Source organism: Festucalex cinctus, chromosome 17 (assembly GCF_051991245.1).
Source record: "Festucalex cinctus isolate MCC-2025b chromosome 17, RoL_Fcin_1.0, whole genome shotgun sequence".
In the NCBI taxonomy this organism is placed as follows: Eukaryota; Metazoa; Chordata; class Actinopteri; order Syngnathiformes; family Syngnathidae; genus Festucalex; species Festucalex cinctus.
Genome location: NC_135427.1, coordinates 10,802,449 through 11,272,515, shown reverse-complemented (window position 1 = coordinate 11,272,515; position 470,067 = coordinate 10,802,449). Strand labels below are relative to the sequence as shown.

General features: G+C 38.5%; 34 protein-coding genes and 2 long non-coding RNA genes across 83 annotated transcripts; 17 read left to right on the top strand and 19 right to left on the bottom strand.

Moving 5' to 3' along the window:
* Positions 1–1,257: 1,257 nt before the first annotated feature.
* LOC144004690 (integrin beta-3-like) lies at positions 1,258–34,107 on the top strand. 2 transcript variants are annotated; one of them, XM_077502104.1, is made up of 17 exons: positions 1,258–1,396; positions 6,917–7,007; positions 18,047–18,138; positions 19,371–19,456; positions 19,560–19,764; positions 19,876–20,128; positions 20,232–20,394; positions 21,965–22,126; positions 22,221–22,316; positions 23,967–24,056; positions 24,250–24,384; positions 25,920–26,352; positions 29,963–30,185; positions 30,263–30,363; positions 30,431–30,550; positions 32,110–32,276; positions 33,785–34,107. In XM_077502104.1, exons 3-17 carry the CDS (start codon positions 18,084–18,086, stop codon positions 33,851–33,853), a joined length of 2,358 nt encoding a protein of 785 aa, XP_077358230.1. In that variant the 5' UTR covers positions 1,258–1,396; positions 6,917–7,007; positions 18,047–18,083; the 3' UTR covers positions 33,854–34,107. The 2 variants fall into 2 exon arrangements, with proteins under 2 accessions (XP_077358230.1, XP_077358231.1); XM_077502105.1 differs by lacking the exons at positions 1,258–1,396; positions 6,917–7,007 and adding an exon at positions 9,111–9,242.
* cpn1 (carboxypeptidase N, polypeptide 1) lies at positions 2,210–14,845 on the bottom strand. Its single transcript, XM_077502114.1, has 9 exons — positions 14,422–14,845; positions 10,621–10,817; positions 9,720–9,875; positions 7,099–7,275; positions 6,911–7,022; positions 4,809–4,948; positions 3,102–3,201; positions 2,868–2,986; positions 2,210–2,583 (listed from the first exon to the last, which is right to left on the bottom strand). Exons 1-9 carry the CDS (start codon positions 14,654–14,656, stop codon positions 2,473–2,475), a joined length of 1,347 nt encoding a protein of 448 aa, XP_077358240.1. The 5' UTR covers positions 14,657–14,845; the 3' UTR covers positions 2,210–2,472.
* A 1,186-nt stretch (positions 34,108–35,293) lies between the features above and the next one.
* Positions 35,294–46,522, top strand: LOC144004691 (serine/threonine-protein kinase tousled-like 2). 3 transcript variants are annotated; one of them, XM_077502108.1, is made up of 22 exons: positions 35,294–35,443; positions 35,527–35,633; positions 36,599–36,693; positions 36,982–37,047; positions 37,507–37,576; positions 38,649–38,686; positions 38,810–38,905; positions 39,947–40,054; positions 40,350–40,442; positions 40,505–40,615; positions 41,242–41,378; positions 41,460–41,612; positions 42,225–42,291; positions 42,486–42,583; positions 42,659–42,740; positions 42,830–42,921; positions 43,169–43,258; positions 44,003–44,172; positions 44,242–44,380; positions 44,455–44,566; positions 45,719–45,826; positions 45,910–46,522. In XM_077502108.1, the coding sequence occupies exons 3-22, from the start codon at positions 36,604–36,606 to the stop codon at positions 46,108–46,110; spliced, it is 2,121 nt and encodes a 706-aa protein (XP_077358234.1). In that variant the 5' UTR covers positions 35,294–35,443; positions 35,527–35,633; positions 36,599–36,603; the 3' UTR covers positions 46,111–46,522. The 3 variants fall into 3 exon arrangements, with proteins under 3 accessions (XP_077358234.1, XP_077358232.1, XP_077358235.1); XM_077502106.1 differs by having other exon boundaries at positions 35,299–35,633; XM_077502109.1 differs by lacking the exon at positions 38,810–38,905 and having other exon boundaries at positions 35,299–35,633.
* A 157-nt stretch (positions 46,523–46,679) lies between these two features.
* Positions 46,680–51,158, bottom strand: becn1 (beclin 1, autophagy related). Of its 4 annotated transcripts, none has more exons than XM_077502111.1 (13): positions 50,949–51,158; positions 50,724–50,789; positions 50,309–50,441; positions 50,042–50,106; positions 49,917–49,990; positions 49,640–49,730; positions 49,422–49,558; positions 49,134–49,328; positions 48,873–49,019; positions 48,655–48,804; positions 47,924–47,984; positions 47,713–47,855; positions 46,680–47,555 (listed from the first exon to the last, which is right to left on the bottom strand). In XM_077502111.1, the coding sequence occupies exons 3-13, from the start codon at positions 50,433–50,435 to the stop codon at positions 47,387–47,389; spliced, it is 1,359 nt and encodes a 452-aa protein (XP_077358237.1). In that variant the 5' UTR covers positions 50,436–50,441; positions 50,724–50,789; positions 50,949–51,158; the 3' UTR covers positions 46,680–47,386. The 4 variants fall into 4 exon arrangements, with proteins under 4 accessions (XP_077358237.1, XP_077358236.1, XP_077358239.1 ...); XM_077502110.1 differs by having other exon boundaries at positions 50,704–50,789; positions 50,949–51,157; XM_077502113.1 differs by having other exon boundaries at positions 49,917–49,975; positions 50,704–51,155.
* On the top strand, positions 50,576–78,190 carry LOC144004688 (uncharacterized). Of its 7 annotated transcripts, none has more exons than XM_077502099.1 (21): positions 50,576–50,900; positions 51,756–51,852; positions 51,946–51,999; positions 52,432–52,512; positions 52,676–52,764; positions 52,845–52,881; positions 52,966–53,060; positions 53,260–55,419; positions 55,624–55,697; positions 56,511–56,607; positions 56,774–56,831; positions 58,391–58,470; positions 58,540–58,673; positions 58,784–58,871; positions 59,991–60,068; positions 60,205–60,245; positions 60,517–60,600; positions 61,158–61,215; positions 62,656–62,726; positions 63,091–63,145; positions 64,189–64,397. In XM_077502099.1, the coding sequence occupies exons 2-21, from the start codon at positions 51,779–51,781 to the stop codon at positions 64,284–64,286; spliced, it is 3,606 nt and encodes a 1,201-aa protein (XP_077358225.1). In that variant the 5' UTR covers positions 50,576–50,900; positions 51,756–51,778; the 3' UTR covers positions 64,287–64,397. The 7 variants fall into 7 exon arrangements, with proteins under 7 accessions (XP_077358225.1, XP_077358229.1, XP_077358228.1 ...); XM_077502103.1 differs by lacking the exons at positions 50,576–50,900; positions 64,189–64,397 and adding exons at positions 51,329–51,475; positions 78,038–78,190; XM_077502102.1 differs by lacking the exon at positions 50,576–50,900 and adding an exon at positions 51,330–51,475 and having other exon boundaries at positions 52,679–52,764; positions 52,969–53,060.
* LOC144004696 (rho-related GTP-binding protein RhoN-like) lies at positions 67,562–81,936 on the bottom strand. Its single transcript, XM_077502116.1, has 5 exons — positions 81,534–81,936; positions 81,236–81,323; positions 73,316–73,425; positions 70,720–70,854; positions 67,562–68,624 (listed from the first exon to the last, which is right to left on the bottom strand). Exons 1-5 carry the CDS (start codon positions 81,636–81,638, stop codon positions 68,370–68,372), a joined length of 693 nt encoding a protein of 230 aa, XP_077358242.1. The 5' UTR covers positions 81,639–81,936; the 3' UTR covers positions 67,562–68,369.
* A 34-nt stretch (positions 81,937–81,970) lies between these two features.
* LOC144004694 (synaptic vesicle membrane protein VAT-1 homolog) lies at positions 81,971–86,639 on the top strand. The gene is made up of 6 exons (XM_077502115.1): positions 81,971–83,183; positions 84,403–84,610; positions 85,280–85,450; positions 85,532–85,621; positions 86,026–86,261; positions 86,386–86,639. The coding sequence occupies exons 1-6, from the start codon at positions 82,872–82,874 to the stop codon at positions 86,488–86,490; spliced, it is 1,122 nt and encodes a 373-aa protein (XP_077358241.1). The 5' UTR covers positions 81,971–82,871; the 3' UTR covers positions 86,491–86,639.
* Positions 86,640–87,697: 1,058 nt separating this feature from the next.
* On the top strand, positions 87,698–93,339 carry LOC144004860 (putative phosphatase phospho1). Its single transcript, XM_077502504.1, has 3 exons — positions 87,698–87,779; positions 88,134–88,216; positions 90,599–93,339. Exon 3 carries the CDS (start codon positions 90,617–90,619, stop codon positions 91,358–91,360), a length of 744 nt encoding a protein of 247 aa, XP_077358630.1. The 5' UTR covers positions 87,698–87,779; positions 88,134–88,216; positions 90,599–90,616; the 3' UTR covers positions 91,361–93,339.
* A 569-nt stretch (positions 93,340–93,908) lies between these two features.
* On the top strand, positions 93,909–100,535 carry dbf4b (DBF4B-CDC7 kinase regulatory subunit). 3 transcript variants are annotated; one of them, XM_077502897.1, is made up of 12 exons: positions 93,909–93,998; positions 95,447–95,603; positions 95,689–95,865; positions 95,959–96,009; positions 96,093–96,162; positions 96,309–96,370; positions 96,551–96,587; positions 96,663–96,708; positions 97,653–97,781; positions 97,872–97,995; positions 98,075–98,208; positions 98,284–100,535. In XM_077502897.1, coding segments are annotated over exons 1-12 (2,061 nt in total). In that variant the 5' UTR covers positions 93,909–93,996; the 3' UTR covers positions 99,356–100,535. The 3 variants fall into 3 exon arrangements, with proteins under 3 accessions (XP_077359023.1, XP_077359022.1, XP_077359024.1); XM_077502896.1 differs by having other exon boundaries at positions 96,548–96,587; XM_077502898.1 differs by lacking the exon at positions 93,909–93,998 and adding an exon at positions 94,379–94,504 and having other exon boundaries at positions 96,548–96,587.
* Positions 100,536–100,855: 320 nt separating this feature from the next.
* Positions 100,856–114,829, top strand: adam11 (ADAM metallopeptidase domain 11). 2 transcript variants are annotated; one of them, XM_077502895.1, is made up of 27 exons: positions 100,856–101,256; positions 101,704–101,840; positions 102,027–102,103; positions 102,221–102,287; positions 105,196–105,278; positions 105,358–105,415; positions 105,828–105,882; positions 106,159–106,298; positions 106,885–106,959; positions 107,032–107,103; positions 107,677–107,843; positions 107,932–108,016; positions 108,089–108,179; positions 109,342–109,393; positions 109,482–109,581; positions 109,670–109,741; positions 109,822–109,914; positions 109,986–110,066; positions 111,112–111,162; positions 111,239–111,302; positions 111,371–111,476; positions 111,549–111,668; positions 112,715–112,883; positions 112,969–113,083; positions 113,365–113,455; positions 113,612–113,629; positions 113,893–114,829. In XM_077502895.1, the coding sequence occupies exons 1-27, from the start codon at positions 101,205–101,207 to the stop codon at positions 113,906–113,908; spliced, it is 2,307 nt and encodes a 768-aa protein (XP_077359021.1). In that variant the 5' UTR covers positions 100,856–101,204; the 3' UTR covers positions 113,909–114,829. The 2 variants fall into 2 exon arrangements, with proteins under 2 accessions (XP_077359021.1, XP_077359020.1); XM_077502894.1 differs by lacking the exon at positions 113,893–114,829 and having other exon boundaries at positions 113,612–113,805.
* Positions 114,830–115,100: 271 nt separating this feature from the next.
* Positions 115,101–206,026, top strand: LOC144004520 (peptidyl-prolyl cis-trans isomerase FKBP10-like). Its single transcript, XM_077501719.1, has 10 exons — positions 115,101–115,493; positions 115,690–115,835; positions 117,068–117,257; positions 117,447–117,592; positions 118,564–118,753; positions 118,840–118,985; positions 119,833–120,022; positions 120,116–120,258; positions 120,343–120,506; positions 205,479–206,026. Exons 1-10 carry the CDS (start codon positions 115,300–115,302, stop codon positions 205,668–205,670), a joined length of 1,701 nt encoding a protein of 566 aa, XP_077357845.1. The 5' UTR covers positions 115,101–115,299; the 3' UTR covers positions 205,671–206,026.
* Positions 205,080–209,715, bottom strand: LOC144004522 (7-methylguanosine phosphate-specific 5'-nucleotidase-like). 5 transcript variants are annotated; one of them, XM_077501722.1, is made up of 11 exons: positions 209,523–209,715; positions 209,365–209,424; positions 208,955–209,056; positions 208,742–208,811; positions 208,566–208,612; positions 208,256–208,341; positions 208,087–208,188; positions 207,838–208,000; positions 207,336–207,536; positions 207,180–207,271; positions 205,080–205,730 (listed from the first exon to the last, which is right to left on the bottom strand). In XM_077501722.1, the coding sequence occupies exons 1-11, from the start codon at positions 209,580–209,582 to the stop codon at positions 205,712–205,714; spliced, it is 1,002 nt and encodes a 333-aa protein (XP_077357848.1). In that variant the 5' UTR covers positions 209,583–209,715; the 3' UTR covers positions 205,080–205,711. The 5 variants fall into 5 exon arrangements, 2 of the variants coding, with proteins under 2 accessions (XP_077357848.1, XP_077357847.1); XR_013279407.1 differs by having other exon boundaries at positions 205,613–205,730; positions 207,810–208,000; XM_077501721.1 differs by having other exon boundaries at positions 205,080–207,271.
* A 233-nt stretch (positions 209,716–209,948) lies between these two features.
* LOC144004519 (ATP-citrate synthase) lies at positions 209,949–225,797 on the bottom strand. Of its 4 annotated transcripts, none has more exons than XM_077501716.1 (29): positions 225,049–225,797; positions 223,498–223,761; positions 223,164–223,286; positions 221,559–221,621; positions 221,282–221,472; positions 221,103–221,182; positions 220,867–220,997; positions 219,806–219,924; positions 219,590–219,726; positions 219,433–219,494; positions 219,198–219,315; positions 217,662–217,816; positions 217,485–217,578; positions 216,953–216,982; positions 215,678–215,819; positions 215,431–215,599; positions 215,261–215,365; positions 214,967–215,163; positions 214,164–214,245; positions 213,952–214,062; positions 213,718–213,845; positions 213,562–213,655; positions 213,335–213,489; positions 213,070–213,220; positions 212,852–212,995; positions 211,397–211,510; positions 211,184–211,266; positions 211,028–211,104; positions 209,949–210,964 (listed from the first exon to the last, which is right to left on the bottom strand). In XM_077501716.1, exons 2-29 carry the CDS (start codon positions 223,654–223,656, stop codon positions 210,870–210,872), a joined length of 3,309 nt encoding a protein of 1,102 aa, XP_077357842.1. In that variant the 5' UTR covers positions 223,657–223,761; positions 225,049–225,797; the 3' UTR covers positions 209,949–210,869. The 4 variants fall into 4 exon arrangements, with proteins under 4 accessions (XP_077357842.1, XP_077357841.1, XP_077357844.1 ...); XM_077501715.1 differs by having other exon boundaries at positions 223,498–223,679; XM_077501718.1 differs by lacking the exon at positions 225,049–225,797 and adding an exon at positions 217,263–217,319 and having other exon boundaries at positions 223,498–223,668.
* A 159-nt stretch (positions 225,798–225,956) lies between these two features.
* Positions 225,957–231,415, bottom strand: LOC144004521 (dnaJ homolog subfamily C member 7-like). The gene is made up of 14 exons (XM_077501720.1): positions 231,308–231,415; positions 229,937–230,025; positions 229,677–229,801; positions 229,493–229,606; positions 229,327–229,401; positions 228,965–229,083; positions 228,730–228,883; positions 228,472–228,636; positions 228,273–228,364; positions 227,358–227,431; positions 227,146–227,292; positions 226,911–227,066; positions 226,668–226,742; positions 225,957–226,435 (listed from the first exon to the last, which is right to left on the bottom strand). The coding sequence occupies exons 1-14, from the start codon at positions 231,376–231,378 to the stop codon at positions 226,398–226,400; spliced, it is 1,494 nt and encodes a 497-aa protein (XP_077357846.1). The 5' UTR covers positions 231,379–231,415; the 3' UTR covers positions 225,957–226,397.
* Positions 231,416–232,520: 1,105 nt separating this feature from the next.
* On the bottom strand, positions 232,521–268,232 carry LOC144005428 (zinc finger protein 385C-like). 3 transcript variants are annotated; one of them, XM_077503586.1, is made up of 9 exons: positions 268,138–268,232; positions 251,412–251,648; positions 239,353–239,504; positions 239,175–239,282; positions 237,058–237,223; positions 234,975–235,316; positions 234,651–234,871; positions 233,985–234,089; positions 232,521–233,672 (listed from the first exon to the last, which is right to left on the bottom strand). In XM_077503586.1, exons 1-9 carry the CDS (start codon positions 268,178–268,180, stop codon positions 233,442–233,444), a joined length of 1,605 nt encoding a protein of 534 aa, XP_077359712.1. In that variant the 5' UTR covers positions 268,181–268,232; the 3' UTR covers positions 232,521–233,441. The 3 variants fall into 3 exon arrangements, with proteins under 3 accessions (XP_077359712.1, XP_077359714.1, XP_077359713.1); XM_077503588.1 differs by lacking the exons at positions 251,412–251,648; positions 268,138–268,232 and adding an exon at positions 247,843–248,126; XM_077503587.1 differs by lacking the exons at positions 251,412–251,648; positions 268,138–268,232 and adding an exon at positions 239,573–239,773.
* Positions 268,233–272,995: 4,763 nt separating this feature from the next.
* Positions 272,996–277,387, bottom strand: LOC144005256 (ras-related protein Rab-5C-like). The gene is made up of 6 exons (XM_077503307.1): positions 277,240–277,387; positions 275,939–276,231; positions 275,584–275,735; positions 274,151–274,273; positions 273,988–274,081; positions 272,996–273,743 (listed from the first exon to the last, which is right to left on the bottom strand). Exons 2-6 carry the CDS (start codon positions 276,114–276,116, stop codon positions 273,607–273,609), a joined length of 684 nt encoding a protein of 227 aa, XP_077359433.1. The 5' UTR covers positions 276,117–276,231; positions 277,240–277,387; the 3' UTR covers positions 272,996–273,606.
* Positions 277,388–284,224: 6,837 nt separating this feature from the next.
* Positions 284,225–305,948, top strand: LOC144004800 (inactive carboxypeptidase-like protein X2). The gene is made up of 15 exons (XM_077502340.1): positions 284,225–284,395; positions 284,515–284,936; positions 287,345–287,443; positions 291,877–291,986; positions 292,227–292,366; positions 295,421–295,505; positions 296,672–296,822; positions 296,901–296,989; positions 298,682–298,805; positions 298,978–299,174; positions 300,595–300,774; positions 302,427–302,724; positions 302,876–303,015; positions 303,272–303,371; positions 305,137–305,948. Coding segments are annotated over exons 1-15 (2,406 nt in total). The 5' UTR covers positions 284,225–284,393; the 3' UTR covers positions 305,406–305,948.
* Positions 305,949–307,818: 1,870 nt separating this feature from the next.
* LOC144004801 (G-protein coupled receptor 26-like) lies at positions 307,819–313,335 on the bottom strand. The gene is made up of 3 exons (XM_077502341.1): positions 312,578–313,335; positions 310,850–310,963; positions 307,819–310,737 (listed from the first exon to the last, which is right to left on the bottom strand). Exons 1-3 carry the CDS (start codon positions 313,249–313,251, stop codon positions 310,506–310,508), a joined length of 1,020 nt encoding a protein of 339 aa, XP_077358467.1. The 5' UTR covers positions 313,252–313,335; the 3' UTR covers positions 307,819–310,505.
* Positions 313,336–323,067: 9,732 nt separating this feature from the next.
* LOC144004802 (uncharacterized) lies at positions 323,068–336,531 on the top strand. Of its 2 annotated transcripts, none has more exons than XM_077502343.1 (7): positions 323,068–323,305; positions 323,813–323,944; positions 324,115–324,215; positions 324,358–324,506; positions 325,973–326,201; positions 326,897–327,102; positions 335,856–336,531. In XM_077502343.1, exons 2-7 carry the CDS (start codon positions 323,829–323,831, stop codon positions 336,021–336,023), a joined length of 969 nt encoding a protein of 322 aa, XP_077358469.1. In that variant the 5' UTR covers positions 323,068–323,305; positions 323,813–323,828; the 3' UTR covers positions 336,024–336,531. The 2 variants fall into 2 exon arrangements, with proteins under 2 accessions (XP_077358469.1, XP_077358468.1); XM_077502342.1 differs by having other exon boundaries at positions 323,071–323,305; positions 323,808–323,944.
* A 3,016-nt stretch (positions 336,532–339,547) lies between these two features.
* On the bottom strand, positions 339,548–343,133 carry bub3 (BUB3 mitotic checkpoint protein). The gene is made up of 7 exons (XM_077502657.1): positions 342,922–343,133; positions 342,231–342,425; positions 342,074–342,143; positions 341,749–341,900; positions 341,499–341,657; positions 340,316–340,490; positions 339,548–339,996 (listed from the first exon to the last, which is right to left on the bottom strand). The coding sequence occupies exons 1-7, from the start codon at positions 342,922–342,924 to the stop codon at positions 339,776–339,778; spliced, it is 975 nt and encodes a 324-aa protein (XP_077358783.1). The 5' UTR covers positions 342,925–343,133; the 3' UTR covers positions 339,548–339,775.
* Positions 343,134–343,526: 393 nt separating this feature from the next.
* On the bottom strand, positions 343,527–346,109 carry hmx3b (H6 family homeobox 3b). The gene is made up of 2 exons (XM_077503218.1): positions 345,644–346,109; positions 343,527–344,449 (listed from the first exon to the last, which is right to left on the bottom strand). Exons 1-2 carry the CDS (start codon positions 345,891–345,893, stop codon positions 343,881–343,883), a joined length of 819 nt encoding a protein of 272 aa, XP_077359344.1. The 5' UTR covers positions 345,894–346,109; the 3' UTR covers positions 343,527–343,880.
* A 1,174-nt stretch (positions 346,110–347,283) lies between these two features.
* Positions 347,284–358,049, bottom strand: acadsb (acyl-CoA dehydrogenase short/branched chain). 4 transcript variants are annotated; one of them, XM_077502558.1, is made up of 10 exons: positions 352,714–352,780; positions 350,503–350,763; positions 350,211–350,417; positions 349,964–350,134; positions 349,670–349,795; positions 349,507–349,599; positions 349,342–349,431; positions 349,108–349,245; positions 348,095–348,194; positions 347,284–347,994 (listed from the first exon to the last, which is right to left on the bottom strand). In XM_077502558.1, exons 2-10 carry the CDS (start codon positions 350,617–350,619, stop codon positions 347,918–347,920), a joined length of 1,119 nt encoding a protein of 372 aa, XP_077358684.1. In that variant the 5' UTR covers positions 350,620–350,763; positions 352,714–352,780; the 3' UTR covers positions 347,284–347,917. The 4 variants fall into 4 exon arrangements, 2 of the variants coding, with proteins under 2 accessions (XP_077358684.1, XP_077358686.1); XM_077502560.1 differs by lacking the exon at positions 352,714–352,780 and adding an exon at positions 351,360–351,509; XR_013279457.1 differs by lacking the exons at positions 347,284–347,994; positions 348,095–348,194; positions 349,108–349,245; ... (3 more) ...; positions 349,964–350,134; positions 352,714–352,780 and adding exons at positions 355,534–355,758; positions 355,951–356,044; positions 356,111–356,186; ... (1 more) ...; positions 356,750–356,990; positions 357,761–358,049 and having other exon boundaries at positions 350,268–350,417.
* Positions 350,927–355,420, top strand: LOC144004892 (zinc finger protein Pegasus-like). The gene is made up of 3 exons (XM_077502561.1): positions 350,927–352,091; positions 352,468–352,656; positions 352,749–355,420. Exons 1-3 carry the CDS (start codon positions 351,974–351,976, stop codon positions 353,588–353,590), a joined length of 1,149 nt encoding a protein of 382 aa, XP_077358687.1. The 5' UTR covers positions 350,927–351,973; the 3' UTR covers positions 353,591–355,420.
* Positions 358,050–358,479: 430 nt separating the features above from the next.
* On the bottom strand, positions 358,480–367,174 carry adam9b (ADAM metallopeptidase domain 9b). Its single transcript, XM_077503590.1, has 22 exons — positions 366,976–367,174; positions 366,778–366,842; positions 366,609–366,682; positions 366,454–366,529; positions 366,272–366,348; positions 365,970–366,162; positions 365,808–365,870; positions 365,630–365,701; positions 365,359–365,528; positions 365,193–365,283; positions 362,627–362,757; positions 362,376–362,547; positions 361,408–361,497; positions 361,062–361,257; positions 360,828–360,939; positions 360,054–360,234; positions 359,831–359,917; positions 359,651–359,756; positions 359,338–359,473; positions 359,159–359,258; positions 358,918–358,955; positions 358,480–358,846 (listed from the first exon to the last, which is right to left on the bottom strand). The coding sequence occupies exons 1-22, from the start codon at positions 367,040–367,042 to the stop codon at positions 358,741–358,743; spliced, it is 2,403 nt and encodes an 800-aa protein (XP_077359716.1). The 5' UTR covers positions 367,043–367,174; the 3' UTR covers positions 358,480–358,740.
* Positions 367,175–367,521: 347 nt separating this feature from the next.
* LOC144005436 (poly(ADP-ribose) glycohydrolase) lies at positions 367,522–387,354 on the top strand. Its single transcript, XM_077503601.1, has 17 exons — positions 367,522–367,956; positions 368,058–368,099; positions 368,167–368,825; positions 369,253–369,369; positions 369,961–370,047; positions 370,243–370,317; positions 373,688–373,780; positions 375,495–375,649; positions 377,659–377,738; positions 377,822–377,882; positions 377,959–378,034; positions 379,305–379,452; positions 381,817–381,895; positions 382,655–382,763; positions 384,437–384,542; positions 385,438–385,566; positions 386,629–387,354. Exons 3-17 carry the CDS (start codon positions 368,229–368,231, stop codon positions 386,754–386,756), a joined length of 2,040 nt encoding a protein of 679 aa, XP_077359727.1. The 5' UTR covers positions 367,522–367,956; positions 368,058–368,099; positions 368,167–368,228; the 3' UTR covers positions 386,757–387,354.
* A 9,654-nt stretch (positions 387,355–397,008) lies between these two features.
* On the bottom strand, positions 397,009–406,338 carry chatb (choline O-acetyltransferase b). 2 transcript variants are annotated; one of them, XM_077503605.1, is made up of 15 exons: positions 406,128–406,338; positions 405,646–405,730; positions 404,174–404,365; positions 402,579–402,697; positions 401,423–401,476; positions 401,153–401,333; positions 400,308–400,485; positions 400,073–400,242; positions 399,902–400,002; positions 399,705–399,833; positions 399,508–399,630; positions 399,292–399,433; positions 399,075–399,137; positions 398,763–398,900; positions 397,009–398,663 (listed from the first exon to the last, which is right to left on the bottom strand). In XM_077503605.1, the coding sequence occupies exons 2-15, from the start codon at positions 405,685–405,687 to the stop codon at positions 398,394–398,396; spliced, it is 1,902 nt and encodes a 633-aa protein (XP_077359731.1). In that variant the 5' UTR covers positions 405,688–405,730; positions 406,128–406,338; the 3' UTR covers positions 397,009–398,393. The 2 variants fall into 2 exon arrangements, with proteins under 2 accessions (XP_077359731.1, XP_077359732.1); XM_077503606.1 differs by lacking the exon at positions 399,075–399,137.
* Positions 402,794–415,221, top strand: LOC144005441 (uncharacterized). Of its 2 annotated transcripts, XR_013279564.1 has the most exons (4): positions 402,794–403,315; positions 404,204–404,314; positions 414,581–414,684; positions 414,806–415,221. It is a non-coding gene; the product is annotated as an uncharacterized LOC144005441 (long non-coding RNA). The 2 variants fall into 2 exon arrangements; XR_013279565.1 differs by lacking the exons at positions 402,794–403,315; positions 404,204–404,314 and adding an exon at positions 413,061–413,339.
* slc18a3b (solute carrier family 18 member 3b) lies at positions 407,112–409,568 on the bottom strand. The gene has a single exon (XM_077503763.1). The coding sequence runs from the start codon at positions 409,272–409,274 to the stop codon at positions 407,682–407,684; it is 1,593 nt and encodes a 530-aa protein (XP_077359889.1). The 5' UTR covers positions 409,275–409,568; the 3' UTR covers positions 407,112–407,681.
* Positions 413,541–416,796, bottom strand: rgrb (retinal G protein coupled receptor b). The gene is made up of 7 exons (XM_077503610.1): positions 416,490–416,796; positions 416,262–416,418; positions 415,086–415,207; positions 414,788–414,941; positions 414,591–414,708; positions 414,398–414,511; positions 413,541–414,310 (listed from the first exon to the last, which is right to left on the bottom strand). Exons 1-7 carry the CDS (start codon positions 416,563–416,565, stop codon positions 414,164–414,166), a joined length of 888 nt encoding a protein of 295 aa, XP_077359736.1. The 5' UTR covers positions 416,566–416,796; the 3' UTR covers positions 413,541–414,163.
* lrit1b (leucine-rich repeat, immunoglobulin-like and transmembrane domains 1b) lies at positions 415,912–421,938 on the top strand. 2 transcript variants are annotated; one of them, XM_077503604.1, is made up of 4 exons: positions 415,912–416,446; positions 419,201–419,661; positions 419,824–420,129; positions 420,264–421,938. In XM_077503604.1, exons 2-4 carry the CDS (start codon positions 419,331–419,333, stop codon positions 421,319–421,321), a joined length of 1,695 nt encoding a protein of 564 aa, XP_077359730.1. In that variant the 5' UTR covers positions 415,912–416,446; positions 419,201–419,330; the 3' UTR covers positions 421,322–421,938. The 2 variants fall into 2 exon arrangements, with proteins under 2 accessions (XP_077359730.1, XP_077359728.1); XM_077503602.1 differs by having other exon boundaries at positions 415,912–418,722.
* Positions 421,939–422,373: 435 nt separating this feature from the next.
* On the top strand, positions 422,374–425,587 carry LOC144005439 (leucine-rich repeat, immunoglobulin-like domain and transmembrane domain-containing protein 2). Of its 3 annotated transcripts, none has more exons than XM_077503608.1 (3): positions 422,374–422,673; positions 422,770–423,531; positions 424,399–425,587. In XM_077503608.1, the coding sequence occupies exons 1-3, from the start codon at positions 422,658–422,660 to the stop codon at positions 425,235–425,237; spliced, it is 1,617 nt and encodes a 538-aa protein (XP_077359734.1). In that variant the 5' UTR covers positions 422,374–422,657; the 3' UTR covers positions 425,238–425,587. The 3 variants fall into 3 exon arrangements, with proteins under 3 accessions (XP_077359734.1, XP_077359735.1, XP_077359733.1); XM_077503609.1 differs by having other exon boundaries at positions 422,375–422,673; positions 422,750–423,531; positions 424,594–425,587; XM_077503607.1 differs by having other exon boundaries at positions 422,377–422,673; positions 422,750–423,531.
* A 707-nt stretch (positions 425,588–426,294) lies between these two features.
* LOC144005435 (cadherin-related family member 1a) lies at positions 426,295–438,155 on the bottom strand. 4 transcript variants are annotated; one of them, XM_077503599.1, is made up of 18 exons: positions 437,720–437,801; positions 437,538–437,633; positions 436,304–436,449; positions 436,180–436,230; positions 436,014–436,103; positions 435,438–435,524; positions 433,861–433,977; positions 433,045–433,188; positions 432,894–432,972; positions 432,690–432,790; positions 432,068–432,271; positions 431,674–431,826; positions 431,413–431,577; positions 431,233–431,300; positions 429,690–429,918; positions 429,197–429,451; positions 428,796–428,989; positions 428,092–428,279 (listed from the first exon to the last, which is right to left on the bottom strand). In XM_077503599.1, exons 1-18 carry the CDS (start codon positions 437,784–437,786, stop codon positions 428,246–428,248), a joined length of 2,280 nt encoding a protein of 759 aa, XP_077359725.1. In that variant the 5' UTR covers positions 437,787–437,801; the 3' UTR covers positions 428,092–428,245. The 4 variants fall into 4 exon arrangements, with proteins under 4 accessions (XP_077359724.1, XP_077359723.1, XP_077359725.1 ...); XM_077503598.1 differs by lacking the exons at positions 428,796–428,989; positions 437,720–437,801 and adding an exon at positions 437,938–438,155 and having other exon boundaries at positions 426,295–428,279; XM_077503597.1 differs by lacking the exon at positions 428,796–428,989 and having other exon boundaries at positions 426,295–428,279.
* A 3,556-nt stretch (positions 438,156–441,711) lies between these two features.
* Positions 441,712–444,203, bottom strand: ghitm (growth hormone inducible transmembrane protein). The gene is made up of 8 exons (XM_077503176.1): positions 444,076–444,203; positions 443,688–443,851; positions 443,430–443,532; positions 443,112–443,223; positions 442,891–443,032; positions 442,708–442,816; positions 442,190–442,550; positions 441,712–442,103 (listed from the first exon to the last, which is right to left on the bottom strand). The coding sequence occupies exons 2-8, from the start codon at positions 443,829–443,831 to the stop codon at positions 442,016–442,018; spliced, it is 1,059 nt and encodes a 352-aa protein (XP_077359302.1). The 5' UTR covers positions 443,832–443,851; positions 444,076–444,203; the 3' UTR covers positions 441,712–442,015.
* Positions 442,885–450,162, top strand: chst3b (carbohydrate (chondroitin 6) sulfotransferase 3b). Of its 5 annotated transcripts, none has more exons than XM_077503174.1 (4): positions 442,885–443,255; positions 445,962–446,157; positions 447,765–448,058; positions 448,171–450,162. In XM_077503174.1, exons 3-4 carry the CDS (start codon positions 447,979–447,981, stop codon positions 449,390–449,392), a joined length of 1,302 nt encoding a protein of 433 aa, XP_077359300.1. In that variant the 5' UTR covers positions 442,885–443,255; positions 445,962–446,157; positions 447,765–447,978; the 3' UTR covers positions 449,393–450,162. The 5 variants fall into 5 exon arrangements, with proteins under 5 accessions (XP_077359300.1, XP_077359297.1, XP_077359296.1 ...); XM_077503175.1 differs by lacking the exons at positions 442,885–443,255; positions 445,962–446,157 and adding exons at positions 444,888–444,981; positions 447,260–447,442; XM_077503172.1 differs by lacking the exon at positions 442,885–443,255 and adding an exon at positions 444,888–444,981.
* Positions 450,163–456,811: 6,649 nt separating this feature from the next.
* Positions 456,812–469,788, top strand: LOC144005345 (uncharacterized). Of its 8 annotated transcripts, none has more exons than XR_013279543.1 (11): positions 456,812–457,083; positions 458,719–458,799; positions 462,020–462,103; positions 464,866–465,058; positions 465,139–465,325; positions 465,434–465,498; positions 465,573–465,788; positions 465,950–466,054; positions 466,137–466,196; positions 466,264–466,339; positions 468,019–469,788. XR_013279543.1 is itself a non-coding variant. In XM_077503471.1 (10 exons), exons 6-10 carry the CDS (start codon positions 465,686–465,688, stop codon positions 468,038–468,040), a joined length of 366 nt encoding a protein of 121 aa, XP_077359597.1. In that variant the 5' UTR covers positions 457,853–458,474; positions 458,719–458,799; positions 462,020–462,103; positions 464,866–465,325; positions 465,434–465,498; positions 465,573–465,685; the 3' UTR covers positions 468,041–469,788. The 8 variants fall into 8 exon arrangements, 4 of the variants coding, with proteins under 4 accessions (XP_077359597.1, XP_077359598.1, XP_077359595.1 ...); XR_013279541.1 differs by having other exon boundaries at positions 464,861–465,058; XR_013279542.1 differs by having other exon boundaries at positions 464,866–465,325.
* LOC144005347 (uncharacterized) lies at positions 466,508–467,077 on the bottom strand. Its single transcript, XR_013279545.1, has 3 exons — positions 467,018–467,077; positions 466,786–466,819; positions 466,508–466,697 (listed from the first exon to the last, which is right to left on the bottom strand). It is a non-coding gene; the product is annotated as an uncharacterized LOC144005347 (long non-coding RNA).
* Positions 469,789–470,067: the final 279 nt, after the last annotated feature.

The window sequence follows — 470,067 nt, the reverse complement described above, 5'->3', positions numbered from 1 at the left end:
AGCTAACTCGTGTAAACTAGATTACGATTTTGCAATATGATGATAATAATAATATTTTTTTTGACATTGTTATACACAGTGTAATTATATAATAATATTGTAGTTGTTTACACTCGTGAAAAATCATACTGAGAAATTTACTGCCGATGTCAGGCAACAATTACGTAACGATTATATAAATGAATGGACAATGGGTGAGGTGATATTTTGTAATTTATTTCTACATTCAGCATATTTCTGATGCTGTCAAACATGGCAACTTAAGAAGTCCTTTTTTGATGAGCTCATTTATTTCCTCCATGATATGTTGCAACCGATGACTGCATCAGACAGACTATTGAAAGGTATTATTATGTTCCGGAATTTGTACTTCTTTTGTTCAGAATACATTTAGTAATCATAAATAAATTGAGTGACATAGTGATTATTTATTTATTTTTTACTATATACAAGAATGCTCAAGGTCCCATTTGTTGGGTGAACACATCACTGTTTGTGAAGTGCAGATTTAGCTGATTCTGCATGACAGCTTCCTCATATGTGGTCTTGTATGTGCAAAAACAATGGCAGGAAACTGAGCCCAATCTCAAGTGTGAACATGGAAAAAGGAAAGGATTGAAGTGACACTGTAACTTATTTGGGGAATACATACAAAGGTGGGCAATCTGTGGCCACACAAGGGCCGAAAAAGCATTTGATCGCACTGAAAAATCAAAAACTTGTACTGCATCTCAATTAAGGCCTCAATAGCTTCCTCAAGTACACTAAATGTACAAAGTCGAATGTCCCCCAAAGATAGAATAGGCTTGCCTGGATCGGCGCTAACAGAAAACAGATGGGCTTCTTCATGTAACAAAATATGTTAAAGTGTCGTGCATTTAAATTGGTTATAAGTGCACAGCATATTCAAAATCGTTTAATCTTTATCATAATTTACAGTCCCATTAATAGTGTAGTGGTTCACATCACTTTCATGATCATTAAATCATAAATTGTCAGTCAATGGACGTGCTTACGAAGAGTGTGGGAGATGCCCGGCAGCGTAGGTCCACGTTAGGTCATCTGTGACGCCACTTTTTGTACACAAACGCAACACACGCACTGTATGCACGCCAACGAGAATGCTCCAGAGTGTTGTGTCTACATGAAACGCTGCCTTTGTGTCTGCTCTGGCAGTGGCCGCTTTCATTCAAGAGCGGTTTGGAGGTCCATTGTTGTCTTTTGAATATTTGCTCTGCTCATTTTATGCACTGTATGCACAATCGTTCTGCTGTCGAGATGCTGTGGCCAGCCCTTCCGATGGGTGAGAGGCGAAAGGTTCATCAGTACAACTTGTCAACTACCGCAAATGATGAACCACCATGACTGCCTCGCTACTCATACACTATAAATTCAGGTAAAACTGCAGAGGGTCCAAAATTCCCAATCACACTCTGGAAATGATCCAATTTCAGTGCAATTGTCTGAATATTATTGTTTATTCACCATTCGCCAAAGTTGCCACTCAACTAAACTGCCTGATTTCCAATTGACTAAGTAGAGATTTTTTGGTGTAAAATACATGCCTTGACATAAGATGGTGATACTAATCCTTTTAGTATGTCACAGCCTGCAATGTGAAGTGTTCTTTTCCTCTTTCCTGTCCTTCACAGAGGAGCTATTGTTAGATTGTTTGCTTTGAGGAAAGCACCGGAAAGTAAAATATCTTTCTAATGAAATGAGTCTATTGCCGCTGGACCTATTCAAGGTTGTAAAATTTGATGTGGAAGGATGTAGTCCCCGTTTTAGCAAAAAAAAATCACACCACTTTGTCACGGTCAATCCGCAAGGAGACTATTATTGAGACTGAGGTATTTTATTTATTTAGAAGTATCGGTGTTATATAATTTCAGAGCTGTCAGTTCATCGACATCTTGTCCTCTGCTGCCACCCCCTGGAAGAACTTGCACTGAACAAGTACTTCAGTATCATGGGGAAAAAAACAAACCAAAAAAATTACATTTTTTTTTCATACCTTTCCGCAAAACAGTTTCTAGCTGTCCCTATAACATGTCTGTGATAGGCTTTCATCAAAATACCCGATGAATCGAGAATAATAACATCTCATTTGTCTCCATGTAAGTGGGCCAGTTCTCATCAAAAAAAGGTTTCCCACTCGCACTTTTTAGACTAAAAAAAATAGTACGAGATGATTAGGAAGTACATCACATGACAGGAGAAGAAAACACATATTTTTATTTTTATGTTCAACAAATAACGTGTCATGGAAAATATCCCAAATAAAGGTACTGCCATCTTCATGTGCATCTATACTGTTACATAAATACACCATTCTTTGAATAATTATTTAATTAAGACAAAAAAAAACATGTATTAACAAAACAAAAATAAAACAATCACAGGGTTACAAAGGTAAAATTCCATATTCACTCATGTTTGTGTATGTGCGTGCATGTTCCCTAAATGACGGCCTCATCTTGGGCCCAGTTTTAAGGTGGACTTGGGAGATGACAGGTTCCTCCTGCCGTGATGCTGTTTCGTCTTCACGTTTTGTTTTGGTGCTTTTTTCAAGTAAAAATTATGCTGTCATAGGAGGAAAGAGTACAATTAATTGATCAACGTGTAGAACTGTGATTATCCAAGTACCACCATCATGACCAACATTCAGTAATTTGTTGTGAAAGGATGAAATGCAAATACAACTACATTTAACCAAATGTATTATCCCGGATTAAAAGTGTTAAAGCCACAGTAACATTCAGCAATTCTCTTTGTACCACTAGAGGGAGACGTGTATCACTACCACACATGAAAAATAACTGATAATTTCAAAAGATAAGAAGCGAGGCTTGTGATGAGGAACCCACCTGGGTGGCTTCAGCCGGCCCCACTGTGATAGTGCTTGAGGAGACAGTGTAACCTGGCGCTGAGGCTGTCACCGTGTACGTGCCGGGCAACAGGAGTCGGAAATAGTCGCCATGCACTCCTGGAGAGCCAATAACAAACTTTTATTGACTTTTATTGATCCACTTTTAAAAAGTATTTTAATTTCAGACCACTAGAGGGGAGTGTCAGAGGGAAAAAAAACAACAACAACTGACCACTGGTGACATCATGGTTGATGCCTGACACTGAGATCTCGGCATTCTTGATAGGGTTGTTGTTTTCATCATACACCATGCCTTTTATCCCATGATGCACCTGTAATGGAGGGAAGCCTGCTGTTTAGAATACACTCAGTTCATAGCTGCTATTGTCCATATTGCTAACCAAAACAGCAGCACCTACCCAAGCATGTTAACAGCATGGAATCTGACCAAATGTTTCTTGAACAGTGTTAAAGAGCTTACTGTGTCGACACAGAAGTCTTTAATGGAAATTAATCTACTCAACTTTATTCATAAAGCACTTTTAAACAACCATTGCTGCACATAGCCGTCGCTAAACGAATGTTAACATACAAGGGAAACTCCATAGGTACATGGGCGAAGAATTAGCATCTATTTGATAGCGTTTTACCTTTTAAAGTGGAAGTCAATTCAAAAATTTTCTTTACGATAATATATTCTATGCACCCCGACTAGTCTCAACACGGAATTCTGATTCATATTGTGTTTATGGAATATGAATTAAGCAACAAAATCCACCCGTTTTTATCCGTCTCAAGGGGCAGCCGTTTTTTGTTTTGTTTTTTTGAAACCTTGCATTTAACAATCACAACAATAAACATCAAATCTAAGTTTCCATCTTACCTACATTCACAATAATGAAAACAAAAAAACAATCAACAATAATTCATAAACAAGAAAGACAACAACAAAAAATAAAATAGCAAAATAAACAGTAAAAACAAAAAATAACATAAGGCACAAAAAAGATTCAATTAAGGTCAACAAAAGATAATTCACTAAGAGTTTTAGGGGCAGCCATTTTGTCACTTGCTGTCAACTGGAAATGACATCACCGGGCCTAAGGGACCAATCACGCACGGCTCACCTGTTCTCAGTGTTTGGTCATGGGTGGGTTAACGTTCACAGGTGACAAAATTATGTATTTTATTTGTGTATTTTTAAGTACTGTATAATATAGAGTGCTAATTTTCTAATTACAACTAATTTTTGTTAGTTTTTATTTTTTTTTTTTTATTTCTTTGGAAGGCTAGAATGGATGAATGGCATCGCCATTCATTTCAACAAGGAAAGATGATTTGTTACAAGGGGGGTCAAGGAACAAATTAAACTCGTATCGCTTGCTATTATTGTATTCCTAAAAATTGCCCTTTTGTGGCAAAGTAAAGTGAGATGGACTTTTCAACTTGCCAAATATTCCGTTTCCACTCTCACCATGGAAATGGAAAATCGATCCATTTGGCCTTTTTAGCACAATGTGGTTTTCTCAACCTAGATTAAGACTGTCCGAGGTTCTCTAACACACTTTTTTTTCCTGGAGTTGGTGGCAATTCGTTCGCCCCGTGCGACCACACGTATCGCACATGCCAGAAACCGCCACTGACCTCGCCTAAAGTCCCCCCCTGAAATCACTGCTCAAGAATGCAAACAAGAGTCTTTAATTTAGTAAACAAATGCCGTATTTTACTTCACTCTGGTATGTATAATTACAACAAAAGCACTCGTCTGACCCTTCTATCATGGCTTTTGAAAGTGTATGTTGCCAGACTGTATACTTTGCTAAAGTGGACTGTGCACTTCTGCTTCTTCACACAAGTCAAGCGCTGTATCCAAAACTTTGTACGTTCAATTTTAACTGTCAAAGTTTTTCATGATTCAGAACTGATTTTGGTCACCAACCTGTTCCACAAACGAAACCAGCGCCTCGCGATTGCCCAGCCATTCCCTGGGCAGCGAAGACGCGGGAGGGAACTTGTCGCAGCTCAGCTCGAGCGTGATCTCAAAACAGTTGGTGTGCAAATAGTTGAAGTCTTGCATGCCTGCAACACAGATTGACGCAAGAATGATGCGGTCTTGTGAACGAACCACCTGCCTGAACATTTTTGAAATGTGCAGCACATTCTCCACTGAGTTCAAGTGTAACCTAACGTACAACTGGCAACAAATTGAGTCATTCAACAAATATGACACACTCCTACAAAATGTGATCTTGCGCAAGCTCGGAGCCTTGCGAAAAAACAACAACTTGATAGCTTCAAATTCCAGACAAGGTCTTGCGGCTCAAACAAGTCGGTATTTGGCGTTTTTTGCACTCAATGGATAATGTGAGGTGAATATACGAGCCAGCGATTTGATGAATGTGAAGCCCGAAGGCATTTTTGTGCAAATGTATTACTGTAAATGCTCGAAACGTTTTGCTGCAAAGCACTTAGCCAAGAAGGATGAGGGCATTAGGTTTACTGTCGGTGTTGACGTTTGTATAAAAAGTCCTCTGATGGACGATACTCAGGAAATATTCACTACTTCTACTCTGGACATGACACAAAATCAGTTTAAAAAGATTTAAGGAGTAAAAATTGTTAGGCAGGCTGCATACCAGGAAAAGTGCAGTCTTAAAATTGTGGTTGGCCTTCCAAATGTTAATACTATACCGTAAATCACAGAGACAACAAAAATTGCATGTAATATATTGCAAAACTTTATAACAGAAATTTAAAGTGAAGATCAACAGAATTGTTTGAGTTCTATCTCGTTTTCCTTGACATGTCACAGTTGATTGGCTTTTTGTGTCATGTTTCGGTTTTGGGTGGGTTGGGTTTTGTTTTAGTTTTGAGTGTTTATGTTGTCTGTTGTCCGGTTTTGTCTGCCCTAGTCTCGTCATAGTTAACCTCGTCCACCTGTGTGTGTCTCCCCTCCCCGTATGTGTTGCTAATTACTGCCCTGTGCCTGCTGTGTTTCCCAGATGTGTCTTGTTACTGTCTTGTTAGTGTTGTATTTAGTGAGTGGTATTTGTTCACGCGTCGTGGGAGCATTGTTTTGTTTTGTCCAGTTGAGGTGTGCTAATCCGTGTTAGTAGTGTCAACGTCTGGTCGAGTTTCTCCACGTCTGGTCGAGTGTCTCCACGTCAACTCGAGTGTCTCCACGTCAACTCGAGTGTCTCCACGTCTAGCCGAGTGTCTCCACATCTAGCCAAGTCGTCCTATCATGCCCAGTGTTGTCCTGCCAAGTCTGTCCACGTTCTGCCAAGTCTGTCCTGCCAAGTCTGTCCACGTCTTAACCAATCTGCTCATCTTCCATCCCATCATGTCCCTCACCATCCTTGTTGTAAATAATGTTCCTCACGTTTCCCTTCCTATCTGTCTCCCTGCCTTGTTTCTCCGCCATTGGGTCCATCCACCACATCCTCGCTCCACACATGACACTTTGTTGCTAGGCAGAATTCATGTGAATTCTAATTTTGAATTGTACTTTTAACTTACAACTAGAGACCCATGTAAAAAAGTTGCCCATTTATGCCTTCACAGCTTTTTGAATGACAATCTGAGGTTTAAATATAAATTACAGTACATTTTTTAAAGTGTAAGCAACCCTGTTCAAATGTTTGGGTTTTGTGTTGTAAAAAATTATACCAGGATAAATAAAAATTTAAAAAAAAATCCACCATAAATGCAATCTATGACCTGTCTAACTCAGTTGAATTTAGAAAATATATATTTTCGAGAGGGGAATAAAAAAATGAAATAATGTGATTGCGCAAGTGTGCACACCCTCTTATAACTATAATGTGGTTGTGTTCATAATTAACCAATCATAATGTTAAATGGGATTCAGCACACACCCGCCACCATTTAAAGTTAACCACAAATACATTTCAGATGTTCTAGTGGTCTTTTCCTGTCATTTTATTTGCTTTCTGGTTTTGCTCTTCATGAGTGGAATTTTTCATATCCTGAATGCCACTTGGTAACAAGCAAATTGTAAATTATTGTTTATTTACTGACCCTTAGACAAGGAGTACCAGCTGGCTCCATTGGTGATACCCTCGTCAAAGTAGTCGCCGCAGTTCCAGCCCTTGTGCATCCAGCCGTGTGCGTACGAGTAAGTCCTCGCCAACTGACACCACACGCACATATGCGAATTAGCGATGCGTGATGTTTCCGAAAAGCCACAGTTGTGCTGGTGGGCTTACGTTTCTGAAGATTTTGTCATCCGGAGTGGCGGCGTAGGTGGTCCTCCCTCGGATGCGGGCGTCCCGCGACTTGTCAAAGGGGTAGTTGGCCACCACGGCACCGCCGTGGAGATTGGCAGACAGGACGAAATTGTGGTTTTGCATCCATTTGATGACTGCACGCGTCTCGGGTTCCACCTGGGGATGGGATTGAAGGATCGAGCATGATTAAGACACTACAAACTTAAAACAAAATAATTACTAGGGGTGTCAAAATTAGTGCGTTAATTTTGAGTTTATTTAACTCATTCACTCCCAAAAACGTACTTATACGTTTTTTTAGGTTTTTGTTTGCTAGAGTTCTTGTATGAAGGCCTTGATGCAGTTTCTGACCTGAAGTGGTCACTTAAAGCGATGGTAGTAATTAAAAAAAAAAAAAAAAAAAAAAAAAAAAAAACGGCCAGCAGGTGGCAGCAAAGTACAAGAGCTCAACCAGATCCATGTTGCAACAAGCTCTTTTTTTCCAAGTATTTTCAACAGGTTTGTGAATAATGATGAAACTTAGCTAATTCTAACGCTAATTCTAACAGATAAAAAAAATATACCGTACTTTTTTTCTTTTTTTTTTCTGATGAAAGAAGAGACATTTTTCTATTGGTAGGTTCCATGTTTTTATAGCAATAGAACATGAAAATGGCTGGGAGTGAATGAGTTAATGTTCCTTTAATAACACATTTTGTTTTGTTTTTTTAACGGGCCATTAATCACCACCGCTTACTTGAAAAGCATGTACTGGGGGAATTTGCAATGCAGCAGACATATCCATGGCAAAATTTAGCAGCCATAAATGTAATAATAATGTATATATTTGTGGTGAGTGGGTTCAAGTTGTATTTTAGATTTTTTTTAAAGTGCAGAATTTCACAAGTTACTTCATATTAAAGGTAAGATACCTCTTATTATGAAAAGAAAAATGCGCTGAGCTGTCACCATTGTCTTACAAATGCAGTTATGCCATCTAGTGGCAGAAAAATGACCTCAACACAAATCAATATCACACTCGTTTTTACAGTACAGTGAACCTTCTTAATTATAACTCAAATTTATGAATTATTATTAAATGACCCTGCGACCCTTGTGAGGAATAAGCGGTCAAGAAAATGGATGGATGCATTATTAAATGACTATCAATGACTAAAAGATGCAACCGTATTTGGATTGGTTTGACATTTTTTCCCCACTTTTATGTTAACAAGAGTATGAAAACTTGGAAAAAAATATTTTATTGTACATTTTATTGTACATTTAGAACATATAAAATTTGGAATTAATCGTGCGTTAACTATGGAAGTCATGCAATTAATTACAATGAAAACAATTTGACCTACAACGTAACAGGAGGATTAAAGGACTCTTGCCTTTTTTTTTTCTATGCACTGCATACAGTATGTTTCAACCAAAGGAAATATTGATTAATATGATTTTTGACATTTTCTGCAAAAATCCAGAGCAGTGAACACATCTGGTTTTCTATTTACTCCCATACCTACTTAATGGCTTCACTTCTTGGCTGGTCAACTGAACAAATGTTTCTGCTTTTTCATCACTTTTCCTCTTTTGGTCAACTTGCATAATCTTCAGGCATGCATGTATGATTAATCCTGGGACGCATCTTCTCAAAGCGTTTTATAAACTTTTTAACCTAATACTCCACTGCAGTGTTTCTCAAACGTTAGACACTATTTACCCCCTAAAAATGCTTAGCTCTAATGCTAGCATTATGACCAACATTTTAAAGTGCACTTGTGTAGTAGGGCCTCAGTATTCATCATAAACTAGTCGGACTGAGATTTTCTTCCTCACAAGTGTATTTTTATTCTAGTAATTCACTGCTGATTCTTCCATTTATTTTCTGGAGCGGTAGGAATGGCTGCGCTCGTGTGAGGTATGCGTGGCAATAAACACTGGAGCTCAGGACTACAACGGCCTTGAACCAGGCGGTAGCAGTCTGGCAGCTATTTATTATGAGTGGAGCTTTGTTTAGCTTTGAAGCTAAATCTGTCGCTACGGTGCAGGTTTACATATGGACACATAGGCGGCCGTATCTGGCTGGGCGTTTCTTTTTTGGTAAACACAAAGGAGAGCGGACCCCCGCGTGACCCACAGTAAGTAAGTTTATGAGAGGGGATGGAGCTGGATTGGGCACATTTTTGGGCTCAAAGGTCACATTTGATGTTTAAAAGAAACAGATGGGCCAGGTCATCAGATGGGTTAGGTCATTAGATAAGATAAGAAAAAGCAGTTATGTTAAATTAGTTTATGCTAATGATATTAGTTCATTCTCTTTTATTTTATTTATATATTATTTTATTTATTTTATATTTGTTTTTATTTACACTAAAATTATCAACTATTTTTTTAACTAGATAAATTAATAAATCAATAAATACAATTAAAATAAATACATTTTGAATTGTCTTATATTTAATTTATTCAACCCCAGATAAGCGGGAGAAAATGGATGGCTGGATCGACTCAATTGCTTCATAGAAAAATAATACACGGTTAGCTGTAAAGTGGATATAAAAAGTCTACACACCCTGTCCACATGCCAGGTTTCTGTGATCCTGTTTGTGTCTGACCTGATGCTCCCAGTTGTCGGGCAGCGGCAGGTGGTGGTTCCGTCCGTTGGTCTTCTCGTAGTAATACATGAGCGCGTTCAGGTCCGGAAAGTTGCGGTTAAGGTCGATTTCCCGCACGTTGCCTCGACCAACCAGGTAGCCGTTGAACTCCGGACCCTGTTTTGAAAAAAAATAATAATAATAATTAATGATTTAATTGATTTTGTATTTTTATTTTTTGGCTTATTATTATTATTATTATTATTATTATTATTATTATGTATTTCCAAAAAATAAAAATAAATAAATAAATAAATAAGTAATGAATTGAATTAATTAGGATTTTTTTCTTTCGATATTGAGGCTTTTAATGTTAAAATAAATACATCTTTATACTCAAAATTAATACTCATGTTTTTTTTCTTATAACTTAAGTAGTTCCATCTAACATCACAACTTTTCTCTCGTAAAGTCAATATTTCCTTCCCCTAATATTAAGTTTATTAAGTTTTTTTTTTTAATATTAAGTTTATTCTCGTAACATCCTAACTGTTTCTCGTAGCTTTTTGATTTTTCTCTATGTAACTTAACAATTTTATTCATTCAGTCCTGTTTTTGTAACATTATTTCATTATATTTTGTCCCTTAGCTTTTCCACTTTTTCCTCACATTATTACTAATTTATTCTCAAAACATCACTTCCTATTTCTCTAGTTTTGATTATCAGTATGACCTCACTTTCTCTCTTGTAACTTGCACAATATATATATATATATATATATATATATATATATATATATATATATATATATATATATATATATATATATATATATAACTTTTTTCTTGTCTTTATTTTTTTCCTTTTCATTATTGATTTTTATTTACCAAAGGTCTCATGGTGCATCTGGGTGCCTGTTACCTGTCTCGCAGCCACCTCATAGCCGTCGGGGTTCATTGAGGGCATGATGTGGATGCGCGTGTCATAGATGAGCCTCATGATCCGCTGGTTTCCAGCCTGGAATTCCTCGCACAGAAATTGGGAGAACTTGATGAGCAGCTCGCGGCCCAGCACCTCGTTGCCGTGCATGTTGCCCACGTACTTGAACTCGGGTTCCACTGGGGAGGAAATGCACAGGAGGAGACAACGGGTCATCAAGGCAAAACGAGTGCTTTCAGGCGTAATCATTGAAAGTGACTGCCGGTGCATGTGAACACATGCAGAGTGCACAGAGCATTCAGTGCTCTGTTATGTTTCAAAACACACTTGGATTACGTATTACACCAAAACATTTAATATTTAACGTTTATATTTTCAGCAGTCCTAAGTTAACAATTATGGGACTTGTTGTACATAAATAAAATTTACACTATAACCAGGATAGTTACAAGGAAAAATGTATTAATTTTACATAAGCATAATAACATCACAATATTAGAAAAAAAATGTTCTTTTGGTTTACAACAGGGATGTCCAAACTTTTTCCTCTGAGAGCCACATCCAGAAAAATCGAAAGATGCAAGGGCCGCTTTAAAAATGTTCAACTTTAGTTCATTAAATTGCGCCATAATCAGTCTAGAAATTGTCTATTGTTTATATATTACAGTTAGTTTGAAAACATATTGTAAAATGAGAATATTTTAAACAACATTTTTAAAGCAGTTAATTAATTAATCTAATAGATTCACAATTCGGAGAAACAATTTTTGCGTCTAAAAATGAATTACCAACTATTCACCTCAGTGTGAAGAAGATAAATATTCCCATTTTTCTTGTAAATAGTTCAACTGTATGTTTTTTTTCATAGAAAATCTAAAATGAATTAAATACTAGTAGTGGTAGTCTCCACCAACTGTACAAATAGAGGTTTTTATGATATACCGCAGGCCACTGAAAAATGGTTGGCGGGCCACAAATGGCCCCCGGGCCATAGTTTGGACACCACTGTTTTACAAGAATAAAGCTGTAATATTACAATAAAAACTCATGAGGAAAATGTTCAGAATTTTACCCCCCAAAATGCAATTGTGATTTTACAAGAATAAACTTGTAATAATTTTTGAAAGAAAAGACGTCCTAATTGTGCACAAAAAATCTGCAATTTTTACAAGCATTGATTTTATGTATATAAATTTGCACTATTTCCATGGGGGAAAAGTTGTAATTTCATGAGAATAAAGCCACAACATTCTAAGAAAGAATTTTCAGTTTTATGAGACAAAAGTTGTAATATTAGTATTGAAAGTAAAGATTGTAGTTATGAGGGAAAAAAAGTGACTTCACCGGAATACCATTGCAATAGAGATTGATGCTACCCAGATCATTCCAAATAATAAATCAGACAATCTTGTCTGACGTATTTACTTTATTATTTGTGGTGTCCCTCACGGCTCTAAACATGAGCCCATGTATTTGAGATGCGTGATGAGACCGAAGTTGTAACACTACTATTTAAAAAAAAAAAATAGATAAGAATAAAGTTGTAAAGTCTGCGATTGGCTGGCAAACAGTTCAGGGTGTATCCCGCCTACTGCCCGAAGCCAGCTGGGATAGGCTCCAGCACCCCCCGCGACCCTTGTGAGGAGCAAGCGGTTTAAGAAAATATGGATGGATGGATGGATGCATGGATGGATGGAAGGAAAGTTGTAAAGTTATGAGGAAGAACGCTGTCATTTTTGCGAGAATAAAGTTACAATAGTTTGAAAAAAAAAAAAAAAAACAGCAAATAACTCATCTTCTCCGTCTGGTCAGCTGATTTCCTGACAAAACGTTGAGCTTCAGGATGAGTGGCTTATCTGGATAAGGTCATGTGACATTATCAGTTGTCATTTGGGTTTAGACACCAAAAACATGAATACTGCGGCCATATATTAAGGTGGTGTGTTGCCCACCGCTAGTTTAAAGGTTACAAGTGGATGGAGCCAAACAAGTCCACACAGGACACTCCCTTGCGCAAAGTGCACATTTCCTGTCTTTCCCCCCTGTGGCACCTTGCAGCAGAACAGGCACACATCCTTCCATTCTATCGAAGGAAACCCATGCAATGAAAACCGAAGATAAGCCCAAGTTAGTCCTCTTAAAATGCACCAGTGGAAACGCTGGCCAACGCAAACGGCGGCGGTTTCGCGTTGGTTGTGTGTAAAATAAACATGCGGCGGTCTAATTTTTGTGGTTACGAGCAAGAGCTTGTACCTTAAATATCGCAACCAACCCTTTTCAAAGTGATTTGAAATGAATCACAGATGTGTTTTTTTTTTTGCTTTTTCCCCCCCAAACGTGACGCTTTGTGCATGTAAACAACTTTCCAGACGCCAAATCCAACATTCTTCATTTCGTTTTTTTTAACCAGGAAAAACCAACACATTGCTCCGTCTCGTGCAAAAATAGAACGCACTGGCATGCAACCTAACCCAAACCAACCATGGGTTTCCTTATGCCAATTGTACTAAAACACATAATCTCTCGTCATAATGTTGACATAGACAGTGGATATAAAAAGTCTGCACACCCCTAGTTCAAATGCCAGGTTTTTGTGATATAAAAATGAGATCAAGATAAACCATTAATGTAGAAAGTAAAAATGAACAACTGAAAAAATGTGTTTGCGCAAGTGTGCACACCCACCTGTAAAAGGGATGTGCCTGTGTTCAGAATTATCCAATTGCATTCAAATTCCTATTAAACTGGAGTCAGCACAGCCATGCCACCAATTTAAGTATCTCGGATTAATTCCAAATAAAGTTGGCTGTTCGAGTAGTATTATGTGCCGAATGAATAAAATAGCTCAGTTTTACTCAATAAAAGTTATATTAAACGAGTCATTTCTCAATATTCAAATTGTTAAATTGTGAAAATTTGTATTCTGTGACAAAAAGTTGGAATTTTACAGTGACAAGACATGATTTTTTTTTATCATAATGTAGTCATAACATCACTCAGAATTTCAGCTGGAAACGTGTATTACAGAAAAGTCATCATTTTGCTAGAAAAAAAAGGGAAATTTATGAGGTGGAAAAGTTGTTTCAAAAGAATAAAGCTGCAGAACTACAGTGAGAAAAAAATATGCCATTTTTTTAACAATATGAAAAGTGAAATATTAAGAAACAACGTGCATACATTCCTATAGTCATAGGAATGTGGGTGTGTTAATAATTAACGAATCACTTTCAAATTCATGTGAAATGCAAATTAGCTTACAAATGTGACAATTTAAAGTGCCTCTGATAATAAAATGTAGCTGTTGGAGTAGGTTTTCCATGACATTTTTTTTTTTTTTTTTTCCTTCCAGCAGAATTTTGTTCATTTTGTGCGAACACTGTCTACTAACTATTTGGAAATGTTCATAATTCCTTCAAAAGTTTAACCTTATTTTTATTTTAATCTGACCAAAACAAAATCTCTCAGAAAATGTGTTGGTCTTGTTTTTGTTTTGTTGTTGTTGTTTTTTGGCATTTTTTTTTTTTAGACTTTTTATATCCACTATATATATATACTGATTTTCATGGAAGGTTGCCTCAAACTAATGTCATATAATTCAATGAGGGAAAAAAAATGCTGTCATTTGTAAAATCATTCATTTCGAACAACAATAACGCTTTATCAGTTTCTCTTGACAATTGGCAACTCAATGACAAATTAATTCTTTGTGACCCATTTTGGCTTTTGGACTCTCCGTTTGGCAACCCCCTTGCTATGCCCGCCGCAGAGCGAGGTGTTACTCACGCGCCTCGTGGATGCCCGGGTTGTCGCTGAACTCCAGCACGTAAAGGTGGCGCGCCTCCACGCTGCGGCCCACGCTGTAGATGCGCGTGACGTAGGGGCACTGGTTGTGCACGGCGAACAAAGCTCTCACCATGTCCTCGTAGCGGTGATGCTGGAACTCCGAGCCGGCCACCAGCAACCCCGCCAGGAGCGCGGGGAGCCAGGGAAGAAAAAGAGCCCTCCCCCTGCAGTGCATGATGGCTGGAGTGGAAGACGATAGGAAGGCTGACCGTTGTTTTTGTTTTTTTTTCCTCTCTCACATGCGTTCGCCCGTGCACACAGCAAACATCAAATGACTGGGGCTCCTCTTTAGTCCCTCGCTGTGCCCCCTCCCACGCCAAGGAGAGCAAGTAAGGACAGCCCCCACTTGCTCCGTCTTTGTCTCACTCTCCTCCTCCAACAGCTGCTTTTTTTTCCCCCGTGGCTCCTTGTCAAGTACATGCTACTGGCTGTAACGCGACATGGAATGCTTCAAGGCCCACCTTCGCCCCCCCTCTACACTTGTTGGGGTCTCGGCAAATACGCAATTTTCATTTCGGGTCCCCCCCCCCCTCTCTTTTGTCCCCTGTGCTCCTTTCCTGGGAAAAGAGGCTTGTTTCCAAGGCGCTGCTGCCTCTACAGCTTCCAGTCATCCATTCATTAACTCTTAAGTCAACACACAGTGCTACTTTGTGTGTGTTCGTGTAGACTCCGAAGATGAATCAGAGTTCTTAAGCAACCTTTTTGTCAAGTTGCTTGCATACAGAGATGCCACGGATGTCTCATAGTCAGAGCGAATGTTGCAATTAAACTCTTGAAAGATGCACGACCATGCCAAGACTTGCAACCCCCTTAACCTCCCAAAACGCGCACAAACACAGTAGACATAGTGTGCAAGCATGTTGTCCGTCAAACCTGCAGGAGGAGGGAATTAGGGGAACTCTTTCCTCTCTGGGAATTGAGTAACTGTTTGTGGAAGTTTAAAAAAAAAAAGGCCAGCCAAAGATTTTACACCAGGACAATTGAGCAAGAGCAATGTCAACAGGCACAAATAACTGACGAGTGGTGAGAATAAGTGTCAATCGGATGAAAACTTCTCATTTAACTCGTTCACTCTCATCCATTTTCACTGAAGCAACCCCCTTCGCTTCCGGCTAGATTTTGACTGATTTTGCAAGGTCCACAGAATATTCTGTTCTATTGCTTTAAAACATGGAACCTACCAAAAGAATCAGGGTGAAAAAGTATATTTGTATCTGTTTCTGTTTTGCAGCAATTAGCATTAGAATATAGCTAAGTTTCATCATTATTCACAAATATGTGCACTGGCAAAAAGAGCTTGTTGCAACATGACCCTGGCTGCTCTCTTATACTCTGCTACCACCTGCTGGCCGTTTTTTGTAATAACTACCATTGCTTTAAGCAACCTCTTCATTTCAGAATCTGCATCAAAGTCTTCTGTATGCTCTAGCATTAAAAACAACTTTAAAAACGTATAAATACGTTTTTGAGAGTGAAGGACAAAGTATTAAAAAAACGTATTTATACGTTTTTGGGTTTGAATGAGTAGGGGAAGTCAACCCCCCCCAAAAAATCTTGACAATAATATGAAATATTGAAGAAGGCGGCCATTTTGCTACTTGCTGTCGAGGGAAAATAACATCAGAGTTGCTCAGGTCTCAGGTAACAACCAATCACAGCTCAGCTTCAGGAAACAGGTGAGCTGTGATTGATGCAAGTGTCAAAAAAAACGGCTGGAAGTTTGCTGCATAACTCATATTCCATAACTGGAATAATAATTGGAACGTCATGTTTAGACTAGTGAGGTCACATATAACATATTATTGTCAAGAAATGTTTAAGGTTGACTTCCTCCTTAAGGAGAAATATCCATAATTATAAGTCGTGTTTTAATTTCTACATAAAAGAATTTTTACTATTACCACGGAAAACATAAAATCAACAAGAACTATTTTCTGAAACTAAAATTGTAATTTAAATATTGACAAAAAAAATGCTAGTAGAGAGAAAAGAGTTCTAAATAAAGGAAAATAAATACATGATACATTGCCCATGACATTCCAAATAAGTCAGACAACCTTGTCTGAAGTACTCACTTCATTGTTTTCACGTGGCGTCCCTCAAGGCTTTAAACACGAGCCCCATGCTATTGCTCAGCAGTAGCCTTCATATGATTCACAGTTACAAAAATAACACTGACATGTACCACAACATCAGATAAATCCCAACTAAAGATTTCCAAGCAAATATTTTACCTCAAGTCAAAACAACGGAGTACATTTCAGATAAATGGATCGAGCACTGGATGTTGACCTTGGCCGCAGTTACGTGTAAGAAAGCAATGCTGCAATGCTTTTCTGTTTTAACTCAGTAAAGCCAGCAGTGATTTTTAAATACAGGTCAAGAAAAACGTGTTATGTTTCCAAGTTATTTATATGCAAAATGAAATAAAATTGTTTAATTGGAAAATTCATTAAATTATTTATTTATTTTTTATTTTATTTTTTTAATTTTTTTTTATTATTATTTTTTTTTATTTTTTTTTATTTATTTTTTTTTTTATTTGAAGGCACCATAATTGAGTCAAATGAAAATGTTCCTCTTGCGACACCCAGTGGTTAAAATTAGATACTACAAGCACCAATTTATAATAAAATCCATCCATCCATCCATTTTCTTGGCCGCTTATTCCTCACAAGGGTCACGGGGGGTGCTGGCGCCTATCTCAGCTGGCTCTGGGTAGTAGGCGGGGGACACCCTGGACTGGTTGCCAACCAATCGCAGGGCACACAGAGACGAACAACCATCCACACTCACACGCACACCTAGGGACAATTCGGAGCGCCCAATTAACCTGCCATGCATGTCTTTGGAATGGGGGAGGAGACCGGAGTACCCGGAGAAGACCCACTCGGGCACGGGGAGAACATGCAAACTCTACCCAGGAAGGTCCGAGCCTGGACTCGAACCGGAGACCTCAGAACTGGGAAGCGGACGTGCTAACCACTCGACTACCCAGGGTGCCCTTATAATAAAATAATATTTAAAAAAAAAAAAAAAAAAAGAGTCAATAAAATACTAAAATGCATTAAGTAAAATAAAAACAAAACAAAAAAACAACATTTTTATAAATGAATGAATAAATAAATAAATAAACACTAGAAAAAAATGTTGCTCGGTGAATGGTCTCTGGTTACGTTGGGTTTGAGTTGTTTTTATGGGCGTAATGGTTTGGTTGGTTGCAAAGGTGGCTTTTTGATTTTTTTAAGCAAATCAGCTGCACCAAAATTTGATTTTGAAGTGAAGAAAACAATCAAAGTAAGGCCAATAAGTGTCAAAAACATTCATTATTCGTGTATTTATTCTGTCACCGGGGTACTCATTGCACTTATGCTTAACCGCCACTAAGGGGCAGTGTGCACTCAAGCAAACCTCGCATAGATTCAATAGGGATGTTTCATGCCCACCCCCTACTTCATCGTGAGAGTTGGGGGCGTTTTCCAGACATTTGGACTTTCAAGACTTGAGTGGAATACAACTTTGGTGTTTTGTTTTTTTTTCTCCCCCAATCATTCTTTGCACTCAGCTGAGCCTTCCCAGAGTGCACGCATGCAGGCAGCAGGATGGACGCGATCTGGATGTGCCTTTGGATCTTTTTGGGAATAATTGGAGCTGATGGTAGGGTCCAATTTTGAAAGGTTTTGACTTGACGTAAAACATAGTGAGGAGGCACAGTTAACAATTGTCCCATGTGAAGATTTCATATTTATCTGTTCACATCATCCTGACATCATCTGGTCGTGTTTTGTTGCGTTTCTTTATGTTAATAGAAATAATTGACAGTGGTGTCATATGTTTTACATTAAACTATTCACACTCTTTTTTCTTTTTTTTTTAGCTCAAGACGCAAATCACTAAAGTGTTTCCTCCCCAAGGATTCTTACATCTTAACATCTACACAAACAAAGCATTGATTCATCACAAAACCATCTAGATGTTCTTTGCCAAGAAATTTTGGGGCCTGTTTAAGATAAATTGCAGGATTTGACTTGATGGCCGCTCAAAAACTGATCTATGACCCGTTTTGCGCACTGAGCCAGATCACACTGTAAAAATAATTATGTTGTTTTTATAGGGGGAAAACTGGCAGCTGTAGTTAACAGGGGAATTATGTAAAAAAAATAAATAAATACAGTGCAAATGTAAAAAACATTACAGAACAACTTGTACATTTTACTGGTATTGAATCAATGTACAATAAACAGTAACAAATTCAAAATTTTATCGAGATTCAATGTACAATAAACAGAATTGCATGTAAATTTTACAGAACAAAATAGTATAAAAAAAAAAGATTAGTTTTAGGATATATATAATATAAAAGTTCTGTAAAATTGTTTATTTCCATTTTTTTTTTTTTTTTTACAGAATTATTTTTGCAACTGCCAATTTTTTTCTTTAAAAACAAACTTTTTTACACATGGTTTTACTGTATATCTAAATATTCTTATCTGTAATATTAATTTGTAAAATGCACGTTTTTTTTTTGTTTTTTTTGGCATAAGCAAAATGCACCAAAGAACCTACTGACAAAAAGTGTTATTCTAACATTGCAATGATGTAATTTTAACTGTATCAGATATTTTTTTTGTTTTACAGTTTATCTCTGTTTAAATTAGTTATTTATGAATTCTCAAAAAAAAATTGCATCTTTTTAACATTTTTACAACATATTAATGTAAATTACCATGCTTCATTGTTTTCCTTTTTACAGTTTTTTATGTCACAATTTTATAGAAATTCACTGTTAATTCTAAAGATATTTTTACAAGTGCATTTTACAACATTACAGTACAGCTTTTGGAATAATATTTTAGCTTGGAGTTTCTAATGTCTTTCTGCTGTTCTAGGTTCAAACGTGTGCACCTCCAGGGGTGCAAGCACATGTAAGCAGTGTCTGGCCGTGCACCCCAGCTGTGCATGGTGCGTCCAAGAGGTGGGTGGCTCTGAGTCCAATTTCCCTAATTTTACTGGTGGTTTAAAAAAAAAAAAAAAAATGGTGATAAAATTTGGACCGATATGCTGCCTCCTCCTGTCAGGAATTCGGCCACGGCGAGGCCGGCTCATCCCGCTGCGACCGAAAAGCCAACCTGGTGGCGGCAGGCTGCGCACCTTCGGCCGTGGAGTCGCCGAACAGCAGGATGCAGGTGATAGAGGACCGCCCACTCAGCAAGAAGGCGGCGGGGGCCACGCAGGACGTGACTCAGATTAAGCCCCAGAAACTCCACATTACCCTCAGACCTGGTGAGAGTTACAATGGGTTTATTGTGAGGTTGGATGCTCGCTTTGGGTTTGTTGGTGTCCACTTTCTAACACAAGTGACATCACTTTTTTTTTTTTGTATCATCTTCTAAGACGACGCCAAGCGCTTCACGGTAAAGGTGCGCCAGGTTGAGGACTACCCAGTGGACCTCTACTACCTCATGGACCTCTCCTACTCCATGAATGACGACCTCTACCGCCTGAGGACGCTGGGAAAGGGCCTGGCCGAGGCCATGAACCGCACCACCAGTAACCTCCGCATGGGCTTTGGGGCTTTTGTGGACAAGCCCATCTCACCTTACATGTACATCTCCCCCAAGGAGGCCGTCAAGAACCCTTGCTACAGGTACAACTCAAAAGAGCAAACGTTTTGATGTCATTTTTAAGAGGACACCTTCAAAACAAAACAATGAAAATGTCGTTGTAATTGGGTTCTGGTTAACGCGCAGTATAAACACAACCTGCCGGCCCCAGTTTGGCTACAAGCACGTTCTGTCGTTGACGGATAAAGTGAGTCGCTTCACCGAAGAAGTGAGGAAGCAGATGGTGTCCAGGAACAGGGACGCACCCGAGGGGGGCTTTGACGCCATCCTCCAGGCGGCCGTCTGCAAGGTGCGCACATTTCTCCTGACTACACTAGCTTGGGCCGTTTAACTCATTTGCTTCCAAAAACGTATAAATACGTCCTATTTTAAATGTTTTAAGTGTCCCAAAGACATATTTATAAGGTTTTTTTTATGCTAGAGCATACAGAAGGCTTTGATGCAGCCTCTGAACTGCAGAGAACAGTTGAAGCACTGTTAGTTCTTACAAAAACAGCCAGCAGGTGGCAGCAGAGTATAAGAGAGCCAGGGCCATGTTGCAACAAGCTCTTTTTGCCACTGTTTTCACCAGGAATGTGAATAATAATGAAACTTAGCTATATTCTAACGCTAATTACTGCAAAACAGAAACAGTAATATACTTTTTTTCCTGATGAAAGAAGAGACGCTAATCTTTATGTGAAGACAACAATCATGTTCATGGTTTCTCCAAATAATAATTAGGAAACATAAATATCAATAGTCAACACTTTATTTTTGAAAATCTTCACATTTTCAAATCATTCTTAGGAAATCACAATGTCCCATCAATGGTGAGATAGTTTTACAACAGGCCCGCAGGCTACTAATGAGGACATTGGGGGCTAATTGTTGGTGACCCCTGGTTCAGAAAAAAAAAAGACTTATATCCACCACATATTTTTTTTCTTAAAAAATATGCAACTTTTTCATTACTACAGCTGTTAGAGGTCCTCATGGTAGGGGGCCTTGGAAATTTTTACCGTACCCCTATAAAAAATAAATAAATGAAAAATCCTGCACCCTTCCGGTTCTATAGTATAACACATTAATCAAATAAAATAATTGCCTTAGTAATTTTAGCTTACAATATCAATACAAATATACAAATATGATTGTTCTTACACAAAAATTGTTTTTTCCCCCAAATATCTGTGTAGCTTTTTGGTCATTCAAGTCATTGAAACAATAATAATAATAATAATAGTAATAATAATAATAATAAGAATAATAATACATTTTCTTTTTAGGCGTTTTTCTACGCAAAGGCTGAGTTGCTTCTTGTTTTCCCGAAAATGTGCTTTTTTTTTTCTTTTTTATTATTTTTATTTTTTTTAAAGGGGTGGGTATCGATTCAAATTTCCTTAATTGATTCTATTTCGATTCACAAGAGTTCAGTTCAATTCGATTTATTTTTTTCCCGATTCGATTCACTTCAGGTCACTCTGACATTGATTAATTATGGAACATCAATTATTTTTTAATATCAAGGACATGATTAAAAACAACTCCACAAACATTAAATTATCATAAAATGCAATATGTCAGGTTTTTCATAAATATTAGAAAAATTAGAAAAAGTCATGTGAACAGCAAATTTCAAGAAAAAAGTAATATACAAAAAAAATGGCCTTGTGAATTTATGGGAAGAAAGCAATATTAAAATAAATGATTCATGGTTTTGTTATTATTTTAATTTATTTGATATTGATTATTTGATTTTTTGATTTTTTTAAACCCAGTCCTATTTTTTGGACTTAGCCAATCATGCTAACAGACTAATAAAAAGTGTTGCTCTTATAGCATTTTGGCTTATATGTTGTGATTCGCCGGCAACCCAGGAGCAGGTCGGCTGGCGTCCCGGCGCGTCCCACCTCCTCATCTTCACCTCAGACGCCAAGACGCACGTGGCGCTGGACGGCCGCCTCGCCGGCATCGTGCAGCCCAACGACGGACGCTGTCACCTCAACTCGGCCAAAATGTACAGCATGTCGACCGTCATGGTTAGCGCGCGGTGTGTGTGTTTGCCCCTCACACTTGGGTAAGACTGTGTTTAAAGCTCAATCAACACTATCCATATATCGTTGCTTTCAACAGGATTACCCATCCCTCGCTCTCATCACGGAGAAGATGTCGGAGAACAACATCAACCTCATCTTTGCTGTCACCAACCCTGTGGTTTCGTTGTACCAGGTCAGCACTTTATGATTGCTGCGGGAATGAGCCAAACATTTCTCGGTTTGAACACATTTGAACATCACTTCAATTTGTTCTTTGTCATTTGGGCTCTTCACAAATATCTCTCAGCATTCGATTCTAGTTATTTTCAACACACATGAATGGTATTTATCAAAGTTAATTGTATTGAGGAGAGTTCCTGCAAAATCAAGTAGACACGAATGCAAACCCAGAAGAATTGCTGCTCTGACCGGTCTGTTATTACTTAATCCCGAACATGCAACGCGTTCGTCAACTCTTCCAAACCTCACTGGCTTTTAAAAGACATTTTTGAATGCCGCTCCGGAGGAATGGAAATTCTAAAATTTATCACCCAGGCGCAGTGTACTGACTCAGCAAGTTGCAGTCAGAGGCAAAAGTGAATGGAGTTAGACAGGAAGCAGGGAAAATTCTTGACAATTTAAAGGGACAATGTGAATGGCTGGGTAGTATTTAAAGATAGTTATTATAATAGTATGGATTTGTACAAATTGAGCTTTTACATCAGTACATTTACATTTTACGTCAGTAAATTAATAACAACAAGTAGGCGAGTGAATAAATAAATAAATATATACATAGATAAGTAACTGCGATTGGCTGGCAACCAGTCCAGGGTCCCCCGCCTACTGCTCAGAGCCAGCTAAGATAGGCGCCAGCATCCCCCGCGACCCTTGTGAGGAATAAGCGGTCAAGAAAATGGATGGATGGATAGATAAGTAAATAGAAGTGAGTCATCGCTTTGAGCCATTTTTTTATTTAAAATTGTCTCAATCCTCTGATTTCAACATATTAACAGTAATTGTTCATTGATTTTTGGAGTCATTGATGAAAGAAAACTGATTATCTTCTATATTTAATCAAAATAAGAAATTTGCAAACATCTGTTTTTACTTTGGAAAACAATGACAAACCACTAACATAGTACATCAATCCACATTTTTTTTTAAATCACTATTTGAAGTACAAAATAAACAACAATCACTTGTTATTAAAGGGATACTTGACTCATTGAGACATTTCCAGCAGTAAAAAGTTCATATTTTGTCTATAATTAATGTGATAACTTTTTATTATTTTATTTTATTTTTCATGTATAATTAATACCTTTAAAAAGGAATTTTTCTACATGCTGTCGACTGATGATGACATCACCTGTGCTGAGGAAGTCGGTAACGACCAATCATGGCTCAGTTTACTGACCAAACCCAGAACACAGGTGAGCCATGATTGGTCGTTAGTACCTACTTCCTCAGCACAGGTGATGTCATCATCCGTCGACAGCAAGTAGAAAAATTACTTTTTAAAGATATTCATTGTACATGAAAAATAATGAAGTTATAAAATTTAAAACTTTTCACCGCTGAATATTGTTCAATGAGTCAAGTATCCCTTTAAACAGTAATCAAGGGGAAAAAATGCTTTTGTAATACACTTTAATGCAAAATGAAAATGAATCCGATTAATCGATTGAATAGTCGATAGATTAATCAATTCTAAAAATATTCAATAGTGACAGAACTAAAATAAAATCTTCAATGTTTAATGCTTTATTTTGTTGTTTTTTCCCCTGTAATTATCGTCTTGACTTTGTAGTATAGCCAACCTTCAATTTCATTTTTGTAGAACTACAGCGAGCTGATTCCCGGCACCACGGTGGGAACACTGTCCAACGACTCTGGCAACGTTATTCAGCTCATTTTGAAGGCCTACGCTGTAAGTGTTACATCTGTGTCTCGAGGATGACATTGGTTTGTTGACACATGCTGTACCAACCGTGTGTGAGTCACACACAGTCTGGTCAAATCCTTTACAGAAATACCATCATGATGGAGAATCTGTGGGGATTTTTTTTTGTGTCTGTCTCAAAACATTTGTGCATTCTTGTGTGCAACATCTCGGCGTGCAGAAAATACGCTCCAAGGTGGAGCTGGAACTTCTGGGCGTCCCAGAGGAGCTGTCCCTCTCCTTCAACGCCACGTGTTTGAATGGAGAAGTCATCCCGGGCCTCAAGTCCTGCTCGGGACTCAAGATCGGAGACACGGTGAGTCCAAGGCTGCACTAAAACAGAGTTCCAGCAAATGGATTCATCTACCATCTGTCAACATAAAGCCGAGCTCTATTCCAGACCACATACTTCGAAAAGTATTTTTTATTTGTCTGATGAATGAACTATATAGTCCACTATATCAGTGATTAAATGATTTGGAACAAATTTGTCTTTTGAAGTTTAGAGGTCTAACATACCTCACGAGTTAGTTCCTTTTTCTATTTCCCACCTTCCTGTTATCTATTTGTAAACTGTCCTTTGTTTCTTCCTGTTTTTGTCTTTCCATCCTTTTTTATTAGGCTTCTTCTCCTTCTTCTTCTTCTTCTTCTTCTTCCCACCCCAGGTGACAATTTTTGGCCGACACAAATTTCTTTTTCAGGGTCTCATTTTCTCCTTATATGGTCGTCCCTCCACATGCCGCCACTGCCTGCTTTTGGGCCTGGACCAGATTTGGATGTAATGCCAAATGAACGATTACTCATGTGCATCTGGAGGCAGTCCTGGTGTTATGTCTGAACAACATAGCCCATAAGAGTTGATGTAACATGAGACCTTTTAAATGCTCTTTTAGTTCATCCATGCAAAAAAAAAAAAAAAAATGACAATTCATCTTCAGAGTTTCTCGGCATTAAGTACTTTTTTCTTCTAAGTATTTACATGTGTTATTTTTTTTTCTTATATCAAGAAAACTAATATTTACTTGTGTGAAAATCCATTAAATCCTCCGACACTGTTGCATGGATTTAATCATTTATATCACGTAAAGTGCAAGTGTGCACATTTATGTGTGATGTCATATCAGATTGTGCTAGCATGTCTATTCGGCAAATATGCTGCCTCATGTTTTTGTTTGGTTTGTTTGTGTTGACTGATCTAACCTTAATATAGTCTATTAGTCATTTATGTAACATGGATTCAGGATTGTGTACATGTTAGATGCATGTTGTTGACGCTTTCCTAATTTATTCACGCTGTTTGTTTGTTTTTTATTCAATCTATCTATTACTTACCCTTTGCATGATTTTTTTACCCTAAAAAAGAATAACTATAAAATAAAAATAACAACTACAACATGCAGTCAACTCAATATTTAGATAGCGGCTGGGGTTTTTTTCCAGCTCATTCATGAAACCAGAGCTGTCCAATACGTTGCGCTGCCCATTGAAAAAAAAAAAAACAAGCAAAAAAAAAAAAAAAAAACGTAGTTGACGTCAATTAACGTTGATGGCAGTGCTTGTTGGGATTTCCGTTAACGTTAATTAATGTTGTTAGCATGTTTTCTATAAGACTCTTAAGAACACATTAAAGTATTGTTTGAATTATTTTAACTGTATTTGAGCCTAGCGTTTAAGTTTTAAAAAATGTCCTCTGTAGTGGACACATCATAGCTTAAAAATAAAAACGTTTTTTTCAAAAACGTATTTTGCAGTATTCCAGTTACTTCACAAAGATTGGGGAATATCAAAATAAACATGATTGGTCAATATTTTAAGAACGTTTTTTTTAAAAATGTTATGCTTTTGCGTTAGGTGTCCTTCAGCGTGGAGGCCAGAGCGCGAGCCTGCCCCAAACAGAAGAAAAAGAAGACCTTCGTCATCAAGCCGGTCGGCTTCAAGGACTCGCTCTCCGTCACCGTCACCATCGAATGCGACTGCAAGTGCCAGAACAGAGCGCAACCGAGCAGCCCCAAGTGTCACCACGGCAACGGCACCTTCGAGTGCGGCATCTGCACGTGCCACCCGGGGCGGCTGGGCCCGCACTGCGAGTGCGCCGAGGGCGACTACGGGCCGGCCGAGCAGGACCGCTGCACCGAGTCGGGCGTGTCGGGCGTCTGCAGCGGGCGCGGCGACTGCGTGTGCGGCCAGTGCGTGTGCCACAGCAGCGACTTTGGCAAAGTGTGGGGGAAGCTGTGCGAGTGCGATGACTTCAACTGCCTTCGCTACAAGGGAGAACTCTGCTCTGGTATGTACATGGTTATCATTATCTATCTATCTTTTTGACTTTGAGGTTCATTCTTCACACCTCGGGACAATTTCGAGCAGGGGTGTCCAAACTTTTTTATTTGAGGGCCACATACAGAAAATCAGAAGGATGCAGGGGCCACATAATGTTATGAAGAGAAATTGTGTTTAGTCCTAAAAATTGTACAAATAATTTATTTATGCTTTTACATATTTAGTTATATATATTTTAGTTATATATTTAGTTTAGTTTACGTTTTTTTTTTTTATTTAGTTAGTTTGAATTATTTTTCAGGGTGGTTCTGTTTGTTTTTATTAGTTTTAGTTATTTAACAAATGCTTAGCTTTAGTTTAGTTAATTTCAGTATTAGTTGTAGTTTTTTTTTTTTTAATGTGTATTACTCGTGCGCAAAAAAACACCATGGGCGCGACGTCATTATTCCAGTTTATATCAAAATAAATCTACTAAAAGTCACATTTAAAATCATCCCCAAAGGCTCATGCATTAAATTAATTACCAAAGACTAAAACGAAGGACTTTTTTGCTATAATTATAGTTTTATTTAGTTAGTTTGGTAAACATAAAATGTAGTTTCAGTTAGTTTTCGTTTTTAAAAAAGCATCTTCGTTTTTGTTTTATTTCGTTAACGAAATTGTTTTTTGAATTTTACTTTTTTCGTTAGTTTGAGGTAACTAAAATAACCTTTAATAGCACCTGTGTTTTTGACACCTTCCCTTCTTACTTTGACCATCTCCAAACATTTTTGTTTTTATTTTATTTGAACTGAGTCAAATGCCATTTTTAGCATATGTCGCGGGCCACTAAAAAATGGACGGCGGGCCGCAAATGGCCCCCGGGCCGTAATTTGGACACCACTGATTTAGAGTCTCCACCCAAAGTTGCCAACACCATTAGACCGAAGTGAAAAATACAGACGAACATTCGATATAAATCCTCCTCCATTGAAACAATTTCCACCAAGGGTTAACACTGAATGAACACAGCGTCTTCCAGAATGCACACTCACATGCATCTGCAGTGTGAGTTGGCAGCCGTCATGACCGCATACGGACTTGCCACGCACCTCATCTGGTAAGAATTACAACCAAAAACACGTCTCTTCTAAGCCCGGGACGTGCAGGGCTTCATTCACAATAAACACGTGCTGCACTGTGAGTGAGTTTTATGAGGATTCACGCGCACAGTGTGACTTTTGAAACCTGAAGGTTTCATTTGGGAAGGAACAAAACTGAAGTGTCATTCAGTGAAATGATGTCAGCCGCATGTATGAGTAAGTTAACCAGGGATTTTTTTTTGGTGTTACAACAGATGAACAGTAATTTGCCTTGTTCTACTCATTTCTAACAATCTAATCCGAGAAACAGACAAGACATCGAGAAATTGTATTTAACAATGTACACAGTTTACCAGTTACCAGTCTACTCTGGAAGATGTTCACCGTCAAGCCAGCTATAGCTATCAGTGATGCTGGGTCAGGGTCTGCAACTTGCGGCTCTGGATCCACATGTGGCTCTTTAGGCTCTCTCCTGTAAATTAAAAAAAAAAAAAAAAAAAGACATCCTATTTTTACATCCTATTTTAAAATTTTGTAGATAAAATATTCTTCAAATGAATTAATAAAATGTCCAAAATGTGACCATAAAATGTCAGAAAGGAAAGAGCAGAAATTAATTATGAAACGACGAGATTCACCCTCTCAAGCTTTGCTCTTTCCCTATATCTCATTAGCTGTCCTTTCAAAATAAATGTTAATACAATGTTACAGTTATTATAGTTATTTAAAAACATTAGTCAATGAAAGAATTTATCGTAAAATTATACATTTTTACTATTTATTTTCTCAGTAATTTAAAATGTTTTTTCACATTTTTTTCCCCAGAGTTTTAAAGTTGCATTTTACAGTTTATTCTCTTAAATAGCAGGCAAATATTTGTGAAATTAAGATTTATTTGTGAACATATTTTAACAATAAATATATGTATTCTTAATGCGGTTTTAATAATGCGGGGTAAAAGAACAGAAATAATGTGTGTTTTCACAGTTACAGTTATTTTACATTCAGTATACAAGATCCTTTTTGAAAATTATTGAAAACTAAATGATATTTTTAAAATTAAGGAAAAATCTGTTCAATAAAATACAATTCTGGGTTTTTTTTTTACAGTGCAAAATATGTACACAAAATTTCCCCCCAAAAAAAGTCAGAAAATTCCATAAAATGCCAGAAATAGCCATTAAATGCCCAAAAAGGCAGAAGAGATGCAGAAAATTACCATATGTCCATAAAATTGCTAAAAAAATGTCAGAAATTTGACAAAGGCAGAAAAGTCTAAAAATGTGTGAAGAAGGAAGTATGTAAGCATAAAAAAATTACCCTCCCCCCCCCAAAAAAAAAAACAAATCCAAAAACAGATGATGGAAGGTCGAAGAAAATGAATCTCAAAGTATTGGATGCTGTATATTTTTTCTGTTATGGTGCAGCTCTAATTATCTCTTGGGACTTTAGCACATTAGACTAACCCTAACACACAATCTTCAAATGTTATGCGGCTCCAGAAGAAAGTTTTTTTTGTTATTAATTTGGCTCTAAAATGGCTCATTTTGACACTAAAGGTTGCTGACCCCTGTGCTAGCTGTTCCTCTGCTAACATGACGCCAGCATCTTTGGGCGTTAGAGAGAGCAAAAAATACACTGATTGGTACGAATAGGTGCGTTTTTCAGGAAATAGCTCATAGTTAGTCTGTGTATTTGCAAATGTTGAACTGTATGTTCTTTTTTCGTACATGATTAAGACATGGAAAAACACTTCTAAGGACTAGTTTTTTTGAGCAGTAACTCTTCCATTCGCATACCTCATCTTAACATCTCAATGGTATGTATAGCCTTGCTCCCCAGAGCCTACAAACGCACTACGTATTCCCCCAAGTGGACAGATCAACATGAAAATACCTTTGTGCTTACTCATGGGCCTGACGTGGTGTAATGATGCTAAAAATAAAACCATGTTTGGTCTGAAAAAAAAAGGGGGCCGAGTGGGAGAATTTTGTGGAACTCTTGCCTTAAAAGTCTGAAGAAGAGGAAGCATCTTGACTGCGGTGGAGTGGTGATTATTACACATCGTTGTTTGATGGTGAATGTGGCTGCAATGATTTGTGCACTGTCACTCTATTGTTTGAATGGAGACAGATGGGAAAAAACATGGCAAAAATTAAAGCTGACCAGAGCCACAGATGATGTTTTTCGAGGTCTTCAACATGAAAAGACAAAAAAATTCAAATTGTAGCCTTTGGTAATCATTTATGAGAAATGCTGGGATGACATGAAAGGAGTGTTCCTTTCATATGTGACACATATGCATTTTCCCCACACAGTTTAATAGCATGTTGCAACATGCTTTTGTCAGTATACCCCAGAGAGCTAAAATAAAATTTTGGAGTAAATAACGATCGTTAAATGAAACTGAACTACACTTTTACAGTCACTAGACTCTAGTGACTGTAAAAGTGTAGTTCAGTTTCATTTAACTAGTGACTAGAGGGAGCCCTTCAAGAACAAGTGGCCTTTCGACTACTCTCCTTCTCCTCCCAGGTCACGGCGTGTGCAACTGCGGCTTCTGCCAGTGCGCCCCCGACTGGCAGGGGGAGAACTGCAACTGCTCCACACGTACCGACACCTGCATGTCGCACCTGGGCTTGCTGTGCAGCGGGCGCGGCCAGTGCGCGTGCGGCGCCTGCGAGTGCACCCAGCCGGGCGCCTACGGGCCCACCTGCGACAAGTGCCCCACCTGCCCTGACGCGTGCACCATGAAGAAGTACACAGGGGCATTTCTCAATCAATTTGGGCATCTACTCGGAATGTACTCATTTTGTGTTTTTTTTCTAACGTCAGGGAATGTGTGGAGTGTAAACATTTCAAGAGAGGTCAACTGTTTGAAGACAACAGCTGCGCTCGCATCTGCAAGGACGAAATCGTGCTGATGGAGGAATTAGGTGAGGCACCTGGTTGGTAAAATAAATAAAAGTAATTTAATAGCTAAACATGCGACATTTTTACTAGTGCTTCATGATACAAACGCGGTGAACTGCACCTACAAGGACGAGGACGACTGCGTGCAACGTTTCCAGTACTACGAGGATACCAGCGGAAAATCTATTTTGTTTGTCGTCAAGGAGCCAGGTAACAGTGCCATTCATTGAAAAAAAAATGTAATAGGTCATTGTTTCATTAATTAGCCTGCCTTTTCCTTACAGTCAGTGGAGATGTCAGGATATGGAAGCCCATTCCGATCAGTAAAAAAAATAAATAATTTTTTTTTTTTAAATAATTAAAAAAATTATCTATATATATATATTTTTTTTTACTTATCACGAATTAATCACTTCATTAAAAAGGCTTTTTATCAATATGTTTTGCCTGCCAAATTTGAAGCGCGCAGCTGTTATGTTTTAATATGAGGACGTCTTCAATATTATTTTTTTTTGATTCACTGCACACTCATCCTCCTTAATTCCTTGCATGATTTAAAATTTAAATAGAAAAAATGTCACCAGTAGTTTGACATGAATAAATACTCTGAATGCTACTCAATTATTTTCAGTTACTAATTTATAAATATTTGTTTTAAAACTGCTGGATTAAATTAATAGAAATCCAAACAATAAGTATGCCGTATTATTACTATATAAAATAAATTACATTTGTAAATATTACCTTTTTTTAAAACAATAGAAACAAGGTTTTATCACAAAATAACTATATATAAATTGTATTACGTTACAGCTAATTTATGTTTTTAAGTTATCCAGACCCAAAAACTAGTATAGTTTTATTTAATCAAAAATTATTAGAACAAATTACTCATAAATGCTTACAATGTTACACCAACTTCAAAAAGTTAATTTAGTCATAGTTTTTGAAAAATTTTGAGTATTGTGTACTTAACCTATTTGATTATTTTGAATGTTCATGTTTACAGTGTATAGAAAATTAATTGAGGGGCAATTTAGCTAATGACATTACAACTGAACATTATTATGACTGTACAGTCTTTTTTTCTTTTTTTTTTTTATTAGATTATACCTCATTAAGTGTCTTATAACTTTGATCACTATACCTTTTAGTCTTCTTTCAAGTCATCGGCTTGTTGGGTGGTGATGGAGAAGGGAAGGTGGTCGTTTAACGGGCCCCAAATTGCCCGGAGAGAAAGTCTGTCCCGGGGTCTTTTGCTTCTAATGAATGCGTGCGTCTAATTTAGACTGCACATTTGTAGCGGGGTAAATACGGCAAAGTTTACCTTGAACACGTTTTGCGCCCCGCCGAGGCAAAGTGGGTCGTAAAACATCCCGGCCCAGCTCCTGTGGGACCCGCTGACTCTACATTAACAGAGCTAGGTAAGCAAAATGAAGTGCTAAACAGACAGGAAAGTGAGAAAATTGAGTTCAGGTTATATAAACACTCCAAAAAGCGTTACAAGATTTGGAATATAGATTTAATGAGCACGTTATATGCATCAGAACGCTCAATAGGAAGAAAGCGCAAAAATAAAAGCACACGCAAGAGAAGGAAGTGGAGCTTTGATGTCACTTTTAAAAGGTGGCCTCTCCCCAAGGGCACCCTGCACTTCGCAATATTAGCAGAAAAAAAAGCAACAAAGTGGTCCAATGAGAGCTTATTCTGTAGACATTGTTAGAGTCATTTAAACATTTTTTTCTACAATCAAGTAATCTTGCCCTCAGATTGTCCCGAGGGTCCGGACGTTTTGGTGGTGCTGCTCTCGGTGGCGGGGGCCATCTTGTTCCTGGGCTTGGCGGCGCTGCTCATCTGGAAGTTGCTGATCACCATTCACGACAGGCGGGAGTTTGCCAAATTTGAGGAAGAGCGCGCGCGAGCCAAGTGGGACACGGTGGGTGGAATTGGAATGTCCTGATGTTCAATCAGTTGCAATGGAGTCCTATGCGTTGTTCATTAACTGCAGAAAGGGTTAAAGGATATGGAAGAGCCCATTCACTTGAATAAAAAAAAAAAAAACTCCTGTTTTTTGTGGGTTTTTTACTTTTTTATTTTCTGTTTTTCTGAATATTTTTTTCTGTTTTACTGATTTTTTTTCTGAAAAACTGGGAATATTTTCAGAAAACAAAAGACGACAAAATTACTCAGAAAAACATGAAAAATATTTAAAAAAAAAACAGGGAAAAATATTTTTTTTTTAAATAGAGGAAAAAAAGCGCACCAGCTTCTGTTTTTCAGAATATTTTTCCCATTTTTTCTTAATATTTTTTTCCTGTTTTTCTGAGTAATTCTTCAACTAGATTTTCTGAATATTTTTCCCCTGTTTTTTTTTTTTTTTTTTTTAATGACAGAAATAAATATTCAGAAAAACAGGAGAAAAATATTTTAAAAAATAGAAAAGAAAAAAGCGCACCAGCTTCTGTTTTTCAGAATATTTTTTCCCCATGTTTTTCTTAATATATATTTTTTCCTGTTGTTCCTGAGTAATTCTTCAACCTGATTTTCTGAATATTTTTTCCCCTGTTTTTTGGATATTTTTTTTATGACAGAATTTTTTTTTTCAGAAAACCAGAAAATATTTAAAAATAAATAAATAAAATAAAATACACAAATGACAAAGCTCCCCCAAAAATTTGTCAGAAAAATTTGTTTTTTTTTTGTGTTTTTTGTTTTTTTAAGTGAATGCAATATGCTTCCGTAATAGGAGGCATAATGTTATGGATTATTTTCCTTCCCCATTCAACATGCGTAAGCTTGCTGACGACATAGACAATGACAGGATGGATGTTTTGATCTAATGTTAGCATATAATAAGCAAATGGTGGACTTTCACTTAGCAAGTCAGTCACAGGGAGAATAAAAGCAGCAAAATATTGGCTTTAAGATTTCGCTATGGTGTAAATGGTGCTTATGGGGGCCACACGCACATGCTTCATCTTGGTGTCTTTTTATTATTTGCGTGGCCTGCTGTGAGCCCCAACACTACAAAAGGTAGCTAGCGGAAGGCTGAAGTGGCTTTTCCTGGTAATTGGCTGCTGTGCGGCGCACCCACCAAACCGCAACAATTCATTTCACGGCGCTCTGACCGACCAATCAGAGGACAGCAAATGATATCATTGAGGGCCTGCACTTGGAGGACAAATTAAAATCAGATTTATTTTAACAGTCTCATTGCAAATATAGTTAAAGTTGCATCAGCCAGCACGACTGATTGTGAAGGCCTTGGGCAGATTACATTGACGTGGCAACAAATGAAGCTGAAATCTGATTGGTTGGTCCAAAAAAAAAGAAAAAAAAAGAGAAAAAAAAGAAACTTGCGCTGGAAGAGGCGCAAGAGAAACGCATCGAAATTAGTAGAATGAACTGTTTGTAAATTAATACATGTGTATATTTCACTTCCAGGGACACAATCCTCTTTATAAAGGGGCCACGTCCACCTTCACAAACATCACATACAGAGGAAAAGACTGACGCTGGCTGAAAACATTTCAAGGTTGAAACGGACTTCCGCTGTGGGAAGGCACAGAATCATGTGCAGGTCTCTACTGTCACAAAGCAATAAATAATAAGAATGATTGTTATTTTGTAAATATGTAGAAATGACTGTGTGGCTCTTGATCAAGGATTTGTCACAAAACGAACCTCTGGCTTTAATAAATGTTGTTGATGATTTACACATTGAAAGTTCATTAAATATATATACATCCTATACTGTACAGCTGTGATTTCCAACTAGTGTGCTGTGAAAAATCATCAGCTGTGCAGTGGGAAATTATCCAATTCCACTTAAATGGTAAAAAAAAAAAAGATTTATTTGTAAATAATGTAACTTTGTTTGTTCATCTAGCTATGACAGAAACATACAGTGACAGACAGAAGAATTAAATCCTCTTGCATTAAATGAAAAAGGGTACATATTTGACCTGTGTACACACTTTTTTGTGACATTTCTGTCTGGTGGTGCACTGCAACATTTTTGTAAAATAAAATATGTGCCTTGGGTCAATAAAGGTTAGGAAACACTGGATACACTATATCGTTAACCTGATAGCATAATTTTTTTTAAATATATTTTTAAAAAATGGGGGGGGGGTGAACATTGCAGAATATCATCACGGACACACAAGGGGAAATAAAAGCGATATTTAACAAGCACATTAGCGTTTTTTCTTTTTTTTTATACGTTACTCTACTGCCACCTCCTGGCCATTGGGTGCAACTGCACCGTCGTCAGGTTACAGCGTTGCTCCTTGGCTGTTGGAAAAACGTCAATAATTCATGCGTTGTTGTTGTTTTTTTAATACAGTACTGTGAAGTAATTATAACAACTATTGATTAACTTATTTTTGTACATTTGTCACATTTAAATTATATGTATTTTTTACGATTGTTTTTCTTTTCTCTTTTTTTACATTTCGAATTTACCTTCAGGGATTAAAATAATGTTTGTTATATAATTAAGTTAAAGCAAAAAGTCAGTTTCAGCTTTTTCGATGCATTTATTATTATTATTATTTTTTTTGATTATTATTATTATTATTATTTTGGTGATTGGTGCAAAAAAGAAAAAAAGTGAGGACTGATTAAGCAATGGACATTTCTATTCGCAAATAATAAGCCTACTTTTCGTGGGTCCGATTTTGTAAAAGGTGAGTAAAAGTCCAAAGTTGAGTCATTATTTGTTTAAGATTACTTTCTCCGTGATCAGTAGAAAACCAGAGAGAAGCACCATCCCCAAAGCTCCCCAGAAAGTTCAGCATCGACTCACTCAGCGGGGTTGAGCCACTCGGGACCGACCTGGACTTCACTCCTTGCAGACGACTTTAAATTTACGATACAGGGGAAATTCAAACCACGTTGCGGGGATGTGACAGGGACCACCAAAGAAGAGAAAGTGGGGGGGGGGGCAGGGCCATCAATGGTGGGGGGGTGGGGGTGCTCCGGACAGACAAGTCTTCACCCGTGCTGAGGCACCTAGAAGCGGAGGAAACCCCGAGGATCACGGCCTCTTGCCCGGATGACACCGGCGGCCACCGGCCACCGGCCACACTGCACCTCTCAGTTAGCGCCCGCTAAGCTAACCAATACCTTCCAAGGACTGGGAATAAACGTAGCAAATGGCTTGTTGGATTTCTTCATTGCAGCGGGTGTGCGGGACTTGCTAGAGTTTCTTTTCACCGCCGGATGGACGCCGCGGAGTCGCTCTGCTGCGGGCCGTGATTGACAGTTTAAAGAGCTAAAGGCTCCCCAGGTGAGACCAACTGGACGGCTAATGCTAACATGGACTAGTTACGGGTTAGCTCGATAAAACATCGTCATGATATTAAACAGTGACTTTTATACACATGGACTCTACGAACACCCTTGAAACTTTTTGCCAAGTGCTCGGCAATTCTCAGACACTTTTTTTTTTTTTTTCCCAATTTGTTGTCAATATCTTAGATGTAAATTAGCATGCTAAATTTCGTAACTGTATACAGTAGTACTGTACAGCAAGTGGCTAATGTTTGCCGAAGCAAGTTTGTCATCCGTGTCACGATGTTTTCTGTTAATATAAAACAATATGAGTAATGAAAAACTAGGTTTAGTTGTTTTATTAAAGTTTGAGGATATGTCTCACAAGTTTCTGGTTAGCTGGGTCATAATTAGTCGTCGACTGATTAAATGTCACTCAGTACACACACCAGCCGATTTGTCGACAACCAATGTTTCATTCTGTAATCATTAGTTCATCTAATGTTCATTGAAGGCGAATTTATAACGTCAAGTGGACGTAAGTAAATAAATAATACACCCCTGTTCAAATGTCAGGTTATTGTGATATATTCCATCACTAATGTGACCTATCACCTGTATGACTCAGTGGGAAAAAAATAAATAAAATCTTTTCACTGAGATAATGCAGTTGCACAAGTGTGCACTGTGCAGTCATGTTAAATGGAAGCCAGCACACACCATCTAAAGTGCCTCTGATTAACTCCAAATAGCCGAAAGTTCAACAGTGCGTCAGCTTTTCCTGTCATTTGAACAGGGGTGTGTAGACTTTTTGTATCTCGTGTAGACAGAAATGTTCAATTATTTTACACTGTTAGAGTAGTCGCGACCCCCCCCCCCCCCCCCCCCCAAAAAAAATAGTGAACAAAGACCTTTTCTTTTTGATGCAGCCTAATTGACAACATGCACATTAAATTGTTTGTTTCGGCTTCCGTTCTCAAGGCACGATGGATGGACTTCACAGCCAGGCTTTAAGCTTGGACCCTCGCAGGCAGGAATTGCTTGAAGCTCGCTTCACTGGAGTCGGCGTCACCAAGGTCAGAAGTCTCAATCCCCCCGACATTCTCAAGCTAAAGATGCCTCAAAACTCCCCTGTTAAACATTTAAAACACCTCTATCTAAGCACCAACTCCACAAGTATGTTTCTCATATTTTGGCTTGTTTTTTTTTGTTTTTTTTTATTCTCAATACACAAGACGGACGCAATGAAGCCACTTATAGAAGCTCAACTCCAGCAACTAGAATAGCACACATCTGTTATGTCCTAACTATAAGTAGCAGATGACTGATGGATCTACTGTCTTGTCCTGTGTTCTGCTTTCCAGATCAACAGTGAATCATCCAGCCAGTCTCTTTGCAGCGTTGGGTCTCTTAGCGACAAGGAAGTAGAGGTTGGTTGGGCTGTAGGATCGCAGACTATGTCACTTTCAGATGGACAATAAGTCTCTTATTCGTCTGTGGTAAATTAGATATGATGACTGTGTTGTTTAGGTGCACGTGGACAATCCAGTGAGAGTCACAGTATACAAAAATGGTTTGCTAGTCATCAGGATTACATAACCCATTGCCATATTACTACTATGGAGATTATTTTTTTCGTCAGATGGTGTTTCAGTACAGTAGCTTGTAACATATTGAAAGCGTGACTTTTAATGCCCATTACCGGTTTATTCTGCAAGTAAAGTTAATGTTAAGCAATTTGTGTGCATTTCTGTCTGTGTGAGTGTGCGTGATGTTGTCCATATTGGGTCTTAGAGCACAATCTCCCACCTGATTTTACGTGTGAAACATGTATGATCCAACAGACCCAGCACAAATGTAACAAATGTCTTGCCAATGTTTGTTTTCAGCCACCGGAGAAGAAGGCCGAGCAGAGAAGCAGGAAGAGAAAAGTGGACGTGTGTGACACCAACAGTCAAGGTAAATCCAATCTGCGAGTAAAATAATAATACTCAAATACAGTGTGGCCAATATATGGCCGGTAGGCACCAGTTCGTTCTTTAATCCGGTTAATTATTATTATTATTATTATTATTATTATTATTATTATTATTATTTTAAATAAAAGATATACATGACAACTCCATTTTACTCTTAATTTTATTTTTTAATTAGATAATTCAAAAATTATACTTACATAAATAAATGTGTATGAATTATACGTTTTTGGTTCATTTAAAATTAAATATTTTGGTTAAAATGCAAAATAGTTTTATTATATTAAATAATTGGCTAATTTGTTGTAAATTAATTAGTTATACATAATGAAATAAAAATGAACATGAATTATTTTGTTGTGCTTTTTTATTTACGTAATATACAAAATGTATCATTTTAATTTTTGACTAACTGTATTTATAGAGCACTTAAAAAAACTGTAAATATATTCATTGTAAATAACACCCAAAATTTGTATTAATTTTTTATTTTTTTTTGTAAATTAAAAATATTAGTAAAATATACAATTACAACTCCATTTTACTCTTAATTTTATTTTTTAATTAGATAATTTAAAATTATACTTGCATAAATAAATGTGTATGAATTATACATTTTTGGTTAATTTAATATTAAATATTTTGGTTAAAATAGAAAATAGTTTTATTATTATATTAAATAGTTGGCTAATTTGTTGTAAATGAATTAGTTATACATAATGACAAAAATGAACATGAATTATGTTGTGGTGCATTTTTATTTACGTAATTAAATTACGTAAATTAAGATGAATCATTTTATTTTTCGACTAACTGTATTTATAGAGCACATAAAAAAAACTAATTATATTCATTGTAAATAACAGCCAAAAATTGTATAAATTATTTTAAATGAACAATTAAATAAAAAAATAAAAAAGCGATTTTATATAAGTGACTAATCCACTACAGATACATTCATCATAAACAATACAAAAATAACAAAAAAAAAAAGCATGAATTATTATTTACTACTGCCCAAACGCTTTCTCCACTATTTCTTGTTTCCCCTGCAGGAAAGGGACGAGGACAAAAGACGAGTGATTATTTTGAGGTGAGCACAAATACGGGTCTCACCATTCAAACGTAACTTACATTTTCTCATTTCAACACTTCCTGTCTTCTTTCTCTTTTTATTTCTTTCTGACTTGAAAATCCGCACCCACTGCGCGGCCAGTTTGCCGGCAGCAGCGGTTCCGGCACCAGTCCGGCCCGCGGCGTCCCCGTGCTGGTGCGCTGCTGCTCTTCTCAGCACTCACTGTCTTATCCCTCGGTGAGACTCGGTTCCACCCCCCTCGGATCGCTAGCGCTGATAAACTGAACTCCTTGCGGTCATACGGAAGATGGCTTAAGATATTCACGGTTGCGCCATGCCATTTCAAAAAAAAAAAAAAAGATTATTTCCTGTAGGGCTGGACAATTAGTTGATTATATTGTTTTATTCAAATTAAAGATGTATTTTTCTTTTTTCTTTAACCTAGCGAACAGAGATGAGATACCTTACAAAAGCAAAGTTGGTGTTGCCAATTCAGCAATTTGGTTGCTACCATTAGCCACTTTTCCAACTTCTTCTCCAACATGAGAAAAGACCGTGAGTGAGCTGCCATCAACCAGTCGAGTCATGCTATTTAGTCCACAAAAAGAAAAAGAAAAAAAAATGTTGTTCCAAGAGGAGCACTTATTTTTTCTTCTCAGTAAAAATAAATAAATAAATTATTCATTCTGTGTATATTGTTGCAAGTGAATGCAGAACAAAAAACCTGCTAAAAAAAACAAAAACAAAAAAACAAACAGTTTCAAAGCTCGTTTGAAAGTAAATCCCTTCAGGGAAAAAAATGAAAAAGTTGAAACTTAGTTCGAATAACGTCATTGTCATTTGTTATTTCTTTAAGAAAAGGAGAGCACAATTATTAAAATTGGATATTTACTTTCACAATCTTATATTTTTATGTCAGTCACAATTTTTTTTGTTTCTGTATGAATAAAAGCTACAGTCACATTCCATTCCATATCCTTTTTTTTTCTTCACTTTTTATACACTGTAGACATGTTTAAAAAATAATTAGTGCCAGTTTGTACACAGAATAATGATGCAAAATGATGACTTAATCAAAAATGTTTCTTATACTTCCCATCTCTAATTTACACTCATCTACTTGGTATGCAGGTATTATCTCCTGTAACACTCATCTTTTCCATAGTATTTGTCAATTGTAAAATATTGCAAAAATATTTTTTGAAGCAATATTTTAAATTATAATTTCTTTCTCATCCATCGCCTTTTATTAATATTTTCCGTCTGTGTGTTTTCTAGTTCCAGCAGAGCAGTCCTTCATCAGCAGGTTCGGTCCAGACCGACTCATCGTCGTGCAGCTCGATCAAGATGGCCCCCGCGCACTTTTGCTCCCACAAAGCCACCCAGGTAACAAGACGACATCGCCCTGTCGCATTTTCGCCCACAAATATGCCATGACATTGCTTAATTGAGTCCAGAATTTGAATTTTCTTCTGATGTGAAGTCTTTATTATGTTATGAGACTACACTCCGTAACAACAGTATGAGAAAACAAATTTGAGCAGAAATACATTCTTCTCACGAACATGTTATGTCGCATTAATATCACCCACCTGACGTGATGAGACCATGTCTAGAATCTAGGACGCCGTGATGACGGAACCGAACGTGACAAACATGTTTTTTGCTGTCCTTGCTAAAGTCTGAGTTGACTCTGCTGAAGCTGACGGCGCTGGAGAGGAGCAAGAACTCCGACTTGGAGAAGAAAGAGGGGCGGATAGATGACCTGTTGAGGGTAAAAAGTAGAGCTGATCGATTTTGGAAAATAATATTAATTCATAGATGACCTTGTTGCAGGCTAACTGCGACCTGCGGCGCCAGGTGGAAGAACAGCAGAAGATGCTGGAGCGCTTCAAGGAGCGCCTCAACAAGTGCGTCACCATGAGCAAGAAGCTCCTCATTGAAAAGGTTTGTGGTGCAAATGAAGTGATGTCTTGACGTATGAGTGGTCCAACTTACAAGTGGCTTAAAGTGGAAGTCAACCTTCAACATTTCTTGACAATAATATGTTATATGCGACCTCACTAGTCTAAAAATGACATTTGTGGAATGAGCTCTGAAGCAAAATCCAGCCATTTTTATCCATTTCAGGGTGCGGCCATTTTGTCACTTGCGGTCGACTGAAGATGACATCACAATTGCTCATACTCAGGCCATGACCAATCACAGCTCACCTGTTTTCTGAAGCTGAGCTGTGATTGGCTGTTGCCCGAGACCTGCGCAACTATGATGTCATCTTTAGTCGACAGTAAGTGGCAAAATGGCTGCCCCCTGAGAGGGATAAAACGGCTGGATTTTGCTGCTTAACTCATATTCCATGAACACAATATCAACCAGAATACCATGTTTAGACCAGTGGGGCTGCATAGAACATATTATTGTCTTTTTTTTTTTTTTTTTGACTTACCTACAAGACCACACAATCTTCAGATACGCCACACTTTGAGTTTGTGAACAAAAAAAAGTATAATTTTTGCCACGTCCGCTAATTTGATCTCTTCTGATGCAGTTTTTTTTTTTTCTCCAAATGTTAGTCAAAGCATGAGAAGAGGACGTGCCGGGACAAAAGCATGCAGGATCGTCTGCGTCTGGGCCACTTCACCACGGTTCGACACGGCGCCTCCTTCACCGAGCAGTGGGCCGACGGAATCGCCTTTCAGAATCTCATCAAGTCAGCGCGCGGCCACCGACGACGCGTTTTCACACGTCAAGCGTAACTTTTCTTACCGATTGTCGTTTGTGCACGTTTCAGGCAACAAGAGCGCATCAACTCGCAGCGTGAGGACATCGAGAGGCAGAGGAAGCTGCTGGGGAAAAGGAAGCCGCCGCCCGTGGCTCCGATGCAGCCGCCCAGCACTGAGCACAACAAACGCAAGAGCAGGAGCAACGGCCAGGAGAATGAAGCGTAAGTTTTAACGGGGAAAAATTCTTGACAATAATATGTTCTTTGCAGCCCCACTAGTCTAAATATGGTATTTTGTTTAATATTGCAGCAAAATCCAGTTTTTTTTTTTTTTTTTTTAATCAGTATCAGAAAGCGGCCATTTTGTCACTCGCTGTCAAGTGAAAATGACATAACAGTGGCTCAAGTGTCAGGTAACAACCAATCACAACTCAGCTTCAGAAAACAGGTGAGCTGTGATTGGTCGTTGCCCTGAGCAACAGTGATGTCATCTTCAGTCGACAGCAAGTGGCAAAATGGCTTCCCCGAGATGGATAAAAATGGCTGGATTTTGCTTCATAACTCATGTTCCACAAATGTAATATTAAACAGAATGTCATGTTTTAGACTAGTGAGGTCACAGATAACATATTATTGTCAAGAAATGTTTAAGGTTGGCTGTGTTGTAATGTAACGTTCCTTTCTTTTAACTTGAAACTTAACATGTCATTGTATACTCAAGTGTATATTGTACCATCGGTGTCGTGAGAGATCATCAGATGTGTCGTGGGAAATTATCAAATCTAATAATTTGTAATACATCATTGACATAATTTTTTTTTTTTGATATTTCAGGCTGTCACTAGCAGAGTATCACGAGCAAGAGGAGATATTCAAACTCCGGATTGGTCATCTAAAAAAGGTAACTTCCTCATGTAAAAAAAAAATATATATATATATATATATATATATATATATTTATTTATTTATTTATTTAATTATTATTATTATTATTATTATTATTATTATTATTATTATTATTATTATTATTATCAAGGTAAAAAAAAAATATGCAAGTCATAAAGCAGCATAATGACATATTTGTGTGTCCTGCAGGAAGAGGCGGAGATCCAGACGGAGCTGGAGCGGTTGGAGCGAGTCCGCAATCTGCACATACGGGAGCTGAAGAGAATTCACAATGAGGACAATTCGCAGTACGTGTCGACCTTCCGAGTTGCTGGCCGTAACATTAGGTACACTTACTAACGCTTAAAGAGGTCTCGCTGTAGATTTAAAGACCACCCGACGCTGAACGACAGATATCTGCTGTTACATCTACTCGGAAGAGGGGGCTTCAGTGAAGTGTACAAGGTTTAGTAACTACTTTACAATTGTTACATTACATTCAATTTTTCTTGCTTAATCTTGATATTGTTCGCTTTTTTTTTTTCCCCCTTCAGGCTTTTGATTTAACAGAGCAAAGATATGTGGCCGTTAAAATCCATCAGCTGAACAAGAGCTGGCGGGAGGAGAAGAAGCAGAATTACCACAAGTGAGTCTAAAGCCGCCATTTTATAGATTTCATACTTGTTATTGGGTGTTTTATTTTTTTTCAACTGCAAAATGTTCTCTAAGCTCAACAGTATTTTGCCTAAACAGTAGTATGGTCCTCACATTACTACCTTCAAAAATGTTGTCCAAGTACCTTTGCAACAAAAAAAAAGGGCAAAATACCAATTACTACTTTGCTATTACTGGTAGTCGATATCTGGGGAAAAAAAAGTTTTTTTTTCTTCCAGGCACGCCTGTCGAGAGTACAGAATCCACAAAGAACTGGATCACCCTCGGATTGTCAAACTGTACGACTACTTCTCGCTCGACACGGACTCGTAAGCGCTTTCACACGTTCATGATTTATTTTTATTTTTTGATTAATTGCTTCATTAAACGTTTATTTCCAACATGCCAAAACCAAAAGAAATAACCAATATAATATAAATATTATCCCACATAGATTGCGGGTCCAAATGGAAAAAAAACAAATCATCCTGCATCATATTTCTCAATTTTTAGCCAATTAACTGATGCGATAATTAGTAGTATGCTTGATTCTGAAAATATTTGTATTATTTATCGGTAGTTATTTGGTGTGATCTTGTCAGCTTCTAGGGATGTAACAATATCCAAATGTCACAATACGATATTATCACGATATGGAGCTCACAATACGATAATTATCCTGATATTGTGGGGAGGTTGGCGATATTTAAAAAAGGTCACAATATTGTCAAAAAATGAGCTCATACTTAAAAAAAACAAAAAAACATCAGTTATGTTTTATTATTATTATTATTATTATGTTATGTTATGTTATGTTGTTAATGCACACACATTGAGTTCCTCCACATGTTGACTGACAATTATTGTATATTTTAAACATAGAAGGGCCAAAACATCCCTAATGAAAATGAAATTGCACGGAAAAAAAAGCCACCAAAGGGTGCTAGAACTGCACAAATGGAAATCAACCTGACGTTTTGAACAGATGCATTTAAATATCGGGAACATGACGACGGCAATATTGTGGCAGTTTTAATATCACGATATCACACTTATCGTTTCATCCCTATCAGCTTCTGCACTGTGCTGGAGTACTGCGAGGGCAACGACCTGGACTTCTACTTGAAGCAAAACAAGCTGATGACAGAGAAGGAGGGCCGCTCCGTCGTCATGCAAATCGTCAACGCGCTCAAGTACCTCAATCAGATCCGCCCGCCCATCATCCACTACGACCTCAAGCCAGGTATTCATGTTAAAGCACGCAGATAAGTTTTTTTTTCTTGCTTCAGCGAGTCATCGTTCACCATTCCAGGCAACATCCTTTTGGTGAACGGCTCCGCTTGCGGCGAGATCAAAATCACCGACTTCGGCCTGTCCAAGATCATGGACGACGACAGCTGCGGTTCATCGGACGGCATCGAGCTGACCTCGCAGGGGGCGGGCACATACTGGTAGTTTGCTTCGACGCGGCACGATGGTGGGAACGCCGTCGTATGTAAATATACGCGTGGCGTGTAACCTCCAGGTACCTTCCTCCGGAGTGCTTCGTGGTCGGCAAAGAGCCTCCGAAGATATCCAACAAAGTCGATGTTTGGTCGCTTGGGGTCATCTTCTATCAGAGCTTATACGGACGCAAGGTAAACAGGAAGTCTGCTGGAATGTTGCCCCAGACCAAGGATGTGGCATTATAAGAAATTCAATTCAAATTTTTATTTCACTCTTTAAAGTAAAAAAATGGAAGGGGACAGAAAGAAATAGAACTTATGTCTGCCCCTGATCAACACACACAAAAAAGAAAATAATCAACACAAAATGAGTGTAACAACACTGCAATAAATTCAAAATTAGATTTTTTGCAGTAATTGTGCTTTTACACATTTTTTTTTAATATACAGATTGACTGAGAAGGTTTTACATTGAAATTAAGTTATTGAATTAAAAGAAAAGATTAAGGATAAAAAAAAAAATAATGAATTTAATTCTGGTAATATCAAAGAAGCTTAATCTCTAAAATGAAGACGCTTTTCTTATGTTAAAAAAATTATTTATTCTTGGAAAAATACAGCATCATCCTGTAATGCTAAAACTTTATATCCAAGTTTGTCTTCTTCATCTCCAAAAATATTATACAACTATGTTCTTCTCCATGTTTTATTTTTTTCATAGTTATGTGTATATAACATCGCCTCTTGTAAAAATATACCTTTACAAATATTTCTTCTCTACATATTCATTCTCATATTGGCACATATTTTGCTGTCTACAAGGTTTATCCTAAAAATGCGACTGTTCTCATAGTTTTATTTTTAATAAAACTATATTCTTGTATTATCATTTTTCTGAAAAAAGTTTATGCTCATAATTAGTTATTAAATGTCATAATGCCATAAAATTCACATTTTCTCTTTAAAATATGACTTTGTTCTTATATGATAAGTGTCTTATGATGAAAATATGCCATATTCTTGTAATTATATAATTTTTTTGTGCTTTCTTTTAATAAGATGCATAGTCTCATAAAATTTAAGATTTTTCTTGTAAAAATAAGTGATCTTTACACATCTTTTGTCTTTAAAAATGACTTGATTGTTGTATTAATAAAAGCGTCTTCTTATAGAAATACATCTCATAAAGTGTAGACTTTCTCTGGAAAATAAAAACATATTTTCACTCTTCTTTCTCCTTTTTAAAAAATGAAGTAAAACATTACTCAAAATTCTAAATGAGCACGTGTCCCGAGGAGCATCCTAAGATGTTCTGATGTACCATTTTTATTTTCTTTCGTCCAGCCATTTGGTCACAACCAATCCCAGCAGGACATCCTCCAAGAGAACACCATCCTCAAAGCTACCGAGGTACAGTTCCCCCCGAAACCCGTCGTCACCCCAGAAGCAAAGGTATGCCACTCAAATGCAGCATTTCCCGACCTTTATTGAACCACACCTTCGGATGCGGTCACTTTTACTTCCTACCTTCACAGACGTTCATCCGCCGCTGCCTCGCTTATCACAAGGAGGACCGCGCGGACGTGCTCCAATTGTCGCGGGAACCTTACCTAATGCCCGCCATCCGAAAGACCCTCGGCGGAGGCGCCGCCGCTGGCGGCAATGCCGGCGCATCGCCCGCCGCCCCTCCTTTCCCCTCCACCTCCAGCTGCTTCGGAAACAGCGCCTCCAACTGAAGTCGCACGTACGCATGCTTCATAAAGCAGTGTCAAGTATTGTGCCTGTCACTGTACGTCGCTGGCATAGATAGATGAACAAAGATTTATTTGTGGACAATTTTTGTGGAATTTCCTGCGACACAGACGTTGCAAAATCGCTGATATGAAGCACTCAAATTCGCACAAGCTTTATTGGGAGTGCGGCTTAAACATTTTTGAAGCAGGCAATGTCATTTCAAGTACTTTTTGGAAGGGCTCCCACTGCAGTGACTGAAGACCAAAGTAAAGAAAGGGGGGCAAATTTAATTATGAAATGGGAAATAATGCTTGCAGGTGGCTTATATGACTGAATGAGTGTTGTGCAGAGAGGAAATATTATCAGCAGAAGTAATTATAGTATGTAACCAATAAAATAAATTTGGTTACCCCATTGTTTTGATACCAGATTGTCTTTAGAATTCTGAAAGATGGCCTGAGAGTGTTGTGCATTCCCCTGAAAAGTTTGAAAATATTCGACATGGTATTGCCGAGCTTTTTCACCCAATGAGTCATTTTGAGGATTCACCAAAAAGAGGGCCAAGGGCATCTTCATTTCCATGTGATTTTATTCAGTTGAAATTTTGATATACAGTAGTCCATGTATACATTAGTCATTCTGACAGCAGCTTTTTACAAAGAATGTTTAGCAACTTAATGTATCAGCTCTCAGTGCAATTTAGAAATCCTTTGAATGCAGGGCTGGGGAAGCTTTTCTTTTTTCTTTTTTAGTGAGCATAAAGTGGGTTCAATATTTTCGAGCTATGTTTCCCTCAGTCCTGCTTCAATGACGCCAACAAAACTGGTCCTACCTGACCTACACAATAGTTGCAAAGGGTTGGAGAATTTACAGTCAATTTCCATGGGAAGTTATGATAATTTATGGTAATTAACAGGGAATTTGAAGTAATTGTATACGCTTGTTTTGTCATAAGCAGAAATCTATGCACAATATAGAAAATCTTGCCCACATGCAAGGGCACCACTGTACACTTAATTGCACCCATTTTTGTGTATACACATCACAAAAATGGTTTAATCAGTCACAAGATGGCAGCAAAGCTCCTCAACTAACCTCAACATAATTCCTTGACATCAAACTTGAAAGAGTGCTTTTCATACATAACAATGCAACGCAAAGCGCTTCAACCAAGATGCCACAAAATGGTGGCAAAACACTACTTTTGTCTAAATGAAGTTCTACAACTCCAACCACGTTTCTTTGTCACGCCATCCCTGTGGCTTTTTTTTTTTTGGCTTATCTGTTGTAGAACTGTGACGTGACCCAGGCCAGCCCCCACTTGAGGTTGGTGAGCATGAACTTGAGCGCCTTGGTCCACTGCTCCTCCGAGTTGAACTGAGTCTTGATTGAGTACGAGCCGCCGCTGCCGCCCGTGTCCTCGATCTTGCCCTTCTCCACGTCCATCCTGACGCCAAACACGCAATCACATTGTGTCAGTATGTAGTGGCTGTTTCGCTAGTTAAAAGTCTTATCAGAGAGACTTGACATGCCTCGGTAGGTGCTGCCGTTTTGGATAGCAACAGAGTTTTTTGTTTAGCATAAAGCAGTGTTGATCATCTAACCTGTACGGAAGACAGAAGCCGGTGTCGCCTTTTTCCACCTCGTCTTTGAATTGCTGCACGCAGTCCAGGAAGGCCACCATGGCGTGGTCGAATTTATTGTCCCAGAAGAACCTCAGGCCACCCGAGCAGTACAGCGGAAGTTCCTGGAACCATAAAAAAAGAAAAGTGAAGAGAGTGAACTTGCAGGGAAATTTTACAAAATGTCTATTACCTTTGACTTGTCTGTAAGGGACTCCAGGTAGGAATGATTTCCATAGGGCACGAGGCGATATCTGAGTAGAGAAAACAGACACATATTAAAAAAATGCCTTGCGATTAGCTGCCAACCAGTTCAGGGTGTACCCCGCCTACTGCCCGTAGCCAGCTGGGATAGGCTCCAGCAACACCTGCGACCCTTGTGAGGAGCAAGCGGCTAAGTTAATATATATTAACTCATTCAAACCCAAAAACGTGTAAATACGTTTTTTAATACTTTTTCCTTCCCTACCAAAAACGTATTAAGACGTTTTGTTTTTATGCTAGAGCACACAGAAGGCTTTGATGCAGCTTCTGACCTGAAGAGGTCGTTTAAAGCAAAGGTAGTTATTACAAAAAAAGGCCAGCAGGTGGCAGCAGAGTATAAGAGATCAGCCAGGGCCATGTTGCAACGAGCTGTTTTTGCCAGTGTTTAACAGGTTTGTGAATAATGATGAAACTTACTGTAATGCTAATTGCTGCAAAACAGAAACATAGAAATATACTTTTTTTTTTCTTTTTTTTTTTTCTGACGAAAGACCAGACTTTCATCTTTCTTTTGTTAGGTTCCATGTTTGTATAGCAATAGAACACAATATTCCGCGGACCTTGCAAAATCAGTCAAAATCCACTTGGTGAAAATAACTGGGAGTGAGTGAGTTAATAGTTCTATTTTTTGCATTATTACAAGCTCATAAGTGCGCTAACCTCTGGAAGCGCAGCCCCATCTTGTTAGCCAGCGCGTGCAGCAGCAGCACCGTCTGCCCCCAGGCGGCGTTGATCTCGTTCCACTCCACGGGCACGCTGGGAAGTCGACCCAGACGGAAGTTGTTGATGGTGCCGAACTGGCCGCTGTGCCTGGACGGGACGGGACCATTCAAATGTTGGAATACGTAGCGGCTCCGCTGTTGTTAGCGCTGACCTACCAGATGTGAAAGGTGGCGTTGAAGACGTTGGTCTTCTTGAGTCGATCCAGTTGGATCTGGCAGTAACGCATCTGGTTGTCGACGCTCTTCAGCTCGTCATCCAGCTCCAGCTGTTGACGTTTGAACTCGCTGTATTCCTTCTGGTACCTGACACGCAAATTGCACCAGTGAAGTGAACCTCCCACTTCAAAAATGTACCACTAGAGGTAAAGAGGAAAGTAGTAATTATTCCACAGCTCCCGCATTCCTCCGCCAACTCACTGCAGCTCTTCCGTTTCCAGCTGCTGGGCAAGTCCCCGGCTCTGCGTCAGCTCTTGGGCGACGGCGGCCCGCTGCTCCTCCACGGCCTCCAGCTGCTGCACCAGCGCTGCCTCCTCCTCTTTTAGATGCTCCAGCTCGCCCAGCAGCGTCTCCTCGTCCTCCACTGGCAGCTGCGATAGAAGCTCCAGGCACTGCCTGAACACACCGGACAAAATAAGTCTTCTAAAAGTTGTGTGGGTTTTTTTTTGTTTTTTTTTTTAAATCTAACATCATTTTGCCGTCACTCACTTGTAATTCTGACATTCATTCTCGGTGATGTTCAGCTGCGTGTCCAGGTGGTCCAACAGCGTATCTGTACATTCCTCACACAGCGGGTGGTCCACATCCGTCTGACCGGACATGATGTCAAACAGGTCACTCGTCACCTGTCACGACAAGTACGATCATTAAAATCAACCTGGATCGCATAACCGTCGTTTCTCCTGGCTATTTTGCAGGCCCGCAACCTTGAGTCTGCGGCTTAGATTTTCCATGGTGCCTCCGTCCGACGCGTCTCCGATCAGCGTGAAGCTGTTGGCGCTCTCTGTGGACATCATCCTGATAACAAGGTCAAAAGTGAAAAAGAGTGCACAGTACATTTTTTACAGTATCTTTGAACAACTACAAATTTAATTAAAAATTTTATCTATCTACTGTGGATATTAAAAATATACCTTTAAAACACTTACATTTAAACCGTATTAATTTTTTTAATTTAGTTTAAAAATAAAATAAAATGCTCACCGTGCTGGGGGGATGTATTTCCTTGACACGCCATCTTGCTTGTTTTCTACAAAGGTCTCCTGAAATTCATTTGACTTCATTTTAGAGATTAAAATAAATGTATTACAGTTAGAAGTGCATATTACCTCTGTTGCTGTGTCTCCTTCACCACAATCCCCCTGTTTGCTGGGCGTGACAGTCACCAGTGGAGCTGAGGGGAGGCATGCAGTTAAATTCCGTTAAAAAAAAAAAAAAAAAAAAAAGCTATTTTGGGTGATGTGTCTCCTTGCAATAATTAAAATATTCTCAAATATGTCAGTCATTACGGCGGTACTTTTGGCTGATATTGTTTGTAGGTGTTTCTTGATGTGAAAAGCTTGAGAACCACAATCTTTAAGCTTAACAATCCATACCAATCAATTCGTGGATGGTGACCCGGTCCAGTACGTTGAAAGATGTGTCCAGCTTGAGAGGTTGGCAGCACCGTTGACAAACGAAGCTAACCTGCATCGTCGTGCTCGACGTCTTGGAGCCCTCCATCCCTCACTACAAGTACAAAGATGGGGGGATATTAAACTGTGCAAAATCACACTATGTCACAAAGTTCGTTTTGTGCTGTGATGATTAATTTACTCACAAACCCACGCTAAGGTTAGCTCGTAGGTAGCGCCGAAAGGCTAGGTATGTCAATAAAGATGTGCGGTTACCCTAAAGCGATTTAAATTAATATAATCCTTTGTTGCAGTCACTGCATAACATGTTTGACGATCACACTGTGGGAATAAGAAATGTAAATAAATGTAAAAACCTGTCAGTCGTGCGGCTTACTTCCACTTCCGTATTGATGTTTACGTCCTCTTCTTCGTTTCGTAAAAAAAGTCAAAACACCGCCCCCTGTTGATTGTTGGAATAATGCATGTAATCAACAGATTCAAAATGACTATCTTTATAAGAATTGTATTATAAAAGTAAGCAAATGTACAGCAATGAAAGCAAAGAATGAAGGTAAGAAGGTTAATGTGACGGGAAGGAAAGAAGAGAGGAATGAAGTACGTGAGGTTGCGTGAACAATGGTCAAGGTGGTGCATCCATGACAGAAAAATATTTTCCATTTCTGTGTTATTCCCCTCGGCCCTAGACAATGAATAATGTCGCGAAAATATCTAAGGAGATAAAACGCTTCGTTTGGACTGCTTGGAAATCCAAACCTGTCAAAGTAAACGTCGGTTCTTTGTTTAAAAAAAACAACGACGACTACAACAACTGACGACATCAATCAACCGAGTTCTTTTTTTTATTATTTTTTATTTATTTATTTATTTTTACAATTTTATCCAAAATATAAAAATATTGTACTTTCATGTAAACTACCCACAATATATAAACAAATAAAAACTATTCTTTTTTTCTTTTAATACAGTATTTATTTTTCGACGCTTGCTTTGACAATTAAACGCTGCAGTTCCACCTTCCCACCAGAAGATGGGAGGCGCTAACCCAAACAGAAAGCTGCTGTTCAACAAATAAGAAAATAATTAAGTTTGCGGGAAAACCGAAGCGGAAGAGTGGCTGAAAAACAGGTAAAATTGTCATAAAATGTATGTTAAACTGTAAAGCGGCGATATCTTCCATCATTTTGTGTTGTGCTTTCGCTATGTCGGTGACGTTAGTGTAACTGCCACATGCTGCGTGTCGGTGAAGTATAGTCAAGCTATTGCCACAGTTAAATCACAATGGCTGATGTCACAACACCAAACTGCAACAGTGACGACATTTCTTGGTAAAATTATAGTCCTTATGTAGTTGAATGCGACTGACGTGTTGTACAAAATTAGTAACTGTTCGTTTTGTTGCGCTTAGATTAAAAAAATAATAAAGACTTCATGGCACCAGCCAAAGACACCGAGGTGAAAAGAGGGATTTCTGTCCTGTGGGAGACTCTGCAATGCCCCATATGGTAATTGACATTAAACAGCCTATCATATTGCATAAAACAGCATTTTTTTCATCGAAATATGTTTCCCACATTTTTTATTTTCTTCATTAATAGTCTGGATTTGTTGACTCAACCTGTTTCCACCAAGTGTGACCATCAGTTTTGCAAGTAAGTATCATTTCAAATAATTTTCACTATTGTTAATGAACATAACGTTATGAAATGCTAATAGAAATTTGCATGTATGTATACATTCAACCCTTTTACCCTGTGTAATTATTTCTACCTTGGTCAAATGACATTTATAGTTTGTTTACTTGTCAATGTGGTCTCACCCATAAATAAATATGACATCATGGTGAAAAGAACTATTCTAGTAACACACTGATTCATTCTAATCCTTTTGGAAAATTTCCTGGCACGCCACCAAACAAAAATGCCTTCATTCAATGCCTAAGTTTGTAATTCATGTAGCTCCGATATATCTGGAATAAAGTTGAATTGAATATCGAATTGATTTCCCCATTGAAATGGAATACTGTACTCGTATTCATGTGTTTTGTTTGCATTTTATTCAATACTTTGTGTTCACTACCTTAGGTTTTGTATGCTGAAGCTGTTGGACAACAGCAAACTAAGCAGAGCCGATTGCCCTGTGTGTAAAGAAAAGATAACAAAAAGGTTGGCCATATTCACAATAACATGCCTTAGATGCTCTAGTCTCTTTTACGCAGAGACCCTGCAAAAATATTCATTTTAGAAGGTCTGTGACTAAGCCTCAGCGACTAACATGCAGACATAGCATCTAAAAGTGTCTCAAAATGTTACCTTTTCTCTCGCACAGAAGCTTGCGGGAGAGTCCGGGTTTCCAGAGACTCGTCGCAGGACTGCAAGACATGATCCAGGCGTATGAACATGACACTGGCACAAACTGTAAGTACTGTGCAGTCATTATTTTTAGGTGGCTCAACTCAAAAGGAGGGACCTAAATGGCTTTTACATTCTTCGTTCAGATTTCACTGGACTGGCCCGAGAAGGAAGGCGTTCTCAGTGAGTGTAATTTGAAAGTTCTATTCTGATTCCAATTGATTTTAATTGTCACTGGTTGTTGACTGCTGTTGATCTGTTTCCAAGCAGGCCCAATGATAACAAACAGGTTGATGCGACACCTGACAACGTGGAAGGTGTTGAAAAGGCACTTCCGAGTTCTCACTCATCAACAACAGCAGGTAAAAGCTTTAAGGTAGACAAAAAGTTGGACTTGTTGACTTACGCAATGGTGGACAAAAGTAAAGGGTTAGGGGATTAGGGTTAGCAAGATGAAGGATTAAAAGGAAGCAACACCCTTCTGATTAATTAAACTTTACATTTGGTCCTTCTTTTGTGTTCAAAATTATTTAAATGGTTGCGATTTTTCCCTCTTTTTAGCCCTCAACGGATTTGCGAGAGTCATGGGATTTAAAGATTCCAATCCTTTGATGACAGAAGATGAAGTTCAGGAAGGCTCCGTTCAAACGCCACAGTCCGTGGAGTTGATCGAAGCAACAGTCAAATCATCAAGACTCGCAAATGGAAGGAAAAGGCGAAAGGATCAAGTTGTGCCGGCTTTTATGGGAAGTCAACCTCTAACGCAATCCCCCAGGAAGAAGCAGAAAAAAGATGAGGTTGAGGATCAGGACCAGATCTTTGAGAACATGAGGAGGCGAAGTAAGGAGAAGGTCGCGGAGTGGCTCATGAAGGTTCCCACTGAGGGGAGCCTTCAGTTGGAGGAGCCCACAGAGGTCGCCCACGTTTGCGCCGATTCGGACAGCTCCTCTTCCGTGCCGGACGTCCCGACGTTCAACAAGAAGGAGCAGATCGGCAAAACTTTGGAGGCGCATGTTTTTGGTCTCACCTACAAACGAAAGCTAAGAGTTAATCAAAGCGCTGGCAGCAAACCGGCGTCAAACGCCTCAAAAAAGCTATCCAAGAAGAAAAAGACGACAAGTTTGTCTCCTGCTGATTTCACAAAAAGCCCTAAAGAGAAACTTGTACATCTGGAAGAGCCTGTAACGATGGACGTTTCTGAAGAAATGGCAAATTGTGAGACTCACAAGAAGAATCTTGACGAACCTCCAGAAAATAACGAGGTGACAAGCGTCGAAACGCTTCAGCCTGAACACAAGCTGACGAAGAGGCTGCGTAGCACCTTACAGCATGTCAACTCTGATTTGCCGGCCAAAGTGGAGACAAAAGGTTCCTCTGCGAGAAAATCAGACAAGAGGCGAGGCACCTCAGAGAGGGGAAAGTCCGCCAGAGCTGTGAAACCTCTGCTCCTTGTCGGAGTTCAAAACGGAGACGGCGCCGCTAAGAGTAAGCTTCCGCCGGAGGAGGTTCAGGTTCATATTGAGAACTACCCGAGCAGCGAGGATCAAGAGGCGGTCTTCACGACGGGCACCAGGAAATCCAGGAGGCTTCAGTTGTCTGTCCAGAATGTCCGGCAGCCAGCTCCCAAAAAAGCGCTGACTCGCCAGAGGGCCAAAACACTCAGAAAGGATGTTAAAGATGGTGGAACATCGAATCCTTCCGATGCAAATGCTTGCAAAAGTAATGGTTGCATATATGACAAAGAAATCTGTGAAATCGAAGACATGGAGATCTCCCGTCTAGTTCCTCTCACTGAAAACGAAGCAGGCGCAGATCGTGACCCCCCTCTGGTCCCAAGTTCTGCAAGTCTGTTTGGGGCGGTCCCGGAAGATCCCGCTCCTCGTTCCATTGAGAGTTCCCAGGAGGACTGCAATGACAGCGAGATGGACACCGCCCAACTCCTCAGGAGCTTCAAGGCCACCAAAAGGAAGTCGTTCTGCCTCGCCCGCTCGACTGAAAAGAGGAGCGAGGATGAAGAAATCGCGCACAGCCCAGAGAAGAGCGACAGTATGAAATCGGGAGTCCAGGGTGCCAAACAGCAGACGCCGCCGAGATCGGACCTCACTGTGCCGTCAACTTGTAGCGATTTGATCCCCCCAACCGATTCGTGTGCAAGGAAGATGGATGCCAAAGTGGTGGCTGCTCTCGTGCTCCCCAGGACTACTGTCAGCAGTGGCTTCAGTCCAAACAAAGTGACTGCACGTGAAACGGAAAGCCCCCTCGCGTCCTTCGTGCCTCAGGTCGTAGATTCTGGACTCCGTTTTCACGAGCGCCAGAAGACTCCAGAGAGTCATTTTGAATCCGCCGCTGGAAACTGCCCAGAAACCACATCGCAACATCCCTTAAATCCCGACTGCTCCTTGACTCCGGACGGCCTCGGAGTTCGGCCGGAGCATTCGACCCACGGAACCCAGACGAGCGTCCACTCGTCCGTTCTCAGCGACCCCAGCCGCAAGACGCGCAGGAGGACTCGGAGGCTGCAGTACTCGTCAGAGTCGTTGAGCAGCTCCAGTGAGAAGTTGCCCACTTTGGCGCAAATCTTCCACCAGGGCGCTCCCCACCATCCGGACGACACTGACGCTAACCGGCACGAAGCCGATGATGTCGCGGTGCGGTGTGAGACTCCAGACTGCGTAACCGCCAGCCAAGCGTCCGTCGACTTGTTTGACTCTCCAGATGAATGTAAGATGATTTTCTAAATTCTCTTTCAGGAGTAAAGAACTTCTTTACATCCCATAGCTGACATAGCTCAGTAGACCAAACTGAATCAATGGCATATTTCTTGTCGCATTTTTGTAGTGCACTCCACTCTATTTTGCCTCAAGCAATACAGTAAATAGCCTTTCTATGAATATGTGATTTTCATTTTTATGACTTCTTATGCAGATGATGTGCCCGCCAACGGCGCATGCGTGTCTGCTGAGTCGTCGCAATTCACAAGCGAGGTTCTTGTTACACAGGTAAATTTCTTTTATATATCAAATTTGCTTAGCATTTTCCATCCAAAAGTCCTGTATCATAAGATATAAAGAAATAAATGGGTAGTAATGTGGTTCAAGTAATAAATTGTATTAAAGTACATTTACTGGAAGAAAACAATACAATTTACACAAAATTTAAATATTTTATTTCTATAAATATTTATATATATTTTTTCTTTTCAAGCTTCACCGGGTTCTTATTTTTTTCTAAATTTTGAAATATAATGAGAATTTTAACTAAGTTCTCATCCGAAAGTTGCTTTTTCACTGAATAGGTAAAGGAATAAAATCTGAGAATGGAATATAATGCACGCATTATCCTGCCCGTCCTACAGAGGGCAGCGTCCTCATTGTCCTCAATGGGCTGTCATCTGCAGAATGACTGATGACTTGGAAAAAAAAACATCCCTCTCAGCAAGTTTTAAATTGCATTTTATTTACATGGGCCGCAGAGGAGATGATGCTTGTTGTTCTTCTCATCCATCATCTTGCGTTCTTCTTTTTATCTATCCAGTGTCACGCCTCAGGAAATTTAGGTTCATATCTCACTCTACTGCAAATATTGCATAATTCACACTTTTACTTCACCATGCCTCTACTTTACTAACAAAGCAGGAAACAAAAAACACCCATGAAATTTTCAGTCATTTTTAACAGCTAAGTTTAGTTTCTGCCCCCGCTGATTGACACTCGTTATTGTGCATGTGTGAACTCAAGGTTGCATTCTTCCTCCTCCTACTCCGTTCACTCAATTGTTTGTTTGTTTTTTGTTTTTTTTCCCTCATTCGCCAGCAAAAGCTGGAGATGCAGCAGGATCTGGTGAGGCTGGAGAAATTGATGGCGCTGGTGACTGAGGTGCTCCAAGAGAAGGAAGCCAACCCTGCTGTCTGTAAGCAGATCACACTGACTGACTTGTCTTTCTGTCTACCTACTGTACATTACCTCAATCATCTTTATTGCATTAATTTATTTCATAAAATACTTGCTCATTTTTTTCAAGGTTATTTTGTTCAAATTTGATTAATTAATATGTTTTTGTTTGTGGTTTTCATTAGGCCCAAACGTGCAGAAATTGGGTCCATGTGAGCCGGATGCAAGCCGTGATTCAGACAGGTTAGTAATGCATTTTCGGAAGATAAAAACACATACAACATTGCTAAGTGTCCACATGTCAGACCTGGAATGCTAATTTTCCTTATGGAAGCCATTTTTACATCTGCATTTACACCTTGCTGTTAAAGACTCCACACTTGATTTCATCTGAGACACTTGTGCTGCTGATTTGTTTAGCAACAGAGTTCAAATGCGTTTTGCAGTTAACCCTTTGTTGCACCATGTGCGAAATGTGATTTTTCCATTTACGTACTTTCCATCTTAGCTTTTTCATAAGGGGTACTCGTATCAGATACTGGATCAGGAAACTACACGACTGATGAAAATTTAGGATTCAGGAAGAACCGAAAATGCACAATATCTTTTATAGGGGAAGTTGATTTGTCAATCAAGTGATACAATAAGTACTCAAACATTGAACAGTTGGACAGCGAAAAGTTTAGAGAGTCAAATTATTCCATCTTATTGTCATTTTATAACCTTGCTCTCGCAAGATGAATTCTCGCGGTATTTGAGTTACAAACTCCGAAGAATACCATCTTGTACCGCTCCCGCAGATAACTGCCGTGGTTTGGACCAATCACAGAGCGACATTGTGACAAAACCAGGAAGCCAGCGCCGATGCAAGAGCTAAGAAACAAACCTAACATGTACGAATGGACGCTACAATTAATTCTGTTTGTGAGATGTTTGTGCTTTCCCCCCTTCGACATCAACGGAGATGACTTTTTCACCCGTGGCCGTGATTAGTTAAAACAAACGTGGGGAATGTCGCATCGTCCAATCAGCTCAAATTATTGTACAGAATGTCCCGCCTTTTCCCGACGAAATTACTTTGGAGCTATTGCCAGGTTAGTCATTTGAGGTTCAAACTGAAATTTATTTCTGCTTTTTGAGTTGTGGAAATATGGAATATGCCTGCATATGTACTTGTTTACACAGCAATCTTCTTGATCAATAGCACGTCCCGCATAAGGTAATTGGGTAGCTGCAACCTCGTCTGACAGGGCGATGGGCGAATAATCTCTACAATCAAACCCCAATCCGTTCCAGCTCCGTAAAGATTAAAAAAAGTCATTGCTGCCTGTATCGTCTCTCGTCTCAGAGCACGTAGAAGGAAACTTGTGTTGCCTCGGTCATATATCTCTCCCGCTTGACTGATGCACTCCTCCACCTAGAAGCTCTCGCCTCGCAGGGTTCTAAGTGCTCTCCTCCGAGCGAAGAAGAGCTGGCGGACGATAACATGAAAGGGGCTTAGCGAGATGAGCTTGTTGTGGAAATGAAAGTGCACGGCAGAAATAATTGTAAGCAGTGTTACATGCGGCGTCCTCAGTGAGACAAATTGTTGTTCAAGATGATGCCGCGCAAGCCGAGGGCCATAATTGTGCAGGAACTTCTTTTCAACATTATTTGCTACAATAACATCTTTAGGCTCTTGAAATTCAAAACTGCTCTCATTTTCGGATCTGTGTTTTGTTTCTCTGATGTATTTGTTTTATTTTCAGTATGACCTTGATGTAATCCTTTGTAGATTTGAAAGTGGCATCATTATTTTGCAGGAAAGACCTTGCAGAAGAAGAGCAGCCCATAAGGCATCCCCACGATGGGGAACAGTTCCCTCAGCCCGCCGTCGAGACGCGTAAGACTATCACTCTATCTTACATCCTGCTGCTCATTATTTGACTGATTTGTTCATTCTCCCGCTCAGCGCCGCCACAAGCTGCGAAAAGCAGCGCTGATTCCAATCCAACCTCCAGCGACAAAGAGAACAAGGCTCCCCAGAGAGGCGGCAGCAGAGCCAAAATGGTGCTGGCGTCGTCCGGATTGGCGCCCGCCGAGCAGGTGTGTGCGGGTTCATCCGGCGAGACCGACCGCAATTATCCAGCTTAATGGCGTAAGTGGGGGGTCGAAGGACGGCTAACGTTCGCCAATCGTACCTGTCTGTCTCGCAGACGGTGGTGAGGAGATTTGCTAAGAGAGTCGGCGCGCGTGTGGTTTCCCAGGTGACCGCGGAGGTGACTCACGTTGTGATGTGCACAGGTACGCTTGTACACGTCCGACTAGGAACTCAAGACAGCTCTTGTGCGTGATTGCAGACAAGTTTTTTAAAGGGACGGTCAACCCCCAAATTCATTTATATGACATGGCAACCATTTTGTCACTTTGTCAGCTGAAAATGACATCACGGTTGCTCAGGTAATGACTGATCACAGCTTAGCTTGCGAATGTCACATGACCAGTCTTAGAAAACAGGTGATTGGTTGTTATCTGAGCCCTGAGCAACTGTGATGTCACTTTCAGTTGCCGGCATGTGGCAAAATGGCCCCTGAGATGGATAAAAATGGGTGGATTTTGCTTTTTAATTCATATTCCTCAAACACAATATTAATCAGGAGGCTGTTTTTAAACTAGTGGGGTTGCAGGCTACATTTTGTTTGTGTTGACTTCCCCTTTTAGATTTTTTTTATACTTATATACCCTTAAGGAGAAATTCAACTTACACTAGGTTGCAGTGCAGATGCAAAGAAACACATAGAAATGGACAACCTTGTTTTAAAGTTGTGGGAAAAGTACTGAAAACGTAAACAGTTGGACATTTTAATTAAAAAGTTTATAGAAGTTCAAATTATGTTCGCCTGTACATGTTATAGCACATTTAAGGAATTTCATCTGAACTTTTTGTGGTTAATGTGTCTATTTGTACAGCTCAATGGTACCTGCTGGTCCTTTGGATTGAATTCATAAATTGTTTTACAAGAGAAATTCAAACAAGCTCTGATACTTTTAGCTTTCTAGTTTAAGAAAAAGAACATTTTCATTCCCAGCAGTACTTTGCTGTTTTGTGTGGCTCCTTTAACACGAGTCTTTTGGAGATAAGCCGCCAACTTGATTCTCTTGCTCGTCGCTAATTACCCTCCCTGATAGATTACTTTTAATTTGCCGGCTCCAAAGCGCCACATTTCGACAAGGTGCTTGAACAGGCGGTCGTTTCCCCGGCAACCAAGAATCGGGGAACATTTGGCCTTCTGATCTGTGCAGGTTTAAGGTTTTGGAGGAGTGGAAGGTGTGTCGACAATACGAAATTTAGATTAAGATCTTGTAAATAACACAATGAAATGAATACAAAATAATTCCTGCTCCTTCATTTTTCTTCACTAGATGAACACCTGGTATGTGAACGTACCCTCAAATACTTCCTCGGTATTGCAAGCAGGAAGTGGGTGGTGAGCTTCCAGTGTAAGTAATGCTTGTTTGTTTTTTGTTTTTATGCATTACTCACTGTTATGATTTGTATGGTGACAGTACGTCCGCCTCTGTGACAAATTTAACCCGACACTTGCGAGGCTGTGAACTTCTCATTTGCTCCTCGCAGGGATTGCGGAGTGCTTCAAGCAAAAGAAACTCTTGGACGAGGTACGCCTGTCCCCGTATTGTGCTTCCGTGTTGAATCAAAGCCGCTTGACGAAGCTTTCCACGCCGTTACCCGCGATACACCTCATGCATTATTTGTCATCCATTTGCTTTCGCCTTCCCGGCATCTGGCGTAATAACTCCCCTGCGTCATCGTGCGCTCGTTATAAAACCAAATAAGTGTTTTTTCCAACTCGTGCTCGCCAGCCCGTCTGAGAATAGTGGCGTGCTTGGAATGTTTACCTTCACATTGTTGTGTTTCCCATCCATGCAGAGCTTATTTGAAGTACGAGGCGACGTGGTGAACGGGTCCGAGCACCTCGGTCCTAAGAGAGCTCGCACCACTCGTGACGACAATGTGAGTATACGACTTTGCGGTAGCAAAACTCGAAAGCTGGGGCACATTTGAATTGAATTAGGGAAGAATTTCAGGCTGGTTTTCATATGGAATCGTCTATCCAACTATCGGCTGCATTCGTTTGAATGAACAGATTACCTGGCACGCCAATATGTCCCGGAGGACATTAGTGTTGTCTAAATTAAAAATCTGCAACAGAGAGACTTTCATCACACAAAGCACCTCTGGCTGATGATCATTATAAACGGACAAGAGCTGAGGGGAAAAAGTCATTTTTCCCTCCACACAAATGCGTCCAACCTCACGCTGTATGAAATACGTGGCCACCATGGCTCAAGCAAGCCATTTAGCATTGCAATTTCCCAGCCAAGTGAGATGACCCTGAATGCAACAAAGTGCTGGCCCTCATTGTTGGATGGCTTGTTTTTCATTTTGCTGATGATAATGTCACGCCAAAGGCAGCCATGTTGGCTCTTAGTTTGTTTTTCAAGCAGGGAAGCATGAACCAGGTGTCAGCCAATTAATTGCTTCACATGCAATGACCTTTGTTTCCACAGCTTCTCATGAAGGGCTACGAAATCTGCTTCCAGGGACCTTTCACGAACATGACCACAGGTAAACACATAAATGGCGTGTCACATCACTCCAAGCTAATCACTGACCTCCAATGGCAATTTTGACACTTTTTAGGGATTCAACGGGGGCCTTGTTGGAAATTTAACATTATAATTATTTGGGATGTCAGGTGATTACAATTTTTAATTGTAATTGACTTCAATAATTAAGTCACAATTAATTGCAAATTTTGCATTTGTTCTAAATGTACAACAAAATGTAAAAAAATTTTTTTTTATTTTTCCTACTCTTGTTAACAAAAGTGGGGGGGGAAATAGGAATATGGCTGCATCTTTAAGTTATTGAGAGTAATTTGTTCATACATAAAATTGTGATGTACTGTAAAAAAAAAAAAAAAAGACGTGTGATATCGATTTGTGTTGGTCATTTTTTTGCCACTAGATTATATAATTGTATTTATAAGACGTTGGTGATAGCGCAGTGAATTTTTCTCTTCATATTAAGAGCTATCTAATATTTTAACATGAAGTAACTTGTGAATTTCTGCACATTTTTTAAATTGTAAAATACAACTTGACCTCAGTCTCCACAAATATATGCAGTATTATAAATTTTATTACTGCAAAATTTTGACGTGGACGTGTCGGCTGCGGTGCGACTGGAATTGCCCCAGTACAGGATTTACAAGTAAAGGGCAGTCATTAATCGTGTGTTAAAAAAAAAAAATTGTGGTGTTAAAGGAACTTTAAATAAACTAAACATTAATGCACTAATTTTGACACCCTAATTTTAAAATGTCCAAATGCTCGAAAATGGCCAGAAGTGCGGAGATCTGCTCTGAAAACAACTGGCAGTGAATGAGTATGCTCAAATGGCATTCAGCCCTTGTAAAAATTTCTCTCAGGACCCAAAAAGTTAGAGAAGCTCTTTGTCAGACAACAACAAAACAATTGCACCTGTCTGTGCTTGTGCCATGCTGGCGTGCTGGCTGCTGTTTTGTGGAATAGTAAATGATTCTCCGCTGCAGTGATGTCGGCGTCCTGCAGGCCTGCCATAGGCATCGGCGCAGCACAAGCTGACTTCAAACCACCTGAGTTGTTTTTATTATTCTGTATACCGTGCTCAACCCATGTATTAGTCCAGCACCCTATTCAATGATTTTATTTATTTATTTTTTTATTTTTTATTTTTCAAATGAAAAATTTCGCACATATTTTCGCTTAGAACAATGATGAGCTGGTGCGTTGACTACAAAGATGCTTATTATTGTCTGTTCTCTGCGGTGCTCACGTGAATGTTAATAGACGCCACCGCTAAGCTGAAATGCCAGAGGAGAAAATAATGGAATGATGAATGATGTGCTGGCAACACAGCATATCACCCGTCGCCCGTCTCATAGCATCCAACACAATTACGGCTTTGGTTGCCTGTAATTTGAATTTCAATGTTTTAATGTTGACATGTTTTTTCATCCTCCAGAGGAAATGGAGTGGATGGTGCAGCTGTGCGGAGCTGCGGTGGCCAAAGACCCACTCGCGCTCGACAAACGGGTGAGACTGTTTTTGCCAAAATTATCATTGATTCACATTTTGTCACAATCAAAATAGATTGGCCTTCATTGGATTCTGCTCTGCTATGGTTAAATGAATTATCCCTCTTCGTATTGTGTGTTTGGATGCTGCACTTTTAATGAATCCATCATTGCATATGGTTCATTTATATACACTATCAGTGTATTATTTAAATGTCAGTAAAGCACTTTGCCCGCTGCCAACGCTGCAATTATGATTACTATTCATGACCCCCTCCAGCTTGGTTCGTCGTCGAGCGTTTAGCGTGCAGATGCTAAATGAAAGCTAAAACTAGCATGAAAGCTGTGTTTATTTTACTAAGTCTGTTGTTTTGGTCTCACAGAAGTCCAATCAGCTGGTCATCGTTCAGCCTGGATCAGAGCCATGCTCGTACAGCAGTAAGTTTCATCATATCATACACAACACGCACCATTAATGTGTGAACCATCGCGTATCTGGATACCTTCCAGACAAGCCCGCAATAACTTGAAATCTGTACAAATAAGTTACCCTCCTCACACATTGATGTGTATCATATTCATATGCTGAACTTTGTTGCCACAGTCGTCTTTATTTTTTTCCATCCTTGCAAACAGAAAAGCTTCTGCTCCCTCCCACAATTCTCACACTCAATTAGTGTTCCCGTTTTCGTGCGAAACTCTCACCAAGTCTGACAGACAAGGTGGCAGACGTTCTTTCTCCCGACAAGACGAATTTGCCAGGGAGAGCGAGTGTGAAAGAATTCGGGCAGCAAAGAAATGGCCGAGAGCGATTGTCAGACAGTGGAGGGTGAGGCGTGAGATCTGGAGGTTGGAGGGGGATGGTTGTTCAAATAAGTAGGAAACTAAACAGGAAGCTAAAAAAATACATATTTACATTATATATAAGAGCAATAAATATTTATAACGGAATAAAAATGACTCAAAATGAAAAATAATACTTTATGTAAATAAAAAATAATACAACATATGTAATATATAATATCAAATGTAAGTAATATAATGAATACAATTTAAAACTGACTAGTTATTTACAATGCATAAAATATTTTTTTTAAATTATAGTATTACTTAACCAGTGAATGCTTTAAAATAAAATGTAAAAAATATTAGCCATGTACTGTTATGAATAAATGAAAATATTAGTTAAAAATACAACAAACGTGTAATATAAAATAATAGTGTTATTTACCAGTAAATGAAGAAAAATAATAAATGACATGCAAAGAGAATGTAACCTCTATGGTTATTTAAATATATACAAATATATACAAATAATGAATGGAAAACAGAAATACAGACTATATAAACATGAGAACATATTGAGACTGGGTAGAATAGAAGTTGGCACTTACGATTCTCAGGACTAACACTGGATGTATGACTAACATTTGATGGTGATTATGTAATCTATTGACAGCAGCTTGTTATTCACCGCACAGGTCTGGCAAAACAGGCCACAGTTGTGACTCGCGGTTGGTTGTTGGACTCGGTGGCCACCTACACTCTTCAAGGTTACGGAAACTACCTAATGAGCTAAGGACATTTGATCACATTTTTATTATGTTCTGTACATAAATGTGCATTAATAAAAGACCAGAGACATTTACAGTTAAATAATACAATAATAAATAGTGAACCAAAAATTAAATGGTCTGTATATTTTTTCCATTAGTAACTGGGGCTGGGTAATTAAGTGATTTGGAATCAGTCAAGTTTCATTGTCAGGACTGTTGTTAATTTTTTGAGGTTCATGTATTTCATAGCATGTTCTTGCTGAGAATCACGAGTTCATACATTCATTCTTGGCAGTATTCGGTTGCAGTACAGCAGTTGCACAATTAGCGTTGTTTTGAACAACAGCTGGCTGAAAAGAGCACGCGTGAACGGAAAACAAAACGGGAATGTCAGCACGTCTCCTCGGAGGCCTTTTAAATGCCAGATGTGCTGGTGCCAGGGTGCTGCTTTCTTCCAGTCAGCTGTTTTTTGTTTGTGAGGTTTTTTTTTTTGTTTTTTTGTTTTTTTACACCCCCATTCAGTGGCATCACTTTGAATGGAGTGTAGCGTTCCAGCAATGAATGGGATTTGCGTTTCTCCTTTATGAGGACATGCTTGTCTTGTTTGAATGAGTCCAATCAATAAGGTTATTTACAGTGCTTGTAATGCTCGCGGAATTTATAAGTCACAAGGTTCTCTCTTTAAGTGAGTTACGGCCTTTTGGCATCAGCGCCTTTGTGTACGAATCAGCCCGCTAGTTAGACATCCCAACATGGATGACACTCTCGTGAAGTAGTGGGCAGGCAAAATCAGCCTCGGAGCACAAACGCGAGCGAGCGGCTTTTTTCTCGCGCTGCCCTTAGGCGAAAATTCTTCATCAACAGCGGCGGAAGAGTGGTCGTTCTTGTTTAGCGCACTGTAACGAGAGAAGGCGTGTTTGTTGTCACGCGCTGTCTCGGATTCAATATTGTATTTACATTTACGTGATCTTCATTTGGTACATTTCATGTTTTGAGTCGTGTTGGCCAAACTTTTTATTTTACTTTTCCAAAAATGGAGATCTACAGGAAAGATTTTCCATATTAATGTCTCTCGGGTATGATTTTTTTTTTTTTTTTTTTTTTTTTTCCCTTGCCAGCCCAAGTCATTGTCTTTGACCCCACACATTTTTCTACCACATATATTTTTAATCCGTGCAAATGTACACGCCGTTTAAATGGCTCTTGCATTTTTGATAACTCCCTCCCCCCTCTCTAAGTGACAGGGTAACCTTTATTCTGTACTGGCATCATCGCCATAGTGTCACGTCCGTCGGGTGGTTTGAGGCTTGGCGCTCGTCTCGCTTAATTCCCAGTCTTCCTTAAATCCCTTCATGCTTGACCCTCTTATGAATAGAAAGTACAAAAAAAAACCTCGTCCAACTCACTAATTCCCTAATTTTCGGTTGAAACTAGGACTATTGGCTGATGATACGAATTGAGTTCCCGAAAAGTCTACACTTTGGAATTTCAAGTATTGGCTGTTTAGTACACGTGACAACAATTGCCCTGTTTGCTTCATTATTGGGCTTATTTATTTCTGGAGTTGTACAGGTAATAGTCACATTAATGTTGGAAAAGATTTGAAATGAATTCTCTTTCTACCTGGCAAGGTAAAGTAGTTCAAGGCTTCATCTAAACTGCAGGCTTTTTTCCCCCTTTCCTATCTCCATCAAGTCATTCGAACACTTAATAATGTTCTGGTTGTTTTTTCGGTCACTATTAGAATAAAAGCTCTCTTGGATAGTCTGTGACGATCAAGGTGCGAAGGAGATTTCATCACCTGGCAAAAATAATTCATATGGCCTTGAAAGCTGCAGCCTTCCCCTGTTCCAGCGTGTAAACGCTTAACTGTTGCCATGCCAACGTTTAACGCAACAGCCTGCAACCTGAAGAAGAAAGCGCTAGCCCCCACCCCTCGTAATAGAAAAGCTTTCTGAGGATTTTCTTAAGGGATTTTAACGGCCTTGCTTGTTATATAATTATACTTAGCCGTCTTCATGTTACATTGTTTCCTGAGACGTGCTTACATATCTACACAGTGGGGTGTTTGTTAGCTGTTAGCGTCAAAGAGGAGGATGCATGGGCATGACGGATGACTGTTTACTAAATACGCCCAACCGCTTTCAAGCCCAAGGCGAGAAAAGACTGAAACGTGACACATTTCACGTCCTCCCAACTTACCCGCCACAAATATTTCTTCTGGGGCTTTGCTTCCAGTGTTTAACCCTTACTTGATTTACTACAAATGCTACTCGAAAGTAAATGCAATTTCTGGAGGAATTGCGTGTGAATGCTGAAGAGTTAACACTGAAATGAAATGCTGTGGAATTGTTGAACAGGAGGATGTCAGTTTTTAATTATTTGAAGTGGTCATTGTATGTTATTTAAATTAGCCAATTTGGGTAATATTTAATTGATCCAGTATGCTCTGGGGTGGCCTAAATATATTTATGCTGGAGTGGTTTGAGCCATTGGAGAAATGTGGTCTGTATTTAAAATAATGGGAATGTTGTCGTAGAAAACGTTGAATAAAACAGCTACACAGTGTGACGAATGAGCTGAACATAAATTGGTTAATAAACAGCTAAACAGTTCCAAGTCTGAATGGTTGGAATTGGCCGACAAATGTGGAAGGAGTACAAATAATCATTCAATAATCATTATTATATTTTTCCATTAAAAAAATGTGGAATTTGGGGAACTTGGAAAATGAATTCCCAAAACGCCCTGAATGATGTGAATTTTTATTATTTAAATAATGTTGGAATCATTTGAGAAATGTAGAAGAATTCCGATTTTAAACATAATGAAAATAGTTTTCTTGGAATTGCTCTTCAGCATTCCCACAATTATCTTTTTTTTTTTTTTATTCCACAATACTTTTTTTAAGCATTCCGCATGGTAGCTTATACAAGCTCGAGTGCCCATCCTGTTGGTCTCGCTCTGGGCATGTGGTGTGACCTCTCCGCGTGGCGACGTGGTGGCGCTGCGAAATGTCACTTCGCTATCGCTCAAAGAAGCAGCGCCAGCAGCTTGGGGGGCCTTTAGCCTTTAGCCACGGATGCACAATCACACTTAAAGGTCACATAACCAGGCTCATGAATAATGGGTGTTACAGTTGTATTCATTTATGATGATGGTGTGAAATATGGAAAAAGTCATGTATGCGTGAGTTCCAAATATGATAGTTTTTTACAATCTAAGACTCATTGACGATTTGCTCGTGTAGTGGTACATTTATGTGGTTTTAGATCACAAAAGGCATTCCGACAATTACTAGTCTTCAGTTTTTTATTTCACTGTCACATGAATAAAATGACATCCAGGACCCATCTTTCTCCTTCCATTGTGAGTCACCTTCCCAGTGTTAGGACAATATTAATTTAACAACATTAATATGTGATGTTAATAATCAAAGCACTTGTGGTTTTAGGAAATTGGTGGTAGACTTTATAGTAGTGATAGACCGATATGTTTTTTTTTTTATGTTTTTTCGATACCGATACAGATTATTTGTAGTCAAGTTGGCCGATAACCGATATTTCAAGCCGATATTCATTTGCAGTAAAATGGGGAGGGGGGGGGAATTCTTTCAAACTATATATAATTTCTCACTGAGTAACAAATTCATGTGAATGTAGCTCATTTGGGGTTTTTGTTAGGGTTCGTAAAAACGTTTCAAAAAGATTTTTGCGGTGAAAAATTGTGTGAATATGTTCCAAATGTGTTTACGACAAATAAAAACTGACTGCGAACATCTTACAAATCCTGATGAAAACCCCAAATTCTCTACGTTCGCAAGTATCCCCTGCTCAGTGAGCTTTATCGGCCTTCAGATTCAAAACATGGCCGATGCCGATATTTGTCAAAATGCCAAATATCGGCGCCGATAATCGGGGTCTATCCCTACTTTATAGTGTGTCTCCATTATCCAGGTCGATGGGTTCTTTATGTTGTGCTTGGTTATGGTTGGTTATGTTTTGGTGGAGCTCCACCAAAACAAAACTGTATGGTTTACCTCACATTGTCCTTTTTGTCAAGCAGTGCAAAGACTTGAGACACAATAAATTATGTTGTCGCGCGGCTCACATGAGCGCGCAGCTCTTGGCGCGCTCCTTCCTGATAGCGGGCGGGTGCTCGTGAATCTCAGTCCGAGACGGCTGCTGCGAGACCCGCTTGAGCCCCCGCCGTGAGCCGGCGCGCTTGAGCGCAGGCCGGGGGGCGCGCGTCACCGACGCCAGGGTGGTGACGTGGAATACGTCGCGGACGGTGTTCTCCGAATACTTGGAGGTGCACTCGGCGTAGGCCACGGCGCCGATCTGTCTCGCCAGATGAGTACCCTACAAGGACAAAAAAGGGTTTTGTTTTAGTGTAACTCTCAAATAAATCACCCTGATAAAAGAGTGGGCCAGAACCGAAAGAATGAAGCAGCAAAACAATGAGGCGAAGGACGTTAAAGTGCCGGTCGAGTGATAATTCTTCGCTTTCAGCAGATCCTTTCATATTAAAACGATGTGCTTTTAGCTTTCTTCTGCAGCGTTTGAATCAGTACTTCTACTTTTACAAGTAGTTTTACGTAAGTATCTGTACTTCAGTGTTTGTACTCTTGCCACTCTGTTCACCAGCAAGAATATGACTCACTGTGCTTTTTTTTTGTGAGTCCCTGGTCACCTTTTTGTCTCTATGCTTTGAATTTGGAGCACTCCTCAGAAGGGGTTTCATTTCAAGGGTCAGTTCACATTAACTTAAGAAAAAAAAATCTAGTCTGCAATCAAAGTCATTGTTCTGGAAGTTCTCTTAAGAAAACCAAGTGAAGAGAAACATGCCCCTCGTCATGGTCAGCCAGTCTGGAGATAATGTGTCAACACTGAACTCGTTTGTATTCAGGAGGCAGTTGTCTTAATCAGGTCCAAAGGCTCTGTTATTAAAGTCTAAGCCAAGAACATTCAGATCAAATCACACGTGGGAAAAGTCAAGAGCATCAAAGGTAGTCTAATCTACCCTCTTATTTTTTGTAGTCAAGAGTCTACAGTCTTTGGTAAAGTTAAGTAAGTTTATAATACAGGTCTCGGTCTTAGTCAAAATTGGTCATGGCATTCTGTGGAAAATCTCTAAACAAAATTGTGGTCAACATGTTTTCAAGGTGCTATAACAGTGCTTTGGACATCTAATGTTTCAAGTCAAGAAGTTTGTTTTTTTGCAAGACGGATTGTTTCATATGGCATTTGGACAGGATGCGTCTCAGTCTGAACAGCTCCAAACATACTGATGGGTTCTGTTCCGATGTTGATCTTAGAATTATCAAATAGTTGACTGTCAATGGTGTAGATTACAGACGCCATCAATGATACAACTCCCAAGTAAAGACCAACAAATGTAGTCAAGTCGAGATAAACGATCTTTTGTTTGAAAGAAACAATCATCTTTCGTCTAGACTGAAATGTTTGTTATGGAGAGCTAAGTCAAGAATAATTTAGTGAAGTTTTAGTTCTGAGTAGTCTCCAGGTAAAGACCAACACCCCATGGTATGTTAAATCAGTGACCATATTTGGTATGTTTGCGGTGTACTTCAGGAATAATTGAGTAGACTTTAAAGGTCCAAAGTCTTAACACCAAAGTATCTTAAGTCAAGTAGCGAAGTACCGTGGAAGACAGTATGTTAGATCAAGAGACAGTCTTTTCTGAAGATACTCAAAGTATTTACCATAGATTTGTTGTGAAAAATCGAGATTGATTCAATGGCATTGAATATGATTCCGTTTCCAACATGGTTGCCATAGTTGTAGCATGCCTTTGTCTTTGTGGGCAGGATTAAAAGCTTTCTCCCACAAAACCTTTTTTGCTCAGATATGCCCAGGCTGCTTTTTTAGATGGGCAACAGTGAGCAGTTCATTCAAGTCAGTTCGCCAAAAGTTAGAATGAAAAAGACGAGGTTAAAAGTGGTTTGTGTTCATCCAAATTCCAACTGAAGTCGCTTGATGTCGGATGTAAAAGCTTAATGCTGCAATTACTGTCAGGACAATGAGGGTTGTTACCTTTTGCTTTGATGGAGAATTGAAAAAATAATAACTTGTTGGCTTTCCAGAATAGGGAATTCACATTTACATGAAAATAGGCTATTAAAATTCATGCACGGCAGTGCTCCTTCCTTCAAGACACAAACAAAACAATTGTATTGGTGCACATCCCGTGTTTGTCTTCCTGCTTTGTTCAGCTCTGTGAATTTTTGTATTTGTTGAAGCGAATCTGCTGCGAAACTTGCACATTTATTTTTCAGAGGGTTTGTGGAAGTGCGCCGGGACGCAAAGTAATCAGCTGCGTTTTGTTTAGGGGAACGGTCTTGAGTGGTGGAATACTTTGAAACAGAGTTACTATGCGTGCGCATATTTTAGGTGGGAATGGGAAACAAAATGGAGAAAAGGAATTTCTCTTCACCTGTTCGTGGGTGACAGGAATGAGTCTGTGTTTGGAAAGCTCCCTCATGATGTTGACGTCCGTCCTTAAGTCCAACTTGCAGCCCACCAGCACCACTTTGGCGTTAGGACAGAACTCCTGCGTCTCTCCTTGCCACTGCAGAAACAAAAGTTAACCCAAAACAGTATTATCTTAGGGGAAAAAAAAAAAAAAGACTGAAACCTTGAATAGCAATCCGAGGTTCCCTGTACGTTAACAAATTTCAACAACAGTAACTTATCACAGAGCGTGGCTCTTCAAATCTTTCTCTGTTGGATGTCTCATTGTTTCCTCCCGTCCTGGCACTGGCAAATCCACTTGTACCGTTTCTCCTTGCTTACAAGGAGATCTTTTCTCACGGATTGTCTGGACGAGCCGTCGTCGCTCGCTTCGCTTTGCCGAACGCCAAGCAACCAGTGAATGGCAGCAGTTTAGATGAGTCACAAAGGATCCACACGAATAAAGCGGTGTATTGTCTTCTGCTAATAATGCAAATCAGTCAGCATTTTGTGAGGTAGAGTGGGTGATCTGCTCTCGGAGTTGTGTGAGTGGCTAATCAAAGGAGGAACATAAAGGTTGTCCTTAGTTAACTCCAATGACGTAATGATTTTTTTTTTTTAAGCAATCGTGTAGTACATAGTATACAATGATAAATTTTCTTTTGCTCAATGTTCAGTGCATGCATTTCTGCTCCGTGTCTACCTTAACAGCTATGCTAATCTTCGCTAGCCCGGCTACAGCATTTCGCAACATATGTTAGCGTTAAGCTACTTGACTCTCATTTGATGAAATTTGGTTCACTTGTTGGTGATTAAAAGTAATGTAAAATGGTTAATTCTCTTTTTAATTCTCCGTTTTTAACCGTTGCTGCTCAGTGTGTGTTAGGTCGCAATTGTTTTAAGGTTTAAAATTACTGTGACAGCTATGCTAATCTGTTAGCCACGCACCAGCATTTCATAATATACTGTACCTTAGTATACTTGACTTTTGACACAATTATATAGCTTTGTTCGCTTTTTGGTGAATAAATGTACAATGTTTATTTATTTATTTTTGTATGTTCTGTTTGTATTTGTTGCTGCTCTGTGTGTGTTAGGTAGCAATCGTTTTAAGCTTTAACATGACCATAACAGCCATGCTAATTTCGGTCTACGGTGTTTCACAATATGCTAGCGGACTATCATTCAATTAAATTATGTGGTGTGGTTTTACATGATGGTTTTGAAGTATCCAATTGTTTTGTTGCACAGGGTTAGGGTCAGTTTTTCCGATAAACCTGAACTGGGAGTGACAAACGGCTTCAAGCAACTCAACTCTCTCCACATATGTCGGACCACATAGCTTCTTGTCTGTGGGTTTAAAGCGTGCAGGAGAAGTTACACTTTTTGAAAAATTTTTTTGTATATGGTCTATTATGTGAATTTTCACTGCGGGTGTGTTTCCTGTGTTCAACTGGGGCTCACTGTCGTCATCATTTTATTGTTCTGTGCACGTAATACACTTAACAAATGAACACGCATGGACCTCCAGGCACTTTAGAAAGCTAGTGAGTTCCAGTACGTTGCAGTGCTTCTGGCAATATTTAATGAATTCATGCTATATGACACATACTGTATGTAGGATCCTGCTATTTTTAGCCTTGCCTGAGGCTTGTCATTGCGTTCACTAATAAGAGCGTGAATATTTTAAATGCTGTTTTTATCTGGTTTTAGCTCAGTAAATTGGAAGTGATGATTTGGTCTGCTAATATTTGGCAGATTGTGTTATACATGGTGTACCGCTCTTGTATGACATTTCTTACTTGGTCTATCAAGGATATTGGCTAGTATACTGGAATACCATAGGAAATAAACATACTTTTTGCTACTACCAAAACTCTAAGGCATCAAAGTTATGAATCATATTAGTCAGGCGATGCCTGATGAGTCATTTCTCCTAAAATAAAGATTTTAGAGACAACAAAGGACACCGAATTGAAAAATAGAAGCGATTAAAACACAAGAGCTATTTTTCAAACTCTGGGGAGGAAGAGCGAGAGAGCTAAAGGATAATTGAAGGGCACCATGAGGGCTCACTCTGTCAAGCGCGGTTATTAAAAACACACAATGACGCACGGCATGGAAACACATTGTCATCTTTGCACGGATTAGTCAAGCACGTATAATTGTTTGCCTTATTTTTTTTTTTTGTGTTTTGCGCTCGAAGTTGAATTGAAAAGTACTGCCCGATGTGTCACTGTGGCATCTCCCAGCATGCATTGTGCAACGTGTGAACTCATCACGTGAGGGCAGAGTTCAAGTTGGCTGATTGAATAATTTGTCCACCCTGCATTGTGATGCGTCTTTTTCTTGTGATGATGATGATGTCAAAGTGTGCTTGTGCGGAATTTATCAACAAAAAAATGAATACATATTAAATCTCAATACTGAGAGAAAATAAAATTGCAGTTAGATTTTCAAAATAAGGATTTTTTTATGTACAGTTTGCACAACCTAAGAAGCATTTCCATTATCAATCATTAATTGAGCCATTTTGTTCCCTAAAATGTCAAAAGTACAAACAGGAACGTCACACTGACCTTCTTCACCACGCTGTCCAGCGTCTCTGGACGGCTGATGTCGAAGCAGATGAGGACGGCATCCGAATCGGGATAAGCTAACGGCCGCACATTGTCGTAGTAGGCGGAGCCTGTCAATGACACACAAAAAAAAAATTACACATACTTGACCAACCAACATTTACAGATGGATGACTGACTGTTAGTCATATTTTTTGTTATAAGCACTAAGGGACATTTTTTTTTTTTATTCATTCATTACTAATATATGATTATCAGAATTTTAATCAGCCAAATATCGCATGCAGTTGAGTAATTTATGGCCCACGGACACTATATGTGGTACTTATTTTGTTGAGGATTTGACTTTTTTTATGCTAACGTGATTAATCACAAAGATGAAATGTGATTAGCAAGCACTCGGTGGTTGACAATGATGAGTGGGCGAAAGTTTATGTTTTTAGAAATGACCGAGGGGGCGGTCCATTACTCAAGCGAGCGACATATCGTGAATGGGTCATCACCACCTAGTTGACAATGTCGTTTTATTCTCCCAGGGGGCCCGGGGTGAATTAGGGGCATTGTGACAACATTCCAACGCCACTTGCATCCTAGTCCGCAACATGTTGTGCTTTTGTGGCCAAAATAACGGCTGCATCAGCACATTGATGTCGGATTCCAGTAACATTCCACAACGCAATTTGTTGTTGTCCTGCAACAAATGATGCAAGAAGCACACTTTTTGTTTTCTATATTTATATATACTATTTTAAATGTATTTCTTGAGCTTGTTTTTGGTTATTTACATAATTATTTATAGATAGCTTATCTAGAAAACTTTATATTATGTAGAAAACGCTAAGAAATGTATATAAAGTATGTGTATATATATATTAGGGGTGTGAATCTCTCCGATAAAAGATTCGATATGTGCTTTGATATGTACACGCATATACAGCCAATATTTGATTTTGTTTAGTGTGGTTCATTAAGTGAGCACAAGCCACCGTGACAGGCTGCAGCTGCACTCAACCCATCATATTTTGTGTCCATAAACTCATTTTTGTTTTGTTTTAATCAAATTACTGTCAAAACAGGAGAGCGTGCTGCCAGTAAAAGCGAATCGTTAAAAGTAAACAAACCACTGACAATTTTCATCTCTGGAGACTGTTCGTTTTGCGTCTGGTGTCATTTAAGAAACAATACGGGGGCTTGTGCGGCTGACTGGAGGAGAGACAGTTGAAACTGCTTCATAGCTTGTTTGCGATAGGAATAATAAAGAGTTGAAGTTGTGGACATGGACGCACACAACTCAAATCTCAAGGTTTTCCTTATGTCTAATAATCCATGTTCTGTGCTAATGTGTATTGATCCAGGAGCCTTTTTGAATCTACTCACTGGAGTCCTTGTACTAGTAGTAGTCGTAGTAGTATGATTCCCCTGGAGGCCACACTAAGAAGCCTCAGCCCATCTGTCTCCATCCAAAATAAAGGCCCTTAAAGAGCCTCCAGCGTCGACCACTGGTGAACATTTTGCAATGTCAGTGGACATTAGGCGAGTGCGGGAAGAATACTTATAAATAAATTAGCTACTTTTGTTCTTACAGGCTTCCACCAGTGTTACACAATTAAAGCACACTTATGTAAAACCTGCATGTGAGCCCTTGGGTGGATTGAAGTGGATGACAAATTCAGCTGGAAGGAGCCGTTCGGAGAAGGGTTTTTACAATCGAAGGTCTTTGTTAGTAGAATTTGGCTTGTTATAAAATATAACTTTGAATATGTTATGACTATAGTGACATCAATTTGTTGGGAGTTACAAACAATACAACCTATCACGTTTATATTATTCATAATTGGCCCGATTATCAGTATGTGTGTACCCCAAGTCTATTGATCATAAATATTTGAATATTTACGATTGTCTGCCTTCACCGTTTTATATGCAGAATAAAGATGGAGTTGGAAAAATGACTTTATATGCAGAGTTTAGATAGAGGTAGAGAGACTTTTAACGCACCCCACACCATAGAATAATCGCTCTGGATAATCTTTTTAGATGCATCCGACCATCTTGACTGGCTGCAATCGGAAAGGGTGTGAAAAATTGTAGATAGGTATGTTATGCATGTACCCACCCTGCCTTAGACCATTTTGTTTGCTATCACAATCTGTGAGTCGATGAATCGTAAATGTTAAACAGGTTTAACATTTACGATTGTTGGCTTTGGTTTTCTCAGCAGATTTAGGAGGAAAACAATCAATTGACAGAGATTCGCACAAATCGGGACCTCATTGAACTTGAGGTATAAAAAAAAAAAATTGCTCAAATTTGGCCTGATTATTTTATTGGTGTACAGTAACCTGGTTTAGACTTTTTGTTTGCTATCACAATCACAAATTACGTCTGTTGTGTATATATTAAACAGTTTAATCATTTACAGTTGGCCTTGACCATTTTCTGAGCAGATCGTATCGAAAAATAACTCACCACAGATTAATCGCCAATGATCATCTTTCAAATGATAATTGGGCATTCGCTAACTTTGACCTGAAAGGTGGGCAAAAAAATGCTAAAATTTGGATTGTCATGGTGTGCAGTGCACTAGAGATCGTTTAATTACTATCCCAATCACGCAGTCCTTAGATCGTAAATATTAAACAGGTTCAACCTTTACAATATTCAGCTGCTAGCAGTCTTCCGAGCAGATTGGGGAGAAAATGAATAACACACACAGGATAATCTTGATGGAGACATCAAATCTTTGCTGACAATATAAAGGGTGAAAAATATTCAAATTTGGCCAGATTATCTGTAGATGTATAACAACTCTTAAGATGAAACATTTCTCATTTATTTTCTTCTTTGGCAATGAAAAATTTCAAATGCAAGCGATGTTCCTCATTTAAACTCATTCAGACACTTGCGAGGTGTGTCAACTACTTTTCCCACTCATTTCTTCATATTTTTCCATTCATTCGCTATCAGGCCGTGTAACCGTGAACTTCGAGTTGAGCAAAGTGGGATATAAAGTTTTAATGAGGCAGAATGTCTCCAGTGAAACAACCTTTTAATGAGCCCTACCGAGCACCTCTTCTTAGACGCCAAAAAAATCCCAACCGGCGGGCATATTTATCTAGTCTACATTTATACTAAATCTTGTTAGCAATTTTCAACGCTCTTATCGACTTCTTCTCACACTCAGTCGCCTCTCGGAGTGAAAATCCACATTTCTTTCGTCAGTGGAGCTGAAAGCTGTAAAATGACTGATAAGAGACAATCGGGCTGCCCGTTCTATCTTTTCGTCTTTGGTGATGCTCTGCATAATTCACGAGCGTGCGCTCACACACACCTTTAATCCTCCCTGATGACATCTTCCATCACAGCGCAGTAATTCTCATTAATATTAAAAGCATGTTTGTCTTTTTTTTGACTATCTTTCTTTCTTACACATTCCCGCTGTGTTTTGTGATCCATTTTTCCGCCGACTCAAACGGCGCGTTGATATGATTATTATTCAGTAGCGAGCAAACAAACATAAGCCGAGTGCGGCTAATTGCTTAGCGTACTCGCGCGCGTAAACAATCTGAGACGCCCTGCAGAGTTGATGATGTTCCGTCTCTCGCTTAAAATGTCAAATTTCTTGATTTGTTTTCATCCCCGTTGCGTTTGTTTGCCGTCATAAGTTTTCTTAACACTTGGAAACACTTATTCAGTATTAAGAAATTAATAGTGATATCATATTACCCGAACGCGATGTTGTTTTTATCATATTTCTTGACGTTTTTGTGGATTCAGATTAGTTTCTTTTTCTCTATTTCTCAGCCTAATGCAGTGTTTTCCAACCTTTATTGAGCCAAGTACTCCAAAACGTTTGGGCTATTGGCCTTTCGGGTGAAGTTAAACAGGATTCGACATTAGCGGTTAGCTAGTGCGCCGCTGTGCTCTCTGGGCTAGTAAAAAGTCAAACAAGCTACATTTGTTTTGTGATGGACCAAATTACTTTTATCCACAACCGGTACAATTGTTGGATAAAGGGGCGGGCATGAATGATAGTTAGCATCATGGTGCTAGCTTTTGCTAGCCTGATCGTCACTAGCCTTCAGAGATTCATACGATGGCAGCGTGGAAGCATGCAATGGCGGCGAGGAGTTTCCAGATTATTGTATCCAGTAATTCACAGACAACAAATATGTGCTTTCGAGAATTTTTATTCGTCAAATTTTTAGGACAAGATAAATATGACTCATAGATAAATATGGTCTCATAGATGTGTAGCTAATGCTAAGTAATATTTTAATCATTTCTTTTTATTTATTTCTTTGCCGCCGGGCCTTGAAAGTATGTCTTCACATGAAAATGGCAGAAATTGTTGGAACGTCAATGCTAAGTAAATATTTTAATAATTTTGTAATTGATTTATTCTTTGATGCAGTAATAATTACTTTGTACAATCATATTGTCTTGATTTAATTGAGGTTAATTAGTTCCTCAGGCATCGGATTATTCCATTCTAACTAAAAGGGCCTCATTTTGCAGCATTTAATTCAGTGCGCTTATTTCTATGAAACGGGTTTGTAGGAAAATTTGTATTTTTTTTGCCAGCAATAACCCTGTAAGACTGCACAATAATCATGACCAAGGATATCAAACTGACATCTGGCTTTCTCCACTTGACATTAAAACTCACTCCCTCATGCAGTTTTTGACCCGCTTTCATATCAAATCAACCTCTTTTTGCAGATTGTCGAGCATGTGCCAAAAGCAGCATCACGTTGGAGGTCGGACATGTTTAGGCACCTGAAACTCGAACAGAATATCCTCCTGACGACCAGGAAAAAAAAAATAGTGTCCAATCATGTTTATTTTTTATATTCCCCAATCTTTGTGAAGTAACTGGAATACTGCAAAATAAATTTTTGAAAAAAAAAAAAAGTTTTTATTTTTAAGCTATGATGTGTCCACTACAGAGGACATATTTTATAAAACTTAAATGCTAGGCTCTAATACAGTTAAAATAATTCAAACAATACTTTGTGTTCTTAAGAGTCTCATAGAAAAAGTGTTTGCACTGAGGGAAGCCATTTTCTTTTATGATGCAATCAAAGGTAGCAAAGCCCCACCCCTACACATTTGGTATCATTGGAAAAGCTTGGAAGGTCCTCTATAGAGCACAAGAGGAGTTAATTCAATTGTATGCACTTGGTGGGAGATATTCAGGTTTAAAAAGGTCCACTACGTAGGACAAATTTGAATTGCTGGTAGTCAGGAGGATATGTATGATATATACAGTATGAGTCTAAAAGAAAGATCCAAAAGCCCAACCCCCCCACCCAAGTTGACCCTCCCGTGACATTGAGACTTAGACACATAGAGTCCATTGATTTTCAATGTGTCCTCGCTCTCCTAATGGAGCCGATCAGCATCGGAGAACCTGCCCAACCCTCCACTCCAGCACTTAAGAGCGCAGCACTTTACTTTGACACCGTCTCCCAGTGTCTCGTCACTATTTTTGGTGACTCAAACCTTTCAAAGCGCATCGCAAACTACAGCACTTGAACCAAAAAGCACCAAGTAAATAAAAGCCTCATTTCCAGATGCTGCGTACAAAGCAGATCTGGCGCCGGGGCTTTCAAGGAAGTAATCGGAGGTCATCGGAGCCGCTCATGAATGATGGATGTGTTGTTGGGATGATCCCGCTGATGGATGAAGGGATGAAAGGTTGACAAGTGCTGTAGAAGAAACGTCGAGCTTTCTAATTCTCTTTGTTCCATATCGTCATCAATGAATGACCTGCCCCAGCTCTTTTAAAAAATCAAATGTTTGGTGTCGAGATAAACATGAGGAGGATGAGCTCTGCTGAGAAGGAAATGAAAAAACGATTAAGAGAGCAGGCGGGGAGTCGTGAAGGCGGATTGCGGTAACAGAAGAAGAAAGAGCGAGTGAGAGTGCTGAGAGAGCGGCGCCTCGATACAGCGGGACTCCTGACCTTCACACCTTGGAGGACCAGTGGAAGGACGAAGTGCAAATGAGGAGGAGACCTCCGCGAAGGCTGAACATTTCCAAACATGTCCAAGTGACTCATCCATCCATTTTTGATATTCTTTATTTGAGCCGCGGGTGAGCTGGAGCCGATCCCAGTAGACTTTAGGCGAGAGGCGCAGTCAGACCTGGACTGTCGCCAGCCAATCGCAGGGCACGTAAACAATTATTCAGACTCACATTTAGAACCTTCATTCAAGCATTAACCTCGAAAGAGCTGTTATAAGAAAGGGAAAAAAACAACGGATGGATGCATTGTGTGATGTTTGCATCATACTGTACGTCTCGCCCAGCACTGATGTCAAAAGCCCGTCGATCTGGTCTGTCAGGATGCACGAATAATGGAACGCACACTCATTGTGTGCAAACCAGTTATTTGTTGTTGTTTGTTTTGCAGCCGTTTGTTACATCAGTCCAATTGAAATGCTTCCTCTCGGAAATTTGAGGTTCACAAATATAACTTCAGTGGGCAGATTTGATATCTAAAACCAAGCTTAATGACACTCACTCTTCTCACACACGCATGCTTTCTTTCACACACACATACTCACGCTCACACTAAAAAAAAATTGTTTAAAAAACAAAAAACAATTTGGTTTAAAAAAAAAAAAAAAATCAAAAACACGCACTTGGTCCACTACTTGGGTCAATTTGAGCCAACTGTTCTGTACAAAAGATTTATTATTATTTTTTGTTTTGTTTTGTTTTTTTAACCAAAATTTGTGTTTTTATTTCTTACCATTTTTTTTACCCAACTGTCCTGTACTAAAAATAAATAAATAAATAAATAAATAAATGGTTTGTTTGAAACAGTACAAAAAAAAAAGACCCAATTTTTGTTTTCTTTTTTCAGAAAGTTGGGTCAAATTGACTCATAGTGGATCAGTCCAGATTTTTTTGCCCAAATTGAGTTTATTTTTTTTATTTTATGTTTTTTTATTTTTTATTTTTTTATTTTTTTTTTTACCCAATTGTGTAATTCTGTACAAAATAACCATTTAAAAAAAAAAAAAAATTTTTTAAAGATCCTTTTTTCTTTTTCCATAAAGTTGGGTCAAATTGACACACATAGTGGATTAATCTTTTTTTTACGTTTTGTTTTTTGTTTTTGTCAAATTGGGTTATTTTTTTACCCAATTGTTCTGTACAAAACCAAATTTGGGGGGGTTTGTAATTTAAAAAAAAAAAAAAAAAGCCATTTTTTTTCTTTTTGCAGAAAGTTGGGTCAAATTGACCCAAGTCGTGGATCAGTCCAGTTTTTAACCTCACTGTATAGCTCTCACACACAAACTCACATTGTCTGTATTTTCAGTCATGCTCGTACACTCTCATTGTGTCACTCGCACATTTTTCTCATGCACACTCACGTTCTCGCACACACATCTCACACAGTGACACTCTCACACACTCCTCTCACTTGGTCACAAATGCTCGCAGCTTCTCATATACCATACTTGCACACAAAACTCACTTTGTTCTTTTTGCACACTTGCTCTTTCACACCCTCTCACTCACAATCACTCTTAGCCTTTGCATCCACACACATACACACCAAACTGACACATGCTCTTGCCCTCTCTCACACATTTCCTCTTGCTCACAATTCTTCCCATTTCCACACAAACTCTCTGCACACCAAACACTTAATCTGTTTCTCTCTCTCACACACTCAATACACACACCCAAAACACACCCTAAAAAAAACTTTCAAAACAAGACCTGACCTGCAAACTAAACTCAATCTCCACATCAGTAGCTTAAGTCCATTTTGGGTACCAGAATTGTTTGCTTTTGAGTTAAAAAACGCATTTCGTAAAATATTGTCTCAGTTCTAACCTATTTGTCAAGATTTTACGCACCCCCATTGAAATCCCTGACCTTTTAAACAAAGAAACATACCTGACGTGTCCCACATGTTGAGTTCGATACGCTGCTTATCGATCTCAAAGCTGGCTGTGTAGTTCTCGAACACCGTCGGGACGTAATTCTGCAGAGAACAGACGCAATATTAAAGCAGCCTGGGTTGTCCTTCTAATATGTTCAAAACTATTTAGTATTTCAATGAAAATTATTCATATAATATTACGTAAGTGACAATCCTTGTTTTCCTCGTGCGTCATGCGTAAAAGCGCACGGACTTTCCGTCAACTCATCTTGACCGAATACAATAATGTATAAAATGTTGTTGCACGCTTACCTCTGGGTACGAGTCTTTGGCGAAAACGTGCAGCAGTGCCGTTTTTCCACACTGCGTGTCCCCGACTACTACGATCTTACACCGGAGCGGTCCTTTGCCCTCCATCGCGCGTCCTGTGCGGGGGTCACTGCGTGCCTCTTGTCATTTAAACTTATATGTCCATCCAACGCCAACAAAAACAAAAACAACGAAAACGAAATGCGGCGGCGATGATCCCTTGTGAACGTCACTACTACTATACAAAACAAACTTGTTCAGCTACACTCGGGAGAGGAGGAGGGTTTGATGCGCTTGCATGCTCTGAAGCGCCACAAGAAGGCGGCGGCTCTAAACAGTCAAGTGTGAGTCATTGGCTACGTGACTTCCGGTTTGGCATCACAGCGATTATTCAAAATAAAACGTGTGATTATATCCAGTCGCTTTCATGCTTCTGTGAATGCGCTAGATATTGACTCCAATTTTGTTTTATTTTGAAGGCCAAACCACAGCTTACGGCGTTTTGAGCCGCACCGGTTCGAGTTTTATTCCGTTGTTTATACAGATCACGCTTTTATCATTTTATTTACAATATGGGGTGAGCTGGAATTTTTTAATTAGACCATATAATGCCATCAAATGCTAAAAAAAGAAAGAAAAAATAATTTTAAAACATAACCATGACAGCAACAAGATCTACTTCTGTGGCTATTTGGCGCCATCTTGTGTCGAAATGGTATAATGCAACGATTCCTGTTCAGTTCACATTTATTTATGTAGTTTAGCAACAAAAATAGGAAACCCACTTGGCCGATGGGTAACCTGAACTTTGTGGAGTGTTGTCAGAGGGATAACGAGTTAAGCTTCAATTTTGAGCCGCACCTGTCCAGCAAATATTAAAACCAGCTCTTTTACCGTTTGAGCTTGGTAACTTACGATCAGTTTGGAAATAAACGGTTTGAGTATTTGCCTTTTTCCACAAATTTTTATTGTGAAAATATAATCTGGAAATGTTTGTAAAAACAGCCCAAAAGTTGATCAACACACTGTACTGCATATTTTTGTGACAATATCAACCGGAAGTTTTTGCAAAGTCATTTTTTAAATGATTTGCACCGTTTCGATTTGCTTGATTTTATTTTGAAAACCGGAAGTATTCTTTTACAGACCACTTGTTGTGAGCCCGCTGTGCGCGTTCACGTCAAAACCGTGCGGTGCACTTTGCCAACTTTTATGCTCCTTCTTCCTCCCCCTCTCACCTCACATTAACGCTGACAACCACTTTGATCGCATGTTTTCACACTGAGCCACGCACAGGCTCGAGTAATCGATCCGAATCCATCCCCCCCCAAAAAAGTGGTCATGTCTGGCGAAGAGGCTCCGACTCAGCAGCCCAACCCTGCGGCGGGAGCTCCGCAGCCTCTCTCGTGTCGGTCCCTGGTGCTCACCGGCTACGGTGGGTACGACAAAGTCAAGCTGCAGGTGAAGCCGTTTGGGCAGCCGAGTCTGAAGTCCGATGAGGTTCTGGTGCGAGTCAAGGCGTGCGGGCTCAACTTCGCCGAACTGATGGGCAGGCAGGGGCTTTACGAACCGCTACCTGCCCCGCCGGTCACCCTCGGCATGGAGGGGGCCGGGATCATCGAAGCGGTCGGAGAAGGGGTGAAGACCCTAAAGGTGAGGATTTACCAAAATAAAATAACCCCTAGTATGCATGTATGTATTTATTTTTTTATCTCTGACTAAAACTTAGATTTAATTCTTTAGAGTGCTACTATTTTTTGTTTTAGATTAAGTCTTCTCATTTTCATTACTGCAGCAGAATTGTGTACACATATTGTGAAATGTGTGCTATATTGTGCCTCAGTGCGGTTAAAAATCTTAAAACTAAGCTTTATTTTGTAGGGGACTTAAAAACACTTTACATTAATTGCCTTTAATTCACAGCTAATCCTCACCTGACTACTTACAGGAACTAAGGTCACATAATGATAAAAAGTGCTGTGTGAGCAAAGTCGATCTATGACGGGTATGATTATCTCGGGTAATAAAATAAGATATAAATATGGGTCCATAGAGGGACACCATACCATGTCGCAAAATATCAGGAATTAGAGAAAGCCCATTTTTCTTTTGTGGCTCTCTTGCTGCATCCTGCAATGTTGTTTGCTTCCTATTCGACATTCCACATTATTTGTATACATTGATATGAAATAAAATGATGTGGGCGTGGCTGTTTCGTAAGCTGCAGATGTGTTTGTAATTGTTCTGCAACGTTTGAGCTGATCCAGATGCATGCAATGAACGTGTCTTGTTATTGTTGAGTCCATATCATTTATTTACTTCCTTGAGAAGAATTTGCAACATTTTTTTCCTGCTTATCATTGCAGGCAGGAAGTAGTAGCCGCTTTTAACAGGATGTGGCAAAATACTCACAATCTGGCTTGTGTTTCCCGTGGCCTTCAGTTTGCGCCGCCAAAAATAGCCCACATGGCACACAAAACAAAATGGGGACTTAGTTTTTCATAACCATGATATATGTAAAAGAAATTAGTCTTTTTTTTTTTTCTTTTTTTTTTGCCATTTGTGACTCAAAGGTGACCGAAAATAGACTCAAACTAAAATCTCAAGTATTTAACACTGATTTTATTTTATTTTTTTTACTTAATTTTTTTTTTTTTTTTTAAGTGAATTATTTGGCAAAATGCAGTGCAGTGCTAAGATGCAACCTGTGGAGGTGCTGTTGCTTCAGTCTCGACTAGTTTGCTAGCTGGAGAAATTGTTTTAAAAAATGTTAACTACCATCTAATTTCAGTCAAATTATTCAATTAATTGTAAATGTAATTTTTGGTTTTATGATGATGCACTGCATTTTCACAACCTGTAAACGTGTCAGGTTGGCGAGCGCGTGATCGTGATGAGCCGCAGCGGCATGTGGCAGCAGCTGGTGGTGGTGAGCGCCGGGCGCGCCTTCCCCATGCCCGAGTCCATGAGCTTCGAGGAGGGCGCCGCGCTGCCCATCAACTACCTGACGGCGTACCTGATGCTCTTCCACATGGCCAACCTCACGCCGGGCAAGAGCGTGCTGGTCCACATGGCGGCGGGTAAGCCAAAGCGAGGCCTTGAATTTATGCTGCCAATAACTGATAGTGGTTAATAATTTGTAGGTGACATTCATGTGCCAGTGTTTGCTTTCTATCGATATCATTGTGATTAAATCCCAACAAGGTACATTATACTTAGTCCTTAAAGAGGATTTATTATGGAAAATATTCTTTTCAAAGTGAAAATAAAATTCTATGTCCAAATTTGAATGATTAAAACCAACAAAAAATAAAATAAAAATCCTCCTCCTGGTATTTACGCCTTTCTCACTTTTATGTGCGTGCACTTGTGGCCAACAACGAGGCGCTCGAAAGCAGTCACACCAGCGTGGAGGAGTTGCATAATGGCTATTTAGTCGAACATTTTAAAAATAGGATTAAAAAATTCCCCCCTCCTGCTATTTGCACCTTACTCACTGTGACGTTTGTGCACTCGCGGCCTACAATGAGGCACTCTAAAGCGGCCACACCAGCCCTGGTCCGTACACTGGCTGTCAAGTTGAACTCTATAAAAATAGGAAGAAAAAATTCCCCTCTCCTGGTATTTACACCTTTCTCACTGTGACTTGCGTGCACTTGCGGCTGACGATGAGGCGCTCTACAATAAAATCAATCTTCCATAATACGTCCACATGAAGTTGTTACTTTTGTGCATGTGCATGCACGCAGGTGGCGTGGGCATCGCCGCCACCCAGCTGTGCCAGACGGTGCCCGACGTGACCGTCTTTGGCACGGCGTCCGCCTCCAAGCACGACATCATCACCCAGGTGGGCGTCACCCACCCCATCGACTACCGCACCAGAGACTACGTGGAGGAAATTCATAAAATTAGTCCCAAAGGTCAGATTCTGTCCTCTCCTTACTTTACGTATTTTTATTTTTTTGTCTTCCTGTTTACATGCATTTGCATTTTCTTTGCAGGAGTGGACATTGTTTTGGATCCACTTGGTGGCGCCGACACACAGAAGGGCTTCAACTTGTTGAAACCTTTGGGCTCAATCATCGCTTTTGGTAAGCAAAAGAATTCATTTGTAGCTGTTTAGGTTTTGCATAAATTAGTATTAAATATAACAAAGTTTCATCATTATTCACATTCCTGGTGAAAACTGGCATAAAGAGCTTGTTGCAACATGGCCCTGGCTGATCTCTTATACTCTGCTGCCACCTGCTGGCGGTTTTTTATAATAACTACCATTGCTTTAAGCGGCCTCTTCATGTCAGAAGATGCATCAAAGCCTTCTGTATGCTCTATCATGGACAAAAAAACAAACAAAAACAGAACGTATAAGTACGTTTTTGGGAGTGAAGGACAAAGTATTAAAACCCGTATTTATACGTCTTTGGGTTTGAATGAGTTGATTTTAATACCAACATCAATTTAGAAGAATCAACCCCGAAATGCGTTTGCGCGCCAGGTGCCGCCAACTGCGTGACGGGCCAGAAGAGGAGCCTGCTGGCCCTGATGAAGACGTGGTACAACCAGCTGTCAATCAACGCGCTGAAGCTGATGCCGACCAACAAGGCGGTTTGCGGCTTCCACCTCAGCTACATGGACGACGAGCACATCGACACGGGCATGGCTGCGCTGCTGCGCCTCTACGCCGAGGGCAAGATCAAGCCTCGCATCGACTCATGCTTCCACTTCGAGGAGGTGCGTTGAAAAACATTTGCTAGGCTAATAAAATATTTGGGGAAATCCTATTTATGTATTACATTTTAAAGATGTCTGCATTCATGAGAAAAATTATGTATTTTTGTCTGATCGTTGTCCTCAGGTCACGGATGCAATGCGACGCATGCACGAGCGTCAAAATATCGGGAAGGTCATCCTTCTCCCTGAGCCCAAAAAGCAGAACGACGAGATGGCTGCAAAGAAATGACATCATTGAAGGGTTGAGTAATACTGGATTTCCCCGGCAATGCTTTTTCTCTTACTACTCAAATTACAACATTCTTTTGACAGTATTGGCACTTTTTTTAAAACATCACACAATGTCTATAATTTTTTTTTTTTTTTAGCAGCATGTGTATTTTCATGAATAAAATGTATTAAATATATTCATTGTGTTGCAGTTATTAGGAACAAAATGTTGTTAATTTTGGTTTAGTTGAGCCGTAACGTCTATGCAAAGCTTCTGATTGTTTTGTTTTCGTGGCAACTTGTGAGGCTGCACTCTGGACAACAATGAAAAGCAATCAGCGGGATTTCCTGTCCTGCCTTGGTAATCATTCTTCTACCTCCAAAAAACAAAATCCATATCCATCAATCCACATAAACGGACATATTTTTGGGTGATTGGTGAGCAAATATCGTAGTCTTGTAGAGGACTAATTATGACATAAGTTTTATGGAAAGTTATGCTGTACTTATTGTTCAGTTGTTTACTTCAACTGAGACAAGACTGAACTCCCCCCCGCCCCCTTCCCTCCTAGTGCACCTCAAATTCCTCTTCTTCCACATGTGGCGAGAAGCCCAAGGCACAACACAACATGTCTGAATGTAATCAAAGGACGCAGTAGACACATATTTGAAATATATGTTATGTTCCTGCATGTCCTACAATTTTTCACTTTGGCGGGTTTTGAGATAGACAAATCTGAAATCGGACTGGTTAAAACAGTCCCAATACTTTTTTAATATAGGCTGAAATTGATTGGATGAAAAAATATATATATATCTAATTGCCACCTTCACATTCTGGGAGCACCAAGAGAAACATAACAGATTTAAGAAAATAGACAAATGAGAGGTCATGCAATGTGATGGAATAAATATAATTGAAGCTATAGCAATTGCTTTCTAGCACCAGCAGGGGACCCACATTTATGCAAATTCATTAAACTAATTAATGGATTTCTGTTCCTAAACTCGTTTACGTGTTTTAGCGGAAGTTTTTTTTTTTTTTTTTTTTTTTTTTTACTCTGAAAGTGTGTGACGGAAGTGACTTGCTACTGCATGTCAACCTTGACGCTGTACTTTAGAGAGAACGCTCTGCTGTGAATCGTAGGCGTCGTCATAGACGTACATACGTCGACTCTTCATAGGGTTTAGTAGCGTACGTCCTCGTCGCCGCCATACTGGATGTGGCCGAGTGGATGCGACTGCCTCATTCATGCAGTAACTGTTGCACACTCAACGCCTGATTTAACGGTTATACATCTTTCACGGGTAAGACTTAAGTATTTTTTTCCCCCAAAAATACCATTTGGACATAATTTAGTGGCAAATACTGTAGTTTAAAATGACTATATGTAACGAAAAGGCATATATTTCTCAAAGTGCTCTGTATTTTCTGTTATAGTTACGCTACATTTAATGTAGAATAGCGTGTAGCTTAGCTCACTTTATATTTGCCAAGTAACCTGTTCGACACTTGAAATAACTGCTTTGGCTCAGATTCACGGAGTAGCTCTTGCCACATTCAACATGGCGGACGCGCTGACGTATCGTACAGCGTGCCTACCCGCTCGATGGCAGTCTCTTTCATTGTGTGTATCTATGGTCGCCGCCTCCTCCCTCCAGTGAGCTGCTGCAGAGGTGGTGATTCTGGTGAAGTGTCTGTTAACATATCCCGTCGTCACTGAGATGCGGCTGCCGCCTCGTCGGTAAGGGCCTCTTTCTCGCAAATTATAACCGCCTCTGTTTTTAACATGTGCACTCAAAAACACCATGACGCGCGCGTGTGACGTTATCTTTGTTTTTTTTTGTTTTTTTAATCCTCCCCTCTACCAACGTTCGGCTTATGATGACTTTCAGTGGTGACCTCTCATGCCAAAATAGCAGCACTGTGTTATAATTAGAGAGTGCAGATATGTGCGGGGCATACAGTACTCTCGTCACGTGTGTATGCTGGACATTTATGAATGAGTGGAATGTAATGTATTCTTCTCAGGGAGTTGGCAAACCAAGGGTGGGGTGCACCGAAGTGGCTCCTGTGTAATATTTTTTGGGGTCACCCATAGGTATTTTTAACCCTCATGCCCTTATGCTATTTATTTATATTTTCTTATATCCTTGGTTTATGTGCATCAAAAAAAAAATTCCACTTAGTTCCAACCAATTAATTGGCCCAGTCAAACATCAGGTCTTTTAACATTATTTATTTATTTATTTTTAGTAATAGACACATTATAAATGACAAAGATGTCATTAAAAAAACAAACAAACAAAAAACGGCCAATTCCTGCCGATTTTTCTTCCTGTTGTCAATTGTTTTGGCAGTAATTCATACTGCTTTATTGTTGTAAGCGTTAAAGGGCCAAAAATAATACATTTTTTAAATTTACCAAATGATTCATTGTCTAGCTGGATATTGTTTGGTAAATATATCGGCAGTCTGGGATTTGACTATTTACATATTTTTTGGGGGAACCTAGCCTCCATTATTGTCTGAAAAACTGGCGTATTCACTGTTTTTGTGGTCAGGTCAAAGCCATGTCTACAGAAATGTTACTCTGGCGCCACCTTATGGCCAATGAACTCTTTTTAAATGAGGGGAGGAGCTTCGTAGAGTCATGCCATAGCCTTGTCTAATGGAAAAAAGTGCTTTGCCGCCATTTTGTGGCATGTATAGGCTATTGAATTACTTGCGGATTTTCACTTATGTTAGCCGTCATGCCCTCACCAACATTTTCACACCCCTTATCCCTTTTTGTTTGGCCCTCTGCTCTTGATTTAGTCCACCTTCTGCCCAACTTCTTCGCCTTATCTGCAAAAAACAGCTCTCATACTCGAGTCGGTTGCAACGCGCAACCTGGCCTGTGTAAAAACTTAATTTCTGTTAGATAAGCAAAGTACCGACAGAAATGAAGTTATTTTAGGATAATACTTCTTTGCCTTCTTGCGCCTCTGCGTCTGTCAACATGACTCATTATAATGTCATTAACATGTTCGGACGTGTCTTCAGGCATGTGCGCCAACGAGTGTTGTGGAGCTGAACTCTATTAGAGTGATAATAAACTTGTCTGTTCAGGGGAGTGGTATTTTACATGAATAAGGAACCACACCAGCCGGTTTGGTAGTCAATTCCACTTTCATAAGATCACAAAAACATGTGATTAATTTCGAAAGGAGATCAACAGAATTGCTAATTTTCTTTTTTTCTTGGCATGTGAAACGTTTTAGTGACCGCTTTGTTGTTTGTCAGATTTCAAAGGCTCAGTCATGATTGCCTTAAAAGGCTAATGGACCAATTCAAATTTTAGCTTTCAAGGAGAACAAACAACATCATATCACTTTAATTTGTTTTATTCTATAGATTTGATTGGTTGGTTGTTGCTGGGCAGAATTCGTAGGGCTCAGTAACAACTACACTTTTGGGTAATGAACTTCACAACATCTTTACATTTTTTACTGTCTAACAAACATATTGGGAAATAATGGAATCATTTTTTTTTTTATACATTCTGCTGAACACACGTGATTAAGTAGGCCAGAGTTACTTAACTTCCATAACTTCCCCAAAAGCCAATGGTATTAAATGGTGCTTGTTGCTAGGCAGAATTTGGAGTGTGCAATCTTACCTGCCCAAACAGCTAATAGATTTCACATCTAAATAAAATATTGTTGTTGTTGTTGTTTTTTAGCAGACATAGCAACATAGTTCAACAGAAAGTATTTTTTGAACACTTTTGATTGGCTCCTTGTTGCTAGGCAGAATTCATAGGGCTCGATCATGATTGCCCTAATGTACAATGTATTTCACATCCAAATTTTTTTTTTTTAAGCAGACATATCAACATAGTTCAATAGAAAGTACTTTTGGACACTTTTGACAGGCTACCTGTTGCTAGGCAGAATTCATAGGGCTCAATCATGACTGCCCCAATGGACAATGGATTTCACGTCTAAATAAAATGTTCGTTTTCTAGTAGACCATCGCAAAATTGTTCAACGGTAATAAATTTGTAAAATAAAGTCTGGACATGTTTTGATTGGCTGCTTGTTGCTAGGCGGAATTCATAGTAACGGTAACCCTTTGTCTGCAGAAAGCCTAAAAAGGACCAATGATGACCGCAGAGCCTCAACCGCGTTTCCTGGTCCTGTTCGACTTCGACGAGACCCTCGTGAACGAGAACAGCGACGACGCCGTGTTGCAGGCTCTGCCGGGCCAGCAGCTCCCCGATTGGCTGAAGAACAGCTACCGCGAGGGCCACTACAACGAGCACATGCAGCAGATTCTGTCCTACATGGCCGAGCAGGGCGTGTCGCGCGACGGCATCCGCTCAGCCCTGGAGGCCATCCCGCCCACGCCCGGGGCCCTCGCCCTCCTGCACTTCCTCCAGGGCCACCAGCAGGACTTTGAGCTGGCGGTGGTCTCGGACGCCAACATGTACTTCATCGACACCTGGCTGAAGCACGCGGGGGTGCGCCAGCTCTTCCGGAAGATCTTCACCAACCCGGCCAGCTTCGACGCCGGCGGCCGACTGGTGCTGCTGCCGTTCCACGCCCACTCGTGCACCCGTTGCCCCGACAACATGTGCAAGCAAGTCATTCTAAGGGAGTACCTGGCCCTGAGGCAAAAAGAGCGCGGATCGCCATTCCAACAGGTGTTCTACGTCGGAGACGGCTCCAACGACGTGTGCCCCTCGCTGGTCTTGGGGCCCCGAGACACGGTCTTCCCGAGGAAGGATTTCCCCTTGCACAGACTGCTCAAGTCCGAGGGCGACAATTTCAAGGCCAACATGGTCCCCTGGAGCAGCGGCCAGGACGTCATGGACTGTCTGAAAAAAATCGTGGAGGAGAGATGATAATTGAAGAGACGTAAACGACCGTAACAAAGGTGCTGAAATAGAGAAATATCCTAATTATTTGCATTTGTAAAAAAAAAAAAAAATACAATAAAAATAATAATACAAATTAATATAAATTATAATAAATTTTAATCTAATCTAATAACACTGTCTAAACAAGAAGTGTTATGTATGCAAATATATATCCAGTCTGAGTTTGAATTTCTAACACCTTTAGTAGCAAAGTCAAACATTATTTTTAATTTAATTTAATTTAATTTTAAAAATACTTGAAATGTTTTCACGTAAAAAGGCAAAATTTTAAAAATCTAAATCTAAAAAAAAAAAAAAAAAATCAGTCTGAAACACAATTTTATTGGCTATACATCGAATGATTTGAATTACCTCAATTTTGACTTCTTTAACTGTATTTTTGTGCCTATTTGGTTTGAATTTAGGGTTGAGAAATTCAGTCAATTTACACATACATTCGTAAAAATTAAATGTTCTCATTTTGATTCTAACATTGATTTTGTGAGAACTTGAAATTGAAACTTTTCAGTGGATCGCGAATAGCGAAAAGTATGCAAACAATTGACACGCATTATAATTGCCATAAAAACAAAATGCGCAAATGAATCCGTGAATGTGTGGGTGTCCACTATATATCCAAGTGGTCTTCTTTTTAATGTTTAAGTTGTATTACTGAGTCATGTTATTGCTATTGCTAATGCTAAGCTAGGCTAACAGGATCATCTTTGAGCAGGGTACCAAAATGGCGTCTTTGTGATGTTAAGTGTTCAAAATTTGCCACTAATAATGATAATAACAATAACCACACTCCCTGTCTTTCAACATGACGGAAATGTTCATATTTGTGTTTGTTCGTGGACATCTGTGTCTGTACGTTTTGTTAGCTAGCAGACTACTTCCTGGTTTACAGACGCCAACTCGACATGGAAGTGAACGTTTTGACATCATCAGTCCATGTCAAGAGCTCATTGTGACCTGATCAATGACCTCAACCAATCACACGTCTTTGTTGTTTTCTCAACGCCTGATGAGTGCGTCTTAACTGATTAAGTATCAACAAAACGGACAAAGCTAAAATAACAATATGGAGTCGATGCTCAAACGGCTTTCTATTGACGTTCAGTATTGTGTTATCAGGTGCGAAACGTGCGGCGTATCGGGTCAGAACGAGTCGATTGGGTGACAAAAGGAGGCGATACCTAATCTAGGCCTTGGTGATACCGCTGCTGTAATCTACACCAGCATATAAACAGCACTGTGCACAGTGCCTGCACTTTGGCCCTGCTATGTAAAATTCAAGTGAGCGCACATTCTTGGTCCGAGTTTCCAAAGTGAGGGTCGGGGGGAGGAAGCGGTGCAATAATTCCTTTACAATAAAATCATGCTTACATGTGTTAATTTATTATTACGTGGCCATTTTGATCTGCGCATATTTTATTTTCACTTTTAGAGGACAAGTGCAGAATTAGATATTTAATCAGTGTTTCCCCAACAAATTTGTTTCATTAGATTAAAATTGTCTACTAGTTACTAGTTCGTCAAAATGCACTTTAAACTATTCTGACAGTGTTAACCAAAATTCTTATATTTGTTGTAAATGCAAAATGTATATGAGAGTCTGAATTAATTACAATTGTGGAGTTGATTGTACGAACAAAATATGCCACAATCCCTTTTAGAAGCTTCTCAGGGAGAAGAGTTGATTTTGTCATTAGTCATCAAAACATTTACATAAGTCCCCACTTAGTGTGTGTTTATGTATGTGTGTAATTGAAATATGTGCAATAATTAACACGCAATATGACGTATAGGATACATAAGGGAAACAGATGTGTTTTTTTTTTTCAAATTACTACTACTACTGTTCCTGTTTGTCTTTTCCTTTCCTTTGACTTGCTGTATATGGATTTCAAAAATGGATGTAACAACATTGTAACGGGAATATAAAAGCCATCACGTCATCAGTCATGTCCTCTTGAGTGATTATTCTCATCAACAGAATATAGCTTTTTGTTTTTGTTTTTTGTTTGCTCTTAAACAAAAAGCACCATTATCTTTTTTTTTTTTTTTTTCTTTTTTTTTTAAACGTACTCTTGGATGAGAGCATCCTTGAGGTCAAGGACAGTGGAAGCGACAACAAGACGTCATGTCGCCTCAGCTGAACCCAGATGGAAAAAAAAGAATAGTCGAATGGAGGAAACTCGAGAGCATGGAGGGGTGAATGAATCTTTTGTTTTGATGGGATGGGCTTATTGGATTAAATTTAAAAAAATTAAGAGCGCCTTGTGAGTCATTACGGGACCGTCATGGAAAAAAAACAGTTGATCATTTATTTGAGTTCACCACTACTGCGCTTTGACCACAAGAGGTCGCCAAATTAACGCATCTGAATCTTTACCTCGCCATACGGTCTGCATTTGTTGAAGCAGACCGTGAAGTTTTTTTTTTTTGTTTTTTTTTTTTGTTTTGCACCTGATTTTGCAACCCAGGGGTACAAAGTCGGAAGCACAAGTATTTTTTTACGCAGCCCACACGTCGCAAACGGAACCGGAAACAAACTGTTGTGCAAAAAACAGTCCCGCCTCTTCCGTGGCATATACCCCATAGGAGAATCGCTGTAAATGTAAGTGTTCTGTTTTTTGAACATATAAACAAATAACTGAAAATATTGTTATAGAAAGTAAAAAATAAAAAATAAAGAGAAAGCGTTGCTAAGGAGTTTTCATGTTCAAAAGGAAATAAGAAATAATATCTAGTCATGATCTGTTTTCCTTGCATATTTCGACACAACTCAGTTACTTGCTTACTATATTTAACTATTCATGTTATAATGGCAAAAATCAACATTTGTAATGTATATTGTTTATGAATATAACGTTTAAATAACATAACTCTTGAAGTCAAGCGCATCTACAGTATTTCCACGCCTTTTTCTAAGTATAGTATTGAAATTTCCTCTTTTGTCAGTGGCACTCAATGCAACGTCGTACCGGATGTGACACATTCTCCGCCGGTGTTTTTTGTTTTTTGTTTTTTTGTTTTTAAAAAAAAACGGCGGTCGCTCGCTTTTCCGTCAGACTTTTGGAGTCCTTACTAGACCAGAACTTCGCAAATACAAACTTCTCAAAGGCAAGTAATGCGAATTAAATTTCTCCTGGTGACACGGAAAACATTTGGGCTCCAAATTGACAGTTTCCTTCGAGTAAACTTGACCAACCCGGTTTGTAAGTTGAAGTTGCAGCTAACAAACTTAGCCTCTTTGTGTGCTAGCATGAGTTGGCTGGCTTTGTCGCGTGAAATTACTTTATATATATATATATATATATATATATATATATATATATATATATATATATATATATATATATATATATATATATATATATATATATATATATATATATATGTAGATGTCTTATTTAGTCAATTACACTGCTCTTACTACATGTCCAGTTAGGTCAATTATATCTGTTTTTTTCCCTTTATTTTTCATTCTATTTATCTTTAATGTATTTGATTCATGATTATGGTGATTATATTAGTCCCACAGATATATCACCCTAACAAGATGGTAAGAGTGAATAAACGTCGGACATCCGGCCAACTTTTCTTCGCTCATTTTATATACCTGTTTTTAATATGTCTACCATTTTGGATGTTTTACGACCTGAAGCGTGACATTTAGCAGTATATGTTCTTTTTTTTTTTTTTCTTTTTTTTAATTAGTTTCTTATAATTAACAAATGTAAACAACAATGTTAACTCATCGTTAGAGGTGCAACACAAATTGATTGACAAGTAATCAATTATTAAGTGAATTGACTATCTTGAGAATAATTCAATCGTATAAAGATGTTTAACTTAACTTTAAAAATAATACTGAAAATGATTGACTATTTGAAGATTTCAATCAGGGCTGACATTGATTAAGGGATTCAAACAAAAAACTATCTATTGATTTTAGGAGTTTGTTTGTCTACATCCAATGCAGATGTCCACAAGACTTAAGAAGTGACCCTAGGTAATGTAATGTTTTGTATTCTAACTTCACCCTGCACCTTGCTCCAAAAGGAATATCATGCTGCAGCAGCAGTGTGCCGAGCAGCCAGGACATTTGCGAAAACGTCATCCCGGGGAGAAGAAGCTAAAGGGGAAGACCTTCTACCTGGACAATGTGAAGAAACGTCCTGCGGCCCTGCTTTTGGAAGCCATATCTCTCCTTGGAGGAGTGCGTCATATCTCTTACGATGTTCATCGTCCGCACGGAACAACTGTCAACACCAGAAATGCACCTTTTCTTCTTCTTTCCATAGAGTGTTGAGAGTTTCCTCCACAGAGATGTGAGCTTTGTGGTTACGGGAAGTCAACAGGGCTTGGAGGAGAAAAGGCTTGCAGGAAGAAAGACGGGTGATGAGCCTCAGCGGCCCCTCAATCAGCAAGAAAGTGTTCTTGACAGCAGAAAGCAGCAGCCAGTAACTCCTCGGCCAGTGGTGCGACACCATTTGTATCAGTTAATAAATAGATACTGTACACTTTAGAATCAATGTTTTGATCAACTTGTACTGTCTGACTGTCTTCTCCAGGCTTGTGGCAGCCGAGGAAAAGCCCTGCTTGAAAAAGCCATTCGCAACAATGTAAGTCGCTGATCTGCAAACATTTACAAATTGCACCTTTGCTGTTTGTCTTGAACCCAAATCTTTTTTCTTTTTTTTTAAAGGAGAGGCTGCAGGCGAGCAGCGTGTTGGCAAATGCCCGCTCATGGGGAGTCAACATTGTTCATGTGGATGGTATCCTTTGCACTGAAATGCAACCGATCAGCATGTAGTACTTCTGCTCACAGCAGGTGGCGCCATGCGAGCGCCAATGCATGACCAGCTTCCACATTGAGGCATAAAAGTCGATGAAACGTTTGTCATCCTTAATGTTGCCTCAGATTTTTTTATTTACTTGAAGAAGCTGAACAGTGAGCGTGTCGTGAAACCCAACAGGGCCGAGGTAAGAGGAAAATCATGTGAACAACATCAAAGTGTAAATAAATACTGTCATGAAGAGTGAAAATATGCTGTGGTACCCTTGAAAATTCTGGTTCAGAGTAACTAAGTGACAATGAGGTCTGTTAAGGTTACAAAATGCTACTGTATGTAAATAAGTGGATGTGTGCCTTTTTCACAGAAGACTTCCACCAAGCAGCCTTCTTGTCATGTTGTCAAAGGTTAGTCAAGTTGGCGAAAATATGCTAACGTTTAGATCGGATCTGCTTTAATGTTAGTTGCTTTGTTTTTGACAGCCGCACCTCTGAGATCTCCTTTCCTCAAAATTGAAGATGTCAGCAGGTGAGTTTAATGTGACGGTGCAGTGGATATAAAAAGTCTACACACCCCTGTTCACATGCCAGTTTTTTGTCATGTATAAAAAATAAAACTTTTTCCACTTTGACTATGGTTAATTCTGGACACAGTTAATCTTCCTAGTTAGAAGAGGTTGTGCAACCACATTATCTCAGTAAAGTTTTACTTCCCTTCTCAAAAAGATCTTTATGTTTTTATTTTTTTAATTAGGGGTTAAAGTAAAAAAAAAAAAAGATTTTTATTTATTTATTTTTTTTAAGGTTTTGATGCCAAATCTACGTTCATGTTTTCCTCTCGGCTATCAGGTTTTCATAACAATAATATGATAGTGTAAGTAATATTTATGAATTAAGGGTTAGGTTCAGCAAATTTATCTTGGTCTATTTTTTTTTATTTTTTTTTTAATACACGAAACTCTGCAAAGCAAAGCAACCCTTTCAAGACCTACATAGCCAGTGTGACAACTAAAACAATTTCGGATTAAATTAGCTTGACCCACCTGTTCTACTCTGCAAGAATTCCACACTGGGCTCCAGTGCAGAAGTTTTGGCTCTCCTAATTGCGCCTGCTAACAAATAACACCATGTAACATGACGATCTTGCGCCCCCCCGCAGGGAGCCCGGAACGCAGACGGATAGCATTTCGAGTTGTGCTCCTGCGGAGACGTGTACACTAACAACTCGTTTCATTTCTCTTCTCATTTGCGCTAATTGAAAAGTGCTTTCGCCTAATGCATGTACATTACGGAAGCAAATGAACTGCGACGAAGGAAATTGTTAAGCAGATGAAACGCCAATGTTGTGTTGGTACTTGATTTTCTGTTAAATATGTATTAGATTTTGTTTTTGTACTTTTAATAAACTACTCATTTGATTTGACAGTCATTTAAGTTGTCTCGATAAAAGTCTGCATTGTTTTATGTCACCAGGAAGTACAAGCCCTTGCATATGCAGTCGATGAGCTTCCCCTCGCTGTGCTACTCGGGCCGATTCAGTCCCTTCGAGTCTCCGCCGCCTCCTCGCTTTGAGACAACGACGCAAGGAGAAGATAAATCAAGGTTGGTCGAACAAATTCGGTCGCCTACCTCACGTTGAATTCCACTGTGAATATGTAATGCTGATTTGTATTTTGGATGGTGATTTGCCAGGCCAAAGAGCAAAGCGGAAAGCCGCAGTAAGGACAAATCTCAAACGGTGGCGCCGTGGCCACCGCGCAAAAAGAACATCACTTATTGTGAATGTTGCCTGCAGTCTTTCGCCAACCTGGACGAGGTGGGGAATCTTTTCCTCAATAATGACGAGACTTCTATGCACTTGAGTGTTTGATCTGTGTTTGTTTGTCTTTGGCCAGCACTTACAGTCCGATCAGCATCGCGCCTTTTCGGTGGAGACCTCAAATTACAGCGTTTTAGAGCGCCTTGTGGTCAAAATGGCTCCCGCGTTTGAGCTCAATCCTTCAGAACAAGCTGAAGAAGCACTGAATAAGTGAGCTTGTCGTACATTCCAATTGTACCGTTCTTGTTTACTAAGCACGTTCTAAACTAAATATTTTGTTTGTAGAGTGCCAGCTGCTCCGTCCATCCCAGCCAGTTGTGAACTTGAACCTCTGACTGATGCCGAGATGGAAACTGAAGTTCAGGCCATGAAAGGACAATCCTCCTTCCCCATCCCTTCTCCGGATCCTCCTCTTCAGTCCGCGAAATCACCCGAGGAGCTGGATCCTGTCCCAAATCCAGCCACAACATCAACTGCCATCCAGTGTTCCAAATCTGACGACCTCATCCACACTGCACCTGCACCCTTCCCGGTCCATTTTCCTCCACCACTCTCCCCCTGCCCCACTACACACGACGTGTCTTTTGACCCGAACGACATGCCTCCCGTTCTCAGCCCGCAAGTCACCCACATTGACATGGACCCTTGTAGTCTTTACTCAGAACCTCCTGTCCTCAGTCCTCAAAACTTCAACACTGACGATGACGAATGTGAAATGGAGACTACGCTACATGTGTCTGAATCGCTTCCCATCTCCTTCCTCACACTTCCTTGTGTGGCCAATATGGACGAAGTGAAGGGCACCCAACCAGAGTTAGTTTCAAAGGAGGCCCCGTGTCCGGCAACCCCAAACCTGAAAAAACGCCGCCGGTATTCCAGCTTCGACCACAATCGCAGGAAACGAAAAAGGACGGAAGATAAGGAGCAAATGTGTCCTCCTGTAGGAGACAAACTACCCTCCTCTCCATTTAACATGCCAGGGCGCACGCTTGAAGCAAAATGGTCGCCTGCCGCAAAGATGCCGGCACACTTCTCCAGCCAAAACTCTCAACAATACACCTCGGTGTGCATCGAGCCGGCCCTCATCCCGGATGTAGCACATCTCTCACCGTCCTCGTCCGACTCGGACTGGGACTGCGAGCTGCTGTCTCGCCTGGACCCGGCGCGGTCCGGGTCCCCCCCGGGCGACGCCGCGGCGGGCGAACTGGACACGGACTTCATCCACAGGCCGTGCGCGTGGATGAGCGACGCCGGCTACGAGTCGCGGCTGCACACTGCCCTGCAGCCGGCCACCCCGGCGGGGGAGCCCTCGGCCTTCTCCAGGACGGTGGTGCCAGTTGTTGAGGTACTGCACTGACTGCGCTTTTATGGACTGTCGGTATGATGAACTCATTGGATCCTGTGCAATCTCTTGTAGAAAGTGTTTACAGCTACGCATCGCTCGTCATTAAACAAGCTAGGCAGGCTGCAAAGCAGGCAAGTGAATAAATATTAGTGCAAACATTTTATACACTGTCTGAGCTGAGACAAACAACTCAAACGATAGCAGGGTTTTGGGTGAAGTTTCAGCATCAACCTAAAATGCATTATAAACTTTTTATTATTATTTTATTTTATTTTTTTAATAATACTTTTCGTCGTTTAGCTCCTTGTTAGACTTCAGGAAGTTGTGCAAAAAGTACTGAAGTGTTAAAACGGTGGGCCACTTGAAAGTTTAAATGGTCAAATTAAGTTCACCAAGTCGAGGTTGAAGTGCAATTTAGGTTAATTCTGAAATTTTACCCGAAATCCCAATGTTGCTTACTTTGAGTCACCTATAAACTGCCGGACACCTTCATCCATCCACATCAACTGATCCTGCTGAAAATGGCCTTCACTTCACCCTCAGATATGTAACCCACAAATAATCCAAATTTCAAAATTCAAGCCTGACAGTGTTACTGAAAACGGAGCATTATCTTTGTGAATCTATTTTATGTTTAGATAAATGCAAGTGAAATATAACACCATTTTATTCAATTGGATCAACAATATATGGTTTCCAATATTAGTAATACAAAACTTGGTACGTGTTGCAAGAATCATATCAAATGTATTGTAATAACTACATTATAAACTGGGTCCAGACTTAAGGGACACCCTGTATATTATTTTTGCTCTCAGTGAGTCGGAAGAGAACACATTCATTCTTTCTGTTTATTTATTTTCATCATATACAAAACTGCTGCCAGTGTTTGTCGCACTGACAGTCTTTCAGCAGCTGTCTGGAAACACACACTGGGACTTTAATGAGGTTTTTCTGAAAGGGGCATTATTCAATTACTATAAGTGCTTTGGAGCGGATCCCAATTGAGCTTGTTTTGATGCTCCGACATGCAAAGCGCTTGGAAAAGTGGAGCTCCTCGCACTTGCGTGTAGGATGGAATCGATATGGGGTGGTTTTGACATTTTGGAGGTTGGGCCCAAATGTTCTGACTGAATGTGAAGTGAAATTTTATGTTTTGGTTTTAAATAAATTGTGTTTTTATAATAAAATATATTTTGTTTCTGTTTTTAGAATAGATGACTGTTGAGTGTAAGAAATGATTTACCTGTATTATAAAGATTGGCTCAGGTTGAGAGAGCTAATGGGGAGCAACAAGGTGTGAGCAGGTGGGCAGGTAATGTAACATAACCAATTACATGTTTTTTGTTTTCTTTAAAAGCCACTGGCGGAACCTTGCTTTATGACAAAATAAAAAGGGGGAAAATGAATTTAAAGAATTAAAAATAATAATAATAATAATATTCCCTACTGGCGAAAACGCGCTTTTTCCCTGTTCTTGTTGCTGCGCCAAGCCAAGTTAGACTCACTACCGCCCCCATGAGGCTGGGGTGTTGAAACGCACAGGTAGCTCTGCTGGTTGCTCGGCGTGGTGGAGGGGTGGGGGGTCCTTCCACAAGCAACTCCAGGCACCTTCCAACCAAGTAACTTCCTCCTAAACACGATAACACACACGTATGGATAACGATGAAATAAGAACCGTTTAAATTTTCTTCCACGGACTCCTCTTGAGTGTCGGCGCGCCGAATGAGACCGCTCCAAACGGGGGAACCGCGTTCGCTCGGGCTGGCAGCCGTCCACTGCGCTCCGGTTTCCCGCCTCCTGCTTGCTCGCTTGACGGCACCTGCACCGAGGGGGACACCAGCGGGACTATGTGAGCACCATGCGGGCTGTGAGATGCCTGCTGTTCGCCGCAGTGTTTGCACGCGTGACGGGTGAGCGTGGCTTTTTGAACTGCATTTTGACGAATGTTATTATATTGTGTGTTGAATTGCATTGAGTGAGCATTTGTTTTGGAAAAAGTGTAAATTGCCACCTGTCATAAATTAATACGCACGAAAAATGCTGTGTTGTTTTCCTAACTCACTTGAGTGGCGAGCTGATTGGGTCACTTTTACCCAAGGTTGGGGTAATTATTTTTGACCTACCAGATTAAGTCGCCATTTTTTGATAGTTTTGTTCAACCGAATTTGTGTTAAATTCAATGTAATGTAATGTTGGTGGCGGCTGGACATGTTGGGTGAGATCCTCAACCCAAAGCTCTAGGTATTAATTATTATTAATTAAACCGTTTATCTGCAGTTGTAGTTTATTTTTAACACTGCAGGTAGGTTCTCCCCTTCCCACTGTCAAAAATAAAAGTACACTGATGTCATTTATAGGTCTGAGGGAGGGCTGGCAGCCCCCCGCTGAGGATCTCGTGCAGCCCAAGAGGCTCCTGCAGCAGATCCACTCCCAGGACGAGCTGCTCCACAGCCGCCTCGACACCCGCGTCCAAAACTCCTCGGCGGGGGCGCAGGTGGGTGTCATGAGAATATATCATCTTTCTCTTTCTGTAGGAACACTCACATAAGTCACCTTTAGAGATCAATATTGAAAGAGGACACCATGTTGTTAGAACACATTATACTACACCCCGAGTTGACCCCGCCAAATGATTTTTAAAATTTTACGGACAGCCTGTATTTGATTTCATTTTTCTCAGCCTGTGCATCTGGCCCAGAGCAGCTTCCTGGTGGAGGCCTTTGGCAGCTCATTTGTCCTCGACCTGGAACTCAACCAGTAAGTAAAACCGATCCACAGACTCCACATCATGTCTTTGGCGTCTGATTTTGCACTGACGCTAACCCAACAATCAAATGAAACATCCCCTTATGATTTTCCTCCTCTCATCTCCAGTCATCTCCTGTCGACGGACTATGTGGAGAGACACTTCGAAGAGGACGGGCAGCCGTCGCAGACGAAGGTAACACCAACGTGTCCCTCGCCAAAGACATTAAAGAAGCACGTGCGAACAATCATCTGTTCTTTGTCGTATTCCGGAGCAGAAATAAAACAATAGCGCCGTCTTCTCGCTATCTCCGCACGCGGGTTTCTCCGCCACAGTGCACCTGACCAATCGGTGGACGGTTGTCATGGTAATCAGCAGCAAGCAACAGTGGGTCTACTTGGCGCTGGCGTGAGGGGAATTGAAATAGGCTCCGTTTTCCACAGCTAAACCAAATTTTATGGTGCCACAAGCGATTTGGGGTGTATGAAAATGATATAAATGAGTAGAATGGCAATGAAGAAAGATTAGTACAATAAATGGAAGATAATATGGGAAGAAGAGGGGATGGGAAGTCGACTTTTCACACATACGTATATTGTATTATACAATAAATTAATTTGAAAAATTAAATAAAAAAAATAAATTGTGAGTGAAAATATATATAAAAATTTATATAATAAAAAAATTGTTTTTTTTTTTTTAGATCTGTCACTTATATTTTGTTGTTTGTTGATTTTAATTAAAACAAACTAACAAGCAGTTTTGATATAGTTTTGACAATATCAGATGTACTGTATTATTGAACAATATTGTTTATGAATGAATAATTTTTTTTAATCCAGTTGCCTTGATGACATGTTTGTCGCTTACCATGACAAACAAAAAGAAAAGAGCACCATTTATCAATCTCATTGGCATTTTTAAATCATAAAAATGCACTATTAGACTAACCATATCTTTATTGTTGTGATGGTAGTGTATATTTTTTGCATTAAAGTTTTATCTTTTCTGTATTTTTAATGTTGCCTTGTCACTTAATGTACTCGCATTCAAGTTTATTAATTATGTAATTTATTAATTATGTTGCCATCATATATCAAGGTCAAATAATGTGTAAACAATCATTGCTCTCGAACAGATCTCTGTGGAATTCCATCTAAGAATCTGATACCAAAAACACGAATGGATGCATGATGTCACATAATTGAAGGTTAATCTTTGCAAGGTCCACTTGGGTATTTCAAATATTGAAATTCAGTATACAAATGCAACTTTCCAACTGACTGACATTTCCGGGAAGGATAATTTCACAGCTTTTCACTTTCCTGCCATCATCACCTTGATTGACCTGCCAATAAAATTCCTTCTGGTTTTTGTGTGCCCGCTTTTTTTGCTTTATTGATCCCCGCAGACCGCCTCTATTCGGTGACCGCCGCTCGCTCGCCCATTAAATCTCTCTGACACACAAGTCAAAGGAATTCAATTAAGGCTCCTTTTAAACGTGTCAGTGTCAGCTTGAATACACTTTGACATATGACAACGTCGCGGCTATATCGTCGCCCGTGGCCGGGAAACGAGGAAGGACATATTCCCAAACAGATAACAAGCACAGTTCCATTGCTTTTCCCTTTTTTTGCTACATGCTAATGCACTTGTATGTCCTCTCCACTGACAATGCGTTCTGACTGATTGATGAGGGCTTACTGTGCATCACAATGTAATGCATTTCTGCCCTTGCCAGTGTCCATTATATGGTGAAGGTGCATCTCCTCCTCCACGTTCAATGAGGGGTGCTGCGTCAGGCAATTTCACTACCTCCTTTTAAGCCTTGTAATCCCACCTTTTTATTTATTAGCCCTCTCTGGCTAAGTGCTGCAGGTCGTCCCCACCTCCACTCCTTCCCCCATTTTCACTCTATGTGATGAAAATCATTTTTGCCCTCAACAAACAGAACAGGCAGGGAATCTAAATGAACTTCAGGATAAGACGAGAAAAAAAATCCGAGGTACACGCGGCAACGTCCACTCACATTGGTTTCCTTGTAACTCAACTTTATTCAACTTTGAAACAACCACCGCTGCATAAAAAGTGCTGGGCGTGGAGCAAATATTAGTCATACAACAAGACAACCATGTTTTCTTAAGATGGAAAACCCAGGGGCAGCAGATACAATGAAAACAGCAGAGGCCCCAGAATTGAACCCTGCGGAACACCATTTGTGATTATTTGGTTAGGGGACAAGTTAAATTGAAGGCACCACTTTAGTTGCTAGTCCAATATTGTATTTTACTTTTTTTTTTTCAGTGTTATTATCCATCCATCCATTTTCTTAACCGCTTGCTCCTCACAAGGGTCACGGGGGGTGCTGGAGCCAATCCCAGCTTGTTCCGGGCAGTAGGCAGGGTACACCCCGAACTGGTTGCCAGCCAATTGTAGGGTGTTATTATTATTATTATTATTATTATTATTATTGTTATTGTTGTTCATAATTATAATAATAATGATGATATATTTTCCAATGTTGTTGTTATTGTTGATGATGATGATGATAATAATAATAATATTTTTTTTTTTTTTGAAAAAATTAGACTGGGGTCAAGTTGTAATTTACAATTTTAAAAATGTGCAGAATTTCACAAATTACTTTGTGTTAATTATTAGATAGCTCTTAATATGAAAAGAAAAATGCTCTCACCGACGTCTTACAAATGCAATTGTGCTATCTAGTGGCAAAAAAAAAAGAAAAGCTCAACAGAAAATAAAATATCTCACTCGTTTTTAACGTACAGCAGCTTTTCCCATATTAACTCAATTTTATTAATTATTATGAGATTATTGTATCAGTGGCTAAAAGATGCAGCCATATTTCTTTTATTTTAACATTTTTGTCTACTTTTGTGTTGAGTATGAAAACTTAGAAAAAATAATGTTATTGTAGCTTCTATTGTACATTTAGAACGGATACATATAACATTTGCGATTAATCGTGAGTTAACCATTGAAGTCATGCGATTAATGACAAGAACATTTTTAATCACCTGAAACAATCTACTATTTATTTTTATTTTTTTTTATAATATTTTTTTCCTGCTTTTTTGCCCAGGGAGGAGAACATTGTTACTACCACGGACGTGTGCGAGGGCTGCCCCAATCCTGGGCGGCTGTGTCCACTTGCAGGGGCCTGTGGTGAGAAAACCAACATACTCTCACGTGGACTCAACACAAATGATGTGGTTGCATAAGTGTGCACACCCTCTACTTCCAGGGGGATGTTCTCCGACGGGAATGTCTCGTACGGGATCGAACCCGCTGGCAGCGGCCAGGTGAGTCCCGATTGAATTAGCGTCGAATCCGGCGCGCGTGAAGCCTTTTGAAATTGTCGTCGGAATTTGGCGAGGTGCGATTGTGCGCAAGTGAAAAGTGGAAGGAGAGAGTGGGAAGGGCTCGTTTTCCTTTGGTAATGGAGCTCAATTACATAGACGAGGGAGACGAATCAATAGCAGCCCTTCTTCACAATCGCCCCCCCCCGCTTGTCCTTGGCTTTATATGTCAGATTTTCATAAAGTATTCATCCCCATGCTCCAGTGTGCGAGTGTTATGTGCCATTACGATCGCCCACTGAGTGATCGATTGATTAATTATGCATCAGCCGAGCTCTCCTCACTGAAAGTTTTGAAAGGTTTGATAACATTTGAGATATCTAACGTTTACTTTTACTTTTGTTTTGCTGAGCAGGTGGACCATGTTGTGTATCGCATGCCTTGCATCGACCTTCTGTTTCCACCTCCAGGTAGGGAAGTCAAATATTCCCCTCAATTAAAATATTTTGGGCACAAGACTTATTTCCCCTTCTTTTCTTATTACGTCTTAAATGTTGCAATTGCACTCCGCATCTTCAATTTCTTCTCCGGACATGTCCTCACATTCCCGTCCTGTTCCTGCCCCTTTCATCTGTCTTCTTCCGTTGCCCATGCGCTATTGATTTCTACAGTGGACAAGCGCACCAAAAATACACGGCTGATGACTAAGCCCTCTCTTTCTTCTCTCTCTCTCTCACCTTACCCAGCATGCAGTGTGAACGGCACCCAGCCTAAAGGGCAGACAGGTGGCGGCGCGGGAGACAGGAAGAGGCGGGATGGAGACGACTGGTCTGCGCTGGAGGCGATGGAGAAGCTTGCCAACAGCTTGAGACGATCAAAAAGACAAGTCAGTCATTAGTACTCTGAGTTGTTTTGTTTTTTCTTTTCTATTCATTCGTATTTCTTTGGCGTCCAGTGCAATAAATTAAAACCTGAGGTGTCGATTATGGAGGACCAATACTGCCAAAATTAAAAATAAATAAATAAATAAATAAAAGCGATATAAAAATCTAATAAAAAAATTAAATAGAAAAAAATAAATATAAATGGATATAAAAACAACAAAATATATATATCAATAAATAAATAAAAGTACAAATAAATACAAATAGAAAAAAACATAATTCAAAAAATAAATGTTAAATTAAATATGTATTTATTCATTTATTTATTTTTAATTTTGGCAGTTTTGATCCTCCATAGTTGATTGGTAGCTTCCCCACTTAGGGTTGAAAAATTCATCAACAATTAAGTTCCCCAAAAACAATCACAAACATATATTTGTGTGCGTTTTCTACACTGTCAATTTGAAATAGTTTTTTCATTTTTATTTTTTTTATCCGATCTGAAGAAAAATAATCTCAATATTGACGGACATGAACGAACATTAGTAAGTTTGATCCATTTTCACCATTTTTCAAACACCCTTGCAGGTGCGTCGGGGTCAGCGCACAGTACAGACGGAGACCAAATACATCGAGCTGATGGTCGTAAATGACCACGAGCTGGTGAGCTTTCAAGCCTCTCCGATAAAAAATGTCTCCTCAGCACTTTTGAGCACGCAGTTTCTTCTTCTCCAGTTCGTCCAACAGCGTCGCTCCACCTCTCAGACGAAGAACTTTGCCAAAGCGGTGGTGAACATGGCGGATGCGGTGAGTTCTTTTTCCACCTGCACACACACAAAAGTGGTTGTTTTTTAACTCATTCACTCCAAGGCACTGTTTGACTGTATTTTGACTGATTTTTGCAAGGCACATAGAAAATTGTGTTCTATTGCTATAAAACATGGCTATGTTTCATCGTTTCACAGACCTGTTGAAAACACTGGGAAAAAGAGCTTGTTGCAACAAGGCCCATGCTGATCTCGATCTCATACTCTGCTGCACCCTGCTGGCCGTTTTTTTGTAATAACTTCCATAGCTTTAAGCGAGCTCTTTATGTCTGAAGCTGCATCACCGACTTCTGTGTGCTCTAGAATAAACAAAAAACAAAAAAACGTATAAATACGTTTTTGGGAGTGACGGGCAAAGTATTAAAAACGTATTTATACGTTTTTGGGGTTGAATGAGTTAAATGTAGTACACTATCAGGAAGATGGGATGAAGTCTTCATGACAGGTTGATGTTGTTACCCGTGAATACAGTGGCAAGCTCAGTTGTTTCCATGGCAACCAACATCCATATCAAACAGAACCTCAAAAGTTGCAATTGTCTTTGTTCAACAAGATCTACAAGGACCAGCTCAACACGCGCATCGTCCTGGTCGCCATGGAAACCTGGTCGTCCCAAAACCGCATCTCGGTGGGCGACGACGCCCTGCTCACCCTGCGCGACTTCATGAAGTACCGCAAGGCGAGCATCCGCGAGCGCTGCGACGCCGTGCACCTCCTCTCGTACGTTTTGACGCCCCTCGTCCCCGGGCCGTCGTTTGACTCCGCCCCCGCCCGCCCAAGCCTCACTCTCCTTGTTGTCTCCCTGCAGCGGGAGGACGTTCATGAGCAGCCGCAGCGAGGCCGCCTACATCGGCGGGATCTGCTCGCTCAACAGGGGCGGTGGCATCAACGAGGTGAGGCCTTCACAACTTCTGTGTTTGTTTTTTTTCTCCTAGCAAGCTTACTCGCGTTTGTGTGTTTTGAAGTTTGGCGCCGTGGGTCCGGTGGCCATCACGCTGTGCCAGAGCCTGGGCCAGAACATCGGAATGCTGAGGAACAAGGACAGACCTGCTGCAGGTTACTTAAGTGACTGTGCAAGAACTTTAGTGGGAATGTTTTGCAATTTGTTTTTTGTTTTTTACTTTTGCTCTTCTTTTTCAAAATATTTCAAATCCTTTTTTTGCAATTTACATTTTTTTTTTTACTTTTGCTCTTGTTTAAACTATTTCTAATCCTTTATTTGGTGGATTAAAAAAAATTTATGTATGTATCTATCTATATATATATATATATATGTACACTTTTTATCTTGTACAAAATATTTCAAATCCTGTTTTTGCGATTACATTTTTTTAGGATTTTTTAAATTTTTATTTTATTTTATTAATTTTTTTACTCTTGCTCTTGTTCGAGCTATTTCAAATCCCCTTTTGCCATAAAAAAATAGTATTATTTTTTTTAACTCTTGATCATGCTCAAATATTACAAATCCTTTTTTTTAATTTTAAATAAACTATTTCTAATCCTTTTCAATAAAAAAATAGTATTTTAATTATTATTTTTTCACTTGTTCATACTATTTCAAATCCTTTTTTTCCCATACAAAAATTTAGTATTATTTTTTAATTTTCTTTTACTTTTTCTTGTTCAAAATATTACAAATCCTTTTTTTTTTTTTTTGCAAATTTTTATTTTTATTTTACTTTTGCACTTGTTCAAACTATTTCAGATCTTTTTCAATAAAACGAACTGTATTTTTTTTTTTTTTACTTTTGCTCTTGTTCAAACTTTTAAATCCTTTTTTGCCATACAAAAAATAGTAATTTTTTTTAATTCAAAATATTACAAGTCTTTTATGCAATCTAAAAAAAGTTTTTCTTTTGCACTTGTTCAAACTATTTCAAATACTTTTTCATTACAAAAATGTATTTAAAATTTTTTTTTTACTCTTTGTCTTGTTAAAATATATCAAATCATTTTTTTTTTCAAAATTAACAAACTTAGATCCCAATATACATCGATAATGTGGTGAAATTTTTGTTCTTTGAAATCTCTCAATCTAAGTAGTCCTCTGCCATCTAGTGGTAGAAAGTGGAATTACAACCCAAAAAAATCAGCGCTTTTGACTACATTAGTTAGTTGGGTTTTTTTAAATCAAGAAATAGAATAACAAATGCCTGTTGGAGAACAGACTCAATGCTCTCGTTTTGAGCTATTTGGCTTTGATTTGTGTGGCCAGGAGACTGCAGGTGTCCAGACCCGTGGTTGGGTTGCATCATGGAGGACACGGGGTAAGTACAAATTACAAAACAAGTCTATTTTGCCTATCAAATGGAACTGAACTGTGAACTGTTTTTTGTTTTTTTTCCCACCACCCAGCTACTACCTACCGAGGAAGTTCTCTCGCTGCAGTGTGGACGAATATCTCCGCTTCCTGCAGCAAGGCGGCGGCAGCTGCTTGTTCAACAAGCCCAGCAAGGTGACGAGAGCGCCATCAAACGCTGTCGTTCAGTTGTGCAGGGTGTACCTAATGAAATGTCTGTTATGAACTACATTTAATATTGCAGCTTCTGGACCCGCCCGAGTGCGGCAACGGCTACGTGGAGCTGGGCGAGGAGTGCGACTGCGGCACACTCGTGGTAACGACTCGCTCAATCTCCATTAGCGCCGACAGTTGTAATCATGAACGCGCGATAAAGCCGCCTCGCCGCTCTCGCAGGAGTGCGCCCGCAACGGGGCAAACTGCTGCAAGAAGTGCACGCTTACCCACAATGCAATGTGCAGCAACGGCCTCTGCTGCCGAGACTGCAAGGTTAGTTGCCGACCTGCTTTTTGTTGTTTGTTTTGTGCAAATTGCGACGCGTTTGTCCGTCGACTTCACAGTACGAGCTGAGAGGTGTGACGTGTCGCGAGGCCGTCAATGACTGTGACATCCCAGAAACCTGCGTAGGGGACTCCAGCCAGGTATGAAATATCCCCTCCCAGAAATATGGCCGCACCTTTTAGTCATTTATACAGTAATTTCATAATAATTGATAAAATTGAGTTAAAATTAAAAAGATGTACTGTACTGTACTGTAAAAACGAGTGTGATATTGATTTGTATTGAGGTCATTTTTCTACCACTAGATGGCATACTTGCATTTGTAAGACATTGGTGACAGCTGAGTGCATTTTTCTTTTCATATTAAGAGCTGTCTAATCTTGAACATGAAGTAACTTGTGTAAAATTGTAAAAATACAACTTGACCACAAATATATGCATTATTATTAAATTTATGACTGCTAAATTTTGACATGGATGTGTCTGCTGCATTGCGACTGGAATTCCCCCAATGACATTAAAAGAACTTTAAATTAACTAAAAATTAACACCCTAATTTTGGCACAAACGTATTTGCAAGTACGTTCAGCTATATGTGCAAGTACATTTAAACGTATTTACAAGTTCATTGAAACGTATTAGTATGTACGTTTGAATGTACTTGCATGCTAAATGCTAAAAAGTTGCCATTTTTTCTCGTGCTACCACAGGGTATTTATTGACTTGACAAGTTATTATTATTATTATTATTATTATTATTATTATAAGCATTTGGCGGCCTATATTATACAAATACGTTAGAAAACTAAGTAAACATTGTTTATTTGTGGGTATGCACTTGTGTGGCATTATGGGGGGGAAAAAAGTGAACAGGAATCATTCACTACAGACAATAATAAATCATAAAAATTCCGAATAATCAATGTTTGTTTACTTTATTTTCTAACGTATTGGTATAATGTGAGCCAAATGCCGTAGCATTATGGAGAAAATGCTAACTTTTTAGCATTTAGCTTACAACTACGTTCAAACGGACCTGCAAATACTATCGAACCTATTCAAATTAATGTCTTTACAAATACGTGCGAGCATATCTACTCTCCAAATTGGCAGTTCCACGCTTCTGTATGTATCAACTGGGGTGTGTAGACTTTTTAGAGCCACTGTCCACTCTCTGCCCCGCAGTGTCCTCACAACGTTCACAAACTGGACGGTTACCCGTGCGAGGTCGGTCAGGTAAGGTCGCCCCCCCGCCTAACGGGCTTCTCCTCCGCTTTCCTCCACCGTGACCCTTAACCTCCACCCTCCCCAGGGCCGCTGCTACGGGGGCCGCTGTAAGACCAGAGACAGCCAGTGCAGGAGCCTGTGGGGCTACAGTAAGGATACGCTTTAACACTCAACTGTGCATGAGTTATTTTTCATATTTCCCCCCTTCCCTCCTCAGACGCCGCTGACAGGTTCTGCTACGAGAAGCTCAATTCCGAGGGCACAGAGAAAGGGAACTGTGGTCCTGATCCTGGCGGCCAAGGATGGATGCAATGCAACAAGCAGTGAGTGAGGAAAATGAATTGGATCAATTTGGCTGTTAACGACTTTTGTCTTTTTTTTTTTTTTTTTTCCAGGGACGTTCTGTGTGGGCTGCTGCTGTGCACCAACGTGACCGAAAAGCCGAACTTTGGCGAGCTGCAGGGCAAACTCACCAGTTTGACCATCTATCATCACAACAGATACCTGGACTGCAGGTGAGCATTCTTATAGCAGGCTACATCTTATATATTGATGACTGATGGAAAAAAAAAAGTTCTATTAGGAGTGTGCCAAAAAGTTGATTCTCATAAGGATCACGATTCTCATTTAGTACAATTTTAAATGTCCCCAATTCGATTTTATTTAAATTATTTTATACTGTCTTGCCCTTGTTTGTGGCTTTATTGGGGGCACTGTTGATGTTGTACACGGTTTGGCCACATAGGGGCAATGTGGTAAGGATACACTGTTAAATTGTAGCAACATTTGAGAGTAGAAGGAAAAGGTCACGATCAAGTTATGCCAATAAAAGGTTTTTTTTGGCAGCGTAGGAAGAACATTTAGCGGTGAATAATGTTAAAATGCTTCTGTATACTCTCCTGAAGTGTTTTGTATAAATAGCCGTTCTTTTGAGTGATAAAAGTGCCGCGAGTAGCGCGCTAATTAGCGTTAGCGAGTCAATGGCACTTTCCATTGTGCGTTAGCCTTGAGCTAGCTACGTTCGTGAAACAAGCTAAACGAGTCACTGTGTTAATTATCCACTCTGTATGGTGAGAATGGAACAGAATGAAACCGATACCAGCATTGAACTATTTTTGAGGGACTGGTCGCTGTCTTCTAAACTGTAGGTCGGTCTGCTCAATTTATACAATTTATAACTAGCTAAATAGAGTATCTGTTGTAGTCCACATACTGTTTTGTGGAGAAAAAAAAACACTAATGACAGTTCAAAACTTAATAAATGTCAATTTAAATAAAATAACTACATTTTAATGTCTCAATTTGTCATTCTGTCTTGCAAACCAGACTGGAGTAGATTCTTTGCACATCTATAAATTGATGCAGAAATCATTGTCAATCAAAACATTTTGAATAAAAAACTGTTCAGAATTGAACATTGATTCTGAATCAAATCAAATCGTGAGACGGTCAAAGATTCCCACTTCTACTATCTATGGACATGCCTGCTAATAGTAATGACTAGGTTTTTATTGGCTTTTTCTATCTTTCTTTTTTATTTTTTTGTTGGGATTAATGAAAGGGGTGGCCACGCCGTGCTGGACGACGGCTTGGACCTGGGCTACGTAGAGGACGGAACACCTTGCGGGCCCAACATGATGTGTCTGGAACGCCGCTGCCTGCCGGTCACCACCTTCAACCTCAGCATGTGTCCCGGATCGTCCATCTCGCGCGTCTGCTCCCATCACGGCGTCAGGCTGACACGCCCTCCAAATTGGATTGTTTCGTTTTTTTGGTAGCCGAGAATGACGACGTTTGATCTTTGGACCCTTTCAGACGTGCAGCAATGAGGTGAAGTGCATCTGCGATCGCGACTACACCGGGAAAGACTGCAGCGTGTTTGACCCCATTCCAATTCCCACGCCGCCTGAAGGCCCTGAGAAGTATAAGGGTAACTTGAGCATTTTTTTTTCAATATTTGCATTTAGAAATTGCATTATTTAAAAACAAAAAATATTGTTTCTTTTGATGTTTTTTTTCCCCTTTGACAGTTTTTTCTTTCTTATCATAAAACCAATTTATTACCCAGCCATAATTTACTATTGCACACAAACAAAAACAAGCGTCTTTCTCCCACATGGTTGTATATGAAAACAGCCCATTTTGCATTATTTTATTTTTTTTGTAAAATGCGACAAAAGTGTCATGGCAGTTTTTGATGAATTTCTGCAGGTCCGAGCGGGACCAACATCATCATTGGCTCGGTGGCCGGTGCCATCCTGCTGGCGGCCATCGTCCTGGGAGGCACCGGATGGGGGTTCAAGTAAGAGAATGCACGCATGCACTCCGGCTGCCATTTTGTGAATGCTGAATGCCATCAAGTGCCGGATTGCTACTTGTTGCTATGGGAACTGCTACATCAGAATCTGTCCTGTTTGTGTGTCTCCCCATCTTGTTGCCTTCATACTCGCGGATCCAGAAACATCCGGAGAGGAAGGTACGACCCCGCCTTTGAGTCCTAAACTTCAATCTAGGAAAGAATATCATCATATCAGATTGGGGCTTTTTTTTCGTATAGTTGATCAAATGTTAGTTTGCTCACTTCTGTACTACTTGACTGGCATTCTTGTAATAATTAGAATATTCAATTACAATAAAGCACAATTTTCCCCATTTTATTCATTTTTTTCTTATTTCTGATCACTTCTCCTTGTCTTCCTTTCCTCTTTTTCCTTCTCCTTCTGCTCGTTTCCTCCTCAGATCTTCCGGCGTTTGATCCTCATCCCAAACGACGTCGTCTTTCCCTCTGCATGCAAGACATTCTGAGGCAACATCTCACCTGTGGGAGCCTTCATTTCTCCCTCCTTTCTTTTTCTTTTCTTCTTTCAAATGATGATGTCACTGAGCGAGGCACGACTGACATGTTGCTGTTGATGCTCCGCCTCCCTGCACTTTTAGTGGCAATATTTATAAATAGCAGCAAGTAAGCGCAAAAGGCCTTGCCGGCCGCTTTTGTTCTCATGCAGAATATGCATCAATGTATGAATGAATCTTTTGGGCGTGGATCATATCTATAGTCTGTATGTAATCGAATTATTAATTTTATTGCCCCTTTCCAAAATAATCATAACCAGCCATAATTTTAGCAATTAAACGCCGATATATCCTTACTTTCTCATGAAACAGTAAATGGTGTTCAGTGTTGTTGTCACTCAGAAGGATGTCTTTGCGCCGTGTGTCCACCAGATAGAGTCTTGACTCCATTCGTTCCATTGCACATCGGCCCTGAGATGACATTTACAACAAGGGCAAATTGTTTTATGTTCATGCTGCAGAAACTTCTAAGCAAAAATGTTACTTAAAAAAACAAATATGACAAAAATTGGCTCCAGCAACGGCCATCTTGCAGAAACTTGCAGAACTTCGCTCATTACGTTGCCAATACTGTATACCACATACATTTACAGCCTAATTCTAAATCTAAATGTTTTTGTATATTCCTATTTTAGTTATTATATAATTTTTAAATTAGTTGTCCAATTCATCGGTTGTTGGATTTTTTTTTTTCTGCCAGATATCAGAATCAGCAGATTGAGTTTGTTTGACTTAATTTGTGGCAATAATCTGCAATCTAACAGCATTGACTTGTAATTTTTAAGGTTTGGATTTCCAATAAATACGTTTTCTTAAGAGGTCAGTGTGCGTGAATGTCTTTTTTTTTTTTTTTTTTTTTTAAGTGACAACGTATCTCTCTCTCTCTCTCTCTCTCTCTCTCTCTCCATATATATATATATATATATATATATATATATATATATATATATATATATATATATATTACATACATTACATTATATACATATATATATGTAACATAAGTACGACTGTTTGACATATCACAGCATTTTATTGTGACACCGGAAGTTGCTTCCCGGAAGCGCGGTGTTTTCTCCTGTTCGCCACTTGACTACAGACGCTTGCCCACTCCCAAAAAGTCCGACATTCCTTCCCTTGGAATCGCTGCAGGCTTCGGAACCGACTGGAGGTTGTCCACGTTTGCAACCAGCTCACACATCTGTGCACAGAGGCGTCCATTTTTAAATTAACGACCCAGTTATTACTCTACTATTATTTTCAAGGGTTATTTTTTTTTTTTTTGTCAAGACAATGTTTGCCTGTTGCATCGTCCCCGTGTTCGTCTTGTTCCTGTGCTCCGTGGAGTGCAACCCCAGTCCGCTTACAGATGTAGTCGTGGACCGACGCTTCATTCCCGCAACATGTCCGCGGCAAGCCCAAGACGGAGATCAGGTTCGCTATCACTACAACGCCACATTTCTCGACGGAAAAACTTTCGATTCCAGGTAGGAGCATCTGCATTATTATTTTTTTTCATCCCATTGAAGACTTTTCCTTAAAATGACACGGTCAAGTTAAAGTTACAACTTTGTACTGTAGGTGGCGTCGTTGCTTCAATTTTCGGAAGCGACTTGACACGTAGCCTATGATTTTTTTTTCTCTCTTTAACCCCCCCCTTTTTTTTCTTCCATCCCCTTATAGCTACCAGCGAGGGGCGGCTAAAGTGGGCCTCCTCGGGGAGGGTCGCCTGATCGCAGGCATAGAGAAAGGTTTGCTGGGCATGTGCGTCAACGAGCGACGCACCATCACCGTCCCTCCTCACCTGGCCTACGGCAGCACCGGAGCAGGTAACACTCAACTAGCATAAAAAAATAAAATATATATTTTTAATATCATGTATAAAATTAGAATATAGTAAAGAAGGTCATATACTGTACTATAGTTTTAAAAGAGGAAGTGTGTATATGATACTAAAACAGACACAGGAATGTACTTGAAAAAAAATAAATAAATAAATTGTTCTTGGGATGGTGGAACATTTTAAAAGAGGCTACGTTAAAAAAAAAAATTTATTGTCAATAAAGCTACACTTTTGAAAAAAAAAATGATACTGTATATAATAGCCAAATGTCCCCCCTAAAGATTTCCTGTAAGTTGGATTTCAGAAGGCCAATTCCCAATTTTGTGTTTTTATTAGCTGTTAGGGGTGTTAAAAAAAATCGATTCGGAAATATATCGCAATATTACATCGCGCTATTCTCGAATTGATTCAATAGACGGCTGAATCGATTTACTATTCACTAAAACGTCTTAGGGTTCACACCTTAAGCATGGACGAATGTTATGTTAATGGAACATTAAGCCTTAATATTTTTATTTCAATGCTGTTCAAACATGAAACAGATTACGACCTGTATAAGACTGAAATTTTAGATAAATAAATAATACATTTTCATACAAATCTTACACGTTACAAGTTTACTGATTAGCATTTTCTAAATTTAAATTAAAAAAATCTCAACAATCTACTTATAGATTCGTATCGGGATTAATCGGTATCGAATCGAATCGTGACCTATGAATCGTGATACGAATCGAATCGTCGGATACTAGGCAACTCACACCCCTATAAGCTGTATGCTACAACTAACATTTTTTAAAAAATCATTAATATGTCTGTCTTGTCCTTTCTATCCATCTAGCTAGCTAGCTAGCTAGCTAGCTAGCTAGACCTGTTGCTCGCTAGCTGTCAATAATCTCGTAACCTACCTTTCGACCTACATTACAACCTAAATATCCTAACTTAACCAAGCCACTAACCCACCCATTTAGCTAACTAGCTAGCTGATGTATTTACCTAATGTGCCTGCCTGTACAAAGTAATCTATCTTAGCGGCGCTAACAAAACAGGACATCATACAGATGAAAAACACAATTTGAACAATAGTGGCGCCAAAGTAATACTTTTATTGCTTTGGGCTGCATAGAAAAACAACAAATAGACAAAATATTTCAGTGAAATTTGCGATTGCCAAACACTTAAAAAAATAAATAAATAAATAAAAATCCTTGACTTCAGGTGACGTGATCCCTCCGGACACCACGCTGGTTTTCGAGATCCATCTGCTGGATTTGTGGAACAAAGCCGACCTGGTGGTCACCAACACCATCAGCACCCCAAAAGACTGCAAGCGCTCGGTGATGCGCAGCGACTTTGTGCGTTACCACTACAACGGCACCCTGCTGGACGGCACCACCTTCGACTCCAGGTGAAGTCGGTCGCCGGGGTTGGTGGTGGGGGGTGGGCAACGCCGACGTTTTCACACATACGCCACAAGTTGGGAACGAGCTTCCAGTTCCGGTCCGAATGACGCTCTTGTGTGCTGTCTGTACTCTGTCACGCAGGGGTGTTGTCTGTTCTGTGTTTGACTTTTTGGCTTATATGAGCCCCCACGCAGCTACGTGCGGAAGCAGACGCGCGACTCCCTGGTGGGCGAGGGCTGGCTGGTCAAAGGCATGGATGAGGGCCTGCTGGGCATGTGCGTGGGCGAGATCCGGAATATCGTCATCCCGCCCTTCAAAGGCTACGGAGAAAAAGGCTCAGGTAGATGAGGACGAGCCATCTAGTGGTGAATGGTGATAATAAAATTTTAAACTATTCAGCAAAAACCAATAGGTGTCAATTATGTGCAAATTTTTACTATTTGCAGGTCGGCCCAATCTTTATCCTTTGCGAATAGAGGAAATCCGCATATAGTTGAAACCCATTAACTCATTCACTCCCAGCTATTTTCGGCGAAGCAACCCATTTGGTGCCGGCTGTTTTACTGGAGTGTGACTGATTTTACAAGGTCCACAGAATATTGTGTTCGATTGCTATAAAAACATGGAACCTACTAAAAGAAAGATTAACAGCTTTTCTTTCACCAGGGAAAAAAAATGTTTCCATTTTGCAGCAATTGGCATTAGAATTCACATTCACAAAAAGAGCTTATTGCAACATGATCTTGGCTGATCTCTTATACTCTGCTGCGGTTGTTGCTTTAAGCCACCTCTTCATATCAGAAGCTGCACCAAAGCCTTCTGTATGCTCTTGCATAAAAAAACCCAACAACAAAGCAAACGTATAAATACGTTTTTGGGAATGAAGGACAAAGTATTAAAAATGTATTTTACACGTTTTTGGGTTTGATTGAGTGAAATTGCATTGTGAAGTGGATTTTTTTTTTTTTTTTTGTAAACCCTAATAATTATTTAAAAAAAAATGCTGACAAACCTCCAACATGCTTTGCGTGAAAAACTTTTTGGTGCCTCCCCCAAAAAAAACAAACCGATAACAATTCTATAAAAAAATAAATAAAAAATAAAATGCTTGGAAAAAAATAGCGAATTTTTTGTCCACTGTAGTAGAGGAAAAATGTTAACCCCAAAACAAAAAAACTAATTAAAAAAAACAACAACAACAGCATAACAGCGAAATTCTTCCTCACCATGTAATAGTAATAGTAAAACAATAATAGTTGTTCAATTTTATAAGAAATTGGTCCCCACTTCTGACACATTTTCTCCAACCAGGAGTGGAGGTCCCCCCCCACGCCACTCTGATATTTGACGTCCTGCTCGTGGACATCCACAACCCCAAAGACAACATCACCGTGGAGGATCAGGTGGTGCCCGAGTCGTGCGCTCGCAGGACGGTGTCGGGCGATTACATCCGCTACCACTACAACGGGACCTTCCGCAACGGCGTCACCTTTGACACCAGGTCAGTGCACCTCTTTTCCTGGCCTTTTATTGAGCCGGTGAACTCAATTGGGCACGAGTGAATTCCCCCATGTGCCGTGTGGGCAGCTACCAGAGGAACAGCACGTATAACACGTACATCGGGATGGGCTACGTGATCGCGGGTATGGACCAGGCCCTGCTGGGGGTCTGCATGGGCGAGCGAAGGAGGGTCGTCATCCCGCCGACCCTGGCGTACGGCAAAGACGGAGCAGGTACCTCCCAGATTGGGTTGAGACAAAAAAAAAACATAAATAGCCTATTTTAGTATTTTGAAATAATGGTATTCTGCCCTTGCTACGTCCCCGCTGTAGCAAGACAGATAAGTAATGCATTCCATGTTGATGAATCTTGCAACTTTATTCACCGTGAAGATGACTCAAGGTATAAAACTGTAACAACAAACATAAAAAGATTTGCATGCTGTTGTGAAATAAAATACAATAAAAGGTTGTGCCCTACTTGTTTGCTGTATGATAAACAATACAATAAAATAGCATGCTAGCTAACGCGCTAACCGTTAGCTCGATGCTAATTGCTACCAGGGTTAGTTTTTTTTTTTTTTTTTTGTTTTTTGTTTTTTTTAATTTAGGGAGTTTTTACATTTTTTTTTGTAAAATGTAGTTGGTTAGTTTTCGTTTTTTTAAAAGTATTTTCGTTTACCTAAATTGTTTTTTTAATTTTAGTTTTTTCATTAGTTTTAGTTAACTAAAATAACCTTAATCGCTACCTCGAGGCTCAAAGCTAATCGTAAGTACGTTCTAGCATCTCTTTGATGCAAATGATTAACAACAACCCCTATAATGTATAAATTAATGACTCCAAATTTCACACAAAACATTTTCCATATATACGTACAGGCTGTGCTTGGTAGCTTCTTTCCGCTTAACAGGAAGTGCCTAACCCAACAACATCTGGTTTTCTTTTCACAATAAACGTAACTTTACTTTGCAAAATAAAGCAGGTCTGAAACCATAGGAAAAAAAATAAAACAATACATGGCTCTTCAGGAGCCAGCCCATGGAATGTCAAACTAAATAACGGTGGCCCGTGTTTCCACAGGCGATGTGATCCCGCCGTACGCCGTGCTCGTCTTCGACATCCACGTTATCGACTTCCACAACCCGAGCGACCAAGTGGACGTGAAGGTCCTACACCGGCCTGAAGCGTGCAACCACACCACCGAGGTGGACGATCTGGTTCACTACCACTACAACTGCACCCTAGTGGACGGCACGCGACTCTTCTCCTCGTGAGTCCACGCCACATTTTGGATTAGGATCGTTTTGGAATTTTCCTTTCGTTGTCATTTTCAGTGGCATTATTATTTTTTTTTTTGTGACAGCCACGATTACGAGAGCCTCCAGGACGCGGTTCTGGGCTCGGACAAGGTGATCGACGGGCTGGACCAGGCCTTGCGGGGCATGTGCGAGGGCGAGAGGAGACTGGTCACCGTGCCGCCTCACTTGGGTCACGGAGAAAAGGGAGGCGAGTGCTCCCACCATCTTCAACTGTCTCATTTTAACAACAAAACAAAAATCACTATCGTCGTTAACTTGTTGTCCGTTTCAGCGCCGGGTGTGCCGAGCAGCGCCGTGCTGGTGTTCGATATCGAGATGGTGCGCGTGCAGAAGGGCGTGCCGCCGGGTTATCTGTTCGTGTGGCTGGAGGACACGCCCCAAGATTTGTTTCAGGCCATGGACGTCAACAAGGATGCTGCCGTGCCCCAGGAAGAGGTAGTGATGCCTTCACGAATACTTTTCCTTTTCCAGCAGTAGAGAGGAATGCAATACATTTATTGTCATATTTACTTAACTTTTTTAAACGACCATGTATAGTAAGGCATTTAAAAAACAAACAGCCGTGTATAGTAAGGTGTATTTTTTCCCCCCAAAAAAATACACACACACACACACACACACACACACACACACACACACACACACACACACACACACACACACACACACAAAAGACCATGTATAGTAAGTTGGGTTTTTTTTCTCCCCCCAAATAACAACCATGTATAGTAAGGCACTTTTTTTCTCCCCCCAAAAAATGACCATGTATAGTAAGGTGTTTTTGTTTTTTTTTTCACCCAAAAAACCAGGTGTTTTTTTTTTTTTTTCTCCTAAAAAAACTATGTATAGTAAGGCCTTATTTCCCCCCAAAAAATGACCATGTATAGAAAGGCATTTTTTTTTTCCGGCCAAAAAATGACCATGTATAGGAAGGTGTATTTTTTTCCCCAAAAAACCCAACCATGTATAGTAAGGCGTTTTTATTCTCCAAAAAATGACCATGTATAGTAAGGTGTATTTTATTTTCCCCCTAAAAAAATGACCGTGTATAGTAAGGCGTTTTTTTTTTTTTTCTCGCTCCAAAAAAATTACCATGTATAGTAAGGCTTTTTTTTTTTCCCTCAAACAATGATCATGTATAGTAAGGCGTTTTTATTCTCCAAAAAATGACCATGTATAGTAAGGTGTATTTTTTTTCCGTTCAAAAAACAACCGTGTGGGTGTATTCCCATGTAAACACCATGTAAAGTAAGGCCTTATCCCCCCCCAAAAAAATAAAAATACAAATGACCAAGGCGTTTTTTATTTTAATAAAAAAACGACCATGTATAGTAAGGCATTTTTTATTTTAGTAAAAAAAAACAAAAAAAATCAATCATGTATACTAAGGCGTTTTTTATTTTATTAAAAAAACGACCATTTATAGTAAGGCATTTTTTATTTAAAAAAAAAAAAAAAGGACCATGTATAGTAAGGCGTTTTTTATTTAAAAAAAACAAAAAACGACCATGCATTGAAAGGCGTTTTTTATTTTATTAAAAAAACGACAATGTAGAGTAAGGCATTTTTTATTTTAATAAAAAAAAAAAAAAAACGACCATGCATAGTAAGGCGTTTTTTATTTTATTAAAAAAACGACCATGTAGAGTAAGGCATTTTTTATTTTATTAAAAAAACGACCATGTATAGTAAGGCGTTTTTTATTTTAAAAAAAAAACAATGACCATGTATAGTAAGGCATTTTTTATTTTAGTAAAAAAAACAAAAAAAATCGACCATGTATAGTAAGGCGTTTTTTATTTTATTAAAAAAACGACCATGTATACTAAGGCGTTTTTTATTTTATTAAAAAAACGACCATGTATACTAAGGCGTTTTTTATTTTATTAAAAAAACGACCATGTAGAGTCAGGCATTTTTTATTTTATTAAAAAAACGACCATGTATAGTAAGGCGTTTTTTATTTTATTAAAAAAAACGACCATGTATAGTAAGGCTTTTTTTTCCGACAGAAAAAACGACCATGTAGAGTAAGGCTTTTTTTTTCGACAAAAAAACGACCATGTATAGTAAGGCTTTTTTTTCGACAAAAAAAATGACCATGTATAGTAAGGCTTTTTTTTCCGACAAAAAAACGACCATGTATAGTAAGGCTTTTTTTTTTTCCGACAAAAAACGACCATGTATAGTAAGGCTTTTTTTTCGACAAAAAAACGACCATGTATAGTAAGGCTTTTTTTTTCGACAAAAAAATGACCATGTATAGTAAGGCTTTTTTTTTCCGACAAAAAAACGACCATGTATAGTAAGGCTTTTTTTTCCGACAAAAAAATGACCATGTATAGTAAGGCTTTTTTTTCGACAAAAAAACGACCATGTATAGTAAGGCTTTTTTTTTCGACAAAAAAACGACCATGTATAGTAAGGCTTTTTTTTTCCTACAAAAAAACGACCATGTATAGTAAGGCTTTTTTTTCGACAAAAAAATGACCATGTATAGTAAGGCTTTTTTTTCAGACAAAAAAACGACCATGTATAGTAAGGCTTTTTTTTCGACAAAAAAATGACCATGTATAGTAAGGCTTTTTTTTTTTCCGACAAAAAAATGACCATGTATAGTAAGGCTTTTTTTTTCGACAAAAAAACGACCATGTATAGTAAGGCTTTTTTTTCTGACAAAAAAACGACCATGTATAGTAAGGCTTTTTTTTTCCTACAAAAAAACGACCATGTATATAGTAAGGCTTTTTTTTTCGACAAAAAAAATGACCATGTATAGTAAGGCTTTTTTTTCAGACAAAAAAACGACCATGTATAGTAAGGCTTTTTTTTCGACAAAAAAATGACCACGTATAGTAAGGCTTTTTTTTTCGACAAAAAAATGACCATGTATAGCAAGGCTTTTTTTTCCGACAAAAAAACGACCATGTATAGTAAGGCTTTTTTTTTCCTACAAAAAAACGACCATGTATAGTAAGGCTTTTTTTTCGACAAAAAAATGACCATGTATAGTAAGGCTTTTTTTTTCCGACAAAAAAATGACCATGTATAGTAAGGCTTTTTTTTTTCCTACAAAAAAACGACCATGTATAGTCAGGCTTTTTTTTTCCGACAAAAAAACGACCATGTATAGTAAGGCTTTTTTTTTTCCGACAAAAAACGACCATGTATAGTAAGGCTTTTTTTTCGACAAAAAAACGACCATGTACAGTAAGGCTTTTTTTTCCGACAAAAAAACGACCATGTATAGTAAGGCTTTTTTTTTTCGACAAAAAAACAACCATGTATAGTAAGGCTTTTTTTTTCCGACAAAAAAACGACCATGTATAGTAAGGCTTTTTTTTCTGACAAAAAAACGACCATGTATAGTAAGGCTTTTTTTTCTGACAAAAAAACGACCATGTATAGTAAGGCTTTTTTTTCTGACAAAAAAACGACCATGTATAGTAAGGCTTTTTTTTCTGACAAAAAAACGACCATGTATAGTAAGGCTTTTTTTTCCGACAAAAAAACGACCATGTATAGTAAGGCTTTTTTTTCCGACAAAAAATTGACCATGTATAGTAAGGCTTTTTTTTCCGACAAAAAAACGACCATGTATAGTAAGGCTTTTTTTTCCGACAAAAAAACGACCATGTATAGTAAGGCTTTTTTTTTCGACAAAAAAACGACCATGTATAGTAAGGCTTTTTTTTTCGACAAAAAAACGACCATGTATAGTAAGGCTTTTTTTCCGACAAAAAAACGACCATGTATAGTAAGGCTTTTTTTTCCGACAAAAAAACGACCATGTATAGTAAGGCTTTTTTTTCCGACAAAAAAACGACCATGAAAAGTAAGGCTTTTTTTTCCGACAAAAAAACGACCATGTATAGTAAGGCTTTTTTTTTTTTCCGACAAAAAAACGACCATGTATAGTAAGGCTTTTTTTTCGACAAAAAAACGACCATGTATAGTAAGGCTTTTTTTTTCGACAAAAAAACGACCATGTATAGTAAGGCTTTTTTTTTCGACAAAAAAACGACCATGTATAGTAAGGCTTTTTTTTTCCGACAAAAAAACGACCATGTATAGTAAGGCTTTTTTTTCCGACAAAAAAATGACCATGTATAGTAAGGCTTTTTTTTCGACAAAAAAACGACCATGTATAGTAAGGCTTTTTTTTTCGACAAAAAAACGACCATGTATAGTAAGGCTTTTTTTTTCCTACAAAAAAACGACCATGTATAGTAAGGCTTTTTTTTCGACAAAAAAATGACCATGTATAGTCAGGCTTTTTTTTCAGACAAAAAAACGACCATGTATAGTAAGGCTTTTTTTTCGACAAAAAAATGACCATGTATATAGTAAGGCTTTTTTTTTTTCCGACAAAAAAATGACCATGTATAGTAAGGCTTTTTTTTTCGACAAAAAAACGACCATGTATAGTAAGGCTTTTTTTTCTGACAAAAAAACGACCATGTATAGTAAGGCTTTTTTTTTCCTACAAAAAAACGACCATGTATATAGTAAGGCTTTTTTTTTCGACAAAAAAAATGACCATGTATAGTAAGGCTTTTTTTTCAGACAAAAAAACGACCATGTAGAGTAAGGCTTTTTTTTCGACAAAAAAATGACCACGTATAGTAAGGCTTTTTTTTTCGACAAAAAAATGACCATGTATAGTAAGGCTTTTTTTTTCCTACAAAAAAACGACCATGTATAGTAAGGCTTTTTTTTCGACAAAAAAATGACCATGTATAGTAAGGCTTTTTTTTCCGACAAAAAAACGACCATGTATAGTAAGGCTTTTTTTTTTCCTACAAAAAAACGACCATGTATAGTCAGGCTTTTTTTTTCCGACAAAAAAACGACCATGTATAGTAAGGCTTTTTTTTTTCCGACAAAAAACGACCATGTATAGTAAGGCTTTTTTTTTCGACAAAAAAACGACCATGTATAGTAAGGCTTTTTTTTTCCTACAAAAAAACGACCACGTATAGTAAGGCTTTTTTTTCGACAAAAAAACGACCATGTACAGTAAGGCTTTTTTTTCCGACAAAAAAACGACCATGTATAGTAAGGCTTTTTTTTTCGACAAAAAAACAACCATGTATAGTAAGGCTTTTTTTTTCAGACAAAAAAACGACCATGTATAGTAAGGCTTTTTTTTCTGACAAAAAAACGACCATGTATAGTAAAGCTTTTTTTTCTGACAAAAAAACGACCATGTATAGTAAGGCTTTTTTTTCTGACAAAAAAACGACCATGTATAGTAAGGCTTTTTTTTCTGACAAAAAAACGACCATGTATAGTAAGGCTTTTTTTTCCGACAAAAAAACGACCATGTATAGTAAGGCTTTTTTTTCCGACAAAAAATTGACCATGTATAGTAAGGCTTTTTTTTCCGACAAAAAAACGACCATGTATAGTAAGGCTTTTTTTTCCGACAAAAAAACGACCATGTATAGTAAGGCTTTTTTTTTCGACAAAAAAACGACCATGTATAGTAAGGCTTTTTTTTCCGACAAAAAAACGACCATGTATAGTAAGGCTTTTTTTCCGACAAAAAAACGACCATGTATAGTAAGGCTTTTTTTTCCGACAAAAAAACGACCATGTATAGTAAGGCTTTTTTTTCCGACAAAAAAACGACCATGTATAGTAAGGCTTTTTTTTCCGACAAAAAAACGACCATGTATAGTAAGGCTTTTTTTTTCGACAAAAAAACGACCATGTATAGTAAGGCTTTTTTTCCGACAAAAAAACGACCATGTATAGTCAGGCTTTTTTTTTCCGACAAAAAAACGACCATGTATAGTAAGGCTTTTTTTTTTCCGACAAAAAACGACCATGTATAGTAAGGCTTTTTTTTTCGACAAAAAAACGACCATGTATAGTAAGGCTTTTTTTTTCCTACAAAAAAACGACCACGTACAGTAAGGCTTTTTTTTCGACAAAAAAACGACCATGTACAGTAAGGCTTTTTTTTCCGACAAAAAAACGACCATGTATAGTAAGGCTTTTTTTTTCGACAAAAAAACAACCATGTATAGTAAGGCTTTTTTTTTCCGACAAAAAAACGACCATGTATAGTAAAGCTTTTTTTTCTGACAAAAAAACGACCATGTATAGTAAGGCTTTTTTTTCTGACAAAAAAACGACCATGTATAGTAAGGCTTTTTTTTCTGACAAAAAAACGACCATGTATAGTAAGGCTTTTTTTTCCGACAAAAAAACGACCATGTATAGTAAGGCTTTTTTTTTCCGACAAAAAATGACCATGTATAGTAAGGCTTTTTTTTCCAACAAAAAAACGACCATGTATAGTAAGGCTTTTTTTTTTCCTACAAAAAAACGACCATGTATAGTCAGGCTTTTTTTTTCCGACAAAAAAACGACCACGTATAGTAAGGCTTTTTTTTTCGACAAAAAAATGACCATGTATAGTAAGGCTTTTTTTTCCGACAAAAAAACGACCATGTATAGTAAGGCTTTTTTTTTCCGACAAAAAAACGACCATGTATAGTAAGGCTTTTTTTTCGACAAAAAAATGACCATGTATAGTAAGGCTTTTTTTTTCAGACAAAAAAATGACCATGTATAGTAAGGCTTTTTTTTCCGACAAAAAAACGACCATGTATAGTAAGGCTTTTTTTTTTCCTACAAAAAAACGACCATGTATAGTCAGGCTTTTTTTTTCCGACAAAAAAACGACCATGTATAGTAAGGCTTTTTTTTTCCGACAAAAAACGACCATGTATAGTAAGGCTTTTTTTTTCGACAAAAAAACGACCATGTATAGTAAGGCTTTTTTTTTCCTACAAAAAAACGACCACGTATAGTAAGGCTTTTTTTTCGACAAAAAAACGACCATGTACAGTAAGGCTTTTTTTTCCGACAAAAAAACGACCATGTATAGTAAGGCTTTTTTTTTCGACAAAAAAACAACCATGTATAGTAAGGCTTTTTTTTTCCGACAAAAAAACGACCATGTATAGTAAGGCTTTTTTTTCTGACAAAAAAACGACCATGTATAGTAAGGCTTTTTTTTCCGACAAAAAAACGACCATGTATAGTAAGGCTTTTTTTTCCGACAAAAAATTGACCATGTATAGTAAGGCTTTTTTTTCCGACAAAAAAACGACCATGTATAGTAAGGCTTTTTTTTCCGACAAAAAAACGACCATGTATAGTAAGGCTTTTTTTTTCGACAAAAAAACGACCATGTATAGTAAGGCTTTTTTTTCCGACAAAAAAACGACCATGTATAGTAAGGCTTTTTTTCCGACAAAAAAACGACCATGTATAGTAAGGCTTTTTTTTCCGACAAAAAAACGACCATGTATAGTAAGGCTTTTTTTCCGACAAAAAAACGACCATGTATAGTAAGGCTTTTTTTTCCGACAAAAAAACGACCATGTATAGTAAGGCTTTTTTTTCCGACAAAAAAACGACCATGTATAGTAAGGCTTTTTTTTCCGACAAAAAAACGACCATGTATAGTAAGGCTTTTTTTTTCGACAAAAAAACGACCATGTATAGTAAGGCTTTTTTTCCGACAAAAAAACGACCATGTATAGTCAGGCTTTTTTTTTCCGACAAAAAAACGACCATGTATAGTAAGGCTTTTTTTTTTCCGACAAAAAACGACCATGTATAGTAAGGCTTTTTTTTTCGACAAAAAAACGACCATGTATAGTAAGGCTTTTTTTTTCCGACAAAAAAACGACCACGTACAGTAAGGCTTTTTTTTCGACAAAAAAACGACCATGTATAGTAAGGCTTTTTTTTCAGACAAAAAATTGACCATGTATAGTAAGGCTTTTTTTTCCGACAAAAAAACGACCATGTATAGTAAGGCTTTTTTTTCCGACAAAAAAACGACCATGTATAGTAAGGCTTTTTTTTTCGACAAAAAAACGACCATGTATAGTAAGGCTTTTTTTTCCGACAAAAAAACGACCATGTATAGTAAGGCTTTTTTTCCGACAAAAAAACGACCATGTATAGTAAGGCTTTTTTTTCCGACAAAAAAACGACCATGTATAGTAAGGCTTTTTTTTCCGACAAAAAAACGACCATGTATAGTAAGGCTTTTTTTTCCGACAAAAAAACGACCATGTATAGTAAGGCTTTTTTTTCCGACAAAAAAACGACCATGTATAGTAAGGCTTTTTTTTCCGACAAAAAAACGACCATGTATAGTAAGGCTTTTTTTTCCGACAAAAAAACGACCATGTATAGTAAGGCTTTTTTTTCGACAAAAAAACGACCATGTATAGTAAGGCTTTTTTTTTCGACAAAAAAACGACCATGTATAGTAAGGCTTTTTTTTTCGACAAAAAAATGACCATGTATAGTAAGGCTTTTTTTTTCCGACAAAAAAACGACCATGTATAGTAAGGCTTTTTTTTCCGACAAAAAAACGACCATGTATAGTAAGGCTTTTTTTTCGACAAAAAAATGACCACGTATAGTAAGGCTTTTTTTTTCGACAAAAAAATGCCCATGTATAGTGAGGCTTTTTTTTCCGACAAAAAAACGACCATGTATAGTAAGGCTTTTTTTTTCCTACAAAAAAACGACCATGTATAGTAAGGCTTTTTTTTCGACAAAAAAATGACCATGTATAGTAAGGCTTTTTTTTTCAGACAAAAAAATGACCATGTATAGTAAGGCTTTTTTTTCCGACAAAAAAACGACCATGTATAGTAAGGCTTTTTTTTTTCCTACAAAAAAACGACCATGTATAGTCAGGCTTTTTTTTTCCGACAAAAAAACGACCATGTATAGTAAGGCTTTTTTTTTTCCGACAAAAAACGACCATGTATAGTAAGGCTTTTTTTTTCGACAAAAAAACGACCATGTATAGTAAGGCTTTTTTTTTCCTACAAAAAAACGACCACGTATAGTAAGGCTTTTTTTTCGACAAAAAAACGACCATGTACAGTAAGGCTTTTTTTTCCGACAAAAAAACGACCATGTATAGTAAGGCTTTTTTTTTCGACAAAAAAACAACCATGTATAGTAAGGCTTTTTTTTTCCGACAAAAAAACGACCATGTATAGTAAGGCTTTTTTTTCTGACAAAAAAACGACCATGTATAGTAAAGCTTTTTTTTCTGACAAAAAAACGACCATGTATAGTAAGGCTTTTTTTTCCGACAAAAAATTGACCATGTATAGTAAGGCTTTTTTTCCGACAAAAAAACGACCATGTATAGTAAGGCTTTTTTTTCCGACAAAAAAACGACCATGTATAGTAAGGCTTTTTTTTCCGACAAAAAAACGACCATGTATAGTAAGGCTTTTTTTTCCGACAAAAAAACGACCATGTATAGTAAGGCTTTTTTTTCCGACAAAAAAACGACCATGTATAGTAAGGCTTTTTTTTCCGACAAAAAAACGACCATGTATAGTAAGGCTTTTTTTTCCGACAAAAAAACGACCATGTATAGTAAGGCTTTTTTTTTTTTCCGACAAAAAACGACCATGTATAGTAAGGCTTTTTTTTCGACAAAAAAACGACCATGTACAGTAAGGCTTTTTTTTCCGACAAAAAAACGACCATGTATAGTAAGGCTTTTTTTTTCGACAAAAAAACAACCATGTATAGTAAGGCTTTTTTTTTCAGACAAAAAAACGACCATGTATAGTAAGGCTTTTTTTTTCGACAAAAAAACAACCATGTATAGTAAGGCTTTTTTTTTCCGACAAAAAAACGACCATGTATAGTAAAGCTTTTTTTTCTGACAAAAAAACGACCATGTATAGTAAGGCTTTTTTTTCTGACAAAAAAACGACCATGTATAGTAAGGCTTTTTTTTCTGACAAAAAAACGACCATGTATAGTAAGGCTTTTTTTTCCGACAAAAAAACGACCATGTATAGTAAGGCTTTTTTTTTCCGACAAAAAATGACCATGTATAGTAAGGCTTTTTTTTCCAACAAAAAAACGACCATGTATAGTAAGGCTTTTTTTTTTCCTACAAAAAAACGACCATGTATAGTCAGGCTTTTTTTTTCCGACAAAAAAACGACCACGTATAGTAAGGCTTTTTTTTTCGACAAAAAAATGACCATGTATAGTAAGGCTTTTTTTTCCGACAAAAAAACGACCATGTATAGTAAGGCTTTTTTTTTCCGACAAAAAAACGACCATGTATAGTAAGGCTTTTTTTTCGACAAAAAAATGACCATGTATAGTAAGGCTTTTTTTTTCAGACAAAAAAATGACCATGTATAGTAAGGCTTTTTTTTCCGACAAAAAAACGACCATGTATAGTAAGGCTTTTTTTTTTCCTACAAAAAAACGACCATGTATAGTCAGGCTTTTTTTTTCCGACAAAAAAACGACCATGTATAGTAAGGCTTTTTTTTTTCCGACAAAAAACGACCATGTATAGTAAGGCTTTTTTTTTCGACAAAAAAACGACCATGTATAGTAAGGCTTTTTTTTTCCTACAAAAAAACGACCACGTATAGTAAGGCTTTTTTTTCGACAAAAAAACGACCATGTACAGTAAGGCTTTTTTTTCCGACAAAAAAACGACCATGTATAGTAAGGCTTTTTTTTTCGACAAAAAAACAACCATGTATAGTAAGGCTTTTTTTTTCCGACAAAAAAACGACCATGTATAGTAAGGCTTTTTTTTCTGACAAAAAAACGACCATGTATAGTAAGGCTTTTTTTTCCGACAAAAAAACGACCATGTATAGTAAGGCTTTTTTTTCCGACAAAAAATTGACCATGTATAGTAAGGCTTTTTTTTCCGACAAAAAAACGACCATGTATAGTAAGGCTTTTTTTTCCGACAAAAAAACGACCATGTATAGTAAGGCTTTTTTTTTCGACAAAAAAACGACCATGTATAGTAAGGCTTTTTTTTCCGACAAAAAAACGACCATGTATAGTAAGGCTTTTTTTCCGACAAAAAAACGACCATGTATAGTAAGGCTTTTTTTTCCGACAAAAAAACGACCATGTATAGTAAGGCTTTTTTTTCCGACAAAAAAACGACCATGTATAGTAAGGCTTTTTTTTCCGACAAAAAACGACCATGTATAGTAAGGCTTTTTTTTTCGACAAAAAAACGACCATGTATAGTAAGGCTTTTTTTTTCCTACAAAAAAACGACCACGTATAGTAAGGCTTTTTTTTCGACAAAAAAACGACCATGTACAGTAAGGCTTTTTTTTCCGACAAAAAAACGACCATGTATAGTAAGGCTTTTTTTTTCGACAAAAAAACAACCATGTATAGTAAGGCTTTTTTTTTCCGACAAAGAAACGACCATGTATAGTAAGGCTTTTTTTTCTGACAAAAAAACGACCATGTATAGTAAGGCTTTTTTTTCTGACAAAAAAACGACCATGTATAGTAAGGCTTTTTTTTCCGACAAAAAAACGACCATGTATAGTAAGGCTTTTTTTTCCGACAAAAAAACGACCATGTATAGTAAGGCTTTTTTTTCCGACAAAAAAACGACCATGTATAGTAAGGCTTTTTTTTTTTTCCGACAAAAAACGACCATGTATAGTAAGGCTTTTTTTTCGACAAAAAAACGACCATGTATAGTAAGGCTTTTTTTTTCGACAAAAAAACGACCATGTATAGTAAGGCTTTTTTTTTCGACAAAAAAATGACCATGTATAGTAAGGCTTTTTTTTTCCGACAAAAAAACGACCATGTATAGTAAGGCTTTTTTTTCCGACAAAAAAATGACCATGTATAGTAAGGCTTTTTTTTCGACAAAAAAACGACCATGTATAGTAAGGCTTTTTTTTTCGACAAAAAAACGACCATGTATAGTAAGGCTTTTTTTTTCCTACAAAAAAACGACCATGTATAGTAAGGCTTTTTTTTCGACAAAAAAATGACCATGTATAGTAAGGCTTTTTTTTCAGACAAAAAAACGACCATGTATAGTAAGGCTTTTTTTTCGACAAAAAAATGACCATGTATAGTAAGGCTTTTTTTTTCGACAAAAAAACGACCATGTATAGTAAGGCTTTTTTTTCTGACAAAAAAACGACCATGTATAGTAAGGCTTTTTTTTTCCTACAAAAAAACGACCATGTATATAGTAAGGCTTTTTTTTTCGACAAAAAAAATGACCATGTATAGTAAGGCTTTTTTTTCAGACAAAAAAACGACCATGTAGAGTAAGGCTTTTTTTTCGACAAAAAATGACCACGTATAGTAAGGCTTTTTTTTTCGACAAAAAAATGACCATGTATAGTAAGGCTTTTTTTTCCGACAAAAAAACGACCATGTATAGTAAGGCTTTTTTTTTCCTACAAAAAAACGACCATGTATAGTAAGGCTTTTTTTTCGACAAAAAAATGACCATGTATAGTAAGGCTTTTTTTTTCAGACAAAAAAATGACCATGTATAGTAAGGCTTTTTTTTCCGACAAAAAAACGACCATGTATAGTAAGGCTTTTTTTTTCCTACAAAAAAACGACCATGTATAGTCAGGCTTTTTTTTTCCGACAAAAAAACGACCATGTATAGTAAGGCTTTTTTTTTTCCGACAAAAAACGACCATGTATAGTAAGGCTTTTTTTTTCGACAAAAAAACGACCATGTATAGTAAGGCTTTTTTTTTCCTACAAAAAAACGACCACGTATAGTAAGGCTTTTTTTTCGACAAAAAAACGACCATGTACAGTAAGGCTTTTTTTTCCGACAAAAAAACAACCATGTATAGTAAGGCTTTTTTTTTCGACAAAAAAACAACCATGTATAGTAAGGCTTTTTTTTTCCGACAAAAAAACGACCATGTATAGTAAGGCTTTTTTTTCCGACAAAAAAACGACCATGTATAGTAAGGCTTTTTTTTTCGACAAAAAAACGACCATGTATAGTAAGGCTTTTTTTTCCGACAAAAAAACGACCATGTATAGTAAGGCTTTTTTTCCGACAAAAAAACGACCATGTATAGTAAGGCTTTTTTTTCCGACAAAAAAACGACCATGTATAGTAAGGCTTTTTTTTCCGACAAAAAAACGACCATGTATAGTAAGGCTTTTTTTTCCGACAAAAAAACGACCATGTATAGTAAGGCTTTTTTTTTCGACAAAAAAACGACCATGTATAGTAAGGCTTTTTTTCCGACAAAAAAATGACCATGTATAGTAAGGCTTTTTTTTCTGACAAAAAAACGACCATGTATAGTAAGGCTTTTTTTTTCGACAAAAAAACGACCATGTATAGTCAGGCTTTTTTTTTCCGACAAAAAAACGACCATGTATAGTAAGGCTTTTTTTTTTCCGACAAAAAACGACCATGTATAGTAAGGCTTTTTTTTTCGACAAAAAACGACCATGTATAGTAAGGCTTTTTTTTTCCTACAAAAAAACGACCACGTATAGTAAGGCTTTTTTTTTTCAGACAGAAAAAACGACCATGTATAGTAAGGCTTTTTTTTTCGACAAAAAAAAACGACCATGTATAGTAAGGCTTTTTTTTTCCTACAAAAAAACGACCATGTATAGTAAGGCTTTTTTTTCGACAAAAAAATGACCATGTATAGTAAGGCTTTTTTTTCAGACAAAAAAACGACCATGTATAGTAAGGCTTTTTTTTCGACAAAAAAATGACCATGTATAGTAAGGCTTTTTTTTTTTTCCGACAAAAAAATGACCATGTATAGTAAGGCTTTTTTTTTTCGACAAAAAAACGACCATGTATAGTAAGGCTTTTTTTTCTGACAAAAAAACGACCATGTATAGGAAGGCTTTTTTTTTCCTACAAAAAAACGACCATGTATATAGTAAGGCTTTTTTTTTTCGACAAAAAAAATGACCATGTATAGTAAGGCTTTTTTTTCAGACAAAAAAACGACCATGTAGAGTAAGGCTTTTTTTTCGACAAAAAAATGACCACGTATAGTAAGGCTTTTTTTTTCGACAAAAAAATGACCATGTATAGTAAGGCTTTTTTTTCCGACAAAAAAACGACCATGTATAGTAAGGCTTTTTTTTTCCTACAAAAAAACGACCATGTATAGTAAGGCTTTTTTTTCGACAAAAAAATGACCATGTATAGTAAGGCTTTTTTTTTCAGACAAAAAAATGACCATGTATAGTAAGGCTTTTTTTTTCCGACAAAAAAACGACCATGTATAGTAAGGCTTTTTTTTTTCCTACAAAAAAACGACCATGTATAGTCAGGCTTTTTTTTTCCGACAAAAAAACGACCATGTATAGTAAGGCTTTTTTTTTTCCGACAAAAAACGACCATGTATAGTAAGGCTTTTTTTTTCGACAAAAAAACGACCATGTATAGTAAGGCTTTTTTTTTCCTACAAAAAAACGACCACGTATAGTAAGGCTTTTTTTTCGACAAAAAAACGACCATGTACAGTAAGGCTTTTTTTTCCGACAAAAAAACGACCATGTATAGTAAGGCTTTTTTTTTTCGACAAAAAAACAACCATGTATAGTAAGGCTTTTTTTTTCCGACAAAAAAACGACCATGTATAGTAAGGCTTTTTTTTCTGACAAAAAAACGACCATGTATAGTAAAGCTTTTTTTTCTGACAAAAAAACGACCATGTATAGTAAGGCTTTTTTTTCTGACAAAAAAACGACCATGTATAGTAAGGCTTTTTTTTCTGACAAAAAAACGACCATGTATAGTGAGGCTTTTTTTTCCGACAAAAAAACGACCATGTATAGTAAGGCTTTTTTTTCCGACAAAAAATTGACCATGTATAGTAAGGCTTTTTTTTCCGACAAAAAAACGACCATGTATAGTAAGGCTTTTTTTTCCGACAAAAAAACGACCATGTATAGTAAGGCTTTTTTTTTCGACAAAAAAACGACCATGTATAGTAAGGCTTTTTTTCCGACAAAAAAACGACCATGTATAGTAAGGCTTTTTTTCCGACAAAAAAACGACCATGTATAGTAAGGCTTTTTTTTCCGACAAAAAAACGACCATGTATAGTAAGGCTTTTTTTTCCGACAAAAAAACGACCATGTATAGTAAGGCTTTTTTTTCCGACAAAAAAACGACCATGTATAGTAAGGCTTTTTTTTTCGACAAAAAAACGACCATGTATAGTAAGGCTTTTTTTCCGACAAAAAAATGACCATGTATAGTAAGGCTTTTTTTTCTGACAAAAAAACGACCATGTATAGTAAGGCTTTTTTTTTCGACAAAAAAACGACCATGTATAGTAAGGCTTTTTTTTCCGACAAAAAAACGACCATGTATAGTAAGGCTTTTTTTCCGACAAAAAAACGACCATGTATAGTAAGGCTTTTTTTTCCGACAAAAAAACGACCATGTATAGTAAGGCTTTTTTTTCCGACAAAAAAACGACCATGTATAGTAAGGCTTTTTTTTCCGACAAAAAAACGACCATGTATAGTAAGGCTTTTTTTTTTTTCGACAAAAAACGACCATGTATAGTAAGGCTTTTTTTTCGACAAAAAAACGACCATGTATAGTAAGGCTTTTTTTTTCGACAAAAAAACGACCATGTATAGTAAGGCTTTTTTTTTTCGACAAAAAAATGACCATGTATAGTAAGGCTTTTTTTTCCGACAAAAAAATGACCATGTATAGTAAGGCTTTTTTTTCGACAAAAAAACGACCATGTATAGTAAGGCTTTTTTTTTCGACAAAAAAACGACCATGTATAGTAAGGCTTTTTTTTTCCTACAAAAAAACGACCATGTATAGTAAGGCTTTTTTTTCGACAAAAAAATGACCATGTATAGTAAGGCTTTTTTTTTCAGACAAAAAAACGACCATGTATAGTAAGGCTTTTTTTTCAACAAAAAAATGACCATGTATAGTAAGGCTTTTTTTTTTTCCGACAAAAAAATGACCATGTATAGTAAGGCTTTTTTTTTCGACAAAAAAACGACCATGTATAGTAAGGCTTTTTTTTCTGACAAAAAAACGACCATGTATAGTAAGGCTTTTTTTTTCCTACAAAAAAACGACCATGTATATAGTAAGGCTTTTTTTTTCGACAAAAAAAATGACCATGTATAGTAAGGCTTTTTTTTCAGACAAAAAAACGACCATGTATAGTAAGGCTTTTTTTTCGACAAAAAAATGACCACGTATAGTAAGGCTTTTTTTTTCGACAAAAAAATGACCATGTATAGTAAGGCTTTTTTTTCCGACAAAAAAACGACCATGTATAGTAAGGCTTTTTTTTTCCTACAAAAAAACGACCATGTATAGTAAGGCTTTTTTTTCGACAAAAAAATGACCATGTATAGTAAGGCTTTTTTTTTCCGACAAAAAAATGACCATGTATAGTAAGGCTTTTTTTTCCGACAAAAAAACGACCATGTATAGTAAGGCTTTTTTTTTTCCTACAAAAAAACGACCATGTATAGTCAGGCTTTTTTTTTCCGACAAAAAAACGACCATGTATAGTAAGGCTTTTTTTTTTCCGACAAAAAAACGACCATGTATAGTAAGGCTTTTTTTTTCCTACAAAAAAACGACCACGTATAGTAAGGCTTTTTTTTCGACAAAAAAACGACCATGTACAGTAAGGCTTTTTTTTCCGACAAAAAAACGACCATGTATAGTAAGGCTTTTTTTTTCGACAAAAAAACAACCATGTATAGTAAGGCTTTTTTTTTCCGACAAAAAAACGACCATGTATAGTAAGGCTTTTTTTTCTGACAAAAAAACGACCATGTATAGTAAAGCTTTTTTTTCTGACAAAAAAACGACCATGTATAGTAAGGCTTTTTTTTCTGACAAAAAAACGACCATGTATAGTAAGGCTTTTTTTTCTGACAAAAAAACGACCATGTATAGTGAGGCTTTTTTTTCCGACAAAAAAACGACCATGTATAGTAAGGCTTTTTTTTCCGACAAAAAATTGACCATGTATAGTAAGGCTTTTTTTTCCGACAAAAAAACGACCATGTATAGTAAGGCTTTTTTTTCCGACAAAAAAACGACCATGTATAGTAAGGCTTTTTTTTTCGACAAAAAAACGACCATGTATAGTAAGGCTTTTTTTCCGACAAAAAAACGACCATGTATAGTAAGGCTTTTTTTCCGACAAAAAAACGACCATGTATAGTAAGGCTTTTTTTTCCGACAAAAAAACGACCATGTATAGTAAGGCTTTTTTTTCCGACAAAAAAACGACCATGTATAGTAAGGCTTTTTTTTCCGACAAAAAAACGACCATGTATAGTAAGGCTTTTTTTTTCGACAAAAAAACGACCATGTATAGTAAGGCTTTTTTTCCGACAAAAAAATGACCATGTATAGTAAGGCTTTTTTTTCTGACAAAAAAACGACCATGTATAGTAAGGCTTTTTTTTTCGACAAAAAAACGACCATGTATAGTAAGGCTTTTTTTTCCGACAAAAAAACGACCATGTATAGTAAGGCTTTTTTTCCGACAAAAAAACGACCATGTATAGTAAGGCTTTTTTTTCCGACAAAAAAACGACCATGTATAGTAAGGCTTTTTTTTCCGACAAAAAAACGACCATGTATAGTAAGGCTTTTTTTTCCGACAAAAAAACGACCATGTATAGTAAGGCTTTTTTTTTTTTCGACAAAAAACGACCATGTATAGTAAGGCTTTTTTTTCGACAAAAAAACGACCATGTATAGTAAGGCTTTTTTTTTCGACAAAAAAACGACCATGTATAGTAAGGCTTTTTTTTTTCGACAAAAAAATGACCATGTATAGTAAGGCTTTTTTTTCCGACAAAAAAATGACCATGTATAGTAAGGCTTTTTTTTCGACAAAAAAACGACCATGTATAGTAAGGCTTTTTTTTTCGACAAAAAAACGACCATGTATAGTAAGGCTTTTTTTTTCCTACAAAAAAACGACCATGTATAGTAAGGCTTTTTTTTCGACAAAAAAATGACCATGTATAGTAAGGCTTTTTTTTCAGACAAAAAAACGACCATGTATAGTAAGGCTTTTTTTTCAACAAAAAAATGACCATGTATAGTAAGGCTTTTTTTTTTTCCGACAAAAAAATGACCATGTATAGTAAGGCTTTTTTTTTCGACAAAAAAACGACCATGTATAGTAAGGCTTTTTTTTCTGACAAAAAAACGACCATGTATAGTAAGGCTTTTTTTTTCCTACAAAAAAACGACCATGTATATAGTAAGGCTTTTTTTTTCGACAAAAAAAATGACCATGTATAGTAAGGCTTTTTTTTCAGACAAAAAAACGACCATGTATAGTAAGGCTTTTTTTTTCGACAAAAAAATGACCACGTATAGTAAGGCTTTTTTTTTCGACAAAAAAATGACCATGTATAGTAAGGCTTTTTTTTCCGACAAAAAAACGACCATGTATAGTAAGGCTTTTTTTTTCCTACAAAAAAACGACCATGTATAGTAAGGCTTTTTTTTCGACAAAAAAATGACCATGTATAGTAAGGCTTTTTTTTTCCGACAAAAAAATGACCATGTATAGTAAGGCTTTTTTTTCCGACAAAAAAACGACCATGTATAGTAAGGCTTTTTTTTTTCCTACAAAAAAACGACCATGTATAGTCAGGCTTTTTTTTTCCGACAAAAAAACGACCATGTATAGTAAGGCTTTTTTTTTTCCGACAAAAAAACGACCATGTATAGTAAGGCTTTTTTTTTCCTACAAAAAAACGACCACGTATAGTAAGGCTTTTTTTTCGACAAAAAAACGACCATGTACAGTAAGGCTTTTTTTTCCGACAAAAAAACGACCATGTATAGTAAGGCTTTTTTTTTCGACAAAAAAACAACCATGTATAGTAAGGCTTTTTTTTTCCGACAAAAAAACGACCATGTATAGTAAGGCTTTTTTTTCTGACAAAAAAACGACCATGTATAGTAAGGCTTTTTTTTCTGACAAAAAAACGACCATGTATAGTAAGGCTTTTTTTTCCGACAAAAAAACGACCATGTATAGTAAGGCTTTTTTTTCAGACAAAAAATTGACCATGTATAGTAAGGCTTTTTTTTCCGACAAAAAAACGACCATGTATAGTAAGGCTTTTTTTTCCGACAAAAAAACGACCATGTATAGTAAGGCTTTTTTTTTCGACAAAAAAACGACCATGTATAGTAAGGCATTTTTTTCCGACAAAAAAACGACCATGTATAGTAAGGCTTTTTTTCCGACAAAAAAACGACCATGTATAGTAAGGCTTTTTTTTCTGACAAAAAAACGACCATGTATAGTAAAGCTTTTTTTTCTGACAAAAAAACGACCATGTATAGTAAGGCTTTTTTTTCTGACAAAAAAACGACCATGTATAGTAAGGCTTTTTTTTCTGACAAAAAAACGACCATGTATAGTAAGGCTTTTTTTTCCGACAAAAAAACGACCATGTATAGTAAGGCTTTTTTTTCCGACAAAAAATTGACCATGTATAGTAAGGCTTTTTTTTTCAGACAAAAAAACGACCATGTATAGTAAGGCTTTTTTTTCCGACAAAAAAACGACCATGTATAGTAAGGCTTTTTTTTTCGACAAAAAAACGACCATGTATAGTAAGGCTTTTTTTTCCGACAAAAAAACGACCATGTATAGTAAGGCTTTTTTTCCGACAAAAAAACGACCATGTATAGTAAGGCTTTTTTTTCCGACAAAAAAACGACCATGTATAGTAAGGCTTTTTTTTCCGACAAAAAAACGACCATGTATAGTAAGGCTTTTTTTTCCGACAAAAAAACGACCATGTATAGTAAGGCTTTTTTTTTCGACAAAAAAACGACCATGTATAGTAAGGCTTTTTTTCCGACAAAAAAACGACCATGTATAGTCAGGCTTTTTTTTTCCGACAAAAAAACGACCATGTATAGTAAGGCTTTTTTTTTTCCGACAAAAAACGACCATGTATAGTAAGGCTTTTTTTTTCGACAAAAAAACGACCATGTATAGTAAGGCTTTTTTTTTCCTACAAAAAAACGACCACGTATAGTAAGGCTTTTTTTTCGACAAAAAAACGACCATGTACAGTAAGGCTTTTTTTTCCGACAAAAAAACGACCATGTATAGTAAGGCTTTTTTTTCGACAAAAAAACAACCATGTATAGTAAGGCTTTTTTTTTCCGACAAAAAAACGACCATGTATAGTAAGGCTTTTTTTTCTGACAAAAAAACGACCATGTATAGTAAAGCTTTTTTTTCTGACAAAAAAACGACCATGGAGAGTAAGGCTTTTTTTTCTGACAAAAAAACGACCATGTATAGTAAGGCTTTTTTTTCTGACAAAAAAACGACCATGTATAGTAAGGCTTTTTTTTCCGACAAAAAAACGACCATGTATAGTAAGGCTTTTTTTTTCCGACAAAAAAATGACCATGTATAGTAAGGCTTTTTTTTCCGACAAAAAAACGACCATGTATAGTAAGGCTTTTTTTTTTCCTACAAAAAAACGACCATGTATAGTCAGGCTTTTTTTTTCCGACAAAAAAACGACCATGTATAGTAAGGCTTTTTTTTTTCCGACAAAAAACGACCATGTATAGTAAGGCTTTTTTTTTCGACAAAAAAACGACCATGTATGGTAAGGCTTTTTTTTTCCTACAAAAAAACGACCACGTATAGTAAGGCTTTTTTTTCGACAAAAAAACGACCATGTACAGTAAGGCTTTTTTTTCCGACAAAAAAACGACCATGTATAGTAAGGCTTTTTTTTTCGACAAAAAAACAACCATGTATAGTAAGGCTTTTTTTTTCCGACAAAAAAACGACCATGTATAGTAAGGCTTTTTTTTCTGACAAAAAAACGACCATGTATAGTAAGGCTTTTTTTTCCGACAAAAAAACGACCATGTATAGTAAGGCTTTTTTTTCCGACAAAAAAACGACCATGTATAGTAAGGCTTTTTTTTCCGACAAAAAAACGACCATGTATAGTAAGGCTTTTTTTTCAGACAAAAAATTGACCATGTATAGTAAGGCTTTTTTTTCCGACAAAAAAACGACCATGTATAGTAAGGCTTTTTTTTCCGACAAAAAAACGACCATGTATAGTAAGGCTTTTTTTTCCGACAAAAAAACGACCATGTATAGTAAGGCTTTTTTTTCCGACAAAAAAACGACCATGTATAGTAAGGCTTTTTTTTTCGACAAAAAAACGACCATGTATAGTAAGGCTTTTTTTTTTTTCCGACAAAAAAACGACCATGTATAGTAAGGCTTTTTTTTCGACAAAAAAACGACCATGTATAGTAAGGCTTTTTTTTTCGACAAAAAAACGACCATGTATAGTAAGGCTTTTTTTTTCGACAAAAAAATGACCATGTATAGTAAGGCTTTTTTTTTCCGACAAAAAAACGACCGTGTATAGTAAGGCTTTTTTTTCCGACAAAAAAATGACCATGTATAGTAAGGCTTTTTTTTTCGACAAAAAAACGACCATGTATAGTAAGGCTTTTTTTTTCGACAAAAAAACGACCATGTATAGTAAGGCTTTTTTTTTCCTACAAAAAAACGACCATGTATAGTAAGGCTTTTTTTTCGACAAAAAAATGACCATGTATAGTAAGGCTTTTTTTTCAGACAAAAAAACGACCATGTATAGTAAGGCTTTTTTTTCGACAAAAAAATGACCATGTATAGTAAGGCTTTTTTTTTTTCCGACAAAAAAATGACCATGTATAGTAAGGCTTTTTTTTTTTCCGACAAAAAAACGACCATGTATAGTAAGGCTTTTTTTTCTGACAAAAAAACGACCATGTATAGTAAGGCTTTTTTTTTCCTACAAAAAAACGACCATGTATATAGTAAGGCTTTTTTTTTCGACAAAAAAAATGACCATGTATAGTAAGGCTTTTTTTTCAGACAAAAAAACGACCATGTAGAGTAAGGCTTTTTTTTCGACAAAAAAATGACCACGTATAGTAAGGCTTTTTTTTTCGACAAAAAAATGACCATGTATAGTAAGGCTTTTTTTTCGACAAAAAAATGACCATGTATAGTAAGGCTTTTTTTTTCAGACAAAAAAATGACCATGTATAGTAAGGCTTTTTTTTCCGACAAAAAAATGACCATGTATAGTAAGGCTTTTTTTTTTCCGACAAAAAAACGACCATGTATAGTCAGGCTTTTTTTTTCCGACAAAAAAACGACCATGTATAGTAAGGCTTTTTTTTTTCCGACAAAAAACGACCATGTATAGTAAGGCTTTTTTTTTCGACAAAAAAACGACCATGTATAGTAAGGCTTTTTTTTTCCTACAAAAAAACGACCACGTATAGTAAGGCTTTTTTTTTCGACAAAAAAACGACCATGTACAGTAAGGCTTTTTTTTCCGACAAAAAAACGACCATGTATAGTAAGGCTTTTTTTTTCGACAAAAAAACAACCATGTATAGTAAGGCTTTTTTTTTCCGACAAAAAAACGACCATGTATAGTAAGGCTTTTTTTTCTGACAAAAAAACGACCATGTATAGTAAAGCTTTTTTTTCTGACAAAAAAACGACCATGTATAGTAAGGCTTTTTTTTCTGACAAAAAAACGACCATGTATAGTAAGGCTTTTTTTTCTGACAAAAAAACGACCATGTATAGTAAGGCTTTTTTTTCCGACAAAAAAACGACCATGTATAGTAAGGCTTTTTTTTCCGACAAAAAATTGACCATGTATAGTAAGGCTTTTTTTTCCGACAAAAAAACGACCATGTATAGTAAGGCTTTTTTTTCCGACAAAAAAACGACCATGTATAGTAAGGCTTTTTTTTTCGACAAAAAAACGACCATGTATAGTAAGGCTTTTTTTTCCGACAAAAAAACGACCATGTATAGTAAGGCTTTTTTTCCGACAAAAAAACGACCATGTATAGTAAGGCTTTTTTTTCCGACAAAAAAACGACCATGTATAGTAAGGCTTTTTTTTCCGACAAAAAAACGACCATGTATAGTAAGGCTTTTTTTTCCGACAAAAAAACGACCATGTATAGTAAGGCTTTTTTTTTCGACAAAAAAACGACCATGTATAGTAAGGCTTTTTTTCCGACAAAAAAATGACCATGTATAGTAAGGCTTTTTTTTCTGACAAAAAAACGACCATGTATAGTAAGGCTTTTTTTTTCGACAAAAAAACGACCATGTATAGTAAGGCTTTTTTTTTCCTACAAAAAAACGACCATGTATAGTAAGGCTTTTTTTTCGACAAAAAAATGACCATGTATAGTAAGGCTTTTTTTTCAGACAAAAAAACGACCATGTATAGTAAGGCTTTTTTTTCGACAAAAAAATGACCATGTATAGTAAGGCTTTTTTTTTTTCCGACAAAAAAATGACCATGTATAGTAAGGCTTTTTTTTTCGACAAAAAAACGACCATGTATAGTAAGGCTTTTTTTTCTGACAAAAAAACGACCATGTATAGTAAGGCTTTTTTTTTTCCTACAAAAAAACGACCATGTATATAGTAAGGCTTTTTTTTTCGCCAAAAAAAATGACCATGTATAGTAAGGCTTTTTTTTCAGACAAAAAAACGACCATGTAGAGTAAGGCTTTTTTTTCGACAAAAAAATGACCACGTATAGTAAGGCTTTTTTTTTCGACAAAAAAATTACCATGTATAGTAAGGCTTTTTTTTCCGACAAAAAAACGACCATGTATAGTAAGGCTTTTTTTTTCCTACAAAAAAACGACCATGTATAGTAAGGCTTTTTTTTCGACAAAAAAATGACCATGTATAGTAAGGCTTTTTTTTTCAGACAAAAAAATGACCATGTATAGTAAGGCTTTTTTTTCCGACAAAAAAACGACCATGTATAGTAAGGCTTTTTTTTTCCCTACAAAAAAACGACCATGTATAGTCAGGCTTTTTTTTTCCGACAAAAAAACGACCATGTATAGTAAGGCTTTTTTTTTCGACAAAAAAACGACCATGTATAGTAAGGCTTTTTTTTTCCTACAAAAAAACGACCACGTATAGTAAGGCTTTTTTTTCGACAAAAAAACGACCATGTACAGTAAGGCTTTTTTTTCCGACAAAAAAACGACCATGTATAGTAAGGCTTTTTTTTTCGACAAAAAAACAACCATGTATAGTAAGGCTTTTTTTTTCCGACAAAAAAACGACTATGTATAGTAAGGCTTTTTTTTCTGACAAAAAAACGACCATGTATAGTAAAGCTTTTTTTTCTGACAAAAAAACGACCATGTATAGTAAGGCTTTTTTTTCTGACAAAAAAACGACCATGTATAGTAAGGCTTTTTTTTCTGACAAAAAAACGACCATGTATAGTAAGGCTTTTTTTTCTGACAAAAAAACGACCATGTATAGTAAAGCTTTTTTTTCTGACAAAAAAACGACCATGTATAGTAAGGCTTTTTTTTCTGACAAAAAAACGACCATGTATAGTAAGGCTTTTTTTTCTGACAAAAAAACGACCATGTATAGTAAGGCTTTTTTTTCCGACAAAAAAACGACCATGTATAGTAAGGCTTTTTTTTCCGACAAAAAATTGACCATGTATAGTGAGGCTTTTTTTTCCGACAAAAAAACGACCATGTATAGTAAGGCTTTTTTTTCCGACAAAAAATTGACCATGTATAGTAAGGCTTTTTTTTTTCCTACAAAAAAACGACCATGTATATAGTAAGGCTTTTTTTTTCGCCAAAAAAAATGACCATGTATAGTAAGGCTTTTTTTTCAGACAAAAAAACGACCATGTAGAGTAAGGCTTTTTTTTCGACAAAAAAATGACCACGTATAGTAAGGCTTTTTTTTTCGACAAAAAAATTACCATGTATAGTAAGGCTTTTTTTTCCGACAAAAAAACGACCATGTATAGTAAGGCTTTTTTTTTCCTACAAAAAAACGACCATGTATAGTAAGGCTTTTTTTTCGACAAAAAAATGACCATGTATAGTAAGGCTTTTTTTTTCAGACAAAAAAATGACCATGTATAGTAAGGCTTTTTTTTCCGACAAAAAAACGACCATGTATAGTAAGGCTTTTTTTTTCCCTACAAAAAAACGACCATGTATAGTCAGGCTTTTTTTTTCCGACAAAAAAACGACCATGTATAGTAAGGCTTTTTTTTTCGACAAAAAAACGACCATGTATAGTAAGGCTTTTTTTTTCCTACAAAAAAACGACCACGTATAGTAAGGCTTTTTTTTCGACAAAAAAACGACCATGTACAGTAAGGCTTTTTTTTCCGACAAAAAAACGACCATGTATAGTAAGGCTTTTTTTTTCGACAAAAAAACAACCATGTATAGTAAGGCTTTTTTTTTCCGACAAAAAAACGACTATGTATAGTAAGGCTTTTTTTTCTGACAAAAAAACGACCATGTATAGTAAAGCTTTTTTTTCTGACAAAAAAACGACCATGTATAGTAAGGCTTTTTTTTCTGACAAAAAAACGACCATGTATAGTAAGGCTTTTTTTTCTGACAAAAAAACGACCATGTATAGTAAGGCTTTTTTTTCCGACAAAAAAACGACCATGTATAGTAAGGCTTTTTTTTCCGACAAAAAATTGACCATGTATAGTAAGGCTTTTTTTTCCGACAAAAAAACGACCATGTATAGTAAGGCTTTTTTTTCCGACAAAAAAACGACCATGTATAGTAAGGCTTTTTTTTTCGACAAAAAACGACCATGTATAGTAAGGCTTTTTTTTCCGACAAAAAAACGACCATGTATAGTAAGGCTTTTTTTCCGACAAAAAAACGACCATGTATAGTAAGGCTTTTTTTTCCGACAAAAAAACGACCATGTATAGTAAGGCTTTTTTTTCCGACAAAAAAACGACCATGTATAGTAAGGCTTTTTTTTCCGACAAAAAAACGACCATGTATAGTAAGGCTTTTTTTTTCGACAAAAAAACGACCATGTATAGTAAGGCTTTTTTTCCGACAAAAAAATGACCATGTATAGTAAGGCTTTTTTTTCTGACAAAAAAACGACCATGTATAGTAAGGCTTTTTTTTTCGACAAAAAAACGACCATGTATAGTAAGGCTTTTTTTTCCGACAAAAAAACGACCATGTATAGTAAGGCTTTTTTTTTCGACAAAAAAACGACCATGTATAGTAAGGCTTTTTTTTTCGACAAAAAAACGACCATGTATAGTAAGGCTTTTTTTTCCGACAAAAAAACGACCATGTATAGTAAGGCTTTTTTTTCGACAAAAAAACGACCATGTATAGTAAGGCTTTTTGTTCCGACAAAAAAACGACCATGTATAGTAAGGCTTTTTTTTCCTACAAAAAAACGACCATGTATAGTAAGGCTTTTTTTTTCGACAAAAAAACGACCATGTATAGTAAGGCTTTTTTTTTCGACAAAAAAACGACCATGTATAGTAAGGCTTTTTTTTTCGACAAAAAAACGACCATGTATAGTAAGGCTTTTTTTTTCGACAAAAAAACGACCATGTATAGTAAGGCTTTTTTTTTTCGACAAAAAAACGACCATGTATAGTAAGGCTTTTTTTTTTTCAGACAGAAAAAACGACCATGTATAGTAAGGCTTTTTTTCCCGTTTTTTTTGTTTGATTTTTTTTTGTAATTCCTAGTCATACTTACTAAACTCATTGCCCCTCTTTCCAGTAAACAGGCTAACAGCCCCGTGGTCTAGTGGTAGAGTGTCTACCCTTGGACACTGAGGTTGTGGGTTCGATCCCAGGCTGAGTCAAACCAAATGACCATGTATAGTAAGGCTTTTTTTTTCCAACAGAAAAAACGACCATGTATCGTAAGGCTTTTTTTTCCGACAAAAAAACGACCATGTATAGTAAGGCTTTTTTTTTCGACAAAAAAACGACCATGTATAGTAAGGCTTTTTTTTTCGACAAAAAAACGACCATGTATAGTAAGGCTTTTTTTTTTCGACAAAAAAACGACCATGTATAGTAAGGCTTTTTTTTTTCAGACAGAAAAAACGACCATGTATAGTAAGGCTTTTTTTTCCGTTTTTTTTGTTTGATTTTTTTTTAAATTCCTAGTCATACTTACTAAACTCATTGCCCCTCTTTCCAGTAAACAGGCTAACAGCCCCGTGGTCTAGTGGTAGAGTGTCTACCCTTGGACACTGAGGTTGTGGGTTCGATCCCAGGCTGAGTCAAACCAAATGACCATGTATAGTAAGGCTTTTTTTTTCCAACAGAAAAAACGACCATGTATAGTAAGGCTTTTTTTTCGACAAAAAAACGACCATGTATAGTAAGGCTTTTTTTTCCGACAAAAAAACGACCATGTATAGTAAGGCTTTTTTTTCCGACAAAAAAACGACAATGTATAGTAAGGCTTTTTTTTTCGACAAAAAAACGACCATGTATAGTAAGGCTTTTTTTTCCGACAAAAAAACGACCATGTATAGTAAGGCTTTTTTTTCCGACAAAAAAACGACCATGTATAGTAAGGCTTTTTTTTTTCGACAAAAAATTGACCATGTATAGTAAGGCTTTTTTTTCCGACAAAAAAACGACCATGTATAGTAAGGCTTTTTTTTCCGACAAAAAAACGACCATGTATAGTAAGGCTTTTTTTTCGACAAAAAAACGACCATGTATAGTAAGGCTTTTTTTTTCGACAAAAAAACGACCATGTATAGTAAGGCTTTTTTTTTCGACAAAAAAACGACCATGTATAGTAAGGCTTTTTTTTCCGACAAAAAAACGACCATGTATAGTAAGGCTTTTTTTCCGACAAAAAAACGACCATGTATAGTAAGGCTTTTTTTTCCGACAAAAAAACGAGCATGTATAGTAAGGCTTTTTTTTCGACAAAAAAACGACCATGTATAGTAAGGCTTTTTTTTCCGACAAAAAAACGACCATGTATAGTAAGGCTTTTTTTTCCGACAAAAAAACGACCATGTATAGTAAGGCTTTTTTTTTTCGACAAAAAAACGACCATGTATAGTAAGGCTTTTTTTTCCGACAAAAAAACGACCATGTATAGTAAGGCTTTTTTTTCCGACAAAAAAACGACCATGTATAGTAAGGGTTTTTTTCGACAAAAAAACGACCATGTATAGTAAGGCTTTTTGTTCCGACAAAAAAACGACCATGTATAGTAAGGCTTTTTTTTTCCTACAAAAAAACGACCATGTATAGTAAGGCTTTTTTTTTCGACAAAAAAACGACCATGTATAGTAAGGCTTTTTTTTTCGACAAAAAAACGACCATGTATAGTAAGGCTTCTTTTTTTTTGACAAAAAAACGACCATGTATAGTAAGGCTTTTTTTTTTCGACAAAAAAACGACCATGTATAGTAAGGCTTTTTTTTTTCCGACAAAAAAACGACCATGTATAGTAAGGCTTTTTTTTTCGACAAAAAAACGACCATGTATAGTAAGGCTTTTTTTTTCGACAAAAAAACGACCATGTATAGTAAGGCTTTTTTTTCCGACAAAAAAACGACCATGTATAGTAAGGCTTTTTTTTCCGACAAAAAAACGACCATGTATAGTAAGGCTTTTTTTTTCGACAAAAAAACGACCATGTATAGTAAGGCTTTTTTTTCCGACAAAAAAACGACCATGTATAGTAAGGCTTTTTTTTCCGACAAAAAAACGACCATGTATAGTAAGGCTTTTTTTTTTCGACAAAAAAACGACCATGTATAGTAAGGCTTTTTTTTCCGACAAAAAAACGACCATGTATAGTAAGGCTTTTTTTTCCGACAAAAAAACGACCATGTATAGTAAGGCTTTTTTTTCGACAAAAAAACGACCATGTATAGTAAGGCTTTTTGTTCCGACAAAAAAACGACCATGTATAGTAAGGCTTTTTTTTTCCTACAAAAAAACGACCATGTATAGTAAGGCTTTTTTTTTCGACAAAAAAACGACCATGTATAGTAAGGCTTTTTTTTTCGACAAAAAAACGACCATGTATAGTAAGGCTTCTTTTTTTTTGACAAAAAAACGACCATGTATAGTAAGGCTTTTTTTTTTCGACAAAAAAACGACCATGTATAGTAAGGCTTTTTTTTTTTCAGACAGAAAAAACGACCATGTATAGTAAGGCTTTTTTTCCCGTTTTTTTTGTTTGATTTTTTTTTGTAATTCCTAGTCATACTTACTAAACTCATTGCCCCTCTTTCCAGTAAACAGGCTAACAGCCCCGTGGTCTAGTGGTAGAGTGTCTACCCTTGGACACTGAGGTTGTGGGTTCGATCCCAGGCTGAGTCAAACCAAATGACCATGTATAGTAAGGCTTTTTTTTTCCAACAGAAAAAACGACCATGTATCGTAAGGCTTTTTTTTCCGACAAAAAAACGACCATGTATAGTAAGGCTTTTTTTTTCGACAAAAAAACGACCATGTATAGTAAGGCTTTTTTTTTCGACAAAAAAACGACCATGTATAGTAAGGCTTTTTTTTTTCGACAAAAAAACGACCATGTATAGTAAGGCTTTTTTTTTTCAGACAGAAAAAACGACCATGTATAGTAAGGCTTTTTTTTCCGTTTTTTTTGTTTGATTTTTTTTTAAATTCCTAGTCATACTTACTAAACTCATTGCCCCTCTTTCCAGTAAACAGGCTAACAGCCCCGTGGTCTAGTGGTAGAGTGTCTACCCTTGGACACTGAGGTTGTGGGTTCGATCCCAGGCTGAGTCAAACCAAATGACCATGTATAGTAAGGCTTTTTTTTTCCAACAGAAAAAACGACCATGTATAGTAAGGCTTTTTTTTCGACAAAAAAACGACCATGTATAGTAAGGCTTTTTTTTCCGACAAAAAAACGACCATGTATAGTAAGGCTTTTTTTTCCGACAAAAAAACGACAATGTATAGTAAGGCTTTTTTTTTCGACAAAAAAACGACCATGTATAGTAAGGCTTTTTTTTCCGACAAAAAAACGACCATGTATAGTAAGGCTTTTTTTTCCGACAAAAAAACGACCATGTATAGTAAGGCTTTTTTTTTTCGACAAAAAATTGACCATGTATAGTAAGGCTTTTTTTTCCGACAAAAAAACGACCATGTATAGTAAGGCTTTTTTTTCCGACAAAAAAACGACCATGTATAGTAAGGCTTTTTTTTCGACAAAAAAACGACCATGTATAGTAAGGCTTTTTTTTTCGACAAAAAAACGACCATGTATAGTAAGGCTTTTTTTTTCGACAAAAAAACGACCATGTATAGTAAGGCTTTTTTTTCCGACAAAAAAACGACCATGTATAGTAAGGCTTTTTTTCCGACAAAAAAACGACCATGTATAGTAAGGCTTTTTTTTCCGACAAAAAAACGAGCATGTATAGTAAGGCTTTTTTTTTCGACAAAAAAACGACCATGTATAGTAAGGCTTTTTTTTCCGACAAAAAAACGACCATGTATAGTAAGGCTTTTTTTTCCGACAAAAAAACGACCATGTATAGTAAGGCTTTTTTTTTTCGACAAAAAAACGACCATGTATAGTAAGGCTTTTTTTTCCGACAAAAAAACGACCATGTATAGTAAGGCTTTTTTTTCCGACAAAAAAACGACCATGTATAGTAAGGGTTTTTTTCGACAAAAAAACGACCATGTATAGTAAGGCTTTTTGTTCCGACAAAAAAACGACCATGTATAGTAAGGCTTTTTTTTTCCTACAAAAAAACGACCATGTATAGTAAGGCTTTTTTTTTCGACAAAAAAACGACCATGTATAGTAAGGCTTTTTTTTTCGACAAAAAAACGACCATGTATAGTAAGGCTTCTTTTTTTTTGACAAAAAAACGACCATGTATAGTAAGGCTTTTTTTTTTCGACAAAAAAACGACCATGTATAGTAAGGCTTTTTTTTTTCCGACAAAAAAACGACCATGTATAGTAAGGCTTTTTTTTTCGACAAAAAAACGACCATGTATAGTAAGGCTTTTTTTTTCGACAAAAAAACGACCATGTATAGTAAGGCTTTTTTTTCCGACAAAAAAACGACCATGTATAGTAAGGCTTTTTTTTCCGACAAAAAAACGACCATGTATAGTAAGGCTTTTTTTTTCGACAAAAAAACGACCATGTATAGTAAGGCTTTTTTTTCCGACAAAAAAACGACCATGTATAGTAAGGCTTTTTTTTCCGACAAAAAAACGACCATGTATAGTAAGGCTTTTTTTTTTCGACAAAAAAACGACCATGTATAGTAAGGCTTTTTTTTCCGACAAAAAAACGACCATGTATAGTAAGGCTTTTTTTTCCGACAAAAAAACGACCATGTATAGTAAGGCTTTTTTTTCGACAAAAAAACGACCATGTATAGTAAGGCTTTTTGTTCCGACAAAAAAACGACCATGTATAGTAAGGCTTTTTTTTTCCTACAAAAAAACGACCATGTATAGTAAGGCTTTTTTTTTCGACAAAAAAACGACCATGTATAGTAAGGCTTTTTTTTTCGACAAAAAAACGACCATGTATAGTAAGGCTTCTTTTTTTTTGACAAAAAAACGACCATGTATAGTAAGGCTTTTTTTTTTCGACAAAAAAACGACCATGTATAGTAAGGCTTTTTTTTTTCCGACAAAAAAACGACCATGTATAGTAAGGCTTTTTTTTTCGACAAAAAAACGACCATGTATAGTAAGGCTTTTTTTTTCGACAAAAAAACGACCATGTATAGTAAGGCTTTTTTTTCCGACAAAAAAACGACCATGTATAGTAAGGCTTTTTTTTCCGACAAAAAAACGACCATGTATAGTAAGGCTTTTTTTTCCGACAAAAAAACGACCATGTATAGTAAGGCTTTTTTTTTCGACAAAAAAACGACCATGTATAGTAAGGCTTTTTTTTCCGACAAAAAAACGACCATGTATAGTAAGGCTTTTTTTTCCGACAAAAAAACGACCATGTATAGTAAGGCTTTTTTTTTCGACAAAAAAACGACCATGTATAGTAAGGCTTTTTGTTCCGACAAAAAAACGACCATGTATAGTAAGGCTTTTTTTTCCTACAAAAAAACGACCATGTATAGTAAGGCTTTTTTTTCCGACAAAAAAACGACCATGTATAGTAAGGCTTTTTTTTTCGACAAAAAAACGACCATGTATAGTAAGGCTTTTTTTTTCGACAAAAAAACGACCATGTATAGTAAGGCTTTTTTTTCCGACAAAAAAACGACCATGTATAGTAAGGCTTTTTTTTACGACAAAAAAACGACCATGTATAGTAAGGCTTTTTTTTTCGACAAAAAAACGACCATGTATAGTAAGGCTTTTTGTTCCGACAAAAAAACGACCATGTATAGTAAGGCTTTTTTTTTCCTACAAAAAAACGACCATGTATAGTAAGGCTTTTTTTTCCGACAAAAAAACGACCATGTATAGTAAGGCTTTTTTTTCCGACAAAAAAACGACCATGTATAGTAAGGCTTTTTTTTTTCGACAAAAAAACGACCATGTATAGTAAGGCTTTTTGTTCCGACAAAAAAACGACCATGTATAGTAAGGCTTTTTTTTTCCTACAAAAAAACGACCATGTATAGTAAGGCTTTTTTTTTCGACAAAAAAACGACCATGTATAGTAAGGCTTTTTTTTTCAGACAGAAAAAACGACCATGTATAGTAAGGCTTTTTTTTCCGTTTTTTTTGTTTGATTTTTTTTTTAAATTCCTAGTCATACTTACTAAACTCATTGCCCCTCTTTCCAGTAAGCAGGCTAACAGCCCCGTGGTCTAGTGGTAGAGTGTCTACCCTTGGACACTGAGGTTGTGGGTTCGATCCCAGGCTGAGTCAAACCAAATGACCATGTATAGTAAGGCTTTTTTTTTTCGACAAAAAAACGACCATGTATAGTAAGGCTTTTTTTTCCGACAAAAAAACGACCATGTATAGTAAGGCTTTTTTTTCCGACAAAAAAACGACAATGTATAGTAAGGCTTTTTTTTTCGACAAAAAAACGACCATGTATAGTAAGGCTTTTTTTTCCGACAAAAAAACGACCATGTATAGTAAGGCTTTTTTTTCAGACAAAAAAACGACCATGTATAGTAAGGCTTTTTTTTTTCGACAAAAAAACGACCATGTATAGTAAGGCTTTTTTTTTCGACAAAAAAACGACCATGTATAGTAAGGCTTTTTTTTCCGACAAAAAAACGACCATGTATAGTAAGGCTTTTTTTTCGACAAAAAAACGACCATGTATAGTAAGGCTTTTTTTTTCGACAAAAAAACGACCATGTATAGTAAGGCTTTTTTTTTCGACAAAAAAACGACCATGTATAGTAAGGCTTTTTTTTCCGACAAAAAAACGACCATGTATAGTAAGGCTTTTTTTCCGACAAAAAAACGACCATGTATAGTAAGGCTTTTTTTTCCGACAAAAAAACGAGCATGTATAGTAAGGCTTTTTTTTTCGACAAAAAAACGACCATGTATAGTAAGGCTTTTTTTTCCGACAAAAAAACGACCATGTATAGTAAGGCTTTTTTTTCCGACAAAAAAACGACCATGTATAGTAAGGCTTTTTTTTTCGACAAAAAAACGACCATGTATAGTAAGGCTTTTTTTTCCGACAAAAAAACGACCATGTATAGTAAGGCTTTTTTTTCCGACAAAAAAACGACCATGTATAGTAAGGCTTTTTTTTCGACAAAAAAACGACCATGTATAGTAAGGCTTTTTTTTTCGACAAAAAAACGACCATGTATAGTAAGGCTTTTTGTTCCGACAAAAAACGACCATGTATTGTAAGGCTTTTTTTTTCCTACAAAAAAACGACCATGTATAGTAAGGCTTTTTTTTCCGACAAAAAAACGACCATGTATAGTAAGGCTTTTTTTTCCGACAAAAAAACGACCATGTATAGTAAGGCTTTTTTTTTCGACAAAAAAACGACCATGTATAGTAAGGCTTTTTGTTCCGACAAAAAAACGACCATGTATAGTAAGGCTTTTTTTTTCCTACAAAAAAACGACCATGTATAGTAAGGCTTTTTTTTTCGACAAAAAAACGACCATGTATAGTAAGGCTTTTTTTTTCGACAAAAAAACGACCATGTATAGTAAGGCTTTTTTTTTTCGACAAAAAAACGACCATGTATAGTAAGGCTTTTTTTTCCGACAAAAAAACGACCATGTATAGTAAGGCTTTTTTTTCCGACAAAAAAACGACCATGTATAGTAAGGCTTTTTTTTTCGACAAAAAAACGACCATGTATAGTAAGGCTTTTTGTTCCGACAAAAAAACGACCATGTATAGTAAGGCTTTTTTTTTCCTACAAAAAAACGACCATGTATAGTAAGGCTTTTTTTTTCGACAAAAAAACGACCATGTATAGTAAGGCTTTTTTTTTCGACAAAAAAACGACCATGTATAGTAAGGCTTTTTTTTTTCGACAAAAAAACGACCATGTATAGTAAGGCTTTTTTTTCCGACAAAAAAACGACCATGTATAGTAAGGCTTTTTTTTCCGACAAAAAAACGACCATGTATAGTAAGGCTTTTTTTTTCGACAAAAAAACGACCATGTATAGTAAGGCTTTTTTTTTCGACAAAAAAACGACCATGTATAGTAAGGCTTTTTTTTCCGACAAAAAAACGACCATGTATAGTAAGGCTTTTTTTTCCGACAAAAAAACGACCATGTATAGTAAGGCTTTTTTTTCCGACAAAAAAACGACCATGTATAGTAAGGCTTTTTTTTCCGACAAAAAAACGACCATGTATAGTAAGGCTTTTTTTTCCGACAAAAAAACGACCATGTATAGTAAGGCTTTTTTTTCCGACAAAAAAACGACCATGTATAGTAAGGCTTTTTTTTTTCGACAAAAAAACGACCATGTATAGTAAGGCTTTTTTTTTCGACAAAAAAACGACCATGTATAGTAAGGCTTTTTTTTCCGACAAAAAAACGACCATGTATAGTAAGGCTTTTTTTTCCGACAAAAAAACGACCATGTATAGTAAGGCTTTTTTTTTCGACAAAAAAACGACCATGTATAGTAAGGCTTTTTGTTCCGACAAAAAAACGACCATGTATAGTAAGGCTTTTTTTTTCCTACAAAAAAACGACCATGTATAGTAAGGCTTTTTTTTCCGACAAAAAAACGACCATGTATAGTAAGGCTTTTTTTTCCGACAAAAAAACGACCATGTATAGTAAGGCTTTTTTTTTCGACAAAAAAACGACCATGAATAGTAAGGCTTTTTGTTCTGACAAAAAAACGACCATGTATAGTAAGGCTTTTTTTTTCCTACAAAAAAACGACCATGTATAGTAAGGCTTTTTTTTTCGACAAAAAAACGACCATGTATAGTAAGGCTTTTTTTTTCGACAAAAAAACGACCATGTATAGTAAGGCTTTTTTTTTTTCGACAAAAAAACGACCATGTATAGTAAGGCTTTTTTTTCCGACAAAAAAACGACCATGTATAGTAAGGCTTTTTTTTCCGACAAAAAAACGACCATGTATAGTAAGGCTTTTTTTTTCGACAAAAAAACGACCATGTATAGTAAGGCTTTTTTTTTCGACAAAAAAACGACCATGTATAGTAAGGCTTTTTTTTCCGCCAAAAAAACGACCATGTATAGTAAGGCTTTTTTTTCCGACAAAAAAACGACCATGTATAGTAAGGCTTTTTTTTCCGACAAAAAAACGACCATGTATAGTAAGGCTTTTTTTTTCCTACAAAAAAACGACCATGTATAGTAAGGCTTTTTTTTTCGACAAAAAAACGACCATGTATAGTAAGGCTTTTTTTTTCGACAAAAAAACGACCATGTATAGTAAGGCTTTTTTTTTTCGACAAAAAAACGACCATGTATAGTAAGGCTTTTTTTTTTCAGACAGAAAAAACGACCATGTATAGTAAGGCTTTTTTTTTAGACAAAAAAACGACCATGTATAGTAAGGCTTTTTTTTACGACAAAAAAACGACCATGTATAGTAAGGCTTTTTTTTCCGACAAAAAAACGACCATGTATAGTAAGGCTTTTTTTTTTCGACAAAAAAACGACCATGTATAGTAAGGCTTTTTTTTTTCGACAAAAAAACGACCATGTATAGTAAGGCTTTTTTTTCCGTTTTTTTTGTTTGATTTTTTTTTAAATTCCTAGTCATACTTACTAAACTCATTGCCCCTCTTTCCAGTAAACAGGCTAACAGCCCTGTGGTCTAGTGGTAGAGTGTCTACCCTTGGACACTGAGGTTGTGGGTTCGATCCCAGGCTGAGTCAAACCAAATGACCATGTATAGTAAGGCTTTTTTTTTCCAACAGAAAAAACGACCATGTAGAGTAAGGCTTTTTTTTCGACAAAAAAATGACCATGTATAGTAAGGCTTTTTTTTTCGACAAAAAAACGACCATGTATAGTAAGGCTTTTTTTTCCGACAAAAAAACGACAAGGCTTTTTTTTTCGACAAAAAAACGACCATGTATAGTAAGGCTTTTTTTTCCGACAAAAAAACGACCATGTATAGTAAGGCTTTTTTTTCCGACAAAAAAACGACCATGTATAGTAAGGCTTTTTTTTCCGACAAAAAAACGACCATGTATAGTAAGGCTTTTTTTTTCCTACAAAAAAACGACCATGTATAGTAAGGCTTTTTTTTTCGACAAAAAAACGACCATGTATAGTAAGGCTTTTTTTTTCGACAAAAAAACGACCATGTATAGTAAGGCTTTTTTTTTTCGACAAAAAAACGACCATGTATAGTAAGGCTTTTTTTTTTCAGACAGAAAAAACGACCATGTATAGTAAGGCTTTTTTTTTAGACAAAAAAACGACCATGTATAGTAAGGCTTTTTTTTACGACAAAAAAACGACCATGTATAGTAAGGCTTTTTTTTCCGACAAAAAAACGACCATGTATAGTAAGGCTTTTTTTTTTCGACAAAAAAACGACCATGTATAGTAAGGCTTTTTTTTTCGACAAAAAAACGACCATGTATAGTAAGGCTTTTTGTTCCGACAAAAAAACGACCATGTATAGTAAGGCTTTTTTTTTCCTACAAAAAAACGACCATGTATAGTAAGGCTTTTTTTTCCAACAGAAAAAACGACCATGTAGAGTAAGGCTTTTTTTTCGACAAAAAAATGACCATGTATAGTAAGGCTTTTTTTTTCGACAAAAAAACGACCATGTATAGTAAGGCTTTTTTTTCCGACAAAAAAACGACAAGGCTTTTTTTTTCGACAAAAAAACGACCATGTATAGTAAGGCTTTTTTTTCCGACAAAAAAACGACCATGTATAGTAAGGCTTTTTTTTCCGACAAAAAAACGACCATGTATAGTAAGGCTTTTTTTTCCGACAAAAAAACGACCATGTATAGTAAGGCTTTTTTTTTCCTACAAAAAAACGACCATGTATAGTAAGGCTTTTTTTTTCGACAAAAAAACGACCATGTATAGTAAGGCTTTTTTTTTCGACAAAAAAACGACCATGTATAGTAAGGCTTTTTTTTTTCGACAAAAAAACGACCATGTATAGTAAGGCTTTTTTTTTTCAGACAGAAAAAACGACCATGTATAGTAAGGCTTTTTTTTTAGACAAAAAAACGACCATGTATAGTAAGGCTTTTTTTTACGACAAAAAAACGACCATGTATAGTAAGGCTTTTTTTTCCGACAAAAAAACGACCATGTATAGTAAGGCTTTTTTTTCCGACAAAAAAACGACCATGTATAGTAAGGCTTTTTTTTTTCGACAAAAAAACGACCATGTATAGTAAGGCTTTTTTTTTCGACAAAAAAACGACCATGTATAGTAAGGCTTTTTTTTCCGACAAAAAAACGACCATGTATAGTAAGGCTTTTTTTTCCGACAAAAAAACGACCATGTATAGTAAGGCTTTTTTTTTCGACAAAAAAACGACCATGTATAGTAAGGCTTTTTGTTCCGACAAAAAAACGACCATGTATAGTAAGGCTTTTTTTTTCCTACAAAAAAACGACCATGTATAGTAAGGCTTTTTTTTCCGACAAAAAAACGACCATGTATAGTAAGGCTTTTTTTTCCGACAAAAAAACGACCATGTATAGTAAGGCTTTTTTTTTCGACAAAAAAACGACCATGAATAGTAAGGCTTTTTGTTCTGACAAAAAAACGACCATGTATAGTAAGGCTTTTTTTTTCCTACAAAAAAACGACCATGTATAGTAAGGCTTTTTTTTTCGACAAAAAAACGACCATGTATAGTAAGGCTTTTTTTTTCGACAAAAAAACGACCATGTATAGTAAGGCTTTTTTTTTTTCGACAAAAAAACGACCATGTATAGTAAGGTTTTTTTTTCCGACAAAAAAACGACCATGTATAGTAAGGCTTTTTTTTCCGACAAAAAAACGACCATGTATAGTAAGGCTTTTTTTTTCGACAAAAAAACGACCATGTATAGTAAGGCTTTTTTTTTCGACAAAAAAACGACCATGTATAGTAAGGCTTTTTTTTCCGCCAAAAAAACGACCATGTATAGTAAGGCTTTTTTTTCCGACAAAAAAACGACCATGTATAGTAAGGCTTTTTTTTCCGACAAAAAAACGACCATGTATAGTAAGGCTTTTTTTTTCCTACAAAAAAACGACCATGTATAGTAAGGCTTTTTTTTTCGACAAAAAAACGACCATGTATAGTAAGGCTTTTTTTTTCGACAAAAAAACGACCATGTATAGTAAGGCTTTTTTTTTTCGACAAAAAAACGACCATGTATAGTAAGGCTTTTTTTTTTCAGACAGAAAAAACGACCATGTATAGTAAGGCTTTTTTTTTAGACAAAAAAACGACCATGTATAGTAAGGCTTTTTTTTACGACAAAAAAACGACCATGTATAGTAAGGCTTTTTTTTCCGACAAAAAAACGACCATGTATAGTAAGGCTTTTTTTTTTCGACAAAAAAACGACCATGTATAGTAAGGCTTTTTTTTTTCGACAAAAAAACGACCATGTATAGTAAGGCTTTTTTTTCCGTTTTTTTTGTTTGATTTTTTTTTAAATTCCTAGTCATACTTACTAAACTCATTGCCCCTCTTTCCAGTAAACAGGCTAACAGCCCCGTGGTCTAGTGGTAGAGTGTCTACCCTTGGACACTGAGGTTGTGGGTTCGATCCCAGGCTGAGTCAAACCAAATGACCATGTATAGTAAGGCTTTTTTTTTCCAACAGAAAAAACGACCATGTAGAGTAAGGCTTTTTTTTCGACAAAAAAATGACCATGTATAGTAAGGCTTTTTTTTTCGACAAAAAAACGACCATGTATAGTAAGGCTTTTTTTTCCGACAAAAAAACGACAAGGCTTTTTTTTTCGACAAAAAAACGACCATGTATAGTAAGGCTTTTTTTTCCGACAAAAAAACGACCATGTATAGTAAGGCTTTTTTTTCCGACAAAAAAACGACCATGTATAGTAAGGCTTTTTTTTCCGACAAAAAAACGACCATGTATAGTAAGGCTTTTTTTTTCCTACAAAAAAACGACCATGTATAGTAAGGCTTTTTTTTTCGACAAAAAAACGACCATGTATAGTAAGGCTTTTTTTTTCGACAAAAAAACGACCATGTATAGTAAGGCTTTTTTTTTTCGACAAAAAAACGACCATGTATAGTAAGGCTTTTTTTTTTCAGACAGAAAAAACGACCATGTATAGTAAGGCTTTTTTTTTAGACAAAAAAACGACCATGTATAGTAAGGCTTTTTTTTACGACAAAAAAACGACCATGTATAGTAAGGCTTTTTTTTCCGACAAAAAAACGACCATGTATAGTAAGGCTTTTTTTTTTCGACAAAAAAACGACCATGTATAGTAAGGCTTTTTTTTTCGACAAAAAAACGACCATGTATAGTAAGGCTTTTTGTTCCGACAAAAAAACGACCATGTATAGTAAGGCTTTTTTTTTCCTACAAAAAAACGACCATGTATAGTAAGGCTTTTTTTTCCAACAGAAAAAACGACCATGTAGAGTAAGGCTTTTTTTTCGACAAAAAAATGACCATGTATAGTAAGGCTTTTTTTTTCGACAAAAAAACGACCATGTATAGTAAGGCTTTTTTTTCCGACAAAAAAACGACAAGGCTTTTTTTTTCGACAAAAAAACGACCATGTATAGTAAGGCTTTTTTTTCCGACAAAAAAACGACCATGTATAGTAAGGCTTTTTTTTCCGACAAAAAAACGACCATGTATAGTAAGGCTTTTTTTTCCGACAAAAAAACGACCATGTATAGTAAGGCTTTTTTTTTCCTACAAAAAAACGACCATGTATAGTAAGGCTTTTTTTTTCGACAAAAAAACGACCATGTATAGTAAGGCTTTTTTTTTCGACAAAAAAACGACCATGTATAGTAAGGCTTTTTTTTTTCGACAAAAAAACGACCATGTATAGTAAGGCTTTTTTTTTTCAGACAGAAAAAACGACCATGTATAGTAAGGCTTTTTTTTTAGACAAAAAAACGACCATGTATAGTAAGGCTTTTTTTTACGACAAAAAAACGACCATGTATAGTAAGGCTTTTTTTTCCGACAAAAAAACGACCATGTATAGTAAGGCTTTTTTTTTTCGACAAAAAAACGACCATGTATAGTAAGGCTTTTTTTTTCGACAAAAAAACGACCATGTATAGTAAGGCTTTTTGTTCCGACAAAAAAACGACCATGTATAGTAAGGCTTTTTTTTTCCTACAAAAAAACGACCATGTATAGTAAGGCTTTTTTTTTCGACAAAAAAACGACCATGTATAGTAAGGCTTTTTTTTTCGACAAAAAAACGACCATGTATAGTAAGGCTTTTTTTTTTCGACAAAAAAACGACCATGTATAGTAAGGCTTTTTTTTCCGACAAAAAAACGACCATGTATAGTAAGGCTTTTTTTTCCGACAAAAAAACGACCATGTATAGTAAGGCTTTTTTTTTCGACAAAAAAACGACCATGTATAGTAAGGCTTTTTTTTTCGACAAAAAAACGACCATGTATAGTAAGGCTTTTTTTTCCGACAAAAAAACGACCATGTATAGTAAGGCTTTTTTTTCCGACAAAAAAACGACCATGTATAGTAAGGCTTTTTTTTCCGACAAAAAAACGACCATGTATAGTAAGGCTTTTTTTTCCGACAAAAAAACGACCATGTATAGTAAGGCTTTTTTTTCCGACAAAAAAACGACCATGTATAGTAAGGCTTTTTTTTCCGACAAAAAAACGACCATGTATAGTAAGGCTTTTTTTTTTCGACAAAAAAACGACCATGTATAGTAAGGCTTTTTTTTTCGACAAAAAAACGACCATGTATAGTAAGGCTTTTTTTTCCGACAAAAAAACGACCATGTATAGTAAGGCTTTTTTTTCCGACAAAAAAACGACCATGTATAGTAAGGCTTTTTTTTTCGACAAAAAAACGACCATGTATAGTAAGGCTTTTTGTTCCGACAAAAAAACGACCATGTATAGTAAGGCTTTTTTTTTCCTACAAAAAAACGACCATGTATAGTAAGGCTTTTTTTTCCGACAAAAAAACGACCATGTATAGTAAGGCTTTTTTTTCCGACAAAAAAACGACCATGTATAGTAAGGCTTTTTTTTTCGACAAAAAAACGACCATGAATAGTAAGGCTTTTTGTTCTGACAAAAAAACGACCATGTATAGTAAGGCTTTTTTTTTCCTACAAAAAAACGACCATGTATAGTAAGGCTTTTTTTTTCGACAAAAAAACGACCATGTATAGTAAGGCTTTTTTTTTCGACAAAAAAACGACCATGTATAGTAAGGCTTTTTTTTTTCGACAAAAAAACGACCATGTATAGTAAGGCTTTTTTTTCCGACAAAAAAACGACCATGTATAGTAAGGCTTTTTTTTCCGACAAAAAAACGACCATGTATAGTAAGGCTTTTTTTTTCGACAAAAAAACGACCATGTATAGTAAGGCTTTTTTTTTCGACAAAAAAACGACCATGTATAGTAAGGCTTTTTTTTCCGCCAAAAAAACGACCATGTATAGTAAGGCTTTTTTTTCCGACAAAAAAACGACCATGTATAGTAAGGCTTTTTTTTCCGACAAAAAAACGACCATGTATAGTAAGGCTTTTTTTTTCCTACAAAAAAACGACCATGTATAGTAAGGCTTTTTTTTTCGACAAAAAAACGACCATGTATAGTAAGGCTTTTTTTTTCGACAAAAAAACGACCATGTATAGTAAGGCTTTTTTTTTTCGACAAAAAAACGACCATGTATAGTAAGGCTTTTTTTTTTCAGACAGAAAAAACGACCATGTATAGTAAGGCTTTTTTTTTAGACAAAAAAACGACCATGTATAGTAAGGCTTTTTTTTACGACAAAAAAACGACCATGTATAGTAAGGCTTTTTTTTCCGACAAAAAAACGACCATGTATAGTAAGGCTTTTTTTTTTCGACAAAAAAACGACCATGTATAGTAAGGCTTTTTTTTTCGACAAAAAAACGACCATGTATAGTAAGGCTTTTTTTTCCGTTTTTTTTGTTTGATTTTTTTTTAAATTCCTAGTCATACTTACTAAACTCATTGCCCCTCTTTCCAGTAAACAGGCTAACAGCCCCGTGGTCTAGTGGTAGAGTGTCTACCCTTGGACACTGAGGTTGTGGGTTCGATCCCAGGCTGAGTCAAACCAAATGACCATGTATAGTAAGGCTTTTTTTTTCCAACAGAAAAAACGACCATGTAGAGTAAGGCTTTTTTTTCGACAAAAAAATGACCATGTATAGTAAGGCTTTTTTTTTCGACAAAAAAACGACCATGTATAGTAAGGCTTTTTTTTCCGACAAAAAAACGACAAGGCTTTTTTTTTCGACAAAAAAACGACCATGTATAGTAAGGCTTTTTTTTCCGACAAAAAAACGACCATGTATAGTAAGGCTTTTTTTTCCGACAAAAAAACGACCATGTATAGTAAGGCTTTTTTTTTCGACAAAAAAACGACCATGTATAGTAAGGCTTTTTTTTCCGACAAAAAAACGACCATGTATAGTAAGGCTTTTTTTTCCGACAAAAAAACGACCATGTATAGTAAGGCTTTTTTTTTTCGACAAAAAAACGACCATGTATAGTAAGGCTTTTTGTTCCGACAAAAAAACGACCATGTATAGTAAGGCTTTTTTTTTCCTACAAAAAAACGACCATGTATAGTAAGGCTTTTTTTTTCGACAAAAAAACGACCATGTATAGTAAGGCTTTTTTTTTTCGACAAAAAAACGACCATGTATAGTAAGGCTTTTTTTTTTCAGACAGAAAAAACGACCATGTATAGTAAGGCTTTTTTTTCCGTTTTTTTTGTTTGATTTTTTTTTTTTTAATTCCTAGTCATACTTACTAAACTCATTGCCCCTCTTTCCAGTAAACAGACTAACAGCCCCGTGGTCTAGTGGTAGAGTGTCTACCCTTGTACACTGAGGTTGTGGGTTCGATCCCAGTCTGAGTCAAACCAAATGACCATGTATAGTAAGGCTTTTTTTTTCGACAAAAAAACGACCATGTATAGTAAGGCTTTTTTTTCCGACAAAAAAACGACAAGGCTTTTTTTTTCGACAAAAAAACGACCATGTATAGTAAGGCTTTTTTTTCCGACAAAAAAACGACCATGTATAGTAAGGCTTTTTTTTCCGACAAAAAAACGACCATGTATAGTAAGGCTTTTTTTTCCGACAAAAAAACGACCATGTATAGTAAGGCTTTTTTTTTCGACAAAAAAACGACCATGTATAGTAAGGCTTTTTGTTCCGACAAAAAAACGACCATGTATAGTAAGGCTTTTTTTTTTCGACAAAAAAACGACCATGTATAGTAAGGCTTTTTTTTTTTCAGACAGAAAAAACGACCATGTATAGTAAGGCTTTTTTTTCCGTTTTTTTTGTTTGATTTTTTTTTTAATTCCTAGTCATACTTACTAAACTCATTGCCCCTCTTTCCAGTAAACAGGCTAACAGCCCCGTGGTCTAGTGGTAGAGTGTCTACCCTTGGACACTGAGGTTGTGGGTTCGATCCCAGGCTGAGTCAAACCAAATTACCATGTATAGTAAGGCAGAGTAAGGCTTTTTTTTCGACAAAAAAATGACCATGTATAGTAAGGCTTTTTTTTTCGACAAAAAAACGACCATGTATAGTAAGGCTTTTTTTTTCGACAAAAAAACGACCATGTATAGTAAGGCTTTTTTTTTCGACAAAAAAACGACCATGTATAGTAAGGCTTTTTTTTCCGACAAAAAAACGACCATGTATAGTAAGGCTTTTTTTTCCGACAAAAAAACGACAATGTATAGTAAGGCTTTTTTTTTAGACAAAAAAACGACCATGTATAGTAAGGCTTTTTTTTACGACAAAAAAACGACCATGTATAGTAAGGCTTTTTTTTCCGACAAAAAAACGACCATGTATAGTAAGGCTTTTTTTTTTCGACAAAAAAACGACCATGTATAGTAAGGCTTTTTGTTCCGACAAAAAAACGACCATGTATAGTAAGGCTTTTTTTTTCCTACAAAAAAACGACCATGTATAGTAAGGCTTTTTTTTTCGACAAAAAAACGACCATGTATAGTAAGGCTTTTTGTTCCGACAAAAAAACGACCATGTATAGTAAGGCTTTTTTTTCCTACAAAAAAACGACCATGTATAGTAAGGCTTTTTTTTTCGACAAAAAAACGACCATGTATAGTAAGGCTTTTTTTTTCGACAAAAAAACGACCATGTATAGTAAGGCTTTTTTTTTCGACAAAAAAACGACCATGTATAGTAAGGCTTTTTTTTTTCGACAAAAAAACGACCATGTATAGTAAGGCTTTTTTTTTTTCAGACAGAAAAAACGACCATGTATAGTAAGGCTTTTTTTCCCGTTTTTTTTGTTTGATTTTTTTTTTAAATTCCTAGTCATACTTACTAAACTCATTGCCCCTCTTTCCAGTAAACAGGCTAACAGCCCCGTGGTCTAGTGGTAGAGTGTCTACCCTTGGACACTGAGGTTGTGGGTTCGATCCCAGGCTGAGTCAAACCAAATTACCATGTATAGTAAGGCAGAGTAAGGCTTTTTTTTCGACAAAAAAATGACCATGTATAGTAAGGCTTTTTTTTCCGACAAAAAAACGACCATGTATAGTAAGGCTTTTTTTTCCGACAAAAAAACGACCATGTATAGTAAGGCTTTTTTTTCCGACAAAAAAACGACCATGTATAGTAAGGCTTTTTTTTCCCGACATAAAAACGACCATGTATAGTAAGGCTTTTTTTCTCGACAAAAAAACGACCATGTATAGTAAGGCTTTTATTTCCGACAAAAAAACGACCATGTATAGTAAGGCTTTTTTTTCTGACAAAAAAACGACCATGTATAGTAAGGCTTTTTTTTCTGACAAAAAAACGACCATGTATAGTAAGGCTTTTTTTTCCGACAAAAAAACGACCATGTATAGTAAGGCTTTTTTTCCCGACAAAAAAACGACCATGTATAGTAAGGCTTTTTTTTCCGACAAAAAAACGACCATGTACAGTAAGGCTTTTTTTTTCGACAAAAAAACGACCATGTATAGTAAGGCTTTTTTTTCTGACAAAAAAACGACCATGTATAGTAAGGCTTTTTTTTCTGACAAAAAAACGACCATGTATAGTAAGGCTTTTTTTTCCGACAAAAAAACGACCATGTATAGTAAGGCTTTTTTTTCCGACAAAAAATTGACCATGTATAGTAAGGCTTTTTTTTCCGACAAAAAAACGACCATGTATAGTAAGGCTTTTTTTTTCGACAAAAAAACGACCATGTATAGTAAGGCTTTTTTTTCCGACAAAAAAACGACCATGTATAGTAAGGCTTTTTTTCCGACAAAAAAACGACCATGTATAGTAAGGCTTTTTTTTCCGACAAAAAAACGACCATGTATAGTAAGGCTTTTTTTTCCGACAAAAAAACGACCATGTATAGTAAGGCTTTTTTTTCCGACAAAAAAACGACCATGTATAGTAAGGCTTTTTTTTCCGACAAAAAAACGACCATGTATAGTAAGGCTTTTTTTTCCCGACATAAAAACGACCATGTATAGTAAGGCTTTTTTTCTCGACAAAAAAACGACCATGTATAGTAAGGCTTTTATTTCCGACAAAAAAACGACCATGTATAGTAAGGCTTTTTTTTCTGACAAAAAAACGACCATGTATAGTAAGGCTTTTTTTTCTGACAAAAAAACGACCATGTATAGTAAGGCTTTTTTTTCTGACAAAAAAACGACCATGTATAGTAAGGCTTTTTTTTCCGACAAAAAAACGACCATGTATAGTAAGGCTTTTTTTTCCGACAAAAAATTGACCATGTATAGTAAGGCTTTTATTTCCGACAAAAAAACGACCATGTATAGTAAGGCTTTTTTTTCTGACAAAAAAACGACCATGTATAGTAAGGCTTTTTTTTCTGACAAAAAAACGACCATGTATAGTAAGGCTTTTTTTTCTGACAAAAAAACGACCATGTACAGTAAGGCTTTTTTTTCCGACAAAAAAACGACCATGTATAGTAAGGCTTTTTTTTTCGACAAAAAAACGACCATGTATAGTAAGGCTTTTTTTTTTCGACAAAAAAACGACCATGTATAGTAAGGCTTTTTTTTTTTCAGACAGAAAAAACGACCATGTATTGTAAGGCTTTTTTTTTCGACAAAAAAACGACCATGTATAGTAAGGCTTTTTTTTCCGACAAAAAGACGACCATGTATAGTAAGGCTTTTTTTTCCGACAAAAAAACGACCATGTATAGTAAGGCTTTTTTTTTCGACAAAAAAACGACCATGTATAGTAAGGCTTTTTGTTCCGACAAAAAAACGACCATGTATAGTAAGGCTTTTTTTTTCCTACAAAAAAACGACCATGTATAGTAAGGCTTTTTTTTTCGACAAAAAAACGACCATGTATAGTAAGGCTTTTTTTTTCGACAAAAAAACGACCATGTATAGTAAGGCTTTTTTTTTCCGACAAAAAAACGACCATGTATAGTAAGGCTTTTTTTTTTCAGACAGAAAAAACGACCATGTATAGTAAGGCTTTTTTTTCCGTTTTTGTTGTTTGATTTTTTTTTTAAAATTCCTAGTCATACTTACTAAACTCATTGCCCCTCTTTCCAGTAAACAGGCTAACAGCCCCGTGGTCTAGTGGTAGAGTGTCTACCCTTGGACACTGAGGTTGTGGGTTCGATCCCAGGCTGAGTCAAACCAAATGACCATGTATAGTAAGGCTTTTTTTTCTCGACATAAAAACGACCATGTATAGTAAGGCTTTTTTTCTCGACAAAAAAACGACCATGTATAGTAAGGCTTTTTTTTCCGACAAAAAAACGACCATGTATAGTAAGGCTTTTTTTTCCGACAAAAAAACGACCATGTATAGTAAGGCTTTTTTTTCTCGACAAAAAAACGACCATGTATAGTAAGGCTTTTTTTTTTCAACAAAAAAACGACCATGTATAGTAAGGCTTTTTTTTCTGACAAAAAAACGACCATGTATAGTAAGGCTTTTTTTTCTGACAAAAAAACGACCATGTATAGTAAGGCTTTTTTTTCCGACAAAAAAACGACCATGTATAGTAAGGCTTTTTTTTCCGACAAAAAAACGACCATGTATAGTAAGGCTTTTTTTTCCGACAAAAAAACGACCATGTATAGTAAGGCTTTTTTTTTTCGACAAAAAAACGACCATGTATAGTAAGGCTTTTTTTTTCGACAAAAAAACGACCATGTATAGTAAGGCTTTTTTTTCCGACAAAAAAACGACCATGTATAGTAAGGCTTTTTTTTCCGACAAAAAATTGACCATGTATAGTAAGGCTTTTTTTTCCGACAAAAAAACGACCATGTATAGTAAGGCTTTTTTTTTCGACAAAAAAACGACCATGTATAGTAAGGCTTTTTTTTCCGACAAAAAAACGACCATGTATAGTAAGGCTTTTTTTCCGACAAAAAAACGACCATGTATAGTAAGGCTTTTTTTTCCGACAAAAAAACGACCATGTATAGTAAGGCTTTTTTTTCCGACAAAAAAACGACCATGTATAGTAAGGCTTTTTTTTCCGACAAAAAAACGACCATGTATAGTAAGGCTTTTTTTTCCGACAAAAAAACGACCATGTATAGTAAGGCTTTTTTTTCCCGACATAAAAACGACCATGTATAGTAAGGCTTTTTTTCTCGACAAAAAAACGACCATGTATAGTAAGGCTTTTATTTCCGACAAAAAAACGACCATGTATAGTAAGGCTTTTTTTTCTGACAAAAAAACGACCATGTATAGTAAGGCTTTTTTTTCTGACAAAAAAACGACCATGTATAGTAAGGCTTTTTTTTCTGACAAAAAAACGACCATGTATAGTAAGGCTTTTTTTTCCGACAAAAAAACGACCATGTATAGTAAGGCTTTTTTTTCCGACAAAAAATTGACCATGTATAGTAAGGCTTTTATTTCCGACAAAAAAACGACCATGTATAGTAAGGCTTTTTTTTCTGACAAAAAAACGACCATGTATAGTAAGGCTTTTTTTTCTGACAAAAAAACGACCATGTATAGTAAGGCTTTTTTTTCTGACAAAAAAACGACCATGTACAGTAAGGCTTTTTTTTCCGACAAAAAAACGACCATGTATAGTAAGGCTTTTTTTTTCGACAAAAAAACGACCATGTATAGTAAGGCTTTTTTTTTTCGACAAAAAAACGACCATGTATAGTAAGGCTTTTTTTTTTTCAGACAGAAAAAACGACCATGTATTGTAAGGCTTTTTTTTTCGACAAAAAAACGACCATGTATAGTAAGGCTTTTTTTTCCGACAAAAAGACGACCATGTATAGTAAGGCTTTTTTTTCCGACAAAAAAACGACCATGTATAGTAAGGCTTTTTTTTTCGACAAAAAAACGACCATGTATAGTAAGGCTTTTTGTTCCGACAAAAAAACGACCATGTATAGTAAGGCTTTTTTTTTCCTACAAAAAAACGACCATGTATAGTAAGGCTTTTTTTTTCGACAAAAAAACGACCATGTATAGTAAGGCTTTTTTTTTCGACAAAAAAACGACCATGTATAGTAAGGCTTTTTTTTTCCGACAAAAAAACGACCATGTATAGTAAGGCTTTTTTTTTTCAGACAGAAAAAACGACCATGTATAGTAAGGCTTTTTTTTCCGTTTTTGTTGTTTGATTTTTTTTTTAAAATTCCTAGTCATACTTACTAAACTCATTGCCCCTCTTTCCAGTAAACAGGCTAACAGCCCCGTGGTCTAGTGGTAGAGTGTCTACCCTTGGACACTGAGGTTGTGGGTTCGATCCCAGGCTGAGTCAAACCAAATGACCATGTATAGTAAGGCTTTTTTTTCTCGACATAAAAACGACCATGTATAGTAAGGCTTTTTTTCTCGACAAAAAAACGACCATGTATAGTAAGGCTTTTTTTTCCGACAAAAAAACGACCATGTATAGTAAGGCTTTTTTTTCCGACAAAAAAACGACCATGTATAGTAAGGCTTTTTTTTCTCGACAAAAAAACGACCATGTATAGTAAGGCTTTTTTTTTTCAACAAAAAAACGACCATGTATAGTAAGGCTTTTTTTTCTGACAAAAAAACGACCATGTATAGTAAGGCTTTTTTTTCTGACAAAAAAACGACCATGTATAGTAAGGCTTTTTTTTCCGACAAAAAAACGACCATGTATAGTAAGGCTTTTTTTTCCGACAAAAAAACGACCATGTATAGTAAGGCTTTTTTTTCCGACAAAAAAACGACCATGTATAGTAAGGCTTTTTTTTCCCGACATAAAAACGACCATGTATAGTAAGGCTTTTTTTCTCGACAAAAAAACGACCATGTATAGTAAGGCTTTTATTTCCGACAAAAAAACGACCATGTATAGTAAGGCTTTTTTTTCTGACAAAAAAACGACCATGTATAGTAAGGCTTTTTTTTCTGACAAAAAAACGACCATGTATAGTAAGGCTTTTTTTTCCGACAAAAAAACGACCATGTATAGTAAGGCTTTTTTTCCCGACAAAAAAACGACCATGTATAGTAAGGCTTTTTTTTCCGACAAAAAAACGACCATGTACAGTAAGGCTTTTTTTTTCGACAAAAAAACGACCATGTATAGTAAGGCTTTTTTTTCTGACAAAAAAACGACCATGTATAGTAAGGCTTTTTTTTCTGACAAAAAAACGACCATGTATAGTAAGGCTTTTTTTTCCGACAAAAAAACGACCATGTATAGTAAGGCTTTTTTTTCCGACAAAAAATTGACCATGTATAGTAAGGCTTTTTTTTCCGACAAAAAAACGACCATGTATAGTAAGGCTTTTTTTTTCGACAAAAAAACGACCATGTATAGTAAGGCTTTTTTTTCCGACAAAAAAACGACCATGTATAGTAAGGCTTTTTTTCCGACAAAAAAACGACCATGTATAGTAAGGCTTTTTTTTCCGACAAAAAAACGACCATGTATAGTAAGGCTTTTTTTTCCGACAAAAAAACGACCATGTATAGTAAGGCTTTTTTTTCTCGACAAAAAAACGACCATGTATAGTAAGGCTTTTTTTTTTCAACAAAAAAACGACCATGTATAGTAAGGCTTTTTTTTCTGACAAAAAAACGACCATGTATAGTAAGGCTTTTTTTTCTGACAAAAAAACGACCATGTATAGTAAGGCTTTTTTTTCCGACAAAAAAACGACCATGTATAGTAAGGCTTTTTTTTCCGACAAAAAAACGACCATGTATAGTAAGGCTTTTTTTTCCGACAAAAAAACGACCATGTATAGTAAGGCTTTTTTTTCCCGACATAAAAACGACCATGTATAGTAAGGCTTTTTTTCTCGACAAAAAAACGACCATGTATAGTAAGGCTTTTATTTCCGACAAAAAAACGACCATGTATAGTAAGGCTTTTTTTTCTGACAAAAAAACGACCATGTATAGTAAGGCTTTTTTTTCTGACAAAAAAACGACCATGTATAGTAAGGCTTTTTTTTCCGACAAAAAAACGACCATGTATAGTAAGGCTTTTTTTCCCGACAAAAAAACGACCATGTATAGTAAGGCTTTTTTTTCCGACAAAAAAACGACCATGTACAGTAAGGCTTTTTTTTTCGACAAAAAAACGACCATGTATAGTAAGGCTTTTTTTTCTGACAAAAAAACGACCATGTATAGTAAGGCTTTTTTTTCTGACAAAAAAACGACCATGTATAGTAAGGCTTTTTTTTCCGACAAAAAAACGACCATGTATAGTAAGGCTTTTTTTTCTGACAAAAAATTGACCATGTATAGTAAGGCTTTTTTTTCCGACAAAAAAACGACCATGTATAGTAAGGCTTTTTTTTTCGACAAAAAAACGACCATGTATAGTAAGGCTTTTTTTTCCGACAAAAAAACGACCATGTATAGTAAGGCTTTTTTTCCGACAAAAAAACGACCATGTATAGTAAGGCTTTTTTTTCCGACAAAAAAACGACCATGTATAGTAAGGCTTTTTTTTCCGACAAAAAAACGACCATGTATAGTAAGGCTTTTTTTTCCGACAAAAAAACGACCATGTATAGTAAGGCTTTTTTTTCCGACAAAAAAACGACCATGTACAGTAAGGCTTTTTTTTTCGACAAAAAAACGACCATGTATAGTAAGGCTTTTTTTTCTGACAAAAAAACGACCATGTATAGTAAGGCTTTTTTTTCTGACAAAAAAACGACCATGTATAGTAAGGCTTTTTTTTCCGACAAAAAAACGACCATGTATAGTAAGGCTTTTTTTTCCGACATAAAAACGACCATGTATAGTAAGGCTTTTTTTCTCGACAAAAAAACGACCATGAATAGTAAGGCTTTTTTTTCCGACAAAAAAACGACCATGTATAGTAAGGCTTTTTTTTCTGACAAAAAAACGACCATGTATAGTAAGGCTTTTTTTTCTGACAAAAAAACGACCATGTATAGTAAGGCTTTTTTTTCTGACAAAAAAACGACCATGTACAGTAAGGCTTTTTTTTCCGACAAAAAAACGACCATGTATAGTAAGGCTTTTTTTTTCGACAAAAAAACGACCATGTATAGTAAGGCTTTTTTTTTTCGACAAAAAAACGACCATGTATAGTAAGGCTTTTTTTTTTCAGACAGAAAAAACGACCATGTATTGTAAGGCTTTTTTTTTCGACAAAAAAACGACCATGTATAGTAAGGCTTTTTTTTCCGACAAAAAAACGACCATGTATAGTAAGGCTTTTTTTTCCGACAAAAAAACGACCATGTATAGTAAGGCTTTTTTTTTCGACAAAAAAACGACCATGTATAGTAAGGCTTTTTGTTCCGACAAAAAAACGACCATGTATAGTAAGGCTTTTTTTTTCCTACAAAAAAACGACCATGTATAGTAAGGCTTTTTTTTTCGACAAAAAAACGACCATGTATAGTAAGGCTTTTTTTTTCGACAAAAAAACGACCATGTATAGTAAGGCTTTTTTTTTCCGACAAAAAAACGACCATGTATAGTAAGGCTTTTTTTTTTCAGACAGAAAAAACGACCATGTATAGTAAGGCTTTTTTTTCCGTTTTTGTTGTTTGATTTTTTTTTTTAAAATTCCTAGTCATACTTACTAAACTCATTGCCCCTCTTTCCAGTAAACAGGCTAACAGCCCCGTGGTCTAGTGGTAGAGTGTCTACCCTTGGACACTGAGGTTGTGGGTTCGATCCCAGGCTGAGTCAAACCAAATGACCATGTATAGTAAGGCTTTTTTTTCTCGACATAAAAACGACCATGTATAGTAAGGCTTTTTTTCTCGACAAAAAAACGACCATGTATAGTAAGGCTTTTTTTTCCGACAAAAAAACGACCATGTATAGTAAGGCTTTTTTTTCCGACAAAAAAACGACCATGTATAGTAAGGCTTTTTTTTCTCGACAAAAAAACGACCATGTATAGTAAGGCTTTTTTTTTTCAACAAAAAAACGACCATGTATAGTAAGGCTTTTTTTTCTGACAAAAAAACGACCATGTATAGTAAGGCTTTTTTTTCTGACAAAAAAACGACCATGTATAGTAAGGCTTTTTTTTCCGACAAAAAAACGACCATGTATAGTAAGGCTTTTTTTTCCGACAAAAAAACGACCATGTATAGTAAGGCTTTTTTTTCCGACAAAAAAACGACCATGTATAGTAAGGCTTTTTTTTCCCGACATAAAAACGACCATGTATAGTAAGGCTTTTTTTCTCGACAAAAAAACGACCATGTATAGTAAGGCTTTTATTTCCGACAAAAAAACGACCATGTATAGTAAGGCTTTTTTTTCTGACAAAAAAACGACCATGTATAGTAAGGCTTTTTTTTCTGACAAAAAAACGACCATGTATAGTAAGGCTTTTTTTTCCGACAAAAAAACGACCATGTATAGTAAGGCTTTTTTTCCCGACAAAAAAACGACCATGTATAGTAAGGCTTTTTTTTCCGACAAAAAAACAACCATGTACAGTAAGGCTTTTTTTTTCGACAAAAAAACGACCATGTATAGTAAGGCTTTTTTTTCTGACAAAAAAACGACCATGTATAGTAAGGCTTTTTTTTCTGACAAAAAAACGACCATGTATAGTAAGGCTTTTTTTTCCGACAAAAAAACGACCATGTATAGTAAGGCTTTTTTTTCCGACAAAAAATTGACCATGTATAGTAAGGCTTTTTTTTCCGACAAAAAAACGACCATGTATAGTAAGGCTTTTTTTTTCGACAAAAAAACGACCATGTATAGTAAGGCTTTTTTTTCCGACAAAAAAACGACCATGTATAGTAAGGCTTTTTTTCCGACAAAAAAACGACCATGTATAGTAAGGCTTTTTTTTCCGACAAAAAAACGACCATGTATAGTAAGGCTTTTTTTTCCGACAAAAAAACGACCATGTATAGTAAGGCTTTTTTTTCTCGACAAAAAAACGACCATGTATAGTAAGGCTTTTTTTTTTCAACAAAAAAACGACCATGTATAGTAAGGCTTTTTTTTCTGACAAAAAAACGACCATGTATAGTAAGGCTTTTTTTTCTGACAAAAAAACGACCATGTATAGTAAGGCTTTTTTTTCCGACAAAAAAACGACCATGTATAGTAAGGCTTTTTTTTCCGACAAAAAAACGACCATGTATAGTAAGGCTTTTTTTTCCGACAAAAAAACGACCATGTATAGTAAGGCTTTTTTTTCCCGACATAAAAACGACCATGTATAGTAAGGCTTTTTTTCTCGACAAAAAAACGACCATGTATAGTAAGGCTTTTATTTCCGACAAAAAAACGACCATGTATAGTAAGGCTTTTTTTTCTGACAAAAAAACGACCATGTATAGTAAGGCTTTTTTTTCTGACAAAAAAACGACCATGTATAGTAAGGCTTTTTTTTCCGACAAAAAAACGACCATGTATAGTAAGGCTTTTTTTCCCGACAAAAAAACGACCATGTATAGTAAGGCTTTTTTTTCCGACAAAAAAACGACCATGTACAGTAAGGCTTTTTTTTTCGACAAAAAAACGACCATGTATAGTAAGGCTTTTTTTTCTGACAAAAAAACGACCATGTATAGTAAGGCTTTTTTTTCTGACAAAAAAACGACCATGTATAGTAAGGCTTTTTTTTCCGACAAAAAAACGACCATGTATAGTAAGGCTTTTTTTTCCGACAAAAAATTGACCATGTATAGTAAGGCTTTTTTTTCCGACAAAAAAACGACCATGTATAGTAAGGCTTTTTTTTTCGACAAAAAAACGACCATGTATAGTAAGGCTTTTTTTTCCGACAAAAAAACGACCATGTATAGTAAGGCTTTTTTTCCGACAAAAAAACGACCATGTATAGTAAGGCTTTTTTTTCCGACAAAAAAACGACCATGTATAGTAAGGCTTTTTTTTCCGACAAAAAAACGACCATGTATAGTAAGGCTTTTTTTTCCGACAAAAAAACGACCATGTATAGTAAGGCTTTTTTTTCCGACAAAAAAACGACCATGTACAGTAAGGCTTTTTTTTTCGACAAAAAAACGACCATGTATAGTAAGGCTTTTTTTTCCGACAAAAAATTGACCATGTATAGTAAGGCTTTTTTTTCCGACAAAAAAACGACCATGTATAGTAAGGCTTTTTTTTTCGACAAAAAAACGACCATGTATAGTAAGGCTTTTTTTTCCGACAAAAAAACGACCATGTATAGTAAGGCTTTTTTTTTCGACAAAAAAACGACCATGTATAGTAAGGCTTTTTTTTCCGACAAAAAAACGACCATGTATAGTAAGGCTTTTTTTTCCGACAAAAAAACGACCATGTATAGTAAGGCTTTTTTTCCCGACAAAAAAACGACCATGTATAGTAAGGCTTTTTTTTCCGACAAAAAAACGACCATGTACAGTAAGGCTTTTTTTTTCGACAAAAAAACGACCATGTATAGTAAGGCTTTTTTTTCCGACAAAAAAACGACCATGTATAGTAAGGCTTTTTTTTCCTACAAAAAAACGACCATGTATAGTAAGGCTTTTTTTTCCCGACATAAAAACGACCATGTATAGTAAGGCTTTTTTTCTCGACAAAAAAACGACCATGAATAGTAAGGCTTTTTTTTCCGACAAAAAAACGACCATGTATAGTAAGGCTTTTTTTTCTGACAAAAAAACGACCATGTATAGTAAGGCTTTTTTTTCTGACAAAAAAACGACCATGTATAGTAAGGCTTTTTTTTCTGACAAAAAAACGACCATGTATAGTAAGGCTTTTTTTTTCCTACAAAAAAACGACCATGTATAGTAAGGCTTTTTTTTCGACAAAAAAATGACCATGTATAGTAAGGCTTTTTTTTTCGACAAAAAAACGACCATGTATAGTAAGGCTTTTTTTTTCGACAAAAAAACGACCATGTATAGTAAGGCTTTTTTTTCCCGACATAAAAACGACCATGTATAGTAAGGCTTTTTTTCTCGACAAAAAAACGACCATGAATTGTCAGGCTTTTTTTTCTGACAAAAAAACGACCATGTATAGTAAGGCTTTTTTTTTCCTACAAAAAAACGACCATGTATAGTAAGGCTTTTTTTTCTGACAAAAAAACGACCATGTATAGTAAGGCTTTTTTTTCTGACAAAAAAACGACCATGTATAGTAAGGCTTTTTTTTCCCGACATAAAAACGACCATGTATAGTAAGGCTTTTTTTCTCGACAAAAAAACGACCATGTATAGTAAGGCTTTTTTTTCTGACAAAAAAACGACCATGTATAGTAAGGCTTTTTTTTTCCTACAAAAAAACGACCATGTATAGTAAGGCTTTTTTTTCTGACAAAAAAACGACCATGTATAGTAAGGCTTTTTTTTCTGACAAAAAAACGACCATGTATAGTAAGGCTTTTTTTTTCCTACAAAAAAACGACCATGTATAGTAAGGCTTTTTTTTCGACAAAAAAATGACCATGTATAGTAAGGCTTTTTTTTCCGACAAAAAAACGACCATGTATAGTAAGGCTTTTTTTTCCGACAAAAAAACGACCATGTATAGTAAGGCTTTTTTTTCCGACAAAAAAACGACCATGTATAGTAAGGCTTTTTTTTTCGACAAAAAAACGACCATGTATAGTAAGGCTTTTTTTTTCGACAAAAAAACGACCATGTATAGTAAGGCTTTTTTTCCGACAAAAAAACGACCATGTATAGTAAGGCTTTTTTTTCCGACAAAAAAACGAGCATGTATAGTAAGGCTTTTTTTTCCGACAAAAAAACGACCATGTATGGTAAGGCTTTTTTTTCCGACAAAAAAACGACCATGTATAGTAAGGCTTTTTTTTCCGACAAAAAAACGACCATGTATAGTAAGGCTTTTTTTTTCGACAAAAAAACGACCATGTATAGTAAGGCTTTTTTTTCCGACAAAAAAACGACCATGTATAGTAAGGCTTTTTTTTCCGACAAAAAAACGACCATGTATAGTAAGGCTTTTTTTTCGACAAAAAAACGACCATGTATAGTAAGGCTTTTTGTTCCGACAAAAAAACGACCATGTATAGTAAGGCTTTTTTTTCCTACAAAAAAACGACCATGTATAGTAAGGCTTTTTTTTTCGACAAAAAAACGACCATGTATAGTAAGGCTTTTTTTTTCGACAAAAAAACGACCATGTATAGTAAGGCTTTTTTTTTTTGACAAAAAAACGACCATGTATAGTAAGGCTTTTTTTTTTTCGACAAAAAAACGACCATGTATAGTAAGGCTTTTTTTTTTCAGACAGAAAAAACGACCATGTATAGTAAGGCTTTTTTTTTCCTACAAAAAAAACGACCATGTATAGTAAGGCTTTTTTTTTCGACAAAAAAACGACCATGTATAGTAAGGCTTTTTTTCTCGACAAAAAAACGACCATGTATAGTAAGGCTTTTTTTTCCGACAAAAAAACGACCATGTATAGTAAGGCTTTTTTTTCTGACAAAAAAACGACCATGTATAGTAAGGCTTTTTTTTCTGACAAAAAAACGACCATGTATAGTAAGGCTTTTTTTTCTGACAAAAAAACGACCATGTATAGTAAGGCTTTTTTTTTCCTACAAAAAAACGACCATGTATAGTAAGGCTTTTTTTCGACAAAAAAATGACCATGTATAGTAAGGCTTTTTTTTCAGACAAAAAAACGACCATGTATAGTAAGGCTTTTTTTTCTGACAAAAAAACGACCATGTATAGTAAGGCTTTTTTTTCCGACAAAAAAACGACCATGTATAGTAAGGCTTTTTTTTCCGACAAAAAAACGACCATGTATAGTAAGGCTTTTTTTTCCCGACAAAAAAACGACCATGTATAGTAAGGCTTTTTTTTTCGACAAAAAAACGACCATGTATAGTAAGGCTTTTTTTTTCGACAAAAAAACGACCATGTATAGTAAGGCTTTTTTTTCCGACAAAAAAACGACCATGTATAGTAAGGCTTTTTTTTCCGACAAAAAAACGACCATGTATAGTAAGGCTTTTTTTTCCGACAAAAAAACGACCATGTATAGTAAGGCTTTTTTTTCCGACAAAAAAACGACCATGTATAGTAAGGCTTTTTTTTTCGACAAAAAAACGACCATGTATAGTAAGGCTTTTTGTTCCGACAAAAAAACGACCATGTATAGTAAGGCTTTTTTTTTCCTACAAAAAAACGACCATGTATAGTAAGGCTTTTTTTTTCGACAAAAAAACGACCATGTATAGTAAGGCTTTTTTTTTCGACAAAAAAACGACCATGTATAGTAAGGCTTTTTTTTTTCGACAAAAAAACGACCATGTATAGTAAGGCTTTTTTTTTTCAGACAGAAAAAACGACCATGTATAGTAAGGCTTTTTTTTCCGTTTTTTTTTGTATGATTTTTTTTTTTTTTAAATTCCTAGTCATACTTACTAAACTCATTGCCCCTCTTTCCAGTAAACAGACTAACAGCCCCGTGGTCTAGTGGTAGAGTGTCTACCCTTGGACACTGAGGTTGTGGGTTCGATCCCAGGCTGAGTCAAACCAAATGACCATGTATAGTAAGGCTTTTTTTTTTCCAACAGAAAAAACGACCATGTAGAGTAAGGCTTTTTTTTTCGACAAAAAAACGACCATGTATAGTAAGGCTTTTTTTCCGACAAAAAAACGACCATGTATAGTAAGGCTTTTTTTTCCGACAAAAAAACGACCATGTATAGTAAGGCTTTTTTTTTCGACAAAAAAACGACCATGTATAGTAAGGCTTTTTTTTCCGACAAAAAAACGACCATGTATAGTAAGGCTTTTTTTTCCGACAAAAAAACGACCATGTATAGTAAGGCTTTTTTTTCGACAAAAAAACGACCATGTATAGTAAGGCTTTTTGTTCCGACAAAAAAACGACCATGTATAGTAAGGCTTTTTTTTCCTACAAAAAAACGACCATGTATAGTAAGGCTTTTTTTTTCGACAAAAAAACGACCATGTATAGTAAGGCTTTTTTTTTCGACAAAAAAACGACCATGTATAGTAAGGCTTTTTTTTTTTGACAAAAAAACGACCATGTATAGTAAGGCTTTTTTTTTTTCGACAAAAAAACGACCATGTATAGTAAGGCTTTTTTTTTTCAGACAGAAAAAACGACCATGTATAGTAAGGCTTTTTTTTTCCTACAAAAAAAACGACCATGTATAGTAAGGCTTTTTTTTTCGACAAAAAAACGACCATGTATAGTAAGGCTTTTTTTCTCGACAAAAAAACGACCATGTATAGTAAGGCTTTTTTTTCCGACAAAAAAACGACCATGTATAGTAAGGCTTTTTTTTCCGACAAAAAAACGACCATGTATAGTAAGGCTTTTTTTTCTGACAAAAAAACGACCATGTATAGTAAGGCTTTTTTTTCCGACAAAAAAACGACCATGTATAGTAAGGCTTTTTTTTCCGACAAAAAAACGACCATGTATAGTAAGGCTTTTTTTTCCGACAAAAAAACGACCATGTATAGTAAGGCTTTTTTTTCCCGACATAAAAACGACCATGTATAGTAAGGCTTTTTTTCTCGACAAAAAAACGACCATGTATAGTAAGGCTTTTTTTTCCGACAAAAAAACGACCATGTATAGTAAGGCTTTTTTTTCCGACAAAAAAACGACCATGTATAGTAAGGCTTTTTTTTCCCCGACATAAAAACGACCATGTATAGTAAGGCTTTTTTTCTCGACAAAAAAACGACCATGTATAGTAAGGCTTTTATTTCCGACAAAAAAACGACCATGTATAGTAAGGCTTTTTTTTCTGACAAAAAAACGACCATGTATAGTAAGGCTTTTTTTTCTGACAAAAAAACGACCATGTATAGTAAGGCTTTTTTTTCCGACAAAAAACGACCATGTATAGTAAGGCTTTTTTTCCCGACAAAAAAACGACCATGTATAGTAAGGCTTTTTTTTCCGACAAAAAAACGACCATGTACAGTAAGGCTTTTTTTTTCGACAAAAAAACGACCATGTATAGTAAGGCTTTTTTTTCTGACAAAAAAACGACCATGTATAGTAAGGCTTTTTTTTCTGACAAAAAAACGACCATGTATAGTAAGGCTTTTTTTTCCGACAAAAAAACGACCATGTATAGTAAGGCTTTTTTTTCCGACAAAAAATTGACCATGTATAGTAAGGCTTTTTTTTCCGACAAAAAAACGACCATGTATATATAGTAAGGCTTTTTTTTTCGACAAAAAAACGACCATGTATAGTTAGGCTTTTTTTTCCGACAAAAAAACGACCATGTATAGTAAGGCTTTTTTTTCCGACAAAAAAACGACCATGTATAGTAAGGCTTTTTTTTTCCAACAGAAAAAACGACCATGTAGAGTAAGGCTTTTTTTTTCGACAAAAAAACGACCATGTATAGTAAGGCTTTTTTTTTCGACAAAAAAACGACCATGTATAGTAAGGCTTTTTTTTTTCGACAAAAAAACGACCATGTATAGTAAGGCTTTTTTTTTTTCAGACAGAAAAAACGACCATGTATAGTAAGGCTTTTTTTTTCGACAAAAAAACGACCATGTATAGTAAGGCTTTTTTTTCCGACAAAAAAACGACCATGTATAGTAAGGCTTTTTTTTTTCAGACAGAAAAAACGACCATGTATAGTAAGGCTTTTTTTTCCGTTTTTTTTGTTTGATTTTTTTTTTTTTAATTCCTAGTCATACTTACTAAACTCATTGCCCCTCTTTCCAGTAAACAGTCTAACAGCCCCGTGGTCTAGTGGTAGAGTGTCTACCCTTGGACACTGAGGTTGTGGGTTCGATCCCAGGCTGAGTCAAACCAAATGACCATGTATAGTAAGGCTTTTTTTTTCCAACAGAAAAAACGACCATGTAGAGTAAGGCTTTTTTTTTCGACAAAAAAACGACCATGTATAGTAAGGCTTTTTTTTTCGACAAAAAAACGACCATGTATAGTAAGGCTTTTTTTTTTCGACAAAAAAACGACCATGTATAGTAAGGCTTTTTTTTTTTCAGACAGAAAAAACGACCATGTATTGTAAGGCTTTTTTTTTCGACAAAAAAACGACCATGTATAGTAAGGCTTTTTTTTCCGACAAAAAAACGACCATGTATAGTAAGGCTTTTTTTTCCGACAAAAAAACGACCATGTATAGTAAGGCTTTTTTTTCCGTTTTTTTTGTTTGATTTTTTTTTTTAAAATTCCTAGTCATACTTACTAAACTCATTGCCCCTCTTTCCAGTAAACAGGCTAACAGCCCCGTGGTCTAGTGGTAGAGTGTCTACCCTTGGACACTGAGGTTGTGGGTTCGATCCCAGGCTGAGTCAAACCAAATGACCATGTATAGTAAGGCTTTTTTTTCTCGACATAAAAACGACCATGTATAGTAAGGCTTTTTTTCTCGACAAAAAAACGACCATGTATAGTAAGGCTTTTATTTCCGACAAAAAAACGACCATGTATAGTAAGGCTTTTTTTTCTGACAAAAAAACGACCATGTATAGTAAGGCTTTTTTTTCTGACAAAAAAACGACCATGTATAGTAAGGCTTTTTTTTCCGACAAAAAACGACCATGTATAGTAAGGCTTTTTTTCCCGACAAAAAAACGACCATGTATAGTAAGGCTTTTTTTTCCGACAAAAAAACGACCATGTACAGTAAGGCTTTTTTTTTCGACAAAAAAACGACCATGTATAGTAAGGCTTTTTTTTCTGACAAAAAAACGACCATGTATAGTAAGGCTTTTTTTTCTGACAAAAAAACGACCATGTATAGTAAGGCTTTTTTTTCCGACAAAAAAACGACCATGTATAGTAAGGCTTTTTTTTCCGACAAAAAATTGACCATGTATAGTAAGGCTTTTTTTTCCGACAAAAAAACGACCATGTATATATAGTAAGGCTTTTTTTTTCGACAAAAAAACGACCATGTATAGTTAGGCTTTTTTTTCCGACAAAAAAACGACCATGTATAGTAAGGCTTTTTTTTCCGACAAAAAAACGACCATGTATAGTAAGGCTTTTTTTTTCCAACAGAAAAAACGACCATGTAGAGTAAGGCTTTTTTTTTCGACAAAAAAACGACCATGTATAGTAAGGCTTTTTTTTTCGACAAAAAAACGACCATGTATAGTAAGGCTTTTTTTTTTCGACAAAAAAACGACCATGTATAGTAAGGCTTTTTTTTTTTCAGACAGAAAAAACGACCATGTATAGTAAGGCTTTTTTTTTCGACAAAAAAACGACCATGTATAGTAAGGCTTTTTTTTCCGACAAAAAAACGACCATGTATAGTAAGGCTTTTTTTTTTCAGACAGAAAAAACGACCATGTATAGTAAGGCTTTTTTTTCCGTTTTTTTTGTTTGATTTTTTTTTTTTTAATTCCTAGTCATACTTACTAAACTCATTGCCCCTCTTTCCAGTAAACAGTCTAACAGCCCCGTGGTCTAGTGGTAGAGTGTCTACCCTTGGACACTGAGGTTGTGGGTTCGATCCCAGGCTGAGTCAAACCAAATGACCATGTATAGTAAGGCTTTTTTTTTCCAACAGAAAAAACGACCATGTAGAGTAAGGCTTTTTTTTTCGACAAAAAAACGACCATGTATAGTAAGGCTTTTTTTTTCGACAAAAAAACGACCATGTATAGTAAGGCTTTTTTTTTTCGACAAAAAAACGACCATGTATAGTAAGGCTTTTTTTTTTTCAGACAGAAAAAACGACCATGTATTGTAAGGCTTTTTTTTTCGACAAAAAAACGACCATGTATAGTAAGGCTTTTTTTTCCGACAAAAAAACGACCATGTATAGTAAGGCTTTTTTTTCCGACAAAAAAACGACCATGTATAGTAAGGCTTTTTTTTCCGTTTTTTTTGTTTGATTTTTTTTTTTAAAATTCCTAGTCATACTTACTAAACTCATTGCCCCTCTTTCCAGTAAACAGGCTAACAGCCCCGTGGTCTAGTGGTAGAGTGTCTACCCTTGGACACTGAGGTTGTGGGTTCGATCCCAGGCTGAGTCAAACCAAATGACCATGTATAGTAAGGCTTTTTTTTCTCGACATAAAAACGACCATGTATAGTAAGGCTTTTTTTCTCGACAAAAAAACGACCATGTATAGTAAGGCTTTTTTTTCCGACAAAAAAACGACCATGTATAGTAAGGCTTTTTTTTTCGACAAAAAAACGACCATGTATAGTAAGGCTTTTTTTTCTCGACAAAAAAACGACCATGTATAGTAAGGCTTTTTTTTTTCAACAAAAAAACGACCATGTATAGTAAGGCTTTTTTTTCTGACAAAAAAACGACCATGTATAGAAAGGCTTTTTTTTCTGACAAAAAAAACGACCATGTATAGTAAGGCTTTTTTTTCCGACAAAAAAACGACCATGTATAGTAAGGCTTTTTTTCCCGACAAAAAAACGACCATGTATAGTAAGGCTTTTTTTTCCGACAAAAAAACGACCATGTACAGTAAGGCTTTTTTTTTCGACAAAAAAACGACCATGTATAGTAAGGCTTTTTTTTCTGACAAAAAAACGACCATGTATAGTAAGGCTTTTTTTTCTGACAAAAAAACGACCATGTATAGTAAGGCTTTTTTTTCCGACAAAAAAACGACCATGTATAGTAAGGCTTTTTTTTCCGACAAAAAATTGACCATGTATAGTAAGGCTTTTTTTTCCGACAAAAAAACGACCATGTATATATAGTAAGGCTTTTTTTTTCGACAAAAAAACGACCATGTATAGTTAGGCTTTTTTTTCCGACAAAAAAACGACCATGTATAGTAAGGCTTTTTTTTCCGACAAAAAAACGACCATGTATAGTAAGGCTTTTTTTTTCCAACAGAAAAAACGACCATGTAGAGTAAGGCTTTTTTTTTCGACAAAAAAACGACCATGTATAGTAAGGCTTTTTTTTTCGACAAAAAAACGACCATGTATAGTAAGGCTTTTTTTTTTCGACAAAAAAACGACCATGTATAGTAAGGCTTTTTTTTTTTCAGACAGAAAAAACGACCATGTATTGTAAGGCTTTTTTTTTCGACAAAAAAACGACCATGTATAGTAAGGCTTTTTTTTCCGACAAAAAAACGACCATGTATAGTAAGGCTTTTTTTTCCGACAAAAAAACGACCATGTATAGTAAGGCTTTTTTTTCCGTTTTTTTTGTTTGATTTTTTTTTTTAAAATTCCTAGTCATACTTACTAAACTCATTGCCCCTCTTTCCAGTAAACAGGCTAACAGCCCCGTGGTCTAGTGGTAGAGTGTCTACCCTTGGACACTGAGGTTGTGGGTTCGATCCCAGGCTGAGTCAAACCAAATGACCATGTATAGTAAGGCTTTTTTTTCTCGACATAAAAACGACCATGTATAGTAAGGCTTTTTTTCTCGACAAAAAAACGACCATGTATAGTAAGGCTTTTTTTTCCGACAAAAAAACGACCATGTATAGTAAGGCTTTTTTTTCCGACAAAAAAACGACCATGTATAGTAAGGCTTTTTTTTCTCGACAAAAAAACGACCATGTATAGTAAGGCTTTTTTTTTTCAACAAAAAAACGACCATGTATAGTAAGGCTTTTTTTTCTGACAAAAAAACGACCATGTATAGAAAGGCTTTTTTTTCTGACAAAAAAAACGACCATGTATAGTAAGGCTTTTTTTTCCGACAAAAAAACGACCATGTATAGTAAGGCTTTTTTTCCCGACAAAAAAACGACCATGTATAGTAAGGCTTTTTTTTCCGACAAAAAAACGACCATGTACAGTAAGGCTTTTTTTTTCGACAAAAAAACGACCATGTATAGTAAGGCTTTTTTTTCTGACAAAAAAACGACCATGTATATTAAGGCTTTTTTTTCTGACAAAAAAACGACCATGTATAGTAAGGCTTTTTTTTCCGACAAAAAAACGACCATGTATAGTAAGGCTTTTTTTTCCGACAAAAAATTGACCATGTATAGTAAGGCTTTTTTTTCCGACAAAAAAACGACCATGTATATATAGTAAGGCTTTTTTTTTCGACAAAAAAACGACCATGTATAGTTAGGCTTTTTTTTCCGACAAAAAAACGACCATGTATAGTAAGGCTTTTTTTTCCGACAAAAAAACGACCATGTATAGTAAGGCTTTTTTTTTCCAACAGAAAAAACGACCATGTAGAGTAAGGCTTTTTTTTTTCGACAAAAAAACGACCATGTATAGTAAGGCTTTTTTTTTCGACAAAAAAACGACCATGTATAGTAAGGCTTTTTTTTTTCGACAAAAAAACGACCATGTATAGTAAGGCTTTTTTTTTTTTCAGACAGAAAAAACGACCATGTATAGTAAGGCTTTTTTTTTCGACAAAAAAACGACCATGTATAGTAAGGCTTTTTTTTCCGACAAAAAAACGACCATGTATAGTAAGGCTTTTTTTTTTTTCAGACAGAAAAAACGACCATGTATAGTAAGGCTTTTTTTTCCGTTTTTTTTGTTTGATTTTTTTTTTTTAAATTCCTAGTCATACTTACTAAACTCATTGCCCCTCTTTCCAGTAAACAGGCTAACAGCCCCGTGGTCTAGTGGTAGAGTGTCTACCCTTGGACACTGAGGTTGTGGGTTCGATCCCAGGCTGAGTCAAACCAAATGACCATGTATAGTAAGGCTTTTTTTTTCCAACAGAAAAAACGACCATGTAGAGTAAGGCTTTTTTTTTCGACAAAAAAACGACCATGTATAGTAAGGCTTTTTTTTTCGACAAAAAAACGACCATGTATAGTAAGGCTTTTTTTTTTCGACAAAAAAACGACCATGTATAGTAAGGCTTTTTTTTTTTCAGACAGAAAAAACGACCATGTATTGTAAGGCTTTTTTTTTTCGACAAAAAAACGACCATGTATAGTAAGGCTTTTTTTTCCGACAAAAAAACGACCATGTATAGTAAGGCTTTTTTTTCCGACAAAAAAACGACCATGTATAGTAAGGCTTTTTTTTCCGTTTTTTTTGTTTGATTTTTTTTTTTTTTAAATTCCTAGTCATACTTACTAAACTCATTGCCCCTCTTTCCAGTAAACAGGCTAACAGCCCCGTGGTCTAGTGGTAGAGTGTCTACCCTTGGACACTGAGGTTGTGGGTTCGATCCCAGGCTGAGTCAAACCAAATGACCATGTATAGTAAGGCTTTTTTTTCTCGACATAAAAACGACCATGTATAGTAAGGCTTTTTTTCTCGACAAAAAAACGACCATGTATAGTAAGGCTTTTTTTTCCGACAAAAAAACGACCATGTATAGTAAGGCTTTTTTTTCCGACAAAAAAACGACCATGTATAGTAAGGCTTTTTTTTCTCGACAAAAAAACGACCATGTATAGTAAGGCTTTTTTTTTTCAACAAAAAAACGACCATGTATAGTAAGGCTTTTTTTTCTGACAAAAAAACGACCATGTATAGTAAGGCTTTTTTTTCTGACAAAAAAAACGACCATGTATAGTAAGGCTTTTTTTTCCGACAAAAAAACGACCATGTATAGTAAGGCTTTTTTTTCCGACAAAAAAACGACCATGTATAGTAAGGCTTTTTTTTCCCGACATAAAAACGACCATGTATAGTAAGGCTTTTTTTCTCGACAAAAAAACGACCATGTATAGTAAGGCTTTTATTTCCGACAAAAAAACGACCATGTATAGTAAGGCTTTTTTTTCTGACAAAAAAACGACCATGTATAGTAAGGCTTTTTTTTCTGACAAAAAAACGACCATGTATAGTAAGGCTTTTTTTTCCGACAAAAAAACGACCATGTATAGTAAGGCTTTTTTTCCCGACAAAAAAACGACCATGTATAGTAAGGCTTTTTTTTCCGACAAAAAAACGACCATGTACAGTAAGGCTTTTTTTTTCGACAAAAAAACGACCATGTATAGTAAGGCTTTTTTTTCTGACAAAAAAACGACCATGTATAGTAAGGCTTTTTTTTCTGACAAAAAAACGACCATGTATAGTAAGGCTTTTTTTTCCGACAAAAAAACGACCATGTATAGTAAGGCTTTTTTTTCCGACAAAAAATCGACCATCTATAGTAAGGCTTTTTTTTCCGACAAAAAAACGACCATGTATAGTAAGGCTTTTTTTTTCGACAAAAAAACGACCATGTATAGTAAGGCTTTTTTTTCCGACAAAAAAACGACCATGTATAGTAAGGCTTTTTTTCCGACAAAAAAACGACCATGTATAGTAAGGCTTTTTTTTCCGACAAAAAAACGACCATGTATAGTAAGGCTTTTTTTTCCGACAAAAAAACGACCATGTATAGTAAGGCTTTTTTTTCCGACAAAAAAACGACCATGTATAGTAAGGCTTTTTTTCCGACAAAAAAACGACCATGTATAGTAAGGCTTTTTTTTCCCGACATAAAAACGACCATGTATAGTAAGGCTTTTTTTCTCGACAAAAAAACGACCATGTATAGTAAGGCTTTTATTTCCGACAAAAAAACGACCATGTATAGTAAGGCTTTTTTTTCTGACAAAAAAACGACCATGTATAGTAAGGCTTTTTTTTCTGACAAAAAAACGACCATGTATAGTAAGGCTTTTTTTTCCGACAAAAAAACGACCATGTATAGTAAGGCTTTTTTTCCCGACAAAAAAACGACCATGTATAGTAAGGCTTTTTTTTCCGACAAAAAAACGACCATGTACAGTAAGGCTTTTTTTTTCGACAAAAAAACGACCATGTATAGTAAGGCTTTTTTTTCTGACAAAAAAACGACCATGTATAGTAAGGCTTTTTTTTCTGACAAAAAAACCACCATGTATAGTAAGGCTTTTTTTTCCGACAAAAAAACGACCATGTATAGTAAGGCTTTTTTTTCCGACAAAAAATTGACCATGTATAGTAAGGCTTTTTTTTCCGACAAAAAAACGACCATGTATATATAGTAAGGCTTTTTTTTTCGACAAAAAAACGACCATGTATAGTTAGGCTTTTTTTTCCGACAAAAAAACGACCATGTATAGTAAGGCTTTTTTTTCCGACAAAAAAACGACCATGTATAGTAAGGCTTTTTTTTTCCAACAGAAAAAACGACCATGTAGAGTAAGGCTTTTTTTTTCGACAAAAAAACGACCATGTATAGTAAGGCTTTTTTTTTCGACAAAAAAACGACCATGTATAGTAAGGCTTTTTTTTTTCGACAAAAAAACGACCATGTATAGTAAGGCTTTTTTTTTTTCAGACAGAAAAAACGACCATGTATAGTAAGGCTTTTTTTTCCGACAAAAAAACGACCATGTATAGTAAGGCTTTTTTTTCCGACAAAAAAACGACCATGTATAGTAAGGCTTTTTTTTTTCAGACAGAAAAAACGACCATGTATAGTAAGGCTTTTATTTCCGACAAAAAAACGACCATGTATAGTAAGGCTTTTTTTTCTGACAAAAAAACGACCATGTATAGTAAGGCTTTTTTTTCTGACAAAAAAACGACCATGTATAGTAAGGCTTTTTTTTCCGACAAAAAAACGACCATGTATAGTAAGGCTTTTTTTCCCGACAAAAAAACGACCATGTATAGTAAGGCTTTTTTTTCCGACAAAAAAACGACCATGTACAGTAAGGCTTTTTTTTTCGACAAAAAAACGACCATGTATAGTAAGGCTTTTTTTTCTGACAAAAAAACGACCATGTATAGTAAGGCTTTTTTTTCTGACAAAAAAACGACCATGTATAGTAAGGCTTTTTTTTCCGACAAAAAAACGACCATGTATAGTAAGGCTTTTTTTTCCGACAAAAAATTGACCATGTATAGTAAGGCTTTTATTTCCGACAAAAAAACGACCATGTATAGTAAGGCTTTTTTTTCTGACAAAAAAACGACCATGTATAGTAAGGCTTTTTTTTCTGACAAAAAAACGACCATGTATAGTAAGGCTTTTTTTTCTGACAAAAAAACGACCATGTACAGTAAGGCTTTTTTTTCCGACAAAAAAACGACCATGTATAGTAAGGCTTTTTTTTTCGACAAAAAAACGACCATGTATAGTAAGGCTTTTTTTTTTCGACAAAAAAACGACCATGTATAGTAAGGCTTTTTTTTTTTCAGACAGAAAAAACGACCATGTATTGTAAGGCTTTTTTTTTCGACAAAAAAACGACCATGTATAGTAAGGCTTTTTTTTCCGACAAAAAAACGACCATGTATAGTAAGGCTTTTTTTTTCCTACAAAAAAACGACCATGTATAGTAAGGCTTTTTTTTTCGACAAAAAAACGACCATGTATAGTAAGGCTTTTTTTTTCGACAAAAAAACGACCATGTATAGTAAGGCTTTTTTTTTCCGACAAAAAAACGACCATGTATAGTAAGGCTTTTTTTTTTCAGACAGAAAAAACGACCATGTATAGTAAGGCTTTTTTTTCCGTTTTTGTTGTTTGATTTTTTTTTTTAAATTCCTAGTCATACTTACTAAACTCATTGCCCCTCTTTCCAGTAAACAGGCTAACAGCCCCGTGGTCTAGTGGTAGAGTGTCTACCCTTGGACACTGAGGTTGTGGGTTCGATCCCAGGCTGAGTCAAACCAAATGACCATGTATAGTAAGGCTTTTTTTTCTCGACATAAAAACGACCATGTATAGTAAGGCTTTTTTTCTCGACAAAAAAACGACCATGTATAGTAAGGCTTTTTTTTCCGACAAAAAAACGACCATGTATAGTAAGGCTTTTTTTTCCGACAAAAAAACGACCATGTATAGTAAGGCTTTTTTTTCTCGACAAAAAAACGACCATGTATAGTAAGGCTTTTTTTTTTCAACAAAAAAACGACCATGTATAGTAAGGCTTTTTTTTCTGACAAAAAAACGACCATGTATAGTAAGGCTTTTTTTTCTGACAAAAAAACGACCATGTATAGTAAGGCTTTTTTTTCCGACAAAAAAACGACCATGTATAGTAAGGCTTTTTTTTCCGACAAAAAAACGACCATGTATAGTAAGGCTTTTTTTTCCCGACATAAAAACGACCATGTATAGTAAGGCTTTTTTTCTCGACAAAAAAACGACCATGTATAGTAAGGCTTTTATTTCCGACAAAAAAACGACCATGTATAGTAAGGCTTTTTTTTCCGACAAAAAAACGACCATGTATAGTAAGGCTTTTTTTTCCGACAAAAAAACGACCATGTATAGTAAGGCTTTTTTTTCCCGACATAAAAACGACCATGTATAGTAAGGCTTTTTTTCTCGACAAAAAAACGACCATGTATAGTAAGGCTTTTATTTCCGACAAAAAAACGACCATGTATAGTAAGGCTTTTTTTTCCGACAAAAAAACGACCATGTATAGTAAGGCTTTTTTTTCCGACAAAAAAACGACCATGTATAGTAAGGCTTTTTTTCCCGACAAAAAAACGACCATGTATAGTAAGGCTTTTTTTTCCGACAAAAAAACGACCATGTACAGTAAGGCTTTTTTTTTCGACAAAAAAACGACCATGTATAGTAAGGCTTTTTTTTCTCGACATAAAAACGACCATGTATAGTAAGGCTTTTTTTCTCGACAAAAAAACGACCATGTATAGTAAGGCTTTTTTTTCCGACAAAAAAACGACCATGTATAGTAAGGCTTTTTTTTCCGACAAAAAAACGACCATGTATAGTAAGGCTTTTTTTTCTCGACAAAAAAACGACCATGTATAGTAAGGCTTTTTTTTTTCAACAAAAAAACGACCATGTATAGTAAGGCTTTTTTTTCTGACAAAAAAACGACCATGTATAGTAAGGCTTTTTTTTCTGACAAAAAAACGACCATGTATAGTAAGGCTTTTTTTTCCGACAAAAAAACGACCATGTATAGTAAGGCTTTTTTTTCCGACAAAAAAACGACCATGTATAGTAAGGCTTTTTTTTCCGACAAAAAAACGACCATGTATAGTAAGGCTTTTTTTTCCCGACATAAAAACGACCATGTATAGTAAGGCTTTTTTTCTCGACAAAAAAACGACCATGTATAGTAAGGCTTTTATTTCCGACAAAAAAACGACCATGTATAGTAAGGCTTTTTTTTCTGACAAAAAAACGACCATGTATAGTAAGGCTTTTTTTTCTGACAAAAAAACGACCATGTATAGTAAGGCTTTTTTTTCCGACAAAAAAACGACCATGTATAGTAAGGCTTTTTTTCCCGACAAAAAAACGACCATGTATAGTAAGGCTTTTTTTTCCGACAAAAAAACGACCATGTACAGTAAGGCTTTTTTTTTCGACAAAAAAACGACCATGTATAGTAAGGCTTTTTTTTCTGACAAAAAAACGACCATGTATAGTAAGGCTTTTTTTTCTGACAAAAAAACGACCATGTATAGTAAGGCTTTTTTTTCCGACAAAAAAACGACCATGTATAGTAAGGCTTTTTTTTCCGACAAAAAATTGACCATGTATAGTAAGGCTTTTTTTTCCGACAAAAAAACGACCATGTATAGTAAGGCTTTTTTTTTCGACAAAAAAACGACCATGTATAGTAAGGCTTTTTTTTCCGACAAAAAAACGACCATGTATAGTAAGGCTTTTTTTCCGACAAAAAAACGACCATGTATAGTAAGGCTTTTTTTTCCGACAAAAAAACGACCATGTATAGTAAGGCTTTTTTTTCCGACAAAAAAACGACCATGTATAGTAAGGCTTTTTTTTCCGACAAAAAAACGACCATGTATAGTAAGGCTTTTTTTTCCGACAAAAAAACGACCATGTATAGTAAGGCTTTTTTTTTCGACAAAAAAACGACCATGTATAGTAAGGCTTTTTTTTTCGACAAAAAAACGACCATGTATAGTAAGGCTTTTTTTTCCGACAAAAAAACGACCATGTATAGTAAGGCTTTTTTTCCGACAAAAAAACGACCATGTATAGTAAGGCTTTTTTTTCCGACAAAAAAACGACCATGTATAGTAAGGCTTTTTTTTCCGACAAAAAAACGACCATGTATAGTAAGGCTTTTTTTTCCGACAAAAAAACGACCATGTATAGTAAGGCTTTTTTTTCCGACAAAAAAACGACCATGTACAGTAAGGCTTTTTTTTTCGACAAAAAAACGACCATGTATAGTAAGGCTTTTTTTTCCGACAAAAAAACGACCATGTATAGTAAGGCTTTTTTTTCCGACAAAAAAACGACCATGTATAGTAAGGCTTTTTTTTCCGACAAAAAAACGACCATGTATAGTAAGGCTTTTTTTTCCCGACATAAAAACGACCATGTATAGTAAGGCTTTTTTTCTTGACAAAAAAACGACCATGTATAGTAAGGCTTTTATTTCCGACAAAAAAACGACCATGTATAGTAAGGCTTTTTTTTCTGACAAAAAAACGACCATGTATAGTAAGGCTTTTTTTTCTGACAAAAAAACGACCATGTATAGTAAGGCTTTTTTTTCCGACAAAAAAACGACCATGTATAGTAAGGCTTTTTTTCCCGACAAAAAAACGACCATGTATAGTAAGGCTTTTTTTTCCGACAAAAAAACGACCATGTACAGTAAGGCTTTTTTTTTCGACAAAAAAACGACCATGTATAGTAAGGCTTTTTTTTCTGACAAAAAAACGACCATGTATAGTAAGGCTTTTTTTTCTGACAAAAAAACGACCATGTATAGTAAGGCTTTTTTTTCCGACAAAAAAACGACCATGTATAGTAAGGCTTTTTTTTCCGACAAAAAATTGACCATGTATAGTAAGGCTTTTTTTTCCGACAAAAAAACGACCATGTATAGTAAGGCTTTTTTTTTCGACAAAAAAACGACCATGTATAGTAAGGCTTTTTTTTCCGACAAAAAAACGACCATGTATAGTAAGGCTTTTTTTCCGACAAAAAAACGACCATGTATAGTAAGGCTTTTTTTTCCGACAAAAAAACGACAATGTATAGTAAGGCTTTTTTTTCCGACAAAAAAACGACCATGTATAGTAAGGCTTTTTTTTCCGACAAAAAAACGACCATGTATAGTAAGGCTTTTTTTTCCGACAAAAAAACGACCATGTACAGTAAGGCTTTTTTTTTCGACAAAAAAACGACCATGTATAGTAAGGCTTTTTTTTCCGACAAAAAATTGACCATGTATAGTAAGGCTTTTTTTTCCGACAAAAAAACGACCATGTATAGTAAGGCTTTTTTTTTCGACAAAAAAACGACCATGTATAGTAAGGCTTTTTTTTCCGACAAAAAAACGACCATGTATAGTAAGGCTTTTTTTTTCGACAAAAAAACGACCATGTATAGTAAGGCTTTTTTTTCTGACAAAAAAACGACCATGTATAGTAAGGCTTTTTTTTCTGACAAAAAAACGACCATGTATAGTAAGGCTTTTTTTTCCGACAAAAAAACGACCATGTATAGTAAGGCTTTTTTTTCCGACAAAAAAACGACCATGTATAGTAAGGCTTTTTTTTCCGACAAAAAAACGACCATGTATAGTAAGGCTTTTTTTTCCCGACATAAAAACGACCATGTATAGTAAGGCTTTTTTTCTCGACAAAAAAACGACCATGTATAGTAAGGCTTTTATTTCCGACAAAAAAACGACCATGTATAGTAAGGCTTTTTTTTCTGACAAAAAAACGACCATGTATAGTAAGGCTTTTTTTTCTGACAAAAAAACGACCATGTATAGTAAGGCTTTTTTTTCCGACAAAAAAACGACCATGTATAGTAAGGCTTTTTTTCCCGACAAAAAAACGACCATGTATAGTAAGGCTTTTTTTTCCGACAAAAAAACGACCATGTACAGTAAGGCTTTTTTTTTCGACAAAAAAACGACCATGTATAGTAAGGCTTTTTTTTCTGACAAAAAAACGACCATGTATAGTAAGGCTTTTTTTTCTGACAAAAAAACGACCATGTATAGTAAGGCTTTTTTTTCCGACAAAAAAACGACCATGTATAGTAAGGCTTTTTTTTCCGACAAAAAATTGACCATGTATAGTAAGGCTTTTTTTTCCGACAAAAAAACGACCATGTATAGTAAGGCTTTTTTTTTCGACAAAAAAACGACCATGTATAGTAAGGCTTTTTTTTCCGACAAAAAAACGACCATGTATAGTAAGGCTTTTTTTCCGACAAAAAAACGACCATGTATAGTAAGGCTTTTTTTTCCGACAAAAAAACGACCATGTATAGTAAGGCTTTTTTTTCCGACAAAAAAACGACCATGTATAGTAAGGCTTTTTTTTCCGACAAAAAAACGACCATGTATAGTAAGGCTTTTTTTTCCGACAAAAAAACGACCATGTACAGTAAGGCTTTTTTTTTCGACAAAAAAACGACCATGTATAGTAAGGCTTTTTTTTCCGACAAAAAAACGACCATGTATAGTAAGGCTTTTTTTTCCGACAAAAAAACGACCATGTATAGTAAGGCTTTTTTTTCCGACAAAAAAACGACCATGTATAGTAAGGCTTTTTTTCCCGACAAAAAAACGAAAAACGACCATGTATAGTAAGGCTTTTTTTTCCGACAAAAAAAACGACCATGTATAGTAAGGCTTTTTTTCCGACAAAAAAACGACCATGTATAGTAAGGGCTTTTTTTCCCGACAAAAAAACGACCATGTATAGTAAGGCTTTTTTTTCCGACAAAAAAACGACCATGTACAGTAAGGCTTTTTTTTTCCGACAAAAAAACGACCATGTATAGTAAGGCTTTTTTTTCTGACAAAAAAACGACCATGTATAGTAAGGCTTTTTTTTCGACAAAAAAACGACCATGTATAGTAAGGCTTTTTTTTCCGACAAAAAAACGACCATGTATAGTAAGGCTTTTTTTTCCGACAAAAAACTGACCATGTATAGTAAGGCTTTTTTTTCCGACAAAAAACGACCATGTATAGTAAGGCTTTTTTTTTCCGACAAAAAAACGACCATGTATAGTAAGGCTTTTTTTTCCGACAAAAAAACGACCATGTATAGTAAGGCTTTTTTTCCGACAAAAAAAACGACCATGTATAGTAAGGCTTTTTTTTCCGACAAAAAAACGACCATGTATAGTAAGGCTTTTTTTTCCGACAAAAAAACGACCATGTATAGTAAGGCTTTTTTTTCGACAAAAAACGACCATGTATAGTAAGGCTTTTTTTTCGACAAAAAAACGACCATGTATAGTAAGGCTTTTTTTCCGACAAAAAAACGACCATGTATAGTAAGGCTTTTTTTTCCGACAAAAAAACTGACCATGTATAGTAAGGCTTTTTTTTCCGACAAAAAAACGACCATGTATAGTAAGGCTTTTTTTTTCGACAAAAAAACGACCATGTATAGTAAGGCTTTTTTTTTCCGACAAAAAAACGACCATGTATAGTAAGGCTTTTTTTTCGACAAAAAAACGACCATGTATAGTAAGGCTTTTTTTTCGACAAAAAAACGACCATGTATAGTAAGGCTTTTTTTTCCGACAAAAAAACGACCATGTATAGTAAGGCTTTTTTTTTCCGACAAAAAAACGACCATGTATAGTAAGGCTTTTTTTTCCGACAAAAAAACGACCATGTATAGTAAGGCTTTTTTTCCGACAAAAAAACGACCATGTATAGTAAGGCTTTTTTTCCGACAAAAAAACGACCATGTATAGTAAGGCTTTTTTTTCCGACAAAAAAACGACCATGTACAGTACGGCTTTTTTTTTCGACAAAAAAACGACCATGTATAGTAAGGCTTTTTTTCTGACAAAAAAACGACCATGTATAGTAAGGCTTTTTTTTCTGACAAAAAAACGACCATGTATAGTAAGGCTTTTTTTTCCGACAAAAAAACGACCATGTATAGTAAGGCTTTTTTTTCCGACAAAAAAACGACCATGTATAGTAAGGCTTTTTTTTCCGACAAAAAATTGACCATGTATAGTAAGGCTTTTTTTTCCGACAAAAAAACGACCATGTATAGTAAGGCTTTTTTTTTCGACAAAAAAACGACCATGTATAGTAAGGCTTTTTTTTTCGACAAAAAAACGACCATGTATAGTAAGGCTTTTTTTCCGACAAAAAAACGACCATGTATAGTAAGGCTTTTTTTTCCGACAAAAAAACGACCATGTATAGTAAGGCTTTTTTTTCCGACAAAAAAACGACCATGTATAGTAAGGCTTTTTTTTCCGACAAAAAAACGACCATGTATAGTAAGGCTTTTTTTTCCGACAAAAAAACGACCATGTACAGTAAGGCTTTTTTTTCCGACAAAAAAACGACCATGTACAGTAAGGCTTTTTTTTTCGACAAAAAAACGACCATGTATAGTCAGGCTTTTTTTTCCGACAAAAAAACGACCATGTATAGTAAGGCTTTTTTTTTCGACAAAAAAACGACCATGTATAGTAAGGCTTTTTTTTTCCGACAAAAAAACGACCATGTATAGTAAGGCTTTTTTTTCCGACAAAAAAACGACCATGTATAGTAAGGCTTTTTTTTTCGACAAAAAAACGACCATGTATAGTAAGGCTTTTTTTTCCGACAAAAAAACGACCATGTATAGTAAGGCTTTTTTTTTCCGACAAAAAACGACCATGTATAGTAAGGCTTTTTTTTCCCGACAAAAAAACGACCATGTATAGTAAGGCTTTTTTTTCCGACAAAAAAACGACCATGTACAGTAAGGCTTTTTTTTTCGACAAAAAAACGACCATGTATAGTAAGGCTTTTTTTTCCGACAAAAAAACGACCATGTATAGTAAGGCTTTTTTTTCCTACAAAAAAACGACCATGTATAGTAAGGCTTTTTTTTCCCGACATAAAAACGACCATGTATAGTAAGGCTTTTTTTCTCGACAAAAAAACGACCATGAATAGTAAGGCTTTTTTTTCCGACAAAAAAACGACCATGTATAGTAAGGCTTTTTTTCTGACAAAAAACGACCATGTATAGTAAGGCTTTTTTTTCTGACAAAAAAACGACCATGTATAGTAAGGCTTTTTTTTCTGACAAAAAAACGACCATGTATAGTAAGGCTTTTTTTTTCCTACAAAAAACGACCATGTATAGTAAGGCTTTTTTTTCGACAAAAAAATGACCATGTATAGTAAGGCTTTTTTTTTTCGACAAAAAAACGACCATGTATAGTAAGGCTTTTTTTTTCGACAAAAAAACGACCATGTATAGTAAGGCTTTTTTTTCCCGACATAAAAACGACCATGTATAGTAAGGCTTTTTTTCTCGACAAAAAAACGACCATGAATTGTAAGGCTTTTTTTTCTGACAAAAAAACGACCATGTATAGTAAGGCTTTTTTTTTCCTACAAAAAAACGACCATGTATAGTAAGGCTTTTTTTTCTGACAAAAAAACGACCATGTATAGTAAGGCTTTTTTTTCTGACAAAAAAACGACCATGTATAGTAAGGCTTTTTTTTTCCTACAAAAAAACGACCATGTATAGTAAGGCTTTTTTTTCGACAAAAAAATGACCATGTATAGTAAGGCTTTTTTTTCCGACAAAAAAACGACCATGTATAGTAAGGCTTTTTTTTCCGACAAAAAAACGACCATGTATAGTAAGGCTTTTTTTTCCGACAAAAAAACGACCATGTATAGTAAGGCTTTTTTTTTCGACAAAAAAACGACCATGTATAGTAAGGCTTTTTTTTCGACAAAAAAACGACCATGTATAGTAAGGCTTTTTTTCCGACAAAAAAACGACCATGTATAGTAAGGCTTTTTTTTCCGACAAAAAAACGAGCATGTATAGTAAGGCTTTTTTTTCCGACAAAAAAACGACCATGTATGGTAAGGCTTTTTTTTCCGACAAAAAAACGACCATGTATAGTAAGGCTTTTTTTTCCGACAAAAAAACGACCATGTATAGTAAGGCTTTTTTTTTCGACAAAAAAACGACCATGTATAGTAAGGCTTTTTTTTCCGACAAAAAAACGACCATGTATAGTAAGGCTTTTTTTTCCGACAAAAAAACGACCATGTATAGTAAGGCTTTTTTTTCGACAAAAAAACGACCATGTATAGTAAGGCTTTTTGTTCCGACAAAAAAACGACCATGTATAGTAAGGCTTTTTTTTCCTACAAAAAAACGACCATGTATAGTAAGGCTTTTTTTTTCGACAAAAAAACGACCATGTATAGTAAGGCTTTTTTTTTCGACAAAAAAACGACCATGTATAGTAAGGCTTTTTTTTTTTGACAAAAAAACGACCATGTATAGTAAGGCTTTTTTTTTTTCGACAAAAAAACGACCATGTATAGTAAGGCTTTTTTTTTTCAGACAGAAAAAACGACCATGTATAGTAAGGCTTTTTTTTTCCTACAAAAAAAACGACCATGTATAGTAAGGCTTTTTTTTTCGACAAAAAAACGACCATGTATAGTAAGGCTTTTTTTCTCGACAAAAAAACGACCATGTATAGTAAGGCTTTTTTTTCCGACAAAAAAACGACCATGTATAGTAAGGCTTTTTTTTCTGACAAAAAAACGACCATGTATAGTAAGGCTTTTTTTTCTGACAAAAAAACGACCATGTATAGTAAGGCTTTTTTTTCTGACAAAAAAACGACCATGTATAGTAAGGCTTTTTTTTTCCTACAAAAAAACGACCATGTATAGTAAGGCTTTTTTTTCTGACAAAAAAAACGACCATGTATAGTAAGGCTTTTTTTTTCGACAAAAAAACAACCATGTATATAGTAAGGCTTTTTTTTTCGACAAAAAAACGACCATGTATAGTAAGGCTTTTTTTTTCGACAAAAAAACGACCATGTATAGTAAGGCTTTTTTTTCTGACAAAAAAACGACCATGTATAGTAAGGCTTTTTTTTTCCTACAAAAAAAAACGACCATGTATAGTAAGGCTTTTTTTTCGACAAAAAAACGACCATGTATAGTAAGGCTTTTTTTTTCCGACAAAAAAACGACCATGTATAGTAAGGCTTTTTTTTCCGACAAAAAAACGACCATGTATAGTAAGGCTTTTTTTTTCGACAAAAAAACGACCATGTAAAGTAAGGCTTTTTTTTTCCGACAAAAAAACGACCATGTATAGTGAGGCTTTTTTTTTTTCGACAAAAAAACGACCATGTATAGTAAGGCTTTTTTTTTCGACAAAAACACGACCATGTATAGTAAGGCTTTTTTTTTTCAGACAGAAAAAACGACCATGTATAGTAAGGCTTTTTTTTGACAAAAAAATGACCATGTATAGTAAGGCTTTTTTTCAGACAAAAAAACGACCATGTATAGTAAGGCTTTTTTTTTGCGACAAAAAAACGACCATGTATAGTAAGGCTTTTTTTTTGCGACAAAAAAACGACCATGTATAGTAAGGCTTTTTTTTTCCGACAAAAAAAACGACCATGTATAGTAAGGCTTTTTTTTTTCGACAAAAAAACGACCATGTATAGTAAGGCTTTTTTTTTCGACAAAAACACGACCATGTATAGTAAGGCTTTTTTTTTTCAGACAGAAAAAACGACCATGTATAGTAAGGCTTTTTTTTGACAAAAAAATGACCATGTATAGTAAGGCTTTTTTTCAGACAAAAAAACGACCATGTATAGTAAGGCTTTTTTTTCCGACAAAAAAACGACCATGTATAGTAAGGCTTTTTTTTTGCGACAAAAAAACGACCATGTATAGTAAGGCTTTTTTTTTGCGACAAAAAAACGACCATGTATAGTAAGGCTTTTTTTTTCCGACAAAAAAAACGACCATGTATAGTAAGGCTTTTTTTTTTCGACAAAAAAACGACCATGTATCGTAAGGCTTTTTTTTTCGACAAAAAAACGACCATGTATAGTAAGGCTTTTTTTTTGCGACAAAAAAACGACCATGTATAGTAAGGCTTTTTTTTCCGACAAAAAAAACGACCATGTATAGTAAGGCTTTTTTTTTTCGACAAAAAAACGACCATGTATAGTAAGGCTTTTTTTTTCGACAAAAAAACGACCATGTATAGTAAGGCTTTTTTTTTGCGACAAAAAAACGACCATGTATAGTAAGGCTTTTTTTTCCGACAAAAAAAACGACCATGTATAGTAAGGCTTTTTTTTTTCCTACAAAAAAAAGGCCATGTATAGTAAGGCTTTTTTTTCCGACAAAAAAACGACCATGTATAGTAAGGCTTTTTTTTTTCCGACAAAAAACGACCATGTATAGTAAGGCTTTTTTTTTCGACAAAAAAACGACCATGTATAGTAAGGCTTTTTCTTTCCGACAAAAAAACGACCATGTATAGTCAGGCTTTTTTTTTTTCTACAAAAAAACGACCATGTATAGTAAGGCTTTTTTTTTCGACAAAAAAACGACCATGTATAGTAAGGCTTTTTGTTCCGACAAAAAAACGACCATGTATAGTAAGGCTTTTTTTTCCTACAAAAAAACGACCATGTATAGTAAGGCTTTTTTTTTCGACAAAAAAACGACCATGTATAGTAAGGCTTTTTTTTTCGACAAAAAAACGACCATGTATAGTAAGGCTTTTTTTTTTTGGACAAAAAAACGACCATGTATAGTAAGGCTTTTTTTTTTTCGACAAAAAAACGACCATGTATAGTAAGGCTTTTTTTTTTCAGACAGAAAAAACGACCATGTATAGTAAGGCTTTTTTTTTCCTACAAAAAAAACGACCATGTATAGTAAGGCTTTTTTTTTCGACAAAAAAACGACCATGTATAGTAAGGCTTTTTTTCTCGACAAAAAAACGACCATGTATAGTAAGGCTTTTTTTTCCGACAAAAAAACGACCATGTATAGTAAGGCTTTTTTTTCTGACAAAAAAACGACCATGTATAGTAAGGCTTTTTTTTCTGACAAAAAAACGACCATGTATAGTAAGGCTTTTTTTTCTGACAAAAAAACGACCATGTATAGTAAGGCTTTTTTTTTCCTACAAAAAAACGACCATGTATAGTAAGGCTTTTTTTCGACAAAAAAACGACCATGTATAGTAAGGCTTTTTTTTCAGACAAAAAAACGACCATGTATAGTAAGGCTTTTTTTTCCGACAAAAAAACGACCATGTATAGTAAGGCTTTTTTTTCAGACAAAAAAACGACCATGTATAGTAAGGCTTTTTTTTCTGACAAAAAAAACGACCATGTATAGTAAGGCTTTTTTTTTCGACAAAAAAACAACCATGTATATAGTAAGGCTTTTTTTTTCGACAAAAAAACGACCATGTATAGTAAGGCTTTTTTTTTCGACAAAAAAACGACCATGTATAGTAAGGCTTTTTTTTCTGACAAAAAAACGACCATGTATAGTAAGGCTTTTTTTTTCCTACAAAAAAAAACGACCATGTATAGTAAGGCTTTTTTTTCGACAAAAAAATGGCCATGTATAGTAAGGCTTTTTTTTCCGACAAAAAAACGACCATGTATAGTAAGGCTTTTTTTTCCGACAAAAAAACGACCATGTATAGTAAGGCTTTTTTTTTCGACAAAAAAACGACCATGTAAAGTAAGGCTTTTTTTTTCCGACAAAAAAACGACCATGTATAGTGAGGCTTTTTTTTTTTCGACAAAAAAACGACCATGTATAGTAAGGCTTTTTTTTTCGACAAAAACACGACCATGTATAGTAAGGCTTTTTTTTTTCAGACAGAAAAAACGACCATGTATAGTAAGGCTTTTTTTTGACAAAAAAATGACCATGTATAGTAAGGCTTTTTTTCAGACAAAAAAACGACCATGTATAGTAAGGCTTTTTTTTTGCGACAAAAAAACGACCATGTATAGTAAGGCTTTTTTTTTGCGACAAAAAAACGACCATGTATAGTAAGGCTTTTTTTTTCCGACAAAAAAAACGACCATGTATAGTAAGGCTTTTTTTTTTCGACAAAAAAACGACCATGTATAGTAAGGCTTTTTTTTTCGACAAAAACACGACCATGTATAGTAAGGCTTTTTTTTTTCAGACAGAAAAAACGACCATGTATAGTAAGGCTTTTTTTTGACAAAAAAATGACCATGTATAGTAAGGCTTTTTTTCAGACAAAAAAACGACCATGTATAGTAAGGCTTTTTTTTCCGACAAAAAAACGACCATGTATAGTAAGGCTTTTTTTTTGCGACAAAAAAACGACCATGTATAGTAAGGCTTTTTTTTTGCGACAAAAAAACGACCATGTATAGTAAGGCTTTTTTTTTCCGACAAAAAAACGACCATGTATCGTAAGGCTTTTTTTTTCGACAAAAAAACGACCATGTATAGTAAGGCTTTTTTTTTGCGACAAAAAAACGACCATGTATAGTAAGGCTTTTTTTTCCGACAAAAAAAACGACCATGTATAGTAAGGCTTTTTTTTTTCGACAAAAAAACGACCATGTATAGTAAGGCTTTTTTTTTTCGACAAAAAAACGACCATGTATAGTAAGGCTTTTTTTTTGCGACAAAAAAACGACCATGTATAGTAAGGCTTTTTTTTCCGACAAAAAAAACGACCATGTATAGTAAGGCTTTTTTTTTTCCTACAAAAAAAAGGCCATGTATAGTAAGGCTTTTTTTTCCGACAAAAAAACGACCATGTATAGTAAGGCTTTTTTTTTTCCGACAAAAAACGACCATGTATAGTAAGGCTTTTTTTTTCGACAAAAAAACGACCATGTATAGTAAGGCTTTTTCTTTCCGACAAAAAAACGACCATGTATAGTAAGGCTTTTTTTTTTCTACAAAAAAACGACCATGTATAGTAAGGCTTTTTTTTTCCTACAAAAAAAAGGCCATGTATAGTAAGGCTTTTCTTTCCGACAAAAAAACGACCATGTATAGTAAGGCTTTTTTTTTTCCGACAAAAAACGACCATGTATAGTAAGGCTTTTTTTTTCGACAAAAAAACGACCATGTATAGTAAGGCTTTTTTTTTGCGACAAAAAAACGACCATGTATAGTAAGGCTTTTTTTTCTGACAAAAAAAACGACCATGTATAGTAAGGCTTTTTTTTTCGACAAAAAAACAACCATGTATATAGTAAGGCTTTTTTTTCGACAAAAAAACGACCATGTATAGTAAGGCTTTTTTTTTCGACAAAAAAACGACCATGTATAGTAAGGCTTTTTTTTCTGACAAAAAAACGACCATGTATAGTAAGGCTTTTTTTTTCCTACAAAAAAACGACCATGTATAGTAAGGCTTTTTTTTCGACAAAAAAATGACCATGTATAGTAAGGCTTTTTTTTTCAGACAAAAAAACGACCATGTATAATAAGGCTTTTTTTTCGACAAAAAAATGACCATGTATAGTAAGGCTTTTTTTTTTTCCGACAAAAAAATGACCATGTATCGTAAGGCTTTTTTTTCCGACAAAAAAACGACCATGTATAGTAAGGCTTTTTTTTTCCTACAAAAAAAACGACCATGTACAGTAAGGCTTTTTTTTCGACAAAAAAATGACCATGTATAGTAAGGCTTTTTTTTTTCCGACAAAAAAATGACCATGTATAGTAAGGCTTTTTTTTCCGACAAAAAAACGACCACGTATAGTAAGGCTTTTTTTTTCGACAAAAAAATGACCATGTATAGTAAGGCTTTTTTTTTCCGACAAAAAAACGACCATGTATAGTAAGGCTTTTTTTTCCCGACAAAAAAACGACCATGTATAGTAAGGCTTTTTTTTCCGACAAAAAAACGACCATGTATATATAGTAAGGCTTTTTTTTTTCCGACAAAAAACGACCATGTATAGTAAGGCTTTTTTTTCCGACAGAAAAAACGACCATGTATAGTAAGGCTTTTTTTTCCGACAGAAAAAACGACCATGTATAGTAAGGCTTTTTTTTTCGACAAAAAAACTACCATGTATAGTAAGGCTTTTTTTTCTGACAAAAAAACGACCATGTATAGTAAGGCTTTTTTTTTTCGACAAAAAAACGACCATGTATAGTAAGGCTTTTTTTTTTCGACAAAAAAACGACCATGTATAGTAAGGCTTTTTTTTTCGACAAAAAAACGACCATGTATAGTAAGGCTTTTTTTTTGCGACAAAAAAACGACCATGTATAGTAAGGCTTTTTTTTCCGACAAAAAAAACGACCATGTATAGTAAGGCTTTTTTTTTTCCTACAAAAAAAAGGCCATGTATAGTAAGGCTTTTTTTTTCGACAAAAAAACGACCATGTATAGTAAGGCTTTTTTTTTTCCGACAAAAAACGACCATGTATAGTAAGGCTTTTTTTTTCGACAAAAAAACGACCATGTATAGTGAGGCTTTTTTTTTCCAACAAAAAAACGACCATGTACAGTAAGGCTTTTTTTTTCGACAAAAAAACGACCATGTATAGTAAGGCTTTTTTTTCCGACAGAAAAAACGACCATGTATAGTAAGGCGTTTTTTATTTTATTAAAAAAACGACCATGTATAGTAAGGCGTTTTTTTCCCGACAAAAAAAACGACCATGTATAGTAAGGCTTTTTTTTTTTCCGACAAAAAACGACCATGTATAGTAAGGCTTTTTTTTTCGACAAAAAAACGACCATGTATAGTAAGGCTTTTTTTTTCCGACAAAAAAACGACCATGTATAGTGAGGCTTTTTTTTTCCAACAAAAAAACGACCATGTACAGTAAGGCTTTTTTTTTCGACAAAAAAACGACCATGTATAGTAAGGCTTTTTTTTCCGACAGAAAAAACGACCATGTATAGTAAGGCGTTTTTTATTTTATTAAAAAAACGACCATGTATAGTAAGGCGTTTTTTTCCCGACAAAAAAAACGACCATGTATAGTAAGCCGTTTTTTATTTTATTAAAAAAACGACCATGTATATAGTAAGGCGTTTTTTTTGTTAAAAACGACCATGTATACTAAGGCGTTTTTTATTTTAAAAAAACCACAATGTATAGTAAGGCGTATTTTATTAAAAAAAAAAGTAATAATAAACGACTAAGGCGTTTTTTATTTTATTAAAAAAACGACCATGTATAGTGAGGCTTTTTTTTTTCCGACAAAAAAACGACCATGTACAGTAAGGCTTTTTTTTCCGACAAAAAACGACCATGTATAGTAAGGCTTTTTTTTCCGACAGAAAAAACGACCATGTATAGTAAGGCATTTTTTATTTTAGTAAAAAAAAACAAAACGACCATGTATAGTAAGGCGTTTTTTATTTTATTTAAAAAACGACCATGTATAGTAAGGCATTTTTTTTATTTTATTAAAAATAAAAAAAATAAAAAAACGACCATGTATAGTAAGATGTTTTTTATTTAATTTAAAAAAAATGACCATGTATAGTAAGGCGGTCTTTATTTTATTTTTATTCCCCCAAAAAACAACCATGTCTTGTAAGGCGTTTTTTTTTTTTTTTTCGCCCAAAAAACGACCATGTATCGGTATATCACCTGTGCAATTATGCTTGATTCGATACCTTTCAAATGTATTTTAATTTCCTCACATGTACTTATTCCCATGTGAAATCTGGCAGAACAATCAAGTTTGGTAAACTCAAAACTAAATAGTATGAATGGAAACAGGTTAGTTGTACCTTCTGCCAACTAGTTGAACAGCCTTTTATAGTTCTGCCTGTCACTATACATCGCTGGCATAGATGGATGAACAAAACATGAGTAGTCGTAAATCAGAGATTCTTTCCAGAAGGTTGTGGAAGTGTGACCGACGCAGTCTTCTTTTGTGCCTTTCCGCAGTTCGCCGATTTCATCAAGCTGCAGGTGTCGGAGGGCAAAGGTCGCCTGAGGCCCGGGGTGGCCGCCGAGCAGGTGATCTCCGACATGTTCGCCAACCAGGACCGCGACAAGGACGGCCGCATCACGGCCGACGAGCTCAAGCTGAAGGTGGACGAGGACAAAGAGCGGGCGCAGCAGCACGACGAGCTGTGATTGGTCGCCGCCGGCGCCTCCACCTTTTCCTGTTTCTCCTCTCAGGGACAAACGTCAACACTTTAAGGACACACAATAGACTGATGTTTTTAGGTTTGTCTTCTTTGTTGTTGTTGTTGTTTTTTTGGAAGACTAAACAAGCACCCTGACACGTCACGTAATTGAAAATGTCCCTTATCAACCACATTTTGAAATGTCCTATTGGTTGTCAACATAAAAACATTAACATCACCAAGGTTGCACTCAGAAAAAATAGAACACTTTTGTTTTCATGTACAAAAACTTTTATATGTTTTGTTATTATGAGCATGTTACAAGATGCTCAGTTTTCAATAAATAAAATAAGTTAAAATACACAGGTGGAGTGTGTTGTAGCATCTACCGCTTTATTAGGTACACCTACACTGTCTAATTTGACATTGGAGAGTTAACATTTATACGTTTCATGAAATTGCATCCTGTTTTTGATTCAATTTGGAATTTGTGTAACCAGGGCTAAAAAACACTTTTTGCCTCCGATAGTGTTTTTTCCCCCCACACTCCCGCCAGTACCTGAACACACCGTGACATTGCAATAACTTCGCATTGTTCCACATTCAATTTCAAGTCTGATTTGATACGTTTGGTATAGAATAAAGCAAATGGATTTGATTCAATTATATAATCAAATAACAGTGCAGGTGTGCCTAATGTTGCGTCCAGGGACGTTCAAATCAAAACAATAACAGACAATTGAGTGAGAAACTTCAAAGTTGACTTCCAAGTCAGGAGGGGTCAACAACACAAACACAACAAATCAAAAACAATGAGCAGCAGTTGATGCGTGTACAGTATCATTGCTGTAGGAATTTAAAAATATATATGCACAGGACTGTCAGAAAATTAGAATATTGTGATCAAGCTCATTATTTTCTGTAATTGCCTCCATGCCACGCCGCATTGATGCAGTAATCCATGCAAAAGGATTCCCAACTAAGTACTGAGTGTATTAATGGACATTTTCAAATGATTGATTTTGGTTTGATGTTATATATATATATATATATATTTTTTTTTTTTTTACTTGGTCTGAGGAAATATTCTAATATTTTGAGATAGGATAGTTGAGTTTTCTTAAGCTGTAAGCCATAACCAGCAATATTAAAATAATAAAAGGCTTGCAATATTTCAGTTGGTTTGTAATTAATCCAGAATGTATGACATTTTTGTTTTTTTTAATTGCATTACAGAAAATAAAGAACTTTATCACAATATTATAATTTTCTGAGACAGTATATACATATACATATAAATATATATATATATATATATATGTATATATATAAATAATCACCGCAAACTGTGAAGAAAGTGAAGCAATGTGAATACTTTCCAGATGCACTCTATATAGTATTTGCTCAAAAAAAAAAAATCCTGTCACCATGGTAACGCAGCAATTCCATAAAAGATCAATTGTGTAAACATGGTTTGAGGCAGTCTCAACTGTCGCGTCCTGATGACATCACAAACCTGAGGACGGCATTGGGCACGTCCATCGAGTCGTCCTGCGCCAGCACCACGATGTCAAAGGCGTTGACGTACGACTCCCTCCTTGCGTCCACCTGATAGAAACATACACATATATACAGTAATACATCTATCAATTATTATTATTATCGTTCGGACCTGGTCGTTGAGGAAGCCGACGGTGAGGAGGCGACGAGGCTCGGGCACGCCGGCCGCCATGTTGAGGTCGCCCAGAGAGTCCCCCAGCAGGAGCACGCTGCGTCGGGCCTGGAGTTCGGGGAAGCGGGCGACGTGCGACAGGGCGCTCTCGCGCTTGTTGAACGTGTGGATCAGATCGCCCTTGAAGGCCCGGAGGACGCCCTGGGGGAGGTCGTCGGTTCAAACTGCGCTCTTTGCGGCACCTTTATACGTTGTTTTTAGACACATGGATTGTGCTAGTTTGTATTATTTTTCTCCACTTGAGGTCGCCCTCCTCACATTCCGTGTGATGATGTCAGTGATTTTGAGCGTATGTGGCCTTAAAACGAGGGGTCTGGTCTGGTGAGTGACGTGGGTGTCAACTAACGAGAGCATATTGTTGAACGGTAGCTTATTATTTCTTACTTGAGCATAATTAATGGCGACTCGACCCACCTGCGCTGCACGGTACGTGACAACTCACAGCGTGGTCAAAGTCCATGTAGTTGGCGATGACGTGAACGTTGGGATGGAAGACGCCGTGCTGTCGGATCACTTCCTCCAGCACGTCCCCGACGCCGCCCGAGAAGATGAGAAGAGGGACGTCGCCACGGGCCAGTTGGTCGAAGAACGCCTTGTAGCCATCCCTGGAGACATGACATCATCATGATCATGAGCAATGAAAAAAAATTTAAAAAAAATAAATGGTGCCACTGGTTTTCTCGCCTTCTACCTTAGCATGGATGTGACGGACTTGGTGGATTCCCTGACAGCCGCGGCTAGAAGTTCCTTCCTGATCTTCTGCTCCACCAGTAGATTGTGAACCTTTGTCCACCTCCACAAATATAAACAAAGTCATAACTGTTATTATTATTAATGCTTGATTGTCATTTATATCTTACCACTCCACCATAAAGGGCAGCTTCTCTTCAACAGTCCGGCTAGCATCGATCTCGATGGGATAGTAAGTGTTCAACAGCTCCCTCATCTGGAAGAAAATGGTACTACACTTGTATGCACTTATTTTTACAGGTAATGAATTATGATCATTTTTATAAGATAACATTAAAAGTTAAATAAATAAAGTGTGGTTACATAATAGAATCAAAAATACATGCATATTTTTTTTATTTTAAAGGCACAAAAAAAAAAAAAAAAAAAAAAAAAAAAAAAAAAAAAACAACTCATCTAAACTTGCAACTACTGTCGTACCTTTTTGCCACACTCTTCATCCACCAAAAGCCTGTTGGCCAGAATGTCTGTAGATTTAAAAAGCGAAACAATACATATACAACACATATAATAGTCATGAAATAAAATATGTTGCAGGGTATTTTAGGCAATACAACACAGTATAACAAGACAATAGGTATGCTAGTATGTCTTACTGTGAGATGTTGGAACTCTTTTGCCATTGTGGGCGAATCTGGTCAGTGTCATGTCAAAGTCAGAAATAACCTGAAGACACATGACAAGTTTATTTATGTACTTATTTTGTTTACTCAACGTAAACCCATTAGTCCAGGTTGTATGAAGCCTCTCAGTGTGTAATAACCTCCAGTTAACGTTCTGAACTGATATTGTAATCCCGCTTGACTTACATGCAGACTGGCGGTGCCAGCTTGTTTCATGACCTTCAGCGTTTCCTCCACTCGGTCGCGCTGCTTCATCAGCACCGAGGTCCGACTCAGCTCTGACATCACCTGAACCAAAGAGAACAGTTTTTGTTAGACTATTTAATCGCAAAAGATGCAAAGCAGAACGTCAAAGTCGCTCACATCTTTTAAATTCATGTTATTAAAACGAACCCTAGATTTGTGATGAGTGAATGGTGCACGATAGAACAAATTCACAATGACCAAATAACTTCATTTTTTTGGCATTTTTGTTTTTTTAACATTCAAGCCATTGATCCTTATTTCACATACGGCATAATGACGTAATGGCAAATGTGAGAAGAACAAAATACAACAAAAAAGTATTTAAACTGACATTCTATGTAAATCCTCACCTGTGGCCATATATCAACGAGAGTTCGCAATGGTGTGCACAGCCAAGGAATTTTATACACCTGCAAAGTATTTCAGTATTGAATTAAGCAACTGTCATAGCGTCGAATTAAATATTTGACTATAGATTAGCACACAAAGTAGAACAGATGTTTCTTACCAGTTTTAAAAGCAGCACCGAGCTGTCGACGGTGCGTTTGCAACTTTTCAATCCAAACATCACGTTGACATGTTTTAAAAGCTAATTGTGTGTATTTAGACGTGTCGCTTAAAATGTTTCTATTTTATACCATGATTTGATTTACGATTATCGTGCAACACTCTTTGTATGCCGACTGGTGCGCAGTCAGTCAATGGTTCCGGATTACGTTTGTTCCTGCATCACGTGGTCTTAAATGACGCATGTGATTGGTTGGTGTTTCGTATTTGCAATAAATTAAGATTCAAATGAATGAAAATAATTTATCCATAATGTCACATAGAAAAAAAAAACATTTGGCAAAGTTCTGTATTAATTGAACAACATGAATGAATTAATGAATGAATGCTCATTGGGTGCATCTGATTCACATACAGTAGCCCAAACAAAAGTAAAATACGGTCTTTATTAAACTACTATGACAGCATGTTACAAAAAAGTGTGATTTCACAGTTAAATAAAAGCAACACAAAGCAAGTTGTGAGTGAGTGGGGACAATTGTAACACCTCAAGGTTATGGCGAGTTTTAAAAGTGAAAGATGTGCTGGAGGAATCCTTCCCCAACGCTGAACTTCATAGTTTTTCTTCATTTTTGAGAGATTACAGTAGTCTACGTTGTCTTCATTGGCGAAGCAATTTCTTTTCATCAACCAAGTTAAGTTATGTAGGAGTGTAAGGAAGGCAATTTGAAGCGTAGATGAACTCAAAGCAGTTGTTCTCAAACTCAAAGTACCACCAGATTTTTAATGACCGCAACGTAAAAGTTGAACTGTTCATGGAAATATTACTGCAAGTTGCGGTAACATTATGCACAGTTTGAATGTTAAAACTGCACCTAAATATTGGAGAACTGTCCTAAAACGTAAACTACAACTGACGAATACTTTAGGCAGTGATTCAACTATCACCAGAGTGAGCCCAAGTACCACTTTGAGAGTCACGGAACTAGACCTTAAATGAAGTTAGTAAACAAGTAGATGTAGCATCTGAATGAAGACCTAAACCATTAGAATAAATAAGGTATGATAAATATGAACTAAACAAGATATTGTATTTCACCCGATTCCATGCGGTCCAAATAGAGAAGCAACCCAAATCCCGGTTCTTTGTGCTCTGGCCATTGTCAAAAAACTCAATCTAAAAAAAATTAATAAAATACTTCCCCCTTCCATCAGTTTAAAACTGGAGTGAATGCCTTCTACTTGGAACCGTCAATCAGGATGTACCGTACAATTTCTGCCGACTTTTCCCCAAGGCAGAGCGAGCGAGAGAGTAAACGTTAGACGGGTGAGCTGCGCTATTGCGTTGTCACATGGACATGTGTTCGGGAAGCACGTAGGAGATGTCGTCCCAGGGATGTCGGTACAAACCCTGCTTGAGCCTCTTCTGGTCCAGGTAGTGACCTGCGAGGATGGCGAGAGTGAGAGGCGAGCTTTTAAAGTCCGTCCGGTTACGTTACGACGCACCAATGAAGCCCATGCTCCGGCCGAGGACGAAGATGCCGTTGAGCGCGCCGATCTCCACAAACTCGTCGGCCTCGTCGCTGGAAGTCACATGACAAACGACACGTGAGCGTGTGCACGCAAAAGCCTCCAAACGACCGGTTTCTGATCGGTTCTTACCGCGTGAAGCCGCCACACATCCTGAGCAGGTCCACAAAGGCGACGCCGATAAAACCGTCGACATTGAGGATGAGATTGGGTTTCTACAATCAAGGCAAGTGACGACAACTGATTACTTAGCGATGGATTTTAAAAGTAAAAATACTACACTGCGATTTCAACTTGAGTGCGATGAATCGTTTCGTTGCCTAATTAAGCGGCAGCCGGTCGCACCTTTGAGGTGGTGATCTTCTCCACATCTAAGGCGTAGTCGAGCAGCTGAGTGGAAGGGAAATGCTGCTTCACAAAGTCCTTCAGAATCTGCACCCGCATGTCCGGGTTGTTGACCTGGAGCGATAGGCAAATTTTATGAAAACTACATTTAATTTATCGGGATGTAACGCTAACATCAGGATACGATAATTATCATATTGTGGGGAGGTTGACCATTAAAAAAAAATAAAAAATGCAAAAATAAATACATAAATAAATATAAAATAAATATGAGAGATATCCATCACAGTGGCCAAAACATTCCTAATAAAACTTAAACTGCACTAATATACTAACCACCAGAGGGTGCCAGAACTACACAATGGAATACAACCTATTGCGGCAATCTTAGTATCACAATATCACGATATTGCTGTTATCGTTACATTACTATTCATTTAGAGTGGTACCTCTACTTACAAAATTAATTGGTTCTGGAAGAAAGTTCTCAAGTAGAAAATTTTGAAAGTAGAGATGCATTTTCCATGTAAATGCCCTAATCCGTTCCAAGCCTCCTAAAATTCAGACATATTTATAAAGCATAAAAACTCATCAAAACATGCAACAAATCCATGTTCCAATTAGATTATTGCACAATAAATGCGAGTTGAGCGTAATGTAAAAAACAAAGAATAGAGTAAAGAATAAAAATGATGGTCATTTACCTTTTTAACTGCTGTCATCGTTTTTTTTGCCCTCTTTGGTTCATGTTCTCTCTCAGAAGTGTTTTTTGCCTGGTGTTTTGTAAAGAACTGATCCAAGGATGTTTGCTGCTTTTTTTTTCTTTTTTTTTTAACAATCCTTTGAAAATGTCCAAGGCAAACATCATCATAGTGAGCGATTGCCCGACTGGTGAACACTTTTTCTGGGTGATTAATTTCAACAAATTCCGAAACTTCAGGTACTGAGAGACATCTCATTCCAAAAAAGGCCTGTCTCGTCGCAATTCAAAACTTACTGTGCCTTCATCAATCACCAATTGTTTGAATTTTTGCACAAATTCGTCGGCCATTAGTTAATACATTTACGAAAAACGAAAATCGGAACACCTCATGGCCCGATGGATGAGTGATGAGGACGCTGTATAGGCACCGATCTATTATCTCTCTATTATCTACGCTCATACGGGCTAAGAGGTTCCTCTTAGCCAATGGGATGCCAGAAAGATGCTGGGTAATAGCCATAGCTGAAAGTATGCTGCGTTCGGTACTGTATTTTTACCTTTCGTATCTTGAATTTTCATTCCTAACAAGAGGCAATATTTTCCTGTTGAGGCATTTCGTAACTTGAAAATTTCGTATGAAGAGACGTTCGCAAGTAGAGGTACCACTGTATAATGGCTTTATGTTGGAATTTCATCATCAATAATTTTCAAATGCTTCGTCTTGCTCTTATTTTTTAATCCGCAGTACTTACTGATTTGACACGGTGTCCGATGCCCATGATGAGCTTGCCGTCCTTCTTCATCTTGTTGACAAACTCCATTGGCAACATGCCGCTGTCGAAGGCTTTGCTGAACTGCTTGGCGGCGGCGTCGAGCGCGCCGCCAAAACGGTCCCCCTGGAAACGCGCGAGAAATGGCTTCAAAACGGCGGGTTCCGTAAGAAAAAGGGAAATACGCGCCGGGTACTGACGATGGTGAGCAGGCCGGACGTGAGGCTGGAGATGAGGTCTTTGCCGGCCCGCGCGCACACGATGGTGTTGTGCGCGCCGGAGACGGCGGGCCCGTGGTCGGCCGTCACCATCAGGCACATTTCGATGAAGTGGCAGGCATAGCGAGGCAGCCTGCAAGCCAACAAACGAGACGCTTTCGAAAAGATCTGCAAGTGATTAGGATGTGGCTGGCTAAGAAAACTAACACCTGCATTTGTTTTTTTTTGTTTTTGTTCACCACCAAACCTGCGTTGGAACCAAAGAAGTCCCAGCACTCCTCCTAAGCCCATCTCCTCTTTGAAGACCTCGGTGATGGGCATGCCAGCGTAGATGAGCTCCTGACCTCGCTCGTCACAGATGCTGGTCATGAAGGAGGCGGGTTTACGGATCAGGCCCAATTCCTGACAGAAAAGTCACCACGATCAAGCACGACAGATCTCAAACTCGGCTACAACGTGAGATGATGTTCTTACCCTGGCCCAAGAGTAATCCATCGGTACCGTCGGAGGCGGAACCTCTTGGGCAGGGACGATGGTGCCGCTGGCCACCAGTTCATCATAAACCGTCCTGTTTTATAGAGAAATGTAAGCGATTCAAAATCCTCACTCACAAGATGCAGACGAGCTCACCTGATGACGTCACCCAGCTCGTCAAAGCTCTTGGGTACGTACGCGCCGGCGTCCTTCAGGGCCTGGTTTTTGGCCACCGCCGTTTCGGACGCTTGGTTGGCGCATGCCCCCGCATGGCCGAACTGGACCTGAATGAGGAAGTGGATCCATTTTGTTTGGAAGAACTGCACGTGGCAAGTTCAACACGCAGTTGTCCCGCCCTCTCATCTTTGTTTATAACTGTGGCCAACATACCTCAGATGCAAACATGGTGGCGCAGGTTCCGATACACCAGCACACGACCGGTTTGGTGATCCTGTCTTCCTTGATGCCCTGACAGATCTTGTACTCCTCTGTACCACCAATCTGAACCATGAATGGAAATAGAAATCCTTCCTCTATTTGATTTAACTTCATCTATTCAGATTACTGTAATCACAAAAAGAAAATGCTAAATTTTCTCGCACCTCTCCCAGCACCACAATCATTTTAATGCCCGGAGTGTCCTGGTAGCGAAGAACATGGTCCATAAACGTGGAGCCGGGGTATCTACAAATACAAGACATCGGAAGGAGTTTGAGGTATGGAGGACCAAAAACTGCCAAAATTAAAAATAAATGAATAAATAAAAGTGGAAAATAACGGATATAAAAAATATAATTGAAGAATATAAAAAATGTAAATAAAAACAAAAAAATATATAATCCATAAATACATAAAAGTAAAAATAAAAAATATATAAATGGAAATAAAAACAAAAAATATATATAATCCATAAATAAAATACATAAAAAAATAAATAATAAACTTGTCGAGGAACTCAAGTCGCGGTGACAGTGGACAAGATAGTCGTCAACTGCTGGAGCTCTCCAGCGAGACTTCCTTGTTCGCCAACCCGCTCACTCACTCACTCACTCAAAGGCAACTTGCAACGGAGGAATCCAACCCAGACATGCTTAGGACCGCCCCCTCATTTGAACAACATTTCGTCCTGACAGTGTCTGCAGCATGAAATATTTTTTAGTTTATTTTAGTTTTTATGTATTGATTTTATATTTAATTATATTTATGTTTGTTTTTGTATTTATTTCCACATTGTTTTTAGTTTTTGAATCTTTATTATTTATTTTTATTTATTTTTACTTTATTTCCATTTCTATATATTTTTTCTACTTAATTTTTGAAGTATATTTTTCACATCCATTTTTATTTATTTATTTTTAATTTAGGCAATTTGGTCCTCCCTATTGAGGACGTGGGCAAGGCGGACCTGTCTCCTCCGATGGCCACGCCCTCGTAGACGCCGTCGGTCGTGCGCGAGATGATGTTGTTGAGCTCGTTGGACATGCCGCCTGAACGCGACACGTAGGCCACGCTGCCGGGCCGATACAACTTGGAGGCCAGGATGTTGTCCAGCATGCCGCCGGTGTTGCCGATCTTGAAACAGCCTGGCTTGATTCCGCCAACCTGAAATTAAAAAGTCATAACTTACAGAGTGCAAGTTGTTTTTTGTTTTTTTTCCCCAGGCTTGGGTCTTGGTTACTCATTCCAAAAAGTTGATTACCGTCGCGGGTCCGATGATGGTGACACCTTTCTCATCGGCCATCTTGATCAGCCTCCTGGTCAGCGCTTCGGGGATGCCCTCGGCGATGATGGCGATGGTGTGAATCTGATCACGTCCAACAGGAAAGCAATTGTTGCGCGTCGCTTGTCCGTCAAACAAAACGTGTCTACCTGCGGGTGCTGCATGGCCTCGACCGTGCTGTCGAAGGCCGAGCGCAGCGATGCGAAGCTGATCAGCACGTCCACCTCGGGGTGCTTCTTCATGGCGTCGGCCATGCTCTTGTAGACCGGCACCAGGATCTCCTTGTGCCCCCAGTAGAACTTCTGCTTGTGATCGCCGCTGTCCAGTCAATAAACACATTTTTAGTCCGGTAGCGCCGCTTTACAACAAGTTGCAAATTCATTCCGTGGGACGCACGTAAACGGGTAAACCATGGCTGCCACGGAAGGTTCGTCACGGGAGCACACGTAGTCGAAGTCCAGCATCCCTTGCACGGCTCGCGTCTGCATGCCCCACACCAGCGTCTTGGTGTGCTTGCTGAAGAGTGTGGTCGCTTTGGCTGAAAAGAACAACATTATTGTTATTTATTTATATATTATTATTATTATTTTAATCCTCCAAAGTCAGTAATAAAAGAGACTTTAATGAGAAGGGGGTCTGGTTAGGAGCCACAGTACAGAGGAAAGTCACTCTGCAGACAGTTGTGAGACATGAGAGGCGGGAAAAAAAAAATTTGCACAAGAGAAACACGACCAGTCGACCACATATGTAAGAGGTTTTTTACATATGTAAATATATGTTACGTGAATGCAGTAGGGCCCGACCAATAAGGATTTTTTTGAGGCAGATGCATTTCAATAGTGTCAATTATACACAGATTTTTGTGACTCACTCAACTGTAAATAAATTGTTTTTAAAAAATGTCCTTTTTGGTTCCCCGAATGCATTTAATTAATGAAGTTATAAGGCCATTAATTCATATGTGTATGTTATATTTAACTCAATGTTTGATTATTTTCCTTGATTTTTTTTAAACTAACTTACTTGAGGTAGTATGTACAATCGTTAAATTAAGATTTAAGAATGACTTGAACAAACGTCATTAAGGATACAAGGTAAAAAGTAAAACAATTGACAACATCAGCTATGTAGTAAATTATTTTGGCCCATGTTTGAACATAATCGGTAAATTTAATGGGCCGGGCCCGAGAATGCAGGAAATATCTGGAAAAAAAAAACCCCCAAAACAAAACAAAGACATTCCTCAAGTTTCATTATTTCATTCACCCCCTTTTATGCAACAGTTAGAAATTATTAACAGACTGTTACAATGTGTGCTTTAAATCAGTTTGTAATGCAGCGTGGTGTAAAAATCAACACTTGTGCCTGCTCCCATTATGTTACCCGTGTGGCATCATTTTGCCTTCCGTGCAACATTTATATTTTAGTCATGTTATTAAACAGTGACTGAGCTTTAGAAACAGTATTGTTCTCTACATTCTGACTCAAGGGCCAAGAACCAAATGCAAGGCTACCGAAAAAGAACGCTAGTCTACCACATTAGTAATAAAAAGCAAAATAACGTCTTAAGCCACAATGAAGAGAAGGCTGACAAAAAAAACAAAAAACAAAAAAGGCAGACATGGGAGAAGGCGGAAAGAACATGAACAGGATTGCCACACCCTTTCGTACCTCCGCTGCAGCCTGATGAGGCCTGCACTTCTGCGAGCCCACACGACCCGACAATTAAAACAAGAAACAAAAAATGAGTGCATGTTGCTAAAATACGTTCGATACCAAAGAGACACGGCAGATGTGAGAGCATGCAAAGCTCAGCGTGACCGGGCTGAGTGGAACCGTTCACATTTTCCCTTCCAAAGAGAGCAGCTTTGAGACGACTAGACTTCAAAACAATTACACCAACTGCGATGCCAGGTATGCTGGGGTCAAAGTGGAGCGCGTGTGCAGACCAGCGCAGTGCGGAGGCGCACCCAGAACTTACCTTTCCAATCACATGTGACCACATTCTTCAGAGGCCACAGTAATGAATGAAGAGGGTCTTAAGAGAAACAAGCACGGAAAAAAACAGATGAGGGTGAGTTGAGTGGACAGTTTGTGCAGCAAAAAAAGGGAAAAGTGGAAGAAAGGCATCATGGGAGGGGAAAAAAAGAAGGTAAGCAGACACGAGAGCCGGACGACATGTGAGCACTGCGCGTGGAGATACCTGCTGGTGGACCCGCTTTGGACTTTTTGCTCGGAGTGACGTCATCGCACGGCCTGACTTCCGAAAAGGAGGCGGTCCTTGTGGCGGCCGGAGTCTGCGGTGAAGACATGTTGCCACTTGTGACATAACTGATGCTTCACTGACCCTCAACTTCCCCTCTCTGCGCGTGCACAATACCACCACATTGTTGCTTGAATTGAGCAGGAAGTTGGCGGTGTGAGCGTCCATAGGCGGCTGGTTGGGGATGGGCTTATGTCCGAGGGCCATGCCCACGATGGCTGTCATGTGCGTCTCTGTGCCAAACACGTGGATAGGGATGCCTGTGGTCTTCCCTGCAAAAATAAATACGTAAAAAATTAAATATAATACAAAAAAAATACACAAGTTTAAGTGCTCAAAATAATTTCCCATATTTGTAATATTTGTATGCAGTCTATAAAGTCTCAATGACGTCTAGAGCACATTCTCCAAATTCTGAGTTTCCTCCCTTGAGATTCTTAGATAGGCCTTTTCATCACAAACTGAGAATCCACATAAGTGGTGTGAAAATGGGAAAAAACAAAAAACAAAAATAAAAATCATAACCTACATACGCTGAACAAATTTAACCTTAAGACTTCTTTTTAAAGGCGGGGCCTGCCTACCGTTTTCACTCAGGAAAATGCACTATATAAATACAGGATGTACACCCATGAACTCCTTCTCACTCTACACCTCTGGTCTTCTGTTAATGTGTGGTGGTGATTTTTTCCTAAACCCCCACCCCCCAGCCTGTATTTTGCCATTTTGTGTTTATTTTGTCAACAGCGGGACGTTTCTGTGGACAGTTGTTTACCCCTCCAGCCAATCGCAGAGCGACCTCACGAGGTGTAGATTGAGAAGGAGTTCATGTGTATACATCCTGTATTTATATAGAGCATTTTCCTGAGTGAAAACGGAAGACCGTGTCTTTAACTCATTTGCTCCCAAAAACGTGTTAATACGTTTTTTTTTAAATGTTCTAAGTGTCCCAAAGAAATATTTATACGTTTTTTTTTGTTTTTGTTTTTTTTATGCTAGAGCATACAGAAAGATTTGATGCAGCCTCTAAACTGCAAAGAACAGTTGCAGGATTGGTAGTTATTATACAAACAGCCAGCAGGTGGCAGTAGAGCCATGTTGGGGGAAAAAACAAAACAAAACAAAAAACCTCATTTACTCACAATTCTAAATAGCTAACTTACCGGTAGCTATATTCTAGTGGTAATTGCTGCAAAACGGAAACAGATAGAAATATACTTTTTTTTTTTTTTTTCCCCGATGAAAGAAGAGACTGTAACCTTTCTTTTGATAGGTTCCATGTTTTTATAACAATAGAACACAATATATTCTGTGGGCCTTGCAAAATCAGTCAAAATCCAGTAAAACAACCGGGAGTAAACGGGATTGCTTCTGTGAAAAAGGCTGGGAGCGAATGAGTTAAAGACATTTTAACACAAAAACAATTCCAAGGATAAACCTATTGCAGTCAATGTCTTGCATTACCTCGTTTTAATTTCAGGATATTACAATATTTATGTACAGTACACTATTAAAAAATAAAATAAAATAAAAAAAACATAAAAAGAAAATTCTGACTATACTTTGGTTCTCCTTGGTAATTTGTGATTGCAAAAAAAAATAATAAATAAAAAAAAATAAATAAAATAAAAATTAAAAAAAACCTTGACTCACCCACTTCTCCCATGACCCTGAGGCCCTCCTGATAGTTGGGTCCGCCCCGTCGAACAAAGATGGTGACCTCGTTCTCCTTCAAAGGACCCTGGTAGTCCTTGATGGCCCTGACAATGCCCTGAGAACAAAGACATCAGAATCTCAGAAACCCAAATTTTTCAATCCAAGCTGTGTGTGTCGTTAGAATCTTTTTAAAGGGAGAATTTAGCCCAGTTTAACTGTCAACATTATTCACCTTGAATGTGGCTGCTACATTAGTGAAGTTGGCAATACTTCCCCCGATGATCAGCACCTTTCCTGCGGGCGAACACAAGAGCGAGGTGATGATTTGAAACGCGACTCCGGCGTCACATACTTGACGAGGGAGTCTATTACGGGCTCCGTGCACACACCTTGAGGGTGCTTCTCGCGGGTCATGAGCGAGAGGATCGTTTTGGCGTAGTCGTACGTCTGCTGCTCGCTGGGCGCGCCGGAGTACTCGCCGTAGTTTGCCAGCTCGTCCACGCCGCCCAGGTCGCAGATGGTGTCACTGCACGGGCAGGACAAAAGTAATCACGATTGTGCTCACAGGAAAAATGAAGTATTGATCCATTTGTGTGAAAGTGTACCTGTATACGACAGAAGCGCCGCCCCCTGCCACCATCGTCCAGATCCTGCCACGAGGATTCAGTAACGTCAGCTTGAGACTGGCGCCGCTCTTGGCATCCAGATCGGCTATGTAGGCCTCCTACAAGAGACAGACCACATATGTTATTCAAAAGAAACTTTATTGATCATCACATTTAGTACAATGATGTTACCGAAGAGTATACTAAGCAAGGTTAATATAGCTAACAAAAATTAACAAGTAATACTGAAAAAAAATATTTAAAATAAAAAGAAAATGCTTTTCAAAATCAAAAACTAACAAACGACATCTTAGATATACATCTAAAACTACCCATTTGGTAATTACAGTGAAAATGTCTTTCGTTTTTGCATTTGTCACTTAATATAATACTTGAGCTTTCAGGGTTAATTTAAAAAAATATATTTTCTAAGTTTTTATTTCATTATTGTCCATTTGAGAATTGTAGTTTACCTTATTACACAATACTTAGTAGCCTTTAAAAAATCAAATAAAACTACAAAAATATTGTAGTTGACAAATACTCCACATATTAAAAAAAAATTAATTAAAAAATACAAATAAAAATAAGCATAAAAAAAAATCATTAACCCCAAAATCCTGTTGGAACAACTAATTAAGGCGAACTGAATTAATAATAAAAAAATAAAAAAAAAGGCAATGGAATAAAAACGGAGTATAAAGGAAAATCCAAAATTATTATAACCCTGATTCTAACAAGCAAAAATGCCGACAATGTATAGGCAAAAATGGACTAGGTGTTTAAGAAACATAGTAAAAATAAATGATAAACCCTAACTGTATTCTTGCATCCAATCTTAAATGTATTCTGATGCTGAAACAAGCTAAGGTTATTACAGGTCACTGGTTGAGTATAAGTATTGTGTAATTTGGCATGCTAATTTAAGACAAACATTTGTTAAAAGACAACAATGGAAATTTGTGCAAGTCAACTTTCCCTGCAGCAAGCCCCTTAATTGTCAAAATGACATAAATTAAAAAAAATAAAAAAACAAACGTTCCTGTCCTTCACATTCTCACCTCCGGATAAGCTTCCCTGCCGAAAGGCGGAGGGAATTCCACATCGCCCCATTTGGCCTTGCAGATGTAATCGGCCGTGGCATCGATCTTGGCCGCCATGTCCAGGATGTAAACGCCATCTTGGGTGACGACTGGTGTGGAAGATAATTCAAGTAACTCAAGTGACTTAGTAATTAGTTTTTACATTAGTGAAAAAGCCAGTGGTTTCCAGGAGAAGGCCTACTAGATGTAATTACCTAAAGGGTTGATCTCCAGGTATGTGAAATACAGATCCTCATAGAAGTTGAAGAGACCGACTATGAAGCTGGCCAGGATTCTACAAGAACACCAATTTGATTTAAAAAAAAAAAAAAAAAAAAAAAAAAAAAAAAAAAAAAATCAAGTTGGCAAGAGGCAAGCGGAGGTCAATACGCACTCTTTCTTCTCGTCAGGAATGTGCGTGAGCAGCTGCTTGGTCACTTGCTCCTTGCCCAGCTTGTCGTCCACGGCGACCATCAGCCGCTCGGCTTTGGCGTCCACGTCGCCAACCTCCACGCCACCCTGGTGGTGGAAGAGCACGTAATCGCCCTCGCGCCTGGCGTACACGCACACGTAAAACTCCTCCTCCTGGTGCAAACAGAGGACCCAGATGCTTTTTCTTTGGCTTTTTTCAATATTTCCTATTATGGAGAAACAACACGTGATTCAACTACCTGTTTGTGCGGCACAAAAGGCTCGATGAGGAATTTCTTCAGCACGCCCTTTGCCTTGCCCACCTATAGAAAACAAACTTCATATCACGCCAATTCATCATCTTGTTGGTTTAACCTTGCTTGTGCGTCCAAACAACACACCCTCCCATGTCAACGCGTCAAGGACAGAAACGCTTTCTCCCACGATGTTCCGATGAAGCGTAGCATGTTTGCATGTATAAAGGACCGGAATAGAGCCCCCTCCACCCTCACATTACAAAACATGCGACCTCGTATGTTATACCACCCTCATGCCTGGGGTGGGAAAACGAGTGCTCTCCTACATGGGCAAGAGGATAAGACAGGAGTTTTTTTTTTTTTTTCTCTGCCTAATTTTAATATTGAGGGGCAGCAAGTGTAATTGGTGGAGGAATAATATTGTTTTATAACAACCCTGCCAAAAAAAATAATCCAGAATTTCCCTAAAACATAGAGCAAATTTTCCCTGCTTGGGCAGAAAGAAAATCTTATTAAAACCCGTTATGTGCCTTAACTACTTGTGAGTGAAACCCCAGGCGTGTGCAACAATATTGCAACAAAGTGGATAAAGTCCCACTCTGTGATGAGGTCAATGATTGACCTGAGCCATTTGAAAAGAAATAAAATACATACTGTACCTCACTTTCTCTTAGAATGAGTGAATGCAAGCGAGGGATGCCACGTTCAGAAACTATTTTTGAGCAATGATTTTTGGACGTCTGTAAATATGTTTTCAGTTTCAGTTACAATTGAATTTGTTTAATTTTTACAGCTTTCGAAAGAAAAAGCCTGAAGTCCCTTTTTATTTGATTTCTACTTTAACCCATTTGCTCCCAAAAATGTTCTATTTTTAAATACTGCCATGGTCCCAAAAATTTATTTCTACATTTTATGTTTTTTTACGCTAGAGCATACAGAAGGCTTTGATGCAGCCTGTGACCCGAAGAGGTCGCTTAAAGCAATGATAGGAATTACAAAAACGGCCAGCAGGTGGCAGCAGAGCAAAAAGAGTTAAACCAGGGTCATGTTGAAAAGAGCTCATTTACCCACAGTTCTAAACAGATTTGTGAATAGTGATGAAACTTAGCTATATTCTAATGCTAATAGCTACATCACGGAAACAGTTAAAAATATACTTTTTTTTTTCCTGATGAAAGAACAGACTAATTTTTCTTTTGGTAGTTTCCATGTTTTCATAGCAATAGAACACAATATTCTGTGGCAGGAGCGAAGGGGATTGCTTCAGTGAAAATAGCTGGGAGTGAATGAGTTAATGGTCTGCAGTGTAAATCAGTCTATAATTTCAACTGAATATATAATTGACACATGCTGTTTGACCATTTACAAGTGAATTTGAATCACATCTTATTCTTTAAATCCACCAAAATGCTGTGATCTGAACTACCCAATTTTTAGGATCAAAATTCTAATTCCAAATCCTACTAAAAAGTTTTAAACAGCACAAATTGATCCAGATTAAAACCAACAGTGCATAAAGTGATCTAATATAAAAAATAAAATAAAAATAAAAATAAAAATAAAAATAAACACTTGGACGGGAATTGAGGAAAGCTGCAGTCTACTTACGGTGGTTTCACTCATGAGGCGGCTTTTGAGCCACTCCTGAACGCCTGACAGGTCCAAGTTGATGCCCACAAGTCCCAGCTTCCCACGCCGCTTGATCAGCTGATCCGGCTTCACCACCAGTCTCTGTGGCAAGCCAGATGGTAGCAAAGAATTAAAGAAAAAAAATAAATACCACCCATTACTTTACCACGTTTGGCTGTCTTGTCACAAAACAAAATTCTGTTGGTCTTGAAAAATCTGCTAATACGAGGCAAATTAATTCCAATTATATTTCACCCCTAAGCCCAATATTGCTAACTTTTTTTGTGCGTACACGTGACGTGACATTCGTTACCTCTGTCAGCAGCCAAGGGTGCTCCTGTGTCAGGCGATCCCAGTCGGTCTCGGCGGTGACGCTGGCATAGCGGAAGCGGTTCTGGACAGCCGCCGAGGTGCAGATGTGCTTGAACAAAAACTCCTTGCCGGTCTGTTCCGAGATGGCCTTCGCAGACATGGCAGCGGTGGATCACACAGGACCTTTTGGGAGATGACAGCTGATCCTTCCTGTCCTTCAAATCATGTTCTCGCTCACTTTCACTTTCAAAACAATTTTGCCGATCTGAAATGATTTGAAGTTGTGAAATGGATCATGCTCACGCAGACGTCAAAATAATTCAGTATCTTAAATTCTTATCATTAAGACTGATCATTTCATCTAGAGCCAAGGCACATATTTGACATTAGAAAAATGTTACTACAGCCCCCCCCCAAAAAAAAACATCACAAGAAAATGACTATATGCTGAAATAATGATGACCTCATCATCACTATTACATGCACTACGACTACTATTGAAAACAGTTGACAATCCAGTTTTCAGAGCTTCTACCTACATGTAGTCAGACCTGCTCAGCCTCTGCTCAACTTCCTCCTCAAGTGTATGAACTCACGTTGGAAGGAAGCACAAGCTGACGGCCAGTGAAACTCGTCTGCACGACTATCTCAATTATCTCGGACCAACGTTTACAAGTTAAACTGATAAACGCAACCTGATAAGACTGATAAGAAGGGATAAGATTTTTGCTACTGAATGCAATCATCTGAAAGATTAACTTGACAAAGTGGCTGACTTTCTTTTTTTTTTTTTACGCTAGTGAGGAAAATTGGAAATTTAACTATCTGCAACACAGAAACCAATTTGACTGCACAAATGCAGCCAGGTCACTTTTTTTCTGTTCAAAGGTGATAGCTTTATATTTTACACTAAATGTTATAATACATCACATGTAAAACTGAACTGAACCAACTAATTTACATAATACTTTTTTATGGTCGGCTTGGAGAAGGGAGGTGCTAGCATTAAGATGACCTTTTATTAGTGTTGTGCAATTAATCAAAATTAAATTACGATTTCAATTGTTCCACTCCATGATTACAAAATCGGCATAATTAGTTAAAAAAAAACTCCTTCTATTCTGATTAAGTATTTATTTACTGTGTTGGAAGTTTAACTTTTGTCAACATTGTTAAAAAGTATTTATAATTGGCTCCGGGAACTATTTTACCTCCCGTCCCCTCAGTTTGGGAACCCCTGTAGCAGACTCATACGGCGTGTATAGTTCGCCTCAAGTTTGCATCTTTTAAACTTCAATTAAACGATGAACAATTCAAAGGGGAACGTACTTTTATTTCATAGCGAAAACACATACGACCAACGTTTTAAAAACACTTTTTTTTTTGTTTTTGTGGCTGTGTAGTAAGATGGCAGGAATCATAGCATCCCTTACGTCACGCGCACGCACGCCCGCTCGCTCGCTAACCTCGAGCTGTCACTAAAGCTAACATGCTAACATCAAGCAGCTACGATGACGCGTGTCGCCAAAACGTTCGGCGTGCACGCACTCACCTCGACGACGAAGTCAGCGGCTTTCCCGAGTTTAGAAGAAGCCACCAGTTAACGGAAACGACTCGGCGCGACTAAAGGCGACTTCTCGTGCTCGTTGCCAGCCGCCGCCAAACTCGCCCGTCGTCGCACCATAATCTGGCGAGTTGAGTTAGGCTACACGCGGCCTTCTGGTTGGCTAGACTCCGGTCACGAGGTGTAACCGGCCACGCCCAATACCCTGTGTCAACGGACATGCTGAAAAGAAATGAAAGGGTGACGTCAGAAAATGCAACGGTCATGTACACTTTGCATTTTGGAATCGTGCTTTTGGAACTTTCAGTGATACACAGATTTAATTAGGAAATCGGGTTTGTAAAAAGGGTAACGAAATTAATTATAAATTATACATAATGAGGCATTTAATAGTTTGTCAATAACCAATTTACAAGTCCAGCATGACAATAAAAAACGAGTCTTTATAAGAAAAACCCTTGAGCATGTTAAAAAAAATAAAAAGGAACAAAGCAATTTGAACTGGTTGAACAATAAAGGTGTCAGTCAAGAAGGTTAGTTTTCTTTCCCCCCTTCCATTCAAAGCGTTTTTGATTATTGCATCTCATATTCATAGATTTAGTATGACCCTTGGGAAGAATTTACACAAAAAAGTAGCCCACTATAATAGTTCACTTGCAACAACTGTTGGGCAACAAGTTCGCATCGCTTCCTTCTGATGAGGAACCATTTAAAAAAAAAAAAAAAAAAAAAGTGCTCGGGTAAGGGTCACTGTCAAATTACTATCTGAAGAGGAACATAAACATGTTAGGCCACCAACTCTTGCCTGAAAAGACTTCTACAGATACAAACTTAAAGTCTTTTTGATGATTACTTAAGAACAATAAATATATAGTAGACCACAATGAAGACTTAAAGGAGAGGGAGGGAAAAGAAACATTTATGGACTTTACATTCATGTGAAATATATACATTGCAGCATGATGGAGAAGGAGAGGAAGAGAAGCCTGGATAGGTTTGCATGAGACCTTTTGTTAGGATGTCCTGAGGTCTGCTATTGACAGCTCATCCCACAAGGATGAAAAGGGGGGGGGGGGGGGGGGGGGATGAAAAACTAGTCAAACATGATGTTTCCATTTGATCTTATCAAAAGCTCAGCATAGAAATTAATTTTCATTTAGCAGAAAGTTCCAATTGTGCTCATTTCATTACTTAAACTGTTTTTATTTCGCATCAATTTGTGATTGAATCCAAAAGTCTTAAACAGTGGGAGGTTTTTTCAGGTGACTGTGGCTCCGTCTTGAGGCTGTACACTTGACGAGCTGCGTTTTTAAATCTCGTGCTCCTTTTGTTGTCTTTTAGCCAAACTGGAAGAAAAAATTTCCAGGTCCAGAATCTTGGGGGGGAGTCATAAAAAACAAAACAAACAAAGTTAGTTTAAAGTGTGCAGTTAAATGTTGAGAACATATAAAATGGAGGATTGGGGCCACAAAAAAATAAAAATAAAATAATAAAAAATAAAAATATATATCAAAAAAATAGAATGAACTTTAAAAAAAATAAAATAATTTGATTCTTATAATTTGATTACTAAATGTAAAAAATAAAAAAATAAAATAAAATCGTACCTCCACTGGGATCGAAACTAAACCCACCACCGTGGCCACCGAAGAAAGCCCTGAAGATGTTGTTTGCGTCGACATCTAAACAGAAAAACATTTTTAAAAAGTACATTATTATATTTAAACTGGGCTGAAAGAAATGGAAACGTCATAAAAATCAAAGAAAATATGACTTGTAGTGCCACCTAGTGGCTAACTTTCACAAGAATACCAGTTCAAATCCACTAAACGAACACAGTGATCATGTACCTCCGCCGTCAAAGGCGCCGTCGTCACCGAGGTCGTGCCCGTTGTCATATCGGGTCTTCTTTTTGGGGTCGGACAGTACAGTGAAAGCCTCGCCTACTTCCTTGAATTTCTTCTCCTCTTCCTTTTGCACCTCGGGGGTGGCCGCACTGTGGCGATCTGCCGCATGAGGATTGAAGGGAGCAATTTCAACAATGAGCATTGAAATTGGGTTTATCGAGGGATACGTTTCCGGTACCTGGGTGGTGCATCAGTGCGCGTTTACGGTAGGCTTTTTTGATCTCGTCGTCTGTTGCGTTTTTGCCAACTCCCAGCACCTTGTAGTAATCTTTCCTCTTGCTCTTCTTCAGCTCCAACTTGGCCGTCTTCAGAAGGTGTTTGTGGTCTGGACGAGGACGTGCGGTTTTAAGTAACCGGCCCCGCCGGTCAATCGGACGCACAACGGCTTACCTGACGTTTTTTCAGTCTGGTACACTTTCTCATAGTCTCGGACAGCGTCTTCGTACTGCTCGATGTCCATGAAACTAAAGCCAGGTGAAGAGCATGGTAGAAAACCGACAATGCACACATGAATGCAACACGCTTCTTGCATTGCCCGTAAAAAGACAACATTTTCTGCCTTTTTTTGATGTTGCCGTCTCACACCTGACAATTTTTTTCTCTGTCATATTGTTATGAAGGTAAAGCCACCTTTTTAAGGGGGCGATAAAATAAAATAAAAGTACAGTACAATAATTAAGTATAATATTTTGGTAGGAGAAGTTGGGATGTCAGGAAAATTGTTTTATTTATGTCAGAAGCCCGTTTACAACAGTGGATTTTTTCCCCTGATTTTTATGTGGCACAATCTGGCTGTTTCGGAAAAGTAAAAACTAAATTAAATTAATTTAAAATTAAATAAGACTTCACATAATCATTTAGCATTGCTTGCTCGATGATAGCTTCTTTTTTTTTAACCTGTCAGAAAAGGTATTCTCAAACTAAACTAAACTAAAATAAAACAAATCTATTAGTGGAGGAAATGGGCTTCAGATGTGGAAGAAACCCCCCCGAAAACATTTATTTATTTTTTACTGGCGGGAGAACGCTTTCACACGTCTGCCATTCTGTTGCATGATGATGATAATAATGATAATGATAATGATAATGATAATAATAATAATAATAATAAACAGTCACTGCCCACAATCAAGTATTTTATATGACACTAGAATCTATGCAGATGCTACCTAATTATTTAATTGTGGTATACTGCATGCTACATCCTAACTTTTCAGGAGTCTGTGCAAAATGAGGATAAATATCAGGTCTTGTTAAGGCAAATTTAGGAGACCTCTGCTGAAAAGAGTTAACTATCCTACGTACCACTGCGCTCTTCTCAAGTACGCCTTGATGTAAGTGTCGTCTAGTTTGATAGCACTGGTGCAGTCTTCAATGGCCTGATTGGGTTTATTCATCTATGGTAGAGCGGGAAGGAAATTAGGACAACAATAATCATAAATAATAAATAAATACAGTTGTGAGTTAAATTTGCCAAATGTGGGACTAACAAAGGTTCTCTTACCTTGGCTCCTGCTGCGGCTCTGTTGCAGTAGAGTTTGGCATTGGTCTTGATGTTGTTGGGGTCTATCCTGAGGGCTTCGCTATACAGCTGATACGCGGCTTGGTAGCTGTTGTTCTTAAACGTCAGATTTCCTTCCTCCTTCTTGGCTTTTAAGGCTTTGGCATTCTGAAAGTCAGTTTTGTTTTAAATCTGCTGTCAGAATATTAAACGTGAGAACGACAAAAAAAGAAAAAAAAAAAAAAGAAAAAAAAAACCCACTCTGCAGGCAAGCCTGGCCTTTTCGTGGTCCGGCGCCATGCGAAGCGCCTGCACGAAGAACTGCACGGCCTTATCGATGCAGTCCTCGTAATAAAGACACAATCCTCGGACGTAAAGCGCGTCGGCGTTTGTGGCGTCCATTCTCAAGATATCACTGCGGAAAAGGAAAAACGCAAAGTCACGCAATCGTATTAAACGTACGGAATTTCCAAAGATAGAGACACAAGTTATCTACCTGGCGACAGATTGCGCTTCGGGGTAGCGTCCGAGGAGAGCCAAACATTCTGCTTTGAGGATTTTGAAACGATGGCAGGCAGAGGCCAGAGCCAAGGCCCGGTCCATGCAATACACCACCTGCTTCCAGATGACACCAAATTTCCATGATGAAGCAGTTTTAATCAGGATGGCGTTTTACATTGTTAGCATTTAGCTAAGTGGACTTTCCTATGGCATAACTGCATAGCTGTAAACATAAATGTGTAATTCTCTTTTTTTTGTTTTATGCTTATGTTAAACAAGTCATGAGTCAAGCCATACAATTTTGCTCAGTCAGCAGTTATGTGTCGCGTTCAAAGTTTACACTGGAGTAAAAATGACCTTTCTGAAGTCTCGCTTTTCAAAGCCAAAATCCGCCAGTCGCTCAAACTCCAGCAGAGTTTCTGCATTCTTGTTCTGGAATGAGAGATGGAAATTCTATGGACCATGCTGTACAAATGCACATAGGGTGATTTAAAAGAAAAAAAAAAAGTAGAAGTGGTCACACCTCTTGCTGCGCCTCTCTGTTGCTGGGCTCCAGATCCAGAACCTTTTGGAAGCAGCGTGCGGCGGCCATGGCGTTCCCCAGAGACAGGTGGCACTTGCCCTCGCGCAAGTGACCCTTACGGGAGGAAATAAACGAGGCCGGCTCGTAAAACGACTCACACGCTTGGGAGATTTGTTAAACCTACCTTCATGAAGCAGTCGTCCAACCGCACGGCCTGCTGGGAATCTTCCAAGGCTTCCCGGAAGCGGCAGAGCATCATGAGGGTGGCGGCCCTGTTGCCGTAATAGCTGGCATTTTTGGGACACGCATCTTACCCATGCGACAGCAGCACACAATTAGAGAGACAACCTGATGCATACTAGTCAAATATTTTGGGGCATGTTTGCATTCAATAACATGAGAAAGTGTCTCTAAATTCTTGATGGGAAAATAAGGTCACCATACCAATCGCCTTGGTGTAGTAATTGAAGGCCTCTGAGTAGTCCTTCCTGCTGTAGAACGCATTGCCCTGCTCTTTGAAGCCTTCGGCCTGACTGAAAAGCAGAAGCAGAAGCACAAAGTCAAGGAGGAGGTCAGAACAGTTCCATAACACACAAGCATATTGATCACAAATTCAAGAGCGGTCAATGACTGCTCTCTAAAGTTAGAGAGGGGCTGACACTCACTTCCTGTAATCCTGTCACACGAGTCAAGTGTTAAAGTGGCAACAATGTGGACTGATACCGCGCAGGAACGACCTGCTCTCTGCTGCTCCCTGATATATCACATTACAGTGCACCCACACTCATTCGGGAATTAACCTACTCCAAAAATGTTCTATAGAACCCAAATAGAACTATTCTGGACAGAGGTCTGCAGCTCAGTTTTTTTTTTTTTTTTTTTCCCTAAGCCAGTTCATAAATAACACATGGTTGTCTTTTATTCAGGCACTTGTCATAAACACGTCTCTGGTAAATTCTGAAACTTTGCCTTACGAAAGTAGGCTAGCTCAATGCTACCACACAAAGCAAAAGACAATAGACGAGCTAACCAAACTAGAACCACCGTCACTGTAGTTACTACGACTTGGGCCGAACGACATTGACTTTCCAGAGCAGGTGCAGGGAAAAAACAAATCCACATTTATTTAAAAAAATATATATAATGCACAACATTTAATGGTTTTACAATACTGTGTCCTATAGCATTTACATTTACACCAAGGGGAAAAAACAGCAATGGTTGAACGTCATTATCGTTGTGTTATGTGTTAATATAGTGAAAAAAGAAAAAAGAAGGGGGTTAAATATTTAAAACAAAAAAATATTCTACTAAATTATGTTAACAGAATAGTTTTATGAAGAGTATGGCTATTTTTATTAATAAAACAATTTGGGAGTGTGATATGGAGGGCTGGAACAGGTAGGGTTCATCTTAGATCAGGATTTGTGGGGTACATAATTTGGGCATTTTTCCTAACAGGATTTTTGTGTAGGCTTTTCATGCTGTTGAACTAGTTATTGAATAAAGATTCAAAATAAGCTGCTTTTGTCGTACCGTTAATACTTGCTAACCGTTCATTTCGTTCTAAAACGTTGATATCAACGTACTGAAGTGAAATACAGTACAGCTACTATCCAACATAAATTAATCTGTCCGTGAATAAAAATTCAACGCGTTGAACACTCGGGGAAAGCTAGCTACGTTAGCTTCGAAGATAGCACTGTTTTGCCGGAAACTCGTCGAACGAGCTAATCTTTCTCACTGGGATTATTCTCAACACTGTAATATATCTTTTCTAAAGCGCAGTTAAAGCCAAATAATTTCCAACCTTACCGTTCCAGGTCGCCCACATTGTGAAGCTGAGGTTCGGCATCCACCGGCACGTCGATGTCAACAGCGGCCATTTTTTTTTCTAGAAAGGACGACCAGGACGTGACGTCATTTCCGAGTGACAAGACGGTTGTTTTTTTTTAGCTTCTTTTTTTTAGGTCATGAAAATGTGGGCCACGGTAGATGGGTCGGTATTAAAAAGAAACAAAACCTTGTTGTTTGTTTGCTAAATATACAAAATGTAACACTAAATATTTACATATCAATTGGGTCATTACAAAGGAGGAAAATTTAGGCATAAACACAATTTATTTGGATTTAATCACCACCATTAATCCTGTACACTTTGCCATAGGTACATTTTGCTGATTGGTGCAATGCAAGTTACCTGTTTAATATTCAGACACATGAAAAACATATTTAAAAATATTAAATACTGACTGAATACTTCACACTTAAATACCTTAGTATAGTAGTTACTTTTCATTTTCATAACTTCCACTTTACTGTTACTCTAATTACCGCTGCTTATGTTAGAACTAGGTTAGTTGCTTTGCTGAGTGATTAAGAACAACCTCAATTATTTAATAATAATAATTTAAAAAAAAAACTTGTATTAATGTTTTTCCCTGGTTAGAGCAATTAGCTTAACGTTATTTCTGCTGAGTCACGTTGCTCACTTTTTTCTCTTCCTCTAGATAGCTATAAATCCTTTAGTAAAAGAGTTGTGTGTGTTAACCAATGACTACTATTTAAAAATTGTCAACAATAAAACAAAATGTTCAACCGATTACAAGCAAGACATATAAGCAAAAACCTACTAAAGTAAAGCATCTGATATAAACGTATTTTATCTGTTATATTTGATGTGTGAGTTTTGTTATCATGAGAGAAGAAAAAGAGAGGAAAAAAACATTTTGGGGGATATTTTAAATATTAAGGAATTATTTTCATTGCAGCTGCAGTGACATTTAGTTTTAGACAGAAGACAATTTTCACACTTCTAGATTGTGTGCATTAATTATTTGAAATTCCCCACCTCACTCCCAATGAGGACAAGCAATATAGAAAATGTATGCATGGTTTTGCATATCATTCAACCCTGCACTATTTTATCAACATCAGAGGTGGCGAACAATTTTACTGTCTATTAAGTGGCCATTTTAGAAAGTCCTCCCTTACATACTGTATTAAATTCATAAAAACAAGCCCAAGATGTCAAACAAGTGTTTAATGTGAACCATTATGAACATTTGTAGGTCAAACGTTTTATTGAACAGTTTCTATGAGGTTTTAGAATTCCATGGCTGATCTGAGCAAATGTTTTCCAAAATACAGTACACGTGCCCACACCTACTGTTAACTTACAGTGTATGAAATAATAATAATAGATTTTAAATTACTGATTGTTTCAATGCAGGAGAAATAAACACAACCACAACTACATACAAATGAATACATTACACACACTTGAACACATTTATCACATTGTAGCCTACATTATTGCACTTGATGAACAGTTACGCCTGGACGAAAAAAAGCTATAAAAAATATTTTACCGACAGATAATGACTCATGAAATTGGATTTTTCTCAGCTTGCGTCTTCACAAAAAGCATCGCAAAGTACATAAAAGTAAAGTATTTGAAGAATTTTGAAAAAAAAAAAAAAAAAAAAAGTTCCCCACTCCTGCTTTAATGGCTTATGTCAAATATAGTTTCCACTGTTATTAAATGAAATAAAAAAGCATTCACCTAGTATGGTGAAAGTTCTTGGCTTTGTTTTATGGCACAAGTCAGAGAAAGACAGAGACAAATGAACAGCGTTCATAATGTATTTGATGATGACGACCATACAATGCAAAGTGACTCCGCTTTTTTTTTTTTTTTTTGCTTTGTGCTCAGTAACCATGATATATACATAGAAACTAATCCAGGAATGACACAGTTTTCCCAGAGTACAACTAGAAAGCTCTCAAATTTGGCAACAGAAGTTTAACATGTGCACACTCTTGTGTAATGGCAGATTGTTCTCATAAATAAAACAAAATCTATTCACTATTATGGCTTCCAGTAGGGTTCAGACCCCAGGGAGCATGCACTCAACAGTGCGCATGATGTGTCGGTTTGTCCTCAATGTCAATAAGGAGAGAAAATAATGGGCGGGTGCGTGGGCCTGAGGGGTCCCGGGGCAGGCCTGAAGAGGGCGGGGCTTATGAGGGGACTGTGGTAGATGGCCGCGGGACCCTGCGGCAGCCGCAGCGCCAGCGGTGAGGATGCCAAAGTGCACAGGGCGGCTGGATTGAGGGCGCTGGTCAGGAACCCCGCCGGCAGGGCCTTGCACAGCTGCTTCTGCAAGGCCAGTTTCGTCTGCAACACAAGGGACGGCTTTCAAAAACGGACAGCAGGGGGCATCGTTTGTTCTCATTATCAGTGTTCTCATTTTCGTTTTAGTCATTGGCGAAATTGTCAGTCAATTTTAGTTATCGTCATTGTCTCAATGAATGTTTTCTATTTTAGTTTTTGTTTAATTTTTGTGATGAAAAATATGAAAAAAATTTATCACTGGTTCTATGACTACTTCTGTAACTCAAAACAAAAGCATCTCAAAATCATTGTTCCTTATTGAAATGAATGGAAAACTCACAAGTTTGCGTGTGTGTGTGCTTATACAATTCTTACCGCTAACGCAGTGCTGGGCTGCAGTTTATGATAGGGTGTGAATTTGGCCTTCACCTTCACTGGCTTCCCGGCCAAATGCTCTTTATGTCTCCTGCTGTTCATGTGCTGTTAAACACATATTGATGACATTATAAAAAGTTGGATGATTTATGATGGGTTGAAAATGACATTTTGGGATTTCTGGTGAAATTCCCGGAGGAAGTTAAAATGCATTATAACCTCTATCCTCTACAGGTGAACTTAATTTTGAATGCACGCCCAACTTCAATTATTTTTTTTTCCCAATTAAAAAACATTATTTCATTATTAAAAAAAAAAAAGAAATGAAAGGGGACATAAAGAAGTAAAACTTGTGGTATCTGCCCCTGATCAGAAAACAAAACAAAACAAAAAACAACAACAATAATATTAATAATAATACTAATAATAATAATAATACTAATAATAATAATAATAATCAACACAAAATAAACAACATTAAGCAGTCAAGTTGCCGTTTTGGTAACAAACAAAATGATGCAAGAGCATTGCCTTGCGCCTGACATGGATTAGTGTGGTCTCTGTATCCACATCCAGACACGACACGAATAGTAATATAATGAAACAATAACAAAGCATTCTTGTAAAAGTAAAAGTATTTGGTCCAAAATTCTCCGTGCCGTCTACCTGTTTGAGCTGCTTTTCCGAGTTGACGGCCACCTGGCACAGCTGACAGTGAAAACGCTGGCCGGTGACGCCCGCCGCCGCGGTCGCTGCCGCCCCGGTCTTTTTGGCGCCCATCCTCTGCTTAATAATTCGGCGGGGGCGTCTCGGCGAGGACGTCGTCTTGGCCCTGCGGTGCGACTGGCTGCTGTTGGGGCTGTGGAGCATCTGCTTGTGTTTAGAGCCTGGTGGAGCAAGGAGACGAGGGCACGCGGGATCACAATCATGGACTCAAGTAGGAAATGACCCCATATCGCATAATTGATCCAAAAAATGTTCAATACGCACCGCTGCAGTGAGATTCAAGTTGGGAGCTGGAGTTGACCGTCACTTTACATGTGGGACAGTGGAGCTGCTTTTTGTTGGCCTCCTTGTCGTCCGCCTTCACCTCATCGTCTTCTTGTTCCTCGACAGCAGGGGTCACCTGGGGGTCGAGCTGTGCTGCCGAAGCGGGAGGTGTTTCGCAGCCTTCCGTAGACGTCTCCTCTTCTGTTAAATGCGGACGCGGAGGGCTGTGAGGGAATTGCTGGGACGGCTCAGGAGAGTGGTTTGTAGTGGTGTCTTTCGTGGAGGGTGCGGGGGCCAGGGAGCTCCCGTGGCATTTTTCCACTTGTGGCGATGTGCTTGAATCTGAACACACAAGCATCACAAATATGAGTGACTATCCACTATTGGTGCATTTGACACGATAAAACCCAAACTGACTGATGTGACTGACGTCCATCAGTTATATTTGTACCAGATCTGATTCTTGATTTGTGTATTTTCAGCCCATCAATCATCCCTGCCGTCGCCGTCGTTCGTTCACCTCGTTCGGCCAACGGCACATCGATCTAGCGCCATGGCAACCGCTGGAACTTATCATTAGGTGGACGTTAGGAAATGGATGACAGTATTTAAAAAAAAAAAAAAATTGAGAAATTTGTAGTCATGCAGAATCAAGAAAAACTGATCTAAGAAATGCTGTACTGACTGCACTACAAGAATATATTGATTAAATATTAATTATACACTAAAAAGAGAATTGTTGGACCAATTTAAGATTACAAATTGAATTGTTGACCAAGTTAAAGAAAAATTGCTTCAATTGTAACACACGATTGAATTAAGTTAATCCAAAATATATAATTATGACTAAATAAACTTAATATAATAATTTTGGATTACCTTTGGATTAGCTTAATTCAAGTGAATACATTAAGTTGAATGAACTCATAATTAATTAAACTTAATATATTCACTTTGGAATTCAGTCGTGTGTTACCAATTGAAGCTGGGTTTTTTTAAGTTAGTCAACAATTTAATTTGTAATCTTAAATTGGCACAACAATTCTCGTTTTAGAGTGTGAAGGAGAAAACTTAGTTTTATGTTTTTATCCATTTACTTTATATTCAATGGTTTTTATGTTTACTTATTAAATTGTTTTCACAATAAAATGTGTCCCCGCTATTGCATTTTTGGAATATGAATTAAAAATCAAAATCCACCTGTTTTTATCAATCTTAGGGGGCGGCCATTTTGTCACTTGCTGTCAACTGTAAACGACATCACAGTTGCTCAGGTAACGACCAATCACGGCTCACCTTTTTTTCTGAGTTTGGTCATGTGACATTTGCAAGCTGAGCCACGATTGGTCATTTACCTGAGGAACAACTGTGATGTCATTTTCAGTGGACAGCAAGTGGCAAAATGGCCGCCCCATGAGATGGATCAAAACGGGTGGATTTTGCTGCTTAATTCATATTCCACAAACATAATAATCATTAACATATAACATAGAAAGTGTTTTTGGTTGACTTCCCATTTAAATGTCAATTTAATACAAATGCATTTTTTTTTAAATCATTATTATTATTTTCACTTGTTTAATTCATTCAATTCAGCTGTTTACATGGCACATGAGCAGACAAAATGTGCATTTAATTGACATATTATTAAATTATTATTAAAAAAAAATGTCTACTGATATTTGTTTTTCTATTTTCAATATAATTATTTCCAAAATGTGTCAGGGTTTACACGTCCATTCAAAAGGAGGTGCGCCAATTCTGAAAAGTACAAACCACATCGCTTTTCAGGTGCTATTTGCCTGCTCTAATGCCTCTTTGCGGGACGTCTGTGCTTGATGGGAGTAATTAGCTGTGCGACAGAGGCTATGATTGCAGGGCAGGTAATAACTGCTAATCAGTCAGCAGTGGCAGCTACAAGACTGAGCATCTTATAGTCGACTACCTCAATTACTACTCATCACCTAGAGGAGGGAGTGGTGGGGGGTGTTTTTGAAAATATGGATATTAGTTTGTGCACAATGTGCAGGTGTACTTATAATGCAGTTCATCTTTCATCCCCCACCGCCTATATTTTTAATACCTGTTCTGTCGTTTGAATTCAATTCTGTTTGTGTTCCTCCCGTCGTCCCTTTTTCCTTCTCCGCTGCGGGCGGGTTGTGCTTGTTCTTCTGCCGGTTCCTCTGGTTCTCAATGGCTTTCAGCTTGCGAGTGTGTTTGTGGCCCTTGTAGTGGGCCTCGGCCTGGTTCTGGTCATGACACACATGCAAAAAGGATGTACTTAGACGTACTTTAGTACAGTAACAAAATATTACTGTACAAGAGCAGAATAAGCGTATAACTGGGGCGATTTAATTAGTGAGGGGCAGCATGAAATCATTTAAGTGTAATCGCTCCATCTGCTCCATCTCTTCGGCTTTGCGCATGCAAGCGCGGAGCTGAGAGACAAATGATAACTGTCGACGTTTGACTGCGAAGAAGCCCCAGATCGTCAACGTCCCGGCAAATGAGAGCCCCGTTCGGAGTCGTGGCATCTCATGACCATCGTCCTGAGCTCATTTGCTCAACTCTCCGCTGATTCAGTGTGACATAAATTGCCCCCACGTCTGTGAACACTCACATGACCTCTGAGCTCACCCCTGCGAAAGCATGCAGATTCCGCACGGGCTGGAGAGAGGGCGCAAGAATCTGTTTGCAGCACATGCGAGAGAATTGAAACACACGGGGGTTAAATGCTGGACAACTAGCGCATGTTGAATGTCCATCCTCGAGCCATTTAGCCATAGCGTTATGGAGTCAGACTGTGTGGCATGTTAATTTTGTATGGCTACTAGGGCTGGGTGATAAGACCTAAAAGAAATAATAATAAAAATTATTTTCCCCACAAAAAATACAATTTTACTTGGTTTATTTTTTTCTTTTTTAGAAAATGCCACTAACAAAGCGCAACATATCTATGAGTAAAAGACATATTTACAAAATGTCGTTCGGCATGATAGGAACTCAACTAATGTCAAATAATGTTTCATATGATCCACTTCGTGTTTGCCTTTCACCAGGCTCCTTTCTTGTCATACACAGAACAATATGAAAACAATTTTGCTCATTTTTTGCAAAGAGGTCAGAAAACATGCTAAATTTAGCTAAATCAGCACTCAGCTTTTGTAAATGATTTCATTTCTGTTTGAAGCCATGTTGTTAGTGTCCCGGCGCGAGCCAGTGAGGAACATGATATATGGCTGCAGGGAAGGAAGAAAAAAAAAAATCGGGTAGGAGTCAATAACCACCCAGCCCTATACACTCTAATAAGAATCATCTTCAGCTAGCAAGGAGGGGTGTGCCTATTAGCTAGGTGGCACAAAAAAAAGAAAAAGAAAAAATTGACCACCGACTGCAACATTTTGGGAATTTGCAGTCATACTTGAATCTGTGTTTCTGTTCGTAAATGAATTATATATAAATAAATAAATAAATAAATAAATAGAATACTGAACATAAATATACGCACATCGGAAATACACAGACCAATCAGGTGAATTGTAACTTGAATATCTTGAATATCTTGAGCAAGTGGGTGTGCGCAAGGCAGGCAAGTAGTGAGATGCAAGGGAGGAAAGGGAAGTTTAACGTAAACAATATTTTAAACATGAAGAGGTTAGGTTAAAGCTGTTTGGGGGTTATAATCAGTTCAGACTGTTTAATATATATATATATATATATATATATATATATATATATATATATAACAAGAGTGCATCAACTTAACATACTTCTTTCATATTTTGTATATTTACTTGTTTCCAATTTCAGGCACTTAAGAATACCTTGTGAAAATTATTGTACATAAAGTACATTTTCCTGAAGTTAATTGAACTCTAGACCTCTTCATGCTTGTTTGAAAAGACCACGAAAAATAAAGAGGCAGACGAGGAATGAGGATGTACTTGCAAAAAAAAGAGTGGCCTTTATTCCACTAGCTAACAATATAAATGCAAATATGTACAAAAAAAATGAACTGTATAAGGAAAGGTAGCTAAATTAATGTGAAAAGGAAAGTGCGATAAGGAGAGGCAAGACGAACACGCTGATTGGTTTCCTCTCAGAAGCCAGTAAAATGGAGGAACGATAAGAAAAGGCTGCCTCGAGAATATTTTAGTGTACGGACCATACGGCATGTAAAAATATGAGCAGGGCACTTACAGTGGAGTTGAAGCGCAGGTGACAAATATTACAGGTGATAGTCGTTCTTCTCTTCGGCGGGGCGATTCCGAAGGTGTGGTTGATCACCGCCTTTTGCACCGGATCCATCTGTGGAGACGCATGGATTTTCGGTCCATGATCCAAAAATGATAATCCACGTGGCTACTGAATCTCTCACCGTGTTGAAATGCGGGAATAGGCTGAGTGGCGATGACGTGCTGATCCTGAGGGGCAAGAAGTGCTCCAGGTGGTTGTGCGGCTGGAGGCTTGCTCGGCCCCGCAGTGGCAGGGAACCCAGGAGTGGGTGGACCTGGTTGTGGGACAGCGCACCTGCAAAGAAAAACATCAATAGTCAAACCTTTGACATTTCAGAGCTAAGCTACACAAGATAATAATACCTGGCAACGATTGTATAAAATCAATGAGAAATAGCAGCAAATGACAAGTCATTCCGCATGACTATCTCGTCACACTTCACTGGCCTGAACACTATTAGGCTTGCTCATATTTTACACACACTGTGACCTTTGTCTAAACCAGGGATGGGCAATCTCGGTCCTCGAGGGCCGGTGTCCCTGCAGGTTTTTGAGGCTTCCGTTTTCCAACACAGCTGATATATGATCAGCTCATCAGCAAGCTCTGCATAAGAGGGATAACGATCTCGTTGATTGGAATCAGCTTGTGTTGGAAAACGGAAACCTCAAAAACCTGCAGGGACACCGGCCCTCGAGGACCGAGATTGCCCATCCCTGGTCTAAACCCAAGGCAAACATTAGAGCGCTGACATTTACACGCGGTATGATACAAAGGTGTGAGGGGCCGGGTAAACATTTAAGATATTAGTCATCAATGATGTACAAAATGTAATTATATTCTATTTGAAAGAGAACCCAGGCAAGGATAATAGAGTGCAGTACTTGGAAGTATCTGGCAGAGGCGCTACTGATCTAATTTTAACTAGTTTACTGGTTAAAGTGGCAACATGACAGCTAAGGCATATTAATAGCAACTTTAGCAAACAGGATAACAAATTTGTCATATGGGCTAGTAGAAAATTTAGCATACATGCTAGCAAAAGTAGGACACAGGTGAGGTTTGCTAACAGGCGAGCCAATCCAACATACAAGTTAACCAAGTTAGCACAACGTGACAGCTAAGGCATATTAATAGCAACTTTAGCAAACAGGATAACAAATTTGTCATATGGGCTAGCAGTTAGCACACAGGTAGAAAATGTAGCATACATGCTAGCGACACAGGCGAGGTTTGCTAACAGGCGAGCCAATCCAACATACAAGTTAACCAAGTTAGCCAACGTGACAGCTAAGGCATATTAATAGCAACTTTAGCAAACAGGATAACAAATTTGTCATATGGGCTAGCAGTTAGCACACAGGTAGAAAATTTAGCATACATGCTAGCAAAAGTAGGAAACAGGTGAGGTTTGCTCACAGGCGAGCCAATCCAACATACAAGTTAGCCAAGTTAGCACAGGGTAGCAAAGGCGACTTTTATGATTTAGAGTTCAGGAAGTTCAGTAAGAAAGTTCCACAATCTCATTCAAAATGTGTTAAAAAAAAAAAAAATATCACAAAAATGACTGATGGATTATTTTCCGTGTAGTCATTTATCATCAAATCCCTTGTAAACGGCTAAAGTGCAAGCAATTTTCCTGTTGAAAATGTGAATTTCAAGATATGAAGCAGGTTTATAAACTCAAGAATTAGCATCAGCATGTCAATTAATCTAGTTTAATTCATCAGATTTTGTTTAAGAGTCTTAAAAACCCGAGACAGCTTAAACTATTAATGAACACACATTAATAAGTCTTCAGATATAAGAGTGAAAGAAGCTCAGATGTATCCACTTGCGTTTATCCCCTCGTCAATGTGGGTTGGCGGGGGGTTTGACAATGACTCCCGCTCGAGCACAAATCTGTAATGGATCTCATTAATCTCTTTGGCCACATAACAAAGCAGTGTGAAATGTTTGATTAATGGCATTTTGCACCATCTGCGGTTGTTCGCAACTCTTTTCTACTCAACTCGTTTGACGAGACGGCACAGTGTCCATTAAGTTTCACGATAGCATCATTGCAGCTTGTTTGGAACACTCGTTTAAGACACTTGCACTAGGAATGTACACCACGGGGGTTTTTAAACAGTGCTGTAAATAATAACTTGTTGTCGTACAGCTTCATTAGGAGCTGTTAACTTATAATGAAAAGGTTCAGTGGGATTTAATCAATCATCAAGCAAGGAAGTAAATCACAAGGAAGGGAATAAACACCTACCAAGGCATGGTAGATTATTTAGTTTGAAATATAATGTGGACAGTCAGTGTAACTTCTAAGGTGAGCAACAATTTGCTCTGTGATGACCTTAGATCAGGGGTGTCCAAACTTTTTCATTTGAGGGCCACATACAGAAAATCAGAAGGACGCAAGGGCCACATAATGTTATGAAGATAAATTGTGTTTAGTCTTAAAAATTGTATAAATAATTTATTTGTGCTTTTGCATTTTTGAAAAAAATGCTACAGTATATAAACCATTTTATTTGAAATATGGCAGTAGGATTATTATAGTTTTGGAATTTTTCATTTTAGTTAGTTTTTATTAGTTTTCAGGGTGGTTCTGTTAGTTTTTATTAGTTTAGTTCTTTAAAAAATGCTTAGTTTTAGTTTAGTTTGTTAGTTTCAGTATTAGTATTAGTTTTTTTTTTTATGTGTATTACTTGTGCGCAATATTTAAAAAACACCATGAGAGCAACGTCATCTGAAGGTGCTTTTCTATTGGCTGCTGCTAGATGACATCACTTCTGTGTGACATACTTTCAAACGTCATTATTACGGTTTATATCAAAATAAATCTACTAAAAAAATCACATTTAAAATCATCCCCAAAGGCTCGTGCATTAAATTAATTACCAAAGACTAAAACGAAGGACATGTTTGCTATAATTATAGTTAGTTTTAGTTAAGTTTTAGTTTTTTTAAAAAGCATTTTCGTTTTTATTTTATTTCGGTAAGAATATTGTTTTTTGAATGTTAGTTTTAGTTTTTTCATTAGTTTTAGTTAACTAAAATAACCTTTAATGGCACCTCTTTTACGATACCCTCCCTTCTTACTTTCACCTCCTCCAAACATTTTTGTTTTGTTTATTTTATTTGAACTGAGTCAAATGCCATTTTTTAGCACATGTTGTGGGCCACTGAAAAATGGACGACAGGCCACAAATGGCCCCCGGGCCGTAGTTTGGACACCACTGCCTTAGATGATCCCATTTTGAAAATTCTTTAAAGATGGTGTGAGTGTAAAAAGATGCTGACGATGTCACTTGTATCCATGATGCATTTCTATGAAACAACAGTTGTGGAAAAATTCGAACAAATACAATGTAAGAAAAAAAAATCTATAAGCAAGCAGCAAAACTCTGCAAAATAATTAATGCCTCCTTAAAAAAAATAAGATCATAATGTATCAATGCCATGCTCCTGGCATGTACACAATCATGAACACATGTTACATAAACAATTGCATCTACTAGCTCAATTATTCAACAGAAACAAACCGCACGAGCCTCATCAATTGTCACCAAACTAGCCAAAATTACAGACAAAAAGCAGAATGGCACATTCTGGAACACTTTACAACTGTAAATGTATATAAATATACCAAACTGCGCCTAACCACTAATCTGAATTTGCCCCCTTCTTCCATCCAGGAAGGATCCTTTTCATAGACTGTAGGTTACATCAGCCAGTTTTCTCATTTGGAGTGGGTATAAAAGATTATGAGGAAAATAAAGTACCGTGAAAAAAAAAAAAATGTGAAAAAGGCTTAATCTCTATTATTTCCAAGATTAGTCTCTGGGTGACTCAACACCAGAGAGGGAGAGGAAATGAGAAGCTTTCATGGCGGCGTAGTGGCATCGGTGGAAAAGGCAGCTTTGGTTCTTTTCACGGCGATCATGCGTCTGAGTCTGGTTCGCTGTCAGCACTCTCACGGTGGCTCTCATTTCCTTATCGGCTTTGTGGGAGATTCTTCTAAACACGTGGAGAATTTCAAAACATCAGCGGTGGAAAGCAATACTGTAATTCGCTTGAGTATTTAATTTTCTGATGATTTTTTACTTTTTAATGTTGACAATGAGACTAAATTTAACACACCTGCTTCCCCATTCAAAATCTGAGACTTCACAATACTTAACAAGTCACGTGGCACCACAGGGGGTAAATGAGTGGGCTTAATTTTTCACAAAGGGGTGTGCTCACTTTTGTTGCCAGTGATTTAGCCATAATGTGCTGAGTTATTTTGAGGGGACAGTAAATTTACACAGCTAAAACAAAGCTCTACACTGACTACGGTACATTTCAGCAACATTTTTTCCTTGTTGCACATAAAAATATAGAATAAAATATTGACAAAAATGTGAGATACAGTGTGAGTACTTTTGCCACTACGCATTTGTGAAGACAATTTTCGTAGGTAGTTGCATTATTAGTGATGACATGTTATGCTTTGATATATCTGTCAGGTCAAACACTTGTTTTATGTTCCATATTGTAGTCGGCACGTTAAAAGACTGTCATGTACAGTAATTATATGTTTTCTACTCTATAATGGAATGAGGCTTCGGTTTTGTCAAACTGAAAAGCCACTGCTGACATTCGGAGCCAGCAAACAAGTCAGTCAAGAGGATCTGCGGGCTGAATTAACATCCATTAAAACTTCCGATGGCGGCTCTTCACAGCTCTCCGTTGGAAACAAAACAAAAAAAAGTTAAAAAGAGAAAATGCCTAATTTCCAGCACTGGTACCTCGAAATGCTGTGGAGTCCTTACATAAATGACCTTCACTTGTGACAGAGGACATTTCTGGTCAAGATTGAGTGACAAAATGATCCCACTGGCTGTCGCTGTCCGTTTAATCCCACGCTGCAGCAGCAGCGGGCGGACGCTTGAAGGGAGTTGTACCTGCGGGGCACCAGGCAGCCCATCAGGCTCCCGGTGGTAATCTGGCCTACTTTTCAGGGAGCCATTTTCAGCCCAGGGGTCTGTAAACTGCTAGGGTATTTGTTCAAGGTGACCAAAAAAAAGCACCCAATAGGGTTTTGTATGAGTACTCTGGCTAAACACAAGCTGTCTGCCTAAAGAACCATATATTGTACAGTACATAAGATCAGCTTTTCATTCTCACACAAAAAAAAACATTTGCAGCAACATTAGGAGGACAAATAAACCACATCTCCGAAGTGAAGGTTGTTTAAAACGATAACATCGCTCCAGTGTTCTTCTCTGAGCACTCAAAATGCCTGTTTTGCAAAAACTGTGATTCAAAACAATGGCGGAACACAAGATGATGAGATAATAATCTCGATAACACATCAAAACAGTATTTTCGTCTTTTCTGCGGCCAGCGCGTTGTTGTAAGTAAGGCTGTCTCTTAAACAATCATGTTACTCATCTGTACTGATAACAACTTATTTACCATTTGACATCCACATACGATTAACAAAAAAGCACCAGTGCGGGGAAATGAGCATGAATGTTCTATCGGGGCTGATCAGATGGAGCCCGTGCCCTTTCAAAGTGCTCCGTTATCAAGACCACTTAAAATAAACTGCCGCCATCTGTTTGAATTGAGATAAGGCGGCCCAGTCAAACATGCTAAATGACAAGCCCACAGATGTGTGCCACACATTTTTGCGATACTTCCAGCCTGCGCGCTCGGAAAGCGTTATCCGGCCCATGAGCCGGCTAATTACGCTCTTTGCCGAAAGTCGTGCGGAGAATCGCAGCCTCTCTGCTTACTGCTGAAGATGTTTATCAGAGCAGATTCATCTCTTAAAGGCTCAGTATGCCGGTTTCACTCAGGAAATACACTTTTTAAATACAGGATGTACACACTTTAACTTTCTCTCAGTCTACACATCTGGGTTGATGTTGATCTTTGGTGGTGATTTCATCCTAACTCTCCCCCAAAGCTTGTATTTTGTCATTTTGTGTTTGTTTTGTAAACAGCGGGACGTTTCTGTGGAAAGACAGTGTTTAAACCCCTCCAGCCATTCGCAGAGCGGGGGGTGGAGTCGGCCGCGTGACGTCACTCCCGCGGCAATTTGAAAGCACGCATGGATTATTATTATTTTTTTCACTCACTCACTCACTCACTCATTCACTCACTCACTCACTCACTCACTCACTCACTCACTCACTCACTCACTCACTCACAGAAGCTTACATGTGTGAATGAGTGAGTGACGTCACGCAGCCGACACGTTCTCGCTCTGTGATTGGCTGGAGGGGTGTAAACACTGTCTTTCCACAGAAACGTCCCGCTGTTTGCAAAACAAACACAAAATGGCAAAATACAGGTTGTGGGGGTGGGGGTTTAGGACAAAATCACCACCAAAGATGAACATAAACCCAGATGTGTAGACTGAGAAAAAGTTCAAGTGTGTACATCCTGAATTTAAAAAGTGCATTTTCCTGAGTGAATCCGGCAGACTGCGCCTTTAAGTTATTCAGTTGTTCTTTAGGGTTGGAATATATAAAAACAGTGCTTTAGTGCCATCTTGTAGCATCTTGGATGCCAAGTAACTGGCAGCACTACAAAATGGCTAACCTATAGGGTGCTATACCGTATCGTGGATTGATAGTGATTCCAAACGCAGCCAGCGAAAGTCGAGCTACCATCCCGCCGGTGTTTGTGTATGCAAGTGTGAACCGTCGCTATCAGTCTGCCAAATCAAAGTCATGCTGTCAACACGCTGCATCATCCACATTTGATTGGGGCTTTCAGCGCCCGAAGATGCAAGTGAGCTTCAACTGTAGAAGCACCAAGCACATTTAAAAGAAGAAAAAAAAATCCATCCCCCACTAATTTATATGTAAATGGTATTCAAATGAGCTCCAGTAATCTGATTGCGTGTTTATGTACGGAGCTGGGCAAGTCACAGTTTATGTAAGGATAGGGATAGCAATGTTTACTCGTCTTGCTTTCGAGTGTCTTCATCAAAGATGTATCACAGTCACTATATGAACACATATTCATCCATCCATCCATGACTCGAACCGTATATCGCTCGCAACCCTGGCCACGTTGGACAAGAAATCTCTGAAATATATATATATATATATATATATATATAAAATAAAAAAAGAAAATTCCACGCCTGATTTGTGTACGATGTTTCATGAGTTTTCACCTTGATTTACACACTCAAAAACAGCATAATTTTTCTTTGCAAACAGCGCTTCGCCACGGCAACAGTGCGCCTAAATTAAAAAAAAAAGGGTTGTTTTTTAAAACATGTTAAACATCTTTAGATGTACAGTAATCCCCAAAGTTTACAGACAATCAGACAACTTCATTTGGAGGAGTTCATTAAACTATAACCTCGAATCAAAATGGCCGACTTCCTGTTAGGGTTAGCATATGGATCCGAAAGACGTTTTTGTAATTCAGTCACGTATGCCTCCCAAGTTTCACACCTTTAGGTGAAACGTAAAACTGGGAATGCTTTGTTAAAAATTTGTAGGGGAGAAAATTGTTTATTCTTGTCATGACTGGGTCATGCAAAGGTTATGTTTGGGTCATGACCGTGAGGTCAAGTGTCTGTTTTGAACTGATGTAACCAACATCTAGTTTCAACTGGTAAAACGGTATGTGATGTCAGGAATCTTTAACCTCTATCTAGTCAACAGCCAATGAGATAATTCCATGTCAGTCCTGTTATCCACATGTCTAGCCACAACCAATCAGATCGATTCGCTGTCTATATAAGCCTGTCTGAGGAGGGTGTCTTTTTGTTGGATTATTACTTCTGTTCCTCTGTGCACCTCCACAGCCCAAGTTAGCTTAGCGTCTCGTGATTCATGATGCCTTCTCGTTTCTGGTCAATTCAAGTTAGTTCCACACCTGTTGATGTTATCCGAATAAAGTGTTAAACTCTTATTTGTGTCTGCACTTTTGGGATCCAACCTCAGAACTTAACAGTTGCGAACCAAAACAGCAGCACCAAGATAAGTACAGTTTCCGTATGGATGTCTTACTAAAATGTTGTATACAAATTCCAGATGCGGTATTAAAGATGATTTTTGTCTACTCTACACTCAAATATTTCCTTAACATTATTTTCTGACTTCTGATTCCAAATTCAGCTTGCAAGAACGTTAAGCCTGCAGACTGATGTAAAATGTTTAAATTTATGCTTGCCAAAAGTAAGCCAGTTCTGCATACAAAATGTCAAAATATAATCAACAATCCATTCCAATTGCTGGAAAAACATGCACATTAATGACTAAAAACCCTCACGCACGCTGCTTTTATCTTTAACAGGCTCCAATTATGCAAGCTAATCCGAGCATATTTCCTCAGGGAGGCATTGGCATAATTGGCAGCAATCTGCTGTGACATTGACGCTTTTTTTCTTGCCTTAAAATGACTTGACACATCTGGAGAACAGCAGGACGGCATTATGGGGTCGCCGCCCCCCAATTGGCCCCTATAAGAGGGGCCAATTAGTCCAAGGAACAGGCGTCCCTGGCGCGGGAATTCAGCGGCAAAGCGCTCGCTGCCAGGAAAGCAGCGGATTGGATAAGCGAATTGAGCAAAATTTCCAAAAGTTCCGTTCCTGACAGCCGCCACATCCGACGAGTGAGCTTACCTAAGAGCATCTCCGCTTGTTTTGGGATTCTTCCGCTAGTCACTCAACTTGTGTCAGTTCAACTCCCATCAGGAAGTTTGGGCAAATCCCGACCTCCTATTTGGACCGTCGCGGGTGAGATGGCAGCCCTCAAGTCAGCGACACTTCGTTCCTTCCATCCAGAGCGGTAGGCGGTACGCGTCGCAATTAAAACGCGGCATGCTCCGCTGGTCCCGATGCCCTTTTTTTTTTTTTTTTTTTCTCCTGAGACGGCGGAGTGAAAGTGTGCGTGAAGAGCAAGTGTGTCCTCTTCTGTGTGCGTGAGAATGTAAGAGCGCAAAAGATGGAGCGGGAGAGTGAGAAACGGGGAAGAGAGAGAGAGAAAGAGGTTGGCTATTAACACCGTGATCATCCTTCATCTCCCCCCCCTCCTCTTTCTTTTCCTCCTTCCAGGGCGGATTTCTATTCAGAATTCCCACCTGCACGCTCCCCCCCGAGGACACTTAACTATAAAGTCTTTCCTTCCCGGAATTACTTGAAAACAATGGGAGTGATTTATTAGTGTTCTTTTATTCCTTTGCAAGATGCAGCCATGCTACATGGCAAAAAGGAATTGGAAGGGGAGGGGGGACATTTAAAAGGAAAAACGAGACATTCGCACAACAGATGTGTTATTGTTGAGGTTCATACAGCGGATTGGGGTGTAATTCATTGTTTATATTGTTTATATTATCATTTCTGTTAAACAATACCAAGGTTAAGCACGCTTCAGATTTTAGCCTTCAGGTTTGAGTTTGTCAGTCGAAAGGAAGATGAAGTAAATTGCTTGGAAGGGAGACAGAACGGCTGTCGTTTACATTTCAAGTTGATTTGAAAACAGACCTGCCAGAAATTCAGACTTAGTAAACACAATTATTGAGGGACTGGCTAATTCGTTGACCTTTCTGTTACAGTACTTGGATTAATGGCACAAATGTCCTCTTTTGACGCTGAAATGCATAACGTGACATTCACTTTACAACAATTGGGTCAAAATAATCAAATTTGGGGGAAAATGAGACCGACCCACTTCTTGGGTCAATTTTTACCTAACACTCAACTTGTTTTGCACAAAAAAAAAGAAAAGAAAAAAAAAGAGAAAAAGGGTCATTTTGTACAAAGCAACCCAGAAAGTTGGTTCTAATTGACCCAAGTAGGTTGGTCCCGTTTTAACCACCAAAAAAAAAAAAAATCCAAAAACTTTGGTCGGTCCATTTTTGACCCATACTGGATTATTTTTTACCCATACTGGATTATTTTTGACCCAACTGTTTTTAGAGTGTGGACTGATCAATTTGAGCCAACTTTGTGGGTTGATATATTTAAAGCAATCCCCTGAAAATTGGATCAATTTGTATGAAGCAACCCAGAAAGTGGGTCAAATTGACCCTTTATGACCAAAAAAAGAAACAAACACAAAACCAAAAGAAACTAACAAAAAACTAAACAAAAACATTTTTTTTGTGCTAAAGGAGTCTAGTGATAATCTCTGTACAACTATTTATAACGTAGTGAAATTAATTGTCAGATAAAATACTAAATCAGATTTTCTTTGATTTTTTTTCCTAATTAATTTATTCAAACAATTTCATTAAACGTTTCAGCCGTAAGTAACAAGCTGAGTAACGTTCCTTAATATTATTCAAATGCATTTATCCAACTAGATTATGATTTATATACAATGTTATTACATTGTAGAAAAAAAAGAAGAGTCTGAGCAGGTGTGAAGAGCACATTTTTTCCTCTGGACATGATGGGACATGATTCAAGCAGCATGTATTTAAAAAAAAAAAAAAAGATATCTCCTTTGTGGCCGTGGAGATTATCGAGAGGTGTAAGGAAGTAGAAAGTGGTTTGCTCCATTCCCACTTAGAAAGCGGCCCCACAAAGAGCAACCCTATTAAAAAGCTCCTTTCATTCACACAACTGCTCCATGCATCTAAATAAAAAGAAATGTTAGCTCAGCTGCGGGATTGGGTGTAATTATGGTCCTTTAATCGCAGAGCAAGCGGAATTATGGTAAATGTCATCTTAACTGACTTGACTCGTCCTCATTTTGTCTAGAAAAATAGAAACAAAGATAAAAAAAAAAAAAAAGGCTTGCAGAATGAATTGTCTGATATCTTATGACGAAGAGATTTATTAAATAGATTATGTACCATGTAACGAAAAGCTTTCATAGAGAGATATCAGTTGAAACTCGCTGACTTAAAAAAAAAAAAGATCATCCATGACACCAGTAAACTCACACATAGCCACACAATCCGTCACCATTAGAAAGTAAATTTCGACAAATTAGCCAAATATGGTCAGGATTGTGACACAATTAGAAATTAGTCCAAGGGGACTGTTCAAAATGACATCAGACTGTGTACAAGTTTTGCCCATTGTGCCAAATTTGTTATCAAAACTCATTGGACTCTCTTTTTCCTGCTCGACTTCTCAGCCATGAAGGGCTTAGGAACGTTTTGATATTAGGAAACTTGGGAAAAGTTGCATGTCTGGTTGAGTAAAAAAAAGAAAAAAAAGAAACTTGGAAAACAAAATACAAGGAGCAACAATTCCTACACATCCTGTATGACCCTTCCTAAAGGGTCACTGGTCAACTTTTAAGTATGACTGACCGTGGCTCAAGGTTATTATCTGACACATGCAAAATGCCAATAAGGTTGTGATGATGACAAAATGAGGTTGCAACAAGCGAGACATTAAACAGCGGCGACTGCATTAATTTAATATTACGCGGAGCGGCTAAATACGTGCGTTGAGCTCATGGAATAAGACAGCCTCGTACATCAACATTAGATGTGCCCATTGTATTGGATGGCGTTGGCTCATTACAGGTTTTTCTTTGGAGTAATGGCAGCCAGTGAGGTGATGGATGATCTCTTGTCAAAACAGGTGCGCATGGGGGGAAAAAATTGTAAGCATCTCCTCTGGAATAGTAAATAAATGCGGAATGCATATGACTTATCGTGGGAGATCAAATCTAGTAGTACACAATTAGAATGACAACAGAAGAAAGTTGCGATTGAACTCTTTATATAATTTATTTTTCACAAATTGGGAAGATTTTGTGCCTTTAAGTAATGTTATCTTAACTCTGCGAATGTGTTTCTATAGCATTTATGTGTAAATATTCATTATTTGAAGGAATACCACTCCCCAAGTAGATGCTAATTTCCTGTTAGCATTTCAGTGGGATATTGACTATAGCATTAGCGGCTAGTGATGGTTTAAAAACAAAGCATTTTTTGTATTTAAATACACAATGTGTGTAATTATTTTTGTGGTGTGTTTAATTTTACAGTAGATTCAAACTGGGGTGTCATTCAACAGCTTAAAGTACACGTAAGGATGGAAATGCTACATGCTAGCTACACAAGCAACATGGTGGTTCAGGGTACTTTCACAATGTCGGGAATTTGTAAATACACCGCAAATTTCTGTACATGAATCATTTTTTGATTTGAGAAGGCAAAATTTAAATCACGATAAAAATTTAGAGTAATAAAAAAAACAAAAAAAAAACAAGAAAAAACAAGCTTTACCTGTCCCGACAAACTTCGCCAGCCTGCGCAGCCTCCTCTGGTGCGTCTTGCCCTTGTAGTGGATCTGAGCCTGGACACCAGAGTTGAGCCGGATGCTGCACACTTGGCACACGGTGGCACTGGCGCTGCCTTGCCGCCGCTCCCGCCTGGCCCTCGGTGCCACCTTCTTCTTGTCTTCATTTTCCTCCTCTTCCTCTTCTTTCTCCTTTTTACTCTCGGCAGGAAGACACTTTATATCTGGGGCAAAAAAAAAAAAAAGGTGCATTGTTAGGACTGAAATAAATTTGTGTGCGCTGGACATTGTCATATTTTTGGACTAGTTGTTATTGTTGCTTTTCTTCTTTTTTTTTTTTTCTTAATTCAATTGGTTGTGTCAAACTGTACGACATACTTGGACAGGTAAGTATTTTACTTGGTGCAAAAAGTTTGACAATTGCTGACATTTGAGAGAGGTATGAAAGAAGCCATGTAACGAGAAAGGCTCTCTCTCCAAACAGAATAGTCCGCTTACAACAATGTCCTGACATCTCTCCCCCCCAAAAAATTGCCTCACTCCACGGGTAAAGTGGCCACTAACAGGCCCTCTTGCCAACCGTCAGGTGAACAACCAGTCGTAACGCAGAACGGCCGTTCGCCGCCCACCACCTGACAACAACAAACTTCAAATCACCAAGATGTGACCACCCCCAGGGGATACACATACAAATACAAAGAACTCTACATCAAAAAATGCCTTTTAAAGTTGAAACATCTCCAACAAGTAAGAACGAGTCTAGTTGCCTCATATTACCATGACCTGGATGACTGAGAATCTACACAGACATTGCATGGTGTGGCATGTCACTAAAGTCCCCACATGGGGGCAACATGACTCCACAGGAGTCAAAAATAATAGTGTTGTCATTACCATGATGGAGCATGCTAATGGTGACCATTCTTTTCCCAAACAGAGATATCACACAAGAGTGATTGCTTAAGGTTGAGATTTATCTGCTAATAATCTGTGGTCGGCGCCACCGTGTGAACAATACAGCCTGCAGAATGAGTTGTACATTAACCGCTAATAAAAGGACTATACAGTATCTCTGGCACGTGTCAGGGCAATATATCATAGATGGATGCAGTACAGTGGTAGTCCAGCCCCTTGAGCTTGTGAAAGTTTTGACAAAAATGTGCGGTGAGCTTCATCATTATTTTTGCAATTGAACTTATGACTGAGGACTTGTTTAATTAATTGTCTTTCATATTAATTCATTGTTATTTTCCTTTATATTGGCGTGAAGCAAGTATCGGTATGAGTACTTGTAGCCGTTATACAACCAGAAACTAGAAATTAGGAATCAAAAGAACGGAAAATTTACATTAATTTAATCAATTTTACGGACAAATGCTATTTTGGGATATATCTTTTTTTTTTTTTTTTTTTTTTTTTTTAATGATTTGTCATTGTTTTTTGTTGGGAATTTTTATGTATCAAATGTACTAGTGGCATCAGTAACTTGGTATCGGTGACTACTCAAGAGTTATGTACTCAGTGCTATTGGTCTGGGGAGAAAATTGTATCGAACATCCCTCATTTATGCATATTAAATTTGATATTGTTGAGTGGAATACAGATGTACAGATGTTTGTTAACCAATAGGCCCTTGAAAAATATAGTCACAATGAGCAATTATATTGTTCTTTAAAATCAGCCAATACTCGTTAGCGTTCGGGATGTAACGATATCCAAACATCACGATACGATATTATTACGATATGAAGGTCACGATACGATAATTATCACAATATTGTGTGTGGGGGGGGGTTGGTGATATTTAAAAAAGGTCACAATATTGTAAAAAAAAAAAATAAAAAAATAAAAAATAAAAAAACAAAACAAAAAAAACCCACAATATCGAGGCACTTGCTAATGCGCGCACACATTGAGTTCCTCCACATATTGACGCTTCACAGGCATATCACGTTCCCCTTCATCTGACAATTAGCACAGATTTTAAACATAGAAGGCCATTTTTTTTATTTTTTTTTTATAATTTTTTTTATTTTTTATATAAAAAAATAAAAAATAAAAATAAAAAATAAACATAGAAGGCCAAAACATCCCTGCTGAAAATTAAATTGCACTAATAAACTAGCCACCAGAGGGTGCTAGAACTGCACAAATGGAAATCAACCTGACTTTTTAAACAGATGTGTTCCCTTTAAATATTGTGAACATGACGACGATATTGTGGTAGTTTTAATATCACAATATCACGATTATTGCCCTTATCGTTACATCCCTAGTTAACATGACCTCATTTGTCATTAAAACAGATATTAATATTAAAATGCATGTAGAGTTAATAAAGTTTATTACAATATTTCAAATATAATTGTTCCCATGTGAGCGAGTCCAAATGTCCACAAGCATCAGCATCCACTTTCAATGTGCGAATGTCGGCCCAAGTGTAACTCAATTATTTGTTTTAGCGCTCTTCATGTGATAATAGCCGCAATTAAAAGCCCCCAGTGTATTTGATATTTCTCCCCACGCCTCCCTTCATTTGCCAAAAAAGAAATCTGTTTGCAGAAATTTCAATTTGTCCGCCGGAGAGATGAAAGCGGAATGGAAATCTGTTTCCGCTGGAATTTATCTGCCTCCGAGCAGCGACGCGGACTTCAAAGCCGGCAATCCGTCACCAGGATTAATTTGAGTGATGCCGCGTTTCCGCCATCAGCCAGGCTGCTTGCACAAAGATGGTGACAGAGTCGAGCTTGCTAGTTGGACGCAAGCAGGTGTTCATTTAGACCTCAGGCACCTTCGCTGTGCTCTCAAACCGCGGGCCTTCTTTTCATTTACTCGACCCCTTCACAAGCCACGGGTTAGCTGCAGCCTATCCCAGCTGACTTTTGACTCGACTCGTTGCCAGCCAATCACAGCAGGGTCACAAACTCACACACTCATATTCACACAGACCTCTGCCAGTCTTTAATTAAGCCATACTTAATAAATACACAGTGAAAACAATTAAATAGAATGCATTGAAATTTTCCACCTGGACGCCGTAAACATACTGTTTGATCAAATCCATTGCTAACAGCTTTTGTGTTGTTTGTTAGCATTCAAATTCAAGCTAGCAAGCTAGCAGACGGCAAAAAGTGTATTTTTGTTTTTTTTTATGTTTAGCTTGTAAACTTCCATCGTAGGTGGAATAAACAGATTAAAGCAAACGCTTGAAATGTTTTTGCTCGCGTGTCTAAAGCAAAAAAATAAAAATATATGATCGACGGCTCTAAAACCTCTTAAATCAAGTCAGTCATAAGCAGTGATGCCAGTAACGTATTATGAATGAAAAAAGGAGCATGATACATTCAAGTTGATAAAGTCCCAACAGATTGTACGAAGTAGAGCTGCTATCAATGCAATGGTCCCTGAGATTATATTTATTATATTTATTTATAGTTATATTTATAAACAATGCACATTATAGATGTTAAGTTTTACCATTACAGTCATAATAGTTAAATATGTCTGGTCAAAAAAAGACTGCCTTTATTTTATATATATAAAAAAATTATGTGAAGTCTAAAACAACTGTTTATATTCAGTGAAATAAGACAGAAAGACTATTTATATAAAAAAAATATTTTATTTTTAAATTAAAAGTTCATCCTTAAACATTAGTGTTAAAAATGCATTTCCAATAAAGTATTGATTGTCATTTTTACATTAGGCAGTTGTCGGCATCTGCTGAAAGTAACTAATAGGTATCGTCTGATCTAACTTAAAAACAAGCATTCAGTAAAGTAACTCGAGCTATTTCAAGGTAACTGCAACACTGCTCATAAGTTGAGGTACTGCGATATTTTCGTTTTGAAGCATTCGACCTTTGAGGTGCGCATGCACGTGTTAGCTGCCCGCATGTCTGCAAATACCCGACGAAAGCCAATCACGGAAAGCCGAGGGTCATAAAGGCTGATTTATGTGTCGATCTGCCAATAGTGAGTGCGACCCGATAGCCACCACAAAAGCAGTCAGAAGTCACGATGCGTAGTAATCACCGCGCAGAAAAAGCATCATGGAGGTTGCTCTGAATGTTTTGCTTTGTGGTATTAAGGCAAACCTCGTTGGGTGACACAAAGAATCCGATAAACACACAGAACTTATTTCAGCAAAACACAAACGCTCCTCAAACCTGACAGTCAGATTGAATACGGAGACGCTTGATTAATGCAGAATGACAGGTGGACTATAATTAAAGTTGTCGCTAGGCAACCGTGTGGCTTTTGTGAGCGCACGAGTTTGAAACCCCCGTCACACACAAATGGCAGCTCAATTATGCTGTAATTTGAGCACAAAAGGCCAAGAAATGGGACAGTTTCTGGTGAATACGAATACAGCTGCCTCGAGCTGTTGTCAATACGAGACTGTCTGCAATGCTGCAAAATGACTGGCTTCCTTAGATAGACGAGCGCTTTGTTAACAATAACAACTTGGTTAATTTTACATTTAATGCAAAAATGTCTCTTGGAATGTTTTGTAGATTGTTCATTCCGTGAATCAATCAATCACTAAACATGAAACAAACGTATAATTAAACAAATTGCATTAACTTTCTGACGAAAGTCCACTAGCTTAAAGCTAACACACAATGCAAAATTACATTGAAGGGCTAACAAAGCGAGCAATGATGTCGAGACCGTTATAAATCCTTAAACAATTTATGCAGTATATGAATTCTGAACTCAAGCACATCTTTGTCTATGGCATCATGTCACATGATATATTAACGTTGGGCTAACTTACTTTTGTTTATATAATATGGAGTGGTTGAACATTTTACACTAAAAGCATTTGGAGCAAAAATGGACCATCCTCTACTTGGGTCAATTTGACCCAACTTTATGGGTTGTTTTGCAGAAAAAAAGAAAAAGTATTTTGTATAAAATAACCCCAAAAATTGGGTCAGATCCTTGTTGGGTCAAACCTAGAAAGTTGGGTCAGATCCCCTACTTGGGTCATTTTGACCCAATTTTATGGGTTGTTTTGCAGAAAAAAAGAAAAAGTATTTTGTATAAAACAACCCAAAAAATTGGGTCAGATCCTTGTTGAGGGCAAAATGGGTCATTTTGTGTAAAACAACCCAGGAAGATCTTTGAGTCAAAAATTGGGCCATTTTCTATAAAACAACTTGGGTCAATTTGACCCAACTTTCTGTTTTTTTTTTGCAAAAAAAAAAATAAAATCATTATGTACACAACAACATTGGGTAAGATCCTCTACTTAGGTTAACTTGACAAGAAATTGGTCATCTTACATAAAATAACCTAGAAAGTTGGGTCAGATATGTTGTCTTATACAATTTTTTATTTTTTTATTTTTATTTTTTTATTTTTATTTTTTTAAACCTAAAGTTGGGTCATATTGGCCCATAATGTTGATCGGTCCATTTTTGATCCATAATTGGGTTACTTTTGACTCTTTTTATTTTATTTTTCTATTTTTTTTTTATTTTTTTTTTTAACGTGTCAGTTAATTGTACTAAACATCACCTGGGGTGACAGCTTGAAACTGCAATGTTGAAAAAAAACAAAAAAAAAAACCTTACAATTAGGTTATTTTTCAACAACGTGACATTTTTATTTTTATTTTTTCAACTATAGTGTCTCTATAACGCAGATGGCGATGTTCCCCCGTGACAAACGTGAGGTCATTGTATTTTAATTTAATTGTACTGCACTTATTTTGACACCCCTGTGAAGAAGGTTCAAATGTTAACTTTAAAACATCGCCTGCGCAGTTAACAGAGGTTTTATGGTGGCAACAAGTGGTCCATGTGTCAAGGTCATTTGCCAACTCAAATACAGCAGTGATTCATTCACACTGTTAGGTAAGTGAGTGGGAGTTGTTAAGTGGATGCATATTTTTAGTCACTCTCTTTCCACTGGGACTCTGGACATGCGGAAACCGTGCCAAATAAGTTATTTGTCAACTGAATAGACGGGACAAACATCTTAAAGACGCGACAGTCAACTCAACTGTATCATGTAGGCGCTGGCCTTTTGGCAGAATCCCACCGCACGCATCTGACATCCATCTGGTGGACACCTCGCAGTAATCAGCAGATAACACACAGCACTGTGTAGCTGGAGATTAGCTGCGGTGTTAAACAAAGAGGCTGAGCAGGTTTGGGACATGCCAGCTCTTTAACACATTCACTGCCAGCCCAGCAAAAATGCATTATTTGACGTCTTTTTCCGTCAATGGCAGTCAATGAGTTAATTAGACCCCTGCTATCTGACAACATTCACCAGCACACACGTGTGCAAACACACCCGGTTTTTGCTTCAGTTTAGACAGTATAAAGTATCTAATCTCGTGGAGTAGCGGGAATTTATTTGATGTAAAGTACAGGCCACAATTTTATGATATGTGGTGTACTGTATTTCATTTTTGCTCCTCTCTTACCCTAAAACTAAAATATTGTAAAGTTTAATTTTACTTGATAAGAAAAAATACAGTAATGAGAGAATTAAACATTATCACTTTTTATTGTTTAATTTCAGTGGCTAATGTGCAGTTTGGCTTTAGCCGCAGGTGCTAGCTAGTTAGCTAGCTCCATTGGCTCGTATACCTGCTAGGGAGTTAGCTAGCTAGCAACAGGGGCTAAAGTCAAACTGTGTCAGGGTTTTTTTTGTACTTTCTGGACCTGGATTTGCCACCTCTGCTAATGTGCTGCTCCTTCTGGTGTGCCCGCCATGGCCACTTGGGGGCAGTATAATATAAACATAGAGATATAAAAATGGAGAAGAAGTCACAGCTACTCAGCAGCCATATGAATTGTTCTTGAAATATAGTAAACAAACAATTAATTACTTCTGTGAGTATTATATTATCTGTCTGCGTAAGTATCGACTACACTTTGCTGTCGACTTAGACACTGCGATGTCATTTTCAGTCGCCAACACGTGACAAAATGGCCGCCCGGTGAGATGTCGCTTAATTCATATTCTACAAACACGATATTAAACAGAATACCATGTTTAGATGCAGCATAGAATGCATTATTGGAAAGAACATTTTTGACTTGATTTCAATTTTAAACTTTTCTAAGGAAAAGCTATGTGGTTGTTCTAAATACACATTTAGATTTTTTTTTGCCCTTTAATTTTCAGTCAAAACCAAAAAAATAAAAATAAATCAGCTAAACGGCTCATTTCGTGAAAAAGGTCAGGTGAGGCCTATATCAAGGCATGACTGTACTTTCTAATAATTTTTGTCCATCCATCCATCCATTTTCTTGACCACTTATTCCTCAAAAGGGTCGCGCGGGTTGCTGGAGTCTATCTCAGCTGGCTTTGGGCAGTAGGTGGGGTACACCCTGGACTGGTTGCCAGCCAATCGCAGAATTTTTGTACATTTCAAAAATTCTTTACATTTGCGAGATTATGCGGTAATATGAGACAGGGTTAACTAGCAAGTGAAGACTTCCCGCCGTGCTGGCTACCCAGTAACAGGACACACAGCGGGAGCTAAACGAGTGGACACCTCACGGTGGCGAAAACCTCTTGGCGAGCGTCCAGCAGAGTAAAAAGGACGGCGCGAGTGAGCCAAGGACAAGAGTGGCGCGGCGGGAGAGGGGAGATAAGAGGTTAGCGAGGCAAAGACGACCAACGCGAAGAGGAGAATGCGATAAACACGGCGAGGGGAAAATATTAGGACAAAGCCTTGGAGGGGAAGATGATTTATATAGCAATGCAAATATTGTTTATAGCGGTCAAGACACACAATGATGGTGCAAACTATTTGAGTAAAAACCAGGAAAGGAAAAAGTGCAAGAAAAAGCCTAACATTGGAATGGAAGTTTTTTATTTTATTTTTTATTTTTTTTAAACTGCAGGGAGTGACTGCACTCCAGCCAAGGACAACAGCAATTGCGGGCATCTGTCAGCGACCATCTGGGCGGACCCTAAGGCTGCTAAAAGGGATGTGACCTCTGTTTAAAGTGGAACTCACAGTTCTTAAACTCCCGCTGGCCACAACATTAGGAACACCGATACGAGCTCTGACAACGGTAATATTATTATGCTCATTTTTGGATGACTTTGACCGTCTTCAGAATCATTCACCGATTACCGACTCCAAAATCACGACAGGGATTTAAAGTGCTGGTACGCGACATCACATCGGTTTGTGCTAGTTTGCGCTTGTTAGCTAATACTTTTGAAAAGACTCGTGAAGGTGGTTTGTTTCTGATGAGTAACTACTGGATACAGTCATTTATGTAACATAGGTTCATGATTGTGTACATGCTAGTTGCATGGTGTTGATGCTTTATAATCACTTCTTGTTCAAATGTTTCAGTTCATAGAAAAAAAATAAACATTATTAAAGAAATAATTTTTAAAAATATTAAATTGACCATATTTTGAGATTAGTTAAAAACAAATCTAAATGATTTAAAAAATATATATTTTAAGATGATATTTGTGCATTCAATGAATCGATTTATACAACGATTCAGAGGGTGTAATATTAAAGAATGAAATTCTTGACATGCATCGCACGTCCACAAGCTCAGAATCTACAACACCTTGATAAAATCCACCACAATCACATTACGCCACCTGCGCCACAACTTAGACCTGCTCCAAGCCGGTTTAAGGTCTAGTCACCAAATTGTCAGGTGCGCCGGGGTTGCCTAAAACAAACATCCTAGCCATGGCACAGGCTACCAAATTCATAAACACAGTAAACTAGACTTATCCAGCATAAAAATCAAGAAGTTTTTATGCCGAATCCGATATTCATTTTCAGTAAAATGGGAGGCGAAATACTGGTATCAAAATATTGTAAAATACAAATGCCAATTTTGACTGTGTCGTAATGTCTTAAACCATGTTTATTGAACAATGTTTCAGACTTTTCAAAATGCAGATTTTTTTTTTAATGTTAGACAATAGACTTCATTTTAAATTAAAAAAAAAAAATGTCAAGGGAGCTGCCAAGGTTATCAGTACGTCTTAAAGAGTTAAATGGAAACTTAAACAAGTAAATACCATAACTCTCTATAGTTTTCTACAGTAAATATTTTTTTCCCAAAATTTAAAAATACCCAAAATCTTTCACATTTCTTTGTTTTAACTTCTAACAAAAATAAAAGGTTCAGAAGGTTCCCAGGGTCAGCAGTATCTCTTCTAAAGTTAACTGATAATGTCAACAAATAGTTCCCTGAGATTAAAAAGGTTTTAGATTGACCTTTTATCGACTAAAAGCAGATACCGATATTCGTCTAAATGCCTAATATCGTCGCTGATAACCAGCCAGGCCGATTATCGTTCTATCCCTAGAAAATAGACCTCAAAGTGGTCCGGATCTGGCTCCCGGGCCTTCGAGTTTCACACCTGCAGACTATACGAAGGCAAGACAAATGACACGGAAGAGCCCCTTGAACACGCTTTTATTAGTCATCCTCATTAGTCATCCCTGCCTCCATATTTCCTTCCACCCACCGCCTATCACGCCACATGGAAAGCATACGGTCCGCTTGGCCTGCCATCCCCTTTCGCATTCGTCGCAAGTTTTCGACGGCGAGGAAATGCCTCGGAGCCGAATGTAAGCATCCACTTATTGAGTGGGATGGAGACGGTTCAGTCATATTGCGATAAATGCGTAGCATCCCTCGCCGAGACGGGACATGTCATGCGTCCGCGCTCCACGCATCCATTATCAGCGCGGCACCGTTGCCGTTCCGGGAGCTGTCAAGGAGCGCAGACGAGGCAGGAAGTGTCATAACCCTGCTATGCCCTGAGATTGTTTCCAAATGTAAACGCGCGTTCACACGCTTGTATCCCTGCCAAGAACACTTGAGTAGTTCTTGTCTGAAATTCCACGGATGGCTTTTTATAGCCAACTCTCTCGGGGATTTACATATTCAGAAACTAATAATGGAGCCGGCGTATTAGCTGCTCGGTATTGACATTTAGCAGTGTGACGTTTGGAGCGTTAATGTGTCTATTATTAATATTAGGGTGTGTGCTCATCGGCCACAACATTAGGTACATCTGTTCAAGATAAGATACAAAGCACTATATTAATAGTCAATTGGTTACCTTATTTAGTATTGCCCAACTGATATGGATTTTGGAGGCCAATGCCGATAATGATATTTGGCAGGGAAAAAAATTCCGATTAATTGCTCAATTAATTAAAACAATAAATAAGTGCATGAATTTACAGTCAGAATAATTGAGTTACAATATTTTGTACTTTAGCATTTGTTTAACTAACTGTAAAACAGAGAGAAAAATCGGGGAAAAAAATTGGTAAGTTTTTTTTATTATTATTGTTATTGACCTGTTTTATGTTGTAATATATTAACTAGAAACTCAGCAAAAAAAAAAAAAAAAAGGGCAAAAAATCTGGCTTTATGGTGCTGATTTCAAAATTGCTAATATTGGCTGATTAAATTTGGTGATTTTATTATTATTATTATTATTATTATTTACATTTAAATACAAAAAATAAATTTTGCCCAGATTATTTTTTGATAAATCATGAATTTCACACATTTTTGTGATTTTTCTTTTTTTTTTGTGTGACCTGACAACTGTTAGGGCCAAATTTTGCATGCTTTTAAAATTTCAAAAGATTTTGGAGATATATATATATATATTTTTTTTGTAGGACCAACAGTAAGAGGGTACCAAATGAGAGTGAGTGATGCTGTGCAGACCTACACCACTACAAATCATGAAAAATATATACAGACAAAAAACATAATAATAGAAAAAAACATAAAACAATAAAATAATTCAGAAATATAACACTCCTGAGTGTGTATATCACCGTGTAAGTGAATTTTGCAAGATAAACAAAAAGCTCCTTTCCACCCAAACAAAATACAACACATATGGTGACAAATTGTATTGTCTTATTTCTTTGTCAGATTTGGACAGCGTGGTACACTTTCACACTCGCAACAGTAACCACATACAGTGCCGGATCAATTCATACACTGTCAGACATCACTGAGCCAAACTGACTCTTCCTTTAAGCCTCCTTGTTGTCAAAGCTATCCAAAAGCATTGTGGGGAAATGTGGGTCACGTCTTATTTTGAGTGTGGAAGGAAGGAAAGAATTGGAAGGAAGGGAGGAATAGGCGGATGAAATGTGACTGGATGCCGATTTCCTTCAACAAGCTCACAAAGAACATGCGTCTTGGTCTAATTCCACCGTGATCACTCTCAAGATGCTTTATGGATTCTCGAGTAACTTAGATGCACTTGTCCTGCACGATTTAATAAGATCAATGACAAGAACTGTATTAAAAAAGAAGTTCATAAGCATCGTTTTAATTAATTACTGTGCAGTGTATGTCATGTTGTCCTCCCTCCGTTTGGTTATCCAAAAGATTAAATTACTTTACCCTTCAGCAAAAGGTGAAGAAATCCAATACAGTATTTTTTATTTCCGGACCAACTCATCCCAACACGAGATAAGATCGCTCACATTCCCAGAAAACCATCCATTCTGCAAATGTCTTATCTATGCCCACTCCTTTTGGAGCACCGACAGGTTAAATTGAATTGATTTTTTTTTAAATTAGGTTCACTCTCTGGGTAAATGGGCTTAATTGCCTGAATTATCGCACCGGCTTCTTAAGGCGGTTTGGGTTAAGCACAATATGCATTTTTGCTCCAGTACACAAAGCAGTCGCATTGAATCACATCCTTATCGGGAGCGAGCAGATTATTGTAATTAAAAGGCAAGTCAAACGTTGGCAGATATTATGCTTATATCAAGATTGTATCCACATTAAGACTGGTAGGTTTTATTGGTGCACAATTTATTATTAATTATTTGTCAACAAATGAAAGCTAGGAATTACTTCATAAAATATTATAATAAAAATATAATAATATATTATATAATAGTAATAATAATAATAATTGTGTGCTATTGGTCATCGTTAATAGCGTGTTTATTGTTTCAGTGACTCTCAAACAAGGCGGAACGGGTTAGCTAGCTAGCTTGTTATCCGAACGGCAGCTTAGCATCATTTTTAACAAAATGGCGGAATACATAACACTGTAACTATCTCTAAACTTTAGAGATAATTGTGAGATAGTCTCTGGGTGTCGTATTGATTGTTGTGTTTACCTCCTGGATATCTGTCAATCAAATGATTAGCAATGATGCTAATAGTGGAAGTTTTTCTACTGTGATGATAAACACTATTAACCTATTAACTGGTGTTGCTTAAAAATACATATGCTTAAAGTCTCCTGTAGCTAAAATATATAATATATGGTCAACAAGGTTAAATGTCATCATAATATAAGAGGTGCTAGCCACTAGCTAGCTCGCTAGTTAGTATGCTTCTGGGTCTCGTCCACAGAAGCACCTCCTCGCTTGGGAATTTAAATATTGACTTGTAGCTGTTTTGTAAACTGTAGCATCAAGGGAAGAGGTGGTTTCAGGGTGAAAGCATAGCTAGCTAGCTAACATCCTGTTTTGGTAGACATTAGCCTAGTTATATTTATGTCAAATAAAGTAACTCATGGTGTGAACAAAGGTGCTCAAGTTTTTTTTTTCTGTTTTGTTAGTAAATAGTGGGACAAGAACTCATGTTGGACATCCAAGTGATTCTTGCAACAAAACAAAACATTGTATATCAACAAATGCATGTTCTTTATACGAATTTACTTGATAGGGTCTTTAGTTTATGTATTGTCACTGCTACATGTTTTAAAATTAGCATTGTTTTTTTTTTTGTGTTCAGTGAATGTGACACAGTGACAAAATCATATGAAAAGCCATTATTGTAAATCGGAATTGGGTACTTTGACCTGCAATGTAAATTCAGCCTTAGACTGAGGAAAGATGATGAAAGTGGCCATTTAACAAAATAGTCTACCTACAGTGTGTTTCAGTCATGACTACATGGGGGAGAGGGGGGGGGGGGAGCGTCACAAAAATCAGCAGAGCAGTGAATACCATAATGGCTCCCTAATTTAACGGCCATTTAATTTGGTCTGCGGGGCGAGCCTTTTGTGTTGGGCAGGCTTTAAAAAAAAAAAATAAAAAAAAAAAAAAGGCAATAGAACTCGACAGTTAATGTCAAAATTGTTGATAATAAAGGGCACCTGTCAATTTTTTGTCCCAATGTCGTGTGTTATGTTTTTGGTGATTATTTTTCATCTAAATAACAGGCAATAATGCAGATTTTTGATATTAAAAAAAAAAAGCGCGGACAATTTGCATTGGTCGCGCCTCATTTTTCCACCTTGGGCTTCAGCTGAGGTTTATTTGGGGGCGCCCCCCCCCCCCCCCCCCCCCGTCCCCCAACTCTATCTTTGCTTGTGAGCAGCAGAATAAAGATCACAGTTATCAGTGCACAGGCAGGCTGTCATGTGACTTGTAATGACACAGCCCAAAGACGAGCCATTACAATCTCTGAAGGGAGCCTCGACACAAAAATCCATTTGGCCGTGTCTGAGGTGGGGGTGCGAGTCTGTCGCGATAAGCCGACGCGCCGTCTCCGTTTGTAATTTTTCGCCAGTCACGCACTCCATTTGAAATGTAGTTTTTGAGATAACAAAGACAAAGGGTGGATTTTTTTTCGCATTAATTTTAGTAATTACGCCCTTTTTTTTTCTTTTTTTTTTTGGTATACCATCAAGACATCTGGGGGGGAGGATTCGCAAAGCTGGCCGGCGGCGAAGCACACGCCATGACAGAAAATGGCTGCTCGAGGCACACGGGTGGATGCACAATTCCATCATGGCGTTTTCTCGCACGCATATTTATACGTGTCGAGCCTTTGTCGGCGACATTTACATTAAATTCCCCATGTAGGTAAGAATCCACGTCAAAAAAAAAAAAAAAAAACGTATGATGCTTTTCACAGAAAAGTGATCAGCATGGGCGGTGAGTCTATAAACGCGGCGAGGGGGGGCGAATGGCGGGGAGGGTGGGGGGTGCACTGCGGCTCAAGCTGCTCCCATCGCAATCCTGTTCCACTTGGTTAGTCTCAATTTCACAGATGATGTTCTTCACCCAGACCGAGGCTGGAAGTCAAACGCCAAAGCACAGACGAGGCGCAGAGAAAATTCAACTTCATCACAACTGCTCGGCTTAAGAAGTCGTCGGCGACGGCGTCGGCGCCTTTTGGGTCGGGGCGGGGCTGCGAGGAATGCGGCGCTCGAACACACAGCTAATTACATGGTTAACCTTTTTGACCAAAAATGAAATTGAAAGAAAAAATTATTGTTATGATTAAAATATATTTTAAAGGCTTACTAAATGCCTTACTCCTAATAGACTCCTAGAATTCTAAATTTAAAATGACCAAAAATGATGGGGGGAAAAAAAATCTGATCAATAAAAATACTGTATATTTTTTCAAATAACGGTCTCTACTCTTGGAAAAAAAAATGAATGCCACACCCCATAAAGATGCCCCCCTTCTTGCCGCAGGAAAAAAAAAAAGAGCCATTTCAATGCTTTGTGCCAGCATGTGCAAAGCTGATGTATACAATGCAATTAAAATATTGAATAACATATATTTATTATTACAATACATATTATTTCATAATATTTATATACTGTACTACTTTAGCTATAATTAATTTGTGGAAAATATATGTATATATGTGTCTTACATACATGTACCAGTACTGTATGTAAAAATAAGTACCCTTTTCTAGTTCATGAAAAATGCTTTTAAAATATGTCCATTTAAAATTTTTATTTCTTTAAATAATAGTCGCTGCAATTTGAATAATGCGAAGCTGCACTTTGCAACTGAGTTTTTATGTACTTATATCATTTATTAATTCAAGTGCCACTATATGTACTTTTTGGGAAATACATGTTTTTTAATGTTACAATAAAAAAAAAAAAATCTAATTTAATAAATTCTTTAGCCCTATGAAATAACATACTGTATTACTTTAATCAGGCATTGTTATGTATTTATGGAAAATGATTTGCTTTATTTAATTTTACAGTAAAATTGCCATTGTCCTCTGTAATCGAGTAATATATAGGAAAAGTTTCTACATTATTTTAACCAGTCAATTCTAAACAATTCATCAGCAAAAATGCTGAGTTAAATACATTTTTTCCCAAGTTCATTATAATCATCTTTTTAAATTGCTGAAACAAACCACAATCAGACTCAAGCTCCTATTTAATAACAATTGTGTTTCAACACAATCTCCAACACACACACACACACACACACACACACACACACACACACACACGATACAATCACCAGCGTGAATTTCTCACGCACATTTTCACAAACCCATTTTGACACAAATGAGCTGGAAAAAGCCCTGCAGCAGGACTCAAAGATAAATTTATGATTTCTGAGCAAAAGACTGGCTGCCAGTATTAAATCCACAGTGGGGGATTCATTTGAGAATAAACTCCCAACGCTAACTCTAAAGTTGTCACAAAAAAACATGGTAAGATATGATGTGATTGAGACCCAAAAAAATATGTATATGTATCATCTTCAAGTGTTGGGGAGTGAGGCCCTTGTGTGTGCACACCTACGCCCCAAAAGACGAGCGGCGGGCAGGTGAAGCAGCTGGTGAAAATGACAACATGGCTTGGAGGAGTGAGCAACGGAAGGCAGCGGGATTTGATGAATCAAGGACCTTTTGTTCAGCAGGGACAAAAAAAAAACAAACACAAAAAAGACTGCTTGGCGAACACAGCCGGGCGTCGTTTGGAGTCATTTAGCCAAACGCGGAGGAGTACGAGGGACTGGAAGGTCATTTAAAAGAGGATGATGATGCAGTCGGAATGGGGCGTTGAAGTGGGCCTTCTCGGCTTGAATCAATCAAGTAATCATAACCACACTACAGTATATGTACGAAAAAATACAGTCAAGAACTGGTTTAAGTTTGTATGTGATGTGTATTTGTGGGTTCGATTTTTTTTTTTTAGGTCATTTATTACATTTGCTTTCGGAATTGTTCAAATGCGCTCACTGTGGCCCACAAGCCACTTCTCCACACAAAACAATCATTAAGGATATTATTATTTTTCATTTAAAAAATCTATATATTTAGCTTGGGGAGGGAATCACCTACTCCTTCTTAAATAAAACACATACATTAAATTTGAGCATTTTTCTCCTGTGTGTTTGTTTTATGTAATTTAATGGAGGGGGAAAGTAATAAAACACCAATCATGTAATCTTAGGAAGTAAATTTAAAAGGAAAAAACTGCCCAAAAATGTATAAGCTCCTTCAACATGCACAATTCAGGCTCTACATTGCAAAAAAATAAAAAATAAAAATAGCCATATTGTTGAATAAAAAGCTCCCAGATTGTCAATTAAAACAACAAATTAGTAATTGAAAAAATTAGCCAAAGCATTAGCATCATTTTTTCAGGACAGAGTGGGGAAAAAAAAAAAGTGTTTTAAAAGGTTAAACCACAGGCTTATGTAGTAGAGCAAGTTATCTCAGTGGAAATGTGCATGTACACGCTGTTTTAAAAACATTTTAAAATAGTTCTACATTAATTAATCAAAAGCAAGGTTTTATTGATTAGTTCGTCTGAGTCCCAATCAGTCTGTTTTACGTGACATTTGAATTTTAGTTTTGAGACCATTTCAGTCCAAAAAGACCAACTAAACCCCCTCTGGAGATATACTTACAAAAAATAAATATAAACAGTAATAGAGTATAAATGTGGAAAAAAAGTATCTCCTACCTGCGGGAGGTGGCCCCTCAGCTTCACCGCTGCTGATGTCCATTTCCTGGCTCTCGACCTGACTGAGCCCGAGCTCATCTGCCTCCTCCTCACTCTCTCCCTCTCTCTCTCGCTTTCTCGCTCGCTTCGCCACATCTAATATGGGAGCCACGTCGACGTATGATTCCGCACGCTCGACGCCGTCCTTAGCTATAGCGCATACGTTGTCAGGAACGTCATGAGCGGGTCGGCGTTGCTGCGATACGTCAGCGCGTCTGCCATATTGGATGTGTCATATCCGTCCTGTTAACGGCAAATAAATGCGAACACATTTGTTTACACAAGCGACTACTTGGGAAACAAGTAACCAAAAACAACGTATATCAATATTAATGTGATTATAATAACTGTTTACTATTAGGTAAGCCGTTTCATATAGTGTTTGTAAACAATACTGTAGGTGCCACGGATATATCCAGGTGGCAGAAAAGTGATCAACTACCACTTAACCTGAATTGAAAGAATCTTGCCAGATATAACCAGATATACTCCCATTTTGTTTTTATTTCCTTGGGGAAAAAAGGAAATTAATCCATCTTAACCTGTGGATGAGGTGAATAAATCAAGTGGATGTCACACAGAATTGTATACACGATTGCAAGACTACCTGTAAACGTAATAACCACTTCTAAATGGACAGTGCATAATCTTTTATCACAATTACATGACAAAATATAAAATGTGACTAAAATAAATCATACTCACCAGAGATGCTGATTATTAAGTACTACTGTAAGGCATGCAGCTCGTAGTTGAGTATAACAAGTTTTGCACTCATCATCAACCAATAAGTGGAGGGGGTAATGCTGATGTCATCAAGGGCCAGTGTTGTGGCCCTCTGAGGATGAATTTGAAATTTGATTGGCTATAGAAAAAGTCTGCTTGTCATACTTTTGAAGGCTCTGGGCAGATTAGAATAGCATGGTAACACATAGGTTGAAATCTGATTGGACAAAAAAAATAAATCATCTCCTTAATACTGGAAGCAGTGGAGTCAAGAGAAACATTACAAAATGAAGAGAATAGAGTGTTAGGAATCAATTAACACAGTTTAATGGAACAAACAGATCCTACAGCCCACACTGACAGGTATGTTAACTGCCCTCCAACAATGCTAACACAGCTCTGACTTAGGATCAATTAGTTGTGCGGCCAAAAGCAAAAGTCGTGCGATGCCGACACGTCAAATCCTCCCCAGCTGTCACTTCTATTGTCTGCCGTGCGAAGGCCTGTCACCAGTCATCCTGGGCTGATCCCACCCACTTGAACCCCCCCGGCCCTCATCTCCTTCTATTAACATTGCTGGGCTGTGTTCAAAAAAGCGCATGCCTGGAGATTAATTCAGGAGTTTAACCTGCTTCGGTGCGTGGCGGCTCAGCTGTCAGCCGTTTGGTGATGGGCGAACAGTGGAAACATACTTGGAGTTTGAGCTATGTCCTTCTTAGTGAAGTCAGCACATAACCTCGGCCTAAGGCAGCTTACCCTAAAAATAAAGTTGAACATGTGCAGGCGTACAAGCACAGACAAGCGTCTCTGGATATATATATTTTTTTAAAAATGAACAATGAGAATGCTAAAACCATACTTGTTTTGAGGTACACCAAAAACACAATTGCTCCATTTGAAGAAAGGCCAATCAGCACGCTCTTAGCATTGAATTTAGCAGCAGCACTTGGCACCAGCATTAGCATAAGTGCTCTTATGAAAGTACATTTTTGTTCTTCGTGCTTCGCACGAGTAGCAGAACCCACGACACATTTCAATTAAGCCCGTCACTGTAGCAACGGTTGCCTCCGCTCTAACAGACATCGTGCCTGGTACTCGTAAAAATCAACGCCACGCCTCGAATGAATACCTACAATTTCCCCTTTGGATAAAAAAAATAATATTTACAATTTTATATGGCAGTGGTTGTGAAACTCTAGTACATCAAGTAGCTAAAAACTACTTTACATCATTTATATGCAGAGTGGTGCACCTACGTGTTCACCAAACGACAGAGCTTTTATTGCAAAAAAATATGTATATTCTATATTAATACAAGCCATTGCAACATTATGCAGTTTGAACTTTAACACTGCTCTAAAATATAGGGGTAAAAACTACTTAAATATGATTCAATTAAAATGTATTGCACATAGGTTACAATTACCTTAAAATTGCTTTACTCTAGTAAAGGCCTTACCTCGAAATAATAATTGAATGACTCCTAAGTAAGGCCACTATTTCAAGAAATATGGTAAAAACAAAAAACAAAACACCTTACAAAGGTAAGGTGTTTATAATTTATTTGAAGAAAATATATAGAAACATATGCACAATTATCTTAAAATTGCTTTTGTACTCTATTAAAGGCCTTACCTCAAAATAAAAATAATTAAATGACCCTCCTAAGGCCGCTATTTGAGGAAATATGGCAATAACAAAAAAAAAAACAACAACACACCTTGAAATAATTTATTTGAGAAAGACATACACAAATATCTAAAAATAAAGACCTTACATCAAAATTTTAAAATTAAATGACCCACCTAAGCTCACTCTTTGATCATATTTGGCAACAACAAAAAATAAACACCTTACCCCAAACTGCACTACATATTTAAAATACCAATTAAATGAAGAATACTAACGCATATTTGCAATAAAACATAATACGAAAATCTATAATATTATTCTTAGTAATTTGAAAATGTGTACTTATAAAGGCAGCCAACAAATAAAGGCCTTACCCTTAATAGAAGACTGGTATTGTCTGCAGTACGTTGGAATATGAGTGACCTTTGACCTTCCCTAAACTTTTGAATGCATGTTTTTTTTTCTTTTTTTACTTTTTTCACAACTTTCTTTCACCCTTCCAGTCTCTCTGTTGCTCATTGTTAGGGCTCAATTGAGCATCTCTTGTAGGAAAAATGATGCCAAAAAAAGAACATTATACAGTAAAATGCTATTGTCTAAATAACGTCATCTTGGCGATACAGTTAATAAATGCCTCGGGATGCTAGTTAACGAGCAAAATGGCCACGTGATGCTTTCTTGTGCATTTCAACATTGCACGCGTCCCATTTTTGACTCATGCAGGCCATTTGGTGGCAACACTGTGCGATCTTTCATTATAGATAAGAGACAATTATTGTAGCACGTCGCTGATGGGATTGTTATCTGCGAAGCACGCGGCGTGCAATCCAAAACTGCGTCCTCGTGCCCTTGCCACTCGCTGACAATTCTTCCGAGCCCCCAAAAGATAAACAGAATACATTAGAAGGTGCATTTCTCTAGTTTGTTATTCAAATGCATTTTAGTGCTAATCTGAAAAAAACCTTGTTGTTATGACAACCATTATGGCCACTTTTCCTCTTTCATTTGTTGTGAAAATTGGATACAAACAACAATTATGACCGGCGGAGGACAGAACGGGCTAAAAGGGGCGCGATGGGGTTTCTTCCCGGGTCTTCCGCCGCCGCTGCCATTCACACAGGCCAAGCATGAAATGAGTTCCTCTCCATGACACGTGGTGATTGACAGCTCCACAAATGAGAAATTATTTACTGTGAACAGAGCGGGCCGCCTGCTCTTTGGCAGCGATGCTGCATATCTTGGAGGCGAGTGGAAGGTCTGTTGATGATGATGATGCATCATCACAACCACTGCAGTACAGGGGATGGCGGGGAAAAGGGGGGGGGGTGGCGACGGAGCCATTATGATTCCCATGGAGACATGACTTGATTTTGGTGATGGATGTGTCATACGGTGAACATCTGAAGCGTTTCTAGACATTTTATGAAACTAGCAAACACAAAAAGTATTGGGACGGCAAGTTGGTGCTTCATTTTGCAGCTATTATGGACATAAAAAAAAATATAGATTTGCATCGAATAACTGCCAGTCAAGTTGACGTCTGTCGCTCTCAATGGCAGAGAATAAGACGATAATTGTATATTTGCAGGGTCAAAGAGGGAAGGGGAAAAAGCTACTCATTAAATAACATAATGTGACTAAATCATTCTAATACAAAATTTTTATGACAATAATTTAAAAATTACACTATTTAAAAAATAAATAAAGCTCAGGTTCATGTCAACACACACACACACACAAAAAAAACACGCTTCTGACAAATGCATATTTAGTTATTCTAAGCAACCTTTTTAATATCTTTTCCTTTGGTTTAAATATGAATAAATATTAACAATTTAAATACAAGATGTTCACTTTCATGTTTAAAATCAAATGAAAAAAAATGTAATATTACATTTCAGTTATTCATCTTCAAATTATCTAAAAAGATAACTTAAAACATTGCTCAGATTTGTTCCATATTTTCCTGGGAGAAATGTATTTTTTTCTGTACTTAATGTAAGCAATATTATCCTAATATTTATTATTTTTAGGCTGTACTACACAACTTCCTGGATTCCAGTGAGATGCTGCCATCTAGTGGTCAAAGATGCTCTGTACTACATTTTTTCCCCCCAAAACATCTTTAAGTAACTCTTTTAATAGCTTTTACAAAAGTCTACACACCCATGTTTAAATTCCTGTTTTTGTGATGGCAAAAAAATGTGGATAAGAAAAATCATTTACTTTTCCCAACATTAATATGACCCACAACTTAATTCAATTGAAAAAATCAAACATTTTTTTTAGAAAGGAGAAGTAAAAATAGGTTGGCCACACTATTAGTTCAAAAACAAAGATATAAAAATGATCTTGCTCCTGTTTTCACCCCCATCACAAAATCCTTGTATGTGAACAAGGGTGCATTGACTTTTCATACCCACTTGTGACTTAGCAGCATAAAATGACAAACCATAATAAATTGTCTTGCAAGAGCTTTATTATATTTAATGTGTACACCTTATTTCCACCATTCTCATTCAAATCAACGATGATGACGTCAACCTTCATTAAGACTAACACTCGTGGAAAAAAATTGTCTATTTTCTGGTGATTGCTGAAAAGGGAAGTCAATGAAAGCTACTACACACGGTATGTATACAGTATATAATATATATAGTATTCATGTGTGTATATAAATATATATACTGTGTTTTTATATACACATAAACATACATAATATACACACAATGTACCCACGCGAATATGGGAAGAGAAAAAAAATCATCCACCAAAAAAAAACAAAAACAAAAAAAAAATAATTGAAGACAGTTTGGAAACAGGAAGTGATGAAGATGAGGAGGGAGGTAGATAGATGGAAGGAAACCAGTCAGAAAGGATCATCCCACTTAGCTTGTGATTCTTGTCTTTCATTAAAAAAAAAAAAAAAAAAAAAAAAAAAGGATCCAGACAATCTCAATTAGAGCAAACGAGGAGGAGGAGGAGGAGGAGGAGGAAGAGGAGGGGGGAGGCGAAGGGGCTCTGCCTGTCCTCCAGTGTTTCTTTTCTTGAAGTGTTGTCCTCGCGAGGGCTCTAGTTGCCGCCGATGGCGCCGCTACAGCAGCGGCTGCTGCGGCTCTGGGAGGCGCCGTCGTGCAGATTCACGCCGGTGCCGGCCCGGCCCGCTTGGCCGGCGCCCGCCTGAGGCTCGTTCTTTGGTAGCTTGTTGGCTGAGCGGATAAAAACGGGATGCAGTTTACAAAACAAACCCAGATCAGTCGTTTTACATAAGAAATTTGCCAACTTTTTTTTTTTTTTTTTTTTAACTTCCGAAGCAACAAAAAAGCAGAATCTATGCAAAATTGCAAGCTTCTTTTCGGTTTGCGGTTAACTGCAAATACTTTTCAGAAATACTACTCAGTACTCACCCCTTATCACATAAAAAAAAAAAAAAAAAAAAAAAAAAAGACTTACCAATTGCTACAAAAATATCATTGACATTGAGGGCGGTCTTGGCTGATGTTTCCATGAAGAGGAGCCCGTTTTCATCAGCGTATTCTTGCGCCTCCTGAAGACAAGATGTTGTTCGTGTCAAAGACGTTTGTCCGCACAAAACTTGTCCGGCTCCTCTTCATACCTGATGCTCCACCGCTCTCTTGTCGGCGATGTCGGCCTTGTTGCCGGCCAGAGCAATCACGATGTTGGGGTTGGCTTGTCTCTGCAACTCCTTCACCCAGTTTTTGGCGCGCGCAAACGTGTCCTGAGGGCCGACAAGCTTTACTTGCAATTGTTGTCACTCATAGCACGAAATGCAGTAGTCAGCCGGTACCGTAAGTTCCGAGTGCCCTCACAAGTTTTTCCGGATATGAGGCGTGAGTCGACGAGCTTTTTTTCTGGATTTGTGAGCAGGTGAAGAGAGGTAAAAATACAGTGATGACTAGAATTGGTTTGACTTCGTTTTTGTTCAGTGGCCAAGGTCGTAATTCAATTTATAATTTCATAAATTTAACCAATATGGATTTTTTTTAAGGCTCATTATTTGGCAGAATAAAATTCCACTTACGAAATAAACAAAACATATACATGAATTAAAAAATATATTATTATTATTATTATTATTATTATTACTATTATTTTCATCTCTAATAGGGATTAGGGTTAATATGAATTACCGGAAGAATGTCTTTGGCAACTTTACAACATAGAAGGGAGAAAAAATAAATAAATAAAAATTGGCCAAATTTTGCTGATTATTTGGGGAGTGTTAGAATGTCATGGTGTCTTTATTTCATTATGTGAGAAAATAAATAAATATCTGCAAAAATATTTGACTAGCCAATTAATCGGTCATGTCTAAAATGAATGAATGAATGAATTAATTAATTAATCACTCGCAGCCCTTTTCACTGAAGCAACACCCTTTGCTCATGGCTGTTTTTACTGCTTTTTGACTGATTTTGTAAGGCCCACAGAATATTGCGTTCTATTGCTATAAAAACATGGAACCTACCAAAAGAAAGATTAGAGTCTCTTCTTTCATCATTAAAGAAAGGTTGATGTGTATCTCTTTGTGTTTTGCAGCCATTAGAACTTGAATAAAGCCAAGTTTCATCATGATTCACACTCCTGGTGAAAACACTGGCAAAAAGAGCTCGTTGCAACATGACCCTGGCTGAACTCTTATACTCTGATGCCACCTGCTAGTCGTTTTTTATAATAACTACCATTGCTTTAAGCCACCTCAAGTCAGAAGCTGCATCAAAGCCTTCTGTATGCTCTTGCAAAAAATATAGGAAAAAAATGTGTAAATACGTTTTTGGTAGTGAAGGACAAAGTATTAAAAAACGTGTTTATCCGTTTTTGGGTATGAATGAGTTAAATGAATCCATTCCAGCCCCCAAAAACCACCACCACAATATTTTACTATATTATTATTATTATTATTATTATTATTATTATTATGCATAATTGTGAGCGTTTGAGCATGTTTAACTCGCTGTGTTGAATTCTGTCTTCCAATAACATATTTGGACAAAGAGCGTGCAAACAGGCGCCAAAAGTGCGTCTCACCGTGTTGGTGATGTCGTAGACCACGATGGCGGCCTGAGCGCCTCGGTAGTACATGGGCGCCAGGCTGTGGTAGCGCTCCTGGCCCGCCGTGTCCCAGATCTCAAACTTGACTGTGACGTCTTCCAGATTGACCGTCTGAGTCAGGAAGGCCGCTAAGAAGACAAAGTACACACGTCACTACAGTATGTGGAGATAACATCATTACACATAACTTTGCAGAAAAATATTTTAATTTTTTTTTTTTTTATTTAGTCACATAGACAGCAATCTAACAAACGTCAAAAAGAACCATCCTAAAATCCCAAAGTATTACAACCCTGACCAGGACAGTAAAGAAAGCAGCTTGTGATCTTACCTCCAATGGTGCTCTCCTGGAATTCGTGGAACTGGCCTTTGACAAATCGCAGCACCAGACTGGACTTCCCCACCGCCGACTCCCCCAGCAGCACCAGCTTGAACTGGAAGCTCTTGTTGGCCGCCGCCGCGCCGTTGGGCCTGCTCGCGCCGCTGCTGCCGCCGCCGCGTCCCGCCATTGACACAGATGGATGAGGATGTTTACGGATGGGGCGGCCCCGGGCTGGAATGAAACCAGACTGGCGACTCAGGCACTGGTGGTGAGCGAAGTCGACGATCAGACTCCAGAAGCTGCTGCATGTTTCACGTGCAGGAGAAAAAAAAATCAAAAAAAAAAATCTGGTTATTTCCTTTCTCCCTACAATTACCATTAAAGCTTGTTTTTTAAAAATCAGATTAATCAATTAATCAACAAAATAATCAACAGATTAATCAATTACTAAAATAATCATTAGTTGCAGCTCTAATTACAAAACAAACATACTAATATTTGATGACAAAAAAAAACAGGATAAAGAATACCTTTAGCAATCCATCTATGGGGGTTTTGCATTGTGTGTTAGCATTAAGCTAGCAGACTTGTAAATTGAGGTATCATTGTTAAGTATATTTGTGTCAAATATGCCATTAAAAAATACGAATTTGACATGGAAAAATTTTAAGATGTCACCAAAATTTGCATCACAATTGATCAATTATGTAAATTTACATCAACTTGCCAGCTAGCGATCCTTCCACTGTCAGTGTCACGTGACCAGTGGAATGCAAATTAATTTGTGCTGTTTTTTGGACGAACATGATAATACATTTCGATTGCTTGGCCCTGGTTACCTAGATGGCCATTGTTAACATTGTTTCCTTTTTTTTTTTTTTTTTTTTGTGGGGGGGGGGGTTATTTGTTTGATGTTGAGTTTTTTTACGTTTTACTTTGACGCTAAAAAGAATTTCCTGTACTCCAAATTCCAACTCAAATGGCACGAACGCTCTATCGAGGGCCAAGCCTGGTTTTCCACAGTGTTGCTTATTCTTCCAATTTATTTCCTCAATCATTTTGGAAACGACGCCTCCTCTATTTTAGCCTAAAAAAAATGACATCCCAGTCACAAAGAAATACAAACGTTACCAAATAAAGGCATTTAAATAGCGAACCAGTCTGTTATTTACCTTCTGATCAGTCGAGGTTGTGTCAAAACAACACTGTCAGTTAGCCGCGAGGCTAAATCCTGTTAGCAGCCCTACTACCTGTCGTCTGACACCAAAAGTTCACCCGAAATAAAACTATCACCGCGCCAAAGTTCTTACCAGTAACGAAAGCTCGGTCAAAATTCAGCAACGACCATGTCAGACCTACGTGGCAAGAGTTTTAATCCTTTTCTTATGGCCAAGTGTTGACAGGCACAACAATAATGTTGCACTTCCGCCTTGTGTAACCTCTTCCTCTGGATCGGCTAAATTTTCCCAGACTGTGCGCCCCTTGTACGCTACTGCCCCTAACTGGTGAGTTTGGTCATTGCAAATATTTAATTTCAAGCTGTTGATAAATAATTTGGCATCGAAAGTTTTGTAATTATTAAATGAATCATTCAAGAACATAAAATAATACGAAAACATTAAAATACAAGAATTGAAATTATTTAAATTAAATGGAGATCAATTCCTTCCTCGCCATCAATTATTGCATAGTAAAGAAGAAATTTTATGTTTAAACATTCCAACGTATTAAATTTATTGCCAAATAAACACCTTTGTCTTATGTATTACTATAACCAGTTTAATGTCATCCATAAAATAAAGCCCTTTATCCTTAGTGTCTCTTTAAAAAAAAAAAGTATTTATTTATTTATTTATTTTTACCACCAGGTAATCCACAAACAGAAAAGAGATTTGTGCAAAAAAAAAAAATAGCCACCTATCTGAAAGCCACCTATTTTTTGCCACCAGGTGGCAATGCTCGGCAGGAAGATATTTGAATCAACTTACTGTCATAAAATTAAATTACTATAGCAGCTCCAGTATGTTAAAAAAAACAAAAAAAAAACTTTCTGAAATTTCTGAATGTGGATTGGGCACAGAATCGTGTTTTTCACCAGGTGTCTGCAATAAATTTCTGGGCCAAAATGCCTGGGAAAACTTCCACATCATAAATCCAAATTGTTTGCATATTTTTGGTTGTGGACTGCTTTTATGCCTTGGAACTCACAAATATTTTTAAGCATCTTTTCACGTAATGCAGTGACTGACCCAGTTAAATTTGCATGACTGGTGTGAAACATTGGTTGTTTAAATGACAATCGAATTAGACGCTAGGTGGGCTTTCACCTCATCATAGCGACCAGGCCAGCAAAGACTTGTATGGGGGGGGGAGGGGGGGGGGGGGGGGGGGGGGGCTAGCTGGGAATATTAATAAAGTTCACCTCAGGAGGGGAGACTTTGATTTTGGAGCCACCAGGCTGGATGCATGCGGAGGCCGAGCTTCTGAAATGCCACTGGAGCACTCGTGGGAGGGTGACGGAACAACAGAGCAAAGATCACGTTGGACCCTGAGGTGAATATCACTCAGTGGGTCTCCGTTTGCACGACAACATCACAGCGATCCTTTTAGTCACCATGAAACGATGAATATTGTGTTGATTGTTGTGGTTGTAGTTTTTGGAGTTTGTGTGTTTTAATAGAGGCAAGGGACAAGTTAGAATCGAGGTTTTAGTGATGATGAAGGAAGTGAGGAATGCTGCAATAAACAATCATTGGATAAAACATGCATAAGGCTTCATTCAAAGCTTCATATGCAAACAGTCTTTAATAAGCAACAGCTCTGCCTGTACCAGTTTCCACATAACATGTGTGTCATATTAAGCGTTCAACGTAAAACATGTGATGAAGTTTTACATCTTGGACATGTTATTATGATCTTATTTCCTCACACAATTCCCTATTATGGTCCAATTAGGAGCACATTTTGAAAGCTCATTAATGCAAAGAGACCTTTGACCTCCACTTGCTTCTTGCTGGATTTTTAGGCCCGAGTTGCTGCGGTGTTGAGTTGCTTCGTGCTAAGTGTCACCTTCAAGTCCAGTGTTCAGTAAGAAGGCGCTCAGAATTCAAATCAGTACATCTCTATAAGCGTGTGCTTTGTTTGTTTTAAGACCTGCATCTTGTGTAGTGTTACGGCACACATTCTAAATTACCGGTTAGACGGTTTACTGTTGTTTTTCAAAGTCAAGGTTTCAATAATTGCTAATACAGGATGTCACCGGTTATGATCCCGTCTCTTCTTTTTTGAGGGGACTCTGAAGCAATGCACAGTTGCGCAAACAGCCGCCATGTTGAATTCAATTGGCTCCAATTAACTTTTTTTTTTTTTTTTTTTTAATTATTCTCAATAATCGCAGAGGAGAACGAGAAACAGCTACAGTTGCACAGATGTCTGATCTGATTAATGTGTATTGTTGTTTAAAAATAGAGGGGGGGAAAAAAACATGGTACCAGTGTATTCTAGTAAGCCCCAATGACAATATGAGTAGCACATGGGTCTGTTCTAAAAATAGCTCATCAGCGATGGCGCACACAGTGACTTACTAAAAATAATCAAAGCAGAAGAAACATTTTAATTTTATTTATTTATTTATTTACCTAATCTTAACATTGCACACATTTCTTAATGTAGCAAATATTCTCAATTTTGTGTAAAAATAAAGTAGATTGCGTATAATGTAACAAAAAAATGCTGTTTTTAATTTCTCAAAATATTAATATATGTATATATAACAAATATCTGCGATTGGCTGGCAACCAGTTAAGGGCGTACCCCGCCTACTGCCCAAAGCCAGCTGAGATAGGCTCCAGCACCCCCCTTGACCCTTGTGAGGAATAAGCGGTCAAGAAAATGGATGGATGCATGGATAACATAAATATTAGGGGTGTGAATTGCCTAGTACCTGACGATTCGATTCGTATCACGATTCACAGGTCACGATTCGATTCGATACCGATTAATCCCGATACGAATTTATAAGTCGATTGTTGCGATTTTTTTTCATTCATATTTAGAAAATACTAATCAGTAAGCTTGTAGAGTGTAAGATTTATATGAAAATGTATTATTTATTTATCTGAAATTTCAGTCTTATAGAGGTTGTAATCTGTTTCATGTTTGAACAGCATTAAAATCAAAATATTAAGGCTTAATGTGCCGTTCATATAACATTCTTCCATGCTCAAGGTGTGAATCTTAAAAAAAAAAAAAAAAAAAAAAAAAAAAAAAAAAAAAAAAATCGATTCTGCCGATTATTGAATCGATTCGAGAAGCGCGATGTAGTATCGCGATATATCGCCGAATCGATTTTTTTTTAACACCCCTAATAAATATATATATAAAGGTCATTTTAGTGCTGTAAAAGTATTTATTTATTTATTTATTTATTTATTTATTTATTTATTTATTTATCTATCTAATCTTAAAGGGATACTTGACTTATTTAGCCATTTTTGGCAGTCAAACAGTAATATTGTGCCTATAATAAATTGGATATTTTCCTTATTTTTCATGTACAATTAGTACCTTTAAAAACACATTTTGCAACTTGCTGTCGACTGAAAATGACATCACAAGGGCTCAGGTAACCAATCACAGCTCAGCTTGTGAATGTCACATGACCAAACCTAGAAAACAGGTTGCAAAACAGCAAGTTGTAAAATGTGTTTTTAAAGGTACTAATTGTACGTGAAAAATAATGAAAGTATCAAATTAATTATAGACAAAATATTAACTTTTTATTGCTATAATGGGCTAAATAAGTTAAGTATCCCTTTAAAATTGCACACATTTTTAATGTAGTAAATATTCTACATGTTGTGCAAAAATAAAGTAGATTGCGTATAATGTAACAAAAAAAATGCTGTTTTTAATTTCTCAAAATAATAGATGTATATGTAACATAAATATATGATATAAAAGGTCATTTTAGTGTTGTAAAACTAACACTTAAATCTACATGTCTGACATTTTGTTAATACGACAGCAAATCCACAATATAGCGTGGGAACATGCATCTAGTGCATGTTTAACACATTCACTGCCATAGACGGCTTTAGACGTCAAAGATTCATTTTTTTCCTGCACACGCAATAAAACAATGTGCAAAAAAAGCTTTTTCGTTATGCATCAACTTGGTATTAAAGCAACAACAGTAAATTGCAGCGTTTACTACACATAGTTTTAAAAAACAACAACTTTTGTGTAGTCTCCAAGAATATTCAAAACATGCGGACATCCAACTTTAACACATTCACTGCCATAGACGGTTTTAGACGTCAAAGATTTTTTTTTTGTCCTGGACTGGCAGTGAATGAGTTAAACTCAGACATCTGTTTTGCTTTTCCCATCTTTCTTTTTGAACTGCAGTCCAAGCGCACGGAACGCGTCGTCAACGTGGACACGGGATTACAAAAGCAGGTGTCGGAAGGGGGGGCGAGCAGGAGGAGGAAAGCGTGGGCGAGTGTGTGGAGTCAAAGTGACACTGTTACTGCAGCAACCTGCTGTCCAAATGGGTGTCTGTGTCCAGGTGTGCGTGTGATGAATAAGTAAACATAGTTTTGTCCCTTTCAGTGGGGGCATCCAGTACAAAAAAATAAAATCTTGAGTGGGACTAGAGTTTCACACGGTTGCCAAGGCGACGGGAGAGCAACTGCCGTGATTAAACGCGCCGGCCTCTAACCTCCTCTTCTGACCACCGATGCCCAGCTTGCACTGATTGAGTTCAAAATATTCACAAGTATAAAAAAAAGTTTGTTCCCTCAACTCAAATCCATCAATCCATTCTTCATCCATGTCTGGTCACATGTGTCAAAGTCGGCGCTTTCAAGGTTGTAACGCGCATTCTCCTACCGCCATAAATGTGTCAGCGTACATATTGGTGGGACAAGACAAAATATGTCGGTCTCGGTTGAACATCCGAATTCATTAATGACACTGGCAGTCGTCCGGTCCAACACACCCAAGTCGGCTTTTGATGTATAGTGCATTTTCGGTTATTAAATATGATTAAAACACTCTCTTTGAAGAGCAAAGCTGCCATTATATTTCTCACTTTTTTCCCCGCTCCCAATTATCTCAAACAGTCACCGTAAAGGAAAGGCGGCCTTGCTATCGACAGAGAGACTTAGCACTCTTTTTTTTCTGCCATTAGGCAGCGACAGCACTGGGGTTATTTGCTTCTAAATTCCATTAAACTGAATTGAAGCAAGGCCTTATTAAGAGATTATGGCAGGCAGGAGGCTGAAGCCATCACTCTTCCACCTTGGTGGTTCTTCTCAGCCTCAAGCAGAGCGCAGAGGCGACTCGTTTAACATTCCATGCGCGCACAGCAAATAAAACACTTTCTTCACTCGTGTGGAGTAAGGACAATTCGTTTATTGTTGCTGTCGGACGTTGACGTCCAAAGATGAATATCTGACGATTCAGCTTTTATTATTATATTATTAATTTCTTCTGTGACAAAGTTAATATTTACATTTTTTTTTAATCAAAGAAAAAGCATTGTGTGAAGACAAAGGAAATGTAATATTCTGTTTTTATAAAGTGTACTGTCATGACTAGTAGGGATGTCACGATAAGGGCAATATCGTGATATCGTGAAATTAAAACTGCCACAATATCGTCGTCGTCATGTTCACAATATTTAAAAGGAACACATCTGTTAAAAAAGTCAGGTTGATTTCCATTTGTGCAGTTCTAGCACCCTCTAGTGGCTGGTTTATTAGTGCAATTTAATTTTCATTAGGGATGTTTTGGCCTTCTATGTTTAAAATGTATGCAAATTGTCAGATGAAGGGGAACCCAATTTGCTTGTGAAGCGATCAATGTGCCTCAATATTGTTATTAGAGATTGTAGATGATTTATATGCATTGCTGTTATGTACAAAAGCACAATATTGTGCTTTATTTTTTTTTTTTTTTTTTAATATTGTGATCTTTTTTAAATATCGCCAACACTCCCACAATATCGTGATAATTATCGTATCGTGACCTTCATATCGTGATAATATCGTATCGTGATGTTTGGATATCTTTACATCCCTAATGACTAGTATTAGAGTGTTGATGTCTTTAAGGGGGCGTGGTCTAAGTGAAGTTGGCCAGTTGTTTCAATGTGAGTGTCTGGATGTGAGTATTCTCATTTTGTATTTGTCTATTTGCAGACTCGGGTCAATTTGTGGAGGCCAAGATTCAAAGCAAACATGGTGGAGCAGCATTTAGCTGTTATGCTGCAGGCAAATGGAATAAGTTGCGACAGAGTAAGCCCCAAATATTAATTTCACTATATAGTTTCTTTCTTTCTTTGCTTTTAAATGTCTTGACATTCTTTGCTGTCAATGTCCGTTCTTTTCGTGCTTTTAATTAGCTACTTTTCTTGCTTTTCGAACATTTTCAGCTGTTTGTAAATGCTTATGTGTTTTGCATTTGGTTCTGTGAAGAACATTGAGTGGCCTTGTGTATTTGCCCTGTTCAATAAATTGACAAAACAATGGCTTGTGACTCAAATAACTCTTATGTTGGAGCACTCCTAACTCAGATACAACTGTATTTTTGGAACGTATATACAACTGGTGATTTTCAACTATTGGTGAAAAACTGAGGGAAAAAAAGACAGAAAAACAGTCAGTCATGAATAAATCTCATCATAACAAGCACTTTGGAAATGTCCGGGCGAAAAAAAAACTGTACTAAGATGACAAAAGCTCATGTTTTTGTTAAATATAAAACAGATAACAGCATGAGGCCACGTGTCTCCCACTTGAAACTTCATATTGGAAATAAATTGAAACATGATGCGCGATCATCCGCGATGAAAGTAACTCCTCGGAATGTCAACCTCTTTTCAGCCAAGGATCAGATAGTCAGGAAGTGATCAGTTCGTGTGTGAGCGCAGACGGAAATGGGCCACAGAAATCCGACGATCCCCTTGATGGTTCCCATTTTTTTTTTTTTTTTTTCTGCCTGGCGTCTCGGATGTGGACTGGAGTGGGCGAATTGAGACTTCAGCGAGCCAAGGAGTGTGCCAGGACATCCACTTAAGAATCCAGCGCTTGATCATCTTCTACTTTCAAGTCACACAAATGGATTTTTTTTCTCTTCTTTTACAATTCATTCCGCTCCAGTTATGTGCAATGAAGCAGCACGTTTAATTTAAAATGAGTTTGTCTTGCCTCAGCTTGATGAAATGTCAAAAGCTGTGCTGATTAGAGGAGGGAATGCTCCGCGGATCTTCTCGCAAACTCCTCTACGTTTTCTCCATGACAACAGTTTGGAGAGATGGTAAACTTTTTTTTTTTTTTTTCAGCTTATCAGGTGCTCGACTTCCCAAAAGGAGAGAGAGGAAACTTTCCCAGGCTTCCAGGAGACGGAGTGGGAGGAGATGGAGAGGAAAAGCGGATCTTGAACACTTCCCAGAGACTCCATGTGTGTGCGGCCTGCCTAAGGAGAAACACACACACAAGATTTCTTTTGGAGTCACCTGCCAACGTCCAAAACTCAAAGCTCTTCCCCTGCCTCTCCCTCCCTCTCCGCATTTTTCACAGGCTGAGGCATCCATGGACCGTCTGGCTCCGCCGCTCTCATCAGCGACTTGGAGAACTTTGTGAACTCTGCCGAAGAAAAGCATTGGATGGGACGCGGCGCGGCGGAGGGCAGCAGCAGCAAGGCTCCTCGGGAGTCACCAACTGGAGAGTTAAACAACACCCCCTTGCATACCACCCCCTCCCCATGACGGGTCAGCGCCCCAGCCTCCTCTTCCCCCTGGCTCTGCTGGGACTCCTGGCAGGACTGGCCGACCTCAGCCAAGGTTCCGCCAGTGACGACGAGGACTACTACATGCAGGAGTTGCTGACGAGGGAGCAGTACGCTCGGGTCCAGATGCCCGAGGGGCCCGACGAGCGCGAGCCGCCAAGGCAGTACAGCAAGAAGGCGGCCAAAGGGAAGGGAGACGGCGGCAGGCAGGCAGGTAAAAAAAAAGCGAGACTGATGTTCTGCGTGTCAGTTCTCAGCAGGGTTGTAGTTTTGGAATTTTCATTTTAGTTTACTTTAATTTCGATTTTGAGTTTTGTTTTTTAAATGTAGTTTTAATTAGGTTTCAGGGTGGTTCTGCAGTTTTTATTTGTTTTATTTATTGATTTTTTTTTTTAGTTTAGTTAGTTTCAGTATTGGTTGTTTGTCTCTGCGTGCCCTGCGATTGGCTGGCAACCAGAAAAAAATTGTAGCCGATAGGAGCGACATCATCTGAAGATGCTTTTCTATTGGCTGCTGCTAGATGACGTCACTTCGTGACACACTTTCAAACGTCCTTATTCCTGTAAAATAAATATAGTTAAAATCACATTTAAACTCATTCCCAAAGGTTCATGTATTAAATTAAATTATTAAATTATTAAATTACCAAAGATTAAAACAAAGGACATTTTTGCTAAAATTATAGTTAGTTTTAGTTAGTTTTGTAAACATAAAATGTTGTTTCAATTAGTTTTATTTTTTTTAAAAGCATTTTCGTTTATATTTTATTTCGTTAATTTTTTTTTTTTTTGAATTTTAGTTGTAGTTTTTTTTCATTAGTTTTCGTTAACTAAAATATCCTTTATTACACAGTAAATTTTGTAGACTACATTGAAAAAGATGATGTTCAGTCCCAGCCTAAACAGAGAAAACTTTATACTTGGAAGAGTAAAATATTCAAAATTAAATAAAAAAAAAAAAAAATCATAGAACCTTCAGGTTGGGAGACAGCCAACCTAACCACTGACCCATACCGCTCCTACTCTGTGTCAGGTAGAATCCTTGTATCATTCCATTTTCGATCTCCTTTGGGACACAATAGCAATATGCTAGCTAACATAACAATTCTAGCATAGCTCATGTGGTAGAGTGACCGTCTTCCATGCTGAATGCTGTGAAATCGTTCTTCAACCCTTGAGCGGTTTATTGTTGTTGTGTGTTTTTTTAATATTTTACTCTCTTTCAAGTGTAAAAGTATACTCTGTGTAGAATGGGACTGAATAGTCTTTTTAAAGTAAAATTTACTCTACAAAATTTACTGTGTAGGATTTTGAGAGTCGGTTAGTAGATCAACAGTAAAGTGAAGGATGGCGGTTTGTCTCACTCAAGAAACTGAAAGCCTCCAGCTAAGTTAGGATGGGTTTTAGTTAGGGTTAGGGTAATGTAGTGTCTCAGTATGTTAGAATACAGAGTTAGGTTTGAATTGGGATTAGAATTTGGGTTAGGATTCAGAATTAGCTTTCCACGGCTAGCATTAGCGTAAACTCATTTTTTACAAGTTTACTGATTTGTCCTAGTCTTTTACGCGGCTTGATTAAGTCAGACAGCGAGTTCAGGTTTGGCGCTGAGTTTCAGCGCCCTCCGGGAATTCAGCGGACAGCTTAAATCAATTGACAACATGATGGATGTGCTGGGAAAACGTACTCAACAACAACGTCCGCCGCACTCCACTGCGTATACATCCATCAAAGCTTTGCGGTTGCTGCCAAGTCAACTCTACGATTTCTCCCCCAAAATGTCGGAACAATGGCATAGTGTTGTCGGCCTGAGGTGAGGGACGCATGAGTTTGTGCGTTGACATTTAGCTGTTTATGTTGAAAAGACACTGGATAAATAAAGGAAGCGTTAAAGACCGTGTATTATGGCATTACGCGGCACACAGTAGCACGCGGAGCTCTACTAGTGCTTTAAGTGCTTCTGTCGACGGGTGTCAGTTAATGAAGAGCAGCTGTGTACACAACCTGACTTCACGTTTCACCTGTCTGTCTGCTTCTTACATCTAATCCACTAGATGTCAATCTCGGTGATATTTAAGTACTTGAATGCAAGTATTTCCTGACAGCATCTCACCCCGTATAATGTACGTTTCCCTTCGACACGCTAATCCAATAACCATATCTCCTCTATGCATCTCGAATCGGCTGAGTTTAACTTTCTGAACTCGCGTTTGCGGCCGCCGATGATGACCTGATGCGTGAGTTGGCGGATAAAGACTTTCAGATGTGCAACGGATTGTTATCACATGGGTGCACTCTTGACGTTTAGCTGAATAAGAAAAAAAAAAAGAAAAAAGAAAAGAAAAATGTTCCCCTCATTCCATCATCAGTGGAATGCGACTCCCCGGCCCATTCGTGCCTCTCGTGGGGTGTTTGATGGATGAGAATCCGGACTATACCCTAGTTGAGGGTGTGAGTAAAATGCTATTGTCAGTCTATGACTGCAACAGTTTCAAACAATCAACCCGTCACAAGCATTTTAATTGCTTTTCCTTTCTCTTTGATAGAATTCTGCCATTTAAACATGAAGAGAACGTAAAAAACGTCAGCAAATCTGCTCACCTGCCAATCTACATTACTCCTTTAGACAAATCGTCCAACAAAAAAGCGGAGAACAAGAAGGGAAACCCAAAAAGCCCAAACGGAAGCTCAGAAGGAGATGGACAGCCGACACGATTTAAAGACGGTAAGTGGAAGAAATGATTTAACTCTTCCATTCAGTTCATTATAAATAATTCTTTTCAACGTCGAGAGATCATTGAGGGTAAATCTGAATTCCCCAAATTGTCAAGAGGACAGAGGACAGAAACTTAACAGTGCAAATAAGCCGTCACTTGTAACAACCTGTAAAACAAAATGCACTTATGTATGTAAAAAAAACAAAACAGATCTTGTAGAGTTATTAACGTTTCATGTTAAACCTCAAGTTGCTGCCATTCACCATCCACTTGCAACAAAAAGAGCTAACTGCTAAATTAGCAAAGCGACCCCTAAAATGGCTGCTTCAACCCAAAATGGCAGACTTCCTGTGTCCTTTTTCAGCGTTATTTCTTGACACTTTTTTTTGTACGTCTACTTATTAATGATAGACCGGTCTACCAAATTCCACATTGCTATTTTCCAAAATCTTGCTAGCTATGTTATTACTAGCATTGTGTTTTATGGCAAATTGTCAAACGTCACTCCCATACTCTGCTTACACCGCATTAATTGACCAAAAATCAAATTGAAAAGACTGATCGTCACTCATTTGTCTGATGTGAGGTTCCAGTTTGGTAGCATTGAGACAAAATCCCGAGGTTAGGTTGAGTTTATCTTTGAAGAGCCCCTGAAAATGAGCAAAATGACCCTAAAATGGCCGCTTTATCCCAAAATGGCAGACTTCCTGTGTGTTTTTTTGCGACTTTTTTTGTACATTTACTCATGATAGACGTGCTCACCAAATTTTGTTGCTAAGTGAAACAGATTTATTTGCTTTAAAGCTTTAATCTAGAATGAACACAGCTTCAAATTTGGTGGGGGTTTTGTGTACTCTAAATGGCAATTTAATTGCCCAAATTATATAGAGTACCCAGCCAAAGTAAAGCCAAATTCTACTACGTAGTACAACAGTAGCTTCAGTGTAAGATGGGAAAACAAACATTCTCTTGGAGTTAAAAAAATTTCCTTTGGAAAGAGCATTCAGGGAGGGAATTATCCCTGAAAAGGAAATGTCTTGCAATAAATAAAACTCTCAGAGGTGAAAACAGAGAGACATCCTTTTAAGTGAAACCAGATTTTAGATTAAAAAACTAAAAAATAAACAAATGCACACACGCAGGTGTATGTATCTGTATCATGTAGCTATGCTAATGATGCTAACAGCACATTAGCCGGATGTTAGGGACCAACTTTAGGCCAAATCATTTAGTTTGATTTCTGATGTGTCTGACCAAGATAAGGTCGACTTCACAGTTATGTAGAGAAAGTTTGACATTTCCACTCTGCGTTTCGGTGTTGAATTAAAGGTGGCGCTGATATGACCGCCGCACGCTAATATCAAACGTTTTAACGCCACCTCGTGTTACTGTTTGCCGTCAGGGCTGCATCCGACTTGCGAGGCCTGGAACGTCCGTTATCTTGTTCGTCGCTCTCCACGCCGACCAGATGTTTTACCCCTGCACGGTTCTGCCGGAGGATTACATACAGATGCTGTTAATGATTTAAAGCTCTGCCGCAGACCTAAAGCCTGGTGGGCCCGCTCAGGGGCTCTTAATACGTTATGATCGTTACTCCGTTCAGACAAGCCTGTATAGCGGATTCCAAGTGGATTTTTATATGCAGTGTTTGACATGTTTTTGGCGGTTTTGAGCTGCTTTTAGTCTTTGGCCTTGCCTTTGGCCTTCAGATCTGTTATATGGTTATTTCGACGACTACTTGTTGTTAACCAATGTAACTTTTGGGAGAGAATTTCTCATCATTTCATTTTAAGCTGTGCAGGTTTTATGGTTCCTCCATAATGCCAAGAGAGAGTTAATGAAAATTAATGAAATAACTAAAACTAACATTGAAAAAAACTTTGAGGTGGAAAAGTCGTTTGGCAATTGTAGTTTAACTCTTTTACTGCCACACGTTATTAAAAAACAACCCCCAATGCCAGCGGCTTTCGAGCATTTTAACTCATTTTTCGAAGCAAATTTCGAAGCAAACAGAATATTGTGTTCTTTTGCTACATTACAACATGGCTACCACATGAAAGATCGCATTCCATTCTTTCATTAGGAAAAAAATATATTTCTACCTTATTCCGTTCTTTAGTTATCACCATTTGAAAATAGGTCATTTGAGTGACATTGAGCGAAAATTGAAAAGAAAAGTTACATTTTCTCCACAACAGTGACTTTGATACTAAGATTTTTTGTTTAGTGACGCTCCGTCAAATTAGGTTTAATGTTACAAAGGCTTTGATCATTCACGTCAGCCTTGAAAACGTTCAATTTCATCAGATTGCGTCATGTTTCATTGTCATTCGCAGCTCTAGTTAGGGCCCGAGCAGCTACCGCTGCCATCTGCTGGCCATAGTTAGTGGGTGTTTTTTGATTTCACACCTCATTGACCCGGCTGCACTGCACTTGGACGTTGCACTGACCACTGATATATTTAAAAAAAAAATAAAAAAAAAAGTTGACGTCACTTAACGTTTATGGCGGCATACATCGTGATTTTACTAAACGTTATTAAACGTTTTTTGGCAGTCAGAGTTAATACCTAGTGATTTTTTATTTTTAATCTTGCAGGCTTCAAATAATATTAAAAATAATAAAACTATACTAAAATGAAGTAAGTATATTGTGGCATTTGGGACATGATTGTCCGGATTTCGGCTTGATTACATTTTCCCACACTAGTTTTACAGCAGGAATCAATTTAGCTGGTGGCACAAAACCTAAATTGTCTCATTGGATGGTAGAGTTAGATGTTTATCTTCTCTCAAAAATGAGGGCACATTTTGGCTGGTGTTAGGCAAGCGTCCACATCCACAGTGCTCATAAAAAAAAAAAAAAAAAAAAAACTTTTCTTTGTCTGGCTGGTCTTCTCAGATCTTACATCACACTTGAGCGGGAAAAGCTCAGAGAAAAATTTCTAGGTTGGCCCCAACTCTTCCTCTCTTCCATCGCCATTATGGTGCCTAAAAGACCATCCAATCGTGCACTTCTTTTCACGTTTCTCTTCGCCTCTGCAAGTACTTAATGGCCGACGTCGGCTCCAAACTCCACTTCCAGCTGCAAAATGAAAACATTCCTCCATCATGTGCAGCCTTTTTTTTTTCCCCCCCTCCGGTTTTTATTGTGGCTGTAGTTTTCCAAAAGAAGTGCATCCAGCACATTGCCTCAACCATGCCTGTCTATTAATGTAGTCGAGTCATTGGGCACTGGCGAAAAAAAATATGGCATTCTCAGAAACAGAATGAAAATTGCTTTTCTGGGAGACAATAAAAGGAACCGGCATTACCACATTATATGTGACGATGGATGAAACTATAGAGATTCTTCTACGCCAAATTTATTCAGATTATATTCAAAAGAAGTGTCAGGCGATTAAAATATTTAATCGCAATTAATCACATTACTTAGTTAACTTACGATTAATCGCAAATGTTCTAAATGTACAATAAGTTTCATACTCTTGTTCTTGTTAAAGGGATACTTTACTTATTTAGCCATTTTTGGCAGTCAAACATTAATATTTTGCCTATAATAAATTTGACATTTTCATTATTTTTCATGTACAATTAGTACCTTTAAAAACACATTTTGCAACTTGCTGTCGACTGAAAATGACGTCACAAGGGCTCAGGTAACCAATCACAGCTCAGCTTGTGAATGTCACATGACCAAACCTAGAAAACAGGTGAGCTGTGATTGATTACCTGAGCCCTTGTGATGTCATTTTCAGTCGACAGCAAGTTGCAAAATGTGTTTTTAAAAGTATCAAATTACTTATAGACAAAATATTAACTTTTTATTGCTATAATGTGCTAAATAAGTGAAGTATCCCTTTAACATAAAAGTGGGGGAAAATAGACTATAAACTAATAGAAATATGGCTGAATCTTTTAGTCATTGATACAGTAATTTCATAATTCATAAAATTGAGTTAAAATTTAAAAAGATGCATACTGGACTGTAAAAAATGAGTATGATATTGATTTGTGTTTAGGTTGTTTTTCTGCCACTAGATGGCAGATTTGCATTTGTAAGACATTGGTGACAGCTCAGTGCATTTTTCTTTTCATATTAAGAGCTATCTAATCTTTAGATTGAAGTAACTTGTGAAATCTGCACATTTTTTAAATTGTAAAATACTTGATCTCACTCTCCATAAATATATGCATTATTATTATTATGTTTTTTACTAATTTTGACATGGACATGGCTGCTGCGTTGCGACTGGAAATCCCTCAGGTCAGGCTTTCCAAGTAACGGCGTTATCGCGCGTTGAAAAAAATGAGTGGCGTTAAAGGAACTTTAAATCAAAATTAACTTTTGACACCCCCAGTTATAACACAAACTTGAATATACGTACAGGAACATTCAGAGACACAGTCAAACCTCCTCACCTTATTGCCACTTTACCCAGAATGCCCTCCCATGGGATTGGAGACGCTGAAGATCGACGACTTCCAGCTGCACGCGTCCACCACCAAACGTTACGGCCTCGGCGCGCACAGAGGTCGTCTCAACATTCAGGTGATGCTAGTTCTCACATGCTTGAGAATTGAGTGGTACGGAAGCATAGTAAGAATTTTAAACAGTTTTTAGGTGTTTTATATGCTACAATGTGTTTCAAAAATGTTTTGATAAGTTTACATATCTTTAAAGCAGAAAAGAGGGCTAAGTACGCCTCGCTAGCCAAGATGTTAGCACGTTAGCATCGGTTGAATTCGCCGTCCATCTGGAGTAAAAGCTGCGCTGCGGTGCCCCCCGCAGGCCGGCCTCTACGAGGACGACCTCTACGACGGGGCCTGGTGCGCCGGCAGGGACGACCCGCTGCAGTGGCTGGAGGTGGACGCCAGGAGGCTGACCAAGTTCACGGGGGTCATCACACAAGGCCGCAGCTCCCTCTGGTCGTGAGTACACACGCACGCACGCACGCCGAGGCGCAGATGGTCACGCGGCGAGGATGAGAAATGTCCGGTAGCGCACGCTCGCTTTGAAGGAGGACCGACGTAACATCTTCAATACTTTTTGAGTCATAGATAGATGGCAACATTGATATTTGAATCGTATCGTAAAGCCACATCGCAATATCAATATTTGGTCCCAGCCCTGCTGAGGTTACCCAAGTGTACCTAATGAAGTGGCCTGGTGAGAGTTCTTTGTGCCATCCAGCAGGCAGCTGCAGAGGCTCCCGGCTGCCGTGACACAGGCGGCAACAATCTAGCGGGATATTTGTCAGATGATCCGTAACGGCGCCCCCTTGCAATATCACAGCAAAGACAAACACATGGCAGCAGCACTTTTTAATGCAATTGTTCTGCTCAACAACAATAGAAGAGAGCAGAGCGTACTGAAGGGCTACATTCGAGCTCGGAAAGGGGCACATTTGACTCATTGAGCCATTTTCAGCAGTAAAAAGTTACATTTCTGCAGAAAATGGCTCAATGAGTCAAGTATAGCTTAAAAAAATGTGGCAAGGAAGTTCTAAACATGTTTGAAATTTTTTTGACGACAAGAAAAACTGATTGTGACCATTACAAGTGTTGGCAAATGTCTTTGCAACCGTTTGCGACCTTGAACGAACTCTGACGAAAAAGCAACATTCGCTCTTTGCAAAGACTCGCAAACTTTCACCGCCCAATGGAATAAGTGCTTAAAACTCATTCAAATACGTTTTGTAAAACTTGGTCTTTATTTTTTTTAAATCTTTTTTTTATTTTTTATGCTAGAGCATACAGAATACTTTGCTATAGCTTCTGACATGAAGAGGTCGCTTAAAGCAATGGTAGTTATTACAAAAACGGGCAGCAGCTGGCAGCAGAGTATAAGAGATCAGCCAGGGCCATGTTGCAACAAGCTCTTTTTGCCAGTTTTCACCAGGAATCTGAATAATGATTAAACTCAGCTATAGTCTAATGCTAATTGCTGCAAAACCGAAACAGATAAAAACATACTTTTTTTCCCCTGATGAAACAAGAGACTGTAATCTTTCATTTGGTAGGTTCCGTGTTTTTATAGCAATCGAAGCCAATATTCTGCAGAGCTTGCAAAATCTGTCAAAATCCAGTAAAACAGCCGGGAGGGAATTCAGGGTGAGTGAAAATGGTTGGGAGTGAATGAGTTAAATGCTTGGTGGGCCGAATTGAAGAACGGTTGGGCCACAAGTGGCTTGCAGGCCCTACTTTGCCCAACCACGGAATTGTGGCTCACATTTGTTTTGCGATAGTATTCGACAAGTTCGGATCTTAATTGGAAATAGTGGCATCGACCTCGTGAGGCTCTTCTTGGAGGCTCGTTGCGTGCTGCTGTTTGCACCATCCGAGATCCACGTACAAACGCACCGAAGCCTGAGACAGAATCTCTCGCAATTAGCTCTGTGGTCCGTGTAGCTGGTCTAGCTTGCGCCTTCTCCTCACAACGGCGCCTTAATTAGCCGAGCCGGGAATTCCTCTGAGGCGGGACCGGCCGGGCGCTGATGTCTTTATCTGTGAGCGTAGGAATGTCTGCCAACCTGCAGCTAGCTCGTATGGACACTGCAGCATTCCGAGGCATGATGGGACAACATTGACCTACTTTACTGTCAGATTCCAAATCTTCGTGCTCTGAATTTGTCAAAGTTTTAGCGCGGGGCTTTGTTCAGTACTTTTAAACTACTTTCGGGCATTACTTGACTGTTGATGGACTTCGTTGAAAAAGTCACATATGCACATCATGATTCGTTTACTGATAAGTTATCGAGCTTGTTAGCAAGGTTATGCAAAAACAGCATAATATCTATTTACAGTTAGTTAAGTGGTTAACAAAATGACACACACAAAAAATATGTTTGGTAGTCTAGTTTCAGTATTTTGTCACTTTACTACTAATGAAAATCAAAGCTAGTTTACTAATTGGCATCATATGCACAAACAACACGTCACAGTCTAGTGAATAGTTTTGTCTTTTGTTTTGGTTAGTTTGCTAGTTTGATTGTTTTTTTTTGTTTGTTTGTTTGTTTACAGGAGTACAACAACAAAACTTGATTGACCAATGCAGATATGTTTACGCGTAGTTTTGTGCTTGTTTGTCTGTTTGTTCAGTAGTTTGTTTCTTAGCAATGTTACGCAAAAACAACGTAACATGATTGTCAAATGAAAAGCAAAGTTTCAACGTTTGAGTTTGTTAGCAGCATCAGCAAAAACAATATAAACTGACTGATCAATCAAATTAGTTTGCTATCACAATAATTTGCTTGTTAATTAATCGCTGGTTGTGGTTGTTGTTGTTGTTTTGCTAGCATGTTTGTTTATGAGCAGGTTTAATCTGTTAGTTCACTAGATAGCTTATTAAGTCATTAATTTGCTGTTTTGTTTGTTACTTTGCTAGTTTGTTCGCTTTTTGGTCCGTTAGTTTGCTCGTTAGCTTAATTTGTTTGTATTTTAGTTTATTCTTTCTTTATTCCAGACTCAGTAATAGAGTAAAAGAACAATAAACAGAGAATATGAGAAAAGGAAGAGGAAAAAAAAAAAAATAATAAAAAATAATAATAATAATAATAATTTTACCAAAAATAACAACAATACTAATTATTAATTACACCAAGCCACAGTGATCAATGTAAAACATACAGGCATGCTCGCCAATGGTTCCACTGTCTGGAATAATATCGACAAGAAAACTGTGCACAGGTTTGACCAAAACATTGATTATGTCATTTTCTGACAAACCCGACAACTTATTAAGTCGTTAGTATGTTTTCTAGTCGTTTAGTTCACTGATTATTAACATTAGTTTACGAGTTTATTTGTTGGTCTTTTTGTTAGTTGGTTAGTACGCTACTATATTTATTTGCTAGTTAATTCGCCAATTTGTTTGTTGTTTGCAGGATTATACACAAACACCAGTGAAATGTCAAATCACGTCAAATTACACCCTAACAATATGTAAGGGTTATTTTTTATTTTTGGTTTGTTGTTGTTGAACAGGAGCGACTGGGTGACCTCCTACAAGGTCATGGTGAGCAACGACAGTCACACGTGGGTTACGGTGAAGAACGGCTCCAAGGATATGGTAAGGAGGAAGTTTTGTTTTGGCACTGCAGGAGAATCGGCAAAAATGATGTCTGCGCTTACGCGCAGGTTTAATGAGCTGTGAGTTAACAGTAAACACGCGCGACCCTTGAGAGGAACGAGAAGCTCATCTCAGATCTCGCGGCCATCAGTGACTCTCATTATTGATCCTATAAATGTGATTAAGTGGCTCTACCGTGCCCTGATTAAGTCGTGTCGCAAGGGGAGTCATTCGCCCTCCGCCATAAGCCGCCCACTCCTGAGTCTTTTTGTGCCAAATGCCAAACGCCACCATTTGTCTTTCTAAATGCCAAAAGGTGCGATGGGCGTAGGCGTTAAAAACTTGAGCACAGTAAACCTCCGAAAGTTTAATGACGTCCAACGAGAAGTGTGTGAGAGCGGCCACGACGACTACAGGACTTTTGACTTAATGAGATTTCTTGCAGTACAACTGTCTTTGATGGATTATGCACTGTACGTACAATCAAATGCACTGCAGTCTCCTTGGAAGTTTCCCAAAGTGCTCATAAATTATCGAGTGTTAGCATGTGGGCCAAATTACAGCCCATGAGAGCATTTTGATCTGGCCCAATGTGTTGGTCGGCTAATTTAGTGGTTTGTTTGTTTGCTAGCAGAAATAGTTTGTTTGGTTAGTTAGTTTTGTTCACAAACAACATAATATCACTGGCCAATGACAACCAAAGTTAAGACATTCTTTGTGTAGTAGCATTTTTGTTAGTTTTTTAGCAAAACAACAAAAAAGATGGCTAGTTCATTTTTGGTATGAATGAATTCGCCTGTTAGTTTGTTAGCAGGATTAGCTTGTTAGCTCACTAGGATAAGCTTGTTAGCTAATTACTTCACAGGTTTGTTTGCTAGATAGTTGATTAGGTTGGTAGTTTGTTCATTCACTAGCTAGCTTGTTAGTTCATCAATTCGCTATTTAGCTTGTTAGCTCATTAGGTTATTACCGGGCTGTCTCGTTCACCAATTCGCTTGTTATCTCTTGAACTGTTGTGAAAAATCGAGTAGTTGTTTACCCTGTTGCAGTTAGCAGCTTTAAGCAACATTCTACACAATAGAAAAACTGTTTGCCACTCCCTGATATCTAACAATTGAATGTGCCTAATGTGTCCTCCTGACTCAGTATCTTGTTTGCCTCAGTAGATCTTCAGAGGAAACCGAGAAAAGGAGATCCCAGTGCGCAACATTTTTCCGACTCCTTTGGTGGCTCGCTACATCCGAGTCAACCCTCAGTCCTGGTTCAACAGCGGCAGCATCTGCATGAGGGCCGAAATCCTCGGATGCCCCTTGCCAGGTGAGTTGGGATCACCGTATGTCGCCTTGCGATTGTTGCCAGGCAGATTTCGAATGGACATGTATTTTTACCCCGCAGACCCCAATAATTATTACCACCGGCGCAATGAGGTCATAACGACCGACGAGTTGGACTTCACGCTTCACAGTTACAAGGAAATGAGGCAGGTCAGTCACACACTGTGCGGTGTGTTAGCATGTTCACTCTGTTGTAAAAGTAAACAAATACCGAAGTACAAATTATTCTAACAGTCATGTTGTGTCTATATTTCTGCCAAATATTGGAATCAGCCTCAATCAAAATGATGTTTTTATGGACTGTATTATTTAACTATTTGAATACAGCTCTTGAAACAGGTACGAGTATTCATGTAGTGAGGAGAACAGCTGCGTAGGTCACCATGCACATACAATTACAGTGATTAAGAAGCACAAGTGCGTCTGAGGTGCTCACAGTGTCCCGACCGGCTGTCGTGTACGACGGTGAACCCCTCTGGTGCGAGCCCGGCCATGTTTTTTTGATGTGGCGCCTTGAAACGCTCCAGCGTCGCGATCAAAGCCAACTAAATGGGCCGCGTCCTTCTTGGCTCTGCTGCTTCAAGGGGAGGCCCTGGCAAAAGAAAAGGAGGCGCTATTTTTAAACCCCTGGAGCCTTTTCACCTCCTCTTCTCCACCCAGCCGCTTTGACATTTCTTTTGAGCGCGCAGGTAGCTGATAGCGCGCCTTCGCCTTCGCCTTCAACCTTGCCGCTTTCACATAATGCGCTGAATATGGCCCATTGTGGCTTCTCCAATAGAGAACACCCCCACGCCGTAGTCATGATTAGCGTAAAAAGATGAGAAATTACCTCATTTGCTGAAGAGGCAGAATAAGAATGTGGTTGAGCATTTCAAGATGAAGGTGCTTCAGTACAAGGAGGCCAAATTTCGAATACTTGTCAAGTTAAGTATTCTTTAGTTCAACGTGTTTCTCTTGGCTGCATTGTTTCCAATGTATTTTTTTGTCCAATCAGATCTCATCCTGTGTGTTACCATGTCAATCTAATCTGCCCAGTACTGCTGACCGATGCAATAAGTCTGTTTAAGCCATCAGATTTAAAATCAGCATTTTCTCATCCTCTGATTGGTTTGTCAGAGCAAAAATTGCAAAAAAAAAAAATAAATATTAAAATTTCAGTCATGTTCGACTAATAAAGAAAACTTTATTAGTCGGTTTTCATGTTACGTTTGGGAGCCTCTGTCCCTGGTTTAATGGAATATTGTTGGAAATCAGTTATGTGGTTTTATGGTGAGATGATAGGACGTTGTCATTAGGGAAAGACCGATTATAATAATCATATGCGCGATAATAGATCCATATAAAAAAAAAAGTGTTAACTTCAGGAAAATAATTAAATTTCCAGAGATGCTGCTGGCTCTGCACCTTCTGTTTTTGGCTGATATTAAAGCTAAGATAAGTAAAATTTTAATACAGTACTTCAGATATTTTTACATTTTGGAAAACTTTATTTACTGTAAAAAACAATAGGGAGCTATTAAGTTTTTATTTAACTTTTGATCCCTTAACTTTTTGTTACATTTTTAAAACAAAGATGTCTATTGACTAAGATTTTTTTTTTAAACTCCAGTATTTAACAAACCCTTAAAGTTGTTCATTAAACATTCTTACATTTTTTTATTTTTTTTATTTCAGAGCTTGAGTTTGTTTGTTTTGTTTTTTTCAAATTTTGCTGCCAATATTTTCCCTTTTAGAAAATGAACATCGGCTCCAAATATCGGCTATCGGCGTCCTTCAGTATCGGCCCTGAAAAAACTATATGGGTCTATCTCTAGTAGTCATGTTTGTTTTGTTTATGCACAGATGATGAAAGTGGTCAACGAAATGTGCCCCAACATCACTCGCATCTACAACATCGGCAAAAGCCACGGCGGCCTCAAACTGTACGCCATCGAGATTTCCGACCACCCGGGGGAGCACGAAGTGGGTGAGTGTGTTTGCACCTGTTTAGCGAACTGCTCATAATTCCTTCCGAATGAAAAAAGGTCAAGGAAAGCCTACTTGAACAGCTGAACTTTGTGTGGTTATTCAAAGGCACTTAAGACTTCTTACTTCTGTCTCTGCCATTTACTCTCCCGTTTAACGGCTTTGGCGTCCAGGTGAGCCGGAGTTCCGCTACACGGCCGGTTCCCACGGCAACGAGGTGCTGGGTCGCGAGCTGCTCCTCCTGCTGATGCAGTTCATGTGTCTGGAGTACCTGTCGGGCAACCAGCGGGTCCGGCACCTGGTGGACGAGACCCGCATCCACCTGCTGCCGTCCGTCAACCCCGACGGGTACGAGAAAGCCTTTGAAGTGGTAGGTCCGCCGTGACTGGTGGGTCGCGCGATTTCTCGGCCGGAAGGCGAGGGGGACGTGCGGGATGGCAGGCCTGCAAATTGTCACCTTTAATCAAGCAAATGGGATTAATGAGTGACAGAACAGAACACCACCAAGGTGAAATCTGCCAGACTGTATAAAGGGAAGTAATTTCAATCTAGGTTGTGGGTGGGCAAAATATGGCCTGCGGGCCATATGTGGCCTGCTCCTGTCTTTAATCTGGCCCAACGAGCATTTACGGTATCAAGAGTTCCGTATTAGTTAAACAAGTTTATTTTTTTCCCCCATAAAATTCTTAAATTAAAATATGTTTATTCAATTTATATTAATTTAATGCCATTAAATAATTTTCTAATTTTTGTGCGTGTCTAGGGGGCTGTAAAAAATTTGCATGTACATTGAAATAATTGCATAAGTCAATAAATTAAAATGTATTCATTTTTAATTTTGAAAAATGGGAATGAGAATTATTTTATTTTTAAAATAAAGTACTTTACATTCACATTTCGAACATTTTTTAACATTAATAATCAAATGCAGCCTTGTAGGTCAAGAGTTGGTCATGATCCCTGACTTTTTGTTTTGTTTTTTTAAGGGGACAAAACACAAATATATTTTAAATAATATAATTTTCTATAGTGTAATAAAAATAAATAACATTTAAAAATTACCTCTTTAAATAAAATGAAATAAAATAAAATGAGCAAATAATATGTGCAATTTAAATGCTATATATATTCTTTTGGGGGGGGGGGGGGATCTTTAAATTAAGCAAATTTGCATGTACAATGAAATAATTGCACAAGTCAAATTAAATTTTGTTAATTTTTAATTTTTTAATTAAAATTTTTTAGAGTAATAAAAATATATACAATTTAAAAATTACCTCTTAATAAAAAAGTATAACGTACAATTTAAATACTATATATTTTGTTTTGTCATTTGAAGGGTTAATAATTACAAATTACTAAAAAAAAAAAAAAATTACACTTTTGATCATATTTTTTGACAATATTTTTTTTTTTTATATACAATTAACACAAAGTCACACCGTTTTTTAAACTACTTAAACGAGATCTAAAGTCATATTTTTGAGAGGGGGGGCAAAACAATTATGAACCATACCGTAAAAACAAAAGTCAATAAATAGAAAAATGGATGAAGATTGTCCGTCTGGATGAAAAAGATGGCAGAAAAACATTTTCAATCTACCGTAATTTTTTCCGGTTAACTTTTAAATTGCTACCAAATCCAGATCAAATCTGGATTAAACATTTCTATTTCAACCATGTTTACACAGAAAAATATCAAACTGAAAAAATATTAAACCCTCTCACCCACATAAAGCTCATGTTGTCTCCATGAAACTTGAAGGTGTGTTCGTCTTCCTCGCGCGCAGGGTTCCGAGCTGAGCGGCTGGTCTCTGGGCCGGTGGAGCAACGACGGCATCGACATCCACCACAACTTCCCTGACCTCAACTCCATATTGTGGGAGGCCGAGGCCAAAAAGTGGATCCCGCGCCGGATGGCCAACCACTACGTGTCGGTTCCGGAATGGTACCAGTCCAAAAACGCCTCGGTTAGTTTGGATTTTGCAGAGTAGTTTGGTCTTGGTGCTTTATCTATTGTGGTTTAGTTTCTGACAAATTTCTACTTCTCTTTCCACATTTTTACACCCATTCAAACTATTCCGAAATTCCTACTTTTACGACAAAGGCACATTTTTCATTTAAATAGTAACTTTAATTATTAAGTTGCTGTTCATCGTACTATGGAACTCTCAGGAACTATTTTTCACATTCCGTATATCAAGCATGTCATTTAGTTTGTTAAAAGTGACAAGCTACTCTGTGACTCAGAATCCTGAGTTGACTCCCCCAGCTCCAGGTTGGCAAATCCCACAGCGAGGGGCATCCATGCCGAGAGAGGATTTGGGTGGGGGTGGGAGTTGGGGGTGGGGGGTATTGCACGTGGGCGTAGAAGCGGCGTCTATTTCGGGAGGAGCGGATGCGCCGTCGTCTGCTAGTGACAAGCGGAAATAGAATCCTGGCGTCTATAAAAAGCTCATCGGCAGCGTTGTGACGTTTTCTGATGTGAGTCACGAGCAAGGGGGGGGGGGGTCCCAAAATAGCTGCTGAGGTGCTAGGACACCCGGCACCTCGGCATCAGGATCAGAGTGCTGTTATCACAAGGCTGCAGGAGACATTTTAATGCATTTTGACATTATTAAGTCAAAAAGAGCATTCATCTTCATCAAGGATGACACATAACAGCTTAACAAGACAATATTAAGCATGACAACTCTTGTGTATTTTTTCTAAAAAAAAACAAAAAACAAAAAACAAAAAAAAAAACAAAAAAAAAAACAAAAAAAAAAGATAAACTCAATCAAAATTATTTAGGCACCGTTTGTCCTGCATATCATTTCAAGTCTGCAAAAAAAATAATAAAAATCTTAGACCTACTCGCGTTGTAGACAGTATCGGGCAGTATAAGACCAGGTCACATGCAAGACATGTCTGCCATCTAGTGGTAAATAATGCTATTACAACTTAAAACAAGTCGACCCCTGCATGCTGGTATCACAGATTCAAAGATCCCACCCTTTTTTATCACACAATATATATATTTTTCTTATTTTGGATTATTACCGTTTTTTCCCGGGATTTTTTTTTATACTCCAATTCCTGTCATTTTATTGGAAAATATTTATTAACTGGTTTTTTTTTGTGTCTTTTTGTTGTTTTTTTGTAAAAAAACAACAACAACTTTCTCTCCAAAAAATAAAAAATAAAATAAAAAATTGGGGTACTGGAAATTAATCACGTCTGCCATCTAGTGGTAAATAATGATATTACAACTCAAAAGTACAATCGACGCTTATAAGTTAGTTAGCAAGTTGATATTTTTTGTCATTATTTTAATACTATTTTAGCCCATCTTTTTGTGGAAAACGTGTATTGAATTTGTATCAGCATTTTTCAAGAATTTTTGTGGTTTGTATTTTTTTCTGATTTTTTTTTTATCACCATTTAAAAAAAAACAACAGAAAATAAGCTTATTTTTGTGGAAAACCGCATTTTTAATCAGCATTTTTTGAAGAATTTTAAATAACAACAAAAACAAAATTTAAAAAAAAAATTAATTAGGGGCCACACTCACAGTTGCCCATCCCTGCTTTAAACCCCGCCTACTTTCTGAAATCCCACCCCCCTGCGTACCTTGCTGCAGGTTGCCGTCGAGACGCGCGCGTTAATCACCTGGATGGAAAAGATCCCCTTCGTGCTGGGCGGCAACCTCCAGGGGGGCGAACTGGTGGTGACCTTCCCTTACGACAAGACGCGCTCGCAGGGCGCCACCCGGGAGCAGACGCCCACGCCGGACGACCACGTGTTCCGCTGGCTGTCCTTCGCCTACGCCTCCACCCACCGCCTCATGACGGCCGCCAATCGGCGGGTGTGCCACAGGGAGGACTTTGCCAAGGAGGACGGGACCATCAACGGCGCATCCTGGCACACGGCGGCAGGCAGTTAAGTGACCACATTGGAAAGCTCAAAAGTATTGGGACACATCAGTCATTATACAGCCATCACTTGTTTCCATTGTCCCAATACTTTTTTTCATCATATGATGGAAGGATGACACTGTTATGGAGACGTTGATGTGTGGCGTGTTGGCAGGTATGAACGACTTCAGCTACTTGCACACCAACTGCTTTGAGCTGTCGATGTACGTGGGCTGTGACAAATTCCCTCACGAGAGCGAGCTGCCGGAGGAGTGGGAGAACAATCGCGAGTCTCTTCTCGTCTTCATGGAACAGGCAAAAAGCAACACAAAAACAACACACACGTAAAACCCACGCGCACGGGAAAAAAAATAACAAACACCTGACTGTGAGGCAAGATGGAGGTAATTTGAGGGTTTCTTCAGCGAGTCTATTTTCTAGTAGCATGTAGTTGTCCTACTAGTGATGACAACGAGCATACTAGTACATGGACCTTAGATGAATATCAAGTATCGAATAAATGCTCACGGAAGGTTACTCCTCACAAAAACTCAATTTATCGGTGTTCCAGGTGCATCGTGGGATCAAAGGCATGGTGAGGGACCTGCAAGGCAACGGAATAGCCAACGCGACCATCGCCGTGGAAGGCATCAACCACGACATTCGCACAGGTACGCAAGCACCATTGAAGCTTTTTATTATTTTTTTTTAATTAATTTTTTAACCATTAAATAAAAATGATGATGATAATGCCTTGAAATAAATGCGGCCTTCAAAACCAAAAGTTTTGTATTCAGAGCGTGAAATTGAATGCGCTAAAAAAGTACATTAGCCATATTTATTCAGGAAGTAATTATATTTAAGTCAACACTTCTCACTACAAATGTATGCTTTTTAATTAAGACAGCTGCACGTAAATAATGATTCCAACTCCAAAAAGTTAGAGCTAAACAGGCCTGAAGAAGCACAGAGTGAACTAAAACTGATTTTTTTTAAAGTTTTTTTTGCCATTATCAAAAAAAACAAAAAAAAACACTTTTTATACTGATTTTTTTGTGAATATTGAAATGTTGAATGTAAAAAAAAAATCAAAGAGCAATGACTTTCAATGATATGTAAGGTTAGTGAAATATATGGATGATGTGAAATGGTATTGGTGAAAACTGTGGGATGATATTGAATGCCTGGAATGATGTGGAATGACTTGTAATGATGATGATAAAAAGATGTGCAATATGTTGGTGAAAAATGTGGAATGTTTTTAAATGATCTGGAATGATGTGGAATAATATCGAATGATACAGAATGATGTTGAATAGTATGGAATGATATGGCACAGTATTGGTGGAAAAGTGTGCAATATTTTGGTGAAAAAATGTGGAATGATGTGGAATGCTATTGTATTACTTGGGATGATATTGAAAAGGCTGGAATGATGTGGAATAACAGAATGATAATGGTGAAAATGTGCAATATGTTGGTGGACTTGTGTAATGATATTGATTGATATGGAATGATGTGGAATAGTATTGGTGGAAATATATTGTTGAAAAATGTGGAATGATGTTGAATGATGTGGAATGCTATTAAATTACATGGAATGATATTGAAAGGGCTGGAATGATATAGAATAACATGGAATGATAATGGTGAAAATGTGCAATAAATATGTTGGTGAAATATGTGGAATGATATTGAATGCCTAGAATGATGTGGAATGACTTGTAATGATGATGATAAAAGATGTGCAATATGTTGGTGAAAAACGTGGAATGTTTTTAAATTATCTGGAATGGTTTGGAATAATATTGACTGATACAGAATGATGTTGAACAATATGGAATGATATGCAGATTTGGTGGAAAAAGGGTGCAATATTATGGTGATAAATGTGGAATGATATGGAATGCTATTGAATTACATGGAATGATATTGAAAGGGCTGGAATGATATAGAATAACATGGAATGATAATGGTGAAAATGTGCAATATGTTGGTGAAAAATGTGGAATGATATGGAATGATAATAAATTAGGTAGAATGATATTGAAAGGGCGGGAATAATCTGGAATGACATTGGTGAAAAATGCGCAATATGTTGGCAAAAAATGTGGAATTTATATTAAATGATATGAACAGTATAAAAATATGTGGAATGGTATGGTATATTTGTGAAAAATCTGCAATATAAATATGTAATTTTGGGAATATGGGAATTCTGAAAATTGTTTACAAGGTGAATTAAATGAGCTGAACGTTTAGAATATTGAATGACAAAGTTAATTTGTAAAATGAATGGGGAATTTTGGAGTGAAAATGTGGAATTGTGAAAATTTTTGGAATGAGAAAATATTTTTTACTCATTAAATTGTATATGCCCACATATAATGCTAACACAAATCCAGAATGGTAATCATTTCCGTGCGCCCACTCCAGCTGCTGACGGGGACTACTGGCGCCTGCTGAACCCGGGCGAGTACCGAGTGACGGCGAGGGCGGAGGGATACAGCATGGTGAGCAAGAAGTGCGAAGTGGGTTACCAGATGGGGGCCACCCGCTGCGACTTCACGCTGGGCCGCACCAACCTGTCTCGCATCCGCGAGATCATGGAGCGATTCAACAAGCAAGGCGCCGCCGCCTCCGCCAAAGCGCCCGTCAGGCAGCTGCAAGCCCGACGCTTCGCAGACAGACGGCCGGGGACTTAACGGAGAAGTGCGGACGAACTTTAAGATCGGAACCAGAAGCTAAGATGCAAAGTGATGCTAAATTGTTGTTGAAAATATCTAAAAGTAATAATAAGATTCTCAAAGGCAAATCTATATAATGCAGTGAACCCCCATTGACTGCAGGACGAAAATCGTGAATATGACGAGAATATATAAGAACACGTATCAAAACACCAGATTTGAAATATTTCATAGCACCTGTTGTACAGCTCAACCAGTTAAAATGGATCTCTGACATCGATAGCTGCTAGCTTATGCTATCTTAATAGGAAACAGGCTAATGAAATTAGCATACGTGTGTATAATGATTTGCAAAATGATAAACCGGGGGAACAATGTACTGTGTATAATATACTCGTCACAATTCAAAAAAACTATGTAAATAATAAGACAATACAGATTGCCTGAGCATCTAATCTCATGTATGTACATAGAGGACCTGTTAAATTATGTAAACAACTAAAGAGGCAATGCAACACATATTCGCATTACTTCCCATGAAATAAAGTGCAATTACTCCAATTAAGATGCTGTTTGGATTTTCATTTTGCTACTCAATGGGACTATTTAGAATGTAGTGTATTTTCAATTTCACAAATTATTAATGTTGACATTTTTGTGATTTCATTCGGAGAACTTTTTGTAGTCAAGTTAAAGAAGAAACGAGACTGTAAGATTAAAAAGCAAACCCTGTAAGCCAAACGTATCATATTAAAGACAAGACATTTTGAGCCCTATTTTCATGAGTATATTTTTTTTTCCCCATTAAAACCCTGACGTATATGATCTGACACATGCATTGCACGGATAATCCATTAGAGGGCAGTATCACCCATCTGATGGCTTTTCCAGCGACCTTGCAAGATCGCCCCAATTGAGAAAGGAGACACATCTGTACTTACTAATAGTGGGAAATGTTCTTTCGGTTTTTCGGAAATATTAATATCTTTGATATGTCTGTTATTTATTATATTTTTGACAGTTACAAATGTACGAATTTAAAGCATTGTGACTGGATGTATCAAATATGACACAAATCAAAAGTCATGTGGAAGAGATTTGGAAAAAAAAAAAGTTTGTTCAAAAGGACCAATAAATACTCTATTTCCAAATAATCTGAATTTTCTCTCAAGTAAAAACATGAATGCGTGTATAACTGTTTACATCTTTATACTCGCCTCTCACTATTTTATGTACTGTAAATTAATACTTAATTATTATAACCACACAGTTGGGGAACATATATCGTACAAATAGACAACTTTAGATTATTATGTTTATAAAAGGTGCTTTTAACCTGATTTTTCAGAGTCTCAGGTTGTCAAAATGTCACACATGGTGGTGAGGGGTGGAGAAAAAAAAAAAAAAAAAGCACTTTGTGTTTTTTCCCGCCAAGGTGTCCACTTCTCACTTTGGCCGGCGCGTGTCAGAGAGCGAATCATCGGACCCAACGAGCTGTGTTTATGTTCTCGAGGTGCGAATGTGCGTACGGTCCACATTGGCACCCATGCCGAGGTGCTTCCAATTTTTCTCGCCGAGAAATGTTTGTCGCCATTACGAAAGCAGTCTTCAATCAACTGCAGAAGGCGCTGAGGCGAATATTTGTACTTTTTTTTTTTTTTTTTTTTTAAATTACGTTGCACTATGTTGACATTATACAAAATTCTGGTTATTTATAAAAAAAAAAAAAAAAGAAAAAAAAAAAAGTCTACACACCCCTGGGAAAAAGAATAATAATAAAAAAAAAAAAAAAAGGTAAATAATTTCCGTTTTCCACCACTGATGTGAATTGCAATCTGTACAAAAAAAAAAAAAAAAAAGCTGAGAAAATGTTTGCAAAAGTATGCACACCCTTTTGTAAATGGGATGCGGCCGTGTTCAGGAATAAATAACCCAAATAAAGATTTCTTGTTCTAGTAGGTTTATTGGAACAGTTCATAATTTGCTCCAAACACACCGGTGCAAGCCATTGAAAAGTCACAGGGCGGCCATCTTGTTACTCCAATAATAATTTTTTTTTCCGTTTTTTTAATATTTTTTTTCTCCAGTTTTTCTGAATATTTTTTCCTATGTTTTTTTTTCAATATTTATTTTAGACAGAAAAAAATATTCAGTAAAACAGAAAAAAATGTAAAAAAAAACAACAACAAAAAACAACAACAACAAAGCGCTACAAAAAAATTTATCAGAATGTTTTTTTTCAAGTGAATGCAATACGCTTCCGTAACTATCTGCGAAATTATGTTTTATTAAAAATATTGACTATTTAGTATTAATGTATTTACTATTATTATTATTACTATTATTATTATTACTATTATTATTATTTTACAATGAGTACTGCTAACTCTTTTTAGCAAATTTGCTTCTAATTAACGACAACAGCATCAGCGGCGATTGTGTTTACACTTTAATCATAGAGGTCACAAAATATGAAACCGCCATCATGTTCTCCAGCTGCATTACAATTGTGATAATCGTCGTGACTATTATCATTAATATCACATCATTATCATCATCATCATCATCATGAGCAGCATTTCGCTGTGGACGTTTTAAAACAGAAAAATAAAAATAGGTCCTAAAAACTGAGCTTATTTGCATTTCAAATCAGAACATTTCATGACACCACAATGAACTTTCTATGAAAATAGACCCAAAATGACCATTTAGAAACAACCACCAGTTATGAGGTTAATAATGAAATTGTCCATGTAAAGCATCAGCCACACAAATAGATTCTAAATCATATACACAAATGTAATAAGGCAACAAATACACTAGTCGTATATTTGAATGGAAAATAGTCTATTTCGCCATGTTACAGCATTTAAGGCATTCGTTGTCTTAGTGTGTCATACAGTACCGTACTCCACATAAACTAGTAGTTGTTCTTGATACCACAACTTATTAATGCATCGATTCATATTTACATAAAGTTTGAGGAAAAGAATCCGACTGTATGATCGCAAATTTTTGTTCCAAGAAGTAATAAGGCAAAGTAATATTACGCCAATAAAGAAAAAAAAATCTGAATCATACTTCATCTTTTGGTTAAATGAACAACCCAGCAATTTTTTAGTGGACACTTTTTGTAATACGTAACGCTCGTGACGTTACAACTTCTTTCATAATGTAACGTGACGACATTTTTGTTTGTTATACTCGCTTCACTGAAATGAATTGCAGCTACGTCATTTGGCTCACTGGACTTCTCAAAGCAATGAGACCGCATTTCACGGCGGTCGAACTGCTTTAAAATACTGCACATTTGTCATCGGATTAGCGGCTAATCACGCACAAACTTGCTTTTGTAAGGACCATTATTGACTGCTAATAATGGTGATAAACATTGAGCCTGTGCACAGGCGCCATTAAATCAGGTGGGAAATTATAACAGCCATTAGATGAAACCGCAAGTTCTGTACTTGCAGCCATTTTAGTAAAGCATTTAAATTACCTTTGAAATTCATATGTGTGAACACTCTGATCATCATTTATCAATGATAACTTAAGATGGCAAGAAAAAGATAAATAGCAATATGCAACATTGTATTTCTAGAAATCTTCACTTCTACATTCCTAGAAAATTACGACATCCCATCATTGGTGAGCTATTTTTAGACAACAGCTACTTATGTGATCCTTCGGAGCAGACGTGCACACCGGGGTTATTATAGTTTTGGAATTTTCATTTTAGTTTGTTTTGATCTCGTTTTAAGTTTTGTATTTTAAATTTAGTTTGTTTTAATTCATTTTCGGTGTGTTTCGGTTATTTTTTTTAATTAGTTTTAATTATTTTTAAAAAATGCTTAGTTTTAGTTTAATTTTAGTTAGCTTCGGTATTAGTTTTAGCTTTTATTTTTATTTTTTTAAAAGTGTATTTCTTGTGCACAATATTAAAAAAACATCATCGTAAAATTAGAAAAGTATCGTATTTCTTACCTAATGTTGAATTTTGGCTGAATTAAATGATAAAAGCAGGCGAGCCGAGTCATTGGAGCCAAAAGTCAAGCTCGGGCAAATTGTTGCCTCGGAATGACGTTATCTGAAGGTGCTTTGCTATTGGCTGCTGCTAGATGACGTCACTTCTGTGTGGCACACTTTCAAACGTCCTTATTCCTGTTAATAACGAAATAAACATACTAAAAATCACATTTAAAATCATCCAAAGGCTCCTGCATTAATTACCAAAGACTAAAACGAAAGACATTTTGCTATAATTCAATTTCCTTCATAAGCATTCAGCTTCCAGCATTCCCACACAATTTCTGCAGAAATTACACTTCATATAGTTAGTTAGTTTTAGTTATTTATGTAAAAATAAAATGTAGTTTATTTGTTTTTAAAAAGCATTTTCGTTTTTATTTTATTTGTTAACAATTTTTTTTTTTTTTTTTTTGCATTTTAGTTTTAGATTTTTCTTTAGTTTAGTTTTCATTCAAATAACCGTGGTGCACGCATACGACCCCTAGTGGTGCTTGAGGAGCAGCCCCTTTCAAACTGTTGTCAATTTATTTCCAATTAAAAAAAAAAAAATAATAAAAAAAAAAAAATAAATAAACTGTCATCAATTCCTCCTCAAAGTGTAAGCAGTGAGAATTGTGCCCTTAATGTGATGGGTGCCGTTTTTTGGCAAAACTACTAAAAAGCAAAAGAAAAAGTTACGTCTGTGGTCTTGCAGTCAATGGGGGGGTTGGGCATCAAGTTGTCCCCCTTGTGTTGGGGGAGGGGAAAAAATAAATAAATAAATAAATAACTACCTGAGGGCCTAGAATGGGTTCAATCAACCCATCATCACAAAGCACAATCAGTGGAAGCATGAAATAAACAGAATTATGATTTTCCATCCACTCGTAGAAGAATAAAAGTCCTTGTACCTGAAATCATTTGGATTAAGAAGCACTCGAGGACTTGATCAAGAGTATTCAGTGCTACATACCACTCGTCATTAAATAGCTCCCTCTCGTGATGTGCTGGAAGATCCAGTGTAGCTACCCTTGACTCCATGAGGCGCTTTGTGTACTTAATCCACGGAACCCGATCCCCTCCCCTCGCGGTCGTCACGGCAACGCCGCCTCACTCCGCCCTGGGCAGGTTGCCGCTTCGGCCCTCCGGGCTCGTTCCCGGCTCGTTCAAGGACCGGCTGCGTTTGAGCAGCCGGTCCACGATGTCGCCGCAGGTCTTGCGGTACTGGTGGCGCAGCAGCGAGTACACGAAGGGGTCGCACGCCGCCTTGCTGTACGCCAAGCACTTGGACACCGCGCCCCAGTGGGGGTTGATGGGCACCGCGGGGAACAACTCCACGATCCTGCAGGGGGGGGATGCAAGATTGAGGTCGAGGCTGTCACATTTGGAAACTTCTTTCCAAGTGTGGTGGTGCTGCTCAATGCAGGGTTTCTCCCAAATGTGTTGGCGCTCACCTTGTGATGACATAGGGAGCGAAGCAGACCATGAAGGTGCCGATGAAGGTGCTGATCTTCCTGGTGGCGCGCTGCCGCCGACGCCTCTGCTCCTCCAGGCAGCGCTGTCGAACGCTGCAAAGAAAGAAAAACATTTCAAAGTTAGCATGTTGGTAGAGGTTGCAAAAGGACTATAGAGCTTCCTTGGTGGAGGTTTTAAAAAACAAAAAAAAAAAAAAAAAAAAAAACAAACAAGGATAGTCCACATTATTTTCATGAGGTAGAATGAAAGCTTCTTGGCGGAGGTAACAAAACAGATGTTGCAACTTCCTTGGTGGAGGTAACATGATGGCTGCTCCTAGATGGACCTAAAAATTAATGATTTCGATATTTCGATAATAAAAGCTCCTTGATGGAGGTAACAAAAAGAGTGCTACCATTATTTGCATAATAGAAGCTTCTTAGCGGAGGTAAAAAAGTAATTAGGCTATTTGTATAACAGAACTTCCTTGGCAGAGGTAAGAAAAAAGTAGTACCAGCATTAATCACACTGTACAACATTATTGGTAGAGATATATGGAGGAAAAAAAAACGGACAGCATGATTAATGGGACTCGCAATTTCCTTGGTGGAGGTAACAAAAAAATGCTTGGAGCATTATTTGCATGAAGAAAGCTCCTCGATGGAGGTAAATTATTGATTTGTGTAATGGAACCTCCTTGGTAGATGTAAGTGCTGCCATTATTTGCATAATAGAACAGGCCTGGAGGTAAAAAGTAATAGAACTTCCTTGGCAGAGGTAACAAAAAGATGGCAGCATCATTAATGGGACATAAAATTTCCTTGGTGGAGGCAACAAAGGCGGCTTTGAGCATTATTTGCATGATGAAAACTCCTTGGAGTTAAAAAAGTATTGTAATGATTCCTTTGCAGAGGTAACAAAAAGGAGTGGCACTACTATTTGCATGATATAGAAACTCCTTGATGGAGGTACAAAGTTGTTTGTACTTGGGATATAGAATTTCTTTGTGGAGGTAAAAACCAAATGGCTTTGAGCATTATTTGCATGATGAAAGCTCCTTGGTGGAGGTAAAAAGTAATAATTTGTTTCACGGAACCTCCTTGGTGGATGGAAAAAAATGAGTGCTGCCATTATTTGCATAATAGAACCGCCTAGAGGTAAAAAAAAAAAAAAAAAGTTATTTATATGGTAGAACTTCCTTAGCAGAGGTAACTGAAAGACCGACAGCATCATTGATGGGACATAGAATTTCCTTGGTGGAGGTAACAAATAAGGCTTTGAGCCTTATTTGCATTATGAAAACTCCTTGGACGTAAAAAGTAATGATTCCTTAGCGGAGGTAAAAAAAAAAAGGGTGGCACTATTTGCATGATAGAAACGCCTTGATAGAGGTACAAATTTATGTGTACTTAGCAGATGTAGCAAAAAGACTGGCAGCATCATAGATCGGAACATAGAATTTCCTTGGTGGAGGTAACAAAAAGATTGAGCATTATGAAATTTTCTTGATGGAGGCAAAAAGTAATAACAAAAAGTAGTAACACGATTATTTGCATGATAGAAACTCTTTGATAAAAAAAAAGTTATTTGTGTAATTGAACTTATTTGGTAGAGGTAACAAAAAGAATGGGAGCATCATTGATGGGAACTTCCTTGGTTGATTGAACATTCATGAAAACTCCGTTAGTGGATGACCAAGATTTAAGTACTTCCCCCCCACCGCCTACCTGGGGTGGATGTCCACCAGGAGCACCAGAGTTTGCATGGTGATGACGTCGATCCTCCTGCAGTGGAAGCGGGCCACTTTGAGCACTTTGAGGTAAGTGACGCACAGCACGACGAACGACAGCAGGAAGGTGAGCGAGTGGAAGAGGACCGTGAAGACGACGAACTGCGTGCGGCCGCCCGCCCGCTCCCCCGGCGCGCCCAGCGTGCACGCGGCGTACAGGCGGTGGTAGCCCAGCCACGAGAGGCAAGTGGCGGCCATGGAGAAGCTGATGGAGTGCGCCCACGTGTAGCCCAGCACCAGGGCGGCGTCCCGGTGGCGCATCTTGGAGTGGTAGCGCAGCGGGAAGACCACCGCGACCCAGCGGTCGATGCTGAGCGCCGCCATGCTCAGCATGGAGTTGGCCGACAGGAAGGTCTCCAGGAAGCCGGCCGCCTGGCACAAGGCGTCGCCGCCGGGCTGCGCGCGGCTCGCCAGCGCCGCCAGCGTCAGCGGCATGTTGGCCACGGTGAGCAACAGGTTGCCGAAGGTCAGGTTGAGGTTGAAGAGCCCCGGAACCTGCTTGCGGATCTCGGGGCTGTACAGGAAGCAGATCAGCACCAGCGCGTTGGACAGCAGCGACACCACGATGATGACCAGCACCAAGGCGAACACCAACGCCTCCGCGAGGTCCATCCTCAAATCGCCGAGAGACACACTTTCCGGGCGCTCATGTCCGTGCGGCGGTGCTCCTCGTGCGGCCGCGGTCGACTCCGTGAACCCCCCACTTTCCTTCCCCTCCTCCGGGTGGAGAACCCCCCCTGTTCTCCTTTCCACTACATTGCTTCAAAGATGAGCAAGAAAAGGCTTCCCTGCTTTTTTTTCTTTTTTAATTTGGTGACGAGTCGACCAAACGCCGCGTCTCGCCGAGGGCTTGTGTCGTCCTGTGATGCGCTTGTGGAGGCATCAGCCCTCCACTCACACCGCGCACTGTGTGGGCTTACTCCAGCGAAGACCCTCAGACGCAGACGCACACTTTGGTACAGGAGGGTGCATGCATGCCTGCAAGAAGGACACTCCATTAGGAACACCCAATCAGACCCAGTGGCAGTTTTAGGTCTATTTTTTTTTTTTTTTTTTTTTTTTTTTAATCCACTATAGAGTGAGAGTTATTTTTCTAATAATTTGAATTCGGCTTCTCCATTTTTGCTAATAATAATATTGATTATAGCTCATTTATTGTTTATTTGATGTTGAATCAGAATTACTTCAAAGAACATTCCAAAACTGCTATATATATATATCCAATATACTGCAACATAAAGTGCAAGAACAAACGAACATTTATGAACTAGCCGAACTAAAAAATAAAAACAAAATAATCAAATCCAATAAACAATAAAATGACAAGTAATGTAATTGAACAAAGGGAGGGATGAAGAAACGTGACAAAATCATAATTTGAACATGTACGCCTAATCGTAAAAGGTAAAACTACATAAAAATATGCTAAAGTTGCGGTTTAAGAACAAACATTAATCAAACATTAATATTTTGCCTGTAATAAATTTGATATTTTCATTATTTTTCCATGTACAATTGGTACCTTTAAAAACACGTTTTGCAACTTGCTGTCGACTGAAAATGACATCACAAGGGCTCAGGTAACCAATCACAGCTCAGCTTGTGAATGTCACATGACCAAACCTAGAAAACAGGTGAAAACACAAGGTACTAATTGTACGTGAAAAATAATGAAAGTATCAAAAATAATTGTAGATAAAATATTAGCTTTTTATTGCTATAATGGGCTAAATAAGTGAAGTATCCCCTAAATTCTATTAAAAAACAAGAAAATAAAATACTCTTACAGGCTCTAGTCTACTAATTTCTCTTGGGAGCCCCTAGTGGTCGGAGGTCCCAAAACATTCATGTCTCAAATCATCTTTCCTCATTGAAATGAATGAAAATGCTTTTAATCAGTTCGAGCTCCCGAAAAAACTTTTCGGAATATGATGTAAGGAAAATAGAATTCAATAATATTGTACTTCATGAAAACATACAGTAATATTACAAAAAAAAAAAACATGAAGACAATTGCTCATTAAGTTGCAGTAAAATTATTTTACCCAGAGGATAAATATATGCTTGTGTGTTGTATTATCTGTCTACATGTCCAAATATCCTCAAGCATAAAAACACTGATACTATTTGTTAGCATTTTACATGGTTAGCATTCACCTAAAGATAAGGATATGTGGTTGTTTACATAACATATACACAACATGTAATTTTCGTTGTTTAAATTGATAGAACACTTCAAATGGGAGTGTCACTAAACAGCTTGAGGTCTCTTTCTGTTCTGATTTGTCTTCCATGAGGATACGCTGTCATTTGCGTGACAGTTGTCTCACTTCTCATCCATACAGCATCCCTTGCTATTTTCATTTAAACCCACGTGGACGCCGGCATCCCATGTTTCGTCTCCCGGGACTCCCAATATGCTAATCGCGTCTGCTCCGTTGGGTTGTTAAGACATCTTGCGTTTCCCTCCGGGGAGCTGACGGATGACGCCCCCGCACATTTGCAACACCGCCCCCGCCTCGCGTCAGCGCCACCGGTACACTGTGGACTTTCCCTGTTCAAAAGCATGGGCACCGGCACGTGACAGGGAGGATAAGAGGCAATCGGGGTGGGTGGGGTGAGCATGTTGTTGCAGTATACTGTACATGCATGAGTGGTTGTAGCTTTTTAGTTGAATAGGTCCATGTACTATAGGATGCTCCTTCCCCTCATTAGCCATTCGCCAGACTAAAGAACCACTTGGGTGCGCTAGTATGACAACTGTGTCTTACTAGTAACATTTTTACACAGTAGTAGGACAAGTGAGGCAAAAGCACCACACTTAAACACACAGTCTATGAAAAAGTCACCCCTATTGACTTGCCTAAGGGAGACTTCCTGTTTGCACTTTATCCTTTATGTCATAATGCTAGGTGTGTTAGCATTGCTAAATTTACCAAGTAATCCACCAAAATGTAAGTCCTTGTGGTGGAAAGTTAGAAAAAAAACAACCAAAAATGTCAAAAAGGTCTATTCTGCCAAGCAACAAGTGACAGTGAAATGTTGCACCTGCTAGCTAGCTAAAATTTCAGTTGTGTTCTATTAAATGTTGGACAATTTAGCGGACTACAGAAAAACTGGGGCGTATTACAGCTGTGTTTTGCTAGTAACATTTTTTCCACCACCGTACAACATTTATTCACAGTAGTAAAACAACTTTAGCATACTTATAGGACAGCTACATGTTGCTAACGAGGCAAAACCACCACCACGAACGAGTCCAGGCAGTCTCGTCTAAATACGTCATGATGCTAAGAGGCTACATGTTAGCATTGCTACAGTCACCAAGTCATCCACCAAAATGTTTGCCTTTGTGGCTAAAATGAACGAAACAAACGAAATGTCACGCATGCTAGTTAGCATGCTACTTAGCAAAAACTTAATTTGTGTTTTTTATGTAATTGTTGTCTGAGTTGTTGTTTTTGTTTGTTTGGTTGGTTGGTTGTTTTATGCCTTTGGACAAAAAAAAATCTCATTTTCTACTTAAAATGTTTTTAGTAAACTCGAAGAATTAGTCATAAAGAGAAAACAATTGAGTTATTGACACCACCAAAATGTTTACAACTGCCTATACAAGCATTTAATCCTTACATATGCCACAAATCATGTTCCCAAAACATTTTATTATCATTTCAAACTTATCGTTTAATATTACGCTTAAAAATCAAAAGCTAATTTCCTTACTAAACATGTGAAAATTGATCCTTTCTCGCCTCACACCTGATGATCTCTCATGACACACATTATGTGGTTGGGAATCTCTGTCTTAAATTATTCCATCCCATCTATTATACTTAGCAAAAATTTCAAGTGACCAAGAATGTTACGCCAGCTCGCTAGCTAAAATTAAATTTTAGTCTTTGGTGAAGTCTGTTTTTTTTTTTTTTTGTGCTTTTTTAAGACAAAAAACGTTGCTTGTGTTGTGTTTTAGTTTTTGTAAAAATAAATAAATATACCAGAGAAATGCACAATTAGCTCCTCCCCTAGTGTATGTAAAGTAGTGATGCATAATTCCAACATTACAGGACTAATTTCCACTTTAGAACGACTTTAGCGGCATCTTGTGGCATTTCAGAAAGAGCACAACAAACATTGGTGAGTTTTTCCGTGACGATAGGTTAAAAAAAAAAAAAACACACACACAAATTGGTTATCACCTAAAAAAGAAAAAAAATCTCGCTAACGATGATGTATAATGCGTTTGATTGGTACAGGTCCGATGTTTGAGGCTGATTCGTACTGTCAGACGAGCGAACGAGCGCAAGACTCGACAGCGCGCGAGAGGGCCCGCAGCTCTTCCCCATTTTTTTGCTGCGACAGCGTCCGTTTGAACGCGCTGCCGCTTCCCATCCCACACTTGATTTGCCGCCGACTGACAGGCCTGCCCGCGCCTACTATCCGAACGTGAGCCGCCGGCCGCGCTCACCTTTTGTACGCGCGTTTTTTTGTTTTTTGTTTTTTCGCACGTTCATATCTCAGTGTTCCTCTCCAAGAACTTCATCCTAGAAGACGTTTACAAAGACACTTTTTGAAAGGTGTATAAAATGTCTGACACTTTTTTTTTTTTAATGGACTGAAAGGAGTGAAAACGTTGTCACAGCAATGAGCCATCCGTAATAACAAACAGAGGCAACAGTCTATCACGATTTTGTTAAGATATCTTACAAACGTTTTTTTTTTTTTTTTTTTTTTTAAATGTGGTACTATTTTTGGGAAAATATGGAAAATCTTACTGTCTGTCGACGGCGTTGAAAATCGCTACATCCATTCATGCTAGTTTTGTTAGCCTGTGTACACTGTTTTGCATTGTGTGTTAGCGCATAGCTAGCGCGGTTTTGTTACACATGTAATTTCATCTGACAAACTGCTGTTTGTGAAGTTTTCTGTCACTGCTAAGCAATCTTTTTAACTAAAATTTTTTACTTTCAACTCAAAAATAAATAACTAAATAAAAATGTTGTATTGGCTCTGATTGGATGCTGCAACTTTACCTAATGCTGTGGCCAGTGAGGGGAGCTAATAACTATTCATGTCAGCTGTATTTGAATATTTCTTTATTTTTTTTATTTTAATCTGCTAATGAGCATGTAGCAGCTTAGTGGTTAATCCATAAAAAAGGGTTGCCAGGCAATAAGATTCTCTTCATATTCTATTTGGGCACCCTTGTTAGCCTCAAATAGCAGAAAACATGATCACACGCTCATTTACAGCAGTTATAGGACAGTTTTGTTTTGAGCTACAAATTTAACATTAGTATTTATTGGAACACACAAATAAGTCATATTAGTAACATATTATGGGGTTACTTTGTTTATTTTCCCCTCTTCAAATGAATTATATTATAAAAGATATGTCGTGTGAAATTAAAGTACATCCTTAAGCACTTTGGCAAACTGAACATGTCATAATAATTAGTTAGCCTACTAAAAATGCATTCGATCAACGTTGGGCTGCACTTCTCCTTTAACCCACTGTGAATGTTAGGAGGCAAAATTTAGTAGTACTTTCCAACTTACTCGGATGTGATCATTTCATCGATTTATACTGCACATATTTCAAAAGGTTGATTTTACAATTTTTATTATTTATGTTTATGTAACCTTTTTTTTTAAATTCAGGAATCGTACAAATCCTTACATTTAACACTTAGTAGGATTTTCTACATTTAAGGAGTGCCATATTTGAGAGGAACACTGTACTGTACTTGTCATACGCCAACTTGAGTGATTCAATCACGGCTGCCCTCTAGCGAGGCACCACGGCATTACAGCATGAGCATAACTAGACTTTATGACACTGCACAATTTAATCTGTGGCGCCCTCTTGTGGCAGAAACTTAAATTACTCTCAAATGTAGTAAGCATCTTTTATCTGTAGGTGGCAATATATTTATACTAGTGTACGTGTATATGACGTTACTGGAATGGCATTTAAATATTTGTATTTTGTTACCGAGAAACAAAAAAAAATGTAATGAATGTTGATCACTAATACTTTTTTTTTTTTGCTTTAATTTGTAATCAAAACATTTTAATTGTATTTATTTATTTTTTAAAAGAAAATAAGAGATATTTCTGAGATGGATTTCCTACATTTGACAAGCCAAGTTATAATTTGTTTCTAATATCTTTTCAATATGGTAGCAATTGGCATAGACAGCAAAATGTCTAATTCGACACAATTGTAGAACTATGTGTTGATTTCTAAAAGAGATGGATATAAGCTACATTCATTCAACAATGCTTAATATGACTATTACAAATGATGAATTATGGCAAATGACAAGATGTTTTGTGTGTTTTCAATTTTTTTGGTTATATCATCATCGACAGCCAGTCGAAAAGAAACCTAATGTAAGAATTAACTTTCATGATGAACAAATTTGAAGAACATTAGCACAATTTGACACATTTTTACATGGCAAGGGTTGATTGTAAACAGCGCTCGCAAGTGTGAAGCTTTCCTCGATAGTGACGAAAACGTCTTCAAAAAGAACAATTCTTACTTCTTTTAATTAAAGGTGCAGGTCCGGCATGGTGTCCAGTCATCGAACCAATTCAGCATTTAACAGTTTGCGTCTCAAATCAACTGTGTGCTCTGTCTATCTGAGGCTGTATCAAAGTTAGCAAAGCATCAAAACAACACCTTGTGATTTGTGTTTTATATAAGCACAAAGGCGCACACGACAGTCACATTTGCGGACATAGCCAGAGGTCCCGGCACAGCTTGTCCACACGGGCATAATTCTCTCCCCCAGTTTTGGGAATTTTCAGTATGAATTATTTATTCACTTTTGCAGCTTTCTAAAAAGACGGCAAGTCTCCATGAAAGTCAGTATTGGAATTTCAGTAATATTTGCAGGTAAGGGCTATGTGAACAACTGTCCACTGGAGTGGCCACGGTGCATCACATAAAATAATACAATGTATGAATAAATATAATACATAAAGTAATTTTCATGTAATTGGATCAATAACGGTAAAGATATGGAACAGAATTTACTTTTGAAAATAAATTATATTTATGTGAGTGAATTGCTGGCGAAGTTTGTTTCTAAGAAAACTTTTTTTTTTGTTTTTACAAATTCTGCAGCTGCAACAAAGCCTTTACAGAACATATAAAGAATAAAAGGTTCTTTGTCACGCAATCTGCCTTTACCCATGATGCCACTGGTGAAAGCCTCATTATGCTGTTGCAGTCCACCAGAGGGATCTGTGAGCTGAAGTGCCAGGATGAGGCACCCAATTTGCACTCACCAGTTAGCCTACAGACAACAAAATAAATGAATAGAATACAATTTCAGAGATATGTATGAATATGTGAAAGTGGTGTAACTAGTCACAGTGCTAGTCACAGTTATGCAACTTAAATAATTTTAGAGGTGTCAGGTGAGCCAAATTTCTATTCATAATTTATCGCAAGACTTGAATAGTTAACTTAAAAAGTTAAAAATCAGGATGAATCACAAATTTTATATCTGTTCTAAATGTACAAGAACTTTTCATACTCTTGTTAACATCAGTGGAAAAAATGTTAAACCTATAAAAATATGGCTGCATCTTTTAGTCATTAACAGTAATTTAATAATAATTTATCAAATTGAATGTAAAATTTAAAAAAATATATTTAAAAAAAACGAGTGTGATATTGGTTTGTGTTGGTCATTTTTTCTTTCACTAGATGGCATAATTGCATTTGTAAGGCAGTGACAGCTCAGTGCATTTTTCTTTTCATATTAAGAGCTATCTAATCTTTAATATGAAGTAACTTGTGAAATTCTGCACATTTAAATTGTAAAATACAACTTGACCACAATTTCCATAAATATATGCATTTGTATTACGTTTATTACTGCTATTTTGACATGAACGTGTCTGTTGTATAAGTTAAAAAAAAAAAAAAAAAAAAAAAAAAAAGTGTTGTTAAAGGAACTAAATTAACACACCAATTTTGACATCCCTGATTTTTTTTTTATGAAATTCTAAATTCAACCCGAAACCTCAGCTGCACCATTGCGATCCATTTAATTATCACACACAGGAAATTAGCCAGTGAATGTGCTGATAAGTAGCCGAAAACCTGAGCAGCGAGCCAGGAGGCTTGACCATCTGATTGCGGTCCACGTTCATCGTTAATATATTTATCAAATTAATGGCCGACAGAAAAGGAAAAAAAAAAAAAAAAAAAAAAAAAAAAAAAGACAGAAGACTCGATTTATTTGTGGCTGGCTCTTTTTTCTGCTCATAAAGTGTTGTCAGGTCCACAGTGGTTTTCCTGACAGAAAAAAAAAATAGCTCGTATGTGTGTGGAGATGACAATGATAATGATGATGATGATGATGATGAGTGAAAGAAAGATGAAGCAGCAACAATCACAATGGCTGCCTTGTTTGGGAGAATCTTATTCTACAGAGGAAAAATTAAATCAGAAATGAACCCTGTTTAGATAAGTGCGGGAACATAGAACACCCATTGCTCCACCCTAGGCCACACCTCCCACAAGCAGGCCACACCCATTATCCCAAACCTAGCCACTTTTTATCCTTCAACCATTTTATCCAAGCCGGTCTTCACATTGTTTATTTGGAGAAAAACAAAATAATTCCCGCTTCCCCTCCACAATCTTCAATCACAATCTTGTTTAAGGGAAAAAGTTCCTAAGCAAAAACTGGAATCCGAAGAGCCCCAGGGTCTTTAAATTTCGCCCCCCGCATGTAAGGGCCCCTGATATTCAGGTGATTGCGACCGGGTGACAATTTCGGCCCATTTACATGAGTTGGACCAGCTGCCGCCCTCCTATTACACCTTCCTGATTAGACGGCAAAGCAGATCACTCACATTTGATTGGGCCAGTTAAGTTCCTTATACTCCACGCTGTAAAATGAGCGCCCGCTGATGGGGGTGGTGGTGGGGGGAGAGGATCTCTCGTGTTAATAATTTAAGGAGACGAGCTTAAATGAATGGCGCTATTAGCCCACTTTGCCAAATGAGACACTTGGTTTAAAAGGATGGCTTAAAAATGGAAATGGTGGAGACGGTGATAGAAATCCAAACTGATTATTGTCTAAATTATATTCATTTTATACACTCGCTTTTTGGTCAATTCAAAACGGTAAAATATAAAAACAGTCCACATGCTGTTTGCATTGAAATTTTGCATGGTTTGTGCAACACTAAAATATACTCCGAAGCGATAACGTCAAACTTTCAATAGCAAAATGATTCGAAAAGGTGTCGATTGGGAACAATATGAAAGCACAACGCTGCTTTTGTCCTGCACCTCTCGCCGCTATCGCTTCTGCTTTAATTTAATATCTGTTTATCTCCCTCCCATTGTTTGTCTTTTATTGAGGTTGCGCCTGCATTGCGTTATCGTCGCCGATCTCCAAGCCAGAAGTGAGGGTCAGGAGGAGAAGAGTGCCCTGTTGTTTATTGGCTTCCATTCAGCCGCATGCACGCGCACCAGATGATTTGGCTATCTGCTCTCATATTAAGCTCTTTTCACGCTCGCGTTTGGGGCCACACGGATATTGTTTGTAAGCACATGGAGATATTCTCGACCGCGGGCGAATTATATATGCTACCCTCGCTTTTGTAATATCCTCTCGGCGAGGCCCCTTGAAGGATGTGAGAATGCTGCTGATCTTTATGTTGACTATCAAGTTCTGGCAGGAAGAATTAAATCTTGATCTTCATCTCTGCCCCCCCAAAATATATTACATTGTAAGTGAGTGTACACTGGGGTATTTGTATTTATATTATCGGACACTAGCTAATAATAAACATCGTATTACGACAAAAATAATGCCCAGCTTCCATTTTCTATCCTCATTAGGGTTGCAGTTTTGAATGTATTAAATAAATCAACAATATATTGAAAAATAGAGTGCTGTTTTTGACTATTTAAATAAGTTAGCAAAAAAAAAAAAAAAAGTATGCATATTTCAAAATATGCTTGCGTGTGTATTGACAATTCCGAACATCCGGGCATTTCTGATATGCAATGCAACGTTAATGCTTCCTTTAGCACGGCCTGTGACTAGCATCCAAACCAGGCAGATTATTATAGTCAAACGAAACCAAAATAGTCTTCACAAATCAAATTAGAACGATCCAAAGTCCAGTGCTTTTTAACGATACTAGAGCGTCATTTCACCGAGTTGACTTGTCACGTAGATCTAAATTGTCTAAACATACTCACTTTATAAATACAAATGTGACCAATATGATAATAATAATACTGGAAACGTATTTTCTTTTATTTTGTTATTCAAGTGTTTATTTTCATACGTCGATTTTGTAAAGACGCACTAAAGTCAAAGCCTTGGCTCACGTACGTCAATGACGTAGTTACGCAGGGGCCGTGACGTCGTGACGCAGGCTGCGAAATGTGACGCCCCTTATGGCGCACATGGCCGCTTGTTTACGTCCAAGAAGGATGGAAAGGGAAGGCGCAAAGGAAGAAAGCGGGGGAGGGGGCTCCGAGGATTGTGAAACTGGCTTTTCAGGATACTGTACTGTGCGACGCTTGGCGAAAACACACACCGGCAGATGTTTACCGTCGTATTTGCAGGGGAAAATGCCGAAATAATTTGTTTTTTTTAAACGAGTGCGCGAGGACATCGACGGTATGTTGTGGTTTTGTTTTGTTTATCACCGTAGTTACAGAAATGTCAGATAAGGGTGGGAAAACAAAACACGACTGGTTTGTTTTGCTAACTGGCTTGCTAACCTTTCATATGTAGTCGAAAAAAAATTGTAGTGAAGTCACTACTAAACTATACGACAGTATACGCACTATAAAAGTATTCCATCACAACAAAACAAATTGCAAGCAAAACATGTACACTTATAGAAAGTACTGTGTAGTACATGTGCCTTTAAGAGGCGGGCCATTGGCGACTGTGGCTCTCCTTTCCCACGTGAGGGCATTATATTAAGTATACTGTAAAAACTTGGGCCACAATAATGAATCAAGTAACTCCAGCAATTTGATTACAAAAAAAAAACTGCCTCTACTGTTAATGCAACTGTTGTTGTTTTGTGAGCAATCTATCTTTAGTGACATTTTTATTTGGTGCAGCACCATGAGATTTCCCAAATGATAAATGTGCCCCGCCTCACTTCAAGGTCAGGAAACACGGCTATAGGATGCTTCAGCTCGAAAACCTGTTGACACAGTTACACATCAGCAGCTGCACGGCTCCAGAGAGTCCAAGAGGCCACAAAGTGCAGCAAACGCTAACCGACTTCCTACAGCATGTCAGGTAACAAGTTGAACCGCACTCATCTGGCAGTACTTTGGCAGAAATGTAAGGCTTAAAAGTGACCCACCTGATCTTTTACAGCCTCGCCATCTTGGCTTAAATCTGTAAAGAGACAACATTGGTCACTGGCGGCTTGTATTGTTTAAGAAGTCAACTTTGTCTACTTAAAGGAAACTCACCGGGCTGAAGAAGGAGAACGTTTACTGCAATCTGCGGATCCCTGACCAGTTTCAAGTTGTCAAAGATGACATTAACATTGTGATTCTCACAGGTGAGAATATATTATCACACCAGGCGTCACTTTTTTTCTTTTTTTTTTTGCAGTGACAAGTGAGGAACTGTAATCAAATTTCTAGTTCTACATGTCACTACTTTCATTTGATCCACGCATTTTTCCCCTCCCTCATACCAAGGCCAAGGGATCTTCTGCATCGACATCAAACCCTGGCGAGGTCTGGTGTATGCTCAGGACCAAAAGTGGCACGTTCAAGTCAAAGAAAAGGATGAGAACTTTAGCAACACCTGCATCGAACAGATGGAGGACCCCCTCGAGGCCATCACGGTAAAAAAAAAAAAAGAAGTGAACTTTTCAAATAGCTCGTGTCAAACAGGCACACTTGTGTCCGAGGTCCAAGCAATTGTCCGGCAAATGGTTTTCATGCAAACCGGAGTTGAGGTTAAGAGAGTCACCCTGGCAATTTATATGTAAATTTCCAACACTTGTCGGGGGCTTCCGAAACTTGCCGAGTGGCTGCACTTCAATGGAAAGGCCGCAATTATGTTCACGTGGGGGGGAGGGGGAAGCGGGCAGGTGCCTAAAAACACAGCTGGCTCCTCGTGTGACCTGCTTCATCTCTGGAGCGCTTCGCTTCAGTCACACACACGCACACACATTATCGAAAATTGTTTAAACAGCCCGTTTAACTTGATTAGTTTACACAAAAGTGCCTCTAATCGTACGTGCCAATTATCGATTGTGTAAGACACGGAAAAAGGGGGAGTAGCTATTTCCAAAATAGGATTGTTACATGCCGAATACAGAAAGAGACGTTTATTTACTTAAATTCATTTAAAAATGTATTATAAAAAAGTTTAATGATTCCTAGGGGGGGATTTCAGGTGTTACAGCAGCACACAGCTGACTGTTTTAAAAATTAAAATAATGAATAAGAGTACATAGCAATAAACTGTTAAATAAAACTATCTTGACCTTTTGAGTGACGTGAGTTTTATTTTTTTTAAGATAAGGACAAATACGGGCACTAAAGAGGCATAATGTGTGGATGAGTGGAAAAAATTAAATGATTTTTAAAAACTTCAATATTTGCAATTTATATTTTACATTTATAACCTATATCAAGTTTTGTTTTTTATCTAATTTATCTATTTACTAATTTATATATATATGTATTAATAAAAATGCCAATAATGGCATCAAAATATTACCAAACTAGAATTTTTAAAATGTACAGGCACTTTAGAAATTTGTAAAATTAGTTTTACATGTAGTAATTTTTATTTGTGTTATTTCCATTTTATTTTTTTGCTAGACTATTTTTCTTCAAAATAAAATACAATAATAAATGATGTTTGTACATGTTTTTTTGTGGGGATTTTCTTTTCAGCATAAAACAATTTCTATATAATGTGGCAATTTTTATATAATTATGTAACGCCAACAAACAAGCAAAATATTTACAATTTATTGTTACAGCTGCACTTGTGAATAAAGTACAATATAAAATAACATTTCTGTGGGTCAGAATTAGATGTGGGACGAAACGGGTAAAGCACAATTCGATACTGTGACGATATTTGGCTCACGATATCTACGATTTTTGCTATATTGTAAAAAAAACAAAAACATTTAGCAATATATCACGATATGTGGCTGAAAAAGCCAACAAATGCCCATAAAAAGGAAAACGTCTAATTATGCATTTTTTTCTCCCACCCGTAGTCAGAATGTTCCGAAAGCTCCTTGGTGGAGGTAACGTAGTGACTTCCTGTTACCTTTTCTCCTTCCAGATCAAGACGTCTGACTTATGCAACCATCTGAGGCAGAGCGGCGTGCCCGTGCACCGAAACCTCTTCTTCCCCAGGGTGGTCTTCCCTTCGCCGGAATGCGAGCTCGCCGAGGGGCTGCGAGAGCGACGGGAGTTGGTGCCTCATGACCAGGTAGATCACTTCCTGAGATCCTTCAGGGAGGACTACGTGGCCTGGATGTTGGACGCGCTGACTCCTTCCTGGCTTTCAGGTGAGAGGATGACGTGTTCAATTCAATCAGGGGTGGGCAAAGTATTGCTCGGGGGTCACAAGTGTGCTCACCAAGCAGAGTTTATATTATCAAGAGTCCTGTAATATTTTATTTATTTTTAATAAATACAATGTTTAGTATAATTCTATTTAACTCATTTGCTCCCAAAGACGTATTTATACGTTTTTTAATTTTTTTTTTTTTTTTTTTTTTTTTTTTTTTAATGCTAGAGCATACAGAAGGCTTTAATGCAGCTTCGGCACTGAAGAAAACACTTGAAGCAATGGTAGTTGTTACAAAAACAGCCAGCAGGTGGCAGCAGAGTATAAGAGATCAAACAGAGCCATGTAGAAAAAAAAAAAACTCTTTTCCCCTCTGTTTTAAACAGATTTGGGATGAAACTTAGCTATATTCTAATGCTAATTGCGGCAAAATGGAAACAGAATTTTTTTTTTTCCCTGATGAAAGAAGAGATGCTAATTTTTCTTTTGGTAGATTCCATGTTTTATAGCAATAGAATACAATACTCTGTGGGCCTTGCAAAAGCAGTCAAAATCCAGTAAAGGGGTTGTTTCAGTGAAAATGGCTGGGAGTGAATGAGTTAAAAATAAAATGTTTTACATGAAATTTAGACCATCTGTCCATAAAAAAAGTTCACACACCCCTCCTGACGTGCTCACCTGGTGCGTTCGCAGGTCATCTGTCGTACAGGCAGATGGCGTCGGCGCAGGAGGTCCTGAGGCGCTCGGCGACGTGGGACCTGATGCGGCTTCACAGCGGCGAACTGCTCCGAGGCGACTTCAAGGGGTGTGGCTACATCGCGCTGGAACGCAACCAGACCGACATGCTGGAGTTCTCCACGCTCAGGACCATGTGGGCCCTACTGGGACGCGCCCCACAGGTTGGTCCACATCATCAACTATAAAGGCAGAATTTTTTTTTTTTGGGGGGGGGGGGCACTACCGCTACCAAGTCTTCTAGATTGCGGAAGATTGTCATTCAAAGTCTTTATTGGGCTTTGCTGATTAAATTCAACAACAAATATTGTCTACAAATCTATAGTGAGCACCTCTACTTTGCCCAAATAATGCATCCACCTCAAATGTGCCATATAAGATATAAGCATAATTATTGCACAGGTGTGCCATAGGTTGACCATAAGAAAAGGTCACAAGATTAAAAACATTTTACTGTAAGGGGTACGGGAGAACCAGGAAACTAGTCTATTTATGGGTTGTATGTTTTCTTACTTATGCCACTTGGAATGAAACCTTAACCTCCACGGTAGAAGTAATGTCACATGACCAGCAGGGGGCAGTATCATTTTAAGCCTGGCTTGGTTTGGGAGTTGATACTGCTGAACTTGTTCAGTTTTTTTCTAAGTGGGGACTTCATGACAAATAAAGAAGAAAAATAAAATGTCAGACGTCTTCAAATTGGACAAACACCTACAGGACTGTCTCAGAAAAGTAGAATATTGTGATAAAGTCCATTATTTTCTGTAATGCAATTAAATAAGCAAAAATACCATACATTCTGGATCCATTACAAATCAACTGAAATATTGCAGTCCTTTTATTGTTTTAATATTGCTGATTATGCGTTTGTTTTTTTTACTTGATCTGAGGAAATATTCTAATATTTTGAGATAGAATATTTGAGTTTTCTTAAGCTGTAAGCCTTAATCAGCAATATTAAAACAATAAAAGGCTTGCAATATTTCAGTTGATTTGAAATGAATCCAGAATGTATGGCATTTTTGCTTATTTAATTGCATTACAGAAAATAATTAACTTTATCACAATATTCTAATTTTCTGAGACAGTCCTGTATACGTATATATTAAATTTGAATTGCGCACTTGGACCTGTAGTATTAATTCAGCCTTGAAGTTTAAAGACAAATATATATTGCAAATTGATTGACAAGCTTAAGGCTAATGGCCACTTTGTTAGTGAACTTGTAAAAGGTTAAACAGATAAAAGGTCAGCCTTGTTGACACTAAACTTGGGGCTTGCCTCACCCTCTCCTCCCCCTTTCAGCTGCCGTGTAGTTGATACATGACCCACCGCTCATTAGATGCTCGCCCACGGGGCACGCACTGACACCAAAATGTAAGACTTATGGAGAAAAATGTTTCAGTAAAAGTGGGCTTGATCCGTCTCGTCTTATTCACGTCGAGTACGGGGGACGTTTAGTTTTTAAAATGGACAGACTGGGCAGGGCTTGGATAAAAGTTGCCACTAGTTGGCTCGGCTTAGCGATACAGTGGGTTTTTGTATGGATAATATTCTTTTGATGACTTTTTCCCCATATATCTGCAAGTCGGCGTTATACTGCCCCCAGGTGGCCAAAGCGCACACACCGCAAGGAACAGAACAATGTCCATTGATCTTGCTCACGAGCACCAGCTGTCGATGGGGAGCTGGAGGGTTTTTGTGGGATGGGAGGGCGGTCAAAGGAAACCGGATACCTCCCCCAGGCAAATTTTGAAGAGCCCCAGAAATAATGCCTCCTTTTGATTTGTGACTTGTAAACACACAGGCCACAAGATGGGCGATACGAGCCCTCGCGCTAGCTCGCTCAAGTGTGTGTGTGTGTGTGTGTGTGTGCGCGTCGGCTCCAAGTGTGTTTTCACGGGGGGCGCAGTCAATTACTCTGCGGAGGAGAAAGGGATGTCTTACGACCCCTTCTCCCCCCCGCCCACCTCCCCCAAAGTGGAGAATGATTGAGTAGAGAGGCTGTAATTTATTAATTATGGTCTATATTCTTAGACCACAGCTCTGGCTTCATTCAATTTGTATGGATTGAGCGGTAATTACTATCCGTGTGTGTGCAAGTGTGCGTGTGTATTTAGTACGAGTCAATTGCAGGTTACTTACAGTATGCTGTTTGTCCTCTTGTCGTCTCCTATGCGAGATTGTTTGCTTTTCTCAAAATCAGTAATTGCTATGAGGTGTATGAAATGATTTGGGGGAGTCAACAAAGGTTATTACGGCCAATTCAGCTGGAAAAAAAAAAAGACAAAAATATGAACATAATACACAGTTGGGGGGAAAAAAGAAATTGGGGCTGCCTAATTTTCCTATATTAACTCATTCAAACCCAAAGACGTGTAAATAAATTTTTTTAATACGTTGACCTTCATTCCCCAAAACGTATTTAACCGTTTTTTTTGGTGTATTTGTTTTTTAACATTTTTTTTTATGCAAGAGCACACGGAATGCTTTGATACAGCTTCTGACGTGAAGAGGTGGTTTAAAGCAATGGTAGTTAACGGCCAGCAGGTAGCAGCAGAGTATAAGAGATCAGCCGGGGCTATATTGCAACAAGCTCTTTTTGACAGTATTTTCACCAGGAATGTTAAATTCCAATGAAATTTAGCTATATTGGAATGCTAATTGCTGCAAAACAGAAACAAGTATGCTTTTTCCCCCTAATGAAAGAAGACACTCCAGTCTTTCTTTTGGTAGGTTCCATGTTTTTATAGCAATAGAACACAATATTCTGCGGGCCTTGCAAAATCAGTCAAAATCCAGTAAAACAGCTGGAAGTGAAGGGGGTTGCTTTTGTGAAAAAGGCTGGGATTGATTGAGTTAATAGTTTTAACCATAAATACAACCCAAACTGTGATCCCAAAGCAAAAAAAAATAAATAAATAAAAAAAATGAATAAATAAATAAAAAAAGTGTGTGTGGGCTGATACCATTTGACTGGTGGTTGGTATTCTGCTGTAAACATTTAGCTGTAGAATTGTATGCCTCTTCTGATAAGGTAAAACCAACGTAACTATTAAATTTGCTGCAACTGAACTGGTGCGCCCCAAAATTAGCCTCTATTAGCTCAACAAGTATTGCTTAACAAAAATAAATAAATGGAAATTGTGGCCAAAAGTGAGCACGATGCTCAGCTTGGTGTAATTGCAGCGTCGCTCTCAACGGGGAATTGGAAATAATAATTGGAAATAATTTGCCAGCCCGTGTAGGAAGCCGCAGAAGGACGGCGAGCCGCGCAATTACACGCCGCGAAGACGCGGGCTGAAGCCGCCAACGAGCCGCTCGAGTGTCCCGCCGAGAGACGCCATCCGTCCGTCTGTGTGCGTGCGTGCGCGGCGATGACGCGACGCCGCTTCCGTCGCCGATGAACGCCTTTGCTGGTCGATGCCAGAGGGCCCTTGTGGCTCACTTTTGTTAATTTATGGAACACGAGAGGCGGCGAGAGTTCATGTTTGACACATTACAGCTTCACTCAGGTTAAAACAAAACATTAATATTCATTGGGAAATCATTTATTTGACTATGGATTGAAGTGAGTTGTGTCAAGTTTGAAATTATTGTGTGGGAATCATAACATTTTTTTTTTTTTTTTAAATAATGCACCCACTCTGACAGTGTTGGCGACTATTTTTTAGGATGTTGCTGAAGGCGTGTCTATTTGTTGCTAAAATTTGCTAAATGGCGTGACCATTGTGTGATAATGTATTGATTACGTACGTAGACCGTCACATAGATTACCAAATGGCATTACTCAAATTAACTGGCCATCTCAGAAAAAATAAATAATCTAATTAATTTGTTAAATTATAGTTTAAGATTTTGTTTGACTTGTAATAGTCATATAAAATCAATGCATAAATTTAAATTGTTCATATTTACCTTAGGGATGGGCAATCGGGCTGCTCGATAAAGAAAATAATTAATCATGATTAATTTGGTAATAATTGAAATCATGATTAGGACAATTATTTGGTTTTTGCTATAAAACAAGAAAATGTTAAAACATGTAAAAAAAAAAAAAAATAAATAAGAAAAAATTATTTGAAACATTATAATTATGCAAGTTCAATTTGCACCAAACAAGATTTATTAAATTAGTCATTTTAAAATAAAAAAAAAGTGCAAATATAAAATCTAAACAACTCAAATAATAATAAACTTTTATTTTTGTTTATGATCATGCTGATAGAATTTTGATTAATTGCACAGCCTTACTGGGCAATATGGCCAAAAAAAATAAAATCGGATGGAAAAGGTTCAGATAATAATAATAATAATGATAAATGTCAAGCCTTTTTTGGTGGGTGTTTATTACCTGTGGATTTTTGCTATGAATTCAAGATTAGTCCAATTGCTCGAAAATGGCTGGCATGGTGAACTGCTTTGAAACCAGCTGATTTGGATGAGTTTATAGCGGGCGTTCACTGTATATTTGTATCTAGCGTATTTTTGCGCGGTTTAACAACTCAGTGTACTTCTGCAGCTCGGCCGATATGTTTTATGAAGTCATTTTCAAAGCTGCTAAATTTGTTGTTAGGGTCTTTTGCAACATAAGAATCTGTTCTAAAAGATTGAAAGTCTGTAAAAACAACTCCAGTGACTCCCTTAGTCCAAATGTGTCTGTGTTAAACTTTTGGTGTCCTCAGAGTGGCAGCTGCGCGCGATAACGCTCTGGCCACAGTCTCGGCCGCGAGATATGATCAATAGGCGACCATGAATAATGAAGAGAGCGAGCGCAGCAGACACTTAATTACACTTTGGAGAAGCCATTCGGGCTAATTGAGGAGAATAAAGATGGCTAAAGTGGATTTTGTATTTTGTCTGTTCTCCAAAAGAGGCCTTCTGCTTTTTTTTTGCTTTTTTTTTTTTTTTAAGTAGCAAATTGTCATTTGTCATTCTGTGACTTGGCATTTCAAAATGAGTTTTATTTGCCTCAAGTCATTTCCTTTGACCCGATTATTGTTCTTTTAATGTAAAGGATAATTGCTGTGCATCGTGTGCTTGCCATCTGTTACAGTTCGGTGAAATTAGCGCTAAACTACTTAAAACACTTTGGCCCATTGTCTGCTGTTGTCATAATCACCCCGAATAAACAGGCGGCACATCAATACAGTCTTGAAACCCGATTTGGGAGTTAATGGAGTCAGATGGGGGGTGTGGGGGGGGGTGGGGGGGGGGGGGGGTTAGCATGCTCTGGGGGTTAATGCTGTTAGAGATGTTGGCAGAGAGCAAATTAAATCAGTCATAGATTGAGCCCTCTACACGCAGTCCAGACCAACCAGAGACATTGAGGAGGAATGGACCCCCCCCCCCCCCCCCCCCCCCCCCCCCCCCCCCCCCCCCCCCCAACAACCCTCACAGACGTATGGAAATAAAAGTCTGGATGTCAGTGGTCAGTCATTGAGTCTAATGTGCTTCCTGTCATCCGGGGGAAGCAGACGCTATGACACGATTCCGAACTTGGCCCCGGGCCCGCAAGTTGCGGTCATGGCTCGGGGCGAGCGCGCACCGTTGACAGCTGACGTCCGCGTCACCAAGCAAAAAGTTCAACCGCACTTGATTTATGACTTTAGCGGATCGGATGATTAATAATGAGCGACTTCACACCTCGAGCTCATTTTTTTTTTTTTTTGTGCTCTTATGACCGCCACTTAAAAACGTAGGTCATGCATGTTTGACTCGTGGGGTCAGTCGCCCCTGATGGGAAGAGCACAGGGATTGCGTACCCTGAAGCACGCTAAACATGATCCCTCCTCGGAGCAAAAATCGTAGTTCATGACTACGACCAAAGCGTCTCAATCAGTTTGAGACCTCCTAATTCTCAAGGAATGCAAGTGAAATAACGTGGCAGGTGCTGACAAAAACATCTCAATCCAACAAGAAGTTGACAAAATCAGATGCAAAGCAAGTTTTTCCGAAGGCAAATCTGACAGCGATACTGGTGCAAGATTTATGACCGCCAGCAGAAGGTAAACAAGAAGATGTCTCCTTGCAAGCTGAAGATAGATGGCGACGCTAGTCCGGCCGACGCTGAAAGTGAGAGGTGGACTTGGGCCGGACAGGGGTCACGCAGACCACTCAGTCTCAACCTTGGTCCTCCTCGAGGGGTCAATTCTCGACCACGACGTATGGCCGTGACTTTTCAAGCCATAAACAGACAAAGTCACAGCAGTTAGCAGTTATTGAGTCAGCGGGACTGATCAACTGCACCCCAAGTAGTGCACCCCATTTTTTGCTGCATTAGCTCCAAGAAGCAATCACTCGATTATTATGCCTACCCTTAGCATACTTAACCAGATAGACCGATATGTTTTGTTTTTAGGACCGATACCGATTACTAGTAGTTAAGGAGGCCAATAACCAATATTTGAAGCCGATACTAATTTTCAGTAAAAAAAATAAAATAAAATAAATAAAAGTGGTGGGGCAGGGATATTGGGGTGATTTTTTTTTTAAATGCAAATGCCAATCTTGACTTTGTTGTCATGAAAACATATTCAAGCTTTTCAAAATGTATTTTTCATCTTGGACAATATTAGAGGTGCACCAATCACAATTTTCCGGCCAATCACAGATCACCGATCTTTTAAAAAGTCTGACCTGCCGATCCCGATTTCTGTCGATGCTGATTTTTTTCATAACAATCAGCGTATACCTTCACCGTTCCAATCTTATTTTATTGGAAAACATTTAACAATATCGGTGAAATAATATAAATGGGTTGTTTTAACTGCATATGAATTTGTTCTCAAATAAAAATGAAAATCCTATTAGTCATCTCAGCAGAAGAGAACAGTGGCTGACTTTTTCAGACCTCTGAGGAGGGAGATGAGATTGGTGGAAAAGATCGGTTCATTTTTAAGGGCTCGGCCGATCACCGATCTCCCAAAATTATGATAAATCGGCCTGCTGATCGATTGGTGCACCCCTAGACAATATACTTCATTTTAAATTTCTAAAAAAAAAAAAAAAAAAAAAATGTTCAGAGAGCTCTCACGGTTATCATTACGTCTTAAAAATTTAAATGCAAACGTAAAGTAAATACCTTAGGTCTGTGTTTCCAAAATGTAAAAAAAATAAAATAAAATTCCTGAAATCTTAAACTTACTTTCACATTTCTTTGCTTTAAAGTCAAACAAAAGCAAAATGGTCAGAAGGTCCCCAGAGTCAGCAGCATGTAATTAAAATGAAAATGTAATTAAATAGCTCCCTGAGATTAAAATATTTATTTCCCCCCCCCCGCCAAAATGCCCAATATCGCCACCGATATAGCCATATACTTAACCAAAATCGGGTCCTCACATTTTGAAGGCACAAACGTGGAATGGACTTTGGTGCCACTAATTGCAAATTGTCAACTTCTTTGCACATGGCACCGATCCTCTAGAACAAAATGTCTTTGTGTGATTGCACGCTCCTCTCTGCCACCAGCTGTCATTATTTATAGAGTTCACCCCCCCGGCGTGGCAAATTAACACACAACGGGCGACCTCTCAAGTATGTGACGCCGCTAATTCAGCGCAATACAAGATGCGATTGTCTCAGTTTCGCCTCTTTTATTGAATGCTCGCTAATGAGTAAGTAAATGGTGGGAAAAGGTGCGCGTGTGAAATGGTAGCGGCCTTTGTGGCGGGTAATTAGTAGCGGTGAGAGGCGTGCAGGTGTTGAGCCAGGCCAGGCCGCCTTTTGCGTTAGTAGAGCTTTGCCGACTATTAAAATGATAGCTTTCAATAGCGGACAAAGGGAAGAGGGAGCATATCTAGCGGTGGGTATTTTCCCCACCTCTAATGCTTTATCTGCCTTTTGATGTGGCTGTCATAAAAGGCCTATTGGGCTCCCACAATGACCCGCCAAATGGACAAGGACCGGCGTCGCGGGCGGCTCCGACTGTCGCCGCCATTAACTAAAAGGCCCGGACATTATGAGAGAGACCGGCGGATGAAAGAACACGTAGGGGGAGAAGAAGACGGACACAAAAAAAATAAATAATAATAATTGAAAAATTGCCTAATGCTAAAGTGAACGAAAATGGAGCTGTGAAAAGGCACTGTGATATTCTGTTATCTTCGGTAAATGCGGCCAAACAAGAAGACGCTGCCAGGCGTTGTGTTTGAAATGGATATGCTTCAATTACCTGCATGTCTAAATCTAGTTATCTAGTCATTGTCCGGAGCTTGGATGAGTTGTTGAAGCGAATTACACCTTACAACCCTACTACAAAAACTCCAGAGGTCTGCGACTGCTACAAAAAGAAGTACGAACAAGGCGACAAGGTGCGCGGTCATTGGTTAGCTCAAATTTAGCATCGCTTTGGAGCGTTTCTTGAATAAAATGCAACACCTAAGGACGTGTTACATTTAAAGTGTATCCAAGTTATACATTTGCTAAAATGCTTCACACTACTACTACTACTTTCTACAGATGAACTGTACCAGACAATGTGGCTGTGTTTAAAATGAGTCACACCGTCTGGACAGAAGCAAAAACGAGAACTTTCATTGCTAATGGATAATAACATGCTTATTTGCAACACACTTACATCTAAGCAGACAGATATGTTATTCTAAGATAATGCAGGGTTGCACTATTGCGCTTTCCCCACCCAACGCTATTTTTTGTAACCGGACAGGAAATAATCCCCAATAAAAAGATCGGAAGCAAGAGATTTGCCAGAGCATCCTTGACAGCTTGTACCTGGCAACTCTGCTCTCCTCACTGCGAGTGAAAACAAATAAGTCTTGTCTTCTCATCCTTGTGTTGTCATTCTTATATGTTTTGGTGGATAAACCTAACAGTATGATTAAAAGGTGTGTAAATATTGGGTTGATTGTGTGGAATTTATTGTTGTTTAACCGATCTGTTTCACCCGCTCTGCCAGGTGACTGTCAAAATGTACAAGCGTGGCTCCAACGGATGGTTGGGCAAGACGTTGAGCGCCACCGTCACCGTACCCTCAGACACCCTGGTGGTCTTCCAGGTCAGCGGCGACAAGGTGGACACCAAGATCCCAGCCAACACCATCCACAGCATCACGCTCAGCATATAAATCAAGCTAGTCACAAAGCCCTGAGTGCCTTTTAGCAATGCTTGTTGTATTGTAAACTAGGGCTGGGTATCGATTCTAATTTCCCCAGCCGATTCAATTTGGATTTTTTTCTGATTCAATTCAATCCGATAGATTAATTATGGCACATCAGTTCTTCTTAAATGTCAAGCACATGAGGAAAAACTCCACAAATATTAAATTCCAAAGTACATTTTGCAGAGGCAGCAACTGGTCAAATGATTTTATTAATCAATGAAAGTAATGTGTTATCACTTAACACAAACACTGACATCAGCAAGGATGAGATGAAAATAATTTCATAATTTAATTAAATAATTGTAAATATAAATCCAAAAGATTCTGAATTGTCTTTAAGTGCAATAAGTCAGGCCTTCATAAGTGTAAGAAAATACTTCTGAATTTATGTGGACGGTAAATTTCAAGAAAACAGTAAGATACCAAAAAAAATTGGCCTTTAAAATTCTATTTTCTTAAGAATTTATGGGGGGGGGAAAAAGATATATAAATTAATCAATTCATTGGGCTTGAAAAGGAAAATCGATTCAATATTGATTATTCAATTTTTTTTTAACCCAGCCCTATTGTAAACAACAGTTTCCGAATAATATTTTGAGCCTAAGTGGCAATATAATGATTGTTTTTTTTTTCCTCCTAGACAGTTTCTGATTGGTTTAAGTATTTTGTGATAAATCTGCAAGTTCATTTGAGGCACGTCTGTAACCGCCTGAATCACTTAACGTCAGTCATCAGGTCAACGTGAGGATTTAGTGGAAAGTCAAATGTCCCTTTCGCACCACCTCCTTGGAAAAGCAGAAATCCGGTAGAACTCGCTGAAGAATACATTCACACGGCCGTTGCGGCTTTGCGCATTCAGGTAATCAGATGCACGGCGACATCAGCATCAGCATGTGTGAAAGTGTGCAGCGACCGATTCTCAGGTGTTACAAATTTTTTAACTCCGGTTGCAGCTGTCAGGTTTTCCTCCTCTATTACTGTTTACAATTGGTCTGTATTATTTATTTACTACAAATAATGTATCTGTTGATCTATCTCAGTGACAAAGTGACATTGCCTTACACTCAGGACAGTCAACCCACTGTGCATCCTTGGTTCCCTTGATACATGCGTTATTAATCTTAAATTATTAGAATTATTAACTACCTTGGCATGAGATAATATAATAATATATACATACATATACTAATACTAACTTAAAAATATAAAATTGTAAGCATTTTTTAGTTCAAAAAATTATTTTAGCTTTAACCAACAACTTTAAAGTAACCTTTTTTCCACTATCTAATAAAAACACCTATCAAACTGCATAAATCCACTTCACATTACACTCAAGGTGTTCTTCAGGGACACGATGCGCTCATTGTTAGCATCTGTAAAAACGAGTTTTGTCTTTTATACACTAAACGATTACAAGTTATATTTATGAACACTTACCTGAGAGTGTTTTCTACCCCAAACAGCACTTGTTTTAATTTTCTCAATGGTTTTGTAGTGCTTTTAGTTGGTTAGCCAATGTAGTAAAGTGTGGTGGTTGCTTGCATGTGTTTGTATTTGTACTTATGTAAAGTCAGAATAAAATTTGAGTTTAAATCATTGCACTTTTTTTGTGGGGGTCCAGTTGGTCCACCACAAACTGTTTCGGGTGTTCATTGTGTACTCCTCAAACGCGACTTGAAAGCGGGCAGTGCGTCTCCAGGACGGGAAATGGATAAGATGATGAGACCAAGAACAGAGTGTGACAACTTGACAAGCTAACAAGGTCAAAATTCATCTGACGGCTGCTAGTCCTCGCAGAAAATCGATGGTCAACTTAAAATGGAATTTTGTATCGGCTTAAGGGAAAATCTATAATGCAATGTGGTTAGCTGTGAGCGTGCACTTATAGATATGAAGAACAGGTCCTTCTCAAATGTGAAGAGTTGGGATAAGTTGCTGCTTTCCTCAGCAAATACGTTTGCAACATTTTTGTCATTTTCGACATCTTAGCGTTTTTGCCTTCATTAAGTTCTATCATTACATTTACATTTCAAGTAAATGTTAACTACAAAAAAGTATTTTCCACATAAATTCAGCTTTGTTTCATTTAAATATACAAATTTGTATGAAAATTATGTGCAGGGGGAAAAAAAAAGCACCAAATCAAATATGTAACTGAAAAAATGTTGCATCCCTGCTCAAGCTTTACCTCTCCGACACTGCGTGACATATTCCAGTTGTGCCAAAATAGTGACCGAATTCGTATGACATTGTTTGATCTGATCTTCCACCTGTGTCTAAACATGAACAAATCCATGCTATTAAATGTCAAACACATTTTCACATGCAAAGTGCGTCTGAGTGCTTGATCAGCAAATCAATGGCAAAAACTGAACCCTTTCATAAATAACCTCATTATTGGACAAGATTATATTTTGGGGGGCGGGGGTAATCATTTGTGTGTGTTGATGATGCTGCTGCAGATTAGGCGGACTAATGCGCATACATAGATCAATGTGGCCCGTTGCTGATGTTTTGTGCCACTAATTGGTCGCTTGCGCACATCATTATTGACGCCTCTGGTCCATTTAGCATTCGGCTTTTGGGACAGTGTCGACAACAATGCTGGAGGCCGTTTTTTCATCACAGCTTGCCTATTATCTGACAACATTATGTGTGCAAACTGGAGGTCAGGGTTAATGATTTTTGGCATATGAAAAACTACAAAAATGTTTTTCTTTTGGTGAATCAAAAATCACATTTTGCCAGATAGGTTCAATTTTAATGCACGCTCGCTGGCAACAACATCAAGATCCAATAAAAGAGCTTTATCAAAAATTAAGTGTTTTACAAGGATGAAAATGATGTTTGAGATTGACCAACAGGTATAAATCCTGTGTTATATATTCTGGGAGCATTTTTTGTTAATTTAATAACTTAAGACAAAATCAACAGGCCAGCGGGTATAGCTAGAAGGGTCAAGTTTTGCTTTTTTGAAATTGGACAGTTTCTTATAAGGTAAAAATTTGAGCCACTTTGCTGAACAAAAGCCGAGCGACGTAAATGCCATTTCATATTAGGCCATGATCCGATCAGCCGTCCGCTATCATGAGAATGACTGGAGCGAAAGCCAGCTAATCATTTCCAGGATGCAGCCGAGGGCCATTGAGCCATTACCACTTAAATAGAATCATTGACTGGATATCTCCATCTTCGCTTTGGCTGAAGGGCCTCACAAATTCTATTAGGCGCAATTGAAAATCCAAACTGAAGGAGCAAGAAATTTGTCGCTGTTGCCTGTTTTGTTCTGTATCTCAGTGATCTAGAATGGATCATCATTTTTTGGGGTGAGTTGTTCTCCCTCCCAGCCTACCGGACGCAGACTGCCCGCGATTACTTCCTCGCTAATAAAGCGGGATCTGGTTTAGTCCGCTGATGTTCTATCAGCGTCAGGCCACCGTCTGGTCACACATACCAGAGAGAAGACCTCAAAGCAACCCACGAAAAACTGATTAAAAAGATTGTTTAATGACAAAATGAAAACATTAAGAGCAAATAACAGAAGATCATAGTAGAAGAAAGCCAAACTACTATGTGACTGAAATACAAAGAAGTGGGAAAAAAAACTGCAAAATGCAGAGGCCACCGAATAAAAGTTATTTGTGGCAGAATAAGTCGAATAACTCAAATCTCAGTTTTTGTCCATCTGCCGTTTTGGAAACTAAAGGAGGAAGGACTCACTTAGGCTTGGTCTCGGCGTCGGTGACCTGGCGGATGTAGACGGCGTCTTCCGGGTGGCTGATGTCGCCCATCTCCAGCATGTAGGAAGCGGCGATGGCGATCATGCCGCCGTCGCTGTTGAAGGCTAGCGAGGCGATGCTGGTCGGGTAGCGGTGGAACTGGCACAGGCGCTTCTTGTTGAACGGGTCCCAGATGTTGACGAAGCCGTCAGAGCCGCCTGGGGGCAGTGAGACAGACTGATCAGCCATCGCAACTTTTCCCACTGAGGGCCAAAATGTCGACACTATAGCTACCAAATTTTGGGCAAAAATAAACTTCAGCCTGTGTGAGGGGGGGAAAAAAAAGGCCCAAATGAGCCTAACATGGCAGCTTCCAATCAAAACGGTCTTTCCTGTATATTTTCTGCCACCTACTTTTTGTGCATCCACTCATAGCAGACATTCTGACCACATTTCATGTTCCCAAGTGAAATTTTCTTCAGGGACTGTCAACTTCTAAGTTGCGAGTCTTACTCATACCAGACCACGCAGCCGTACCTGTTGCAAAGGTGTTGTGCATGCTGTGAAAGGAGATGGCGTTGACCGGGTACACTTGCTCGACGCCGTCCTTCAGCCGGTGGCACTTGAAGGCGTACTTCTTCTTCTGGACCTCCAGGCTAGGGTCCAAGTACTCCACGGCCACGCGGCCCTCGATGGAACTCAAAACGTAGCCCTGCAGATGAGGAGAAAAGTTGGAGACAGCAATGTAGTTACCAGATACGTTAACAGTTCTAGACATTATAAATTAATTAATATTTTAACAATGTTGACGACTACTGACCAAATAAAATATTTTAATTTTTTTTATTATTATTTGTTTATTTTTAAGCAATATTTTTAAGGGTAAAAATGTTTTTTTTAGCTTTTTTTTTTTTTTTTTTTTTTTATCTTAACTCGCTGAGAGAAATTTAATAAGTTTAGATACATGCCCCTCAAAGATTTATTAAGTCAATTTACTGTGCCTCAAGTAGGGCTGTGCAAATAATCCAAATTAAAACAATTATTACACAACATAATTACAAAATCGGCACAATAGCAAAAAAATAAAAGATTAATACTAATTTTGAGGTGTTTAAATGTATACACATCCACCTTTTTTAAATTTTACAATGACTAATTTAATAAATCTTGTTTGGTCCAAAAGGATCTTGCATAATTATAGTGTTTCATAGAATTTGTCTTAATATTTTACAAGTTTAAACACTTGTTTTGTACCCCCCAAAAAAAACAAATGAAATCCTAATCATAATTTCAATTATTACCAAATTAATCGTGATTAATATTTTCATCATAATCGAGCAGCCCTAGCCTCAAAGTTCAATTTTAGGTTCTTGATTGCTTAACTTATACGGTCAAGTTGTCATCTTTAAAATGCACCCTGGTTGCTGATGACACGCAGTTGCACATGTCTCTCCTGATGATGAGTCCAATGGATGCTCCTTGTTGTTTTTAACCAATGTAAAGCACTTTGAGTTCTATTATGTATGAAAAGTGCTTTATAAATAAAGTTTGAACAATTTATGTTTGAAACAGTGGTTTGAACAGTTATCCTAGCTTCTTCTACTACTATTCCATCTTTGTATTTCCCGGCCTACAGCCTCGCATAGGTCAGTCTTCGTACTACAACAGATAAATGCCGATCATTCATGAATCGAAGGGTTCTCGTTTTCCCGAGCCACACCTGCTTGTTAGGGAAGGCTCGGATGCAGCGGGTCTGAAATTTGAGACTGGACTCTCGCCTCTGCTGCACGTAGCCCATGTTCCTCAAGTCCCAGACCAACACACGTCTGCCCGCCGTGCCGACGATCAGCCGGTCGCCCGCCACAGACATGGTGTACACCTTTGGACGACAAGGGACAATTTATGCTCAGACAGACAGACACACGAGAGCACTTCACTAAGTACACCTGAACAATCCAATAACGTCATACCCTCTCCGGTTGTGTAAAGGTGCCGGCGTTGCAGGGCGCCCTCGGATCCCAGAGTCGGACTGACCTGTCCCAGCTCCCCGTCACCATGACGTTCACCTCCGGGCAATGTTCCACACAACGAATGGGGGCATCGTGCTTTCCCACTATGGTATCTGTAACCAAATTAGAAAACCATAACATAAACAACCTCTAGTAAATGTCTACACTCGACATGGGTTGCACTTTTTGGCCACAGTCAGTGTTTCAGTCAAGTTGTAGGTGTAAAAAAATTGAAAACAATAACTTTAGAAATCCCAAACAAATTATAAACTTGGTCAGCACCTACCTTGGTCCGTATTCAAGTCGTGCATTTTCAAATTTGTATCCAGATCGCCACTCCAAGCATGTGTCGGATCCTGGTGAGGAAAAAGGGACATTGTATTCTCTTGTGATAACATGTATAAAAACGTGAATATTTAAGTCACATGGATCCTGCTACATACATAAAAAGCACAATCCAGAACTGGAGCCGTGTGTTGATATTTCATGCGCATGGTGTTGGCCACCACGTCGTAGAGGCGGACTGTGCAGTCCCAGGAGGATACGAGCAGGAAGTTTGCATTGCTGGGGCTGAACTTGACAGCGGTGATGCCATCTTCTGGCCCCTGGTTAAGTTTGTACTCACTTGAGACCATGCTCTGTGGAACAGAAACTTGTTTTGTCAGCAATGAATGTGAAAATGTATCATTCACTTGGATGTCAATTTGTCAAAATTGCTGGTTTATGTTGTTACATACTACACAGAGACCCTACTAGGGAGGGGTGTTTAATCTTTTTATTATCATTATTATTAACTCAAATTTGATAGTTAGGTATGTGCTTTAGGACGCAAGTTTGCCTTCCCTCACTTGCAAAACTACAGCTAGCGCTAGCAACAGACATGGACCAGCCCTATTCTATTTGACGTATTATTTTATGTTCAAAATGTGAATACTTAGATAAAATATTACAAAGCTGGTAACTTCTATCTAATTCATCTGACTAATATAACCTCATCGGAAGTGGTATGTGGAAGAAAGCGATATTTATCTTTCAAACAACGAACTCGCCCATTCAAAAATTAGCCTTAGCCAGAGCTAACAGACTATTGTAAAGCTATTGCTAATGCTAGTAGCGATGCTAGCGATAACTTACCATTTATGCTTGAGGGAGGTCCGCAGGTAATATGATATTTTATTCTCGGCTAGAGTACGGTTTTTCTAAAAGAAATACTTACCAAACAAACACATAAATAATGGTCGAAATGAAAGCGCTAACTACCTCAGTGAGTAAAACAGTCCGGCTAGCGATCGCTTCGAAGCTGTTGCTGATAGGCTAAAACGAAATGTGCACTTTTCCCGGTTGCGTGTTGATTGGTTGGTTTGATTTAGAGTAGTACTTCCGGTGTCAATACGTGGGTCATGTGATATCTGACGGCACCCTGGTGTTTGCGCATGCGCTAGGCCAAAGATATTCTAAAAGAAATTAACCTGTTACATTATTTTTACTGTTCTGTTAGTCCAGTTGTATAGAGATTTGTATAAATACAACACATTATTGATTATCTGTGAACACAGTTTGTGAATTAGAAGATATTGAATGTCGAGCACATTATTTTTAAATGCATCACAAATACATTTTAAGTCACTTTGTTGCATCAAGATCTTTACTGGGAGAACATACAGGATTTGAGTAACAAATCATATTTGGCTCCATAGTTCGTTTGATTTGCCACAATGACGTGTTTTTTGTGTGTTTTACCAATGAATAAATGTTTTGGGGTTTATTTGTAGATCAGGATCAACTGTATATTGCACAAATAAGGGAATATCAAAATATTTAATCCCACAATTTTACATAGTCACAACTAGCACAATTAAGAATCTTAAAAATACATTATGTAAAATTTTGCACATGGAAATATATTCAAACACTTTGGAGCAATTGAGGACAATAATGGAGATTGTCCCTAAACAAAACAACAACAAAAATGCAAATGCATGGCACAGATAAGAGCACACAGGAATAATCAATTGAATCTATAAATATACATTGAAAAATAAATGTACAAACGTATTATTCAAGTCGTACAGCAAATTGAAGGTGTTCAGGTGTTAAACAGGCCTCAGTAACGGAATCGAGTGGGGGTAGTACATATGATGAGAAAAGGCCAGAATTGACGCCTGGCTGCCGGGGGAGCTCCCGGCCGCACTCCCGCTGGTCTCTGGAGCGCCGTTGTCGTGGTAAAGGATGGGCACACGCACGATCCTCTGCGCCGCGGCGTGGTTCAGGTTGGCCGCCTCCAGCTCGGCGGCCAGCTGCCTCTTCCACTTGTTCCTGCGGTTCTGGAACCAGATCTTCACCTGGGTCTCGGTCAGGCGCAGCGAGGCGGCCAGGCCGGCGCGTTCCGAGCTGCTGAGGTAGCGCTTGATGTCAAAGGTGGACTCCAACTGGAACACCTGGCTCCTGGAGAACACGGTGCGGGTTTTCTTCTTCCTGCAGGGCTTCCCGTCAGAGTCGTCGTGCTTCTTTCTCCAGTCGTCCTCAGCGGGATGGGAGTCCTTCTTTGGCTCCTCTGGGTCGCTTTCGTCTTCTTCTGCGCTTTCTTCTTTGGTGTCCGGCTCGCTTTTGGGGAGGTCAGGTGAGGGTCGATCGTGTAGCAACAAATGGTCTTTCTCTGAAGCTGCAGAAGCAACACGTTAAAAGTTATATGCAAACTCTCAAAATGAACGCACCACTTGAGACATATATTTAAATAATATAATGGTATTGTAGGCCTTTCATGGTACTGCTACTTGTATTGCATATTCGCACAGATTTTTCATGCATATATGTATAATATATATACATTGCAAATGTGTAAGAGAGGCAATGAATCGTCAGTCACAGTCAGATGCATCTTTACACTTTTTTGTCCTTTCATGTGACTAATTTCATTCATACAGGTCATTTCATTCTCAGCACATTCAATCGATCACGTTTTATTTGTAACACTTTAATTTATTAAACATGCACTTATATGTGTATATATATATATATATATATATATATATATATATATATATATATATATATATATTAGTATCTGTATTGCATTTTTTTTAAATCTTTGTAATTTGGATTAATAAAATTAAAGTGATAAGAAATGTACTTCATCAAATATTGGATAACTCATACAGTAACACAGTCAAGACTAATTTGTCTTCATGTGGTGCTTCTGATTCTGTTGTTAATCATTAATATCATTTATTTTTATTACATATAAAAGTAATTATTTTTAATATATATATTTTTCAATTTTTCAAATAAATATTTATGTTGCATTTTCCTTACCAATGTATTAATTCATACTTAATACATTTGTGAGCATCCATTTTTAAATTATTTACTCTGGTACTATTGGCAATATTTTACTTTGGGAAAAAATAAATACATAAATAAAAAATAAAAAACCAAACCAAACAAAAAAAACCACCAAATTCATTTTAAGCAGTTTCCTGATCTTCAAATATCAAGTATTAAATAAGATCCTTTATAATCATTGCCCTATAATAAACAAACCAAAAAAATGGGGTTCTTCATTACTGCTTTAGAAAGGTATAGTCCTGTAGCACTCAGGATTCTAGAGTTCTTAAGAGGTTTATAGATCACAGAAATTGTTTTAATATCTAAAAAAAAACATGCACTTGGTTCTCATTCATAATCTAAACTATTTGATAATGTTTGTTGAACCACAAAAATGTGTACCAAATAGTAACCAAAAGTCGTTCCCTCTTGCATACAAGCAACAGAACCACATTTAGGTATGTAGAACTTTTTATTTATTTAAAAAAAAAAATTTTTTTTTAAGTGTATTCAGAATTTAAATGAGACGTACCTCCAGTTTTGAGATGAGCACCGAGCGTGTAGGGATACCACCAAGAGGACAGACCAAGCCGCTGTGAGGGTAGAGACAAATCGGCGAGCCGGGAGAAGAAGCTACCCTCCAGGAAGCTTCTGGGTCTGGTGGGCTTGTTGTTGTTGTTGTGCTGCTGGTGGTCGTCGATGCTGAGCAGGTTCTTGATGGAGAACTTGATGGAGTCTTTGGCGGACTCGCGCAGTTCTTGTTGCGCGTCAGAGTCGGCCATCACCCTTTAGTCCATCAAAATCTGACAAGTAAAAGTTGAAGAAAACAGCAGCGGCCTTACAGGAAGGGGGTTAAAGTCAGAGGTCTGAAAAGTATCCAAAAGATGTGCTTTCGGTGGTGCTGAATAGAGGAATCAACGTGCAGGGTTGGTTCTTTATGGAGATGTAATGATGACATAAAAATGACAGCCCAGTTTAACACGCACTGGGTCCTTGTGATTGGCCAGGGCAGCGAGCAAATGGGCTTTGAGACTGCAATAGGACTAGAAGAGACTCCAAAAGGAATACAAAAAAAAAAGATTTTTTATTTTTTTTGGACTCAACAGTAGCCACTTATCCAATAAGAGCAGGGCTAGGCAAACTCTGGCCTGGGGGCCCTATGCGGCCATTCAAGAGCTTTTGATCCAGCCACTTTGCAATTCTAAAAACAGTGTCTATAATCAAAAACAGTGTTTAATTAACTGTATGGAGCTGCTACTGGCTAACAATTAATTGCTCATAATATTGTGATCAAGTCAAGGTATCTTTATAGGGAAATGTGCTGTCATTTATAATAAGTGTAATGATCCTACTACATGTGTTTAAAATGTATAATAGACTGAAAGCTAATTAACTTAAACACAATGCACGTGTTTTCCTTATTTTCTTATTCCTTTTAAATGTTTGGCTTGGTCACAGCAGATAGGCCTTTTTTTTGCTGTGATATTTTTAATGTAAACGTATTAATTGAATCTTTTTTTTTGGGGGGGGGGGGTCAATATTACTTTATATTTATTTTATGTATAGAGACCATAAAATTAAAATTGAGAAATAAATCCGTGACACTAACTTAAATTTGTTTATATTTTAGAAAAGGGGAAAAAAATAGACTAACCTATGCTAGCACAAATCTTAATTGTAGTATGGAAAACACGTAAAGACCATAAATATAAAACAATCAAATGAAAAAAAAAAAAAAAAGAGCAAGTACAGTGGTTAAATGAGTGTTTCGTACTGTGAAACAACGCATGCGCGTCTAAAATGTAAACTGCTCATCAGGTGTACCTAATGAAGTCGCTGGTCTGTGCGCAGTCATTGTAATGTGCTTCACGTGCAAATTGAATCAACCCCGCCTGAAAATAAAAGATCAGTGAGTCAATTATTCATAACAGGCTCTTTTTAATGTGAAGCACCAGCCAATGATTAATATGGCAGGCAGCTCGTTAGAGGTGACGGGATGCACTCAACGAGTTTTTGCATCGTCAACTGTGAGGATGCTGCCATCTAGTGACAGCTGGGAGACGTACCGGTAGTTTAAGCCATTGAGTGGACTTCGTTTTGCTATACAGTACTACTACCTATTTGCTGAATTCGGTTTTCACATCACTAAACACTAAACAAACTAAAACAGCATTTGCTTTCAACAAAGATAACTTTATTAATCAGTTTGTATATGTCCGAGGGGCCATAGAAATCTTGGGGGCACAGGCATTTAGGTGCACATGCCTAATGGTAAATCTGTCTGCCCCTGCCCATAATATTCTGCTGCAATTCAGCCAACAACAGGGCACATATAGGAAAAAATAAATAAAAGCATTTCCACTCACATTCACACCTATGAACAGTTTAGTCTTTTCGTAACAGTTCCTCTACTTGTTATTACAGTTAAAATAGCTGTATGTTCCCCACCGGTTAGTCAATACATGTGTATTCCAATCCAATCTTTTAAAGTATTAGGTAAATAAACCGCCACTTATGAGTTTGGGCCACGACAAAGGCACTGAAACACTCAAACAAACAGAACCGATTGTTACGGTGATACATTTCTGCATGGTCATAATTGAAAAATCCATACAAACTGACAAACAAAACTGCACTGCAAAAAAGGGGTATTAAAAGTGACAACCTGTAACAATAAACCGATATCTTCTATGGATGCAAAAGAGACGACAATAGATGCAGGGAGTGTAACACGGCAGTCCGAAAGTAAAAAAAAACAACAACAGCTAAGTAGTGCGATCTATCAAGCTCCAGTTAGGTGTCATTATTAAACGTCATACTCCTTATCGATGAATTTGGCCATTGTGGACAACTGGATGTTTGTCGTGCCCTCATAGATGGTACCTGAAGAAGAAAAACATTCAGGTCTCATTTTGGTTCATTCAGTACTGTGCCCACCTAATACTTTGTGCTCTATTACCAGCATTATAGTGCACGTACGTACCAATTTTACAGTCCCTGTAATACTTCTCAATGGGGTAGTCTTTGGTGAAGCCCACCCCTCCCATCCATTCGATGCATTTAGATGTTGTCAACGTTGCCACCTGAGGGAGACAAAAAGAAAACCAGTCTAACACTTTGGCCCAAATTCAGTGATATATAGCGTTATCAATAGAAAAATAAATAACAGAATAATTATAGAGTATTTTTTAACACCAACAGAATTCTGCAGCGCAAGGAGTACAATGGCACAGTGGAGAGTCAATAATATTTAAAATGCAAACAAAGTTAAAAGCTACAGTTCTGATGAGAATGCGGCGTCACCTCTAGAGCCCGACCAATTAATTGGTTCAAACATCTACCAAAACAATCAGCCAATTGGGCCAAATGGCCGATTATTTTCCCCTCAAAACGTTATAATCAAAGAAAAACAAAGTGTCCGACGCTGTGAAAGTGTACCTTGAATGCACCATTTTGCTTGCGTGGCATTAGCAACTAGCAAGTGTGTAGCGTATGTTATTCCGTTGTCCCTAAGCGTCCTTTAAGCTGTTTAATGACATCCCAGTTGGAGTTAACTGTAAAACTAAACACACGCCAATAAGATAACATCCACTCTATATTTAAAATACAAGATAACATCCACTCTATCTTTATACAAAACATGCTTCGTTTTCTAAACATTGTTAGCTTAGCGCTAATGCTAAAAGCGAAGGGAGGATCCCATTCAAATGCTAGCGGGAAGTTAGCATTGACTTCAGAAGTGTTTTTCCTTCAAATAATGAATATTCACACACAAATGCTGTGGGAACACATACCCACAGATGAGATAACGCTATGCAAAGGCACAAATTCTACCCATTGTGCGAAAAATGAGTTATTTTAAAAGAATTAAATTGTAACTTTCTTCTGTACTCATATTTAAGTGTGTACACCGTGGATGCATGGCACCACATTGCCCCCAAGAGGCCAAAACGCACAGGAATAGTCAGTATTTGTCGTTTTTCAGTTGCTACTCACCTCTGCTGCAAAGTATTTGGCCATGCAGGCCTCCTTGATGAAGGGTCTGCCAGCTTCCCTCAGACGAGCGGCGTTGTACGTCAGCAAGCGCGCGGCTTCGATCTGCGTCGCCACGTGAGCTATTTGGTGCTGCATTCCCTGCAGCGCAAAAGCACAAAACAAAACTTATGTATTAATAATGATTGATACATGTGGTATTTTGAAGAAAGAAGTAGGTGTTACTGTTTAATTTACCTGGAAGTCAAAGATCCGTTTTCCAAACTGGATTCTCTGTCTTGTGTAAGGAACTGTGTGGTCAAAGCAGCCTTGTGCTAGACCCAGCATCTATAATACAATTTATCTTTTTTATATTGTTGTATTTCTTAGGATAAAACATCTTTTTTTTTCTTTTTTTTTAACCTGAGCTGCAATTCCAATCCTGCCTTCATTCAGCATTCCGATAGCGTACTTGTACCCGTGACCAGCTTGGCCCAAAATGTTCTTCTCGGGCACCTGCACGACACAGGACAAAATTTAGTAAAAGTCACAAGATTCATTTGCAATCACGAGCCTGAGTTCGGACCTTGACGTTGTCAAAGTTGAGCGGGCAGGTGGAGGACGCGCGCAGCCCGAGCTTGTTTTCCTTCTTGCCGATCTCCAGGCCTTCTGTTTCCCGGTCGACGATGAAGCAGGTGATGCCTCTGTAACCCTGTCTTTTGCAAATCATAAAAAGTGGTGAGCAGTAAAGGTCAGGAAGCCCTTTCCCTACTAATTTGAACACAATCAGAGTTAGTTAATGTCATCTGATTGGTTGGTCAGAGCGAAATTTGTTCCACGAGCAAAATATCTGTAGTGATCCGCACACATGAATACTCACGGCTGAAGGGTCGACATTGGCCATCACCAAGAACACGCCGGCATTTTCCGCATTGCTGATCCACATCTTGGATCCGTTGATGACATAATAGTCCTTGTGCTTTTCCGCACGTGTCTTCAGCGCAAAGGCGTCACTGCCTGACTCAGCCTCGGACAGGCAAAAGCTGCCTACCTGTGTGCGAAATGTATCCTTGTAAACGTACCTCAAAAAGGCGTTTGCCGGCTATTTTGAATGTAAAACATCCCACCATGTCAGTTGACAGCCTGCTGAGGTACTTCTCCTTCTGAGCCGCCGTACCCAATTGCATAAAGAGCGTGTTGATCAGAGTGTTCTGGATGTCGCACAGAACAGCCACAGAGGGGTCGACTTTTGCCAGCTCCTCGATGACCAGGATGGAGGAGAAGAACGTCGAGCCGGTGCCGCCGTATTCCGCATCGATCTCGATTCCCATGAGCTGATGAGATAACAAATAAAAAGCATCAGCACAACCACATAAGTCCTCATTTTGCGAAGATACATGGGAGAAAGAAGGCTCTTACACCCTGCTCAAAGAGAGACTTGATCACGCCTTCATCCATAAATGAGTGCTCATCCATCTTCGCCACAAGGGGACCGATACGTTCTTGTGCATACTTTTTCACTGATTCCCTCATCATGCTCTCCTCCTCAGAATATGATTGCAAGGGAGGGAAATTCACCACTCCAGCCGTCTGAACATCCACATCTAGGACAGACTTGGTGGATCTGCTCCTCCATCCTGGCTGGCATCCGATCCAGGACCGAGTGAACTGTCGGCAAGACTAATAAAACAGAAAATATAAAATAAAATTTAGACACATTTGAGAATGCAATAATTTGCCAATATTGAAATGTCTCACACACAAGTTCCGGCTGTCAATTTGTATACCACAATGCAGTAAACAACTGACGGTCACTTAATATCCCAGAATGCATTGCGCCGACAAGCGACAACATTATATGAAAAGCAGTACGACTACACAGAGCGGACTTTCTGATTTTGTATTCATTATGTAAAATGCAAACTAAAACATATGGTGTTATTATTCAATATTTATTACGTAAGATCAAACAACCTGATGTTTTCACGTGACCGTTTCTACAGTACGCCAGATTTGCGTTCCCAAACTATTTTTAGTTTGTTTGATAAATTACCTATGAAGTCCGCTATATAGAAATATCCATACAAAGTGATTAGGGAGTCGGTAATGATACAATGATCCTGAAAACAGCCCGTGATTTTCAATGCTAGCCACCGTGCTAATATTAGCAACGTAGCTGTCGTAAGGACGTGCAGTGCCCCAGACAACATAATTAAAAATACAAAATAAGGCAAATTTAACATGCAATGATGTGATATCACCGTTCGCTGGTTTACCTTCGACAAAGTCCTCACCAACACGGCAGCCATGATTGACTACACAATGTTTACATGTGTTTTGCAGGAGGATGATGTTACATTTAAAAACATTGGGTATTCCGCTAATGTTGGCCGTGATTGATGACGTGACAAAATATGTTCAGTTCGTAGGGAGATATGACATTTTATTTTCTATATATTTTCTATATATACAAATGCATGTAGTGTTATAGTATTACATTGGAGGGGGAAGTACATTTGAGATTTGGGTGAACAGTCTGTGCGATATGAAAAAAAGACCTATTGTCATTGAATGCAACACTTCCTAGACTGACTACAATGGCGTGTTGGAAACCAACCAGCAGCTATTAAGCGTCCACCATTATAACCGTGTCATTTGAAAAAAAGTCCAAGTAAACGTTACATTTCAGTAGACGCTAGAGAGTGTTTTAACGGACAACACTGTCGTGTTAGGACTGCTGCTGGGGCTCGAAATGGCGTGCTAACGTTAGCACAGTTGCTACCATCCGCACCGGTTGAAAGTGTTGTCCTCTTTTTAAGCACATACTGGTTGACACAAATTCTGTGTCCTTCTGGGGATGTTATTTAGGTCGCAACGCTAAACGAGCACCATGGAAGAAATTAAGACGGAACCTGTGGATTTTGTGAGGGAATTCCAAGAGTATCTGACAAAGCAAACGCAGCACGTCAACATGATCTCGGGCTCGATTTGTGAGGAAAAGGACCCAGGTATGGATGTATGCAAAGCAGAAGCTAAATTAATGTCTCCCTCCACTACTAGTGCCACTTTTGGCCAACTTGTACCATCTGAAATGGTTTATTCCATGTCCTCGATATCCAACATATATGCTTATTGTCCTCACTTGTAAACAAGTTAAGCACATTAGTAGAATGATTAAGGTTCACAAGTAGAACAACTGTGTCAAACTAGTAACACCTTTAGCCTACTAGTTCGACCTAACCTGGATATATAGGATATCAATAACTGCTAGAATGACTTTGATATCCTCCATCATAAGGCCAATGTACAACACTCTTTGTTCTCACTAGTAGGGCAACTTTGGTGTACAAGAAGGAGTTACTATGTTTGTTTTTTCATCATCAGTAGCCCCAAGGAGTGAACACAATGGTTTGGACCCCCCGTCCGTGGAGGTGAGCCTGCCCGTGGAAGAAGGTTCGGATGTGCAAATGGACGGCCTGGAGAGGACGTGTGACGGCAAATACAAATGCAGCTTTTGTAGCTACGCCAACAAGGGCATGGCTCGCTTGATAGAACATATCCGCATCCATACAGGTTAGACCACCATAACGCAACATTTATTTTATTTCCTGTGACAAATACTGAAAGTACTTTGATGTAAATGTTCCGTCCCTTGTGTCCAACAGGAGAAAAGCCGCACCGCTGCCAGCTGTGCCCCTTCGCCTCGGCGTATGAGCGCCACCTGGAGGCCCACATGCGCTCTCACACGGGCGAGAAGCCGTACAAGTGCGACCTGTGTGCCTTCCGCTGCAGCGACCGCAGCAACCTGTCGCACCACCGCCGCCGGCGCCACAAGCAGCTGCCCGCCCGGGTGGCGCGTCCGCACTTCGTCGGCAAGCGAGGCCTGGCCACCCTGCAGAAGCGGAGCGGCACGCTGGGCTTCGGTCGGCGCCTGCTCTTCAATTTAACGCCGCCGCCGCCCAAGTCGGACTACGGCAACGAGGTGCCTCACAATCACCACCATCTGAACACGACCGAGCATAGGAACCCTCCCAGGCTGCTGCACAGTGACTTCAACAGAGGAGCGAACGCTTTCAACAGCCCGCTTGAGCAGCTGGCTTCACTGCAGCCGGCCGACATCCACGCCGAGCCCCCCCACGCACACCCAAACGGCGACGAGAAGTCCATAGTGATACAGGAAGTCACTTCGTGTTCCAACGGCGTGCAAACCGTAACGCCTAAACTCGAATACCCCGCCTCGGAACACAGGAGTTCCACGTTGGACGCCCACAATGAGGCTTCTGGCAGCAGCCGGCCCGGCACGCCCTTCGCCGCCGACACGGCGGAATGCGACAAGCCGCAGCGGTGCCCGCATTGCGACATCCACTTCCCCGACAACATCCTGTTCACGATCCACATGGGATGCCACGTCTACGAGCACCCCTTCCGCTGCAACGTCTGCGGCCACACGTGCACCGACAAGTACGACTTTGCATGCCATTTTGCACAAGGGCAGCACAGGAAGTGACTGACTGTATTTGGAATCACTCGAGTCAATATACACTACTCACGAAAACTTAACTCATTCACTGCCAATGACAACTATAGACGTCAAAAATCCTAGCAAACAGCCAGTGTTAATTTTGAAAAAAATAAATAAAATAAAATCAAATTAAAATTTTAATTAAAAAAAAGAAATTTCAATTTAGTTTTAGTTATAGTCTTCTGACTAAATATAATTAAAGTCTTAGTCATAACTTAGTCACCTGATTGTATTTGAGTTTTAATCCAACCTTTAGTCGACAAAAATAAGGAGCAATTTTAGTCGACTAAATTGACTTCTGGAGGTTGAGACCCAGTTTGTGGTCTCAGTAAGACGAAGACCGATCACTATGCACGATGGTAGCACTTAGCAATGAAATTGTTGTCATTGTTGTTATTAATAACAATGGGGATTAATAACTATGAATGGAAACAATGAATAACTAAAACTAAATTCAAATTTCTTGTGAAAATTTGCACTGGCTGTTTGCTTGGATTTTTGACGTCTATAGTCGTCATTGGCAGTGAATGAGTTAAGGATAGGGATGTTTGGAATCACTTTTTTTTTTCTCCAGACCAACACCAAAACAAGCACTTAAACTCTTTAGTTGTCACTAATAATGACACATCTAGTTAACAATTAATTGAATTCAAATTGCAGTGTAGTAGAATGCAATTGTTAAAACACAAATGCTATAATTCAGAGGTTTTTTATTTATTTTTTAACATATGTATATTTTATTTATTTGAGTGTCCAGATAAGTTCAGTGACTAGAAAGGACAGTCCTCGTGTTCACACATGATTGTTTCATGATACTTGAAAAGTTGAAGTGATAAAGCCGCAGATTTGTTTGCATTGTTGTTGCAAACGGTTTCATGGCTTACGTATGTTTATGCCACACTTGTTTTGTAGAATGTTGTGAAGTCGCAGTGGATGCTTAAAAGGCTGCAAGTCAAAAGTGTTTACTCTAATTGAAGTAGGTAAATTGTCTAATATTCGTTCATGGTTAATTTTCCTTTGTTTTATTACAATAATTCTAAGTCATTTATGTAAACTATAAAAATCTGCATAGTTTGTTAAAAAAATAAATAAATGGGAAGATGATCACAATATTGAAGTTTTTCCCCCCCAAAATTAGTATATATAAACAATATGCTTTTTTTTTTTTTCTTTCAAGGAACTGAATAGTGAATTACTCAACAGGTGTTTCATTTAAGCCTCGCAAAGTGGCCATTTAGTGTCGTCAGCAGGTTGCAACCTAGAGAAACCGGAAGAGTCACAGAAAGACATTAAAGTGCACTTTTTTTTCTTTTTTTCCCTCGGTTCATACTGAATCTCCATGTGAGTGCTGTAGTGAGTATAAGGTAACCCCTATAAAATGCCCTCAATGCATCCCATATTGCACCACTAATGGCAATATTTTGTTGCTTTATCCCACATCTTTTCATTTTTATGGTTAACTTTGAAATGTTTTGAGCTAATTTAGCTATTATAGTTGCGCAATTTGGACGCCCAAATTGTCTACAGTTGAGTACATAAACACGGCTGGTCACTATTTTGTGGAAATTTTGCCTTTCTTTGCAGGAATGTAGTTTTACCTAGGCAGCTGCACTTGAAACTAAATACAGTATTTTACTTATTTTGTTTTATATATCTTGTCTGAATTAGCTTGACACTAACTGTGCCTGTAATTTTTGTTTTTATACTTTGAAATACTTGTAAGACTAATTTGTTTTTATTTTCATTGTCTAGTTGTTTTATAACTGAAGCAGCTTACAGTAAAGGTGAATTTCTTAATTTATATCACTGACTTGAGTTGTAATGTGTGCTCTGAGTATTTTATTCCCAACATATACAATTCAGTTCACGTACATATAAACAGTCTGTAAAATCAATAGTAAATGCATTTTTTTTTTAAACAGACTCACCAAAAAAGTGAAAATTGTTCTGGAATACTTTTAACAGGATTTCTTGTCTTTCACTGTCAAAACGTGCTACCGCAGTCTTCACAAGATGATTCACATCAACGTCCACTCCTCGGCTAAAATGCTCATCTTGAAGAAAGTGTCTGCGCAGATTTTGGAGGAATTGCGCTTTGGATTCGCTCAGCTGAGTGGCCAGGGACCTCATTTGTTGGGAGGATGCACCAGTTTCTGGAAAAACAAACAAAAAACAAATAGAGACTTCTGATTGGCTAAAGTACATATATGTAGCTTATATTTTTTTTTTTCTCCCAATAAAAAAATGTCATGAATTAGAAGAAAATTTAAAGAACTGTTAGAATAAAAAAAGATGTGAACATGATCAAAGTAAAACATGCTGTGATAATGTAGAGGACAGCTGACCTTTGGCTTTTTTCATGGCCTCGGAGATGAGACGACGACAAGCCTGGTCGGCCTGGTGAACCACGCTTGCTGCACATTTTTGACGGTCTGCCTCCTGCAGAATTAACGTTCACGACTGTTTTTAAGTAAATTCATCATTTCAAATCTGTCTTTCACAAACCTTTTGTTCTACATCGTCCTCAACTGGGCTCAAAGGGTCACTCAGTGCAGAGGAGATCAACTTCATCATTCTCTGACTGAAAGAAAATTGTCTTATAAATAAGAGGCGAAAAAAAAAAAACTTCCCATGTGTTCATCTTACATGTCACACTCGGACAAATCGTCTGCCGTGTCCACTGTGATGCTCTTTGCCTCCCACGGGTTTTTCTTCGGATTTGGAGACTCTAGACGCTTCGCCATCTCCACGATCACCTCGGCGGGGACGGGACGAGGCCGGATCTCGTTCCGGCTGATGCACAGATCCAAGGGGCACTGTGCGTACGCCTGGCAGAAGCCTAGTGAATCTGCAACAGTGGCGAGTAGAGGTGAACAAATGAATAGCTTTGAGATTCATTTTAGGTCAAGGTATCATTAGCTAATTTAGACTTATTTGTTTACTAATCTTTTCACAATGTTCTAAGCAGTTATAGTATACTTTTACTTTTGTACTCAGGTACATGTCAACATTTGTACTTTTTTACTGAAGGAGTGGAATCCATACCTCCACTTTTTTCCCCCAGTATATCTATATATATATATATTATTTTTTTTTTACACAAGCATCCATCCTATTTTTCCCAGATAGTGCAAATATGCCTACACTTTCTAGCCAACTGGAAGACCTCATATCTCATGCTTGGGTAGTAAAAGTTGTCATCCAGCAAAAACAAAAGCGGCTCTGCGTCAGCCTGGGCGGGTGTCAGCAGAGCGCGGATGCAGCGATCCCACGCCGGCCCATCGATTCCGCTGTTGCCTGGAAGCTCGAGCGGCATTTCCTGTTTCTCCAGGAAGTCCTCGATGCACTGCAACACTGCATTTCGGTGGAGCTTCCACTCTGTGCGCTGGAAAAGGTCAAAAAGTGGAAATGAATGCCAAATACATTCAGCAGACAATAACGATAATTGCAGAGCGTTCCACTGCTATAGAGCTGTTCATTATTTTTATTTTTTTACAGTATTCTTAATGTCCTGCGATTGGCTGGCAACCAGTCCAGGGTGTACCCCGCCTACTGCCCAGAGCTAGCTGTGATAGGCTCCAGCACCCCCGGGCGACCCCTGTGAGGAATAAGCGGGAATATATGGGAAAGGAGAGCTAATGCAGTGCTTGATCGCATACAAGTACTACAAGAATACTGACACAGGAGCTGTTGTTGGTCACAGTTCACCCTCAAAACACTCACGAGCAGACCTGCCGACATCACGTGCTGCTCCATTAGGTTCCGCCTCTGAAAGGCACACGTGACGTAGCTAGACAGTATTGTTTTACACATTTGCTTGCAATTTTTTTTGCTGCTAAATGCATTTGCAATGTGTTTATTAGGCATGTTTTAACAAATTAAAAGGGGTAGAAACGTTTTCAAAATGTAGTCAATTATTGACATTCGAACCATGACAAAATGGCAGTCACTCTATACGTTATCAATTCGTGTGTTCCATTATTAATATCAATAGATAAAAAATGAATTACACTTAGATATGACGAAAAAATCGTATGACGAAAAAAATCGTACAATAATATATATATAAATAAATATATAAATAAATATATAAATAAATGAATAAATAAATAAATATATAAATAAACAAACAAACAAACATATTTGAAAACTTACCACCTCTTCTGACGTAGCGTCCTCACCTGCCTCTCGGGTATGGAAAGCCTGATCTGGAATCAGCTCGTCGTACTGCACAACAGCGGCTCTCCACCCGCGCTGTCTCGCGGCGAGACAGACGCTGCGGGACAGCGAGGACTTTCCCGCAGCGGGAAGACCGCAGAGGACGCACAGACAGACCCGAGCCCGGTCGACGTGCTCAAATTCAGCCACCGTTGCCATACAACCGCCACGACTGTTTACAGGGATACCGCGGCCATATTTGTTTACCCCATGCAGCTTACTTCCGTATTCGTAGAAGAACCGCCCACATCCGGTTGCAGACCAGACGATTTATTACTTTTTTTTTTTTTTTTTTTTTTTTTTTTAACATTTCTTGAGCGGCTTATAAGTATTATGCTGGGGTTTCTTTTTCTTTTGTCAGAGTTAAGGTTAAATTATGTTATGCATTCACAGTGATTACATGTTGGAAACTTTTGACCCTGCTTTGAAACCACAAATAGGTCAAGGTTGCTTTGACTCACCTGTATAAATAACTCCATAAAAAAAGAATGTGAAAGTTGGAGAGGGTGCGGCAACACTCTTCAAAGGACCAGTGGAACACAGCCAAGATTAGAACAGGAAAACAGATTTTTGTGGGATAAAAATACATCTGACATTCTATTTTAAAGCCATATATCACCCAGCCGTATATTCCCATATCACTTAAGACTCAGTGGTCAAGCATAAGACAGATTTATTTATTACAATTGACATTTCCTTTAATACACACAAGCATTAAAAATGTTTAGAAAATATACAAATATATACAATATCTGATTAAATGCAATTACATACGTTCCAATAAATATTAAGCGTTAATACACATGATGGCATGTTGGAGCAATCAACTTCAAAGATTTCAGAGTGCATTATTTGACAGTTTCTCTTCAGCTGGTAATATCTTCTCACATTCAGCATGCAAAAATGAAAAATCAGTTTCATGGACGTGGGGAGGGAATCGCTTTGGGGACCCCGGGGCCCTGGGGATTCTCAGAGGTAATGTTGTGATCCATATTCCAATAATCCAGCTCTCCATACCTAAAACTGAAAACATGTGCAACATAAGATTGAGAGTAACAAAAGTGAATGAACAATACAATTAATGGAGTTCTTACCCAGAAATCGGAACTGAGGTAGCAGGTGGATTCGGAAGCTAAAATGACAGAAAACAACAAATTGCAGGGAGTTTATTACCTTCAAATAATTGGACAATTTCACGCATCAGACTACAGTACATCCTGAATCCTATTTATTGACGGCAGTTATCTGTTAAATCCAAACCGGTTTCACCTGCTACTGCTAAATACATATCCGATCAAATGCCCTGAAGCTATCACAACTGTTGACAATATTTACCCTCTGTGGAGGAACTTCTGTTGTAACATGAGTAGCAGCATGCGTTTCAGTATTTCGGTTTGAATGTCCATTGGCACTTCCATGTCCAGCATGATGTGGCCTGGGTAAGTTAAATTATGCACATTTGTATGTTTTCTTAATACTGTATTTTTTACGTCATATAGTAAGAGTGTGTATACCTGAAACGGCGGACTTGTTTGAGGCATGGGTTGAGCGCATCTCTCCTGAAGAGGAACAGCAGCACCAGGATGAGAAGAACCAGAAGAGGCACAACGAGCAGGAAGAAGATCAACAGGCCGTCCCTGAGGGAGTGGTCTTGAGGCACAATGGACATTTGATGAGGGTCCGCAAAAAAAAGTCAATGTATTTACCACAAAATTGTCATTATTGGGTCGTTTAACTTTAAAATACAGCGTAAAAGTGTTAATACAAGAGCGAAAAGGAAGCACCACTGCAATATGGGATTAGAAAAAGAATGAATCTTGACTGCACCTATTTTAGGGGGACCGCTGTCTATGCTGCCGCCTATCCCTGCCCGGTCGCAGTTGGGCGGGCTCCACCCGTCGTCGCAGTGGCAGTGTCCTTGGTCGTTGCATACCTGGAGACAGTGAACAACACATACTGTCAGTGTTGACGAAACCATGAGCGGTGATCTGAAAGCGTCATCCTAACCCCGTGGCTGTTGCACGTCTTCTTGGCGTCGCAGCCCAAGTTGGGCAGTAGAGCCGAGGCGTTCACGCACTTAAAATCCAGACAGGTCTTAAAAAGAACAGAACAATTAAATCGGATGCCATCTTGACCAAAATGGGCGGGAACGTTAACTTGAGTTGCTGGATTGAGAGCACAAATGACAGCTATAAAAGAGCAACTTTGATTGGCTGGTTGCAGTTCTTACTTTTCCTTCAGCACAAGGACTCCCGGGGTTAACATAGGCGGGATCCAGCACATCCGTACCCAGGTTGAAGTCAGCGTTGACGCACCTGGACCCGTTTATGATCTGAATACTGACATGAGCTCCAGGAGGCGGGTGGTTGACATCCACGTTAGTGCACTGCACCTTCCCGCACATGGCGTCCCTATAATATAAACCCTCATTTGACCTTTTTCTCCACTCACATTCATATAGGACTGTTTGATTATGGAAAAAATAATAATCATGATTATTTTGGCAATAATTGAAATCACAATTTTTTGATACAAACCAAGAAAATGTTTACGCATTAAAAAAAATATTAAGACCAATTAAAAAAAATAGAAACACTAATTATTCCTTTGGGACCAAACATAATATTTATTTATTTATTTATGTTGGTAAAAACTTGAAGTTGGAGTGCAGCATGTGCACTGTGCAGTAGAAAGTTTTTTAGTTACAAAACTAAAAAATCTTTAAACGAAAAAACAAATAAATATTAAGACAAATAATTTTTTTTGAAACACTACTATGCAACATTTATTAAATTAGCTATTTTAAAATGTAAAAAAAAGGAGCAAATGTATAAATTTAAACAAAAAAAATTAGGATTAATAGGTTTTTTTTTTGGGTTTTTTTACAATTATGCTGATTTTGTAATTGTGGAGTGTAATAATTGAAAATGTAATTGAATTGATTAATTGCACAGCCCTACATTCATATTTCAAATTTAGAGCCGCAGATAAAAATGATACTCACGCCACAGAACATCTGATATATTCTCCACTGTTTGTGATCCCGCAATTCCCGAATAGGTTTCCCTGCATGTTTGCATGCAGAAAACAAACATCTGCTGCCTTTGTTGCTGGATCTGGCAAAATTATGGGGGAAAGAAACAGACTTCAATCAATTGATGACAAAAGAAACAAGGTAATCATGGCACCACAATCAAGTGGCTGTGACAGAACACAGTACCACTGATGAAAAATGTACCTGGAGCAAAGAGACCTCTACACTGGGAGTCGTACGTTTGGCATCGGCCCTCGTAGCAGTACGCCGCTCTGTTCTGACACGGCAGGCCGTCCATGATGTAGAAGTCGTTGGGGCAGAAGGCGCTAGTGCCTTTACAGAACTCGGGAAGATCACACGCGTTGGCAGAACCCCTGCATGGCGTCCCGGCCACTTTGAGCTAGGAGAAGGACCGTATGAAAATTGGAAATAAAAAACGCAGACCTCCACAAAATGGTGGACAAATCCGGAAGTGGATCAGAACAACGTTGTACAACTTTTAAGACTGAACCCTTAGTAAAGTGTATTGGGAATGGGGAAGTGTGCACACCTGACAGTCGTTGCAGCAGCTCCCTTGAGCACAAGCGGATCCAGAGGTGAGTTTGCAAGTGGCAGCATCACAGCATTTATTATTGCATTCCTGTGGAAAATATATTTTTATGTTGTGAATTGATTTGTCCTGTCATGAACTGTCAAGATCTCAGATATTTAAGCCACAACAGCTCATAATATTTTGTATATTTTTATTTGTTTGGTTGATGCATGACTTGACATGAAAAATGGGTGATGCAGGTGTTGGTCTAAGTAATGAAGTGGCCAACTGACATACATACATAGTTGAAGTCATAGTAGTCACTTAATTTATAATAAAGAGAAAACATCCATTTTCTATACAGCTAATCCTGTTGATGCTAAAATAGAGTTTGTCCTAGCTGATTTCAAGATATACACCAGGTATGAGTCAACCGCAGAGCATACAGACAAACTTACACACGGATTCACATCACCACTGAAGGTGAAATGAAACCACACGGGTTCCACAGAAGTCAAACGAGTCAACCACGATTCAGTCACTGACTTACGAAGATTCTCATGATAACCGAAAAAACGTTGAGCTTTGACTCATTTGATATATGATGCGCACTGATAGTATGGTAAGATAATCACTCCATTCACATGGAAATTTTTGCCAGCAAATGAAAGAGTTTAAAAGGCAATATTAATTCGTCACTTTTCCCACGTTGTCCCTCAAGGTTCCATGCTTGCCCCCCTTCTTTTTTCCATTTACATACTCACACTTAGTGCACTTATTCCCCACTATGGAGTTTCTTTCTACTTATAGACTGATGACACACAACTCTACATCACCACAAAACCCATATACCCCCCCCCAAAAAAAAAAAAAAGGTCAAATGGAGCTTAATTTTGTCACCTCACTATTTTTTGTTTTATGTTATCTTGGGGCCCTTGAAATGCACTACAAATCTACCTACTGCTATGTTTTATAAAATGTGCTACCTCTGGCGTGCCACAGTCACACTCCTCGGCTTCTTCCAACAAGCCGTTGCCACACTTGGCGGTGCCGATCACATCCGAGAGGGAGGGCTGGTTTATCAGGCACACCCCTCTTCCACTCAGGATGAGCGTCTCGAAATCTTCGCCGCTACAGCGGCTGAAACTTGTGGCGCCGCTAAACAGCACAGTGGAAACAACAGATGTATAAACGGCGCAATTACGTGATGAGATGCACAAACTGTCATGTTTTTTACCTCGCAGCGGCTGCCATGATGCAGCTTTTTCCATTACAGCTGCAGCGGTTGTCGTCGTGACTCATGCCCAGGTTGTGACCAATCTCGTGGGCCACAACACTGGAGGCGTAAACCAGATCGTCGTCGCCAAACTGGTAAATCACATTCAAGTTAGTTAGCAACGATCAGAAGATATTTTATAAATATGTCAAATTGTGTTAATCCCTGCGATTGGCTGGCAACCAGTCCAGGGTATACCCCGCCTACTGCCCAAAGCCAGCTGAGATAGGCTCCAGCACCCACCTCGACCCTTGTGGGGAATAAGCGGTCAATAAAATGGATGAATGTATGTGTTAATCCCTTCAAATTAACTAATTTGCCCCCCCCCTAAAAAAAACCCATATAAATGTTCTTTTTTAAATGTTTTAAGTGTCCCAAAGACGTATTTATATGTTTGTTTGTTTTTTTTTATGCTAGAGCATACAGAAGGCTTTGATGCAGCCTCTTAACTGCAGTGAACATGTGAAGCAATGGTAGTAATTACAAAAACTAATTGCAGGAGGCAGCAGAGTATAAGAGATCAACCAGGGTCATGTTGAAAACAAGTTGATCTCCCTACAATTCTCATTTGATTTGTGAATAATGATGAAACTTAGCTAAATTATAATGCTAATTGCTGCAAAACGGAAACAGATAGAAATATACCTTTTTCCCCTGATGAGAGAAGAAGAGATTCTAATCTTTCTTTTGATAGGTTCCATGCTTTTATAGCAATAGAACACAATAATCTGTGGGCCTTGCAAAATCAGTCAAAATCCAATATAACAGCCGAGAGCGAAGGGGGTTACTTTAGTGAAATTGGCTGCGAGTGTTAATACTCAAAAAGAACAGTCTCCCTGTAATGTTTTGGGAAAATTTCACTATTGTGTGGCTTTTTAGCTCATAGGGCTAATTTTTTATTATTATTATTTTTAACTATGTGAACATCACCTTATTAATCCAAACCAAAAGACCAGCAACTGATCCATTCAAAGGCACCCCATTAAAGGAGAATGGTAGGAATTTAACAAATCTGCCTTGTCATTGGCGTAATGCAGGGGTGTCAAACTCATATTAGCTCAGGGGCCACATGGAGGAAAATATATTCGCAATTGGGCCGGATCGGTAAAATTGTAAAATAATTTGTAAAACATTGCCGTCAATTACATGCAGATTTTCGCTATTTGTGGGCCAGCCCTAAATTGTGGGGCGCATCTGTACAAATATTGTCCTAATTTTTTTTTTGCATAAACCTGTATAATGTTCACTGATTGTGTGCCGGGTGCCGTTAATGAAGTTATAAGGACGTTAATCCTTGTCATATGTGTAGTTGAATGTGTCTTATTCAGCATGTTTGTGTTTGATTCATGTTTTTATTTTTTAAACAAACTAACTTTAAATTGTGTTTAAAATAACGACATTCAGAGCAATTCCATGTACAAGATGCATTGCTCAACTGAGACTTACTTGTGTAATTATGAATTTATAAGCTTTGATTGTGGCCGGCTGATTAATTGGGCCGACAGTCTTTTTTTTTTTTTTTTTTTTTTAACTTTACAAAACCATCTCGCGGGCCGGATTAAACCCCATTGCGGGCCTGATCCGGCCCCCGGGCCTTATGTTTGACACCCCTGGCGTAATGTCTCGGTCAAACTGGTTGGACTCCTCCTTAATCCTGTACAACGCGTGAGTGTGAGGACTTCCCATGACTAATAGAAGGAGTATCATTTTCTACACGAGATTGCGCTCCCCAAATGCTGGCATTTTGAGAGGAGTTTAACAAACCACGGTAATTAATTTGGAGAGGATATTAAACTAACCGCAGAGATGTTTAAGCATTAAAGGGCGTTCAACTACTCACAATATAATGTTGGGGAAATTTATGGTGGAATTATTAACCTAAATCCCTATAATTGTTTAGGACTGAAAGGGATACTTGTCTCATTTAGCCATTTTCAGAAGTAAGAATATATTTTGTGTATCACTAATGAGACAACTTCATTATTTTTGTACAATTAATAGCTTTAGAAACACATTTTTCCCACTTGCTGTTGACTAAAGATGACGGAGAGAGATCACGTGTGCTCAGGAAACGGGTAACACCCAGTCAGGCTCAGTTTGCTAACGTCACATGACCAAATCCAGTCAACAGGTGAGCCGTGATCGGTCGTTACGCCTTTCCTGAACACCTGCAATGTCATTTTCATTCGACAGCAAGTGGTAAAATGTGTTTTTAAAAGGCATTAAATGTGTTTAAAAGGAAGTTAATCGTTGCAATCAGGGTTTTAAATTAACACCCACCAAATGAGAGTTCAAAATTAAATTTGGTGAGTGTTGATAAAAACTTACTAGCCAGTTACTCTCTATTTCAGTAAGGCTTCATTGAATTGTGAAGTGTGGAGCTGTGGGGGAAAAAAAAAAAAACTTTGCCCGATTTGCCTCGACTTAAAAAAGTAGAGTCATTTCTAATGCGTGACGCCAAGCATGGTGTTTGGTGTGTGTTAGGTGTAAAAATCAGCTATGGTGATGCGTTAGGAGTCAAGCTAACCACAGTGATTCCTCCAGAGCTGGTGGCAGAGCAGACCGTACCAACGAAGGCCATCCCCAGCACATTTCCCGGGTATGAATTGGGCCGCCCGCTAAAGAAACGACAACAAAACAACCATTATAACCTGCGGGTCACATGTTTCAAAATTACTGCAATGTGAACTCACACCACGAGCTGACCGATGTCGTGCCGGTTCTTCGGCCACAGATTTGACTTTCTCCAATTGACGAAGTTGCGCAGTACAGTGCTTGCGGAACCCTCTACTACGAAAGGGTTGGATTGGCTAAAAATCTCCAGGCCCGTTAGCACCACGCGGATGTTCAGCTGCTTGTAAAACTACAATGGACCAGATAGGATAAATAAAAACTGGGAAAAAGAACATTTCTACTTTTTTTTTTTTTTTTTTTTTTTTTTTTTTTTTTTTAATGATGTCTTACCCCATCTAGTAGGTTGGCCATTTCCACCATCTCTTCTCGTATCGCGGTTTCATTTCTTTGCTTGAACTGATACTGTCAATTAAAATGAATACAGTGAACCCCAACCTATTCACTAATTCACCTGTGTAGTGAGAGTGTGAGAACCTTGTTTCCTTCAATCACGTTAATGTAAACTCACCCTGAGATGATCCACAACTAACACTAGCTCCACGTATCTGGTCTGAGGTAAATTGCGTTTCTTCTATAGAAGTAACGAGAAGAAAAAAAAAAAAGGAAAACTATGAATCTCCTTGCCAAAGTGCAAATCACATCATACATGTCCGTGAACAGTGAGCCAAACCCGCAGCAGAGCCGAGATGGTGTGTCTGGGCTCAAACGGTTCATGGCTCGGGGTGGTTGTGGCTTCATGGACGACGCCGCAGGTGACGGGCTCGGTCTGAATGTCGGCCAGACGGTACAGAATGTGATCGTTGGTGGCGGACAGCGGCACAGGCTCGAGTCCATAGCTGTCGTTTGCGAAAAGGATCACACCCCTGGAGAGGAATGATGGGTAAAACACAACCAAACAACCAAAATTTGTCTCTTCAACACACCACAATAAACCAATTAATCATGAATCAAGTTCAGTCAACATGTCCAAACCTCAATCCGTAGCACGTGCTGACTGCCACCACCGAATTTTCGTAGCCTTCTACCTCTCCATGATAATAACAATGCACCTGGGTAAGAATGAAAGCAACAATTCAAGCTAGCCTATTAAACAAGTTTGTAAAATAAGTGAGGTTCCTGAAAGGTGAAATGTTCCCCACCCCGAAGTTACTTACATGTTTCGGACGTGTGGTTGTGTCATTGCCAGTGATGTTAAAAGTCTCCCGAGCAAAATCTGGATGTAAGAAGTCTCTGAGGATGAGTAAAGAACATTATGAGTCATAACATCAGCAGCATTTAATGAGATTAGATAAAATAAGAAGTAAAATACCTGTTTCTCTTAAGATGAAGGATGTGAGGACTGTTTCCTATTTTTAGCACATATGATTTATCGTCCTCAGATTTCTGAAAGTGTTAAAAACAACATACTTGAAAAGTCTTAAGATGAAAAAACCCCCCAATCTTTTACCGACTTCTGATCACAAATGGCCGTCACTTGCCTGTGTTGGAAGCAGCTGAGGTTGCACAATGGAGTACTTTGTAAGTTTTAACCCATTTGTAATGTCTGGAATAGAAATGTAGAGATAACGGAAAAATTATATTCCATTAATATTTACACATTTCTACGCCGTGTTTTCTGCTTTACCACCGAAAGGTACGCCTCATGCAACATTAAACAAACACGAGTCACGACTCACCTTTGTTTTCTACTCCAGAAATGAAAAAAATAAATAAAACAGCGACTACGAGGTATTCTTCGACCATGTTCTCACATCACCATAGGCCAACTACGCCAAGGGCAATATTTTAATGTTTTTAGGTCAGTCTTTCTTAATTGAAATGAAATCAGCGTCGAACCTCAGCTTCCTTCTGCTACTTGGGCAGGTGCGTCATGGAGGGTGTGGCCAAAGATATCTTTTGCTTCCTCTTTCAATCCTTCTTTTCTACTGCATTTGACAAATTACAGCTTCTTCAAACTACACAAGTTATTATATTTCCAGCCTCTTATTTTGAGTTTCAGTAATAATAATGTATAATGTTCGTATAATAATAACGTAAAATAATAATAATTTATTAATTTACATAATATAACATTTTTTTCTGTTTACGGTTTTACTGTTGAAAAATTTATATCTTAAAATTAGAATACAAATATTAAAAATTCATTTACAGTACCGTTAAACTACAGAGGGAACGCTTTCTGCTAAGGCGTATAACTATCGCGACAACATACGAGATATGACGTCACGCAACACGGAAGTTGTACAGTTTGACGTTCACAACAAATCAATTTAAGCGGTTTTCGTGGTTTTTTTTTTTCCAGCTTCAATTGAACATTTCTCTTTTGAACAGAAAGCGATTAGTCTTTCATAACGTTTTTAGGGCATGTGTGTCTTTTCAAAACCGGGGTTTTCCACTGTGTGATTTTGTTTTTAAGCTAGCGAGCTAGGTTCGCTAACCTGACATTAATGTCTCGGCTGTTTGCACCAGCTGAATACATTTGTCTAATTCTACAGGCCGAACACTACTATTGTATTATTTCGTAGACAAAATTAACAAAATGTCCATGTAGAATAGGAATGCGGCTATCAATTTCCGAGACGAGTTCAGGTCATATAAGCGTTATAAACTGTTTATTTTGTTTGAGACGAAGCAACTGGTCATCGCGAAGATTCCTTGTGAGTGCAAATACTTCAGTGGTTCACCTTGTGTTAATTTGTAATGTCAAGTGTCTCTTTACTGTGCTCATGCTTGTTAATTTCTTCCACTCATTTTGCAGGAATTGAAACCCCAACGTCTCCATCAGACCCATCTCTCCAAAGTAATTTGATCATTTTCAAATAGTTAACTAGTTCACATTGAAAACAAATCATGTTTTTCTGCTACAGACTCAACATTAGGCAAACACAACAATAATGAGACGTTAGAGCAACAAAAAGACAGCAAAAACATGAATTCGAGGACAAAGGCTGACACGCATGGTTTGCGAGGTGTCAAGACAAAAACTTCCCATCGCAGAATCATCCCCAGGCAGCAACTGTCCAGAAATACTCTGGAAAGATGGTTATCGAAGCCCACCCCAAATCCAAGCACTTCTGAAATGACGGTTGAAGAAGGCCCTCGAAGCACCCAAGGACACTCTCATGGTGGTCACAATGCTGTCTCAGACTCTGATGATGACACACAACCTCTATCACCTCAAGACCTGGATTGCGATGGCCTTGTCCCTGCTCTGTCAGTGGATTCAGAAAGTCAACACATACTTCAACCTGGTAGTTCAGAGAAACAGGAAGCGGCGTCAGGCTCCACAAGCTCAGGGTGCTTTCTCAAAACCAAAATAACAGACTTCTTTTCAGGGGCTTCGTCCGCAGGCTCGAAACGAGACAAGCATGATAAGCGCTGGGAAACACAGGACACAGATGAGGAAGATGAACTTGAAGCCACCTGGCTCGGGACGCCGATTGGCGAGCTGAGAAGGATGCCTCAGTGCGGCAGGCCGCTTCCTCCACTGAAGGACGTTCCTGGCGTCCACACTGTGATGATAAGGGTTTGAGATGTTACTTCATCACATCATTGATACTAGTGATAGACCGATATGGTTTTTTTTTAAGGGCAATACGATACCGATTATTAGTAGTCAACGAGGCCGATAACCGATATTTCAAGCCTATACTCATTTGCAGTAACAGATTCGTAAAAAGGCAGATGCTGATATTTGTCAAAATGCTAAATATTAATACCGACAATAGGCACGGGTGATAATCAGCCTATCCCTAATTGATGCATCCACTACTCACAAAAAAATGTGACATTCAACTTCTGGGTGAAATTTCATGTGCAACCTAAAATTCTCTATAACTTTCCAAGGATGTCTTATAAATCAATTTACCCGAAATCTGAATATCTAATTTCTTGTGAATGGTGTAAATGTTTTAGAAAAAATATTAAGTGTTTCCTCTCCATGATGTTGACAGACAGACCTTGTCGGTCACGCAACTGTTCCGTATCCTGCCACATTTGACGATACCTGGGATGATGTCCATGTCAAAATGCCCTGTTCAAGCAGGAATCTATTTCCAGTGCAAGATGAGGTAACGTCACACTAATCCATTCATCTATTTCCTACAGTTGTGGATGAGCTGGATCCTGTCCCGGCTGATTGACAGCCAGTCACAAGGCATATATAGAAAAAAAAATCACAACACTTGACAATTTAGAATGTTCAATGCTAATAGGCATATTTTTCTTGAGTAAATGGAGAAAATCCAAGCAAGCAAGACAAAAAAAAAGCACGCCAACTCCACACTGAAAAGCCTGAACCTCAGAACTGTGCAAATGTGATAACCACTGGTCTGTGTGCTTCCGTCACACTTGATATTCACACAAAATAGGCTGATTTTGAAATAAGTAGTAAAAAGCATCTTCACATTTTGCAAGAGGTGTTTTTCCTCACCGTTCTGGGTTCAGATTTCTGCTCGGGCCTTCCTCCATGGAGTATGTTCTCCTTGTGTTGGTTCTCTCTAGGTACTCTAGCTTCCACTGACATTTAAACATGAATGGATAATATGTACTTGATATAATTGTGCACCTTTTTAAATTGTTTGTAAAATGGGTTTTGCAAGTGTCTTATAAATGAAATGCATCGTTACTATACACATCTAACAAAGGTTCTCTTCCCACAGGAAACACGAGAACTTCAGAACAAGAGTCGGTGGGAGTTGATTAAGCAGACTTTGACGAGAAAAATTAGAAGCACTGCTGAGTTGAAGGCAAGTTTCTTTCTCAGGGTGCGCTGTTGTTGTCATTACCTCATTATGCCATTAGGTGGCGTCCTTATTCAACAAAACAGACCAATTTGGCACATCAGACTGAATGGAGTTGTATTTGTTGCAGGGTTACCTGTTTTTTTTTTTTTCTTTAAATTTGGATTATTTTATTTATTTATTTATTTTTATGTTTTACAGAGTGCAATATTGAAATACTGCGCTTCTACTGCCAAGAAGTGGGACTTCACTGCATTACATTTGTACTGCGTTAAGGTAAGCCTGTATGACAGTAAGGGCATATTGATTGCTTTTGATTAGTCTATGCATGAAGATTGATAGATAGATGCTATCTTAATCTTGTAAGGGAAATGTTATGCACAGGACAGGACAGGGTAGACTGAAACACATAAATCCACCCATTTTCTATAACGCTTGTCCTCAGTAAGTTTAATCTTTGTAAAGGGAGTACATTGGGTGCATTTGATCCTTTTTTTTTCAGTTAAAAGGTAAACAAAATAATCACAAAAGCCCACTCACAGCAGGTTGACCGACATACATGTCAGTGTTTTTACGAACCCCTCTTAAAGGCCATTCATCATGTGACGGCTTGATGCACCTCTCCACCCTCCTCCCCATCTTTGTGTGTGTGTCACTGTGTTTAGAGGACTAGTAAGGGCTGCACTGTGACTGTCTGGCTGTGGAGGTGGTTGGGAATATTCCATTTGTTCAGTCAGACAGGCTGTGTGCAGTGACACTAGGTGATAGGAGAAATCTCTCCTGAGCTTGTAAACATGAGAAATCTTAAGAAGTGTTATTTTCTCTAAGGGAGAATCCATTCACTCACACGCCGCCAAGGCAGCATCAAGAATGCATCACATTTTGTTGCTTAAAAAAAAAAAAAAAATGCATGAATTGTTTTTTTCCTCCATGTGGATGCGGTGATGAAAAATGTGTTGCTGTCAATCTGCGGGGAAAAAAAACAAACTGTAATGGATTTCGCATGAGAATAATGTTGCCACCTTTCACAAGCAGAGTGGGTGTGTGGAGCAATAATTTAATCTGCCCAAAAGGTCACGTTTGGTAACTTGTCAGGAAGGAAAATGGCTGACATTAGGAAACGCTTTACCCCGCCCACTTTTTAGTGTTGAATCAATCGGGCGTCGCATGCGTGTCATAAATCATGTAAGAATGGGGGGTAAAATCCCGAGTGTTGACAGCTTTTTGAGCTATGCAAAATTTGCAAATATTTATTGATTTGTGAGACTATCTCTCTTTTGTTTTCATTGATGACATTTCATACACATAGTACTATGTAGCCTTTGGTAGACTATGACTCGAGTTGGGTTTTATCAATGCTTTCACGATTATTTGTTATAGTATATTATTTTTGAGTGTCTTTGTTGATGTCATCTGGAGCCGTTTACAATCTATTATCTAAAAACTGACCACTAGCTTATCATCATCATCATCATCATCATCATCACCACCACCATTAATGTGACCTGTACAACCTAACTGAAAAAAAAATCTCTTAAACGTATGTGGGAAAATGTTTTATGGTCTTGTGGAACCTAAGGCAAACTTTTTTATTTATTTATTTATTTATTTATTTTTTAAACTACACACAAAGTATGGTGGTGGAACTGGGGCCTTAGACACCGAACAGCCTATTAGAACAGCTGAAATTGATTTGGGGTTAAGCAGAGGCACTTTAAATTGTGGCAGGTGGGTGCTGCTTACTCCCATTCAACATGAGTTTGAAAGTGATTGGTTATTTCTGAACACAAGCCACTTACAAGAGTTTATGCACATGTGCAACCACATTATTTCAGGTGGTTGTTTTTTTTACTTTCCCTCAAAGATTTCAGTTTTATTGTCATTGGATTTTTACTTATGTGGGACATTAATAGTGTAAAAAAAATTATCTTGTTCTCATATATATATTTTTTTTTATCACAACAAAACCTTTTAACATGGGCGTGTAGACTTTTTATACCCACTGTTGTTTGAGCATTGGCCAGCATTGGGCAGATGAGCTTGACATGGCAGCACTGTAGAGGCTCAAATCTGATCCCAAAAATAATAGGCGAGTATCGGTATCGTGCTCGCGATGGTGGCCATTTCATGATCAGGAGCTAGAAATTTGAAATAAGAAGAATAGAAAATTGCCATTAAGTTCATGCAATTTTAATGTATTTCTTTAAAATGTCTTACTGTTTTGTTTTTTTTTACACTATACACGAAGAGAATAGTGTCTGAAATAAATGAACACAATTCACTGCTACCTGCTGACTGTTAATTGCTTAATTTCCTTCTCGATTTAATCAAAAATGTATAACGTTTATTGCAATCTCTATCTGTATAAACATTGCATAAGTTTAATTATAATCAGGAAGCATTTTCTGTCAATATTTGTTTCTTAGACTACAGGAGACAAGGAAGCGGGATAGGTTTGAGTGTCAGAGGGAAGTAGACATGAGTGGCACGGAGTGACGGGCCCGGCGCCCCCCTTGAATATTCATCTCGGCGTGCGCACTCTTCACGCATAACAAAAGCCGTTGACGGACAGTTTTCCTCGGGCCGTATTTACGAGCGTGCGTACGTGTGTGTGTGTTATTTTCGCAGGCAGCCAAGCAGATTGTTTTACTGCTCGGACCTGTGGGGAATAGAAACAGAAGGCGCACATGCACTTGCGTGCACGCAACCCTCTTGACTATGTTGTCAGTTTTGGCGTGATGTACAGGCCTGAATCAAGCGGCGTGCAGTGAGTTCAGCCGATTTGATGCACAACCTGGCGCTGATTTAAAAGCGACGGGCCTCGCACCGGCTCGGCTCCATCCGCCGCCTCGCCCTGGCCGAGTGCCTTCATTCATCACACCGTGCTCGTTACTTAGGACAGTGTTTCGTCAGGCTTCCTTTGCCATTGTACAAATGTCCCGGGCTCCTCGGCCTGGCAAGTCCTCCACTACCCTTGGCTATTTGCATACACACCCCCACCACTCTAAAAAGTGTTTAATGACTTGGCTCGGCAGTGCACTACTGATGAGATCGCCCCATGATTGATCTTTTTGACATTTGTGTGGGTGTTGTAAACATGTCATATATTTAATAAGACATGTCCTCTTATTTGGCGACCAGTTGTTGGTTTTGATGTGATGTTGAAATTTCTGAAGCCAACCCTGTGTTTTTGGCCTATACAAAGGGTTGATTTCAGTTTTATTAAATTGTTGCTTTGTTAGATGCCGGGAGGCACGCAAAAGCTCAATGGGAACTAGAATTGTAAAGCATCTATCAAATAAGGAGCTTTTAGACCTGTTAATATATATTTGTTTGAAATAGTTAACTTCAGTAAATGTGATCCTCTAATGCTGCAAATTCAATAAATAACTAACAATTTTCCTTTCTTTCCAGCCAGTAACGTGCGTAATAATTGTATGTGTAGACCTGTGTAAATACTGTATTTATAAACTTGGTCTTAAATGCTTGGATTAAACCTTTTTTAAAAAGGTCCGCAAAACCAGCTGTAACCTTTTGTAAAATGAAATATTGCCTCCCAAACTTGCTCATCATGTCACATGTGAGTTTCGTGGCAAAGCAACAAACACAAACAGATATTTCCTCTTTTGCTCTTTCTCTCTTCAAGTTCCTGGAGCCTGCCGACGCGGAACATCTGTTTGGCTCCCTACTGCCAAAGCTGGTGCAATTAGCGCTGAGGGCGTCGGAGCTGTGCACCAAGGTAACAGCCATCGCTAACCATCGAATTGACGTGACCGCAAAAGAGCCGACGGCCATGCGCCGCAATGGCCGCAGGTTGACCCCCGAGGGGCGTACAAGGCATAGATAGATAATCCCCAAACGGCAGTCGAAGTGTGAGGTCAAGGAGCCTAGCTATTGACGATCCCATGCTAATGCCCTTTATGGGCATTATGGTCCAGTTTTATGCATGTGATGGGATTTCAAGCTGATAATTCCTTAATTAAATTTACATGAATGTGTTTCTCTCTGGGTTGATTAAACATTAAATCTGTCATAAAATAGCCCCTTTTACACTGCCAGTAAAAGATAGCATTTTCGAAACACACACACAGTTGCTCTTCTGTATAAACAGCATCAATTTGGAATGATGTGGCAAGGGTTTAGTTTCGACTCCTGCTCCTGTTTTGTGAATGCAATTGTTGCTGTTCGACTAGTGTTTAGTTCAGGGATGGGCAATCTCGGTCCTCGAGGGCCGCAGCCCTGCAGGTTTTGCAGGATTCCCTCTTACAATGCAAACTGTATCCAATCAATGGGATCGTTATCAGTCCAATGCAGAGTTGGCTGATGAGCGGGTCATATATCAGCTGTGTTGGGGAAGGACAACATCCAAAACCTGCAGGGTTGCGGCCCTCGAGGACCGAGGTTGCCCATCCCTGATTTAGTTAGGAAACATCTCTAACTGAAGTGGCTAAAATGTTTCATAACATTCATGGTTCATTTTGCATTTTTATTTTAGCATAAGCCTTACCTGTAAAACCAAAATGTTTATGCATCATAAATCTGATATTCTTTATTGTAATACAGATTAATTTATTGCGTATGCTTATTTAAAAATATGTGGGGAAGAGGACCTTGAAAAAAATTGCAATATTGATGACAAAAAAAAAAAAAAAGTAGTTACTAGTAGGGATGTAACGATACCGGCAATATCATGACATCGCGATATTAAAAATGCCACAATATATCGTCATCGTCATCGTCATGTCATGATATTAAAAGCAGCACATCTGTTTAAAAAAAAGTCAGGTTGATTTCTATTTGTGCAGTTCTAGCACCCTCTGGTGGCTACTTTTTTAGTGCCGTTTAATTTTCACATGGCATGTTTTGGCCCTCCTATGTTTATGGTCAGATGAAGAGGAACGTAATTTGCTTGTGAACTGAGTCAATATGTGGAGGAACTCAATGTGTGCTTGCATTAGCCTAAAATATGTATGTAACATTTGGAATATTTTCCATTACTGTATTGTACAAAAGCACAAGATTGTGTGTGTGTGTATTTTTTTTTAAATTTTTTTTTTTTGTATGAGCTAATTTTTTTCCCACAATATCGTGATAATTATCGTATCGTGACCTTCATATCGTGTGTATCGTGACGTTTGGATATCGTTACATCCAAGTTGGGTTTATGTTGCCACTGTAGGAATGGAACCGTCAAAAACTGTTATTTTGCGTTATCTCTGAAAGAGGCTTGTCTGTCTACCAATAGATGGGAAACAACAGAATTTCTTCTACGGCTCTCACTTACTTTCTATATTTGATGCCCTTGATTGTAGCCATGATTCAAGAAGCGGGCCAAAGTGGCGCCAAATTAGTACTCTTACGCGACATCCTTCAACATCTCATTTGGCAAATGGACTAAACAAATGATTTTGACCTTCCTCGGCGCTCGTGCCGCTCTGCTTCGTCTTTTCCAGCCCATACCGCTCCTCAAGAGGGGCACCAGCCACTCCATCAGCATGTCGCAGGAGCAGGTGGCCTGCCTGCTCGCCAACGCCTTCTTCTGCACCTTCCCGCGGCGCAACTCTCGACGCAGCGAGTACGGCAACTACCCGGATATCAACTTCTTTAGGTAACGCTCAAGCCTAATTGCGGGCTGGAAGATGTCAAGCAAAATAAGTCCGTAGATCGCCGCGCAGACATGCCCCATCCTACAATCTCTTTTGGCATTGCGGTGTAATTACCTAAATGGAGGGGGAAATTAGATTAGCATCGAGTCAGACGGAGAATGCCATTGGCGGTTTGGTAGAAGACTGTGACAGTGTGCAGTGGCATCGCTAGTTCATTTACATCAAGGTTTTGTTTCTGTGATATGCAAGGAGTGAAAACCTTTGTGTCTCAGTTGATCTTATGCTTGCTTACAGTCATCTACATTTTTTTTTTATGTGTTGTTAGAAATTTAGAGGATATGGAAATAGGGCTCAGCAATATGGCCAAAAAATAAAATCTCGATTTTTGCAGTCATTCAGTATGATTACGATTTTAATCGATTTTAATCTAATTCATCCAACAAACATTTATTTAAAGGTTTCATTTTTAATTAACATTTTAAGATAACTCGTAAATTGTAGTGCCTGAATTTTTTTTATTTTAGTTAACATGTTCGTAACGCAAGACACTCGTATATCAAATCGTCTTACCCCATTTAAATGAATGCAAATGCCATTAATATGTTCCAGCCCCCCATCCAAAATAAAACAAATTGTTGTTAATATTTTTAGTAAGAAAAATAGCTCTTGTCAAACATTCCACTTTATAGAAGCATGTATTAATGGCACGATTTAAAGGAATGTAAAGAAGCTCAACATTTGTTGCCACAATTTTTGCTTTAATTGTGCTGCTGCTTTTGGTGTGCATGCAAGTAATATTCATTCTTCGCACTGATGCCATTTGTTAACCTGTAGAAGGTGTTTTCTGTTATGTGCTAGCATTAAAATAGCAGACTTTAGGTTAAGTTCAGTGCCACCATTTAGTTCTCAGCTTGTATCTGACAGAGCATTTACAGCTGTCTGGTTATCACACAAAAATTTACAAGCACTTTTTTTTTCCTCATGTTCACTGAGCCGAGTCATGTGTAATAATGGCTTTGCTTGACTTTTGAGGCATATGTTTTCCAGGGATTTTTGGTTGAACTCCAAATTGCGCAACTTTTGTGGTTCTGTTCTACATTATATAATCCTGCATGTATTGTATGGATTCTCCCTGAGACCATATTGCCTTCCATCATCACTTAAAAGCCTGCTCTCGCCAGCAAGTCCAGTCCAAGACACTTTGCCCTCAGGAGTGTACGACGCAAGATTGTTGCTACCGGCCTCCAATGGAAACACAAAATGAGACTCCGAAGAATGAGATTGTCGCTCCCCCCCCGAGGGGCTTTTAGAGCATCAAGTTTTTGTCATTCCATTCCCCTCTCACCACATGAAAATTCTTACAACACGCTCAGGACTGGAGTGCGACGGCGTTTTTAATGTGCATTCAAAACTTGGCCACTAGCAGCAATTGCGTACATTAGTTGTCAGGAAAGTGAGGTTGACCTCACGCTTCCTTGCTTTAAAAGCAACGCAGGACGTCTTAATGTGTCCCCGAGGAGGAGGAGGAGGGCCAAGCTCCTGCTTTGCTTTTTTTCTCGTGTGTATGTGAGAGTGCTACAAAGTGGCACAAGCGATGACAAGCCCGCGGCAACTCCATTGTGGCCACAGCGGAGGGGATCCGACATTATCGGCGAGTGACTGAAAGGGAGGCTGAGTGAGGGCTCAACTAATTCATATCAAACGCTGAAGCATGACTGAACTCACGTGGACGACTCCCGTCCCTGTCGCACTTTAATCTCCATTTAGTATGTTCAGTTGTGATGCCACACCCTTTGCTTAAAAATGATAATTTTGGTTTCAAAACCTAAGATAATAAAGTTCACTTTTGATTGACACTGTCAGATATGTTTTAGTTTTCCTGCTCTTGTAAGTAATTGAAGTGCATGATACCTTACAAAATAAAACAATGTATTTTAATATACTATTAATGTTTAGAAGTAGAACAAATAAATACTTCATCAAATCTAACGTGTCGTCTTTTTACCTCCAGGCTGTTTGAGGGATCTTCATCCAGGAAGATTGAGAAGTTAAAAACTCTAATGTGCTACTTCAGAAGCGTCACTGAGCATAGTATGTTTTTGTTTCATTTCCACTACTAATATGCTTAAGGCTACATGAAGACAAATGTATTGCCTTCATTTTCTGCTTTTCAGAGCCGACTGGTCTGGTGACGTTTACACGAAAAAGCCTGGATGATCTTCCTGATTGGGAAAGGTGTAGTTAATTGATTTTGATTTTAATACAAGCCTCTTTTTCTGATACGATAACTGTTATTTTGATTTTATTTTAGCTCTGAGACTCTGCTCACAAAGCTGTACATTGCATCCGAAGGGACTATTGAGGATGATGGTTATGGAATGCTTCAGGTAAGATGGAGGTGTAGTATGGAACAGTGATTGACGTGGTGTGCGGGAGAAGAATCACTAAATTAGATGTTTAAATTTGTCTAATCCAGCAATTTAAAATTCAGTTATACTTGACTTTTTACGTATAATACATTTACATAGACAATTATGTTTAATGTTTGCCTTTCGATAAAAAAACAAAACATTATTTCCCATTGTTAATGTTAAAACTGCATACAGTTACAGTGGCTTACAATAATATAAATATACCTTTAAGTAGGTGTGTAACAAAAACCGGTTTGAATCAATCACTGAATCAAATGGAATCGTTCCATTATTTAAATATATCCAGATCTGTATTGAATTATCTTTTCTTGGGAGATATAAACAAAAAAAAAAGTCATTGCATCATGTCCCAGTGTTGAACTATCCCACTGAGGAGAATCGTTCTATTTTCAAATCGAACGTACCTTGAATTGTCTTTTGTGGAGAGATGCCACACCCCTTTCCTTTTCGGAATGAACACCAACGCTTGTCTTTAACACTTTTATTGGGAAGACTAACACGGCACGTTTGCGGGATCGTCTGTCGCTAAATTCTGTAGCTCTTCATCCAAAATGCTTACCGCTGCTGAAAAGGCACCCGTGAGGGTGCATGCGTCGGGACCGGGGTCGCGGCCTCCGAGCCCGCCCCGCTTTCCACATCATCCGCACTTCCTGCTCTCTTGTCAGAATGGCCCGATTTGCCTTTCACCTTTTGTTTGCCTTCAGTCGCCACCAGCTGACAGCTGACGAGCGCTCATGACCAGCCCCCGGGAACGCCGCGGCCCGGATTGATGTCCGCTCCACCGGGGTGGGCGTGAGGGGGCGGCTGGCGTGCTGACAGCCTGTCAAAGTAGACTTTGGCGGCCTGGCTGACTGTCCTCAGAGTTGAGTGACCAGTTTGGGGACAACGTCTTCCTTCCAGGGGTTGTGACGGTGGGGTTTGCTCCTGGCTGTCTGCAGGCCAATGAGCAACAACTGACAGTCTTCAAATTGAGAATTATTTCTTCCGCATGGCTGATTTCTGACTTGTATGTGTCTGAGCAGAAACAACGGACCCTCATGCTGGTCCTATTTGAAACACTACAAAAGATGTTACATTCTCCACTCAGCAGGGGGTTTCTTAGGACTTTAGGAGTCAAGTCCTGCTCTTGGGGTCAACACATTTAGGAGTCAGCCTTTGAAAATTAAGGTTTTGTCACAAATGTAGTACACTAAATAAAAATAAATTCCTCCATTTTGGGTTTCAGGTGGATTTTGCCAATCAGTTCGTGGGAGGAGGAGTCACCAGTTCAGGCCTGGTTCAAGAGGAAATCCGTTTCCTCATCAACCCTGAGCTTATCGTGTCTCGCCTCTTTACGGAAGCTCTGGATCATGACGAGTGTCTGATCATCACAGGTGAGAAATGCAGTAGAATGTTTTCATCCATTCTCTAATCATAAGGTTGAAAACGGAAGAAAGTCATCCAGGTCTTTTGTTGACCCCATCTTGCCTTAACAAGGGCTTCAATAATGTTGGTGGCAATTACTCAGTTTTCTTGTCACACGCTTACTCTTGATTGTGAGCCCGGTTGGTGGGGCGGACCTCGAGCTTGCCTGATTGTTGTGCTCAGTACTTCCCACTGAATGTCCTTCAGGAGTGAGTGGCAGCAACATGGCGAGCAACGTTTGGGACAAATCGACAGCAGCCGTAAGAGCGTGAGAATCAGGGAGTCCCAGCACGAGATCATCACCCTCCTGCTGAGACTCCTTGTTTTGTTTTGTTTTTTACTCTGTTTTAATCTGTGACACATTCAGACTCTGGCGGCTGTTTGATTACGTCAATGAAAATCAGTATTTTGTCAATCTAGAAGAAAACTGCACAAAAAAATGGTGCTGCTGTGATGAATGACGTGCGCCAACAGGTACAACAATTTTAAACCCACATCACAGAACGAGGAGTAATACATCCTGACTCAGTAAAAGGAATTGCTGATGATTTAAGGATCCTATAGGCGGGTCTCAAACAAGAAGTAAAGAAGTAGAGGCCCTCACTCTCACATTAACTCATTCAAACCCAAAAATGTGTAAACACGTATTTTTTATTTATTTATTTATTTATTTTTAATGCTAGAGCATACAGAAGGCTTTGATGCATATTCTGACATAAAGAGGTGGCTTAAAGCAATGGTAGTTATTACAAAAAATGGCCAGCAGCAGAGTATTAGAAATCACCAGGGCCATGTTGCAACAAGCTCTTTTTGCCAGTGTTTTCATCAGGAATGTGAATCTTGATAAAACATAGCTATATTCTAATGCTAATTGCTGCAAAACCGAAACAGGAACAAATATAATTTTCTTTTTCCTGATGAAACAAGAGACTGTAATCTTTCCTTTGGTAAGTTCCATGTTTTTTTGTTAAGAACACAATATTCTGTGGGCCTTTCAAAATCAGTCCAAATCCAGTAAAACAGGGAGCTAAAGGGGGTTGCTTCAGTCGAAATGGCTGGGAGTGAATGAGTTAACCAATTAATGTATAAAACCAAGTCCAAACAAAAGGAGTCATAGTGCCGAATGAGGGGATGGGATCGGTATTTTACGATTGCTATGTTGTGTAAGCACCAGAGGCGTCCCGTCACAGTAACCATTCAAGCCACGCCGTATCCCTCAAGAAGTCACCTTCTCGTTTCTCCTGCTCGCGCGTGCTCTCTTGCCTCCACTTAACTTGATTACACGAGCCTGGAATTAAATATATCTGGAAGGACCTGCCCAAGACCTGCTCCGCTAATGCACTCTCCCGTTCCATCATTTTTATTAAACCCCGTCTTGTATCTCTCTTGTCCCTGTTACGGCATGCGAGCCGTAGCTACATTGTGGCCCCGTGCAGTAAATCATATTACCCTGTGATGCTTTTTGGCACACAAAGGAGGGAATGTAATGGATCTTACAGCCACGATGAAATCTGCAAAAGTGCTCAGGCCTAATTGAATTGATTGTTAAGGTTACTGGTCGACATCGGGGCGGTCAAACAGTTGCTGTAAGAAGTACCAAGGAGAAGCAGAAAATGATGCAGGATTGATACAGTGAGGTAAAATGCTTAAAAATGTTTACAATTTTAGATTAAATTGACTTTTTATGGTGCAACTGTTCTTCTTCGTTTTTGCCACATGTAATTGTATTACTGCCTCCTGGTGGCCAAGGCGGGTACACCAGAAGGAGCAGCACAATTAATTAGATGAGCATTAAATCATGATGCACGGACTGTTTAATAAATTGTATTTTAATTATATACTCCAAATTGTTCGAAAATATAGTGCTATTTTTCCTTAAAAAAAAATAAAAAAACTTTTAAGGGGAGGACGTAACGGACTCAACTTGCCATGCTTCCTTGTCATTGTAATGCCGCTTTAGCTAACTCCAGGTGTTTTGCAGGCCCACACTAAGTAATATAGCCGGCCGAATCTGTCCCGCAGGCCTCGCGCTCGAGAGATTCGCTCACCCCTCCCCGCCGCGCTCCACTTCCAGGCCAATCCCCCACTGCTAATCACTTGGTTTCTCCACTGCAGTGTGTGGAGCGTCTCAGCGAGTACTCTCGACAGCCAGCGTCCTAATGAGCTCTAATGAGAACTCAGCCCTTATGTTTTAACCATGACCACTTCAAGATAACATTTCTATTTGTCCATCATCTTTATTACTCAGGTGAATGTGGGGTTTGTTGCCAGGCATTAAAAAAAATAACGTTAAACGATACCATGCCGAATACATGTCTGCTTTTACTTTGCAGGGGCAGAGCAGTACAGTAAATACACAGGTTACGCGCAGACGTACAAATTTGGCGGCAGCCATCAGGACACCACTCCAAGGTATTTAACCAAACTCTACTTCATGTAAAGACCCCTAAGCACTGTTTTCAGCCCTTGCATCTCAGGCTGTGTTTGATATGCTAGCAATGTGGCAACATTTATGTGATTTAGTTCCAACCGCTTGACCTTGGCGCAGACTGAAATACATCAACAAGTGTGTGAAAGGATTACCATGAAGCCGCAAATGTGAATGATTAATGGTGTAGAGTCGAGCCTTTCTCTTTACTTTATGACTGTAGTGTGCATATATATATCCCCAAAAAATTCAATCTGTTGTGCTTCTTGTTTTCGGCAAAAAAAAAAAAAAAAAAGCAACCAATTTTCTTTCCATTTTCTACTAGACCTTGTATGTCACGGTAATTTTCCATGTGCTATCAAATGCTACACAGCTTGATGAGAATTTAGTAGGAAATAACAAAAAAACGTTAATAGCGCTAAGTTTGTTTTTTGCCACGGGGGATAACACATACTCCATATTTTGCCAAAATTGCCATCATTTCAAAACAGCTATTGGTTAGGAGCATGTCATTTTCATAAAATTCCTTCATTAAAATGACTTTTTTTTTTTTTAAATACTTAATACTGTATTGTACAAAAAAAGGAGCCACAATGAAAATAAGTGGTTCCTTCATATTTTTGATAGTTAAAAAAAAAAAAAAGTTGTAAATATGCAAGCGATTTGTAAACTAGCAGGCAATAATTTTTGCCCATTTTGCTACAATTTTTTGTTTTTATGATGTAACAAAACATTCATTTCAGAGACGACTGGCAAAGAAGATGCACAGAGATTGTGGCGATCGACGCTATGCCATTCAGGCACTACCTGGAGCAGTTTCATCCAGACGGAATTGACCGCGAGCTCAATAAGGTTTTTTTTTTTTTAATTCATTTTATTTGTGCCCAGGCTGCACTACATAATGGTCATAGTAGTATGCACATTGGTGCATGGTAGCTTCAATTTGATAATTAGCATTGGTTCATGTTTATGGTTTTCACTGCTTCTCAAAATAATTATTTGAGAAGGACATGCATGTGTTGCAAACAGATGGGACTGTAACATGTGACCAGAATATACTGCAGCCTATCCCTGAGCATTCATACCTTTAAGACAATTCATCTAAATGTATGCATTTTGAATTACAAAAATGAAACTGTGAATGCAGCGGTCTTCCCAGGTAATGATTTCCATTTGTAACGGGAAATGAAGACATTGGCAATTTCAAGGCTGCCGTCAAACGGCTTGGAGAAGTGTTTGACAGCTCTGACAAGGTTGTGAGGAATGCACCAGTTTAAGGATCAATCCCTTTTGGAATACTGTACTTTCCAGATAAATGCCTGTTGGATTTATGAGCGGTCAAAGGGGCGGAGGCGGCCCTTGTTGTCTATTTACTTAAAAGTCCAGTGGGAGAACGAATGTGCTGAGGTCAGCGGGCCGTGCGACCCACTCATGGTGCTCTCATCCATGGCTGTGGAAGTGTAATGACATACGGTTGATATATGATATAAATGTATGTAAAGCCAGGCTGACTAACCTGTATGTGCTCATGCGTTGAATGACTTGTCAAGCGCAAGCCCGCAGCCAAATAGAATGACTTTTTAGAATTGCTGTGTTCCATAGTCCATTTGCATTGCATTGTGTGGAAGTGTAATGTTCTCATAATGACCTATGACTGTACAGTGACCCCAAGAATAACTTGAGCCTCAATGATATGACCTCGCTTTTAAGTACAATATTGAAATGTGATTTAAAGTGAGGTAAATGAGATTTATTAAAATAACACAGAGTACTCCTGTACCCTGGCAGCTTTGTAGGTATGGCAAAATATATTGTAGCACTTACTAAATTATCATAGGAACATGCTGCATTTGATTCTTAAGACACATTACAAATAGGGATGCTCTATTATAAAGAAAATATTAATCGCAATTGTTTTGATGATTGGAATCACATTTTTTTTATACAAAACAAGAAAATGTTTAAAAGTTAAAAAAAAAATATTACGACAAATAAAATTCTTTGAAACACGCAAGTTCCTTTTGGATGAAATAAAATGTATTAAATCAGTTATTTTAAAATTTAAAAAGGTTGCAGATGTATAAATTTAAAAAACTCAAAATTAGCATTAATAGTCTTGATGCTGATTTTGTAATTGTGGAGTGTAATAATTGAAATTGTAATTGAATTTTGATAAATGCACAGCCCTAATTACAAATATAACTTTTCTCCCAAGAATTTAGTTTGATTTGATGCGTTTTACTTTCATAGTTTAGTGAGAAATATTTTTGTCGACTAGACGCGGGGAAAAAATGACATTTTTACCTAAAAAAAAAAAAAAAAAAAGCCAACAAATTCAGCAAGCAAGGATTCTCATGACCTAGAGATGGAAGACAATCTACACAAATGTTATTGTAAATTGTGAAATTAAATGAATGACTCACAATATGGCAGCTCATGACACAGCAATTTTCATGTTTTACTCAACACATTAAATTGTGTATTTTATTTTATTTTATTTTTTTAACCCTTTGTCTCTGTTCCAGGCTTATTGTGGCTTTGCCCGCCCCGGCGAACACAGTGACAACCTTTCCGCGGTGGCCACGGGAAACTGGGGCTGCGGGGTTTTTGGAGGCGACGCGCGTCTTAAAGGCAAGTGGTGAACGCAACGCGGCTCAAATGCTGTCCTCGCCGATCGTCTTCCTGCATAGAAGGCAATAAACGTCAGGATGAGCGGTCATTTGTCTTGCGGGAATACATTCATTTACTTATGGCCTATTCGTCGCCTTCCTCCTATTGATCAACTGACAGAGCTAATACGGTTCATTAATAGTGAAATTGATCGCTGGTACTAGTCCATCAATCTGCTGCTTTCTCTTCTGCCTCAGCTTTGCACCGTGAGTAGAGTAAATGCAGCAAGCTGCATACCTCCATACATATTTGTTAATTATGTGGAGTGACATGCAGTACTCCATAGGCCCAATCATCTACTGTCTACTTAATGATATGCCTCTAGGAGAAATCTTTGTAATTGTGATGGTGGTTCCCCTCTTCCTTGCTTTCTTGTAGTATCCTCTAATTTGGTGATAATTGAAGAAAAAGCTTAGTGGGGAGATTTTTTTTTTTTTTTTTAATCAGACAAACACTTGGCTGTAAATTAGGTACATCTTGTTTTACACATGCCTAATTTATAATACTCGTGACTGTCATAGAGCAGCAGTCTTAATTTAACAAACTACTGCATCATATTGTGAGCTACTATAATAATGGTAATAATAAGGTAACAGAGCTAATGACTTGGCTGTTGAGTGTATTTTCAGTCTCTTTAAATATGCACACCTCAGTAGGGGTTCGACCCATTCCCCAGTTTGCCCCCTTAACCAATGAGACTGTTGCCTTTTAATTTAGTTGGTAACATTTATTACAAATTTAATAAATAAGATGAGTACTTACCTATAGATATTGCAAGTTGTTTCAAACTTTCCTGATATGCTTAGAAACATTTTGCGGCACTCCTCAAGCCGACTTTTCTTTCTTCCCGACCCAGCGTTGCTCCAGATGCTGGCAGCTGCCGAGGCGGGACGCGACGTGGCTTATTTCACCTTCGGAGACAGCCAGCTCGTGGCAGATGTCCACGCCATGCACTCGTTCCTCACGCGGAGGTGCATCACTGTTGGTGAGGGCCTCATTGTGGCGTCCCACTTGCATCTTGTTTATATGCAACTTTGATTTATTTATTTTTTTTCACCTGGAGGATTGCACACCCAATGAAAAAAAGCAAAAAACAAAACGTGCAGCCCTCCACCAAGGCTGAGAAACCCTAAACATGTCCACCTGACTCATTTGATTGAAATTATGATGACCATCTGGGCTATATTATTCCACTACAGTCTTGGTGGTGACGCTAATGCGCTTCAGGTCACTGCTCTCACTTGGCCCTGATTTATATCAAATTAATCGCTCCTTACTTGGATCAAAATTCAACGTCTGCACAACACCATCTTAATTGTGTCCGCATGTTAAAAGCTCACTCAATACTAATGTTGTTCCGATACCGATACTGCATTAAAGGAGTGGTATCGGTATCGCTGAGTACTCACAAGTAACATGCCGATACCATTAATTCCAACGCTAATATAGGATTTTGGATGCAGCATCGTGTGTCTTGCTCGTGCACGACATTCACTGATATGTGACATGTTCACTGCATGCCGATCTAAGATATCTTATTGGCCCTTGAATGCTCTGAACCAATGGCAGGACACCTTTTTCATGTTGAGGAAAAAAAGAAACATAGGTATCGGTATCGGCCGATACTGCAAACCTGGGGGTCGGGATCAGTATCAGGGGCCAAAAAATGGTATCGGAACAACACTACTTAATACTTTTTCTAATAACATACGATGATGGGACTAAACCATTTTTTTAAATTCTGTGGCACTTTGTGATTTGCGAAAGTGATTCAAAATGTTGTATAAAGGGTTTGATGTGCAACTTAAACAGCAACACAGATCTATATCATACAATTTGAACTATCACAGCTCACCTGTTTTCTGAAGCTTGTTTTGAGTTGACAGCAAGTGGCAAAATGGCTGCCCCCTGAGGATTTTGCTGCTTAACTCGTATTCCACAAACGCAATATTAATCAGAATACCGTGTTTACACTAATGGAGCTGCAAAGAACATATTGTAAAAGATTTTTTTTTTTCTCCCTGCTTTTATTTTTTTTTAATTACAGGGGAGGTGTATGATCTCATTGTCCAGTACCACAGCGACGTGTGCAGGGGCTGCAGCACTCGGCGGCCTGACGTCAGCCTCTACTCTTTCATCTACAGACAGGTCGGCTCCTCCTCGCTTACCCAGTGACTGCCGCCAGACGACACCCCCCCCCCGCCGATGACTCTTACTGTCAGGTGACCCATGAGTCACCGTGCCTTTGGAATTAGAAAACACACTTACACAAATCAAAACTCTTCTCACTTTGCTGTTTGAGCACATTCAGTTAATAATGGTAGTTTATACAAATGTTTACCTCCGGCAGCCCAGTACTGAACAACAGCAGGTGATTATTGTGAGCGGTCTGGACAGTGTTTATTTTGCTGCTAATTCAACAAGTGTGATTTTTTTTTTTTTTTGAAGCAAAGGTTGCCATCCGTCTTCTGTCATTTTGCTTTTTCTTTTACACCCACACAAATGCAGCCTAATTGAATTGGCTGTCAGAAATCGAGTTAGAGGGTAACTAGAATGGGCATTGGGAAGCTTGGGAGTCATCTCGGGGGGGATAAAAAGTATGGACTTGAAGAGCAGAGAAAATATTCCTGCTGTGTACAAATCTTTGATTGATTCTTAATTTCTCAAAGAACACAAACTGAGTAATAACAGCACTGTACTGCTTGTATTTAAAATTGACAATTTCTTCCTTTTGATTAAAAAAATGACAGCTCGTCCTGTCCTGTCACTGTGAGCAGGCACGTGTGCTTCCTCGCCATTTATCTTTTAATAAGGTCATCCACCCCCTTATATAAACTGTACATGACACCTCGTTAAGTAACGAGCGGATCATGGAAGAACCAATCAAAGGTAAGCGCCGGTCAGTGAAAGTAACGTGGCTTCGTTGAGGTAAGTAGACTTGACACGTGGATATTTTGCAGGATTTGTGAAAGGTTGAAAGAAAGTTGTGGCGTGGATGGAGACAGGTACCAGATGATTTACGAAGGGAGACCACCCACGGAGGTCAGTGCAGATTTCCAGTGTTAGAACTTGACAGGATGGCACTGGTGACTCAGTTATGCTTTTGTGAGCCGATGAGGCGGAGCAGCTCTGAAGACCTGAAAGGAAAGCAAGGCCACACGAAGGCTGCAACATTCCGATCGCCAGGTTCAGATGAATCATTCACGAGAATTGTGGATCCAACTTGCACCTGTCAACCATTCAGGTTAGTTTTGGTGAACTTTGAAATGAATGGAAATTCCATTACAGTAATTGGTTCCAGGCTGCCCAAAGAACATTAGGAAACACTATATAAAACTATATAGTAATAGAATGTCAAGTAATAAACTCACACTTTTTTTTTTCAATTTTTTCAACTATTACAGTTTTAACTTCCTCTCTTCATGCGATGTGTCTTGCCAAATGCCTAATTAGCACTTATGTCAAACTTACAAATGAACATTGGTTGAATAATATTTGCCAAAGGTTATCAACAGTGTCGGAAGCGTGTGCCAAATGGACGCCATGGGGGAGCCCCAAAGGGAGTAAATGAGCTCTATGGGCTGTTTGCTTGCATGGGCTTCAGGTTTGGTCCAAGGGGTGCATCGGTCTCTTTGTAGCCTGGTGAGTTCAAAACTCGCCATTGGTGGTATCCCTGCCCATTGATCTGCGGTTCGTGAGTCTGGTGTTTATTTGACCTTTGATTGCCACCTGCAGTATCCAAATGTGCCATCTTTTAATCCAGTTTTGACCAAATCTGAATCAATATAGAACAGCTGCAATAAGTGTTATAATTTTAGTACTTTCAATTTTTATTCAGTTGAGTGTACAGTATGTTTAATTGCTTATTAATGTATCCCAGATGAGAATAAAAGACATTAAGCATTCATCAATACATTCTTTTTGAAGCTTTTGGCTTCACCGTTCAAGAAGGTCACCTCTGATAATGCATTTTTATGACTATGAAGGCCGACTTTGAATTACACTTATTTACCCCCCCCCTTCTTATTTATTTATTTTTTAAATCATTAGCGTAAACTCACCCCGTAGCCAAAAACCTCCTGGTCGTAGATTAAAGGCGTTATCAGATGAATATTGATATGTTTGATGAGCCCCTGCGAGCTGTGGTTTACATGTGTTTTGGTCTTAAATATGAAAATGGGAATTGCAGTCATGAGCCTACAGATTTAACAAATTATTCAGCAGGTTCCTCGACAGCATTATTTTCTTGGAAACCATCATGGTACTGTAAAAATCTGCAACCTCAGTGCAAATGAGCAATTCTTCGGGAATCACTTTGTATTTTACGTTGTCACTTGAGGTGTTAAAATCTGTTATAGATAGAAAACATTTTTTTTTTTTGTTTTACTCCTTCCCACGTGCACATTTAAAACACACTCTTTTTTTTTTTTTTGTATTCCTCATCATTCAATACAATTCAACATAATTATCTGACAACAATGTTCCACCTGATTCAATATGATTCTATGTTTCTGTATTTTTTTTAAAATTCAGCATTCCAGCATTCGCACGCAATTTCTTCAGAAATTGCTTCATCTAGTTCAGCAAGTTGTTGCGCGTTGTTATTTGAGAAGCAATGATGAATAGCTTAATGACCATCATTCCCCAAATAACCTTTCCAAAATAATGTTGGGAAACGAGTTTTCAACTTCCGGGATGTTTTACATTGTCACGGTGCTGTTAAGATATAAACTGCCCTACCAGTCCCTGAGTCACGCCGCTTGTAGCTGTGAGAGTGTCTCAACCCCAACCACTCGTCCACTTCCTGTGAGCGCGGCGCAGCAGAGGCAGTGCCACCAATGTTTGATGGTAATTGCGTCTCCTCTCGTGGATTTATGCATGCTGAGATGCTTCCTCGTCCAAAGGCGCTTCCTTTCCCAGCCACAAAAACTTGCATTGTTTTTTTTTGTTTTTTTTTTGTGTGGCATGAATGCCCAGCAGTCAAACACTCGTCAGTATCAGCTTCTTGTAGTGCAACGGGTACTTTGTATAAATCCTCCACCCTGGCCATTATTTATCAGTGACAGCTCTGGCCATTTTAGTTCAGTGTTTCCACGGCAATTGATCCGAAGGGGAAAATCCATTTTTATGTGATAGCCGTAGCTTTTAACCAAACTGACTGCCGTCGCTGTAAGGTCAAGGATTGAGTGAGGGAAGTTATTTTTGTTCCCGGCATTCCTTGATTGCCTATCTATCACTGTAGCGACATGTGATTGATGCTGACTCGCCCTGAGTGAAAGATGGAGCGAGGCCAACGGTAACTAACACGAGTACAAGCATTTCCTATTTTTTATTCGTATTTTTGTCAACGTCCGCATATTATTGTGTTACCACTTAATTTAGAAACCACATACTGCTGACTACATTATTACCGTTCATGCTTATTTCCTTATACCCCATATTAGCATCCAGCATGTCAAAATTCTCCGAAATCACCAGAAATTAACTATTGATGTTTGCAGCACACGGCGGATTGCTTTGCACTTCCTGTTTTTGAACTGAAGGCATCTCCTAGGGCGTCTAATTGCACACGTGTTGCTCCTTCCACACGCGGAGTTGCTGCAGATAACACCATCTGTTCAGTGTCCGCGCAAGACCCGTCGCAATTTCCAAAAAAAAAGAGAAAAATATATGCCGCACCTTGGCAATCAGTTCAAAGCTTTCTTCTAGCAGTGTGTCAGAGGGACGCAGCTTTTAAATATTTGAAGAGAGTAGTAGTGATAGTAGAGATGAATGCAAACATTGACGGTGACGTTAACGTTTGCCACGCCGTGCTCAAGCAGATGTCTGGGAGCAGCCACGAGGCAGATGTTTCCCGCTCATTTCAAAGGCCACATTTTACAGCCTTTTGGCGCTGATCAGGACGTGATTAGCGTCGACACATGGCAACAGTCGTTAGCTAAGGTAAAAACCTCATCTTGATTCCTGCGTCAATCGGGAAGATCCTTGCTTCGCTTTTTTTTCTTTTTTTTTACTTGAATTTTATCTTGAAACCTTTACATCCTGAAACCGTAGCAGCTGGCATCTAAGCTAGCTGAGTAGCAGGTGGTAACTTGGCGATCTAGTTAGCGACTAGTGGCTATTAATGTTAGCATTGGTCACTTCCACCACAAGGACATAAGAAAAAGAAAATCATTAATTTGATGTTGGCTGAACTGAGATAGTGAGGTAAGGTCGGCTCTCGTGAGTTTTGTGGAAGTTTTGAACAGTATGCTCTTACACGGGTTTTTGTGCGAAAGTTGAGACATTTTTCACATCTGCTACCTTTGGTTTAGGAAATGGAGGCACTATAATACTTGGCTTGTGCAAAGATTAGTACACAGGCATACATAAGAAAGAATTTCTTGCTAATACTTAGGAGTGAGGAAAAGGCTAGCCAATATGCGAGTCTCCATATAGAAGAGAGCTGTCTAAATGTGTTGAATGCTTTTTTTTTTTTTTTGCTAAGAAAATCTCTGACACGGTGGACCTTCCGGCTCCACCTTGCATTGGGGTTGTTATGGAGCTGTCACGGTTAGGGTGACAGCACACAATGTAACAGCCCCCCTGCCCCCCACACTTCCTAACATGTTAGATGGGATGTATTTGGAGCCCATAAAGGCAAAAGGACAGAAGTAAATGAGTTGCTCTCAGGCCTTGCCATGCGACTCTTGACAGGTTTCGCAGCTAAAGGAACCGTTTGATTGTTGTACAGAGAAACCCTGCTTTAAAATCAGCACTGATGCTTCTCTTGGACATCCGGGGTAGGAAAAGACTCCGGCAGGGCTTTTATTGGTTGTCAGTTGGAGATTTTTTTTTTTTTTTCCTCGCAATTTACAGTAAAACAGATTCCAGGTGTCTTAATGGCATGTCTGTGACAGAGGTGGACAATCCAAGTCCAGAAAGTAAAAAGCCTGCCACAGTTTGGCTTTAGCCCCTGATGCTAGCTAGCTCCCTAGCAGGTAAACGAGCACCATGGGAGCTAGCTAGCGAGCTAGCTAGCTAGCACCTGCGGCTAAAGCTAAACTGTGGTAGCATTTTTACTTTCTGGACTTGGATTTGCTAGCTCTGGTCTGTGACATGTGTTAGTCAAAATATTGCAAGGATCAAATGTTAAAGCTTACTTTTACCACTAATCGTCTGGTCATAGCAAAATTAGCATGTTTTGAGGGGACAGTGCTGTCTTATGCAAATTAACCTACTTGTACAGTGGGGCCTATAGAGGTTTTGTTACCATGATGATTAGGGCAGTACAGGAACATGCTCAATCGATCCAAGAAACATGAAAAACAATGACCAAACAGAGGGAGACAGGACGGCAAGGCCTGTCGCTACTTGCTAAAAAGCGCCAGAGATCATAGATAAGAAGTGAAGACGACTTGCCGTATGATCATGCTAAATAGTGCTTCCAGGCCATTGCTCAAAGATGCAGCTCTTTGCCTAGCATAGCTTCCAAGTCATAGGTGGAGAACTTGGTATACGGGTAATGTAATGTGAATTACAGAAATTGTGATGTCACAATCCAGCAAAATTCAGAACAGCTTCCTCACAGAAACATTTTTTGAAATGCACACCAAACAAAAAGAGTTACTTGATTGTTCAATTTCACACTCTATCGGTGGCCAGACACAGGTACTTTAAAAGTTAACATTTTTAATCCACATATACAGTCGACGATCCCATGGATTCATGAAAAGTTGAATTAAAGTTCACGGAGGCTTTGACACAAGCCGTTTAGAGAAAACTCACTGAAGGATCTGTCCCCTCAACAAAACAATGTCCAGCCTCTTCTGTGGCCGAGTAGGATATTTGTCACTTTGTGATATGTTGTTTTTTTCTTTCTCTGCGCGGATACTCGAGCTGTCGGGCAAGCCAGTTTTTCTGAAAAGTGGACTTTGAGGGGCCATAAAACCTGTCTGCGGTTATATATGAACCCGAGTCTAATCAGACAGGCTTATTTACACCGGGACACATGTTTCCTTGAAAACGCCATCTTTCCCGAGCCAAGTGCCGCTGGTCCGCACACAGATCTTTGTGACAAACTAAGAGAGAAAGCCAAGCGGGAGGGGTTAAAGAGGATTCACCCATCATTTCATTAGGATACGCTTTCTTTACGGATAAGTGGATTAGACACTCCAGCTGTTCAATTACCCAAGCGCTCGTAAAAAGCTGAAGTTGCATCTCCCGAGTGAGATATTGTCACGCCGGCTGTAGCCATAATGGTAAGATTTAGGATCCGCCGCTCCTCTGTGACAAGAGTCTCAGCTGAGGGATCCTCTCCGTCACCAGATATTGCGCTCCCCAGCCGCTCATTAAAGATGGGAACCATTACTTTGGGCACGGCTCGCTTCTCGCCGCTGCCGCTTCATCTACCTTCACAGCCCCCTGGAAGTAAATAAACATAAATGAGCTCAAGAATGGGCAGACGGCACCTGGGCCAAACCTGTGAAGGATTTTACTTTGGCTGTGTGGTTCATTACTTTCTTAATCTGTCTCATCATATCTCGACTTAGACTACTAAGTGGTTGGGTTAAATTTATTGAAGTCCACATGATGTGCTGGGACCATTTTCCCTTATTCTGCCTCATCCAGAGGGCTGTTAGCTAAAATTCATAAATGATCTTCACATTTTCTTGGATTAGGTCTCAGAGTTAATTGGCTTGAAATCATCTGGGTACAATGACTTGACTGAATACTAAAAACAGTTATGTCAATTATGGACTAAAAAAAATGGACTTTCTCAATTTGACGCAATTTTCTGGGTTGTTTTCTACAAAATGGCCCTTTTTTTTAACCCAGATTTGACACAAGTAGACAATCTGTCCCAACTTGTTTTATCCAAAATTACTTTCATTTTTTGCAAAACAACCAAGAAAGTTGGGTCAAATTGACCCAAGTAAACAATCTGACCCAAAGTATTTTTGCATAAAACAATCCAGAGAGTTGGATCAGATCTTCTACTTGGGTAAGATCTGGGTAAAAACTTGGACCAGGATCTGAGGATCTGGCCCAACTTTATTGGTTGGTTTATACAAAAAGACCCTTTTTTTGTGTGCAAAATAACCCAGAAAATTTGGTCAAATTCACCCAAGTAGATGATCTGACCCAACTTTGTTTTTTGTTTTTTTTTGTTTTTTAACAAAATGACTAAATTTTTGACCCAAAGTTTGGTCAATTTAACCCTAAGGATCTTAAAAAGAACCTTTTTTTTTTTTTTTTGGTGCAAAACAACCCAGAAAGTTGGATCAAATTGACCAAAAATAGTGGATCTGAACCAAGCAGTGGATCTAACCCAACTTTCTGGGTGGTTTTGTGCAAAATTACCCAATTTCTGACTCAAGGTTGAGTCAAATTGACCAAAGTAGAGAATTGGTCCATTTTTGACCCATAGTCGGATTATTTTTGACTCAACTTGTCAGTGAACCCGACTGAACTGTCATTCAATTGAGGCATTCAGCAGCTAGGTTTAATGAAGCCGACAGTCAGCAACTGTTTTTGCACCGATTTAAAATTTGAATCACTGGATGCTGCAGATATAACAGCCGATTAAAAAAATGACGTGCAGTTTGTGCCAGAATTTCCAGACCTCGAAAAGTAGTAACTGGCAGCTGTGGGCTCAAGGGGGCCCTCTCTTTTTTTTTTTCACATTTACCTACTCAAGCTCCTCAGGGGCAACGATATGAGGACAAATGGTCTCTCGGGAGCGAGTATTTGCTGAAGCGCACCTCTTTGACTCTCCTCAGTCAACCCCCATTCGGAACGCCAGCACTCACGCCATCTCGCATCTGGAAAAGCGTCTCGGACCAACTAGTATGCATGCATGCAAACTCATGCCTTTTTATTTACCCCGTGACAAGCGTCGCTATTAGCTGCCTGGTGGCGCTTTTCACTTGTCAACCCTGATAAGACGTCCCTTCACAAGCCATGGCCAAGCGCATGAATTTCCCGCCGTTACCCGAGACGGGTTCTTGCGAGGAGCGCGGCACTCCTAATGAATTCATTCCATGGAAGTTTTTCTCCGCACTGTCGCCTCGCATCCGCTCACGGAGGCTGGCGGTTGGGTTAACGCTTGTTACTCTGATGCAAAGAGAGCGTTTATGCCGCTGCCTCTTCGCGGTGCTTTTGTGGATGATTGACTCTAATGTCAGGGATGAGTGCCCGGCATAACCGTTTACCTTGTCAGAAGTACACTTGTAACTAATCTTTACTTTTGTCTGACCTCTCGTAACTGATTGAAGTGATGCTCAGTCCGTCAATAAAAGTGATTATGACGGTAGAGGTTTTTTTTGGTACCCGTTGACTCAACACCTAGGCCCACTTGCGTTCTCATCCACACTTTTCAGTCGGTAACCTCTCTCTCTCCGGGGCCACTTAAATTAGCTCAGGTCTGTTTGATGAGAGCCGGGCAAGGCATAACGTGTCGCAGGACCACGGGGGCATAAATCATTCCCAAGAGCGGCGGCCGTGGCAGGCCGGAATGTCGCATCCACCGGCCGAGATTTACACCGCGCAGCAAAATATGGCCGCCGCAATCTGGATCCTCTTCCACCGGGTCATCTTAAAATTGGTTATTGATCCACCAATCACAGAATGAATCATTGGGGTGAAAACTAGTTGCTACATTTACAGTAGCGCAGCTCGTCTTACGTCAGCGATGGATTGTTGTTTAGAAGGAAAAAAAAAAAAAAGTACTGCACTTTCAGGGAGTGAGTCGGGGAAAAAGTCTGCTTTGAGATGAATGGATGTCATATTGTCATCCGGAGGCTCATTAGAACAAATCCCAACAGCTGCAAATGCTGACAGCCAACTGAAGAGTTTGAAGTTGTCTTCCATTGCAGGTGTTCTCAACATACTGTGATTGAGTCATTTTGATCGTTTTATCCGCAGATATCGAAAAGCTGTTATTTCAATGACTATGATGCTGAATTGTATGTTTTTCATTACACCGCAAGTGAGTCTGTCAGTAAAATCTGATTTTTCCTCATGAAGCGCTATTGTTTTTTCACTAAATGGTCACATATCATTTAATGGGGCTCCACTTCTTGCCCAATTAGGCTTCAAGATGGTTTGTAAATGCAGCTTCTGCACTGGGAGTGCTCCCCCCCATCCCATAAATGCCAGGGTGGCTATTATCAGAATTCCTTTGTGAGTGAAAACAGACATCCTAATAATATAGGCTCGGCTCTAATTGAATGATTGTGACAATGGCAGCGGCATTTTCTTTCAATTCTCTCCTAAATGTCAATATTGGAGAAACAAGACAAAAAGGACATTTTGGGAGGCTAAATGTCAGGTTTTCAAAAGAAGCCACGTCGTTGTTAGCGGCCTCTGAATTAGCCGGTTATGGATATTTTTAATATTATTCCCACATGGTAATATGCATTTTTTTTTTTTTTCAAATTCCCGTCTTGTCAATTTCAAGATATTTCAATGACCATAGTGGTCACCACCAATTTTGTTTTGATTCCTCTTCTACAAGCTCTTTGTGGGGTTGAAGCACGGCCCTTTTTGCTGGATGCAAACAAGTCTGGAAGGTGCCTTTTGAGTCAATAGCGGCCAGCTTGTAAGACTCTTTATTGGCGTTGAGGGTCTCCAGGTGGGCATCCGCCATTGATCCAGATGTCAACTGCCACTCCCCTGTTGTCGCCGTTAGCGTTGGCAATGGATGACATGGGTTGACGCTCTGTCAATAAACTCAAAGGTGCACAGCCGGCGTTTGAACGGTGAGGTGATGAGGAACAGTATGTTTATCCCTCAGGTCACGACGTTCAATGCATGATTTGTCCATGACTAAAAGTAGAAGTAGACCCAAACCGGATATCGACTGCAAAGATCATTCAAGCAAAGTATCCTTCTTGACGCCTTCCTTTTTGGAGGTTTTCTGCAAGAACAGACAAGAACACTTGCCCACAGAAGGCTTTATTTTGCATCCCCAAAGAAGCGAAGGACACTTATTGCCTCTTAGAAATAGACGGATGAATGCTTATTAGGTGTATGATCGAGTCATTTGTCCTCTGCGAAATGGATTGCCGTCCAAATCCATCTTCTAAGCATTGGACTGTACGTTGTGTGAAGTCTCACATATGAGCATGCAAATCAATTTTCTGGATGGTGGCGGTGCGGTGAAAAATTGTGTAGTTTTATGCAAATCCACTTTCAACCAGCTTGTTATTTTGTGTTTGTTTTATTGGTTGAGTACTGATGCAGTGATAAAACACAGCATGAGCTATGATAATAACAATTAACATGCTGAGTTGTTTAATTAATAGGATGTGATTATGGATATGAATGATGTTAATGACTCCAAAGTCAGTTGGACCTCTTCATTAAATATTTTTGGAGTCTAACCATATGTACCATATAGAACAGTGCATCCAGCAGACAAGCACACAAAAATTTGATGAACAAAAACGTTTGATCATTTTATTTTTCTTCTACGACTAAAATATTCATGTTATATCTCATTTTAATTACATAATATTCAAGAAAATACTCTTAACTCCTCACCTATCACTTCACATTCATCACTGACTGATCTAATATGTTACAATATAATACTTATAGATTATTATTCCATCTATACACAATATATTATACAGCAACACGAACAGTACATTCTTTTTACGGTTTCATCACTCAGAAACAACACATGTAACACTCCAATAGACATATGTTTGCTTAGTACAGCTGGGCGATATTGTAAAATAAATTCTGCATCTCTTAAGGCATCATTTTTTCTTGCATACTCTTACAATAATATATTTTGTCACACATTATAAGCTTTGGACATCTAAAACTCACAGGTAGGTCCTCTCTAGGAATAAACAATCATGCCTTTGTTTTTCTTGATTTGTATAATAAATCTACACTGTATGCACAGAAACAATGCAAAAAATTATATATGTACAAGTGTATGACGTAGACAGGATGACAACACTGCTACATGTGTCGTGAAAGTTAAACAATTTAACAATTAAATCACATTAACTCCATCAGGACTACCTATCACAATTGAAAATATTACTCTAATAATTACAATTATCAAAAAATTGCATGTTATCTCCTGCTGAATAAATATTACAATGTGATAAATTGCACATATACCCTCACGGCACGGTTATGTTATTGCACATTGACCCGACTTTACAAGAACTAGCTCTAGAAAAATAACTTATTTCCTGTACACATGAACACAGTGGTTTGCCTCATTCACCACACATACACGTACTGTATGACTTGCTTTAAAGTATTATTATTGCTATAATCAAGAACGCACCAACATACACAATTTAAGACTCCGCACTGACCGTCATTTATATCCTATCAGCTACATTTATAGGAAAGCACGTCACCTGCACACAGCATCTTTGGCAGTTTTAGTATCAGCAGCATCACATTTTACACAGAACTGAACTCCATCACGTTTAAAAGGGAACGAAAACGGCTTTCAACAGAATAGAACACACTCAATGAACTAGTTTGTCATGTTTTCATGCATTTGGTGCCTGAAAAGGCAGAAATGGCCACCACTGCTGTGTATATATATCACGACTCTGCTAATACTTGTATCTGTACAATTCATCGGAATAACTCAAGTCAGACATTCTGACAGGAGAACATGGCTTCCGTTTCCTAAAAGCTGCCCATTATCTGCCCACTCAAGCAGTTAAAAAAGTTATAATCATGTAACCTCACATGATGATGTTCAGGCCTTGCATTTTGAGGGGAAATAATATATATTGCACACATAACCAAGACCAATCCCATGTTTTTTGAACATTGGTTGAGTGTGAGTTATGTCCCTGATCTGTGGGGCTTGCTACCACCCAGGCGGCCGTCCGCCATCTTGGTCGCAGCACCGGTGCCACAAGCGTCGCACAGGTCTTTGATTTCCAGCAGGCCCTCGTTCAGTGCTTTGACAAAAACAGCCGAGCTGGTTTGTGTGCTCTCCCAGAAACTGGACACGCAGAAGACGATGTGGTCCGGCTGCGGGTTGTAGCAGGCACCATAGCCGTTGGGCACCACTGGACCGTAACAACAGAACATTTCCACCGTGGTCGGGACCTGAGACCACAGGAGACAGACAACTGAAGCACTTCCTTTCATGGATACTGGATTTTCAATATTCCACCTAATTTCTGGGATATGAAACGATAACCATACCTGACTCGTGGACAGGATGAATTGGTTACTAGCCAGATAGGTTTCATCGCAAAAGATCTCTGGACGCTCCATGTTGAGTTCCTTGGCGCTCTTGAGTAGTCCCAGGAGGTGATTGTCTATTGCCATTCCTGTAATAGCCTTAACACATTTTGAAGTTTTTAATCAAGGGATAATCTTCAATATTGGCGTCAATCAATGAAGGCTGTGTATAGAATCAGTCACTCAATGCCTCCCCTGAATTCCAAACAGAGCCGGTGATTCCTTGACCGTTTTGAAACTAGTAATCGTTAGCTGATGCATTGTTTCACTTACTGCAATTGTATAATTTGTCTGGGCGTTTATTGCGTCCCTCAGTCGTTTCATTTTTTCAGTTTCCTGTCAGAAAATCGAAAAAGACCAGTCACAGGTAGGTTATCATGTCGTTGTAATGGATATCTGAAAGGATCATCTGTTGGCTGTGTTGCAATTGTAAAGAGAGTGCTGGATGAACAAACATCTGGAAGTAAACTGTGAAGGAAAAATGGCTCACTGTGTAAGTGGACCTCTCATCCATCATGGACTTGACAAAAGCCAAAGCTTCAGCAGTGGCGGAGCGAATGTTATCTACCCGCCCGTCACGGAAACGCCTGATGGAGGCACTCTCATACGTGGAAACCAGCTTTCCGTTGCACCTGCGCACAAGATGAATGGATTCATCACAACATCGTCGTCACAGTGGTCGATAACTCTGAAGTGTATTCTTTACTTGAAAAAGGCAAGCTGTAGGGCCACTTGTACAAATGCGTCTGGACTCATTTTTTGCTTCTTGATAAATTCTTTTCCATAACCTTTGAATGTGAAGACGTCCATGTCCAGATTATTCACCAGCCTGGAGGAAAACCACAAGAAGACGTACTGTATAAAACTTGCCCCCTCTGGAGACAAGCTTCCTTGATGGTTCACCTCTGAAGTCGCTCTCTGGATGCTACAAAGAGTTCCTGGATTTGAGCGTTGCATTTCCATACGAGTCTTCTTGGGGCCGCAAGCTTTCGACTACTTGCCGGTTTCACAGACTCTAATGTGGTCCTGGCTCTGTTCAGAAGAACAAAACCTTTATTTCTATTCAGGATTTGATGTAGTCTTTTTCTGCATCAACTTACATGTGCTTTGTCAAATATTCTGAACATTGCACCAGAACAACACCCTCAAACGCGGAATGCTCGCACACCACGCCACATATTCCGTCCAGTCCTACAACAAACTACGACGGAGAGCCTTTAGCTTATCTTCCAAACTATACTTACAGTCAGCGAATGTGCCATTGGCCTTACCTGCATCGACTTGTCATACCAGCGATTTGCGCCATTCTTTTCCCACCCACCACCATGGAGCATTAGCAGGGCCCGGTTGGTATCTGTGGGCTTCATCCCACTGGCCTCATCCAGGCATACCACACACAGGCAGGTCTCTATCAGGGCCAGAGAATCCTTGTTGGTTTGATCTAGAAGATAGACGTAGTCGTTACCACGTGTTTGCATTTTCTTTAAAAATGTTGAACATTTGCACCTTTTGCGATAATATCTCGGGCTTGTGCCCATTCTGTTCGGCCGTCAGATGTCAGGATGCCAAAAGGAGGACATTTCTCTTCAGCGTTTCCTGCCATCGACACAATTTTCTCCAATTGGGATAAGATCTCGGTCTCATTGAGCGGCTTGCTGTTGGTAACTACATCCAACGCGAAAAACTGTAAGGAGAAAAAGTAGACACCAGAAATTAAGCCTTTCTTAACAATCCCAGTTTGTTGTTGCAAGTGTAAATGGCCACAAATCCGTCTCCTGTGCTATATTTAGGTAATGATGCGACTCAAGGAAGCTCTCAGACAAAGTGGCAGATTTAATCAGTTGTAATTCAGTTAACTGACGATATCTCAGAGGGGATGGGCCCTCGTGTGCTTGCAGATTGATGCTTGTCAGAAACGTAGCCAGATAAAATCCCTGACTCTGCTCTACCTGATTTAAAATCCCAACACTTTATTCAGAAGAGACATGTGGGCTTAACCCAAACTGTCAAAGGACTCCAGTAGTACAAGCGACTTTAATTTGCGTGAAAACTGGCTGACTTGGTACAATTTCTTGAGAATGAAGCAAGGATTGCACTCTTAAATCACCTGCCTACCTCCAAGTGGGGATCGAAACCTTCTTAATAGCTTGCACTTAACACGAGAAGCAATGTAATTAATTAATTAGCTCTTTAGCCAATCATTGTTCTGTTTTGAAAGATCATTCTCAATCATTCAAACTCCCAGTGGAACAATTGGTCTCTCCTGTGTTCCTGTGCATGTGCATTGATGCATTCAATGGTCACACAGTTTTTCTCACTCATACTGGCGCCACGAACGTTAATGCCCTGACCTGGTTCTTGCACGCCACGATGATGTGCTCCGATGCCATGGAGGCTGCGTTCATGCGGACCTTGAGCGTGTCTGTCATCAGGCCCGGGTGGCGGTACGAGGTAAACAGGCGGGAGTACTGCTCCATGCACAGAGGGGTCCCAGCCAGTTGGCCTCGGGCGAACTCCACCGGGAGCGCTCGCCTGCGAGAGATGAAGTAGCAAGCACACGTGTTGAGGCTTGCTTTATAATTTCATCATGGCTTGCGTTGATGAGGTTTTGGGTGACTTACGCATCAATGAGGACCTTGTACTCCAAAACACCTCTAATAAGACGGGCAGCGTATCTGAAACGAGTCCCAATTAGAAAGTTAAGGCTTTTGCTGAAGGCACAGAACATCTTCTGGCCAGCAATCGTGATGAGATGCACTCCCGCCTCTTTAAGGACCGGCGGTAATCACATTAGTGGAAATTACCGGGCTAAGAGAGGGAAAGCTCGCATGTGCGCATCTGTGTTTATGTGAGTGGGCGACGTAGGCAACGAGGGGGAAACACTGAGGCTTGTCAGCCGTTATCCTGCTAGTCATTCGTCTTGTGCGTTATTACGTTCTGAAAGCAGATCAATGCAAAGGGGGAGTCCGCTGAACACCACACCCCTAAATGAGGCCTGACTAGCGGTCTCGGCGGGGAGCTTAGCCTTGTCACTCCCAATTAAATAAGTGTCTGTGGTAGTGGATCATAGCAGCTGCTTGTGGTGCTCTGGAAATATTCAGTTAGTGCATCAAAGCTGTCAAAAGCTAATGGTGATTTTGGCAATGTGTTCTCCATTTCTCATGGTTTGAATCCACACGCATGATGGTGTCATTTTGGAACTTAAGTGTCAAATAGACCAGGTTGATTAAAGAAGCAAGTCTGTGCTAAACCAAAGGCTGGAAGAACTTGAAAGGAAAATAAGAGTTACGAGTATGAGATTTTTTAAATAGATTATTATTTTTTTGGATAAGAAAATGCAGGTCAGCTTTCCTTCGTACCTCACTTCCTCAGCATTCATATGTGGCCATAATCTGCACCGAAGGCCCAGAATTTTAGCTCACTGGCAGCGCTCTGTGCTCCCAAACTGGAGACTTTAGATCCTCAGTCCTCCACACCGTTAAAAACAAATTACGATCGCGGGAGTAAAAGTTGGGCTTAGAACATTAGGTCATTACATATTCATTTGTCAAGTACGGTAAAATAGTAAACTTTGAGCATTGTTTACATCTTTCAAGGCCAGGCCAAGTGTCCTAATTTTTTCGAAATCAAAATATGGTTGCCCTATTGAAGCGATTTCTTGAGATTTAAATACGACCTTATAGTAACCCCGACTATAACTGCAGGGCATAAACTTTGTGGACGTTTTCAAAGTGGTTTTATGTTAACAAAAAGTGGAAACAAAACTGCACCGCCTACCTGAGCACGTCCTTATGATCTTTAAACGTCTGCTTTGGAAACACCATGGCGGGACTGGAGTTGACCGGTAGGGCCAACCTGTTGTTCAGATACATGTCCTCTAGCCAGTAGTCGTACACCTGGATGATTTGTTTAAAAAAAAAAGAAAAAAAAAAAAGTGATTTTTGACTCAAGGGATTATGTTCAGAGTGGAAGTATGAGTGCATTCGAGTAAAAACCCCATTTAGTGCATTTCTGCTGGATGCGAAAGGAGCGTGGGTGCGGCCCAGCCGGAGTGGGCGCTATGATGGATATCACAAGCCGGCTGAGTTGCGACCTGTCACCCAGAGTCTCTGAAGAGATATCGAGGCAGCAACAACAAATAGAGCCTCTAATAAATCTTATTTACTTGTCCTTTTTCAGGCTCATTACATGTATCTATCATTTTTAGGTAATAAATCGGAAAACATGTTCAGCTAATTGATGCAAAATGGCCCCTGGCTAATTCGCTAAATCGATAGATTCAATACAGATGTCTGCTGCTAAGGACTAAAGCAAATTTGAATGCAACTCTTTCGGAGATTCTTAAATCCTCGTGGTGTGATTTGAGTCAATCTGTGTCTTTGACTAATTTTTCAGATGAATTGTTAACTGTTTTATGTTGGGGTTTTTTCAGGACCGAAAAGTCACGCTTCAAGTGTTCAACAGCAGCTCATTTCAGCATAACATGCCACTGACAAGTCATTGTACCCCTAAAGGTATAATAATGTTCAATTTTTCCCAAGTGTGTCCATTTTACCGTCACTGTTATTCAGCTTAATCCTCCTCTTAATGCCACCACTATCATGTCGCAATTATAGAAACCATTAATACAATATAAAAACGAAATATGACATGTACATCCTCTGGGGCAGTTCACCATCGATATTTACAGGTTAAAAAAAATAAATACATCATTCTCATTATTTGTTTACATGTGTAGAATGCTACAGATGCTTGCTTTCACCAACCAATTAGAGGACGGAAAAATTATGTCATTGAGGACCAGCTTGGGAAGACAACTTTGAAATCTGTTTGACAAAAAGTGGAAGTCAACCCCAAAAAATTGTGACAATATGTTGTATGTGCCCCTCTAGTCAAAATACGGCATTCTGATTAATATTCCGTTAGTGGAATATGAGTTAAACAGCAAAATCCAACCATTTTTATCCATCTCAGGAGCGGCCATTTTGCCACTTGCTGTCGCCTGAAAATGACATCACAGTTGTTCAAGACCCAGGTAATGACCAATCACGGTTCAGCTTGTGAACATCACAGTAGCAAACTCAGAAAAGAGGTGAGCCCTGATTGGTCGTTACCGAAGCTCTGAGCAACTATGATGTCATTTGAAGACGACGGTAAGTGGCAAAATGGTCGCCCACTGTTAATGATTAATTAACATTTATGTTGTACTTTCCTAAAAATAAAATATTTAATCTTTTATAGTATACTATTCACCCCTAAGTGAACATCCAGCAGCTGTATAGTTGACATTTTGATACTGTATCATAAAAAACAACAACAAAAAAATTCTCTACATTGTAATATCCACATTTTGTCCCACCCCTCATTTATACCCAGTTTTCCATCTTGTCCCTCCTCTCCAGAAGCTTCTTCTGCAGAACCTCGCCGACGCCGCCGGGCGCTCCGAACTTCTCCACGATGGCCTGGGTTTTGCGGAACTGCTCGTCCTTCACTAGATGCCGTACGCACTTCAGGTAGGTGTCCAGGGTTTGCTTCAGCGGGGGCACGGGAACCTTGGGCAACCCCTGATATAATCATACGGGAAAGCGCCACCAGTTTGATTGCGGCAAAACAGCTGTGAAATGTCATCACCCCCCTCACTGCCTTCTTCTAGTGATTGTTCATTAGTGAGATGGATGAAAGAGAGGTGCGTTTTATGCGTTAATGATTAGACAGTTAATAATTCATTGTTAATGCTTCGAAGCCGATTAGGCGATAAATTCCAACACCCTATAGGGACTACTGTATATGTGAATGTACTCTTCTTTAACAAACAAACAAAAAACACAGAGTTAAATGCAAATGAATGATCTTTTCTGTCTGATGTTTGATCATTTGCATGCGGTTGCCATTGGCGACCAGCTGTTAGGGCTGACCCATGCATTGGAACGTTCAGGTTATCGTCATAAATTGGTCTTTTTTTTTTTTTTTTTTTTTTTTTTTTCTTCTTCTTCTTCCTTTTCTGCTTTTACACAACGAACCAGATATGTCCCGGATCACTTCTCTTTTTTTTTCTTCTTTTTTTTTTTTTTTTTCTTTTTTTCTTTTTTTTTTTTTTTTTATCTGCCAATAACGAGACTCCATCCGATATCTTGGCATTGCATTACAAAGACAAAATGAGCACATCAAAATTGTCTTAATTAGCTTCATCTTTAAAAAAAAAAAAAAAACATTGGAACAAAGTTATCAGCTTAACTTAAAAGGATTCAAATGTCAAATATTTTATTCTTGACTTTGTAAATTAAATAATTCAGAAAGCCGATACCGATTAGCTGAAAAATCACATGATTGGCCCTCATTTCCTATCAAATGATTGGATGGGGACAACTCTACAAACCATCATATGGTGGCAGAATGCAATCGTTGGTCAAATCATTAGGTGCTTTTCCAAAGATAATAATTCTTAGTTATTTTAGTTTGAATGTATTTTTTCCTTAGTAATTTTTACAGTTACCTTATTTAGCAATATAATGCTATTAAATATATTAATTCAAAATATATTTGAATTTGAGCTTTATTGAGCCACAGCACACATGGAAAAAATCTCAAAATGTCACAAAAAGTGGAATCATAGTTTTTTAATTATGTATTTTCTTCCGTCTAATATAAGAACATTTTAATTGTCCTTCCTGTCCCTGTACATTGCCGACATTAGAAAATCCGAGTACTGTACACATAATATAATTTGTGGTATAGACTGTCACTGCAGGAGCTGTCCTAGGTGCTGAAGTTGCAGCAACATGCTACATGTAAAACTTGCACATGTAATAGAAATAAAATATATAGTGTCAAAAAATAAATATACCTCCGGGGCTGCTGCGGCCACGTCTCTCTCCAAACGAGACATCTTCGCCGTCAGGAGCAGTCGGCGCAAACGTTGGGACGGGCGGCTGCACGGAGCATGCAAAGAAAGACAGTAACATCAAGAATGATAGTGAGGACATACACATTTGATTTATTTTCATAACGTAATTTTCTGCATACAATAACAAACTCTGATTTGACTTTGCTTGTATTTTTTTTTTTTATAAACAGTGGGATTTCATTTTTGATCAATTTTAAGTGCAGCTTCTATTTTCTTGCGACAAATGGGCATTACCATGCACGCGTATTCATTTCGAGCATTGGTGGGCAACCTATGGATCGTGGGTTAAAAATGAGCCCGCCGCAGCATTTGATCCGGCCAGACAAGCGTCTTTAAAATGGCACTTCATAAAGCTGATACCACTGTGTATGATGCATCATTTTAATAATAGTAATAATAATAATAATAAAAAGTTTCCATACCTGTTCAAGGGAGGTATCTCAGCGAGACCCCCGCGGCTATACCGCCGTATCCCATATTAAGAAAAGTCCCCTGCTCGGAAGAGGAGGACGACGAAGGGAAAGGGGGGTTGGGTGGACCCGGGCTGCTCCGCTACACTCGTCCTTATGCACACTGGCCGTGTGACAGTCCACGTGGAAAGGCGGCCGTGCAAAAAGATGCCGAAGGAAGGTGTTGAGAAGGACTCTACCTATACCCTCCCTCCACCCTGGAGGCATCAAACTCCTCCCATCGAAATCTATTCGTGAGGGAGATTATCTAACTATAACCCCCACCATCACAACTCGTCCCCCTCCCCAACATCCAACAGTTAAATTATTATATAAATGAGAGACAGCTGCACACTTTTGCGTGTGCATAAAAAGGAAGCAAAACTAAGTGTGAAGTTGCTTTTTTATAGTTTTTTTTTTTAGTGATTTCTTGTGCATGCCTATACCTCTTATTAAAAATGGTTTGGCCACCATGAAAAAGGAACACATTAGCATTATTCATTTCGTTAAAGGGTGAAAAACAAGGTTTATGCGCCAAAAAGCAGTTGGGTTAAAAATAATCCAATTATGGGTCAAAACTGCTACTTGGGTCAATTTGACCTTTTCTCCTTTTTTTTTTCTTTGTTTTTTGTTGTTGTTGTTGTTGTTTTTGTTTTTTTACAATAAAACGCTAAAATTGTTATTTATTATTTTATTATTATTTTTTGTGCAAAAATTGGTTCAAATTGACCAAATCCTTTTTTTGTTTTTTGTTTTTACTAATTATTGGGTTATTTTTGACCCAACTGTTTTTAGATTTATATGCTTATCATGCAATTATGAACACTATAACGCAGTCCCAGATAAACTGTTATAAAAAGCTTAAAAACTAACTTAATCATATATATTTTTTCCCAATTACCAATGTATAATGACAAACCCTCACATACATGCGTCAATAAGAAACAAATCCACATCTCACAGATCCAAACAGATTTATTAAACCCACAGTCAATAAATGAACACACAAGATTTATTTGCCATAAGGAGATCTGACTTGTCTTGACAAAATGCTCCATACTGACACACACGCTCTCTCACGCACACGCTTGAGCTTCTTTTTTTGTACTTTTTTTTTTTTTTTTACATTGTGCATCTTGTTTTATCCACATATGTACAAATCCAGTTGTGCTAATACATTTAATTCCCAACGACAAGAAATGAGATTGTGGAAGGCCCTCTTGTTATATAAAATAAATATCACAATACTAAAATCTGAACCTTTCAAGTAAAAAGAAAAAGACTAAAAAATATATAGTCTTATTTTTTTGTGCTAGTTGATGTGTGCTGTTTATATTTGGTCCCATTTATCTACATTTTTTTTTTTTTTTTTTTTTTTTTTTACACTTTATCAAACTCACAATGAAAATACAACCAAGGAAGAAAAAAAAAGTCACACTCACACAATTTTGGTGATTGGGTGTTTTATATTGCACATGAGACAACGTGAGGTGGGGGTGGGCCGGAGTGAAGTCAATCTCGCCCGCCTCAAGTGAACTCTGCGCCGGACGACTCCTCGGACTGCGAGCGCTGCGCCTTGAAGGCGTCGAAGCCGTTCTCGTCCACCGGCAGGCAGTTGCCGGCCGAGCTGTAGCCGCCCTTCTTCTTCTTCTTCTTGTCCCGCCTCTCCTCCATGCGGATGGTGTCGTACAGCCCCTGCGGAGCCTCCTCCAGCAGGGTGTCCCTCTCCGAGTAGGACGGCCTCATTTGGCACACGTTGCGCAGCAGCAGCAGCGCGGGCGCGTACAGCACGTTGACCAGCCCCATGCCCAGGTTGAGCTGCACGAAGCCCAGGTTGTGCACGATCTGGCCCGCCACCACCGGCCCCATGGCGTACGCCACCGAGTAGGAGATGTCCGCGATGGCGTACACGCTGCCGTAGACGGACACGTGGCGCACGTCCACCAGGAAGGCGAGCGTGGGCAGCAGCGCCGTGTCCACCAGCGCGATGCCGAAGCAGATGCCGCACAGCGGGGCGATCAGCTCCCCGAAGCTCTTGCACGCCGGCACCGTGCACGAGCTGGCGCCGATGATGACCATGCCCAGCGCGCCGTAGAACCACTGCAGGTTGGGGTGACGCGCCGCCAGCTTGACGGTGATGTACACGCCGAAGACGTGCGGGAAGAAGGCGGGCAGCCACGTCAGGCCCATCTGCCACTGCGTGGAGTGCATGGTGCTCTCCATCCAGTTGGCGATGGTGGGCTCCAGGAAGGCCAGCGGGATGTTGCACACCGTCAGCGCGCCGGCCACCACCGCGATGTACGGGTCGATCATCAGCCGGTAGATGGGGGTGCCCACCGGCATGTTCTCTCGAGTCCTGCTGGAGAAGGGCCGGATGACGGTGAGGAAGAGGAAGCCGTCCACCAGGCACACGAAGGCGAGCACCAGGAAGGGCACCCGCTTGCCGGCGAACTCGTAGAGGACCCCGCCGAAGGGCGGCGCCACCAGGCTGCCGAAGGAGATGAAGGCCAGCGCGATGCCGAGCGCCCGGCTGCGCTCGGCCTCCTCCGTGTACTTGTCGGCGATCATGGCCAGGCCGGACGTGTCGGCGAAGGCCGAGCCCAGACCCTGCAAGCTCCTGGCGGCGAACAGCGTGGCGTAGTTCTCCCCGAAGGCGAAAATGCACGTGGAGAGGAACATGACGGTGAGCCCGATGAGCAGCGGGATGTCGTACCCGACGCGGTCGATGAAGGTGCCGCTCAGGGGGTTGACCAGCAGCTGCAGGATGGCTTTGGACGCGAACAGGACTCCGATTTGGACGTCCAAGTTGTTGCTTTTGTCCGGGCCGGCGCCCGTGCCGTTGCCGCGCTGGGACGCGCTGGCGTTTGGGTGCAGCACGACGTGGACGTGCTCCGACTGCTCGTTCTCCAGGTCGGCCAGGTAGTCCGGGATGATGGGCACGATGACCATGTACAGCATGTTGTCCAGCAGCAGCGCCACGCACACGATCACCAGGATGATGCGCCGCTGCTGGTGCGGGTCCTGCATGGCGGTGCCCAGCTGCTTGGTGCGCGCGCCCATCTCGGACAGCTTGACCGCGGCCGACCTGGCCAGCCCGGATGATCCGACGTCAGCGTTCATGATGATGTGCTTCGTCTTCTTTCTTTCTTTCTTTCTTTCTTCTCCTTCCTCGTCGAGTCAAATTGTGCGGGATTCGCTCATCGGCGCGCTACCCTGACCGCCGCGCCCGTGCGTAAAAGGGAGAGCAAATTTACGCACACCCCTCCATGCTTCTCGGTGCTGCTTGCTGGCGCCGCCGACGACGCGCAGAGTCTTCCATCCTCACCTGTGGCACTTTTTGCGCTCGGCTCTGACAGCATCAGTTGCTTCCTCCGTGGCCATTGGCGCGCATTAAGCCGCTATTTTTGGTGCCTTTTTTTTTTGTCCCCCCTCTCCCCGCCCTCCTCCTCCTCCATACACAGGGATGTGACATCAGCATCAGAAACATGCGCCGAGTGGATCCCTGCAACACTTTGCACCCTTTATGCTAATTTCCCACCCTGGCGAACACTCACTTCAACCAATGGGAGGCGCCATGGGTGTAGATTACACCATCGCCTTTGCAAGAAGAAGAAAAAAAAAATCCATTTTTTAAGTTGCCTAACTTAAGTAGGGGTGACCAAACTACGGCCCAGGGGCCATTTGCGGCCCGCCGTCCATTTTTTAGTGGCCCGCGACATATGCTAAAAATGCCATTTGACTCAGTTCAAATAAAATAAACAAAAATGTTTGGAGTTGGTCAAAGTAAGAAGGGAGGGTGTCGAAAAACACAGTTGCTATTAAAGGTTATTTTAGTTAACTATAAAACTAATGAAATAAACTAAAATTCAAAAAACAGTTTCGTTAACAAAATAAAATAAAAACAAATGCTTTTTAAAAAATGAAAACTAACTGCAATTACATTTTATATTTAAAAAACTAACTAAAACCATAATTATAGCAAAAATGTACTTCGTGTTAGTCTTTGCTGTGATATTTAGTAGATTTATTTTGATATCAACTGGGATGATGAAGTTTGAAAGTATGTCACACAGAAGTGATGTCATCTAAGCAACAGCCAATAGAAAAGCACCTTCAGATGATGTCGCTCCCATGTTTTTTTTTTAAATATTGTGCACAAGTAAAACATTTCAAAAGAATAGCAAAACACATTTAAAAAAATAACTAAAACTAATACTGAAACTAAAACTAAGCATTTATTAAAGAACTACAACTAACAGAACCACCCTGAAAACTACTAAAAACTAACTAAAATGAAAAAAAAAATTAAAAAAAGAAAGAAAAGCTTTTTTTTTGTACTAAGACAGCAATTAGGTGAGTTTTCAGTGAATAAAACAAGAATAGGTTACCCTCCAAAATTCACAAATAAGCTAATTTCTGAACCACAAATATACATAGGTAGTTTATTTATATTAATTTGTAGTACTCGAACTTGTTCACATTCCTTCACTTTGATGATGTTTTGTTTTGTTACCACCGTCGACTATTTATTCATTTATTGCATCACATCGTCATTGTTTGAAAAAAGGAGCAAAGCTATTTTGAAGAAAAAAAAAAAAAAAAAAGTTGATATGGGGTTTCCAATGCAGCAAGTAAAATCAAAAAGTCATCACAAAAATGAATATTATGCATGCTACCAGTCCAAACTTTGATTCAACAGCCCTAGCAAGGACTGACTTTTCAAATCCTATCCTGGCAAAGTTGAACTTTTGTCAACGTGACACTGGCGACACCTTGTGGGAGGAACTGAAGATGCACACACTGAAATAAAATTCCTTTTGATTGGTGTACTTCGGTTGCACATAAATAGAATTTGATTTGATAATTTTGAGGAAAAGAGATGGAAAATTACGTCAGTTTACCACAATTTTTAAATATGAATATTGTGTATATTTTCTGCCTCAAGATTGAGCAAATGATGTTTGTAAAAGTATGATTTTTGGATCCGTAAGTGTATTTAATATTGTGGCCGAAGTGTTCATGTATATATATATATATATAAAAAAAAAAAAAGGACCATTTTGTTTTTCTCACGGCCATCATTTATCATCTGTACTGTTTTGTACTCCTACTTGTCATTTAGTCCTACGAAGTATGTTGTAATGTATCGTTGCTAATTATTTTAGGCCAGTAGAGAGCAGCAAAGACCTTAAATCTAAATGCTGTCTATGGCCCAAAACGCTCCATGACTTTCCGGCCGATCTTGTAAAATTAAAAAAACAAAAACAGTGACATCTTGTACCAAGCAAAATCACAATTTTAACCATTATTATAGTTCCTTTTTTTATTTTTACATTTAAAAGGTTGCCTTCTTCTATACTACAATAAGCACAGATCTACTTATACAATCTCAATTTTACTCCAATAAAATTGTATAAATTCATTCCAAACAGTCTCGTACTGTCCTTTTCATTTAATAGCAAATTTTTGGCCAATGAGATTGAAGCTTGTATGCGTGTTGCCAGGTCAATTCAATCTGCCCAGAGTCCTCGGAATCAGTAGTGCTATTTTAACTGTAATCAATGGGACTGTTTGTTTAACCAATCAGATTTCATAGTTGTCCTCACAGGGCCACTCAGCATTTTCCTTCCTCTGATTGGTTGGTCAAAGCAAAACTCACTACTCCCAACTTCAATTTGCATGTTTGTAGCAAACGCCACACATTTAATCATCAGTATCCTAGTTGATTAGAATATATTTTACGATAAATATTAAACTGCGCGTGAGGATGTACAGTGATGTACTGTCCTACGGCGTTTGTGGTTTGTGACATATCTCCGGGACTAAATACATGACATATTTGAACATGTTCATCCGATGATTTGATGCAGGACATTAACAAAGCAACGGGCAGGATTAGAACAATCCAAGGGAAGAGGCGGAATACAATATAATATAATGACAACAGGCCCTGCACGTGTTATCAGCCTTGCCGAGGTGACACTAAAAGGATCTGTGCAACACCGCCTCCCCACATGGAACGTTTTAATGAATATTCCAGACGACACGCTCCCATCACAAACCTCTGACGCATGTGAACGTCTAATCCCGTTGTCGCTTCAATCATTTCCCAAATGGTTTCAAGTAAAGTCCCCACGGTGACTCGCAGCAGCACCAGCAGCATTGCGTAATCTCTTCGGTCAACTGATCCAACCTGCAGACGCTGACATCATTTGACCTTTGGCTTTTCCCGCTTCTAGCTGTTTTAGTGTGCAATACTATGTAGTTGCAGTTATTTGAATGTTTATAGTTATTGTAGCATCCTCAGCATGCTAATTTGTGTTAGCCCAACTATGGTGTTTCGCACTATATGTTAGCCTTAAGCTAGCAGACATTCGTTCATTTACTCTGTGTTGCTACTTTGCCTGTTAACACATTCACTGCCAGCCCAGCAAAAATGCATGATTTGACGTCTTTTTCCGTCAATGGCAGTCAATGAGTTAAGATGAGATGTAACCAAAATTGATGGATTTTTAAGCAAAATTTGCCTTAAAATAGAAAAAAGGAAAAAAGGATGCTGCAATATAATCACAAAATATATTGGCACATTTTGTTTAACACATTCACTGCCAGCCCAGCAAAAATGCATTATTTGACGTCTTTTTCCGTCAATGGCAGTCAATGAGTTAAAGTACTGCTCGTTTGAAGGTTTACAATTATGGCTGCACTTATGCTCATTTTTGTTAGCCTCTTCTTTCGTCTTTTGCGTTGTGTTAGGATCAAACTCGTGGCTTTTGTTCGTCCTTCTCCAGCGTACGCGTACGTAGTCGTACTCCTACGTGTTTGCAGCCTGGCTATATCCGTCCATTACAAGGTGTCCTCCTTTGATTCCGATTAACACTCTTACTTAGCGCTGCTTCTAACTCGAACTCGGGACCGAATTGGATCACTAGTGCAGCCGCTCACTTTGTGAAAGTTTTCCAAGAATGCTAATCTTTCCGCGGACTCGGTCAACTCTGCATGAGGATTATACTAGCGCTAGTTTGACATTTGAAAATTGTTTTGTAACCGTTTCTCAGCGCTTGCAATTGAAAGTTTCAACATGATCGCCCTTTAAGATGGATTTGAAGGCAACTAGTGGTTAGCACGTTTGCACATCCTGATGAGGACAAGCCAGGGCTAAATGGATGGATGATTTCAACTGCAGTAAGCATTCATTTATTAGGTACAGTCCTATCATGACTTGACGCCATTGACTGCTTTCTGTCTCACAGGTTAGTGTGACGACCGGCTTGCATCTCCTGGCTGTTTATTTCTGGCGCAAGTTCATTAAGCAGATCAGGGCGGTGCATTTAGGGACCTTTCATTTATGAAAGCAAAAAAAAGAAAAAAAAAGTAGACACCATGTGATTGTATGTAATAGTCATGATTTAATTATTATAATGAATCATACCATTTTATGTACAGTATTTTTTTATGGGTTAACATGTCTGACTACACAGTTTGTGTACAAAAGTATTAGGGCACCTAAAGGAAGGCCGACTCTCACACGACTTTGACTCTTTCCCCAAATTGTTCGCATGATGTTGGAAGCATACCGTCTCACGTGAAGAATTGAGATTCAACCAAACTTGGGCCATATAAAATTTTTAAATGATAGAATGGTGAAAAACTGTTATCCAGCATTAGAGTAGTTGGATTGTTTTTAATTACAAGACCTATTGTTATCGTGTCAGGATGATTTTGTAGAATTGCAAGCGGCTTAATATAGTTGATTTTTTAATCATCTTTGATTTTGTATGGAAAAATAGTGGTGCCTTAAATGAGCAGTTTGCCTTATGTGGCAGAAAATGCTGAAAAAGTCATTACTAATCCATCCATCCATGTCCAAATACTTTTCTTCATAAAACTTGAGGTCCTCTGAGAAGCCTTGAGGCTTTTTTCACATTCACATAATGAAATAACTTGCAGTGAAATATAATGAAAACTGTGCACACAGTTCCAAAAAAAAAAACAGTCATCATTTCCATCTATTTAGACTTGGACTTCTTCAGATCCGGCTCGGCTATCTTCTGCCCGGTGAGGAAGTACCAAACGCCTCCGCGATAGAACTCGTTGCCGAAGGAATAGAGCAGCGTGTTGAAGATGGGGTTGGTCTTGGCTACCACCGGAAGCACCTGGAAAGGGAGAACACGCAACCCACGTGTGTTTTAGACAGCTCGGAAAGTATCAAATGTGACATTTTTAGGGCTCATTTCGCTCACCATTCGTAGCTTTGGAGATACAACCTTGACGTTTTGGAAGCAGGCGTAGATGCACATGAGGACGTAAGGGCCCCAGCACAGTAACATCACCCTCAGTGGCAAATTGGTGTTGAACTGTAAACAAAGGAGTCCGAATTTGAGTTTTCTGTAATAATGTAATTGTCTCTTTAAATTGGTTTCTAGGCATGCTTACCCGGTGGTGATGGACCTTCTTGAAATGTTTGTGGATGGCGCTGTAGCATGACAGCATGGTGAGCGCCGGGAAGGTCAAGTAGAGCAGCACCAGGGTGAGCATGAAAGTGACAAAGTCCCTAAAAAAAAAAAAAAAAAGATAATTTACTCTTGTTTATGTTCTCCCGTTATTTTATTTTTGCTTTGTGTCTCTCGTACCTGTCTCCTCTGGTGTAGTCCAGCGTGCAGCAGGTCCCCATGGGCTCAAAGTCGTACACGCCCCAGCCCATGAGCGGGACTGCAGCCCAGAAGATGGACAGGATCCAGATGATGGCGCTCATCACCATGGCCGTGCTCCAGAAGAGCTTTTGTCCTGCAGCACAAAATTTTTGTCAAGGTAACCTCAAAAGCACGTTTGCTTACCTAAAAAAGTACATAAAAACAAATGCTGCACCAAAAAAAAAAAAAAGAAGGAGAACAGCTCTTGTGTTGTGTTCATCTTCCAAATGGAACTCACTGGTGCAGTACTGGTGATATCGGTCCCAAGCAATGGCTGCCATGAAGCTGATGGATGCCAGGACGGCGATCATGCCCTGGAAGCCATGATAGGCGCATCCACTCTGGCCAAAAGGCCAATGTCTACAAACGGGGAGGGGGGGGCAAAGGCACACATGAGGCATTCCTCCAAAGACATGAGTATGATCTGGGGGAGAAAAAAAAAAGTCAGGAAATTGACATAACTTTATCTTTTATTTTCCCTTCTAAGCTTCTTACAGACTTTGGGTAATTTTCTAAGTGCAGACTTCAAGTAGTATTGGGACATTTCATTTTATCAGCTTAAGTGATTGGATCACGTTGTTTGTCTTTCTCGCAGCAGGGTCTTACACACACTTTCTTTCACTGGAATACAAAAGAAACACATTAAATATGACCCTCATCTGGCTTAAGCAATATATTATTAATTATCAATACGTGTAGTTGGATTAAATTTTGATGGTTCGTCAATATGATGCGAAGTAAGCCATTTTTTTTTATAGTTATTAGATATAGCTTACTGATATGATACGTGTGGTATGTGAAATAATCATGGAAAATAAATTGTGATACAATCATACATATTTAAAGTGAATCCAGAGGTTTGTTGCTAAATACATTATAGCCTACATGCTGAACGATAAGTGCTAAGAACGCAAAAAGCCAGAAGAGAATTAGTATGGAATTGTTTGTTTTTCACAAAATTTTTCAATTTTTTTTTTTTTGCAGATAAATTTTGGATTTGAAGCATCATTTTCCATAGTTAGATTTTTTTTTTTTTTTTTTTTTTTTTTTTAATCATTCAAATTTGGTTAGCATTGAAGAGCACAGTGGAAATTTAGAACATATTTATTTGTACTTATAGAGACTTTTAGGTACTTTTTTTAAAAAAAATCGTTTAAATAAATAAAAATAAGGATTAATTTGGTATGGTTTGCTTCTTTTCCTATTTTGAGGTGTAGTGTTATGCATAATGTTACAGTGACTTGAGATAAGAAAACCTCTTCCTCATTTTGTTTGTTTACGTTATGGTGGTACTAGATTATTTATTTATTTATTTGTTTATTTGGTGGCGCTTGTCTACAGAACTAGTACACCATACAACATAAGACTAAATGTTTTTAAATGGTTCGATAAGGAGTGTCCGGTGTTACCAGACCGGAGGTAGCTGGCGTAGGCAGCCGTGAGCCCGTTAACGTTGAGGCTAATGTCGGCCAGGGCCAAGTTGAAGACCAGGTAGTTGCTGGGGGTCCTCAGCTCCCGGACGCGCAGGAAGGAGGCGACGGTGACTGCGTTGAGGAGGAACCCGAGGGCGCCTGTCGATGGACGGAGGCCAGTCCGAGGGTAATAACCCACAATAACATTCGTGCGCCTCTTTTCTACTTACCGCCGACAAAGAGCGCCGAGCCGAACAAGAACATGTCGAAGTCGGCGAAGCCTTCAGGTAGCGTATACGCCGCCATGTTGTTGACCGAAGACCACAACAACTTGTCGACTTTTCCCCACAAAACTTTTTTTATTTTTACGTTTCCCCTCTCACACGAAGAGTAAACAGAACCTTTCCTTCTATGTCCTCCCCCCACAAAGTGAAGCTTTGTGTTGCCCTCTTGTCACATGAAGGGGAGGGCGAAAAAAAACTGAACAATGAGCTTAAGATTTGTTTCACAGTGCTGCAGCAATCCCCCCAAGAATGTCCTAACAAGAACACTTCGCTCTCATTTAGTAAGAAATGTGGGGGTCTTCATTTCTCATGAGTTCAAATGCTCACTCTGTAGACGTGAGAAGAGAAAATGGACAATAGCTTGTAATCAATGTAAAATGCAGGCATATTGGGGGATTTTGTCAGTATCTGTATAGCCCCTCCGGCATTTTATTGGTATTCTAATATATATTTTTAAATTATTTTCTCATTAGTTAATCCATGGAGCAGGTGCATGAGCTCCAGGATTTTAATTTTTTTGTCTCCTGGTGCTGAAGGGGTGCTTGGTCGATCAAGGGTGGCTGAGAAAATATATACAATATATTTTAAAATATCAAACAAAATGCTGGAGCGGCCTTATACAGATTTATGACAGAGCCCAAACACCCCGTCACCCCAGTCTCTGCTATGGCTTCCTCCCAAATCCTAAACAAACAAACAAAAAATGCATGTAAGTTGAATTAAAATCAAAATTGCCCATCGGTGTGAATATGAGTGTCATTGCATTGCATTGCTGCCTCTTACACAAAGTAAACTGGGGTAGGCTCTGGCTCCCCCGTGGCCCTAATGAGGACAAACACTCTAGAAACTGGATGTCTGTTTTTGGAAAGTAGACCCTTTGCTCTCTCTTTTATTAAATTGTGTGGCGAAAGTCTATTTGCATATTGCATTAATCTGCTCACAGATTAGCAGCAACTCATCAACAAATGAATTAATGTTTCCCAGTGGACATCTTGTTGAGCCATTGTAGCAGCTGCTCCTTAACACTTTAACCATCAAAATGTGGACTTCGTAGTTGATGTTTTAATAATTGTACAGTAGATTATAAACATGCTTTGTTCACCCATGTGATGATGCCCATATAAATTCCAGTGAAAATGTTCTAAAAGTGCTCTTGTATTTGCAGGGATAAAAACATGAAATCGAAGGGTAAAAAGATATATATATATAAAAATAAAAAAAATAAAAAAGACATAGATGAGTGGATTAAAGGATTTGTCCTGTTTTTATCCAAACTGCACCTGTTAAGAAAAAAAAAAAAAAAGAAGGAAACCGCAACTGTGACATACTCAAAGTATATCAGTGAAGCATGAAGACTGTGTAAATTACTCATGCAGTAATGATTTTTCCAGCACCATAAAGATGCTAGCATTTGTCAAAAATGTTAAATGTACAACATCACACTAATATATTTCGTACACTATTACTGAAAGGACGATTTTGGGCAGTGAAGTGAATAATATTTTTTTTTTAACACTCTAATGTAATGTCTAATGCTGCCTGCTAGTGGTGGGTTTGCACTAAGCAAGCACACTGCTTGTTTGGACTTCTAAATTGGGGGGGGGGGGATGGATGAGAAAACAGCTGGACAAGTCACAGGAGTTGATATTTCATTCAACATCTGTCAGGAATTATTCAAAAAAAGCTCGACAAATTCATAGAATTTTGTGACTGCCGATGGAAGGACCTGTTGAACATCCTTCAGCAGGCCCCAGTTGTGCGTCTTTAAAATGTCAACATTGGAAAGAGAAAGAAAGTGACAAGTATGCAACTTATCAGCTTCTAGGATAGCCCTGGTGTAATCGTGTGAATGGAAATAACCCCCAAAGTAAGCTCCTCCTCCTCCTCCTGCTCCTTTAATCCCAGCGCATCCTTTTTATCTGAGGATTGACAGCAGGCGGACCAGAATGGAGCTGATGGGACCACCATGCATCTCATGTCCCCTTAAACAACTTTTTTAGGATTCGTATTTAGTAGTGAAATAGTTTGTAGCATTTAGGAGCCTCGTGGGAACCAAAATGAGTCGACATTTCTCTTGGGCTTTTTGCATGGCTTTAGTTGTTTTCCCTCTCATGAGTGCTTCATGTCCTGCACAGTGCAGCTGCTTCTTCCACAAACTGAGCGACGGTTCCAAAGCCAGGTAAACACAAGTATTGACACCTTCTTCATTTTATGAATTCACCTTTTTTTTTTTTTTATAAAATAAATAAATAAATCTTGCGTGCAAAATTGACAGCTCTGCTTTCGTCAATTCAGTAGTGGCGGATTAACTTGGAGTTGCTCTTTAATCTGCTTTTCTTGTTACAGGACAATAGGCTACTACTTTTAAAAACTGTCACATAAATGCTATTTTTTAAGCTGTATTGTTGTTATAGTTTGTAAACTATGATTATGTTTTATCAGAGGTCTGCACAATTATCCGTAATTCATCAAATTACACTTTTTGCCAGGTTAACAGACATTTAGTTTCACTATAAAATTTAGCAAAGCCTATTCCAGTTTTATACTAACAAACTGCAGTGAAAACATCTAACTTACTTGAGCTAAAATACACATATTTCTCTTCTATTTATACGTTGTCATAAGGATTCCGACAGTTGAACTTTTTTCCCCCGCAGAAGCGTCCTGTGCAATGATCCCAAGATCAGCGTCATTCCTACAAATTTCCCCACGGACACCTCCAAGATACGCATTGAGAAGACGGCCGTCACAAGGATTTCTAGTGGCAACTTTCGCTACCTCAGCAGCATGGAGTTTCTGTGGATGTCTTTCAACTCCCTGAGCTCTCTCAGTGTGGACAGTTTCCGGGGTCTCACGAACCTGGACGAGCTGAGGCTGGACGGAAACGCCCTCACCTCGTTCCCGTGGAAGTCTCTGAGCGACATGCCCAATCTGAGGCTCCTCGACCTGCACAACAACAAGATCTCCAGCATGCCTGCCGAGGCCCTAGTATACATAAAGAACATCACCTATCTGGATTTATCCAGTAACACTCTCACCACCGTACCCGCAGATGTCCTCTCACTTTGGCTAAGTGTAAAACCGCTTCAGGATGCAGATTCCTCCAAGTTTATTCTTGGTGAGTTTCCATAATCATGAGGCTTCTTGTTCTTAGTCGCCATATTTGACTTTCACCATCAAGAATGGATTAGTCTAATTTGAGTACCGGGTAGTAGCGTGTGTGTATGTGGTTATAATAGCTCACATGCAACAAGGTCTCAATGACGCATTTGGTTTTCAGGTCTCCATGACAACCCGTGGTTATGCGACTGCCGGCTTTATGATCTGGTTCAGTTCCAGAAATCTCCAAGGTCATCAGTCGCGCTAATAGACCCCAGGCTGCGGTGTGCCGACCCGGAGAGTCTGTCTGGGGTTTTCTTCACTGAAGCGGAGCTACAGAGGTGTCAGGGCCCTCGGGTACATACGGCTGTTGCACGTGTCCGGAGCTCGCTGGGCAACAATGTGCTACTTCGTTGCGGCACAGTCGGTGTTCCAATCCCCGAGTTGTCTTGGAACCGTGCTGATGGCAAGAAAATCAACGGCACTAGTGAGTTCTCCTGAACCAAATCCAGAGGTGCTAAGATTAGAACGCCATCTATTTCAGCATGAGTGTCAACAGGATTAAAGTTATTCTCTTTGTACCAATCTGCTTAACCCTACCAACCTTTTCTTTATTTTCAGTTCAGCAAGAGATCTCAAAGGAGGGCATCATTTGGTCCATTTTGAGCGTGCCTGCAGTCTCTTACAAGGATTCAGGAAAATATGTGTGCAAAGCAACCAACTTTGTGGGTACCGCAGACGCCATCATCTCCTTGGTGATCACAGACACCTTTCGGTCTGAAGAGGTAGGAGGTGCCGTTGCGAAGAAACCTAGAATGAAGAAGCCTGGCGGTATTGGGAGGGCCGCATATCAGGAAAAGCTTATTGCTAGATATGTCCCTCCCCCGACCACCTCCCCAGGCAAGCCCATCATCGAACCCCTCAATGGTAAAGGTGTCACTGGGAAGTATGAGGTCGAGAGCTATAGCGTCTCCTCCGGCTCACGAGGGCGAGGCCGGGGGTCAAACCCTCGAAAGCCGGAGCAGGTTGCTTTGGGTAACATGGTGGCCAACGCCTCATCCTTACAGCAAGCCCGTGAGAAAAGAGTTGTGCGTTCGGTGAAGGTGATCGGCGATACCGACCACACCGTCTCGTTGAACTGGCGAGCCCCGACGGCCACAAACATCACCGAGTTCAGCGTCCTGTATGCTGTGTTTGGCGAGCGGGACATGCGGCGGATCAACGTCGGAGCGGGCAAAAATCGTATCACTATTGACGGCCTGGTGCCAAAAACAAAGTACATCGCTTGTGTTTGCGTCAAAGGCCTGATCCCGAAAAAGGAGCAATGCGTAATCTTCTCAACGGATGAGGCGGCCAGCGCAAGCGGGACCCAGAAACTCATCAATGTGGTTGTCATCACGGTAGCCTGCGTCATTGCCGTTCCCCTCACTCTGATTGTGTGCTGTGGTGCCATTAAAAAGCGTTGCCAAAAGCTTCTGGGCCGGCAGTCCAAGGAAATACAAGACTCCTATGTCACATTTGAGACTCTGGGCCCCGGGGCCAAAACTAAAGGGATGGAAGGCGAGTATCTTACACGCCTAAACCCTGATGAGTCCAACAGGCTGCTCTCTGCGAGGTCTAGCGTTGATTCTGAGGCCATAATAAGGACTGAGGGGCCACCTAATGAGTACTTCTGTTAGAACCCGACATTTGCCTCACCTTCTGGGAGATGCACTTTGAGACTGGAGTAGTGAAGACTGAACCCTCTTTGTGGGTTCCCCAAAGGACAGTGACAGCTCATTTGCCACCGGATGAAATAAATTTACAGCCTTGTGGAAGAAATCTAAATATTATATATGACAGCAAAAAAGGGAATTTATACAGTGAAATGGTTATTTACATATGTTGTTGATGTATTGTATATAAATGTGTTTTTGGACCTCATATGAAACGATGACATTTCATCTTTTCAACCTTAACATATTTCTTCCAATGTAACCTCTGCACTGTGTACAAACCTTTAAATGAATATATTATATTTAGAAAGATCAATGATGGTTAGTCTGTTTCTGTTTTATATGTCATGTGCCAGGTTTTCCGTACAAAACTCAACACCGCTTGCACAATTTCTAATATGTAAATATGTTGTAACTGAAGCATCTGAACATGAAAGTGTTGCATGTAAATAAATGTTTTTTATATATATTCCAATACATGCTTGTTTTTGTGTTTGGTCGAAACATCATGTGTGGATGTCGCGTGTTGAGGCATGTGTTTGGTACAGTAAGCAAAAAAAATAAAAAATCCATCAAAGTAATGTTGGAGGTTTTGAACACTTTCCTCACCTACAATGTCTAAACCAATTTGTATGCACACTACAGAGAGAATGGATTTCTGGTACCTAAGGTACAATCTGCACTAATGTACCTTATCGGGCTAATTACAGAATTTATTCAAGGGTAAAAAAGCCTTTGAGCCCCAGAGCCAATCCAGCATACCCCCGAAAGGTACAAGGATATATAGCAGCTAATAGAATACAAAGGGTACTGCAACTGATTGCTGATAGAAGAACCTGCCGAGTCGAGTGGTATCACAGCTTATTGAGGTCAGATTACAGTCCTATCCAGACATCTGTCACCCTCTCTCTTGGCGTCACTAACCGGCCCACTTAGGCAGATGGGCCTCCTGCTGTGGCCCATAGCCTCGTTACACTGGGTGGCTGACCAAGTCACATATCTGTAAAATCCAGAGACAACGGAACAAGTCAATCAGTGTGGTGAAGGAGCAGTCCCCAAAACAGAAATACACCTGAGTGTATCTCATGTCTCCTGCTGCCTTAAGTGTTACGTCAAGGAAGCTTAAGCTAATAGGCTTAGGTCACATAGCCTGTCCATGTCGCGTCCTGCCCTTAACAGGGTTGTTTCCCATGCTCCTCTAGGAACATGGATGGTTTTTGTGTCGCGTTATACATTGCTTTTGTGGCTCATCTCATCACTCCTGGATCGTCAACTTGTCTGAAGGGTTGCTCCTGCACAGATGAGACCCTGGGAAGGTGAGTCAACTCTAGTTTGTGAAAGCCAGGTCATATTTGAAGAGTCCTCATTTCCCTTTCCGGTAATAACATCTAGGTCTTTGCTATGTATGGAAGCCCCCATGAGTCAAATTCCGGAGGACATCCCACATAATTTCACAAAGATTCGTGTGGAAAACTGCCACCTGGCGGAGCTACCTCGAGGAGCCTTCTCCAAAGTCGGTGCCTTGGAGTTCCTTTGGCTAAATTTCAATGATATCACCCTGATGAACATCAAAAGCCTACAGGGGCTGGCAAACCTGGCCGAGTTGCGGCTGCAGGGCAACAAGCTGACTTCAGTTCCATGGACTGCATTTCAGGACACGCCGAAGCTCAAAATTCTGGACCTGAAACACAATCGTCTGGATGTCCTACCGGAACATTCCCTGAAACACTTAGCTGTGCTGACCTACTTAGATTTATCCTTCAACCAGCTTAGTGTTATATCAAAAGATGTGTTCATAAACTGGCCCCTTTACCAGAAAGCAGTGAGAGTATGGGCAAAGGAGGGACTGGTCTCCAATGTGGTCTTAGCGCTGCACGACAACCCCTGGCTGTGCGACTGCCGCCTCAAAGGCTTTGTGGAGTTCATCCGAGTGGTTGGCCCTCCCATCATTCTAATGAACTCTTATTTGAAGTGTTCGGGCCCCGCCTCTAAAACGGACAATTTTTTCCACAAGATCCAGTTGAAAACATGCACAAAACCTGTGGCCTCTGCCCCAGAGACTAACATTAGTGTGGCTCACGGAACAAATGCAACACTCTCATGCTTAGTCAAGGCCAGGCCGGGCCCAACCATTGAGTGGATGTACAGTCAGAAGATTATAAAAGGATTTACGGGTAAGATTTTTTATTTTTTTTTAAATACCATTGTCCATTAAACAGTTGTAAAGCTGCTGTCGGAGCACTCTAACCACATTTCTAGCTAGCAGTATTGTTCACTCTCGCATTCATCTGGCTTAATTTCCAGTTGGTGGTGGGTAGACAGGAAGGTGCTACTTTATGTCACCTACAAAACAATACACAAGTATAGCAGATTAGTATAATAGCAATTTGACACAGTCAGGGTTATCTTTGACTCAGTGTTTGAAGATTGTTGTTACATTTAAACCCTCTGTAGGAAATAGTTGGCAGCCAAGGCCAGGGACAAGAGCTAGATTTTAGGGACAGTACCTGGGTCAAAAACGTTGGGGGGAGGGGAGGAGTAAATTGGTGGTTGGTAGGAAGAAGTTTGCTGGAAATGAAGACGCTAGAGTGGACATTCATCAACGTGGTTAGGCAAGACTTGCAGATAGCTCAAGTTTGAACAGAATTACCGACTGGAAGAGATGTAGAAGGATGATTAGCTTTTGTAACCCTCAATTGAGCTTAGTCCAAAGCGGAAAAAGAAGATGACAACCTTGGTCCAGAAAACTAGCTGAAAGACATGTCCTAAAACGGGAATTGAGTTACCACTGGACCGTACTGTCAAATTACTTCAATAACAGGAAGAGTGCAGTTGTCAGTGTAAGAGTAATTTTGGACTTATTCCCATTCTGTGCCCATTGTTATGGAAGTGACAATTCTCTTTCCACTAGTTAACAGCCAGGAACTCCGCCTTATAAGTACCATATTGCCGCAGTTGAGTATGAATGATTTTAGAGACACAACTTTCGTCTTAAACCAAGAGGTAAAGACACATGATCTAGTTCCGTTTTCTCCATACAGCAATTGTGACTCCCATCGACGAGGAAACCGTCAACTCCACTCTGGTGATCCCTTCCTTGCACCTAGTGAATGGAGGACTGTACACCTGCTTGGCCAACAATTTCATCGGCAACTCCTCTGTTGGGATCACAGTGAACGTCAGTGCTTTGAGTAACTCTGCTCCTCTCCCGCCACCTTCACCCATCCTTTCCCCAGACGAGAACACCTACATTGACATCCGCATCACCAAGCAGACAGTTTATGGCATCACCCTGGAGTGGCGCGCAGCCACCGACAACCCGGCAGAAACATGGTTCACCATCCACTTTGGCAAGTATGACTCACCCAAAAGGGAGACCATCTACATCGGACCAGGAATCAACAGCTATTCAGTCAATGATTTGCTTCCTATTACCAAATATGAGGTGTGCGTGACGCTGAGGAACCACCCGCCGCGGGAAGGCCAGTGTGTCGTCTTTGTGACAGGAAGTGACGTCAGCGAGATGGAGCAGAGGGAGCGTCTGATCCATATCGTTGTTGTCGTGTGCGTCATGGTGCTATCCGTGCCAGTCGGCATGTACGCCTGCACCACCGAGGCCCGCTTCAGCTGTGTGGAGAGTTGTGGGAATGTGTTGAGAAAGCGACATTGGCGGTCTCACAATGGGAACCTGCAGGAGGCAGTGAGTCAGGGGGCGGAAAGTCCGTGTCCCGAGAGTCACGGGCCCGAGAGTCTGGGCACCTTTGACAGCCTGCAGGCGGCCAGTGATGAAATCCTGTGCAAGAACTTGCAGGAAAATGCCAAAAAGAAGCACAAGTCTGATGACCGATGCAGAGGAGGAAGTGCGGCCTATCTGTACTAAATCAGATAAACCTATCCATCAAAACATTTTCTATACCACTTATAGGAACTGGAGCTAATCCTTGTTGACTTTGGGTGAAAGGCAGACTACAACCTGGACTGGTTGCTGTTCAATCACAAGTCACGTTTTGTGAAAAACCACAATTCACACAAACCATCACATAAACCAATAACTCCGCCTTTTTTTCTTTTACTGTAATAAGTGTTTATATTTACTTTTTAATGTATGAAAGGATTTCTATTCCTTTTTCTATTTTGATACTGAAATGTATACACATTATCACTTCATAACATTTTTGTCTTATGAAAAATATGTATCATTCCTGGATTAAAATGACAGACAAATGCTGAGGCATTCTTTTTTTTCTTCTTTTTTTTTTTTTTTTTTTTAAAGCACAATCACTCAGAGGATTTGTTACATAAGTGCTATATTCCCGTGCATTTATCCATACACTCCTAAGAAGATTAGAGTGATTTTCTCTCTGAACCCTTGTCAGCGGGACATGATATTTCCATTTAATGACAGGTCTCATTGCCCATGTTCTGCACATTGATTGGTAAGGCAAATCCATGTAAATGCTGTACATAATTTATTATTTTTTTATTGCAATTTTAGCAACGATGTCAGCTTAGAATTTTACAACAACAAAAAAACAGTTGTGGAAAAATTGATTTTCAAATGCTGTCAGAATTTAGAATTTTTCTCTGGCCTGTCCTGTTTATATGATTTTTAAAATGTGGTCAATGTTACCACAAACTTTTTTTCAACCTCTTATTTGCAAACGTTTTCTTTTATGCTAATTTAAGCACTAATTATTATAGCATGCTAACATCCTGAAACTAGCACAATGTTCATGCTGTGGCATCACCATAACTGTTCAGTTTTGCTTACATTAATGGAAAGAAAAATCAATATTTCTCCACCTCACTCTGATTTAATGAGTCCTTTGTAATCCTGTTGTGTCACTGACAACGTTTAAGGCTTTGCATTAATCTAATAATCCGATCGACTGTAGCCTCTGCACACATGCACACCCACAAAGACATAGCAGAGGCCCTTGTATGTTGAAATATTTATTCAAAATCAATAAAATACACAGACGGTACAAATGTCACATGCAAAGACCAGGCAATGTCTTTTATAGTTAATGCCGTTTATCTCCATGTATTTTACAAAGTCAGATATGAGCTAGTACATTATAATACAATAATCACATGACTCTTAAGTTGCCTGCATTTGAAGGCATTGATGAGACACAGAACAATGTGCATGAATCTTATATATTTTCATGTTGATTCTAATTCTTTTGAGTACCTACAAAAGGAAATGTTCATGCATTTGAAATTCAAACATGTCGAAAATACATGTAATTTTTTACGGAGTTTTAAGATTTTTATTTGATACATTCAGACACTCTGAACACTTTATTGTACACACAATGAAAACAAATTCAAATCTTATAAAAGCATGTGTTTTAATACAACTACACAAAAGCAACCATGCAAGTGAGCTTGTGTTAGAGCGCGATGCGACCGTGGCACATGATAATCGTACAAAAAGAGCAAGCTTGCGCGTGTTCTCGTGAGAATTTAGCTCACGCTAACTAACATCTGCAACGTGCGAATGTAAATGTCTAATTTCATTCCATTAAGTAAAACAAATAGTACAAAAGGAAGCTGCTGCGAGAAAATATTTTTTTGAGAACCAGTGCCAGCATTAGCAATGTTAGCACTGTATCGCAAACTGAGATTTTTTAAAAACCGTTTCAAGAAGAGACCACAAATGTACATAATTATTGTCTATTACCTATATACTATTATTAGAGCGGAGGTCTGTGTTTCCTTTTCAGTCACACAAACGTACTGTACAGTATCTGTCTCAGTGGTTAACATGATTGAACCTCCTCAAGGTGGCAGTGTGGTGATTATCTTCAGCTCTATAGTTTTCAATTATCTACTTGAGTATTCATTTTTCCGAGGACCTTTTGCTTTTACTCTGTACACTTTAAAGCTCTCTGTACTTTCTATGCATTAACTAGTCGCAATAGGCTTTTTTCAACCTTGACAGTTGACGACACCACATTAAAGATGTAATAGAGAGAGGTAAACACAAACGTGTTTGAGGTCTTAATGGACAGTTACATTGAAGTCTAAGGCGGAAAAAACGGACAGTAGCAACTTTGAGGACCATAAACCAGGGAACATTACAGACTCCACAACCGATTCGGAGAACCAATATATTCTGTATTCCCCTATCTACAGCAATATTTATGAGAATTGGTTGTAACTGTCACCTGTTGGAGTGATTTCTGGTTAATCCGTAAAAAAAAAAAGTCTCTGTCCGATCTGTAAAACCTCACCTGGGGTATTTTATCTTTCCACGTTTTCTTGAACTAAAGTCAGTACTGTACTTCTACTTTTACCAGTCTATTTTTACACAAGCATCTGTACTTCTTGGTATAAGTACAGAGTGTGAGCACTTTGCCACTTCTGGTTAATAGTAACCTTGGTTGTTTTCTATGATCTTCTGCTCCAGCCTCATTTTCAACTCGGAAACCAGTGCAGAGCTCATGTTGCCCTCCTTGCGACGACCCGATTTTCCCGTCTTTAAGCCTTTGGAGGCCAAGGCTCCCGATATGGTGGGGACGGCTCGGGACCACTCGGGAGGTCTGTTGGTGGTCGGGACTGGCGGGGGCAGACAGGGGGCGCAGGGCGGCGGTGGTGGCCTCATTCTCGGGGTGCCGGTATCCTGTTTGGGGATCCCCTCCAGATCCTCCATGAGGAACCTCTCGGAGAGGTTGCCGAATTTGAACGCGGGCATTTGGAAGGTCCAGGGCTGCTGGTGCCTGGGTCGCCTCTTGATGATGCGGCGCGCAGGCGTTACCCTGTTTTGGGACTTGGCGTTGCGCATGTACATGGCCGTGGAGATGAGAACAGTCGCCCCTACCAACAAGCTAATGATCAATGTAAGCATGCCTAACGCTTTCATGGGGTTGTCCCTACTTTTCATTAAAAAGGCCGCCATAGGCCCCTTGAGAGGAGTCTGCAAAAGAGCACAAATAGAATTGGAATCATCCAAATCATTTGAAGCGTGTAATAAATTGACAAGCAAAGCACAAGCAGCGGAGGCCCAAACAACTACCCTACACACCACTGTATCCTCTATACCAGGGGTGTCAAAGATACAGCCTAAATACCCAAAACAGGCATATTTACGTATATTGATTATGCTATACTTTTACTGGTTTGACCCCTTGACATCAACTTGGGCTGTCATATTTGCGCCCTGAACTACATACAGTGAGTTTGACACCCCTGTAGTCTGCATGCTATGATACATGATATGTTTGGGAGTGTGTCTGAGCTTGGTGGATTTGACTTTGGCATGGAGCTGATGAGGGATGACACATCACGAGCCAATCAGAGTCCAGGAGCATGTTTGAGTAAGAAAAACTTGAAATGTGTAAAAAAGATTTTGTAACGCTTTCAAACATGCTCGAGTACTTTTTCACAAAGCAAACCAAGAGGCCACATGACATGGAGGTATCCTTTCCCTCACTTGGGTCTGCGGATCACTTTGATATAGTTACTCTCCGGGTTGATTCTGGACTTTTTCACCGCGTTACAGTACAGGATTGTGGATATGCAGACAGTTAGCAAAATGAGGGTTATAACAAGGCTGAAACAAATTCCGAAAACAGTCAGCGGACGCTTGCTGAGCCCCAGGAAGTATGAAACAACACGTCCTTTGACCTGGAAAGCACGATGCACAACACACAAGACCAGAAACAAACAATCACCAACATGCGGCGTGATGCAATGAAAACCACATATAGTTGGTCTAAATGAATGGAAACACAAATCCTTATTACGGTGAACCCCCACCAAGTCGTGATTTGTAGCAAGGCAACAATTTATAAATACAGCAATCTACAGCAAAGGTCGGTGTGACGGCCTTACCGCCTCGGTGATGTCGATGTTGACCACGGCGGTGGTACTGAAAGACGGAGAACCTAGGTCTCGCGCCTGCACCACAAGCGACCACTTGCAGTCTTTCTGCAAGGTGATGTTGTTCACGATCTCCATGGATTTGATGTACGGCTTCAGCTGAATTTCGCCCGTCTCGGCGTCGATGTCGAATGCGTTGTCGGGATCCGCTGTCATGATGGAGTACTCCACAACGTTGTTGGGAGACTCGGCGTCCTCGTCCACCGCCTGCCAGCGTATTGATTTTAGAGGTCTTGCTAACTCAATGTCACAACATTTGTAAACAATAGATGCCAATATGCTTTCAAGTGAAGCACTTGTAAGTCAAGATACAACTGCAATTTTTTGGGGGGGAGAGGAGTTGGAGGTAAAGGACGTCCCATTATACCCATTCAAGCAACGGTTTGCAGTATTTCTCTTAGCACAAAAGATACTTCTATGAACCGGCTCTTTGTACATCACGCACCTCCACTTTGACGGGTGTTCCGATGATCATAGTCTTCTCCAGTAGAGGGTCGCAAAATTCGGGCGGGTGGTCGTTCATGTCGAGCACGGTGACAAAGACCTCGGCCAGGCTGTACTTTCCCTCCGAGTCTTGCGCTTTCACATAGAAGTTAAACTTAGAGCGAACTTCGGCGTCCAGCGACGTCCACGGCTGCGTGGAGATCAATCCCGTCGACGGGTGGATGGAAAACCTATGAAATAACAACCAGATTACGATTACTTTTTTTTTTTCTTTTTTTTTAATAAACTAGAAATTTGGATATGTGTGAAATCGCATTGAATGACAAGTCCAAGTTTTCAGAAAAATATTAAAAGTATTAACGTGAATGTTTCTATCTCGGCAATGACATAAATAACAAATTGCTACAATACACAATTAACACGAGATTGTTTTTATTTAAATATTTGCTTCTCAGATTAGACTTGGTTTGTTGTTGTTTTTTTACCTAGTAGTACTTGTTCATGGCTAATGATTAGAAGCTAAGAATTTAGTTTTTATTCTAAAGCATGACTGGTCAAAGTATGGCCTACTCTGTTCTTTATTCCAACACACCGAGCATAATATTAATCAAAGGCTTAAGAGAATAAATATCTTTTTTAACTATACTTGCCCTGAATCAAGATGGCAGGTGTTTTTTCTATTAGAAATTATTTTCTACTTAGGGATGACTAAATGAAGCTCCTCCCCTCATTTTCAGCTTAGTTCCTTGACCCCAAGATGCCAAAAATGGCACCAAAGTGAAAAGCTATATCGTTAGCCTAAAAGCCTAATTGCCAAAGTCATTTCTAACTTACAGCCCAGTATTAAATATTATGTGTTGCTAAAAATGAGGGGGGCTGGAATCTTATTTGCTGAATTGTTTGCTGCTGTTTTTTCTTATTTTCCAACAAAGTTAAAAAAAAAAAAAATGACGTAAACAATTATATGTTAGTATGCAATTAGACTCATGTTTTATATTATACAGATCAAATAACAGCGACCCCCCCCAAAAAAAATCTGAGATGGTAAATCGCAAATATGCACGGGTTCACTGCACATGCTTTTCATCGAACCACAACTGTATGGTTGCGTCCGTGGCGTATGTGTTTCAACACTAGGCTTATTGCCATTTTATTCACTGTGATAACTCACAAGTTACTTGCAAACTGCTAACTTTCACACAATTAACTCAGGTGGCCGCTTGCGGAGGAGCATAAATTTGCACTTTCCCTCCACGCACACTTTCTCGCCTCACCGCCATGTCTCGGGCTGCAGCTGTCACCGTGTATGTTAATTGGCTCTTCCAACGCGAGATGGGCCCCCGCCGACTATTTTTAACCCTCAAATCCAATTAGGAGATGAGCCGGAATCTTGCAGCCATCTTAAGGGCGAGGCTGTTTGTGCAGTGTGTTGGCCGAATAAACCGGTTTTCTGTGCGCTTCTTTATTCGCAAAGCTAATTGTGGATCAGGACCTCTCTTCCAGGTGGAAGCAGGGGTTAAACATCTAACCTAGTGTTAACTTACAAATCTGATCCTGATCCATAAATGCTGTATTTGACTTCACCCCAGGGTCCTGAATCGTGATCGTTCGCCTGGCAGAAGAAATGGGACAAAATAGTTTACAGAATTTAAATACAGTATGTTGTGAATCTTAAGTTAGTGCTTGCGATAGTGTTTAGAAGATCAACAGAGAAGCGGACTCACTGTAACAGTAGAAACACTGGTGCCCCCGGGCGAGTTCTCGGCGACCCTGGCAATGTAATACTCCGACGTGAATTTTGGAGTGTTGTCATTAGTGTCCAGGAGGTTGATCACAATGTCTGCCGTCGCGCTGAAGCGCTCGGGAGTGTCGAGCTCCACTGCGAGCAACTGTAGTAATAGTCATTCATTTTATGTACAGGCAAATACCTGGGGGGGGGTTCGGTAAGCATAATTCCATAATAATATAATAATTTCAGTACCAACCTTAAAAGAGAGGGTTGGCCCCTTCTCGTAATCGATGCCAGATGTGTCCTCCACAATGATGGTTACCTGAGCTTCATTCAGGACGGTCTGTGGAACCACTCGGAGAATTCGACTTGGTCCCACCAGCCTCAGTTTAAACTTGGCATTTGCTCCCTTGGAAATAAAAATGGCTGTAAATTAAATATTTAAAATATATTTATATAAAAAATGCATGTGTAAGGGTTATTAAATCTATATAGCATTACAGTAAGCAAGTGTGCAGTAAAAACTCATAAGAAACGATCACCTTAAAAAGGCTGTAAAGTGAGAAACACAAATATTGGGATAATATGGACTTGTCGGGAAAATCAAAAGTATTAACAGGCCAGTAAAATTTGCGGCAGAACAAACGTACTTGATCAGAATCGTTGACGGTGATCTTGAATCCGCGCAAGATCTCCCCTGAGGGTGGGTGCTCGTACATGGTGACTTCAAACTTGCTCTGCGGCCCGTTCTCGCCATAAAAAGTGGGCGGGTGGTTGTTGAGGTCTACCACTCGTACCATCACCACAGTGATGTCGTAGTCTTGTAGCAGATCATCGGCTCCCACCTCAGATGCCTGGTTGGGAACATTGCACTGGTAAAGAACTAAATCGTCCACCACATTTTCAGAAGCGCTTAGCCTCACTGGGTTGACGGGTGAGCTGGAGCCCATCTCAGCTGACTTTGGGCAAGACTCAGAGACATGGTACACCTTTGACTGGCCACCAACCAATCGCAGGGCATATTAAGACCAACAATGGTTTGGTTACCAGTCAGTGTTCGCGCACATGTAAACAAACAATTGACAAGTTGACAGTCATTCTCCGGGCACACATGAGTAAACAAGTCTTCACAGTCAAGCACAGGGAGAGCATTCAAACTCCACACAGGAAGGCTCAGATTCAAACCCCGAACCTCAAAATTGTAAGGCAGAAATGCTAACCACAAGTCTACTGAGCTTCCAAGCGAAAATATGCGTAAGCTAAAAGCGCTACCTTGACTTTAATTTCATAGAGTTCGTTTTTTAGCAGGGAGGGTTGCATTGCCAAGGTGATACATCCACTGGTGCTGTTTATGTCGAAGACTCCATCACTTCCTGTAAGAGAAAGTCTGTGTTATTGTGCCGAGACATACTTTACCCCTCACTAGTTTAGAGTGATCCCAGTGGACGTTGGTTTGTTTTTTTGTAATTCTCTTACCATCGATGATAGAATAATAAATGGAGTTGGGATTGCCTTGATCACCATCTCTGGCGTACACAGTGAATATCTCTGAGCCCTAAATGATAAAAGCTGGGTTAAACTTGTGCATGTATTATGGGATGGGGTGGCAAATAGGTGGACAACGTACAGGAACGGAAACTTCATAGATGTAACCAAAGTAAGGCGTTCCTACGAAAGATGGAGGCATGTCTTGAACGTCAAGGACATTGACCGTTATGGTGGCTGTGGAAGTCAAAATCTGGAGTTTGCCCTTGTATTTTCCTCCTCCGTCCTGAGGAAAAAAGACACAAGTCTAAGGAGAGTTTACATTTCAATCGTCTGTAGCTTTTTTCAGTTGACTTTTGTCGAGAGGCTAACCCTGACTTGTCAGTCAATTGTAGAGATCATATAACTCTTCACACTCACATTCACATGTGCATGTTTTTGGAATGTGGGAGGAAGCCAGAGTATCTGGAGCAAACCTACACAACATGCAAATTCTACACAGGAAGGCAATAGCGCAGATTCAAAGCCCCAAACTAAAAGCTGTCAAGCAGACAGGACAGCTACTTGTGTATCATGAAATTTAAGAACACTTCCCAGCTCTTCTTTACTATGTTTTGTACACAATCATCAACAAACGTGCAAAACTGAGCTTGGAACCGGATCAGGCTTGTTGCTATCTCCGCAATCCTCCTTAAGGCCAATTAGAATAACCTAGTGATGGTTAATGACAAAGTGAATTCATTAGGTGTTATACGCATGAGACTGAAAGTTGATCCCTGAATAAAACTTGCTGAGTCATGCCTTTAGACCCAAATGGCCACATTTTTTCCTTAAAATTTTTGAATGTTAGACCCTATGCTCCATAAAAAAAAAGTCTAGAGCCCTGGAATTGATGTGTTTTTTGGTTTGGACTGTGCCGATCAATCTCTTTGGGTCTGTAAACCTCCAGATCTCTCACCTTGGCAACCACTGTCACAAAGTGTGTGGGCGTGGTCTCGTAGTCCAGCCCCTCGCCCGGTTTCACCCTCAGGATCCCGCTATGGGCGTCGATGGTGAATTTAGAGAACGGCGTGGGCTGATGACAGAGACGGTCACACAAGGGGTTCAAATTCTGGTTACTCTGATCAGCGACAAAACGGACAGACATTTGTCACTCACGTTGTTGGCTTGCCGGAACAGAGCGAACATAAGCCCTTATTAAGCTCTCAATGTGTTGCTCAAAATGTAATTAAAAATTAATCCAGTGAAGTCACACATTTCCCGCCACACGCTATTCCATCACTCACATGGCCTTTATTTATTTTTTATTTTTTTGTTATTCCCTTCCCAATGGCTGCCTGGTAATGTCCAATGGTCATTACAAACTCTTAGAGAAGAGAAATGTGCCACGTTTTACTCTAGGTAGTAAGATTTAAAAGGTCATCTCAGTGTGCTCATCTATACCAAGAGTTGTATTACTAAGATTAAATTTCACAAACCACTGAAGGACGCCTGTATCGTTATGCTTACCACACTTTGAAAATCACTAATCTATACAGTTTCAATAATATACCCACAAAGCAGTACCAGGCCATGCTGAACCAGAATTGTAGCCTTTCCAATAACAATCTCCCAACTCCCCCAGTTCCACCCAGTGACATTCATAGAGACCTGATACTATTTTGGCCCTAACTCAGGACTTCCTACCAACTGGACAAACCCAGAAACTGTCATTAGATGCATGGATCACCTCAGCAGTGGCTGCCTGTCAGACGTTAGATTCTGATCCTTATTCAAACCTTGGCCCATTCAAGTAAAAAGTAAAAACACAACTTTGAGTTCTTGGTATCTGGAATTAAATTTGAAAGTAAGCCTATCCCAGGTGTCTGTGCAAGAGTCGGGTTACACCCAGGCCTGGTCGCCAACCAATGGCAGTTTACTGTTTCTTTTAAAAGTTCCAACATTTGCACAAAGCCGAGACCTCCAGAACGAAGTCGTGTTTGGGTCTGAGGACTTCCATCTGAATTCACCTCCTTGCTTCACGCTCTTCACCACAAGTACCATCAAATACATCTTGAATACAGTAGTCACATTCTTACCTAACCAAAACAATAATTTAACATCAGATGACTGATTGATACAATTCATCCATCCATTCTCTATAGAGCTGAGACTGTGCAGGATTTGGGGGCATTCAGTTCACCTTCCTGCTGAGGTGTTGCAGGCATGTTCAACTGGGAGGAGAAACTGAGGCAGAAAACCTTGCTGTCTCCCCCGGTGGAACTGGAGACTGGAAGATCTAACTGGAACCCTATGCTGCCCCCGCAAAGAAAATCAAAATCCAAATTCTAAGGAAGAAAGTAGCAGGAATATGAGCAGGACAAAAGCCTTTCAAAATGGATATTCACTGCCTCTGCTAAATAGAGCAGCTTTGGATTTCTTGAATTTCAAATGCAAAATAAATCCTTCACACTCAGTATCATCAAGCTGGGGGCTTAAATGTAACAGCTCCGCAACGGCGCATCATCTGCATAACGCTGAAAGCTGGAGGTTCACCTGCAGGGAATAGGAGACGCTGCCTCCTGAGCCCATATCTTTGTCCCGCGCCTGGACTCTGTAGATGCTGCTGCCAGCCACGGCATCCTGGAGAAGAGCAAAACAAGACCATCAAAGGCTTTTTTCTTTTCATTTTTTTTTCTAGATTTGTTGTGCCACCAGACCTTTTTAAGCATGTCACCACCCATACTTCCAGGTGGCAGAAGACGACACGTTCCACAATTAAACAAACAGTTCTATGTCCTTTGAGGCAGGCATTGAGATTAAGAAAATAGGCCAAATGGCTTAAATGAAGAGGGTTGGCCTTCAAGAACGAATATTTGATGTGTCAGTCCAAAAGAAGATGCTCTGTGAAGTCAATTGCTTGGAAGAGCAAAAATCGAGCTATCCCTTTAGAAGTGGCTACGACACCACTAGGCAATCTCGTCATCTTTTCTGTACAACTAGTTATGACATCCAATCAATTTATCCTCCTCACCTATTGGTTCCACTGGATTAATTTTGTTTGAGGTACTTGTATATCTGGTGGCACAGTCCCAAACAAAACAATTTTTTGTCATTTTAGTTCAGCCCTACCTCTGGGATATCGACGATAAAAGGCAAGTTTTGAAACTCAGGAGGTTCATCGTTTGCATCGGTGACAAACACTCTCACATTTTCAACCACCTGAAAACAAAACACAATACTCTACTAGAAACTGATGACTTTGAGTGACTCGTGACCTGCCATATTGCTTACTCACTTTATTACGCCCATCAGTGATGCTAACAAGCACAGAAATCTCATCTTGTTTCTAAAAAAAAAAGAAAAAAAAAGTCACTTGCAGCAAACTTTCTGAGAGTCGAGAGTAACACCTACTGGTTTACCTCTCGATCCAGCTCCAGAACGAGACTCACGTTTCCGGACTTTGGATCAACCCGGAAATACTCTTTGGAGCCCATTTGGAACGTCAGACCGTATCGTATGGGATCTCCCTCAGGATCTGTACCATTGAGGACATATATTTGCGTTCCTGGAAATTGAAAATAAAAACACATCAAGACGTACGTCAAAATCCATCCACCGCTTATCTTCATTGGAGTCTATCCTAGCTGACTTCGGGTGAGAGGTGGGGTACTCTCTGGATGCTTGTCAGCCATTTGGAAGCCACATATAAACAAACAACCACTCACAGTGACATTGGGGTTGAACCAATTAGTCGTCCTTACTATGCCGTACTGACATTTGAAATTTGAGTGCACTGTGGAGCAGCCAAATGACCGGCCAACAAGGCGATGCAGTCTTTATGGATGGTCAGAAACTACGAGAATAAGATGGTTGTGGATAATAGCAATTAGCCTTGCTAGCTTTGGCTATTCAGATCATCGTTTGTCTTAAAATATTTATGCCAGCGAGACCACAGGACTGCCGGCAAGGTATTGGGCAACAACAAGAACTATAGCCGTTACCCAATTAACGTTCTTGCCTGTTCTTACGTCCTGGTGATCTTGTGAAACGTCATCTGTCATGGGCCAAGTCCTGTTCCAATTGAAAGTACGCATAGATCAAGCCGAGTGTTGTTCTTGTCTGCTAGCTAAAGCCAAGGATGCATTGGTTGATGACTTGTGAGGACTTAGCTAAGAAAATAATCAAGATGCATTTCGTGCTGTTATCAAAATGGATGAGGAGAGGACTCAAATTTGTAAAACCCCACCTTTATATTTTTACGGAATTATGGTTACAGGTACACAGCTGTTCATGCTACAAAGAGACTCGCATTCTTAGGAAGACTGTACTTACTGGGTTCATAAGAAGTCTATCCTTAAATAAAATCAAAGCAACTACAACTTCAGCGTATTGGTGAAATTGTTTCTGCGGCAGTCTGTCAAAAAAATGTCTATGTGACATCGATGAATCAACTTTGACTTTTTCATCACGTTATAGTCTACTAAGAGAAATCATTAGTCGCGTGCTAACCACTTGTGCACCGTGCCACCACGTCACAATTCATACAGTAATCTGTACATCCACACAGTTTCAAGATGGTATTGCAAAATAAAATGACACTGAAGTGTAATTACAAGAAAGCAAATCAAATGAAGCAGAAAATTAATCTCATACCGACTGGTGTGTCCTCAGAGATGCTGAACAAAGCCATATTCCCATTTGTACTGCTGGGTCCATTGTCGTAGAAATATGGAGCATAGTCTGATTGTCCTTAATCGGAAAACCCAAATGAGCATGAAATTAGCAACAAATGCGTACACCAATAATCTTTTAGTTTGTTTCTAACAGTAACTTACTTGCTAGAAACAAGGCAGGAGGCGAAAGCAGCGGTAATAAAAATAAAAATAGGGACCATTCATTCATGTGAAATGATGCTTTTAATTGAATTTAAATGCAACAAAAACCTATTTAAATACAGAAGTGTGGCGCACTAAAGATGGTCCGTCCCTGGAGGGATTAAGCGCCTAAGAAGTCTTATCCACGCGCAAAGACGTTAACAGAAAACAAACCTTACCCGAGCTGAAGTGCAGAAGGAGGACAAACGTGAAAACGGACGTTTTCGTCTTTTTCTTCATCCTGGTGGGGCGACGAGGCCCGGCTGGCTCATGTGGAAGGTTTCTCGGGGGCGGGGGGACGGCGGACGGTCGGGGCGGCGAGCTGCGTGACCTTCTTCAGGCAGCTCAGAAAGGGAAGGAGAGGCTGGCACTCACAAGGCGCTAATCCAGTGACGCATCCCTTCCCTCCGCATACGTCTTCCCACTACACTGCCGACGCTTGCGTTGAGTTCACACATCTCGCACCTTTGCATGTGAGCAAAAAACTTAACAATTCTTTTACACTGCCGGAAATGTGGATGCAGTGTGCCACCCTTTATATTTGTCAAAGGGGAATTTTTTTTTCATATCGTTTTACTCCTTCCACTAGGGGTGTGAATTGCCTAGTACCTGACGATTCGATTCGTATCACGATTCACAGGTCACGATTCGATTCGATACCGATTAATCCCGATACGAATTTATAAGTCGATTGTTGCGATTTTTTTTCATTCAAATTTAGAAAATACTAATCAGTAAGCTTGTAGAGTGTAAGATTGATATGAAAATGTATTATTTATTTATCTGAAATTTCAGTCTTATAGAGGTTGTAATCTGTTTCATGTTTGAACAGCATTAAAATAAAATATTAAGGCTTAATGTTCCGTTCATATAACATTCTTCCATGCTCAAGGTGTGAATCCTAAAAAATAAAAAATAAAAAATAAAAATCGATTCTGCCGATTATTGAATCGATTCGAGAATCGCGCGATGTAGTATCACGATATATCGCCGAATCGATTTTTTTTAACACCCCTACCTTCCACACACTTTCAAATAGGGCTGTCACTATGGAATATTTTTGAAATCTATTATTCTGTTAATTATTTTGTCGGTTAATCGAAAGTATAAAAAGCACGGGGAGAAACCCTGCAGTAGGTGTAAACAATCACTCGATTATTAGAATTATTGATTCATTTGATAATCAATTAGTTATCGATTCAATTTGACACAAAACGTTTAAACATATTGAAACACTTTTTAAAGACGTTTTAAACAAAACAAAACAAAAAAAAATTAGAAACATAAAATTAAACAGCGGTTCTCAAACTTTTTATACCAAACAGCACCTATATGCAAATATACTGAAATAGGAAGTTAAATAAAACTTAACTAAATACATGGATACATGCTCTAAATTGTCTATAGGTGTAAATGTGAGTGCGTGTGAATGTTGTTTGAATCTGTGCCCTGACAATGATTTTTGGTCTTTATAGTAGATATAAAGTCTACACACCCGTGTTCAAATGGCAGATACTGTGATATATTAAAAGGAAATAGGACCGGTGGGAGGAGTTGGGTGGGCTGTCCGGTAGCCCTGCTGCGCTGGCTGTCCGCCCATTGTGGTGCCGGGTGGATGAGGTGGGGGGCGGCAGGGGGTGGGGGTGCTGGGGGGCGGGCGTGTCACCTACACCCGCCGGGTTGGGTGAGGCCCCGCTGGTCGCTCCTCTTACTCACTTCACTAGCTTGCACTATACACTTTGTAAATATACACATAGGGCACACAACACATTTCTTGGTGGGGTGGGGAAGGGTGGAAACACCGTCTTCACCCTTCAACTCCCCTCCAATTTTAATGCACCTCACGTCCAAGGGGAGGGGTGAGTTGGGGCGGGGAGCCATCAGAGGGGATGGACTGCAGTGCCTGGCAGCGCTGTGGTCCCCCCCATTTGGGTCCCTGCCCCACCACTTTGTCCCTCCATTCCCTTTTTTAATGCACCACACATATAAAAAAAAAAAAAAAAAAAAAGGAAATAGGACCATGATAAATTAGAAAACCTATAATGGGAAAGTAACCGTCACATTTCAATGCATTTGAACAGGGGTGTGGACACTTCTTATAATCATTGAAAGTGCCCTCTCATTGACTGGGGTGTACCAGTAGATTTTTTTTTTTTTTTTTAAATGGACAGATGGTTTTTCTATCTATGCACGTGATAGTGATAGTGATGGATGCATAGTTGACAGGCAGAACAATTGCACACTTTTCCACTAGTTGGCAGAATGTCTCTTTACAAAACAGAATATCTTTGTTTTCAGACAAACAAGTCCAGATTCACACTTGAACACGACTGGACTGGCACAAATAATCGGCCCTGGCATTTTGACTTAGGCCCGTCGGCCCAGCTCCAACTCTGTTTATTGGTTCAGTTTGATCTCTATATTGTAAATGGGTGATCAGGGCTGCTCCTTCTAAATTGTGGGCTGCTCTCTCGGGGTAAAATGGAGTTAAAAAAAATTTGATGGTGTGCCATGAGATTTTTCTCCTGTAGGGAAACACAGTTTACCGAGGGTCTTAACAAAGCCATGAGTCACTAGTTGTGAGGACCCAGTGGCCTATAAGCCTCACGCCGCTCTCTTGGCAGCTCGACAGTCACGCTGATGCACTTTAGCTGCCATCAACACTCGCTTGCCGCCTTAAGTCGCAAAACTTTTCCGGCAAAGCTTTCGCAACGTTTATTTTCTTTTTCGATTTGTGTTGAACCTTCTTAGCACAATGTGTCAGCATAGAGGAAATTGATAACTAATCCCTCACATTGCTGTAAAAATCTATTAGGAGGGGATGCAGCAGAAAAAGAAGGAAGCACAAATGTGACATTGACCTTTTTTTTTTTTTTTCTTGAGAGAGCTAAGAATTTTTTATTTGGCAGCCTTGTCAACATTTTTTTTTTTAGTCACATTTAATAGGCCTTATTTACATACAAATGTTGATTTCGTGTGCAGTTTTAACACCCTGTCACAATGTTAACGAGTTCAATTGGTGTCAGGCAGGGTTGACAGTTTGCAAGTGCGGAATAAAAATAGCGTTTGACGCTCGGTGATGTCAGCCAATCAGAATGCTGGATCATTCAGGATTGGAAGAAGATGTGTAATGTTGTTATGGTTCTAAAAATTGCATTAGATGCATTTAAAAGACAGCCTAACTTTTTACATTGCATTTTTTTTTTTTTTTTATCTGATTTGGCTTAAAATTAGTTTAATACTGATGCTTCTGCCCCCACCCCAAAAAGGTAAATTCCTTTTTCCACAAATTTTAATTTCTTTATATATTTTTCATATCCTAAATGAAAACTATTTTGATAAGGTTTTTTTTTAACATTTACATGTATAAGAACAGTTTACGTGTAACATGATGGTGAATTTGATGTAGGCACCTGTCCGCCGTTTAGCTCCAGTTGTTCGCATCTGCTGTGAGTGTCCTTGCTTGCTTGGGAGGCTTTAATTTGAGCGGAGCAACCAGATGGTGGACAAGAGGATTAGTGCGTCCTTTAAGCCTTTGTCATCTGCTGCTACACTACACATTGCACTCGTGTGTGTGTGTGTGTGGGGGGGGGCAAAGGAAGACCTCTTTAGGTTCCTCATGCTGATCATGTCCGTTTGTGTTAGTAGGGCAATGAGTTGACTTTATAAACCCCAAAATAACAGTCCATAAAGTACAGAGTATTAACATGTTTTTGGATCGTAATAAAATATGAATTAGCATTATTTAAAAAAAAAAAAAAAATTAATGCTCTTAATTCATCACTAGGTGGCAGTATCGCTCTGTGAAACCATCCAACTCCTCCATGATGGCGATAATGCACCTTCACAAGGTGAGTACTGTACTTATTTTCGTTTTACAATATTGTGTTTGCATATTAAATACATATATTAGTAATGTTACAATTTATGAATTAGAAAAAAAGGACACGTCATCAATCTGAGCCATTTATTGAGTTATTAAAATAACATTGTTCCCTTACAAACAAAGTGAACATATCTGTATTTAACAATAAATACAATTGACGACGAATGACAGGCAGAAACTAAAGAAACACTTCTCCCATCAGTGAGGCCTGCACCTTTAAGAATTTTTTATCACTTTATCATGTGAAGAGCTTGTGTTTAGAGACTGGTTGCGATAAAGAGCATAACAACTTGTTTGCTGCTAACTTAGGACACAATTCAGCTCTGCAAAAGGTGAAGAAAAAGAAAAGAAAATCTTTGGAGTCTAATTGTTCACTTCCTTCTGCCACCGCCGCCATTCGCCAGGATCATCACCAGTCTAGTGAAGATATTCAGCGTGTCCATGTAAATCCCCATACACCTGGAGAACACATTTTTATTATTATTTTTGCATCAAGTAAATGTGTTTCACTCATATCAGTCAGTCCTCATTGGTTGTGTACTTACGCATTAATGGGGTCATATTTTCGCACTCCATAGAGCGGATGCGTCTCGGCCCTCTTGATGACCTTCTGCGTGTCGTAGAGGAGGAACATGCTGAACAGGACCAGACCGCCGTAGACGGCAACCGAGTACAGGCCTGCCCCCAACGCCGAGGTGGGCGGCAGGAACATGGACCCGATGGAGGAAGCAAAGACCACCCCGAAGCCGACGGCCAGGGGTCCGCCCATGTTGAGGAACTTCTCGCTGGGGGCGCACATGGCCACCGTGGACAGCCCGCCCACGATGCCCGCCGTGTACCAGGCGGCCCGTATCATCAGGGGGCCTCCCAGGAGGGTGAGGGGGGCCACCACAGCGCCCATCACACCTAGAGGTAAAAAATAATAACAATCACACCATAGACCATTTTCGTGTGGGAGCTACATTTGTGAGTAAATTGAAAGGAGATCATTAGTTCACTGTATGTGAACAAATATACACTGGGAGCCTCTACATGGCTGCCTTTTAGTGTTGCATGCACATACCTGCATGCAGCATCCAGGCCAGGTGCTTGGGCACCGGGCTGTGCTCGTACGAGATGGAGCGAACCAGTATGCCGGCGCCGATCATGGCAGCAAACGTAGCTCCGATAGCCTGTGGAAAAAATAAATACATCTACATTCCTCCATTTACACTAATACTCCAATTTTCTCTGCAGTCATCCTCACCATCCAGGAGCCTCTCATCATGAGTCCCATGAGCGCCGGAGTTCGACTCACGGCGACCGCCGACAGAGCCGTCAGTCCCACGCTGCCTGCAAAGTACATGTAGGTGGAGTGGATCCGGTCCTTCACGTACTGAGGCCAGATCCTGCACAGAATAAAGTCAGACAAATAGTAGGGAAGAAGTATATCGCTACTTTGGACTGTGTAGCATATAAATTACTCACACTGCTTTCTCAATGGCACCGATCTCACTGGACATCCCCAAGCCGTAGTAGCATAACGCTCCCAGTCCCACCGCGGCGCCTCCGGCTAGAATTATTCGTCCCATGCTGTCAACTGAAAATGGAACCCGAGAGGAGGAGACTAAGGTAGGTCATGTTGCTTCTGCTCCACACAAAACTGTTTAAACTAGAAGCTCCTATATTTTAACCTTTTCAGAACTTTGAACCTAGAAACACATTTATCCCTCATGGGTCACCACTGGACGATATCTTATTTCACTTTTTTTTTCTTTTCACTCCAGTATCAACTGGAATACTTACTTTTTATAGCCGTGCCTGTGGCTGGCTCCAACACCGCTTCCTTGAGTTGATCTCTGGTCGTCCTCGCCCGGCGGAAACCAAATTTGGCCTTTGAGGAAAAACCCTGACAAAAGCAAAACATTTGCTGTAGAAAAGCAAGACAGCAAAAGTCCTATAAAAATTATACATGTACCTGCCATGCATTCAGATGCATTTCTAAATGAGAATTGAAATGCGAACATGCTAGCTGCCGCTATGCTAACATTCTCGCATGTTTACCTGGCGCGGTGTGAAGAGGATCGGGCATGGCTTCAGGTTGAGGGTGGAGGACCGCAGGGCAGCGGAACCGTTGGCCAGCCCGGGACGGAGCCCGGCGGCGAGCGGGGGGAGGCTCCTCAGGCACGTCAGCCTTGCCACAAACATCGTCTCGTTTGTGCGTCAACCTACAACAACAATAACATTCAGCACCATTACAATGTCACATAATTAACCAAATACAGTAGGATAGGAAGCTACGGCTAATAGAACTTAGCCGGCGTTCATTCGCGTGACATCCCTACGTTGACACAAACATTAACATTTCACGGTCTGACTAAATCAACTGAGTGCTAAATTAAGTTACATATTCACTAAAACATCGTTGATGAGTGAAATGAAAGTCACTTACCACAGAGATGTGCTAATCGTTCACCTTCTGCTGGACGTCAAGTAAAATTTGTAGTGCGCAAGCTTCTGACGCAATTGTTTTGCAAGCTTCCTGAAAGGTCTTTGCACGTCACCACAGGGCGACGACGCCTTTGGGAAATGTAGTTCTTTAAAGTCGAGTCGAAAGCGTCATAAAGAACGCCATAAAACGCAAAAATAACTTGCAAATGTGTGTTTGTGTGTATGTGTATATATATATATATATATATATATATATATATATATATATATATATATATATATATATATATATATATATATTGTAAATTATATTGAAGGTTAAATGTACTGTAAACAAAAAATTTATTGCCTTTTATCTTTCATTTGGATTTATTTCGTGCGCGTGTACCTAATGAATAGTCCGAGGCTTTGCGTAACTTTCAAAATTTACTCCACTAGAGGGAACCCTTCCGCTTTTGTTGTGACGGTATTCAACTGGTTTAATTCAAACTACTATTTTTGAGGCATAACTTTGTGGCATATTTTGTTAATTGGCATGTTGGTGGCATATATCTGAGCAAATATGCAGTTAGGCCATAGTTTTTTTTTTTGTTTGTTTGTTTTTTTAGTTGTTTTTTTTTTTTTTTTTAACTCATTCATATGTCAATGGGAGGTCTCTTCCTACGTCACCCAGCCAGAAGCAAACAGTTGGTCCGAAAACTTTTTCATTCAGTCTGACCTGCAGCTACCCCACTGGAAATACAGAACCCCTCGTATTTGCATCCTGTTGGACCCCTGGACAAATTATTATTATTTTTTTTTTTTTTTTTTTTTTTTTTTTTTTTTGCCTGTAGGAAATGATGGAATTAATAACCCGAATTGGACGCGCTCAATTTGACGGATTAAACAGCGTGTGCACGTCCGCATGGTGGGTACACGACTAACGGACACCTGAGTCAGTAAATGAAAAGTTCAGCTCCATCAAGTCACTGTAACGTAGTGAACCGCTCACAAACCAAATCAGTTGTCAGAGGGATGTGACTTCTAATTTAGGATTCTTTATTAGCATAGTATGACTACAGTGTGACTTCAATTATTCACTTGTTAGCTCTATTAACCAATCATATTTGCCAAACGGATTCAGTTGAACACTTTTAAAAATATAAAACATTGAATCTACAATATAATTGGTGTACATTTCATGTTTGTATATAAAATTAAAAGCTTCACTTTATAGTCAAATTAAATGAGGGGGAAAAAGTTTGTATTTTCTTAAAAATGTACAGTATATCAAGTCAAATGAATAGTGTTGAATTGTCTTAAAATACGTCTTGAAAATGTATGTAATAATAAATAAATGGTATTGTCTTTACAAGTTTTAGAATGTCAAGACTTTAGTCTTTCAAAGTAAGTACAGTAAATTGTATTATCTGAAAAAAGTATACAGTAAAGTTTTATTACAGTTTACAGAGTTGTGTTGTCTGTTAGTATAAAAGTCATTACTGACTTCATCTTACAAAGTAAACATATTTATTTTTTTATGTTAATTTTAGATACAACTGAACTAATCACATGCAGATGCGTTGGTTTCTGTTTGACAATCATAATCAATAAGTCAGGAATTAATTTTCTTTTGTTAAACATTGGAAGAACAAGTCATACATAGTGTGTTGATTGATTTCGTCATTTTTTATCTTTATATTTTAAGCGTGATATTCATTAACAATTTCCCTGTCACAATACTTCCCTGTTATTAAATGTTGTTGTCAACAGAAAAATACCAAAATATCTGAAATCTTTCAAAAAGTTGCTGTCCTGTGACTTGAAATGCAATTTGCGAGTGTATGAAAAAATTAGATTTGCCTCCCTCGGGTTTTAAAGGCACAGTGATCTGTGTCAATTTTGCAGGCTCTCTGCGTGAAAGAGGTTTAACTTTCACTGGCGTCACATGACCCGAGACGAACCCGCGTCTTGACGTGCGAATGACCCCGTGGAGCCTGACGTTTTGTGGGGGTCACTCCTGCGTGAAGAGACCTTTTGTGGTCACGGCATGCGGCAGAGCGGTGCAAAATGGAGCTGAAAACGAAGCCCCCACCCCCACCCAGTATGTCTCCACCAGTGATTCCCAAACATTCCCAATTTGTGTGTATTTGCTACAAATATTGCAGCTTTCTTATTCTATTGATGCCAATGACGTATAGTGACAGGCTGACGATAACAGAAGGTACAGCACATAATATTCCGATGTATCCACTTTTGGTGACGTTTTTCTAATACAAAATCAGAGCCTTGGCTCGTTCAAGACTGGGAAACACGGCATTTATTGCACACCATTCCACCTCAATGACTTCAAACTTCCCTGAGGATTTCACAAGCTGTGTCCAAGCATGCTGAGTGTTTAGACTGCGTGCAGTCTTTAAACAAAAAATCTTGGACATGCTTCTGTTCTGCGGATGTCAACATAGGATGTGCAAGGACTCGACTTATTGACGCGTTACATGGAAATCAAGGCGGGATTTAGGGAGCAATCTGTCCATCCTATGTCTTGCATGTTGAGCTGGACTGGAGCCTATCCCAGTTTACTTTGAGTGAGATGCCAAAGACACGGTTATTAGGTTTAGTGAAGACTGTAAATTGTCCATAAGTGTGATTTTGAGTTTGTCTATGCGCCCTGCGATTGGCTAGCGCCCTGACAAAGTTGAACCTACTGGAAAAAGAATGAATGTTCAACTTGGGTCCAGTTAGAAAAGGACATTAGCAACCACGGTAGTATGGCTGCTACGAGACATGTTCCTCTTCAAGGTGAAATGCCAACCTTGTGCAAGAGATAAGATGCCAAAGATGTCGCATGTGAAGATAACCGTGCTTTTCACTAAAACTCACGGGCTCGCCACTCCCATTAGCCACAGCATTTGGCATCGCGAACTGTCAACACGCGTCCGTACAAGGTAAGATTTCTTGCCGGTTAGAATGATTATGCAGTCTGGTTCAGAGCTTTGTCGAAATTTCTCCTTATAAAGAGCCTGTTAGATTGTTATTGCTGACACGTCTTTTTCGAGGTATAACATCAACATAAGTACCCGCAACTTCAGCCCTCTTGTTGAGGAACAAAACCGAATTCCGAGAACTGTGAGCCGTCACCAGCACCTTAGCAGTTGTGCATCAGTAGCTGACGTGTTGAAAAGAGCTCCTGCCGGTGTTGACAGGGAGCAGCAGCTGGATGTCAGGAACACCGTGACCTTGGGCGAGGAAACGGCAGGTGTCAGATTACGACCCTGAGAAGAGTTTTGGAGTCCGATCGCGGTCTGTCACACCAAGATAACAAGTGCCCACTGACTGTTATTTCCAGTTTGGATGGGCACGGTTCGGAATGCACGGATGCATTCAAGGTAACATACACTTGCTGGAGTGAGAGGCTGAATTAGACATACTTCTTGTTTCTATTTTTGCCTTCCTCTCTCAAGATGTGATGGAGTGGTACCTTGACTTGCCAGTCATAAAAGACAATGTCAAGAGTGGCAACACAAAGCAAATTGACCGACCAAAAAACTGACTGAACGATAGATTGGAAAAACTCGCATGGTTGTATTCTTATCTTTGTGTCTGTGCCTTTGTATCACGATTCACACCTCTGACTTTGTATCAACAACTTCCTCAATGTTTTGACCAAAAAGCAACATGTGTAACGGACAGTCTGACGTTCATTCGCAGGTTGAAACATCGCAAGGACCAGTCTACGGGAGAGAGGAATATAAACAACTGCGAGGCTCAACTCATTCAGTGCCATTGACGGCGATAGACGTCAAAAATCCAGTTTGAACTGGGCTGGCAGTGAATGAGTTAAGGGTACCCTTGGCGGCGGGGGGGTTAGGAGATTGGCAGAACCCATTAAGAAGCAGACCCAGGTGCTGCCACAGCCACAAGAATGAGGATCAAATACAGCATACCCATCGTCTTCTTTGTGGCGCTCGTTATCATCGAGAAGGAGAACAACATTATCTCAAGGTGTGTCCGGAAAACTCGAAAATCATCTTTTCCAACAATGCAGATTCTCTGTCATCTATTCTTACTCTAAACTACATAACTAAAACTCTGTTCTTGTGATTCCACCACTCAGGGTGTCAGATAAACTAGCCTTGAAGCAGACCCCCCAGACCCCGGTACAGTCCAGCCGATCAGCCAACACCCTGCCGAAGCGCAATGTTTCCGTCACCTCCCAGGGCAAGCTGAGCTCGGCTTTCATGCTGATGAAGAGGCGCCTGGAGGACTACAGCGACTACCAGCCGGCGGCGGCGGTGACGACCCGCAGGAAAAACATCCTCCTTCTGGCCACCACCAGGACTGGTTCTTCCTTCGTGGGCGAGTTTTTTAACCAGCAAGGCGACAACATGTTTTATCTCTTTGAGCCGCTGTGGCACGTGGAAAAGATGCTGACACTGGAGACGGGCGGCACCAACGCGACAGCCGCAGCCAAAGCGTACCGGGACGTGCTTCAGAAACTCTTCCTGTGCGACTTCTCCCTGCTGGAGAGCTTCATAGACCCCCTCCCCGTGGACCACGTCACTGCCTCGCTCTTCCGCAGGGGGTCCAGCAGCTCCCTGTGCGGGGAGGCGGTCTGCAGCCCTTTCGTCAAAGGGGTCTTTGAGCGCTACCACTGCGGGAACAGGCGATGCGGACCCCTCAACCTCACCATGGCGTCCGAGACCTGCCTGGAGAAGGAGCACAGAGCCATCAAGTCGGTGAGGGTGCGCCAGCTGGAAATGCTCCGTCCTCTTGCTGAGGACCCGCGTCTCGACGTGAAATTCATCCAGCTGGTTCGCGATCCTCGGGCGGTGCTAGCCTCCCGCATGGTGGCCTTCGCCGCCAAGTACAAGAACTGGAAGCAGTGGGCCACGGACACGGACGTGCCCATCGACGACGACGAGGTGAAGAAGCTGAAGAGCAACTGCAACAGCATCAGGATGTCAGCGGAGATGGGCCTCAGGCGGCCGGAGTGGCTGCGCGGCCGCTACATGCTCGTGCGCTACGAGGACGTCGCACGCTTCCCCATGAGGAAGGCGGCCGAGATGTACAAGTTCACCGGGATCCCGTTCACGCCGCAGGTCAAAGCGTGGATCTTGAAGAGCACGCAGGCCTCCAAGGAGGCCGGCGGTATCTACTCCACGCAGAAGAACTCCACCGAACAGGTGGAGAAGTGGCGCTTCAAGTTGCCCTTCAAGATAGCTCAGGTGGTCCAGAAGGTCTGCGGGCCCACGCTGAAACTCTTCGGCTACAAATTTGTGACAAGTGAAGAGATGCTAACGGACAAGTCTATCAGCTTGATAGAAGACATTTTGTAGACCCTGATGGAGACAAAGTTATATTTATTAGCCTCTTTTATCATGAAACAGATTTATTCTGATATTTAACATGTTTTTACTTTATTTAAAATAGTCAGAGGAAGTCGATTTAGTCTTGTCCACAAAGTACTTATTTAAAAGCAACCACGGTATGTGAAAAGCTTGCTTTGTATTTTTTATTTTTTTTTGCACTCGGGACCGTTTTGTCGCTCCAACACAAACGGGCTTGTCGTGCGAGTTGAATTTCCGAGTAAACAGAAGCATTCAGAAAAAAGAAAGTTAATGGGGGACAGTAAACATTAACGACCTGACTCTGGGAACCTCCACTAAATGTTTACAGCTTCTATGTTGGCAACCAAAGAAACTCCAAAAGTGGTAGCTTTATAAAAATAAAGGAAAAAAGGCAGAAAGGAGACATTTCCATCAGTATTCAGTCACTCCAGTGTTCTCATCGTTCTTCTTCCTTTGCAGGTTGAGGTCCCCCGCATATCGCTAACTGTTTGAAGTCATCTTAGCGACTGTAAGGACCAATTTGGTGAAACCAGATGTTTCCATTGCCATCCAAATGCAAACATTCCCGACCCTGCAGCTGGTTTGCAGATCGGTGCGACGTTTGTTTGCGAGTCTCGCGTATGTTGACACAAGCCTCTTGACCGCTGATAGAGAGACGCGGAGAAGGAGGGGACGCCTTGATACTGTGGTCAGCATGAGCCGACCCTTCAGGTTGTTTCTTTTAATGTTGGTCGCAATAAACATGCTTTGACACCGAATCGTGAGTCTTCTTATTGTGGCAAGGGCGCCGGGTTAGCGCCACATCGTTATGTTGGTTTATGAACTTGTTTAGAAGAGTTATTGCTTATCTCTTTCAATGATCATTGGGCAATGAGGCTGTAAAAGGAAGTGCACAAACACTGTACAACAGGCAGATGCAAACAGGAAATAGACTGGTTAAAAAAGTACATTGTATAAATCATCAAAAATTAGGCAAGGTTTTTAATGCCACGGAGATTAAATTTAAGAAACAGGATTACATACTGTGTATTTCAAATGTCTTAAAAATGGTTTAATGCTAACCTAATGGTAAACACCAGTCACATGCTAACAGTTAACATCAATAGTCACAAACAGCCGTGCAACACAACACAAAATGACTAATATTACAGGATGTTAATGAGGCACAGCGGGGCGGCCTGTAGCTAACAGCAGCTAATCCTCTGCTAACGTGCGTCCAACATACTCAACATTTTAATTATCCCATTAGTTATTTCCCTTGGGTCCCTTGAAAGATAAATCTAATCTATTATTATTTGGTTAAATCTAGTGAGCTAATGTGCTAGCTAATAAACAAGAACAAGGACTTCAACTTGAGACATTCTAATCAAAATCCAGACATGCTAGTGCTAAATGTAAACAACAAAAATTGTTTTTTGATGATGAGAAACATGGGGCCATTTTGACAAATTCCTTTATTTACACTTTTATCCAGATTACTGATTAAAATTTGTGAAAATCCATCACTTAGTTTTGCTGCACAGGACTGAAAGCAAGCCACATACATGCTAATGCTACTTGCTAACAGCAAAACTAGTTGGTTGCTATTAGATTACATGTTTTAGTAATACTATAACGACCATATTTAACCGCAATGTCCATGATAAGGACAAACTGTTTTTATGTGTCTATCTGATTGTTAGCTATAATGCTATTAGGCGCATACGACCATCTTAACAAGGAATGTGAGGAGGTTTGTGTTTGATTAGAACTCCCTGGAATAAATGCCATCCTGTGTAGGTGTAACTGTAAAAAAACACAACCTCCGCCATCCGCAAAAATGTCCGCATAGCAGAGGACCACTCTCTTTTTGCACACTAGCTGCTTTGTGCGGGCCAAGGAAGGGACGCTGTGGAGGCGCACTGTGTGTTTACCGCCGCGGCCTCGGCTATTTCAGTTACTCAAGGCTGCAATTAGCCCGACTTTACATATCATGTGGTCGGCACGGGTCATTTTGACCCGCCCTGTCGCATGCGCACCATATCTTTTTCTACTCACGCGCCTTATTCTTCTTTCATCTGTTATATAAATAATAAATAAATACGTTTCAGTCGGATGGAGTAACTTTTAAAGTGTAAGAAGTGACTTTCATAGTGAAAGAGTTTATAAAAGTGTACACTTTACAGCCTCCTATGTTAAACCACTTAATGTGGAGGGAGGGTGGAGTCACTGATAGTACAAATATAAAATAAAAGCATTCACCAGTTCCACCACCCCCCAAAAAATGGACATTAAGTCACCCCGCCCTCCTGCTTCATCGCCACATCAACCACCGCGGCCGCCCGAGCAAAAACACCAGATGACTGTGCTGCATAGTCATTGTGGGAAGGCAGTTTTCTTGACTAATCAAAGTGCCACCTTATTGTCCAATTCCTTAATCCAGATTAATGAGGCTCAAGAAGTTCTTCAAGTAAATGTTCATTTTCAAATGTTACTGGCATCTTTGGTTCTAAACTCCCCTTTTCTCATGTTTAGACCAAAACAGGAAGTAGTTGTTTGCATACAGATGTTAAAAGATTGGATGCGGTTTGCTTTCGTCTTTCTATTTTTCCCCTGAAGTAGCTTCAAAAAGGTCAAATTTCACTTACAAACTCGATGCACAGAAGGTAACCGCACAATTTAAGTCCATTGGTTTTTTGAACAAATAGTTTCTGTCATGTGAACACGGTCTGTGATGTAATGTTTGATTAAGGAAGTAAAAAAAAAAAAAAAAAAAGATTCCATCTGACAAGTGATCTTCGCCAGACACTTGAAACAAAATACAGTCCAATTTTTTTTCACCCTGTTTGATTTTCACCGCTTCGTAATCAGCTTGTTTAGTAGCATTTATCGCTGTAATTATGACCTCATTTTATATGCGCTCAGCCACTTTAGATAACTTCCCTGGCTTAAATAAACAGCAGCCTTATCTGGAGTTTGTCTTTATTTATTTTTTAAATTGCAAGACTGGACAGTGGTGACTGTCCCGATGAATTGCTGCGTAGGTGTTCAACCCAGACGCACGTATTATGTGCTCAAGCCACAATGTATTTTCTGCAGCACCATAAAAACAAAATCAAGCTCAACTTATGATTAAAAGTCAGTCATGAGCACCATTACGCCATCAATGACCCTGTGATTATTATTATTAAATAATTAAGAATAGACTTTTCATACAATAAATTATTGAATTTCTTAAGCCTCAGACAGTGCAATAAGCAGTTAAACGTTTTTTTTTAGTACTACGTAAGAATATTACATAGTGTCTAAAACTTGATAAATGATGTCTACTGGTACACAACAACAATAACAACAACATGGTTGAGGTTAGGATGAGACCTATTTTACCAAAATTATTGATAAAAGTCAGTGTATTTAAGGGCAAAATGGTTTCATACAATTTGATAAAGTTTGAATATGATTTGACTCGATATTTATTGCAAAATTTTAAAAAATGTGACACGTGACGATAGTTTTTGTCGACGTTCGTCAACATGAATCCAATTGTAAGTGTGTGTGTGTATTAGGGGTGTGAAAATTAATTTTATTATTTTTTTGTGAATTTAAAATCCCTTTAATGTTTTTATTTTTATTTTTTGCACATGATTAATGATACTAGTCGCAACGCAGCAGCCACGTCCACATCAAAATTCAGCAGTAATACATTTAATAAAATAATGCATATATTTATGGAGACTGCGGTCAAGTTGTATTTTACAATTTTAAAAATGTGCAGAATTTCACAAGTTATTTCATGTTAAAGATTAGATAGCTCTTAATATGAAAACAAAAATGCACTGAGCTCTCACCAACATCTTGCAAGTGCAATTATGCCATCTAGTGGCAGAAAGATTATTTCAACACAAATCAACATCACACTCATTCTATACGGTACAGTATATAACCCTCAATTTTATGAATTATTATAAAACTACTGTATCAGTGACTAAAAGATGCAGCCATATTTCTATTTCATATAAGAGTTACGTCATTTTATCTGACTTGCTGTCACTGTCCTTTGTCTTCCATGTCAGAGCCCCACGTTGCCATGGAAACAGCACAATGACTGGTACGTCTGCCTAACAACAAGCGGAAAGCGTGTGATGTGAATCAAAGTTGCATATTTAATTTTGGCTAATTAGGCGGAATCTAGACTGCTGTTTTTTTTTTTTGGGGGGGGGAGGGGTCAGAAAATGCAACAGATTAATCAGAATCAATTACTTTCCATATTTCTATTTCAATATTTTGTTGTTGATTAGTGCATGGCCCCTTGAGTCGATAATGTTCTGCCATTGTAGGGCTTCCTCAGCGGAGGAGCACAAAAAAAGCTTCAGTTTGCTCGCATCAATACCTCCTTTTGTCGATGCTGCTAAAAAGAATCGGGGGGGGGTGGGGGGGGTCACTTTTGGAGTCAGTGAATGGACGTTTCCCATTGGTGCCGTTCTGGCTGCGCTCCAAGCGGCGTGTCAGGGTGCCACTTGAGCACTAAAAATAACAATGGCAAGCAACTATCTTGCCTCCGGTTCGGGTGGGAAACTTGCCGTTGCTCTCTTTTGGGTCAGGTCCCCATTTGGTAGTTCAACGTGCAAACCAAACCTGACTTCCTGTAGATATAAAAAGTGTACACACCCCTGTTGAAATTTAAACTTTTTGTGACGGTAAAGATGTTTCCAACAGTCATGTGACCTTTAACCTTTACAACTCAAGTGGAAATCTTTTTTTTTTTGAGGGGGAAGTAAAATAAACAACGGAGATCATGTAGTTGCAAAAGTGTACACACCCTAATGTTCAGCTGTTCTAGTATTCTTTTCCTTCCAACTTTTGCAGCCTTTCATTCACAATCATTTCATTTCTTTTTTTGTCTTGTTGAAGGAACAAGGTGTGACCACGTTTATTTTAACGTGAGCCATAATGAAAGGCTGCTGTAGTTGTCATGGAGGAAACGTCTGAGGCATATAGTTAGAGGATTTTAAATTTATAACAGAGGACTAAGTAAAAATAGAGAGGCGGGTGTTGTATTAGTGGTGTGTGCCCACTGGGACGCGTGGCAAAAACAACACACAGCAGGCCTCACCGCACACACGCACGTGCACTTGTATTAACTCTTACTATCGGGTCAAATCTGACCTAGTTTGATATTTGACAGAAATAAAAATATTAGGGCTGTCAGGCGATTACAATTTTTTAATCGTGACTTGTTATATCTCTTCTAAATGTACAATAAAAACATTTTTTCTAATTTCGCATACTCTTGTTAACATAAAACTGAAAAAAAAATATGTTAAACTAATAGAAATATGACCACAATTTGTACTCATTGATACAGTAATTTCATAATAATTCCTAAAATTGAGTTAAAATTAAAAACACGTACAGTAAATGTAAAAAAAATTAATGTGATATTGATTTATGTTGGTCATTTTTCTGCCACTAGATGGCATAATTACATTTGTAAAACATTGGTGACTGCTCAGCGCATTTTTCTTTTCATATAAAGGGCTTTTTAATCTTCAACGTGAAGTAACTCATGATATTCTGCACATTTTTGACTCCAGTCTCCACAAATATATGTATTATTATTACATGTATTACTGCAAAATTTTGACATGGGCATGTCTGCTGCGTTGTGACTGGAATTCACAGGCTTTCCAAGTAAGGGGTGGTCTTTAATCACGCGTTAAAAAAAATAGAGTGGCGTTAAAGGAACTTTAAATTAACTCAAAATTAACGCACTAATTTTGACGACCCTAAGAAAAACTACATTACAATTATTCAAATTTAACATGGCTCAAAATACATATATATAATAGAAATATAATAAAATGTCACAAGTATTATAAAGTTCTTCTTTCACTCCTCCCAGTTTCTCAGAATTTCACTTCCTTTTCTCTTCTTTTGGTTCCCTTTTTCATTTGGCATCCTCTCCCTTCTTTCTTCCTTTACTTCGCTTTCGCTTCCACCTCTCTCTCTACGCTCACATCTTCACGTCATGACAGCATATCCCTGTTTCTTCCTTTCCTTTCCTGTCCCCTCTCCTCCTCCTCCTCCTCCCTCTCTCGCTTACACTCCTCTCCTTCATCCCTGGAAGTACAGGTGGGGCGCACGCGGGCATCGGGAACATGTTGATACTTTCTGCGCTCGACACAAAGCTGCTCTCTATCTGGTTATACGCACACGCAGCATAAACACGCAGCAGCGGGCCAACGCCTCGCACAAGCTAACATTTCTTCTCATCTAAAAGCCCCCTGAGAGCCGCTACAGTGTGTCATTACATGCTCAAATCGGTCAAACTGGTTTACAGTGTATTCATGTACTGTAACTGCAAATGCATTCCTCGCATTTCAAGAGAGATTCGATTACTGTTACAAATTAAAAATATAATAAACTTCACTCCTTTGTTGGGCTAACTATCAATGTTGCCATAAATGCCACTAAACAAGTAGTGCTTTTTACAGTGTGTTTCTTATTCTACAAGAACAATATTAACTCATTAGCTCACAAAAACGTATAAATACGTCATATTTTAAATATTTTAAGTGTCCCAAAGACGTATTTATACATTTTTTGTTGTTTTTTATGCCAGAGCATAGAGAAGGCTTTGATGCAGTCTCTCTTCTGCAGAAAATGGTTGAGTGGCAGCAGAGTATAAGAGATCAACCAGGCCATGTTAAAACTACCACAGTTTTCCCACAGTTCTAAGCAGAATTGTGAAAAACGATGAAACTTAGCTATGTTCTATTGCTATTTGCTGCACAGTGGAAACGGATAGGAATATACTTTTTTTCCCCTGATAATAGAAGAGACTCTAATCTCTCTTTTGGTATGTTCCATATTTTTATAGCAATAGAACATAATATTTCGCGGGCCTTGAAAAATCAGTCAAAATCCAGGAAACCACTTAAGTGAAAATGGTTGGGAGTGAATGAGTTAATCAGAATATTGTGTTGAAACATTACATTTGACTGAAGAGTCATGAATGACCGTCTCCATACTGCCCCCAGGTGGCCAAGGCGGACAGAACAGACCAATTAATAATTCACTAAATAATCTAAATATTTAAATTCTATATTACGTTAATATTGTACAACACTGAAGGGTGATATTTGATATATATGTAAAGTTTTTTTAGGTGCTAGAACAGATTAATAGTATTTCCATTTATTTCAATGAGGAAAGATGATTTGAGATCAAACTTGCAAGATAATGCACCATGATACTTTTTTTTTTTATTATTATTAATTGGAAAGAGACATTGTGGACAGCCTGTTATATGTCACTTGGTTTCAAACTATAGAAAGAAATTTCTAAAAACTTAATTGGACGAGTGTGCATGTACTGTAGATGTGGGGGCCCCTGCCGGAAGCGAGCTTGTCAGGCTGAGTTCTGGTCGTGGCCATTAAGTGCGGATTAGCAGTACCGGCTCCCTTTGAAGGCCTCATTCCTCGCACTTCCTCGCTTTGGACCCTCCAGGAAGCAATCACACACACGGAAGCGTGCAGACGGACGCTCCGCACGGGAGCAGGAGAGTGTACCCGTGACTCTTTCGGATTGTTTGCATCCCCACCCCCCGTTGTTTTCCTCCAGGAGCCGGAGACGACATTGTGCCCAGCTGGAATTTGAACACGCCTGACATGCCAGGTATGGAGGACCAAAATGTACAAGTAAGTAAGTAAATAAGTAAGTATATAAATACATAAATAACTAACAAACGGATCTAAAAAAAATAATTCAAAAATAAAATGTAAAAATTACATGGAAATAAAAACAACATAATATATACACACATAGATAAACAAATAAAAGTACAAATAAATACAAAAACAACAAAAAAATAGATTAAAAATAAAAAAATAAATATAAAAATAAATGTGGAAATAAATACAAATATAAATAATCAAATTCATTCATTTATTTATTCATTGGACGTTAATTGTCTGGGGTAAGGATGACTTACCAAGAATGAGAATAGATAAAAAACAAAACAAAACAAAACAACTTTACTACAATTTACAAAACAAATATGGCAGCAGTAAAGTTATTCTTTGCATGTATGAGAATGAAAAAAGATGTTGTGACCAAATTGGCGTCGACATCCGAGCACGCTATTTCACCATAGCACATTCGCCACTTTCATTTTCGTTCCAAAAATTAAATTTATTTAGATTGTTTGGAAGTTTTTACCTAACTCCAAAAATGTAAACAAAAATGTACAAATAAACAAATATGTACATTATGAGCCTGAACATGTGCAGCACGTTTATTTATTTATTTATTTATTTATTTATTTATTTATTTATTTATTTATTTATTTATCCGCTGTCAAGACAACCTGTCAAACACGCACTTTCGCCTAAATATGAATTGAGCATTCTCGCTCACCGTAGGCATCCGGTTCAGCAAGCAAGCTTCCTGTTCGAGTGAGTCTTTTAAACATTTTTAAACGGCCGTTTATATGTGTATGGCTAAAGACGACCTAGAAGGATCCCGATAACACTTTAGTTTGCTTATTGTTACTCGCTAGGTCATTGGAAGCTTGCTTGCTAACATGTCAACAAACGCGTGTGGTTTGGCAGCTCGAACACCCACAAATAGCACTTACTATTAATTCACGCTGTTTGGGGTAACGAGGACTTACCAAGAATGAAAACAGATAAAAACAAAACAACTTTATTGCAATTTACAAAACAAATATGGCAACAGTAAAGTTATTCTTTGCATGTATGAGGATGATTTTTTTTTTTTCTTTTTAAAGATGTGACCAAATTGGCGTCGACATCCGAGCACGCTATTTCACCATAGCACATTCGCCACTTTCGTTCCAAAAATTAATTTATTTACTATTTGTTTTGATAGATTGTTTCGAAGTTTTTACGTCACACCAAAAGATTAAATGTAAAAATAAACAAACAAATATGTACATAATGAGCTTTTTTTTTTTTTTTTTTTTTGCGTTGTCAAGACAACCTGTCAAACACGCACTTTCGCCTAAATACGAATTGAGCGTTCTCGCTCACCGTAGGCTTCCGGTTCAGCAACCAAGCTTCCTGTTCGAGTGAGTATTTTAAACATTTTGAAACTGGCGTTTATATGTGTATGACTAAAGACGACCTAGTAGAATCCCGATAACACTTTAGTTTGTTTATTGTTACTCGCTAGGTCATTGGAAGCTTGCTTGCTAACATGTCAACAAACGCGTGTGGCTTGGCAGCTCGAACGCCCACAAATAGAACTCAGCTGTCAATCAAGGAAAACAACGCTTGACTTGAATGTTGTTTGGTGTGTTCTTCTCCAAACAGAAGCTGACGGCCACAATGAAAGAGAATGATGGCTGCACATGCTACATCTTGTACATCTCGTCACCGACATCTTCTGCAAAGGTAACACATGCCTATTTTGCTTCTGTTTTGTTCTGTGTAGCTTGTGCTGCTGGGGGACACTGGATCAAAACATTAGGCACACCTGCACAAGCGACATATAATACGAATACTGCTAATATCCTCTGGATATTGGTTTCAAAAATATGTTAGACCTGTCATAAAAAAGAGAAACTGTTTAAATATTAAAAAAAAAAGTTTATTAAAATAGACTAAGGCAAAACACAAAATTTGAGCATAGGGTGTACTGTAGACATATGAGAGCTGTCTAATACTTGAGCTAATAATTTTTATGTAGCTTTATTTTGTTAGCGTGTGCAGGCACCCTAGGCATAGGTGAACTAGGTGGTCACCGAGGCCGCCGTCTAGTGGAGGGGTGCCTAATTGCAGGAAAAAAAGGGAAAATGGTAATTTATTTATTTATTGCTGCGGGAACACAATCTGCACGGTTACTACTTCAAAGAGGAACCATCATCATTTCCATTATCATAATTGATTCATTGTTTAGCTCTCTTAATTTTCTTTAAAGTCCTCTGACGGTTTAAATTTTGATATGGCATTAATATAAAGTATTGAAAAATATATGTGGTATATTTTTTTTTTTGATAAGACGTTTAATCAGTAAGACTGCCGAATGAGCAATTCTGAGCTCTCTTTCTAAAAAAAAAAAAAAAAGTATTTTTCCATCAAAAATGAAAACAGCAGAAGTTATTTATAAGAGTGAGATCAACATTTATTTACTAATTATGGACTTCTATATTGTTACTGCCACAGTTCTAAAAAAAATAAAATATACAATCCAGACAAACTATCTTCACATAGACTTGACTGTGATACAGTAGATTACAATATATTAATGAATTTTTTTTTTTGAGAAATACAGTGGAAGAGTTCTGACACAGAAATGAAAGGTTATCTAGAAGACAGAAATGACATCAATATGTGCAGCTTCAATCAAATGATGACTCACAAGGGTCTATGCTCGGTCCTAAACTCTTCACACCAATGACATTTGCTGTGTTCCGAAAGTTAAAAAATTAAATAAATAATAATTTAGTGTATTAAACCCCTTCGGACCCGTAGATGATTGCAGTGGACATGACAAACTTGCGTGTCTAAACCAATAAAAATGCATCATTTGGATGATGTTAACACTTCATGGTTGTATCCTAGCTAACCAATCATAATCACAAGTTGATTTGAATGATGTTAATGTTAAAAATTTTACATACAAGCTTGGTCAGTTTACAACGTGTTACAGCCATACTATCCTGGCGTCCACTATAACAAATAAAAACATGAGATAGCCCTCAAACATTTTCCCCATGTTGTTCTTATGTGGGGGGCAAACAAAAATAAATAAATAAATAAATAAATAAATAAATAAATAAATAAATAAGTAAATAAATACAATAAAATTGCCTAGCATGCCTAGCAGGTTTGAATGGGTTAACATAAATGACAATAATGTATATTGCACAAGGGGTAGGGTGAGATGTTTTTCTTCTCTTTCTGACTTCCTCAGAACATGTAAATTGCACTAAACTAAGATGTATGATTGACATTTTCTTTCTTTTCATTTTTGTATTTACGTTCAATCAAACAAATTTAAAATTGATCAAAGGCTTGAAATTTCAGCTTTTCAACACTTATCTAATTTCTGAAAGTGGACTGATTATCTTTGTTTTTAATCAAAGTAAAACGACTAATTTTACTTTGGGAAACAGTGCTCAACATTTTTCCCTATTTTCTGACAAGTTATAGACCAAACCATTAACTCATTCACTGCCTTTGACAAGTATACTTGTCAATTGTATTTTTTAGAGCGGTGCTAAATGGGGGCGAATCTGAGCATGCTCCACTGTAAATATCAAACTTGGAAACAACTTTACTGATGCCCAACCACCGGTAGATGACATCATTGCCCCATTTTATAGGAAATAAACACAGTTTCAGAGTCCATGGGAGAAATGGCTGTATTTAGGCAAACCTACATTTTTCTGCTGTCAATTATAAAAGAACGGGACGGGACAAAAAGTAGGGAGTCTATTCTGTTATTTGGTAGATTCGGTTTATATATAATTATTGAATGTAATATCACGTGAGTATTGGAAATGTAAAAATTTTCTATAATGACTGGCAGTGAATGAGTTAACTTAGCATAAAATTCTGTAAATAATACCCCCCAAAAATAAATAAATCACCCTTTACAGGCAGTTTTTTTTTTTTCTCAGTACCTGTGTAATACGATATCCTGATGTCCTGGTAGCCTTTATTTCCCATACTTATGATTAAGGTCTTTCAAAGTATTTTTAAAATTGTGGTTTCAAAAATCTTGTTTTTGCACTGTATGATACATTGTGTATGAAATGTGCTATAAATTAGTAACCCCCACCAACTGGTAAACACCTAAACAATGTTCCTCTCTTTTTGGGATAAAATAAATAAATAAATACATAAATATATATATATGTGTGTGTATATATATATATATATATATATATATATATATATATATATATATATATATATATATATATATATATATATATATATATATATATATATAGCGAGAGAGAGATTCTGAAAATAAAAAGTTCAGTCTACTATAATGATTAAATAAATAAAATAATACTAAATTATTTATTATTAATAATAATAATAATAATAATAATTGACTTAGACTTGACTTTATTGATCCCTTTGGGATGGTTCCCTCTGGGAAATTTACATGTCCAGCAGCAATGAGAACAGATAATAAAATAAAAAAATTATTCAGTCAATAAATAAGGTTATTACACAAGAGATTGAATTAATAATGATGATAATAATAAAATAATATAATAATAATAATAATAATAGCACACAGATTTGAAGAACGTGATCAAGTTTGTATGCTTTTGAAACACTGTAAATAATGTATTGTCAAGGCAAAACTGTTTTTGTAAAAGGTTTCATACTTTTGAGATGAAATATATATTTTTCAAGACAATTTTACAATTTTGAGAATAATGTATTATTACTCGGATCAAGTATTATTTTTCCATGGGAAGGTGAAGGAGCAGTTTGTTGCCTGTTGTAGTAGTTTTTTGTCTTTGACATAGTTTGACTTGAACTCGTCCATATTTTGGCGTCAACATCAGATTATTATCACTATGTGGACTTTGTGGCCATTGTGAAAAGTGTTAAGAAACTTATTTTGTTTTGTTTTTTTGCCTGACAGCCTGAGGGAGGTTTCAGCAGCCGACAGGCTTGTGGGACGTGCGCAAGGGACGGATGGCAACCTGCATTTGGACACATGATGATTGTGAGTACACAGTGTTGTGGTCCAGGCGAATTCCCAAAGATTCTCACAAGCCCCTCAGAGAGAAAGCCCCCAACTTTTAACCTCCTAATTCCTAGCAAAGAGTCTTGATTCCAGAACATTCTGTGAGCAAGGAATGGACAGAAACTCTGATGTTAAACATCCTGATTGACTTTTGCTTTGAATTTGTCCTTCGTCCTTGCACTGAGAATCTTTGGCAATCCGGCCCCTCGTGTGTGATGTTACATTTCACCACAAGATGGATGCGAGTGTGCCGAGTCCGACCTCACTCTTGCGCATCATCAAACACTTGTGGACATGGTTTGATTTTTATTTTATTAATTTTTTTGGTCCAGTCTGGTTCATTTTCATCAGATCTTTTCTCCTGTCATATATTTGCACGTATAGCATAATGCAGTATTTTTATTTTTATTTTATTTTATTTTTTTAGCCAAGTAGCCCATAATGTATGGCGGACCAAAACTGCCAAAATTCAAAATAAATAAATGACTAAAAATTGATATAAAAAATATTATTCAAAAAATAGATAAAAAATAGAAATGGAAATAAAAAGAGCAAAAAAAGAAAATTATTCGAGCTGCTCACTCGACCAAATGACAGGCAGTTTGCAACGCAGAGTCCAACCCAAGCCATGCTTAGGACCGCCCCCTCATTTGAATAACATTTTGACTTGGCAGTATGGCCCAATACTGCCAAAATTAAAAATAAATAAGTAAATAAATACAAATATATGTATTTATTTATTTATATATTTGTTTTGCTCTTTATTTCCATTTGTATTCATTTTTTTGGATATAATTTTCGAATTATATTTTTTTATATCCATTTTTATTTTCACTTTTAGTCATTTATTTATTTAGAATTTTGGCAGTTTTTGTCCTCCATAATAATCAGGCTTTGCCATCTGTTTCTGGTTTTATTAAACTTTGGAACTCCATTTGCAGTTGTATCTCTAGAACTTTTGTGAGATACCCCCCCCCAAAAAAAGTTAAATAATGAAGCTAATTGTAAAGTATATTTTAGTGCACATAATAATTAATAATAATAATAAAGTAAAATAAATAAATAAATAATAGTCTCCTCCTTTGTGCTCATAGTATAGACCTTTTCTCAAAAATAAATAATTTTTAAATAAAAACAGGAACTGCTAAAGAAATTTTTAAACATCTATTTAATAATGAAAAACAACATTTATACATTGAATATTGCATTGTTGCACTGAAGTGACTTTTAGTGAGAAACTTGGGCTTTTTTTATGCCAGGGACTGAGGCAACAGCTGTGATCAAACTTTTTATTTTTTATTTATTCATTTATTTTATTTTATTTTTTGCATGGCTGCTACTTTTGAAATATTTTCAAATCTCATTTGTGAACCGCTGACGTCATGCCTATTTTTCAGTCAGGTTGCCATTTCTCCCATGCTGCTGTCACATGACAGCTTTTCACTTGAAGTGTTCACACACCTGTGATGCCTCATTAGCCCCGATGAAGAGTTTTTGCCTTGACAATAAACTCCTCCCTCTGTCAGTGTGCCTCCACTTCTCCATGACTTTTTATGAAGAGTACCTGTTGGGCGTAAGTTTATTCCCTTAAATGTTTTGAGTAGCATTCTCTTCTTTTTTTTTTTTTTTTTTAAACATGAGTGTGAGTTCAAAACATGTCCAAAAGTGTGTGATGATGTTGCAAAGTGCATGTCACTTACTTTTGATCCCAGTGTGAATTGTCAGATGGTCGGATGTGCTCATGTCTGTCCTCCGCGGTGCCACATACACTAAGTGTGGAATTGGAAGTGAGAGATGTCACATGTGAGTTCCTTCAGCTCGTGTTAGTCCCACGCACACCTTGATTGCTGCCTAAAATGCTTTTAAATTGTTAGATACAATAAATTGTTCAACTTGATTGGGGGTCTTTGTGTTTTATGAGTCAATTGTGCCCTCAACTGATTGGAAGCCGTTGGTGCGTCGTGGCAAACTATGTCAAAGCTTGAGGTGAGAGTTTTACAGCAGTCACTACTGTGGACACGAGTGTGATCTTACTACTCCTGGTGGTCTCCAAACGACACCAAATAGTCAAATTGATGCAACTTTGGCTGACGTAAGCTAGAAGGGAACAGAAAAAGTCGTGTCCATTGTCGTGCCTCATGTGCAACTCTCACCTCACCCTTGCAAATGCCTCTAATAATATATTAAAAAAATAAAATAAAAAATAACTCCGCCCATTTTTGGCTCCACCAATCCGAAAGCTGCTTGAATTTGCATAACCACGCCCACCCCAAACTGACCAATCAGAGCATGTCAATTTTCCCACTTTTGCCATTCTGACCAATCACATCACTTCAGTTATGTAACCACACCCACTTCGACCAACCAATCACAGCACTTCTAATATGCATAGCCACACCCCCTTATCAACCAATCACAGTATTCTATTTTCTTTGCTCCACCCACTTCCAGCACCATCAGCCAATCATAAAGCAGTATTTCAGCCTGGTCCGGACCAATTTGAGAAAAAATTTAGGGGGAGGGGGGGGGGGGGGTGGAATTTTGGAAAAAAAAAATGTGAAAAAATTCTGGGGAAAAAAAAAATGGAAAAAAAAAATGTAGAATTTTTTTTCTAAGTTTTAAATCTTAGTTTTTATTTTATTTTTTTTTAAGTGTTTTAAGTTATTTTGTGTGTGGTGTTTGTGAAGGACAACGAGTTGAAGTGTTCTTTTGTAATTAAGCTTTATTTTTTTGCAGAGTAGACATCAAATCACAAAGCAAACAAAAGTTACAAGTTGGATGACAGTCCGCACGTCCACGTGGTCAAAAGGTCAGCCAGGAAGAAGAGCGTGGACCCAAAATGAAAACAAGATGACAGTCTACTCATTCCTACATGTGATCAAGTGGCCGGCCAGGAAGAAGAACGTGCACCCTAAGATGCAAAAAAAAAAAAAAGTTAAGTCAACTTGTAGTGCAGAAATTGTTTTTGCATGAAACCTACCAAGACAAGTTGTTTTCTGCAACTTTGTTTTCAGGAAGCCGATCATGCGTTCCTTGCTGCCTAGAGAAAAGAAAAAAAGGATGAGTTGATCAAAGCTGCCGTGATTGTTCAATGATGAGTGTAAACGTCTCCCATTTACCTCGTGCATATGGAAGCAGCAAGAAAACCAAAAGTGTTGCCGGCTTGCAGCTCTACTTCGTGCTTGGCGTTTGACTTTGGCTGTGAGCAGGCACTCCAGCGTCCTCCACGCTGCACACAAGAACAGACGTCATTCAAATTGAGACAACTGAAACATGCTTGCTGAAATGAAATGTGCCTTCTTTTACCAGCTGAGGACTCATGAGGCAGACTTTCACCTTGGAGCATTCCAGCAGCTTCATCTGAAAGATAACAGGCAAGTGGATACTATGGCAAGCATACAATGACTCATTTTAGTCTTAATTTTTATTAACCTTCCTGTTAAAGCAGCTTGTTGAGCATGTTGGTGCACTCCTGAAGAGGACTGACAAACCTGCACACAACACAAGCAAGGGAGTAGTCAAGATGAGTTTATCAAGTTGATTTGTACATCAAGATTGAAAATGGCGGCAGCTTTGAGGCACCATCTGAAGAGTTTTGATTGCAGAATCTTCGACGGGCGCCACTTTGACTGGAAGCTGCGCTGCATGCAGAGTCAAAAAACAGGTGAGTGCCCTTTAAACAGTAATTGGCAAGTTTGTGTGGCGCTTGCCTCATCCGTTGGCATTCATGTTAATGTTTCTTGGACTGCACCGAGTGCCATCTAAAATAATAAAAAAAAAAAAAAAAAAGCCAATTGGATTAATCAAGGGAAATCCTTGCAACAGGTCCAAACCTTGACAAAGACAAGTTTGACTGCACAGGTGGAGCAATGCTGCGTCAATCAGGCTCTTCAGCACCACCTGGTGGACAACAGCAGGAAGAACATGAGGGTATTCCCGCTTTGGTGAAACTGCACAAGAAAAAAAAACAAAAAAACAAAACAAACCTAATTTCACCAGTCTTGTTCCACAGCTCTCATCCAGAATTCCTGTGCTGAGCTCGTTATGCCTGGACTGATGCAAGGGGTTCAAGGTTCAACCACATGTTGAAATAATCGTGTCAAACATTTGGACATTTGTGAGCTTGTGTCTTTCACCAGTGAAGAGAGCAGAGCAGCACTGGACGCCTCCACGACGACTCGCAGCCGCCGGCCTGAAAGATACGGCAACATTGTGGTAAGCATTTTACTTTTAAACAACCTTACAAGCTAGTTTGGCTTAGCAACATGGCATTTGCTGAAATGTTTGGAAAGAGGAGACCTGCAAAAGTTTGATGAAGCCACGCCTTAAAGGACAGCAAGTCGGCCATTTTGAAGCCTGTAGACAGAATCGACAACCTTTTACTTTATTTAGTCTGTTTAATATTTTTAATTAAAAAATAAATAAATCACTATTTCTGCCATTTTTCAGTCAATTTGGTCATTGTGTTGAAGATGCAAGTCTGGACAGAAATGAGACAATTAGATACACTTGATACAACTGGGTTTGCTTGTGCAGAAGTCGGCCATTTTAGGCTCAATTTGAAGGTTTCCACCTGTAGATAGACAATTAATGCACATCCATATAAATAGGTTTGATTCATTCCGTGTAGTTCAAAATATGCACAGGTTTGGTCTACTTACCTTCAGGAAAACAGCGCTCGCTTTCGTCATGATACTGGAAAAAGGTTAGAAAATAATAAAGACGTTTTGGGGCACTTTAACCTCGTCGACGCCTTTAACTGTCAACGCTGGCGCATACATGATGTTAGCAAGATGCAAGCACGCCAAAAGTGCTGCATCACGTTAAAAGTGAGCCAAAAAAAAAAAAAAAAGCAGCGGATTTTAAGAAGTTATTAAAAGAGTGAACACTCACCTTGTCGAAGTGTTGGTTGATCTTGTGGCAATGCGAGCGGAGCAGCAGGACGACGACGGGATGCGACCTGAGGTGAGAAAGAATGAGCGTCACTTAAATAGGTTTCCGGTGATGACGTCACTCAGACAAAAAAATTAAGATTTTTTTTTTTTTTAACACAGACGTAAATAGAATACGAGCTACGCTTATTTAACACAGCAACAAATATAATACGAGCGACGCTGCATTGGAAACGTGAACGGAAAATAGTGTTTTATAAAGAAACAACTGTTGGACTCGAACTCGCGTCGTCAGCTCCGAAGGCGTAACTATTAACCACTCGGCCAGAAGTGGCTAGCAAATCCAACTTTAGGGTCTCTATTCGTTAGGCATAGCAATGACGTAGCAAACGTAAATGTGCAACCAACGTATAAATAGAAAAAAAACACCAGTAACTAACTGCGAGTTTGGTCGAGAGGTTAATGACTTTGACTGTGCATCAGGAAACGCGGGTTCGATTCCTTTTCATGCTCACTTGTGTATTGCAAATTGAGGAACCGTGCGCGGGGATCGCACCGAGATCCTCTGAACTGCAGGTAAAGTTTTTTCCTCTCGACCACCTTATCCGAGTCGCCGCGATTTTTTCTTTTGTATTTCAATTCAAATGTGAAACTGACTAGAAGCACCACGACACCAATTCGTGTCCAGCGCCACCAGTTGCGGCATTGGTTGGACTGCTTGTGTTTCCTTTAGTGAACATTCACCATTTAACAAAGTGAAAATGTTCAGTTGCCGTTCTTCCCCCACCTCTTCCATTTAAAACTGTCCTGTCTTATCCACTTGAAACTTTTTACTGCCCATTGACTTTTTTTTTTCCAAACAGCTTCCACGTTATCACTGCTCTGTCTTACATGCAAATAGTACATTACAGTATTTCAAGTCTATCGTGTTGTAGCTGGAAACTGTTTCATGACTTGAGTACATTTGTAATGATGTGGTATGTTTTCATTGTCAATCCACAGGGTCTCGTCTTGGAACTGCTAACATCGAGTCACTTTTATGACTGAAGGAAAGAGGCAGTTTAGTTTGTTACTTGTGCTTTATTGGGAGAAACAAAGATGAATTCAACATGTTACACAGCCAAGTTCCACAGCGGCCAAGCAGTTTGGAAGAGGATCCAGTGCAGCACATGTTCTCTGGAGGGGGTGGTTGGGTTGGTGGACACAACATTAGGTACAAATGCACAATCAAACACAACTTCTTTAGAAAATATGATGCAGTTGTTTTATTTGACCATTTACAGTAGACCTGTGTGATATGGGCATTTTTATATGTCAAATTGAATTGAACTGATGTATTTATTTTGGCTTAAACATTTTATGTCATCTTTTATTTGATTTTCCTCACTCAAACACATTTTATTTATCAACACAAGTACTAATTTTGTATAGACCACGCAATTCAATTCATTATTCTAATAAGTACCATCTAACACGCGGTGGCTGATAGGGCGCTGCTGAAAAGCTCATCTCCCGACAGGTGACAAAAAGTACAAACATGCAGCTAAACACGTCGAATATTTAATCGATGAATAACTACTTGTTGTTGAGCAGATGCCGAGGAGCCTTGGGGGAGGCCACAAGACTCTTTCGCCGTCTGCTTTGCTCTCATTTGGCAATGATTGCAATGATTTATTATTTAAATGTCGGCCATATTCACAACCTCTGGCAAGGGTGTGTATTATTAATAAGAGATCATTCCTCAAAACACTTTGATTGCTCATTTCCAGATGATTTTGTTGTCCTGTTTCAATATTTACGCACAGTCTTGGAGTTTTTTTTAATTTTATTTGTTATTTTTTTAGCCACTGCTTTCCAAAGATGAGATGTGTCAACGTTATTTTTTTCAATTTGTAATCATGTTTAGGACATAATTCATAATTCATACGCATTTAGCGACTGGTGACGATGTGAAATGATGTGGAAAGCGGGAGGTCGTTAACCTGTTGCAGGTGTCTTCTTCCATCTTGATTTTCCCCCAAACATTTTTATTAATTTAGAGGATTTGATGTTATTTGCAATGATATAATACCTAATAAAATGCACCTGCGACCAAATTAAGCGCAGTACATGGATGGTTGGAAAAAATGAAAAAATGTCATCTTTTCAGCCTACAAGATGTTGAATTGGAACTTGAGAAACATACAAGCACGTCTTGGTCTGCGTTTATGCTTTGTGGAACAAAATGATAATGTCAACCTTTCAGTCTTGTCATAAAACAAACGACGCATCTGTTTGTCTTGACTTGCTGCTTATTGATCGTCCGCTCAATTGATTTCCCTCCAAAGTCCACAAACTCACTGAGGGGGGAGTTCATGTATTATACAAAGTGTTCAGATCAGGGATAAGAGCCCCCCCCCCCCCCTCCATCATCACGACGACCTCCCCCAATTCCATCAGTCAATTGTGGCCACTCTCAGGGGCATTTATCATTTTGACAGTTGCAGATAAGGCAATTATTTTCCTGCAGCAAGTACAAAATGTAAGTGCTGCTGTGACATGATGTCTCTTTGAGGTCGCGACAACGCTGCTTCTAAGAACACAAAGGAAACAGATGTAAGCGACATTTGTCTCGACTTGATTCTCTGGATTGTTCGGCCGTTGCCATGGTGACACATTGTAACCACTTCATTCAAAGACGAAGTCGTGATGCTGTTTGTGCAATCAGGTGACAATAAAATGCTTCAGATGAGATACACAGGCACAAAAAGCAAAAAAGAAGCCGAATGGAAAGCCAGTGGAGACTGCAATCTCTTTTTGACCGCTAGAGGGCAGCAATAGACTAGTATATAAGTCGACTTTGACGACCATAAGTTACATTTGCGCGTTAAAATGTCCTACTCTATTGTTATTTAATAATCAAATAAAAAACGCCTTACTATACATGGTCGTTTTTTTTGATAAAATAAAAAACGCCTTACTAAACATGGTCGTTTTTTTGTTTGTTTTGTTTTTTGCTAAAATAAAAAACGGTGGTTATTTTAATAAAATAAAAAAACGCCTTACTATACA

Excerpts from the sequence above, each read along its gene's own strand:
- LOC144004519 (XM_077501718.1), bottom strand. The coding sequence starts at position 223,656 with ATGTCTGCGAAGGCCATCTCGGAACAGACCGGCAAGGAGTTTTTGTTC. Across the intron at positions 216,983-217,262 it reads GGTCACATGTGATTGGAAAG|AAGTGCAGGCCTCATCAGGC; the intron begins GTAAGTTCTGGG and ends GTGGGCTCGCAG. Across the intron at positions 210,965-211,027 it reads CCGGAGCATGGGCTTCATTG|GTCACTACCTGGACCAGAAG; the intron begins GTGCGTCGTAAC and ends CCATCCTCGCAG.
- ghitm (XM_077503176.1), bottom strand. The coding sequence starts at position 443,831 with ATGTTTGTGGCAAGGCTGACGTGCCTGAGGAGCCTCCCCCCGCTCGCC. Across the intron at positions 443,533-443,687 it reads TCCTCTTCACACCGCGCCAG|GGTTTTTCCTCAAAGGCCAA; the intron begins GTAAACATGCGA and ends TGCTTTTGTCAG. Across the intron at positions 443,033-443,111 it reads GGTGCCATTGAGAAAGCAGT|GATCTGGCCTCAGTACGTGA; the intron begins GTGAGTAATTTA and ends TATTCTGTGCAG.
- LOC144005435 (XM_077503597.1), bottom strand. The coding sequence starts at position 437,786 with ATGAATGAATGGTCCCTATTTTTATTTTTATTACCGCTGCTTTCGCCT. Across the intron at positions 436,231-436,303 it reads TTCTGGAGCTGGATCGAGAG|AAACAAGATGAGATTTCTGT; the intron begins GTAAACCAGTAG and ends TTTTTTTTTTAG. Across the intron at positions 432,791-432,893 it reads TTATTATTCTATCATCGATG|GAAGTGATGGAGTCTTCGAC; the intron begins GTAAGAGAATTA and ends TTTCTCTTACAG.
- LOC144005439 (XM_077503607.1), top strand. The coding sequence starts at position 422,564 with ATGGATGGTTTTTGTGTCGCGTTATACATTGCTTTTGTGGCTCATCTC. Across the intron at positions 422,674-422,749 it reads ACAGATGAGACCCTGGGAAG|GTCTTTGCTATGTATGGAAG; the intron begins GTGAGTCAACTC and ends AATAACATCTAG. Across the intron at positions 423,532-424,398 it reads GATTATAAAAGGATTTACGG|CAATTGTGACTCCCATCGAC; the intron begins GTAAGATTTTTT and ends TTCTCCATACAG.
- LOC144004802 (XM_077502343.1), top strand. The coding sequence starts at position 323,829 with ATGCTTCAGCTCGAAAACCTGTTGACACAGTTACACATCAGCAGCTGC. Across the intron at positions 326,202-326,896 it reads GACTCCTTCCTGGCTTTCAG|GTCATCTGTCGTACAGGCAG; the intron begins GTGAGAGGATGA and ends GTGCGTTCGCAG. Across the intron at positions 327,103-335,855 it reads TACTGGGACGCGCCCCACAG|GTGACTGTCAAAATGTACAA; the intron begins GTTGGTCCACAT and ends CCGCTCTGCCAG.
- LOC144004522 (XM_077501721.1), bottom strand. The coding sequence starts at position 209,582 with ATGTTTGGATTGAAAAGTTGCAAACGCACCGTCGACAGCTCGGTGCTG. Across the intron at positions 209,425-209,522 it reads CGGTGCTGCTTTTAAAACTG|GTGTATAAAATTCCTTGGCT; the intron begins GTAAGAAACATC and ends AATACTTTGCAG. Across the intron at positions 208,613-208,741 it reads AAGAGTTCCAACATCTCACA|ACATTCTGGCCAACAGGCTT; the intron begins GTAAGACATACT and ends TTAAATCTACAG.
- dbf4b (XM_077502896.1), top strand. Across the intron at positions 96,163-96,308 it reads CAACATTGTTCATGTGGATG|ATTTTTTTATTTACTTGAAG; the intron begins GTATCCTTTGCA and ends ATGTTGCCTCAG. Across the intron at positions 96,709-97,652 it reads AAAATTGAAGATGTCAGCAG|GAAGTACAAGCCCTTGCATA; the intron begins GTGAGTTTAATG and ends TTATGTCACCAG.
- bub3 (XM_077502657.1), bottom strand. Across the intron at positions 341,901-342,073 it reads CGACTTGAATACGGACCAAG|ATACCATAGTGGGAAAGCAC; the intron begins GTAGGTGCTGAC and ends ATTTGGTTACAG. Across the intron at positions 340,491-341,498 it reads GAGCCTTCCCTAACAAGCAG|GGCTACGTTTTGAGTTCCAT; the intron begins GTGTGGCTCGGG and ends CCTCATCTGCAG.
- adam9b (XM_077503590.1), bottom strand. The coding sequence starts at position 367,042 with ATGGTCGAAGAATACCTCGTAGTCGCTGTTTTATTTATTTTTTTCATT. Across the intron at positions 365,529-365,629 it reads TGGCCAACCTACTAGATGGG|TTTTACAAGCAGCTGAACAT; the intron begins GTAAGACATCAT and ends GGTCCATTGTAG. Across the intron at positions 360,235-360,827 it reads TATATCAGATGTTCTGTGGC|GGACGCCATGTGCGGGAAGG; the intron begins GTGAGTATCATT and ends TTTATATTATAG.
- hmx3b (XM_077503218.1), bottom strand. The coding sequence starts at position 345,893 with ATGGCCGACTCTGACGCGCAACAAGAACTGCGCGAGTCCGCCAAAGAC. Across the intron at positions 344,450-345,643 it reads TGCTCATCTCAAAACTGGAG|CTTCAGAGAAAGACCATTTG; the intron begins GTACGTCTCATT and ends TTGCTTCTGCAG.
- LOC144004696 (XM_077502116.1), bottom strand. The coding sequence starts at position 81,638 with ATGGAGGGCAAAGGACCGCTCCGGTGTAAGATCGTAGTAGTCGGGGAC. Across the intron at positions 81,324-81,533 it reads CCAAAGACTCGTACCCAGAG|AATTACGTCCCGACGGTGTT; the intron begins GTAAGCGTGCAA and ends TGTTCTCTGCAG. Across the intron at positions 70,855-73,315 it reads TGGACAGCGTGGTGAAGAAG|TGGCAAGGAGAGACGCAGGA; the intron begins GTCAGTGTGACG and ends TTGTTTCTGCAG.
- chst3b (XM_077503171.1), top strand. The coding sequence starts at position 447,979 with ATGAGGATCAAATACAGCATACCCATCGTCTTCTTTGTGGCGCTCGTT. Across the intron at positions 448,059-448,170 it reads GAGAACAACATTATCTCAAG|GGTGTCAGATAAACTAGCCT; the intron begins GTGTGTCCGGAA and ends TCCACCACTCAG.
- LOC144005345 (XM_077503471.1), top strand. The coding sequence starts at position 465,686 with ATGGCGGCAGCTTTGAGGCACCATCTGAAGAGTTTTGATTGCAGAATC. Across the intron at positions 465,789-465,949 it reads CATGCAGAGTCAAAAAACAG|GTCCAAACCTTGACAAAGAC; the intron begins GTGAGTGCCCTT and ends TCCTTGCAACAG. Across the intron at positions 466,340-468,018 it reads AAAGATACGGCAACATTGTG|GGTCTCGTCTTGGAACTGCT; the intron begins GTAAGCATTTTA and ends GTCAATCCACAG.
- slc18a3b (XM_077503763.1), bottom strand. The coding sequence starts at position 409,274 with ATGAACGCTGACGTCGGATCATCCGGGCTGGCCAGGTCGGCCGCGGTC.
- LOC144004694 (XM_077502115.1), top strand. The coding sequence starts at position 82,872 with ATGTCTGGCGAAGAGGCTCCGACTCAGCAGCCCAACCCTGCGGCGGGA. Across the intron at positions 85,451-85,531 it reads TCATAAAATTAGTCCCAAAG|GAGTGGACATTGTTTTGGAT; the intron begins GTCAGATTCTGT and ends TTTTCTTTGCAG. Across the intron at positions 86,262-86,385 it reads CATGCTTCCACTTCGAGGAG|GTCACGGATGCAATGCGACG; the intron begins GTGCGTTGAAAA and ends CGTTGTCCTCAG.
- LOC144005436 (XM_077503601.1), top strand. The coding sequence starts at position 368,229 with ATGAATTCGAGGACAAAGGCTGACACGCATGGTTTGCGAGGTGTCAAG. Across the intron at positions 375,650-377,658 it reads CCGGATATCAACTTCTTTAG|GCTGTTTGAGGGATCTTCAT; the intron begins GTAACGCTCAAG and ends TTTTACCTCCAG. Across the intron at positions 377,739-377,821 it reads CAGAAGCGTCACTGAGCATA|AGCCGACTGGTCTGGTGACG; the intron begins GTATGTTTTTGT and ends TCTGCTTTTCAG.
- becn1 (XM_077502111.1), bottom strand. The coding sequence starts at position 50,435 with ATGGAGGGCTCCAAGACGTCGAGCACGACGATGCAGGTTAGCTTCGTT. Across the intron at positions 49,731-49,916 it reads AAATACATCCCCCCAGCACG|GATGATGTCCACAGAGAGCG; the intron begins GTGAGCATTTTA and ends CCTTGTTATCAG. Across the intron at positions 49,559-49,639 it reads ATCTAAGCCGCAGACTCAAG|GTGACGAGTGACCTGTTTGA; the intron begins GTTGCGGGCCTG and ends TTGTCGTGACAG.
- cpn1 (XM_077502114.1), bottom strand. The coding sequence starts at position 14,656 with ATGCACTGCAGGGGGAGGGCTCTTTTTCTTCCCTGGCTCCCCGCGCTC. Across the intron at positions 9,876-10,620 it reads ATGAGGTGGCTGCGAGACAG|GGTCCGGAGTTCAACGGCTA; the intron begins GTAACAGGCACC and ends TTTTCAAAACAG. Across the intron at positions 2,584-2,867 it reads GGCCGGCTGAAGCCACCCAG|CATAATTTTTACTTGAAAAA; the intron begins GTGGGTTCCTCA and ends CTCCTATGACAG.
- adam11 (XM_077502894.1), top strand. The coding sequence starts at position 101,205 with ATGCGGGCTGTGAGATGCCTGCTGTTCGCCGCAGTGTTTGCACGCGTG. Across the intron at positions 106,960-107,031 it reads TCGTAAATGACCACGAGCTG|TTCGTCCAACAGCGTCGCTC; the intron begins GTGAGCTTTCAA and ends CTTCTTCTCCAG. Across the intron at positions 109,915-109,985 it reads TCTGCTGCCGAGACTGCAAG|TACGAGCTGAGAGGTGTGAC; the intron begins GTTAGTTGCCGA and ends TCGACTTCACAG.
- rgrb (XM_077503610.1), bottom strand. The coding sequence starts at position 416,565 with ATGGCGGCGTATACGCTACCTGAAGGCTTCGCCGACTTCGACATGTTC. Across the intron at positions 416,419-416,489 it reads CTCGGCGCTCTTTGTCGGCG|GCGCCCTCGGGTTCCTCCTC; the intron begins GTAAGTAGAAAA and ends GTCCATCGACAG. Across the intron at positions 414,512-414,590 it reads AGAAGGTCCATCACCACCGG|TTCAACACCAATTTGCCACT; the intron begins GTAAGCATGCCT and ends CTTTGTTTACAG.
- LOC144005428 (XM_077503586.1), bottom strand. The coding sequence starts at position 268,180 with ATGGACATCAGCAGCGGTGAAGCTGAGGGGCCACCTCCCGCAG. Across the intron at positions 239,283-239,352 it reads TATTCCCGCATTTCAACACG|ATGGATCCGGTGCAAAAGGC; the intron begins GTGAGAGATTCA and ends GCGTCTCCACAG. Across the intron at positions 235,317-237,057 it reads GAATTCAAACGACAGAACAG|ATTCAAGCACATCGCCACAA; the intron begins GTATTAAAAATA and ends TTGTGTGTTCAG.
- LOC144004521 (XM_077501720.1), bottom strand. The coding sequence starts at position 231,378 with ATGGCCGCTGTTGACATCGACGTGCCGGTGGATGCCGAACCTCAGCTT. Across the intron at positions 228,365-228,471 it reads GAGCCGCAGCAGGAGCCAAG|ATGAATAAACCCAATCAGGC; the intron begins GTAAGAGAACCT and ends GCTCTACCATAG. Across the intron at positions 227,432-228,272 it reads TACTTGAGAAGAGCGCAGTG|TTTCATGGACATCGAGCAGT; the intron begins GTACGTAGGATA and ends ACCTGGCTTTAG.
- LOC144004690 (XM_077502104.1), top strand. The coding sequence starts at position 18,084 with ATGGACGCGATCTGGATGTGCCTTTGGATCTTTTTGGGAATAATTGGA. Across the intron at positions 22,127-22,220 it reads ACAGCATGTCGACCGTCATG|GATTACCCATCCCTCGCTCT; the intron begins GTTAGCGCGCGG and ends TGCTTTCAACAG. Across the intron at positions 24,385-25,919 it reads GACTCAAGATCGGAGACACG|GTGTCCTTCAGCGTGGAGGC; the intron begins GTGAGTCCAAGG and ends CTTTTGCGTTAG.
- lrit1b (XM_077503602.1), top strand. The coding sequence starts at position 418,601 with ATGAGTCGACATTTCTCTTGGGCTTTTTGCATGGCTTTAGTTGTTTTC. Across the intron at positions 418,723-419,200 it reads AGCGACGGTTCCAAAGCCAG|AAGCGTCCTGTGCAATGATC; the intron begins GTAAACACAAGT and ends TTTCCCCCGCAG. Across the intron at positions 419,662-419,823 it reads TTCCTCCAAGTTTATTCTTG|GTCTCCATGACAACCCGTGG; the intron begins GTGAGTTTCCAT and ends TTTGGTTTTCAG.
- LOC144004892 (XM_077502561.1), top strand. The coding sequence starts at position 351,974 with ATGGAAGAAATTAAGACGGAACCTGTGGATTTTGTGAGGGAATTCCAA. Across the intron at positions 352,092-352,467 it reads TTGTGAGGAAAAGGACCCAG|TAGCCCCAAGGAGTGAACAC; the intron begins GTATGGATGTAT and ends TTTCATCATCAG. Across the intron at positions 352,657-352,748 it reads ACATATCCGCATCCATACAG|GAGAAAAGCCGCACCGCTGC; the intron begins GTTAGACCACCA and ends TGTGTCCAACAG.
- LOC144004688 (XM_077502099.1), top strand. The coding sequence starts at position 51,779 with ATGGCACCAGCCAAAGACACCGAGGTGAAAAGAGGGATTTCTGTCCTG. Across the intron at positions 52,765-52,844 it reads ACATGACACTGGCACAAACT|ATTTCACTGGACTGGCCCGA; the intron begins GTAAGTACTGTG and ends TTCTTCGTTCAG. Across the intron at positions 58,872-59,990 it reads TCACGTTGTGATGTGCACAG|ATGAACACCTGGTATGTGAA; the intron begins GTACGCTTGTAC and ends TTTCTTCACTAG.
- LOC144004800 (XM_077502340.1), top strand. Across the intron at positions 284,937-287,344 it reads AGACGGCGGCAGGCAGGCAG|ACAAATCGTCCAACAAAAAA; the intron begins GTAAAAAAAAAG and ends TTACTCCTTTAG. Across the intron at positions 296,990-298,681 it reads GTTACAAGGAAATGAGGCAG|ATGATGAAAGTGGTCAACGA; the intron begins GTCAGTCACACA and ends GTTTATGCACAG.
- LOC144004691 (XM_077502108.1), top strand. The coding sequence starts at position 36,604 with ATGGATGGACTTCACAGCCAGGCTTTAAGCTTGGACCCTCGCAGGCAG. Across the intron at positions 44,567-45,718 it reads AGAGCTTATACGGACGCAAG|CCATTTGGTCACAACCAATC; the intron begins GTAAACAGGAAG and ends TCTTTCGTCCAG. Across the intron at positions 45,827-45,909 it reads TCGTCACCCCAGAAGCAAAG|ACGTTCATCCGCCGCTGCCT; the intron begins GTATGCCACTCA and ends CTACCTTCACAG.
- LOC144004520 (XM_077501719.1), top strand. The coding sequence starts at position 115,300 with ATGTTTGCCTGTTGCATCGTCCCCGTGTTCGTCTTGTTCCTGTGCTCC. Across the intron at positions 115,494-115,689 it reads GGAAAAACTTTCGATTCCAG|CTACCAGCGAGGGGCGGCTA; the intron begins GTAGGAGCATCT and ends ATCCCCTTATAG. Across the intron at positions 118,754-118,839 it reads GGCGTCACCTTTGACACCAG|CTACCAGAGGAACAGCACGT; the intron begins GTCAGTGCACCT and ends CCGTGTGGGCAG.
- LOC144004801 (XM_077502341.1), bottom strand. The coding sequence starts at position 313,251 with ATGGACCTCGCGGAGGCGTTGGTGTTCGCCTTGGTGCTGGTCATCATC. Across the intron at positions 310,964-312,577 it reads CTGGTGGACATCCACCCCAG|CGTTCGACAGCGCTGCCTGG; the intron begins GTAGGCGGTGGG and ends CTTTCTTTGCAG. Across the intron at positions 310,738-310,849 it reads GCTCCCTATGTCATCACAAG|GATCGTGGAGTTGTTCCCCG; the intron begins GTGAGCGCCAAC and ends CCCCCCCTGCAG.
- LOC144004860 (XM_077502504.1), top strand. The coding sequence starts at position 90,617 with ATGATGACCGCAGAGCCTCAACCGCGTTTCCTGGTCCTGTTCGACTTC.
- chatb (XM_077503605.1), bottom strand. The coding sequence starts at position 405,687 with ATGTCTCGTTTGGAGAGAGACGTGGCCGCAGCAGCCCCGGAG. Across the intron at positions 399,631-399,704 it reads TCCAGAGAGCGACTTCAGAG|GCTGGTGAATAATCTGGACA; the intron begins GTGAACCATCAA and ends GTTTTCCTCCAG. Across the intron at positions 398,664-398,762 it reads TCATCCTGTCCACGAGTCAG|GTCCCGACCACGGTGGAAAT; the intron begins GTATGGTTATCG and ends CTGTGGTCTCAG.
- acadsb (XM_077502560.1), bottom strand. The coding sequence starts at position 351,392 with ATGGCTGCCGTGTTGGTGAGGACTTTGTCGAAG. Across the intron at positions 350,764-351,359 it reads TGGTGAGGACTTTGTCGAAG|TCTTGCCGACAGTTCACTCG; the intron begins GTAAACCAGCGA and ends CTGTTTTATTAG. Across the intron at positions 350,135-350,210 it reads GCAGGCTGTCAACTGACATG|GTAGGCAGCTTTTGCCTGTC; the intron begins GTGGGATGTTTT and ends TTTCGCACACAG.
- LOC144005256 (XM_077503307.1), bottom strand. The coding sequence starts at position 276,116 with ATGGCGGGACGCGGCGGCGGCAGCAGCGGCGCGAGCAGGCCCAACGGC. Across the intron at positions 275,736-275,938 it reads CCAGGAGAGCACCATTGGAG|CGGCCTTCCTGACTCAGACG; the intron begins GTAAGATCACAA and ends TTGTCTTCTTAG. Across the intron at positions 274,082-274,150 it reads AGAGAGCGGTGGAGCATCAG|GAGGCGCAAGAATACGCTGA; the intron begins GTATGAAGAGGA and ends TCTTGTCTTCAG.